This window comes from Vanessa cardui, chromosome 11, assembly GCF_905220365.1.
Source record: "Vanessa cardui chromosome 11, ilVanCard2.1, whole genome shotgun sequence".
Classification (NCBI taxonomy): domain Eukaryota; kingdom Metazoa; phylum Arthropoda; class Insecta; order Lepidoptera; family Nymphalidae; genus Vanessa; species Vanessa cardui.
This window is the reverse complement of record NC_061133.1, coordinates 8,578,029-9,027,736: the sequence shown is the minus strand read 5'-3', so window position 1 is coordinate 9,027,736 and position 449,708 is coordinate 8,578,029. Positions and strand designations below refer to the sequence as shown.

The following is a 449,708-nucleotide window of genomic DNA, read 5'->3' as shown; positions in this document are numbered from 1 at the left end:
TAATATTTTAAATTATTATTGAACCAAAAATACACACTAAAATTGTGATATTTTTTTTAAAAACATTTTTTGGGTCCACAGTCATATAGATATGGAATCTGCATGGTGAGCTTATATTTTGGGAGAAAAATTCTTATATCAATTGCAAAAATACATAGGTTACTGTTTCTATATGCAACACCGAAGAAGGCGGAAACAAAGGCACGATTATAAAATTGTGAACATACAAGCAATATTGATAAAATATTGAAGAAACGGATGCTTGAAATATTGGATATAAATATGTATATTGTACAAATGCCCTGGCCGCGTGTTTATATTGAGTCAGCGTCTATTTGAATTCACGTCTCGAACGCCGCAACCACCACCCCCTTAAATCATACTAGCCTCCATTTCTTATACAGTCATAATTTCTTTACTGTTGACATTTAACCATATATTTTAAGTACTAGACGAACTTTCAAATAATATCATTTTTGATATATATGCATATTTATAGACATAAATACATATGACTAATAATTAATAAGCGAAAAAATTAAACAAAGTAAACGACTTTTATATTCGTATATCCTTTTACAAATTAAAAATGATACACATGTGTATTTAAGTGTACTTGAGTCTATTTAATCAGAACTGTTTCGTTCTTAATGAGGCCATACAAAGGTGGGCAAAGTCGTATATTTTAAAGCAAGTAATATACCAGTCAATTTAGTGCCGAAGCAGCTTGATGACAGCTCCGGGCTCCTGAAGGGTGACAGATTGGGGCGTGTAATTTAATACGAAGACCACTTTGTTACAAGATGGGGTAATTTCAATGACAAAGCAGCTTCAAACCGTCATTACTCGGGAAAGTGGGCGTCTTGAACAGATTCGGTACCACCTACGCGAGAATAAAACTTCGAATTGATTTTATATTTTTTCATGCATTTTAAATAGAATGATTTGTCGCGAACAAATAAAAACAAAGCCTGGATAAATCCAACACCATTTTATATTTTTCTTTAAATGTAAATTAATGTCTATTAAACTTTTTATTTATTTAATTAAAACCAATTACCAATACATTGAGTGTAATTAAATCCTCTAAATTTTGATGTTGTAATCGTAACTGGTTTCAATTAAAATATTTACAAGGAAGATCATAAGTTTTCTTTAATATCTCGTTAACCGTAATTGAAAAACGAGCAGGATTTAAACTTCCTTTACATAAGACCTTATAAATATATATTGTTATGTTCCTCTAGCTCTTATATTTAAATATATTATAGACAATTTGTAGGTTGTTCCGGGTGGAATTATTTAAAAAAATAACGAATGTTATCATAATCTACTTATAGGCTAAAGATTAACACAATTCATCCTAATATTATGTGATTGGATTACACACATTTAAAATTATCAAAAAAATATATTATAAAAGATTTTATTTTGATCCATGTTTTTTTAATGGGATGTATACATTTATGTAGTTATTTTTTTATAAATAGAATGTCTTATATTTAAATAATCCTCTTTTTATTATTGTTGACGTATAAACTATATCGCTTTATTTTATTCTCTTTATTTCTATGTTTAAAGTATTCTCATGTGAAAATATTTAATTTAACGTTACGTTTTTAAATTAATTATTTTCGGTAAATATAAAGTCTATAATTAAAACAATGTGTATTCGTTGAATAATTAATTAAACGATGTTTAATTATAAACAAAGTCACTATTTGTCTCACGGTATTTTTCCCGATGAATAAAATGTTAATATCGAGTCATGTAGACAAAGTATAATTTAGTATAGCGCGTGTGTTAAATTGGGTGATGGTAAATTTTCATTCGTCACATTATGCGACTCCCGGGGGCCTCGTACGTTTGTTTAGCCCTAACAAGATTGAACCTTCATTTACCGACGCTAGCCCACTACGTGTTGGATATATTACTTCTCTCATGCTTACATTCATCGTAACTGATGTCTTATTGTTTAACATGTTTGTATCGAAATACTTGGTATCGAAACATCTATATAAAGTTTATTGTTTTTTTTTTGCATATGTAGTATTATTTTCCATGCAGTGTTCGTAAAATATGAAACGATATTGATGTGAATATTCTAAATTTAATATCGGTGAAATAGCGAAGTGCTTCACTAAAATGTCAGCAACTTTAGTTTGTTTGCTTGGTTTGTTGTTTATTCCGAGATATTTGTCAAGCAATATTGTTTTGTTTGACTATAGATCCTATATTAAGTTTACAAACTATATAACTCATACATATGAGTGTGTATTAAAAAAATACGATTTTTAAAACTTTCTTAATGTACCAGTGAAAGTCAATTCAAAAAAATAGCCGGCACAATCAGATAGACAAAGTTATAAAAAAATGTTATTTTGATATATGTATGTACCGTATATTTAGTAAAAAGCAGCTATTTTGATATTACAAACAGACATTCCTATTTTATTATATGGATTGTTAAAGAACATAAAAATATAAAATCTCAAAACGTCTACATCAAAATCTATTCTTCCATATTTACTCAATCCCTTATCTTTATATAGAATCCAGAACATTATGAATATAGTTTGTTATTATTTTCGTTGTGTTAAAAATTACGCCGTCGGTAAATTTTAATTGGTACGATGCAGACGATATGCGCCAACATTTCCCTTTTGATTAAAAGCGGAAAAAGTTAATAATACTTTATTATTTCACAAAAGTTGACACACATATCATTGGAATTTTTTTTAAATATAAATTATCATACGTTATCATACAAGATTTGCAAATAATGTGGTACAAATAACAAGATAATAAGAAACTACGTATGACAATAAACATAGCATGTTATAACTATGCTATGAAAAAAAACTTTAATTTGTTTTAACTATTAATACTAATAATCATCAACAAATCCAACGATCGTTTCATTTTTATATTATTTTAATAAATACTTACACGCTGTACATATTTTTAACCTTTAGAACACTAGTTGAATCAACCAAGTAAATAGCGCAAAGGTTTAGAGGCTAGCGATGTAAAAGTTGCAGGTTCGATCTTGAACTCTTGGGCTATTATTGTACCACTCCTACCACTCATTGCTTGCATCCTGGTTTTAAAAGAAACCTTTATAGTACGTAATTTCACCTCCTTGAGGAGTGAATTAAAAAAGAAGCCAAATTTTATCAAATATGCTCATTAGGTTGGTCTTAAAAACGCAATAGTGAGATAGAGTTAATTTCACATTAATAATATTGGTACAAGTTTATTCTAGTTCTAATTATATACGTATATTCATATCACTGTATAATTTTTCTAAGCATTTTTAATAAAGTAAATAGATAATAGTGAAGAACTTCGATGGCCCAGTGGTTAGAACGCGTGCATCTTAACCGATGATTTCGGGTTCAAACCCAGGCAAGCACCACTATATATATGTGCTTAATTTGTGCTCATCTCGTGCTCGGCGGTGAAGGAAAACATCGCGAGGAAACCTGTATGTGTCTAATTGCAACAAAATTCTGCCACATGTGCATTTCACTAACCCGCATTGGAACAGCGTGGGGGAATATGTTCCAAACCCTCTCCATAAAGGCCTTAGCCCAGCAGTGGGAAATTTACCGGCTGTTACTAAAGTACTGCTTTTAAATAGATTATGAAACCTATTTAACGATATTTTATACACCAGAAGACTAATCTGATCAAATGTAATAAACGTAACAATAATGTTTTACGTATATAAGAATAAATATTCGCGTTAAAATATTTTGAATCAAATATAACACTCTATTATCATAATATTTTTTTGTTTCCAATTACTTTGTCTATGGCGATGAGTTTTTTCAAGAGCGAAATTCAAATAGAGAACATTTTATTTTATTATTAATCCTCGAAACAACTACGCTTTCTTTTAAATTTTATTACATTTAAAGTTAATTAAAATAATACATAATAAGTTATGCCTTCTTTTGACGGTGTGTAATTATTTTTTGTTTTCATATTAAACATTACATATATTTTCATTTATTTAATTTGGGTTGATAATTCATCTCCCGTTTTGTGGTTAAGTGATATGTCGTGATAATGCCGACAAATATATGTTGTGCAGCGTGATATGTGCTATCTTCTCAAGAGAAGAGAATGCGTTAACCCAGCAACTGGATATATACAACCTATTTGTTTTACTAAACAAACGTTAGCTTGTATATCAATTGAGCTTAATTAAATTAACATAAATATTTACATTAGGTATCACTGCATCTCGCAGAATCATGAATAAACTTGGAACACTTTTTGCTATATATAAAGAGCTCAACAGCAGTCTGTAAATTTCCCACTGCTGGGCTAAGGCCTCCTATCCCTTTTGAGGAGAAGGTTTGGAACATATTCCACCACGCTGTACCAATTCAGGGTGGTGGAATACACATGTGGCAGAATTTCTATGAAATTAGACACATGCAGGTTTCCTCACTATGTTTTCTTCCACCACCGAGTGCGACATGAATTATAGACACAAATTAAGCACATGAATATTCGCAACCCGCGATATTTGAGCCCGCAATCATCGGTTAAGATGCACGCGTTCTAACCACTGGGCCATCTCGCCTCTAGAAAGAGCATCGTTAATTTAAGAACAAAAATATATTATGTACATTCGAAAAGCATGAAAAAAAAGCTATTCCCACGTCCAAGGCTCACGCGACTAATTAAAACAAGCGGCTAAAACACGATAGATGAAAATTGTGTTCTGAACCGTTTTTGTGAAATTTTTTAAAACTTTTCTAACCAATTTTAATACGATGTGCGATTGTAACGTATTTTTGTTTTGAAGTTCGAAAATGTAGACGATATTTATTTTGATGAAATTCTCGTAATTTATTCAACGATTTTAACAAGTTTTCAGATATTTATTACAAGTTTTAAATATTTTAAAATTTCGAATTTGTTATTTGTCTGCTCCTGTCTGTATTATTTGTATATTAATTGGGTTGTCGATTTTAGTTGTTATTGTTAAATTTAATTTACGATTTATATAAATGCCAAATTTGGTTTATTGCTCGGTGATATGGCCCAGTGGTTAGAACGCGTGCATCTTAACCGATGATTTCGGGTTCAAACCCAGGCAAGCACCACTTGTATATATGTGCTTAATTTGTGTTTATAATTCATCTCGTGCACAGTGGTGAAGGAAAACATCGTGAAGAAACCTGCATGTGTCTAATTTCATCGAAATTCTGCCACATGTGCATTCCACCAACCCGCATTGGAACAGAGTGGCGGAATATGTTCCAAACCCTCGCCTTGATGGAAGAGGAGGCCTTAGCATAGCAGTGGGAAATTTACAGGTTGTTACTTTACTTTACTAAGTGAGAAGGTACCACTCATATGAGTGACATGAGAAATGATTAACATTTTCTTTAAATACCAATATTGGCATTGGTGGCCTACCATCAGGCGATCCAAAAGCCGCTCTGCCATCTTAACTTAACTAAATAAGAAAGTATCAAGTTCTCCGAACACATATTACTTAAAAACTACTTGTAGTTAAATTCAGCAAGACTTTTCCAGTGTCGAATATGTAAACAAGGAATCCGCTTAGTTTCTATTTCAAACATAGTACTTTTTTTCGAACTGATAGTAGTTTTGGATTTAAAAATCAGATATTAAATAAATTTATCTGAAGTTGTAGTTTTTACGTCGATAAAAATACATCTCAAGCTAATTTTAATTGTATTCTGAAAATAATAAACAAAAACAAATAATTTGTTATTGATTTTCGAGTACAACGCAAAATAGTAACAGCGAATAACATCACCTCACAGAAAAATAATTAAAAATAACAAACCCATCCAAGATACAAGAGAATATTTTACAATAGCATTCGATTCGAAGTAAAGGTCAAATCTTAAAAGTTGTCAAGACGTCGTTCTCAAGAACGCAGCAGTTAGTGCAACTCTAGCCATTATCGTAGACAAGTTCTATAGCACTCTCCGCCCCCCCCTCCAAGGCTCTACGTGACTCGGACGCCCGCCAAATGCCTCCGTCACCCTCACTGACTTGTAAAATCTTCAATTGAAACTTTGAACTTTAATTTCACTGATAGTATCTATTATGTAATCTATAAAACGTGCTGAGTGAAAGTTCATACATAATATCTTCAGGTTTTGATAAGATATGGGTTCCGTAATCAGTAATTCTTGTAGATTTATACTTTTATATTCTATCTTCTTAGCTCTAAAAACCTGACTGTTAATAATTGCAATTCAAATTCAAAATTCGAATGTATCTAAATGAACAAAACACCTAGACTACAATGACATAAATGAGGTTTCTGAAAGATATTATAGGTATTCATTTCATTTAAGTTACTAGTTTCTCAAATTCCCCGTTTAACAAAATTTTCTTGCTAATTAATAATTACGAAATGATTGATAAAAACTATCGATCGAATTCTTTAATGTGGCAAGATTGGTCTTATCAAAAACAGAGTCAGAAATTAATATTATTATCTTATTTCGTTATTAACAGTAACTATTTAAATAATTAAAACAACATATTTTTTATCAGTTGTCAGATGTGTACATTATAAACAACAGATCGTAATTTTAATATTATTAGTGGCTGTATGAATTTTACCCTTTCCTATTTATCATTGTCAAATATTAAAAAATAAAATATCAATTAATCGTTTTTATTTGTTATGATGGTAAATAAGGCATTGATATTTATATTAAAATAAGGACACCTAATCGTTATCTTATAATCCCAAATTTCAGTATTAAATTCTTCATCCGGAAACGTTCCTAATGGATTTTTCTTACAGATCAAGTATCTGACTAATACATAACAATTCAACTCTGGTTCGTTTTTATAGGTCTTTATTGAAATATGTCTGTGTTCGCTATGCTACGTCATTTTAATTATATTAATATAGATGTTTTCTCTGAAGAAAATCTATAAAATATCGCTTATTACCGCAAGAGTTGATGTAGTTTACCACGAAATCAAATGTTATGAAATCGACAAAGGCACGCAATGGATAAGTTAAACCGAGCTTAAACGAGCACTTTTTACGTTGCTCGAAAAACAATTTATAACGTAATCGAACCGATAGTGCTAATATAGCTATGATATATCATAATGCGCTTTCATAACTCGGATAATATATTGTATTGTAATATTTCGTTGCATTAAATATCAAACAAAAAAATTCTGGCCTGGTAAATCACTTGTGGTCAACAGGGTGGTAAGTGATGTTAAAATTAGTTATTCCTTATGACACCTTTAAAATAACTTTTAAATACATAGATTTATCTCAATGAGTTGTGTCACTGACACGGGATACAATTTTGTTCTTATAGAACACACCCGACTTCCGATGTGAGAACTCGAAAAACTAATAAATAGTGGCGGATTTACCAATAGGCTGAGCAGGCTGGAGCTTAGGGCGGCAGATTCAGAGGGGCGGCTAATTTAGCCCATTTTTTTATGTTACAGAAATAATTATAATTATATGTAACACACATTAACGTCCGTAATCCGTATACTCGTCACTACATAGCGGGTTGCAAGAACTATCTAGTAACTATAATAACGGGAAAAAGCGGATGTAATGAGGACTATAGAACACAGATCATAAAGTTGCAATTTCAGAATAAATGTAATTAATATGATTGGAACAAAACTTTAATTGAATTTCAAAAAATCAGTAGGGGCGGCAAAAACTGAATAGTTCACTAGCGGCAAATTTATAAATCTGCCACTGCTAATAAAGCAGTCATGTATCTAGACTGAATAATTTCAATGCCCAATAAGAATTCAAACGTAACTGATTAAATTTAGGACACAATTCTCTTTCACCTATATTCATCAGAAGTTTGAAAGTTGGGAATTCCTACTAAAGCAACAACATCCTACCAATAACCCAAAAGGTGATTCTCGAGGAATGCGTTTTAAAAAATTAAATATAAAAATAGTTTATCAACAAATGTTTCCTTCTACATTATGGACTCCTGCTAAATACTTTATCGATATTAAATCAATTATGACGACCTCCGTGGTCGAGTGGTGTTTACACCGGTTTTCATGGGTACGCCACTCCGAGGTCCTGGGTTCGATTCTCGGCTGAGTCGATGTAGATTATCATTAGTTTTCTATGTTGTCTTGGGTCTGGGTGTTTGTGATACCGTCGTTACTTCAGATTTTCCATAACACAAGTGCTTTAGCTGCTTACATTGGGATCAGAGTAATGTATATGATGGTGTCTCAAATAAAAAAAAAATCAAACCATACCATTATCATTTTTTAATATTAGACTGGAGTGTAAAATTTACTTCGTAGAGACAGGTAAATAGTTATCGGCGGTAATTTAATGCCGTCTGGACGTAATAAGTACCGCCCGAACCGTCTTTACACTTGGAAGTTTACAAGATAAAGTATATTTTCTCTCTTTCGATATTAATGTTGTTTTTTTTTATTTTTTTTACAACATATTTTTTATCAGTTGTCAGATGTGTACATTATAAACAACAGATCGTAATTTTAATATTATTAGTGGCTGTATGAATTTTACCCTTTCCTATTTATCATTGTCAAATATTAAAAAATAAAATATCAATTAATCGTTTTTATTTGTTATGATGGTAAATAAGGCATTGATATTTATATTAAAATAAGGACACCTAATCGTTATCTTATAATCCCAAATTTCAGTATTAAATTCTTCATCCGGAAACGTTCCTAATGGATTTTTCTTACAGATCAAGTATCTGACTAATACATAACAATTCAACTCTGGTTCGTTTTTATAGGTCTTTATTGAAATATGTCTGTGTTCGCTATGCTACGTCATTTTAATTATATTAATATAGATGTTTTCTCTGAAGAAAATCTATAAAATATCGCTTATTACCGCAAGAGTTGATGTAGTTTACCACGAAATCAAATGTTATGAAATCGACAAAGGCACGCAATGGATAAGTTAAACCGAGCTTAAACGAGCACTTTTTACGTTGCTCGAAAAACAATTTATAACGTAATCGAACCGATAGTGCTAATATAGCTATGATATATCATAATGCGCTTTCATAACTCGGATAATATATTGTATTGTAATATTTCGTTGCATTAAATATCAAACAAAAAAATTCTGGCCTGGTAAATCACTTGTGGTCAACAGGGTGGTAAGTGATGTTAAAATTAGTTATTCCTTATGACACCTTTAAAATAACTTTTAAATACATAGATTTATCTCAATGAGTTGTGTCACTGACACGGGATACAATTTTGTTCTTATAGAACACACCCGACTTCCGATGTGAGAACTCGAAAAACTAATAAATAGTGGCGGATTTACCAATAGGCTGAGCAGGCTGGAGCTTAGGGCGGCAGATTCAGAGGGGCGGCTAATTTAGCCCATTTTTTTATGTTACAGAAATAATTATAATTATATGTAACACACATTAACGTCCGTAATCCGTATACTCGTCACTACATAGCGGGTTGCAAGAACTATCTAGTAACTATAATAACGGGAAAAAGCGGATGTAATGAGGACTATAGAACACAGATCATAAAGTTGCAATTTCAGAATAAATGTAATTAATATGATTGGAACAAAACTTTAATTGAATTTCAAAAAATCAGTAGGGGCGGCAAAAACTGAATAGTTCACTAGCGGCAAATTTATAAATCTGCCACTGCTAATAAAGCAGTCATGTATCTAGACTGAATAATTTCAATGCCCAATAAGAATTCAAACGTAACTGATTAAATTTAGGACACAATTCTCTTTCACCTATATTCATCAGAAGTTTGAAAGTTGGGAATTCCTACTAAAGCAACAACATCCTACCAATAACCCAAAAGGTGATTCTCGAGGAATGCGTTTTAAAAAATTAAATATAAAAATAGTTTATCAACAAATGTTTCCTTCTACATTATGGACTCCTGCTAAATACTTTATCGATATTAAATCAATTATGACGACCTCCGTGGTCGAGTGGTGTTTACACCGGTTTTCATGGGTACGCCACTCCGAGGTCCTGGGTTCGATTCTCGGCTGAGTCGATGTAGATTATCATTAGTTTTCTATGTTGTCTTGGGTCTGGGTGTTTGTGATACCGTCGTTACTTCAGATTTTCCATAACACAAGTGCTTTAGCTGCTTACATTGGGATCAGAGTAATGTATATGATGGTGTCTCAAATAAAAAAAAAATCAAACCATACCATTATCATTTTTTAATATTAGACTGGAGTGTAAAATTTACTTCGTAGAGACAGGTAAATAGTTATCGGCGGTAATTTAATGCCGTCTGGACGTAATAAGTACCGCCCGAACCGTCTTTACACTTGGAAGTTTACAAGATAAAGTATATTTTCTCTCTTTCGATATTAATGTTGTTTTTTTTTATTTTTTTTAAATAAGATTAAAGTAGGGACAAACGAATATCTCTATCTTATTATATGTCTGGCCAAAGGAGTAAAATTACTTTTTAATTATCAGGGTTCGTGTATATTTACCGCTGATCTGGAGCGTACTCTGCCGAAGAATACTGGGGAAAGGCGTCGGTGCTTAGGGATTCTTTATACACCAGAACCTAAACCGTTCTCCGGCGTTTTCGGCCAATTCACGGCAAACGAGATCGCTTGTCCATCTACCATGATGGCCCTCAAAATTCGTATTGATGGTGGGTTTTTCGACTGACGTAGCATCGGTCGGTATGATATACCCTTACTTAACATTGGAGATACTCGTAAATGGATTTTTCAGCGATATCAGAAAAAAATTAAAATTATAACAAAAAGAAAAACCGACTTCAAACAAAACACTATTTTAAAATAAATAAATATGCACTAAAAAGTAATAAAAATAATTGCGTATTGAACATATTTTTTAGAGTCCTCCTAAGTAAAATGAAATGAAAAATATTAGACTACTTAAAAGCCGATTTACAATTATATAACGTAGTTATTGTTATATTTGGAGCCGCAAATCTATGTATATCAAAATCGGTCTACCCAGTAATAAGTTATAAGGTAACAAACATAAAAAAAGTACAGACGAATTGATAACCGCCTCCTTTTTGAAGTCGGTTGATAATTCCACCATATAAATGCATGAACAAATTTGGATATATAGGATATCATTACATCATCTTCAGTATCACTTGTTTTCTAGGCATGGCAGTCATATTTCTTTTTAATTTAGATGTACAGTAATTATCATTTTTAATTACATTTCTTAGTAATGTGCAGTCAAAGTTAAACATTTAGTTATAGATTGATAATTTTAATAAGATATATGTTTACTGAATATGGAAGATATGATTGCTAATAATTAAGAACGGTAAAAGGAGACACCTTAAAATAAATAAAATATACTTCAGCGTCAGTAATAAAAATGTCTTATCAGCCATTGAATATTGCACAGCAACAGCTAAACGACAACAAATATAACACGATTATTTTATGTTGTACACGTAATTAATGTATTCATTGTTACTCGTGAATACTATTTCTTTTTGTCAGGTCACTAACGTTTCTAAATCGCGATGGCAAGATTCGCTATTTGTTTTATATAGTAAAATGGAAAGTTACGTGATCGTCAAATTATATACGTGTAAATTAGTGATGTGCTGTATCCTTATGATTGAGTGAGCTAATTGAATATTGAACCATATGTACAAGTACACATATAATAAATCAAACAAATTTAGTATATACTGTCTCGAATACCGAGATCTCGATTGTAATTAATTTAATTGATGTTATGAAGATCTCATAACTCGAGACTATTTAGCAAATCTACTACAATAGTACATATGCAATAAGTGACTTATACAGTCAATCGCTTGTTCACACACGCAAACACACTAACATAGAGCTATATAGTATTAAAAATGTTAATTAATGTTAATTTTCTGTAGAAAGATTTTGTTAGCGTTTATTAAAAACCTACATTTGGTTTTCTAACCCGAGCAAAAATATAATTATTTTATAGTTAATATAATTTATTCTGTTATTAAATAAAATAAAATAAATCAGAAAACATCGTGAGGAAACCTGCATGTGTCAAATTTCATAGACATTCTGCCACATGTGTATTCAACCATTGTGCATTGGGCATTGAAATAACGTGGTGGAATATGTTCCAAACCTTCTCCTTAGTGGGAGAGGAGGCCTTAGCCCAGCAGTGGGAAATTTACAGGCTGTTGTAAACATGCTATTTATTTTGTAATTCCGTTTTGTCTTGTCACATTTTTCAAAACTATGTTAAGAGCAAGTCAACAATCACAATTTTTTAAATAAATGTTCAACATCGTATTTTAAAATTTTAATTAATAAAGTATGTACGAACAAAACTAAAACAACAAGTTTATATTTCAGATGTACATCTCTGTCTAATTAGTAGAGGAAAGTAACGATTAGGCGAATCGAAGCCCTCTAATTAAATATAGAGCGGGCGCCTGTTTCAGTTTATAAGTAGAAAGATATTTCAATTTTCTTATTAAAATAACCATTCTCTGATGTTCTTATAATTACGTAAATTACTTTGTAAGCATGTGGAGATGAAGAGAAAAGATTAGCTCGACGCCTACAGCTAAATGCCGATATAAAATGATTACACAACGAGAATTGTATTGTAGAGCACCATTGTCGAAATTAAGTATAATATATATTTTTTAAATAATATAAGAAATTTCTGAGAAATTGGTACACATTTCTGGTACTGGAGCTGATGCTTATTGCTCAAAGACTCATTTATATCATGTCTGTATTATTTCATTTTATTTCGTTTTTTTTCTGTAAATTCAATGCTCAACCAACCTTGGGAACTAAGATGTTATGTTCCCTGTGCCTGTAGTTACACTGACTCACTTCTTTCAAACAGTAACACAACAACACTAAGTGCTGTTGTTTGGCTTTAGATTAACTGATGAGTGGGTGGTACCCAGACGGGCTTGAATAAATCGCTACCACCAAGTAAACTTTAGTTTATTTCTATAATTATTTAAGTACTAGCTATACCCGCCCGCTTCGCTGGGCATTAGTCGTAGAAAAATATTTTTTTAATTTTTCATTTTGTAATTAATTACCGATATAATGTAGAAATAATCAAGAAATATGCGAGATCTAATTAAATACATAAAATTATTTCATTTAATATTCGTCAATGATGTTCTCGATAGGCTGCAGATTGGTCATAACACCCATAAACTTATTTATCAAGATCATATCTTCTTTTTTTTTAATCTGGAAACAGATATGATTTATGAGAATGTTTTTGTTGGTGTAATCTCGATGTAAAGTTGGTACGATGAAAATTTTAATTAAATTTCTATAGTCTAGAAAAGTTTGTATCACACCAAAAACGTCCTCTATTATCCGGTTATATCAAATATCGATGATATAACATGTACAACCTTGTCATCTGTAAGTATCTCGTAAATAAATGTACCCTTTGGCTCGAAGTTTTGATTGGTTGCATTGAATGTAGCTTAATCCTTCGTTCTCGACCATAGCGTATATGTCAACAATGAATTGTTAAAATAGTTGACGATACTTCAGAATATGGTTAGATTGATTATTATCTCTAATTATACGATACGCATAAAAATCAAACTCATCGATGTCACAGAGCCAGTCGTGAGATTATTTTCATACAGTCCGAGATGATATCCATCTTCTGCTTGCATTGGATAATCGTAATAATTGTCATACGATTGATATTTTTCAGCGACACCTTGATTGTTTTTGTGTCGCTTAGTGATAACAATTCCTCGTTTTGTAATTTCTGTACCGACAATTACAGCTGTGACTTCAGGAGCTATGGAAGCTTTAATACGCCTTTTATGCTCTACGTTCTATCTGCATTGATAATTACTTTGAATCATTTGTTGTTTCACTATCTAGAGCAGTTTTAGGCATAATCCTAAATATATCGATGATTTCTCGATTAGCTGTGGTACTGAACATGCATCAAAGATCAATCTTTTTCTACGTTGTTCGTGAAATAAATGTCCAGAAATTGGGGATTTTATATAGATACTGGAAGAAGTGAACCAATCGTATGATACTCTTTAAACGTAGACGCAAAATTATTGTATTGTTCAATATTTGTTACCCCAAATGATGTCATTTGAAAGCATGAATTGTAATTTCTAATATACTGAAGGAACTATTTAGACTCCTTAATATTTCCCGTAACGTAGGTAAGAAGAGGTTCTGGTGGTTCAACCAGTTGTGGTAAATACATTTTTCCAGTGGAGTAGCATATACCAGCAGTTTATTTAGTGTGACAATATGGGCATACTATATTCATTGAACCAATGATCACATCGGGATTCATCTTGTCATCATAACCTATATAGTAATTGAAGGCTGATTTATTGAGGTTGGTTCTAGTTCTTGACTTAGTCTTTTTTAATCATTCATCATCCAGTAATTGGGCTTGTCAGGTTTATCAGTATCTCTTGATAAAGATGCTTGTTCGAAGATCTGGAACTTGATCATTTCGTTGACTAACTGTTTTGGCAGCTCTTAAAGTAGAAATTCGGATTCTATTTTTTTCTAAACGTATTTCTTGTTGGTGTGTTGTTTCCGTAGCTCTTTTGGATGACGCTACGCATATATTGTTGATATTCCGATCTTTTGTTTCTTCAATGGCATGGTGGTTTCTATTTATATAAATAAGTTGTATAATAAGTGGTTATGTCTTACGTTTACATTTTATACTAAAGATTCATTGTTTTTGGAGTTATGAGTATACTTACCAATTATGATTATTGTTTACTTTCTTATAATCAAAACAGCTAATCACTTCTTCCCATATATGTAATTTATAATAATTATCTCATTTTAAAATGACAATTATTATTGTTGTGATTATTTTTTATTTATTGGCATATGACGGAAATTAAGTTAGTTGTAATGCTTTTTGATTTTCATTTTTTATTTCATATTTTATAATTATCGGTTGATCTGAATATAAATGTATCGTGATACACGTAAGGACCATCTGTTGGTTATTTTTAATGATACGGATGAAATAATTACTTTCTCCATAAAACAATAGATAAACATACCAATTTTCATAATGATCGATCAAATAGTTTCTGAGTTTATCGATGACACACATGCAAACACATCCTTTTGGCTATCTATATATACTTTTGTATGTATAGATAGCCTATGATTTGCGCAAGTACATGTTTTTCCTGTATGCCAATTTTTATAATGATACAGACACACAAAAATTTCAAAATTGGTAAAAATTAAGCCAGTCAAAGAACACATGACGAATTACGACAAAAATAAGTGTACAGACAGACTCTAGAGATTTATATAATAGTATAGATTTAGTACTCACGTGCGATAGCTTTATTATTAGCGTATTTTATGTATAACTTTGGTGTTTCTATACCATTTTCTATGCTTCTTTTTTATGGAATAGTTAATAATGTTAACTTTTGTAATTTGGGATGATTGAGAGTGTTATAAACGTAGAAATAGACAAATATAATCAGAAAGCTTCGAACTACTAAGCTATTGGGAGTGGCACGTGTTATTGTGAGTCAACCATAAAAGATAGACATAGGCTGTCATGGGATATTTTTTGTATAATTTTAAGGAGAACATTTCCGTAATACATGATTTCTGTGTAGCTTTAACCATTAAGGCTAAACACGCGACGAAAGCTCAAAATATGGGGTAACCTTCCCGTTTTTCAGACATTTCCCTTCAGTGCTCTGCTCCTATGGACTTTAGAGTGATGAAAAGTATACTATACCAGCTCAGGAGTATGAAAAATAATTGTACCAAGTTTCGTTAAAATCCGTCGAGTAGTTTTTGTTTCTATAACGGTTATATGGACAGACAGACAGACAGACAAAAATTTTACTGATTGCATTTTTGCCATCAGTATCGACCCCTGATCACCCCCTGATAGTTATTTTGTAAAAATATTTCATGTACAGAATTGACTTCCCTACAGATTTATTATAAGTATAGATAAGTAAGAGCATTAATTATAATAACTGGATATCAAAAATATGTTATAGTACAATGTGCAATTTAATTACAAGATCAATAAATGTACTGAGAATATTTTATGTTATTATTGATTATTTACTTATCGACTGCCTTGTTATCGATTTTGTATGTACTGATCTTTAGGTCCGGGATTCAAGCTCCAAGTGGAACTGATTATAAGTTATTGGGTTTTCCGTTGAATACATTCGCCGTGATTTTACAAACTGGAAGTGCCAACTCTCTCGTGCTTCGGAAAGAAGGTAAAATCTGAACGTTTTCCGGTCGTATAGGATATCCCTTCCTTCGGATTATAGGAGCAAAAAAATAGCAAGTTCACCTGTGTTTGCGCACACACTTGTGCACAATAGTATATGCTGCGTATTTAGCCGGCTTCCCTAGAAGTTTCATGCAATTGGATACCGTGACCAAAATCGCTAGTGACGCCTTCATCATCATAATTTTCTTCCGTTTATTTTTATGATTAACAACGTGTTATCTTTATAAAGCCTGATGTTAATTTATCAAAGAGATTAAATTATGCTCATTAATAATAATTTACATATTTTCACTGGCGGTATTGTATAGTGAAAAGGAAAAGTGTTTTGCTTAGCTAATTTACTCATGGGTGCAAAATCATTTTAATACAATATATTTTAAGTAACTATTGCTTTTGTTAAGTAATATTCAAAAGTATATATGTAGCCGAATATGATGAAACTTTGTTAAGATGTAATGCAAACGCCCGAGGTTTTTTAAATAATAATTGTTTTTCAATAAATTTTTTTACGAAGACTTATTTGACTCGGGAAAAGCAGGAATGGATATGCTACTTCATATAGTTTATATAAAGTAATACCTAGTAATATTACGGTACCGGTATTCTAATACGTAGTAAAATATGCTAGCATCTTATTGACTACAGTAAAATTGAATTATTTGTTTACTGTATTTGTATTTTAAAATAAAGATACTAATAATAATAATCTTGTAAATAATTATCTAACATATTATATCTCTTTATAAAATCTATAATTTTTTTTTTTTTCGGAACGCATATTACGTAAATACCGCTGTATATTTTAACACGAAATTTTTACCATTATATTCAGCATGTTTCAAAGAAAACCAAATATCCTCTGGAATACACTGAACAACGCTATCTTTATATGTTAAAATAAATATATATAATTCACGATTTGCATTTATATATTTCAATTGATAAGGTAACAATTCTTTACTATATTATGGAGGTAATAAATAGTGTAGTCATCAATACACGTTAATTTTCGTGCAACATATATATGTACTTACTATAGTAATTACTGAGAAAGAATGCTAACAATAGTAATTAAGAATAATCTTAATTTCGAATCTACCGTAGATTATATTTCACTTATTTTTCTATAATAAAGATTCGGAAATAATAACTAACTGTTATTATTATGTAATTAATATACCCTTCATTTCAACACAACTGTTGTTGTTTAATTATTACATCATTTTATTGACCTCAAAAATATATTCTGAATATTTAACGATAAGCTTGTCTTAGATCATAAAAAGTTTATTTAAGGCTTGGAAGCCGTAAACTATCTCTACAAAAGAAAAAAATACTTGCAAATTTCTACTGAATTTTCGTCGAAATCCGTTCTTACCGACGAACTTAATGTTCATGAAAAAACTTTTTCCTAACGAAATACTCGTATTACGAAACTAACAAATTAAACAGGTATCTGAGAATTTCAGATGAACACGTAATCTTACCTTTTTTAAAAGCCTCTTATAAATTATGCACGGGCGACGGCGGCTTCGTACCACGTCTCGTATTAATTTACAAACTTACAATTCAATGAAAACAAAGTTTACATCCCAAAGACTTCAGCTTTAACTTTGCCTTAAATCTCATAATTGAAAAATAATTACAAAATAATGTGCTTTACCAAAATTTGTTCTAATATAATATCCGAAGTCAGCGCCAGCAAAAAATATAACACGTTCAAGAGCGACGAAATTCTTTGTCATCTCAATAAAAACTTTTTGATACCTTACCCTAATTTGCATTGTGGAGGCGCAAGGAGTAATCCTACGGGCACGCTCTAAGATAAACTGGGGCCAGCCGTAAATCTGACAAGATTAATGATGCTCTGACCTTTGTACTGTCGCCTCTGACAAGCCACAGATTAGTCATGCATATATAATCACTGTTTTATCAATCTTTATTATAACACATATATGTATAATATTATATGTGACATATATAAATTCACTACAAATATATAAATGTAGTTTAAAATATAGTTTCACAAAGGTTTTCTTATTTAATATTTTATTTAAGCTATTTGATTGAATTTTTTTTATCACTAGTCTTCCTGTTTTTACACAGGACGATAATTAGTTTGTATATAAGTTTTAAATATAAAAACATACACTAAAGTATTTTTATCTGAATTAGTAGGTGCAATAGAAAGTTTTAGGCCTTACTTCTTTTTTATATATGTATATAAACCTTCCTCAGGTGTCATTCTGTTTATTGATGAAACACGCATTTAAATTTACCTGTGTCGCAATATGAGATATAGTCGTTTAATACTATGTAGAGACTTAAAACAGCTTTATTTAACCTATTTACATGGATAGCCTCTTAATATTTTCAAATAAAAGTTATATTTTAACTTTTATCTAACCCGATAAATCTTTAATAAATATTTTAACCAAATTTTAATTAATATTGTAATTTATACATTTAAAAAAAGTCAATCAATTGTTACAACAACAACAACGGTTCAACTGATCAATTATTCGAAAAATAACAAAAAATTTCGAAATAATAAATAATTTAATAATTAATTTTGAATTTAAATAAATAAGATTATATGCGTGTGCCGAACTTTAATAATAAATACACATATAGGTACATTTCAAATTACACATTTATAAAACAATAATCTTCTTAATTAAAACATATCATTTAAAGCAAATATCAAAACTATGAAATGTGTGTGAACCGAGGTTGTCTATACAGTTATTAAAACATGAATCTTAACTGAAAGCGTACGAACCCGAGCAGGATTGACTGTATTTTCACGTACCAATTTTGAGCTTGTTCATTAAGAGCTTGGTAGTATAGAAAAACATTGCGAGGAAACTTGCATATCTTGCAGAAAACTTTTCTACACTATTATATGCTAATTCGTATTGAGCAATCTCGTATTGAGAAAACGCTACAAAACATCTCCAAGAAAAAAAAAAAAACTTAATCACACCTGGAAAGAGCTTAATCAATCAAAGTTGACAGGTATATTTAAAAAATATAATTCAAATTAATTAAAAAAAAGAAGTAACGTTATTTCAACACATGTAGGTTATTCCACGTTAAAATATAACATGTGAATACATTTACTTTTTAATAATAAGATACAAATACATAAGCATATGCATTTGTTTGTAAGATATTAATTTAAATAGATTCGGAACTTAAATTAGCATTGTATACACTATTGCGTGCTTATTTAGTATGTCTCGAAATTATTTCCGATATATGCAGATTTCATAACGATGTTTCCTTCGTCGCCGTGAAGATATGAATAATAATCATACATTAACACTTAAAATAGTTATATTAATGACATTAATATACATCTATTGTCTTTTTTGGAATTTCAAACTCAAACTCAAATAACTTTCTTCAATATTTCTATATTTGCATTACACTTTCTTATTGATGGTCAATTGAAACACTACCACCGGTTCGGAAAAGAAAATACCCTGACCTGAGAAGAAACGGCGAAAGAAACTCAGCAAAGAACCGTCGAAAGAAACTCAGCTCAAAACAACTCATTCAAAAATAAATTCCGAAGAACATTTAATTCTAATAAAGAGTGCAAAATGTATAAAAGTTATAATAGAAATTAAAAAAAACCATGATAACACAAGGCGTATTGGGGAAATCACAAAGTTAATGCTGTTTCGTAAATATATAAAAAGGTGTTTCTTAAACATAGGAACACCTCTACCATTTACAATTAGGTCGAGTTACTTATTGTATATTTGAACTCTTTCAAACATTTTCTTTGCCGTTGTGGTTTACAATAACTAACTGAAGTTTACTTCTTCTTCACTTGCAGTGTGTATATGGTTTTATAATTAAAGCCAATCTACCTTTTTTACCTTAAGACTGGCTGGAAAAGTTATAGTTCGCTGTTTAAGCAATAAGGCCTATTCTTGTGCATCTTTATTAAACGAACTTATGTATTAGTTTATGGGTGCATAGTAACGAGTATTTTGATTTTGATTTTTGAATTTTGGGGAGCTTTACACATAGACCATGAATAAAATATTCACGTTACTTAATTTTATTTTTGGTTTGTTTTAATACTACGGATATTAACAAGCTTATTTGGAACTGTCTTAGTAGCAATTGGTCTCACTTACCGTTAAAAGGACAATTTATTTATTAATAGCGACCCACCCCGGCTTCGCACGGGTGCAATCGTATGACATCATAATGGAAGCTTCTAAAATTAATTAACAGTTTTTCTTTACTAAATTGTCATTTACATAGATAGGTCCTCTAATCACTCTTTTTGTTAAAAAAAACGCATTAAAAATCCGTTGCGTAATTTTAAAGACTTAAGCATACATAGGGACATAGAGACAGAGAAAGCGATTTTGTTTTATACTACGTAGTGATTTCTGTATGCTTTCCTAAAATAAATAAATAAAGAAAATATAAACTAAGAAGACCAATTGAACGTGCTTTATCAATAACTGCTATTGGTTTTTGATTACAAGGTGAAGCCGACAGTTTAATTAGTAAGGAGCGACAGGCACCCACGCCGTCTGACGACAAAATCGCTAAACGTTTTTCGAATCTGTTTCATTTTCCAATCGAGAGAGATTTATGGACTTATAATTTTAAATTAAGAATTAATATCAATTTATTTTATTTCTATATTGTAATGAACAGAACAAGTCAATATTACTGGACATCTTTAGGTGGCTTGCGATCGAACGCTGAGGTAATAAAAATATTTTGTTTGTAGTATTCACCAGTTTCCTATTGTGCTAACAGAAAAGTCTTGCGTTGTGGGACAGTTGAATAATCGGGATCGTATCGTATACGTTTTTTTTATGGTATAGGTTGGCGGACGATCATATGGGCCACCTTATGGTAAGTGGTCACCATCACCCATAGACAATGAAGCTGTAAGAAATATTAATTATTCCTTACATCGTCAATGTGTCACCAACCTAAGATGTTCCTAAAACTAAGATGTTATGTAGTTACACTGGTTCACTCACCCTTCAAACCGGAACACAACAATACGGAGTACTGTTATTTGGCGGTAGAATATTAACTCAATCGTATACGATTATACTGCGGTTAATTTTTGTAAGAAATTATCGAAGTTGCATACAAGCATAACCCCTATAAGTAGAATTGGCCCCCAGTTAAAAAAATAAGACAAGCTTTTATGTACTAAAAATAATCATTGAAAATTATAATTATACTTATCATGTTATTGTAACCGTATTTAAAGCACGTTCGAGAATGAGCATTTTAAAGTAAATGAATTTTTTAAACATTTCTTTCTCAAATAACTAAACAACAATGTAAAGTTATAACGAAATAAGAAACGAACGCAGCTCCTGACATTCGCTTCAAATAAGAGTTGACGATTACGTAATGAAACTACCGACTCTATAAAATAAAAACATCAACAACAAACTGAACATTCATAGGCCGAGGTTACTTAGTGGTTAAAACCTTAATTTTAATCGATGATCAGTGAGGCAAGGGAATTTAAACAGTATAGTGGAATGAGCCCCTTAAAGGGACAGGAGGTGCCTTTCTAGGTTCCAACAACAGCCGAGACATACAAATAACATAACAGCTGATTAATAATAGCTGACATAAATACGGTTAAGAGATTAAGAGGTATTTAATCAGGCCTGATGACATTTGACTTTTTTTATATATTTTTATGAGATACGTGGACGAGCTAATTGACCATTTACGAGTATGCTAATCACTCGAGCTACTTTCGTCCCTGAACACTGGCATTGAAAGAAGTATGAATATTTCATATACATCATAAAAACCCCATCAGCCTAACGTTAAAATTAACGCTGCTTTTGCGGTGCGCAATATCATTTTTTTATATAATATTTTTTTAACCTCAATTATAACTTTTTTATATTTTGCTGTCGTTTCAACTGCGATGCATCTGTTGTGGTCACGAACACAGAGATATAAATGTGAATTTAAATCAACATTTTCATAGTATTACTTTGGACACTGTTTAATAACTTGTAAGCCATGAGGCTATTTTTGTATATCATTGAATAGGCAGCTAAGATAGACTTATCAATACCGGCGTCGATGAAGGAGTAACTCCTATTCAAATCAAAATCTTGTCCAAGTTTGTTAGTAAAACACCAATGTTGACTGTGTTGTATAATTGTATATACTTTTAAATTTTAATTTCGTACATGTATATGAGGTGTTATTTCATACATTTCTCTGATCCCAATGTAAGTAACTAAAGCACTTGTGTTATGGAAAATCAGAAGTAACGAAGGAACCATAAACACCCAGACCCAAGACAACATAGAAAACTAATAATAGTCTATATCGACTCGGCCGGGAATCGAACCCGGGACCTCGGAGTGGCGTACCCTTGAAAACCGGTGTACACACCACTCGACCACGGAGGTCGTCAATAATCGTTTTGATATGGAAACTCGGGATCTGTAGCATCATATCTAGACCATAAGACCAACAAGGCAGAGAATATTTAATCAAATCGATTCGAGGATCCTGATAGTATTTCCAGTGCCTTGTCTCGAGGAAAACATAAAGTCCTGAAGGAAATATACATATCCTGCGATATTGGTTCTTGGAAAAACGGTCAAGAGGAAATAACCATAATGATATTTATTACATAAGGTAAAATAGAAATATTTCACTGTATTTTTTTTTCTAATGAAGTATTAGTTGTTAATAGTAGTAAGTAAGTATTAAGCATAAAGTTATCAAACGCTAAAACTACAACTGCGAGTCACGCATTTGCTCAATTAATGTAAAAAAATACGTATTAAAATTACGAAATATTAATATAGTTATTAATAATAAAAGTAACGATTACACGAACGCAAATGATTTCGATATATTTTTACTTTATTTCGATATAATATAATATTTATATACCTTTTGTGATAAGGGTTCCAAGCTGTAGAATAATGATTCAAAAACAAACACAAATATTAAGATGTAGAATAAAGTTGATACTAATATATATTTATTAAAATAAATGCTAGCATTTGAGAAACTTTAATCAAAACGATATTAGCTATTTGTAGTATTCGTTGTTAAGATAAGTTTGAAGTATTAAGCAATCTGCAACACCGGAGCACTTGCAGGTGCGTTGTCAGCCTTTAAGCTGTTCGCATAAAATAATAATAAGGTATTTATTAGTATTCTTAAAAAAATATTTTTTTAAATGGTAAATTGATATAAAGTATACGCTAAGGCATTTTGTATGAACTGTTATATCGTTATTGTGTTTATATATCTATTGGTATTTGTGTATGTCGCCGCAATCATTATTTTTCTACTGTTTGTATACTATTTCTGTATGTCATTCTAATTTTGTAATTTTTATAATTTTGTTTCATAAAATTGGTTATTCATTTGACGTAAATGATTACTACAGTTATTAATTACGGGATATTTACCGTGTTTTTTATTTTTATCCGTTGGAGCTCGATATTTCGACATTATCTACGAATGTCTTATATATACTATATAAAGTTATTAATAACTGTAATAATAAAAATAACCATGTTAATTTAAAGTTTTATATAAATGATTGCATCATATTATTGATCACGTAATTAACAAGGCTTAACTGTAATTAATTATCTCGAAATTCAAGCTGAATTAAATATAAGTAAATTTACATATATTTTAATCATAAGCCTAAAATTAAAATATATTATATAATTGTAACTAGCGATTACAATGACACTTTCAGAGAAATGTAATACTTTTGTTGTAAGTGTAACCTACATTATTATTTTATTTAAGTTTATTTCTGTACGCTGTTTATTTGTTCTGATTACTAAAACTTAAAAAATATATATTTTAAATACGAGAAGAACCCGAAATATACTATAAATAACGTAAAAGTCATTAATACTTGCAAGTTTTCGTTTTTTTATTTGATTGCTTTTAGAAAGCTTCCTTTGTGGAACCAGCTTTCGGCAGCGGTTTTTCCGAACCGATACGACATGGAAACCTTCAAGAAAAGAAGAAGTACGCACTTCTTTCTTAAAGGCCTGCAACGCACCTGCAAGCCCCATGGTGTTGCAGATGTCCATGGGCGGTGGTAGTCACATTCCATCAGGTGAGCCTCCTGCTCGTTTGCCACCTATGTCATAAAAAAGAATGATACCTTAAACAATGTTAAATGTCTAAAATTATAAAACTTCAACTAACATCGCATTGACGTCATAGCATCGAAGTATGTGAAAAAGTAAGTAAAGTAACAGCCGGTAATTTTCCCACTGCTGGGATAAGGCCTCCTCTTCCATTAATCCCTCTCCGGGTTTGGAACATATTCCACCACGCTGTTCCAATGCAGGTTGTTGGAATGCACATGTAGAATCGATGAAATTAGACACATGCAGGTTTACTCACGATGTTTTCCTTCACCGCCGAGTTCGAGATGAATTATAAACACAAATTAAGCACATATATATAGTGGTGCTTGCCTGGGTTTGAACCCGCTATCATCGGTTAAGATGCACGCGTTCTAACCACTGGGCTATCTTAGCTCGAAGTATGTGAGGCTTGTTACAAAACTGATTCGCTCATTATTCAAGCCGGGATACAACAATACAGCGTGTTGACTTTGGGCACAGCAACAGACGAGTGAGTAATAAACTCGACAAACAAGGCAACACTGCAGTTCGACAGGTTATTAAAATAAACAAATATGACGTCACGTTCATGCAGCCCCAGTGCAGTGTTTCGAAAGTTACATCAAAGTTTGTACCAAAGTCATACATGAAACTATTGTGTCGAATATAACTTCCATATTTGGAGTAGCGACGCTTGTTTGAACTACCCTAAGTTAGTGTAAGTATCATATTAGTAGTATAAATCTGAGAATTATACGTATAATAAAATAAAACCGTTGCGCCCGTCTGTATGCAAAATATAGAATTAATTCGAATACTGTTTTCACCACTAGACGTAGTCATTAATGAGGAATGAAGACGACACGTATGTCTGTTGAATTGAACTAACATGACCCTTTTTTTTAAATGTTGAATAAAAGTAACTACTGAGTTTCTTGCCGGTTCTTCTCGGTAAATTCTAAACTCAAATAACTCATTCAATATAGAAGCATTACACTTTTTTATTGATGGTCAATTGAAACACTACAAACAATTGAACAAAATAATATGAGATGAAATAGCCAGGAGGCGATCGATTCTACTTTCCGAACCGGTGGTACGCAATAATGATCAAAAAACGAACTTGTCATAGGCCTTCTTACGAGTTGCGCCAACGCTCCCAAAGCGCCTAAGGTTCTTGCCGCGTCCAGTCAGAAAAAAAAACTGAATACCTACTTATATTTAAATTAAAAAAAAATTCTTGGCAAATGACTTATATGTGATAATAATTGGATAAATACACTTCATTTGAAAATTCTTCTAAGTATTAATAACAATTTATCACTTATATATCGGCGACTATACGAGTGTACACTATTATGAACTGTGTAATTATTTAATGCCAGGTAAACTTGTAATTAGCACACTTTGAATCCATCGTGATGCAACTTTGACATGATAACTTTAAAACTTTAAATTATATAGAACTAGTTGACGCCCACGGCTTCACTGGCATTTAAGGGGTTGGTTGGTGTAGACATCCTTCATATAAAGTTTCATCAAGTTCGGTTTGCTCGTTCACTCAGAACAGATATAAAAAAAGAGCTACATTCGACTTATACAAAACATTTGTCTTATTATTCTCCTTAAATATTATATAATACATTTAATTTCATAATACTTTTAATATTTAGGAAATAACAGAAGATCGTTTTTGTTTTTTTTTATATTTCGAATCCATACCACAAACTCCTATCAGACACCAGAAGAGCATGAAATAGATATGAAAGACGGAATATCACGCCCTGGATATAGATAGTTAGCGTTATAGACCCAACATGATAAGGTAAAATGGGAAAATCCTATCAACTAAAATAGACAGCTTTTGTATATATATAATTTTTAGTTTATTACGGTATTAATTCTTGCAAGTAATACTGACTCAATTTTAATGATTTCAAAAGCATTATGATAACAGATGAACGACGATAGAATTTAAAAAAATCTTGTTTCTTTAAGAAATCTCGTATTTTCTAGTTTATTATGGTAACCCTATTTCCAGGCGATAATGCAGCTCTCTCAAATTCAGGTCACGCTCCACGGGGATTATGGGGCACTATGCGGTAATGTCCTTTTTTTCTCTGTATTTAGTGTCACAGACTAGGCATAAACTACATTATGTTCTTTATTATTTACGTCACTTGATTTGTATTTATCATATGTTGTATGTTACAGTTAAATTGTATCTTTTAATAAGTATCACCCGACGACAAGAATTTCTATTATCTGTGGTAAGGCTTTTTGCATGCCCAGGTGCAAAAAGCCTTCAATGCCAACAGCATGTCTATCGCTGTGTTCCAGTCTGAATGGCGACGGCTTAATAAATAATTTATGCTTTAAATGTAGTGTCTATGGGCGGAGACTACTCACCGTTCGCTGTCTTCAAGTTTGCCAGTCAGTTGAAAATACTATAAAATATAACTTTATTTTAAATAATTAATAATTTTAGTTCCTCGAAATATTCAAAATTAAACATTGCAGCTAAAATCCCGTATCAATGAAATATTAAAATATAAATAAAAAAGAATTCCAAGTAAAATGAAAGACAAACAAAATCCATGATAATTATAAAATATTTTCATAAATAAAAAGAACAATAAAGTGTTTAGTAACAATATTTTATTCGAAACACAATTCAATTTTATATTCATCTAGATTTATTGACTTCAATTGATATATTTATTTACCTTTAAAATAGCATTAGTTTCTTATTTAGAAAGTTATTTAAATAGACATCAGAAATTCAATTTAGCCTGTAGCCAATATTTGCAATATTGAACGAAACAGACCTAAAGCAATTGACCGATATTTGTTTTTCTAGTTCGAAAATCGAAAGACAAATATTTTTGTGTAATTTTTTTTTAAATCTACATAAATACTCTTTGCATAAACACTATTGTTTTTTTATGAATTATTTCTTAAATAAAATAAAACGCTTACATTATCTTTAAAGATAAATATTCAAAATTAATTCATAAATGTTCTTAGATTTTTTCGTTTAACTAAACAGTAAAATGACTTCAGTAACCTGAATATACAGCCCAAATTTCATACTCAAACTTTGTAGTCCTTAGCTTCAGCGCAAGGTAAACCTGGAATACATTGTCTCATTAGAGACGTGGAATAATGAATATTGTATGCGGACACCGCGGTCTAGGTGTTGCATAATGATAGGCTAAAACTCTGATTCTATAAAACTACTAACAAAAATTTACGGCTAGTCTTATAAAATTCAATTTATTATAACAACCTGTGATTACAAGAAACACGCACATACTCGTATAACTTTTATATGCTATAGATACAAAAGGTACTATTTTTTTTTAAAGAATAGAAAGTCGCATTTCATTCAGCATAGTAAAATAGAGTTGAAATGGGGTTAGGATCGAACATACGACTTTAAACAAATAGGTTAGCTAGTCAAAGAATTAATTTTCACAGGAACTTTTTAAGTGATCTAGGAAAATATTTCATTAAAGTAAAAGACATCGATAAAACATTGATAACATAAATAATGCAGCACTATTTCATTACTAATATTATTGCTATTAATTTACTAGAAGTGACAGTTTAATCTATAAGTATACATCGAATCGTTCTGTATCTGAATCAATTAACTAACCCAAACTTACTTTCTCGTTTGGAAATGGAGATAGTCTGTTGTCTTGATGGATGCGGCGATAGAAACGCTGGCATTTCGGGTCAAGGGATTTATCTTGCCACAATTTGGTCTTATCGTAAGCGATCGCAGTGAATGATTCTACGAAACATCAATATCATGGATTCAACAAAAATTTATATATAATCACGATCAAACATTTATATATTTCTTATATAATAATTATGACATTGAATATTCATTAAATCAAATCAAATCAAATCAAATCAAATCAATTTTATTCAAGTAAACTTCACAATGAAGCGTTTTTGAATCGTCAATAATCAAATACTACCACCGTTTCGGAAAGCAGCTTCTAGCGAGAAGAAACGGCAAGAAACTCGCATAGTTGCTCTTTTCAAATAAACACATTTACAATGCTGTTATTGACAGTAATTAGCGTCCTATGATGGAACCCGAGCCTAACTCCAGGCGTTTCTTTCTAAAAAATACTCTTTTAATGAATAGTATGATTTATTTATTAATTTAGTCTTAATAATATTTTTAAATTTTGAAAATGGTAATTTGATTATATTTTCCGGTATCTTATTATATATGCGTATACCATTGCCCAAAAACGTTCTATTTACCGTATGCAAACGGAAACTGGGGGTTACAAGTTTATTCTTATTTCTTGTATTAATAGTATGTACATCAGCATTGATAGAATAATTTTTAATATTCTTTTGTATAAAGATTATATTATCATAAATATATTGTGAAACAGCCGTTAATACAACTATTTTTTTAAATTTTTCGCGTAATGATGTCCTGGAGCTAATATTGTAAATAGATCGGATAGCTCTTTTCTGTAGAATAAAAACAACTTCAATCTCTGCTGCATTACCCCATAACAACATTCCATATGACATAATACTGTGAAAATTACTAAAATAAACTAGTCTAGCAGTACTTATGTCCGTAAGTTTTCTTATTATTTTTATTGCATAAATGGCACTACTTAGTTTTCTTGCCAGGGCATACAAATGGGTGCCCCACTGCAGTTTGGAGTCAAGGGTTATCCCTAAAAAGACCGTCGACTCAACAAACTCAAGCCTTTCATTTTTCAAAGTTATTGCAGAAGGATTTGATTTGACATTTGGCAAGGAAAACAAAACACATTTAGTCTTTTTAGCATTTAGTACTAAATTATTTATGTCAAACCAACCAAGAACCCGCGATTATCCAACTTACCTAATAACAAGTTATTCGGTATCGAAATGTCATATCCAAAGACACCTCATTGGGCCCAAGTAGTCCGAATAATTTGAGTTGCCAAAATATTAGAGTCATGTAGGTTTCCTCACGATTTTTTCAATTACGATACGATGCAAAATCACATCACTCGAGAATTAGATAATTAATTTATAAATACAAATGAAGCACATGAATTTTACACTAACGAAATCGTGATTTAAGTATGGAAAAGTTACGATAAACTATTTTAAGTATTAATCTATAATTAGTGTGTGAATCTGTCTTACACATGACATTGAAATATTTGATATGAAACATGTACGTATAAATTTTAAGTGCTAAAGAAAACATCGTTAATGTTTTATATATTTTATTGAAGACAAGTACAATTAACTTATAGAAAAGAATTTGGAAGATATTTACAAGGAAATGTAACATTAAGATACGAGTTTTTTAATAAATTGATCTTTGCCTTAATAACGAAATAAGAAAACAGTACAATTTACTTAATAACACAGAGAGATAGATTTAAACGTATTAAAATTTATTAATCGAAGTGTAACATAACAGATGTCTATATAATGTATCTAAATGATTCAACTATAAAAATTATTGCCCTTATCAGATAATTCTACTAATGAATGTGCACAACATTTAACAGTGATTTAAATTATCTATCAACTAATTAAATCTAAAACAATAAAGGCTAGGATTAAAATATACAACTAAATGAACTAGAGATCTAATTTTAACTTAACTGTTAATATTGAAAATTTGATATGCTTGATATTCTTGTTTTGATGCAAATCGCTGAAGTTGAATTAATTATTATTTTTTGGTTATTATATATTTCGTAATGGTTATGTTACAGGGTCGTTGTTTCAGCTAAATAATTCCATTAATTTTAAGAGCACTTCATCTGACAGCGAATTTAAAATTACTATTGAAATCCGTCGAATTATATTATTTTTGATAAGGCATTTAAATTTATTATTCTATATAGTTTTGTATACTTTATTGAAAGCTTCTAAATTATTTATTAACAATCGGACAAACTTCTTTATTTTAGGTGGCAGGATTTATCTGGTGGGTATATTTTATTTAATTTCGGTATAAAATAATTTTGAATTTTCTCTGATTTTAAATATGGATCGAGTATAAGCCATTAAAATGGCGTTACTTTATAACGTTAATACGATGCGTAAATATTTCGTTTGATAATTAATTCATAATTAATTATATGACAATTTATTCTCGACATTGTCCAGAGAATGTCACGATCGTGGTTTTGGTCAATTATAATTGCACAAAGAATACGTCACAAATATATTAAATACCAGTATACATTCAATTTATTATAAATCTGTAATAAGTTATATATTTTTATTCACTATCAACAACCGGATTCGCACGTGACTTTTTTAATAAGGATATATATGTAAGATAGAAATTATAAAAAATATATAAGAGTCGCACATTAGATCCGAAAATTACATCCTACTAAATACAGAAAAACAACTTTTACCTCTTTTTAATATTACAAGAGCTTTATTTTCCATTATTGATAATTGTTTTCGTAATTATTTGCTTTATATAAAACGAGCGGATCTCCAGCGAAACTTTTATTCAAAAGATGTTTTAGGAATTTCGAAACCTACAGTTTTTGTTTTGATTTCAATTCATTTCAAACACAAATCACTAATCACATTTGGCGCCGATATTATAAAATCTTATTTAAATGATTTTTTTAATGTCAAATAGTATACGTCGATTTCGTTAGAATTCGTGTTTGTCGAAAATAATTTACTTTAATTGTTTTTTCTTACGCCGTAGTGCTCTCTTACCGGCCAGTAACTTGTTTCCGCTGTCTAAATTTATCTTTGTTAAATTGTAAACATTTATAAAATTGATTGATCAAGATCAACATCTACGACTACAGCCTTTCATGAGACCATGACCATCACTCTACAATCACTGGGACAATCGGTTTACACAATTAATTATATTAGATGTTTGTTATGACACATTATTTGATAATCTGTCAATCGTAATTACGGCGGAGTATATTTTCATATAAGCCGATTGCGTCATAAGAACAGTATAAGGGATTTTTGTTAAGCGCAGTTAACTCCCATGGTAGGGAGAAACCAACCCAAACATAAAAACAAAGGAATAACCTTACCCAGAAGGTCCGCCGTAAAACCTCCCAAATCTTCGCAGTGTTACGTATAACACATTGAATTAGAAGTAAACAGAACAAAGGCAAGATGATGATATTAATTAATTTGCTAATTATGATAATTTATTCATACTGTACGTCGCATAGATTTACAAATTTATTGTTTTCGGAAAGCTCGTTCTACGTTCAGTTACATGTGTAGACTGTACTGTAGAGAAATATAATTAACTTCGTGTCTCGCTAAAATTGAATCAATAAAGATATGTTATAATATATATCTATTACGAGTATTTGAACACATTCAATGGTTTAATTTTAGTATGATTATAAAAATGATTAAATTCAACTTCAGCGATTTGCTTACAAAATATTACAGCTCTTTAGCTCGAGGTCACTACTATGACGATATCTTAGTTTTTTATTTATCTATCGTGTGATAACATCTGTATCATATATTTGCGTGCGCTTAAGGTACTTTCTCAAAAATTCGGAATTATAAAACATATAAATATTCGTTGATCGTGAAAATTGTATTAGGAAGCAAAATTCCTACCGAAAAAATTTACTCGTAAACGCGTTTTTAAGTGCCATCTGTACACGATTTGCTGTTACGTTGGTGATGCGGTTAGGTTGTGACATTCTCGTCTCACGTCTTACCCATGGACATTTTATGCTAAATAGGTATCACTTAGACTTATTCAACTAACTCTTCAGTCTTGGACGTTACACTTAAATAGAAATACTTCTAAAACCCGCGTCGAATTTTCAATTTCAAAATGTTTAATAAAATCAGCGTGTTATATTTAAATATGCTACAGCGTGAACCACACATATGAAAGAATCTGAATAAGATAAAAGGGAAATAGTATAGACACATAGACACACACAGATTTCATTTTATAGGAGTCTAAATGCTCGTTCTAAGGAGATAATTCAACTTTACAACTACGCCTTCAAACGACCACTCTCGAATTTGGACAATATGAAATATTTCATCTAATATTTAAAAAATTACATAAAAAGACCGACGACAACTATATTAATATTGACTATGTCACTTCACTGAAAAAAGTAGGTATATTTTACATAGCAAATAAAATATGGCATGGCAGTCGTGGTTGGTTACATATGGGATACAGTATAATTTCAATATTTTAAAATATATAATTTAAAGATTTTTCTGCTCTTTAAATATCTTTGGCATTTTTTAAAGTATAAAATTTCAACATAATTGACTACCCAAATTAAACTAATATGGTATATTTTGACAGCACGGTGTTGCCTGTAATAATAAAAATTGTTATAATTCCGCAGCATGACAAATATTTTTATATTATCTGTCGGCCTTACTAAGGAACTCAAAACATTAAGACACATTGCACGACCAAATTACAACATCTAAAAAGAGAAAGCGAATAATTTACAACACTCATTCATTTATCTATACTTAGAGATTAAACTTACATTACATCTTAATATTATTAAAATCAATCGATTCTAAAAAACGAAACGATCACAAATATTAAAATTCATATCTGTATATCTAATCAACTTTGTATAAGGATAGCACACAATACTTAGTTATATATAAAAAATATATTGCTCAGGGTTTCAGTGGGTCGGTTTATCAAATCAGTACACGTTGGATGCCTGTAGATTACTTCTATTATAAGTTTGTATAAAATACTAAGAAAACCAACACTATCAGCTCGAAATAAAATTAATCTTTCAATTTTATTTATTAACATTTTGTTCCCTTTCTTACACACTGCCCGTAAAATTTCAAAAACAGAATTTACTAATAAAAATTTTAATCAATTAACACAATTATGAAAATATACATAGCTAACATTATAATTATTTCTTTTCGAATTCAATTATTAAAATTATTTGCCTAATTTAATAATTATAATCACTCGTCTTTATGTAAATAAATAATTAATAAATCTCTTAAATAGCTTATTCTATGATACGCTAAAATGTATACATAAACATTTTTAAAAAATCTTATTTGCTAGTGATATGTTAATTTTGATTTGATATGTATGGGTTACATTGATATGTTCATCACAACGATATGTAATGTATCATCTTTGGTAGATTACTTGATAGTTGACCGACTAATCGGTTTGTATAGTTTAGTCCTCAGGCCAGCCGAGGTCTTCGCCGATTAAATCGTAAAATCGTTGATTGTGCTGGACAAAGAATTTCCGTAGCTTAGTGACGACTGCGGGGTCCACGCGAGGGTGCTTGCGGCCTTTTGTCTCCCGGAGGCACTTGTCCGTGGTGTCGTTACGCAAGCAGTAGAATCCTTTAGTTTCGTTGAAGTAGAAGTTTTTCCTTCCTGTTGTTAAACAATACTCCAGGATAAAAATTGCAAAAGTAAGACAGAAATCTCGAGTCTTGAGGTCGGTCGAAAAACTTTTGTTGTAAGGATGTCAAGAGTTCTCACCGAGGTAACTGACTTCTCTACCCGCTCGAAATGTTTTTTTCATTAAAAATTTGACAATATATTTAATTGTTAATAATTTATCAAGTTGTTTTACTATGTATGTCGTTTTTCTTAGGCATGTTTATTGACACAAAATACGTAGGTGTATATGTAATTCAATAAAAAATTGATGCCTATACTTTAAGACCATATTTATAAAGTAAATCTGAGAAATCCCTACGTAAAAGTAAGTTTATTTAAATATGACGAATAAAAAAGTTAGTGTGTGGTTGGTTATTATTAGTATTTATCTTAAGATAAAATGTTATAGTTACCTATTTTATGCTCCAATCCAAGAAATCTTTCGATGCGTCGCAGCTGTGGCACCGGATCTTCGATCAGCTGATCACCATTCACGACCAAAATCTGTTCCCGGGGGAATACTTCGAGCCATCGATGTAGATACGCGTGGTATAAGGATATGGCTATTGGCCTATGAAGAAAATAGTATCATAAGGAAAATGGCCCAGATATCTAAGTATGAGATAAACTATTCGTTACAAATATAGGTTTTAAAAGAGGTTTTATTTAAAAAAAAAGTTTTTTACCAAACAAAATACGCTCAAGTAGCTAGTTACTATTTAATGGTAAATTGTACATTTAAGTAAGGTAAGGCAAAGTCGTGGGATCTCAGTTCTAAGCCTCTTGAGCCTGTAATTGCTAGGGCGACTTCCGTATCGACGTAGCGACGAAAAGTTTCGTAAGAACGATGAATATAGTGTTTCAATTGAAATAAGAAATAATAAAATACTTATGTAGCCTAGTTGTACATATATACTTCGAAAGAACACTAAGTCGCATCCTTTGTGATTTATCCTCCAGATGACCTGCATTGACTAATTGGAAATCCTTATTATATATAGATATTGATTGTATTACGTTAGTAAATGCGTTAGAGATTCATATATTGCCTTGTTTTACAATGAACTGAACAATTGACATAAAATGAAAGCAAAAAAAATCAGGTCAAATGCTCGGCAATGTTGCCAGTTATCAAAAAAATTAAACAAGAATTAAGTAACGTTTAAGATCCTAAGAGTATATTCTATAGAGCATATTCTATTTAAAATTGTCTAGACATTAGACGAAAATAAGATTCTCACCTATAGGCGATGTTTATAGAACCATCAGGCGCCAACGCAAGATGCTCAAATGGTTTCGCAGCGTCAGGTAGCGGATGGCCCACCAGGGAAACCGTTGGTGCCGAGGGTGTAGCCCGACTGCGTAGCTGAGTATAGTCAGAAATGGCTCGCGTCACCGGTTCCCGCACTATGAGTAACAGACGCACTGACGAATTCATCGCACGCACCCTTTCTGGTACCTAAAAATATTTCCTATTAATACCTTTTTCATAAAATATTTACAAAATGTTAAGGAAAATTTTATCAACGTGAACCATATAGAATATTTACATATCACAAAAGACTTACGTAAATGTATTCAGATCAAAATTCAATTTTAATATTTTCACTATTATGCTAAACGAGCGAATAAATTTCGCAGAACTTTTAGAACGTTCTGGAAATATTTTCGACGGTATAATTACTTTAATTAATTATTACATTTACGTAATTTAGTCGGAAAAAAACTGTATGTTCTTCTTATGAAAACATTTTCAGTAAAGTTTTAAGGTTTTTTGAGGTAAATATGAATTATTCATAATGATAAGCTATGTTTGTAGCATGCGTAACATTTCTTTATCCCAATTAGCTACAGTGTACGAATTGGTACGATTGTTTTCGTCATAAGCCTTGCCAACAAATGCCGTGTAATATTTACTCAGTAAACAAACCACGACACGCTATTCGTTCCTTACCTCGGGGGTAACGAAGTAGCTTGGACTTTTTTCTATAGTTATTTGCCCTTTAAATGAAAGAGGCATTTTGCTTCGATACCATTCTAAGCCGAGGGCGTAATTTTCATCACGGTCGAAGAAATGCACTTCTCCTGACGCCTTTTGTACCATGGGATGTAGATACAGCATTTCTAAGAGAGCACGGGTCCCGCATTTACGAACTCCGATGATAAGTGCCTGCATGAAAAATAGTAATATTGAGTATAAATTATTATATTAAAATATTCGATGTTGCGAGCAGTCTTGTCTATGGGACGATATTTGCATCTGAGAAGGTCAATAGGAGATATATTTATTTCTTAACAGTCTATGATTTGTTGTTATCGTATCTAATTGTGGTGTTGCAGTACTAGTAGCACTTACATAGCTTATATTGGCGGCAATTGCCAGATGTCAGTGCAGAAATATATGTGTCAAGATGTTTATACCTGCGGGAGTCGGCGGGCAGGCCGCGGCGCGCGTGGCGGTTTTAACCTTTTTCTTAGAGCCATAGGGTGGCTTATTGTACGACTGCTCTCTTGACTTTGTAATATCTTACGGCCTTCGCTGGCAGCTGACGCCATGCTCGCCGCCTGTGGAAATACACCACTTGATCTCGCTACCTTCAAAATGTAGGAAACATTTAACTTTGGAATAGAGAAGTATTTGATATACTATTTTATATTTAACAATGTATTAAGATTATTTTCTTTTTATTATTCCTTATTCTTAATATACTAATATATTATGGTTTTTAAAACCAGTTAGAACTAAAATCAACATATTTATAGTATGAAAAGGAAAGATTGTCTATTTAAATTGTTTCAAGTGGATAATTTATTATGAAGAACATCGAATTATATTTTAAGGTTGTTGGATAAGCTTAAATAGAGAATATAATTCAAGGATTTCGATAATTCTTTGATTCGTAAAAACAAGAGCGCAAAATCGCGATGTAGAAAAAAAAATTAAATAGTTTTCTATATACCTAATTTAATGAAACGGACTATAAATTCACTTATATAAAAATATAAGAAAGCGGATTGTCGAGTTACAATGTAACACATTGAGAGTTCAAATGTGATGAAATTTAGTCGTTGTTTATACTACACGAAATATTCTTCATAATAATTTCTGCCAATTTAAAGTATCATGAATTAATTAACTTTAAAAGTCTAGTTATATAAACTGACGATTGCGGGTTCGAAGTTCGCAAGTGAATTTTAATGATCCTAATTTTTGTTAATTATAATAACGTGTTCATAAGTGAAAGAAACGTATATGTCGGATGAAAAACCGCTACAAATATCGAATATCATAATAGAGTAGTGTGGAATAAGCTCGAAGTTTTCTCCTCGAGAAATAGAGGGAGGCCTTTGCCCAATAACTGTCCTACTGTTGACATTTATACAACAACAACAACAGCCTGTAAATTCCCACTACTGGGCTAAAGGCCTCCTCTCCCTTTGAGGAGAAGGTTTGGAACATATTCACCACGCTGTTCCAATGCGCGTTGGTGGAATACATATGTGGCAGAATTTCTATGAAATTTGTCACATGCAGGTTTCCTCACGATGTTTTCCTTCACCGATGAGCATGAGATGAATTATAAAGACAAATTAAGCACATGAATCAGCGGTGCTTGCCTGGGTTTGAACCCGCAATCATCGGTTAAGATGCACGCGTTCTAACCACTGGGCCATCTCGACATGTTGACATTTATAGAGGGTTAATTTCGAAAACATAATTTCGATAATAGATATCTTCGCGTATTAAATATAGATATCTCCACTTTCCAGATATCAAGCTTAGTTTATGCCCAATTGGTATTAATATTCAACCAAGAACTTCCATTCCGCACAAAACACAATTGATATGTATTTTCATTGCAATTCTTGATGGACCTTGTTACTTATGTAATAAGAGCTAAAATTGTGTATCTCATCTAACTGGTTTGCTCTTCATTGTAGACGATACTCAGTGAATCAGTTTCCATTAGTGCATACCCTTTGTAGTTGTTCCAATTCGATTCATCATTTAACATACAATCAAACTGAGGGTATCTCAATCTGTAGTTTACCATCTCTCTCATTTAAATGTTAGGTTATTTTATTAAGCTATTATTTAAAAAATATAAGTATCCTTTATGATTACATTTTTGTATTAGCTGTCTGTCCCGACATTAAACGGTTAAATTTCATAGAAGATCACCCCTCGCTTTCCTTCTATTAAGTTGAAATTTCCGAAATACCTCTCTTGCCGGGCGCACGCTTTTTCTAAAATAAATTTATATTCCACAGATTTTTAGACTCAGCCGAGGCAAGCGATTTCATAAGTATATATATTTATAGCTGAACTGCAATCACGCGGATGGAACAACTGATAAAATATGTACGTCCAGTAAAGGCAGCCCAGTGTTTAGAACACGCGAATATTAGCCAAAGATTACGGGTTCAAAACTGAATTTGTATCTACTCAATTTATATTTATAACTAGCCACCGGCCCAACTTCGCACGGGTAAAATACCGATACTATATATGCTACAGAATTTGTTTATTTACGACATTACATTAGACACTCCACCTCTCAAAATTATAAGTGTTTGTTAACTATGTTGTTCATGTATTATACACAAAAACCTTCCTCTAGAATCACTCTATCTATTAAAACGAACCGCATCAAAATCTTTCGCGTTATTTTAAGGATCTAAGCATAGACAGCATAGACGTGAACAAACAGCGATAAGCGACTTTGTTTTATACTATGAAATCTCGTGCTCAATGGTGAAGGAAACCTATAGCTAAATAGAATGTCGAAAAAATTGCCAAATATATACGTAATAAGTCACGTAGAACCCACGTGGTGGAATAACCTCCAAACCTTCCGAAGGAGAGGTGACCTTAACGGCGGCCATTGCCCCTCAGTCATTTACACAGTCGCCAACAAAGTAAGAAAGTCTTGAGCTTGTAATTATTCTGATTTACTCAAATTTAAGAGCGAATTACAGCAGTATGAAGTACGGATGTGTATTATAATTGTGGTTGTTAATTCCACTTGGGCTATTTTCGATGGCTTTTTATTGTTTATATACATATTTTTTTCATACCTTGCCGAGATGGTCCAGTGGTTAAAACGCAATTAATAATTCGTGTGTCTAATTTGTGTTTATAATTCATCTCGTGCTCTGCTGTGAAGAAAAACATCGTAAGGAAAGCTGCATGTGTCTAATTTCATAGAAATTCTGCCACGTGTGTATTCCACCAAACCGCATTGGAACAGCGTGGTGGAATATGTTCCCAGCCTTTTCCACAAGGGGAGAGGAGGCCTTACCCAGCAGTGGGTTATTTACGTGCTGTTGTTGTTATACATATTTTTTCATTTCGAATCAGTCGATGTAAGAATTTGGCAGTCAATCAAGATACTGAGTTCGATTTAAGCAACGTTAAGTGTTTTAATTTTTCAAACAACTAATTAAAATGTACAAGCATTGAAGGTATCCATAAAAGACGTACCGTGCCAACAATATTAAAATGTACATCTTTATAATGTTAGCACTTTTACTGATAAATGGGCTGTCTGTTTTTTTGAAAAAAAAAATATTTGTATTAAATATACAAATAATTAAAAAAAATCATAAGAGATTATCTCCGGCCATATCAAAATTCAAAATCAAAATAAACTTTATTCAAGTAGGCTTTTACAAGCACTTTTGAATCGTCATTTTACAATTAACTGAAGCTACCACCGGTTCGGAAAGTAGATTCTACCGAGAAGAACCGGCAAGAAACTCGGTAGTTACTCTTTTTCAACATTTAAAAAATACAAAGTCATGTTTGTTAACACCATTTTTTAAATTAATATATCCTGCTTAGAAGTCAACAGGTATTAACTCCACGCACAAAATGATAAATTTAATCCAGTAAATATTCCAACAAGACAAAAACAGTTCAACGAAGAGTACTAATTAATAAAGACAGAGGAAATTAAAAAATTACGGTCGAAGCAGGTTATTTATATTATATTAAAATGTTTAACTAATATTTATGAAGAAATAACATAAATATAAAAAATCGTTGACATTTTTTTAAGGTTCGCGATTTTATATAAATTGTAAATATAAAATTTTTATAAATAAAAAAAAACCGCCTTCAAAAATGAACTAAAAAGAAAAAAATAATCAGTTACATCCATATCCAATTAACGATTTTTGAATCACCTCTCAAAGTCGGTGCCAACATTGCTAATATAGGTACATAATACATAATACATACATACAAAAACTAAATCTATTTATTGGCACCGACTTCAAAAGGTGATTAAAAAATCGTTAATTGGATATGGATGTAACTGATTATTTTTTTCTTTTTAGTTCATTTTTGAAGGCGGTTTTTTTTTATTTATAAAAATTTTATTTAATGCTTTTTAGTGTTGTTTTGTTATTTATAATTACAATTGGTAGTGTTTGTCATTCACTTTATTATACTCAGTACATTTCGGCTTTCGACTCTAAACATAACTCAACGCCGTTTCAATACGATGTGGACTGCAACTCAAATTAAGCGTTACCTAAGTTACAATAGCCTAATGTTAACTGCTCATCGCCAATAAGACAATATCATTTTTCCCGATACAATGCCGTTAAACATTGAGGAATTCTCCTGGTAGTCCACCATCAGCTAGACTTCATCATAGGCATGTTTACTAAAATCAATTGCTTGGCGACTATCTTAAAGAAATAGAACTAAACCCGTAAAATAGTTACTTAGGTACTAATAGGTTCTAATTACCAGTTGTGGTCTTCATCATCAGTTCCACTTCATCAAATGTCACTTTTCGTGAGCATATGACCAAGGCACTTTGAATAAAACCAAAATCACTATAGGCGTGCCTATAAATTTTGAGGAGTTCCCTCGATTTCTCCAGGATCCCATCATCAGATCCTGATCTCCTGACAATGGGACCACCTGTAAAACATGCCCTTTCAAACAAAAAAAGAATTGTCAAAATCGGCCCAGCCATCTTCGAGTAATTCGGTAACATACATAAAAAATAAAAAAAAAAAAAAAAAAAAAAGGCCCCGACGAATTGAGAACCTCCTCCTTTTTTTGAAGTCGGTTAAAAACAAAGAAAATGACGTAGCGGAACAACGCAAACTTACCTTTAGCTTGTAATACTAAATTAAAATATTGGTTTAATGATAACAATGCCTATATTAGTATTAACTTTATTGATTTATATAAGACTTTGTAGAACTAGGTTATTTGTAATATGGTTATATAGACGTTATCATAGCACTACCGCTATATATCGTAAAGTGCCTGTAACTTCAAGGTAATTCAACAACGGTGTCATAAATTTAGGGTTAGGTAGCCCATGTATGCAATATGCCAATTGAAATCGTAAACCGTTTCATTAAAGATTAAAATGGTTTAAACACACATATTGCTATCTATTTGATGGTATCTTAAAGCAGGTGGAAACATTACGCCTTCAGAAAATAGAGACCACGATAGTTCACGGTAGGGCTTGGTCTGACACGCCCATCGCGTACTCATCATGATCGTAACATCGAACCGATGCTAAAGATATAGCCTGTTTTACAAAATAATTTGCGTTTACATTTAAAAAAAGAATGTTTTCTTTTTTTTAATGGTAATTTATAGTAATTTATTTTAAGACACTGATTTTCTATTTATTTCCAGACAGTTGTGTAGTAGTGTATAAATATCACAACAGACACTTTAGTTAATATTAGTTTAAAGTCAGTTTTGATAATGAAACTAATGAAGCAAAAGCTTCGTGCTTGAAAGCTTGTTTATTTCCGTCTCTAAAATTGCATCGTCAATTTATTTAAAATTTATCTGAAGATCTTACAGGTTCATTAAGATCCTTTCAACGCCGAGGACCGCCACTCTGGACGTTATCAGAAATACAAGATATATAAGTATCCTTAACCACCGCTGAATCTCAATAAGATAAGATAAATCTTATCTAATAAATCTTTTATTTTTTAACACACCTGAAGTGAATTATATTAAAATTAAATTATTACTTACATAAGCGCAATCTATCCTTTATAATTTTAGTTCAATATTTTTTTCTTTAATACGTCTGTCGTTTCAAGACTTACGGTTTATATCAAAACATAAAATTATTCATTAAAAATATTACAACGCTTCTTTAAATCTAAGAAAAGATATTCTTTTCTAAGAAATTTCATTTAGATGTTTCTTGGAATTTACATTATTGTACAAAATTTTAATTAGGTATTCCAATTAGACCGCATTTCATACCAAAATTTATAAATATTAATCATTTATAAAATATGATTAATAACTTTTTTTTTGTAGGGCGGTTCGAATTCACTACCCCCTGACGGTCAGTGGCTACCAATCCTCATAGATACTGACACTTTAAGATATATATTTTATTTCTTACGACGCCATAGCACTACTTATTTTAAAATCTACGTCGTTATTTACCCAGTGCCTGTAGTAGCAGTGACTTACTCATTCTTTAAATACAACGATATCGATTTAAAACAAACATCAATACTTGGTAGTAGTACTGTTTGTCAGTGGATTAATTATCTCGATGGTCATTGAAGGAAATGACACACTGACTCCTCTCTCTGTCAGGAGGTTTGGAACTTATTTAACAACGCTACTTCAATGCGTGATTTACCAGAAATTAAAAAAAATAGATACATGCACATTCCACGCCTCCATCCAAGCGTGGCGTAAGAGTGTGATCGTCATGTTCTTCAAAAAGGGAGACAAAACCCTGCTGAAGAACTATGGTCCCATATCCCTACTGAGCCACGTTTATTAGATGTTTTCAAGAGTGATCACGAACGGTCTTGCGCGAAGATTTGACGAATTCCAACCCCCGGAACAGGCCGGGTTTCGGACCGGATACGGCACCATAGACCACATGTGGCACATACAGTGCAGCAGGTTATACAGAAGTCCCAAGAGTATAATCGGCCCCTGTGTCTTGCATTCGTGGACTATAGAGGGCCTTTGACTCAGTTGAAATCTGGGCTGTTCTGGAGTCCCTGCAGCGTTGCCAAGTTGATTGGCAATATTGGATATATATGAGTAGATGTCTCTACGAAGCTGCCACCATGTCCGTCCGAGTACAAAATCAGGACACAAATCCCATACCATTGCATCGAGGAGTGAGACAAGGGGACGCTATTTCCCCCAAATTGTTCACTAACGCAATGGAGGATATGTACAAGACGCTGAACTGGAAAGGACGTGTCATCAACAGCAATGGCGAATATATCTCTCGCTTGAGATTGGCAGTGACATCGTCATTGTGGCAGAAATGCTGCAGGATCTACAACAAATGCTGAACGATCTGGCTTGTTCTTCTATGCGTATCGGCCTACGGATGAAGTTGGATAAAACCAAGGTTATGTTCAATGAACATGTTCTACCGGAACCGACTACGATACACGGTACCGTCCTCGAAGTTGTTCAAAAACATGTCTACCTCGGACAGACCTTGCGATTAGGTAGTAACAATCTTGAGGACGAGGTGAATAGAAGAATTCAGCTGGGTTGGGCAGCGTTTGGGAAGTTACGTGGAATCATTACATCGTCGATCCCACAGTGCCTTAAGACGAAAGTCTTCAATCAGTGCGTCCTACCCGTCATGACATACGGAGCCGAAATGTGGACACTCAAGACAAGGCTGGTCCACCAGCTTAAATTCGCTCAGCGTGCTATTGAAAGGGCTATACTCGGCGTTTCTCTAAAGGATCGCATCAGAAATGAGGTGACCCGTCAAAGAACCAAAGTCATCGACATAGCCCACCGGATTAGTAAGCTGAAGTGGCAGTGGGCTGGTCATATTTGTTGCAGAACCCACAACCGTTGGGTAAAACGCGTTCTAGAGTGGAGACCGCGTCTCGGCAAACGTAGTGTAGGACGTCCTCAGGCACGGTGGAGTGACGATTTACGCAAGGCGGCAGGCAGGAGCTGGATGCGAGTAGCCGGAGAAAGACCACAGTGGCGTGCACTTGAGGCCTATGTCCAGCAGTGGACGGGTACGGACTGATGATGATGATGATGATGATGATGATGACATACACATTTCCTCACGATGTTTTCTTTCATTCTCTCATCGCTGAGCACTAGATGACTTATAAATATAAATTAAGTACATGAAAAGTAAGTTAGGTTGGGGAAAAAGTCTTTTCGTATATAGTATGCATGAACTTGTAATAAAATCTCTTTGGCTATACCATTTGTATCTGGCTGGTTTTGGTATCATTAAAAAGTTTTAATTTTAAAGAAGGCACTTCCAAATTCAAATTAGGAATTTGTGTGATTTTCATTTGTTTTTGTTGTTGTTAAAATGAGTGAATCTAAAGAAGAAATTCGATACATTTTAAAATTTTACTATAAAAAAGGTAAAAATGCAAATCAAGCCGCGAAAAAAATTTGTGATGTTTATGGACCTAATGCAGTCTCTGTGAGAGTAGCGCAAGTTTGGTTTAAGCGTTTTCAAGCCGGAAATTTTGATATCAAAGATGCATCTCGCTCTGGTCGCCCTGTTACGGACAAAATTAATGCCATTTTTGAAAAAGTGGAGCAAGATCGGCATATTAGTAGTTACGATGTAGCTGAAGAACTGGCAATTGACCACAAAACGGTTTTGACTCATTTGAATAAAGCTGGGTACACAAAAAAGCTCGATATATGGGTGCCTCATGAACTCACTGAAAGAAACCTAATGAACCGTGTACTCATTTGTGATTCTTTATTACGACGTAATGAAACCGAACCATTTTTGAAGAAGCTGATAACTGGTGATGAAAAGTGGATCACATACGACAAGAACGTGCGAAAAAGATCGTGGTCAAAGGCCGGTCAAGCTTCACAGACTGGGGCAAAACCCGGATTAACTCGCAACAAGGTAATGCTGTGTGTATGGTGGGATTGGAAGGACATCATTCATTATGAGCTGTTAATGCCCGGCGGGACCATCGATTCAGAACTGTATTGCGATGAGATTGAAGCAAGAAATTGAGAGAAAGCGGCCAGAATTGGTCAACAGAAGGGGTGTGGTTTTTCACCATGACAACGCTAGACCTCACACATCTTTAGCCACTCAACAAAAATTACAAGAGTTTGGCTGGGAGGTATTAATGCATCCGCCGTATAGTCCTGACCTTGCACCTTCAGATTTTCATCTGTTTCGGTCTCTGCAGAATTCCTTAGGCAGTGTCAGGTTAACATCACGAGAGGACTGCCAAAACCACTTGTCGCAGTTTTTCGATCAGAAGCCCCAAAATTTTTACAGCAATGGGATCATGTCACTACCAACAAGATGGCAAAAAGTTATGGAACAAAATGGCACCTACATACTTTAGTCAAATGTAAATAAACTATAAAAAAAACTTTTTTAAATTTTCATATAAAATACGAAGAAACTTTTTCCCCAACCTATTATGTACGCGTTATAAGCTTAAAATATTGACAACTGATTTCTATAAAATGCCATTTTGATACCTGTATCATATAATTTTTATAAAGACCTCAGTCAATGTTGGAAACGAGTGCTCACCGCACTTTCCGATTTCGAGTTTCTTCTTACAGAGTACCTGTACTGGTTTTAAAGTACAGGCTGTAAGTGTACTGTCGCTTCGGTAGATTAGTTTCAGACGGGAGTATAAAACTAAAAACAAACATTACAGTTTTACAGTCCCGACGTCTGGCAAATATAACTTCAAGTGACATTTATGTGAGCGACGATCGTTTCTTTTAATTAAACTGTTACTATGTCGCTTTCGACGCTTCATTATTTTCTTGTTTGTACTTTTTTAATTTTTTGTCATCTAAGGACGAATACGTTTTTTTATATGACACTGATTACTATTCTACTAAATATAATTTTCAAATATGCTAATGCATGTTTATATGTTGAAGATAGTTGTTATGGTTTTTTTGAAATTTTTTTATCTAAGTGAATAAAGCTCCGAAAATCTCCTAATACTCCTAGTATTAGGAGATTTTAGACTTCTATATCATCATTCTGTTTCACAACTATTGACACGGCTATAAATTAACTGAAAATATCATTTTTGTTATTTACATATTATTTTAACATAACATATTGTAAATAATATATTATCCTTGCCAAAATGTAACGATTCAATTTAACAATGGCTGGCTCCATTCGTTCATTTCTAACTGTTGTGTAACATTTTTAAAATACGATTGTTTCAAACCTTATTTTTATTTCTTAATTTAAAACTTTCGTAACACAATAAAACAACATACCATGTTTAAAAATTAAAACAAAGAAGTAAATCTTTATAACTTTTCCTACATTATCTTGAAAATAATCTTCTGCCTCAAGACATAAGCAGTAATTACTTAGCAAAGCCAAGTTACCCAAATAACCAAGATATCTTTTAGATCCTTTATTGTAATACATTGCCTTTAACAAATTATTTATTTAAGCCGGGTTTGATTGGTTTCTCCACTTTTCAAAAACATTTCACTAGCATTTTCCATACACAATATTTATTTTGGGAAATAATTTATCAAACGCTCTTGTTAGCTCTGTGTTGCCACATTTTTTTCAGTATTGATGAATATTGATTACCATTTAAAAAAAACTGTTTGTATTTTTTTTAATTGTTGTGTCACAAATTCTCAACTCGTTATTCAAACTTCTTTAAAATAGTGTTCCATATACGTCGTAGTTGAAATAGTAATTGTTATAAAACATGAAAAATGTACATGTAATTAATAGCAATCTATTTTACGGGTACCGATTTGCGTCGCATACTGATTAATCGCTTAAATTTGGTTAATCCAAATAACTTAGTTCGGTAGCTTTATATTCAATATACCAATGTAACATGGTGAATGCTTAAACGAGATTTAAATAAAGAATATTTTGTTTTTTTTTTTACAATAACTAGCGACCGACCCTGGCTTCGCCCGGGTGCAATACTGATACCAAATATACAGGAATTGTTCATTTATACATCACAATACAAACTTATAAAATTAACACTGTTTTTTTTATTATATTGTCTATGTATACACAAAAACCTTCCTCTCGAATCACTCTATTAAAAAAAAATGCATCAAATCCGATGCGTTGTTAAAGATTTAAGCATACAAGGCACATAGAAAGCGACTTTGTTTTATACTATGTAGTGATGATACTCGTACGTGCATACTATTTCAGTCTCCTTTTACATATAGTAAAAATAATAATACGAGATATTCACAACTGAGGTGACCGTTAAGGCTGAAAGACATAATATATCTCAAACTGTAGCGCGACGTTTCAAACGCTGTAAATATATCCATTTTACGCTCTAATTGCGAAATTGTTCATGTGGATTTAGAACATACATTTGTGTATTTACAGGCAACAATACAACTCGCAGTTGCATTTTGAGCAGTAATATCAACGTTAACCATTTTTGTATAACAAATAAACATATCATAGTTTGATATTGTTGAAATTTATTTATTTACTTGATGTAAAATTCGATATATTAATTTTATTCCGTATCATTTATAATGTATTACAACAAAAACATAATGAAATGCAAAATCATATTTACTAGTACAACCATTATTTAAAAAACTATAATACGATACGAGCTTTTACAAACGTAATTGAAAGGTGTTAGTAGCAAAATTTAAGGCAGATTTAATGGGTGGAGTTATAGACATAAAAGTAAAGTAATAGCTTGGTAAATTTCCAATTGCTTTGGTAAGTCCTCCTCTCCCATTAAGGAGATGGTTTGGAACATATTCCACCACGCTGTTCCAATGCGGGTTGGTGGAATGGAAATGTGGCTGAATTTCGATGAAATAAGACACATGCAGGTTTCCTCACGATGTTTTCCATATATATAGTGGTGCTTGCCTGGGTTTGAATCCGAAATCATCGGTTAAGATGCACGCGTTGTAACCACTGGGCCATCTCAGCTCGGCAATTATAGAGATATATAATCTCAATCAAATCTAATCTCACTTTAAGCGAATACGAAAACGCAGCTCATATTTGTATTTGTGTTAACGGTACACTAGGGCACCACGTACTTAACCTCGTAATTAATGATGCAACTACTTACTTGAATGCTGTAAAGAGCGCTGTCGTAGAGCACGTGAAAGGTTAGAAACAGTGACAGAAGCGTTACGGAGAGGAGGGCCGCGGCGAGCTTGGGCCGCGACACTCCGACCACGAGCACGCAGTCTGCCAGCTCGCCCTCCGCCGGCCGAAATGACGACCGCGGCAACCATCTACGGAAATAAATTATTTTGCCAATATACTATAGCGCTGCTAATGCATACAATATTGACTTTAAACGGTCAAAATATTGATCCTTTTTAAAAAATATTTTTAATAATTTTATGTATGTTACAGTATTATATATATACACGGACGCACACAAATACGCAAAAAAACACACACACAGAAATTATTTGTTTTTTCATTATTTGTTCTTTACTATTTACCTACAACCACTTTATATAAAATGTATTTTGTATCTACCTAGGTGATATTTGTAACGTATTTTAAATATCTCAACTTTCGGGGAGAGGACTGTTTCTCCTTAACACAGGTTATTTAATTAGCCTAGCTAGGATAGCCAGTACTTGATCTATGTTTCTTTTGATGACCGTGTTATAATACATTGTGACTTTTGTCGTAGTTCAACCATGTAACTGTTTAATTTTGTATGGAAATAAATTATTATTTTTTTTTTTTTATTATTTATTTACACTCATATATTATTACATTTTTAAATATAAAATACAAAAATATAAAATATATTTAAAAATATAAGATACAGAGGCCAACCAGTGGCGGGAACAGGGTCCAAGCCACCGGTGGTCAGGGCTCCAGAGAGAGGAACTTCCTCACAATACGAGCCGTGCCGAGGAGTACTGCCTTCTGCATCAGGCCCTTGACCCAGCTACCCAACGAGAGCCTCTTAAGGTGTTGGTCGAGGCTCTTGGCCATTAGGCCATTCGCTGAAACAACTATCGGCACAATAACTGCTGTATCCACATCCCACATGTCGACAACCTCGTGAGCTAAGTCAAGATATTTTATTTGTTTATCTTTCTCAGCCTTCACGAGATTCTCGTCATGAGGGATGGTGATGTCAACAATTATCGTGCGGCGCTCTGACCGATCTATCACCACTATATCAGGCTTGTTGGCGACAACAGTCCTGTCAGTGATTATAGATCGGTCCCAGTACAGTGTGATATGACCATTCTCGAGAACTGGGTCGGGCACATACCTGTAGTATGGTACCTCTGATACCACAAGACCGTATCGAAGTGCAAGTTGTTGATGGATAATCTTGGCCACTTGATTATGTCTGTACAAATACTCCCCGTTAGCAAGACGAGAACAACCGGAAATAATATGTCTAAGGGATTCGCCCGGAGTGTGACACGCCCGACATATGTCCACCGTGCCATCCCTCACAATATACTTCCGGTAATTGTTCGTCATGATAACTTCGTCCATAATCGCACAGACAAAACCTTCGGTTTCACCAAATAGGTTACCGAACCGTAGCCAAGATACGGACGCCATAAAGTCCACATCGGGTCCATGAAGGGCCCGATAGAAGCGTCCGTGTAACTCCTTGCTCTTCCATACCTCCTTGCGGTTCTCAGTACTTAGTACTACAGGTTTGCGCCAGTTCTCTTTGCCTAAGGAGAGCGGAGTTAGTCCCTTGTCCATTGTAACTACATCTCGGTGCATATCCAAGTCAGTGTGGAGAAAATACTCCCTGAGTTTGTATACCTCACGGTTATGTAGGGTCTTGGCGTTTAAAAAGCCACGGCCACCACATCTCCGTGGGATGTACAATCTCATCACCGAAGACCGAGGATGATGCATTCGATATGCAGTCAGCAGGACACGGACTCTCCTATCCAAGGCGTCTAGTTCTTTTTGAGTCCACTTGAGTATGCCGAAAGAGTACATCAAGACCGGCATGACCCAACCATTGAAGGCGCGAACCTTATTGCCACCTGATAAAAGACTTTTGAGTACCTTTTTCAGGCGACCAAAGAAACGCTCCTGCAATGATTGTTTCATGTCGGTCACATTGATGCCTAACGCTTCCGACATACCCAAGTATTTGTATGATTCGTTTGCGGACAGTGACTTCAAGTTTATGGAATCTGAAAGTTGTAATCCGTCAGATTCCACAATCTCTCCTCGCTTTACATGCATAACCGCGCATTTGTCAACTCCAAATTCCATTCTAATAGAATTACTAAAAGTTTCTGTTACCTTAGGAACTCCACTAGTTGTGAATCTGAAGGTGCAAAGAGCTTTAGGTCATCCATGTAAAGTAGGTGGGATATTACTTTACCTCCTCTCCGCAAACGATAGCCCAGCCTTGAGCTCTCCAACAGAGTACTTAGAGGGTTCAAGGCTAAACAAAACCACAATGGACTCAAACTATCGCCCTGGAATATTCCCCGCTCAATCCTTATCGGTTCATCATTACTATGAATCGTTCGGCATCCTGGATAGCGAAGGACTGTCCGCCATTGTCCCATACATGATCTCAAGAAACTGCATAGAGTTGTATCTAATTTATACAACTCCAGCACCCTCAAGAGCCATGTATGCGGCACGGAATCATAGGCCTTCTTGTAATCTATCCAGCATGTCGACAGACTCTTTCGAGAACGACGAACCTGTTGGCTAATGGTCATATCAATGAGGAGTAGCTCCTTAGTGCCACGTGATCCACCCCTACATCCATTCTGAGAGACGGACAATTTATTATTATTATTATATATTGATAGAATCAGTGATAATCACTGTATGAACACGAGATGTAAGGAATAAGCATATAACGCCAAATTTCCAACGCCTTAGGGTCAATAAATCCTTCGTCGGAAAAGGTATTTGATTGTATAATAAAATTCATAAATCCAAACCATTTGTTAAAAACCATCAATAAAGAAATCATATTATGCAACACAAGATTATATAGATATATTATATATGTAACATATAGGCAGGAAATACATGATTGAATTTATCTAACATTATGTATCTCAAATGTTAGAACAGTACACTCAACGATCTACATACTGAACCGTTGATAGATTGATTTTTATACCTTATAACCCTGGAGAGGCTACCTCCCAGATATTTTAGTCAATAATTTTACATTATTTTTTTATCATAAATAACTTAATTAACCAGCTAATTGAAGTTTTATAAAATACTATTATACCGATTTTCTTATTCTTATTCAATTATTAATTATAACCTTATATATTCGTGTTTAGTTAATATACGTACTGTAGAGATGTACCGATTAATTTAAAGGACTATCTGACTAATTGATAAGTCGGTTTTACAGACACTGATTAGTCGATCGTTTAGTCGGCCTCTTGATTATAATAAAAGAAGCCAGTTAGTCGGCACCCTTTACGGACTAGTCGCCGAACAGTGGAAACTTTTTTGATGTACTGTAATTATTTGAAAATAGTAAAACGTTGCTAAAAGCTGTAAGCTATTATTAATTGTCTTTTAAAGTTGACTATCAAAGTACTTGGAATGAACTAATTAAGTATAGTTGATTTTGAATTTAATCATTTAATTACATGTTAATAAAATGTAAAACATTTAAATTGAAACCCGTATAAATGACATTTTGTCCTGAAAATGACATTTCGCCCATGAAAGAGAACGTTTCATGTGTACGTAGTACTAAGCGGGTTGACAGATATACAAAAGCCTCCAACGCAACGGTTCCCGATAACTGCTGGTTGGAAACACACGAAGCATAAACCAACCGCAAAACGTACATTTTAACCTTTTACTGTAATTAATTCCTGCTGGTAACAAACTAAACTTTTAAATTTGTTTTTAGCTTTTATGGCCTTTTATAATAATAAACAGTAACAAGCTTTTTAATATAAAATATACCTTTACATATATTAATTATGTAATACAACACTAATTAAAATTATCTATTTGACATCACATTTTTTAAATTTATAACTTTTCGATACTTTCGACAAGGATAAAATATGCTATGTTTACTTAAAAAGCTTCATTAAAAGTATATCGCCTCGCCTTATTGCCTCCACTGGTGACAAGAGGTTCGATTTTTGCCTTGAGGATCGGAAATGCGATTCAACGGAGAAATGCTGCTAGCATTCTTCACCATTCCACGCGGTCAAGATTTATACAGTATTTTTAATTCATATTTATATATATTAAAGCACCTAATGTTATTAATTGTTGTGTTTACTTACAGAATGTCAAGTGGCAAGGACTGCGAACAGCTCCTGTAGGTTGCCTCGGGTCGGTGATGTTTGGTTGGCAGAGACTGACTCATCTGCGCCCGCGACTCCATGTGTCTTCCATTTAACGTGCCCTTGTCCTTCAGTTTTCTACATTGTACTCGTGTAAAGTAATATCTTTCATGCGATAATTCCGTTTACGAACGTTAAGTTTGTTACTTGTTCTTCTTCATTTTTTGTTTGTTATATTTTGATTCTGAAACAAATCTCTGCTGTTTTTCAATATATACAATATACATAGGTACATTAATAATAATATAATTTATAGTAAATTTGACCTTAGCTTTTTATATCAATTAATAATAATTTATAATTATATGAACATTCTAAATGACCTACATATACAGTTCCAAATATTAAAAAAAAATTTACAATGTCCTAAAATGGAGAGCCTAAAAGGGCTAATATAAATACTTTAAAAATTGGCGCCATCCCAACTTCTTGAAAACATTTTACAACGTCAACTCATAAAATCTTTGGACAAAATAAACGTAGGAATAAATACGAAACTGGTTAATTGGATTTACATTCTCTAAACATTTCTTCAGCTTGAGAACGAAATTAACAGATATATATACATATAGATCATTTTTATATATCATTTATCTTTGTCACACACAACTCGAGGTCTATGGTTGGAGGTGACCACTTATAATCAATTGGACCAATGCCTTGGCCAACTTCCGACAATTAATAAATATTCGAACTAAGTCCGCTTGAATTTAACCAATTTGAATTAAAATAAAAATAATTTGTACAACGTAATGCGAAATATTATTCCAACTGAATATTTATAAGGGATACCAGTATATTTTCCAATAAATAAGAATATTGTTTTTAGAATTGCAATGTCAAAATATTTATTTTAATTCTCTATGCTTTTAAACTTTTAGTTTTATTGCAAAGCTAGCTAAATATGTACATAAACAAAGAGCTTAGTATTTTATTGGAACCGTTCTTTGTAGAACGTTTTCCAATAAATATTTTCTTAATGAGTTTGGTTTAATTAAACGTAGCATAAAGCTCGTGGCTTCGTTTATGTGGACTGTAAATATGAAATTACTTGTTATATTTTCTTTTTCTGGGAAAAAGGTTTTATATTAATCCATGATTTATGTTGTGACTGTGTGTTATTCCATCAATGTCCACTTGCTAGTGAAATTCATCGCAATGGCTCGACATATAAAAGGATTGCCTAGCCATGAATGTCGCTAGTTCGATCCTGATCTATTGCGCAAATTCTACATTTACATAAAAATATATGCCATGCCTTTAAAACGGAATTTATTATACTGGTAGGGGTTTTTTTAAGATATATTTTCTGCTTCGTTATTCATCTAGTGAAATAGGTACATATATTTTTTAAAAACACGAAACTGCAAATAGAAGCCTTATATATGTATATATAAATTTATTAAAATATATTTGTTTTTTTACATACCATGTTACATAGAACCGCACCATAACCCCTGTAACAATAGAAAATATTATTAATTACATTGATGAACTAATTAACGAGACATAAATCTACTTCAAAATGGGTAGATGCAGTAAGAACAGATCTATCTCAAACAGTACGTCGAATAGTGCGAAATGAATGAATTATAGGAAAGCAGACCCTTCTCTCAGATAGATCGATAGAGTATTAAATGGGCAGTGGCGGATTTACAAATCTGCCGCTAGATGGCTAGTGGGCTATTAAATTTTTGCCGCCCCTCCTTTTTGCAAGATTTATGATTTGTCGTCTCATTCCATCGGTTTTTTCACGTTATTAGTGTGATTATAAACTAGGTGATATTTCTGTCAGTTACTACATTATTTTCCAACCCGCTATGTAGTGACGAGTATACGGATTACGGACGTAATGTGTATACCTATAATTATAAGTATATTTTTTTAATTTCTGTTAGATAATAATAAATTTCGGCTAAATTTGCCGCCGCTCTAATTCTGCCGCCCTAGGCTCCAGCCTACTTAGCCTATTGGTAAATCCGCCACTATGCACAGGAGAGAGAAAGCTTTTCACATAATAAAATAAAAAAAATAACTGCAATTTGCCTACACATATAGTTTAGTTAAAATAATAATATTTTTCGTAAAAGCAAAGCGAAGTTGGACGCATACAGCATAACAGCATGCATACAGCAATCGGTTTTGAGGTGCTCTCCATCGTTCAACGCAGTACGTTGCCTTCTATTCCGTTTGTAGTCGCAAACAATTGTACCTCGTAAAATCTAGGTGGATTATCATTCGAGTTCTAGTTTGCTTTTAAAATTTTGTATGCGTAGGTACTTAGATATCAAAACCGTTATGTTGTTTGTATTTGAAATCGAGTTACAGGTTTTTGGCTCTATATTTAAAATAAAATAAGTAATAATATATTTTTGCTTTTTCTTATTATTACCCTTTTATTTTACGATTTGTTATTGTTAGAAATATTTCTTTATGCTAATACATTAATATTATAATTAATAATCTCATATTTTGCTTAGTTTATCCGTTTTCGTAATATACACATCAACACCGTCTAGGGATATTTTATATAAAATTCTTAAACTCAAAAAATCATATCCGGTTTTAAAATCTTTTGATGATAGACTATTTTGTAAACCTTCTTGGTAGATTCTAAATTTGAATTTGAAAAAAATAAATAAAAATAAAATTTTTACGGGACATAATGGTAGCGATGGCCGAAGGTTTTGTTTACCTACCGTCATATTAAGATATTTTTTTGTGTCCAATTTAAGTTTTATAACAAGTTATCGATTAATTTCGAGTTAAACCTATTGTGTGCATCATGCAGCGGTGCCATTTAACGAGAGAAGAAATACTAAGGGCAGGAGGCATGCTCCAAGCTGGGGCTACTCAACAGAGTATTGCAGAGGAGATTGAAACAAGACAAAACGTCATATCTAGGTTATGGTCATGCTACCGTGCCACTGGTGAAGTGACTGAAAGATATCCAGGTGGGAAGCGCATAACCAATCAACGACAAGAGATGCTTGTGCCAATAATTTAGCCCCATAGACTAAAAATGGGCCAAGAATTTACGCTCATGCACGATAGCACCCGTCCGCACACAGCGGGAGTGGTGACGAGATGGTTGTAGGAACAAAACGTATCGGTCTTAGGCTGTCCCGCTCAATCTCAGCTCAATCACCTGACCTAAACCCCATAGAGGACGCGTGGGCCATACTCCAAAGAAGGGCTTCGAGGAATTTTCCTGCAAATATTGCGACGGATGAGCCACTTTTTTGCATCTTAGTCAGACCTGGGACAATATACCACAGCAAGACTTGGATAACTTAATCCAAAGTATGAAAAATTGTTGCAGGACGTTATAAATGTCCTGGATAGTTTTACAGACTACTGTTTTTTCATATGACTGTTAAAAACAATAACTTTTCTACATTTTTGACATTTTCTTGAGACAAACATTAATTGTTAGTTTTACCATTATTTTACGTTTTTTCTTTATTTAAGGATAAAATTGTTTACGCACAATAATATGGTTTATTTTTTATTCTGGAGTATAGTCAGATAAATGGGCTTTATAAAAATATAAACATGTTGCATGTTATCTTTAATAAATGTTAAAATAATTGAGTAAATTCAAAATATCCCTAGACAATGTTGATGTGTGTAGTTTAATCGATTTTAGAACGTCATTGATATGGCTGTATAAAATAATACATGATGTTTTCCCGCGCAAACGGATTATTAAAAAAACAAGAGAGAGTCGCGCATGGAACGACATTTAATAATTATTGTAAAATTCGATTTGTTAACTTCAGGGCAATAATATAAAAAATAAATATATATACCATACATTCTTCTGGCGTGTTTATTATTATTTAAGCTTTCATTTATTTTTGTTATAAGTATCTATACTAATATTAAAATTGCTCAAAACTCTATTATAGCCAAATCACTGAACGGAATTTAATGAAATTTGGTATGTAGGAAATCTAAATTCCAATTTTAATTGGACATAGGCTACCTTTTATGACTTGCTCATTGATCTCCAACATGTACATGTTTAATAAAATAAAAACACATTAATGCTGGAAATTTCATTAGTCTGTTTATGTAACTAGACATAAAATATTAACTATCATGTATTATATCATTAAGAGCGAGTGAATTACTTAGATAACAATTATGTCTTCATTTATCCATTTTTATGTTACATCGCTACTGTTATTGCAGACGGTCGCATGTAAAGGTTTAATTTATATGTTTCATTCAACAATTTTATGACTTCGCTGTTACCATGGCAACGAATGTGTGACGTCACTTTTACAACATTAAATTCTTAAATAGTAAAGACTATTTGCCGTTTAAATATGGAACTAAAATTTACATAAATATAAAACGCTCTGATGATATCGATATCTTGTTTATGAATTGGTTATAGTTTATGATAATCAATCTCAGTTACTATGTTCAGTCATACCTCGGGTTTAGTATAATTTTATGTGATGTTAATTTTTACCGGGAAATATTCTAATATTTTATTTATCAAATTTGAAGAAAATACTTTCGCTGTTTATCTATTACTAAATATAGACACAATGCAATATTTTTTTTATTAAAAACCCCTGACAATTAAAACAAAAATAAGTTGAAATAAAACCGTATATAAACGAAAGAGACAAGAGATAGTGAGAAAAAGAAAGAGAGATAACAGGCGCCTGGAAATAATACTTTTTCCATACAATTTTTTACAGTTGACTCTATAACTAAAAAGCCACATAAAATAACTTAATTCCAAAAATTGCAATAAAATCTGTAAATTACGTACTGGAAAGTCCCAGATCCCACAGACAGATAAAGACAAAAGCTTATGACGTATAAGTACTACTCTGTGCATGGAGAATTAATAAAAGAGGTTTCAATAGATTTGCAATACAAATACCTAAATGGCAATCGTATAATCGATCGTAAAACCGAAGCAAATAAACGTTTAAACAATCGAATCTATTCCGATTTTCTACACGAAAGGTTTATTTTACAACCATTTATAGTTCATTTCATTAGCATTGAACGAAGCAGACAAGGCCAATATAACGTAGTAGATGAAATGTAGACTAAACATATCAGAAGTAAGTCAAGTTAAGTAATATCAGTAGTCAGTAAAGTAACTTGGTATTTTTGTATCAGTAAGAAAAACGGGAGGCATTTTAGATTTATTTATTGTATAAGTCTGTTAATTCGCTAAGAGAGCAGCTGTTAAATATTATTATACCTTGTTTATTCCTTAATAAAAATTACATAAATTGATGTCCAGTAGAATTCTTAAAGCTAAAATCGATAAGTTTAAAAATCAATAATAAGAAATCAACACGAAATAATATTAATAAAATCCAAATAAAAAACAAATATTACAAGTAAAATAAATCACTATTATTAAATACCTCTTCATAGATTAAAGTCGTCCATTCATCTCCATCTATAGCTATTTTCATCCAGTCCCACTGTTTTCAGTATTACATCCAACCACCTCTACCTCTTTTTTCTCATGTTGTTTATATATAATATATCTTATCTTGGTTCTGACATCAGTCATCTCGCACACACTATGACAATTTGAAAGCACGAGTGTCGCTCTTACTAATGCACATCGATAATTTAGCGTGGCGGGGCGCGATTTTGCTAGTTTAATTAAGATTATAGAAATCTACCGAATCCATCAATTGTAATTCAACATTTATCTAAGATAGAATAGAATAAAAGATTTTTTTAACATCAAAATAACATCAGCAAAATAAACTTTTATATTAAATTGAAAGCCGTCTATGACTAATAATAACAGCTATAAATTTTTGCTAAATAAAGTAATTATAATATTCATAATAAATACTCGAGAAAGGATTACATGCTAATGTTGACTGAGGGCTAACAGCATTTAAGAAAATCTTTCCTAGTGTGCATCTACGTCGCGAAAGTCACTCTGACAGTAACTGTGTTTAACTGTGGTGATAAGCTTATATTACATTTTATAAATGGTCTAAATTATTTTTTGCATTTTTCTCCCTGTTTTGGATTTTAATGCTATCGCTGTCGCTGACGCCAAAACCATACCATAAACACATTAAAATATAACGTATAGTTTAAAATACTTTTCGTCAAAAAATAGCATTTTACATATAAAATGCTATTTTTTGACGAATTAAGTTATTTCAAATAAACATTTAATAATTTTCTATTATTGGTCCTAATCAGGTACATATTCAAAAACACGTTACATATTTAAACTATTATAAATAGATAAGTAGGATAGTATCTAATTGTTACATATAATTATTCAAATAAACCTATTTGCAAAGTTTCAAATCGATACGGAAGTTAGAACTGGGTCAAAATATAATAACTAGATTAGTTTACATAATTACTTTGTTACGAGTTCATTCAAAAGCAACATATTATAAGTACTAAAAATACTTGATTTGCAAATTTGAAAAGCAATAACTAAACTTCCTTTTTATGAAGATTTGTGTGCTATTTTTATAATTATTATTTATGACTTACGTCATTTTAATAACAAATACTTTCTTTCATTCTTATGATAAAGTTTTAACACAGCTCTCCATTTAAGATAGTTTGTCGAGAGCTCTTACTTTAAAAGTTTATCCGCTAGACAATTCTATCCAGTTAATCTAGATTTTTTTTCATGAGTAATGATTCCGTAAAGCAGAATTTTTAAAGTAGACCAAGTAACCAAAAAGCTGAGAGAAAACCTATAAATAATATAAGCATGGTGTAACGTAACCGAAGGCCTCTAATTTTAAGGTGTACCGAAGAGTTATTTTCAGATTCGGTTATGTATATCTTTTTAATTTTAGATCTATAGGTGCTTAGCTAGCTTAGTTTTAACTTATAATTTTCTGTCACCACAGAAATATTTAGTATTACTGTATTCCAGTTAGGATGAGTGAGCCAGTGTAACAACAGGCACAAGGAAAATAACATCATAGTTCTCAGGGTTGTTAGCGCATTTCTGATGCAAGTTATTAATATTGCATACAGCAGCAGTCTATAGACCGCTTACCACCAGGTGGCCTATTTGCACGTACACGACACCACATATCGTTAAAATAATACTAAATTAATATATTAAGAAAGTAAATAAGAGCGCGCGCATCATGTTGTAACGAACGGTTCGTTACAAAAAGAAAACCAAAAGATATAAATGAATTGTGTGAATAAAATTATCAAAAAAGAAATGATGAATACAGGTGGATAAAGGGAAGTTACGATGTTTAGATGCATAGATAATTAATTTTGAGAAACCTACGATGTCTAATCTAGTAACGATAAATTCATTGTTTTATATAAAAACAAATTTATTGATAAAAATATATAATAGTCAAATTAAGATATTTTTTCTAATATCACATTTAACATAATTATGTAGATTTTCAAGTACTTAACAGATTCAACAACTGCCTACACGATCTATCCAACTAGGATTACTTGTGGTAGAGTACTTAGAGGATTGATATTTCGTATAACCATGTTCTTATTTGAAAGGTGTGTTACACCAGTCAGTTACAGGAAAAATATCGCCTTAGATTACACGGTCGATGGGGCATTAAAGCCAGAAAGGATGGCTTAATCTTTTCAGATTACAGTGGTATCTATGGGCGATGGTTACTTACTTTGACCCATATGTCGGTTTACCTTGCTTTTTATTCTACTTATAAATCAAACGAAATGATAAATCCACATTTAATAATTAATTTGTTAAGTAAACATACAAACATTTTTACTTGGTGGTAGTGCTTTGTACAAGCCCGCCTGGGTAGGTACAACCCACTCATCAGATATTCTACCGCTTAACAATAGTACGCAGTATTGTTGTGTTCCGGTTTGCAGGGTGAGTGAGCCAGTGTAACTGCAGGCACAAGGGACATAGCATCTTAGTTCCCAAGGTTGGTTGGTAGCGCATTGACGATGTAAGGAATAGTTAATATTTCTCACAGCGTCATTGTCTATGGGTGATGTTTACCATCAGGTGGCCCAAATGCTCGTCCGCCAACATATTCCATAAAAAAATATTTAGAGAAAATAATTTAATAATAATAATCATCTTCTCTTTTCGTCCGGTGCTCCCGATATATGTGTCGGAGTCGGTATTTGATCTGGTTGGACCCTCTAAGAGTCTCATTTAATATTTTACCCACAAGTGGCCGGTCTCTACTTCCTTTTTTGTTTTGATGGCAACAATGTGACGATATATTCTTTACTTGTTTCAAGTCTTTTGACGTATCCTTAACATGTCATATAGTTTGCAATAATTTTGATTTACGATTAGTTTTGCTTTAAAGCTCATATCACACGTCACCAACAAAACATCTTCATTTGAAAGCGTGTTGATAAAAATAATAATGATGAATAATGATACGCTTATCTTTTTGTACATTATCTTTAACGTTCGCTGAACGAATGCTCGAAACTCTGCTATTGATAATAAATTATCAGCTACAACATTGCAAAGATATTAATCACAGATTAATTCAGCCATTGTTACCAGTTAACAATAGATCCGAATCAGACAATGGGCAGAGATGTTTCCCTTATCTGTGTACAATATTTACGATCTTGCGAACTTTCCATAAATAATACCTATTACGGTTCTTTTTTTAAGAGATACCGTTAAATGTACAACTTCATCTCGAAAGAAATTAATTATTCCACTCTATGTTATATTATATTTACCATTCGCGCCACAACAATTCAGATAAGATTATATCAAAAGAGAATTAAATATGAACGGTAGCTTATCCCTTAAAGAGATTACTTCCGGAAATTCTTTATTAAATTTTTGTTGTATTTATATTTAACAGTGTTTCAATTTGCAGTGTAATTTAATTGTTGCATAACATTAATTGATGTTGAAGTTTTTTTTTTCGAAATCTACAATCTATTCATCTTTACAATTAGTTCTTTTGAACGATAGCTGTATATGTGTTAGTGGTTTTGTATAAAATTAAAACACTCCACCGCTAATCGGTAATTTTGGGCAGGACTCAAAAAATATTTATACTCAACTCATTAAATGTAACAAATAATATTTAAATAACCTATATATAATCTTATGAATAATACTTCAATTATAAAATATGAGATATTCAACCATTACACTTTACAATAGTATCTTCGTTTGCGTAAAAAAATCTTTCTTTATCAGCCTTAAATGGGTTTTTCTTCAAAATGAACACAGCATTCATGTTTTCCTGGTAATTAAGGAGCTCTAATCAATCCAATTACTTCGCTAAAAGAAGAAAATTTATCTTTATAGCATTGTAATTTAAATGATTGTTATGTTATCAAATTATAATTTATTTTCAATTACTTTCTTGGTGGTTGGACTTTGTGGTAGAGTTTCGTCCAATGTAGGAATGTACCTAAATGTAAGTGAGTCAATTGAAATGTAGGAAATGGCTAATTTGTATTCTGGACATAATTATAAATACTATATAATAATGTAAGAATAAATAAATGCTGCTGAGGTAGTAGCGGAGTGGGAGACGCTTTTCCCGAATGCACCCCTTCCTGGATTTGCAGAAAGGCAGCGTGCTTGGGACGATGTGGGGTACAAGTCTTAGCTCGACCGGCTGGTCAGTGCAGCTGGTGGAGTGGATCTGGCCAGACTAAAAGCGGTGTCGAGGGCGGAGTTTGGAGCTTGGTTGCAGGCTTTGCCTTCCCCCTACCTTGGAACTCTTCTCGACAGTGACTCTTTGAGAGAGGGGATTTGACAGTCACTCCGGGTCCTACCTGGCGCAGAGGTTGTCCATTGACGTACAGCGTGGAAATGCAGCCTGCATTATGGGCAGCTTTGCGTCGAGTACGAACCAGGAGAGACTATTTTAAATTTGACTATGTAATATAACGACTGTATATTATATTCAATTATTATTGTATTTGTAATTTAATATTAGTTATTTTTTATATACAGATTAATAATATAAATAATTCTATGCTTAAAAAAAATATGTATATATATTGCTATACGTTTTTAAGCAGAGGCGCGTTCTCATTATAATTACAATTTTAAATACTCTATTTCTATATACATATACGACACGACATATTACTAGAATACAAAAATTTACTTTAAATTTATTTATTAAACAATTCACTCTCATGTCAAAAACAAACGTTTTACGGGAATATTACTCAATCCAAAATTATACATAAAAAGCAAGAATCATCTGAAATTAAAATGGTGGAAAAGTAACTGTTGAATTTCTTACCAGTTCTTCTCGGTAGAATCTACCTTCCGAACCGGTAACAGCGTTGCATAAATTTCAACACAGTAACATAATTATTGAAAAGACCTTTAATGACTTAAATAAAGAATACTTTAATTTTAATTTTGTCCTTTTTTCAATGTGATAATGTGTATTTCACATTAATTATGTCTGTTTTAATAACTGAGTTACACATTAAGCCTTTCACTGAGCTTAACCCTTTATATTCTTGTAGTTTTTAATATCGAGGCCGTCTGTCCATAGGCGAAGGTTAGGTCAAGGGGAATGCACTAGTGTATTTATATGATGTGAGACCTACAACCAGCGACGTGTACTAGATTACTACACCCCAGCTCCGTCTGAAGGTCGATCTTAGATTATAATTATTTAATGCATGAATATACTCGTATAGGGAGTTCAGCTATGAATAACGTTATTGATTTAGACCTAATTTAATAATTATTTGCTTACTTGCTTGCTTTGGTGTAAGACCTATTCGTGTGTTAGACCGAAATGACAACCTCTTATGCTGTGATGCCCCATGTGTGACTCTTTTTATAATAATATTAATATTTATAACAATAATAAAGTAAATATTATAAAATATATTTTATATAATGAAAAATTGTTTTTATTTTTTTCTGTACTCAATATTTAATATAAAATCGGAAAGAGTTCTAGGGGCTCAAATAAATATCAGTAACCTTAAATACAAAAACCTTGCATTATTCTATTCTACGTCCTAAGAGACGATTTCTAAATTCTGATAACATTATTTTAAAATACAAATTGCAGAATAAAATTTTATGAAAAAAATATTCAGGTGTCCAATTCGCACTTGGGCACGTTTCAAATAAAATAAGTTTCGAGTTTTTATTGCATAGCTTGCCCTCAAGATACTGGCACTCAAACGTTTTTAGTTGATTCAAAACTTGGATTCAAAATGATCAGGCTTTTTTTATAAGTGGGGACGACATAGCACAAGGAGTCAGGATCGAACCTGCGACTTTTTTATCAGTAAACTGTCCCCAAGCCATTGCACTATTGACATTTTATATAGTTTATATATTTATGATGCATAGAACATATTACGTTCCCATATAAAATTAAAAAGTACCCTAACTAACAAACACATTTATTCAAACCTTTTTTATCATGAAATTTAACTCGTGGTTATTTTGAGTTATGCAAGCAACAGATAAAAAAGGAATTTAAACCTTTGGGGTTAAACGGATGTTAGACAATAAAAGTTTAGTATTCGTTTTCCGGTTAAAAGGGTGCGTGATCCAGTGTAGCAGGAACGACGCACATTACATCCTAGTTTACAAGATTATTTGGTAGTACGTTGATTATTACTTCTTATAGTTTACGAGCAAAAATGACCAGTTATCTCCAGATAGTCTTTACCCTTCTGCCTACCCATATGTAGTCATATGGGTAAAAACTAAAACAGAATTTAAAATATTTTTGAATAGTCGAAGTTATCGCTAGCTTCTAATGGAGCTGTCAAATATAAAATATGAATAGTAATGTGTATTTGATGTTGATTTAACCTCAAAATTATTGTACCTTCATATCATGAAATTCAAATGACTTTAACAATTCACATTACTGTTTTAAAGGTGTCTGTAAAACAAGAATGTAAGCTAATTAAAGAACGAAATTGCCCCACGGAGGCTCTTTTTTACGACCAATCATAAAACGGCCTTTCGGATCTCCGCATAAAGTTACCCCGTCCTATAAACCGAAGTTTCGTTCCATATTTAAAGTTTGTTTACTGAAATCAGATTTGCACTTCGTTTTATTTTTTTATTAAAAATATAATACACTCGAAACGAACGCAAAGTTAAATAAAAAATTTTTTTTTAATATAACGTTAATTACGTTCTACTATTAAAATCTCTATTAATTCAATAATTTGTTGTTTTTTATTTGAAAATAATTCTCTACTATATAATCGTCATGATGTGTCCAAACTTCCATCTTCATTGTGAAACATATTTTGGTTATTTTTAATTAGCAAATTCAGAATATTATTTAGAGATCCTCGTTAAGAACACTTTATCAATTCCCAAAAGTCAAGGCAACTAAACTTCAATTGAGATTGAACTAACTAGTCGTTTCTATCTAAAACCCATTTGTCAAAACTTTAGACCTTCGAATCGACAATTTTGGCAAAAATCCCAAGGTGAATATATCGTAGGAACTGAGGAGTAACAAAAGTGTTTATATAGAGACTTAATATTACATAGATATGCCTGTAAATTTTCCAGTGCTGAGCAAATTCTCTCTCTTATATAATATATAAATAAGGTTTTGTAGCTTATCCCATCACATTGCTCTACAGGTGAATGAATAATCATAATATATATAAATTTAATAATAGCATTGATATATGTTTTTATAATGTTTATAAATTAACAACAAAATATTTTGGCCCCACTACAGATTCAGTTATTTGATGTTGTTAAAATTTTAGATTATACTATAGATCAAAGGTATAATAAGCCTAACATTTCCAGGTGGATAGTAATTCAATATAAATGTATATTATATTTTTTATCGAATGTAATTTAACTTTTGATTGAACCGATTTCCATTAATTTTTTTGTGCGTGAGTGTATCCCTAGATGGCTAGATTCGAACCGGTAGGTGTTGCTGTGATCGGTAAGTAAATATTGTGTTTTCATTTGATGTGTTAGATCTTTGTGTTTTCTACCTTTTTTCAGTAAACTCATATTCCTTTAAAATCAATAGACATAGGAAAACTTACATTTTAGATTGTATAGATTTTGGTCAGTCACATTGATATTTATTAATATTACAGGCACTACAAAAACTCAACGTAATAAGAAAAAATAGTAATCAATTTATAACGAACTCAAACATTTTTATTCGAATTGCTATAAGTAATTAATAAATGGAATTTACTTAATCATAAAAATAACAGTATCGAAGAGATACATTTTGTTTGTTTGTCTTTTATTCATATTCGTAACAATCCAATCGAATACGAAATAACTGGAAGTTTTCTTTAAAATAATGTTCATTACACAACGGGCAAAGTCTACAATGTGTGCCTATAAGCTACATTTTTTTAATACGTAGCTTTAGCCTTGATAAATATCAGTACGGAAAAAACAATCAATTATTACATTATATGAAACGAAACTAAAAATTTCATTCTTTTAAATTAACCTTTTACTTTTTATTATTTAATAGTAAAAATAATGTAGTCATTACACATAATAACTAATCAAGAGGATATATAGTTAAAGGTTATTAATAAATAGAAATAAACTAAAAACTATACCAACACCAACAAAAGTGAATGTATTATCTCAACTTCATAACATTACATAACGACGAACGGACATACACGCCACACAATGCATGGCTGTATAAGATGCAGTTTCCGTACCAGAATAACTGTTCGATTAAAGTAATTCACATAAAATATAACTAATCTCATATTATTATTTATTGTATTTATAAGCAATATTTAATATTACTTATAGCTTGTGTAATGTCAAACAGATTTAAGTACCATTATAAAAAGAGCCAGTTTTTCGTCGAATAAAGGATCCCAAAGGTTGCCTTTCTGCTGTATCTCTATTGAACACTTGAAACGAACTCGGTACAATGAAATAGTGCCGCCACTACCTTTTTTATGTGCCACAGAGATCGGTAAAGTGGATTGAAACGTTTCTCGCAACACATTCGAATAAATTCAAATATATTGTAACTTATTGATGTGTTTTCAAATTGAAGTTGGTTTATCTAAATAAATAATTCGCTTAAGTTCTGTAATGCTAAGATTAATCGCAAAGTGTAATTAGATTTTGAAAAATCTAATTAATTTAATTGATGAAATAAATCTTCTATTTTTTCAATAGGTTCAGTTATCACACGTTAGTATAAATGTAGATTAATTAATGAACAGTTTAAGACATCCGTACTGATCTGAACGTAAACCAACCATGTAAAATAGGTTATAATTATATTATATTAATTACTAAAATCTATGAACATTTTAAGACGAAATATATATCATAAGCATAACCAGTATCGACCTCCTTCATCGTAGGTTTGTACCCATTAGCATAAAGTACGGAAGCAATAAACAAAAGCTTCAAGAAATTCTGCTACGCCGCTACATCGATACGCGCAAATTATGAAACGTAAATTCGGTATATTCACGTTCACCATATAATGTATAGCAACTTTATTTATAATTCGGATATAAAGTTGCTGAATATCTTTCGAGACCACCAAGTTTTCCACTTACGAGGAATGCGTGTTTTGTAACAGAAGTGTAGGTAATGTGATTAGAAGTTCATACTCGGCTGTGTAATGTCTGCTAAGTTGTATTTATGCGTCCCTTGTTATTTGTACTAATTAAGAAATAAACCTTCGGGTAGATATTTTAATTAACTTTATTATTTACAAGCTAAGATGCATCCAAGCAGAATAAAAGGTTATCTATTCGATAACTAATTACTCACTTAAAATGAATTTAAATAAATACTTGCCTCGATATTCAAATTATAGGTACGAATATACATATAAATATAGTTTTGAATTATGAATCTGGTATCAATAAAACGTTAATAACATTTTAAATTCTACCAAGTACTTACAGCAGAATCAACAAAGGATTCTTTTAATAAATTAAACCATTTATCCTGAAAAGACTTCAACTCAATTCAGCAATGAATTTGAGGAAACTTCTCTAAACGTTTAGTCCAATTTTCTGCGCAATAAAGCAGTTTAAAGGAAAGGATCATTGAAACTATAAAGAGCTTAGTTCTCGGTCGGAAAATAAATTTATTTCACATCTAACAACACTACAGAAGAGTTTTCGAAACAAGAATCAATTAGAAATAAAATTTCTTCGAATTATGATTTTAAAAATTGACGGCTTTTTTTTCTTTTTTGACAGTTTTAATTAACGCCATTTCTGTTCAAGTGAATTGGAATGCTTCAAATTCTATAATAAATATTCATAAAATGTCGATTGTTACGCTACCTTGGATTAAAATATTCAGGCCACATTGTAAATAAAGAAAAGTAAATTAGAAAGGCATGGCTAGACGTTTGTGGATTTTTATATCAGATAAAACATCGATCATATTAATGTAAGTCAACGTTCTTTCACAAAAGAAAACATTGCGACATGTTGTAACATTATAACAACATTATAAGCGTATAATTTAAATTAAATATCTAAAACATTTTAACGTAATTATTAAAGAATTAATTTACATTCTAAAAACATTTCGAATACATTACGGGCGATAGACACAGGTAGCATCAAAGAGCTCGCTCGTCATACAAAGTTCACCAGAGCATTCTATTACATCTCTATATGCAAAGTAACCCCTCTATGGAATAAGTAAGATTCTAAATATAATTTTTTTTTAACTTTTTTTAAATTTGGAATATGTCATTTTAATAACAGAAATTTCTGTCGCTATTCCTTTTTTAAACATCTATTCTACTCATGAAATTGTCTAAATTTAATTTAAGACAAAAATTAAAAAGAGTAAAGTAAACATAATTACAATATACAAACTCACTTAAAAAAATCGAATATGATATATGCAAAGTAACCCCTTTATGGAATGAGTAAGATTCCAAATATTATTTTTTTTTTAAACAATTTTTTAAATTTAGTCTTTATCATTTTAATAACAGAAATTTCTGTCGCTTTTCCCTTTTTAATCATACTATTTTACTTATGAAATTGTCGAAATTTAATTTAAGACAAAAATTAGAAAAAGTAAAGTAAACATAATTACAACATACAAACTCGCTCAAAAAAATCGAATATGAATTGTGAAAGTATATTTACTGCAAACATTAGTCGTAATAAACTTCTCAAAGTCAAGTCCAAAATGTTATTTTTTTTTTTTGTATAAATTAATGCAACATCGTTTAAGGTGTACATCCTTGAGCCCGGTTCCATCAATCATGGTTAACAACACAGATCTAAGGAAAACAAGAAAAATAAAAATGTTACATAAATTACCTTTTAAAAAGTCTGTTTATGCATAAAAGGCCTGCTTAATGCAAAAATGTAGATAATAAATGAAGTATAAAAAATTAGATATTCTTTATATTTAACACTCATACAATAGACTTTACATGAAAAACTGAGGTTAATTCTTTAAAAGCGTCGATTTTTATGTTTTGTTCGGATTCAAGTGCTTTAAATTAAGTAGTTCGTATTCTATTCTCTAAGTTATTTTTATGTAGGAATTTTTATAATGTTAATAAAATATAATAAAAAAAATTATGATTAATTCGTTACATCTGTACTTGCATTAAATAATCTTCATTCCTTTATTTCAGTTATAATTCAATAAAACTGATTAAATCATTCTTTTATATAAATTTTATAAAAAATCAGTAGAAAGAAACGTAAAAAAGAATTTGTACACTAATATTATTATTTTTTACGTTTCTACAAATGTTTAAAAATTTTTAAGAAATATAAATCTGTGAAATTTAAAAGCAATTGTATTAAAAACTTAGCGGAATTAAAATTTTCGCATTACAAAAGACCGTAAAAAATATCCATTTTTAGGAAGAGAATTTAATTTCATTTGAACCATGCATATTTAAACGGAAAGGTCGTACTTTCTGGAACAACTTTAGTTTTCTTTTGGCTTCGAAAACTTGAGATCGGGATTATTAAGTTGAGAATTTTTATAAAAGAGAATTCAAAAAACACTTCTATGAACTACTGAGATAAGTTATTCTCTTTTAAAAGGAGTTAAAATCCTCTACTGTATACAGGAATTTAGTAATAATAAATGGGGTGTATTACACGAGAGGGCTCAGTAGCTAATATTAATTTCGACTGAAGATTGCGGGTTGAAGTGTGGGCACTCACTTCTGAGTTAACATGTGCTTAAATTGCGTTTATAATTAATACACTGCTCGGCGATCGAGGTTAACAAGAAGAGGATCTGCATGAATAGAATGACATTCCACCGAATATTTATTTACCAAACTGCAATGGTACTACTGCAACATATATGAATATGAGACAACATCACATTCATTACTCGTATCCCAATGTAAGTAGCTAAAGCACTTGTGTTATGGAAAATCAGAAGTAACGACGGTACCACATACACCCAGACCCAAGACAACATAGAAAACTAATGGTAATCTACATTGACTCGGCCGGGAATCGAACCCGGGACCTCAGAGTGGCGTACCCATGAAAACCGGTGTACACACCACTCGACCATGGAGGTCGTCATCAACAACATATGTAACTCTAGAGAATTTTTCTTGTCTCTTAAGTTATGTAACTCTAGAGAATATTTCGTCTTACCTTAAAATAGGCTATAGGTATAGATAAATAGACAGGCTGATTGGCAAATCGGCCCCCTGGTGGTCAGTAGTCACCATGAAGTGCCATTGAAACTTTAAGAAATTTCCAACATCCTTTACATCGCTCGACACCAGCGTTGGGAATTGGGTCCTTCGTCCTTATAGTAATTCTGGCTAAACTCAAATTTTAAACAGAAAATCAACAATACTAAGTTTTTTTGTTTTGTGGTGAAGTATGTGATTATCATAGGACCTTCAGATTGAGATATTTTTCTTTCAAGATCTGTTCGTATCGTTTTCTTGTAAAGGCAGCTACGAAATTGGCAACGTTTCCGTAACCGAATCTCGAAACATACGTTAAGCATCTTGCTTCTGAACTATTGGCATTTTTATTGCTTAAAGAAAATCATGTGAAGGCAGCCTTGTCTCTTGTAAAAACACTAAACGAAAAATAAATATTTTATGTATTTTGTTACTTAATTACTTGAAATACATTTTTTTTAAATAGTTTTAGTAACGGTGTGAATAGAACCATTAATGAAAATATCGAATTTTGCAATCGTGCTAACTGTTATTGTTAACATTTTAATTCGTGTAACTTAATAATTGGACGCACTGGCTGTTAAAATTTTATATTTATTGTATTTCATTTATGCGGATAGCTGTGTGTTGTCTGTGCTAATTAATTATTATTTCCGTCTGTTTGTATAAGGTTCAGAGTTTTGAACAGTCGTGACTAAATTGTTTACATTTTCTGTAAATTGCAACGAAAATATATTCTCATTGAACAATTATGATTTTAACTTTATTGTATGTGTTGTGAAGAACTAAGTGAGTCCCAATTAACGTTTCGCGGATTATTTTATCATTATATGACTGACTCTAGTACTTACTGGTATTATAAAGGCAAAAGTTTGTATGTAAGTTTATACATACAAAGCGTTTGCTTTTACCCAAAAATTATGGAATGGATTTCAATGAAACTATACAATTATACAGCTTATAAACATTTATAAAGATATTGCGTTAATAATAACTGACAACCAATCCCTAAAACGCAAACGAAGCCGTTGGAAACTAGTCAGTTTTCAATCCGATTAACAAGTACGGTAACGTTAATCAGTGTTATTATACAATCAGTAATTAATAAATAAGTAATAATGAACTATTTACTATTTTAATAATAACAACATATTTAAAACAATACAAAATAAACGTAATTATAACTTAATGCTTTAATAAAACAAGACGAATCGAGATGAGTTGAAAATTTTATTAATGTAATCATAAACATAATAAAAATATTTTTGAAAGGACAAGCAATCACTATAGTAACGGTTCAGTGGTGATATTCTTAACGAATTCACCTTCTAACCTTTGACTGTTCTGTTGGTCTGGTCGATCGTAGTCTGCAGGACTATTCTTTACCAAGAAACTCGAATATTACCTCAGAAAACTTGACTGAAACTTTAAAATGTTATATGCGACATTGGCTGTCACAATCATAAAATTTATAGGATACACGTATCAATATGGCGCAACATTGTAAGTCGATTGTCGATGTCACGAGTGATTCAAGAAGTGTATTCTTAAAGAATCTCAGTGCTGAAATGAGTTTCAAGTTCGTTTTCACAGAATAGGTCGACTTATACGAAAATATTGTTTGAACAGACTCGACCTCATTGTAAGTAGTTATATTTTTTGAATAGACGTAGTTCATCATTAAAAGTTGTGACGGAACAACCTCAAGACCGGAAAAGTTAATCTAGGTCTTTACAATACGCTGTGTTATACATTATGTCATATATACACAAGGTTTTTTTTTAATATACGAGTATATTTTGAGTAGTTCCAAGTTTTAATACATTGGGTAAACTTGAAAAAATATTGCAATTATAGCGTGAAACCTTTCTATTTTCCCAGAAATGTACATGATTTGTATATGTCAAAATAATGACACTTTAATAATAAAAAGTTGCAATGACACCTCTAAAATAATTATCATATCTGCATTAAAAAAACCCCTCTAACCTCACTTATTTCATAGTACGAATGCGTTGATACGTATGTAGGGACAATGCCTCTTATACATAACCCAACGGTCCCAAGGTCACACGGATAATATTATTTTTCCGGGTTTTATCCCGTGATACTTGTATCCAAGTATCTGTACGACGCGACGCTACTATATTAATGCTAACTTTATTTTTTATTCCAAATTCAAATATCAAAATATAAAAATAAAATACGGGGTTGCAATATTTAAATTATAAACAAAGATTACGAACTTAAATACAGGTAAGCGCAACAAATTTGTTTTAATATTATTGAATTCGTGCTCAGCCGCATAAAATGTAAATAAAAAAAAAAACAATCAAAATATAATGATGTTCTGCATTACACTCCTCAAGAGGAGAGGTCAAGGAAATTCTGAAGCTGTTGTTGTAATATATTTAAAACTACTTTACTGAAAAGCTGTGTTGAGGGCATTTTTTAGAATTATTTTAATATGCTTTTTTAAAGTTACGATCAATACTGAATGAGAAATGAATAAAACTTAATTTTCTTTCTTGAAATAGTCAACAGTTTCATATAGAGATTTACAGATTAAGAACCTACCATTAAATGTTTTTTATTTATTCATTTATTTATATTACAGATTATTTCCAGCGTCACAAACCTATAAAGTTTCTGCTTCTGTTATAATTGCTAATATCGCGAGCGATTGACATTGACAGGTCATAGACAACTTATATCTAAACATAAAATCGGTGCAGCTATTCCAGAGATAAGCCGAAACAAACAAACATACAAAAATTGTAATAAGAAATATACTTTGGTGTCCATACCATGTAAACATTCATATGTGTTTATTTAAAAGTGATTATGTTAATATTACAAAAAGATACTCATATTTCATTATTTGAGAAGAAAGAATATAGATAATAATCAATTGAAAAATAATAAATAAGAAATTAAATAATTTAAACACTTTTGTTATTTCGTAATTGGTGTCGTATATCAATGAGTCATTAAAATGAAATACGAAGAATTTACAAAGAGAATTGTGAACGAGATCGGGAACGCCAGTTGATATTCATATTCAGTCAAATATAATTAACAAGGGTAATTATTAAATTCATATTTGGAAGTTGGGTAATGAATCCGAATTTTTCGATTTCTTGTCGGTTCTTCTGTATAATCTACAATCCGAACGAGAGGTAGCTTAATTTAATAAAGTAGTTTAATTAATATTGTGAAAGATAAGAGACGCTCTTGTAAGAGCGTTCTTGAATGAAGTTTACTTTGATTGATTAATTTGCCAATATACAGGATTTGTGATCCACTGAATTGGAATCAATTTTTTTAGACAGACGTACATACTACATACGCGTGATCACGTACATACGTACTAATGTATACTTTCCCCTCTAATAATGAATCTCATTTAACTTTCTTATAAAACATACAGAATTATCAAACAAATTTTTATACTAAATATTAGGGACTAGGTAAATAGATAGTACCCACCATTATAAAAAGTTAAGCTATTTTTTTTATTATTGCATTATTTATTTATTTGCAATCGTTATAGTAGACGTCGGGTTTACGTAAGTCGTAGTCAGCGTATATGCTACTTGACAGTACCTACTAATGAAGTATGAAAAACATGCATTGAATTATTGAATAAAGTTTTAAAATTGCCTGTAAATTTCCAACTGCTGGGTTTATGGCATCCTCTCTCATTAAGGAGAGGGTTTGAAACATATTCCACCACGCTGTTCCAATGCGGGTTGGTGGAATGCACATGTGGCACAATTTCTATGAAATTAGACACATGCAGGTTTCCTCACGATGTTTTCCTTCACCACCGAGCACGAGATGAATTATAAACACAAATTAAGCACATATATATAGGGGTGCTAGCCTGGGTTTGAACCCGAAATCATCGCTTAAGATGCACGTGTTCTAACCACTAGGCCATCTCTCTCTCTACTGGGCCATCTCTCTCTTTCTGAATGAATGAATTATTGAATGTCGACACAAATACAATATTAATCCTTTAAATGAATAGCTTTATATTATATTAGATTATACCTTTTCCTCTCTATTAGGCTGTTTATAAGCACTTAAATCATTATGTTCCGTTGACAAACTATTTAAGGTTATTAAAAGAATCATCAACAAGGTAAAAGTACGAAATTTTGATTCTGCAGAGAAAAACTTTACTTTTAACTTCAAACAATTTATATTGAATGCGTTTTGTAATTATATATTTATTTTTCGCTATGCCCATCTATTGATATTTCATGAGTATGAGCTAAAGTTTATTAGTAAAAACCATGAAATTAAGATTAAATAAAGGGAAAATAAAATATCTCCTTATAAAATTTAGAACGGTTTAGGTACAGGTTTTGATTTATTTTGCTATTTTAACAAATAAAATACTTACGAAAAATATAAATTAAAATCTAACAAATTTAAGACTAAAATCTGTATTCTGTGAGACGTAATTAGTGAAACACGCTTCGAAACAGAAATAATAGAAAACCTTTACAAAATGCTAGACCATTCAATTTGAAATGTCGGAAATTGCTTTTCCGTAAATAAAGTTATAAATACAGTTATTGATCTCTTAATTTACTTAACCTGATTGTAATTAGTTTTTCTGTGTGTCCCATTCTTTATTCTCGTAAAACATAATGTTCAAGAACTGCCCAATAAACACTTTATAATGAATATAGAAATGGTAAACTTCTCTCATAATATAAAATACTAGCGGCCTGTCCCAGATTCGCATGGATAAAATAATGATATTAAATATACTATAAAAGATGTTACAGCATTATATTATAAACTTCTAAATTATTATTATATCTTTACTATATTGTCCATGTATTGTATACAAAAACGTGCCTCTCGAATCTATCTATAAAAAAACTATAAAATAAAAACCGCATCGAAATCCGTTGTATAATTTTAAAGGTCTAAGCGAACATAGGGACATACAGCGGAAAGCGACTTTGTTTTATACTATCTAATGTTGGCGAAAATCTCACTCTAATAAAATCTGTGGTAAATTAGACACGGTTGGAAGGGCGTCAGGCTTAGAAATCGTGAAAGTCTTATTAATTATCTTATATTGTTCCGAGTCGTTATCCAAACCTTATGGTCCACAATGTATCACTTAGCAGAAGGTTATATCAATAATAATATACTCATTTAAATCGATAGGAAACGTATAGCACGAATTGCAAACAAGGTTACAGTATATCATTGGTAATTAACAAAATATAAATACATAGACAAATACTTTTCACACGGATACAGCAGAATGTATCTTTGTGAAATAACTCAAAAATAGTCTATCATTCTGTTAGATATTACTTCTCTTGTCTAATTTTCTAAAAAGCAATATATTTTCCAAACAATATTTTGTCATTTTCAGCAAATTAAGTAGACAATATTTCATATTTTCCGACTTCCCCAAGCATAGGGCACTTTTTAGGCAGACTCTTAATATTTTTACTTTCTACAGAACTTAAAGCCCCTAGTATTTTATAAGGCCAAGTACTCTATAATCATTCGTTGATTAGACTACTCACGCTGTTGTATCGAATAACAGCTCCCACTATTAAGTGCTGATTTAACAAGAGATAGAAACACAGCTTGTTTTCATGCAAATAGGATTTTAATGGTATCTATGAACAAGATAGTTGCGAACTTGCGACACGATTGCATGCTCTACGAGGTCATTTCCGCTAACCTACCACCGGCCCTGTTTAAATATGTAAATGTAATACTTAATTGATTCCTAAACGACTAGGAAATTGTTTAAAGCAATTCGCATTCGCAGTGCCAGCCCGTGCCAGGTAATGACTGGCACGATTTATTATATTAATAATTATTATTATTTGAATATGTGTGTAGTTTTGTGAACAAATCTTAACTGTTAATCTGCATACAGTTTCAACTGCATGATTTATTGATTTAACATACGAGAAAAATAGACAGTCAATTTACGATTTTTTTATAAGCTAACCAAGTTTTATGTACTCTCGTGTAGTACGTTTTGTTTTAGCTTTTACGTATTTAGCTTCATCTATTAATAAAAGGTTTAATTTGGCAACAGAATTTTAATGTAATTCTTAAAACTAATCTTTCTAACGAATTGAACTATAAAATAGTAAATTATTCTTTGCTTTTCTTTTCGTTGTAAAAATAATACATTGTTTCCTATAAATTGACATAATTAGTTATTTAGTTGTGCTTTTTGTTATTATTTCTCTGTTTTTAGTATAAAGGAATCTACCTATATATATCATAATATGGTTCCCAATTATACGAGTAAAGTAAAAGGCGCTGTATTTAATATATAACTAATATTTAGAGTACATATAATATATTCATTAACTCCAATAATGCATAATAAACTTATGTTTCTAAAACAATATCGTAAATATTGATTATGCATTGAATAACTAGAAAATTAATTAAGGAGAATAATTCGAATATGATATAGATGATAAATTTATAGCGAAATATATCCCTGTAATAATAAAACGTAATAAAATATGGCGCCAGTAGCACAAAGGTTTTCGAGGGCACCCAGCAATGTGAAGGTTAGTTTCGATCCTTGCGGTAATACCGTTCCCACGCTAAGCAAGCTCTACGTTTAATTTACCTTTTAAATTAAGCAATTATAAATATAAATAATTTATTTTGTTGATTAAAGAAATAGTATTGTTGAGCAAAATTACTGGTTATAAAACTAATAATTTTGAATGTCATACACATATAATTATAGATTTGTAGATAGCTTATTCAACGGACATGATACCATAGATGATACCATCATTTATATTGATAATACCTCAGATTATATTAAATTATACAATGTTATTAATTGTCTCTATAAATAACATACTTTTTGGTTTTCATCGCACTTATTACTAGCGCCATGATTTTGAGTCCACTTCTTCAATTAAATTCAATATTCTGTGATCGTTGTAATTATTATTAATAATAGTCTTCGATGTTTATCGAAGCTTATCAACTTTAGTGATGTTTATCACTAAAATTGTAACAATATTAAAAAAAAAAGTTAAAGTTACTGTATATAAGAGGTGCGATATGTTCAGCTCATTTTCCTCTGAAATAAAAAAAATCAAGTACGGCCAAACCTGCCTATAGCGATATATATAAAGCTTAAGAGTTTGTTTAAAGACGCTTCTCAAAGAATCTACCGGTAGGATTTGAAAAAACTTTTTCCGTAAGATAAGTAGAAAGGCTTAGACTATATAACATGCCGCTACGACCCAAAGGGAAGGATCAGTAACTTTTAAAGCAGGTGTAACCGCCTCAAGTAACATACATATAATATACATTAGAAAGTTTAAAGGGTTCTCATTTCTCCATTCTTAAAGAGAGCAGGGCGAGAGAAAGTTTACGCTTAAGATATTTTACTTTGCAGTTTTAAACAGTGATATCGAAAACTTATTTAATGTCTGTCACTGAGAAGGTATATAGAAAGCATAACTATTTAATTGAAAACATTATTCACGGTCACATAAATGAGTATTACTAAAACGCAACACACATCAATCTGCGTGTTGACAGGTTATAATTTAGCGCTCGACCTACGGACTGGAAGTATAATTAGGGCCACGAATATAATAATTTGTTCTTATAACTTCGCATTCCAACTTAGCTATTGACTTAGGGAAATGATTGTGTGCTATTACACTATACGCCCCTATTTTCAGAAATCAGATATGTGAAATATTTTTATGTGTGTAGGTTGGTATAAGTTAGTTTTGTTATGTAATTCAATCTGATATGCGACAAAGAGAACACATCGTATACAAAGTTAAGGTATACTTGGTACTTATCAAAAATAGGATTGTAGTTTACGTCTTCTGACGGCATAGTGTGGGCGTGCGTGGGTATCGTGTGAAATGTTACAATGTTTCGAAAAAATAATAGTATTTCCAAACAGTAAAAAAGGCATATTATTCGATACAAGATTTTGTAGACAATAAAATAGCTTGGAATTAATACCCGTTGACTTCCAGGCAGGATACATTACATACATGTATAATTGTATTTAACTAATATGATTGTATTTTTGAAATGTTGAGTAATTACTGAGTTTCTTGCCGGTTCTTCTCGATAGAATCTACTTCCCGAACCGGCGGTAGCTTCACTTAATTGTTAAATGATGATTCAAAACGCCCACTCGAATAAAGTTTATTTTGATTTTTAGTAAGAATAAAAAGTCACAGTTACTAAGCACTGACACTTGTGACATTAGGCAGTTCCTGGGCTTGACTGGTTAATAGTTACCTGACCAATATTCAATAAGGAACTGAACGAAGCACGATGACCACTCGTAACCCAAGCTGTACCAAGCACTGCGTGGTACTTGTGTTTCGCTTTTGAACAATAAAATATTAGGACGCCTTAAAATATCCGTATTAACGATTATAAATTGACTTTATATAAATAAAGAAGTTGATGGAAAAATAAGTTCATCAATATAAAAAAGTTTATTGACACGAAAAATATATAACAAATAGCGGAAGAAGTAATTATAAGAATCTGCCTCGATGTGGCCTAAACCTATTTTTTTTGCCTAAACCAAATTTTAAATTTGATAACGTCGGTCGTAGCTTGATTCTTCTTCTTAAAAAATTATTTAGTTTTAAATTACCGATTTACTGATCTACTATCAGTACTCGACCTCTACAATATTCGCGAGAAGTGAGCTCCTTCCTGTTTTGGTAACATCTTGTCCCTAGGGGTGAAAATATTGATGTAACCTTTAATATCTTTATTTTTTTATCGTTATAAAAACGCATTACGCGTTTCCTCCCACGAGGAAGTATATGCGAGACTCACCGGTGCTCAAAATGCTGAGTGCGCCTCAGTACACCGAAATACACATTAAAAAAAGAGCGTTACAATCTCCATGTCTTCGGCGGGCGTCACGGGACCGCTTTCGCATGCTACCGTGACGGTCTTTAATATCCTAGACTAAGCAGTAAATAATAGAAACATAATATATCTGTTTTAAAATTTTAATAAAGATAATCATTTCCTCACTCTTATATAAAAGTTTATGATCAAACATAACCCCGTTGAAGTTTTATTATAAGCTAAAAATTTAAGTCTTAAAACAGACTGCACATAAAAGAAAATTCTTTTCTTCGCTTATTTTTTATCATAACATTTTTTACTATAATGACTTTTGTGTGTAAACTTTACGGTGAGTACGTGCTTTTATTTCAACTGTAAAATTTCGATTAAGCATACAAATATAGTGAAGTATCTAAATATAGATAAATTTATGATGATTTATTCCTGTCCGAAGTCGGTCATTGCGACTATTCCCAAAAGGAGTCCAGCAAACTGCGCTGGAGATATCACGGTGTACAAATGTATACAGAATCACAGATACACTGAGCTTCCTCACTATCATAATCTGACGTTAGGCAATCCGATACAACCGGAACTCAAGCGCAGGAATAACGACTTTACATTTACGAGGAATGTAAGTACTGCCAACTTTCCAACGCTAGAAACTTCTTGACAGAAAAACCGGATGACTTCGCTTGCCACGAACCTGTGTTTAAGCCCAAGTTATGTTATGTTAGGTAAACTAACATCTTAATCCAATTTATAACAATCTGTATAATTGAAAATATTTCAATAAATTATTAGGATTTGGCTTTGTACAGCGCAAACACCAATTCGCAAGTTTATTTTTACTTACTGTATTTCTATTGGTAATTACTTAAAATATTGTCAAAACTATATTCTAATTGATAAAATATCTTAAGCGTCTTGATATTTTTTAGGATTCTTAAGATATGAATGTAACAAATAAAGTCTCTACGAAACAAAGTATGACATGTTACGTGAAAATAACGAAAGTCTATTTAGCGTTTTTCAATTAACACTCCGTATATGATAATTGAATTGTATTCACGATAGATCATTAAGTAGTGAATGAAAAACAAAAACGCGCTAAAGAGGCGTAAACGTTCAGTCGGTGTAATTAATTGAATAAAGGGGTGGATGGTAGCGTGTTCGCATGATTAATTCAGGTGACCTCTAATTCAAGGCTGCTCGAGTGGAACTGCCGGTGGACATGTTGACATTTATTTATAATGCAGTTAGATATATTTCAATTCCAAAATGCTTTCATATTTGAGACAGAGTTTAAGGGATTTTACTTCGTGAGCTAACAAATGGTAAAGGAGGATAGAAAAATACTTGATTTAACAACATTTGTGTTCCCTTTGCTAACTATATAACTTTTTGTATTCCTTTTTACTATTTAATTATTTTCACCTGAGTAAGTTTCATATATTGTTTTACGGTCAAATTCTATATTTAAATTTGATTGAGCCAGGTTTAATAATTTCAAGTGCGTAAGTTAGTTTCACCAATATATCAGGTATGTTTATACCTCAGCATATGTACTTTGTATTGTGTTCCGGTTTGGTAGGCACTGAGACAGTGTATCCCAAGCACAAAGGATCTTCATCTTAAATTCATTGGTTGATAGTGCATTGTCAGGGTAAGGAGCTTGCTTGTATTTCTTGTAACGCCAGTGTCTATGAGCGCAGGTAATTGCAATCAAATGACCTAGTTGCACTTCTGTCTTTCTAATATGGTTTAAATGTCTATATATATTGTACTAAAAACCCGTCCCGACTTCATACGATTACAATATTGATATTAAATATGCTACAGAATTTGTTTATTTACGACATCACATTAGAACCTTGTGCAATTACAACAGTTTCTTTACTATATTGACCATGTATTATATACAAAAACCTTCCTCTCAAATCACTCTATATATTTAATAAACCCGCATCAAAATCCATTGCGTAATTTTAAAGATATAAGCATACATAGGTGCATACAGTGGTAAGCGACTTTGTTTAATACTATGTAATGATAATGGTATCGTAAGTATGATTTGTTAATGTCTGCGTTGATATCGACAAGGATATATTTAATTCTCAAAAATAAATATCTGAGGAAGACGTCACATTCACGTTAAAGCTGAGATGTGTTTTTGAATGACAAAGTTGTTAACGCTCGTTGAATTTCAAATTCTGCGATTCGAAAGAGAAACTTTCGTATTGCGGTTTCTGGATGATGATAGTTTTTATTTTTAGAACTTTATTGGTAACATGCATCATTCTCAGAATACACCGTTCCATTCTAGGAATACAGTTTTAATTTTTACTGAAACAAGACATTCTATTATTAAATGCCGCACATTTTTATATATGCTAAGTAATAATGTTATCATAGACAACACATCATTTTGCACACTATTATGATATTTAGGATTTATAATTTTCATTATATATATTATTATTTCTGTCTTAATTGAAATTGTATTCGTTTGAATTTTCACCCGAAAACTATATTGACTTTTTATTAAATATAATCTTATTTTGTATTCGCTTATTTTTTTTATGTTTAGGTTTTGAATTTGATATTACATAAAAACAAATAATTTGTTTATATAATATGTTTAACAAAAAAAAATATATCAATGATTGATCTTTTCTAAAAATAATAACCAAGATAAGATTTATTTTCTACATTCCAATTTTAAATATCTAGTTATTTTAATGTTGCATTATATACAAATGTAATTAGATTAATATTTTTGTATTAACGATGTTCAAGTAAAAATCTTTTTAAGTTTTTTTAAATCGGATAACATTCAATAAAATAATTAATAAAAATAATAATCATATTATAATCAGTAAATGTGAAATAAGATTTCTATAATATTTGACTTCTAATATCTATTACGGTATATAATTTCAGTCAGATCTATGCGAGAATCCTGTAAATTCCCACTGCTGGGCTAAAGGCCTCCTCTCCTTTTGAGAAGAAAGTTTTGGAACATATTTCACCACGCTGTTCTAATGCGGGTTGGTAGAATACACATGTGGCAGAATTTCTATGGAATTTGTCACATGCATGCAGGTTTCCTCACGATGTTTTCCTTCACCGCCGAACACGAGATGATTTATAAAGACAAATTAAGCACATGAATGAGCGGTGCTTGCCTGGGTTTGAACCCGCAATCATCAGTTAAGATGCATGCGTTCTAACCACTGGGCCATCTCGACTCAGACAAACCGGAACACATCACGAGTACTTGTGTGCAGAACATGAGTTAGGGGGTTACTTACCCAGGTGGGCTATCACAAAACCAAATAAATGTTAATTTGTTCCCGCATAACTTCTAAACTAATTAGCATAATTCGACAAGTAAGATATAAATAAACATATTGAATATTAAATATTCTTATACTATGTAAAATCATGAGGATCGGAATTGCGATTCAACGGGGAAATGCTGCTAGCATTCTTGCCACCATTCCATGCGGTCAAGATTTATATAGTAACTAATTTTATTTCATATTTGTATATATTTAAACATTTAATGTTATTACTACTTAGGTTAATGATAAATGTATTTTTATGTGTAAAATCATATACATTTCAGCATGGTGTCTATCAGAGACAAAATATCCCATAATTAAAAGCTTATATCAACGTGTCAAATGATCGAACTCAATTAAACATATTAATAGAAATCCATTACACGCTCTTGTTTGCAGCTTTGCTTCAAATACTCGATAATTAGGTATATAAAACTTATAAAACACATTACATTTTGTAATACCTATGAATATCCCACAGCTGGGCAAAGTCATATAAAGTCATTTTATCTCATGTAGAAGGATTGGAGCTTATTCCACCACTTCGGATTCTTCCACTTCCACCAATGCGGATTGGTTTCCCACAATCAACCCGTTATTCATATTATTTAAACCGAATATCAATATCAAATATCTAACCAAAAATTACCTACTGAACAATATATATCAATGATTTGTAATAATAGGCTTAGGTGTATTATTATTGATAATAACACGCTAGAACTGAACTAAAATGAAAACATTAGTAAATATATTTTTAATATATATATTATTCTCGCCTAAATATGTTACAATTAATAATTTAGAACACAGCGATGTAAAGAATAAAATCACAAATAGTATTTACAAATACTTAATTTAATGTACATATTATAAAGAAAAGTAATCGCACGTTAAAAAATTTTGTTTAAAAAGTGAATATTATCTCAAGCAATAAATAAACTTTATGTGTTTGATAAGATACCAACTACTTGACAGTTAACTTCCTCCTGTAACGTAGACGTGAATAACGTGCAGAATTATGACACTAATTGCTACGAGCGTCTACTGCGGCTACGGCGTAGACCTCCGTAGAGGGCACTGGACTATGTACACTTTATTTGCATGTTTTCAATAAACAATGGAGCTTTAAAGTTATAATCAAATAAGTTTTTTATAAATATATAACTCAACTTTCTCCTATAACAATTAAAAACGGCGACCTTGACGTTGTTTCGAGTTCACTTGAACTTATGTGAACCCATTTAGTACAAACAAGAAAAAAAACTACACGATACAATCTCTTATCATGCTTTCTCACAAAGTGTTTACTACATGCTACGTCTTGACATCCTGTGCGCTACTTTCAAGGTCCCCGAGTGGCCTTCAATAATTTCATAACTTGTATTTATATTTACTTAAAACATAGTTTAAACGAAAAATAGCTTACCGTGAACACAGCCGCCAGATGTATAGAATTCAGTGAGCACAAATTCACATGACACAACAATCTCTTTTATTTCTCATTCACGCGCGTCGCATATTTTGAAGTATTTAATTAATATTATAAATCATAATACGTTTTATTCAATGAATATTTTTTTTCACATATGCGACGTATGTTTTTTTTATCACGTATCGTTTTGTGATAATATTGAGGTTGTGTTCGGCGGCAGCTGTCACGGGTGCGTAGGGTCGCGCGACGCGGTCCGAGTAACGAGGGTGACTGAGGCGGCGCGCGCCGGGCGGTCGATATACGCGGCAGAAGCAGAATAAACACGCCGTACTAGGATAGGAGTACCCCCAATGTTGCCAGCCTCACGACGCTCCCGGTATTACCATTTCCGAAAACAAGGTTTGCCTTCCTATGCTGTCATTGGAAGGAATGTACTACATCGTATAACTAGTAGCAGGAAGCTGTTACACGTATTTAACTCATTGTGTAATCGCTTATGATTTAATGTATGTACTTAGATACATAAAGATCAATTTCGAGTTCCTTAAAGCGTTTACTGTATTATTATAATAAGCCACCATATACTGTACAAGTACATATCAAAAACTTTCAGTGTTTTTAAACTTTACCCTTGATGACAATATTATATATTGAGGCATATTATTTTAATGATATTTCATTTTAATATGTTTTAATAAATTTATTTATTTTTTAACATAGTCACTAATCTAATCATTCACGATCGTTTCTTGAGGTGAGTCTCGAGTTGGTTATTACAGAATAACTCTACAGATCTAGATAAAATGCCGAAGCTTTTATGTGGTATGGGGACGTGAATGTATAATTCACATGTAACCGTCAGTTATCTTTACGTCTGATACGCTCGATTTCCATAATAATCCCATCTGTAGTCGGATAGGATTGCTTGCAGTTTTGTCTATAGACCATAATAATATATCATTATATTAAACGTCATCATTGTGACCCGTGAAAGGACATGTCTTGATACGAAAAAAACAAAATCGAACTAAATAAAGCATATTACTCGTTTCCACGGTTATAACACTCGAACCAAAATTTACTAACAACTTCAATAATCGAGTGCGACATTGAACTCTAGGGGTTTTTTTAAAAAAAATAATATAAAAGAGCATAATTAAATGTTCTCGAGAGACTGGGTACGGGGGAAAGTTTTCTCATTAGCTCGAATAATCGAAATTATTCTGGATAAAGTTTTGACTGTTATCTTAAAGTGCTCCCGGGACAACATCACAACGTGTCGCTGCCGAACTAGACACTAAAATGGCCTAGATTACAACTATTGTTATATGTGATCCGTAATTAACTTAATTGACTGGTACTTTTTATGGTAAAGATTGGCAGACGAGCATAGGGGCAACCTGATCGTAAGTGGTCACCATCACCCATAGACTATGACGCTGTAAGAAATATTAACTATTCCTTACATTGTCAATGTGCCACCTTGGGAACTAAGATGTTATGTCCCCTGTGGCTGTAGTTACACTGGCTCACTCACCCTTCAAACCGGAATACAATAATACTGAGTACTGTTATTTGGCGGTAGGATAACTGGTGAGTGGGTACCCACCCAGAAGAGCTTGCACCTACTGCTGCTAACTATGTAGGTACTACTGATTTTGGGCTATAACAGACAATCTCAATAAATTGCTTAACAGATATGAACATGTGCTCTCTCTATTTCATCCCTCTCAAACTCTGATCGGACGATAATCTGACGTAGCCAGAGAGATATCAGGTTATTAATCAGATTGAGAGTAGGAGTTTTTGTTTTATATCGATTCCGACGCCAACTCTAAGATTCTACTGAGAATTTCTAGACTAATAACTATTTTGAACTCTACTCGACGATTCGGCCGCCGGTCTTTTTATCAATACTTGAATAAAATACTCCCTCCAAAAGTAAATTAAAATGTCATAAAAAATCTAAATATATTTAATTCAAACTTTTCGCTCGATACATGATGGCAATTTTCTAATTCAAACACCTTTATACATATTAATTCTGAAAATAAATTAAAAAAATAATACATTACACCATGGTCTATCATAGATAAACAATAATAATGTCATAAATAAAGCTAAGGTTACCGTTACATTTTACCTGCCCCAAATTGAAAGGCTATTATTGTTATATTAAGTGGCCGTTAAAGCTTGTCTAGGAAACGCGGCAATTTTTTTTATATAAGGTTTTAAATTAACATGTTTATTTTTATTATTAAAGTTATTAATTTCGGGATATTTACCATGTTTTCACGAGACAACAACTCGTGAACAAGACATTCGTAGATAATGTCGAAATATCGAGCTCCACCGAACAAAAATAAAAAACTTTTTTTTAAACAAATTATTATTTATCTGTAACATGATGATATATAAAAGTATCTTCTTGTACATACATATTCACCTGCTGTGCTAAGGAGTTAGCTCTTAGTTAGAGGGGAGAATTATTTCACAACGCTCCTTCAATGCAGTCAAATCAAATGTCATAGATTTTTATAACCTACACGTGATACCTACACGGGATTGATAAAAATATGCTCATAATATATTACTTCTCGGCCGACTACGAAATCAATTATTAACTAATTTCAGAAGTTTTGGGTTAGGTTTTGCCAATCACTAGACTAATATATACAGGGTTATTGGTAACTCGACGTATATCCGTTAGGAGGTGATGACTATTTGCAATAATTTTAACCCCCATATGCATAATCCAAAATTGAACCATTTTTGAGTTATTAAGTTTTTTAGTTTTTTTTTTCAAAATTTGTCAAAAATGCAACTTCAAAAATTTATTTAAAAAGAAGTTTCAATTAATATCTATTTTTTTCTTTTGTTTTATAAAAAGGATTAAACGCTGGATATTTGTCAATATTTAAACAATAATTATCGGTCCAAATTAAAAAATGCGAGATGGAAAACGAATTTATTTCAATAATTTTTTGATTTTTTTCCTCAAAAATACCTTTCCTCAAAAACCCTGTATATATATATAAACGGTAACATAAAAACAATACCTACATATATAGAACAGAGGGCGCTCTCGGTGAGGGTGAATATGCCGGCTCGTAAGTTTGCACGTTGTTCGACGAGTGTTAAAATTACATTATTTAGAGCCTACTTACTGAACTAGTTTCTACTTGTCTAGTCTTTGGGCCAAGTATTCACAAGTCTTATAGCGCTCTTCGGGTTCAATACAATGACGCACTTAGGTTGTTGCTGGGGCTGCCTCGTTTCTGTAGTGCGTCGGATACGTTCGCAACGGCACAAGTCAACTGTTTCTTTGCTACTATGCGTAACCGCCTGCCCACGGGAAATTCGCAGACGCGAAAATTCTCGCGGTGGAAACGGCGAAGCATGTACATTGCTATGCGTTTGTCTCATTCGCATGACGGGTTCGTCGTTCGCACCGCGCGAATATTCGCGTCAGCGAATTTCCCGTGGCCAGGCGGTAAAAGATGTTGCTCTTTAGTACACAGACTACGGGGTAGCACTAACAGCATCTTAGGTATGATTTTAATAGACTGGATTGTGTACATGATTAGAAAAATAATTAAATTACTTACCTCGGAAATATTTTTTTATTGTTACTAACAAAATGAGTCGTTGGTACTTGATAAAATATAAATAAATATAATAAAAATATATTCCGAAACATATTTCAATTCCTTAATGAGACGAAGCTCCTCTTTGTTGACGACAAGTTACTGGTATGTTGCATTTAGTAACAAACACTTGAACACGTGTCCAGGCACAAATGTATTCCTGCAACCAACTATGATGGGTAAGAATTGCAGAAGAAGAAACATATAAGAAGGTGTGGACTCGAATCGGGTGTGCCGACGAACGGTTTTGTCTTACAAAAGAATGGGACGAATATACGAAACTGACTACCCACTTTTGTTAATAGGAGACACCCAATGAATAAAAACAAATACCATAGTTACAAGAAGTGTAAAATATTTTGAGATTAGTAACCCTTCTTCCTCGCCTCCAGGCTGTTTCAAATAACAAAAATATATTTATTATTATATTGTTGAACGAAAATGAAGTGACGTCACCGGACATACGACGAAACGTTACGGAAGATATCTGACAGCCGGGCAGGCGACGGCCATATTAGTCGAGACAGAGAGGATAAAAGGATTGATTTCAGTTGCATGTTTAAAGTATTGTTTTATGTTGTTGTTATTTTTATTAAATATAATTGTGTTTGTTTGTTAATAGTATTTTTGTGAATAGTAGATTATAATATATTGTAAATTGATATTATAATAAGTAAAAAAAAATAGATCCCGCTTAGTTTCTTTCGCCGGTTCTTCTCAGGTCTGAGGTTTTATATTCCTAACCGGTGGTAGATTTTCGACTATCAATAAGAAAGTGTAAACACTTCCATTTTGAATAAAGGTTTTTGAGTTTGACTTTGCTGTTTACCATACACGATATGTATGAATTTTGCGCCAATAGTATTGGCCGTCCAATCCAAAATATTGGATGTAAAATTGACAAATGTACATAATTAAATAAGCTTTGTCTATTGAACATCCCGACCGTACAGTTAACCACAATGCGGTATTACATTAAAGGTTAGGTGTCAATTTCATTTAAAGGCCAGTTGGTAAGTGCGGGTTTTACAGGCGTTTCGCCATCTGGCAGTGGACTGACCTCGGTGGCTAATGTACTCTCGTAATATGTACGTTTATTACGTGTAAGGGCTGTAAATGTCTGGAAATATTATCACACTTGAGCTGAAAGCCAATTTCTCTCAATTATATATTGACTTTGATATGTATTTATGTAGATATGAATATGATATGGTTTTAATAGTATATAGTAATTAAGTGTTGACATAGTTTTCGTTCAAATTTATAATGTAATTGTTCCTCTATATAACCAATATAAAGTAAAGTAAGTAACAGCCTATAAATTTCCCACTGCTGGGTTAAGGCCTCCTCTTCCATTAAGCTCTACTTAATAAACCAAACCCTCTGGTTTGGTTACAGTAAGAGGAGGCATGAGATGAATTATAAACACAAATTAAGCAAATATATATAGTGGTGCTTGCCTGGATTTGAACCCGCAATCATTGGTTAAGATGCACGCGTTCTAACCACTAGGCCATCTCAGGTCATAACATATATATTTATTATTTTTATCACACTTATAAAATATAAAGATCATCTTAAATACCATTCGACCTTTTTTTGTAACAATGAAAAAGGTTAGTTACCCTATATTCGAGTTCCATAAATCCTTATAGTTATAAAACAATTTTCTTAAATCGAAAACCTATATTCCGCCGAAGTTGTGAGATCGTGGCTAAATTACTGCCGTGCACATAGATTGTAATTTGAAGAGAATTTCGTGCTCATAATTAGTTGGCAATTTATGGTTTGTTGGACATTTAATGCGATCATAATAACGCGGCCAAATAACTTCGTTCCGGCTATAACGATTTAGTTGGAGATGAACGTTTATTAATATAAATACAACGATATGAAACCGTAGTGTCTAATAGCTTATATATGATATACAATGTTAATTGAAAATATTACAATAATTAAAAATTTAATTTGCTAGATTTTTATTTAGTATACATACAATATTAAATGTACTGGTTAATATTAAATTTCTTTTTTTATGTTAGGTTTTTATTTTGACATTTAAATTGATCTTTCTTTCCTTTGACAAAAGGTTCGATGGTTTAACAATAGATTTAAAAAATTGTTTTTACGTATACATATATTATGCACAGAAACATATAATCACTGACCAACTGATGAGCTACTACTTTCGTCTGGTATAAGCCAATAACTTATAATTTAGCTAATAATATTATTGCTGTATAAACATAAAAAAAATTTGCGCTTTCATATATTTCTGATTCGTTCTAGAACTCTTCACATCCTTAATGTCATAACAAAATTAATCAAACTATTGACATGTGCCGAAATTAGCTTGAGTTTGGTTGTGCTTTTATTACAGATATACATATATTTTTTTATGTGATAGGTGGCAAACTAGCAGGAGGCTCACCTGATGGAAAGTGACTACCACCGCCCATGGACATCTGCAGTACCAGGGGGCTAGCAGGTGCATTGCCGGCCTTTTATAAGTGACTGGATTTCGCGTCATGAAAAGAAAATTTGACTGTGTTTTACATTATTTGTTTTGGTGTTCCTAAGAACTAGTTGCCACTTTCTGTCTAGTGTTTTATTCCACTGAAAATACAGAATATTACCCATGTGTAGTTTAAATTGATAGAATGAATCAGCTAATGTATGATCGAACGAATGTTTTTTTTTATTTCTTCATTAAGCCAGTCTTATCAGATAGATTGTCATATATTAGCGGCTAATGAATCCTAAGAAAGATTTATCCTCATCAAGTCATGAGGCTTTCGACCCTCAATCGATACTGTATTATTTTTACGATAAATAAATTACTCAAATATAAATAATTTGTAATAAGTGTAAAACTAGCTTTACACCCATACGTTTATATTTGTGCGCATTGAGTAAATATCGCAAAGTAAATACTACGATGTGCAAAAAAAATGATTTATAATTAAAAAATACATAAAGATTTAATCGCATAACGCGTCTGTTTACAAAACCGGTCCGGCTTTTAACTAAGCAAACAAAGCGATTTAGCTACAAACATTGGAAACGCATTGAATGAGGATATTATCCGAAATTGATATCACACATCACAAACAATATTAATTATATAATTACGAACGGTCGCCGTTTTAAGCGCAAACTAATTCAGAATATACATATCATTATTTAAATTTAGAATTCATTGTTATATATTACACGGTAACATTGATGACTGATAGAATCAGCGATGATCTTTGAAGGCTGAGTGAGCCAGTGTAATAGGAACAATGGACATCTTATTTCCCGAAGGTTGGTTCCAAAGGAATGGTTAATGATTTTTGCAGCGCCATTGTCTATGGGCGGTGGTGGCCACTTACCAAATGCCCATATGCTCGTCCGCCAACCAATAGCATAAAAATTAAAGCTTGTTACGTCATGTTGTTGACTTTGCAAAGTCAATAAATCCTTCTTGGGGCATGGTATCCGTTTATATAATAAAATTCCGCAGATATTTTTAACTATGCCAATTTATAAATTCAAAACAGTTTTAAAAATACATTAACAAAAAAGCTTATTATTCAATATATATTTATAGGGGATAAAAATGCGTGGATCTAATATCCAGAAAAGGCTGATATTAATTTGTTTTTTAAATATTGAAAAACAGTGAATACTGATTTTCTTGTCGGATCTCGGTAGAATCTTTATTTCGAACCTGTGATAGCTTCACTTAATATAGACTTGAAAAATTCGATTCAATAGGTAGGTAGGTAGGTTCGATTCCCGAGGTAAGCTTATGTATGACTAGCGAAACGTCTGTCTTTGCACGGGTACTTGATATGACAAAATTACATAAAATCACTATAAATTGTAGCCTCTATGTTATTCTGATATATAACCTATATTACTGTAAAATTTCATCCAAATCCATTCATTATTTTTTTCATTTTTTTTTATATGGTATAGGTTGGCGGACAAGCATATGGGCCACCTGATGGTAAGTGGTCACCATCACCCATAGACAATGACGCTGTGAGAAATATTAACTATATTCCTTACATCGTCACTGCGCCACTAACCTTGGGAACTAAGATGTTATGTCCCTTGTGTCTGTAGTTACACTGGCTCACTCACCCTTCAAACCGGAACACAACAATACTGACTACTGTTATTTGGCGGTAGAATAACTGATGAGTGGGTGGTACCTACCCAGACGGGCTCGCACAAAGCCCTACCACCAAGTAAACATCATGAAAGAGTAACAAACATAAACACATCCCGGACATCCACACATTCACAACTTCGTATTTATAACATTAGTATGACTATGTGAGTTGTACAAAATGATAAAATTTAACTTCAAATGTTTTCATTACACACCAAATAAAAATAAAATATTTGTGTAATTTATTAATGATTAAAATAATTTCACAATTTCATCAACTTAAGAAACACGGCACTGTGCATAATTGAGCGTCATGACAGCAGAAAAATTAAGGTCAGATAATAAGTTTGTTGTACAATATGCGCATTATCTTTGGTATTAACTGTACTAAATTTTGTCCCTATTTAATACTAGATGTGATTTAAATTTAAAGAAAAATCAACAAGTTTATATGTAGCTTGAGCGTATTGTCTTAGACGCCATTTGCGACTTACTTTTATGGAATAGTCAATAAATGTATTATATTAAATGATAAGCTTGCAGACGCAGAGGATATGTCTTATTATTTTTTACCTTATCAGCGCGTTTCGCACAAATCACTCCATATCTTTCCCATTTGTCTACAACAAAAATATACCACACGTAAGATTAAATCTTTTCCTCTTCCCTGACAAATACTTGTTACAGCTACTTACAATTTCCTCGTAAAAAAGAACAAAAAGGTCGTGATAATATAATTACATGTCATTTCTTGTCCCTACTTTCTTAGCCGATAACTTCTTCAAATCATAGACGGTTAAAACATGCATCTAGGTTTAGTACAATTAATAATAATTCGAATTGCGGCCGAAAATATTTACATATTTTTTACACTAGCGTTCCACCCCGCTTTGAACGAGTGCAATGCTGATACTATCTATACTACAGAATTTGTTAGTTCACGACATCACATTAGAAACTTCTAAAATTATAAGTTTCTTCACTATATTATCCATGTATTATATACAAAGACCTTTCTCTCGGATCACTCTATCTATTAAAAAAAAGATAATGATATTCCTAACAAAAGTTTATTTTTGCATTTTTGTAATATGTTCCCTTACTTTAATACCGAGTAATATAAGTTATATGACAGAAAAATTGGGGCAATTTCAGTGCCTAATATAGATATTCTCCGTGCGTGCCAGCGTGACATCTCGTTTGAGCGTAGATATCGCGAAAACCGCCATGCCTGTGTACAAGGTCGACCGAACCGCGTCAACGGTACTACAATCGATCTATAAGACACGCATCTAATTAGCCAGACCTTTATAAGATTTATTAAATTGTTAATTGCGACTTGTATTGAATTTTGGTTCTGTTTGTAAAAGGTGGTCCAGAATACTTTCATGTTTAATTTGAATTTGTATATTTTAGCGGAAGGAAAACCTTTAATACGTGTTAGATGCAAATCTACCGCATTCCCTAAAACTTTTTGCTCAAAAATAGGAGTTGTTTGCCCGGCATTATGGATTGTTATATCGATAAAAACCCTCTATGTCTCAAACTGCATCTATGAAGTATTCTAGTAACTAAAAACTGACAAATAAACAAGTTCACTTACTTATTCTGTGTCATTAGTGATACCGTTATTTTAAGATCTATTTTGTTAATATTTAATTAGTATTCATAAGATTTTTAATGATATACAATAATTATTATTGATCATATTATAACCAATAATAAATAGTGGTTTATTTACAAAATCAGTAGTTATACAGTTATCATACGTTTTTAAAACAATTATAAATTAACAAAAACTTTATTCAATAACTGGGTACGTCACACTTTGAATACTGCCTATTTTCATACACAGATACGTATAATTCGTCAAAGTGCGTGTGTTGTAAAGCGTTTAAACTACTTATTTCCCTGCTTGGTCTCGTATAACATACTTATACTTTCTTCAATAAAAGGGTAAACCAAAACCATTATTTTATATAAGTCTGGTTATTCCTAAGATTCAATCAACTATTCATATTCCCCAGCATATATAGACAATGTATTGATTGTTAGTGCCACCTTGCAACTGCTAAGGCAGCCCAGTTTTAAATGTGTAAACTTATATATAGAATCGTAATGTTAATGTAGGAAAAATAATGAACAATATTATAAAGTTCGGTTTTATTTCAATGCGTACTCCAATCGATGTGATTTTTTGTAATAATAGACAGTCAATCAGGACAATTTATTACAGTAATAATAATTATAATTAAATACATAAAAATGTATGTTTGACAAAGTCTTTTGCACAATGAGTACTCAAATACGAGGATGAATTAAACATTTTTAACGAAAACGTAACAAATACCATATATTTTGATTCGTTTTACAAAAACATTTAGCCTATAACGGTTGGAATAATAATGCTGCCTAAAAAAGGAAATGTAAACATAAAATCACATAAATAAATAAAGTCAACCAAACAATCGAAATCAAACCAACACCGGACAACAGACGAAAAAAAATAAAGATTTTTTTAAAAAAATTGCATTCTTCCGACAATAATAAATTTTCTGATAGAAATTTAATTGCATTGAACCTTCAAGAAAATAGCGTTCCTTCTTCCTCAAAGGCCGGCAAAGCACCTGCTAGCCCCCTGGTGCTGCAGATGTCCATGGGCGGTGGTAGTTACTTTCCTGCTCGTTTGCCACCTATCACATAAAAAAATACACGAAACTCTTCACTAATCCAATTTAACATTGAACTGTTAAGTACTACAAGTACCGCGTTTTGTCATAATATAAAATACTCTAAAATAATATCTCCAACACATGCCGAAAATAGCTAAACAGGTGCACTCAATTAAAAAATAACCAGTTTTACGGAAAATAGAGATAAAAGTGCATGCAAAAATTGCCTTATGTATCATAAAGGTAATCTCGGATATAGGGAATGAGAATTTCAGAGAAGAGTTCAATTTAGTCTGATTTATATACAAAAGATCTGAATATAGATGTTTGATTTTTAACGATGCTCGATCTCGGCTTCTATTGAAATTTCTATTCTTTTTTATGGTACGGACAGCTTGCCCACCTGAAGGTAAGTGATCACCGCCGTCCATAAACAATAGCGCTGTAAGACATATTAACTATTTATTAATTCCTACAACCAATTCCTTACGTCATACGAAAAACCACAAACTGAGAACTAAATGTTTGCCTGAGTTCCACTGGCTCACTTACCCTCCAATCTGGAACACACCGTTATTAAGTATTGCCGTTTAGCTATAGAATATCTGATGAGTACGTGGTACCTACTCAGCCGGACTTGCACAAAACCCTTCTACTGAATTATTTTTTATATAAATTGAATTCGATGTGGAAAAATACGCAAAATATGTTTTAAAAAATATACTCAAAAAAGGTTTTATATTAAATTTTAAGCTGATAGAATGAAACTGCATTATTAACTATATAAATATTCAAATGAATGAATTGTGAAAAATGTAAGACGTTTGTATAATACGTTATTGAAGAAATACGTGATTCATTTTATTTTATTTTTAGAACGTAGAAACGTATAAAATATTACGTTGTTTATTTTTAGAACTTTACTGTTTTCCGTGAAACGTTCAACAATTTGTTTCGATATAGTTCCTATTAAATTCCGTACAACACAATAATACAATAAAACTCACTAAGAATCATTCAATTTATAATTCTGACTTTATTATCTATATGTCGGGGTTACCTAAGCCTTTGATATTCATTATTCATTAGTTATTTCATACAATTACTCTGCACTTACACAATCAATCGATAAAGTTCAAGGTTTAAATAAGTAATAAATAATGGGATAGATAAAATCGTACATACAATGTAATGTTATTTAGTATTGACGTAAGCTTATGTATTTTTATCAATGTGTTACATATTTAAACATTGTCATTAATAAAATTAATCGTACTTATAATAATCAATAAGATTTCCTTATAAACTTTTTGAATTGTTATTCAAGTTTCAGCATCATTCCATAATTTTGTAAAACGCTACACTATGTATTTAAGAATTTTTTGCATCCGGCTACTTCCATGGCGCGTTCACTGGGATTGCTCTCAATGATGAGTTAGTTTTTCACTAAAGTAATAAGGTGGCTAAGTCTAAATACTTGAGATGAAAATAATTATAATATATGTACATGTTTTGGGTAAAACCTATGACTCAGAACATTATAATAAAGTATATATTTAACGAAAATAATCATATCGATATCAGCGAAAACATTTCGAACATTAAATATCAATCTGTCGTAGTCTGCTGAAACTTAAATACGAACAACATAGATATATGCGTAAGTTTAACACAATAAATTTAAAGCAGATTTTTAACAATTGGAATTTACTTAGTATACTATCTAAAATATATTAATTAAGAGCCAGTGTAACTACAGGCACAAGGGACATGACATCTTCGTTCCCAAGGTTGGTGGCACATTGACGATGTAAGGAATAGTTATTATTTCTTACAGCGTCATTGTCTATGGGTGATGACGACCACTTAACATCACGTGGCATACATGTCGTCAACCTATACCATTAAAAAAAATTAATAATTGATACAATGTCAAATCAATATAAGCAGAAATCCTTAACTTTCCTCAACTTTCCGGAAAAGGTAATCGACAAGACCATTAAAATTTCACGGAATCGGGCACGTCATAACCGTTGCAAGAGTTCTGGGAACACATTCACATGACGCATCGATTCGTTCCACGTCCACCCTTGAGACCCATCGACATTCGAAGACATGCAGGAAACATTATAATTATTTCATATCATATATTATTTTTATAACCTACTCTTTTAAGCAAAATTGACGCTTGAAATAATGCGCCTGTTGCGGTATTTGAAGAAGAAGTTAGCTACTTTTTATCTACTTCAAAAAATTAGGCGAATTACAATTAATCAATTAAAAACATAATTTTCGAAAAGTAATTGATTGAATTGAACATTGATTATTCAAATCTAAAGCAATTTATTTACTGATTACAGCACAATTAATGTTTGATTATAAAACATAATCAGATTTCGAAATAAAAACTTTTTAAATTTTTGTGTGATATCGACAAGACTAGAATACTGATTGTATTTTAATAATTATTTTCATTCGTTTATAGAAGAGCAGCATAGGAGATATAATGCCTTCGTGCTCCTCCTGTAACTCGGAAAAACAACGGCAAACCGTATCCAATCCAATTCAATAATCTACAGCCAAACATCTATTCTTAGAACTGTTGTGTTCCGATTTGAAGGGTGAGTGAGCCAATACTATGTGTAACTACAGGTACGAAGGACATAGCATCTTAACTAACAAGGTTAATGGCGCATTGATGATGTGCGGAATGATTAATATTTCTTAAATTACGAATTTCCATTAGCTACAACTATTGGTTTCTTTTGTTTTCGAAAATATACTCTGAAATGTATACGTGTATCTTTATAACTACAATACATTTCTACTTAAATATATATAATCTATCTCTATTTTAAAAAATAAATATACAGGCAATTTAGATACACGTGTAGCCGATTTTCAACTGACACATGCAGGTTACCTAACGATGTTCTGCTTCAACGAATATATGCTGAATCATTCTTGCATTTCGGTGGCAGTGATGGTGTCTTTTATTTTTTAATCAATATAACTCACAGATAAAAAATAACGTCACGTTCCTGACGTATATTATTTTAGAGGAACATTAAATGTTATCATCAGATTGTAATTACGTCATGCAGCCATGCTCCTCCATTATGTCGCTCGTGTCATGTTTTATGAATGGGGTGAAGGCTTATACGTAGCTCAGTTCTGTTTGTAATTCATATATACTTTATCGTATATATGTAAAGCGAGTTGTGTAAACTCAGGTATTATCAATGTTACTGCCCACTCCGTGACGTGAGAGCAAATGAAATATGTAGAATTGTCGGCGGTTGTTTCCTAAAACGTGTAATATTTTCACATCATTTGGGGTTTTATTATTTATTGTTTAATTTTAGGAAGTGTCTACACACTTATAAGTTAGAAAATAATCTCTGATACAGATTCTAGCACCAAGTGATCTAAGGGGTGTGGTAGGTACCCCTTAGTTCAACCCCCCAGAACCCCTTAGATCAACTGGTGCTAAAATTGCCTGGTGGTGAATTAATTATAAAGCTATAAGGCTATAGCTTAATAACTAATTCACACGAGTTTGAATTGAATTTTATTTTTAACACTAATTTTGGAGTCGATTAAAGCCAAGCAAGGCTACTATAGCCTAAGCCATAAGGCAAAAATATGACAGAACATCTGACCAATCTTCAAATTTGGCACACTTATTTTTTTCTTGGATTTTTATGGAACAATATATCTAGATATACATATAAACGGCAAAATTACAATCAGTGGAGATATAAAAAAATCTACATATTAAAAAATGATGTATTAATTTAGCCCAAAAGCTATAAAATCCCGATTAGAACGCTGTTTTTAAATAACCGTTTTAAAAGTAAACACCGAATAGTAATTGAATCATAAAAAACGTCTATTACTAACTGACATGAAACGACAATTTTCCAATGAAGTGGTAACCGGCCTCATGATTACAAATACTAAACGTTTTCGCCACACCGATAGGCTGTCTACTCTGAAATGGAAAGTGATATCATTTGCATGTTGAATAGGTGAAAGCCGCTGACTATCAATTAATCCGTGTCCCTTAGTAATTGCTGCTTATTTAGAACATTTGAGAGTTTTGTGGTAAATTTCACGGCAATTAGCACTTTCTGGGACAGTACACGTGTATACATTATTACAATTATCAATCTGTGGTATTGTATTAATACAAACGAGATGGTATGGACGATTGATTAAGCAATTGAATCTTAGCCAACGATACACGTGCTTAAATGATCCATCTCTTATTTAGAAGTAAAAATATGTCTGAAAATTAGAAGGTCTAAACCCAGCAGTTGAACATTTACAGGCTGTTATTATTAATTATGTATTTTGCTATTGGTGACTTTGTTTGTATCCAAAATGAAAATTATACACATGAAACATATTTTTCTATTTGTTTTCCTATAACCCATCAATCAAGAGTAATTTTTGGTCGTTGCTTAGGAAAACAATATTGGAACATAATATAATATGTTTTAACAGTCCACAACATTCCATTTTCCCGAGGGAAACTCGATCAAATACCAATAAGTCATATCGTTAGAAAGGTATATGAAATGAGCAAATAAACGAATTACGTGTGCGGTGGAAATAAGACTCGTTGCAATGCTTTTATGTGTGAATTATTCATTATTGAGCACCACGCTTTAAATAAATGATATTTTGTCATAATGGATCATCATTATCATGAATTCCGTGTACATGGTGCAAATTATCGACTGTTTATACTTGGTGGTAGGGCTTTGTACGAGCCCGTCTGGGTAGGTACCACCCCACTCATCAGTTATTCTACCGCCAAATAACAGTACTCAGAATTGTTGTGTTCTGGTTTGAAGGGTGAGCCAGTGTAACTACAGGCACAAGGGACATAACATCTTAGTTCCCAAGGTTGGTGGCACATTGACGATGTAAGGAATAATTTTTCTTACAGCGTCATTGTCTATGGGTGATGGTAACCACTTACTTTCAGGTGGCCCATATGCTCGTCCGCCAACCTATACCATGAAAAAAAGAAAAAAAGTGTTATGAAATTGTTTGCCGATGTTTCTTTTTAAATGTCGTTTACAATTATTATCATCTAGTTAGGTGAATGGGATAATGGCCGATCTGATGGTAAGTACCGTCGCCAATAGTAAGTTCTAAGAAATACTAAACTTTCCCTGATTTCCTTGTACCTACATATAATTGGATACTCTTCAAGCTTGCTTCAAACTTAAATTCATCAAATTCAGTTTTTGAGGTTATCTGTAAAACATAGCAGGCAAACAGATTTATAATATTAGTCTACAATCCTCGACATAATCTACTTTTGTGCCGATTTTTATTCCAATGAAAAACTACGTAACAAACATTCAAACGCTCAAAAAGATAATATTTATTATTTTTATATTATAAAATACGTTCGCTGTCATTTTTATAGTAAAAACTAAAATCTTTATTACTCTAGGGTGGCATCGCATTGATCTTGTGGAAAGCTGAAGAGCACTTAACTTTGACCCCATACTTCTTACAAGTATTGCTTTCATACCTGTTCTGATGTCAAGGGTAGGATATCCCGTACTTCGTGCTTATTTCAAAAGAAATTGAGATAAAATCTTTATTCAAAAAATATATTGTATAAGCATTAATAAAATAAGGTGAACTTAACGCTATAAAACGATGTACATTGACAAGTATAAGTTAAATGAATGAGTTTTAATCATTTTTATTTTAATAAAATCAATGAGTTGAATAAGAGAGGTAGCATAAAACAAATTGGCGTAGAATGGAACGGGTCCATTTGTGGGAATGGTTTTATTATGAAAATTAGCCAGCGGGGACACGTCGCGACGCCCTTGGCTCTCGCTTCCGATGCCACAGATTAAATAGTGCACTTTACTTGCGACCTTAAAATAACTTATCTATATTTTTGACAGAACCACAAAAATTTAATTTTCGTAGTAATTTGCTATATGCATTATATGTCAGGAACTAAAAATATTTATAGTGCAGATCAATAAGTATTACCATCGAAATATGAGCAAATTGGCAAACATTTTTTATATTACTTGCTTCTCCTCTAGCCTCCACTTTACCTTCTTTACGCTTCTTTACACTTTTACCTACCGATATTTGTCATTACTATTTACAGTGATAGTCATTCTTGCAGTTTACGGTATCCAAGACTTGATTTACATCTACATGGTACATGCCTTCAATGCAAGTGCGGTGATGTCCTGATAAGCACTCTTAACACATACAACAATACTTCCTACTAATCTTGATTATTATGACACAATATACCAACGATAGCATGGGATAGATGGGCATCTAAAACATTTAATTTAATTTTGAATTCCTATAAAAACAGTGTGAGTTAGATATTATCAGCTTACAATTCAAACGGTGTCCTGAGCGTTTTTGGGTCATACGCGTTACTATAATGGCATATTACATTACATTCGGTGTTATTTCAAAAGCTGCGCTCCTGAAACTAAAAAGTGATATGATTTATACTAAAAATCTATATAAATACATACATGGACCAATTTATTCTTTACAGCATCAATTTAAACTAGGTTCGTTTAATCAAGATTTTACAGGCAATTCGAACGCGTCAAACTATTGATTTAAATATTAGGAAGTTAGAACCGGTTTCGAAAGTTGTGACCGTCGAGAACCAATATGCAGCATTTCACAATTAATCTTTAGCTATCCTACTAATATTATAAATGCGAAAACTTGTGAGGGTTTATGTATGTATGCTTGTTACTCTTTCACGAAAAAAGTAAAGAACGAATTTGGATGAACTTTTACAGTAATATCGGTTGTACATCAGAATAACACATAGGCTACAATTTATAATTATTTTATGAAATTTGGTCATAATATAATGATACATTTAAAGTACCCGTGCGAAGCCGGGTCGGGTCGCTAGTAATTTATATATTTTTGTAGCTGGTTTTACATTTCGAACGTCATACGATCGTTTCATTCTCACAAAAAGGATGACGTCATATTTATTGTGACAGTGAAACGAAAGCTACCTGGCTATTTCCTTATCAAATGAAAAATTAACAAACGAACGATACAAAAATATCCCGTTAATTTATTCGTTTCTTTTTTTCAGGTCAGAGTTTTTTTCTTTTCCGAATCGATGGCTTGTTAATTTGACTATAAATGAAAACGTAATGCTTCCACATTGAATAAGGTTGTATATTTTTGACTAAAAAAATGTAATATTTAGATAAAATTATATAACTTTAAACTGGTATCAAGAGAAAAAGGAAGTAGAGTTATATTTATAATAAGAATTGTCTCAATACAATCAAAGGCAGATCTTCAGTGCATACAAAGATGCACCCAGTGCGCCTGCCCAGTACAACAAGGTCACAACATACGCGATGAGATATATTCTCGTAATAGCAGTAACTCGTTGACGTCACTGTAGATGACGCATTACTGAAATAAATGGTCTACAAAAGGCTTTTTGTTTGAGGAATACAAACGTATTTTAGGCGCTAATATGTCTTTGATACATATTAGCGATTATAGATGTATCAAAAAACTGAACAACGTTTTAATAAAAATGGCTTAATTATATTGAAATTTTTATAGAAATAAAAATATATATTAACTAACATAATTCAATCTTCCATAAATAGAACCCGGTGTAATGATGTTTGTATAAACATCTAATAACAGTAATTAATGCTGATCTATTAATTTGTTTTCAATAATGAGGATTCATAATAACATTTTACAAATAAAAACTAGAACATCCAAATGACAATAATTTATGCTATTTACAAATAGCTTAGTAAATATAATACAATATTTGAAAAAAAATGATCTTTTTGATATTCTTTATAAAAGATTATAAATTACTGTTAGGTAGTTACATAATAACCCAACACAACTGACTCTTGACTTTCTGCATATCAATTACTCTACCGTCAAACACACAATCCTACAACCAGAGTCAATATAAACTAATTTTGGCAGCACGCCGGGCTCACTATTTCATCCGTGTACAAACTCCGGCCTTCGAGATCAAACGTGCATACATCGTATATAATGTGTTGCAAGCCTACCGCAGTTTACGTATTACGCTCTGCTCTTAGTATACAAGAAATTTAATTTGACGTGCCATCTCGACGTCGCCCCACCTGCTTCCACTTTTACCACTCAGTGTAGTGAAAATTTTATGAACGCGTCATTCTAGCTTATCTACTTTAGACGCCGACGGTTCTTGCTATTGCATGTTGTCAAAATATATGACTAGATGAGGTATTTTTAAAAATCGAATCGTTTCTTTTTTTTTCATTTCATTTCATTTAGGAAAGAATAAGTCTAATTGTAATTACTTCAATATCCTTTTAAACGTACAACGTCTATTTTCAACAAATGTCTTGTGCAGACAGTGATCAAGATTTTCTTTTATTTCAATAGGTGACCCACTTTCAATGCGCAACTGCATCGTCCTTGTCGATTTCTATGTCATTGTATTTGAAAGAAACTACCTTTTTCTAAAAATAGAAGAACATAGTTTAATTAATAAAACAACTTTATATTTTTAAATGTTTTAAGCCAGTCGTGTTAACACTATTTGATTTGTATAAATTTTTATAAGTATAGTGTAATTTTAATTAATAATTATGAATTAACCTACGAATTTACAGGCAGGTAAGAACAATTTCCAAATTCACCCAAAAACTAATTTAATTGATCTATAAATTGAAGTCTTAACATGAGATAATATTAGATGTGTTACATTTTATTTAAAAAAAGCAAGAGAGATAATTCCAGAATACAATTTAAAGATAATATTGTAACCAAAATTAAAACGATAATTGTAGTTCAATTCTAGACTTTTCGAAGAAAAATAAAATAAAATATTATTTGTACTACAAATAAAAGACTTTTTCTTTGAAAAAAGTTTTACATGTAGGTATTTGTATTTCTCTGCACAAATTTGTACTTTAAATCCACTCATAATACCACCAATGCCTTCAATTTATAAATGAATCTTGATCATAATATACAGTATTTACAGTAGGTACCCAAACATTTTAAAGTTGTTAAATATCCCACACAGCACATGAAAACAAGTCCTGTGTTCGCAAGCTTCTGTTTAGATAAAAAACTATATATGCACATACTATTTTTTTTTACAACAAACGAAAATGTTTACCTAAAGATTATGTAATTTGCATACTACTGTAACCTAACATTAGCGGTACGTGTGAGTGGCGTAGCCTCCCAGGGGAGTATGTCGGCCTCGACAACACAATATTGTATTTCCAGACATCCACGACCATTTACGAACAGGTGTTGGATATAAACAAAAATTTATACATTTATTTTGTTAAATTCTAACAATTGTTGCTGTGGAACACAATGAAGTATTTGTCACATTATGTAGTCGAGATTATCTGGGGATTAAAAACGTGAATTTTAAAAGACTTCGAGATACAACATAAGAAGAATCATCATACAGTATTTTATGTGTCTTATTTGTGTTTGTAATTTCTGTCATACTTGATATGGTACAAGAAATAGTGTCATAAGCGAAATATAAACTAAAATATATTTTCTTAACCCAAATACCGAGCGTGGCGCATATTTCAGCTCTATATTAAATATTAAGCTGCCACCGATTCGAAATACCAATTCTACGTAGAATAACCGATAACAAACAATTTTTCCAATAGAATTAAATGTATAACATACATTAAGCTTGGATATAAACTAATATGAACATATGATTATTGATTCAAGTCATTGCGATAACAGTTTCCCAAAATATCATCATTATCAATAATCAACATAAATAAAATTTTAACAAAAAGAAAAACCGACTTCAAACAAAACACTATTTTAAAACAAATGAATATGCACGAAAAAGTAAGAAAAATAATTGCGTATTCAACATATTTTTTAGAGTCTTCCTAAGTTAAATGAAATGAAAAATATTAGACTACTTAAAAGTCGATTAACGATTATATCATGTAGTTATAGTTATTGGTATATTTGGAGCCGGTGTCAGCCACGTTGCCCTTGCTCCAACAATCAAAAGAAAGAAGCGATACGAGCCCCTTGATTGATCCAGTATATTATTGTGTAAAAGGTAATTTGTAAAAAACATATTTGTTAAAGTATTCTCGTAATGTTTTTTGATAGATATACTGTAGGGTTTTATTGGCTGACACCGACTCCAAATATAACAATAATTATAACTACATGATATAATCGTTAATCGACTTTTAAGTAGTCTAATATTTTTCATTTCATTTAACTTAGGAAGACTCTAAAAAATATGTTGAATACGCAATTATTTTTCTTACTTTTTCGTGCATATTCATTTGTTTTAAAATAGTGTTTTGTTTGAAGTCGGTTTTTCTTTTTGTTAAAATTTTATTTATTTTTTGATTTTAAGTGAAGCTGATGTTGACTAACTATTTTTTTTAATATGGATAGATTAAGCGTTCCGTTTATATGAGTCAGAAACTACTTCGAGGACAATTTTTAAAGGAAACTTGCGAATAAAGCAAAAATAGACTTTCGAAAATGCGGATTTAATACGTCACGCGGCGTAAACTACAAGGATCCCTCGAAAGAGCTGTAATCGAACTCAGCAAAAAAACTTTGAAAAAGACCAACTATATTTCGTACATCATATGACATCACATCACATACACAAAATTTGATTAGATAGTAAGAAATTCTGCCCCATATCGCACCCTAACTGCGAGCCGTATAGGAGTTCCATCACTACATAGTATAAAACAAAGTCGCTTTCTCTGTCCCTATATCTTTAAATCTACGCAACGGATTTTGATGCGGTTTTTTTTAAAAGATAGTGTGATTCAAGGGGAAGGTTTGTGTATATAATACATGAACAATATAGTAAAGAAACACTGATAATTTTAGAAGTTTGCGATGTGATGTCGTATATAAACAAATTCTGTAGTATATTTAGTATCAGTATTGCACCCGTGCGAAGCCGGGGTGGGTAGCTAGTTGATTATAATATTCGACTATGATAATTACAAAAACATAACCACATTACGGAAGGTGACTCAAATATCCAAATAACCTATAAATAAAAGATTCGACCGAGTATCGCTAACGTGCTCCTCAGAATTGTTCCGTTCCCTTCCGTTCCGTTACTTTGTCATGGATCCTGTGCTCAGAACCTTACCAAACTTTCACCAAATTACCCTTGTAGTATATATTTTATAATAAAAAAAGAATTATCAAAATTGGTTAACTTGATTTTCAATTATTCACCTATTTGTCGCGCATATACATAATGCAAATTTAAGACTTATGTCGTTTTCACATGGATACCATCATCGGAAAAAAAATAAAAAAAATGGGACCCCACGGAAAGCACTACCTTTCAAACAAAAAAAAAATTATCAAAATCGGTCCACCCAGTGAAAAGTTATGAGGTAACAAACATAAAAAAAAAAAAAAAAAAAAAAAATACAGACGAATTGATAACCTCCTCCTTTTGGAAGTCGGTTGAAAATAAATAGAAAATATTGTCTACTTACAAATGCCACTTTCACGGTAATAATTAACAAAACCTTATAAGAATTATAATATCTAAATAATGGATTCGTCCTTAACACCTTGTTTACTTGTTTACGTAAACGCGCCATTACAAGAGTCACTTACGTACCTTTTTGATTTATTCCCCAATAATTCATTCGTAAAAAGAAAAGAAACCTCTTACAATGCTATGTCCGGAGGAAATATTTCATTTGTCTCCGGTTGACGGAATAGCCCGGAAAAAATATATAAAAACGTGGTTTTCTTTGTGCTAATGGAAATTTTTATTAGCGTGTAGTACGTATAAATACATTTTCTACGTGATTACACAAAGGAAACAAACAATTGAAGTTCTCAAATGTAACAAAGATACTAAGTAGGTAAATGTAATTTTATTTTCTTCGGACTTATTTATTCTGTGATCAATTTAACGTCGGCAGATTATTTGTTATTTTGTTTGAATTTATACAATCTTGGTCAATGATATACCTCCTATGTAGAAAACATAATGTATAGTTATAAAAAACCTAAACCATAACTCGTTAAGCACAATATAACCATTTTTTTGGAATGTGACAAGGTAAAAAGGTAACTTTTTCACAAATTACACATCACAGCGTTGCATGTCAAGCTTCAAGAACTAACATTAGTGGGCGTGGATGTTTTACAAGTCTTACATTTTTCAAAGCAACAAAAAAATGTGCCACAGATTAAAAATTTCAAATACTCAACTACTAAATAAAAAAATATTTTAGCTCTTCTTTCGTAGGGGTTACAAAGTTACATCTGTAATTAAATAAACCTCTATCATTTATTTTCCAAAAAATTTTATTACTGTGCCAACGAAAGACCGATAGTTCGGAGTATAACTATACTTCGGATCGGATATAGTACATTATTATTATTAAAATATTTATATTAAATTAAAACAAAAGATCGCCCTATTGATAGTACACTCCATGTAGCGTATGTGAAATATTAACAACGAGTTATCATATCCTTCATTTGTATTCATTCGCCACATGCATGACGGGAAAACTTCGTCAGGAAAACAATATGTGCCTGATGATTTTCCCATCGACGTTGCATATTTTGAAACTGTAAGATTAATTGTGGCTTTCCTTTTTGTTGTTGCATATGCTATCCCATTTAATCTGTGTATGTTTTTACAATCTGTGGCATCTTGCATAATGTTTCACAACTTAACACATAATGCCATCGCATCGTCTCTGGCAAATGACAGCAAAAGCATTAAATTGCAAAATGGCGTGTAGAGACGGAAATATCTATTGTCTGTTGTATAATTTTGTATGTTTGCAGAAATGCTGTATGAAGGAGCGTTTTGACAACTGAGATCCTTTATGTAATTGCTTATTATGCTTTAAATAGAGCAGCTTTTTCGTTCAGATTCTAGATTAAGCCGTTCTTTATGCTCTATGTAAGTTTTTATTTCATGTGTATATGCTTTAGTTATATTAAAAAAAATGATAATTTTATAAATAGTTAAGATTGTTGATTACATATATCTTTAAAAAGGATAATGACATAAGCCAGGACACGAACGAGCACAACCGAGTACGAAAATCAGATATGATGGATAGCATATCCGACACGTCCGAAATAGTTCATGGGTTGATCCTGACCACGGATAACACACTAGCAATCTCTATATTCCGAGTTGCTGGTACGATTATTAAGATGAAAAAATCAGATAACTATTTATGGGCTCAACCTATTATTTAAATACAGGACAAAGGAACCTGCGATCTTATATCAAGTTTATTTGTGACTTTTTAACGACTTAGCTACTCAGCTGATCATGAAATTCGCATACACCTTAACAAAGGTACGAAAAATGACATGGAGTATTAAATACTTTATTAAAAATCCTCTCAGAAAGTTTTAAAAATATGTCGGTGTCCTGGTTTACAATATTTCAACCGACTTCAAAAAGAAGGAGCTTATCAATTCGTCTGTATTTTTTTTTTATGTTTGTTACCTCATAACTTTTCACTGGGTGGACCGATTTTATTTAACTTTTAACAGCATCTTTACAAATTAAAATCTATTTTAGAATTGTAAACTTAAAGAAAAATATAATTATAATAAATAATAACATTTACATAAAAAACATAACACCTACGTAATTTATAACATTACTTTAAGAGAGGCTTACAATAATAATTATATTTATTAAACTAACGGTTCCTCAAGGTTTCTCTTGTGTTTATTATATGCCTTCCTAACCAAAACTAACAAAGCAAAAAAAAAACAAATTTTATTCATGAGATCAGAACATCTCTTTCTGGTTTTTAACAATTTGACATTCAAAAAAAGGAGGCAAAACATTGTTTAACTACTGCTGCTTTAAAACATTGATTGACAAGAGGGTAATCGTTGTTGACAACGTAAACGACATGGTGACATGACGAGAGAGTGCCTGGTGGTAAAAGATAACCTTTTACCATCAGGAACTCTCTTGTCTGGGCTATGAACACCGTTTCCTTTCGTAATAAGTGTTACCAAGGCTAGAGGATCTCTACGCCCTGAGAACCCCCTAGGATTTGAAGGACCGCAGAGTTGGACCTACCGTCGGGGTGTCACGGCAGTATGCACAAGCAAACCCGTGACAATCTCCGAAAACACAAAGTGAGTACCACTGGTTTTTTTTCACGCCCTCTTTACGCCATTGTAGATGTGTAGCTCCTAGAATACCTAATAATCGTCACATATAGTATGGAAAAAATATATTAACAAAACTCTATATTTAACTTATCCACAGTTAAAAAACATCAAATAGAAAACTACAGTGTTTCGCTTTCGAAATTCACTATGAAATAATACGAAATGAAGAACAGATTTTTTTTTTCAAAAAAACTTTTCGTAAAACATGATACTTTTTAGTAGATAAATTCCCGGTATTGGAAATGGAGATAGGCAAGTGAAATGTTCTCGTTGTGAATAGCGTTGTTCATTCGGGAATTCGTAATGGAAAAATAACGTAACAAACCGAGCGGTATTAATTTTTGCGCTTTTATTAACTAACAGGGATGTTACGTGTGCATTCTGTTTGATATTGGAATATTCCTTGGAAATTAACGTCGAATAAAGATTGTTGTTTTTGTATTATCAAATTTTTGTTCTTACTATTATCAATTACTTATATAATCATATTAATTTTATGTCATACTGTACCAAAATTTCTTAATGCTAAGTTCTTTTAGTAAATGTGAGATATATATATTAATAAATTAAATAATGATATCTGGTTCAAACCCAGGCAAGACCACTGCATTTGTATGTACTTAATTTGTGTTTATAATTCAACTCGTGTTCGGCGGTGAAAGATAAATTCGTGATGATACTTGCATGTATCCAATTTCAATGAGATTCTGCCACTTTTTCAAGTTTATTCCAAATGCTAGTTAGTTTCTATATCTCTTGATATAAAACTTCGAAAAAGAATACATCTTTTACATGTGTGTTATTATAATATACCAGATATGTATAATTGTTTGGGTGTGTTAAACACATGTTCAATTCATTCAATCAGTATATTCCCTATGATAAAAAATCCACTTAATTGTATAGAGGAATTAGTATGCAACTGAGAGTTATGGAACTACTGGACACAAATAATTAAGTTATTATTCTGATCACGTTCCTAGGTTTGCAGTCTGTAGTCAGGCTGCTGAAACTGCTGAAAATGGTCAAGAGTGAGTTTATTTGTTTGATGATAAATATAAAACTAGATATAAAATAATAAAACATTAAATTGAATTTTATTTTAGTAATATTTATTAATGCTTAACATCATCACAAGTTACAATTTCTGTGTTTCCATAACAACAATAACACTATACATTCTCTTAGCTTAAGATGACTCTTGTTCAGTACAGTGAAATTATTAAAATTACATTTACTTATTCCTTGTAATAATCGTGTTACAAAATCTACTTCATGTCTAAAAATGAAGGCATTTTTCCAGATAAAAAAAATACCGTCACGCCCTCTCTACGCTATTGTATATGTGCGAGGCTCGTAAACTAATAAGTATACGCCATATACATTACATAAAAAATACTTTCAAAATTCTATATTTAATTATTCTACATTTAAAACACATCAAATACATAATATCACTTGAAAAAAAAAATTTTCAATCCCTATATAATGTTTTATCAACAGATTATTTTCAAAAAACTTTTCGTAAACATCAAAGTTTTTCTTATGTTATATATTAAATCAACCGCTTTCTCCTACCTAGGAACAAGTTCTCAAGAATTCTTATGATTCAACGGAGAAATAATGACAATACTTTTACCATCAAGGGTGTATAATATTATAAAAGTGGACTAAAGTCTAGTCCATACAAGTCATCCAACACATATTCAAAACTTAGAAAGAGGACTATGAAATAAAGTAGAATATTCTTTATACTAACAAGATTAGCGATGATATTGCCACTTCAACACAGCTGATAAATAATCGCTTACAGCGCTGTACCGCAATTTGGTATTGCTGCATGAACATTCGGCTGGGAAACATATTTGTTTCTTTAATAATTATTTAAGCACAAAATGAAAATATTACAATTAAATTATAAGTGTATATATAGGCATAGAGTAACGGTTTGTTAGAGTTGCGTTCATTCGGTTTGTATTACCAATTTAACAGGTTTATTGAGTCTAATTTTTTGAACGGTATTTTGAAATTTGATGTTGTTCGAAGTTGGAACACACAATAAAAATAATTATAATGTACTTGGTCTCGGAATTATTTTTTGAACTTGTTAGTAAAAAACTATATATGAAGTTCATTATAACAACATGCAACAACGATGCATCTAAGCACTTTGAAATTTTTATCGTTTACAGTATTAAACTAAGAATTTAAAAGTAAGCAAGTTTACAGCACACACCATTAATCCATTAGCCGGCGTCTATCATTCATAGTATATAAGTTAGCGGGAATCGGACGACGATCTTAAACTCGTGCAGTTCCGCTGTTGTGCAACTTTGCAGTCGCAGTAAATTTATTTTAAAACTTTTATTTCAATTTATAGCCGCCTCGTTTATATTTCACAGTTAAACTCTAAAAGATAACAATTTCTTTGTGCGGGTGGTAAAAAAGAACAGAAAATTGAACGATTTATACATTTCTAATAAATATTAGAAAATCAAAAAGCTAGCATTCTGGCCACCATTACACGCGGTCATGATACCTGATATTATACAGTTACTATTTTTAATTCATATTTGTATATATTTAAGCATTTAATCTTATTAATCCTTATGTTAATAAATATTTTATACAAATATTTGTGCAGTTAATTTTACGTTATGTTAAGAAAATATTTTTATTATATTTTTGGTTTCTAATACACATAATATATAATAATATCAAAAACCTCGTTAACAAATTAACGGTTCTTATTATGTACAAAATATATTCCAATAAGTGTCATATCTTAGTCCGTTGGTTTTGTTGACAAATAGGCTATCTGATGATAATAAGTGGTCACCACCGCCTATTCCTGAAAGAAATATTACCAACCCTTATATCGCCAATGCGAACTAACTATAGGAACTAAGTTGTTATCTCCCTTGGGCACCCGGGACGGTCAAGATATAAGATATGTCATGTTCTTTGAGTTACGAATTCTGATGTATTATGTTACGTGATAATAAAATGTTATTTTATTGCTTTGGTAAATATCGTATAGAATGGCAACAAAAATATATAAGTTTTCTTTATTCAGAAATTATCAGGTCTCCCGATACGTCAAAGCCTTTTCTAACAGTAAAGGCCGCTGACAAATTAACTAAAGCTCTTCGGTATAAACTTTCTTACTCAGTTCATAGTTATTTCTCTAGTAGATATCCCAATCAATGCTATAAATGAGCGAATAAAAACTTATTAAGTTTCTTTTAGGGCTTTTTAAATTGTTTTTTTCTAATGGTATACGTTGAAAAAACATTTTTCTCAACTAAATTTAACATCTATTTCATTTAATCAAATTTTTATCTCAAATACAGCACAGCCGTAACAGCTAATACAATTCTAGATTGATTGTCACTGCACGTGAGACTCAGCGCGATTAGTTTGGCAGATTTGAATTAACATTTTATTACGAAGTTGACCCATATACTCACAGATGAATGTAAACAGCATCAAATTATTGAACCAATAATTATTTTAGTAGTAGTATTAGCTACAAAACATCCACCAACCTAAATTGGAGCAGCGTCGTGGAATATGATATCCAAACTTTCTCAAAGGCTTTATCCTAACAGTGGGAAATTTACAGGCTGTTACTGTTTTCATAGTAAAAAACATATAAGTATAATGGAGTAATAGAGATGCTATTTGTTTCAATAAAATAAAATACAACACATACCAACAAAATGAAAACGACGCATCACTAAGTTGTTTAAAACAAAGTCGCTTTCCGCTGTTTATCTGTCCCTTAGTTTATGTCTTTAAAACTACGAAACGGATTTTAATAATATTATTAATAAAGAGATTAATTTCAGCGAAGGTCTATATATATTACATGGATAATGTAGTATAGAAACATTGATCATTTAAATGATAAAAAAGACAAAAAAAAATCAATGCAAACGACAAAAAAAAATTTGAATGTTGTAGACATTATGTAGTAGGTTTAGTATCAGCCTTGCACCCATGCGACACCACGTTGTTAGTTTGTTATGTTACTTATTAATAAACAACAATCACTAATGCCTTTAAAACAACATTAGTAATTTAAACCCCATTAAAACCAAAAATGGACTCTCACCTTTCTGTTTCCAATGTTATTAAATGATAACAAATTCAAATGACGATGATACCTCCATGAAATCAAAATTAATGTTCGCAGTAAATTCATTTGGTTTGATTAAAAGGCAATGTACATAAAGAGTTAATCGTATAATACACGCTGTTTAAACTGACGAAGCCATCAACAGTACAAACAAAACCGGAATATGCGACAGACTCCCCACAAACACAATGAATGCGCTGTAGGATTAAACCGTATGAAATTAATAGAGGAAATTGAGATAACAATGCCACTACGTCGCTCCAAATAGTAAATTAATAATTATATTATTGATGTTTGTTACGCAAATTTGTCCTTAATATACACCCATTTTGTACAAAGTTAATTTATTTAGGTACTATTCGATACTTATGAGTCACTTGTTATAGCTTATATGATTTGCGGTAAATGTTTAAATTATATTTAAAAGAATTCATATATCTTAACTCGAAGTCCTACCGCCGATTTAAATCAAGGCAAGGTTCTTAAGAAGGACTGATAGTGTGGACTGGGATGCTATTTGCGTGCAAAAGTGTGCGCGCTAACACAAATGCACTTTCTTTTCCTACTATATAAGTGCTTGCTAAGGATCTGCTTTACTTGATTTCCAAGGAGTGTAAACACTATCGATTTCAAGCTGCCAATGAATGAATTTCTCAGAAGAAAACTAGGCAGCCAAGGGTCATTCCCCTGGCTTTCGAGATTCAAGACCCAATTACTATTGATCTTTTATATGGTGAATTACATAAAATCATTATGTGAGTACTATTATACCAAAATTTAATTCTAAAAATTTAGACTTATTAATAAATTTGTATTTAAACTTTAGAACGTTGCGTTTATAAAGAGATCTCTTATCCTTATAAGTGACAATTAAATATAATGTTTTTTTTTTAATTCGATACATAAATATGATTCTTTACGTTGAATATGTGTGTCACCGTGTAATAAAGATATCGTGACAGTGAGCTATCGGTTACGTGCAAGGTTACGTTACGGAACTTACAACAAATATAAAGAAAAGCGTTTTATTTTATAATTAGCCCAAACCATAACTATGTATTACGAAGATATATGACACGGCATTCGCATTATTTAGAAATAAATATTAACCCATGTAACGAGCATTAATTAAATATAATATCTACCAATTAAAGTTAATTTATTATCAAAAAGGCCATACTTTCTTTGACATTACGCTTTTAATATAATAATTTGTAATTAAAAACATGTTTAACCGCAAGATATTTCTTGTGAGAACCTTTCAATTAAAATTGGAATATCTTATTATGCCATGCTTTTGTATACCTAATGATTAGTAATTACCAGAAAGACTCCGCAGAGTATGCAATAAGAACACTTTAAAGATAAATTAATATTGACTGAGCTTGAAAAGTATGTTCTAGTTATTTTAATTGTACTATGTATATTTTATACCACGGATATTTGGGGTAGCGCAAAGCCCTTGCAGCATATTTAACATTTCATCGAAATTTATAAGTGTATTATATTTTATTCCAAAAAATAGTGATTATTTCACTAACAAAATTTTATAAGCCATTGATACTGTTTCTAGCAAAGAAGTATATATAAATCTTATATGTATATATATAGTAATATTACCAACTAAATGCGTTAACGGAGGATTGGTTAATGGGCCATCTAGTGATGTAAAAATCACAGGTTTGCCTTTTGGAATAGGGTAAAAATATATATTAGTAATCGAAGGCGCTTTGCTTTTATTCTTTTAAAAAAATACTTCGATAAAATGTGAAAAACGTTAGATTTAGGTTCGGGTTCCATCACAAGACTGATTTGACAGTAATTGTGAATAACAGCATTGTAAATCTTTTTTTACAAAAATAATAATAAAATACGTTTCATTTAATTTTCTATTGTAATCTGGAGGTCTCACGATGACGTTAGAAAGCCCGTAAAGAAACATATCATCTTCTTGACATAGTTTCGTCGTTTTGGACTCATTGGATTTTACCTAGCAATCTCTAAATACTATCTATATATTATTGTTGTTTTATAAAATACAATATCATATGTAACTTCAAACGATTTTATATATCAGTTAAAAATATAAGAAACCGATTGAATTACCCGAATGCCCAATGCATAGTCGCCTGAACATTATACGCCTACTCCATCGTCGTATGTAAATATAGATCTTGTTCATTCACGAAGGCGGATCCTTATACGTTAAATAGTAGGCGTGCATTAACAAATATAATGTAATTTGCATCTTTTTGCTGTCATTATTTGTATATTAATCATCTCACGCACACTAAGTAATTTTCTATGCTAGAGCGTCACTAATACAAATACACAAAATAATGTAGCCTGGAGGGGCGCGCCTTCGTGAGTGCATAAGTCTATATTATTTAAATCTCAATAACGTAATCTATTTATAAAGCAACAAACCATTTTTCTTAGCTTGAGCAAAGATCGAATATGGATTTAGCTCAAGGCGTTAACACTTTGGCGGTAGAATTATTTTTTTATTTTTCCATTTTCCATTTCCTACGATACGGGGCGCTTAAGACCTCGTATATAAAACCATCATAATACCGGTACGGGATTTATTGGAACCCATAACGTTTTCAAAACTAAAACTCGACGTGATGTGATGTGATCGATTTTATTTCTTCATTGCGGTATATGTTCAAAAATGCCCTGTCAAGTAGGTATACCATAGCATTCCATTTTCAACTGGCATCATATAAATACATTTATCACTTTCCTACAATATACCAAATATATGTTGCAACTTCTGCACGACAGAGAAATCTATGTTTTTCTTAGCCGCATCGCAAACAATAGCATAGAAGCATAGAAACGTGTTAAAACAAACCTGCGTTTATCGACAATAGGCAGGCAGGCAAAACAGTTGCCCGTTGAGCAGTCGAGGGTAGTTCTACTGATGGACGATTCATGATAGTGATTGGTTCCGTATCTGGTCGAATAGCGGACACGTTATTTATGTGCGGGTGTAATGATTAAGACTTCACAATCAGCGTGGACCGAGCATCGTTTAAACTGCACTATTGTCAATGATCGAAGCGTAACAAAATTTGTCAGTGTCGTTATTTCTTTTTTTAAATCATATTTTTATTGACTTTTTTTGAGTCATAACACGATCTATAAAACAGAAAAAAAACATAAAGAAACCTTTATAAATATTCATATAATCGCGGTATAGAGATTTTAATAAACACGACCGACATAATTAAAACACAGAGCGCGACTTGACAAGGTCATAATTAAAATTTCAAGGCCATAATCATCATCAACATATGATGTTCGAAATTTGAAATGAGAAATTATTTATTAAAAAAAAAGTATAAAATTAACGAAACACCTTCTTCGAAATTTGAAAGAAAAATGATGTTCGCTGGTTTTTTAACAATTTTTTTTCCATTTGTAGCCAACAAATCGGAACGAACTAATAATCGATAGTACTTTACGAGTCGGAGCTCTCGTTGACCTGCATAAACAGAGCGAGTCTCGCGATACCTTTCAAACTTCCCCGGAGATTGAGTTGTTTGAAAATGGAACAAGTTTTAAAGCTATCCAATTCGGAAGAGTGGAAATTACATTCAAATACATAAATATTACGTTCACAATGTCGAAATGGTTATGAAAATATAAAAAGAGGGTCAGGCTTTATTAACTTTTATTCAAATATTTATACACTACTAACGGCCCGTCCCGGCTTCGCACCGGTGGGACATAATCCCTGGCGGCTTGATTGTTTCCGACATGTTTAACAATTGTCGTTCTATTTCAACTTATTTACACAAACACCTGAATAAATTATATACCTAACCCTTTCTCATAGAAGACTCTGTCTCTTAGTAAAAAGCACATTAAAATCCGTTCAGTAGTTTAGGAGTTTATCGCGAATAAACGGACAGATGCGGTCGGGCGATTTTGTTTTGTAACATGCAGTAATAATTATTTAAATTAGAGTTAAATTCGGTACCATAATAATTATTATTTACATCAATTAATTTTAATATTTTGTAAGCTAATTATTAATGGTTATGCAATTCATACAATTATTATATTCGAAATATGAAATTGATTTGATTAATAAATTGTATTGCAGGTATTCATTGAGCCACTAAAGTTACATAATAAAAACTTTTGTAAAATACACATCGTTATATATATATTATTGTGACCTCATAAATACATAATTTAATTTACCGATATTGATGTCTATACACGGACACATAACATTTTAATATTTATTTATTGAATTTCAACTATAAACATTGCTAGTAGTAGATGTTGATATGGGACTTCAATGTAATCAATAGAAAAATACATAAAACATAATTAACCATTACCGACCAAGGAAATTCATAATGTTATGTTTTTCTTTACTCTGTATTGTTTACTATGGTAGAATTTCCAGACAAATACATTTTTCATAAAACTAAAATTGGAAAAAAAATAATAAAATACAAACAGGCTCTTTATGTTGGTGACCTCTTAAAATATAGTTATTAAGTTACTACTGACGGAAAACATCGTGAGGAAACCTGCATGTGTCAAATTTCATAGGAATTCTAACACATGTGTATTCCACCAACCACATTGGAACAGCGTAGTGGAAAATTTTCCAAAACCTTCTCCTCGAGGAGAGAGGAGGCATTTAGCCCAGCAGTGGGAATTTACAGGCTGTTGATGATGATGATACATTCTCTTCTCTGTAATGTATAAAGTACAATTATTTATTTTAGTACTTGAAATATAAAAAATATTTCGATTATAATACGATCGAAAATAATTATTTTCAGGAAAAGAAGCAATCGTCCACAATTATGGTGCAATCGTAAATGCGTCCATGGAAGAACAATTAAGGAGCATTCTCAAATTATATGCATAATATGGTTTATGAGCCATGCTCGAACATTTATGAGATATTTCGCTTGCAGCTCTTTCATTCAAACAATATTATTATTGCCTTATACAATTATTACAACTGTAATTGTTTAACTGACGTGTTGAAACGTGTTGTTAACCTTATCTATACTTGTAATAAATCTGTAGGGATGTCAATTCTGTACATGAAATATTTTTACAAAATAACTATCAGGGGGTGATCAGGGGTCGATACTGATGGCAAAAATGCAATCAGTAAAATTTTTGTCTGTTTGTCTGTCTGTCTGTCCATATAACCGTTATAGAAACAAAAACTACTCGACGGATTTTAACGAAACTTGGTACAATTAGTTTTCATACTCCTGAGCTGGTTATAGTATACTTTTCATCACGCTAAAGTCCATAGGAGCAGAGCACTGAAGGGAAATGTCTGAAAAACGGGAAAGTTACCCCATATTTTGAGCTTCCGTCGCGTGTTTAGCCTTAATGGTTAAAGCTACACAGAAATCATGTATTACGGAAATGTTCTCCTTAAAATTATACAACAAATATCCCATGACAGCCTATGTCTATCTTTTGTGGTTGACTCGCAATAACACGTGTCACTCCCAATAGCTTAGTAGTTCGAAGCTTTCTGATTATATTTGTCTATTCCTACGTTTATAAATATTATATTATATTTAATATTATATATTAATGTCAATACCTACTTCTCCATATTGTTTTCGTTTTAATCAGAAACAGAACTGTTAAGGGCGTAAAACATTTCATTTAATCGAAAAACATAAATTTGGGACTCAAATGAATTCGCGTTACTTTCATAATAAAAATTAGTTAGACAAAAGAATACAAAAAATGTATGAATCGTTTAAAAAAAAACCTTAGGATTATAACTTTAAGAACCATTTTAATAACTTCAAAACAATAAGTGTTCTAAATAATTATAGAGATACATAAAAATATCATAAATTACGCTGTACTTTGCTATTCGAATACTTTAAAACTAAAATCCGAATGGTTCTACGTACCGGACAGGTCGTCCCGGGGGGCTTTCCCGTCCAAACAATTAGTAGAAAAGAGCTAACCGATATTTAAGCTGAATCAGATGCAAATTGCTAGTTTTAAACTACTTTTATAAGTAAAAAGAATTATTAAGCAGACGGCCATTTTGCACATCGCTCAATGTCACCTTTTGTCTCTTTTGTACCAGTGACAAATAGTTTGAACATCTAACCATAGCTACATGTAACACGTACCTATTTATTTCATGAGAGAAAATTAAATTATTCTTGTTTTAATAAAACAACTTGTCAAATAATTATTAATAGTAAAAATATTTTTTTGGTTTCCGTACCCAAAGTGTAAAACGTGACCCTAATTCTAAGGCCACGCTGTCCTCTGTCCGTCTGTCTATCCATCTATCATGAAGCTGTATATGTATCTCATGAAGTGTATTTAGTCAGATGAAAGGAGAATGCAACCGTTTCATACATTCGTGGGCCCAATTATTATACAAATGAAACTTGTCTTATTTCGAAGGACTCATAATAACATTTCTCCACAAAAAAAAAATTGGAAAAATTAGGCAATCGAGGAATCGAGATATTTGAATCATAGTATAAGTGAGGTTATATGAAAATGTATGCGTCCTACTTCCATTCCATATGTATTCATCCATAATTATGTAAATTTCGTGTACGGCTAGTTATGTTTTCTTATGTCATAATTAAGTACCTACTCGATGAACTATCATGTATCCTACATATCTTGCACCCCTCACTCCTTTCCAACCAATGAGAGGTAAAGACGTGATACTGAACTCATAATAATATGAAATTATTGTAACCTACGTATCTTATATACGTATTATCAATTGCAAGATCAATTTATTAGTCCGTATTAAAGCCAAAATCGTGAGGAAATCGAGAAAACATGAAAAATATGCGCACTTCGAACGAGTGTTGGTTGCCGGTTTGTTTCTTTTTGCCTTTGAAAAAGTGTCAGCCGTCATCAAGATGTCATTTGTAACTGTTTTGTTACTAGTGTTGCCAATTGAAAAATATTTAAATCGATATACACACTAATCGATTTTAATATGTTTTTTGATTTCCATATATTTTAACGATTTCTTGTTTATATCGAACTCACTGTATATCGACAATTATGTTTCATACGATGCTTTTCATTTTGATAACTTTTGGACCCAAAAGTTCCCGTCTCCTTTTTCGCAGTTTTTGTATTTCTGTATACTAAAAACAGCTTTAAATGAATATTCAAGGGAGCTTCCTTACAACAAACATGATTTTTTGCCGTTTTATATTATATCTGTCAAGAATACATCGTACATAACAATTACTACTAACAGCGAATACGACTGGCACTTGACTTAGTATTTTAATTGATTAGACTTCACTCTATTTGTAAAATATAATTCAATCTATAATATAAGTAGACTTGAAAATCGGCCTCCTGATAGTGGTCACTAAATAATAACCCTTACATCATCAATGTGCGACCAGCCTTGGAAACTAAGAAGTTACGTCCCTCGGGCACCAGGGATATTTTGAAGGCTAAGCGAGCCAGTGTAACTAAGGAGTTACTCGAACTAACTGGAACATAACAATACTAATTACTGTTAGGGTTCATCTATACCAAGAGATAATACCAATACGAACCAATTAATATATATAATCTAAAATGTATATTATGTTTGATATATTCTTGAAATGAATGAAAATATTATTCTTTTTTTTAAATAATAAATATATATATTGAACTAAAGATTTGTTAATTAAAATTCAATCGAGCTATGATTACCACACTATATACTCACCCTTCAAACCGTAACACAACAATACTAATTACTGTTGTTTTGTTATGAGGTGATGAGTGGGTGGACCACCGAGGTTCTTGCAAAAAGCCCTTCTATCAAATAGAATTACTTTTTTCTCATAGTGACAATATTACATAGTGTGCAAAGGAAATAAAAATAATAATATTTGGAACATATACAGCCTCATTTCAGAGACAAATGCCTATCTCATCAATCCTCCTGAGACGTCAACGCTACAAGCATTACCGTTATCCGATCGATTTCACATACAACGAATAAAGAATGTTTATATACATAGTTTTATTGTAACCTTGAACATACCCAATATGATTAATTAAATAGGTATTTATTATTAAAATTTCATACGTTCTCCTTGTCACTAATATATTTTGACCATGTTGTGCAGAAATGTTCCAACCCTCAAGAAAAACAAAATGTTTCTGGATACATTTCAACTCTGTTTCATAATATTGTGCATTTTATTTTAAACATAAATCAATCTAATTTTTCCTACTTATAACATATTGTTTCTTAAATATACTTTTAGAATAAGGAAATAAATTCAACGATATTTCTGCATAATTGAGTAATGGACTAAAAAGTACCAACACATCATTGATTTTTAACCATTGTAAAGGATTAAATAATATAAAATAGATCTATTCTAATAATAAATACGATTTATTAGTATTAGGCATGGGTACCTTAGTTTTGTGTGATTGAAATTCTAAAGAAATCAATTTACTGAAATATATTGGGTAAAATACGATTTCTATCTTCAAAGAGTGAGCGATCAATAATCTAGGTAACCAAAAACTATAAGATTTAACAAAAATGGAAATAGCCTAGTAACCATAATATATCATGGTATAGCAGTAAGATCTCAAGAAGTAAATTTGTTCATGTTAATGGGATCATTTAGTGCAGTGCTCTTTTTTCAAATTAAATACCGTTATTTTTTCCATTTTTTTTTTCAAATCTTCATATCGCCTCAGACTTGCTGTGCGTGCCGGAGGTTTAGATTACTGTTATGCATGTTATGTTACTTCTAGTTGTTGCCCGCGACTTCGCTCGCGTTTTATGAACTTAGTTTTCATTTGTTAGGCAAAAAATGACCTGCCTTCGAGTGCCAATTTTCTTCATACCAAATTTCAAAAATTCATCAAATTAGGTTTAGCCGTTTGGTAGTGAAAGAGCGACAGAAAGAATGATAAAGTTACTTTTACATTTATATACTATACTTGCATGTATCTATTTAGAAGTATTCACAGACAGAGTTAAAAAGACTTTTAAACAAGAATTTAAAACGTTTTATTAAAATTTTACAATGCACAAGTATAAGAATTTAAATCATGGTTTAAAGAGTTTCACGCAAAACAAATTCCAAAGTAAAATTTTCCTTATATCGCTTGTAATAAATAAAAGGCAAGGCCAAACCTTTGCGTGATTATTTCGAAATATTCCGCTGTCTGTTAAAGTCGTGAAAATGCAGTAAGCGTGTTTGAAAACCTTTATATAAGTCTTCCAGCTGTAAAGTAGAATTATTACAATATGACTTGAATATTTAAGAAATAAAGCAGTGCCGGGAAAATAACTCTTATATTAAATTTACGATTTATTCCCAACTGCAGCTTCCAGCCTACTCATCAACTACGAATTTAGAGAGAAGTGTCTTCAGAGTGTTTGTCGTCCCTGCTTCACTAAATCCATGACAAATTCAATGATAATTCTTAGATCTGAAGCCATGCCTTTGGGCTTGAGTTGGGTTGAAACCATAGGACCATGAAAGTTAATTTTCTTTTTGTTGTGTTTTTTTGTAAACCCGTCTAGATAGATACCACCACATATTCTACTAAAAAAAAAAAAAAAGTAACAGCCTGTAAATTCCCACTGCTGGGCTAAAGGCCTCCTCTCCCTTTAAGGAGAAGGTTTGGAACATATTACACCACGCTGTTCCAATGCGGGTTGGTGGAATACACATGTGGCAGAATTTGTATGAAATTTATCACATGCAGGTTTCCTCACGATGTTTTCCTTCACCGCTGAGCACGAGATGAATTATAAAGACAAATTAAGCACATGAATCAGCGGTGCTTGCCTGGCTTTGAACCCGCAATCATCGGTTAAGATGCACGCGTTCTAACCACTGGGCCATCTCTGCTCATATTCTACTGTCAAACAGAATATACTTTTTTTAGTCGTACCGTGGCTTGAAGGGAGAGTGAGCCAGTGTTGCTACAGTCACAAATATTAACTCCCACGTGGTGCAAAAAATACGGCACAAACAAGTGGCCTATTTACATATCCGCCTCCCAATTGTATAAAAAATAAGCACCTAAATATGTATACAAATTCAAAACATTGAATGAATGATTGTGTAGGCGTTTTTACGATAAAGCATTTAATGTAGTGATCTTCTACAATTTCTAAAAGGTGTGGGAGGAACTGAGGATCCCATTCAACAATAAAACTTGACATATTGCAAAGTTGCTTGTGTTCGCCTACGCTTACCGGTATTCTTACTTTACTCGTTTACGTTACGTTTTAATATCTATTCATTTCGAATTTGAATTCAAAATATTGTCATTAATTTATTAATCATTGTCATAATAAAGACATATTTTTTTTTGCATTAAAGTAAATTTAATATTTTTTTAAATAAGTTATTTTTTAGCTCTAACCCGAGAAGCTTCTTAGAATGTTTATTTGTCAATCAAAGTCGGAGTTTGTCGATTATTTAATCCGTCAGAGTTTAATATCTTGTTACGTTCGCTTCTATAATAAAATTATAGCAACTCTTTTACTTTACTGCTTGATAAATTTAAATCTCGTTTAAAAGGAACGTTGATAAATCGTATAACAAGATAAAATATTCCTTAGATGATATGTTAACATTCAGTGATTTTACATAATATTATATACCAAAGTACATAAAATGCAATCGATTATCGGAAAAGTGTAAATACAGGGACACGCCAGTTCATCTCTATAGAATCTATATTCCCAGCCAGTAGTAACTTAAAATTTTATTTTAGTTTTTCAGATGACGATTCGAATGCTTTTAAGAACCTACTTAAATATTTTGCTTTGAATTTAATTGTGAGACGTGAATACTAATTTAACTTTATTACGACTGAGGAAGACATTCTTAATTTCGTAATAAAATATTTAACGATTCTTGCAAAGGCATGCAAGAATTACTACTGTGAGGCGAAAGGAACAATAGATATAATACTTGGCATAAGATACTAGCGACCCGCCCTATACAATATATGTAGATAATACCTACGTTATATATAAAAACTTTCCGAACAAACCGCATCAAAATCCGTTGCGTAATTTTAAAGATCTAAGCATATATACATACATAGGGACAGACAGCGGAAAGTAGTCACTTTCCGCTGTCTGTTTACTATGTAATGATAATTGTGATAATGACTATGAATGTGCTTAACATTTTAATATTGTATTGTATAAGTAGGTACAATAATTTTTCGCAATAACTATCCTAAATATAAGTAAATTGATTGGTCTCAGCACAACTACGTTTCCCCACGCACATTAAAATCCCATTTGTCGTCGTTTCTGTGTAATTAGTTATTTTAATAAAAAACAGCGCAGTAAAATTTCATGAAAACTTTATCAGATATTAATTATGCAATAACACGTCGAATGAAATTGGTTCGGAGTAGATGGCATCATTTGTCATCGAGAAATGCAAGTCGAAAGATATTCACATTTTTGTATTTTTATTTTTATTAGCTGGTAGTCTGGTCTGCTCAACTTGAAAGTATAACAAATGTTATCCATCCCGTAAATTATAATACTAAAAACTGCAGCTAGAAACTGTGTGTCTGAGGAACTAAGATTATGTATATTACGTGTTCCCGTAATTACACTGGCTCACTGCACTTCAATAGAAAACAACAATTCTCGGTATTGCTGTATTCCACACTAAATTCTTTATTAAACATTGTATATTAAGTATTGTAATCATTGAGCTTCTTGCGACATGCAACGCGGAGGTATTCAACTGGCATACAGGCCAATTATGCAGCCGAGACTGTCAAGCTCTTCGTAAAGATTTACTCTACCCGCCTTGTTAGAATCCTCGATGTGTTTGTTATATCATGCACTGGAAGTCAAGGTGTAGGGTCGATTATCTATGGTTACTTTGGATGCCCTGGAAACCTAGACCATGACCCTTCTCCCCTACTTCCTAAATGGGACAAACCTTCATCTTAACAGACTAAAAACGTAAACGCCATGTGGTCAACAAGATCACAATTTATCATACTCAATATTATTCGATTTTTATATTAATTAACTAAAATTGATGTTATTTATGATTTATCATAACACAGTTATTATGTTATTTGTTAATACAGCTATGAATATGGGTAATCCGGAAATGTATCCAATTAGCGGTAAACTATTATATATCGCTCCAAAGTTTCCACTTGCGAGACCGAGCGACAATTTCGACTCGAAAGTTACCCTACAGTAAAATTGCACTTGCTGTAGATTTACTGTGATATTTTTTATTCAAATTTATGAATTTACATAGTTTTAGAATTCATTTGCAAAATAACAGTGATTTACGGTTTCTATATTAACTATATAAAGTTAATTAAACACTTAAACATCTAGTTCTATATGTATTTATATGTATAATGCATTTTTATTGTCAACAGTTTGGTCGACGCGTTTGGAAAAAAATAATATTGACAAAACCCCAAAAAATATATATAATATTTATATTACCATGTATGTTAATTATGTAAAATAAAATAACTTCCTATTTTACATACTCAGAACTCATTCTTCGGAACTCTGGTTTTCTGAAAAAAATATATTGTTTTAATAACAGGTGAGTTCTGTTTTTTAAAAAACTTAAAACCAAAACGTTAAATCCTATGAAGTAGACTATTACTTATTGTAGTTATTCTTGAGAATACTTACACAGCAGTTTATAATGCTGTATATTCAAATGTTATTTAGTTAAGTCATCTGTATATACACCAATCAATTATTATCTGCTTCTAATTGCCATCTCCTAGCAACCCTTCGTGATCAGTATTCTAAGTATTGGTTTACATCCGTCTTATCCAAATTCACATTATACAATCAAATCAATCCATTTACATTTTAGTATAATATTAATAATGTATTAATAATCTTTCCTAACAATAAAATAAAGTATGAAAATCTTTGGCTCAGTGGGATTTTAAATTCAATATTTTGTATTAAATTAATTCCCTTTCGTCTTCATAATACCTCTTTTAGTGTATTATGAAAAAATGATGTATGTGATTTTTTATGATGCGCGCGCACCGGTCACTTGTAAGTTGTAAGCTACATGTTCGCAACTCGCAAAGCCACCAATTAAGTGTCAATTCGCTCGAAATAGACAACTTCCCACGTTATATTTCCGTCCCAGTTACTCGTGCGAAAAAAAGCGAGAGAAATATATTTGGCTATTTTAATTCTAATGGAAATTTGTCACCATGTAGACCCTTATTCTACCCCTGTCAATCCGGCTGCTGGTTTATTAATAATATTGCATTGGTAGTGAAAACATGGGTGTTGCAACAAAACCTTATTGTCTGTTTGATAGATTATCTTAATTTATTTTATAAAACTATTTAACATTTTTTTATGAGTAACACAATTTTAGTGTAATTTTTTTTAAATTTAATATTTATAAATATATTTTAGTAGAGTATGATTAAAATAGACACATTCAGCATCTTTCCATTAAAATAGGAGTACTTTTTGATTTGGAATTTTCGTCCAAATTATTGCCATTAATTCTATTTGAAGGTAATGTTTGGAGCTTTCCACTTCGCAGTTCCATATTTATTCGTTATTTTTTATGCTATAGGTTGGCGGACGACCATATGGGCCTCCTGATGGTAAGTGGTCACCGAACAAAACAATACTAAGTCCTGTTGTTTGGCTATAGAATATCTGATGAGTGGGTGCTACCTACCCAGACAGGCTTGCACAAAGATCTACCACCAAGTAAAAGTGTTGATGTGTGGTGTTCGTCAGCACATGAAGTTCGTCACTATGTTTTTTAGACATGATGGATAAGAAAATAAGTCTCGGCTTGTGTTTATTTGAGACATTGCCTCGTAGTAGTGTCTTGTATCTTCTCACGACTGCAGTCAAAGGCACAAAGGGAATATACGTTAGCTGAAATTATTCAACTTCATACATAATAGTGTCGTAATGCTCATATATATTAAAAGTAAAATCTTTGACGTGACTTACTTCTGTAAGTACTTGCGAATAATTTTAAAACTTGGCGCAGTGAACACCTTAGACGCTATAACAATTACATAGCATGTCTAGTAGCTCTAAGTTTTAAAAATATATTTTAAATGTTTCTCAATTTTTAACACTTGTATCTTTCTTATAAATATAGAATAAAATTTCAACATAACACTACAATTTTTTTTTTAATTTAAATAGGACCAATGGAGAAATCAATTTATAAATGACGCAGATCTGAGGAACAAATACAATCGAATCAATAACTTCATGCATTTTTTGAAGTCAGTGAATAACTTTAAAATTACTAGCTGACCGACGCACTGCCAAAATCTGAGTGTATGAAATGTTACACAGAAACTATATGGAATGTTATTAAGAACTAAGATAGATTTTTGACTCAAATTTATCTCCTAAATGGACGTCAAGGGGGGTTAAAAGTGTTTATGGAAGTTACTCGTTTCGTTGTTAGAAATATGGATATTCAGGACTTTGGGTGCTGTTATAGCGTTTTCGAAAAATCATTACGTTAAATTGTATTAAGTTTTGTGTTAAAATTATTTATTTTCCATATTAAAAATATTAAAATTAATATTAAAACCAGCGCTGACGGTACAGTTAAAAATTCATCACTTAAGGAGGTAAAATTGAGGTCGAAATTTCGCATGGAAGTCCGTTATTTTTAATGTTAGAAATATGGAAATTAGTGTTTATGTTTCGGTTTAAAGTAAAATACAAAATAGTGGTAAGGTTACACGGCGCATACGGGCTGCCGTGACCGAGATAAAACGAGGGTATGGGCAAATCAGGTTACCAAAACTACCTCTAAAACATAAGAAATAGCGGTGGATTTCTGTATAATGTTTCCGACAGGATATCTCATCCCACACGCCTAGTATGTTATAATATACGAAAATGTTTTCTATTACTAAGAACAAAAATAAATTGTTTTTCATCCAATCTTGTATGCCATATAAAAATAATTACAACACAGCAATTAACGCACGTATGTTAGGTGTCAGTACACTTTCTCTTCTAATCTTTTTAGATAGTTAATCAATGTATCTGCTAACCGTACATGTTATTTTTAATACACATGGTCTACCTAATGATAAGTATACTTATAATCATAAAAAGTTTAAACCAACGACTATGAAAGTGCTTTTGAAACAAAAGATTATGTGTTACGCACGAAGAGTTTGTTGCGTTATTTTTTTTTTCATATTATTCAAAGATTCTAAAAAATACAAACTCCTTGAAAATGATTCGCCGAATATTGTAAAACGGCTTCATCCTATACACTTTTATGTTTCGAGGATATCCGGAATATACTTACAATATGTTATAAATATTCAGTCAAGACCGTAAGGTGGACTTATTTTGTGGTTCCGTGGAAAATAATAAGGAATTAAGTTTTTTCGTTCTTTGATATGTCTTCAATTTTTTATGAAAAATATAGTTACAAGCTTGAATTAAAAAATTGTCAAAGCATGTTCCCTTATTCAACTAATAACTCCAATCTTATAATCTGTTCCAATTAGTCATTCAGTTCATTAACTGAAATTTTCTGTAGTTAGATGGAACTTATGATACTCATGTCATACATTTTGATGACCTGTCAAATATGACCAACGACCATCTGCGTGTTCGATGACCCATCGAATAATTACTCCAAATCCAATTATATTAATTCGAGCGTCTTTGATTTAGTAAATCAACTCCAATGTTCGTGTTGACATAGGATATTATAATCAAACTAAACCTCGGTGCACTTTAGAGATGATCCATTAATCGTAGGTATTCTATTTCCTATCGTCTACAATATCTCCAAATCAATACGGCTTTTAGACAAGGCTCTATATAGTATAGATAAAGAATGTTTTATCTTCATCCTCATGACTCATAACCCCATATAGTACTAAAATAATATAAATCGTAGTCATTCAACCACTTGAATAATGTTGCCATAAAAAGACGTGTTTTGCGTAGGGCACCCATACCTATAGTCAAATCAACCCTGCATGTATACATACATACATACGTTATCGATATTTAAATTTCTAATTTCAATCTTGTTTTTGCGGTGCTAAGCAACATAAATAATTATCGCGTACAACTAAATAAGGAGGTTCCTATTAATGAGATTGTATACGGTACCCTAACAATTTGATTCGGGGCATTTTGCGCGTAATAACAGCCGATACAAGTACTGCGAGTCCTGGATTTAAATTTAATAAAGCGCATTGCGCACCGTACCCGTACAGGCTCAATCGGCTCCGGTAGTGCGTTAACTTAATTGCCTTTAAATAATTATGCATTTATCCCAATTTTCCTCTGCGATTCCCAATTACGTTTAACAAATATTAAAACTTTCTTTACACTGTTCCGATTCTACCTATCAATTTGTCCGGCATATTGATATATGAAAAATATACGAAAAATATGTATATCAATGTAATGTAATACTTTGGAATTTTCATTCGTTATCATTTTCTTCTTTATACATCTCTGTATGCGAATTAAATATTGAATTCCTTCTGTACAGCTGGACCGATTTTTATTAAATATTTTATATTTATATATAAGTTATAGCAAAATCTGCGAAGTAATCTACACAAATAACTAATAGGTACCAAACTTTTAATTTCGTATAAGTATACTGCCCTACTAAGCGCAAAAGCGGTATCTCAAAAAAATCCGAAAATTTGATTTTTATGCCATCGGATAGCTTAGAAAAATACGCGTCTATTGAACTAAGTCTTATAGCGGTATGTCACTAAAAAAGCGTAAAAAAACGTTAAGAAAGTTTTCTCTATCTCAGTTTTACCTTATATTTCTAAGGATATTAGAGGTATATCAATAAAACGTAGGCAACCAACCGTAAATTTAAATACCGCCAACTCTCTTAAAAAACAGGTGCGTTTTACGCACGTCGTGTTCTAAGCCAATAAGCGGCATAATATACTTATACTGAGTTACAGCCAAAAAGCTTAGTATCAGTGCATAAACTTTATCCGCAAAACATGAGATACGGCTGCAGCTGCAAGTCAAATTTATAAGTAGTGTATCATACGATCGCCTTTCTAATACAACTTGCAATGATTTATCCATAACTTGGCTAATTTTCTTGTCATTACTTGTTTTTTGTTGATGTAAACAAGTGTCAATGTTATGATTGCTGTTTAAATTAGTGAAAATACTGTAAATTAATGTATTTTGTGGTTTGACTGTGTTATGCAACAATCAGGTAAGTGTAAATAAACTAAAGAAAATTTGCAAGAAGACTGTTTAGGATGCATGAAGTGGGCAATACATAACGAACGGGCCAACATGTCAAGAGATCAATACAAATTGGATAGTAAGTTAGATTTAACTGATACTGTTGTGTACTCTGCAGACTTAGAAAAAGTGATAATGCTGCCGAGGATTGATAATAAATAAAAAAAATAAATAAATAAATAAACTTTATTGACTTAAGGATTACATTAAAAACAAGTTGCAAGGGCCCCTGTACTAGGTGCAAACCCGTATTACTGGGTGCCCCGCTCATCCACCAAGACGACTAGAAAGTCAACAATGACTTTGTTACACAGATTTATAGTAATATCTTATCTTTTAAGAAATGTGAACAATTTATAATAACTAGTGTGTGTGTGTGTGTGTGTGTATGTGTGTGCGTGCGTGCGCTTAAGCATGTATAAATTTTATTATAATTGTGAAAGGTTTAGATTAATTATCAATTTTTCAGTTTCATCATAATTATACGTGAGTAATGTTTCAGTTAGAACACTCTTTACTTTGGTCTTAGTCAGTCTGTACAAGTCAAGTCTACTGTTTAGTTTATTATAAAGATATGACGATTGATAATTGCATTTTCTAAAATTGCATTTTCTTAAATTGGTTTTACTATTTGGGATAGGACAAACAGATTTACGCCTACGGTTTTAGGTTTGAGAGGAAACAAAAGGTAAATTATGATGAATTTTAAGTATACAATTTAATATATATATTTGACGAGTAGTCAGTAATTTGTACTGATTGTGTAAATCAAAAGTTGGAAAAAGGTACGGTTTGAAAAACATTACTTTTATGAGAGACATCTGCGCTCTTTCTAAAATTATTAAATGCGTTTTAGCCGCACCCCCCCCATACAGGGATACAGTAGCTCAATATAGATTGGGCTAGTGCTTTGTAGGTGGTAATAAGAGTGGCCTCGCTCGCAACGTGTCTAAGTTTTTTGAAAACCCAAGTGCAAATTGATATGTTCAAAAGTGCTATTTTTACCCACAGAATAGTGTTGTATAACGAAAGTTTTGTGCCAACTGGTCAAGACCGAAAAGGTTTGACTTTTTTTCCAGTGCTATGGCACGAAGGATTGTTTGGACGGTCAAAAGCTGAAATTATAAGTGCATACTACCATTTCTTTATCTTTCATCGAGACAAAAAATCGCAGAATAAAAATTGGACATTTTTTTCCGTCTTAATTTACGTTGTAAATTCAAATGATATCGGCGCCGACAAGATTGTGATAAAATATTTCGAGCCAGGGCACACCTTCATGTCAGCAGACTCCTTCCACCACAGGGTGGAGTTATCAATGAAGCGCATGAAAAATAAAATATACGATTTTGTAGACTTTTCTCAGGCAGTTTGTTCTGCAGGAAAAAACGTACAACCGAAAGAGATGACTTTACAAGATTTTTATGAGTGGGAAGATTATACTACTCAGTATAAACTGTCTCGAATTAGACCGCGTCCATATATTAATGAAATAGTCGAAGTAGAAGTGAATAGAGGTAGTTTTGATTTCACATACAAAACTGGATTCGATAAAGATCCTATCACTGCCAGTATAATAGGAAACAAAATTTTAAAAACTGGAATTTTGCCACCACCGACAAATAAAACTGCACCAGACGGTATTTCCAAAACCAAAAAAGATAATATATTGAAGTCTTTTGAAAATATTATACCCCCAAATATAATGTCTTTTTGGAGAGAACTCCCCGCTTTTGAATGATCAAAAAACATAGAACACGTTTCTTTTTTTAATATGTTTTATTATAATTAAAAATTTAAATAATAAAAGATTTCATATGTGAACATAGATTTGCTTTATTTTTTATATGAATATGTATTTTATTAAACTGAAAATTGATATAATTTTGTATACAAGCCTGTTAGGCAAAAAGCTATCCAAAAGGCGGCAACTCAAAATTTGAGTAAGTAATTACTAAACGGTTTAGCAGTATCTCATCGTTAAGGCATTTCCATGTACATTTTACATATTTTAACTATTAGGATAGACAAAATACCTAATAATAAATATAGATTATATTTAATAACTAAAAATAACAATCTATAAATGAACGAAAAAACAAATTTGAGAAAAGTCAATGATAAGCTTTTAGAAAAGAAGTTGCTACCATATTGTAATAGCTGTAAAGTTTTTATATGAAAGGTCTTTTAAAAGTAAAATCGAGCTGGACCATTTTGTTATTAAATTTATCACGCGTCATTTGATGGATTTACAGGAAAACTGCTTTCAATACTTTGAAATGAAATTCTCCATGATGATTTGTACAATTTTTTTTTGTTTTTTTTTTATAGCATAGGTTGCAAACGAGCAGGAAGCTCACGTGATGGAAAGTGACTACCACCGCGCATGGCCACCAAAAAAGGAGGACGCTCTTTCCTTGAAGGTTCGTTTTTAAAATCGTTCTAATAAACAAATTTTAAAATCGTTCTAATAAAATGTTTAACGACTGTGTAATGAAAAATGTTTGAGTGTCATGTTAAAATAAGAAAACAGGACTGCCCTGAATTTATAATTTTACGGATAAAAACACTCGGGATGAAGTAATAAGAACGTAAGAATTATAAAGTTTTTTATTTTTAGTTGGTGGAGCTGATATTATCTACGAATGTCTTGTTCACGAGACTGAAGTTATAATAATAAAAATAACCATGCTAATTTAATATCTTATGTATTACCACGTTCTCCTCGTCTCTCATTTTTAAATTTGGACCGATAATTGTTGTCTAAATATTGACAAATATCCATTGTTTAATCATTTTTATAAAACAAAGGAAAAAATATGATTTTATTTGATACTTTTTTAAATAAATTTTTGAAGTCGCATTTTTGACAAATTTTGAAAAAAAGCTAAAAAACGTGATAACTTAAAAATGTTTCACTTTTGGATTATGCATATAGGGGTGTAAATTATTGCAAATAGTCACCCCTATCACCTCCTACCGGATATACGTCGAATTACCAATAATACAATTAATAAATAGTTTGCAGCTCCGATTTTCCATCGCCAAAATCCATCGTGCTGCCAAATCATTAGTTTTACAAATGAAAGCTATATTAGCAAATCCCCCGCTGCATTCATGCCTGCCTGTAATCACGAATCGCTGCTAATCTAATACTGTCGGTGAATTTGCTATTCGTACATCACGTAACATCGGTATGGTAATGAAAAACGGGAAAATTACAAATTAAATTAAAAAAAAAAAAACAATTTTATATAATAAGTATGTATAAATTGCTTTATTAATGTTTTTTTTTTTACATCAGATGAATCTCCTGCTCGTTTGCCGCTTATTCTATAAAAAAAAAAACTAACATTTTGTGAAGGTTTGGAGCTTATAACACCAAAGTGCTTCAATGCAGGTGTGTTTATGTAGCAAATTATCATCCGACACGTAGTGAAAACATCCTTAATTTCCTCACGATGTTTCCTCTCTCCAAAGTCAAGTACTAGTTTAATTATAAACGAAAATTACACGAAAACTCACTAGTTCCTGCCGCTCGAACCACTGGACCATCTCAGCTCTTAAATACGAAAAACTTGTACTACTAAATTGCTTCATCAGTTAACGTTTGAAAAACTATTTTCGGAAACTATCTGGGCCTTTACATGCGCCCCAATTCACAATTTCAGTGAACATAAGGCTTAGAATTTCGGATAATTTGAAACCGGAATTTCCGGGAAATGTTTTACTGCAAAACAATATGGAAGCTTCAATTTAATTAAGAGTATCAATTCAATAACTGAAAAAAATAACAAAACAGAACTAGTGTCTTATAAGATCTATAACAGATTCAAAATCACCAGAATTAAATAAAAACATGGACTTTCTAAGATCTTAGACTCATTCTTGATTTGAAATATATCATATTTAATGTTGCCATTCTCACGACACATTTAAAATGTTTGATTAATCGATTACGAAAATATTACATAAATCTTTTTAAACAAATAGTTGATGTTTTAGGATAAATCGTTTAAACGCATAAAAAATGAAAATATTTTGTTGTCTATAAAAATAACCAAACATTTTAAAAAAAACAATGAAGAAGTTTCAGTAATAAAATTTCTTTCTCAAGAAGTTACAAATGCATTCGCTGCAAATACGTGCCAACTATACTTAATAGTAAAGCTAACTAATAATATTTCGTACAAATTTGCTCTTTAAACAAACCGCATAAGGTTCAAAATGACGTCGCCATATCGTATAGTCATCAAGCAGGTCAATTAGATACGCATAGATGAGAGCACTCTTATTGGAACAAGAGACATCCATAGTAGTAGCATTTGAGTGTTTCAGCATACAAATGCGAAATATGGGTTAGAATTCTTACAAAATACGATTTGCATGTGAATGAACGATATATGTTTAACTGGCTTTATGTGTTTCCTCCAAGCAATACTGTAGCAATCGTGGAATAAGCTCCAAACAAACTCAAGAGGACTGACGCCTTTGTTCGCCAGCGACATATTACAAATGCACACCAAACAATAAAAATGAGATACAGAAATAATTATGTCAGAAAAGTATGTACAAAAGTTCCCATTGTTTAAAGACTTATCGTGGAACGCTGTGCTTGGTATAAAAAAATAACATAATTTCCTTTGAAGAAACAAGAAAAGGCGGGCTGCACGTGATCATTTAAAAAAAAAATTAGGTTGCACGCACAGAAACTCGAAAAACATTCCAGTGGAGATAAATAAAAAAAACATATTAAAATAAACATAATAGTTATTTAATAAGAATAAATGATATGCATTTTTGTATCCATTTTAAACATTTGAAAATATATTATATAATATATCAAGCTCAAGTGTGGATGGTAGGCTTCCGACTATCGAATATCAATTTTGAATTTAATTTTTTATAACGGCAGAGACTGAGATTTTATAACAACATTAACAAGAATCTTTGAAATATTTATTGTAAAGTATTTTTGTAGATACCATACTAAAATACCAAGTACTGCATAAGATCGAAATTCTACCTTTATCTCGTGTTTTAAGGTTACAATTCATATTATGATCGTTGTCAAACACAATATATTAAGACGTAACGTTTATTCACTAAGCTCTGAAGTGAAGTAACAGCGTGTAAAAATTCCATGGCTGGGCAAAGACCTCTCCTTTTTGAGGAGGTTTTAGAGCTAACTCTGCCACACTGCTTCGATGCGGATTGGTAGATTCACTCACGATGTTTTTCTTCACCGCTTACTACGAGATTTAAACACATGTTACGAGAGTAACCTTAGCCTTCAATACGGTGTTATGACATTTGATTCTGAATCATAATTTATATCACATTATTATTGCATATTATTAATATAGCAGTAGCTATTGAATTTACTGTATTACATACAATTATTATTGTAATTAATTGATCAATAATTTGTAAAACTGTAATTAATATTATTTTACATGGCATAGCATTTAATACTGGCATGTAACAGTATTTCTTATTTTAAATATGATTGAGCCATCATTAGAAAACAATTGGACGATAGCGTGGATTATAACAAAAGATAGAGACATGGAAGCATCTTTGTAAAACGATAATATTATTTTGGCCATACCGAACTACTGGAATTACACACATTAAGCACATTAATTCGGTGGCCTTACCGCAAGTTTAAACTTAGAATTATCGGTTAAAAGTCACGCCTTACTTTAGCAACTGGGCCATCGGTTTTATTCCTTTAAAGGCGTGATTTATTTTACTTACTAACATTCTTTGTTTTATTTTATGTAAAACAAACCATACCCAACAGTGGGACAGTTGCTGTAATATCCTTAACATACTGAGTAGCTGCTTAGGCGGAGTAGGACGACCACAAAGGAAACGCTTTTTTCATAATATTTCTTTGTAACAAAAGACTACATAATGGTGACGAGGCTTTACTTAAATATTACTTTACTTTCATACTCAATGAATACTATTCCCATTGTGGCTGTTTATAGAATACCTTTGTCGTATAATATTTCTTGTATATGAATAAAAAATGACAAGGTTCTTTATTCAAAATATTTGGTTACAATGTAACGTTTATATACACACACATATGCAAAACACTTTTAATTTTCTTATGAATAATAATAATAGCTTTAATTAGAACAGCGTTGACACACTTTACAGAGATTCCAAACTTATTACTTCAGTAATGTAACATGGTAATAAGTTACGAGTTAGTAATTTGGGTTTCTGGATCTCGAGAAATTTAGTTTATCCTTTCTTGAAGTAACTCTACTGAATGTTACATGATCGTCTAAATAGGTAACGTAGGTATTTGTATATAGTCATTTAGTCCCATTAATAGAGACTAGAATGAAAATCTTTTTCAATGTGATATTCTCAACAAAACTATACTTAGAGTAGTATAAAATCAAAATGTACATTTCTGATTTCACTTTTCACAACCTATAACTATTTTCTTAAAATTCATATCAAAACACACATAACATGATCACATTTAAAAGATTAATATTAATTAATATAGAAATGCTTTATTTTTGTTACGATACCTGTTATTAACAAAAAAACATATTTACGTTCAGCTCCTTTTAATAATTATTAAATTTTAAATATAAATTAAACAAAGGAAAAGCCAAAGATTGTACTTTAGTTCACATGTCCTTATAAAACGAGCTTTAACATGTCATCTAAACAAGACTAGGAAAAAAAAACAACATTGGTATACTCAGCACAAGTTAAACAATACTTATTAAAACTTTATTAAAATAATAATTGAGTCGTAACTCTAGAAACACATATTTTCATAATAAAATTGCAGGTGAAGTTGTTGCCGCGGCTGCGGAGTTTCAGCGGACTGAAGATTGTCGTGGGCTTTCGTTAGCTTAGCGGAAACTTGCGAACAATGAGTTTTAATGCCGCATTCAAGTTTTCAATGTATTTGCTAGTGAAAATTTAATATAACAGCACGGAAATGTTTAATGGGTTAAATTATACGATTATTTATTTTGCATTATGCTAAACACGCATGGAATAAAGGGCGTTGCTTAATTAGTTTAATAATAAGTACTTATATGTAATAGTTACTTATATGTATAGGTATGTATGGAGATACTTTTTACTTTAGATACTTAAAAATCAACTTATATACCAATAAAACAATAAACAGTTGCAATGTAATTTTATTTCCTAACATTTAAAATACTTAAATACAATTGTACAGTATACATAATATATCCTGCCTTAAAGTCAATAAGTACTGTTATGTTTTAGATATAAATATTTTGCACATATTTATATTCTTTAATTACTTTGAAATCAAAGTCAGATAACGTTCTCTGACAAGTAAATAAAAAACAATAAATCCTCTAGTGAGGAGGTAGAACTTACAAAAAATAAATAAAAAGTTACCCTAGCTATCTTAGTATACAACATATATATTATTCAATGTGAACTAGCATTTCACAATGAATGAAACATAATAGATTATAACCTACAAAATCGTTCAATAGAGTTAAATTAAAAGTCGTTACTTCCCCTTTTCCTTGCGTACGTAGTGAAAATATTTCGTACGTAGTTTCTCGGTGCACTAGCGATGTTCGTTGACTAGTTTTTGCAATGAAACTAGCAATTTCAACATACCAACTGCTGCAAGTGTACGCGGATGGAATAATGATTTAATTATTTACTTCCTCCAGCTACGGCGTTGTCGCGTCAGCTATTGCTAATGCAATTAAACGAGTAACAATTTTACTTAATGAATCTGTTGATCCTCGGCAGGAAAATTGCCAATGCAATGAAATGTAAGGGAATCGTAAAGCAAATCTTTAATGAAAATATAAAATAAATATAAATATAAAATATGTAGCTATATTATATATATTTTTGCTTGTTAATAAATTTAAAAGTTAAGGTTTGTTATATTATGAAACATAATAATAGAGATAATAAAAATGCTTCAGCATCTGTTATTATAATTTCCACACATGTGCATATAACATACATATAATATTTATTTATTTTTACAAAATATATTTATACGTGGACAAATGGATGGAATATATACAGGACAAAAATTTCCATTGCAACTTGTGAGTAAAATGCATCGTTACGGGGAACCGTGTCAAATATTATAATTGACACGACGCATGCTTAGAGGCAATGCTCCCGTGCAGATCTCCTATAAGAATGGTGCGCGACAATATAATTTGACATGTTGGTCGTGACAAGGATTATGGTGCCGTGCCTTAGCCGAGTGACGCATAATTAGGTACATAATTATTTTTGTAGCTGATGCGATTACTTTAAACCATTTTACTTTTTTTACTTTTAATGATAGACGTCTACAAATATTCTGTATGAACAAACTTAAATGAAAAGTTCTAAGGTTCAGACTTAACAAAAATTTTTAACTATTAAAAATTATTAAAAAACTATGGATTATTTGCTAAGCTATTTCCTCTAATGAATTCTCAAAAAAACGTTATACAATCAATATACGTGTTAAATATTTTCTGAACGCACTTTTCATTTTCTTTATTAAGAGTTTGCACGCGGTAGCCGATATGCGCCGCTGACGCAAATAAAAAAAATATATAAAAATAAAATGTGTTCATTACAAATGGGCTCCACAAAAAAGAATTCTAAATATTTTAAGCCCAAGCTTTCATTCAATCCATGTCCTAACGAAAACTAATTTATACGTGCTCACGCTCCTCATGATAGCTAAAAGCTATCATGATGCCCTGAACTTCTTTTTCGCATTATTTGTTGATATCTAATTTCAACTCAATCGGATCGCTGGACCGTGGTTAAAACCTGTTGCAAGATTCGATGATAATATCATATGTAGGGACAACTGAACATATTCTAGGGCTCCTAGCTAAACGGACATAACGTCTATTTAGGTAACACAATATCTATTTTTCGAAAATTAAAAACGACCCACACTTGCCAAATGAATGATGTTCTTACCGCCTGGCGACGGGAAATTCGCGGTCGCGAATATTCGAAGCAAGTACATTGCTATACATTTGTTTCATTCGCAAGAAGCTTCCCCGTTCCCACGGCGCGAAATTTCGTGTCGGCGAATTTCCCGTGGCCAGGCGGTTAAACCGATAACCCCAATTTTTAATCACGTTTTTTGTAACACATAAATTTTATATTACCATTTTTAAAGTTTCGCCCATAAATCTGCTACATACGAAGCAATATTTCAAAATTGAACAACATGGAAAAATGCTGTCGGATCGAATATAAAGAAGAAATTAATAACGCTTGGTTTGTTAACGTTATTTTTCCATCGCGGAAGCACTAAATAAGCTAAAAACGTTCACGGGTAGAGCTCTTTCCCTTCGGACTCGCAGTTTTTATTCCGATTTTCAACAAAATGTAGTTTTTTTTAAATAAAGAATATATCTTAATATTTTTAAGATGTAATTAACTAAGCACTACTTCAATTTTCTTAGGACCTTCGAAATATCTTTTCATGTTAGTAGTTAGTAAATATGCCTGCATTTTTATTCATTATACTTTAAATTCCTAATTTAAATATTACAATATATGTAATTTATTGCGCGAAACTCATTCGAGTGTATATAAATACACTCGAATGAGTTTCGTCGTAGTCCTGACGCAGCAGACGCTACACAAAACGTACATATTTGTTGTACCAGTAACTGAACGTCAAATTATACAAATCAACAAGCTCGGAAAGTAAGTATCCTATGAATTCATTGAACAACTTTTTTGTTCCATTTGCTGTCGAAACGCTTGGCCCTTGGAGTAGTGGTGCAAAAAGCTTCATCAAAATTAAAACACCTCGCCTCATTGCCTCCACTGGTGACAGGAGGGCTGGTTCATTTTTTGCCCAGAGGATCGGAATTGCGATTCAACGGTGAAATGCTGCTAGCATTCTTGCCACCATTCCACGCGGTTTATACAGTAACTAGTTTTATTTCATATTTGTATATATTTAAACATTTAATGCTATTAATTCTCCTTTAGAAATACTTACTTATTTGTTATTGAAAAACAATAATAAAATGGCGTCGAAACTTGCCCATTGAATAGGAGGGAAATTGCAAATCGGATTGTTACTTGTGAAGATAATTGTATCTTATATGACAATAATTGAAAACGTACATCACAGAACTTTGATACAGGGAATGAAAACTAAACAATGTCTCAAATAGAATTAATTGACTAATTGATTCAAAATATGCCGCTTATGATTGAAAATGTATGATGAACCTGTACCGGTATTGTTCATTATATCTTCTTAAGACTTTTTTCATTGCAGTGAACATTTCTTATGGTTTTCGAGTAACCAAGTAGCTTGGGGTATTAGAAATAAGAATAGGAATACCACATATCCGGGTTATCTGAGAGTCGCTGTCAAATACTCAAAAGTTGGTAGAATTCACTTCTTCTTCACGACTACGCTCATTTAAAAAACGCACAGCTGACTGTCTGAAAAATACTTTCTCTGGAAACTCTTAGTCACCTACAATACCAAATATTTTTTCCCATGATTTCCTGTTTCTTTTTCGAATATAAGATAACTTTTACAATAGCACCATTTCAAATCTCAAAAAGGTAATGAATTTTTTCCTCGTTTTAAACCCTTTTCCGTGATTCATATAGCAGACGCGTTTTTGAAATTTGACTAGACTTTTGAATTCAAAAATAAATAAAAAATGGAAAATGGTATACGTAAAAATATAGACAATGAATTTATGTATTTATAGTTCCCAGGACTATTTTTAATTTGTTTTGCAAATCCAAAGAGTCGAGATGGCCCAGTGGTTAGAACGCGTGCATCTTAACCGATGATTGCGGGTTCGAACCCAGGCAAGTACCGCTGATTCATGTGCTTAATTTGTCTTTATAATTCATCTCGTGCTCAGCGGTGAAGGAAAACACCGTGAGGAAACCTGCATGTGACAAATTTCATAGAAATTCTGCCGCATGTGTATTCCACCAACCCGCATTGGAACAGCGTGGTGGAATACGATCCAAACCTTCTCCTCAAAGGGAGAGGAAGCCTTTAGCCCAGCAGTGGGAATTTACAGGCTGTTGTTGTTGTTGCAAATCCAGATCTACTATCAAATATTATTATCAAATAGCTATGCCCGCGACCTTGTACGCGTTTGAATTTAACAAAAAAATATAAAATAATATAAGTAAAATAGTATAAATAAATATAAGTTACTCCTTATTATATCAGTTATCTGCCAGTGAAAGTCCCGACAAAATCGTTCCAGCCGTTCCAGAGTTTAGCCGGAACAAACAGACGGATAGACCGACAGACAGGCCGACAAATATTGTAACAAATGTAATTTTGGTATATATACTGTGTATACATACACAGGCATTGGGTAAAAAAGGGCTATTTTAATATTACAAACAGTCTCCAATTTTATTATATGTATGTATAGATATTTGATAATTGATCAGGTCATTATTACAATTTAACCCACTAAACAGTTAAACAACTGTTCATCACGAGACTGTGATAATGTCTAATCCCTACAATTAATAATTTAACTAGGTTGTTAAGTAGGGTCAATGGCAACAAAAAATATTTGGGTTAGGAGGTATTACGAGTATATTTTCTAAGGCGATAGTTGTTCATGGTTTTTGAAAACATAAAAAAATATTTTTACAGGGATTTAGTGTTAAAAGATTAAGTTATTATTTGCTTCATTCTTACTCTGCATTTAAGTAAGATTCATCTGAGGACGCTCCTTCAAATAAAATAGCTGCCGTCGTTTTAGCAATACATAATTACTTCTGCGTCTGTACAACAGTGTATGTCATTCATATATACTATGAATAAAGTAAAACCAAGAATACCACCCCCAAAAGTCTTGCAATATGCGATAATAAGCAGATTAACAAAATTATCTGTCAACCCTCTCCGACAAGTAAAGCTAAATGTCATTACTATAAATAGATTTATTTTAATTATGTTGTCGTGCTGATCGGTTTCATTATTAGCAGTCTCGAATCTCGAGGGAGACCGTTCTTTATTCCTTTTGAGAGTAATTCATAATCGAACGGGACGACAAATCAGACACATTTGAAAATAGATCAAAGGCAAAACCAATGGATTTACATCCTACATAATTATATCTTCCATACATATGTACACCATACTGTTTCTTTTAGCAAGTTGATTAACCGAAGATAAAAATCATTCCAAGATTTTAAGCTTAAAATTTCTATCATGTGCCTAATACACCTAATTTTTACTGTGTTTTTTTAACTAAATACTTAACAACTACCTAACTGCTACTGAACTATGTACTTGCCGATTTATATTAGCACTAGATGTTTTAAAATATTTACCATATTTTAAAACATCTAGTGCTTTTATAAACACATTCTCCGGTGGAATAGGAAGTCACCGAAGCCACTTCAAACAAATAAAAAAATGTAATAATTAAAGGCAGTAAAATAATTAGCCTACAATATACTTTAAAATTATTGGCTGTCTGGGTAAATACCACCCACTCATTATATACTTAATTCTTAAGATCGGTGTCAGAATTCCCACAAGGCGCCAATTGTCTATACGCCATTTATACGCCTGCCTATTTCATAAAAAAAAAAAACATTATTGCTCTATGAATTGTCTATGAGTGGTGTTCACTTTATACATTGAATTTAATTTGAGTTTAAAAGTTTAATTTCTTAATGTAAAAAGTGACAAATTATATACAATTATAAAACTACAAAATATTTAGACAAAAAACGCAATATTGTTTTGTAGTACCGTCAGTGTAGTACCGTCATAATATGGATTATGTGACTCGCGTCCAAAGCTGACATCCACAGATCATAAACAAATAAAATGACAGATTTGAATTGCTGCCAATATCACGATTTTATATTATTTACATTAGAAATTCACGAAACTGTTAGTATCGATTTTTATTAAAATTCAGCTATAAATAAAGTTAAAAATCTAAAACTACGATTTTAAAAGAAAATGGTACGAAGACAACGCGATCAAAGTACCACGGAGGATGAAATAGTCATCGGTAAAGAAATTACTTTAGTATTTTATTGAAAAAAAAATAACATACAATTTAAACTCAACAATGTAACAATTTTTTAGATGCTTCTCCACAAAAGAAACATAAACGTCATAAACATAAAAAACACAAAAAACGAAAGTTCGACAACGATTATGATAGTGATAGTTCAATTGATGTCGCCTACGAGGAGGGTATAGATAAATCTTTTAAAATGAAGTCCAAAAAAGAACTCCCAAGTACATCAGCAGCCGACCTTCTAAAAGCCCAAGCTGTTAAGTCATCTTCGGACTCACGAAAGTCGATGCCAGGATCATCATCAAGCACCCCACCAAAGGTGTCCTCCAAAAAGAAGAAAACAAAAGGTCGTGATAGTGGCACTTCAAGTGAAGAGGAACGATGGCTTGATGCAATAAAATCTGGAAAACTTGAAGAGGTATTTTTTAAAATTATACTGTTATTTCAATTAAATTTTCACTACTTATATAATTTGTATAATTACAGGTTGATGAGGAATTAAAGAAAATTAAACCTAAAGATCCTAAAATGATGACTGCAAGACAAAGAGCCATGTATGAAAGAGGCACTGATAAAGAGACAAGTCCTGGTAGGGAGGTATTGCTTGCACTACCCTCAGGTTATAAAGAAAAAGTCATGACAGCTGAAGCCATACAAAAAGCTGCATTAAAATCACAGAAGCGAAAACAACTGGCTGATGAAAAGAGGGAAAAAGATAAAAAGAAAACTATGGACCGGCTCCTAAAGAAACAAGAATCTAAAAACCTTAAAAATTCACAAAGGGGGAAACCGATTAGGAAATGGGAACCTATGATAGTGTACAAAAATAGGGATAATGATATATCACTATCTCTTCCACCGGGTATACCATTCCCTTTAGAAAACAAACCACCAATAGATGCTCCAAAACCAACAATGTGCGGTGTTGATGGATGTAATCAAATAAAAAAATACAACTGTTCCAAAACAAATGTACCATTATGTAGCCTAGAATGTTATAAGAAAAATTTACTTGCAAATGAATGTCATTAGTATAAAAATAATATGAGTTTAATTGTTAAAAATTGTGTTTTATTACTTTGATATTAAAAATAAAAAATATGAACTGGAAGGGTTTAATTCCTTTAGTTATTATAATGTGTACAAGGTGTATAAGGTTAAATAATTATTTACTGTAATGTGAAATAATTCTGAGGTAAATTTGGATAAACAAATAGTAGAGCTTCGCTAAATATTTATCAAACTATCTAATATCCAATCCCAAAAAAGTGCTGTCAGTCCCTCAAACCATGAAATTGAGTCACATATTATATAAATATATTGTAACCAATTACTGAAATTAATGATTTTTGAAATAATACCTACCTGATTCTTCATGTATAACAATCAAAAGAAACTACATAAGGATGATACTCCATATATGTATTTGAAGAAATTGCAAAATTATTTAATAATATTTTATTTAACATACATACATGTTGGGCAAATATATATAAAAATTACCCATACCTTTCGGAGAAACTAAGAATAATTAGGTATTTGGATGTACGATATTACTAAAATAAAACAACAGTAATGTGACATCTAAACAGTGAGCATATATTTAAAAAGAGATAAACATTTATTAAGATGTTATACATAAATGATGTATTATTATTACTTTGTAGACACTTAGTTTTAATCAATTTGAACCTCAATCTAATGAAGTAAACTTTTCTATGGTCAAATATTCATATGACTTAGACATTTTTAAAGGTAAATATTTTAAATACACAATATAAGAGAGATATAAAGTCAATCTATCAACACTTCATAACTTTAAATTGGAAAGGCTTAAAAATATGTCTTACAGGATAACAAATAAGTAATAGCCTCAAATCATTCCCACTGATATAAATATTCTCATTACAATAGAATTGGAACAATAAATATCAGACTAGACTCAGCTTTTTAACTAGTGGCATCAATAACATCTCATTTTAAACATGCATAATCATCAACTCAAAGCTTACTTGAGACCTCAGATAGCAGTACATAATTTCAAAAATATTCATTAAATGTTTTCATTCAGAGATAAAATATGTATTACCATTAATTTTAACATGACATCTGTCAAGGTGTCTTTATCCAAAAAGGTCTCAAGTTAACTTCCCCGCTATATCACAACTTAATGCTAAAGATACACATAAATACATTGAACATGCACCTTATATTTAATGTGAGAGGCCACTACTTGCCACTGCACCTACCATCTACATCTTGGGAACATTTATCATGACTAATGCAAATTCAACTATACTATATATCACTAAAAAAGTAGTATTTGAAATAACTCAAGTTCAGTTCATAGTAACAATAAATACATCTTTGAAAATTTTTAATATTCTTTTACCTGTTTTCAATTTTATGTTTTGGAATTTCTATCTCCATACTTAAGTGCACATACAATTACATTAAGACCATTCTAATAGAGTACTGCTAGAATAATTTAAATACATAGCCTAAATATAGACTTGGATCTAATTTTTAAAGACAACATCAATTTGGCATATTATTGAGCTGTCAATTATGTGATAAATTTTTAATCTTATTCTATGAATAATGTACTATAAAAGTTGTACACAGTTCTCATAATGTTAAAATACTACTCAGCAAATTCTGTCTTTAATACTCATTTATTAAATAAATATGCTTTTCAAGTATGAAGGAAATAGGAAAAAAATGTTTGAATTGGTAAAACATCAACTATCTTTAAACATTCATAAACAAATACAATACTGCAATTTGAACAGAAATAAAATTTATGTACTCTTCTCATTAGGTAAATATTGTAAGAAGCATACATACATTTACACATTGTAGATCTAATAATGCTACCAGTAATATCTATATATTACCGATACTAGTAAATGATAATATTTTAGTTCATGACTTGTTATAAAATGTTTTTAAACCCTTTCCTTAAAAGGAAACACCCTTACATTGTCTTGTGGGCTGATTAATTCAATTTACATATCATGAACTAAAACCTTAAAACATGTTGTGTGTATATTATCACTCATTCTGTGTACACTAATGTGTATTGTCCATGTTTCCAACTTTTCAGAGTAAATGCTTCATTCACTTAATGTTCAAAATCACCATTAGACAAGGAAGTCACAGAAAGTTGACTCACAGTGTAGACAATAGTTCAGTCAAATTTAAAATCCTAAGCATGGTAGCCAGCACAGAGGAAAGTAAAAACCGGCTTGGTATCAAACGTTTGTACGTTTGGAGCTCCGGAGGCGAGCCAAACCGGACTGTAACCGCTAAGATTGATTGTTCTGCTTATTTGACCTCAAACGAGCTAAGCCAGAGCGCTCTTCTTCTTCATCACTTGTGCAAGACAGGCCACCAACAGCACCACGTGATGACGTGGCTTGAATCAAGTCTTGGTCAGGTCCATTCCTACTTTCATACAGTAAAATGCCTAATGTTTCTTCATATATTCTGGCTTCAGGAAATTCTACTTTAGTATGTTTCTTATCAGTTGCATAAACAATTGATGTGCAACAAACTTCAGCACACTTTTTTCCATGACCAAAGAAGGACCAGCAGCAAATTTCATTGGAACCAATAACATCCTTTATAAAAAGGACACGCCCACTGAAGCGTAGAGATAGCTTGTCAAATAACTCAATATTTTTTAGCAAATTATCATCTGACGTGCTAGTATAAGAGTACTTGTTATTGTGTCTGTTGATCAGCAGTTTTACAACAGGCTGTGGGAAGAACAAAATAATTATTTCAAAACTAATACTATATATAGTTTATGTTGCCATAAATATCATAATTCAATTGTATATTTACCTTAGAAGTTGACATAATGAGAAGTTGTTCTTCTTTATGCGATGTTATTAAAGGAACTCTGCATATTGGCTCTGCTTCTCTTTCTTTCTTACTAAGAGCTTGTTGGCATGAATCGGTGAGCTCTTCGATTAAAAAGTATTTAGCTTCAGCTAATAATTCCATTATTTCCCGAAATGTATCAGGCAGTGCCACCGTTCCATCACGAAGATAATTCAGAATTGTACCAAAATGCTTGCCACAACGATCGATTAATATCCATCCTACAAAAATTAAGTACACATAAATTATTATATCGAGATAGTTTGATAAATAACTAATGTTAGTAAAAAAATACAATTAGGTACCTTCCGAATCTGTAAGAACCTCCATTCTACCGCTAAACATTGTTCGCAGCATATTATCACTTTTGGTTAAAGTACCAATTGTAGTATAAAATAAAGTTCCACCTACGTTTAATTTTACATATTGCGATGGGCTACCCTTTATCAATGTTTTGTGATCGCCCGACATTTTATAAAACTAACTTGTGGATACCTTATAACACAAATACTGATAACACGTCAAATATTTACGTGTTTTGAAAACCACAAAATCTAAGCTTAAAATATTATTTCAATCATTCTGTGAACAATTTTTTATTTAACAGAGTTGATATTATAGCCCTAATAAGCACCGCCAGGCGCCATTTATAAAATTTACATTTACCATCACACAGATATTTGATAATCGATAAATATTAAATACAGATAAAAACGCACAATAAAATTGTAACAGAATATACACAGGTATATTTTATTAATTTAGACCCGGAATTATGCAAGAAATTCAAATAAGAAACTTTAGAATGTATTAACAAATTAAATGTTATTATTTTTATTTACTCTTAAATTTAATTAATATTAAATAATATGATTTTAATAAAATTAATCAACTACAAATGGTTTGACGACAAAAGTTTTAAGATGTGCAGTTTGTAGATAATCTTATGAGTTTTAGAAGAATCAATTACAAAATTTCTTTGCAACTATGCAAGTGAAAACCTAACGTTAAAACTAAGATTTATACAAAATAAAAAAAATGTGACCTTTTTACAAAAAATGGCATCTACCATTTTTTTTGCATAACCAATACGACGTATATATTACACGACATATTATACAAGTTATACAAGCATTTCTTATTATATTCTCTAAATGTCATAAACACCTAACTTTTCTGCAATTCACATGGGACACATCCAGCAACCATATTATGCAGAGTGGTTATTCTGTCCGCGCTACACCAATGACACAACTTGTTTGCAGGGATAAACGAAAATTAGACTCGAGAATCGTGATCAAAAGGTAAAACGACGTAGGATTTTAACGGGTAATGAAAATAAAAAATGTACAACGGTTGAAAAGTCAGACTTTCTCCTGCTTTTCGACACAACGTAGAAGTACAATACCGACTGTATTACTAAATAATATAGTTTACTTCATATAAATACGTCTTCATCGACTATGTGAAGGCTTTCACGCTCTAGATTAAAGGTGACAATGGCTACCTATGCTCTTCATCCGTGTAGCAGGCGAGACAAAAGAGATGCTAAGATATCAAAAATATAAGTTAGTATATGCAGTGTCGTTTCTGTTTAAATCATTTAAGGAAGTTAATAGCCTTTTAATTATAACAGAAAAGTTTTAATAAACCAGAATATCAAAGTAAACTCATGTACTTGAAGAACATCGTTATATGAATAAAGTATTCTATTTCATCAGTTAGATAATATATAGAGAAATATAGAGAAAGTCAAAATTCGATGTCAAGTTGAGGAATAAAACATACTCTTTAATCAATCCGTTTATTTTTGTTTTGACTATTTATAACGTAAAAAATATAATTTAGTGTATAATTTAGTGTGCATATGTAGCATTTCTTTAAAATAATTCAAATGATAGGTTTGATTTCATTATTACCCATTTTATGGTGTTTTTAAGGGTTGTAATTGTCTCGAATCAATACTTTTATTTTTACGTCCAAATGTTTGGGCTTCTTCTAAAGTTTCCGGTAGTTTTGCTTTTAAGGTTTCGGGTAATAAATACGTTGCTAAAATACCCACTAAACATGTGAGTGACACAATAATACCAGGTAGCCTTGAATCAATTCGTCGGCCCTGTAACAATACAAAGTACTTATTAGTACAATTATAATACACAAGAAATAATTAATACCATTAATTAGGAAAAAAATTGTGTATAGTATAGGATAATATGTGGGTTTTAAAAATATAAAGAAGGAAGGAAGTATTTTTGCTCCCAATTAGATCACATTTTTTTGCCTCACCAGTGACATATTTCTCTATTTTTAAAACAATACAAATATAAGGTATATTTATTTTAAAGTTAACATTATAAATATTGAAATGTTATATTAATTAATATAATATGATCACAAATAAAAATGTTATCTTTACCAAATATAACACATAAGGTGCCACCACTGAAGTTGTTCCAGCAACGATATTTCCTAGAGCCGTACCCGTTTGACGAATACAAGTTGGGTAAAGTTCCATGTTTAACAAATTAATTATAAAAAACATAACAGCTGTTGCTAATCTGGCAACAATGTTCAATAAAGTTCCCATCCACCATTCGCGTATCCATCCCCCTGCGCCTAGATTGAAACAGAAAATTTAAATAAAACAGTACACACAAAACTTTTTTTTTTTGCAAAAACAGTTTAGGTTTTATGGAATTATGAATGAACGATCAAGTACTAATAAAAAAAGGTAATAATCTTATTATTTAAGTATAGTCTTATATTAATTTATTAAATAATATTATATCAATTTGAAAGCATTTCTATCTAGTATGATATACTTTATGTACGTACTATTCTCTCTAATAGCTAAACTCGTCCACATGGCTGCTGTAACTCCGATTGATACTATTCCTGTGTAACGGCGACCAATTTTATCCGCAAGCCAAGCCGCTAGATAGACTGCAGGTACCTCTATTAATGATTGCCATGCGAAATCAAGAAATGGGTTACCGTCTGTTTTTTCTCCTGATCTCATCAATAGCAGCACATAACTCAAGGAAGCAACAATCCTATAAAATGAAACTTATTAAAAAACATTTAAAAAAATAAAAAATACGGTTGTATTTTAACATAAGAAAAAAATCGTCTTTTTTGAAGGATAAGTATTCTTATAAAAGAAGAAAATATTTATTTTTCTTACCAAATGATTGCCTGTAATAATGTATTTATTGTAAGTTGTCTTGAGGAAAACAACATCATCACACCAAAGACTTGAGGTGATTCGCTCAAATTTGCGCTCAGCAGCTCCTTTTCTGTGCTGTTCTCTATTTTTCTTTTATTAACTTTTGCTATTTTCTTTAATTGAGTTAATGATTCCTGTAATCTACCTTGAGTGTATAACCATCGAGGAGATTCAATCATTGTCCTGCAAAGTAATTTAATATATTAGGAACAAAACTGACATTTGTTATTGATGAGTAAGTCCATGAAAGTACTTACCAAGACATTATTAAAAAAGGAATCAATGGAGCTGTTGTAACTATGGTAAATATTCTCCAGTCTCTAATCCACCAGAATAATAAGCCCATCACAAATAATCCGGTACTATAAGCTGTGAATCGTATACTGGCAATAAGAGATCGGCGTCTCGTTGAAGACATTTCTATGGATATAGATGTAACATTTTGTGGTGCTGACCAAGATGGTAAATTTGCAATGAAACAGCCAAGAGAAAAAATTATATATGAATTTCCAGCTACTAAAGAAATTAATCGTCCTAATATCAACATCGTTACTGAAATTATGTATGTATAGCGTCGGCCGTATCTGTAAGTAAACATTTTTAAATATTATAAATATCATCGAAAGCTTTCTGACTGTTTTGAAAGAATTGAGTTACATATACACATACGAAAGAAATAAGAATGATATAAATAAAATGCATATGTAAAGAACAAAAATTTACGATAAAAATGAAATGATTCCCAAGTTACGTTACTTCACAAATTCATTAAAATTAAGATAATTATGTAGCATAGAGGAACAGAACCATGGAAAACTTTTGAATGCGGGAGTAATCCTAAATATATTCCATTTTTATCACTGGTTGCACGGAACTCTTTACAGAAAAGTACCTAGACGATATTACCATTTTTTTAAATTAAACGGTCAATACGCACACGTCACTGAACCAGCCAAAGAAGATTGATCCAATAATATCTCCAACTTTGCTGTAGGCCAATATATTAGCAACATTCAATTCTTTGTCGCACACCCAGTTATATTCTGATGGCACCGTCGTATCATACCATGTATTATCAAAAGTATATTCTTGACATGCTATATTAAGAATTGACAAATAATTACTTTTTACTCGTTATTTTAGAATCATTATATTTATTTGGTATATTTATTTGATTTTACCCTTAGTATTGTTATTTTTGTAGGGTTCAGCATATATAAGACAATTTTCGAATTTCTTTTGCTTCGTAATAGTATCTTCGTACCTAAAAATAAGTTAAAAACTTATTTTCAATTATAAAAAATTAAAATAAATCAAAAATCATTTCATAATACCTACCTTGGTATGTTTAGTATTTTCCAATCCATTTCACTAATATTTCCGGGTTTTTCTGGAATTTTACACATGTGCGGTGTTATTGCCAGGGAGAGAATCATATTCATATATGTCATGCCCCAAAATCCTATAAACATTACAAGATATGTGATCTCAAAACGTTTTTGGTATTTGTTCTCATTTCCAATCTCATCTAGTGTCCGGTCATAAATACTATCCATTTTGATGCAAAATTATAATGAAGAAACAGTATCTTACAACTCTTATATATTATCTAACGACGGTATCCCCACAAACTGTAACTGTATCATATTATTTATTTGGGATTTCTTTATCTCTTTGTAAGTAAATATTCACAGGCATTGTTTTAGAATAAACTAGCCTATCGCCCAAACTTCGCAAGGATAATGTCTGATTTTTCCTTATATAATATTAGTTACGTATTAAAATATAATCTATTTTTCGTATATGATTTAATTTTGACATTATTTTAATAGAATTTAATCTAAGCTTAACTGCTTTCCTCATTCCACAAAACAATGCTAACACCATTTCTATTATCCTTCATTTGATTTAGCCTGAATACAATGTTACTTATTTCGAATAAAGTGTATTTTTGCTTTTTTCTCAAACGAACAAACTTAACGCACCTTTTTTTAACATAATAAGGTAAATACTTACGTGAGTCGCCTGATACCCCGATGTGTTTGAATTATATTTTAGGAATATAAATATTAAGCAATATAACATTACGATAAACGCACAGAATTGCGTGAAATTAAAATAAAATAAATTTTCGTTGATTGATAACATGCAATTATATAATATTAATTAGTTTGTTTGTTGCGTGCTCTGAAATAATACGTAGGGGCATTTAATATTACGTTAATATGCTTTCGTGTTGACAAACTTTCATAAATATTTATGCACATCTTACGAGATCACCATTTTCAATCCATTTTTTGTCAGCGATTTTGAATGATAAGCAATCGTAATCTTATTGCAGTGTGAGGTGAACACATTTCGCGTTTAGAACTCTTGTGAAAATGCAATGCAAGATGTGAAGACTGAAAAAAAATCCGAGCGTTACAGAGTCATAGTACATGCGCTGGAACAAATATTTTTAATAAAGTCTCAAAGAATGTATTTGTATTATATCACCAGCTTTCGCCGACGGTTTTTCCGAACCGTATGTGCTGCATGAAGGAATTGCACATAATCGCCACGCTGGGCAGGCGGGTTGGCGATCACAGGACTGTGATCATCAACAAAATAGGCGTAGCTAAATACCACAGTGACCGGCCTGTGGTATTTAGCTACGCCTATTTTGTTGATGGTTATACTGCCATCGCCGGTGGCCAGAGCATCGTTTGCTGGTCGGCAGGATGCACCACGGGCAGGTGAGGTTGGCTTAGGGCACAAAGGTGTAGTTTGCGCCCCCTTACATCCCCGGCAGATCGTACTGTAGGACGTCCTCAGGCACGGTGGAGTGACGATTTACGCAAGACGGCACGCAGGAGCTGGATGCGAGAAGCCGGAGAAAGACCACAGTGGCGTGCACTTGGAGAGGCCTATGTCCAGCAGTGGACGGGTAGGGGCTGATGATGATTTTCCGAACCGATACGACATGGGAACCTTCAAGTAAAGAGCGTAGTTCTTTCTTAAAGGCTGGCAACGCACCTGCAAGCCCCAGGGTGTTGCAGATGTCCATGGGCGGTGGAAGTCTCTTTCCATCAGGTGATCAGGTAAAACGATGATATAATGCATTAAACATATTACCGTCACTATGATGTCATATAACTTGTGATGAATTCGCCTCCACTATATAATAATTACCTTAAAGATTACAGGAATCATTTAAATATACATAGGAAAATAAGTAATACGATACCATTGTTTCCATTTCTTTAGTTTATGAGAATTATTGTAGCAATAATAAAGTTAGATAAAATAATGTTTTGTTTTATGCAAGGCTTTTGCCGTATATCAAGTATGTATTTAATTTCACAAAATATTATAAGTACGTCATAAAATATATTTCTACGAAAATAATAAGTTATCTTAAGAGCACTATATATATAGGATAGAGTCATTGTGCAAGTGGACGCGCCTTAACATTCTGGCGTGCTTTCGAGTCGAGTCGCCTGCTCCCGGAAATGCGAGGAGTTTTTAGTGGGTAGGTCGGGGCCTTCTGCCCCGGGAGTCCCACATTTATCCATCCCGGTCACCCGACCGAGTGGGCGAAACGCATTTCCTCCTCGTAAAATAAAAAAAAGGAGTACTTTATATAACATGACTCATATATGGAAAGTATCTTGACATCTATTTTCTCACCTATTAATTTTATCATAGGGGACGGACGGGCAAGAAGGATATGTTAATTTTAAAAATAAATAAAAAATATATATCATAATCATGCTTATAATTGACTTTGTTGATTACAATCTTTGGTAACAAAAGAATCATAATAAACCTAAAAAATAACAAAAATTAAAATCTTCTTCAATTTAAAAACATTTTTTTAAAACTTGGGTGATTATCCGTTTTGCCCACCCATGGCGGGTAAAATGAATACACCGGTCGGGCAAAATGAATACATGGATCGGGCAGAACAAATAATGAAAACTAATCAAAACAATCATCACAGAAATATGATCCTCGGCCGGAATATGAAGAACAAGCTTCATGGGTCCACTCTCGGCAAACATCACACTGTATCCAATCTTCGATTGGGGGATGTTGGTACTGTTCTTTGCAGACAGTGCAAAAGAAGGCTTGTTCTTTATTTTCTTTATTTTTGGATGGGCCTTTCTTGGCACGTACCTTCCTCATTTTAACATTTGATGGACCAGGGGTGTCGAACGAAACTTTTTTTTTCGCTATTATTGCATCACGCTTTTCTTTTTGTGCCATCTTTATTGGTGTACTGGTTAGAATTTCAGATTTTTGTTGCTTTCTCCCCGACATATTTCTTTTTTTTATTTCGACAGGAATTGGTCTGATTTCTTGTAGAATATTCGAATCTGGTGTGCTTGGTGTTTGGAAGTTCCGTGAATTTTCATTATTCGCTGTATTTGTGATATCTGGGTGAGAAGTGTTGGGGTCAAGGCTTTGGGAGGAGACTGTGTCCGGTGATGCACAGCGATTGGCTGAAAATGATGTAATTGACTCACTTGTTTTAGTATTTTGCTGATCTTCTCTTCTAGGGCTAGTGATGTTTGTTTCTGATATGATGTTCGCAGCATTTCCTTGATAAACCTCAGACGGCGCAAAATGTTCATCCCCAATAATCTGACTATTGAATGGATATATCCCGCTTGCACGGAATCCACTGATTGCATTTGCTGGTACAGCTCCTTTCAAATACGCTCCCGTAAAAAGTTTCGCAATGTCATACTGATCGATAGTTCTGCCTGGATGTTGTTTCTGGAAAGTATTAACTTCGATCTCAAAGTATTTTTTTATTGGACCGTAGACTGCAATGTCCAATGGTTGTAGTTTGTGTGACGTGTGGGGTGGAATTGACAAAAATATGATATTGTTTTTCGTTGCAAAATCAAGTGCTTCATAACTCTTGTGTGATTGGTGATTATCTAATATTAACAGCGCTTTATGTTCTGTAGTGGGACGCACTTTTTGTACAAATATTTGTAACCAGTCTAAAAATTTCTGAGAATTAATCCATCCACTGTCTGTGGTCGTAGCTTCCGCACCAGGAGGAGCACCGTCTAAGAGCCTTGGATTGAGTCTCTTTCTCTTAAAAATGAAAAACGGCGGGATAAATCTTCCAGATGCACTACAGCAGCACACTACGGTTGTCAAAACTCCTTTTTCATTGCTTGAAATAATTCCAACCTGTTTTTTTCCATAGGTTGATAATACTTTAGGTGGTTTGGTTGATGACGTCCTTACTCCTGTCTCGTCCATATTAAAGATCATATCCGGTTCAATATTATGTTTTACTACAACTTCTTCCAACAATAGATAAAATCTATTAACAGCTTCTCGGTTGAATCCTTTGACTCGAGCTATAGATGTTGGCTCCGGCGATCTTAGTGTCAATGTTGGATGGCGTAGTTTGAAGTTTTTAAACCATCCTTTCCCAGCTATGTTTCCGGAAAAAACACGAGCTTTGCCTTTCTTTCTAGCAAATTCTCCAACTATTTGCAGGAATTCGGTTCGCGTGAGGCCATAAAACAGAGAGTCCATTTTTTGGACATACAACAACAACTCCTTTTCTTCCTCTGGCGTAAAAACAGACTCAAAGCGGCCTAATTTCTTTTTTGAAGAACCACTCTCAATGTGGCGGTGTAAGGTTGCATAGGGAATACCATACATCTTACTTGCTCGTAATTTTGACGTTTTCTTAGCTTCTTCCATTGCTTTAGCTAAGTTTTCTTGAGACCAATTGGCCCGATCAGTCTTACGCTTATACGTATACACCATCTGCAACAGATGATTATTTATTAATGCAATGTTTTAACACATACCGTAATAATCAGCAAACAATGAATAAGGAGGGCAAAACGGATACTATTCTTTTTGCCCGGTTTCGTTTTGCCCGCTCGGGAGTTTTCAATATAACCTCAACATTTAAAAAATACGGTTCCTGAAAAAGCAAGACAAATATGCTTCTTTGCACGTCTAATTACATCAAACTTTATTAAAAATATTGAAATACGGATAGTACTGAATACATTAAAACAAACTTATGATACTTACTGCGATTTTATGGTAATTTTTAAACGAAAATCCTTTCCGTGCACGTTAAAACTTGTTTACCTATTTGCGCTATCGGCGGCACTCTTCGCGGTAGCCGCTTGTGTGCGACGAATCAAATAGACATATGTTTGTCTCTTTCTAGCTGTCATGTCGTGTACTAGACTAGGTATTCTTTATGCCCGCCGTCTCCATTATGCCCGTCCGTCCCATATCAAAAAATATCAAAAACTCTTATAATCAAATAATTCAAATATTGTACTGCCTCGGTATATTTATTATTTTCTAAACCAATTTACAGATATTACCTGAAAATTTACACAAGTGTAGCGTGATTGTAAAGGAGAGAATCATATTGATATTTGTCATATTCCAAAATTATTATGTTATTTCATATATTATGATTGGATAACATCGATCTCGTGAAATCCCCGAAAAGACCGAAAAAGAAAGTGGTTACCACTAGGTTTTTAGTGGATATTCCTGTTCTTCTGACGCCGGAGAATCCCGTATACTTCGTGAGGAAACAGGTTAAAAGGTTGTACTGGTGAGCATATTAAAAAATGTGGGCGGCCATAAATTAATTCCAAATTTTTGTATAATTAAAACTAAACAAAAGTAGGTACCTCACAACCTTACAGACAAGGTTTCCCCAAAAAACAGTGCAGTATAATTTTATTTATTCGAGAATTCTTTATCTTTAAAAGTAAATACTAACAGTAACAGGTAAGTATTACCCATTTAAGAATAAACGGGCTTATCGCCCCAAGGGTATTTTAAAATTTTTAAAAATATACGCTGCGTACTCGTTTTAAAGTATTAGTTATTACTCATAATGTATTTTTTTATGTCGATTCTAATATAACATTAATTTAAAATTTGCTACAACTTCTAATTGATTCGTCGGAATTAAAATCTTCTTGCAATTATTATTATTTAATAATTTAGTAGTACAGATTAGTAGTTAGTGTGTTAGTATTCCTAAAAAAACTTCTCTTCTTCTTATTATTATTACAGCTAAATACATCTCTGGATAGACTGATATACTCACGTAATTAAATAATATTTTAAGAAATAATATTGTTGATGACGCTAGTTAAGTTACGCCATACAAGGAAATTAAGCTAAATCTTCTGATTTTTTACCTGAGTGATCGATTTTAAAAAATTAAAGTAAATAGAAAAATATTCACTAGGAAGTAAATATAGAGGTTACATAGGGATCTACTATTGGTCCATATTCATTTAAATAAACAACAAATTGTGTTACCTAATACGACTACGTAACAAACACGAGATAGTGTTAATTACTGATGTTACTTCCGTTCGAAATAAAACGATTCCTATTAATATTTGCACATTGTTCCTTTTGAAATAGTGTATTGATTGAAATTTAATTATTTAATAACAAAACAGAAAATCTTGCTGATCAATGACTGTAAGTATAGTAGTGCTTCTACTAACGGTGGAAAAAATTTACTATTATTTCACACATCAGTGTCCAATGTCTTCAAAATAATCAAATCTAATCAAAAATAAACTTTATTCAAGTAGGCTTTTCCAAACACTTTTGAATCGTCATTTTAAAATTAAGTGAAGTTACCACCGGTTCGGAAAATAGATTCTACCGAGAAGAACCGGCAAGAAAATCAGTAGTTACTCTTTTTCAACATTTAAAAAATACAAAATCAAGTTAGTTAAATACAATTGTTATAATTAATATATCCTGCTTGGAAGTCAACAGGTATGAACTCCACGCTTTTTATTATCTATAAAATCTTGTATCGAATAATATGCCTTTTTCCAATTTATTTTTATAAACGATTTGAATGATCAATGTTACTGAGAATATACATAATATTTTTTTAAATATACTGTGACACAACAGTGAGTAGGTATTCCTACTTTTTTAACAACAAAAAACAACAGAAGATTATAAATGATTTATTAAGATATAACCAAACTACACTGAATGTCTTTTTCTGTTTTTAGGGTTCCGTGCCTCAAAAGGAAAAAACGGAACCCTTATAGGATCACTTTGTTGTCCGTCTGTCCGTCCGTCCGTTCGTCTGTCAAGACCCTTTTTCTCAGGAACGCGTGGAGGTATGAAGCTGAAATTTATATCAATTACTCAGGTCTACTGTCCCTTGAAGCTGTGAAAAAATCAAACGTCTAAGCCAACGCAATCAAAAGATACAGCCGTTTATACCGCAAATTTTCGACACTTGCAAGGGAATCAAAACCTACAGGGTGCTTCCCGTGAACTCAGAATCTTGAAATTTGGTACGAAGCAACGTCTTATAGCATAGATAAAGGAAAACCTTAAATTTTTAGTTACATTACAAAATATATATTTTTTAATAAATATCAACTTATTACTTTTTTCCTCATGAACGCGTAGAGCTATCAAGTTGAAATTCATATCAAATACTTAGATCTAATTGCCTTCAACCCGTGAAAAAATAAATAAATGATATGTGTTAATATAAAATAAAGGATTACTTAAACGATAAAGAGATCTTTGTCTTAAATTTATGCTCCTCCATCTTTCCCCATTGTAATGTTATGAATTTCATTTTGCAATAAAAATACCATAGTTATGACTCGATTGTCGTAATGAACGAACTTTGTAAACCTTGCAGGTTTGTACGGAACCCTCGGTGCGCGAGTCCGACTCGCACTTGGCCGGTTTTTTTGTGGATATTTAACTCACCATATACTGACAGTTTGGAAAACATTTTTAACTATGAAGATTTTACGTCTGCTTTTAAAATAGCACGCCTCTGACTCCATCCGGTAAACAGAATGCACTGTTTTACTTTTAAATTTAATCTAAGAAGCTATGTATGAGTATAAATTAATTAATTCAAAACCAGAACAACCGGTACCTAGTATTGCTGTTTAGGGGTTGAATATGTGTAGTACCTATCCAACGGGCTTACATACTACGGCAGTAGCCTACCAAAAAAAACTTAAAATAATTAAACGTATCGCAAAACGCCACACAAGATGAAAATTGAGATTTTTTTATCTTTAAGAACTGTAGTGTTCGTGGGGCTGTATATATTTATTCATAGACTTCGACTGTTCGACATTCTTTAACCTGCTTTCTTTCATTATACATTGTCTTTTTGATCTACTGAATTTTTTTACTGGCATCACAATCACGTGAACTCATTTCGTAAATAATTATTGCATATTATTTTTTTTTAACAGCAGGCCGTTTTACTTTTTTTACTAAACCATAATAATAATATCTTATTTATAAAGGTAATATGTTAATATGAAAAATAATATTTTCACTTACTGATAGAAATATTTCAAGCAAAGGATTAGTCATGCCATGCACTTGGCTATTTTTGAGTAATATGAGATACGGTGAATTCTCGAGCATAAATCGTAACCGTGAAGTAAATACCCACTTATTTTATAATGCCTCTTATATGACAACACAAGAACTAAAATTTGAAAGTGTGAAAGAGGTAAGAAAATCACTCTGTACAGTAAACGAGACAGGTTCATTAACGCGATAAGTACCACTAACACGCATCTTTTATGCCTTTTTTTTCTTGATGGAAAAACGCATTATGCCCGTCCCCCACGTGATGGAAAGTGGGGGGAGGTGTGGGACTCCCCGGAGCCCAGGACGCCGAGTGCGCCCAGGAACGCCGGGTTTACCCACTAAAAAACCAGCGGTACCCTCTCCGTCTTTAGGCGGACGCCACGGGATCTCTTACGCATGCTACCGTGACTCATCTTTTATGCCTACTTTGCCTTATATATTGCTATACTTTGCCTTTCGCCGGTTCTTCTCAGGCCAGGGTGTTCCTTTTTCTGAACTGGTGGAAGTGTTTAATTTGACTATCAATAAGTAAGTGTAATGCTTCTACATTGAATAAAGGAATTTGAGTTGAGTTTTGAAGTTGTTAACTCATAATGGTGATGACATTTATTGAGGTATTTTATAAAAATGGGGCAACTACACAATATGGCAGTATGTCTAATGCCTTAATAAGCAAAAGCAAAAGGCATTGTGAAAAAAACATTTATTAATTGAAAAATATGAATAAGTCCGGGGAAGAATTCATAGAGATAAAGATAAAAGTAAAGTACAATACAATGGGGTAACCGTAGAAACTGTGTATTATGAACTGAGTATTATGAATTTTTCGAATAATATTTTATTTTATTTTAGATGACTGGTAACACAATAATTTGGAGGATAGCAAATAATAAAATATTAATTATCTGTATGTCAGGTTAGGCTTGCCGAGTTGCCGCCTGCACAATTTTTATAGAAGTTCGCGCGTCAGTTGCAGTACAATAGGAACAAATAATAAATTTCATGCAATAACTTGGCAAAATGGGTGCCTATTTATCAGAACCAGTTACTGAAAAGATGTCTAGTGATGAGGCAAATGATAAATTGGAATGCGGTGCAAGCTCCATGCAGGGTTGGCGTGTCAACCAAGAGGTAAGATAGTGTTTCGATAGTCATTAGTAATTATACTGAATCTAGTTACTCTTGTCGTCACTAAAACCTCACTGCTTAGAAACTGTTGTTGAAAATGCTTTTTGATTATGCTTGTGCATTCGTAGATAGAACGTCAAATCGTAGTTCCATAAGCGTATGATATTTATTTAGGTAGTACCGTTGTTAATGATATGAAATCACTAACATTTTAAGGTATTAGGTCTCCGCTTTTTTGCAGAATGTTTCGGTATTTCATTTGTAAAGATTTGACTACGATAATACTATGTTTTTAGGATGCACACAACACAATTTTGGATTACGACGAGAACACATCAATGTTTGCTGTATATGATGGCCACGGGGGCGCCGAAGTAGCTACATATTGTTCACAAAATTTACCAAATTTTATTAAGAACACGGAAGCATATAAAAATGGGGACATGGTTAAAGCTTTGACAGATGCCTTCCTTGGATTTGATGCAAGTATTGCCACAAAAGAGGTTATGGATATATTAAAAGAACTGGCAGGTATGTTCGTTTCAATATCAATTTACTGCAACAATCTTGAATAAGTAATGCATTCTTTAGCTTATTTGTTAATATTTTACTGTATAGGTGAAATTAACCCACCAGGGCCCAGTGACAATGATGAATCTGAAGATGAAAACATTAGTAACCTGTACAAGGAAGCAAAACTGCCATTACAGGTTTGAATAAAAATACTTCAAATACATCACAACCAAATCAAAGAACTACTAATTTTTTATTTTAAATGCTATGTCCTCTTATTTAAAATATTTACAAATGATAGGTAATAAGTATTGTTCTAAAAAGTAAACTATATAATAAAGATTAACATTATGAACACAACAAATTAGAAAAATAATTTTCCTTATTTTTTTTCAATAATAATGTGAAAATGTATTTATTCATTTATTTAGGAAGTTCTGGCCAAGTATGAAAACAAACTGACATCTCTGCACCGAGCAAGACTAGGTGATACAGCAACACCACTATCACCATGCTTACGTGCCAAGAAAAATAATGAGGAACCAGGAGGTTCAGGTAAGCTCACAAATCTTAATTTTCTTTATATGATAGTAGCTAAATGTGTAAAAACTATATTATTAAAAATTAAAACTTTTAGTATTAAAGTGAAACTAAACCATTATATATTCTAAGCTCTTACAGTTTCCTCTTAAATTATAATTTGAAATTTAAGTAAAATTTAAAATCTTGTTGCACATATTATAGTATCATCCATTGCAGCAAATACATACATGAACAAAATTATAATACAATTGAAAACTGTGACATTGAATTCACACTATCATTGGGAGATCTTGAATAGTCAATTATATATCTGGGTTTTGCAAAAACATTTTCAGATGTGGCTGACGAATAAGCTATTAAATAAATATAAGGAAAATATTTTTATGTAACTACAACAACAGCTACTTTATTTAATAATTTGTCTAAGGTGCTGGAGCTTCTAGTTCAAGTTTGGAATTAGTAGAAGTAGCGGAATCAAGCTCTGAACAGAATATTGATGAGGCAACATCAAGTAGAAATGGCTTATCTTCAGCAGAGGAAACAAAAAAAACTGATGATGACACTGGTGGAGTTTCTTCAACAAATTCTAATGATGACAAAGAAGTTAATGGTGAAGTGAGTATCAAAGATTTTGTCTCTATTCAAATTAAAATATTATTTTTTTAAATATATTGTAAAATGATAATACTTTTGTGTAGGTATCCACTAGTGATCAAAATGATAATGTTGATAAAGCTGTGGCTATGGAATTGGATAAGACATCAAATACACCAGATAGTTCTGGAGAAAACTGCACTCAGCCAGAACAAAGCGCAGATTCCAAGAAATCTGATAAAGATGCTGTATCAGAAGTGTGTAATGGAGAAGTTACTAATTCCAAGGTTGATGTAGAAAATAACATCAGTTCATCAAATGGATCAACAACTCCTGCAAAATCGGATTCAGCTAAAGGTAATTTAATTTAATAAATTTGTAAGCTTAATCTTGATACATTTATTTCAGGTTAATGATCTAATTTGTTTTGTATTGTTATACATTACCACATCTTAACATATTTGAATCTCTTTCTCTAATTGAAACTCTTATCTAGTTAATTTTTAAATCTAAAATTGATATGCATTCTGTTTAATTTTGCATCATATATATATATATATATATATATATATTGTCTTTGTTTTAGATAAGGCTTCATCTGTATCAAGTTCAAACAAAGCAACTCCTGAAAGGCCAAAGAAAGCTAAACTGAGGAGAGCTGCTGCTGCTGTATATGAAACACTATTGAGACAAGCCCCTGCAGATGATGATGATGATGATGAAAGTGATTCAAATGATGAAAACTTTGAAGGTGGGGAAGTTAATTCCTCTGATGAAGAAAATGTTAATGGTGTTGAAGAGTCTTCTAATGACAGTAAGTGAAAGAACTATTTCATTTAAATTAATTAATAATTTCTTTAAAAGAATACTGCTACTTATAAGGTTGATATTAAGTGTGCTATAACTAAAATGTTTACCTGTCATAATTTGATATTTAAAACAGACATCTTGTATTTAAAATTAAATATTATAATTTTCATTTAATTCTCTGTATGGATTAAATTTAAAATTTTGATTATGGTACATTTATTGCATAGTAAAGCTGCTCTATAAATAAAAATGTTATTCAATTGCTCTTTTGAAATAATATTACTTTTGGAGGTGAACCAGAAGAAGAAGACGAAGAAGAAGAATATGAAGCTGAATCAAGCGATGAAGAAGGGGACTTCAGTATGGCAGAGGAACCTGGAAATGACAGTGGCTGTACAGCAGTTGTAGCTCTTCTAAGAGGTATCTTTTATAGGAAACTTGATACAACACTATTTTTATATATATCATTTTGAACAATTATCTGCAGTTACTTAGTCACCAAAGTGGGTTAAATAACATTGTTTTTTTTTATAGGTAATGAATTATATGTGGCAAATGCTGGTGACTCCCGTTGCATAATATGTCGAGAAGGCAAAGCAATTGACATGTCAATAGACCACAAACCAGAGGATACACCAGAGTTAGACAGGATCACAAAAGCAGGTGGCAAAGTATCAAATGATGGACGTATCAATGGTGGACTAAATTTGTCACGAGCTATTGGTGATCATTCTTATAAACAGAACAAAGACTTGGATGCTAAAGAGCAAATGATAACAGCACTACCAGATGTGAAAACATTAACAATTGAATCTACAAAAGATCAGTTTATGGTATTAGCTTGTGATGGGATCTGGAACTATATGTCTAGTCAAGATGTTTGCAACTTTATCCTTCCCAGATTGGCAGAAGGTAGAGAGAGGCTATCGCAAATTTGTGAAGAGGTTTGTATATGTTACATATTTATAGTATCAAATACTTTTACAAATAATAAATGTTTTAAACTTTTGTCATTGAAATAGGACCTAGTATTTTAAATTGTATGCTACCGCTAATCTTTACTTAGATTTTTTAAATTATTTTATTTACATATTTGTTGAATTTAAAAATTCTAAAGCTGGTGTCAAATAATATGTAATATTAGTAATAATAAAGACACAATAATTTTTTAGATGTTTGATCACTGTTTGGCACCAAGTACAATAGGAGATGGAACAGGATGTGACAACATGACTGCTATTATAGTGCGATTCAAGGATGGCGTTGTTGCGGACGTGGGACAATATACAAATAATGTTGAGGGCTCGAAAAAACGCGCTGCTGACGAAAGTGATGACCAACAGGAAACAAAGAGGCAAAAAATTGATGATCCTTTATCAAGTTCAGTAGTGACTTCGAGTGTTTAGAACTAACAATTTGACTTAAGTATACAGTGTTCAAGCTACACAGAGTATAGTATAATGTTAGAGACAATGCAATGATTTGCTACTGTAGTTTTAACAAACAGGTACTCTTAACTTTCTACTAAATTGGAAGATATAGTTTTTCTTGTTATTAAGCAGTTAAGAACAATATTTTTTTCTGAGTTATATCACTGAAGCTACATAACACAATATGTTTCTTGAATATTCTGTGTGCTTTATATTCAATCATGATTTTTTTAAACATTCTAAAATGTATAATTTTGAATTGGTTTTCTTTAAGAAATTGTTATTGCTCATTTAGTAAAAAAATCAATTCATAATTTTTTCATTCATTCGTTAATCGATCTTGCATGAATATCATGAGTTTAATTATATGTATCTATTTATGACATTTTTTATTTTACTTTTTTGAATTGGCCATTGGAAAATAAACTTTAATTAAAAGTGCATACTGTGCTTAATATTTTGTAAAAGACAATTGACTGTTATTATTGTACTTTTTTAAAATACTTGATACCAGTGGAAGACTAAAACAGCTTGAGTAATAAAATATTATAGAACTGACTTAATGATGATAGAATATAAGGAAGTAAGTAATGGTGTTAGTTTTAAGATTTATTTTTGAGTTAAAGAAGGACTATGAATATCAAGTTTTGTTTTCTTGTTTGTTGGGTGAGGCACAAACTGGGCTAATTTAAATGAATACTATAATTACAAATACAATTGCTACTTACGATTAAAAAATATTAAAAGTTCAGTAAAATTATGGAAGTTAATAATAAATTATCAATTGAGCTGCTGTTGTTCTAACTGGCACCTATTAGTACATACATTTGATGAAAGAAAAAAATTAGTTGTAAGTATGACTACCACACAAATGTCATTAAATTGTAATAACTTTGTTTGAAGACTACTTTTTAGGTGTTTGTTACAACAATTGTGACATTGTTATTGGCATGTTCCTACATTATAATTATTCTAAAATAAAATGTTGTGAATCAAGGGAGTGAATGTATATTTTTAATTCAGTAATTATTTATATATGTTACTCTGTAATTGGATAAGTAGTCATATTTTTTTAATTATGATTATACTAAGGAAAACAAATACATTTTTGGACTTATCACTTAAATTTCAAAAATAAAATAAACAGACAATTGAATGGACATTTATAAATCAACAAGCAACAGTTTGGTCTACAAGCTGTTCTTACATGTGTGAATCAATTTAAAAAATAAAAAATACATTTTTACAGACCAAAGATTTGTATTACTTATTCAACAACAAAATTTAAGCAATTTAAGTGTCCTAAACTAAATATACAAAAGTTGTGTTAGATGTAGATTTATCTAAGTTGTGTCAGATATTCAATTGTTTCCGTCTGAGTAGCTTCTAAGATTTGAAGGGCATCATATTCGGAGTCCAGTTGTTCCAAAATCATAGATTTATCATTTATTTCTGACTGCAAGCATACAAGTATTAAAATTCTATGTTTGATTAAAAGCACATTGAGAAGGAAATGTTTGATACCTACTTGTAGTTTTGCTTGCTCACTTTCTCTATCTTTTGCAATAGATTTAAGAAGATTTGTAGCTCCTATTGCAGCCATTTTTTGCTTCTCAACGTTATCACCAAGCTCCTTCAACATATTTAGTAAAGAAGTGATTATGTTCCCGAAGTCTTGTACTTCTGTAAAATATTACTTGATAACTGAACACATTTTTTTTTTCATATTAAATGTGCTATTATGAAGGCAAAATATTAGAACAAATTATTTTTCGGGTAAACACTTTTTGTGATGCTGTAAAATTATATCGTTTTTGCCATTTCTTTCGTGTAACCACTTTTATTATTTACAATGAGATAATTTTAACGGCAAAGACTTAACAGATGAATCGTATGGACTCCCAACTAGAGTGATCGGGATTTTTCTCTAACCGATTTCTAGATGACCGGATAAGATTAAAATTCGTCCTATAGGATTTTGAGTTTCATGATCAAAATAAATTTTAAAATACCGAAAATATAGTCATTCTTGTAACTAAATATAGAAGGTCAAGAAATATATACAGTATATAAATTCCTTTGGGTACAGACTCGAAGGAAACTAAAAATATGTACTTGTATCATAATCCTTGCATGAATTCTTCAAATCCTCGGTTTCTTTAAGAACCGAACTATCAATAACTCTGATTTTATTAATATCGTCATAATGTAGGTGAACTTTTTGTAATTCGTCGGCCATTATCCTAAGATACTAAGTCTTGTTAAATAACGGTAGAGATAAATTGTGTATTCTAATGAAAGTCTGAAAAGGCTTAATGCAATTTTCAGTTTCGATACTGTTTGTTTCTAAATCTGTTGCCTAGAAACCATGGTTTATACAATTTAACAGGATTGACTTTATTAGGCCCTATCTACACGCTGGAAATATCACTGCATGTGTAATATTATTGGAAACCAAATAATTTAAATAAAGTTGTTGCGTATTTGTGACTTTAAATCTCCTAACTACTTGGCATTTAAATATTCGTAATTAAAATATTTAATTTTTATTTATTAACAAAGTCTTGAAATCGTCGTGTGACTTTATCCATTTTTTTGCTGTGGCAGCCCTGGTTTTACAATAATATGTCAAAGGTGTCAGTGGGGCAGATGACTTAAAAGTTATTTATTATTATTTTAACATCAAAATATGCAAAAGTTTACAAAAGAGAATCATAGATCAAAAACAGTGTAATTTCAATTTAATTTTCATGTTTGAATTTTTAAATAAAATTAGTATATTTAACATCGATATGGGAAATTAAACCTAAATCAACAATCCACTGATACAGTTTATATACCTCTATAATAGATTGACTGTATAGAATTGTTATCATCTACCATTAAACGATTGTTTTGTTGTTATTGATTTGTAACAAAATATGTTTATTATAAGAAAATTATCAAATTGATTTAAAGAAGGTATCTTAAAAACATTTTATTATTAATGAATATGGAAGGCTTGAGTCAAAATGAAAAGATTGTTTGGAATTGCTGGGAGGACAAGTCTCCGAGAGACGTGGTTCGTGAAGCAGCAGCTAAGGGAACTCATATCAATCTTGCTATTAAATATCTTAAGGTCAAAAACTCTTGGAGTGAATCAACAGCGAGGGATTGGTTTATGGCAGAGGTATGCCTCTATTTATGTAAAACATTTTAACTGAACAATACATTGTTACATAGTGTTTGTTGTTTTGATTTATAATACATTATCATTATATTCATTTAAACATACATACATTTCATATTTAATGTGCGATCAAAACTAATGTTTTAATATATTTGTTTTACATTAATTGAAATTGTAGGTCAAAGCATGGACAGTTCAGCTATTAATGAGGAAGCAAATATTCAAAGTACTACACATTTTAAATAAATGTAACATCAATCCTGAAGAACATTTAATGACTCTTGCAAAATCCTCGGCTCAAATTGAATATAGAGACTTCATAGTGGAACATTTACAAAAACTTACCAAAGACATGAACAGTAGTAATATTAGTAAATGGGATGACTTTAAAAGACACTGGAATTTGCTCCGTTACTTAGAGAAATCATTTGAAGTGGATGGTACATTTAAGCAGAATAAAGTTTTCGGTATTGGAAATGATAGGGTTTTCGTAAATGAGACTGAAATCAAATCTCTGACAATTGAAAAGATTGAGAAATATTCACCAGAATGGAAATGCAAAATTGGAACTGCTTTGTTCTTTGATACTTTTGGTAAGTTGTATATAAATAAAATGAAAAATCAATAAAATATAAGCAAGCAAGTACTTCAATAGTAATTATGTAAACCATAGTTGTTATGGTAATCATGTTTAAATGTTAGGGTTGTATCAAATAAGCAAAAATGAAATTTTAACATGAATATTTAAAAATTTTTGTTGTTCTATGTATCTTTACTATTTGATATTGATGATCTGGTAGTAGTTCTTTGTCTGTCTCCTGTCTTTTTTGTACCAAATATGCATCATATTATACTGTTTGATTGTTTACTTAGTATCAAAATCTAAATTGACCATTTTCTATCGGGTTATTCCTTTGCTAGTATCTATTTCAATTTAAAAATAATAGTGACATATCTATTTTTACTATTGAAAGGTTTACTCAATATGGTATCTCATACATTTGAGACACATATTTTTAAGCCTAACTACAATTATTATGTAACCATTCTTATTACATTATCATAATTGTACATAAATGAGAAATTGGGTCAGGTTTTTATATATGAACTTTTATTCTAGAATTTTCTTTACTGGATTTATCTTCTCCTGTTCAAATGTGGAATTACTTGGTTGAGCATAATAAATCAATGATTCTGGTACGTTGGATAAACGTTCAGATGTCGGAAGTCGTGCGCGACATGAATGCTCGATACAATTTCTTTAACAACGATAATTTCGTGCAAAAGCTTTTAAATGTTGATACAAGAGGCTTCCAAAATGAAGTGCTTGATACTTTGGACGAAGTATTTCGTAAGTGGCCTATTTCTGAAGAAATGATTCAAAAGATAGCCACATGTGACTGCTTTGAATACACTAAAATGTGTATTTATGATACTTTGTCATCATATGGAATTATTGTCGAAAAGGAGCGCAAAGATTTGTACCAAATTATTGCTCGATTATCAAGAACTCAAAATCTAAAATTAATTGATGACATATTTTCTGAGTCTTGTGCGACAATGGGCATACAAGAATTTTATTTAGAATTGGCGAAGTATTATGTGAAAAATAAATTGTACAAAGTTCTAACGATTTGTATTGAAGGTCATATATTAGATATTGATTTGTCGGAGATAGAACAGGATGCCAGAGATTGCATTGAGCTGTGGCTGTTATTTAAAAGCATTGAACAAACTTCCGACAGGCAGAGTCATGTTGTGCCAGTTTACAAAACTTGCCAACAAATAGCTAAAGATGATATTGATAATTATATTTCGTCTAATCCACATTTGGTGTTGGGTATGATTTTATTGGAAGATAATGCAAATCTATTTGACATATTTACTAAGGAAGAATTTTTGCAGTTCAAAGACTTTAAGCTACCAAATAAGGGCTACAAACGCAAATTACCACATTTATACAATATCTATAAGAAACATTCGAGTGAAAATAGCTTATACGAATGTAAAGACGTAAACGTCTATCAGTTGCTTTCTGGGTACCGAGGCTTAGACGTGTCGAAAATATTCGAATTTCAAATAATAAATATGAACCCAAGTTATCTTATGCCTGATAAAACGGACCGTAGAAGTTTAGGAAGTCTTTTGTCAAACGAAGTGGATGTCCGTGGTCTCAAAACACTTACTCAGAAAACTATAGATATGCCCGACTTTGCTAACGAGAAACTCATGAAAAGATATGGATATGATGCAAAGTTGAACCACGTGTATTATTTGAAACAGTATCGTCCTTGCAATGCAAGCCAAGCGTTTGTCTCACAACAATACCAGACCTACAATCGTCTACAAGAGAAGAGTATTAAAAGTGCTTGCTGTGAAGCTCATGCATTGGCATTACAGAATTGGAACGATCCAGCCATGACAGCTTGCGCGATATCATTCGTTGCAATGATTGGTTGTAATCCTACAAGATGCAGAGTTCATATATCTGCTACTAAAATGATAAAAGATCACCTAATCAGTCAGAAAGGATTACCCGAAAATGAAGCTAACAAAATAATTAATGAATTTATGACAAAACTCATCCAAAACAACGATGACACGGCAACAATTATTCTCCGTTATTTAGAAGAGATTACGCTGTATAGATTGCAAGAAATACAAGAGGCAAAAGGAAAATTTGATATGTCTGTAGTTTTATACGAATCTCAAACGATGGTCAAATTTGCAATATTACATAATTTACCATTACCTGAAATGCAGCTGAAGCAATTTGTCAGAAACAATTCTTGGTTTAATTTCTTGCTTTTTGGAGACGTCTTTAGATATCCACTATCACAGATGCTGCAACTTTCTCAAGAGTTTGAAAAGAAATCTTATTCAGAGCATTTAAAACACATAATGATGCATCGGACCGCAGAAGATGATAAAGAACAGAAGTCAAACTCAAGTAATGGCCAAAGAAGAATTATGAGGCTTAATTCTATAGATACGGTAAGTTAAAATGCAATTTTGTGTCGTCATTCCGTTCCATTATATTTCGTTTCCTGTAATTATTTCAAAGACCCTCTTTATGACATGACTTCTTAATCCTAACAATATTACATCAATGGTTTCATATTCCAGAGTCCAACTCAAAGCGTGTCGTTCGATTTCCCGTCAAGCACATATATGGGTCGTGAGTTGTGGGAGGTTGTGGCGGCCTGTCACGGACCCGAGGATCCGCCCGCCGCCCTGCTGCGAGCCGCTGACGTGTATCGAGAGCCATTGCTGGTTCTCGTTGCCAGTTGCTATGAGGTGCCTTTAATTATATAATCGTTTTGCTAAAATTTGTTTACCGTATTTGCAATGGTTTATTTTTTGTTTTTTATTTTTATTTTTTATTTATGGTATATGTTGGTGGACGAGCAGATGGGCCCCATGATGGTAAGTGGTCACCATCACCCATAGACAATGACGTTGTAAGAAATATTAACTATTCCGTACATATCAAAGTGCCACCAACCTTGGGAGTTAAGTTGTTAAATCGCATGTGCCTGTAGTTACACTGGCTCACTCACCCTTCAAACCGGAACACAACAATACTGAGTACTGTTATTTGGCGGTAGAATGACTGATGAGTGGGTGGTACCTACCCAGACGGGCTTGCACAAGCCCTACCACCAAGTTTAAGTAACTTAATAAAAATAATAATATGTTTGTTTTCTTTTAGCCAAACGCTGTTGATGTATTATGGGCACATTGGATCCTCTCCTCTTTAGAACCAAACGCACGTAGTCGGGAAGCTTTACAAGCTGAAATTGCGCAAAATGTTCCGGCACAACTATTTCAAAGAGTTGCTGAAATCTGCCTCGCAGAAGGCTATGTTGCGACTCTTTATGAATCCATTCTCATATTTATGCCGGTAAATATTATTATTAAAAACATTGTTGGCATTTTACTTCTTCATAATTACCTTAATACTAGTATTTATAAATTGCCCAAAATGTTCCGGCACAACTATTTCAAAGAGTTGCTGAAATCTGCCTCGCAGAAGGGTATGTTGCGACTCTTTATGAGTCCATTCTCATATTTATGCCGGTAAATATTATTATTAAAAAACATTGTTGGCATTTAACTTCTTCATAATTACCTTAATACTAGTATTTGTAAATTTTTTGATAAATAAAAATTTGTTCTTTATATTTTAAACTACTATTTTGTTTTCTATTAGCATTATACAAAGACAAATAAAGTTCTATGCTAATTATATTATTTCAGGAAAGTCCTCTTCAATTTATCACATCATTTCTATATCGGAGTGTTCGTCTACTTGTTTTTGATTCGGAGACCAAAAAATATTTATCAAATTTTCTTCTGTATTGTCATCGAAGATATAGTGTTGATGCGAACGGGTTATCTTACGAAATGTCAAAAGAATCAATGCAAAGATTAGCAGTGTCCTTAATTAAAATAGCATTAATTCACAACTTTGACATGGCATTCCATCAAAAAGAATTCCTTAAATGTTTAGCTGAAACGCGATTCGCTCAAGAATTTATCGGTAAGTTTGTATTTAAACTTGAATTTTGAACTTGTATGTCTTTTGCAATAGTACAGCAAACACTCCTTTCGCAGTTCCAACACCAAATTTTGCAACACTATACGAAATATTCGAAATATCGATGTCGACGTCAGCAGTTATGAACATATCAAAAATGTTGCAAGAAGACGCGAAAGACTATTTCATTGAGTGCGTTCAGATGTACACGCGTAACAAAAATTATGACGTAGCATTAAAAATTGCGAAATTAGCCGAGTTGCCTGTGGATGAAATTTTGATAGCAGAATGGGAAAAGAAATGCAGTAACATGCTATTAAGGGAAGAAGCGCCAATAGAGGATGAAGATGTAACATTCTTCGTGGCCCAATGTAGCGAGGCTTTTAAGGATGCGGGTGTTACCTTAAACAAGGCAGTTGATTTCCTATCCGGTATTCCTGCTCATATAACAAAGCGAGATCAAAAGTTCTACGCCTACAGAATTATCATGGGTTGGTTTGAAGAAAACCATGTGTATGGGGAAAAGAGGGAGCAAATCGAACACGAAATGTGGTACTGGTACGCACTAATCGACCCTAAAACGACAATATTTCTGAACGATTATCAGGGCACCTTGAAATATATCCTCAACAATCAGAAGGAACCGACGGCGTCGCAAAAAATGGACATGTTATTCGAAGAAAAATCTTTCTCGCAGACTTTGCACGAGATCGAAGTAGAATCGGACGTGATGAATATTGAAAGAGTTGAAATACTAGAAGAGCAGGATGACATCGACCGTTGGCAAAGAACAATCAATAAACTGTTAGAGTTAAAACTTCTGGTAGAAGCATTTCGTCTATCGGTGCTCTTTAAAGTTTCGAACGAGTATATGTATAGGATCCCGGCGTGTCCTGTTCAGATAATGCGGACGTGTCTGAGACTAGCCGAGGGGACGTGTTCGCCTTACGAACTGCCGCAGGAGTTACGATTGGTGATCTCTTCACCCACGCTACAAAATAAATTGACTGGTATGTAACTAGTTATTTAAAAAAAAGTAAAGTAAAGTAACAGCCTGTAAATTCCCACTGCTGGGCTAAAGGCCTCCTCTCCCTTTGAGGAGAAGGTTTGGAACATATTCCACCACGCTGTTCCAATGCGGGTTGGTGGAATACACATGTGGCAGTATTTCAATGAAATTTGTCACATGCAGGTTTCCTCAGGATGTTTTCCTTCACCGCTGAGCACGAGATGAATTATAAAGACAAATTAAGCACATGAATCAGCGGTGCTTGCCTGGGTTTGAACCCGCAATCATCGGTTAAGATGCACGTGTTCTAACCACTGGGCCATCTCGACTCACTAGTTATTTAAATTTTCTTTTTCGCCTCACCAACATAATTTACTTAATATTACTTAAAACAGTTTTATGAAAATAATTATACTTATTGTGATGCAGACAGTACACGTCCGTAACTTTCTTCTGTAAACTTTTTATTCATATTCTTTCTTGTTGTCATAAGCACACGTTGTGATGTTTGAAGTCTTATTCAAAATATATTTAGTAATGAGATTGTTTGATATAAGTTTCAGAAGCTTCAGAAACAAGTTTCGAGGAATTAGTCGTGATACAAGAACGTCAAGACGGAGAGAGTGTCCCGCACTTGGCTGTGAGGGAAGAAGCAGATCGGCTCTCTGCTTTAGATGCACTTGCTGTTAAAAGTGGCCTCTCTGTAGCTAAACAGGTACATTTCTTATCGTTTCCTTATATAGACACCCTTAAAGTTTTTCTACGTAAATTTGTTTTAAGTCGACAAATTTCATTACCTTCGTTTCGATTTAATTTAATGTTAAATTTGAAGTAATACCAAAAGAAAAATGGACTTTGTTCAAAAATCGGGCGTATTGGTCAAATTCTTCATCAGTCATCGTGCTATTTATCTCGTTTTGGCGTTCAAGTAAAATTTAATTTACAAACAATATACTTTATTACTTATTGGATGAAATCTCTCTAAGACTGGTTATGACGGTTAATTTTCTCATAATATTCTACTGCATACGATATTAAAGAAGTAACATTATAACCAAAAAGTAAGCTTTTTTAAAACATTTTTTTTTGTTAAAATTCTTGTTAATAAGTGTTTTGGGACTATATTATTTACGTAAGACTATTTACGCGAATTACACGATTTTGGTCTATGGACCACCTTTATTTGGTTCTTACCAGAACTTTCATTAATCCGATTAAACGCCAAAAGACATATGTATCTTATATCTTTTTGAAGGTTCTAAAATGTATGTTCCAATCATAATACCAAACATTTGTCGCAGGTAGCGAATTACTTCCGCATTGCATTACAAATCGGTTGGGACTACATCTCGGTATTAAAGTATCAAAGCCGACCCTTGGATTTCATCAACTTGGTGAGCGGCCGGGCCCGCATGTCTTTGGCTAATCTCGTCTTCCGAACTTTCAATATACCATCCAAACAGGTATGACTAGTATTTCTTATATAATATTATTTTTCAGTAGAACTATTAAGATATAAACACTAAACAATATTTTATTGTATTTTAAGCGTAACTGAATTTCCTCTCTAGATTGCCGAATATTTATGCCGAGAGATGGTTGCAGCAATTATATCGCCACATTTAGTAAAAACTTCGACATTCAGACAGAAGGAACACTTCCAGTACACTCTCTGGGGCTACGTTCTCGATTCCGATATCGAAATGTTCCTAAACATGCGGCCGGACGCGTGCAGCCATATCGGCAGACTCATACTGGATCACCTGATAGCCTTCCAAAAGATATACAACGCAACGAACGCGTCAATAATACCTGAAAATACCTTGGACGACAGTTGCCTCGACGTGGAAACCCTGATCGATGAGGAATACCAAAACGTGGAGGGCGACGAGGTCGAATCGATTTTAACCGAAGAGGGGACGCTCATGTCGGCCGAAACCGAATCCGTGTACTCCGTCTCCACCGTATACACCGCAGGGAACAAAATGTCCCGCGACAGCAGAAGAAATTTATTCGACGTGATATCGAGGAGCAACGTCCACATCCGATACGAAGTGAAGTCAAACATACGAAAGATCACAAAGGGCGCCAAGTTGTCAACCAAACAGGTAACCTTAGATTTCAAGCCTTCCTTTCTCGATGATCGGTATCCAAACATCCCATCGTAGCGATAATTTAAAGAAAAATATGTTTTCCGTTTTCCAAGGTGAACATAATATCGATCGAGCTGCTGGTAGTCGCGCACGAGTGCTTCTCCTGCGCGTGCGACACGGAGGGCGTGGGCGTGGCGCTGCGCTCGGCGCAGGCGCTGGCCGCCAGGCTGCTGGCCGCGCGCTCGTGGCGCCTCATGGTGCGCCTGCTCACCGGCCTGGCGCGCTACACCGAGTGCGCCTACATACTGCAGGTAGGGTGTCCGCCGGCCGCCAGGCTGCTGGCCGCGCGCTCGTGGCGCCTCATGGTGCGCCTGCTCACCGGCCTGGCGCGCTACACCGAGTGCGCCTACATACTGCAGGTAGGGTGTCCGCCGGCCGCCAGGCTGCTGGCCGCGCGCTCGTGGCGCCTCATGGTGCGCCTGCTCACCGGCCTGGCGCGCTACACCGAGTGCGCCTACATACTGCAGGTAGGGTGTCCGCCGGCCGCCAGGCTGCTGGCCGCGCGCTCGTGGCGCCTCATGGTGCGCCTGCTCACCGGCCTGGCGCGCTACACCGAGTGCGCCTACATACTGCAGGTAGGGTGTCCGCCGGCCGCCAGGCTGCTGGCCGCGCGCTCGTGGCGCCTCATGGTGCGCCTGCTCACCGGCCTGGCGCGCTACACCGAGTGCGCCTACATACTGCAGGTAGGGTGTCCGCCGGCCGCCAGGCTGCTGGCCGCGCGCTCGTGGCGCCTCATGGTGCGCCTGCTCACCGGCCTGGCGCGCTACACCGAGTGCGCCTACATACTGCAGGTAGGGTGTCCGCCGGCCGCCAGGCTGCTGGCCGCGCGCTCGTGGCGCCTCATGGTGCGCCTGCTCACCGGCCTGGCGCGCTACACCGAGTGCGCCTACATACTGCAGGTAGGGTGTCCGCCGGCCGCCAGGCTGCTGGCCGCGCGCTCGTGGCGCCTCATGGTGCGCCTGCTCACCGGCCTGGCGCGCTACACCGAGTGCGCCTACATACTGCAGGTAGGGTGTCCGCCGGCCGCCAGGCTGCTGGCCGCGCGCTCGTGGCGCCTCATGGTGCGCCTGCTCACCGGCCTGGCGCGCTACACCGAGTGCGCCTACATACTGCAGGTAGCGTGGCACCTCATGCTGTGCCATACGCCAACTAGTAACTTATAGTTCTGAACATAAGCTTGCTTACCCAACAACTACCATTCCAATCTTTTATCGTTGGATTGAGGTGAAATACAATCATAACTAAGAATTCCCTTTTCTTTCAGGCTCTACGTGATAATCATCAGTTCGAGTTCCTCCTCGGACAGTTCGACTACATGTTGGGTCAACAACAGGACAAAATCGCTGAATTCAAACACGGCTTACTTGACTTTTTAAAAACTCACTGTCCGGGCGACACGGACACGTACATTATGGTCGCGCTACATTTTAACATGTACGCTGAAGCCGCAAACGTTAAGAAAAAGCAGGCTTTGAATTTAATACACGACCTGGAGAAAATGGCATCAGATTCGACGAAAACTTCGAAGAAAACTCCCCAACCGGTTTGGTATCTCATACACGATAATGTTTCAACGAGATCTTTGCTCGAGACTGCGCTGAATCACTGTACGGATGCTTGTGAGCTGTATCTTCAGGGTGGATGTACTGGATTCGCGGGTGAAATGGCGACCCTCGCTCAACAAATCGCGCTTCAAATATCCCTGCTAAATGCCTCGCCCACGAGACTCATTCTAAACAGGAGCACAGAGCAGACGTACAATCTCGTCAGTGAATATTTGAGGTAATTAAATTTTATTTTTCAAACTGTTAACTATAAGTATAAATAATTAATCTTTATAAAGTTAAATTTTGTATAATCTGACATATTATGATAGATATTTGTAGTAATACATACACAATGCTGTCGTTCGAAAAGAATGTACCATACTTTCGTCATATACCAAATCGCCAAAATAATCATCTATTTTACTATTAGTAAGTAAAGTAAAGTAACAGTCTATAAATTTCCCACTGCTGGGCTAATGGCCTCCTCTCCCATTAAGGAGAGGGTTTGAAACATATTCCACCACGCTGTTCCAATGCGGGTTGGTGGAATGCACATGTGGTAGAATTTCGATGAAATCAGACTCATGCAGGTTTCCTCACGATGTTTATCTTCACCGCTGAGCACAAGATGAATTATAAACACAAATTAAGCACATATATATAGTGGTGCTTGCCTGGGTTTCAACCCGAAAACATCGGTTAAGATGCACGTGTTCTAACCACTGGGCCATCTCGGCTCTCTATTTTACTATGTTATTTACAAAATAGGTTTAGCTATTAATGAGTGCAAATTATTAATGAAAATTTATTTAGTTTCATGGAAGGCTTGGTGCTTTTATCAAGCGGAGGGGGTTCCATTTGGCGGGAGTTGGCTTACAGACGCGTCCTCACTAATGACCAGGTCTATATACGAGACATGGCTATCTACAGGCCGGACATCGCGCATGACTTCCTGAATAGGTATGAAGTAACATAAGAATAATGGAAATATGATCCGTTCACTATCGAAGGCCTTTACTTTAAATTATCGGCATACATGTATGAGTAAAGCACACGCTTACAGAATATCTTAGTATGCGTGACAAATCTCTACTGATATCATAAATGCAGTGACTCTGTTTTCTCTTTACGCTTAAACCACTGAACCAAATTAGATAAAGTTTGGTGTGTAAATTGTTTGAGCCCAAAAAAAGGACATAGGTTATTTTTTATTACTAAAAGGGTCATTTGTTTTTGTGGGTAATCTATATTTATTAGGTTAGTTAATATAAAACTCATTATAATTTTGTTACGTAATTTTTTTAAGCACTCTTTTAAACCTTGGTGGTAGGGCTTTATGCAAGCCCGTCTGGGTAGGAACCACCCTCATCAGTTATTCTACCGCCAAACAACAGTACTCAGTATTGTTGTGTTCCGGTTTGAAGGGTGAGTGAGCCAGTGTAACTACAGGCACAAGGGACATAATATCTTAGTTCCCAAGGTTAGTGGGGCATTGACGATTTAAGGAATAGTTAATATTTCTTACAGTGTCATTGTCTATGGGTAATGATGACCACTTACCATCAGGTGGCCCATATGCTCGTCCGCCAACCTATACCATAAAAAAAACCGTACCTACAGTATATCTATACTTATCACTATCCTTTAGAAACTGTCTTTAAAAGCCAGTCTCTAAAAGACCAGCTAGTAGCATTGGCGTGTGTGTCTAATCTTTTTACAACTATTTAATAATTCCCAATATTACAGATATAAATCGGAAAAAAAGAAAACTCCGACATCGCAGTCCGCTATTGCAGAACTACGAACCCTCATTAGATGATATAGGATTAAAATCCTTTAACGTTTTAAGATCTCAGTGTAATCATCTCATCTAGTTTATTACCCAAAGTGAAATGTCTGACATGACATTATAATAATTTTATATGAAATGTTATTTAGTAGCGATTGTGTTGATTTTAAAACTATGTAATTGTTTATAATTGTTAAGTGCATGTATCGCTGTGATATTCCAAATTGACTGAAAAAACTTTATTTTTGTAGCTTTTTAGTATGAAATTAAATATTTGTTAATGATAAATGTTCTTTTATTTCCGCTTAACATCAATATGAAAATAAAACAAATTATTATATGTTAACACTTGTTGTGGGTTTTCAGAAATAAAACACTTAACACACTCTCAATTTTATATACTCGTGCAGCGTAACGTTATACAGGTATATTTTGAAAAAACAGAATGGCGTCCCTTTTGGCGCGTCCTATCTCATTTAATAAAATACTCGGAAGTCAGTTGACGAACTAGTGAGATTAAATTACTGTTAATTTAATAAACATGACGAATAACGTAATTATAAATAATACATTATACAAATAATAAAGTATAGGTAAATAAATCAGGATATAATATATTATTGAGAGTTGTTATTATATGCCACCTCAGCTGGGTGCCTATGTTCCACTTGTTAACATATAATTATTATTTGTACAACGCAATAAGACTTACAAGTTAACTAAATGCCTAACGCAGAGAGACTATAAAATGCTTTTTTAGTGTATAAAAAAAAAACAAAAAAATAATGAGTAAATAAATTAAGCGTTGAACATTTTAATGAACTATTTTTTTTTTGCAAACGAAAGTATTTTTTCTGTTTCTTATTTTATATAATAGAATTCGTCGGAAAACTACAAGTATCAGAGAGGTTAACTAATTCCGATGGCATGATTTGCGAACTGTTATATATGATGCTATGAAGTTTTTTGAATATACTTGGTTATCAGTGGCACCCATTAGTACATTAATTAATATTAAACAATAGTGTGTTGAAACATCCATAGGATCGTGTGATCTAAGTGTTCATACGTCATATGAGTCTATCTACTTACAGTAAATAAATATGAAATAGCTTAGTGGCGATTATTGTTTTTTTTTTAACATGATAATGTCAAAATTTTATATAATTACTTTTAATAAAGATATTTTAATATATTTTTGGCCTTATTTTTTTGTTTCTAAAATAAAAGAGCAAATACTTAAAATATATTTTATTATAAATAACATAAACCCAACACAAAATATTGGCTACATCTAATACATAAAGAGACAGAATATAAAGCCCTAATTTAGGGTACAAGTGAAAAGAACCTCAGTCCTTCTAATACTCGAACATACACAGTTAAGTAACACAATGTTATAACAATATTATAAACAGTTTCCTAAAGAAATGCTTCAAGATATAAAATTTCGAATGTTTTATTTAACAATATAAAGAAAAGTGTATGAGATTCGCAACAGTTCAGTAATAGAAATATTCTCCTTTTTAAATTAAATAGTAACTATTTAATCTTATTTCAGTATCAATTATACTGCGTTATAAAAAATATGTATAAAATGATTTAAAAAAATACTATAACTTAAATGATGCAGCATTTTAGTAAAAAAAATATTCACAATTTCAATTCATTTGAGTATTTATCTTTTATTTATAAAAATAATAATAATAAGTAACAAAATTTTAAGTGAACAAATTGTCATATGATTACAATAAATTTAATATAAATTAAAAAACACTAAGTAACGTTCATTAAAAATCTGGAACCACTAAGGCACTACATAAAGTTGTCCAAGCATCACGAAGCAACTTATAGTCCGGCTACACACAATTAGCAATTTTATAGTAATTAAAAATAGTTACCTCTACCTAAATAAGTTGTTTTTTTTTTTAACGAATAGAACTGCTTTACAGAATTTCAAATATTTTAGTTGTCAATTCTATGAACCACAGATTAAAATAGTTTAAAAGTACTTTTACCGCGTGACATTTCGCTCATCGTGTAGCTACTGTGTGTGTGTGTGTGTTGGAATTCATTACGTGCAGCCGGACAGCATAAGAAAATAGGACTGAGTTATCTTTACGGAAATTGGAATGTATAGTTTACTCTATATTATATTTATATACGAGGTAAATGCTGTAACGTACATAGAAGACGTTTATGCTAGAATCGAGATATATATATTGTTAAATTATCAAGTTCGCTCAATTTGTTCCCGAAGTTTATAATATTAAGATCATAATTGGTGTAGTATATATTGGATCCAATGTTGGCAAGCTTTCTAAACGTGAGGTACTTAATATATTTACATTAGCTGTGTTCAAAATTACAATAAAAATACTTTATACCCTAGATAAAATGCCTAATAGGTGCAATTATTAAACTAATATTGACCGATCAGTTAGATACTTTTATAAGAACAGTATGCAAGAAATATCTCCAAATACTTTGTAGTTATAAACTTACAGAGAGTAAAATAAAACTATTTTGTATTTTCTACATAATTGACACCGGTAACGCAGTATCCTACTTTATCTAGTTATTGTACTAAGTGGTATGGTAGCTTCGCGAGTCTTAATATTACACACACAAAAATAATACGCGAATCAAAAACATTTTTGAAAATAAATTGCTTTTCAATTGAGCAAATAAACTTTGAGTTTTAAACTCCACTTAAAGCAACCGACTTAAAATTTTGTTTTTATGAAATGAATATCGAAAAAGCAACGCTTAAATGTGTCAGAACGTTTTTAACGTCTGACCGTACCCTATATATAAAAAGCCTATATACAATTACATGCAAAATCATAAGCCTGTTGAATCAATACTAACTTTATACTCCAAAATATATATTCTTCTATATTTTATATTTTCAAACTAACGTCATCACAGTCTTCTCACATTACACCTACGAATGCCATTCTCAGTTTTTATAACTTAAAAACTATTTATATGTTCATTATTTACTTAATATTATATTTACAGAAATACGAGAAAAATAAACATTTTGTTTGATTTAAATTTAGTAATTAGCTAACACTTGTCATACTTAGTTCTATATAGTAATATGTGTGAAAAATAATAGTTATGAATGACTTTGTTAATGTTGTGCCTTTTTTATCCAATTGCTTGATTTTTTTGCTAAGAGAATTCGACATTCAATTTTGAATCAATGATATCATATGTTAAATCAGAAATATCAAATTGATGATAGCACACTACCTTAATACTAAAACAAACGATTCTTTACAATTATTCTTTTGATCATAGACAATAAGCTATAAGATATTCATACAAAGTGGAATTTCTCAGCATTAATACATGTAGTAAAGATGGTAATGTATTAGACAATATTATGTCTTTTTGTCAAATCAATGTGTAATGGATACACCGAGATTATTCCGTGTATGACTGAACGTTTACAAGTAAGGCCGTATTGAGATGGCAAGCGTGTGCGGCAGTTGGATTTACAACAAGGAACGTAGAAATTAAATAACTATACATTATATCTTCGCTTCGCTGTGTAAAAAAATGTACTATGTTAAATACACAACAGAATATCTTAGGAATAGCGTTACGTGATACCATTTGAACTGTATTCAGTTTAATACATTTTTTAAGGTTTTATCAAATTGTCTATTTTATTTCAATCAGACTGTCAAAAGAGCAAGTATTTGCACAATCGATACTATATAGTCTGTATCACTGTTATGTCAAGTACAAACTCGTACTCCATAGAACTTTTGGGCACTAAAAGTATACGACTTAGCGCGGAGATAACTTAAGTGTCACCAGTTATACTGTAAGTACTAGAAACTCTGAAACTGGACGTTGAATTCGATAATTAATTTAAAAAATCTGCCTTATGTACACTGATATGCTTATGGTTTTAATTTTCATATATATTTTTATACATTTTTTCTCGAAATAAGTTTGATTATAACACATTTTACTATCGAATTCGACGACGATTTCCATATTGCTTCTTACAGAATTTACAGTTTCGCTTCTTAAGGCAACATTTCAAAATACCAGAATAGTGTTCTAAACGACTTGAGTGACGCGGTATGAATGTTTTTCTTCGATGATTGTTTGTATGGTACGATGTACGTTCTCCGGCAGGTGATCTAAGAGCATCCTAGGCATTACTTGTAATTCCATAAAGTCCTCAGGACACGCCCACCTCATCTCATAAGTGGGTTCTTGCGTGCGCACTTTCCTATAAATAAAAAATAAATGTAAGACCAAAGTCACTAAACGATGTCCTTATTATTATTGTTAAGTAATATCCATGTAGTGAATTTTATCCCTAAAAGTAAAGTTAAAATGTGTTGGCAGCAAATAAATTTTAGACAAATAAAATTTCTTGATAACAGAAATATGATTTGTTGTTTTTAATTACCCTTCTTCATCAGCCTCATTGCTATTTTCAGACATGTGATAAAAGATAATATTATAAATTACATTATTATTAAAAATATTTAATTATTAATTCAACCAGTATATAATAAAAAATAAATTTATTTATTTAACTGTCTTTAGAACAAACCACACGTAAATCGGCTGTGAACATAGTTGGTTTTTTTGGAATCGTTTTGAATTCGTAAGTTTAGTTTAGATTTTGATATGACTGACAGTCAGTCATATCAAAATCTAATAAAGTTTGTATGTGCACAGTCAATGACTGTGCACATACAAACAAACAAAAAAAGAAAATATTCGAAAATTCGAACATCATGACTTTTTTTTAATTTAATACTAATTGTTTTGTAAGATTAGTAATATTTGAAAGCAACAAACTTTTCGATTCCCATGCGCTTTCGACGCGCGATGTGTAGGATCCGGCCGGGAGTGAAGAGGCGCGCCGAGGAAAAGCGGCGCGCGAACACATTCCGCGAAACCAACGCCGCCTCCTGGAAACATTTTGGGGGGGCATGATGGGGTAAAACATAATCATTTAAAGTTTCATGTTGTTTCTATGAAAATAAAAATATATTAATGTAAATGAATTTAATAGTAAACTTTATCTATGAGTAATAAAATATATTCCATTAAAAACCCTTTTATGATTAGTTTATATAAAAGCAAAGGCAAAAGAAGCATTATTTTAGTAGGCACAATTATGAAAAGCGATAAAATAACAAACACAACACAGCTAACGAATATCCATTATTTTAGTGTATACATTTATTAAACGTCACCTAATTTAAAATAAATACTATTTATGCTTCAGTAATAAGTTCCTGTGGTATTTAGTGTTGCCAACATATAAATTTAAATATTAATTTGGAACAATTGCATATAGTTGCAATAAAACTTTAGTTGAATATATTTCAATCTTTAGTTAAATATTATGTCAATATTGACAGACCCAGCCCGATAGGATATACTACACAGATAGGCCCGTGTTTATAAATTAATAAAATAACTATTAATATTTTAAATATAGATTATATCGTTCTGAACAAGTTATCTTACCTCTTCTAAATTTTTGAATCGTTATGTATTGTGTTATATAGCAGTTTTTGTTGAACACCGTGTTGTTAAAAAGCAATTAAAATAAGTAAATAAAAAACAATTAAAATAATGTTACGTCTATGAAATAGGTATAGTATGTCACAACTTAGATGTCGCATCGGCAAAATTCGTAAAACCGATCACATCCGAATTAAGTACGCCATCCCAAATTATCAATATTTATTTCTTATGCGAATATGATCTTTGCACAAACGTAATAACTTGTAATATCATATGACCTAATATATTCGTCAATTTGACGGGTCGATTTACTTACACTCGCTTTCTCTATCTATAGCGACGCTTTTTCTATTGGTTGTGTAAATCGGCAGTAATCGGTTTTATTTTCATTCAATTGCATTTTCCGATGCTACATCTAATTTGTGTCGTACTATACATATTACATTTTACCAGAAACTGTGTATATATTAAGAATCATCGAAGACCAAAAAGTAATATTTTCAATATGTATGATATGTATTTGAATGTAAATGATATAGTAAATGATATAGCAACTGGTATGAACTGAAATGTAGGTAATTGTAATGTAATAATAATTAAATTTTTACTGTACAGCTTTCGATAAAATGTAAAATGATTATATATTATAAGCAAATGACAAAAATATTGCAAGCTTTTTAATGTGGGGTGACATGAAGGTCTCAAAATAGAGGTGTATAAAAGTTTGTATTAATTTGTAAAATTATATTAAAAATAATTAAACTAGCACCATAATTTTTGTTTTCACGTATAAACATTTTTTTCATTTTATTATGATACTTTGAATGTGTAGTCTAAACAGTATGTTAGTTTTATAAAGCTCCATTTCTGAGAATACAGACTCGGTCACAAAGAACAAGGTCTGAGCGCAGAGCGCCCGGTACGGATGTGGGGTGAGTCCAACAACGCGGTGAGTCCCAAGCAGACGATCACGGCACACTCGGTAATTGGTAAAATCTCAACTGACAGCACTCACGGTGGACACGCCCTGCACGAGCAGCGCGTCGGAGTCGTCGGAGTTGTTGGCCTCCAGGTCCTCGGGCCGGCGCCACGTGGACTCCAGGTCGCGCGCCGGCACGCCGAACAGCGCGTAGCCGAACCCGTTCAGCATTATTCGGTACTGAAATGGTCATACACACGTGAGACGATCCATACAGTAAAGTAAAGTAGTAAAGTAACAGCCTGTAAATTCCCACTGCTGGGCTAAAGGCCTCCTCTCCCTTCTTAAGGGGAAGGTTTGGAACATATTCCACCACGCTGTTCCAATGCGGGTTGGTGGAATACACATGTGGCAGAATTTGTATGAAATTCGTCACATGCAGGTTTCCTCACGACGTTTTCCTTCACCGCTGAGCACGAGATGAATTATAAAGACAAATTAAGCACATGAATCAGCGGTGCTTGCCTGGGTTTGAACCCGCAATCATCGGTTAAGATGCACGCGTTCTAACCACTGGGCCATCTCTGCTCCCTTATCTCTGCTCCATACAACTGTAATAATTTATCTTTCAATTTAATAAATGTCTCACCTTTGGCAGTTTAGTGGCGTGTATCGTCTGTATTACTTTTGTTCTTAGATTCTCTATGCTGTGCACACTGAGCCTCATCACTAAGTCATCGCCCACACCTATTGTCATGACGAAGCTCTCTGTAAACCTGGCCGCTTCTCGGCTTATTAATCCCGCTGGAAACCAAACCAATTATATCAATTTCAAAGTTGTTATCTGCATTAATTTATGTCAGAGCTCGTTTACTTAAAGTATAATAACCAACTGTTCATAACAAGCTTTTGATGTATTTTTATTACCTGGTGTTGAAAATGCGAACACTTTGAGATGTGGGTATTTTGGCCTTAATTTTAATGCGACTAATACTGCTACTCCTGCTCCAAGGCTGTGACCTAAAAAAGGAATTATTTTAAATAAATATAATATTACCACAAAAAGTATTTTTTTATATATATTAATTATGTCAATATTACCTGTTAGAACTAAATCATAGTGCGGGAACTGCGCGAACGCTCTGTCGAGTACAGGGAGGAGACGTCTCAGCATTTTAGCTGCTCCCATAGACATGCCCTTATGTGCTGCCGTGTCTTCTGGTAATCCTATTTTTAGACAAGTTATTTGTTTTAATTAAAAATTTGTCATTATATATGAAAGGAAGAGCCTAGTTCGTGATACGAATAACCCTCAACGAAGATCGAAAATAGGGACAAAAAATTTACAGTCAAGTAAATAGATATCAAAAGTTAATCAGTATGGTTTATTTATAGTTTCTAATCTCAATCTGTCCCAATCTAATTTTAATAAAGCAGTAGGTTTAATATGAAAACGAAAACTTAAAATATAAAATAAGTACCATCAGCCTCAAATTTTTCAGACCCCGCCGAGAAGTCCGTAAAGATGTCTCTCAGAGATATGGATCCCCGCACTGCCACCACTATGCTCTCTCTATCGTGATCCGATATCACACAAAATGGCAACTGGAAAAGATAAAACGGTGATACTTGATCTTACAAACTTCGTTACATAGCAGGAACGGTCTTTGAATGGATTCTCAAATTGAGTTATGGTCAGAGAGCCGACGGAACGAAAGGTCATCCTTTAGAAGCAAGTGGATCACTCGTACTAGATGGAACAAGTTACTAAATCAATCCAATTAGCAAAACATTTATGAAGGATTAGTTGTTGCCCATGGCTTCGCTCGTTTTAGGGATTGGTCACGTGGTAGGCGAAAAAGTAGCCTATGTCCTTCCTTTGAAGTTCAAGTTTGCTTCATAACAAATTTAATCAAATTGTGTTCATTGGTTTGGTAGTGAAAGAACGACAGACAGAGTTACTTACTATAATATTAGTATAGATAAATTCGGCAGCAAAAATTTGGACGTTGAATATTAGTATTTCAATCACTGTGTTGATCATAATCAGTAATCAACATATGTCATATTTATATGTGTACGTGTATACATATATACGTTTAACAGCAGTATCGTATTGGTGAAGACGAGTTTGAAGGGACAAGGTCAAGTAGCCTTGACCTATAATGTCAGATTCAATGCTTGAGGTAACTTTAAAAAGTGCATGTCAATGAATAAACTTGACCAGGACAAATATCTGCCTTTCTTTTTTTCTAAAAAAAACCATAGAAAATCGTATAATTTTATATGTGATCTTATGAACTTGTTTTGATTTCGACATGTATGATTTGATAGGATATAAATAATATTCTACGATTATCTTTGTCAGAAGGAATGTCTCGATATGATATCGAATCCAATCGTAACATAATAAATAGACTTACTTCAAAGACGCGATTGTTGAACGAGGCAAAGATGATATCATCCGCGGAGAGCTTGGACATGTATTTGACTCCGGCAAAGTGGCAGAGGCAGCAATTGTCGTCCGTCACTATAGAGTTCTTTGGCCTAGAAATGGTTTATAGCATTATATCTGATCGAAGACAAGGATCAAATTACTTTTCTATTATATCTCTGAGCATAATTTCACGAATTCTAATTATTGTAAAGAATAATAATAATATCTCGTGAATGACAAAATGTAAATAAAAAAATGAAGTTAATAATTTATTAAAGAATTACACATTTTAATCTATATTGTGCTAAACTAAACTTAAACAGATACGGACCCATTATAACACAATAGTATTTACTGATTATAGAGTCAAACCCGATTAAGCATTCAATTAATCTCTTGCTCCGTATGAACCATTATGATGAAACTTTCATCTGACGGATTAAATTTTACTACATGTGAAGACATTATTTAGTATTGAAGCAGTATGGTGGGTCAAGCACCCTCAAGAATAGAGTGAGTTTTTGGTCACATTTTGCGTATAAGAACAACGGTTATACTATTCTCTTTATATAAAAAAAGGTATACTAAAACGTGGAATTTAATCAAATATGTAGAGGATGCTTACCGACAACAACAACAGGTCAAATGCCGTGCCAATTTACAGAAGCCAGTGAGACAATGTCGGTACAACACGTATGGCCATCCATAAGCTGCGATCGATAGCCTCAAATAGTGCAGCGCATCATCTAAGTTCATCCAGGGCGGTGTTTCGGAGAATACTTTGTTGACATCAGTAGTGTAAATTGGTTCTTCGTCGTTAAGCATCTGTATGCGACGCATCTCTCTTGTTTCACGTTTCTGACGCACTCGAAGGAGTACGCAGCCGGCGACTACGTCAGAAGGCACCAGGTCCGTAGATCTGAATAAAGCACTGAGGAGTGCTGGGACAAAAAAACATGAATGTACTCTAGTGCAACTACAAGTACAACAATAATTAAATAAGATATTATGGTGCGAAGTACTGGATGTAGGTGAATCTCAGCTAAAGGTGAAGAAACTTAACCTAAGATCGTTTTGAATTAGCTTTCACCAAGTGTTGTCCAGCGCACATTTTTCACACGTTAAAAAGTATCTATTCAAACTCAAACTGAATGTCTATGTTATTAGCACCATTTCAACGTTAATTTAAATTTATTTTGTGTATTTACACATACTGTCTCTCAAAAGCAAGATGACCCAGTCGTTAGAACTTGTAAATATTAACCGAAGAATATTGAAAGTTCTAAGACGCCGAGTTTAATTAAAATATCATATCGTTAATCTGTATTTAGAATAAATGGGTATATTAGTGGATAAGAGCCAATTTTTACTCCTTAAAAGAGGCGAGGCTTTAGCTTGTCCGGCTTTTTCTTACCTAAATACATTATTAATATATTGTTTATGTAACAATATATTAATAATTTATTTTTACACATTTCAAGTATATTTTTCATAGAGAAATAATAAGTAAGTACCTACTTGTAATAACAACGTAAATACAGATAAAACTAATATCGGTAACCGCAACACTTAAGACGTATTTAACTGCTCTCAAAGTGTCATTTTATGTCAAAAATAAGTTAAGGGTGCAATAAAGTTTTATATTCCTGGCAGAATATCGGGTATCAATTTTTCGTAAGAATAAAAAAATAGTAAATAAATTCTTCGTATTCCTACTCGCCTAAGTATTAAAGTTGTTCAATTGTGTGGTAATTGTCCTGGATTAAGTAAATGAAGAGGTACAAATACAACCTTTTTTATAATTATTTATGAGATAAAAGAACTCGCTTTTGAGCTCCCGAAACGAGTTACATATTGTTTATACCTTAGATTTGTACACCTTAAAATTGTAAAAGCCGTTAGATTATAATCTATACCGCGCTATTGTAAACTGTAGAAAGATTGTAAACGTTAACTCAACTTACAATAAAACATGTACAATATCGATAGGTCATAATATTTCGGTTAGGTTAGAGTTTTCATAATGTAACTGAAATTTACATATTACATTATAAATTTATGAACAATAATGCGTTAAATTGTAACTAGTATGTTACGGTTCAAGATATTTCGAAAGTTCAAAATCTCGCGAGATAGATTAAAATCTAACGGTATTTACAGTTTTACGGTGACATACATATATGTATGTAAAATAATCTAAATCATTACTATCAATTTTAATTGTTATTAATTACTCAATGAAAGATATAAATGTTGTTTACCTGCAACTTGCTGAAAGGCTTCCTTTCCGTGCTCATCTCTCTTCAGCCAACAAAACGCCCACCTAAACCGTCGGGACCAAAGTCCGGTCACTTTCCTATGGTGCCGCACCTGGTTGGGCGTATCCTGCATATCCCCATAGTTTACTGAACCCAGAGGATCGAACACCATGAACAATCCAAACACGGTTAGTGCCAATTGAACCCAATTAAAAAGAACTATACCTGAAAACAAAATTGTGTTAATGTAAAAGGTTAGTTTTTGTGAGTGTATGTGTTTTTAATTTCATTTATTCATCTTAAAATAAACGATATTATTATAGATTATAAAAAAAGATTGCAGGTGCAATTTCCTTGTTTTTTTTAAAAATCTGCTGGTGCCGTTTTCTGTAATTGTCACATGCCTATCAATAAAGCGTGGTGGAATAAGCTCCAATCCATCTTCTTAAGAGGAAAAGAGAGTTTTTCTCAGCAACTCGACATTTATGTGATGTTACTTTAACCCACATCAGCGTGAAGGCAAAAACAACTTATGAATAATGATATTTCTTATATAAAGGCATTTCATGGGTAATATGGACTTACTTTGTATAACGATACTTGAAAACGTATCGGTTACGGAACACTCTATGACTTCACAGAACATCCACATGGTACCCATTACATTCAACGCCACCTCCGGTAAGACCAGGAATACTCTGAAAAATAAAATAGTGATGCCGATTTTACGAAGCATTGGACTGTATCGGACGAGGTACAGCGTCACAAGTTGAATTTGTTTTTGGTAAAATCAGATAGGATGTTTTATGAAATTTGTAAAAACGAAAATTCAACTGGTCAGATAAATAAATATATACTATTTTTCTTTTCGTTCATATTTTTCACAAGTTGTCGACTGCGGCTTCACTCGCGTTTCACGGGTTGTTCGTCGGTTGTTAGGTATAAAAAATAGCCTATACTTTTCCTCCTATTTCAAGCTTTTTTCCATTAGTTTCAGATTTCGTTCAGACAGACAAACAGACTCACTTTCGCATTATAATAATAGTCTTGTAAAAGAAGTGTTTTGATTGTAATTTTTTGATAATTTTCGTATATAGAATGATTTTTTACATTAAAGAGTTTTTATATTCGGAAGGGTTGACGTTATCAGCGCCGTAAAATAAAACCGTGAACACGAGGGTAAACGTTACGATAAGATATATTCAACAAAGGACATTTGCGATGAAAGCTCATTCTCTAACAAGACCCATAAACAAATCCGTTTTGCGTGCGAGGCATTTAACTGAAAACTCGATCATTGCATTATATCATATATAGATTTCCATTAATAATTATCTCGTTATTGTACGTTCTCAAAAAGGGGATCAATCCTTATTTGATTTCATCCTTTTTTGCAGATCAGGTAGCATGTCCATTAATCTCAAAAAAAGAAATGATGAATTAATTCCCTTTCTGTGCCCTATTCTCCTGTTTTGTGTATTGTAATGTCATTTCAGAATATTTTAAATGATGAATTATTTAAACGCGTACATAATCAGGCGGGCATTATATTAATGGTAGATGTGAAAAATTAAAGTTATACTCAATAAAATAATTTATAAAATTAAGGTGTCACATAAAATGTTGAGTAAATAAAAAATTTAAAAGCATTAAGTTTCACGTAAATGATATATTTCTTATTTTAAATTGTATACCGCAAAGAGTTTCATAGTATCCACGTCAGTCACGGGAAGTAGGGGGCAGAGAGGGAGGGTCATGCCATTTTAATAGATATTTCAACGTTAAAAATACCTTTGTTATAATTATTTAAAAATACTCACTTAAGTAATAGTAAAGGTGACACAAGTTTTCTTGCGTCCGTTTCTGTAATAGTGCCTCTGGCGGACTGCTGTGCCAGTGCCGCAAGCAGCAGCATCAGGGACGCTTGTAATGCCAATGTGCCGCACAAATAGAGGCGGACAAAGGCGCCGCCGTGCCAGCCATCCGTTTGACACTGCCATGTTATGGGGTAGAGGACTTCGACGACCAAAGCGATGAGTACTAACCTATACAAAATGAAAAATAAATGAAAATTAAAACAATAAATTTTTCATACATCTAATAGAAAATTGAAAACACGAGTTTATATATATAGTAGTCGCCAGCGGCTGCGCTCGTGTTTTAGGGGGTAGTTGTCGGGCCAAAAAAGTAGCCTATGTATCTAGGAGTTTTTCGTACCAAATTTTATCAATTCGCTTCAGCGGTTTGGTCGTGAAAGAGCGTCAGACGGATAAACAGAGTTACTTTCTCATTTATAACATTAATATATATTCAAATATCGTATAAAATTTAATGTTCGTACTGACGAAAGGGTTATTTTAATTTCGTTTGACGGACACATAGTAAATCCCTCAGGCCCTTTATGAATATTTTTAGAAAAGCAGACTAATACTCCGCATTAATATTATACTGCTTTGTTATACGATACACGTCGCTGGAATAAATTAAGTTATACGTTGAAGTAGACCTTTGTTATAAAATTATTTCTTACATTTTGTTAATGTAGTTTTAAGCAGGCAGGTATCATAAATATTTGCTCAGCAAAAAGACTTACTGGCTGAAAATACCTAGATAGCGGCAAGTGTGTATCTTGTAGCAAAAATTGTGTGTATATAAAACTGAATTTATTTAAAGTTAATGTAATTGTTTGCCAGTTACCACAGAAGCATTATTTTTATCTGTCTGTCTGTTTGTATTCTAGAGTAATCTTTAAATCGATTTGAAATTACAAATGTGAGGAATCGGACGCTTGTGGGAACGACTACCAAACCCACCTCGACTTCGCTTGGGTGTAGTTCTTATATATAATATACAACAGATTTTATATACAACGTTCACAGCTTTTTTTTATTACCTCTAAGAGATAGTCATATAAGTGCCATCGTAGACTTTTTTCTAGACTTTTTAAGGTGTACAATACTGTAATACATTATTTTGATCTATCTTCGAGTTCAACCAACGAGTATGGTTATTTATGATATTGGTGTTTCTCTATTATATTATGCATGTATTATACATATAAATTTTCCTCTTGTATCATTCTATCTATTAACAGTATAAAATTCGTTGTGTAGTTTTGAAGATCTAAGCATACACAGGGACAGCGCGGAAACCTTGTTTTATATTATGTAATGATATTGTTCTTCCATGGGGAATGTATCAATTTATAATAATGTTAAACTTTAAGTTAAAATTTTACGCAAATATTTATTTACTGCTATTTTTACGATAAAACAGCGCGGCCCTGCTAGTTAAAATATGTTAATCAGGACACAAAGAGAATATTCAATTACATATTTTATTTATTCATCGATAAAAGGTAAAATGTCGCATAAAATTGTCTCAAACGAAATTCCGACTATTATTTCGCAGAGGGTACGTCAAAGTCGATTCCGTTTTATTGAATTAACCTGAGTTGATACCAAATTTCGTAGTAACTTCTAGTATGTACTTTTATATGAATTTATAACGATTTAAACAGTGGGCCTAGACAAAGTCGATTAAGTTTGTAGCAAAGACAAAATGTATTGAAAAGTCGATTATTGAAAAAGTGAAATATTTAGACTAATTCAACATTTGAAATCACTTTACAATAATTCTCGAAAGCAGTCTATTAGTCCCTTAGAGCTTACAATGTGTCGATAGTAATTCACAACACTAACAAAGATTAAACACTGATATTGATAAATTGAAATACTTGTATTTAGACGAATTCGATATTTGAAATCACTTTAACAATAAATGTCGATAGCAGTATATTTAGAAATGTATAGTAGGACACAAATTAGATGTAGCATCGGAAAATGCAATGGAATGAAAATAAAACCGATTACTGCCGATTTACACAACCAATAGAAATAGCTCCCTATCGCGCCATTCGACGCTATTCGTCGCTATAGATTCATGCGTCAGAGAAAGCAAATGCATGTAAATCCAGACGTCAAATTGACGAATATATTAGATCATATGAAATTGCAAGTTATTACGTTTGTGCAAAGATCATATTCGGATGAGGAATAAATATTGATAATTTGGGATAGCGTACTCAATTCGGATGTGATCGGTTTTACGAATTTTGCCGATGCAACATCTAAGTTGTGTCGTACTATAAAAGCTTACAATGTGTCGATAGTAAGTGACGCCACTGTCAAAGTTTACAAATAGCTCAACGGTATGACCCTCGATAGATAGATATGGAAGTCGCCAATTCGATCCTGACCAATTGGCAAATTATCTCTTCCATTACTAACAAATTTAAATTAAGTGTACGATAATTTATCAGTGATTCTTGGAAAAGGACATTATCCATCGTAAGTAAATACATGAAACAACATTCTTTTACTGTTATATGAGATCCAGCATTCGTACCGTACTCAACAAGTTGTAGAGACAAATTAAGTTAGTCATTGTGAAATCTGTTTTCTTTAGGTTATCATAACCGTCTTTTGATCATATTTTAATCTCCTTGTCTAACTTTTGAAGTTCAAACATTTTGCTATTCAAACGCTTATAATTATCCTGTCGTTTAGGAATTCATAATTGAAAATAATATGTGAACTAAATTTACAAATCGCTTTCCATTCTTATATACATCGGAATAAAAACAAAATATATAATTCAAGTAGGTTTTAACAATAACTGTCGATTCTTCAGGAAGTTACTATTGTATCGGTATATATTCCAATGAGAAGAACCGGCAAGAAAATCAGTACTTACTCTAACTCAGCAGTATCATACTCTTACTTTAAAAAATCTTTAAAAAAATGGTCAACATGTAAAATATTCATAATTGTATGATAGATCTTTACATAGTATAACATAAAGTTACTTCCTGACATATGTATGCTTACACCTTTAACTACGGTATAAATTTTAATGTTGTTCTCATTAATAATTAGAGTCATTCAAGATAAAGGTATAAATGTACGTATAACCCATGCTTATTCTAGTAGGCTAAGAATTTTAACTAATCTAGACAAATTTTTTTTTGCTTAAACTAAAAATTGTACGCCCTACGCCAGAACGGATAGCTAGTGTTGCAATATTCATAAAAATACGTAACTGATACTTTACAACAAAAAACATAATAATCGTTTAATGCAAAAAACAAAAAAAAAACGTGTTGTATAATCTAGTTTTATTATGTCAAATGATTTCTGAATTGAATAATAAGTGTGACGTGTCCAAAACTAATGAAATGTCCGGTCCAGCAGCTCCAGCTGCTGTGCCTAGCGAATAATGGCAATCAAAACGATTCCTGACAATTTAAAAGCCATTATGAAGCAATCAGACTGAGATCACAAGGTCAGCAAGTACAAAGTTGAACATCTTTGTGAGAAATGTGCGGGGAAAACTAATTAGCGTGTCAAACTGTTTCTGTTCGAAATAACTTCTTTAACTTGTTAAATGCTCTCTCATTTTCATTTCACTTATCTGAGTCTTTTTTTTTAATCTTTAATGATCTTATGATATGAAAAGATAGATCGACATAATACCCATGTAGAACTATCGTGGTGGAATCAACGAGAAAAGAGACGGTTACTTTATTTACTATGACACCTTCTTAATTAAGATTAAGTTAATTAACTTCCCGAAACAATCGATATACCGATGCCACTTAATAATTCAAATATAACAAAAACATAAATTTAAATTATTAAGTATTAAGAATACTTAATTATTATAATAAGTAAATGAATTATATTTTGATGTTTATCGTAACGATTAATTAAATAATTGGTTATGTAATGAAGAATTATTAAAATCTTATTAATATTCTAAATGCGTAGGTTCATATGTTTGTTATACCATTACACGACAATGTTTAAATCGAATCATATAATTAAAAAAAACTTGAGCGTTTTAATGGAATATGAATGTAAGATATGATTTATAAATTATTCATAATATTCAAGTTTAGACTGAAATATATACACAAACATTGTACAAATATAAATGAAATACTAAAAGAGCAAGTTTTTATGTAATATCACACTAATATCACGAGCCAAAAACGACAGCAACGCCAATAATTACGATAACACCCAAACCGAATTTTGGAAAACGACCAAAAAGCTTCATACTACACACGAACATAATACATTTTACAAATTAATTCATATTTTATAATTAACGTTGACATAAAAATAAATATTCAATTCCTTGAAGTTTTTACACTCTTATTAATATGTCATTAATTTATTCAAAATAATATTCAAGTGCGTCATACGTTATATAGAATTATGTCAATTGGAACTCTATGGCAATAGACAAAATAGTTCAATAGTTTTTTTCTCGTCGATTCGACAACTTTTTTTTGTTAGTAGCCTGTTGAGGCACTAAGGCGTACCTAATCAGTTTAAAAAAAAAAAACATTTAAAAAAATTTGATTGAAAAATATTATTCACGTCATTAATATTGTGCATGTCAAAATATATAATCAATTGGTAATATGTAATATATATGTATAGGTCAATTTCAAAAAATGTGATGGCCCAGTGGTTAGAACATCTTAACAGATGATTGCGGGTTCAAACCCAGGCAAGCACCGCTGTTTCATGTGCTTAATTTGTCTTTATAGTTCATCTCGTGCTCAGCGGTGAAGGAAAACATCGTGAGGAAACCTGTATGTGACAAATTTCATAAAAATTCTGCCACATGTGTATTCCACCAACCCGCATTGGAACAGCGTGGTGGAATATGTTCCAAACCTTCTCAAAGGGAGAGGAGGCCTTTAGCCTAGCAGTGGGAATTTACAGGCTGTTGTTGTTGTATAGGTCAATACATATAGTGGCAATAAAACACGCAACTTAGAGCAGATAAATAAGTTTCTGACCATTATCCAATTGATATAAAAAAAGATTAAGAAAAACTTTTTAAATCATAAAACCGTTGATTAAAATTACCAAGTTACAACTGTTCTGGAAAGTCGTTAACGATGAAATCAAAAGAAAGGCCTAATTAAAGAAATTAATTCTTACAAAAACTTTCTAACAAGTCATCAAATCATTTTACAATTTAACAGAAGCAACCACAAGTATGAAATGTCATTTTTATACGAGATGCTTTACGAAATCTTCTGTAAACCAAACAGTTAGTCTGTAATTAATAAGTAATATAAATAATATATTAATCACATAAATGATTAAGCATGCAACATTGGTCAAGTATAATGAATATCTCAACGATTTTTTATTAGTCATACGAAATGGTTATTTCCAAATTTATTTTTTCCTCAAACCTTTCCATGACATTATCGATTTTTATTTTATTTTAATACATTTTCAGCCACAGTTAACATACGGCAAATGCTTCATATTTTGAATATAGTAAAAAAGTTAATTAAAATTACATACATATCTTAAACATATTTTTACATCAATCTATTTTGAAATTAGTGTAAAAAATCTTAGAATAATGTAATATCAAATAGATAAGTATTGAATGTAGCTACATATTTTATTAATATTCTATTGAATTACTATAATTTTTTTATGTTATTTAAACAAAAAGGAACATGCAGTGTCGACATAAGCATTTACAATTAAATTATAATTTATAAAATACTAGCGACCCGCCCTGGCTTCGCCCGGATACAATACTAATACTAGTAGTATATAGATACTGCAGTTTATTTACGATGTCACATTAGAATCTTGTAAAATTATCAATATTTTTTTACTATGTTTATTATTTACAAAAACCTTCCTCTCAAATTGTTCCAACTATTACAGACAGTAAGCGACTTTGTTTTTTACTGAGTAACGATAATCATGTATTTGTTAAAAGAAAAAAAAAATGTTTCAAAAATATACGCGAGAACTTTGTTATCAGAAGTAAAATGTAACTGTAAATTTAGTTATAAATAGCATCTAGGTACGACAATTAGTGTGACTGTGTGACATTTCGAAGCTTTGAATTGCTGTCTTGACGAGCACTTTCTGTCAGTCGACTGGAGGTGTGAAGCCTTGGATACTAACTAGGCTGCGTCGCACTTACTTCATATCGCTGACAAGGTTAATTAATCATTGCTTCGGTATTTCTTGCTAACTAAATTAAGAAATGTTAGTAAAAATCCATGCAAACACGCGCAACGATTTTCGACTACAAACCAGATGTGTCAATTTTGTTCTTTTTGGATAAAATCTAGTTATAGCTGGATATAGATAGACCCAATCAATTAATATCAATATCGCAAGCTTAATATTCGATAATAACACAACTTACCAGACGAAACGGAAAAGAAGTTCGAAAATACTCGGAAATACAAGATCATCTGAGGCAGCCAGCCATTTACGCCCCAGAAGCCGGAGCGCCGGCATTCTGTAACAAAAATTATACCTTAAGTAAATGGGTTAAAATACATATTACAGTATACAATGTCAAAAACACGTATTATAGATATGGTGGAATAGTACTTCTTGCTACGGAAAATCCAGTTCTGTTGTGTAAGAGAATTTGCTTATTTTGCGTAAGGCGATATCGTAATTCGCGTAAATAGTACCGATAGCATTAAATGGGCGTTTTTTCCACATCGTTTCCTAGACTATACATCCTCTACTATGTTTCCATACATAAAATACTTAACGAAGGAACTTAGATTTAACTTAAATGAGGAACGAATAATATTACAGATATCACACTTTATGTAATATTTTTGGATGAAGAAACTTCAGATTATACTCGCTAAAATATTTTTAAATTTATAATATATATTAATATGCAAAACGTACTTATTTACTAAATTAAACAAAACAATAATCAAAATTTAAAAGTATTTTAAATTAAGAAATATTTTTGTAACTTATGTTATTCATAGTAAAAATTACAAAATTTAAAAAACCGACTCATTATTTTCCAACCGCGATAAACATCAATATTATGATATTTCGTCTTTTACGAAACCCAGTTACTTTGAATTCACGCGCAATTAACAAAGTGGTATTTCCAAAAGTGACTAATGATACCTACATGTCTGTGAAGACTTTTGTGAAATTTTCGTAAAGTACCGACTGCCGATCTAATAATCTAGTCATGTATGCATTCTGTTGGTAAGTACATTGTAATAATGTCATAAGTACATATATGGTTTCCGTTCCTCCTTTATTACTGATACGTAAATATTAAAATGTAATTTTAACCAAAGTAATAAAGGTAAAGTAAGTCTATGGTCGTTTTAGTCCATACAGAGATATCATTAACAGCTTCTACGACGATGCAACTTATTGACCAGTTTTACACTGGTAACAAGATCTCCTTTTGTGGTGAAGGTTTGGAATTTTTCCACCGTGCTTTATTGAATATAGGATACATATGAGGCAGATTTTTATCCGACATATAAATGTCAGTTTCTTCACGATGTTTTCCTTGAACGCCACGCACGAAACTAGGTATTATCACATTAATTTTCAGCGGTGCTTGACAGTGTTTGAACTCGCAATCATCGTTTCAGATTCACGTGTTCTTCACTGCGCCAAATTTTTTTTGGAAACTTTTAAATTAGGTCAATTATAATTATTCAACACACAACAAAAACAAAGCTTATTTCTTTTCGATGCGAAGGATCCGTCAAATAATTATGAGAAATATTTATGAAACAAATAAATAATTTTAAGATGTGTCGCTTTCTTTACTCGAATTTGCCCTCGTATCCTATATTCATCATCGTACGCCGAACCCGGATGCTCTGGATTCTAAATATTTCGGGATGCGAGTGAATCTTATTCGATCGTGTTTACTATCTGACCCAATGAAGTCGGTCAGTGGGTAAGCTATGTGGAGTTACTAAATTATTAGGCGATTTTTACGTATACACCATTAAACATTTAACGTTTTGCTTTAATGCCAGTAATATAAAATAGGACCAATAAACAAAAGTTTACTGCAAAATTCGTAATTGTTTTAATTCCACTTCAATAAGCCGTATGAATAAATCTTCATTAAATTATTTTCCTTTTCTTAAGTACATTGTTACATTTAAGAAACCTGTGAGTTTTATTATATATTTTTATTATTCGTTGGAGAGAAAACTTTTTATTATTTAAGAAGGTATATTTTTTAAATAGAGAGCAAGGATATTGCTCGTGCTCAAATATTTTCTTGCTTAAATAAATAAATGAAGCAGTTGTTTTTTTATTAAACTCATTATTGTATAAATAAATAACGATTAAAAATCAGTATAACTCTAATAATTAAGTGTTACTAGTTGTAGTATAATAGAAATAGATAATCAAGTTCATATTCATTACATAGATGTGATAATATACATTTTTCTGTAGATATTTAAAATAAATTTACTAAGACATATAATTCAATTACATAGAGTCATTGCATCAATCATGATCGCATAGAACGACAATTATTATTATTGCCAGTGAACTAGCAATATTTCCCGGACGAATCAGAATTCGCAGGGCGAAAAATTAACCGGCCCCCTTGTCACCGGTCGAAGCAATAAGAGTGTTTTACGTTTGTTTTTTTTTCGTACTTCGTGCAAGGTCCAAGTTCTTTAAGTACAAGCGGCACAGACAAATAATTTGAATTTACTATTATGTATTTTGGAATACGTTTTACATTCTTAATTACATTTAAGTATAATAAGTAGGTTTTACTATATGGCAATGGTAATTAAATTATACGAAAATAAAATTCATACGCAATCGTTCATAATAATTTTAATAATAATTAAAAAAAAACACTTTTAAAGCGTATGTAGTTACGAAAATAGTTATAATGATATTTTTAATCTATGATAATATAATTATGATTAAGTAGATCCATTGATAATAGTGTATATTATTAATAGTCATTATGTTACATTGTAATTTTTTTTCTAAAAATAATATATATAGATAACAAAAATGTACATATGTAATACAATGGCTAAATTCCCATGCGCTATTCAAGTACCAAAAATAATACTTGGATACCATTTTGTATTCGACATGAAAAAAAATTAATACACATATTTTTTTGTCTCAAGTATAATCTTATATTGGGTTAGTTTACGTATTTTTTTAGTAAGGTGTCATTTAGTTAATTACCAAAATGCCTTAGCATTGAAATTCGAGTACAAAAGCGAGTAATTTTATCTATATAATTAATGGACCAGAATTGGATTTGGATTCTACAATGAGATTTTTGTTACTGTTTTTATTAAGATAATCAATGTTATTGTTAACTAACATATTGGTGTGAATAAGTATGTTTTGAGCACTGTTTCTTCACTTGTAGAAGACACACGGTAGGGAGTGTCGATCTCTCTGGTTATGATATTATCTAAATAAAACTTGAAATACAAAGGATAATTACTCACACAAAACATTGCCATTTTTTCTATCAATTATTTAAATATAAAAACGTTGCGTTGTTGTTTTTACACGTCAATTGAGACTCTTGTTTCCAATTAACAATTTGGTGGAAATAAGCCAACAAAATATTTCTCAAGGAATCTTATAATTTGACATTACGCTAGGGATCGACCGTAAAATTCCATCAAAACTTTGTTTCATGCACCTTAGAGACTGCATCGCATCGCCTCGACGTAAATCGGATGAGACGAACAAAATCTTGACGTTGTCTTTTTCTCACCGTGATAGAATTGTGTCAAAATCTTTTCTATAAAATGAGAGCATGCCATTCTCAGCTAAAGCTTTTTATGTATGATAGAGACAAATTAAAATTTTATCTTTGAGTTTTATTTACTCAATTTGTGTTACTTAAACATATAATTCTGATTTTTTATAATAAGTATATACAACTTACTTTCTTACTTTGTAAGAAACGCATTCGCTATACCTTTTTATACGTTACATTCCTTAGCTTCTATTTAATTATTTATGAAATATTTTCTTTAATCATCATATGTCTAATAGGCATCTTCTATAGTAAAGGAACACCTTACGAAGTTGCAAACTTTACCTCTTTATAACATGGATATACTGCAATCTACAGGAATTTAATTGAATCACTACTAAGTAATAAATTTAATAAACGGTAATTGAATAGAATCTCTTACGCGCGTACCAAACTATATTATGTACTTAACTATGTTCAAAGACGAATCCAAGGTTAGTGAGAAAGAAAATATATTGCGAGGAATCCGTATATTCTTAAAACTGTATATTAAATAAATAATACACACATATATCAATATATTTAATCATTCTGGATATGTGTGTGTGTGTGTGTGAATTAATCCTAAACGGCAGAACCGATTTCGATGATTTTTTATGTGCAATCGTGATCGACTTCAAGGATTTTTGAACAAAAATAAATTATATTTCTAACTTTAAATCTATATAAAAACAGTATCTACATATACTGTCTTCCACACGAATGAAGTCGTGAGCATAAGATGACGTAGGTACGTAACGGTGACGTATTTATAGATTTAAATATTTATTATAAGACAAAATGTTAAATGCGGTCTGCCCACACTATCAATTTCCATTTGACGTGCTCACAGACAGTAATCATCTACTGTTAATGAAGTTTTCTTTATTGTGCAAAAACTGCTAACTCATATAATGATCAGGGAGCTAAAGAGGAAAATTTCCAAATGATTTATTAGACAATTTGTCAGACCCTCTTTTAAGTGGTAATTTTAATATAACTGTCTTGTTTGACTGCCTCGTCTAGTGGCTAGAAGGCCGCATATTCCGAGGTTCTCATTTCAAGCGACATGTCGCTAAAAGTTACTAGGGTTTGACGACCGAAAAATTCTCAGTAACAGCCAAGAGTGGAAATGTTTCCCGTGACTCATAAAGCACGTTAAGGCATGAACATATTCTTTCTGATCGTGTCGGATCTGTCGTTCTGTCAGATTACATGTGTGAAGGATGTGTTTACGGACACATTCGTGCACTAATGTCGTGCGAATGTTCTCCGTGGTCAAAATCGCTCAGGTCGGCAACATCATGTAAAATGAGGAACAAAAAGACTTCCCTAATATTAGAGTGACATTATCATTTAGTAGCATTAGCTTTTATTTGTTTTTTATAAAGACTTATTATGTTTTAAAACAAGTGAGTTCATGATGCAAGCACGTAATAGGCCTGCCTTGTTAAATTCAATACAATCTGATAGACCATAAACTCTTTGTCTGTCTGTCAATTCGCTGCGTTATAAAATATTTAAAAATGTAATTCTCATCTTATTCAAATATCGCCTGTTGGACTGATGTTCATTTTTATCATAAATTTTTTAACACATCTTTGAGGTAGGTATCCTATTTATCGAATCGTTTGAATTCTACGTCGAAAATAGATTTAAAAAATCTATTTCTACAAAACATTTATACATATATTGTTTCGTATACATTATATGTTAATAATATGCTATAAATATATATTATCTATGCTTATTTCTATAAATTAAAATAATGTCGAAGAGCAGAGTCAATATGTAATTTGATCATGGGCACCCATTTTTTCCAGTTCCGAAGACGCAAAAACACAATGACCTACGTCCTTGATTCACTGAACAAAATCGTATCATATTAATCTAGTATAATCTCGATTGGTATCAAATTCGATCAAAATATAAACCGAAATGCTCGCCAGTTGTCTAAGCATTAATCATGATTCAGCTGTACAATTATGCGTCAGATAAAATTAGTTCGTAACTAGTACTAAACCAAATCTAATTTTACTTTATCAAAGTAGACTCCTGAGTATACTTTTAAATCTACCTAGATAACCGGCAAGAAACTCGTAACTAATTTAACTCTAAAATGATTACGGTTCAACCTGCATGAAAATTAATTTATACGAAGTCCAAGCTTTTTATCATATATGCCTTATATTTAATAAATATTTTTTGTCTATATTTTTCCCATTACATTTTAATGAAAGATGGAATTGACAAACCTAAAATAAGCAAAGTCGAATTAATATCATTTTTACGATGAGTAAAAAGTCTTTTAAAAGTGAAATTATTTACAAGTAGTTGCAAATGACAATTTAAATAAACATTTTTATCATATAGGAGATCACACATTATCTACACTAATCTAATAAATGTTAAAGTAAGAGTTACTTTAACCTTTATAAATGTTAAAGTAACTCTGTCTGTTCATCAATCAATTTTTCAATCATTATACGTTCACAGCTAAATGTATGAAACCAATTTAATGAAATGATGATATATGAAGCTAATTCGAACTCTACTAAAGTTTTTTGTAATTAAAACCTTCTTGTTCTTATTGTATCAACGAGAATATACTCAAGTAATTGATTGAATAATACATCTGTGTACAGAATTTTATATTGCCTTAAATTTTAACTTTAATACATTTTATTAGTTTAATTTAAAGTCACTTAGACAACAATAATAATAAAAACATTCCGCAAAGATTAACGTTCTTCGTAGGTAATGCTCTGTTAATTGTGTAAGTTTTTTGCGGCCACTAACGTACGGCAAAATTCATCTCAGTCGATCGAATGACGTCAATCAAACCACCACTTATTAACAAGTTGATGTTGTGCCATTTTATTTTCAACCAATAAAAACGACCATTAAATGACTTTGGACTGAATTCCGACTTAGGGCAACCACACATGTAAAATGTATAAAGACATATTATTACATATTGTATAGTATATACTTTTCAGCCAGTTCCCAAAGCCGGGCTTGGTGGAGCGAAGGTTTAGAACTTATGCAACTAGAACGCTGCTTCAATATTTGCCTAGCAAGATACATCGCGATTCCTTAACAGCCGAGCTAGAAATGAATCTTAAGCAGACGAAGTGTCATTTCGGATTTCTTTTAGTTTCCTTTTTTTCAGTTAATTCATAGTTACTAGTAGGAAGACAGGTACCTACATTTCTTTATGAAATATATAAATGGTTTGATAAAATTAAAAATAGCTAACTCGATGCCTTCTGATATGATATTTTTTAGCATGAAATGGATACATATTATATATACACATATACATTATAATATTCCATTAAAAGTAGTAATAGGATTGTTACTGGAACTGCTTTTAACTTTGTCTATGCGGACTGTCATCAACAGAAACTAACTGCATAGGTAATGATAGTCCGCAAGTGTGTGCGGTAAGAAAGACGCCCTATTCCCTTACTTTCATAATCGACAATTTAACACGAGGTCAGACGCAAGAACAACAGATTATCGTGTTTTTTGGAGCATGGTGTGGAAACACTGCCAAGTTACAAGCACCGCATGCTACTACTACATACATACTATATGTACCTAATAACTTTTGTAGGGCTTTACAAGACCTACAAAAGTTATTATTAGCCTAGCCCTATTCGCCCTAGCGAATATTCTACCGCCAAAGAGGGTGAACTAGTATGTGCGGCACAACAGACATCTCAGCTTTTTTCTTTTAGTGAAGTATATGAAGTATATGAAGGTGACATAAAGTATTCGACGTAGTTAAGTATTAGTAGAATTAAAACCTTCGAATGTTTTGAAATAACATTAAATAATATTTTAAATTAAGGGTAATGAGGTCGTAACCGGCTTGCACCTACTTTATATTACTTATAAACGAGAATAAATGGTAAGCTTCATAGTTCAATGTCTGATTAAATATATTATAGACTATATATATATTATATACTGCTGATGGTTATTCTTTCTTTATTTGCGTATATACCAGTATATAGACCAAATATCTGCCTTTTCAGCACAGTAATAGTCTGTTAATTTTCCACTGCTTAGCTATGGCTTCTTCCCCCTTCTGGGAGAAGATTAGGACATGTTCCACCACGTTGCTCCAATGCGAGCGGTATCTTTTTTAGTAATTAAAATTGGAAGCGAAAAATGTGATTATTAAGTCTTTCTGACAGACTTCAGCCAAAGCGATTATTCTCTAGAGAATCCAGAGAGTACTCTGTCTTCCTTCATTCTCATTATGGTGACAGTAGGAGTAACTTTCTAGAAATTAAATTAAATGGAACGATATTGCATACATAGGGTACAGAAATCTGAATATTCAGTATATCCATTGACCTCTGGCTACAAGGACGATGATGACGTAGAGCGGGAACGAAGGGCGCTGGCGGTATGGGCTAATAGGATATCCCGCACGTTTACACGACGCTTCAGAACTGTTAAAATCTATTAATATTATACTGTACTTCCTTTTACCCCTTCTACTCAACTTGTGGGTTTGTTTGGTGTGTTTATAACCATAATCCTACAGCGCCTTTCGGATATGATACAACAATGTGTTCAATAAGCTGATGGGGCTGAAATTATTCTGTAGTATTGCGGGAATTTTTCACTGCGTATCGGGTTAAATTTTTTATGCCAGTATGCATAAGATATGCGCAACCGAAGAGCGTAGTCGGTGGCTACACGCAACAGCGTCCTTAGCAAGATCGCCAACAGACTTGACTGCTTGTATATTAATCTCTTTTGTGCAATCTCTAGATGGCCCAGTGGTTAGAACACGTGCATCTTAACCGATGATTGCGGGTTCAAACCCAGGCAAGCACCGCTGTTTCATGTGCTTAATTTGTCTTTATAATTCATCTCGTGCTCAGCGGTGAAGGAAAACATCGTGAGGAAACCTGCATGTGACAAATTTCATAGTAATTCTGCCCCATGTGTATTCCACCAACCCGCATTGGAACAGCGTGGTGGAATATGTTCCAAACCTTCTCCTCAAAGGGAGAGGAGGCCTTTAGCCCAGCAGTGGAAATTTACAGGCTGTTGTTGTGGTTGTTGTTGTGCAATCTCTAACGGATTTTTTTTTACTAACTGCCTAGGATCACAAAGTTGTTAATAATGTAATGGACAAATATTGAGACCAACCAACTGAACGAGATCAACGATTCTAGCTGCTTCCCGAGGCCCGGTAAGCATTGCCAAGTTCTCGACAGAAAAACCTTGCGGCCGTATAAGCTAAAAGCTAATCAATAGATCGTCGAGGCAGTCGAAAACCGCAAATAACTCAAACATGTGAAAATATTGAAATTAACGTAATAACTCTGTAGAGTTATTGGCCGACCCACGTGTGGGCGGTCAATTAAGTATAACTTAAAAATAATAATATTGTTAAAAAATAACATTAATAATAACGAAATAATTAATATTTGTATTGTATTCCGTATTTAAAGCATCATAATCAAAACCTTCATGTTTGTTTCTGCAGTGTTTGGTCGAATCGTACATATATGCGAACAACGCAGTGCCATAATACTAAGTCATTTTAATCATTTGTTTGCAATTTATGACTATAGCATTTAATATTTATATACCTAGGGTCATATACAAAGGCAAATATTTTAATGACTTTGATGTTTTATTGTAACTCGTGACTCGAAGTGAACCTAGGTCTGAAATAAATTTAAATATTACGAGCTATTGATTTAAAAGTACACATAACAATTATGTCATTTAATTGAAACCATTAACGAGATTCTAAGTATTTATATAATTTTAATATTTATCAGATGTGTGTATTGTAATAAATACCTTATTTTATAAACGGTTAAGTTCAAAAAAGATTTAAACATTAGAAATAATAAAAATAATGTTACGTATACATCGCCTTCGTTATTTATATGTTATGTGGTTTAACTTTGTTTTTTAGTTTTATTTATTTTTTAATATTTGACAGCTGTCAAAAAGGTATGAATTTTATGAAAAGTATCGAGATTGATGATTGATACATTTAAGAGTACATTTTCATAAATATATATCATAGAGAAGTGAACAATTAATATGGCTACAACTTGCTCTTAACAAATGATAGTAATTTATACGATTTAAATTTTTTTTAAAGAAAAAATATAATTTTTTGCACATTATTGTATCAATGAATAAATAATAATTAAGTTGATGAAGCAACTTACACGATATTTTATGGATACAGTTTCGAATGGCAAATAATTTATGATGATAATATTAAATCCTTACGTGTAAGCTATTTGAATCGCTGATAAACAGCCAAATTTTTTAAGCTTAAAAACTCCTGTAGTCACTGACAAAAAAAAAAATTCGAAAGAATTTTCTCTAAATATTCTTTATAGAAGAAAATTTGACCCCTAAACACACTTGATAATTTTAGTATATCGAGTAGCTTTTCCATTCTTTTTACGCAGAAAGTCTGAACAAATAGTAATTTATTCGATGGGCCTTATATTTATTTTCTTTTTTACGTCTTCCGAAGTTTACGAGCTCCAGTTAACGAATCTATTTATCGGCTCACTTTATATAGATTTCATTAGTGATTTGGTTTATCGTATTTTAACGTCTAAATAAAACTATACAATGCCATAAGCAAGCACGATAAAATCACTGGCAAATGGCAATCACTATAACTGTTAGATCAAAATACTAAATACATAGATGTAAATATGTCATAGGACGTTTTCGATTTTTTTTTGTTGGTGTAATGAGTCCCCGGTTTTATTTAGGTTTTTACCTAAACTTCAAACTCTAATATGAGTAAATGGATTAAGCATATGCATAGCACTTGAATGTTTTGATAAATTATTGAATATTGAATATAAAATAATCTTGAAAGTTGTTTTCTCAAATTAAAAAGCGTTTTAATTTGGTAAATAATTAAATATACTTATCTCAGATATAGTTTACAAAAACTAATTAAAAACACTTTACTTAATTATACATATATTCAGTAATTCATAACACTTACAATAAATTTGATAGTATTTATTATCTACCCTTTAGATCCTTAGCGCGAAGTTGTGTACTCATTTTTTTCTTTATCACACAACCTCTCAAGTCTTAAAGGAATTAATTATTTTCTTTAAACATAGAAACGCCTTTTTTTGGTATCTTTCTAATAATTTGACTCACTTCTTTTTATTGACTCGACTGTTTTTGTTTAAATATGTTCACTTTGATCATGAAGTAATATTTGGAGACGATTCCCCCACACTGCTCCAATACCCACGTGACAAAATATAATCCGATACATGCCGGTTCTCTCACGATGTTTACCTTCACTAATGTTCAATGTTTTCCTTAACCTTATCAATAGTAAACACAAATTAGGCACGTGAAAATTCGGTTGCGATGGGAGATATATGTGCTCGAATTGGGCCATCTCTTCATATTAATATATAGCTAGGTTTTGTTTACAAACGGTACATTAACATTTCAATCATCTTTGTTTATATATTTAATGTTGATGAGACATAATGAAATGATCATCAATGCAATGTTTTTGTGTTTATCAAACAGTGAATAAACCGGTATTTCAATTTATATGGTAATGCATTTAGAGTACATAAAAGCCGCCTACAAAGACATGTATAAAAGCGGAACACAGCGCCATACAAGTTTAAATTAAGACTTAATTGTATATGGTGGTGAAGCTTTCAACGCACACTAACCGCACATTGCTGAGTTATTATAGTTTGGTCGTGTGTGTGAAATTGTAGGCACGTATACAAAATATGTGTTTCTGTCACAAGGTTTTTGGTTAAGCCTCAATATAATAAATTCACTATGCATACAAAATTACACTTAATATTAACTGACACATTTAAACTGAAATAAAAAAATCTTCCATTTTTACATTTTATAATATAATAATTTCTGCAAGAAATTATAAAAAAAATGTCCAAGTATTATGATTGAATCAGTATTACAAGCAAAATATTAATAAAAAAATATATAATTCAATCAATATGGGAAATCGAAAAAATCCGCGAAAATGTTCAATTTGACAGCTATTTATAAGTTATATTCTAAAGATTTCTAAATAAGACTATTTTATACCTAATCTAAGATCCAATATCCAAAAATTATGTATGTAATTAAGATTATAAAGTTGCCATGAAATTGCCGTATAATTAATGAAACAAAAAGGTTTTTCTCTTTGTACTTGAATGTTTATATTTTTTAATCAGTACCTTTAAAACTTATTTTTGAAATAGCTATAGTATACGAAGGTAACACGTTGTAGTTATTTATTTTACTGTTTGTCACATACGTCATTGGATTTCTTTTAGTTTTAAATGCATATCAGCGTGTTGGGTTTTTTTATATTGTTTTCAGATAATATAGTAAGAAGTTTATTTGAACCATTGAAGTTTTATTCAACAACTTATAGCAACCAGCAAATAATTACTTGGATAAAATTATCGAGTAAGATTAAAAATACTGCCAAAGGATTCAATACCCGCCTGTACTCGTAATTAAGTATGTATGTATGCCTCCTGGCTATTTCATCTCATATTAAATTGTTTATATGATATATGAGACAAACAAAAAAAACCCGCTGAGTGTCTTTCGCCGGTTGTTCTCAGGTCAGGGTATTTTCTTTTCCGAACCGATGGTAGTGTTTCAATTGACCATCAATAAGAAAGTGTAATGCTTCTATATTGAATAAAGTTGTTTGAGTTTGAGTTTAAGTAGTATATGATCATTATAGAATGCACGTGTAATACATTATGTTTGAAAAAATGTTCTGATTACTTTCGAAGCAGAATACTTTTTGTTTATATCCTTTGAAATGTATTTAACTTCAATGAACTAGAAGGTTTATATGTATTTATTTATTCATCTATGTTCGGATGAAGTTATTTGTTTATGACCTGATTTCGATTATTTTAATAGTTATTGAACCCTTTTCAATCCTATTGGTATGAGTTAAATTCAAAACGTCCATATATCTATACTTTTTTTTTATATTTTGAATTCGTTTTTAATTCAATAGTGATTGCATAATTAATAAAGAAGCTAAACGCCGTTCGACAAAAATGATTAATGGGGAAATGGTTTAATTTTTACATTTCCATCCACGTAAATAGTTTTTTTTTAAATAAATAAATATGAAACCAATATAAGTAGCTAAAGCACTTGTGTTTTTGAAAATCTGAAGTAACGAAGGTACCACAAACACCCAGACACAAGACAACATAGAAAACTATTAGTAATCTACATCGACTCGGCGAGGAATCGAACCCGGGACCTCGGAGTGGTGTACCCACGAAAACCGGTGTACACACCACTCGACCACGGAGGTCGGAGTTATTCTATTTCAGAAATATTTATTAATATGTAGTTATTTTGTTTTAATCTATAACTTAAGCACCTTTGGTAGCAAATCAGCAGGGCTCTCAATTTTATATTCGACCCGATCAAACCCAAGTACCATAAGTTAGCGCAGAACAGATTGAAATTCCACTGAACCAACAAGCCAACCGAAAATTTACGACATTCATTAGATGTAGAAACGTCCCTCGACGTGTTTAAATAAAACACGTAGTCTTAGTATTCGATATATTTCACTTTAAGCCTCAATTAAGTTTTAATTATTTTTTCATCATTTGATACGTTCGCATGTACGCGTAAACTTACACACACGTAAGGATTATATATGTACATACGTAGAGAGATACTCGCCACGTGATTGGTTCCACTAATTTCATTAGTGATCTTCACCATGAACTGCGTTCGTTCGCAATAATCAATTTTACTCGCCGTAGCGATTCATTTTGTTATAACTTTTTATACCTTAATACTAATTAACCAATTTAATAACACTATATATGAAATAGTTTTAAGCGCATCAATAAATATTTATTATTATGAAATATTTTCATATTTGTGTATAATCAGAATCCGATATAAAAGTCTGAAGGCCCTGGCCAGTCGCCCCGGTCTCGTAAATACGGCCCTGGATATCATATATTATGTATGTACAGTTATTATTATTGACAGATACATAATAATATCATTATAGCTTCACTGTCCGATTAATGATAGCTATTCCCTCACGAAACGATATAACTCGGTCCGTTGACGTCGGGAGGGGGTTTCTCCCTGAAACGGGACGTAGTTTCCGATTTACACGATTTCATTTTTAACCCTACTGACCTTCGGACCAAGGTTTCAGATACGAGTGACCTTTGAGCTAGATTTGCATAAAGGTATTTATGTTGAGGCTCCAAACGGGATCTTATCATCAACGTTTTATCTTGAGAGTAATGTAAACTCGAGAAGCATTCGTTAGTTGACGAAATACGATATTTTTCTAACTCATTAAAACATGACTGCATGTAAAACGATTCTATCGCTGTCAGCACAATCCAACGTCTGTAATATCATTCTTTAACAAAATAAATAATATTTACTATGTTAAATGCATAATTGCAAATTATGATACATCACATATTTCACGCTGTAATGTTTTTAATAATAACGTATTAAAATAAGGTCAAATATAAGTGTTAATTCTCCTTTGAAAAAAGAAGTGTTTTTCGTTCTCGTGAATGTATCTGGATGCATTTGAATAATAATCGGCCTTTAATTTGATTCAAACGATTTAAAATAATGTGTTTATTTACGTTTGTTGAGGAACTTTTTTGCATGACTTGCAATTTTAAATTGATACGTGATCGTATACAATTAGAAATATTGTTCAGTAATCCAGTTAATTTTCTTAAATATTAGACAGTTAACTTACGGCACAAATTATAGTCATAAACTAAACATCGATTTTCAACATAAAACATTTAAAATCTTAAAATGGTGGTTTTATATACAATTTCACACTCTTGGCTAATGAATTTACAAAACAATCTTTTACACATAGACTGATTCCACATATACTAATTTATTTGGGAAACAAACAATTATAATTAATAATAAAAAAAGTAACAAATATAAGTAAAACATAATTAAGTTTCCACTTCAAATTAATTCAGACAAATGAAAACTTACATTAAAAACAAAAACAAAGTATAAAAACCAAGTAAATAAAGATAAAATTTAATAGTATGACGTAAACTAATTTTAAATTCACGTTTGTTTGAGTTAAATATATTTAATTCTTATTCTTTACAAAGTTTGTTATAATTTTCTATTCCAAAATAGAAACCTTAATATCAATTTATATATAACTAACTTTCATAAATTACGAACCTACATACATACCGACTTTAATATCTCCGCTTAATAGGAGTACAATTATGATAAATTATTTCTAAGTGCGTAACGTATCATAAGGAAATATTGAGCAAAATTTCATCCAGTTGGCAGTGTTGTATGTCAGATAGTCAATTTAAAATTGTATTAAGTAGATTGTATAGATAATACTGTGAGTTTTACTTGCATTTCAAATGAAATGTTGCAATCCTTCTTTGGGCAACGTATCCGTTATAATAAAAGTTCACAGACATTTTTAACTTTGCCGTTTTAAAATTAAATAATTGTAAAAAAAAATTGAAAAAGAAGGCATATCATTTAATAAAAGATTATGCAGACGATAAAAATCGTGAAATTAATACTTGTTGACTTCCAGGCGGGATAAATTACATACATATATAATTGTAATTAACTAACATGACGGTATTTTTCAGTGTTGAAAAAGAGTAACTACTGAGTTTCTTGTCGGTTCTTCTCGGTAGAATCTACTTTCCGAAACGGTGGTAACTTCACACAAAATGACTCAAAAGTGCTTTTGAAAGCCTACTTGAATAAAGTATATTTTGATTTTGATTTTGAATAATCAGCGGTAATCATACAAATGCGGTTACAAGAACAGCAAACGTTGCACGATTTTAATAAAGAATCGCAACTCTGCATCCCGATTGACGTCACCTGAGAGGTCAGTGACCGACGACGCAGCATTCTACACTTTAAGTGTCTTGAGTTATTGGAACATTGCGATGGATCGTGACTTTTCTTATTTCAGACGTCATATAACGGTGCTGAAATCCAAAAGTTTGAATGTAAAACGTCACGTATAAATACTATAATATGTTTTAATAAGTACACTGTTACAAGTTCACACATACGAAAAATTTTGAAGGGTGAGTGAACCGGTGTGCATACGGGACACCTTTAAAAACATCTTTAAGGTCGGGACTATGGCAATCATTCATTCACTCAATTCATCGGCATCCGTTATAATATAAGGCAAATGGTCTATTTGTGTCTTACTTTATTTTTAAATAATAAAAAAGTATAGTCTACTTTCATGCGTACATTATGTGTATATTATGTACTTATGGGACATTTTTATGTTAAAGTTTTTGATGTCACTCAAGACTAATTTAAGTTGCGAGTTACGTACGTGTATAGCATTTTGTTTGTTTACTTTATAAAACAAACAATTTTTTTTTCTTATTTTTTATTACCAGCGTCACAGATTTTAGTTGATATTCTTTTATTACACATTTGTTTACAAATTTACTTTGTTAATTTCCGTTAACATTAAGTAAACAAAGTATGGAATACAAGTGTATAATCTCATATAAGAACTATCGGGTTTACATTATTAGCAATACTGTAAACAACATACTCGTAATTAATAAGATTCTTCAAAATGTTTACTTTTATATTTTATGAGAAGTGATCGAAAGCCGTTGAACCTGTGAGTTTATTATTTCCTGATATTTAGTTCACTCGCATGAAAGTTGATAAGATTTTATTTCATTACATTTAATTATACCGTCGCGAATTCTCTCGCGGAGAGTAAGTAGTAGCTGGTTTTAGTGCAACACTTGGTTCGAACCCAAAAATAACTATTTTTATTTGTCTGCCTATAAATAATGTCAATTTCAAAGGCGTTAAATGACAAAAATGATCTGGAACTAAATTCTTTCACAGTGAGTAATCTATTTTACGATTCAAAGCTCTCCTATAAATAAATATTATACGACACAATCCCCTGTCCCGTCTGAATGTCCATATGATTATATCCGAACGCGACAAACTCAAAATCTCCTAATTCGAGTTTCATAAGGTTTTATCTACTGGTATTTCATCAGGAAAAATTAAGTTTTGCACCTATTATATTGCATACATTCGTTATTGTATTCGTCAGTAGTTATTGTATACATTAATTATGGCTTTTGGTAAATTGACTGATATCATAATTATTGAAGATGCTGGAAATATGTCGCGGTAGAAGGCTAAAAGAAGGCTTTACTTAAATAAGATTATTGTTAATTTATTTAAATTGAATATTTTTCGATTCAATATATTGTATTAGCGAACGGTACTTGAGATATGTACATATCGCTATAGGATGGCGAACAGGAGGTTTTGGTGGTTGTTCTGACATTTGAAAAACTATCTGAGCAAAATGGGTTCGCAAGTCATCATCGCATTCCAAACGCTTGTCAAATAATAACGGCTCGCGTTGCCGTGACATTACTCCATTCAGGGTGGCTCTCTCTTAAAAATAAATAAGCCATTGAATAATATTTGCAATTACTCTATTCGTTAATTATGAAAACAAACAAAGGAAGCGCGCGCCGTATTCGATTTAATATACTATATTAAATTCTATGGGGAAATCGAATCTGAATTCATTCGATTGTGTTTCAAGAATAACTCAACGTAAATGCAAGCAACGTTTAGGGATCACATTTATATAGAAGTAGCTGTGCGACGCTGATATGAAGACTCAAGGGACATCTTGTAAATAGAGTCTTTGTGAGAACAAAACGTGATTTATTTATTTATTACTAGTAGTCGCCCGCGGTTTCACTCGCGTTTAAGGGTGTTGCTTGTCATGTGTTAGGCAAAAAAATCTTGAAGTTCAAGTTTGATTCATACTAAATTTTATCAAATTCGTTTCAGCGGTTTGGTCGTGAAAGAGCGACAGACAGATAAAAAGAGTTACTTTCACATTTTTTTTTAATAAATATATTTTTTTTAATAATATATGACACAACATCACATACATTACTCTGATCCCAATGTAAGTAGCTGAAGCACTTGTATTATGGAAATCAGAAGTAACGACGGTACCACAAACACCCAGACCCAAGACAACATAGAAAACTAATGGTAATCTACATCGACTCGGCCGGGAATCGAACCCGGGACACCACCACTCGGCCACGGAGGTCGTCGAACATTTATATAGATAAACAAATAGTAAATAAGCACAAAGAAACAGCCTGTTAGTATTCCACAGCTGGGTTTAGATCTCTCGTTTAAAGTATAGAGTTTACTGAACACCATCCAGTTGGGTATACAAATGTCGTATTTAAAATATCATGTTTTAACGTCCTTTTGCGCTCCATTTCTCGTCGAAAGCTTTGACCGCTTTTGTTACCAGTTTCGAATAGCTATTCGAGTTTCTCTGAACTAAACAAACTGCGAGGAACTTTGTGAATGCATTCTCACTCCACACCAATGAATTTCAAAGGTTTTTATTTTCAAGGTCACCTGTGTCATTCAAATTTGAATTGAACCTATGTATAAAATAAATATAAATAAATATGAGACAACATCACATACATTACTCTGATCCCAATGTAAGTTAGCTGAAGCACTTGTGTTATGGAAATCAGAAGTAACGACGGCACCATAAACACCCAGACCCAAGACAACATAGAAAACTAAAGGTAATCTACATCGACTCGGCCGGGAATCGAACCCGGGACCTCAGAGTGGCGTATCCATGAAAACCGGTATACACACCACTCGACCATGGAGGTCGTCAAATATATATATTTTATGTAAAACATTTTAAAAACTAGCCTTAACTATTTGAATATTTACAATAGAATTATTTACAGCAGCAGTTAGATAAGTATGTATAAAATAACATTAAAAATAAGTACTGTGTCTACAAATCATGACAGCGTCGAATGGTGGCAATAATGCTAGCAGCGCGCCCCCATTGATTCGCAATTCAGATTCTCTGAGCGAAAAATGAACCAGCCCTTGTCACCGGTGGAGGCAATAAGACGCGGTTTTATACGTTTGCATTTTGCTCCAGAGACACGTTAGTGCGATTTGATTTATTTATTTAAAAAAATCTAAAAATACTTTTCAATTTTTTGGTAATATATTTCTATCATAATCCATTGTGACTTCAAGAATTGATTTTTAAAAATTTATTTTTAATCAGATTTTTTTTTATTGTGTAATTAATAGTCTAGTTTGAACACAATTATATTTCACTTCGTTAGCTTTCACTGTCTCATGAAAATAATACTTTAAGTTCTTACACAATAAATTAGTCGAAATGAAAACAACGCAAAAATAATTTTCACTAGCCAAATTGCTAACAGTTATCCATGCGTTTAAAAACTGAGGCCGTATGTGTATGTATTCGTACATATTATATAACCCACACACACACATGTTTAAATTACAGACTGTAGCGATTAAAACATTTATTTTTTCTTAAATTATTTACATATATTACTTATTTTGAATTTATTTCCAATTCACAAAATATATTAAACTTAACTGTGTATATCATTAATAAAGGTCCCGTTCCTATTATTAACAATGATTTGGATTTTATAGTACTTTACTTGATGAAGTTGACAGACATACATAACTTTCCATTTCAGACGACATACATACATTTACTCACAATGCCCGCGATAAAGAAATTTACAATTTAGAAATTACAATGTGAGTGTAAATTATAAAAACATCTCGTCCGACTTTGAACCCGCAACCTACAATTAAGATACACATGATTTATTCAAAGTCCAATTAAAACGATACGACTTTTCATATGCAAAATGTTGTTCTTACATAATATATTGTATTAAGAAAGGGTTGAAAGGAAGCTTTAGAAGTAAAGGCGCGGTGAACGGATTATAGTTACACAACACCAACGGCACTTAGCTAATACCTTTATATTTATCACAATCGGATTGCCTTGTTGTTTGGTTTATGCTGAATTATGTTTGAATAGAGATTTGTTTTAATGTTAACGTTTCATTCGTTGTTTATAGTCAGAGAGAAAAGCATTCTAAATTTAAATAAATGTAATTGTTATCTTTATGTGAATAAAAAAAGGAATAACGATTCAGTACCTTTTTTTTGTTTTATAAAAAAGTTTATATATGTATAGAACAATCATTATCAAACGCCAACTCCATTAATTATTATGATTGTCAATAATGACTACGGTTCAATTTTAACGGACGAACATTGGTTAGAATAATTCATTTTCAAAAGTACATTCATAAAAGACTAAAATGCTTGTGCATACAGGCTTCTATTTAACTTTCCATATTTAGTATGTGTGCCAAACCTTACAACTCATTTTTAAACCCGCTCCATTAACCGATTGGACTATATTTATGAACACGTTTTAAAACAATAAATGAATAAAAGTAACCTTCATATTATAATTATTGTAAAATAAATATACTAAGGTTTTAGAAATATATGCATATTTAACATAAAATATTATTTTACTTTATCATCATCACTTTGCTAATGCATTATCTTTAATTAATTTAGTATCAAAATTATCCATAAAAAATCAATAACTTAATTATAAAAATGATTAATGTACGTGCCAGTGGACGTTGCAGGTCGATAATATAATAGTCCTTTCCACTCTACACTACCGGATTTAATCTATAATTGATTAACGACTAAGCCCATACAAATAAAACAATCGTTCTTTCGCCATCCGTACTTTTAAAACGACGGTATTCTTTCAGAGCAATTAATTAATTTGCCACTCCTTTCCACTTCATTTCCAATAGAAACCTCCGTGGAATTAATTAATTCAGTACTTTTATAAAACATCATCGCAGAAAAGTATTCATAATTATGTTTAAACGATACACGTGTATCGTTTTTGAGTCAGCATTTGTTTTTACCTAATTATTAAGTTATGTTTCCATTTGTAATTGTAATTGAAAGCATATTCTACGTTGCTTTGCAAAATCAATTGTGGTGTTTCACCTTGGAAAGAAATTTTTAATGATCTGTATTGATTTTGATAAAACATGAGCCTATTAAGGAACTGTTTCTTTAAATTTATCAGACTGCACTGCGAATTAACTAATTTATGTTTTAATTCTTTGAAGGTTTTGCTGCAAAAGCAAGCCTAAATTCGAGCTAGCTTCGCATAAAATTATCTCTGTACTATACCGACTTTCATTTTTATGCAAAATATTTTAACACGTATTAAACATAAAGTATTTGTTTTTATTTTATTTTAAAAAGTATTCACATAAATTATCTAATCCATTATTCATATGATATAATCTGTATCTGTGTACTGAAACGATGTAGTATAGTTTCTCTTATAAGATATTGATTATTAAAATATGAGGGTATATTGAGATAGAGGGTTCTATTAACCATCGCTGTATCAGCAAGCTATACATTAGGTATCGTATTAATAATGTAAACATATTCCTGTATATTAAATTCCAGTTTCTTCCGCCTTACTCAACAAAGCATCCTCGAAATATAATTATGCAGAAATTGTGCCTAGGTAGGGATAAAAGGAAAGGCAGTTTGCTTTAACATGCATGGAATATTTACATTATCTTCAATAACGCTAACACGATCTGTTTCATCAGAATATAAAATACATATAAAAACTCTTATTACAACATATAAATTATGTTTTTATTGAATATTTTTATCTGTGCATTAAATAATAAAACTACATTCATAATTCATACGTTATATTGACTTCAATAATATTAATTATTAATCCGACATGTTATTTTATATAACGTAATGTAATTAATATTATAAAAAATACAAAATTTGCATTTGCATTGAGAATTGCAATCGAAAAAAAGTATTCAAATGTTTTAAATATACTGTAATAACGATAACAAAATGTCAAAAAAACCGAAACCAACTGTCAAAAAGCCGACGTATGTTTTTTTTTTAATCTACAAACAAAAGACGAATATATTTTGAAATAAATTATTCAACCTAATAAAGTAAAAGTAATTAAGGAAATTGAAAATGTAGGCTAGCGTTTTAAAAACCGGGCCAGCTCATTTAGTGTCTCCTGAGAGATATCGTGCCTTACCGCTGTGCGACATTGTGGTACTTGAAGTAAAAACTAATTATTTTTTATGGATGTAACCTCAATTAAACGTACATGAAATTGAACATACCTGACGACGATATTGACATTCTTTTTTGTATAATCATCATTACTATTCTTGTTTCTATGACATTTGGTTTTAATCTGTGATTAAAAATTTCATATCAAATAAAATTAATTAATAACTTCAGCCTATATAGGAATAACATAACAGCAATCGCAATTAATTTGTTTACATTTTTGAAAAATTCCTTTGTCTATTTCCCAAAATCAACATGACTTTTTCCAGAAATTTGAATGATAATATTTCGCAATTACTATAAATTAATATTTTTTTTTATTATTTAATATTTCATAAAAATTTATATTTAAAAAATATTAACATCATTTTATATTAAACAAACAATAATTTCGAATCTATATCGGTAGATTAAATATTTCTTCAACAACTTAGTTCTAGGACAGCAATTTCTAATTATAAGTAGATATTAAAACGTTAAAGTATTTGTAATATTTAAAAAAAATGCATATATTCTTAAATACAATGTTGTAGGCACTACCTACTTAAACTGAAAACCTAAAGCGCCTACGAGGGGCGGTTACTATTAATATTTAAAAAGCGCCTGCGTCGAGCTAAAACAACGGGAATTCGCGATGAAAGAAAACGCATTTGGTATTCATGAGCTGGAAAGCAGAAGGAGAACATCTTATTGCTCAAGTAATAAGAACTAAAATAAAAAAAAGTGTACGGTATTGTTTTGCACTATTGGGTACTACGCAAAGGAATTGAAATATTCATGTGAAATAGAAATGAGAAGGCGCAATGTGGGCCTTGTCTGCTTGATTACAAAACTCATCCATTCCGAAAAACTTACTTGCAAAATTCATTTTGAATGAATTACCCTGAAGAACAATGTTTTATATTTTTTTATTGTACTAAATAACAACTGTAATTTTTATATTGTACTAAATCACATCTTACCGATTATTCTCGGTAGAATCTGCTTTCCGAAAAGGTGATAGCTTCAACTTTACTTTTATATTTAAATAAAAATTTTAACAAAAAGAAAAACCGACTTCAAACCAAAAAGTATTGTAAAAAAAAAATATGCACTAAAAGTAATAAAAATAATTGCGTATTCAACATATTTTTTTTCAAGTCCTCCAAAGTAAAATGAAATGAAAAATATTTGCATGACACCGACTCAAAACATAGCAATAACTATAACTACATTATATAATCGTAAATCGACTTTTAAGCAGTCTAATATTTTTCATTTCATTCTCTAGAAAGAGGGACTCTAAAAGAGGACTCTAAAAATATATTTTAAATTCGGTTAAAATGACTCAAATTGCTCGGAAGATTTTGTATAGATGATAAAAAAATTTAAGTAATTATGATGCTTATAATTCTAAAAACAACCTTCGTGTAGGTTGTAGACAATAACTACTGATAATAAACATTCGATAACATAGATATCTAATACCTACACCTAGTTTAAAACAACGTTGATGAGTAAATACAATATAAAAGCTTCGGAAACAATAGTTTGACGTCCACGTGTAAACTCTCGTGGTTAACTTTATGGAAGCATTCGCAAATAAGATTGATGGAGTGCACGCCAGAACTACAAATTGATTTCTGTTTAGATAAGTAAAGTTTAAAACATTTTTATTTAAATAAAGAATGTATTCTTATTTATTGATTATAAAAATATGATTGCAACTAAGAATAAATTCCATCATATCGAGATTATCAATGTTATACGTAATTATCAGTATCAAGTAAAAGATTTAGACAGTATGTCACTCAGTCAGTAAAAAAATAAAGTATTTTATTTGTTTTATGTAATAGTTAAAAAATGTATTATAGGTAGATACTTATTATTTTTAATTGTGTTGCTTATGTGTAATATATATTTTACAATATCAAGCGGTGAGACTATATGTAAGTAGTAGAATTTTGCCTACATAATTTTGAAATTATTTAATTAGTACTTTTTTAAATTTTGATGTGATAACTGTTGGCTGTCATTAAATAAAGTACAAATAAATAAAATATCAGTGGCGTAGCTATCGTAGGGCCAGGTGGTGCAGTGCACCAGGGCCTCGGAATTCAGGAGGCCCTCTGAACTAAACCTTAAGCTTCTGAAGCTAGAAAATCAGGACCCTGCGCACAAGATTTCTTATTTGGTATCTATAATTTTAAAGAGTAATTATTAGTTAAAGACGGATGTTAAAGAGGGGGTGAGGGCCCATTTCTTTTTCTATGCACCGAGGCCCTTCTCACCTAGCTACGCCACTGTAAAATATTAACGTTTTATAAAACAAAATACCGTTTTAACAACATAAATTTGGAATTAAACATAAGTATAAAATTATTACCAATTTTAAAATTAAATATAGTACAAAGTTTTATTTATGGAACTGAATAAATTAAGTTACTGTGACGTCATTATGCAAAATTGAGGCAACTGTCGTAAACAAATAGGTTCGGTTTGAAACGTTAGATAGAAAATAAAAATATCACAGGCCTTTTCTTGCTGGCCACGTGAATCTTATACGTTTTAAATATGTAACACGTGACATTGGAATGTACAGTCAGAGTAAGAAAACCTTTGTCAGTTTTCAAATTCATTCCTTTATCAAATCGTAAACTCTTAGTATCTTTTGAAACTAAAGCACTAAGCTGACAACTGCATATAAAATTAAACTTACATTGTATGATAACTTGGTTCAAAACAGTGTAACATCTTTTGACTACGTCTCGTTTTATATCAACGTGAAACTTTTTTAATGACGTAATAAGTCATTACAAATTCAAATAAGATATCTTCTCCTGAGTTGTCAAAATGTGTCTATCAGTGCCATATTTTCTCGATCGGTAAAGCAGTATATCGATCATACTGAACACGCGAAAATAGATCTTAAGATGACGAACCTTTTCTTACCCTGACTGTACAAGTCGACAGACCTTAAACTTTATTATGATTTCAAATTGAAATTAATTAACCAATCAAAAATAATCTACTTAAGTCAGAGTTAGTTTGACTACGAATATTATCCGTGTTAAAATAGAAACGCGATGGCCCCAATACTTGAATGTATAATGTGGTTTTAAATAACGTCGCATTCATTAATTAAAAATCAATATGTTGAGTCAGATACTGGCCGTCGTTGGCTGCATTACAAAACACTTGAGCGACTTTGCTTAAGCGAGAGTAAGGGTATCGAATTATGTCTGTAAAACTTTATAATCAAAGCAATATTAGTTACATTGACCTTAACGTTTCATATAATGGATATCGTAATTTCTTTTAAAATAAATAATAATCTCTTTTCGCGTCAAATAATTATGACAGTCGTATACATCACCAAAAGAGTACAATCTATAATATTCAAAGCACACAAAACATTTCTTGATCGAAATCGGTCTAACCGTATAGGATACATACGCGCGTACATAAGATTCATATTTTTTTAAAGATTATATTACTGGCATCAAAATAAAGTATCATTTTTCCAAGCTAGCCATTTTTGTAAGATTTGTTTACTAAAAATACTACTGATAAAACTATAAATAAATGATTAATTAAATTAAAAAAAACATCGCAATTTAAATAAAACATATCGAAAAACTCATATTATCTACATATTTTATCTAACGTCTGTTTTTAAGCGTTGACATGTTTGTATTTTATGTCGGAAAGTTCTTGGATATTCGTTAGATCAGGAATAATTAATCGATTAAACCAATGAGCATCATATATTATAGAAAACATAATGCTGGCTCAACTTAACATAACCTAACAGTCTTCGAATTAATCTAAATTTTATCTAACATGCATCATCATGCAATCTAAATGTTATTTAAACGTGTATGTATCTCTAATGTGTCGCTTCGCTCGTTTTAAGGGTTGGTTGTCATGTGTTAGGCAAAAAACCTAGCCTATGTTTGCTTCACACCAAGTTTCATCAAATTCGGTTCATTGGTTTGGTCGTGAAAGAGCAGCACAGATAGAATTACTTCCACAATTATAATATTAATTTAGATAATATAAATTAACATAAGGGCATAAGGGCAACGTATTTTTTGTGTAATGTAAGTGTGGCTTAGAGACGCTTCGTGGCTCTAGGCTTAAAATCCTCTTTACGCGTTTTATAGTATCATAATTTTTTTACGTATTTTTCATACACACAAGCATCAGAAGTGTGCTATTTTAGACATTTTATTTTTATTTTACGATTCATTGTACCCACGCTGTGCTTATAAATGTTAATAAATACTATTTAGAAAGTTAATAAGGATACAAGGGCCCTGAGACGTAGGAGTCTCTCCTCGACTTAAGTAGGTATTTCAGCCTTGAATGTAATGACTTGAACGGTAACATGTGCTTTATTATACTTGTTTAGATGTTAGAGAATTACGCAGTGTAATTATACACATAATGACTTGGATCCTGTCGTTAAACATATAAAATGATATCTATAAGGGGGCTCCCCTTACAGACTTGAGATGTCTTTGACCGGATGACGTTGACCTATATTCTGAAAATCTTTATACGATGTTAAAATAAAATATAAAAATAGATAATTAATTCAAAACATTCGGCAAGGTGCCGCTTCCTAATTTAGATTTCAGCTATAATTCTTTTTGAGCGTGACATTGCTCGAGCTCAATTTAACTACTTATATTTAATGTGATACAACGAAGAATATGACTAAATGTCGAGTTTAAAGAATGCAATCCATAACGTTACAATAAAACGTTTCTGACGAAAATACTATTCGTGTACAGAAATTACAGGCGATATGCTCAATGACATTAAATTTATTTTTGCTTCGTGAAATTGACTTGGAGTTACCTTTTTATTTTAATTTTTACATATATATATATACAAAGCTTACGCACGTAATAAGTTTGAAGTTTTTATGCTTCATTAATTCGAAAACCAGCGAATGAAGTAATAATACAATAAACAAAAAAAATGCTAGTAAACGAACTTGTAAACAAGTTTTTGTGTTATATAACTTGTGGCAGTCACAATAAAGTTCATAATCTAACAACAAAAAGGAAATAAAACGTGTAATAATGTTGATTTTGTTCTCGTAAACAATTTTTTCCTCTTAATTTGTAATAACTAACAAAGGTGGAATAGCATAATAACTACTAACAAATGTCATAATTTAATATTTAATCCTAAAGGAAGACGCAAATTAGAGTGAAAAGCCATTTGTATGGCGATAATTTTCACTATTAATTCATAAATTAACAGTTTTGAATATAAGACCCAATCATACCGTTTTACTAAATCGTTACAAAAGTATTTCTATGTAATATTTCAATATTTCATTTTGACTTTATTCTTTTATGTACCAAACACTGTTTATGATATATACAATTTCTTTTTGAAGGGACATAACAAAATGCAAGTCAAAATTATCATTATAACGAATGAACTTTTTTTAAATTAATATCATAAAGGTAGGTAAGTAAAAGAGCTACTTTGTAGTAAGTAATAGTTATATAAACTACAAAATATAACACTAACAACTAACTAACATACACAGCATGCACGTATTCTCTGGTTTATCACTGAATCTAAGATGTGGTCAATGTGCCTGTAATTACACTGGCTCAATCATTATTCTGTCCTACAGTTTGCTTGCAATTTCACGGTAAGATGGCGTCCGAGCATTAATTACAATTTGTATCTTAGTTTCCCAAATCTTATTTAATTTATTACCATAGAGATTATTCAATAAATAGCAAATTGTAAGCTATAGAGTATATAAAAGATGGATTTATATCTACAAACATTTTATAAGACTTGTTTAATACTTTCCACGAACCTCCCACGCTCAATCTACAAGATATATTCGTCTTGTTTATTTCTCTAAGAAATATTGAATTTATTTACTGTATCTATATAGATTTCCTTTATATACCGGTTGGCGCCTCGCACTTTGATATTTCTTATACAGGCATTATATTTAAGTACAATAAAGATGTTAATTAGACTTCTTAATTAATCGATATTTAAGCTGTCTCTTAAGCTGTATTATGTCTTTGGTTTATTGTTTAGCTTGTAAGGCTACAGATGCCTAAGGCTTGAAGGCCGGGTCAATAGCAACACGGAGATTGGATTTTGGCACTGTTTACTCCCAAACTTGGAAGGCACATAAAGCCGTCGGTGCCTGAGGTTGAGCCTGAAATCTTTCCGGTCGTGTCGGATTGACATCTCAGCGGATTACGAGAGAGGAACTTGAATGAAAAACCATACAAATATGGATTCTTACAGTTTATAGATTAACTATATTCTTAAGTAATCTCTACTTAATTTGTAGTAAATACACCAGCACAGAACATATTTTATATTATTTATTTAGTTTTATAAACCTTAAATTAAATTATCGTGGGGTGGAAATAATGTCAAGAGTGCCAAAAATCTCCTATTAAATTAAATTGGTGACCAACATTTTCTATTTTACGCGGGAAAACAACATGTATTATTTTTTCAATTGATTGAATGACGGTCTGGAGTTGATTATACTTATTTTTTTTTAAATCGAACACGATAACAAAATTTGAGTTTATCTATACAATATAATAAAATTCAAGAGTCTGTTTAAAATATTAAAATAGCCCATTTTTACTCAATGCATATGTAATTATGTATACACGGTACAGATACCAAAATATATACATATATATATATTTTAATTTTTGTATGCTTGTTTGTTCCGGCTAATCTCTGGAACGGCTGGACCGATTTTAACGGGATTTTCACTGGCACATAACTGACATAATAAGAAGTAACTTAGGCTACTATATAATTTTTTTTTTTTTGTTAAATTCTAACGCGTACAAGGCCGCGGGTACAGCTAGTTAAATATAAAATAATATATAATAATAATTACGAGAATTTTCTTAAAATTAACTATGTTGGGAAGTATCTGAATCTAGCGTAATTATTTTTAAAAATAATATATGTCTCAATTTGTTTAGTGAATTGGGACAGAGAGTATTGAATCAACCATAAACCCACTCACTTCTCGCATAATGCTTACCTTTACAAGATCCTTATATAATCTGTTAATACCTAAAATAAGAATGGACGTCAACAATAAATATCACATATTGCATCTATTATTTTATCGTATATGTAATATTTAAGAAGGAATTGCTAGGTTGCACTATGTCATTATAGCATTGCGTCAGTAATGTTTATTCGCCGCCATTTTAAAATTCATAGTCAGTTCCATGTTGCTTATTTTTTTTATGATACTTGTTTTTATTATGCTCATATAGTTATGAAAATTACAGTATTAAATTATGAATATTTAAATTAGTTATAAAATATTAAAATGTGTAATTTAAATTGCTCGTATTTTTTAAAAATTTTGAATCAGGTTATCTTGAGTAAATCAAATTAATTCGGTTTTTTTTCTGAAGCGTGTAATGCATTTGATTAAGGCTACTTTTTTATAAACCTATTTTTCATTTCTCTGTATTTTGTAAATATTGTCTGGTTGACTTTAACAATAAATTAAAAAAAAATAAACATTCAAAAAATATTTTAACAAACTAACATTGTTTATTTACCAAATTTTATATTTTATTACGGAATTGCACAATATTTTCTTGGTAACTGTCAATGTCAATACAGCAGATGGAAAAATAAATAAAATATGAATACTGTGTCGTACACACAATGGCTTAATCTATGCAAAGGCAAGCGTGCGCAAGCGCAGTGCTAAATGACCGGCTCTTTTAAATTGCATATTATCTGATTGGTGTGGTCGGAATCCGTGACCTGATTGTGGAACTACCAGTGCATATAATAAGGTTTTAAGAATTAGTGGTGATAGCCTCTATATCTTTAATGGTAAAGTTCAAATTAGAATATCAGTAATTACATTTGACACAGAAGTAAAGACCATATGATGGAAGTGACTTTGCAACGTAGCTGATTGGTGCTGACGTAGGTCTAATTGAAACAAACTAATCGATAATGCGAAGGTTATCATGTAAAGGAACGATTGTTCTAGCAAATTAAATCGAATTGCATTTTTATTGATAGTACCTATGTTTTTACGATCATTATTTATACCTAGCTACCCTATTCGGCTTAGCACGATAAGGCTAAGTTTCTAAATAAATAGTTTATATAGAAAAACATACAAAGAAATATTCTTAAGACTAGAATCGTTCCCGGGCGTATTAAGATCAGCAAATTTCCATCAAATTCAGATGAACGACTTAGGAACGCATGGAGTACAAGCATTTTTTATTTATAACGTTTGTTTTTTATTAACATATGATATTAGGTATATTAAAATTTTGTTATTATTATCGCATATGATGAATTGCTGATACACTTATACATATATCGATTTTATTAAACCATACATTAACTGATCACGTAATGCACACGCTGAATATATTTCATTCAATGCAAACTTCCACGTGATATAACCGCGAAACTATGATAAAATTTCGAAAGTTCAAATATATTTTTAGAGTTTATATTGTTAACATAAAGTTTTACGTAGGAAGCCACCAGTAAAAATCACTGCGCTTTAAAATTAATTTAACTTAATAACGAAGATTAACTTTTTAAATATTAATTTATTTCTTGATACCGATGGAACGATAAGAAAGAGTTATATCGTCAATAAAATTAATAATATTTTTTTTCATTATTAATACGCTTGTAAGGATTTTTTCCTTGATAAAAAAAACAATCTATACCTATATTAATATTATTAATGCGATATTAACTCTGAATGTCTATCGCTCTTTCCGGCCGGGGCACCGGAACGGGTATGTGGGACTCCACCGGGGCCTAATACTAGGTTACTTTTCCTAACACATGACAACCAACACCCTAAAATGCGAGGGAAGCCGCGGGCGAATATTAGTATTTTATAAATTACTATTTACATTTTATATTATTAAAATTTATTTAGTCTATTGAGTTTTTGAGAACGCAACGTTTTGTTACAACGTTAACCTAATAAAACGTTTAAAATCTAAATATTTTTTAGTCTCGTGTCAGTTGATTACTAACACAAGTCTAAACAACATTTAGTTTCAAGGATGTGAGCACATTTTAGCACTTCCTCACTGCAGTTACCTCCTACGCTTTCAAGGAGAACAAATACAATTAAATGAAGTTATTTATGATGACATAGTTTTATATACCGTATAAGTAATATTTGTTCTAAATTTATTAAACACTATATACTAGTTTGAGCTGAGATGGCCCATTGGTTAGAACGCGTACATGATAACCGATGATTGCGGGTTCAAACCCAGGGAAGCACCACTATATATATGTGCTTAATTTGTGTTTATAATTCATCTCGTGCTCGGGGGTAAAGGAAAACATCGTGACGAAACCTGCATGTGTCTAATTTCATCGAAATTCTGCCACATGTGCATTCCACCAACCCGCATTGGAACAGCGTGGTGGAATATGTTCCAAACCCTCTCCTTAATGGAAGAGGAGGCCTTATCTCAGCAGTGGGAAATGTACAGGCTGTTACTTTACTTTTATATACTCGTTTTAACCCGCGGCTTTAGGATTGTTTGTTTGATATTATTTCCAATTATAGTCTTTGTGTTATTTCAATATGAAGACTATGTTATTGTAAAGTTTCGTTAAAATCCATTCAGTAGGTTTTACGTGAAAGAGAAACAAACGACCATACATGCAAACTTTCGAATTTTCAAAATTAGTAGATACTATTAGCATTATGGTAGGTCGACAGAACACAGATTTGGCACGGACTTTTGTTGAATTTTGTCTCTGTAACTTAACAGCGTAAAGTCTGAGCTTTAAATGGAAGTTGAAATACTGTATTGCGTTTTATTTGGAGCAAAATAATTCATCAGTAAAAAAATTTAAAAATTATTAATTTATTACATTTCTATTGAAAAATGAATAAATGTCATCCACCCCTGGTTAGAACCATTGTCACCGAGGTTTGCAACGATACTGCTATGATAATTGTTTGAAAAACTCTGCACCCACAAAACTAAAAATCGGAAGTAATGAAAAGTAAAAAAAAGTAGAGAAATATTGTCGATAGACTCTTTTACTAGTTTTGTCATACGACAAAACTATGTGCCCAGCAGCGCCTTTATTGCATTTAAAAATCCTCACTAAGCGCTGGCCTACATTATTTAAGGGGACTACATGAGCTAAATGCAAGTTTTAAAATGCCAAAAAGTATATAATCCAATGCAATAAATCAAATGAAAAAAATATATGTTAATCTTCAGGATAGATGCTAGTTATTAATTGTGTTGAAAACATGATGTAATTAATTTGGTACGATAGAAAGAAATCGCAAAGTTACCTCTAAAAAAGTCTTTTTTTGTTTTTTAACTACACTTATATACCTTCAATAATTTTGGTCTTTTGTCAGATTATTCTACAAACAATATACTAAAAATTTATTATCTTAATTATTTAGTAAAATCAATAGATTTTTTTTAAATCAGATTTTCTTATTTTCGACCAAAATGCGTAAGCATGTGTGCGTGAGCGCCTCGTACAGACACTGCCGGCCGAGGCCTGTTGCTATACAGACGTGTCGCTCTTTTCACCGCATCGTTGCGAATAAAATCTCGTAGATTTTATTTTTGTGTAATTTTAATTGTAAATTAATTGTCGAATATTATTCTTTTATGTAAATAAATATATTAAGTTAAAATAGTCTAGTTGTAGTTAGCCATTTATTTTTTTGTTAAGTTATTTTTTATAAAGTTTAATTTTGTAAACATGGGAAATAAAGTACAATCTGTGAAAAAAAATAAAAAAACGTTCATATAAATTAAAAAGCCGAACATATGAAAGATAATATGAAAAGGTAAGAGTATTTAATTAGTAAACATATATATATTTTATAAATAATGATTATTGGAAACATTTATTAAAAACAATGCAATTAGTTCGTATAGAATCAGATTTTTCGACAGATTTCTTACAGTCACCATGGAGTATTTGGTCAATGCAAGCAAGTCCAAGAAGAATGTGCGGGTTCGATCCCCGCACTCTGAACTAAAATTTTATTATTTTTAAAGGACTATATATATATATATATATATATATATATATATATATATATATATTATAATTATTAAAATTTAATTCCTAACAACTATGCATTTATTTTTTCAGAATTAAGAAAATCGAAAAAAAATAACACGGAAGCTATTTCTATTACATTAGAGTTTAATTTTATCAATTTTGTTTATAATAGGAAATATAGTTATGTATGGATGAAATTTAATAATAAAAAAATAAATAAATACAAATTAGCACATCACATGAATATTTAGTGGTGCTTGGGTTTGAACCCGCAATAAGATGCGCGCGTTCTACCCACTGGGCCATCTTGAAATATGTAATTATTGTGAACCAAAGAACTAAAATATTTAGAAGTGTCATATACGTAATTCAATATTTTTTAAAGATTGGAAATAGTATCAATTGAAAAATTTTAGCTCGTAGCTTCAGTGAAAGTGGGTGAAATATTGATAGCAAGTATCCAAGATATTTTAATAACGAACGACGACGAACGAATAATTAAAAAAAATATTTTAATAAAAAAATTGAAACGAAATTTATTTGTTTTTTTGTTAAACCAAAAATAAATAAAAATATTTGAATTTAATTGAATCAGTTTTATTTCAAATATCAGTCAAAAACAATACAAATAATTCTAATATCCAAACTATTTTTATGAGATTTATGACCCACTGTGATTGACCGAGTTAACCAATAATTCTACTAAACCGACTTGACGATATTATTTTTATAGTAACTTTTGGATGCTGACTTTTTTAACTTAATTTTTTTTCTTTGTATACCGATATTAGTAAAACGAACAAACTCTACGCTTTTTGTCAATGTACAAATTACGAACAGTTCCAATTTTATTTAATAAATCGCTTAACAAACTTACAAAATTTAAAAATAGGTACGATTTAATATTTAGTATTACAACGAATTGAATTGATACAATAAAAATTAAAGAAAAAAATGTTTAAATTAACTATTTTTTGTACATAAAATAATAATAATTTAAGTTTAATTAATTCAGTTTAATTTTATCATAATTTTTTAAATGACACAAAGAAATTAAAACAATTCTGTTGTCCTGTCTATTTTTATGAAATCTATGATTGATAGAATTGATAGAATTGACTTCGCTTCGCTTTCGCTCGGCGCGGCGCGCGGCGGTTCGGCGCCATCTATTGGAATATTCAGGCGTAACCTCGCCGCCTCGCTAAGCGTAGTGCGCGCGGGGACATGCCGTTTTTGTCGTTAGTGTAAGTGTGTGCGCGTGATTCTCAAGGGCAATTAGCTCCTGTAGTCCCCTTAAGACGCTTTTCTGTACGCTTTAATCGCTTAAACCCAGCGGTCTGTGCTAGCTTTAGAGAGTATTGTTATTATACCTTTAAACATGAATAGACTTATTAAATGTATATATAAATATATTTTAATTGGTAGTAAGGCTTTGTGCTAGTCCGTCTGGGTAGGTACCACCCACTCATCAGTTATTATTCCGCCAAATAACAGTACTCAGTATTGTTGAGTTCCGGTTTGAAGGGTGAGTGAGGCAGTGTAACTACAGGCACGGGGGACATAACATCTTAAATCCTAAGGTTGGTAAATACGAAAGTGACCCTGTCTGTCTACTCATGTCTAAACCACATAAACAATGTTGATGAAATTGAAAATAAGCTTGTGTTTTTACCCTCCAAGGGGATTTAATTTGAAGATGATTTTACTCAAATTCTTGAAGGATTTTCGTGACAAAATGAATTCTACGCCGTCGTTGCCGCGGGTACAACTAGTTTTTTTTTTTTACAATCAGTAAGTTTTTAATTATTTATATTACAAGTAAAATGATACACACTAGATTTAGGTAGGTATAGTTTCGCTTTTATTTGTATTGTTTTTTCGTGTTATCTCAGTACTTGGTTCATCAGTATTTACATTCGACGGAATTGGACTACAATTTTGCGCTTGTCATTTATCTTTTATCAAAGGCTTATCTGTCAACTATTCAAACAATAAGCGAACGAAACAAAATAAAAATATAATTTATGAGCACAGGATACTGAAATTACTCTTGATATTGATCTGCACACGCAGCAACTAAGTCTTATATTAAAAAGGCCGTTGAACGTATTTATTTATGAAAGACATCGAGGATATTTATCGTAAATGAACCTGAACAAAGATACGAAAACATAATCGACGTTGATGGTTGAATACTGTGTATTTATTAATTTACTCGCCCTGGCTTCGGACGGGTGCAATGCTATGAGATCACAGTAGAAGCTTCTAAAATTATCAATATGAGACAACATCACATACATCACTTTGAACCCAATGTAAGTAGCTGAAGCACTTGTGTTATGGAAATCAGAAGTAACGACGGTACCACAAAGCACCCAAGACAACTAATGGTAATCTACATCGACTCGGACGGGAATCGAACCCGGGACCTCAGAGTGGCGTACCTACCCATGAAAACCGGTGTACACACCAATCGACCATGGTGGTCGTCGAACAATCGAATCGAATCAATGTTTCTTTACTAAATTTTTAAAGTATATACAAAAACCTTCTCCTCAAATCACTCTATCTATTAATTGTTGTTTTATATTTAATCATGATAATATTAAAATTATTTCTGATATTATATTGTTTGCTTATGCCACTTCATTCATTTATTATCAAAACTATCCCAATAGAATACAATAATAACTCAATACAATAAAGTATTATTAGATAAAATATTATTCTATACAGACGATTATAAACAGTGCAGTATTTGTTGGTTTTGATGTGTGGGATAAATAATAAATAAGTTTTTGAATGAATGTAAACTAACCGACAGAAAGTAGAGAATTTCTGATTTTATAGTTAGCTCTATTTGAAAATCTACATTCTAAACGGGTGGTACGTATATTAGTTTTAATAAATACTGAATAAAGTATATTTAATACGTTTTTGAATTCGTATAGAATAATGAAGTAATTATTTTATAATTAGTCAACATAATTGAAAAAGTAGAATAAAGATTCGATAATTAACACAAAACGATAAGATAAGAAGCACTACATAATCTACTTAAAGATTTATCAATATTATTATGATATATTTTTTTATAGTGTCAGCTTATTAAAATATCCAGATTGTTTAAAATAACGATAATGAAAACCGAAGAAGTAAATTAACCTAAACCTTCTATGCGATTGACTGTGGTTGATTGACGTCTTAAATTCAATAAATCCTTGAAAGGGAGCGAAATTCTCTACAAATACATCGTTTTTCCGATATTTAATAAGAAAATTTATTGCATATTGACTGTTTCAAATTAACTTTTTGGACCCTGAACATATATTCTCAAGACAAGTTTTTCGTTTTTAGATTATTTATATATATTTTTTTATTTCATTGAAATTATATTTTTTGTTAAAATATAATAAGTTTTAGTTTCGACATCATAAAAACAAATACTAGTGGACTCATACATATTTAAAAGAATAATAAAGTTACATTCAAATCTGGGAACATTATAATAAGCCATATCTACTAAATAAATATCGGAAATGTATATTTTTTTCACAAATACATTATCCAACTAAGAATATACATAAGTGTATTATCATTTGCTCTTTTTATTTTTAAACATGACGGTAACATAAAAAAATCGTACATAAATATAATTTACGATAACAAATATAAAGAAGGCAATTACTGTAGAGTGTAACATTGTTAATCTTAGTAGCACCAAAACCCTAAACAGTTTTGTGTAAAATTTGGTAACACAGATAAATGGCCTGTCTGCTTTAAATCACCTTTAAAGTCCCTTTTCAGACTACACTGCCAATCCCAGCGGCGCAATTATAGGTCGCATTAACAAATTACACATAAAATCGATGAATAGAAATGGTAATATCGTGCAGTTGATATGTGCCATCTGAAAGGCAACTTTATAACTATAAATAACGATAAAAATTAAATACTTAAAGTAAATACAATGATTTTAGTACCATAATAATTGCACAGTTTCTTCTACATTATACTTATAAGTACTTAAGTTACCGTGAACTTTGGGTCGTAAGCATGATCATGTTATATTGTGTTTCATGCTAAATGAGGATTATGATTCTTCAAGTCAAATTATAAAATTTGTACATTAGCTCTTTTTAATGAAACAACCTTTAAGCAATGTAATATTATCATCATTACATATAGATGTATGTACAATACTGAATGTGTCGGTCTGAGGCTATTCATACCTTGAATTCCGCTAATCCTAACCCATTCTGATAATTTAACGGCCGACGAAGGCAGGCAGGTTAAGGCTGTCAGGTAGTACTAATGTCTTTAATTAAATTAAGGCCATAAACAGCGTCAGTTATTCGACACGTGCCTCTGCGATAGTTGAGGCACGAACGAGCGGATTGTAATCACAAGATTCATATCCAAACTCATCATTCGCTGTTCAGTCGAGTCAGTTAAGACCCTTCTGATGGCAATCGTATACTCTATTAAAATTTGTTAAGTGCTAGTTGGTAGAGCACAATGATAGCGCGATTCTATCTACTACTAGCGCCATCGTGTGACAAAATTCAGTATTCTTTTATTGGCATTATGTTCTATTTTTGTTTTCAGAGAATCTCTATTTTTACTTCGTTTATAAATATTAATGAAATATATCAAACTTTAGTAAATTGCTAGAGTAACTCTGGTAAAGAATTCATTTCAGTTGTTTGTTAAACTTGGCAAGAAACTAAATAGTTGGATCTATCATACACATAATCATTGTATAATGAGCATGATTGGCATCTCATAGCGTCTCAAAAATATGCCACAGGTTGTTGCTTTCATCAACTATATAAGCCAACAACATAATACATTATTCAATTGGAGTCTGACAGTCAGTAATTTGATACGATCGCGTAATTGCAACTCAGTAAAGGCTTTTTTGGTGTTATGCTGAATGTGTGACATTTAATCGAATATAAATAACTTAGGAAATTGCAATGATTAAAAATAAATATTTAACAAGTATAAATATAATAAACGGCTCAGTACTAAAATTCTACTTATTTCGCTATTAAGATACTTTACCTACTCTCTGGACAATTCAAATATCTATAAAATTGGCTATGATGTATTTATCATGGAAACAGACAAAACGTATTGCGTCAAAAACATAGACAGTAATCAAAGCTACAGTTACTCCAGTTTTTGATACGTCTGCTATAATTTAAAGTGTACGACACATGTGTAATGTGTATTTAATTGATAAGGTGACACACGTAGAGAGGTGTGCGTGCGTTGCATCATATATGAATCCAGCGTCAAGCTCGCTATGATTCAACCACAAATAAATACAAACACATAAAAATCACACAGATAGGTACATCTTACCATAAAATATACGAGCTACTTAATTAACTATATTTAGATAAATACAGTTAATTAAGTTGCATAATTAAATCAATCAAATGTTATATTATTATAATATATATATTATAGTATATTATATATAGTACGTTTGCTTTTTGTTTTTTTTTTTTTTTTATTTGATTATTTTATCTTAAATTTCTTAACATCGTATTAGATTTTAATTTTCGTAAAACTATAAGCTAACGAGTAGCTTATTATGATATGTTAAAGTTTTGATTTAATATAATGTATTAGCAGTTTTTCTTGAACTTAAAAAAGCCAAACTTTCCTCTTGTAAGTATTTATTACAAAATCAAGTTATGCTAATTTCTAAACTGTTAAATATTTTTAAAGTTAAAACTGTATTATATAGTCGACTTTATTTTGAAATATTTACAAATTTTACTAAATAAATACCGGCGAATAAAAACAAAATGTTACATTACAAAATAATTTAAATTACGTTTTGCTGCATGCGCGTTTGTAATATATCAAAATGAATACTAATTCTTTTTCTTCATAACCAAGCCACTAAAATGGACCTTGAATAATTAATTTTGAATTGAATACACTTACGTCAATGGAAATTTTAAGGCTTTAATTTTGGAGCATTGCAACAATTTAAATAAAATTGCGTTTAAATTAGACATTCGCTAAGTTTGTTGCAATTTTTATATGCAATCATTTTAAAATAGACAAAACATAATCTATTTGAACGGCATTCAAAGTATGTCATGTTAATAATCATAGTGTAATGTTTTTATACGTGATTGCTAAAATATGTATCAAACGGATTGCAAGAAACGGTATATATTAAAATCCATGTTTATTTTTTATAAAACGCTGAAGTGACCGTTTGGCTCGAATAAAAAGTATTGAAACTATAACTGTTAAAACAGTAATAAAACATTCGAAAAATAAGGTAATTTTGAAAAGCAATCGAATAATATTTTATTCGATTAGAATAATAAGAATCGATTTTAACGATAATAGTTTTTAAAGTTAATTTATTTTATTAGCAAATTCGAAAAATAGTATAGTAGTATAGTACAGTATTTAAAATAATTAACGACAATTTTCGATACAATGCTGGTTTGACAACTCTATTTTATATAAAAGTATATTCATTTTACTTTTAGTTTGTTTTATTTTCCATGGTACTGTAGTATTCTCATTGGAGGAGACATGATGTTCATTTCAGCACTCTACGCCAGCGTGGGATATACATGTGGCAGATTTCAACTCGAGAAAGGAGGTGGACCTCACCTCCTTGGAGAAGATGACTCTAATTCTACCATGCTGCTTCAATGTGGCAAATCCCGTATGAAGATTTTTCCATAAATTGAAGTAGCAGTAATTTAATTCGTGTTCTAACGACTGGACTATCACGATGTTACATTATGTATAATGATTTATTTACATTGTGACGTGTTATGACTAAGAGTTAGTAAATTGCAAATAAATTCATAACATGTTGTACGAGTTAACAATAACATTCATTGAATCATAGCTATTTTAAATTTATAATCATCATTTTAATCATTGACGGCTTCACTTATAAACGTTGTTTAGCGGGTACATTCAGATCCTCTCTTTCTGGTCAATCATTAATTTGATATTCAAAAGAATACCATTTTGCTAATCTTGCCTTACTTGATGGCAGAACTTTTCTGCAAACTCATCGCATATTCAAACACGAATATTGTTGTTTTTCGGTTTGAAAGGGGACTGATCTTGTGAGATACAGGCGGTTAATATTTTATTGTCTATGGATGGGGATGAACATTTTGGAGTAAAAAACTAGGTAGATTCCAAATATATTTAAGCTGTTAAAATATTATATTTTTGTATTGTATCAAAATAGAAAGTATTTTGTTACTAATGTTAACGTTGGAGATTTTTAAATATACAAAGCTTCATTCCTTCGTTGAGTAGCTCTCAATAAAAGGTCAAGATTGTCCCATCAAAACTACTTATACATTAAAAAGGTTAATTCTGAAGCGGTAATTGAAATTAAACCCAATAAAATTTATTAGGAATGTTAAAAAAAATACATTTTAATTTTCTTTTATACAATAAAACCATTAATAATTAATTTGAATATGAATACGACGAAACTGTGATTTAAATAAGATTTTTCAAGATGCTACTATACTATAAGATGTCTCAAAAATAAATAATTATTATAACAAAGACCTCAAAAAATCTTCAAAGGTATTTCAATCAAGTAACTCTTTGTTTTTGGCTATTTTTCCACAAAGGTTTATCTGTTTGACTGAGTAACTTTGCTTAACTAAAAATGACCAGAAACTTTGGTTGACATTGATTGTCACGTGAAAAAATGGACTTACAAATTAGTTTTCTTTTCCTTGAGGAATACGAAGCCGTTTAGTAAGCCCTTAGTTATCTTTGGAATATATCAATGTCAGAGCCTGCTCGGGTAGCTGTCGGGCTAAATTTAGACGAATGTAGTTATAACAAGGTATCCGCCCACAGGATCGTGTCCAATAACCGTGTTGTATTATCCTGGTCCATGTTTTATCTAGTGTAAAATTAATCTGTGTTAGTTCGCCGTCGTTACAGCCGAAAATTATAAGTATTTAGGTTAAGGGGTAAAAACGAAAGGTACGTATGACTTTCCAAGTAGAAGATTGTAATGTGACTTTCACACGAGCTTTATTTTTTATTTCGTAAAATTCTTAAGAAGTTCCGAGTACGGTACAGTCCTATACATTTTTACTCGCCTTACGTTCGTTAAATTATTTTTTCTTAATTACAAATTACTTAAGTTATTATAATAAGAACTATTAATTATATTATTAACAATTATCTATATTTTTTTATTTGAATCAAAGTAAAAATAGAATAATTATTAATAACTTAGGCTCTATGTCTGACATCTACATTTTAAAACTTTTTGAAACCTGTTTTAACTAAAAAGTTCGTGCCTCCAAAAAGTTCTTATATATTATTCATATATCATAACAGGAATAGCATAATTTCATAATTTGAAATTATTTATATCTGTTTCGTAATGAATATTAATAAGCCACAGTAAAAATATTCTTTAGAAACAAGCTTTTATTTGACAGATTTAAAATAAAATACAATAGACGGTATTGTCAGCAGCACTAATTGTGCGCAAAATTTTAGCTCTAAAATCTAGTTAGAACTAGTTTAAGCAACATTTGTCTCACTCATGCGTACAGTGCGTTGAATAAACGTTCGTAAAATAATCGATGGCATGGTTATGGGCAAAAGCGATCCTGTAAAGAGGTAACTTTTTAAAGCATCTCATAAATTTTTCCGACACGCAAGCCGTGTCCCCGACCTAAATGTTCATATTATTGAAACAATGATGACATCGGTTTGATTGCCATCTCGGGACACCACAGTCCACAATAAATTCAACTGAAACGTATTGTTTAATATAAATAACTAAAAGAACGTTCAGAAACGCTGTATATATGTATTTTTATTTGTATTCTCATAAATTCAAAAAGAACAAATACTCGCACGTGACTTTGATATTATTTACATAATTGCAATTGTTTATGTTATACATAAATTCTTGACAGGTCAATTAAAATCGTCGAACAAAAGTTTATTATTACAGTAGGCAACACCAAATCCACTTTAAGTGACTTGATCGAAACACAACCATTTAGTTCATCAAATTGCCTCCGCTCCCTAAATCTTGGTAAATATTTCATAACTCGAAAGTTTCTAACTAAGCGTACACGATAAGATAATTGACTTTTGATCAAATAGACAGGAACAGTCTACAAGTTAAAATACACATTAAAATGCACACAATAGGAATAGCGATCAAAATTTTTACAGGCAACACACCAATATAATACTTTATAATTTGTCAAAGTAAAATGTAAAAATCGTGTTCGACTGTACATATACGAGTATATATACAAAGCCATAATAGAAACGTCTGTAATGTATGTATATTACGAATGGAAGCAATTATGTTTATGCAAATTGCTTAAATAAATCTGTCGCAATTTATTGATGTATTAATTAATTAAATATAAGATAACATGTTTGGCGGTAAAACTCTGTAATAGTCACTCAGTAAACCGAAAGTGACTCAGTGAAATGAGTTGGCCCAGTGGTTAGGACGCGTGCATCTTAACCGATGATTGCGGGTTCGAACCTAGGCAAGCACCACTGAATATTCATGTGCTTAATTTGTGTTTATAATTCATCTCGTGCTAGGCGGTGAAAGAAAACATCGTGAGGAAACATGCATTTTCTACCACATGTGTATTCCACCAACCCGCAGTGGAACAGGCTGGTGAAATGTGCTACTCCAAACCTTCTCCTCAAAGGGAGAGGAGGCCTTAGCCCAGCAGTGGGCAAGGCTACAGGCTGTTGTTGTTTATTGTAGACCGAAAACCTCATTCAGTGTTAAGGTTCGTAGCTTATTAAATTCGTTTTTAGAATTTCTAAGAATACATGCAGGTTCTTTTCACAACATTTTCTTTAACCGCCGTGCACGAGATGAATTATAAGCAAAAATTTACCATGAATAATTCAGTAGTGCTTGTGAAGATCTGAACTCGTGACCTTCGGATAACATCCAATTGTTCAATCTACTGGCCCATTTCGGGTCAGCGGGTTATTTTCAAGTGTATCTATGTGTAAATGAACAAAGAAAAAACAGTTCGGGAACTTTTACCTTATGTTCGACTATCGATTTTCTTTTGTTTTATTTGGTAACTAAAAAAGGTCGAAAATTACATTTGTTTTCCACATATTTACAATAACGATTTTGTTCGGATTTTGCACCAATGAACGATCACTGATTAACACAAAAACGAGGAAACGCAAGTGAAATTCATGTAATTTAACCGTCAAGTACTTTGTCATAGCACTTATAAGTACCGGTCTGCTACCAGTCTCGGGTTAAACATTGTTTATGGCGAAGAAATATTTATAAGGCAGGTCAACTTGGCCCACTTAACACTGAAGATACAAATTGACCGGTTCAGCTTCTTCATTTTTTTTTTAATTAAGTATAAATTGTTTTATTTAATACTAGCGACCCGGCCTGGCTTCGCTCGTGTGCAATTCTGATACTAAATGTACGACAGAATTTGTTTATTTACGACATCACATCAGAAACTTCTAAAATTATCAGTGTTTCTTAACAATACTAACCACGTTTTATAAATATAAACCTTACTCTCGAATCACTCTATCTATTAAAAAAAAATCCGCATCAAAATTTGAATATATGGGCAGAGAAAGCGACTTTTTTTTACTATGTAGTGAACCACATTCTATATAGTCTTTAATGCGTTCTTAGGCCAAATCTAAGTAAACAATACTAATCTTATTATAAGTACACAAAATGTTTGAAAGTAACGTGACTCTGAAATACTTTAAATATATCTTGTATTTTTCATATAGCATTCATAATTTTTTACTCTGCAATATATATATCACACAGAGATGTCTCACCGAAATAATTTCGATGGGTACCAACAGAAAAATGCAATAATTTATAAAATCATCAAAGACCGCAGAACGTCACGGTTGACTACTGACGGATAAAAATAGCTGACAACCGAAGATAAGTATAGCTGTTCGCATTGCTGCCGTTCACAGTTTATTGTTACTATTTTATAAATAATTCATCCGCATAATAATTTAATACAGGATAATAAATTAATTACTAACGAAGACAAGTACTTGAATCAGATCGAGCATAATATCGAGTTCTGTAGCCAGGTAAACTACATACGCAATTGAATAATTTTATTAGTATTGAATACACATCATTGTGCTATTAATAAGCAATATTTAATCATCAATTATACGTTAGTTATACATACAAATGTATTGATAGATGAATTTTTTTTTTTTCAGGGACACGTCGCAACTCTCAAGATTCATATTTTTAAAACGGGAACAGGCGTTCAAAGAAATTTTCCAAAGAAACTTAACGTTAAATGACTTATGAAACTTTCGTACGCAGGCCGAATAATAATGATACATTTTAAAAACTAGTTATTATAAAAAAATACGGTTCGGATAAAATGTTTAAAGCGTTGTATAATGGAGACGATGAAATTATATGATTTGATAATTAATCGGAAACTTTAAAAACCGCTGACATATTATCTTAACATATTTTTATAGATAATAACCTCTTTTTATAATAATATTAGTGTTGTGCTAAGAATATGTGTTTATTTTATACGTTTTACTAAACCGGTACTGTTAAATTATGAGTAATCAATTTTTATTATTCCTAGTCCTAATCGCAGCAAATAGAATAATTGAATTAATTCCATAACCTTTACATTTTTTATTTATATTGAAAATATTTTTTACTTAATTTAAAAATCTTCAATTATATATTGTTATTATTAAAGGGGTATTAAATTAACAAGGTCCCTAAAACTATAAATTTATCGTATTGCTTTTGTTGTATACGTTTTTATCGCTTCATACATCCATTATGTACTAAAAGAGTTACCAATGTCGTAAATATTTAATTAAATATGTCATTATTTAACCATGCACGAATACAACACGCTGTCGTTATTCGGACGGGTATACGTCATAATATAAATAAAATATATCGAAACGTTGATAGTAAATAATTCCTTACCTACTCTAGATGATCATGTACGAGGCGCTGATGATATTGAAGAGTATTCTACAAACAAAGTTGAGATAACATCTTCCACATGCACTAATGTTTCATCTTCATGCCCAAGTCCAACGTATCTGTTCACACACGACCCGAGTCCAACGTCACACCGGGTTGATGATCAACGATCTCCGTAACAGTTACTCACCGAATCATAAACAATACCGCAATATCCAAGCTCCTTTCACTTAAACACTGCACACCAAAATACGCCTTCTAACCTGGCATGATTACTGCAACTCCACTAAATTCCACGGGGCCGGCCGTCTAGATTTGCGAAAACGACTTCGCTTAAATTTTTTACAACGATTAAATAGTTTTCACTGTAGATGTTTGTCCAAACGTTCAGTTTAATTAATAAACAGAGAGGTTTCTGTCATACAGTTTGTTTACAATGGTTATTGAAATGGCACGATACGAATACGTCGAGTCCGCGTCGGCCGGCGACCGGCAGCCTAGTGTCGTCAGAAGTATAGAATGCCCTGAGCGCCGGTCGAGATCGCTATACGCGCCGTACACTTACGACGTTCCGTTTCTAGTGCCGTGAATTTCCACCGAAGAGTTCCGAATCGAGCCGAAACGGGCCCGGTTACCGCCAAATCGTGTTTTCCTTTACACTCACGCCACCACTCGGGCATCTGGGGGCCAAGAGATACGGACCGAGGAGAAACTAGAAAAGTGGAACTGCGAGTTTTCATAATCGCATGCAATATATCACGCATTACGGCTCGCCTTTATTGGTTTTAGTTATATAATAATAGAATAAATAATATCTTATAAATATTGACTAATTCCATGATAGAATATTTTTATATTAATTTTTCATTCAACGTTTCCTACAAAACACCAAATCAGTACACTAACGCGTAGTATATAAGGCACTTATTTGTTTACACGTACATTTTATAGAGATCTAAAAATAATAATATATCTCATTATAACGTAAGAATTTTCCAAGAATAAATTTTAATCAGATATTATAAATATATAACGAATGATTGTTTTGCTCGTCGCGGTCATAAAAGCAGAAATAGTAAATAACTATTGTCTCGTTTACACTAAAGAAGTATTATAATTTCTACTCCAAAGCTTCAACGATCATAATGGCATACATGACATTCACAACTTTCAGAGATACGGCCGTTTGAATGGAAAGTAGCGATGTGATGTTACGTGCTAATGGTGTGAAAAGACAGTCGACTGAGAGTATATGTATGTAGCATTTATATGTTTATTCTTTTCTTTACACCCAATTTTTTTTTCTTTTCTCAGACATATTATCCGGGTCTTTAATATACCTTTAATTTGTAGTTTTTTATTTTTTTTGTGTGCACTTTTTTATCACCAGTCAGCACCTCGATTTACGTTGAAGGATTAATACATTTATTTTTTTATCGGTATTTGTTATTTAACTAAAACCATACTAAATATAAAATATCACTTGTTTAATTTCCTCAGAATCATTTACATAAATCTATTTAAAACCGTTAATAGAAAAAAAAATTATATAAAAAATAAATATTAGATAATTATTTTATAGAAGTATATTTTTTATGATAGTCAAACACGACAGAAAGAATATATTTTATCTGTATAGATTCTTTTTCATTGCAAAGCAACGCTATACTCAGCCCAAGATGTTCTTTGTACCGATTCTATGCTATTAAACGCGACAAAAATAACGATTTTATCTAAAAAAAGGTTTCTTGATAATCTATGACACCTTAAAATTATACTCTTAAATTATATAATAGAAACATTTAAAAAACAATAATAATAATAATATAATAAGACACTACTTACGAGTAGATCAAATTAAACAATACAAATTGTGCAAAAAGTACACTTAATAGCATATTTTTTATTAAATATAATTGAAAGATTTAGGATAATGCGAAGGCCAATTTAAGTCATTTATCCACAATACAAATAAAGTCTATATCATCGTAGATAATAGCAGGTAAATTAGGTATATATTTATAAAAAATTAAATGAAAAAAGGAAAAGCATTCATACAAAATGTTTTGATGAGAAGCGTCTGTAATGATAATCAATTAAGTATTTACGTTAATTCTTTAAAAAAAAGAAGGGAGTTGCCAGTTAACAATTAATAATTCTTCCGTGTGGCATAAACAAGTTTTTTTATTACATACGTAGGCGGACTAAACGGCCACCTGATTGAAAGTGTGCACATAGACATTGGCGCCGTAATTAATATTATTTATAAATGTTATTTATTTCGTTCACACCGAAAAATACTGAAGATTTGGCTGCAGAATAAGTAGGTAAATTGTGATGTGTAGGAAAAACTACACAGAGGGGTTGCAAACCCTATCACCGAGACCCGAGTAGAACAAAACCTAAATAGAGAGGGTACTTACATTACAAATACTTTATTTCATACCTTGCAAGGTATGCTGTATTCACGGTTATATAGAAGCCTCGAAACATATTTTTTGTAGTCGCATTCTTCGGGGACGATTCACATGTTTTATTTTAGGCTAAGCTAAGTAATATAAATGGTAAAACTAACTAACAGTTTGTTTGTCCTATGGCTAGTTCTTCTTTTTTTTAAGAAAACGTTTCGAATTTCCCGCTAGTACCCGTTCAGTGCGGGATGATACACGCGGAAGAATTAAACATGTAGGTTCCAAGCAATGTTTGCCTTTAGCGTAAGATGAAAAATAAACATAATGGTGCTTGTCCCGGGTTTAAACACGGCGTTGGTCAAGGCTCTCCTGTTCCAGCCACAGCTACAGCTTTATCTCGGCTCTTGAATATTAATATTAAAATGTTAGCGTTTAAATCGATCGCCGTAGTCGAAATACTGTCGCAACATCATCCACGGAAAAATTCAAATAAAAAAAAACTATGCCAGTTCTTTTATAAGGGAAATAATTATAAAATACGAAAAGCATTAAGATTTATTTCGTTTAATGATAAGCACAGATTACAACTTTTATTTTTCATATTCACAAGCCAAATCATCAATCGACACAAATACTTTTTATACTTACTTATTTTAAAAATATAAATATATATAAGAAAAGAGTAAAATTTGCACAAAACTTGTAATTCTCTGTTATTTCTATTAATAACAAAACGAGCTCATAATCATTACCATAAAAATAGTTTAAACAAATAAAATATGCAGGAGTTTTTTATGTTTTCAACTGACTTCAATAAATAAAAATTTTAACAAAAAGAAAAACCGACTTCAAACAAAACACTATTTTAAAACAAATGAATATGCACGAAAAAGTAATAAAAATAATTGCGTATTCAACATATTTTTTAGAGTCTTCCTAAGTTAAATGAAATGAAAAATATTAGACTACTTAAAAGTCGATTTACGATTATATAATGTAGTTATAGTTATTGGTATATTTGGAGCCGGTGTCAGCCGCGGTGCCCTTGCCCCAACAATCAAAAGAAAGAAGCGATACGAGCCCCTTGATTGATCCAGTATATTATTGTGTAAAAGGTAATTTGTAAAAAACATATTTGTTAAAGTACTCTCGTATTGTTTTTTGATAGATATACGTAGGGTTATGTAGGGTTTTATTGGCTGACACCGACTCCAAATATAACAATAATTATAACTACAAGGGTAGTTACAAGGATAAGGGTAGTTTGACGAAAGTTTGGTAAGGTTCTGAGTATAGGATCCATGACAAATTAAGGGAACGGGAGGGAACGGAACAATTCTGAGGAGCACGTTAGAAATACTCGGTCGAATCTTTTATTTATGGGTTACTTGGATATTTAAATCACCTTCCGGAACGTGGTTATGTTCATGTAATTGTCATAATCGAATATTATAATTAACTAGCGACCCGCCCCGACTTCTCACGGGTGCAAAACTGATACTAAACATACTAAAGAATTTGTTTATTTACGACATCACATTGCAAACTTCTAAAATTGTCACTGTTTCTTTACTATATTGTTCATTTATTATATACACAAACCTTTCCCTTGAATCACACTATCTATTAAAAAAAACCGCATCAAAATCCGTTGCGTAGTTTTAAAGATATAGGGACAGAGAAAGCGACTTTGTTTTATACTATGTATTGACGGAACTCCTAAACGGCTTACAGTTAGGGTGCGATTTGGGGCAGAATTTCGTACTGTCTTTAATCAAATTTTGTGTATATGATGTGATGTCATATGATGTATGACATAGCATACGAATAGCACTTTTGCAAAGATTTTTTACTGAGGTCGATTACAGCTCATTCAAGGGTGGTACCTTGTAGTTTATGCCGCATGACGTATTAAAGCCGCTTTTTCGAAAATCTATTTTTGCTTTATTCGAAAGTTTCTTTTGAAATTGTCCCCGAAGTAGTTTCTGATTCACATAAACGGAACGCTTAATCTATCCATAGCTTCGTATCGTATAAAAGGTAATTTGTAAGAAACATATTTCTTAAAGTATTCTCGTATTGTTTTTTGATAGATATAGTATAGGTTGGCTGACACCGACTCTAAATATAGCAATAATTATAACTACATTAATCGTAAATCGACTTTTAAGTAGTCTAATATTTTTCATTTCATTTTACCTAGGAGGACTCTCAAAAATATGTTAAATATGCAATTATTTTTATTACTTTTTAGTGCATTTTTATTTGTTTTAAAATAGTGTTTTGTTTGAAGTCGGTTTTTCTTTTTGTTAAAATTTTATTTATTAAATAAATAGTACAAATTAAATATTAGGATTACAGCGAAAAGGATAGACAGATTAAAAAAAATCGTTTATTTTGTATAATTTTGAGATTAAAATGAAGTCATCAATTATTTACTTACTCTCACTTAAATAAAAACTTTCTCTTTTCTTGTCAAATAATATTCATACGCTTTTTCCGTTATATATTATGTATTATATAAAATTAAGTAAAGCTTACAAAAAAAATAGTGAAATTTAGTTTACGTAGTAACAATGCATATGAATTTAAACAAAACTAAAAAAAAAACATTTAAAAATACGCTTTACTTTAAAAATAATCTTCCTCTCACCAACAATTCTTTAAATTGTCAGTCATTGTAAAATGTTAAACGATTGATTAATTCGCCGAATGTATTGCAAAATTGACACAACTTTAAACTCTCAACAAATGTCACATAAAAAAAAAAACCCAAACAAACTTACAATTACTTTATAAACAACAACGTATTATTTATTGTGTCTATGTATTTATTTACTTTGACTATTTATAAAAAAAAAAAAAAACATTTCGTAAATTTTCGGAGCTAAGCTTTGATTCCGGTAAGATAACATCTGACCTGGTGCGTCATATCGAATGCTTGGTCGAAAGAAGCGGACGTCGTATCTACGCCGGCCGGATCCTGGTTCTATCTTATCTACCGCTAACAATATAGATTCACTCGAGTTTAACATTTTAAGTGGTACTTATGATATGTGCTTTTAATTCATTGTTATATATTTATAACGGAATGACGAACGATTTATCTATCGTTAGGTATACGCAAAGTAATCATATTTATAAGTTGTACCTTTGATTATTTATTCATATACTAGAGACCAAGCCGGGCTTTGCACGAGTGCAATACTGATATTCATATACTACAGATTTTATCTTGTTTCTTTCCTATATTGTCCATGTTTTATATACAAATATCTTCCTCGCGAATCAATCTATCCATTAAAAAGAACGCATCAAAATCATTTTCGTAATTTGAAAGATCTAAGCATACATATGGACAGACAGTGGTAAGCGACTTTGTTTTATACTATTTAATGATTATGATTGTTGAAGTCGATAACACAAAGTACATTGAGGAATAAAGTAATGTATTCTGTGTGTAATGATATAGTGATTAAATGTACTTATACATCACTTGAGTTACGTACATTACTTAGAATCTAATTAACACATCACAGCAATAATTACTTTAATACATGTTATAAAATGATATAATAAATTCTTTATTATGAGTTCGTTTCGCTACATCTAAGTAGGCAACGAAGTAGCTTAAGATTATAAATTTAAAATGACATAAAAGAAATATCTAGTAATGTTTCTAGAATATATTAAAGTATAAACATTTGAACCGTATTCCTCGAGAAGCTTTTAAATAATTTACCAGTGTGCCTTTAAGAAATCTTCAAATCTATCACTAAGCAGAACTTTTATTAGATGACATCCTGAAGCTGATGGGACTTCAAAGCAATATCATAAATTGGATTCCATTAAAGCAGATACTCGTACTTGCTTTATTGGTGGACAAAACTCTATCAACGGGAGTGGAGACAGACACTTACACTGGTTGAAATTAAAACTGTAACAATAGTATGGATTGAATTGTATGTTCGTTGTTCAGCTTCTCTTCATAAAATAAATCCTAATTTGTAATAAGCAATATTGATAATAATACATTTATTTACATAGTGGACCCAAATAATCATGACCGCAAGGAATGGTGGCATGAATACTAAGCAGCATTTCCCTTTTAAATCCCTTCTCTGTAACAGGCGACAATAAGAGGGGGTATATATCTTTAAGAAATATTTTCGCAATATAAGTCCAAGTATTATAACAGGCACAAAGGTATAATACACACAGCAACAACAGTCTATAAATTTCCCACTGCCGGGCTAAGGCCTACTCTTCCTATGAGGTTGTCCTCATAGGGAGAGTAGGTTTCGGACATATTCCACCACCCTTTTCTAATACACGATTTTTTTCTTCACCGGCGAGCGCGAGTTAAATTATAAACTCCAATTAAGCACATGAATATTCAGTAGTGCTTGCCAGGATTTGAACCCGCAATCATCGGTTAAGATGCAAGCGTTTTAACCACTGAGCCATCTCGGCTTTAACCACTGGGACATCCCGGCTCATACATATATTCGCCTATAATTCAAAATAACATGGATGTTGCGTTACAAAAGATCCTATCCCCGTTTCCAGGGAACCCGTGTTCGGCCGTCAAATCTTATAGTGATGGTTCAAATCAGCAATGTCGATAAGAATTAGAAACGTCGGAAGAGCTATTTTTATTGTACTATTAATAAATGAAACAGCCTCCTTGCACAATAAAGACCATGTAGGCCGTGAGAATCAACTTTTTTCCTTAATGCTTTTATGTCTCATGATTTCTAGGAGGTAGGTATCGTGTGTAGCCAGCGCATTGATTATTTAATTTATTCAGCTTAAAGCATTTTTTTTTACTTATTCCTCTATCACCTCTTTAATGCTTTCATCTTTCCATCATCTCTATAATCTGGGATGGACTATGTTTGATAAGAGCCGGAAATCTCTAAATTGGACTCGCTCGTAGAATAATATAAATTATTTATAAAACGATAAGACGGCTTTTATTTTGTTCGTATTGTAATATAGTGTAAAATAAATAGTCATATTTTAAGACAGTGAAATTTATAATATAATTAAAGAAACATATTGTGTTAATTATTGTTTTTTCTGTTATGTATTTATGCTTTCCCTCTAAATAACCTTCGTGTACCAAGGGTGTTAGTAGATAAGTTCGTATATTTCGTTAAAATTGTATATTGAATTTAATTGTATATTATAATTGTCTTTTTTCGGTCGTCGTTAAAATTATCGAATAATTGCTATTCCAAATAATATTTCCTATAACGGATAGTTCACATTCGATCTTGAAATATTAAAAATCTATGTTTGAAATGAACATCATCTCGAGTATATAAGTACAAAATAATGCAGACAAAGGAAATGTATTGAACGCTCGTGTTTGTTCTTTCCTCTTTAGGAAGTTAGTTTTGTGTTAGTAAATATAGTGAACATAGAATTACTTCTAATATCTTATATGCAGAACGTTAAAGTTCTACTATTGTAACTTCGACTCATAAAATTTAACTGTATTTTCTCAAAGAGAATTATTTAATATTAATCAATTATAACTCAGTACTAGATGGCGTAGAAACACGAAACTTTACCGTTCAATTGACGTACATTTGAGCACAGAGACAATTTTACCGCAAAAAGTATTAATTCGTATGAGATTTTTTTTTGCCAATAATTATAATGTACGAACTAACTTATACTAGGAGCAAATCAATTCTTCGACTTTAAATTTGCTTTTAAATCTAAGCCGTTGCGCTATTGGCAGTTTTAAAACAAATATATAAAGGCACCTTAACGCATTTGGGATATAAACCAGTCGGTTTCACAGACCGATGAGTTCGGATTTATAGATTTCTTCACATTAAATATATCTACATAATTTTTATTAAGATCACGATTTTAAAAAAGCCTATAATATTTTCATGATATCATAACTAGAAGAACGTTTAAATTTGGTATTAATATAAATAGCTTCGTTGACTAAATTACCTTTAACACTTAGCAGTGAAGCTAAATACATAGCTGTAAATGTATTGAAATTGACAGCAGGATTTATTTAAAGAAGACATTGAGTTTAAGTCCACAGACTATTTTGTTTATTGAGACTGTAAGCAACATATGATTATGTTACATTTTAGTATATTGTAGTAAGTTTATTGTTTTTAGTTATAATACTAAATTTAAGAATAAAATAAAAAACTGTTTTAAAATTGAACTCGCAAGATATGTCCCTATGATCTATCAATGTGAAAAGTGATAAACATGTATTATTTTAAACGTATGCATTATTATATACCTATTTCGTTTGTGTATAACAAATAAAGTTTGCGAAATATTTTTTTATATCATAGTATATAATAAATTATACGAACAAAGACTTGGATTTGAAGATTAATTAAAAACAAATATGCACTAAGCAAATATTGCAACTATTTATTTCAAGCTGAAGGGACTCAATACGTTGCTGATCAACTGATGCTTCGGTCTTCAATACGAACAACAATATTAGCAATAAAAAATATTACCTTAAAGTTTCACAAGCCAAATTGAATCGCAAAACACAAATTTTAATACACAAACTCTAATTGTGATATCAGAATAACTTTTCTAAGTAGGTACTTAGTGAATAAATGATATTAAAATAAATTTTCGTAAACACTATCGACATACTTTCGAGTTTCGACATACACCAATGATTCGTTTACGAAACTAATTTCTTTTGAAGACGATCAAAGATGTGTGCGAGACGTCAGTAATGATAACTAAACTGTTACTGTATTGCCGCTCTCAATAGTGGTGTGTAAACAAAACCAAACACGCTATAAACAGAAATGGCCGGCAAGGAGCCAAGAAGATCGAAATCAAAATACGAACAACCTTTATTACATACAGAGTAAATTTTTAGCAAATATCGAATAAGTCTTAAAATTATATTCACATGTACTCGGGTTGCCAATTATTAATTGTAATGCTTGAAAATGTTCAGTTAAGCAATTAAAATGCTTAATTCATTTGAAATCAACTTACAGTAAATGCTTATGAAACAAGCTTGAAAAATAAATATGTTTGGATGCAAGATTGCAAGAAATGTACTTATCATTTAATGTTTCGCCAATTGTATATTAAAATATTTAAAAGCCTTAATACTTTTTGCAAAGTAGGCCGTATGCAACTAATGAGTTTGGGGCGACATGAATATGATGTTCAGACAAAAATGACGTGAAATTACATATCTATTCCATAAATTACTTTAAATTAGTAATGTTTTTCGAAATTAATTTTCGAATATTGAAAGCGAGTGGAGTACAAGAAATCGTCGGTGAAGTTGCCTTCGCTTTGCTGAACAAATATTGCAATTTAATTAATTTTATGTACAAATGAGAAGATACGTACTTGTTCCTTCCACTGATTCAGGCTTACATAAGCACGTGTGCTCGTTTTTACAGTGGCATGAGCGCGTTCACTGAGCTCGTCGCGAACCAAATTTCAACATTTTAACACTTAATTTAATTGCAACACATCATAAGAAAAAAAACATACACAGACAAACACCGTAGAAAATAACACAGACAGCCTGACCGCTTTCGCTCAGCTTGTGTAAATACAAACGGACACTTTTGCTTGCACACAAATAAGCCACAACGAACTGATGCGATTTCACTTGCACTTATTTTTCAACAATATTTTAGTGTTAATACAATTAGGCGAAATGTCGATGACGAGCGTTGCGAGATGCAGCGTGTGCGCCGGCGCTCGGGCGATACGCGGTGGAAGGACGCGTGGCAAACAGTTACTGAGACAGATAGCAAGAACTAAGACTGGTTACTGGTTGGCAGTCGCCCGGCGGCGGCCAACCGCGACCGCATAGCTGCCTCCGAGTGGTGGGCTGCTTCGAGCAAGCGAACGTCGACCTAGTCTGCTGGATGCCCTAGAAATTATCAATCATCACAAGCGTCACTTTCGCCATCGGATACTATGTTTTCATATTAAGACATTTTGTACGCGCTCGTTACACTAACAAATATAATAAGTGTGAAAGAAACTTAAGAATATGAAAATAGTAGTAATATATAGTAGCTAAGTATGTCTGGGGAATTGAACAATAAAAGACATTTAATTTATAATTACTAATATTGCTCATTCGTGATTCAATAGTACGTAATTTTATCTAAAAATTGGTTAAATAATTACTAAAATGCCAATATCCCTTTATCAGACGTTCAACTGCATTATCAGTTATCCGTAATTAATGATATCTAATGAATAAATATAATAATATAAACAAAATAATCCATATGAAAGAAATACATTTATTACCATTGTTTCGTTCAAATTATTTGCATTTCTGTGTCATTATTGTGACACGATTAATTAAGGAGGTATTTTATAAAATATGCAAATTATTTAAATATATTTAATATAAAGATTTGTTAAAATTATTTTTTTACTATTACAACATTTGAAGATGTTTTTTATTAATTACAGTCCATTCTAAATTTAAAACAATTATTATAAAATAATATAGACAGAATAAAAATATGTAATATTGTAAACACGATTTATCTGCGATAATTCTCACAAGAACAATTGTTTTATACGCTTATTATTGTCTAGTCGTAATTATATCGTCAAACATCTCTCCCATAAAGATTAAATGACATTACCGTTAATAAATCATATAAATAAATGAAATTATTTCTTAAGACAACAATTACTGTAAGTACTCGAAACATTTGAAATACTTTCAATTCCAAGCTAAAATATCACTGTTTTCTTTGTTGTTGAGGCAAAAATGCTAAAAAATAATATTGTCAAAGTACGCAAACATTACATGATAAAATTGTATGTCAGAAAAGAGAAAGTTACTTTTGAAACTTGTATCAAACTAATATTTTAAAGAAGTAAGTTTTGTTTGTTTTCTGGATTCAAGCAATACTAGTATGTTTTGTATAAAACTTTCATATTATAATAATTTGCATTTGTAAGCAAATATGTTTGTATTTGTGCCGAGATGGCCCAATGGTTAAAACGCGTACATCTTAACCGATGAGTGCGGGTTCAAAGCCAGGCAAGCGCCACTGAATTTTCATGTGCTTAATTTGTATTTATAATGTATCTCGAGCTCGTGGGCGACGGAAAACATCTTGAGGAAATCTGCATGTGTCTAATTTCAACGAAATTCTGCCACATGTGAATCCACCAACCCACATCGGAGCAGCGTGGTGGAATATGCTCCTAACCTTCCCCACCTGCCCCACTGTCTATGGGCGCCAGTGACCACATCATCAGGTGGTCAAGTGACCTATTTATTATTAAAATAATAATACGACTCTTTCCAGACTCCATATAATAAGGAAATCATGAGCCGTATCAACACTGAAACCTCTACTTCAGTATTCGCCGTCTACTTTCGTAATTGTATTGTGCACAATATAGTTTTAGATATCTCTAATAAACGGTATTATATGTGATAGCACACTGAATAATAAACTTTCTGAAATTATTTTTGATATCTAAGCGACTTTTGCTTGTATTTAAAGTTTGTACTTGGCAAAATTAAGTCAGAGCGAGCCTGAGGCCTGCCTGCCTCTCAGCTCACGCGGCGGTATTACGTAGGTAGTCACAAATAATAAGATGATTTATGTTTGACAGTCTGTTCAATTAATATTCGCAGTAATGATTTAGCGGCGATGTTAAAAAATATATATTATTTATTATATTTGATGATTTATGACTAGTTTAATGTTCGACTTTAGTATTTCATATATTCTAATCAAAATATTTTTTTAAATTTCCGTTAAAAAAAATCATAGGTTAGGCTAATTTGCTTTAGGCTTTCCTGATAATAAATGGAGTCGAGATGTCCCAGTGGTTAGAACGCGTGCATCTTAACCGATGATTGCAGGTTCAAACCCAGGCAAGCACCGCTGATTCATGTGCTTAATTTGGGTTTATAATTCATCTCGTACTCGGCGGTGAAGGAAAACATCGTGAGGAAACCTGCATGTGACAAATTTCATAGAAATTCTGCCACATGTGTATTCCAAAAACTGTTGTTGTTTCCTGATAATATTTATATTTGTTAGGTTAGGTTTGAACAGAATTCTGATAAATTGTCATGTCGCAAAAGGAAGCCACTGAACGGAATCGTGAGATTAGTGACGCCGTGACCGTCGCAAGTGAAGAATTACTCCCTCAGTAGGCGTTGGCGCTAGTGTATCTAGACTATCGATAGCTTGGGTTTAGAAAAAGTATCGATAGTCTCTCAATAGTATTGTAACGTGTCAATACGATAGTATAGATAACTACGCGTGAGCAATACTTCATCGATAGTATTGCTCACGGAGAGCTATCGATAGTATCGAAAATATTGATCAAAGTGATACTATCGATTGTATTATCGATATCCAAAATAGTTTTTAAGGTCAACTATCGTTAGTCAAACTATTGATAGTTCTGTAACACAGGTTGGCGCTATGGGTTTCTTCTGCCCTCGCCGTAAACATCACCGGGCATATCAAGTATGTCATACAGGCTGCTGACTGGTTAGCGCAAATTTTAAAATGGCTGGGCTGTTAATTTTATTGCTTCATAAGCGAGATCCCTGCGATTTGAACCCTGAATATCGGTAAAAGTAGCCATAAATAATAAGCCATATTAAAATAATGTCAAGAATATATTATAATACTAATTATTGACTAAGCAGATACAGATCACGTGCTAATAATTATCTATTTCGAGGCCACGCGTAAGTGTCAAAACTGCCTTTCTTAGAAATCCTCTTATGCAATGAACTAGTTTAGCGCTTAAGTCAATAGTAAACAAGCAATTAAGTTACTTGATATTAATCTGCTACGTTCTTTGCGGTTTTCCTGGCCGGTAATTGGCCTTGCGCTCCTTGCAACACATAAAACGAACGATATAAACTAAGCGTGGTTAGCCTAATACATGTTTAAAATAATATAAGCTACTGTTAGTTTTGACACATTAATAATACCCACGATACAACATACACTTACATCTTTTATTATGCAATAAAAACCCTAAAATAAGATACAACGTGAGTTATATACATAGTGTTCTAACCTTTACGAAGTAGTTTCAGTACTTCGTCTATTTAGCTTGTATCATTAAATATTTTATCATATATATAGATGGAAATAATCATGAAATGTTCTGTAAGCCTTACTATATTGAAACACAAAAACTGTGTAAATAATTATATAATCTATACTTATAATAAATCTGTAGGGAGGTCAATTCTGTACATGAAATATTTTTCCAAAATAACTATCAGGGGGTGATCAGGGCTCGATACTGATGCCAAAAATGCAATCAGTAAAATTTTTGTCTGTCTGTCCATATAACCGTTATAGAAACAAAAACTGCTCGACGGATTTTAACGAAACTTGGTACGATTATTTTTCATACTCCTGAGCTGGTTATAGTGTACTTTTAATCACGCTACAATCAATATGAGCAGAGCAATGAAGAACCCCTGAAGTCACAGCTGTAATTGTCGGTACAGAAATTACAAAACGAGGTATTGTTATCACTAAGCGACACAAAAACAATAAAGGTGTCGCTGAAACATATCAATCGTATGACAATTATTACGCTATTATGTTCATGCGAGCAGAAGATGGATATCATCTCGGACTGTATCAAAATATTCTCACGACAGGCTCTGTGACATCGAAGAGTTAGTTGTAAGGATTTTTATGCGTATCGTATAATGATTAGAGATAATTAATCTAATCATATTCTGAAGTATCGTCAACTGTTTTAATAATTCATTGTTGACATGTACGCATGGTCGAGAACGAACGATTAAACTACATTCGATGCAACCAATCAAAACTTCGAACCAAAGCATTTATTTATGAAATACAATCATCATCCTCATCATCCTCCTGCTCTTATCCCAATATTATTTGGGGTCGGCGCAGCATGTCTTCCCCTTTTATACTTCTCTGTCAGACGTCATCTCACAAGTAACATTCTTTCTAACCATATCCTCTTTCACACAATCCATGCATCGTTTCCTTCGTCGTCCTCTACCTCTATATCCGTCCACATCCATACTCAAGGCTTTTCTCACAATATGTTCCTCATTCCTCCGCATTACATGCCCATAGCATGATAGCCGCCTTACACACAACTTCTCGGCTATCGGTATCACTTTCAAACTTCCTCTTATATACTAATTCCTTACTCCTTACGAGATACAATATCGAATGATAAAGTAGGTGGTGGAAGTAGTGAAAGTCCAAAAAATATGTACGAATATGCTCAGGATACTTTGACGTACGTTCGAAAGTATTGACAAGGTTGTAAATGTTATAACATCGATATTTGATAGAACCGGATAAAAGAGGACGTTTTGGTGTGATACAAACTTTTACAGACTATAGAAATTTAATTAAAATGTTCATCGTACCTACTTTACATCGAGATTACACCAACAAAAACATTCTCATAAATCATATCTGTTTTCGGATTCAAAAAAAAGAAGATCTTGACAAACAAATTGGGTATTATGACCAATCTGTAGCCTATCGAGAACATCATTGACGAATATTAAATGAAATAATTTTTAAGTATTTCATTTCTTGATTATTTATACATTGTATCAGTAATTCATTACAAAATGAAAAATTAAAAATATATTTCTCTACGACTAATGCCAAGCGAAGCGGGCGGGTATAGCTAGTTAAAAATAATCGAGATATTTTGAAATTTTTCATCTTAAATTTATAACACTTTTGAAGTATACTACTTTTTCTTTTCACGAGAAACCATGTCTACTTCTAACATAATAATATATGCATTTATTTCTGTAGTCGTTGCTGAGACGAGTGGACGATGGAAAGAAGTTTGGCTTTGTATAAATTATCATAATGATGGCGTCCTGAACGAATTCGGTTACGGCGGACTATCTCAAGGGAGACCGGCCAACTAGACGAGGACATTTTAGTGCTCATGTGTGCGCCAACGCAGGGGCATGAAATAGCGCAGTAGCAGTCTCTATTTCTCTCTTCCTAATTCGATGGGATGGCAAATCTGTCACGATCGGAAAGAGATAAGGTGCAAGACTAACCCAGCAGGCTTGCGTGTTTTTTGAGGCATGAGAGTGAACACTTCTATCTTTCAAACTCCGAGATGTTAATTGTGATTGAAAATTTTTCGACGGAAAAATCAATATTTTTCATCGGCCCGACCGATCGAAACCTGGACCACTGCATCTGCGGCATTTTATATATATGTATACATATATTAAAATACTTTGTTGACAGAATAAGCTTAGAAATTTGAATGAATATTGAGAGGGACGCGTAAGAGTCGGACTTAAGGCGAGCTCAAACACATACACCTATAAAAAACGCATAATGAAACATGAGAATCGTTACCAAACAACAATAACGGATTAAAACAATTAACTCGTCTGAGGTTCGGCTCAATGACCTTTGGAACGAATAGGTATTCTTTTTTATTTATAATGTCAAGTTCCTACTTACGTAATACATTTATTTCAAACGCACCACAGATAATTAAATAAATCACAAAAAATATGGACATTCTAAACGAGTCGATTTTAAGAATATGACATGTCCATGACACCTGATGTCACATGATTAACAGCTCAATTAGCGACATTTTTTTCCTCTAAAACCTGAATCTTTATGCTAAGCTTCTAAACTCGCTTCCGACAGACATTCTGCCTCCCTTTTACGATAAATTACCTCAGGGGCGACCTTTTCGATTGACGTCATGGGATTTTACGTATCCGCTGTTTTATATGCTGCTGTATAAAATGCAATTATTGGAAAAGATTCCAAGCATATATTAGATATTCATTAACGATATAAATAGTTCGTATTCGCTGAAGTATGTATAAGCTTTTATTTTTATTCCACAAAATCGGTAATGTCCACAAAAAAAGCTATTAAGGAAATATCCCATAAAAATATAATTAATATAGACAAAATAGAGCACTTGTTTTCTATTTAAAATTCTATATAGAATCTGATGTGTTTTTTTTTAGTTTTTTCCGCTCTCCTATTATTAAAACAGATTTCAATTACTTACTTAATTAGTTCTTCTGTCAAAGTCGCAAAACTAAACGTTACTTAAAAATACAAGGAAAGACTTTGTTTATACTCTATTGAGATTATCATTTTAATTGTGTTAAAAACATCAGGATAGACGAAAAAGTGGCTTATTATAACTCAAAACTATATTCTACATATTCATAATGATTACGAAGTATATTGCATACACAAACGTCGCAATTTTGATACTAGGAGTAAGCACACGTAATCAAATATGTCAAGTTATTGGTATTTCTATGTAGATAATATTTAATTAAAGCGAGTTTCATCGTGACGGTTGCTGTATTTGCGCGCCTGCGGTTGTTCTCAAACTTCAACGCGAACTATGTACGTCGAGCGAACAGTTCACATATAACAAATATTAGTTACAATCAGTAAGTTTAATTTTACATACACATACCTAAACTATATAAGATAATTCATTAAAATGTTTTGCTTCTTTAAATTAAGAATATATATAGATATATATAATAGTGTTCATAATTTGTATACTAATATGATCTCATCAATTTAAACTGACGCGTGGCTACTGCTTAAATATATATATTCAATGATACTTTAATTATATGTCTTATCTATACATTTTATGATATTTAATAATTGGATTTCCAGGCCTGTTTCCGCATTTTAGAATTAAATTTTAATAAAAAAATCTAAGTACACAGCACAATATAAACCTACTAGTACTAGTCTAGTAGGAAATGCAATTGAAATGAGGTTGCTGGTGTTGTAGGAAAGACTTAGAAAAGTGAGAAAAAGGATTTTTAGCTTAATATTGTCCTTCATTGCTCCGGTGACAACCATTTTTTTTGTTTAACGAGGAGGAAATGCGTTTACGCATGCCGCCCGGCCGGGGGACCGGGACGGGTATGTGGGACTCAACCGGGGCCATAAGGGCCCCGTACCAGGGCCTAATGCTCTGTTCTATCCACTAAAACCATCCTCGGGTTTCCACCATGCCACCTAGTGGTGTGGTAACGGGATCGCCCAGGGCATGCATCCGCGACCCCACCAGCGGCAGCCTCCGTGAGGCGGTTGAATGACAAACGGGATGGATGGGGGGGAAGGCGCGCCTAGTGCGCTTTCCCCCTCATCCATCTCCACGTGCTCTTGTGACGAACTCCCCCAAGTCCGCCACTGGAGGCGTCAACGAAGCTGACGCCCTGCGACGGAAAAGATGGTAAGCTCCGCCGTAGCGAGCCCTCCCACTCCCACCGAGCCATCGAGGCCCCTCACATGGTCCGCCCTGACGCCAACCAGAACGTACCAGGAGCAGCCCCGCGGCATCCCTCCCGCCAGTCTTAGCCGTGGCCGACGAGCAAGCTCAAGCCGGCCCCGTTGCCTAGGGTGCACCACGAGGAGGTGACTGACATGAACGGTGACAACCATGGGCAACCTCAAATCCAAAACTCATCTTTGAGGATCGTTATAAATTCCGAGCCGTCATTTAAAAGAATATTATAAAACCATGAGCCATGTCTTTTTTGGATCGTGAATCAAACAAATATTTAAAAAACAGGAAGACACATACTTTGGAAATAATAAAACCATAAGCAATTTTTTTTTTAATTCAAAATCCATTAATTAAGTTTTTGATATATTTTTTATTAAACACAATTCGTTATACATATAATTCATTATTGTTTATGTCTACAGAATCATTTATATTCTAGTTTGTATGTTTTATTATGGCTCTGATACTATAATAATTTTCCACCCATTTTTTTTCGTATATACTTATTTAAAATTTTAATAATGGTGTGCTTTATAGAGATTGTACTTTCTAAGGACAATCAAAATAAGGAACTAATACAATTTGCGATAAATTGTACAAGACATGCGACCACCGGCCTTGCCCTTTCTAACAACCGTATTGTTAAGATAAGTGCTCGGTTACACGAGAATCGCGAGTAATCGAGTTAAGTGTATTATACTGAACAATTTGAAAATAAATTATGAAAAAGAACTTCATAATACATAAACGACACTCGCTTTGTGTGACCAAAAAGTTTTAATGGAAAATTTTTAGACGTCACAGTTCTTGCTGAGTTTTCAATTCATTATCATCGTTTAATTTTCGCTTGAAATGGACAATGAGAGCTCATTTAATGTATTTTTGACATGCAGACGATTGAATCAAAGTGTAATTCCCTGATTACCGAGTTAACCATGACTTAACAAGTAGGATAACATCAACAAAAACAGTGATAATACTGTTTTTTTCATTAAAAACGAAGCACAGCAATACAAGTCATTGATATTGGGTGGTAGAATAAAGGAATAGGTGGTCACCTCAGCATTCCTGCGGAGGCCCTACCATTGAAATATATAACAAACTTTTAACAAATTCCGCTCGTCTTCTTGATATCAGATTTGTACTTTTAAAAAGAAACAAATCTCTCACGAACGGTGAATACTTTACAACTAAAACAACATAAAAGTAATTTTTAAACATCAACCAACCTCCAAAAAAGCATTACTTTGTTCGTGTGAAAAAATCAACCGAATGGCATTGTATTAAAAAAAAAAACATTAAAATATAATGAAACTGATAGTAGAGACCTTCTTTTTAGTTTTTGTATTTATAATACTAATAACTTTTGAAATGTAAGGGAAATAAATACAACAACACAGAGATAATACTTATTTATTTAAGGTACAGATGGCCGATCGTTATGATTATAATCTCATAAATTACACAAAACGATACCCCACTTGAACGGACATGTCTATGCACAGACTATAGGCACGCGTATGCAAACTATATATTTGCAAAATTTAATTTTAAACATTTGTTCATAATACAATAACAATACAAAATCGTAAAATCATATTGGATATAATTATAAAATTGAACTAGGCGATTCTTTTTCACTCTTCTATTTACATGAGAAATATTTAAAAACTACATTTTTATACTAAACAAATCCAATAATATCACTATAATGAACCGGTATTTAATATATCAATTAATTACAACGATAATATCACAATTATGAGAAAAACTGAAGCACGTGTACAATATATTGGAATATAATCAACGTGTTTTTTTTTTTAATTTTTATGTATAATGATATTTTTATTAATATATCAATGAATACAAACATTACCTAGCATTGAATCAACCAAACTCAGTCATTTTAAAGTAAACATCATAAATTTTATCATTTGTTACAGCTTATCTTATAAACTAGTCGATATTTTAAAGCTTCTTTGATTTCTGGACTTAAACGCGGAATTAAGTAGGAATGTATGTAATATACATAATTTATAGCCTAACATTCATTTGCTTAATAATAATATGAAAAATATTTACAAATTCCTTAATGCGAGTACATTTCAATATGCTTGCCTTTTGTTGCCACACAAAAAAAATATTATTGATTTCAAAATTTTCTAAGACACTTTTCAGCAGTTTAGTTAAATCACAAAAAAGAGCACAAGAAACTAAGAATGCATCGCACAGACCTCAAATAACAGGAAAGAAAATCATTATGCTCATATAGTACGAAAATAAAATTAGGAATATTTTTTATTTCGGTCTGTGGGGCGCCTTAGCGTTGAATGATAGTTACCTATGCTTAGTTAGCTTTAGATTCATCCAACCGTGTGAGGGACAACTTACACCTTCTAATTAAGTACCGAATGACCTGTAAGTTGTTATGGTTTGGTAAGGAGGTGGATGAACCTTACCTTAAATTATAAGGTAAGCTTATATACTCAACGGAAATTATGTTAAGTAAAACGTAGGTAAGAAAGGGGTAAAATTGCCAAGATTAGACAGTTCTTATGAACCTGTTGTACTTAATTTATGGTTTTTAGTTTAATTGCGTAACAAACAATTGAATGTAAACTGAAAATATTAAAGATAATACAAAATGGTGCCTTTGTCATGCGTACTGTTATTAAAAAAATGTTTAAATTATACATTATAAGACAACCATATTGAAATGTCAGTTTAAAAGATGATTTAAATGTTTTTTTCATTGAGGAAAATGTTTTTTTTACCTTCAAGGAACCTCTTTAAGGTTATAAAGAGTACTCGTTAAATTTCTCATCAGTGATGTCTAGACAGTTAGCGATCCTAATCACCACTGCATGTACAAATTGACTTTATGATACTGTGATAAAAACTTTATTGTTATTTTAAATTCAATAATGTATCAAAAATTCAGTTTTTTTAATAAGGCTTGTATTTTTACCAAAATAACTATTGTTCTTATTTTATTATATTATATTCATAATTGGATTATGTTTTTACTATCTTCCAAATTAAACAAATAGTTATCTTGTTATTACTATTCTTTAAATTTAAGAATAGATACATATTTCTAGTATTTACGTGTATTAATTTTGAAGACATAAAAACTTAACTCGTATGAATATAAAATAAGGAACGAGTTTTTATAAGAACAGAACCAGAATAAATTAAAATGTTTTCAAGTCAGTCAAAGATAAATTTGCTAAATAACTGCGAAGTTTTTAAATATAAGCAATATTCTCACAATGGTTAATTGGAAATCGTAAATCATAAAGCTTGAAACGACGTGTTCATTTCAAATTGGTGTTAGCTTTATATTTAATTCGTAAAAAATATTTTTAATGTGGCAACATTATTGTACGCTAAATTCAAAATTTGAGTTTTAATTTAATGCAATAACCAATTAAATTTTAAGCTTTATTTTTTTCCTCTACACGCCTTTTTATGTATAAAAATGATCTATGAATATTTATAAAAAAAAGATTGTATGTTCATATGTTTTTTTGAAATTCCAAAAACAGTTCTATTCGTTAATACTAAGAAAGATTAGCATTGAGTTATTTATTTACTCATTTTCCTCTTAACATTTAATGACGTCAAACGATTTGCAAGTAAAAACATTAAAAAAAACTTAAGATAGAAAAATAAACTAGCTACCATCAATAAAATGGCACCAAGTAAACGTTTATTATCAAACCAAATCTGACTTAAGCACATGAACAACAGCAGTATAACAGTTCAACCAATACTTTAGCTTTCCAAGTCACTAGTCAATACTAGTTTAGCAATCTAGAGAATAAATTAATTGTCCATCGACAATGTATATAAAATGTGTAATAAAAAAAGATCTTATATTTATTTATATGCACTAAATATGATTTTAAATTACAATAGTACAAGTTTCAAAACCGGCCGTGAAATTGTCTATGGTTATACAGTGAAAACTCTATGCAGATAATTACTTTAACAATAAATCAATTCCGTACTGTGGCCTAAATTTGTTACCTTAATATTTCAAATGTTTATAATTCCAATTCAATTCCTAAGTCGTTTCTGATAAATGATATCATTCATTTGTACCTATCAAGCAAAGGGATATATTGGTGGTCCATAGCGCTTCTAAATTTACAAAACTTAAAATGTACTTCATAGCCTAGTCGGTATTTACAAGACGATTCCGACTCTGGAGTTCAATCGGAAATATTTCAATAGCTGTATACCACGATGGAGCTTATGACACGAAATCATCTGACAGACATATTCCAATGTCTGGAGTTTTCCAATGTAAGTGTTCGCCGTGCGTGTGGGTACAGACTATCGATTCTGGGAAGATAATGTCCACCTCGATTTGCCCACGAGGCCCGTGCTCAGTGGTAGTGCGACAGCTTCCCAGGTCTCCTCGGAGGAGCGCTTTCGTACTCGTAGTAGTTGGACTGCGGTCGGATGCCGCTCTCTTTGCAAGAGCGCTGGGAATGGTAACCGCCCGCTCCGGTTCGCCGACTGCACAGAAAAAGTATATTTTTATATTGAAAATTCTTTTTACTCAAAATTAATTGCAAAAACAGGAAATGTAATATACGTTAATGTTAATAATATGCAATATATATTTTAATATTATTTTATATAATAGAACATATGAAAGATAAAAAATACAGTCTAAAAACTTTTATAAATCTTAATTGAAATCTAGCATTCTTTTTCAAAACGTATTTAATACAAAACTACTTGGTTATACCTATGACTAACTAATTAGTAATTTAAAATCTAAGAAGTATTATGTTGCCGCTGAACAAATAAAAAAATCTTTTCTTTTACTATTTTTTGTACGCATACAACACATAAGACTCGCAAATGTCTATATACGGATGGACTCCGGAATATCCATCTAATCTAGCAGTAAGTGAGACAAGGGCATTACGACAATTTATGAGCGCAGAATTAGCTCAAGACTAGCAATTAGCGTGGCGTTGCGAAACACTTGCATCTTACCGTCCCAGCGACGCGGAGCAGGAAACAAAGTGTGTGGTTAACTCATTTAGTATTTTATAGTCGAGGCCAGTACATTTCGCAGCCGAGATGGCCTAGTGGACATGGAATAAGGATCCTAACTGAACAGAGCGAGTTCATTCCTGACATGCACGCTTTTTTGTGTAAATTACTTTGTTTTTCTCAGTAGTAAAGAACATCGTAAGGAAACTAAAATGTTTTATATTAAACTCTCTACATATATTCCAGCTCTATTGTAGTTAGTATATTTTCTCGACAATGGAACACTATTAAGTATTTATTAAGTTATTTTGCACTGTATATCTTTGATATATTAGTGTTAAAACATTGAATGACTTAATCGCTTCTATATTAAAAATACAAATATTTTTCTTAAATTGATTTATATACATAACTGTTTATCAGTGACACTTTAATAAATTCTACTCCTCCGAAATGCCCTTTGACATTTACAACCCATTAGCTGAACTGTACCCACATATAACAGCAGGTACATAAGACCTGTTTTATCGAGAATCGAAGGCAAGGCAGTTGCGTAATCAAAAATTTTATTTACGTTTTTGTTTATAACAAAAAATACATAAATAATTAATGCTTCTGTTAGTAATTAGCGCTTAGTTAGAATTAAAGTCAAAAATATGTTTGTTTTGTAATGCACAGTAGAATAACGCTAGTAAAAATCATTAGAGCGTGTTTAAAGAGATAACATTTGTCGTTCACCTTTTTTGTGCAAAAAAATAGCGTAATATCAAATTTTTAAAACTTTTCTATGTACGTAAACCGTAGAGCAGAGATGGGCCTGTGATAGGAACGCGCGCATCTTAACCGATGATTGCGGGTTCAAACCCAGGCAAGCACCGCTAATTCATGTGCTTAATTTGTCTTTATAATTAATCTCGTGCTCAGCGGTGAAGGAAAACATCGTGAGGAAACCTGCATGAAACAAATTTCATAGAAATTCTGCCATTAACCCGCATTGGAACAGCGTGGTGGAATATGTTCCAAATCTTCTCCTCAAAAAGGGAGAGGAGGTGGGAATTTACAGGCTGTTGTTGTACGTAAACCAAGTTAGTGGATATTTTTAGTTAACCTATCCTATAACCTATACATTTATGTTATTAAAATTAAGTAACTGTACCAAAAGTAATTTAAGAAGAAATAAAGCTCGACCAAATCCATCAATAAATATTTTATTAATATATAATTTGATTACTATAATTGAATTATTAAAAAGATCGAATCAATATATGTTTATTTATTTCAACATCAATTCAAACGCCTTGAATGTGTAACAAGTTAAAATTATGAGAGAAAAATTAAGTAACAATAAATGACCCACAATGAGGATAAGACCTGTTCTCAACATGAGGAGTTTTAATTAATTGATCAAATAATAATTTACATTCAAATTAAACAAACTTATAATTTATTGTGTTGTGTGACGTAAACGTAGTTCGGAACAAGACAGACAAATTTCTTTTTTCAGTTTCTTATTAAATTATTATTTTAATTATATTCTGTCTTGTTTCTGATCTTTGTTAATTATAAATTGTAGAAGTAGCATACATTTTATATATTCTTTAGTTAGTTAGTGTGTAGTGTTCTGTTTTGACTACTTTTGCAATTCTGTCAACACGAGAAAATAAACACAGTATTAGGTTAGGAAACCTCATACTTTGTGTATTTTTTAATTTTGTACAGAGACATAAAGTATATAAGCCACTATGTCGTTAAACAAAGCTTTGCTTCGAACCAAATAAGATATACAATACCTATATATAAAAAAATACGTACACTGCACAATTAATTAAATAAATCACGTAACTACTGAACCTCAACATCTCTCTATAATCTGTGAGGAAAATGTAAATTATGAATAAATAAAACATAATTATCCTTTTTTGGGATTGTACCTTATATAATTTTATATATTTATTTACTTTATCTCTTATATTTATAATATAGAATTATAAATTAATTGCTTAGATCATGACTAAATAAATTCAAGCTACGAGTTAATTGCATTTTGTTAGATAACTTAATATAAAATTGTACAAGTAAAAAATAAAGGATTTTTTTTAAATTATTTTATGTAATTAATAATAATATTTGACGTCAGTTTAATATTAAACATTTTTACTTCTTATAGTAGTTAAAAATGCAAATGCAGACGCTGCTTTTTCTTATCATTAATAATAATCGGTTCTTCGAAACGACTATTTTTGTTTCAATATCTTATTAAATTCTAAATATAAAAAGTAAATGTTTACGTAAAACATTTAGGAATAATACTATTCGGTCAGCAGACATCTGCCACGTTTAACATATTAAAACTTTATTCGAAACGCGGTTCATATTATGGCGATATGAAACAAAACGTCCTATCAATTATATAAAAAAGTGTGTAAAACGAAACAATAAAATATATCTTCTTCTGATGATAAGAATTGTCTAAGTTTTTGCGACACTAATAAAAAATAATCATGGTATTTTAAGAAATAAAGTTTAATAATATTATTAATAACATTTTTTGAACGGCAATGCATATTTATTTAATTACATGCTAATTTTTGCGTTTGAATTTCCTGTGTTTTAAATATTAACACGGCGCGCTGTCCTCGCGGAGGCGGCCTCGCGCAGTCCGTGCAGTTATCCTGTCTCTTATCTTTATCTCAATTCTAATTACTTTTAATGCAATTACAGCTCACTATTTAAGATAAATCAAACAATATATATATATATTTCAATATCGAATCTCATCTTGTAAGGAAATATGTTTTACAGTATATAATGTAAATACGAAACTCTTTAGCGTGGATGTAATCCACCTAATTAGGAGTACCTCGCATAGGTTGTATTTTAAGTATATAATAATCCTGTATCTACCATTTATAAATGTATTCAGTAGGAATTACGAATTTGATTAATAATTTAAAAAGTAGCGCCCGTTCAAGGCTGATGTCAAAGTTTCTCTAAATTCGTTTACTGTGCCGAGTTTTAGCGCAATCTTTCTTATTTTTACGCATTTTGTGGAACACTTTTAGTACACGAAATGCTTCTATATTCTGTACACTATGGTATTGACGTATAGGAAAATATAGAATAGATTATTAGGCTGGCTCGCATCGCCCACACCGCACCACTTAACGGACGGTAATTTAATTTAAAATAGTTGAAGTGAATATTTTCGAGCTTGTAAATAGGATTATATTTTATTCCATTTATAATTTTTTCGACGCATAGTTCTAAGTATTTAGTATAACTTTTAGTCAAAAATAAGCATGAACTTTAAATTAAAGAGAATTTAAACTAGACATACATTATTATATTTAAGTGTTACAGATTTATTTTCTCGAGAAATATTTTTCAGTTTTTAAGTCGTATCTTAGAAGATCAAACCAGCGGCTCTATGAACAAATATTACTATAAATCAAAACTAACAGATTAACGTCTTGGTAAAAGTACCCAAAAACATTGAAATTTGTTATATCTTTAAATTGGTTCTTAAAGATAATATGTCTACTGAACCAATGATTAAACTGTACCGTCCTTCGACAGTAACACAGAAATGCATGGAATTTTTTCTTTAGGGGTTTTATATTAGTATTGGATGGGAGTCCGAGACGAGAGAAGGGACGAAATAGTATCTTATATACCTATTACTGTATGTATATCAGAGAGAATTTAACAACTTTTTAACCTAACTGATGATGAAAAAATTAGCTTTTTTTAATTAGTGTAATATAAGAATATGTCGAGATGGCCCACTGGTTAGAACGCGTGCATCTTAACCGATGATTGCGAGTTCAAACCTAAGCAAGCACCGCTGATTCATGTGCTTAATTTGTCTTTATAATTCATCTCGTGCTCAGCGGTGAAGGAAAACATCGTTAGGAAACCTGCATGTGACAAATTTCATAGAAATTCTGCCACATGTGTATTCCACCAACCCGCATTGGAACAGCGTGATGGAATATGTTCCAAACCTTCTCCTCAAAGGGAGAGGAGGCCTTTAGCCCAGCAGTGGGAATTTACAGGCTGTTGTTGTTATAATATGTAGTGTAAGGTATGCAGGGAGCAGTCACCTGTCGGGCGGCGCGTGCGCGCTGCGGCGCACCTGCCCGATCTGCACCTCGCGCAGCTTCTCGCGCCGCAAGCTGCGGGCACACACGCGCTCAGTCTACTGCGCTTTGCATCCACACGACCCTACGCTCTAGCTAAGCGCTTATGTAGCTGTAGCTTTACGCAGCAGCTAATACGAGACTCAATATTCCAAGTGAATGTAACATGTTACATTACAGTTTTAACAGCACTAGTTATGATTTGGGTACGAATATTATATTTTTTATGGTTTGTTTATTGTTTTGTATTTATTAATTGTGTAATTTACTAAGATTTTATCGTTCGTTTTAGCTGGATTTGATTTATCGATAAGTTAAAATACACGGTATTTCGATTTTTGCGGTTTATCTTTGGTGGCCTTTATCTTGTACCCAAATACTTTTTAATTCTATTTTATCATTAATGTGAATATTAAGTAGATTTAAAGAGAGGTTTAGAAGCATTCTTAAAATATTACTCAAATTATCTTAATAGTTTAATTCTAGCCGCCTAGCGCTAAGAAAATCGCAGGTTCGATCCTGATCTTTTGAACTATTGTTATTGTCCCACCTAACTGAATCTTGTCTAATTTACGAATGGAAATGATTTAAAAGTATTGCTAGAATTCTATAAATTAACACACAATACCGGTTCATATTTTTAAGTAATAATAAAAATATATAACTTTGTTTAAATTTACTACGAGAGCGCTATTTCGTTTTTTGTAAGAGAACATGTTATTTTAGCTGGCAAAATCCTTTTAAGACAGAAGTATGAAAATGTTTTTTCTACATCATTCAGAAATAATGAAATAACGCTCTTATACTAGATCTTTTCAAAGAAACCAACGATGCGACCAAGCGCTTATTTATCTGGTAGGTTTCAGAGGTAAGATTAAAAATATTTTATGTTAATAAATATAATACGTGATATTAGTTTATAAATAATAAAACTGATTCTTTATTCGACAACTCGACAAATATAAATAGGAATTTAACTCACTTCAAGTTTTGTTGTATCTCTTCGTAATTCACGTAGTGTCCAGTGGGGCCCCATGCATTTTCCATCGTCTGCTGCATAAATAATAATGAATTAATGAAAAATAGCTCCTGACTGAAGTGAAGATATTAATATGTTTGTATTAAAAAATTTCCTATTAAAACTTTAAAAACTTGATAGTTTATTATTTGTAATGAACTTCTATTTAAAACATGAAACAGTAAATGTAATATATTTATAACCATTTTATGAACATAATATTAATGTTAAATCAATTCAAATTTTTATCTAGTCGCCTTTGAATTGAATGGACTACGGACACATCGGGCGCGCCCGCTGTGCGTGTGTGCGTGCGTGCGTGCGTGTACGTACGTGTGCGTGCGTGTGTGTACTTACGTGTGCGTGCGCGGGCGCCGTGCGTCGCTCGGAGCCGCCGCGCGAGTTGCGCTCCTCTCTGAAGACAATAATCACATACGTTACATTTTTTGTAATACAGACGGTGAAACCACCACCGAGCCAATTGGTGGTAAGTGGTCAATAAGCCATAAACCTTGGGAACTAAGATTTGTCGTCCTTGCCAGTATTTACACTGACTCACATGCAAACCCTATGTTTGATTAGTAAATAGAATGAGGTAAAGTCGATTAAGACTCCACCATTTTAATAGTGCATGTCGTAGGTGTCACTCAAAGAAATTCAATCGACGGTGACGAGAAAGCCATATCTAGCAAAAGTATTTCCAGAAAAAGCGGCGTTTTTTAAAGATGAGATTGCGCATTGAGTAGAACGAGTGAATTTTAACCGATGAATACGGGTTCAAACCCAGACAAGCACCACTATGCTCATGCTCGGCAGTGAAGTAAAACATCGTGAGGAAACCTGCATACAACAACAACAGCCTGTAAATTCCCACTGCTGGGCTAAAGGCCTCCTCTCCCTTTGAGGAGAAGGTTTTGGAACATATTCCACCACGCTGTTCCAATGCGGGGGAAACCTGCATGTTATTCAAAATTCTGCCATATGTGCATTCCACCAACCCGCATTGAAACAGTGTGGTGGAATATGTTCTATACCCTCTCCTTGATGGGAGAGGAGGCCTTAACACAGCAGTGGGGAGTGGAGAATTTACAGGCTGTTACTCTTACTGTTTTTCAAATTAGTATTACATAGATATACCACATGTAATCGATACGTTAATTGAACAATAATAATTAATTTACGTTAGACAATAACAAAGTACGAGTTTTTGTCTATTAAAAAATTTTGGAATACAAACCTAACTGTCGGAGCTGGTTCTGCGTCGGTGGACCGCTCCTCTTTCCGGTGCCTCTCCATCGCTTCCCGCGACAGCGATTTCTCCGACGACCGTCCCGGCTGCGCTCTACCGTATAAATCAGCGTCAGTCTTTTTCTGTGGCTTGCCGATTCTGTAACAAATATATAATAGAATAAATCTGATACATCATGTTATCATTCATACATCTTTAACTCAATCTTTACTAATATTATAAATGTGAAAGTTACTCTGTATGTCTGTTCGTCGCTCTTTCACTTCCAAAGCACTGAACGAATTTGGTGAAATTTGGTATAAATATAAATATGAGACAACATCACATACATTACTCTGATCCCAATGTAAGTAGCTAAAGCACTTGTGTTATGGAAAATCAGAAGTAACGGTACCACAAACACCCAGACCCAAGACAACATAGAAAACTAATGATAATCTATATCGACTCGGCCGGGAATCGAACCCGGGACCTCGGAGTGGCGTATCCTTGAAAACCGGTGTACACACCACTCGACCACGGGGGTCGTCAAAATGTATGAAGCAAACTGGAACTTCAAGGAAGGGACATAGGTTATTTTTTTTCCTGACACATTACAATTATTTTCTTAAACGCTAGCAAAGCCGCAGGCGCCAACATGTCTCATATAATTCTTACTCTTAATTGGTTTAAAGTTATATTGGTTTTTATTTAAAAAAAAAAAAGTTGACATTTAATATTTTAACCTTCATATTTATCATTAGTCCCTTATAAGATATAGATTATTATGAATAGATTATAATCCCATTAGATTATGTACGCATTTAAAAAAATGAGTCACCATTATTTTCTTATCTTAATAACAAATTTGAGTAATTAATTTTTAATAAGGTATACATGTTAGGATAAGAGCGTTGTACATACCGGAACATTGTGGATAAGGACTTAAGAAGAGAAGGTTTTTTGTGTGATAGCGAAGACTGTTGTGGCGATCCTCGTACTATAGTTTCGGGGGCTGCATTGTCGTCTGTCAGCCAATGTTTCAGCGCTACAACAAATAATCCATACATAAATTAAAACGAATACAAAATAAGCATAATAACATGGTGCATGTAAAAAAAAATAACCGATAAATTATGTAAGCATTTGCACTATCATTATTAATAATAATAATAAATAAATAAATAAATATGAGACAACATCACATACATTACTCTGATCCCAATGTAAGTAGCTGAAGCACTTGTGTTATGGAAATCAGAAGTAACGACGTATTATAAGTATTATCATTGGAAGTTTACATTAATTTAACTATATTAGTATCACTAACTTAAGATAAACACTGATGCGCAAATCTACATATTTTAATATGTTATAAATAAAGATATTTGCATTATTCTCGTAATCTATAAAATATTTTTTTTTTTTTAATAATTATATTTGACTACAGTACAAACTACTTCGTAATAATATTTAATGTAAAAAAAGAAATACTAAAAAATAACCTAAAACTTACGTGGGTGTGCTCGAGCGTAGATTGGTTCGTTGCGGATCGGATTTCTTTGAGTTTCCTGTATGGCGGTCTGGAGGGATTCTAGACTTGACGATTTTCGCATTCCAAGCGACGGACCTACTTGCATGGCTGTAAGTGAAAGGGTAACATAACATTTTGGAAATAATCAAATTACAGTTAAGTTGCGATTCACACTTAACTCCAAGGTTTAATGTTGGGGGGGGGTTTTCTTCTTAAATAATTAGGTCTCACTCAAGACTCTCTCTGAGGCGAGGTGGCCCAGCGGTTAGAAGGCGTGCATCTAAATCGATGATTACCGGGTTCAAACCCAGGCAAGCTCCACTGAATATTCATGCTCTTAATTTGTGTTTATAATTCATCTCGTTCTCGGCGGTGAAGGAAAACATCGTGAGGAAACCTGCATGTGTCAAATTTCATAGAAATTCTGCCACATGTATAATCCACCCGCTTTGGAACAGCGTGGTGGAACATGTTCCAAACCCTCTCTTTAATGGAAGAGGAGGCCTTAGCCCAGCAGTGGGAAATTTACAGACTGTTACTTTACTTTTACTTTTACCACTCACTTTTCACATATTCTACTGCCATACAGATTCCTGTTTCAAACCGAAATATTATGATACTAAAGTATTCACTAAGAATTGTTGTTCCGATTTGAAGTGTAAATGAACCACTATAACTACAGGCACAAGTTATATATCATATTATTTCCTAACATTACTGTCGTAATGACTGCAAGGGATGCTATATTAGTAACATTGCCAGTGGGCGTTGGTCAGTACCGTGCATGGCCTTGGTCTCCTTGATCTTGCGGTAGGTGCCGGTGGCGCGCGCGTCGAGCGCGGCGTGGCGCTTCTCCGACATGGAGCGCCGCCCCACCGCGTCGCGGCTGAAGGCGCCGCCGCTCTCGCTGCCCGACTCGCCCGCCGTGCTGCCCCTGCGCACACGAGTCGCACCCGCCATTAGACTTTACGCCACTATCCTTTGCACTGGGATACTATACCCATCTCGCCTTATCGTATTTCAGTTAATTTCCAAGTGAGTTCTTGGTTATATTATGAATTCAAAAAAGTTCTTTGGCTAGTTGCATAAGAGCAGAGATGGCCCAGTGGTTAGAACGCGTGCATATTAACCGATGATTGCGGGTTCAAACCCAGGCAAGCACCGCTGATTCATGTGCTTAATTTGTCTTTATAATTATTCTCGTGCTCAGCGGTGAAGGAAAACATCGTGAGGAAACCTGCATGTGACAAATTTCATACAAATTCTGCCACATGTGTATTCCACCAACCCGCATTGGAACAGCGTGGTGGAATATGTTCCAAACCTTCTCCTTAAAGGGAGAGGAGGCCTTTAGCCCAGCAGTGGGAATTTACAGGCTGTTACTTTAGTTGCATATATGTAGACCGCTCACCTCGTCGTACCGTAATCCTCTTCGATGATAACGTTGTGGTGGGCGGGGGGCGACCTCGACATGTGCACGTGTCCCAGATTCTGGCGGTAGTGGTGGCCGTTCGCGACGGGCGCGTCCACTTGCGTCGCCATGTAGTAGCTCTCGTTGCGAAGGCCCGTGAGCCGGTCTATGACGGGATTCCACCCGTCCAGGCGACTCCACTCGAAGCTGTCCCTTTTGTTATCATGGGGAATCGTATCCTTGTCCCTTTCTAAGTAGCCCTTGCTGTCGTCCGACTGATTCGACACCCAGCTGTTATTATTATTGATGGTGATGATTGAGGCGTGCTTCTTGCCGCTTCTGCCGTCGTGGTGGTCGGTCCCCTCTTTGCTCGTTTCGACTTTCTGACTGAAATCTAGCGGTTTATTCTCCTTATCGTGCGACGTGTTATATATAACGGTGTTGAAGTTTTGAGAGTTGCTGTTTTCGTTTGAATTCGTGGTGTCGTTGCCGTTCGGTGGCGTATCATCCTTCCACCTCGCTAAGCTATCCATACTGTCTGTAATTAAAAAAAAACTGTTTACAAACAAATTCAAAATCCTTTAAAAGTAACAAAATTTTTGTATGAGTTAGAAAATAATATAATGTATTGGAAGTTGAAACTAACCCGTCCTCCTGGCGATAGTGAGAGATATGCTGCCGTGCACGTTAGGCCTTGAATGTAACAGCGCCCGGCGAAGGGTCTCCATTGCCTCTGCGTTCGACTGGCCGACCAACGATACGCCATTCACACTAAGGAGCTGGTCGTTTGTGTGTAATCTGGAAAATTTAAATAGACTTTATTGTAGTTTTGATTTATGGTGATGAATTTAAAAATTAAGCACATGATTGCGATAAGTGTATAATATATGCAAATATATTGCTTTGTTTTATTATAACAGGAGTATACAATGGGTAAAGCAGTAGGTACAACATTTTTAAATGGTAATTTATATGAATTAATCCAAATAGTCCTAAAACTTCATTTTAATTGTAGCAACTCGAACTCACCTTCCATCTCTGGACGCGGCACCCCCGTGAAGAACAGATTTAATGAAGATACCCAAATCGTGTGGGTCTGGTCCGACTGTCACTTTTCCCTTTACGCTGATACCGAGTCCAGCTTTTTCGGAATCGTGGACCGGCACATCTAGCCTTAGTATTAAGCGGTTACGCAGACCTAGTAACTGAAGACAAAAATAAATTACTCACCAATGTCACTTGACAACAACAACAACAACAGCCTGTAAATTCCCACTGCTGGGCTAAAGGCCTCCTCTCCCTTTGAGGAGAAGGTTTGGAACACATTCCACCACGATGTTCCAATGCGGGTTGGTGGAATACACGTGGCAGAATTTCTATGAAATTTGTCACATGCAGGTTTCACGATGTTTTCCTTCACCGCTGAGCACGAGATGAATTATAAAGACAAATTAAGCACATGAATTAACGGTGCTTGCCTGGGCTTGAACCCGCAATCATCGGTTAATATGCACGCCTTCTAACCACTGGGCAATCTCGACTCGACTTGTCACTTGAATATGTAAAATATTATTTTTTATATATTTTTTATAAAGGAAAGTAAAGTAAAGTAAAAGTAAAGTAACAGCCTGTAAATTTCCCACTGCTGAGATAAGGCCTCCTCTTCCATTAAGGAGAGGGTTTGGAACGTATTCCACCACGCTGTTCCAATGCGGGTTGGTGGAAGTTCCAATGCGGGTTGGTGGAAATAAAGGAAAGGGCGAAATGAAATATAATATATATGAAAGTATGCTATTTTCTTACAGAATTTGAAGAAGAATTCAAAGCCTCTTGTAAAGCACTGTCCACCGAATGGTCCTTCAACAGATCGTCCTTCGACGAGCTCTTTGGTATCCTCCCCCTCAACGAGTTATTGTTGCCGTGGTTTATTGCGTTCACCATGCTCGAAACGCGACCGTTTTCAGGTTTGGCTTCAATCGCCTTCGATTGCGTACTCGGCGCAGGCCCTATAGGTTTTTCTGTATACTTGGTTGGACTTTGTTGAGGTTCCACCCTCTGCAAAAAATAATTGAATACATTTTAAATGAATACTTAGACAATATATCTTTCAATAACTTTTGTTGTTGTTCGAATAAGGTTATATGTATGTTTATGAACAACTGGCAAAATTGTATCACTAGCAAAAGTAAAATTGTTGTAAAAGCAGTGATGACTATTATTCTGATTTTCTTAATATTTTTTTGATAACTATTCGATTTAATTCATCGTCGAAATGAATGCACTATTTGTCGAATCTGTATTACGGGTACCATCGACTAATTTAGGTAATGTGACAAGGTTAAAAAAATAACTGCATATTTGATATTCGTCCCAAGTTTGGCCCAAATTTTTAAATTGTAGAACGAGTTACATATATTCAATAGGGTATTTAACAGAAGAGTATTTGGGTAGTTTCAAAAATATTTGTCCAATCTGTATTACCGGTACCATCGACTAATCTGAGTAATGTGGCCACAAGGTTAAAAAAATAACTGCATATTTGCTATTTGTCCCAAGGTTGGCCCAAATTTTTAAATTGTAGAACGAGTTACATATATTCAATAGGGTATTTGGCAGAGGAATATTTGTGTAGTTTCAAGGTCGGAGTGGGTGGTACCTGCGTGCGCGCGCGTTCCACCACCAGCTCGACGGCGGCGTCGGGCGGCGTGGCGCGCAGCAGCGCCACCACCTGCTGCTGCGTGCGCCCCGCCACCACCACCTGATTCACCGACACCAGCCGGTCGCCCGCGCGCAGCCGCCCATCCGACACCGCCGCACCCTGACACACGCCAGAGTCAGTCAAATCAAATCAAACTTTATTCATGTAGGCTCAGGGCCGGATTTAGGGAAAGCAACCGGGGCAACTGCCCTGGGGCCTCCACATAAGTGGGGGCCACAAAAGTTTTTAGTCAGTAAACAAATACCGAGATATAGTCATTGACCGACACCAACCGGTCGCCCGCGCGCAGCCGCCCGTCCGACACCGCTGCGCCCTGACACACGCCAGAGTTACTTAAATCAAATCAAACTTTATTCTTTATTTTGACGACCTCCATGGTCGAGTGGTATGTACACCGGTTTTCATGGGTACGCCACTCTGAGGTCCCGGGTTCGATTCCCGGCCGAGTCGATGTAGATTACCATTAGTTTTCTGTGTTGCCTTGGGTCTGGGTGTGTGTGGTACCGTCGTTACTTCTGATATCCATAACACAAGTGCTTCAGCTACTTACATTGGGATCAGAGTAATGTATGTGATGTTGTCTCATATTTATTTATTTATTTATTCAAGTAGGCTCAGGGCCGGATTTAGGGAAGGGCAACCGGGGCAACTGCCCTGGGGCCTCCACATAAGTGGGGGCCACAAAAGTTTTTAGTCAGTTAACAAATACCGAGATATAGTCAAATAATAATAATCTTACTACTTAATATTTTAAAAGTTACCGATACCAGTCAAGAAATACTTACTTAATTCAAATTAATAAAAGGTTAAAGCTAATCCATTAATCCATGATATAATTATTAGGATCTCCACGCTCCTGTTGGTCTAGGGCCTCCACTACTTTGTGGCCCCAGGGCCTCCAGACCTTTAAATCCGACTCTGAGTAGGCTTTTACGAGCATTCGCATCGTCATTATACAACCAAGTGAACCAACGGTTCGGAAAGTAAATTCTACCGAGAAGAACCGGCAAGAAACTTAGTACTTACTCTTATTTAACATTTAAAAATACAAAGTCATATTAGTTAAATACAATTATTTAAATTAATATATCCTGCTTGGAAGTCAACAGATATTAGCTATTAGCACAGTTACATCATGTCATTTCAAATCTAAACCGAATTATCATTATAATTAATTTATAAGTTATTATAATGAATGCATCCTTAAATTCTTACAATTTTTTTATTGTAATGTAAATAATACATTTCAATTACCTTTGGTAAAATATTCTTAATATAAATGGGGCAGTGCCCCCCTGTGGGATTATCTCTGGTGGTAATGGTGAATCCGAGGCCCTTTTCCCCCTTGATCAGGGTGACGGTGACAGTCTGCATAGCTTTCGATACTGGCTTGCTGCTCGGACTGACTGGCACTTCCATGCCCGATATGGCCCTTTCGCTGTTACCTGGTAAAATAAAGAATAAATTAGTAAGAATATTCAACATCATGTTCAACTTTACACAATACTACATTATTAAAAAAAAACTATAAAATAGATAAAAATGAATTTGTTTTGAGATTAGTTACACATATCGTATATTAAAAAAACACGAGGCAAACAGCAGTCATGAGCTAAGTTTGTGACGTCATATATATATATATATATATATTCTTTTACTAACCTTCTGGTAGAAGATCGAGTGGTCGTTCTTGAACAGGGTGAACATTCGCCACATTATTGACTCCAGACACCCATCTCAACATATCTTCGACTCTGTAAACAAATTTACCATCGATTTTAATATAAATTTATTTTTAAATACATCTGAAAACTTGGAATGTTATAAATAATTATATACAAATAAAAGCTCTAAATAAAATTTTCTTTTAGAATGGTGTTAAAATGTAAAGTTCATGTGTTCTTGCAAACAATTAAAGTTGTATTTTTTAATTACTCATTACTGTGTCATCCTAATTATGAATTAAGTGCTATACCAGTTATATTGTCATTTGCTACTTAAATGTTGCTCAAAAACAATCTCACTTAGACAATTGTAAATATAATGACAACTTTTTATGTTTTCTCTGTTAAGAGAAAATTATAATAAAAACTTGTAATGTAATGTAAAATTCATAATAAAAACTTTTTCACAGAATTTGGATATTCCCCATACATAAATTTATATTTGAAATTCGAAACTAACTCTGTTGCTCTCTCAGGGTAAAATAATTTAATCTGATAGTCTTTTATGCCTAACACTTTACGACCAACCAATAAACGCAAGCAAAGTCGTATGCAACAACTAGTATTTTGATAAAAAGGAGTATTAAATACCTATGGTTCTGATTGTTACTGGGAGGTGTATCTTGTCCTAGTGGTTCTTTACGAGCATCTCGGGGAAGGCTTTTACTTTCATAGACCTGTACTCGTTCAGCCGCATCCAGCCAAATACCACTCCTGAAATATAGTAAAAAAGTTTTTGTTTAAAATTATTTATTTAAAAAACCTTGAAACATGCTTATCGTTGTGTTTTGCATGAAAATTAATTAGGCTATAATGTAATGTATCAATGTAGAATTCTTGCTTGTTATCATGAATGAAGTAATCCTCATTTGATAAGAGTAACGGAAGTCAAAGTTACATTAATCGAAACATGTGTCACTCACAAAAGGTACACCTATTTGTCTGTTCGAAAAAAATGAAGACTTAATTACTATAAGACATTGGAATTTTTACAACTAATTACCACCGAGAAAAATTATATCGAGCATTTAATTTTGTTATATTAGTTGCATTCATCAATTAAATACAAGATTTTTTTTTTTAAATATAACTTATACATGAAATATGATACAATTTAAATATATTGTTAAATTTAATTATGTTATTAATTTTTTACTTAAACACAAGAACAAGAAAGAGCTGAGATGGCCCAGGGGTTAGAAAGCGTGCATCTTAACCGATAATTGCGGGTTCAAACCCAGGCAAGCACCACTATATATGTGCTTAATTTGAGTGTATAATTCATCTCGTGCTCGGCGGTGAAGGAAAACATCATGAGGAAACCCGCATGTATCTAATTTCATCGAAATTCTGCCACATGTGCATTCCACCAACCCGCATTGGAACAGCGTGGTGGAATATGTTCCTAACCCTCTCCTTAATGGAAGAGGAGGCCTTATCTCAGCAGTGGGAAATTTACAGGCTGTTACTTTACTTTACTTTACTTTACAAGAAGAATTATTAATTAGAAATTCTATCTTATAATATATTGTTGGTTTTGGATTTTGTTTAATTAAAGACTCACCCAGGGCCAGAGAACTGCATGGAGAGCCGGTTGGACTGTCGCTGGAAGTGCTGTCCGTTTGGGGGATGCGGGTCGGGCGGCCGGCCGTCCAGAGGATGCACTTTGTGCATCACGCGGCTCGTGTCGTCCCGGCACACTACCGCCGCTGACCATCGTTTACTTTGATCTGAAACCTTAATTCAAAAATAGCATTAAGTATGATCATTATGTATGTTGCACATATAAAATAAACTACCATTAGTTAATTGTTGTGAATCCAAACTATCTCTAATATTAATTATAAGAACCTGTATTATAAGAAAATATGTATACTCAGTATTGATTTTTTTTTATGGTATAAGTTGGTGGACGAGCAGATGGGCCACCTGATGGTAAGTGGTCACCATCACCCATAGACAATGACGCTGTAAGAAATATTAACTATTCCTTACATCGTCAATGTGCCATCAACCTTGGGAACTAAGTTGTTATGTCCCTTGTGCCTGCAGTTACACTGGCTCACCCACCCTTGAAACCGGAACACAACAATAGTGAGACGGGCCTGCACAAAGCCCTACCACCAAGTAGATTAAGACCTTTTTAAGCGAATTTAAATAATTGAGTAATACTTTTTCTATGGGCTTATTAAACGTTTGTCTTACCATCGTGAAAAGATATATAATTACGTACATTTTGATAGTAATATGTACCAACTCACTGAAATATAAAACGTATATCTATTCTCTATATTCCTTGACAATCTCTTATTGATTAACACAATTAAAAGTCGGTCAAGTTTATAGTTCTAGAGATATCACACATCCTCATGAACTAGTTTATACCTGTCTTTGAGGAGGCAATGTGTCTTGATGCAGTGAGGGCTCACTTCCGCGACGTACTTGTAAACCGTTAGCGCCGTCTTCCAAGTCGGCTACGCCAACTTCTACACACGAATCTGTATTTGGAACTCGCATACTGCCCCCCACGCCGCCACCGCCCTGTAATGAGATTAACAGAAAGCATTACGAACTATACTTTAAATCGAATTGTCTTTTTTTTATTGTTAATATCAGAAATTGGAATCGGTAGTACCGTTACAGTAAATCGATTTTCCTGTTTCGATTCACTATTTTCTGTGGTTGCTGAGAACCACAGGCATTTTTTTTTTTATCTTTTTAAGATTTAATCTACTCGACATAGATTATTTATATATGTCTGCATGTATTGACAAACTACAAAATAAGTAAAGCAAAAGAATTTTCTCTATTAAAACTTTTTAAATTATCGAAAGGTGAAAGCTTGACCTTGACCGCTTGACCCTTGCAAAATATAATTCGATGTTTTACGACGCATTCTAATATTTAAAGGTATTTATTATTATTAAAAATATTCATTATAAAACATTTTAATCGCTTTAAAGTTATAAAGTATTTTTTAGGTTGTGCCTAGCTGACATAATTTTAGTTGCACATTGTAAAAAAATAAAGTAATAAAAGTATATGTACTAATTTATAAATAAAAAGACATATTATAATAAAACAGTTTTCCAGTAAATTATATACTAACGTTGCTTGACTGCACTAACGTGAATAATCCTGTTAGCCTACTTTACGTCCGTTATCTTCGTAACAAAAACACCTACGATGAGTTTTTGTCCTAATCTGTGTATGCCGCTAGTGTATTACTTTGTTATTGAGTTATAATTTAATAATTTTGTTATTTTCATGTGACGCATTTCTTTCATGCTTTAAACTTCCAAAATATTAAACATTTATTTTTAATATGTTTTACAGTTTTATCTTGTTTATCTTTACATTTATAATGTTTAAGTCTCTTACCTTTTCAGTTTTCTTTAAGCACAAACAATGGGAAAAACTTACACCCATTTTGTAGTCGTTTACAAAACTACCTAATTGTTTTCGATTAGTTTTCATCTCAAGAAACAAATTTGAATATAACTCGTGTTATCAAAATTGTACAGAAATTAACAAGTCTCAACAAGTCCAACATTTAATTCCCGCCTTTCTTTTTACGCGTTTTTTTTTTACGTCAAATCATGAAAGGACAAGATTTCGGTTATTCAGCCAAAAATTTGCAATCTCAAATTATTATTTTTTCGGCTTCATCCCCTACGTCTACGCCTGGATTTATAAAGCTTTTAGTTAAAAGTAAACAAATATCATAAATTATAATTTAATCAGCATCAAGTTACGTGATCTATTCGTTAATTTTCGCTCAATGCTAATGCATACATGATACCGTAAGAATCAAATTGTTTTTATTATGCTTTTTAACATATCGCTCTCCTGTAACAACTACAAGTGCAAATTACAAAGTGTAATCTTTAATGTTTATTCGAAGAAAATATGTAGTTTATTTTTTATTTGAGTAGGTTCAAATAAATTTAACTAAAGCTACCGTTTTCCTCCTTCGTTTTGGCAAAAACGAATAATACAAAATAAAATGTCATCGTGGATCTTCACAAAGTTATTTTAGAGATATCTAAAGCTCACATCCATTATTTAAGCACTACTGCTTTCACATAGTACGATTTTAATTCTCTACAAATATACCACGTCCTTTATGTAAATGTTTCGCATGTTGGATTTTGTTAACATTAATCAATTAATATTTACCTGATAGCAAAACAGATATTAAAAAAAAAATGTCGTTAAATATTTCTGTAATGTTTACCCCTGTTCTTTTCTACTTTTTTCAAATCATTAAACAATTGAGTAGTGGTTGGTATACACTCACCCAAAAAGCCAACTAGCACAACACCCTACGAGGAAAATATGTGTAAGACTATATAATTTTTTCTTTACTAACCCGAAACATATCCGGCGAGGCGGTGCCAGCCGAAGAGCCGCTCGCGCCATCTGCTTGGGCAGCTCTAGGCTGCGCCTGGTTGGCGCATTCTGCGGTGAGCGTCTCTCGATCGTCGGCAACGTCTCTCACGCGATCGTCGAGATCCAGAATACCACCTGAACTTGCACGTAGTGCGCGCACGCCTACCCATGTCTCCGGCCCCTGGAAATAACAACATCTAATTAAATAACAGCATATTTTAAACAAAGACTTCTTTGAACATTAGGAATGTCATTTATGTAAAAAGTAGGAATATTGATATAACTGTTCCAACGACGTGCGAACATTGGCATTGTGCGTTGGTTTAACGAATTTCTGTTTTTCTTATACTAAGGAATTAATCACGAGACACCGACGGTTTCATGAATGTTCCCACGCGGTATTTGCGCCTTTCAATCTATTCATCAGAGCGAACGCTGCGTGAACACTTGGTTTGCTTGTGTACGTTGTATTTAGATATAGACTTTTGTCTGCCTGTTCACATGCCTTTGTGCGACTGTCAACCGAGTGATCTGCCAACTTATACGAATAATGAAACTCAATACTCAAATACAAAGAACAACTTACAATGAACACAATCAACTTTTACAAATAAAGTTTTTAGAAAAATTTCATCAACATTTTAACAATAATTAGTAGTAACAAAAATATTAACGTCGTACCCACGTAACCGTACGCTGTGCACGATCTTTGGTGGCTAAACGAGCCCGTTTCTTTAACCGGGGCGGTGGTACGGGTTGATAATCCAGTTCGTCCATTTGGCATTTAATTACACATTGTTACCACTGTCACTTACTCACTGACGATTTCACTTACTTTTAGCCAAAAAGATGTGAAACATACTCGAGTATTTTATACACATTTTCAATAAATCCAAAATCGAATCTACGCTCATGTCGTAATATACGTGATTGTACTCTGTTAAAACATATTATTATGTGCATACCGTTTTTAGGAAAAAACACTAGCATATTTGACAAGATCGTATAGTAAAATAGCGGTGCTATTCTATAAGAATTCACTTCTAATCTCACTAGGAAAATGTTGGCAGGCGAAATATGGTGGAACAAAACAGTTTTTTGATGAGTGTATCCTTTAAATGTATTAATATATAATGTACATACGATATCACTTTCTGGTTTCATGATCTATTCAATAAACTTGGTAGTTTGCGCAATCCAACGCAAGCTATTTAATGTTTAATACATTGTCAATCATCGATCCGAAAAGGATCAATTTAAACACAGTAAATTACTATCTGACTTAGATGTCACGTTAGAGACTTAAAAATTAACCTTAACTCAGCTACTTAATTGTAATTAATTTTAAATGAAACAATAATATAAATTTTAGGGCACCGATATAGGTTTAGTAACCATATAGTACTTGCATACTAACTTTGGTTATTCTAGTATCGTATAACGGTTATGCTACATTCCCGATTCAATTCCGATCAAAGTGCGACTATTCTCAATGATAATAAACTTCAGTTTAATCGTAACTGAGGGCAATTCTACTTTTTAAGTTCAGTTAATATACAATCCCGATCATGTGACCATTGTTGACAGTGACAATTTTTTAGTAGAATGGCGCCCTGTAAACGTTTCGCTTTCACATTATTCTCGCCCTTGCTGCATCTGACATTGTTCATACAATAGTCATTTAATACTTGTTTACGCTTCGCTTCGGTTTTTCACTTATGTTCATTATGGCTTGTGGTCGGTGACGGAAACTAGTCTCCATAATTTTTATTTCTATGTATATAGATAGAATTCGTATGTAGCTATATTTCAAATACCTAACCTATATTAAAAAAGACAAAAGCCAAAATTCGCTAGGGGTTAAGTGTATTTTATTGCTAGCCCAAATTGTCTATGCCTGTCAAACAATGTATATTTAAATTAATATTCGCTTGTCTGATGCCCGTATATAAACCTGAATGAAGAATTTATATGAAGTCGTATACATGATAAAATAAGTATGTATAAGTCTTAATTCAAACTGAACATCGAATTGTATAGAATAATATTCAGGTCAAAAATAATCATCTTTATTCGAAAACTTTTTTATGCTTAATTAAACGATCGTTTTTACTTCATTATTGTAGAGAAAAAAAAGTAAGAAAACGCATAAAAGAGGTAACGCTCACGAAACAGTAGCTATCTAGCAGGTCATTGGGGCGGATGAAGCCTTGACCTTCGCGCGCCGTCGACCAAACACAGCCTCGCAGTACTCCGCGTGCACCAGATGCTACATCCCATTAAGGATCGCGTGATTCATTGGAAATCGGCTTATCTGGTATCTGAACGCCTCCTATCTAATTACACCGTCAAATGCAAATAACAAACGACTATCACAACGAAACTCGTAATAGTAAATAAACATTCGTATTTAATCAAAACAAGTTTTCTTCTAAATATATATAATATATTCTTAAATTTTAGATGTATTTTGGAATCGTTAAAAGCAAACAAAATATCTTAAATATTTGATAACAAAACGTTGCAAAGGTATAAATAATAATATGACGATGATTCGAGACGTCAGCTGCAAGATCACGCGATATTCAGCGCATCTCAATAGTCGTGCGTAAAATAAATCCGTAGGACGGAACGTGCCAAATATCCGTCGACTATCAGCACGCGATACCTCGCAAACTAATGACATTTACTATCGAGCACAAATACAAAACTTTACTAGACCTTCAATTGTAATTACAGCAAGAACCTCTTTTTTACGCTTGAGTATTTATGATTTACAAGTTTTCCAAGCTACTATTCAATGCTAATTGATGGTATACACGCAAGTTGACAGGTATTTTTTTATGAAACTGATTACCTTAGATACAAATTTGTCGAGACCCTTATGCAGAACGAACGGATATACATTCGCTTATGGTTTTGGGCGCGCGTACCGAATGATAAGTAAATGAATGCGTCAAACGAATCTTTTGAGTTTTGGATACATAATAATAATTGTATAGATAATTCTTATATTATGAAATGAAAAATACAAAGATAACAACATAAAATGAGTTTTCGATTCAGCGTAAGAATAAATATAGATATTATTTATATGTATGTCTACCGAGACGAGTAATTTCGTTGTTCATTGTCATTATTTTTGCATTATTACTTTGCGTATTTACTTTAATAGCTGCCAGTTTCCGTTGAAAATCTTCAATCAATCATCGCATTTAAATAGCGATTTTGTTAGTTATCTATTAACATTTTCTATTCACGATTTCAATTTGTTTTGAAAAAGAATCTATCATACCTACTTCAAGGTAACTTGCGAAATTCTTATGTAAATACTAAGTGTAAAGACGTGCATAGCACTTATTGCAATTTATTTCTTCTTTCAGACTTCATGCGTTTCAAGGTAGCGTACAATTTTTAAAAGCAAGATACTGTATATCATTAGAAATGTAATCTATAAGAAATAAACATAGAGAATAAAACCGGAATTGTTTAAAGAACTTTGGTTTACAATAACCAACACCACTTTCACGTTTTTGTGTTTCACGTTTTTATACGATTATCAATAAGAGAATTAGATGTTTTATTAAATTAGATTACTCAAACTGTAACAATTAAATTTTCTATGAGCACAAGCACTTGAAGAAATAATAGAGCGTGTCGCACAGTCGCGCCGTGCCGCGGCGTAAACACAACTGAAGGCAACTTAATAAAAATCGCATAACCACGAATAATCTTGAGAAAGAAACTGTTACGTTTCCTATGAAAATGAAATAAAAACAGAGTAATAAGAATACAGCAACACGAAGTGAAAATTATCATTTGAACCTACTTATACTATGACTATAAATCTTAAACGAAATAGTTATTATATTATTTGTCATTTTGTCATAGACTGTAAACGCAAAACGTTGCTAAATGAAATCTTGAAACACTTTTGGTGGGTCATTTGACCGGCTTTTAATTTATAAAAGATTAGCCGTGTATACGAGCTACCTGATAGTACCTAAGTGTTCGTTTATACGAGTAGTTACAATGACGGTGTGAATTTGCTTATCTTATTTATACGCAATTTATGTAATGAGCAAATTTAAAGTATATTCATTAAATTTTATTACGAAGATATCTTTTCTTTATTTTTTTTTACAGTTTGTGATTAAATAAAACTGTCATATTATTTGTTACAGTTACTCTCTACTAGTTGAATATTGAGTTGTATTCATGTGCGGTTGAAAAAGCAAGAAATAATGTTAATATATTCATATAGCACTCAAGTAAATATTTCATTTACTTAGTTATTACAAATAGCGGTGCTATAGGTGATAATGATTGCCATTTGTAAAATACAAAATTATTGCGTAAAATACACAAATAAAATGTGCTAAATACGCAAACGATTTCCTAAATAAAAAATAATTATTGCCCATTATATGTCTGTAATATAAAATATTATCAACAACATATGTTTGCTTCAAACTACCAAATAAGGTTAAACAGAAACGTATACACTTGCTGTTGTCAATGTTATGTGTATAGCCAAATATTTGATATATTTATGAGCCCATCATCAGCCAACGTAACAAATCTTAAGGTTCTTTATATATTCACCAGGCATGATTCCACTTCACCTAATGGTAAGTAGTAGTAGAGTCCAAACGCGAAGACAGCTAGTAGAGTCAGGAAAAATTAATTGCACTAGCTGCCCTAGCCATGACGGTTCGCAGGGTGCTTTTTACACCTCGTTTAAAGAAACCTAGGTTATTTACGAGAAACAAATGTGCTAGTAGAGAATTCCGTTTTTTAGCCGAGGGTTCAAACACATTCAAGCACCTGAAAGTTGAGGTTCAAACACAAGCGAGCAAAGCAAAGGTAAACATCGAACGTCAAGTAAAATATCTTAAGGGAATCTGGCGAATGTGTATCCATAAATCACGCACGCACATTTGCACGTAACATTGTTACCATAACATGCCGTGTAAGTATATAATAAACAACAAAATATTAAATTTATATATTAATATTAAATAATTGTAAATTATACTTGACCTACAAATTATAGCATAAATAATTAATATTTTATATAAGGATTTCAAACCATACATATTTATTAATTGAACTCCCAATCACGATATTGTAGGTATTATGTACTTTGTAGCACAGTTGTCTTCAGATAATTTACAAATACGTGTAATCAATTCTGTAATGGTAATCTTTATACTTTGTTGCTAAAAAAATATGGTAATTACAAAAATTTACAACACAAAATGTTAACAATATTCATTACATAGAGACGAGGTTTAATATCGAAATTTTAAAAGTTGCTCCCTTAAAAAAAAGCATTACATACATAATGAAATTATTATTAGGTCTTCATACATCGTACACATAATTTTAGATATAATATTGTAAAAGCGTAGGCTTTTAATACAGGAAATCGTTTTGTGTTTGAACAATGAGAGAGTCGAGCAACTAACGATTCACAAGTACTTACGATTTGAATTGCCTATAGTTCAGCGAACACAATTCATATAATAGGATGTAGGTCCATACAAGTTAATGGAATTGTATACTTAATTAAAATACTGTATTGAAGCCAATATCCATTAATCTAGTTATTGTATGCCAAGGCTAAGAGCCTAGAAAGGTTTACAATCATAACAGTTTTAAAGCTCTAGCTCATTTTATATCATACTACACCCCCGTCCGGAATAATCAAGGGTTTTCTCAACGAACTGTTTTAAATAATTATGTTATAATTATGTTATATCGCAAATTATTTCTTTGTTTCGTTTCGTATCGAAACACTTTGACCTTGGAGGAGTTAGTGCAAAAGACCTTAAAAGAATAATTGTCTCATGCCTCTACAGTAGTAACAAAAGGGATGGTTAATTTTTCTTGCTTATTAGGCTGAGAGCTATAGGACCCCTATAGGGGGATGACAGTGGTTAGAACACCACTGAATTTTTATGTGCTTAAATGTGGTAAAGCAATCTTGGAAACCTGCAAGGGTCTAATTTCAGTGAAATTCTTCGACATGTGTATTGTGTATCCACCAACCCGCATCGCAGTAGCGTAGTGAAATACGCTCCAAAACTTTCTTCACAAAGGAAGAGAACGCCTAAGCCCCGCAGGGACATTAAAATGTACCTACTGATTATAATACAATCAATAGTCAAGCAATAATCAGTTTTTACTATGTTAATGCACCTGAACGCACTTCACGTGCATTTGTTTTTCATAGGTATGTTCAAATAGACGGTGATAATTATTTTGATCAACATAAATGTATTTACGTTGAATTTGTTGTCTGAACAGAAATATGGTGACCATAGAAATTTTTCTATAGTAATTTACAGATACGAAGTATTCATGTTTATTGTTTATGTAAACAGTATTAGCAAAATTCACTCTCGAAAAACGCTCAGTTTAAACTGACTTAATAAGCTCATTTCTTATCCGATAATACCACATGGATGGAAATTTAATTAAATTTAAGTATATGTTAAGATAATTAAACAAAGGTCGCTTTTATTTAACGTATTCTATAACAAACACGACGATTTGTATCTGAAATTATACCTGTCTAGTCAATTGTAAAAAAAAAACAAAAGAATAACGCAGGAACTTTCAAACGAAATGGTTTAGGTATTACAAAATAAAGGGCAACAGAAAGATTAAAAGAAAATAGAAAGACACAATTTCAAAATATGATATTTAAGCATTTATAAATTTTGTGTAATACTTAACGCTACAAATACATCTTAGCATATGATCCCTACTTGGTGGTAGGGCTTTGTGCAAGCCCTTCTGGGTAGGTACCACCCACTCATCAGTTATTCTACCGCCAAATAACAGTATTCAGTATTGGTGTGTTCCAGTTTAAAGTGTAAGTGAGCCAGTGTAAATACAGGCACAAGGGACATAACATCTTAGTTCCCAAGGTTGGTGGCACATTGACAATGTAAGGGATAGTTAATATTTCTTACAGCGTCATTAAGAAAAAACGCGAATATCGTACAATGTACTAATATAACCCGTGTAGTGTTTAAAATAGAAAAATAATGTTATCAGTACTATCTATAACAATCATTAGTCAACACAAGCGTTGACTATCACAGTGGAATGTCAGATTATTTTCCATCGCTTAAGCTCATTATTAATAGGTTGTTTCGTTTAGTAATTACTTATAGATTATATAAGAAAATTGTCAGTAAGTAATATCAGAGAATTAATTAAAGTTGAATTATGCTACGTTCAAGGTTTAAAAACTCAACCTCATTTCAAATGTAGTTTCATATTTTAAATTATTGCGACAAACCACTCACGAACTTAGATATATATAAGTGTTTTATGCTTATTTATTTAATATATCATGTAATTATATGTATGTTTAATGAACGTCTCTACAGTGATCGCTTTCAAGTATACAGCCAGCTGACCATATTCTATACATCTCAATTTGACGTGTCTCACACCATTTCCAAATATCTATTTAGCGTATTTTAAATATTTGGTGCTCAAAAATTTAAGAAAATAATAATGATGTCCCTGACATATCTTTAAAATTATACTTGTCGCTGGTTTTGAAAATAACAAACTTCAAAAATACCTCTCGAATTGCTTATCCAGCAATTTAGGTGAATGTAATAACATTGCTTGAATCGTTGCTGAAGTACCTACTGTGGCAACGGAAATTGATTTATTGTAAAAACCTTAAAAAACACGACATATTGTGTGTAACATATGATCTCAACTTGCTAGTTAGCATCATTAACACTACATCACTCCAAAAAATTTGCTCGTATCATCTATTAAGTAAGAGACAAATCAAGTACAGCGAAAACGCGCGCCAAATTACTGTTACACATATTCGTCATTACTTACGAAATGACTCTCACAGTATAGGGAAACGAAAGAAAATATGTTACGTTAAACACTTTTTATTCCGTTACATTACGTTTAGTGCAAAAACTGAAAGTTCTACAGTAACCACAAAGGCATAGCATTGATTGTTAAAAAACGCTATAAGCTTCAGGAGCGTGATCAAACATGGAGAGCGGAGCGTTATACGATTAAGAAGAAAATACATAGAAACCCTTATAGTTCGACAGCAGAAAAGCGTACAGACAAAAAACCTTATTTAAATAGTTCACATAAATAGCTACGTATATGTTGGTAATATGCGCTTTATGTATAAAAATGTAAAAATAATATAACATTCGTATCACAAAAATTGCAACATTGCATTTTTCATTATATAACTTTATTTTATAAATTTTCACGTTACTCAGTAAGTTTTAAAATGAAGTGACCTAAAATTGTTTTGAATTTGTTGGCGAATCTTGTCCTTATTTTCTGCAGTTCATTGACCCCGTAGCGAGTTGTATTATGTTACTGAATCGTTTAGCATCGACAATATAATTACAGCTCTGTGACTGCGTTGACTTTACAAGTACTTTCCTATCACAATAAAAACCGTGAAAGTAACAATGAGGCTACGCAGTATGGCGTGTAAAATTTCTCTATTAAAGCCATTTGTTTCCTAGTTCATAACTATTAAAAACCCATTTAATTCAATAATAAGCTTTTAATTTGCTCTATAAAAGTCTATTTTTGTCTCATAATTTTAAGGTTTCTTAAGTGAGATAAGAATATTTGCAGAAATATTAGTAGACTGTTTAACATATGTCACAAACACCGTCTAAAAATCTTGAAGGCTATTCGCAACTCAAGTCTGGTCAGTGCCAGCTGAACCTATCGTACTGCTTTGTGTATCCCGCATCATAATAAAAGTTTGTGAAATATTTTGTATCCATACAACGCAAAAACTTTGTACTGGACAAAATGAATCGATTTATAAATTAGTTAAAGTTATAATAATTATTTATGGTAACTTACCGCTTCATTGGGTTTAGGAATTAAATTCTTCTGAAGTTTTTGAACCGGATAAGTCTGCCTCCATCCGAACAGTCTCACAATCTTGTCGGCCACATCTTCACAACGAGGTGGATCTTTCATTTTTATTTGTTTTATTTACGTACATTTGATTTTAAATTCACATAGTCATGACATGACTCCCGCAACTTTTGTAACCAGTTTTTCGGAGAGAATATTCAATTAAAATTAATTTGAATTCAACGCGAGTATATGTGTGTAATTGTTTGCACATAAACGCCGTCAATGTACACAGTCATTCCATATTAAAGTCCGTTCGATAATGCAGACGCGCAAAAAGTGCAAAAAAATGTCGAGTGACGCGTCTAAGCAGCCCATTCTATTTGGCCTTAGCTCCGTTATCTGTTCATCGTTATCTGCAATCCACGCCTCTTTTAAATAAAGCAATAATTTAAAGGTACAAATATATAATCTATATAATATTATAAATATGAAAGTAATTTTGTCTGTTTATCTGTAGCTCTTTCACGACCAAACCGCTGAACCGAATTCGATAAAATTTGGTATCAAGCACACTTGAACTTTAAGGCTTTACATGCCTAACACAAAACAATCAATACCCTAAAAGGCGAGCGAAGCCGACTGCGACTACTAGTAAGTTATAAAGAAAACATTTCCAATTGGAGTGACTTAGTGCAACATGCTAACCCTTTAAGAAATCTTTGTTCCATTTTAATTTTACACCAGATACAACTCACTGAGCAATTAGAACGAATATAATGTTTCCATCAAAACTGTCACGCTCTCGTTCTATGTATGGCCTCTTCTAGTTAGTTACTAACATGACCGAATATCCTTTAATCTAATTATATCGTTTTCAAGGAAAAGAATGTAAGAACTTATATTGAATCTTAAAACTTTGTAAATACATATATGAAAACGTTAATCTTATTCAGCGATATGGAAGACGAAGATTTTAAGGTAAAATTATGGGTCGACCCTTGCATTGTCTGATAATAATTTGCACGTGTATTATGCACGCAGCACGAGCAATAAACACACTGGCATGAGATACAATAAAACGAGTGTTACTTGAAATTCAGGGTACGTTGACGCGCAAAGACCACGTCCCAATCGACGAAACATCTCAGTTATTTAAATCGAATTCAATAAGAAAAAACAACTATTTATACTTCGTTATAATATACGTCTTAAACGTTTCAATTATTAAAAATGGTACGTAATCTGAACTTACTTATTACACTTTGTAAATGAAACCTAAATAACTGGAAACTATGATGATTTAAAAGATTGTATAACACGAAATCAAGGTGTAGTAAGTAAGTACTTATTATAAAGCATTTTGGCATTATCATAATGGAATGTCAACTTTGTGGAAGATAATGTTCAAATGACAGCAAAAAATATAATAATCTATCTAGCAATAGCGCACACGACGATGTTATACGAGTCTAAATTGAAATAATTGAAAAAAAAAAGGTATGACACAAATATTGTTTGAAATTGCCTTTAAAGTTCAATTATCATTACTGCGAAACGATGATACCGGTTTTTATGAATGAGGAATCAGAAAGAACTTACAGGATATTGAAATGGAAAAAATAGGTAGAGATTTCCGTTTGTTTTAACGGAAACCACGTAAATGTGTATCGTTATAGTATCCATTCCAACATAATACATATGTAGATTGATTCTTCGTTATTTTATCATTTTTAAAACAATGACTAAGGCGTATTGTGGCAAAGGTGTTATTTTGCACATTTTATTTAAATCTAGTAAGATAGTGAAAAATGAAAATAATAGCATATGTTTCATTCCCTTTCACTGAACTTCTTGACCTCTTCGCACTAAACAAGTTACCAAATAGTATTTCAAATGGACCCATTGTAATCAGCGCCGAGGTTATGCCAACGTGGGATTCAGATTTGTTTGTAATTATACACAAAATTGAAGATAGTAAAACACTTTTTGAACTTGATGGCAAATTGTTACAATAAAGTATACATTAGCAATAAGATGGTTGACTAGATCTCTATGCTGTGATCTAGGTATCTAGATCAGTGTCGACAACTCTTATATTTCCAGTTCTTTACAATACAGCTACCCGTAACAATGATATTCATTACGAGATATTGACGAGCGCCAACGTAGCTGTATTTTCAAATTTATGACTCACTCACTATGAAGGCTTAAAACTGTTGTAGGTATTATCTTTCCGAATAATAACACATATTATGAACACAAAAAATTGCGAGAAGCAATGAAAACATTACACACCAACTGTTCAAAGAAGCAACAATACTCGATAAATTGTCCGCTTAATATATAAGTACATACGAGCCCTAACAACTTTACACACTATGCTTATTGCTCGTTTAAAAAGGTGCATAGGCGATATCACATTTTTATGGCTCGATTCAAAAACTACTTTCCTTGAATAATTTTACCGACAAGTCGAATATAATATAATAAATTGTATAAAAATTGCCTGTTGTTTAGAAAGCAGTACCATAATAATAATCTAGCTAAATAAGGCGAGAAAGCACTACAGTTAAAATGCAAGTATAATGTATTATTTAGATATTGTCAAGATATGAATCGCTTGAAACGGACTCACTGGTTTAAAATTACATATTATTGCATTATCCATAATAATCTAATACGAAGCATCGCACTTGCGTGTAGTCACGCCACACTGAAATCTCAACAAAAACTGATTCAAAAAGCGAGTTCACTTGTCTTAACGTACTGATAGGATTTTCCAGGTAGAGTCTCTGTACGTTGACACATTCAAAGTTCTTAAATAATCTGTATTTTGACACTTACGATTATAAGAATGATATCTATTTCTTGTTTATATAAAAGCACGTCGTATATTTTTATCTCTGAACACTTTCAACCTTCATTATTGCTTGCGCTATAATGCAGTGGACTGTGCAACTTTTGTGCAAATACCTAACTGACAAACCGTACCAAATCTCAAGAGACAATGACTACGACCCAATGCCACGCTAAGGCCCGTCACTGCCACGCTGTGCAATAAACTTGATCACTTTGAATTGTGCTATTTTCACTGTAATGAGATGTGATTGATATTTTTGTATTTCACGTCACTTTATAGCGGATGTAAACAAACAAGAGGCTGCGCGGCGGCGGCAGGCAACTGGCTCGGTTTTCTGCGCGTACGCTGGTCGTGTCGGCACCGAGGAGGGAGGGAGGGCCGGCACTCGATAGGTCGTCTCCGCTCCCCTCTGAGGTAACAAAGTCATTGAGCCCCGTGTAAACAATTATACATAACACCTGAGTTACCACAAAACATAAATATTTCGTGTTACTATGAAATTATTAAAATTTCAAGGAATTCATTAATTTAAGTTTACTCTTAGTTTCGTAATTGCACTACAAATATTTATTTATATTCCTAATTAAAATATCTAATTGGGCTATCTAAAATGGAATTTTATGTTTATAGCAGAAAAATATGTTATAAGGTATATAAGTAAAAAATTATGTATTTCCCATTTGCATGTGAAATGACACGACTCGAGTCGTACATTTTACAATTGGAATTAGATTAAGTAATCATAAACAAAATAGCTAGAAATTTAATTTAACGTTTCGATGAAATTCATTTGATAGGGCTGTGGTATATGTATGTTTAAAACGAATTACTCGGTAAAATTATAATATCGAGAAAATAAATTGTCGGTATTCAATTAATAATAATAACGATAAAATTTCTTGGAACAGGTTGTCCGATAACCTTTTTAGTAGTTTCATTAAAGGGTAGGAAGGATGTCGTTGGCAGTGTAGCGGAGCGCGACGGCGCGACCAACGGAACGTTCGGGGTGCCCACCGACCTGATCCAGTTATCAAGGACAGACAACACTTTCGAGTTTTGACCGGGAAAAGGGAACACATGAACCATACAAAAAGTAATTTATTCAACTTCCCGTTCGCATTGCACTATATATTTTACAATGTTATAGATATACTATTTTAATGCTATGTTTCTATAATTCTCTATAAATTTAAATTTAGTATCACAAATTTATAGTGATAAGTAAAAACATTTATTAAAAAAAAAACTATGAAAACTAAATTTCATAAAATAAAAACAAACCTTTATTTATTGTGTTAGAAATTTGAATTATCAGTGTGACATAGATACGAGTATAAAAAGCGCCATCTACGTTTATATATTTGAACTACGATGACAACTTTGAGGATATGTACTTAAACATTACAAATAATAATAAGGTCTTTTAATTACTACATACTATATTGTGATTATTTATATAAATAAATATGGTTTTTTGAATTATAATAATAGACTATTAATTAATGTGACACATTTAGAAATTTACATTTGCAACACTAGCGTTTTTCGAGTTGCACTCGGTAGATGTCGCTGCACGTCAAATAAGTGCGTTTGATTCAAAGATAACATGCTACTATACATGATACTTTGTCTGATGAATTAAACAAAAAGCAGTGTACATTTTTCATTTTTTAAACTTTACTTCGATTATCGAATTAATGTTATAACTAAACGAATAAATTTCATAAGTAATTTAATTTTGTTTTAGTCATATAGTCAATTTCAAATCAAATTAAATGTGTAGTTATGAACTTGAGCAGTATTACATCATATTGTTAAACTAATGACTAACGACAAGTTTTGCAAAACGCCCAAACTAGGGACCTCCAAAACTGCTGCAGGACTAAAATTTGTTAGAATCCTATTATTATAGAAAAACCTTGTAATTAACCGTGAAAAACTTAAAGTGAATACACGGTCTTTTCACTACTACTATTAAGTTTATTAAACGACTAACCAATAAATCTGTACGAAGTAATTTTATTCTAATCATGATACACGAAGTATCATCGTGCCACGATCGAAATATTTTCGTCTGTTATATTTTATTATACTCTTATTAATTTAGGGAATCAAGATAGGTGTAAAGAAAATTTAAAACAGAAATTTATGAAAATAACTCCAAAAATTTTCCTGACAATCAAATGAAGTCATTCTTTTCAATAATAAGTTTTAGCGAATGTATATAGTACTGGGAATGTTGACGCAACAGTAAGTCCTTACATTTTCGATTTTTCCAAACTTTCTACTATTTCTGGATTTTGATAATTATATCTAAAATATCTATGAAACTCTCCTCATATCGTTACTGTTAACCTTATGGTAGGTTAAATAGAAACGCTCGGTACACGTAAGATCACCATGGGGTGTTCACCGACAATTACCGTATCAATTCCATTATTATCGCTCAAACATTTGTACGTTTTGCTCAACTTAAATGCTTTCTCGCAAAATATCCACGACGGCCCCAACAGTAATATTCGTTTAATTTTTTGTTAAAGTTTTAGTTGTTGTTGTTCTTTGGGTTCTTCTAGAAAAGAACATTTTAAGTTGTAGTTTTTATTAGTATTGTAGGCAAGACATTTCATATTTAAAATACCTTATTATAAACCTACGTATAACTAGACATTTACGTATACAACAAGTCAAATTTAACAAATGACAAAACTTTATCCAATTATAACATATGCACTGTACCGAAGTATGACTTGAACAGGCATTTTACAATAATACGAAAAATATATAAAAAAAATTCTGTCTCTAATCTAACTTACGACGTAAAATCTATTAGCCAGTAGAAGCCATACAAGCGCTTGCCTAGTACAATGCCCTATTATACTACGCCTATTTTATGCTATTCAACATAGGTAATATTATATAAAGCACTTAGATATTATATAATACAATGTTTAGAGACGAAATTCTTGTAACAAGACGTGTCCATGGTAACCAAGCCAATGGCGTTTATCGATTTCTAAGGAATTTTACGCTCACTTGGTATTTACATAAATTGCTATGCAAACCTTCTAAACTGGATCTAAATGTGTAACATAGTATATTGACCTACAATTAGACAACTTTTGGCTTTATGAACTTAATTGACCTTTTATTTGTTTTTCAAACGTCTTTATACAACGAGAGTTATTTAATTAAAGTCCAATTTTCTTTATTTGATCTGTCAAATTCGTACGAAGTAGTGAATGCTTACGTTACACAATAAATCTAGGTTCCAAATTTTAGGTTCTGTGCTGAGTCAGTCAAGCAAACGATTTTATTAGATGAATAATGAAATTATTCGAACACGTGGTTAATCGAACTTCGCTAGTCATTATCAGGTTTTTGTTACAGTAGTTTTTCTATTATATTAATCAAGGTTGAACGGAAAGTCGTCGTCGACAGGAGCGTTACTCAGAAAATAGTCAGATTTATATCCAGCCGCAGCGATGATGGAATAATATGTACAAATAATGAAGATACTATTTACTGCAAAGGAAATATCCTTTATATAATAGAGAGATAAAACATTCAAACTCATTATCATTAAACTGAAACCACGAAGATACCCCTTTTTACTTAATTAACCTAATAGCATGCAACATTAATTCATTGTCTATCGATCATATATTATGAACAAAGTGAAGTTTCTGTAACATTGTTGGTATTAGAAATTCAATTTCCCAATGAACAATAGATACTAAAAACTAGGTAGGTATCGTATCTATATTGTCGCCGTGACCTTGATGTTTGTTCACAAAGCTTTCTTGACATGATTGTAAGCAAACTATATAATATACTTTATAGAATCTGTATTTTGTAATGAAACAGCCACATTTTTCTATAATCGTACATATTGTTAGCGTTGGTCTAACAGCACGCTTATATGGTTGCAGATCCGGAGGTTCTAGGTACGATGGCTATAGTCGGGTCAGATTACCGCCCCATCGGTTAATAAGAGAAAAAAAAATTGCACATATATACACTTGTGTAGTCCATCATCAGTGGAAAGAAGAACAGCAAAAGCGCCATATTCGTACTTTTGGATAGTGAGATTTAATATGTTAACTTCAAATCTCATATTCCAAAAGTACCGAGTAACTCCTGCGTTTGCTATTGATTAGTATCTGTGGTCGAAATTCGATCAGGAAGGCATAACACTAGTTATATATATAATTTACCAGGTGTACGAAATCCCATGAAAAGGTAACGTATTTCCTTTAAATTAGTAATATTAAATAATATTTCGTATACAAACAAAACCCTGTTAAAATTAATTTATAAAGATTTTGAATAATATTATACTTCTATGATAAGTACCATCATAAAAAATTACCAAACAAGGTTGACGATCTCATTAAAATATCATTCATGGCGAACAACCGCAATATAACAAACTACGATGTAAAAATACTATCAAGAACAAGATTTGAGACCAAAATAGTGGTATATCTTACGAAATGGACATTCAACTTTCCATTTTACGTTTATGAGTAATAAAATTTGAGGTCGCACTATCCAAAATGCATGACTTAACTATTTTAATAAAAAAAGCATTTTTACTAATACATCGAAAACGTGGGAATATATATGACAACAACTAACTGCTATTGACATACCCGTAATGAGGGTTTAATACACGTGAATCACGCATCAAATGAAGTAGCAGTAACTGGTAAATATGTTCCTCTTAAATAGAAATGGCCAAGAGATGGCCCAGTGGTTAGAACGCGTACATCTTAACCGATGATTGCGGGTTTAAACCCAGACAAGCACCGCTGATTCATGTGCTTAATTTGTCTTTATAATTCATCTCGTGCTCAGCGGTGAAGGAAAACATCGCGAGGAAACCTGCATGTGACAAATTTCATACAAATTCTGCCACGTGTATTCCATCAACCCGCATTGGAACAGCGTGGTGGAATATGTTCCAAACCTTCTCCTCAAAGGTAGAGGAAGCCTTTAGCCCAGCAGTGGGAATCTACCGGCTGTTGTTGTTGTTGCTGCTCCAAGGCGGATTGGATAAATTTTCATTTGATGCATGCAGATTTCCTCACGATGTATTCAAAAAAATAAATTACAAACATTAATAAAATTAATAATTAAATCATGAGCATAAACGATCCCAGCTGATCAATTGAAATCCGTAATCTTTTTTTACTTTAATCTTCTGTTAAGAATCACGTGCTATCAGCAACGTCCAAAATATCAAAGTACATTAAACTCTGAATAAAAAATATATTTCGTAACAAAGAGAAGAGTTACTCTTAATTGACTTAAGACTAATAAAAAAGAAATTCAATTTAAACACAGTTAATTACAATTGTATGAAATAGTCAAGCCACTAAATTTCGTCGATGCGTGCAATGTATCATGAAATACAAGTAAAACCACTTTCATTGCTCCGGCAAATTTTTATTAAAAGCGGAAAGTATAACTGGTGTCGGTTCGCTTGTTTCATTTAGTTAACCAGCGGGGTGATCGGTGGAGGATGACGGTCGTGGGAGAAAACGAGAGTGTGGCGTCAACCTGAGGAGACATGTTAATACATTCGTATACTTACCTACATATAAATAGGCAACGGTGGTATTGTTTGTATTCTCGGTACTATTAGTGGCTTGGTTTTGTGCTAATCTATCTAATATTATTTCTCTGCCAAAAAACAATGCAGCGACAGTTTTTACAATTGAATGGGTTCTAAAAACCTGTACATATTTGACTGTTGAGCTAAAGCCTCCTCTTCCTTTTGAGAAGAAGGTTTGGAGTATATACCATCACGCTGTTATACTGTGGGTTGAAGGATAAATATGTGACAGAATTTCATTGAAATTAGAGACATGCCGGTTTCCTCATTACGCTTTTCTTAAAAGCCGAGCACCAAAATAAAGTTTAAACACAAACTAAGTACATGAAATATTTAGTGGTGTTTGTCTGGGTTCGAACTTGCAATCAGATTAAGATGCACGCGTTCCACTGGGCCATCTCGGCGGAGTAATTACAAGCACAATGGTTATACAATCATATATCGCCTGTTTCACGGAGCAAAAATGATGTAGGTAGGTAATATCCATACTTCTCAGTATGTAACCAATGCCGGTGAAGGTGAAGCCATCAGATGGCTCATTTGAACGACTGATTCTAATTAATAATAAAAAACGGCTCTCGGTGATTCATTACGACGTTACAATAATTTACAATGATGAGTTGTCTAATTGCAAAAGAAATCTCATTTCTGTTAATTTAAAATAAATTAATTTAAAAATAGTTATATGGCCGTTACTAAATGCATGTGGACATATGATTGTATACTGATTGTTATACTTTTGGTCAATCAATTTAAAAAAATCATGTTATTTACCGTAATGAGAATGTATTATTTACCCTAATACGTTAGCATGTTTTTCATGCTGCTTCAGGGCGGTGTCTTAATAAAATACATAATTCACTGACGGAATAAGAGAAAGTCAGAGAGAACGATATCGGGAGATTAGTTATGCGACTTAAAAAAAACTAACGTTATCATATCTATGACGTGTATGTTTTTTTTTTCAATCTATAACAACTTTCACAGCCTATACTTGGCAGTAACGTTTCAAAAAGAAATATAGCACAAATATTTCGATTATTTAATGTATAGTTAATATGCCAAAGCTAAGAAAAGGCTTAAAAAAATATTGTAGTATCGTGCGTATGAGTTCGATCTCACATTTCGAGATCATTCATCGTATAAGTTTATAAGATTGCTATAGTTTGTTTCATTTAACTTAATTCCGATGTAATCACACATTCCTTTCCGTCTCATTGGATTTGTTCGTTCGATAAAATTGTATTTATTGTTATCGGACAAAAAACTGGGTTACATTTTGCACAATAGATAAGAGGAATAATAATAATCAATATCATTTGAAATGAGTCTTTGATATGTGAAGTTTTGTAAGGCAATTTATTTACATTAGAGAATGAAAATGAATGAATGACGTGAATCTTACCGGAGAATACAGATCTGATCAAGCGTAAGTATTTGACAGATTGTATTTCCAACAATTCATGTCGTGTTCGGCAAAGCATGAAGACATTGCACGGAACCTAAATATGATGTTGCATCTTCTCCTAACTAAGGCCATCCTATATTTGAAGATCCCTTGGTCCAATTGTCGGAGATATGACATTTTTCTACCGTAGTTGATGAATCTTGTGAATTAGGTATTAATGGTAAAGTAATTGAATGTAAGTACTATTTTTCAAAATTTACTATAATGGCCAAGCTTTTGGAGCAAACTGGTTATAGGCGAGTTAGGCGACCCGTTGATCGTGTTTGATTTGAATTTCGAACAATGGATGCGTACGCGCAGCTCAGGTACCAAACGTTTCACAATGTTTTAAATTCATACCTGGGTAAGTCGCTTTGTTCCCTTCCATAGTTTTGTTTGACTTTTGAAACAATAATGTATTATATTGAGCGCACGTGCAAATTGTTCTAACCAGACTAAACAAGGAAATATATACGTAATTTTAATTGTAATGTACCTCCTTCAAATGTTCTTAAAAATATAGGTATTAATCCTAGACGGTCAAAGTCTATATGTCTACCAGATATTTTTATTTTTATCTTCTCGAATGGTTGAAGTGATCCAATAGATAACACGTGTTATTAACAGAAGGTCACGAGTTCAATTCGGACAAGCACCTCTATGTTCATTTGCCTAATTTGTTTATTTGTGTTATGGTTCAAGTGCGCCTTACTTGTTTATGTTACTCACACTGTTTTGAGCTAAGGATAATATCGTGAGAAAACCTTCTCGCCTGTGAAGAAATTTTGAGTTATTTATATCCGGCATACCAGCAATTGAGTATCGAGTGAATTTATATATAAGATAAACTATCCTTAACTTGTGTTTAATTGAGACCGATTATACAAATTATAATATTTAAAAATAGGATCTTTTTTATTATAATTATTATATTGATGGTCACTTATATATAAAATAACCTCATATCGATTTTGGTATAATAGTCCATTGAGGTGTAACTATGCTTTGTACAACGGTCATATACATATATTTAACTGAAAAAATTCAGCTATTCTAAAAGGGAACACCGTTAATGCGCCTTGGAAACTAAGATGTTATGTAATGTACATAGTTTAATTACTTAACTACACCAGGTCACTACTTCGCTAAGCACCGCATTTTGACGTAGTGTTTGGAGAATGAACTGGATAACCAAAAATATTTGTCTTACAAGTATTTAAAACGGGATATTTACCATGTTTTTTTATATTTTTTGTTGGTCGACCTCGATATTTCGACATTATCTACGAAAGTCTTGTTCAGATTCTAAAAAAAATAGTGTTGTGTAATTATCTATGAAATAAATAAACATATAATTTGAAGCATTCTTAAGCGTAGTCATTTATGTAGAGTAGCTTGAATAACAAGTGAATCAAGCATTACTCACTGAGGAAATTGTTGTCTCAGTACCTACAGATTATAGTTATGTTAATATTCAGAATAATTTTCCGTTAACTATGTATAATAATTAATTACTGATAATGTAGTACAGAATTCCGGCGTTTGTAGGATAATATGACGTATTAAAATCATGTGTTTTTCAAACGTCACTATTATAATGTTTGTGTATATTAAGGTTATATATGTAATATTAAGGTAGTTTTATATGATAAAATAAATAAAATGAAAATAACATATTAAATACCAAGTTCACGGCCTACGCTCCGTTACTGTCGAGGTAAAAACTAATAAAATTGTGCGTAGTGGCATTAACGAAGATTGAGTAAAAAATTCAAGCATTGATCAGGACTAGACGAGAATGTACAATAGCGTTTCAAAGACCCGCCCGCCCCGCAGGTAGGACAGCATTCCATAATCGTAGGGTTGCCAAACATCTCGAGAAGTTATAGGACAGTGTGAGTTTACATAATAAGTCATTTACCTTGCAACTATACATATATTTTTGTTATACGTATTCGTATTTGTACATCGTTTTATGTATCTGTTATAATGCGTGTAAATTTTGGAGGTACCCAATTTGAAGTATCTCATATTAACGATTTAGAACCATCAAAAAGTTCGTATACAACTAAACAAGTAATATTTGTAACTTGAACATTAACGAAAAATAAACACCAAGAGTTAAGTTCGATACAGTTCCAAGTCACTGCGCATCTCAAGTAAGTAAGAGCATCTCGAATGTCCTAAATTAAAAATTTGAATGTTGTCATTCTAAAAGCAGACGGCGTCCCCGCCTCGACTCGTCCCGCCGTGATCGGTCCGGCGCAATTACTCGCAAACGGATATAAGCCACTCCATCTGAAGACACTAGACACTCTTAACTTTCCCACATGACGACATGTTCATTGCACAGGAAATGAAAAATGTGTTTAATCTATAATAGTTCCACACTATGAATTTATCTATCAAACTTTTACTTATGTGTCAAACCGATAGTTACATTAAAATAGATAATGTTAAAAAAATATTTATATTTGAAGAAGTATTTTTAAACAATAAAGAATTAAAATTTGCAAATGTTATAAGTTTAATAGGAAGAAAGTTGTTAATAAATGAGAGAAAACATTTTTTTTTATATTTATTGACTCGAGAAATCAATTTCATTTGTTCAATGATATCAAAATATTTCTGAATATAAATAATAACACATTTACGACTATTATTAACAATGTAAATACTATTGTATATTTATTGATCTCGTGGCTATTGGTTTTATCTACAGTCGACCTAAAAAAATTAAACTGTCAATAAAATCTCATCAATATGTGCTGGTCCTGGGTCTGGTGTCTTTGCCGTTTTAACCTGGATGGTTCCTGGAGTATGTGACCGAAATAACACAGAATGTGTGTGTTTGAGTATAATCTTATACTATCATACCGCTTCCAGTTTTAAATATTCTGAATAAACTGTAGTAGCTATATATTTTACGATTACAACATTATATGAAATAAATCAATGGTATTGAATACTTATTACAATCGACGTTCAATACAAGAGTTTATTGAGAAAGTTATAAAAACGGTAATCGCTTAGAGGCGGGGCTGGGATAACTATTAAACTACCTGAGAACAACAGGTGCATGCTGTTCCTAATACGTAATAAAAGGCAGGTAGTAGACGCGAACCTTTTTTTTTTACAAATTTCTTCGTATTTTTCAACTTCCTTTGTTTTTTGTATTTATTATAATTTTGGTTTATCCGCACCGAACAGGTTTATACAGTTATTCGCGATAACACTAACTCACGGCGATTAAAACAAAAGAGATTTAATTCATTGAAATCACTAGACAATTCAATTTGATACAGGTATCGCAGCTATTTCGATCCCCTTGTTTTATTGCTTCTATTCATTGTAGTATTGAATACGTGTATTTGTGCTGTTGCGGATTGAATGAATGAATATTTTTCTAGTATTTTTAAGCATAAATTATACCAAAGGAAATATTATGACTATACGTCTTTGGTATTCGTATTTTATAAATAATTTATAAACGTTGAAGATATAATTAAATTTTATCTATTTTGAAAAGGAGATTAAATACAGTAAAAATTTTAAAAATAAAATAATACAATAAAAAACATTATTAGAGTGAGTGTAATATACATTATATAAACTAATGTTGTTACGAAACAGAAGATGATTCATATTTAATTTTATTGTGGCTTAAATCTCACCAAATTATTTTATTGACGTTTTGTAATCTTCAAGAACAATTATTTATGAAGGATATTAAAGTTATTATAAATACTAGTAATATAATATAAAACTGAACTGCCTTCGTTATGTCACACTATAGTGAAACGTTTGCTGTCCGTACAATTTGACGCACTTGGGGTATCTTTCTCTAAATGTACTAGAGTTTCACCGAGTAGCGTACCATATAACCGATTACTCGTCCGAATTACGCGATTCAGGTTCCAGATTTAAAGTTTACCAACAGTTGAAAATAAAGGGAGAGTTAAAGTACAGGACAGTTTTATATCCATCTTCATCAAAGTCATATCTATAACAAATAAAAATCCTTACGATTACTTACTATTGAGACCACTATAGTCAATGGGGTTTTTAAAATCTAATAAATACTTCTTTAAATATTGTATTACTCTGGAGAGGCGGAAAAAGGAACTCTTCTGCCAGGCGAGGTGTTATACTTGAGACAACCGAGGCAGGTCCGCTAATCTATTTCGATATATGCATACGACCGAAAAATTTCGATAGCACATGTAGAACGCGTGACGTCAGCCTTACTTATATTAGGACGATATGATCCGCTACATTACTACTAGAACTCTTATCTAATTTATTTTTACCGCGTAGTAAACGAGTTCTTTGCGCATCTCTAATATTTACAACAACAACAGCCTGTAAATTCCCACTGCTGGGCTATAGGCCTCCCCTCGCTTTGAGGAGAAGGTTTGGAACATATTCCACCACGCTGTTCCAATGCGGGTTGGTGGAATACACATGTGGCAGAATTTCTATGAAATTTGTCACATGCAGGTTTCCTCACAATGTTTTCCTTCACCGCTGAGCACGAGATGAATTATAAAAACAAATTTAGCACATGAATCAGCGGTGCTTGCCTGGGTTTGAACCCGCGATCATCGGTTAAGGTGCACGCGTTCTAACCACTGGGCCATCTCGATTCATAACTGACTAATATTTGAAATTTTGAATATGAGCTTATTTTTCAAACATAATATAATAAAAGGTTTGACATCAATTTATGTATACTGCGAATACAGCGGTAATCCAAATATTTAGGAGCTGCGCTCATAATTAAATCGTTATCATAGTTTTTGTATGAAACATAACAACTTAGAATACAATACAAATTTCCACGGTAGTCAAGCTTGTTTCCTCATTTGTTTTTTTAAATCACTTGTATTTTTACATTTAGGTATGAGGTCAGTAAAATGTTACCTACATCAGATAAGTTAATGTTGTCCAACTATAATAACTTAGTTACCTAACTACTTACTGCAGATTTATAGAAACCCTGAATAATAATTGTTTAAACATAACTATATCTTAATTAAAAATGATGTAATATATTTATTTACTCATAATTGTAGCACATGGACTTTTTTCTTATATGTGTACCTTTATTTTAATGCTCCATGATGTTATTTGTACCTATTCATAATAAACATACAAGCCCTTCATATCATTTGAAAAAAATTGTTATCATATAATTTGTTTGTAATTGATTTAAACCAACACTAAATTCGTATCATATCAGTAAACGTGAAAATAAATGTACTTTTGAAATCGTCTATAATGTATAAAATTATACAAGTCGTATAGGTATTTCATGTTCAAATATGATTTTTCCTGGTGTATTTATTTTATGAGCATTTTATTTACAAGTTCTAGTATAACAAACGTACAATGTACATCGATGTGAAACTAATTGTAATGTTTACGGCTTCGAACATGATAGATGAGTCACTGGTAATCAAAACACTCCAGAAGTACCAGTTCTACTGCGAATTAACCGTACGATATGGCGTTTCAAATTCAAATACCTAGAACAGTATAACATTTGTGAGGAGAACTAGATTTGCATTTTGATAACATTTGCTATTTTATATAAGTACTTACATCATCATGTACATGATATACGATTGACTTTAATTTTTATATCAAGTAGTATGTTATTGTTCTACTACTGGACTAAAGAATCATCTCCATTAGTGATGGCATGGGGCTTATTCCACCACGTTTCGATACTTATCTGAATTTCAAACGACACGCAGGTTTTCGAAATGTTGTTATTTACCGCCAGGCGTCAAGCATAGGTAAAACAAATTAAATCCGTAAAAAAGCAATTATGCTTGCCCAGGCTTGAATCCACAATAAACCAATTACGATGTTCTAACCATTACACGTACTATAAAAACAAATATAGAAATATATTTTTAGCCTGACAAAGTTAAGTGTTAAATACGATTGGTATAATTTATGTAAAACAAATTCATTGAATGAGCATTGCAAGTCGTACGTAGGAAAATACATTGCAGATTTCATCGATATTATTCCGACCCTGAGCTGCGACAACTTCGAAAACAATTGTAGTACATATAAGTATACCAACATAGTGTAGTTAGCTTAGTATCATTATAAATGGAAAATCAATTGTATGGCTACATTGTAACTCGATCTCGCTAAAACCAGTAGGACTAATTCTTAGTTATCATGAATCCTCCTAATAATTATAAATGTGAAAGTTTGTAAGCATATATGTATGTTTGTTACTCCTTCATGAAAAACTAGTGACCGGATTTGGATGAAAATTTACAGTAATTATACATACGGTTATACATCAGAATAACATACAGGCTTTTTTATGGTATAGGTTGGCGGACGAGCATATGGGCCACCTGATGGTAAGTGGTCACCATCGCCCATAGACAATGACGCTGTAAGAATTATTAACTATTCCTTACATCGTCAATGTGCCACCAACCTTGGGAACTAAGATGTTATGTCCCTATTGCCTGTAGTTACACTGGCTCACTCACCCTTCAGATCGGAACACAGCAATACTGAGTACTGTTGTTTGGCGGTAGAATAACTGATGAGTGGGGGGTACCTACCCAGACGGGCGTGCACAAAGCCCTACCACCAAAAAATACAATGAAATGCTACAATTTATAACGATAATGTACGCGTGCGAAGCCAGAGAGGGTCGCTAGTATAACATACATGAAAATACATATGTCCCCAAAGTAAAATGGAGTAACTTCCACGTATTAATATTAAGACATTAACTACCCCTCCTGGTTTCACACATGTATATCTTTTAGATTAAGCAATAAACATAAAAAGTAAACAAAATCTGGCTAGTTGAAACCCTTTTCTCTACTATAAAATGAATGTATTAACATTTTTATAAGGAGAATATATTTATATGTTATTACTTTCTGTATCGATAACATTGTGAGTCAAGCGATAATTACTGGTTCATTATAATAATAATGTAGCTTTAGGTTTAGAAGTACTCTCGTCATCAAAAAAATACTTTCAAGAGCACACTAGCCAGTCAAATTGAATGCTAAGATCAAAATATAACGTGTATTAAATTTCAAATGATAAGGGAATGCGTCGATTGGCTAGAGCTGGTGTACTGTGCTCTGTGACTACTAAACTAATTGCAAATTATCGCATAATTGGACATGAGACGTGACTGACGCTGCACGTGCGCATGAGTAAGCTCAGCCCACGCAACTATTCCTACATGACGAAGCTAAATCGCAGCCTTTAGGAGGAAAAATATTTATATCATGAAATACGTTCAACGAAACCAAATTCAGAACACATTACTTATATTTTAAGTGTTACGTTATTACACGCTTAGGCCACGGACACACGCACGTTCAATCGTACGCAGATCTCGGAATCAACGGCCTTAATAAATAAATAAATAGTGGACAGCATCACATACATTACTCTGATCCTAATGTAAGTAACTAAAGCACTTGTGTTATGGAAAATCAGAAGTAACGACAGTACCATAAACACCAACCCCAGCCGAACCGACCCAAAACAATATAGAAAACTAATGGTAATCTACATCGACTCGGCCGGGAATCGAACACGGGTCCTTGGAGTGGCGTTACCATGAAAACCGGTGTACACACTACGACTACGAATACGGAGGTCGTCACGTTAATGTATTAATTATATCAATCAGCTTATGAAATCAGATGTAATTTAAAGGATTAAGTTTATTTACAGAAGTTTTGTACATAAAACATATCACGTAGAAACATATGGCATTTAATTAAATCTTAATAAGGAAATAACTGCATTCCATCTAGTCATCATACACCAAGTGTTGTATGTGCAAAGAATTGAAAGGAAGTTTAAGTGTTACTTAATGTGTGATAAATAAACGTTTAGGAATCGTAAGTTTATGTAAAGCCGGTAAATGGTTCGGAAACATATAAATTACACATACATAATATATTATTTTGCGGTTACTTATTCGTAGTACTATTGCTAACGAAATTATTTAGACGCACTTTTAATAGAACTAACGATTAATTACGCAACGACTGAAAATCTTATTTTTATATATTGTGTTATACATATAAAGGACATAAAAATTAATAAATTAAATTTGATTTTCTATAAACGATATACGCAGACTAATTATTTAAATTAAAGTACATACAATTGCAGAATGTCAATAGTGTACAGAAAAAGAAATATCCGTAGTACTAGTAGTAGTGTATTGTTACATCGTTCATTTGATTTACGTAATTAGATTGGCTGTGGATTTCTATGGATTCCAGAACTATACTCAGTTTTATATCATTTCCAGAGAACCGACACTTTTATATTCAGGTAAGGTAAGACGTTATATAGGTAATTATTGTTATTTCAGAAATCTTGAATATTTATTAAAACATTTTTTTTAACCTTTCGGTTCATAGCTAAAAGTAGAATTCTGATGGTACCCATCCTTTCATGTTATTTAAAAAAACTTAAAACGCAAAGTATGATGTAAGCAAGCTGTTATACAGTGCATTTTTTATTTAAATTGCATTAAGACCGCAATTCGACAAGACCATACGAAATAGTGTCAGGACAGGTTCAAAGACATTACAGGCTTTTCGAGGCAAGGATATGTATTAATGATAGCCTCTTCGATGCTATTGAAATGCATAAAGTAAAACATAGCAATTATTAAAAGGCTAACCAGAGCTAAACCTGATTTATAAGAACGCGAATACGTATGCGTGTATGTCAGTAATCTTTTTGATACTCGTTCCACTTACCTAATTAAGCAACTCGATAAGATTAATTAGGTTTACGGCCGTTAAGTATCTTTTAAATTAATTGTTCGATTCATTGACACTATTCTTGTCTTTTTTAATTTATGTCAAGAAGAAAAAAAGTATTAGTATAATATGCATACAAGTGGAATAGTACAGCTTTGGACCATATGCAGACGATTTTACACAGAAGAAAAAATTGGAAGATTCGGACAAAGACCAGCCATTAATCCACTTGACAGAAACCGAACATATGACAGATGTTTCATGAGTTTGGCCATTTATATTCTATTTTTTTTTTATTATATATTTTGTAGCACTATTAATATTGTTTATAATTAATTATTATATAAAACAAATGACAGCTTGTTTACAGCTTAGTTGCTTAGAATCTTTAAAAAGGAACGTCTTATTCGATTCTAGGTATTTGGTTCTAGGTAGGTGGGATTTACAGAGCAATAAAATTAAGTTTTACTACACCTTCGGGAAACGAATAATAGTTTTTTTGTTATATATAATGCCTGTCAAATCGCAGAGTATATACAATCGCTACCTATGCCTGTTCTTATATGTATACATTGATAATAAAAAAAAATCTTAAGAAGGTGTTTTAAAAAGTATAATTCTGACAGTCATAAATTATTAATGTAGTAAAAGTTTTTATTCGGGTCATAAAGATTAAGAAAAGTTTATATTTAAATATATTTTTGAGGTTGACAAACGGCGCAATGGGTCAACCAACGTTTAGTTCACCATCTTCAACGGTATAGTATTGACATTTCCAGAAATATTAACCATTCCTCACACCATCACGCAAAGCAAACAATTGAAACGAAATTTAATGTCCTACGTGCCTGTAATAATTATACACATACCCTCCGAACCGAAATACGGCGACACACACTAAACTATTCGACTGCCTCGTTGGTGTGGTAGTTACTTTATAATTCCGCAGATTCGTCATCATGGGTTCGAATCCAGACATACGCAGTAATAGTCTGAAAGTTGTGTTGTGTGATAGACAACATTTAAAAACCTAAAAGAGCCTGAAATTATGAAATAAGATGATAATTTGTGCACTTGTGCTTGCACTTTATAATTTATACATGTGCCTTATAATATGTCCGAAGAAAATATTAAGCATGGAATGGCCGAAGAATTTGCAAAGTTTTGAAAATATATTGTCATTATCACAGTTTAGGTGTCAAATAACTGATTGCTGAGTTCCGAAGGAACTTCCAAGTCCTCCCATCAGCGAACCAAATCCACAAACATGCCATATCATTTCTACAAAAAAAAACCGAGGTGTTTTCTTAATTTGGGGTGTTCGACATTAAAATTCTTCAAAAAAATATAAACCATAAATAAGTTAGGACATCAAACTAACGGCATGTTTCTTAGAACCGGTCTAAGTCTGAAACTATAACTAAAATACAATAGACGCTTTGGTCCGAATATTTGACGACAAGTCGTTAAAACATAATCGTAAACCTAAATCACAGAATAACTAATTGACTAATTTGATAAGGGTATATTTATAAACTGTTTTATATTAAAAAAATAAGTAGACTTCTTTAGGTTTAAACTGTATTAACTTTAAGTACAGTTTAAAGGACTAAAGCAGGGAGTACTATTTATGTATTTATAAGAAAGGTATTTTTTGTAAAATTAAAGTTAATTTCATATGAACATTATATAAAGGTAATAATACGACGCGCTTATGTAAATCACCTGTACTAGGTTAATGACTTTTCTTTAGTGCTCATAAATATTATATGAAAAAATCTAAAATATGTATAAAAAAAGATTGTTACAACATTAATGAATCATTTTCATTCAATATTTTAATCGTAATCTCCATAACACATAACATTGCATAGCCAGTGGAGCGGCAAGCAACTCTTTGCCGCTCGTTAACTAGTGCTTGCGACCTTACTGTTGCGTAATTGCGAGGCAATCATGCAGAAAGTTTACCAAAACTACATACATACTAGATTTGTGTAACAATTAATAAATATTAACACGGATGCATGCAGCCTTTATTGAGATTACGCGATTTAGATTTTACTAAGGGAATACATGCTGAAACTTCCTTTAATAACCTCGTTCTTGATGTCTGGAAATTTGTTTCAATTTAAGTTCAACACACACACACTGACTGGTATATAAATATTACTTTTGTTTAAGGAAAAGTTTTTTTGGTAGAAATTCTGAATCCCATGTATATCTCGATAGGTGCGCATAGTAGGAACAGGCAAGGTCGGTTACCTCCTACGATCGACGATAGTGGGCTTAGCCTGCAGGTGTGTCTGCAGGTGAGTGTATATTAATGATATCTAGCCAATGCTCAGTTTAGATATGAAAAAAATAATCTTTTCAAAGCAATAAATAAATAAAAGCCAAAGTTATTTATGTAGGTCGGTGTTTTAATAAAAGGATAAGTTTTAAAACATTGTAACTCAATCAGTATCAATTGACGCGATTTAGAGAGAACTTGGTGATTTGATTATTCATCATCCTGGGAAATACGTTGCAACTGGTGTAAGCTCATGTATGACCGACTTCTTCACCCTCACTGCGATCGTTTTGTGCCGCACACAGTCGCAAACCATAATTTTGACAATATACAACAAAAATGTTATTTATGTAACTTATTGTGGTGCATAGTCATTATACGTATCTTAATATGATAAATGGACTTCTGCTGAGAGAGTAAAATTGGATATACCTATATAACTTCCGGTTGAAATATCTACTAGCTTTGCACCTTTATGTAACTATTTAGTAACTATTTTTTTATAATATAAGTGTTAATTGTATGCAAAAACAAAATTACAAGTAAAATTGTTGTTCATTCATGTCTCTTCTCTCATTCAGTCTTATTAATTCCTGTCAGTGTCAAATTGAACCTGCGACTATTACATGTAGCCCGCATACTAAATATTGAAGGCTGAGCCTACGGTAAAGTAATGTTTTACATCTACAATATATCTGTGTTGCTATTTTGGGCGAGCCAGGTTTGGATCTAGTCCGACAGCATCTATAAAGTAGCAATAGCGTTCTACAACGATCTGATAAATTGTCGCGAAAGTGGTTTTCGCGCCATCGAGATCATACATTCCATAGCGAAATGATCATTAGATACGCAAAAACAAGATGTAGCCGAGATTGCAAATCGTGACATTTATAAAGGATTGCTTATAATTACGTACCTACTTGGCATATCGCTTTTTTTTTTCTTTTTTTAGTTTGATGAAAAATGAAAATGTACTGTAAATAAGTAGGTACTGAAAGTACCATAAGTACCATTTCATTAAAGTAAAGTTTACGTACTAGAGAACAGTTTGAATATTTCAACCGATAACAGTATTTAAACGGCGTAAAACATTGATGCAATTGATTATGTTACCGTATAAAACGATAGGAGGAACTGACCTGTCCGGTAGCTTTTTTATATCGAAGTGTTGCTTCTCGTACGAGGTCCCTGACCAACAGGTCGCCAGCGCCACAAGGAACCAACACCCGCACAGAACCAAAACACACCGTCACCTTCATATTGACACTTCACTTATGATTCACTTGGCAGCGTTGACCGCTCACCACACATTATATTCACAAGCTAGCATATTAGTTTGACAAAAAACTAATAAGAGCACAACACTATCTAGCGCACATGGTAATGGTAGCCCTATGTCGAAGCCGCTCACAAAGCACCGTTGAAATAAAAATTACAAAACTGGCAGTTCGGACGTGAGTTTTCATAGCGCTGTATACAGATCATACGTTAGCACTTAATCGGTTGCAATATTTTGTCACCATCAATTCAGCACAAGTATAGAAATAGCATTCAACATTGAACGCATTACGATAAGATTACACAAAATACGGGCATGAGCGCAAAACGGCAACGGTCATAGTGACTCGCGAGTAGTATGAATAAGAATTCGTTGTGAAGTAGTTTGTAACAGAGGGACGAGGTGGAGCGGGGTGCGACCGGTTCCGCGCGCAACCAATCGGCGGCGGCGTCACGGCGGGCAGCTGTGCTGTGCTCCGCGACTCGCGCGTAGAGGTGGCCGACGTGCCGCGTCATACCCACTTGCCACCGCACGATGTGTTTCACTCACATGCCAACTGCTTCAAATTTTGAATGAAACCGTCCGTTTTTGTAGGCTGAGTCATATATTTTCAAAAATGGAAACCGACTTAGATAGACTGTAGATTATTTCTTTAAATAGACCCTAGTTACGCAGTTAGCCATTACTTGATTCGATTTTATTGTAAGTTTGTTTGATCAATATCTATAAAAAAAACGTTTGAACGATTGCTGCTCTTATCACAGTTATTTAAAAAATAAGCCTTGTTAAATTATTGCAGTTTTTAAATAAACAAGTTTGCTGTTATTTCAGATTGTTATATTATTTAAGTCTAATTAAGCAAAGAGAAGGCTTAGCGATATTTCAATATCGTAATTAAACCCTTAAAATATATTTATTATTTTCATTTTACACGTGATTGATTTGGACGTAGTAGTTAAGAACCATGAACTTATTTAATGCCTGTGACGTTTTAATTTTAATGTTCAGATAGTATTATTTATGAAATATCAGCAGAACCTTATAACTAAGACGTTCTAAAGGTTAGAGAAATATCACCTTATCCAAAGCGTTTTAAAGTAAGTATTCCACACTTTTTAAACCGATTATGGTACACTCAAAAATACCTATTAATTTCAGATGCCTGATTCTTTCAGTCATACACTAAAATAACATAAAAACGTGCCAATAATAATGTACCTTTTTTTTGTTAAGGGTCCTTTGACAGCTAGAAGGGTCACATGGTATGAGGTTATTAATGCGGACTCGCACAAAAATAATATTATTATCCTTAGAAATGTATGTAAATACGACTGATGAAATTTATAATTACACTAAAGTAACTGAAATAGGAAATGAAACAACAAATTCATGCCTGAATGGATTGGAATGCCGAATGCACCGTGAAGGAAACTTCTATGAAGGAATTTTACAGGTAATCTTAAGTTGCACAATGAAATAACAATAATTAGCGTAATTAAAATCAATAATTCTTATTCAATCATATTTCCATAATTACATAAATCGACAATCAGAAGTTTCTGATGAGGAAGTTATAGATAATTTATGAACCTTCCTACTTAGAAGATGGATGTAATACTTGTTAATATCTGTGGCAGAATCGACTATACCTACTACTAAGATTTTGTAGGGGTAAATTTTAGATTTTCATATATGTTTTGTATTTTTATTTTTAAGTAATGACTCAAACATCAAACGTAGCCATTTATCGAGTGTATAAATATATACACCTGATATAGCTTTTATACGTCAATATTTATACCAAAATATAATATTTTTGAAGTCAAGTATGTAAAAAGATTACGTTTAACTTATACCTCAATATACTATAATAAACGTAGTAAAGAAATATATGATGCCTGAAAAAAATTAAAGTTCTCTTCATTCATTGTGTTGGACTAATTTAATATATAGTAAAAACATTTTAACTTTTTGAAGTTTTCACGTCTAATATTTACCTAATATATGGCGTAAGCATAATACCTAATGTTTATTCTATCAAATATGAGAATCTACTTTTTTTTAAAATTTGGAAATGAAATAGTACGTGGCAAAGGTTTAAGTGTTAAAGTGTTCTGTGAGTTCTGAGCTGTGACAATAAATTGTCGGTGGCAGTTATAACCGTCGTTTGTTTAAACACACCGTCATGTACTCCATGGTGTTATTTTCAAGGCTAAAGGCATTAATATGCAGCAAACAACACCGTAACCGACGCTTCACACGTGACATATAAGCTTATGACCAACCATACGTCTGTTGTGGGATACCATAGATTACAAATAGGGACGATATGGCGTCATTCGAGGAGATAAAATGAAACAGTATTCCAGGTAATGTAAACCGCTTTAATTAAATGTAATCAATATTGCTTAATTGAATTAAATAAATAAAATACATAATATGCTAGAATATGCAGCAATTTAAGATTATAATATCTACAAAAAATATTGATACACAAGATATTTTTGGCTATTATTTAGTATGAAAGCTAATTCGGGGATATTTAGTATGAAACGCATCATTTCAAAGTAACATATACGTAATCACATTTATATGTTTGTACTTAACACCAAAATGTAGAAACAAAATTTTCCTAATTCCCGTTTTTTTTCAAAAACAGTTTATTCGGATTAAAATAGGTTAATATAATTATTTTATTCGTCTTCATTCTTTTTTTTTCTTTCAACAACCACATTTATGGGATATCGGATTTGAAAATTTCTACAAATATTGATATTTTTATTTACTACTGATTTACGTTAAAAATTCGAATTACTTAGTGAGTTTCCCTATTAGTACGAACTTGGTTAAAATAAGTACAATATACTCGAATTAGGACAAAAATGAGTAGCACTGAAATAAATATAAAATATTATAAGCATATACGCAAAATATTTGGCACTATACCTAAACACGTTAACGAGAGACTCTTTAAATTGACGTACTGAGAAGACCCATTGCAAATAAGAGATCTCTTCCAAAAATAAAATATATCTCCACAGAACAATACACTACTTAAGATTACAGCACTAGACAGATGATTAACAATATTTACAAAGATTACCAACAATTCACTAGATCCCATTGGAGTTATTTTCCCGCTCATGTAGAAACTGTACACGTTAATTTTTATATGAAACGTATGAGTCCAATAAATAACTCATTTATAAGATACAAAAAAACCTGTTTTTTAATGATAATAATTGTTGCATTTCACCCAATGATGCGATAGCACATTTATAAATATCAAGATCATTCAGAAAACAGAACGCTTAATACAATCGACAGCAGAAAATAATAATTGCGTTCCAATGCCAGCAAACTAAAAATCATTCGACATTATCGCATTTATTTAAGTACTTGCATTGTTAATTACAATAAGCTTCCGAAATGGTCAAATAGAATACAAAATCACGACTAAATTAGTCTTGAATGAGTTGTTCTCTGCATCGAATCTTATACTAACACATGAATTACACGAAATTGACACAAAACTATTTTACATTAAATAACAAAATATTTTAAATATAATAATGAAGAATATTCTACAACAAATATTCGGTACTGGTTTATGAATCAGTTGTACTTTGGGTTTTATTTTTATAACTACGTGACTGAAGGCCGTAATGCAAAAAAATGTGTTGGAAAAAATATGTTTTTAAAGTTTTTTTTAGTATATTTGAACACTTACAATTGATCACATCTTTATAAACTCTACGATGGAGTATTCAAAGGCAAACATTAATAAGGTAAGGCATATCATAAAGATCTAGTCGCGCTTGTACATTATTAACATCTAAAAATTTTGTTTTGAAATAATCACTAATATTAGGTATATCGATATATCAAATTTATATATTTGTCATAAAAAACATGCATATAACAGAAATATGTGAGAAGTGACTAGAATCAAGTGAGAAAATTATAACGGAGTTTTAAGATTTGATATTTTTGATACAATATGAAATATAAGAAATAAAAGTATGTAAGAATCTAGAATAATTAAATGTGGTAACATTATTACTAGACGTGTAATGTTCAAATGCAAAATAATACATTATTATCAAACCACACTAAAATTTCGTCGAATACGCGAACTTTTGTTTATGTTGATTTCTATAGATTTTACAGTACAGGGACCAGCCCTTCACACTAAACACCGATGTTTACAGATATTGGTCGCTCATATTGAAATACCTACTCCTTAATCACAAGACAAATAACAAATAATTCTAAGTCAGAGCACCTTATAATTGTAGAGATCACCGCATATTTCTAGATGAGTCGAGCCGCCATCACATGACACTCGCAAATTTACAATGAATATTTTACAGTGATATTAATAGGTACATATTGACAATTTACATAATATAAAGTACAAATAAGTTTCGTTTAAACAACAACGAGGCACGTCAGCAGTTCGAATAGCAACGATCGATTAAAGGAAAGACGTACAAACGATAAGGTAATTCGATTCGACTATTTTAAAATCGTAAATATTTAATACAAAATAAAATATTCTGAGTATTCATTTAGAGAGCAAATACAGAGTCGTCGCCGTACCACAGCGGGCGGCGCTACACGTCGCTCTCGCCGTCCGTGACGTGCGCGGGCTGGCCGAAGTTGCGCGTGATGGATTCGCTGACGGTGCGGATGTTGGCCAGGTAGCGGTGCGCCGGCTCGTCCGAGTCGTAGATGGCGCTGAGCGACTCCAGCGACACGAGCGCCTCGGAGTCCAGGAGGCGCGACGAGGCGCGCGAGGACACGTCGTCGTCGCGGTCGAAGTAGCACGAGTTGACGTCGCTGAGCGCCGCCTCGGCGTCCGTCAGCCCGCCCTCGTTCAGCATGGACACGTTCTCCAGCGCCGGGTCGTCCGTGGTGTAGCCCGTGCTCTCGGGCTGGCAGCCGTCCGCGTCACCCTCGCCCTCCGAGCACGACGAGCTCCATTCCGACTGACTCTCGCCGTAGATGCCCATTTCTCGGTGGCTAGAAGTGGTCACCTGCGAGGAGATTTGACGAAGCTTGTAAATGGTCACCTAACACATAAAATTTACTATGATAAAAATATATGTCAGTTTTACCCGGTTGCGTAGTCTGTCCTGTACGTCATTCCCTGGTTTTTCTTTTGATGGAGCCTCCATTTTTCTAGAGTTCGGCGCTCTGTTGAAAACGTATTTGTTACATTTTTTTTATTGTAATTATTGAACATGTAATGCGGAGGAATGCGGAGGAATGAGGAACACACTGTGAGGAAGGCCTTGAGCATGGATGTGGATGGATATAGAGGTAAAGGATGACTAAGGAAACGATGGATGGATTGTGTGAAAGACGATATGGCTAGAAAGAATGTTACTTGTGAGTTGACGTCTGACAGAGAAGTATGGAAGGAGAAGACATGCTGTGCCGACCCCAAATAAAATTGGGATAAGGGCAGGAGAATGATGATGAATGATGATATTGAACATGCGAACAATGGCCGAATGATCTGCACTCACGAGACACGCTCGGCGGAGTGCGCGGGCGACGGCAGCTCCACGACGACGTCGGTGGGCAGCACGCCGGGGAAGTCGGCGGGCGGCTTGAGGGGCGAGGGCGCGGGGCGCGCGCGGCCGGGGCTGGCGGGCTCGTGGCGCGCCAGCTGCGTGATGGCGGCCAGCCCCACGGCGTGCAGCGGGCTGCTGTTGTTGTTGTTGCAGTTGCGGACCGCCTCCACTGACGAGTTCGTCGCCCTGCGATTCATAAAACGGTCAGTGCTCGCTGTAAGCTGTAATTGGTTTTTCTATAGGCCATCTATGGGCACACATAAGTTTTACTAGTCATTCTGCTGAAGATCATATACTTTTATTGAATACTATTTGAAATGGACCTCATACCTTAATTCTAATTTTAAGTCCTTTCTCTCGACCTTTGGCGAATTGATTTTAATTAAATTTTTATCATCAAGCAGCCTTTGTATTTCTCTCTCGAAAGGCGGCACGCACGCGACGTCCGAAGGGCTCCGCTTCGTGAACACTTCCCTCGTGTCATGGTTTAAATGTTTCAAATTGTTCGGGCGGCTCCCGGAGCTGGAAAACGAACTTGTTCTCTGTGTCAGGCGATGCGGGACGTCCTTTTTGTCCGTCTGACTGCAGCCGTCTCTTTTGACGGACGTCTGGAGCATGTTAATTATGCTCCTCTGTAACTTCTCCCCCTCTTTTTGAAAATTTAAACTACCTTCAATGATTTTTCCGTCGAGGGAGGGCTTCTTATTCATTTTGTGTTTTGCGTAAATTTCATTAATTATGTTAGGTGACGGTTTATTTAGACGAATAGGTGGGTAGTCGTATGCGGTGTTGGGATCGGTACGCTGAGGTCGAGGGGGAGGCAGCCATGGCGTCGGTCTAGGGGGCGAGGGGGAGGCGTCGGTGGTCCGAGAGTAGCTCTCGTCCGAGGAGCTGAGACTCGGAGAACGCGTAATTGAACTCAGTTCGTCTGCCGAAGAATGGACTCGCGGACTTCTCGCCAGAGGTAAGCTCTCACTAGATCGAGGTCTAGGCAGCCTGGTCGGAGGTCTTCTTTTATGAACAGTGGGAGGGCGGGGCTCCTGCGGTCGTGGCCAGGGCGGCACTAGCGCTCGAGGAGGAGGCCAACGAGGGTTGCCATTGATCCCGTGCGGCGGTGGAGGTGGCGGTGTATCTTCGGAATCCTTATTGCGTCGCCCTTTGCTGCCTTTGTGATTGTTTCCATTATTTTGGTGTCCATTGGAGGGAAGGAGAGGCTCATTTTCCCCAGCCACTGAGGATTCTCTAACAGGTGGTAGTCTCGAAGGTTGCGCTGCTGCTCTTCTTGCTGAATTTTGCAGCATCGCAAGCGGAGTTGCGACACCGCCGTAAGCCGTTGGCGGATTTTGAGGTTGACCGTTTGAAGAGTTCTGCGTGTTGCCATTAGACGGCGCCCTGTCCGTTAAAAAGTAGGTGGTCATTTCGCCTTTCCCTTTTACTTTGACTTTACCTCTGCACACAAACTGATAGGCCATATCTTTTAACACCTGGAACACTTCTTCGGTGACTTGGGTGTGGTTCGGTAAGCCCGTGGAATCCATTCGAGACGCCACATTAACGGTATTACCCCATATATCGTATTGAGGTTTTCTGGCACCTATCACACCGGCGACAACAGGCCCGACATTGATACCTGTCAAACAATAAAATCGTTATTCTTAAAGAACCTTACTAATAAAATAATTTTAACTTTCTAACTGATACTTACCAACACGCAGCATAAAATTGTTATACGAGTTATCATTGATGTCTTTGAGTTTATCTCTCATCGCAAATACGAATTCTACAAGAGTTGCCATATGTTTACGAGTGCTGGCGTCGTCAGACATCTTCTTATCGGGAATGAGACCAACGGCCGCCATATACGTAGAGCCCACAGTCTTAATTTTATCTATGGCATCGAAACGATCTTCGCCTAACAACTGCAATGACAAAATAAAAATATTTTACAAGAATTTTGTAAGTAGTTTTTGCAAGCATAAAACAAAACCCAAAATAAAAAGAACATTGAATTTATGCGATATAATTGGTCGAGAGCTTGAATAATTAATCTATGATAATAATCATTACGGATTCGAAAAAAATTGCATTTTAAATGCCAACGAAACTTCACACACAGAAACTTCCCAACAGAACTTTGAAGGTAAAATTAAACAAGATATAAGTAGTTAAGTGAAATAAAATTTGAATTATACATAATAATACAGTAATCAATAATTGTTAGTAGTGCAAAATATCGTTGAGCTATTTGTAAATCTAAGTTTTATTTATCTTTATTCCTTCCTCCATTGGATTCGACTTTAAGACGTATTGCTTGCCATATCTTACCTCATCGAAATCAGCAATAATCTCGTTGAGCAGCCGCAAGCACTCCATGCCCTGGTTGTTCCCGTCCAGTTCCATGTAGAACTCGTGGTAGTTGGTGATGGACGCGAATACGACGCCTACGCGCTGGTATGATTGGTGGTACAGGTCCTATGAAACAAATCAAAATATACTTTATTCAAGTAGGCTTTTTGTCAACAACCAGTTTTTAGGTGGTACAGGTCCTTTGGAACAATACATCAAATCAATATATACTTTATTCAAGTGGGCTTTTTGTCAAAAACCAGTTTTGAATCGTCATTTAACAACTATATTAAGTTAAGCTATCACCGGTTGGGAAAGTAGACCGAGAAGAACTGGCAAGAAACAGTAGTTACTCTTTTTCAACATTTAAAAATACAGTCATGTTAAATACAATACACTTATATGTATGTTATATATCCTGCTTGGAAGTCAACAAGTATTAATACCATGCTTTATCGACTGTATGATCTCGTATTTTTTTACAAATAATTATTAATAAAAATGCATTCCTAAATTAAAAGTAATAGGTGTTATATGTTCCATAATGTAATAAAACCTTGCCAAGTGTTAACTTATACGGTATATTAATTTAACCTTATTACGCAAGTTACCTTACGATGTTTACCTTTATCGCTGAGCAAGAAAGAAACGTATGACAGTAGTAGTTAAGTCAGGCTTTGAAGCCCTTATTATAACTAGGTATTTATTTATTGGAGTTATTAAATATAGTTACCATATTAGTCCTGAACTGATTGTCTAGGAAATGTGTGGCAACGTGCGCTGGCAATAAATTGAATAGTATTCTCCTATTTGATGCCTGAAAAAGAACAGATACACGTTAAGGCTTATCCTTGATATATTCGATGTGATAAATATTATTAAAGGTAAATTACTTTTTAACATGTCTATTTATTTTCAGTCCTGATCGGACCAGGAATTGTTTAAAAAAAACTACTTTTATGACTGCAAATTACAAAATACAATAACGTAAGTATTAGAGGCCTAGTTTAGGGTTTTTAATATGTTAAAGTTATTCTTATACGTACTGGAGTTTAAGAGATACGTCATCTTTTAACTCACGAACCATATAATGACATCTGTGACACAAGTAAATATAAAAAGTTATATATTTCTAACCTGTAAGGCGTCCATGTCCCTTTTCTCATCGCGCGCCTGCACCTGCCACAGGAAGTCGAGCCTGGCCGTCCATTCGGTCTGCCGAGCGTGCAGGAGCACCGCCAACGCCAACGCCAGCGTCCACGCACACGCCACGTACGCGGAACCAACTGATCCAGATCTGAAATTCAAGACACACTTTCCATGAATGCAAACGTTAAATTTCAAGTTCATCAAATTTAACAGGATTCAGGATACTAGTAGTCGCCTGCGGCTTCGCTCGCGTTTTATGGTGTCGATTGTCATGTGCTAGCCAAAAATGTAGCCTATGTCCTTTCTTGGAAATCATGTGTAATATTTAGACGACCTCCATGGTCGAGTGGTGTGTACACCGGTTTTCATGGGTACGCCACTTTGAGGTCCTGGGTTCGATTCCCGGCCGAGTCGATGTAGATTATCATTAGTTTTCTATGTTGTCTTGGGTCTGGGTGTTTGTGGTACCATCGTTACTTCTGACTTCCATAACACAAGTGCTTCAGCTACTTACATTGGAATCAGAGTAATGTATGTGATGTTGTCTCATAGTATCATATCTAATTTCATCAAATTCGGTTCAGCAGTGTGGTCGTGAAAGATCGACAGACAGACAGAGTTACCTTCACATTTCTAATATTAAATATAGATTTTAAAAGGAAGATGTGAAAAATACTCACTCCGTCATGAGATCGTAGCAGTCGAATAAATGTTTATGGTAAGCCAATATCACAGTTACGTATCCAGCAGTCATCACAGCCAACAGGATTCCCTTCACCAATATAGGTAGTCGCAGGAAGACGGCCACGGCGAGCATGCTGACGCAGCACCCGAGCGTTATGTACAAGGGGATCGGACACGCTCGGTGGTCGGAGCTACTCCACAGCGCGGCCGAGACTTGGTCGGAGGTTGAGCGAATGTCTTCCATCGTTATGTTCTCGGTTAAATTTCTGCATACGTTGACTTCACGGCATGTTATCTTGAATTGAATTTTAAGTAATTATTATACCAACAAATATAAACTGGTATCTGTATTCAATACGTTTATAAGGGTACTATTCCTTGAAATGGTAACTGCTTATTACTTACAACATTAACTTGGCCCACTGCATAACCAAGAACAATGGTAAATGTGGTAATTGCATTTCTGAGCGCGAATGGTCGTGACACGTCGCACGGAATGAGCCTCAGACGCGCTGCGAGTGTCAAAGCAAGCACGGCGGCGGACCACGCAAAGGCAGTCACGAAAAGTAGTAAAAGTATCGTTGTGCGCGGTAAAATAGCAGCTTGAAGAGCGCCTGCTGCCGCCAAAGCACCTAATGCGGCACTGAGAGATCCCGCCCAACCGCCGTCTGTTGACGCTCGGTACTGGAATAAATAAATATGCACACAATTATTTGATACGATTAGTAATACAGCTGCAAAGTTGCGCTACTTCAGTTCGTTCTTGGGTAGAGGGCGTTATTAGGATAATTTTCTCACCTGCGCTTCCTTATCGACGTCTTTGAAGCAGAGCGTGAGGAGATGTACGTGCGTGGCCTTCTCTCGGTGCACGGAGCGCGCGTCTATCGCCTGCGCTAGGTACTTGTTCACGCGGTTGGTGGGCTGATGGTACACAGACGAATGACGCTTTTTCAGCGGCCGCTTAAACTTCTCCGTCACTTTATTCTGTATAAGAATGTTTACAGTTCAAAAATACTACAAGACTTGTGTATTGCTATTCGTCTCGATACATCGGTAGGGGATCAGATTCGGCAGGGAGTGCGTTATTGCGTTAAACATCGAGGGTCAGACGTGAAGGGACCGATTACACTCAGGGCCCACAGCATGCCGACTCCATGCTCCACTTAAACTTTGAACTGACCTTGGAAATAAAAGTTCCGGAATCCGAAGCAGCATCACATTATTAGAATAGCAAAATATAATGTAACAAAATATAGAGACATCAACGAAGACATTTAGACACTTGAGAAAAGAGATATATGGATAAACCTTTGATCGTTTGAAGGTTCTCATCGGAATAAAATTGATTTAGGCCATAGTTATAACTTATCTTTCATGGTATTTTGGTTGTATGGTCTCTTACATTGATAATTTATTAATCACACCAGAAATTAAAATTATTTGTTAGATTAACATGCAGGTTAGGTCGTAGGTCATGCCATGCCATGCTAATTGAGGTAGCTAATTGGGATAGCAAGTGAAACACATTTCAGTGCGTTCGGCTTTATTCTCAAACAAAATTTAATAAAAACAATATAAAGTAGAGTTTCACAATTTTGAAAGAAAATAAGTCCCAATAAGAAAATAGTGATAGTGTAGGTTTTGAGTGCTGGCGTTGCTCTTTGCTTGGTCTTCAATTCACCTGATCGAGTTGACATTAGAAAACAAAAGTGCGAACGAATATTCGCGGGGTGCGACCCAAGAACATAAATAAGTTCCTACATCGTTTTTGGGATATTTCGTGTCACCTGGTGAATGGTGGAAAACAATAATACACATGAACAACACTTTCTGCGCTTACTGTTTCAGCGGGTTTTTGCTGTGGAACTAATGTCCAAGAGCGGAACATCTGAAAAACAATGAGCAGACGTCCCATGTTAGTTGGTTCAACTCGAGTGCTTTACAATTATAAAATGTTCAACTTGACATTACGAAAAGAATTGATAAATGTGCTGAATTAGGGATCGAGTAAAATAATAGGAGCAAAATTAAAACATGTATTGAGTAAAGAGGAAAAGTGAAACCTGAACAAAACAGCAACTTATTGTGTGGAAGGAGAATTTGTTTGCAACATCGAAGAAAGAATCAGATTTTGTGCAACTCTGAATATTTTCCCAATATTTTTGGGCATCGACAAGAAGGCTGTGTGAACTTATGAGGTAATTGTTTTTTAAAATTTTTAGTGCGAAGCAAAATATCTTAAAAAACCCTCGCAAAATATTTGAGTGCTGTAAGAAAGCATCGGATCATAATTCAAAAATTCAAAATAAGCAGTAGATTAAATTCGAAAATCACACTCAAAAACCATACTAACTACTAGAAATACAATAAGCGATGTTATCATTTATTGCGCAAATGAAACACATTGATGCAATGCATTTCATGTACAAACTCCTTAAGCAAAAATCTAAACGCTGTAGTCATATGTTTTTCTTTAACATCCCAAAATATAGTCTAAAACTCTTTATTTTCGAGTAATTCTATTGACCGTAAAACATTTGGTCTAGCTCTATCAACAAGCTCATATAACTAATGCGCGTACCATTCGCGCGGTTTTTTATGTATCAAAATTAATCTTGCAATTTCATACGCCTTTTCTATAAATGACTCCATATGCAAGATTTTACTAAATATAAAATATTTCACAGTTATCCTGCTGGAAACTATGAAGTGATATTTTCTTGCATATCAAGTGATAAATATGTATTTCCACTATACGGTAGTACGTTATTTTTTAGGAGTATTTTAAGTCATCGTCCCCAGAGCGAACGGAAATCACGAAAAAAGTATCGATAACACGTGTCTCCCGTATAGGTGAATTATCAAGAGTGCTGTTAAGGAATGCGAGGCGGCATTGCACAGTGAGATAGTATCGATGGCAGGCTATCGGTGGACCGTTGCGTGTGTGCGGAGGGCGTGGTGCTGCATGACGGCGTCGAAGGTGTGGTGGTGCGGGGCGGAGGCGGGTGCGGGGGCGGCGGCCGCGGGGCCGGAGGCGGGCGCGCTCACGTGCTCGCCGCGCAGCGCCGCCAGCCGCAGCGCCTCGGCCGAGCCCGGCTCCGCGTGCAGCGCGCGCCGCAGGTCCAGCACCTGCCAACCCGACCCACACGCTGCGAACTGCTCGTACGCGCTACAGCCGTCCCACATTAAATAAACATTTTGTGTGGGCCACAGAGCGTGGTGTACGTGCTGCATCTACGCACGGAATTCACTGACTCGAGTGCGTAACGACATGTTGTTTCACTTATGGTGTAGCTGTTGTTTTGCCAACGAATATTTTTCACACAATGCTACAAGTTTTCACTTTTATAAATTAATTAATTGTTTAAGTGGGTTGTTTTGTGGAATAATCAAGTAAATTTTACTTTTATTATTATACAAATAAGGATAGAAGAAAAACTGTATAGGATTTTATAGATAAATCTTTATTGTATTATTTTTTTCGTTTCAATGTGGTAAATAACTAATATTTAGATAAAAATTAAACCGGTCCCGATTTTTATAAGGTGGCTTTTTTTTTCTATCTTAGATCCGCTAGAAATCTTCTTTAAAACGCCACGCTATAAAGCGCAGACAATTTTGTCTAAGGCTTTTTAATATTTAACTTTAATTGTGTTTATACAATATTAAAAGCTCAATGCTAACAAAATAATGTAAAGAAAAGCGACAAATAAAACACAAAATGCGTTTGTGCTTTTCTAAATATATATCTAATCTTTTATATTTACTAAAATAAGTTTCCTCTTAAGACGTTAACAATAAAATATAAACACTCTAGATAAAGAACAGACACCATAAAATCGAATAAAAAGAAACGGACTTACCTTTGAAGTATTGGTGCAGTTCACCGAAAAATAATTATTGTCACTCAATTGAAAACATCTGGAGAGAAAGAAAGGGCGTGGACATCGACCTCGTATTGTTTAGCCATGTCCAGTAAAGTGCGAGTCGGTTTATATAAAGTCGGAAACGAAGGTGAAGTGTTTATTTTTATAATATAGCAAAAACGTGACCTTCTAGATAATTGTAAATTTGGGACTTGTTAACGCTGTTCCATAAGTTGTAAGTACCTTTCTGGCAGCGTTAGCCTTTAGTTCTTGAGGTGAAGCCGCCATGTTGGAAAATGGTACGTCCACGTTGAATTTAATGGAGTGCAGCAGTTGAACCACAACATTTGATACATTTTTGAAAGAAAGCTTTCGCCGTGACCCAGAGCCCAGTCCTACCCCAGCTGTCAGACACATCTGAAAATATATTACGTATTAATTATAGGGCGTTCCCTTTTTAAAATAAATATTTGATTGAAACATACTTTTCTTCTTCTAGGTGGTGGTATAATAAAGTACGTTTGGATTGAATGATCGCGCAAGTAGGCGTTGCGACTAGCACCATGTCCTGGCTCTACCTCGTACGCTCCCCCAAGGCATTCCAATGTAGCCTGCGTGATATGCACTCGTCTGAAAATATACAGAAGATAAGATATAAATCGTGTTTTATTGTGGGTCAAGAATTGATATAGGTAACTATTTACCCCGGTTCGCCCCCAGCTTCCATGTTGTTCGCAAGTGTTACGTCATTGGACCAGACATCGTACTGCCACTTACGAAGACCCAGTACTCCGCAAAGCACGCGTCCAGTGTGAATACCCACTCGCATGTTCAATTGTACATCGGTCGCTTCAACCACGGACCTGTAACAAGAAAATAAACTTAAGTATATTGTTAAATTAAAAATTACCATTATTCCATTAGTGGCATGTACGTGCTTTCAAGCTAGATAATGCTTCATCGCCGATACAAGATGAAATATTATTTTGAAAAGAAAAGAAAGTTTTGCCAACCTTGCTTAATTTTGCAATATATTGTAGTAGTAGAAGAAATTAATGAGATCCCGGAATGTACTCGTGTGATTTATAGATCGGTGAAGAGAACAAGGTGTAAACTACGCCACATGTTACAAATGAATTTGTAAGAAATAAAGTTAACGTTAGAAAAATAACGATCGCCATTATCGCATGTCTGGCGTATTTAACAGACATTTATCAGAGATTCGCGCTATTGAGTTGATAAAGCCGACAAGACAAATAGTCAATCTCTTGGCAACACCAGTATCTCTTCAATTTAAATGTCGAATTAATGTACGATATAAGCTGATGTTATTTCCAGTCAGAGTTTACTCAAAGTAACGAAGGAAAATATAAATCTTCACATGTATCCAACGAGTTTTGATGATTAAATGTATACTAGTAGGTCGCGCGCGAAACCTCGCGTTTATTCAGGAGATTTTTTAGGAATTTCGAAATATTCAGATAGGTTTTGTTTTGATTTCATTTCATTTTAAAATGCAAGTCGCTAATCTCCGTTTGACACCAAATTTTTATAACTTTATTGATGTTTTTTTTACAGCCGTAAGCCGTAGGTTAGGCCGTAGGTCAGGAACTTTTTTCCGTACCCTAAAATTAATTGTTTTTTAAATTGAAACAATATGGATGGAGCTCTTCGAAATGACATCATAATCGATTTTTTATGTACAGCTATCGTCCCATAATCGCAAGGACAAATATCGGCTTACGCTATTAATATATAAGATGATTGATGAAAAAGAGCAAGAGACTTAGTAAAAGCTTCTCGTCTTTTCTTTTCGATACAATCAATGTTCTAAGCCGGTTTTACATAAAATTCAATCTTGTAAAATAACGATTTAAACGTTATTGTATTAAACAATGTACTTAAATAAAATACATTTTATTGTGACACATGGGACTCCATATTTTACCTTTATCGTGAAATACTATAAGTAAATAATATGAGACACATTAAGATTGAAAAGGGAAGAAAAAAAATATTTTAGATAACTTGACATTGTGGTTTTTTTTTTAACAGTTTTGTTTTGTATTTAAATAATATTTTAATTGATGAATTTAAAATAGATGTGCTACTATAGATATGTCATAGAAACGATGTTGCTAAGGAAAATCATAGCATTTACCTTATACGAGTATTAGATTAGCGTAGTAGCGGATTTGCAGTCATGTAAAATTAGGTTTTACTTCATGAATTATATTAAATTATAAATAAAAAGTCGTTCAATAATGAATCGTCAACTGACATGAACTGTTCTAATAAATAAATTTTACAGTGCAATAAATGCTTTTTTATCACAATAGTCCAATTATTCTTCTTGAGAGGAGGGTAGCGATACAGCAAAAAACATTTACCAATTTATTACTAGCGACGAAAGCTCAGAGAAAATCTGGGGCGATAGTTTCCAGTAAGAGTTTTTGAAGCTCCTGCATTAAAAAAACCCAGTCCAGTTTAGAAACATTTATATTCAACAAGTTGTTGCATGTAGTTTCGGTCTCATTCTAGTGATAGGTCATCATAAAAAAATAGCTTTTGTCCTTTCCCTTGGGCTTTAAGCTTGCTTCGTACAATATTATTTGTAATATTAATATATTTTATTGACAAATCTGTTTATTAATTCTTATATGATATATGTACCTACACCTTATCTGCCTGCCAGGACTTCAGGCACACAGTATAATTTATTTTTAATTATCAAACATAAATTTATAAAATTAGTATATTATATTTATAGTATAGTATACTAATAATTCATTAATCGAATAAAATTTGTTATTATGTACAGTTGTGAAGATCGTCAATTTTATTTATAAAACAAATTGACACAGTAGATGAGAATTATAATTTCACTATACATATGTCATAAGAAAAATAAAATATTTATTTTTCTGTGAAACTTTTATAACCTATTCAATAAAATAAAAATCATTAACATCGGTTAACAAAGAACAAGTGAAAAATTAAATTAAATAAATTTTAGTGTTTTTCATGTATTCCACTGTTTGCACTTAAATGTATTAATCCATGATACCATTGAATCTAAAAATCTTCAATACTTTCGTAAAACGTGTATATAGAAAATAAATAAATAAATAAGGCCGAAATCATAACCTCTTCCAAAAGGCCAAAAGTAAAACCTTTTGCAATTCAGATAAAAAGTGGAGCAAAAGATATTATAATTTATACACGCGTATTTCATCGTAATTCACTTTGTTCTTTTAAGAATGTAATAAATTTTCGGTAGAATATTGTCTTTTATTTAATAAACGAGTCTACACCTAATCCACGCCGTGACACGCAATTCTGTATGATTACAAAATAAGTATACGTATAATATTTAATTTTCTCACTAATATTTTTGGATTAGTTATTTTTTTGTCAATTTTGTAAGAAATAAAATTATGCCTGGTGTAGCCTTTTTTACATTTTTATTTATTTTTTAAATTATGTTAATTAATATCAAGGCATTAACTATTTTAAGGCTAAGTAGACTATTTTAGGACTTAAAAATATTTTATGTAAAGTAAGTTAGTAGTAATAAAACTAGGTATTGAGGAGTGCAGTGCTTCTAAAAAATTGGCTCTCTTTCAAGATCGATTTGATTTTGACATTTCTATACGTTACGTTTGAGCGAAAGGTTTACTTGCGGGACAAAAAGAGATATTTAATATATGGATTGATAGATATTTTAAACGAGCCTTCAATACATTCTTAATATTATCTACAGTTCAATTGAGGCAATTATTTTGACTCAATCACGGGGAAACTAGAGTATCTAGATGAAGTAATAGATAAACAATCGAACCGCAATTTCGATGAAATTCAACAAGCCTGGCTTTCATTAAACAGCGGCTTGTCAGTTAGAGAAACAAGCCACGCTGAAACAGACGTAATTGTAGTTATTTTAATATAACATTCAATTTAAGACCTTATTACCAGCCAATGGTTTACCGTGGAATATTTATTCAGTTCGAGTAATTATGGAGGATACTTAAACTTGAGGTTTTGTTATCCATTGTTTCAATTACTGAAAATGTTTCATTATAAGTTATGATTATGATGAAGTTATGATGCCGGATTATTTTTTTAATTGCATACATTTAATGTTACTTTTTCATTTGAACCGAAAGGCGTGTATAAGAAAGAACCTTATCGTAAGTGGTTTCCACACTGACAATATCTCACACCTTCAATGCACGTACTATGAAAATGTATCCCTTGTAATAATAATTACATTGGCTCACTCAACCCTCCAAACCGTAATATGTATATGTATATTGCTGTTGGATTCAGACATTCTTGAAAAAACCACATGCCAGTACAAACATAGATTTATGATAACAATATTTTTTTGGTATATTAAAAATCGGTGTTCTTAATATGAATATTTCTACAATATTACATTTTCGTTATCAAAAGAATGATCTCTTGTCCTTAACCTTTAAGTTAAGACTAGACTTACATGTCTAAAAAACCTTCTATAATTGGATATATTTCGTTCGTTAGCATAAGATCCAACAATCCTATTAGACATTCGACGAATCTTAAAACAAATAAATATAAAAGATGCCTTCGTGTGTGATCTGCACGTGTTACAAACAACCCTGCCGCTACGAATAAAAACACATATCATTTCATTCGTATGATATCCAATTATAATCGCAATTATACATTGTAATATTCGATTTAATTTTCTTTGTACATCCAACAGTATTGAAAATGTTTTTGCAATTCAGTTGTATACTATTACAAAATATCTTAATAATAAAAAAATATTTTTTGTATTTAGTAAAAACACGCTGGTATGGAATATAAGATTCCATAGATGGTATGAAAGTAATAAAATTAGAATTAGAATCAATGAAAATTGAATTTTTTGATGATTTTATATTTTGATGATATATAGAATAATTGAGTTTACACTACTTCATTACATAGTTTAAAACAAAGTCGCTTACCTCTGTCTATCCCTATGTATGCTTAGATCTTTAAAGTTATGTTATGGATTTTGATGCGGTTTTTAGACATTTACTACTATATTCAGTATCAGTATTGTACCCGGCTTCGCACGGGTAGTCGCTAGTACGCTATAAATCAAATCTGCCAATATCACTTCAACGAATGGACTTATAGAGAACATTATATAAGATAATTAATATTTCGTATTAGTGATAGTGAAGATATATAAAAATAATAGAACACATTTATAAACAACAGCACGAAACTCAAAAGAAACTGGGTTAATTGAACACATTGTAAAACAGCGACTAAAACGTCGTAAATATAAATAAGTACCTAATTAAGATAATTTATTTAATTCCTTAATTTTATATCCCTTATCACGTCCCTTAAATTTAGATCGCATAAAATCATTTAATTAGAGAAAGAACATGAGTTTAAGATAATTTGGTGTTCGTGTTTAAAACGTAATTGTCCTTTGCTTTATTCTTATATTTTTTGGTTTCGTCATTCATAAATAGACTTCCATTCGCCTCTTTACATGTTATGAGATTATCTTCTAAATAATCTCAGACCAGAGGTTCAGTTAAATATTTTTTAATGTATATTAATGCAAAATAATATAACAATTTCACTAATATCGTCGACGTCATTCGTCATTTATTTGACTATATAATAAATTTTACTTTATAGCGTTTTTTTATTTTTTTGAAAATAGGGCTTTAAAATTTGACGATTTAATAGCTTTTAAAAAAGAACCGTATATTTTAAATGAGTAAAATTCAGTGTCGGATTATGTGGCAGGGTCCTGAATTAAGTTTTAAAATAGCTTATCACAAGGAACCGAGTCTTCTCATTCATTGTCCAATTACTGTAACAATTACATTCAAAGAACGAGAACGGGTAGGGAAACTTTAGAAATACATATTCCATTAATTTTTTTTAAAAGCTATATTCTTCTCACTACTATTATGCACAACAAGTACGCAATAATACAGTACAATTGTAATTTATTTATAATGTTCACTTTAATTTCACAGCTTCGTTAATAATTTCATCGATTTCGGTCACAGCGGTCAAAGAAGATGTACCTATCAATTGGGCAGAGCATATTATAGTTTACAAGCATATGTGCAGAGATACTCTCATACCATAATCCAATGGGAAAGCAAATCTGTCACGACCGGAAATTCTTCAGGCGCGGGGCCAATGGCTCTACTTGCTTTCCGAGGCTCTCTACACACTTCCAATTTCCAGTCTTGCGACCGGGGTTTGTACCTCTAGAGCTACCAGAGCAACATGGTAGACAAAAGGAAGGCAGTCCGGTCTATATATTTAGCAAAATCTAATTGTAGCTTAGTAAAAATTGTCCGTACAAGTTATATGGTCACACTTGAAAATTATCTAACATTTGATATATGCACGCTTTGAATTAAACCTCGTAGAAAATCAAGTCGTATCTTAAATAACGTAACTGGACATTGGTATTTTCTAATCACGAACTATCAATATATAATAATGTCAAAACTAAATTAGAAACGGTTGGTACGTAATACATATGAAAATCAATTGGGAATTCAGCCAGGAATTAGTAGTTAGGCAAATGAGAAGTTAATCCAGCGATCGATGTCGGTTTTGCTTCCTAATAATTGGCTCATTTACATCTTGTATGATTCATCCAATATACGCATGTAATTGTCAATAAATTTAATATTTAAATAATAAGATTTACTTTAATAAATTCTATTATTGTTCTTAAACATTAAAAACATCGCTATTTAAGATAATAATGAGTTTGATATTTATTATTATATTATGTTTCATGAAGAAAAATCAAGAACATTATAAATTTATACTTTTATTGGATCAATTGTTTCTTGCAATATTGTTTCACGTATTTATTTTGTAATTTATTTCACTATTCTTGTATTTGTTTAATTTGCACAAATAACACGAATAGGAAATACGTGCTAACATTCATTTATCGCTTATTAATTATACATAAAATAGTGTAACTAGTTTCGTTGACCCCCTACACATTACCCATTGCACTAATCTACCGTCCATTGTTTTGTTGATACGCAAATATTTTTTACTTTGTTCTGAGTTAATTATAGTTAAAAGTGCATATGTTGACTCATAATATTCAATCAGACAACAAATATAAAAACGAAAATAAATCAACATATTAATGTAATATATTGTAATAGTTTATATATTATGTGTGTAATTTGTTGTCAGGGCTATCATATGCAGGTATACGTGACATGTGCCAATATAGTGATATTTAACAGCCCTTCGACACGACATTGGGTCATAAGCGGTCACGAAAAAGAGCCCATTACATACTTTTTGTACAAGATAAAGCACGCATGACGATGATAGATTAAACGTCAGACAAGTGCAAGGCAGACTCGCCCACTAGCTTCGGACTCCCAGGTTCATCTATTACCTTATTATTATTATTTCGTAATTATCACAATTACAGGGCTGGTTTAAAAAAGTATTGGTAGCTATAATGTTTCTAAAAATACCCAACTTCTCCGTGTTACTGATCATTGTCGGATAAGTATTTGGGTAGCTCGGTAAAAGCTCACGGAAGCTTACGGAACCCTAAAAAATCTGTACTGTTGCGTTTCATTGAATATTTATTACATCAATATTGTAAGTAACAAAGTTATAAAACAAAAATTGTAAGTTGAAAGTTTTAGTGATACTCTAACTAGTGATAAAAAAATCTGAAAAGACGTCTTCTAGTAAATTTGGCATTAGAGCCAAATACTTAAGAAATACGATTCTGTACTTCTTAATATTTTTTACTTACTTTACGCTGAGAAAAGGATTATATGCGATAGTTCTATAACAATAATCGTCAAATATAAAGCACGCACAACAAACGTGGAGATTTCTAAATAGAAAAGAAAATAAACGAGTGCTAGTAATAGTTAGCTTGACATGCGGAGGCCGTTCGGATTGACATCGACAAATATACGCCCATTCTTTTGGCGACATACATCTATTACGTGTTGGAAAGTGGAAATGTTTTCGCACTTAATAATATATCAAGAAACGAAACGCCTATTAGCTTTTAATGTTCTATTAACTTACAAGCATGACATGGCATTTGTAAGTAGTACAAATAATGTTTGCTATGATACTATTAATTCCTTAAAAAATATCTTTAATTATTATTTTTTGTTTCTCGTTCTAAGATTCTGTTGCAAATGTATCCAGCAAACGTCATTAGACCAGTGTTTTGGAAGAAGTTCCAAACAGAAAAAAAAGGCATTGGGAACAGTTTTTATGTTATGATATAGTTCTGAAATGCTCAATTCTTGTGTGCTTCTAAATGTGTATATTAAAGTAATCATATATTACAGAATGGAATTTCTGTCTTAAATCGAATTCCGATTAATGATTATATATCTACGTTTATCAGCTGTTCCGTAACGAATGAAATTGTGAATGTGATAAGCGAAAATCTCAGTTTTTGGAATTTTGAATTTAATTTAAAACCAAAATCTGTTCGGTTGATTAGTCACCAAACTTGGTAGCTAATGTCATGTCCCTCGTGTCTTAAGACTTACACTGGCTCACACATATTTCAAATTCAAAGACAAGAATACAAGTATTGCTGTTTGATGAATTGAATATCTGATGATTGGATATTTTGATCCAAGCGGGATAGCACATGGTAAAATATTATCGTTTAGTTAAGATCATACCTTCCCCACAGTACACTTTTAAAATAATTAATTTAGCCGTAATGATTAACGTATAAGTAGAGACCCGCCCCGGCTTCTAACGTCTAAAACTGTCAGCGTTTCTCTATTATGTTGTGCATGTGTTATACATAAATATCCCTCCTTTTGAATCAATCTATCGATTAAAAAAAAACCGCATCAAAACCTAAGCATACAGGGACAGACAGCGGTGTTTTATAGTATGTAACAATGATAATAATGTTCATAAACTACGCCTTAGTTTATAATATCCTGTTCAAACAGAGATAGTAATTTTAAATGTAGGGCAAATCCCTAGTCGTTGCTATGTCCAAACGCAGCGAGGTGTTATGAATGAGCCCATTGGAGCGCACGCAGTATCCACAGCAAACGTTAAGAGAAACAGGCACATGTGTGGTATCTGTAAGCTGGATGTGCAAGTAGTTTATATGTTATCACAACGAGCACTGCAACAGTTTACTTACGGTCGAGTTAAATATTTAATATTTATATAGGAAGTGCCTACGGCGCTCGATATCTAGTTACAAACACAAGCGGTCATTATAATATAAACATACTATGTTTAATAAGTAATAACCTATTATCGTATAAATTTAATATTAAACGAAATATTTATTAAAGCATAGCAAAGTAAATGTAGTAAAGTAACAGTCTGTAAATTTCCCACAACTGGGGTAAGGCCTCCTCTTCCATTAAGGAGAGGGTTTGGTACATATTCCACCACGCTGTTCCAATTCAGGTTGGTGGAATGTAGATATGGCAGAATTTCGATGAAATTAGACAAATGCAGGTTTCCTCACGATATTTTCCTTCACCGCCGAGCACGAGATAACACAAATTAAGCTCATACATATAGTGGTATCTGCCTGGGTTTGAACCCGCAATCATCGGTTATGATGCACGCGTTCTAACCACTAGGCCATCTCAGCTCTTTTTAAAGCATACATAAACAGTAATTACAATTTGTGTACATAAACAATACAAGTAATAACGACGAAAACCTTGTCGTCTTACGAGATGTTTGTGTTTAATTATTACTTAGACAATGTATGCTAAATATTGCTTAACAGCCGTGAATAAATCGACAGGTGCAAACAAACACATCCATAATGGATCACGTCATACTATAATTAACTACTAATCGCCCACGGTTTCGCTTGCGTTTTAGGGTGTTGGTTGTCATGTGTTAGGCAAAAATGTAGCATAGGTCCTTTCTTGGAGTTCCAGCTTGTTTCAAACGAAATTTTATCAATTACGGTTCAGCGGTTTGGTAGTGAAAGTGGAGTTAATTTTACATTTATAATATGAATTAATAAATGAATGAGTCATTAAATTAAAATACAGTTTATTTACTTTCAACGGTCGTCGTATTTCAGAAAGACAATGGTAGTCTATCGAGCATTTCTCGACAAATAACTAAAATTGAAAACAGATATACATCAATTATTTTTCGGTTATTTTTGTTTCAATGTTGTACCGACCGTAGCTTTTCTCATGGAAGATCTCAAATTAATTACTAAGGTTGAACTATGTTTGGCTAGTTTTTACGATGAATTTAATTTAGTTCAACACGTGTAACAACATTTTCAGTTAGCGAAGTATGTGAAAGAACGCAAACAACCAGAGCTCCGCGTGTGGGATCAATTGCACTAAACATAAGACTAACAATATGTAATATGGTGTTGCCCTATATCCGAATCAGACAGAATGCTCTCATTGATTTTATCTTTACAGGAGCAATTGTCTCGCTTTCATGTAGATATGTTTTACTGCGAATATTGAACAGAATATTTTTACTCAAATTGGCGAGTATGGTGCTTGTGTTTTGCAAATACCACTTGTGGTAATACCACACTTTACTATATTATATTCGACTATATCGAACGTAAAAGAACTTTAATGAAAGGTACAATATTTACAAAGTTTGTTTTATTTGTATGAAATGTTACAAAGATAAATGTTTAAATCTGCAATGAGCATCTTTTATCCCAAATAAATTGAAAAGATGTCTTTATTTTACTTTCTTAAAACAGCGAATTCGAAATAAACAAATGAAACGTTGAAAGCGAACGTAAATACGCAAATGATCTTAAAGAAAAAATACATCTTAGAATTCGATTATTTCTTTTTACAAACAGTATTCTAAAACGCGCTAAACATTATGTGTAATGAAGTTATATATATAATGAACTTGAAATTGGACACACGGCCCGCACACATATGCCAAAAAATATGTTTGCTCTGCTCTATACTGTCACAGCAGTGAGCAGCTGTTCTCTCCCGTACGCCGATAGAGGCAGGCATTTGTTTTTCCGCAAATATTGGATTCCCTAATACGAAACAGAGTGCATCAATGTTAGTATGCGTCAACGCATGTTTGTCTGCATACGTAAGCGAGGCTATTTTTATATTTGAATTTCATGAGCTCTAGTATACACGGGCCGGCTTATTAATTGGCATCTGTCATATTGATAAATGACTGGCTTGATATGCATCAATAGGTTACGTGTTTTTAAATTTGATTTAACTAAGGGGCAACTTTTTTTGTAATTGAATAATAATGTATACAAGCTACTCAATAAAAATATAAATCTATGAATAATGTAGTTTTAAAGGCAAATCAATAACTTATTAAATAATTTAATTTAAATTTCGAATACGTCCATTCCATCGTATACCAAATTCTTGAGCCCATTCTTAAAATTTGTAAATGATTTCTATATGCAATGGTTTGTGGCCTAAACCGTGCTAAACATGATTTCGAATTATGTTTAAACTTTTTACACAATCATTAAACTCACAATGAAAAGTGATGTAATAAATCAAAGACAATAATGAGTTATTAACATAACATACACGTACACAAGTTTATAGACGTAATACTTGTGGATATTAGAGTAATTGCGACGCTCGCATCTCGACATGGCTACGAATGTTTGTACTATGATTAACATAAATCTTTATCTGACTATAAGCCGCTTTACACACATCATAAAATGTGACTGTTTGATTTTCTTCCGACGGCTTTTGATTATATCTATAATTCATATTAATGAATAATTTAACATAAATAACAAGTGTACGGATAAACGTAACATTACGGATTCTGATAATATGTGCATATGTAATTTAGATCCGAGATAGCCCAGTGGTTGAACGCGTGCATCTTAACCGATGATTGCGTTTTCAAACTCAGGCAAGCACCACTGAATTTCCATGTGCTTAATTTGTGTTTATAATTCATCTCGTGCTCAGCGGTGAAGGAAAACATCCTGAGGAAACCTGCATGTCACTAATTTCAACGAAATTATGTATGTATGCTACATGTGTATCCACCATCCATCCATTTATCAAGAGGGAGAACAGACCTTAGCCCAGTAGTAAGAAATTTACAGGCTGATGATGATGGCGATGTAATTTAGATTATTTGTGTTTGTTTTGCAGCGACAAAAGCCGTGGTAAATGAAGGAACACACGTTATATAAAAAAACATGTTTTATAACATATAGTTTAGCCGTTTGTAATATTCTTATAAGTATATATCTAAATATGTTTTCAAGTGATAGTAAAGTTCAATATAAGAAGAAAAAAGCTTAAGTATGTTCTGTAAGGTACGTTCCTCGTTCCGGTTACTTTTGTGCGATATATTTTATTATACTCTTTTAAAAGCACTTTTATCTCACAATCATTTTGCGAATAAAGTAACAAAATGCCTTCTCTACCTTCGAGAAGATTATTTTCCTTATTTTACAAGATTAATCTAAATTCTAAATTGAAGTTATCATTGAATCGGAACTATCCAGAGAATAACCGACAAAACTCAACAAAACTCAGTAGTTAATCTTATCCACCAATTAAATTAGAATGGTATGTTAATTAAACACAATTCAATCACATTCATCCTACGAGAAAAGTTTAAAGTGTAACTTTAAATTGTATTAAAACAGTTAAAATTAAATTTGTTTTGGTCTTAGATGAAGACTAATGTTATTTATAACCTCTTTGTATATTTTGAGCGCTACTTTAAAGGAAAGCGAAAACATTATATCACTTTTATGTGACAACAGGAAGAAACCGCGGAAGATGTGATATTCAAGGAAATCGATGCGCTTGGAGAGCATCAAAGAATAATATATCGTATGTTACCTAATAGCCCGGTCAAGTGTGAGACGAACGCACGGAGTGTTCCAGATAATACTATACATATATTAATAGTTAAAAGAAAATTAATAGACGTTGGATGTACTGTAAAACGCAGTTATACGTTCTGTAAACAATTTAGTAACTAATGATGTTTATAATACGCAACGAAACTGTTTTGTAATAACAATAAATAATATATTCTGTATAATCTGTATTATAATACCATAGAAATATTTTGCTAAAAAAAGCAGAGAAAGGATTCATGTATATAGAATAATGTTTTTATAACGCTATTTATATATTTCCTATTTTCCAGAAGCAAAATAGAATTGGAGTTAAATAAAAAGCGCAATAGTTAATTCCTTCGAACAACACTAACTATACTCTACCCAATTACGCAAGTTTTAAAATTCTTCCTACAATAAAAGGTACAGGAAACTACTTCCGCGCGTTAATTCGAGTCGATACCGTACTAGTTGAGTACTTTTGAAACATCGCCCGCGTTCACATAATAGGGTTATCACAATGCTTGCAAACTTGAAGGATTGAAAAGGAATACGAAAGTCCCTTCGAAAATTCTTATCATAAGTGTTTCCCTATTAGATGGCAGATTCCATGTTTAAATAATAGGAAAAAAAAAGAATTCTTGCATAATATTTTTTTTGATTTCGAGTCAACTAATACTAACTACTATTTTACTTTGTAGTAGGGTTTTGTATAAGCCCTTCGATATAGCTAGCACCCATTTATATCAATATTTAGTGTTTATGTGCTCCGGTTTGTATGGTGAGTGAGCCAGTATAACTACAGACACGGGGACGTAATATCTCTTTTGGTGATGTTAGAAATGGTTTAAATTTCTTATACCGCTAATGTCTATGGGCGGTTGTATCCACTACCAGTCGGACCATTTGCTCATCGCTTACCCATATCATAAAAAAACGAATATCGAATGTCTATAAGACATTGTATGTGGATTTTTGGAACAAGTCCGCAAAAACCAGTATTTTTTTATCGATCTCATTGGTCAATGGCGATATAATCACACCTGCAAGTGATGTAAAGATATTCTGATCTTGAGGTCTGCGGTCTGCGGTGAGTGCTTACCTCGGAGCGTCGCACACTCACCGCACAGTTCGCCACAATCCGCTGAGATGACAATGGGATACCGTTATATACTTGAATAAAAAGTTTTGCAGAAATAAACTATCTGTTATTATTTATTCTGACATTATTTAGTACGGCTGCTGAATATAACATTTCGTTTTTGTTCAATTAACTACATTGAAAACATTTTTTTTATAGCTGATTGCGTTGGAATACCGTTATGTATCATAATAGATTTACTCTTAGCGGGAGCTATTGATTTTCGTAGATATTAAGGAAGTAAAACTACGTTCGGTTCAGGCACTTCAACTTTGAGCATCCACTTTATTTTTATACAAGCTGCCAGTCTTGACTTCGTACGCCTAAAATAAATATTTTATCCAGATATATTTTTTTAACCATGAAATATAGAGATTTGCCAAACGATCTATTCACCCGTATCATTGGCATCGTAAGATATACTCCGGATTATTGTTTTTTGAAATTGCAAGTTCGAATTTTAAAATGAATATTTCTATGCATCTACATTTAGCACTTAAAATCAATACCATACTAGATTAGTTATTTGTGACAATAAAAAAAACTATAATTGTATGTATTTTTCCTCTTATTTAGAGACAAAAATGTTTACTATGATTTCATAAAAGATAATATAAAAATGTATATTTTGAGTTCCGTCGTTGATTTTTCTGTAGACGTTAAATACAAATCTCTCGTAAAAAAGTTCTTACGTATCTGTTATAAGTACATATTTGGCAGCATTCGCTTCACAAGCGCCTGGATCGATAATTATTTTCTCTTTGACTATTTGTCCGACTTTAAATTTGAAACTAAAAGAATATTTCATAGTGTAGAAATTATACGTTTTTGCGAAAAATCTTTTCTTCTCTCTTTTGATATTCAACAAATCATTACCAACCATGCAAAGCGTTATTTTTAGTGATGCAAAACCTACACTGGTGAATTCCAGAAGTATAAAAATCAAGTATCAGTTAATTTCAGAAGTTATATAACAAAACATCCTTTTACTTGGTGGTAGGGCGTTGTGCAAGCCCGCCTGGGTACCAGGTACCACCCACTCATCAGATATTCTTCCGCTAAACAACAGTACGCAGTATTTTTGTGTTCCGGTTTGAAGGGTGAGTGAGCCAATGTTACTACAGGCACAAGGGAAATAGCATCTTAGTTCCTAAGATTGGTGGTGCATTAACGATGTAAGGAATAGTTAATATTTTTTACACCGTCATTGTCTATGGGTGATGGTGACCACTTACTATCGGGTGGCCCATATGCTCGTCCGTCAACCTATTCCATAAAAAAAGCATAAATAGATTTTACCGTAATTTTAGTCTTGGATATCATATTATTCCTATAGTTTTAATCAATTTATAGTTTTACAAAACAATTTAAATTAACAAGGTTATTTTAATTACTAACGAGACATTTGAAGATAATGACGAATTATCGAGCTCAACCAAATTGAAATGATAAACATGGTAAATATCTAGTTTTGTAATTCTTCTAGTTTACAAAACATTGTTCAACCCTGAAAACGAAATTATTTAGGTAATCAGAAATCGTTATGAACTTACGAGTGTTCTATTTATGTTCCAATTGATTCTAACATACAGTAATTATATTACAGCCGGTAATAAATGGTATCATTTATTATCATAATTGAAAATTAACTGGCTTTTAGCAAGTCATTTTCTGTTTTCAATTAGATCAAAATCATCGACAGTATCATACGTCGGAAGAGATACTCAAAAACAAAATCAGATTTTTTTTTCGTTATGCAAATACTGATAATGTTTGATAAGAACTTGTCACTACCGTCCTTTGACGTTGACACAGAAACAAATATATTCTATAAACAAATACAATTAAGGAACCGATAACCACTATAAGAAAGATCTATATTTTATTTGTAATTTGAATAGTAAATGTAGTACTTTATAAATAGTTCGTATAATACTTTAGGTACTTATATTCGTAGTATTTTTTGTCATTTCAGTATTCGGACGAACGGCCGCTGGCATCGTTGCCAGTTTATAACGTAACTGTGTCACTTTCATTAAAATCGGATCTGTCCGCTTAGTGCCAACGCGCTGCATAAAAAAAAAAGAAATAGAGAACGGAACGCGATTTATTTACGTGCAATTTTATTACTGAAGATGACTGAAACGAAGCGTTTTATATAACTTCAGATGCAGATGCTGTCTCTAGCCGTTAATAAATCTATGTGCAGACCCAATTGGGTAGGCAACCAGTTATTCTGCTATAAGACAATATTACTCGTAGTCAATGTAAAATGATAAGCAAAAAACGTTATAAAAATACATTAATATTTCAATGAAGTTAATTTTTATCTGAAATTTAATATCTGTCAGCTTAGCTTGTTACCGGCTTTGAAATGAAAACGCGGAGAAGGAATTCGTTCGTCTGTTACATTCGCTGGCTGGCGTAGCACAAGTTCATAGACGTGCAGTCAGCAATAAATATAACTCCACACTCGTTGTAAAATTCTATCCCTATATTTTCAATTCACGTCAAATGCTTTTTTTTAATACTTCTATATCAGCAAATTATGATTTGTATATTTTATTTTATAGTACATATGGTATATATATAGTAAAAGCTTGTAAAGTTCCCAATGCTAGGTTTAGGCCTTTTCTCCCTTTAAGCAGAAGGTTAAGAGCATACTCCACCGAGTTGTTCCAATGCGGGTTGGTGAATTCACATGTGACAGAATTTCATTGAAACTGGACACATGCATCCTCACAATGTTTCCTTCACCGTCGAGCTTGAGATGCATTATAAATGAATTAAGCATATCAAAACTCAGTGGTGGTTTGGGTTTGAGACCACAATCATCAGTTAAGATGCGCGCGTTTCGACTACTAAGCCATTTCGGCTCATTTCATATACCTACTAAGATATTTAAAAATATCTACGGAATTGGTCTTGTAAATAACTAAATCATATATATATTAATATAGGACATTAGTACATTTCGACACCGTTCACTTCAAACATAGGGTAGAATTTCTTCTTTCTTATCTTTAAAATCCGTACGTTACGTTATTATAATTCGTGGTGCTACATATCAACTTCTATACCATCTAACTTTAAAGGATCTAATTATAAATGTATATTGTATAAAATAGGACACCTGCCGAGTTTTTCTAGTGTAATATAAAATTAAAATTACATGCATATTAATAAAACTAACATCTGATGTTAATCTAACCGAAGTAACGCGAACCGTCGTATTGTAGTAATAATTATTATTAAATGCACATTTTAATTTATTTTAACTAGAATGAACCTAGTACAAAATATGATGTTATTGTTATGTTCTAATTGTAAGTTTTAATACGTGTATTTTGACATCGATAAACTATTAAATAATTATTAATAATGTTGTCTTAAATTTTCGCGATTATTACACATTTAAATAAAACTAATTATAACGGATGAATCGCGTATATTAATTATTTTTTTAAACATCCCGACGTTTCGAGAGAAGCATCGGTACCAGGGTCAAGGAACATATAGGAGATGTCAAAAATAGGCGTTCTTCTAAGTCTGCAGTCTGTGAACATGCTCTGGATAAACCTAACCATTTTATCCGATTTGATAAACCACAGATCCTCGCTAGAGAACACAGATTCATTCCTAGAATGATACGCGAGGCTATTGAAATTCAAAAACATCCGAACTTCAATAGAGAAGATGGTTGGAGACTATCTAACACCTGGGATCCACTTATTAAAAATTTAAAATCCCAAATTCAACAGACTGCAAGACCTAAAGATACAGTTAGTGCCTTCTGCGTGCAACCGGAACGTTACTCAAGATATCAATTGAGAAATCGTTGGCGGTAGTTGTTAATAATATTTCCTTTGTTCTTCAAATAGACAAATGTCATCTTAGTCTACCCGTGACCACGAACACTGCAAAGTGCTCGAAACGTCGGGATGTTTAAAAATAATTAATATACGCGATTCATCCGTTATAATTAGTTTTATTTAAATAATTATTAATTTTAATTACAAAATAGCAGTGCCCGCGACTTCGTCAGCGATTTCATTAAATTTAAATTTACATATACATATTATAGAAATAAAAAGTAGCCTAAGTTGCTTCTTATTATATGAGTTTCCTAGCAGAGAGTCTCTTCAAAATCGGCCCAGTCATTTTAGAGATTAGGCAGAAATAACAGACAGACTGTCTACAATTAAAATAGTAAACAATGTTAGGTTGGTATATGTACCATGTATTCATAGATAGGCATTTAGTAAAAAAACGGTTGTTTTAATATTACAAACAGACACTCAATTTTATTACATGTGTAGATAATGGATAGGTTCATGTGTTTCAAATGCAATACGCGTGCAATTTCTACTTTCGTACGAGATAGCAGGGATCCCTGACCCTCGTCCCGCGATGGGACCACCCGTCGTAGCCCTGACAAAGAGTCCTCTCATGAGGCAATATTTGATAAGACGTATCGGTATTATCAAGGAATGCTTTGACAAGTTTGCGCTAATAATAATGATGACATTAATGATATTTCTTGTTTCTAGTCTGTTAATTAAATCGTTTGCAATTTATATGACTTGTGAATACATAGTTAATTTAATAATATTCGTGTATTATGTTATTGAATAGATTAAGAAACTGTCTCGCTATTCTAGTTACTAGCTTATAAGTTAAAAGGTCCTGGGTTTAAAACTCAGATAAAGCCAATTAAAATATTTTAATTTATGTGCAGAAATTGTCTGTAGCAGCTCGGGTTTAATAAGGCGGTATTTATGTTCAAGAGTTTCAAAGAATACGTAAAGACGTAAGTTAGGGGATTAGAGATCAGATCACTGACTTTTTGGAATTTTTTCGCAAGTCTGACACAGACAGAAATCTATATACTCAATCGACTTTACTTCATTTGATATCTCTTATTCTATACCCTTTAACACAAGAACAGATATTATACAACGTTACCGAAGAAACATCGATACGGATACAGATACGGCTAGAAGGTAAGCTTTATGAGAGTATTCTAATTTTCACAAGAATGGCGAATTACTCATAGGATCACCTGCGAGGTTACGTAGTCTTTGACATTGGCTACCGAGGCCAAAATTACGTCAAAAGATATTAATAGACATCATGTCTCTGAAATTTATTACCGTTTCATGACATTTTCATCCTAATACAAAAATTTACACAAATATATACTACATAATAGATTTTTGTCACCTTATTATTTAATCATCAATATCTATTTAAAAAAATAATCATTTTTAATTTTTGCAACCAGAGTTTTCACGCATGTAATTTTTGACAGGAACTTTTATTTTATTTGAATACAGATTAAAATATTACAAAGAAATCTGAATTAACGATTTTTTATATACTCTAGATGAAAGTAAAATTAAAATATTTCGCTAAAGTGGCAATCGTCACAAACTTCTTGACACATTTTGAAAAGGACGGCAAGTTCAAGTAAGAACCATTGCTTTGATATACATTCCCGACTCTCGATACCACTACATCAGTTTGAGTACACACGACCCGGGTCCCGAGCAATCCACTCGTTTGACCTACAAAGCTAAAACTATATAATATTTACATGACGTGGAACAGCCATTGTTTCCCTCCCCCGAGAAGAGACCATTATCTTCGTGTTATAACCTCGGACATTTATTGTTCTGTTAAAATAACGCTCGTAAACGTTTATTTTAGATAATTGCTCGTTCTTCTAAATATAAATATCACCATCCACAATCGGGAGACTTTACGATAAGCGATAACTGTTACACGTGCATTGCTACTATACATTCATTTTTTCATCATAATTGCTACTCATGACTACTAAGACGTTCTTTTCAAATAGTAATAAAAACAATTCCTGCTTGGTCTGTGTTGCAATATCAGTGGGCCGTACCTACATGACAAGCTTTTAGATAAATGTACCACCAGTATAAAACATATCTAATGTAAGAAGAATAAAAAATATTCCAGCTGTCAATATAAAGTATATCGAACGATCAGTTAATAAAATTGATCTCACGAAGTACCTACTCGAAATTAAATAAATCAATATGAAGATTTTATCTCGATTCACATACGAGCCCGTTAATTTAAGCTGACAAATGTGAGCAGGTAGTGAATGGATAGGAAGCTAGCGGCACGTCAGCTGTCAGCGGCGACAAGCGAGACGGACTCCAGTAATAAAAACATCATATATTTGGACCACTCGCCACACAACGTTTCAGCTGCATTTAATGAGTAAGATGTTTATTTTATAAATTATATCTTTAACTTTTAATACAACGTAATTTTTCGTAGCAATATGTTATAAGCTGAGTTGTGGTTTTTTGTTCGTATCGTTTAACTGTAGCGAGAATTGATATTTGCAACACAGAGAATTATTAATGTCTCAGATTTCATACATTTCATTTAAATATATTTAAATGAAAACTTATGATACGCGTGTCCTATGACCCCATGATATGGAAAGAGGTATCAAAAAGTTATTACGCCTTTGTTCTACACAGGTATTATTTTATTTAGGCTACAAGATCTTGTCTTTTAATGCAAAAAAATAATAGTCTGTATAATATGGTAATATATTTTTTGACTTCTCTTGCGCCTGGTCTACACAAAATGACTGAAATTCTTTGCGCATATTTGCCGTTGGTTTCTTTTTAACTAATTTTATGAATATGATAATATTATGTGTCTCAACTCGTAAGACATTTAAAACAAAATATACATTATTCAAGCGTGGCTTGTGTAACGATGGACAAGGAATATTTCAAGTAAGGAACATAAACATAACTATTAGTTAAACGATTGCTACGTTTTAATAATTTAATACTTGATTCATCTACCAACTAATTAGTAAACGCCTGCTTAAGTAGTAATTGTGTGATTTTCGGTCGGAACGGGTCGTCCTTGTGATGGCTATCTGTTATATCGTAGTTAATTACAATTGAGCTATTTATAGTTCTATAAGAATCATTGCCTTCTGTTCGCAATTTACGCTCACAGATATATTTCAATTAAAAACAGAACTCTAGACCACTCAATGGACATCACACTTATATTAATAAAAAGAGATAGTAGAAGATAGTCAGTTCTTTATTTTGATTCAATTCCGATTATCCATTTGAGTTGAAACAATACTTACGTTTTAAGCTTCCTGAAAAAGTAATGTACAAATGTTACGTTCCCAGACATGGCGCGAGTCATATCGGATAATGGGTTACAAAAAAAACATTGGAAGCATTGCAAGGCATTCGCCGCTAAATGCGACACTATATTACTTCCTAGTACTGGTACCTGTTTAGTGTATCATCTGATTATATTTAATCGAATGTAGTAACAACCGACTAATGTCTCGCTGATAAAACATCCTCTCAATTTCGAGAACGGGCAGGGGCTTATTACAACACGCTACTCAAATCCGGATTGATGGACACACTTGTACTGATTTTGACCCAAAACACGCAGGCTTCACGATGTATGATAGTTATAAATACAAATTAAGTTTGTCCGGATTTGTATTCACTCTCCTCAGTTATGATCAGATGTTTTAACCGGTTATTGATCTTACTTAAACATAATTTATACGATAAATAACGAAAGTTGGTTTTAATTAATATTAAACAAAGGAACAAGTGTATTGTAATTAAATAATTTCTGTACTCAAATATGTGAACAAGTTTCATAAAGCGACGTTTAATGGAATGGGATAACTTCACAAAAGTGGTCTCAGATAGGGTAATATGGGATAATCCGCTGCGGTCTGTTTAAGTAACGACCTTAAACGATAATCTTTGAAATTAAACATTCACAAAAGTTCAACATTACACACATATCGTTTAACTCATAAAAATATAGTTCAACACGTTTATTATATTGTATTTGCTTCAGTGTGCATGTAAGTGTACATCATTTAAGAGTCTTCTCTTATTAAATAACTAGCAATGATACTGAATATATTGCAACGAAGCGCAAAAAATTGTTTACTTACCAGTGTTACTTACTTATCAGTGTTTGTCTACTATATTTCCCTTTAACCTCTACTATATTTAACCTTCCCCATGAATCAATCTATCTATAAAAAAAAACCGCAACAAAATCCTTTGTGTAATTTTAAAGATCTAAGCGGACATACGGACAGACTGCGGTAAGCGACTTTTATTTAAAACCATGTATTGATACATAGATTATTGTAATTTATTATCTAGTAGTGCATGATTACTTACAACGTTTGTGTATTGAGGATGTCTATAAATGCAGCATCGTCAGGACGACCCTTTGTTCGGTAAAGTACGTAAATAAATAAGCACTAAAGTTGAATGTTTAAGAGTTTTGAATATATAACGACGTAAGTTTGAAAACTGAACGCGCTTTGAGTTTCAGATACTTGCAGGGGATCATTAAGATTTTATTTATTATGGCACACGATGCCAAATAAACAGTTGACATTCGTCTTAATTTAAATTAATGTACAACATGAAGGTAAGTCGTGATTTTAACATTGCGTGATTATATCATACGTAAATATCTTTGAATGGTATTTCGTATAATTTATCATTTGCTCATTACATTGTTTAATATTTACCGGAATTTAATAACCTACAATATTCTATTCGTCTTTTCCGTTTAAAATAATATTAGATTTTATTATTTTCAAAGCTATTATTTTCCGCTCGTCTATTGACCATATATAATAATAACTATTTTTAAGAGTAAGATGTAAGCAGCTTTGTTGTGGTTTGAAAACACACTATTTAACACTAGAGTCAATATACGTATTATTTTTACAAGCAAAACTTTCAACATAAATTCTGTACAGATTAATAATTTATTTATCGCGCTCAATCTTGTGTCGTGTTCAGCAAATTAAACAAAAAGGAGGCGTCACTCACGCAATCGCATCGATCATGTCGAGTCCCATCTCGACGGTGCAGCGCGCGTGGTCGGAGCGCGGCTCCGGCAGCCCCGACACGCAGTAGTAGCAGTCGCCGAGGATTTTGATGCGAAGACAGTGGTTATCCTATGGAAACATTTTAAATATCAACATCAAAATCAAAATAAACTTTATTCAAGTAGGCTTTTACAAGCACTTTTGAATCGTCATTTCACAATTAAGTGAAGCTACCACCGGTTCGTAAAGTAGATTCTACCGAGAAGAACCTTCAAGAAACACAGTAGTTACTCTTTTTCAACATTTAAAAAATACAAAGTCATGTTAGTTCAAAAAAAAATATTTAAATTAATATATCCTGCTTGGAAGTCAACAGGTATTAACTCCACGCTTTTTTATCATATATATTGACATTACTTATCATTGACCAAGACCGACCATTTTACGGACGCTCAAGTAAATCATATATTATAACATATAACTTACTCCTATTATAAAAAAGTCGCAAACAGACATTTAAATTGAAATCGATATTAATATTATAAATGTGAAAGTAACTCTGTCTATCTATTTGTCTGTAGCTCTTTCACGACTCAACCGCTGAACCGAATTTGATGAAATTTTGTATTAAACAAACTTGAAGGATAGCTACTTATTTTGCTTGACAAATGACAACCATCACTCCATAACGCGAGTGAAGCCGCAGAAAACTACTAGTATGGGATAATAAAAAAATACTGTTCGGAAAAAAACTATAAAATTACCTGTAAAGACGTGTTCATGAATTTGTATGATATAATTAATGACATAACGCCCAAAATAGTTCTGCGAGTATAACGTTTTTGTTTAGCCTTCATTTAATGCGTGTGACACGGCAGCTGTTTTAAAATTTTATTTTTTCAAATTTCATATACACCTGCTAAATAGGTTTTTTTCTATGTAAGTAATATACTTTAATGGCTAAATATGGTAAGCAATTTATTTTCTCACATTGGCGAGTTGATCGAATCGGCCGAAGAGTTCGTTGAGAAGACGCACCAACTCCTGCGCACTGCACTGCGATGCTAGCACCGTGAACCCCACGATATCCGCAAACAGGATGCTGTGAATGAGTTAAAATGTAAGTGTATATTAGACACCAGGTTTTGATAAATATTTAAGGAGGTTGTCTGTCAAGTACCAGATTTTATGGAAGGGGCGGGCGTTGAATATAATCAATGCCACATAATTATATAAAATTTATAACAGACACGTATCAAAATGGCGCATAAATGTAAGTTAATTGTCAACACTTCACGAGTGACTTACGAAGTGAATTCTTATAGAACCACACGACTGATGTTACATGTTAAAAATTGACCATTATCATAGCAAGATGTAAAATCACTTCTTCCAACGTTGTTTAAAATGCCTTTCAGTAACGGATTATTGGAAGCTCGTTTGTTAAATAAATATAAATAAGAGCTGATTAATTTGAATGACTTTGCACATACTTTATGAAATTAAACAATTGACAGCACAATTTTTCGTCTAAAAGAAAACATCATAGTAATTTAATTTTGTGTTGTATTACAGTAGCTTTCATAGCAATATACAAATACGCGAGTATACTTAGTATCTTATACAATACAGTCTTGTTAATTGACGGATGGAAACTCACAATCGTAACTTAAGTTTTGAAAACAATTACAAACTCTCTGAAAAACTAACGAAAAATTCTAGATATTCATTTGGGTTTTGTTTTACTATATGTTGCTCAAAATTTTCGTCACTATTAAATAAAAACAAAATAAAAATAGTTGAACTCTTTTATGTTTATAGACACATTTAATCATTTTAACTTACACATATATTGTACAATAAAAATGTAATGATTAAAGTACGAACAGAAGTCAATCCGTATCAATTGCGATTGAATTTAATTACCAATTATTTTTATGAAGCCATATCACTCGAGATATAATGTCATTAAAGGAGAGCATACGCACAACCAGCGAATTGATTAATTAAAACTTCAGGCTTTGAGGCATGGGTTATATAATTTGGAATGAATATATTTTATATATTTATCTACTAATAACACATATTTATAAATAAGACATAATTGTATTAGTTTTAAACTTTTGTAATATTTAAAAACGTTTTTTTACTGTTATTTAGTTTTTTTTTCATTTTTTTCATTAATTCCTAATTTCGGTGTATTGTACCAAAAATTGCTCCCTGAGATAGAACTATAGTTGAAGATCATCAACCTAGGGAAATCAATACATACAATAGTTGTTAACGAAAACAGGGAAGACCGATGATTGACAGTAAAAGGGTGCGCAAAGGTTTAGCTCAATCACATGGCTTGAACTTGTAAATTATTAGCAATTTTGAACCTTTTCCTACTTGGTAACATGAATAATATAAAGAGAAAGTAGTAAAATTCCTTGATACAAAAATCTTTTTACCAATATTACAAACGAATTTTCATGTATCTATATTTTTGTAGTACACCCTTCGTGCAGGATTTAATATTTTATCTCTTTTTATGCAAATGCCTATGGTATAACTCGTTATTCAGTGGAAAATATAAAGTCAGACTATAATGAGAGCAGCCTCCTGCATCTATGATCAAAGAGCTCTTAGGTGTTCGGTTGAATCTTAATTTAACTTTTTTGCGTAAAAATCTCATACTAGAATAGTGGAGGTCGTTGCGCGCAATATTTAAAATAGGATGGCAGAGACTCATTTTGTATAATCCATTATTTTACGAGGTGAGAATATCTACCTGATAGTAATCCTATACATTTATATGAATGTATATAATTTTAAAATGTTATTTTTAATTATAAAAGACGCAATGACAGATTGAGAGCTCCTGTATACTTTCATCGACATACATTGGTAGTGCGAGGATTACAAGCTATTCCCTACTGTCAATGGCAATCCTATGGTCTTAGCTCTAAGATATTTCTCTTATGCGTGTAGTAACGCACACTAGCTCGGTCATCGCTTTGAGTGTGTTCCGGCTTACAAAAATATTTCCCTCATTATAAGTTACAATCGACGTTTTTCCGATAGCTCATATATATATGATAGATATATTTCACTGCCTCGTTTGTTTAGTAACTAGTTTTTATGGTGAGTTCGTATCATCATTCGAGACAATAAAAATGTTGGTTTCTTGTGGCGAGAAATTCTCGGTACCGAGAATAAGAAAGTCGAAAGTATAATGGTTCCCGTACTTTGGAAAGTTTGTGATCCCTTTGGACTTGCGGCTGATCTCTTTCCATTAGATACAGATTCCCGTCCATCATGTTATAATACTGAGTCAATAAGATGCAACTATGCATTTCAGCTTAGATTTTTGTACCGTCTCTACAATCTCGACTGAAAAATACCACTATTGCTATCATCAGTCAGTCAATTAATTAGTATTTTGATCTTACTGAACACCATTATTATTATAAATGGGTAGTGTACAAATTGCTTTCTCGTTTATTATGAATAAAACAAATGAGATAATCATTAAAACAAATGAAAATATATTACCAATTGTTAAAAATATGTATTACTTCTCCATAAATAAAAATCATGTATAATATCGGTGTTAAAGCCGAGGTATTTTTATAAAGAACGCGTGAAAGAGCATTGAATTTTGTTGAAAGGCCATTTTCACATCCTTTAAGAAGGCTTTCCATTGTAGAACGCAATAATTCTTCCAAATAACCCAGCGACACGCAAGGCGCCCGAGAACTTCCCTCATTATGAAGCACTACTGTGCTGTGGATTTGTTTTTCTTTACAAGTTGAAATATCCTAGCCTTTCTAATTAATGCGGGTATACTTTTTCTTAGTGTTTTAAGGTAAAGGATCCACAAGTAGTTATTTTAATAGACTGCGCCCTGCGATTCGGAGGCAATGTCGGCACTATCTCTGCTAGAATGCCGCAGGACATTTTGTCGTCGGCGTTTTTTTTACCTGTATTTTCGAGTACAGTTTCATTCTTTGTTCATCTTATTTTATTTTAAATTGTAATTTTAAATTAACGTTTTTCCAATTCTTTTGTTATGAAAGTAATCATTATCTTGATTGTATTACTAGCTATTACAACTTTAATGCTATTAAATAATTACGTTATTTGCAACTAATTTGGAATATTATTTCATTATTGTTTTAAACTATCAAGAATGTTTAATTCGAGACAACAATATTAAAAATCAATACTGTTATCAATATAATATTATGACCGATACAAATTAACATTAGCATTATATAAATGTTTACATAATGTAACGATTAAGCCTAGATCGTGAACATGATTAATGACGAATATGCAAATAAATAAACCCGTACTGAAACAGGGCGCGGTAGGGGGAGTAGACAGACAATTCCATCAGCTGAATATCCGTTTAGCTTAAAAGGATCAAGTGCGGTAATAGACTTCCTGTCACCGTGACGTCACTTTGCATATTGCGATACAGCCATAGTCTCGTACCTATCGAGACGTGACTCGATAACTAAATACAGATTTGACTGCGACCTTTGTATTAAAAATCCCGACCTTAGTGTCTAGAGGTTAATTAATATTAATGTAAGTGATGACGAGATGTGTAGGTATGATTTTTAGCAAATGCATTGTGTGGGGGTCACATGAGCCAATTATTAAGGAAATGATTACATATACCTGACCAATGTTTTGGTGATGGCGTGGACTGAAACTAGTGAACATATGTTTGTTGTATAAACTAAGCCGTATCATATCCATTTATTGGTGGCCTATAATTATAAATTCATTAATTAACCGACCATATCGCATCTGCCGGTCGACCAGTGATGGTCATAATACCATTCGTATACACCAATTCTTTTCGGTGTAATTGTTGTAATTTGTTAATGTAATGTTTTTTAGAATGGAGTTATACTTGTATACTGGAAAATAATTGCCATGTTAGATACTCATATGTATTGCGCGTAACGCGTTTTTCCAGTGAGAAAAAATATATTCATATGGATAAATTGGAGTCGAGATGGCCCAGTGGTTAGAACGCGTGCATCTTAACCGATGATTGCGGGTTCAAACCCAGGCAAGCACCGCTGATTCATGTGCTTAATTAGTCTTTGAAAACATCGTAGGAAACCTGCATGTGACAAATTTCATAGAAATTCTGCCACATGTGTATTCCACCAACCCGCATGGGAACAGCATGGTGGAATATGTTCAAAACCTTCTCCTCAAAGGGAGAGGTGGCCTTTAGCCCAGCAGTGGGAATTTACAGACTGTTGTTGTTGTTGGATAATTTGTAATGGGTTAGATTTTACTCGCTAAATTTGTTGAGTCAATAACTTACAAACTACTACTTGTCGAATATCGATTCTAATCATGTCAAAGAGTATGTTATACAACATATAATTTGCACATTTAGTTATATTTCTCTTTGAACTTCGATAAAACAGACAAGTTGTAATATTTTTTTAGGACTGTTTACTTTTAATGATTATACTTTTTGTTGGCTAATAAAGATCAAAATATCTTTATTGACCATAGTATAGTTGGCACAATACGCGGCGGTAGTGCCTGAAGCCATTCTTTACCAGTAAACCTTTAGGCAACCAGTAATTGATAAAGGTGCAATACAAGCGATATATACGTGCAATAAACTGAATATTATTGAATAAATATGTAGAAAACAATAAAGTTTAAGAAAATTATAAATTATACACTTCACTCAGTAATTTCGCGAAGCCGGTAGTAAGCGGTAATTGCTTCTATTTTTGAATCAGTGACACAGATATAACAACTACAAATGTTCGAAACTACCTTTTCAAGTTAACTTCTGAAATTCGTACAACTTGTAAGAAAAAGCTGCATCTGTCTTTTGTGACTCAAGTACAGGGCGATAATTAAGCCATTTGTGTAGTAGTTATGATATGTGATGATAATAAAATAGCTGATAGATTAAGAACAATCTTTACTAATATTATAAATGTGAAAGTATCTGTCACTCTTTGAAGATCAAACCACTGATCCGAATTTGATAAAATTCTGTATGAAGCTACCTTGAAGTCCAAAACAAGGCTCAGGCTAGGCTTAGGCTATAGGCTTTTTTACCTAACACATGACAACCAACCCCCTAAAACGCGAGCAAAGCCGCAAGCGACAACTTGTATTAAATATATCAGCATGAAATGCATTCATTATATAATATTTGACGACCTCCGTGGTCGAGTGGTGTGTACACCGGTTTTCATGGGTACGCCACTCTGAGGTCCCGGGTTCGATTAACGGCCGAGACGATTTAGATTACCATTAGTTTTCTATATTGCCTTGGGTCTGGGTGTTTGTGGTACCGTCGTTACTTCTGATTTCCATAACACAAGTGCTTCAGCTACTTACATTGGGATCAGAGTAATGTATGTGATGTTGTCTCATATTTATTTATTTATTTATTATTATTTATTCTATATTCATATTCATTTAGAATCATACATTTCTAAAGAATCAAAATTGATGCATTTTACGCAAAACAATACTTTCTAAACTAGAAAATTTGATTTTATAGGATATGAAAGACTAAAATAATGAAATCGTGATTCTTTTCTTTGAGTGTTGTATGGTTTTTCTATGCCGCCATATATTATTATTTAATGTAACGAAATTACTTTTGGCGATAAATACATCGCAGAAAAAAGTATTTCCATTAACCTACATATATGTGTTTTAGAATGTAATCTACTAATAGGTTCATACTATATGGTTATTGTGTATCTCCTACTAAATTTATTTATAATGATTTGAACCCTAAGAAAAGACAAAGACCTACAAGATTCGCAGTTAAACTAAATTTAATAAAGATAATTCATACCTACACGTTAACAAAAAGCAATAACAGCGCACTAAAACCTTTTTGAAATCTTATAAAATTCGTTACATACAGTAATTTTTTTGTGTGTAGTCAAGTTTTTTACAACTTTTTAATTATTATACAGATTGTTAACAAGATATTACAAATGAATCAAAGCGAGGCGAAGAGCGAGTTTTATTTGAGGTTTTTATTGCACAACTGTATATATATTTATCTCAAAAACAATAGAACGTGACCTCGGTTGAAAGATGTTAGAGCTATTCGCGCTGGTACGAACTATTTACAAAAACATAAAAGCATTTTTAATGTTGTGTACATTAAAGTTAAAGTATGGTTCATAAAAATATAGTTTTATCTGTGGCTCTTTTATAGATCAGTGTATTAATAAGATTATTAGAGCAACTATTTACACCCATCAATTTTAATCAAAACATACAGTTTCCACTTTCAGAAACATTCAAGGAATTTGATTTAACATAGACTGTTATTTTTGTAACAAACGGGCGCTTATTGTTTGTCTGCAGAGTTTGGTTCCCCATATTTATATTTTTTTCTAAATATAAAATAAAGTAGAGACAAAATACGACATATACAAGATATGTGTCACTGCTGGGCTAAGGTTTCTACTTTTGACGAGAAGGTTTTAAGTTGCTCACCCCCAAGCTGCTTGGATGCTGCATCTGGGTTTCCTGACCATATTTTCCTTCACTACCAAGCACGAGATTAATTTTGAACACAAATTAAGTACATGCAAGTTCAGCGGTGATTATCTGGGTTTGAATGCGCACTCATCGATTAAGATGCAAGCATTTTAAGCATTGGGGCATCTCGACATCCTACATATATACGGATTGTATTGTATTGTTAATTATATTTAAAATAATCGACGTGAAACTAGACTATTAAATTCGAAAAACCCCAAGCGAATAATCATTATTTAAAGAAAATTAACACAAATATAAATAAGGTAATTGATAGTATAGTACTGCTAATATCTTAAGAATTCTGAATAATAACAAATTAATACAACAAATACCTATTTCATAATATACATAGTCGTATACACAAGATACCGCTTTAACCTTAGAAATAAAGGATGACCTTTTAAAAGGTAGCCGGTGTTTATATTAACTTGTGATACCTTAGCTTACAACAGTGGGAATGTAACTTTGATATTTAAGTTATTACGAATTATCTTATTCAATATATTTTTTTTTAAATATAATTCAATGATGTATACTTAATATTTTTACAATAAAAAATGCAATTTAGAAAATAACACAAAGTTGATTTCTAAAGGTATTCTTTTTTCATTTATTTTAATTAAAAAATAATGTTTTGAATTTATCAGGTCTTTTGCGAATTATGAAAGTCACCAAATATATAACAGCCTGTTTGCTGCAGATATTATTAATTTAACAACGATATGGACCGGAAAATTTGTATTTATTGTACACATATTTTAAAGCTGAAGTTGTGATCGTATGCCGAAAATAATGTGATTAAACCGATTGTTCATTGAGACGGAATAGGACTTTCCACGCGTTGAAAAATTATGAAATTATACTTTTTATCGATTTATTGTATACGTAAATGTCATATACTTATGTTAAAATTATTAGGTCGAATCGAATCGAATTGTACTACATTTCATAGATTCTTGACATCTAAAGATAATGAACAAGGAGATTTTAATGCATCAAGATTTATGAAAATACCAAGAATTCACGTTATGGTTTTTTAAAGTATTGTATCCGTAAAGATATATTGACAGATACAATACTTTAAAAAAAACCGTTTCCGTGTCAATAACATGTTTTTTTCCCGGCATATTGTATTCAACATTTGACATTATTTGTTTCAGCGTAGATACTATATATAGTTTAAATTTCAAATAAATTATTTAATTATTTAAGAATATTATTAAAAAAAAAGCGAAGACGTCATTCGTTCAATTCATTGTTAAGTATATCATTCGAAACAATGAACTGTATAATATATGCAAAAATAATTCTTAACGAAATATTCATCTTTATATTTAAAAAAAAGTTTCATTAAGTGTGGCTTAAAATTAGAATTGTATAATTTAGCAACGAAAAATATTACAACAGACATAACAAACACACACATCGAATAAGGTTATAAACATATAGATATAGTGTGTCATAAAACTGGATTCGTTAACTACTTTGGACGTCTCTTACAAGTTGATAGATAAAACAATTTGGGCTTACGTCAACATGTCGAAGGCAAAACTATCAAGTTCGAAGTGCTTACAAAGTCTTCGAGTCTTGTTCTAATTTCGTCGTTCAAATACTCCAATCCCTCGACTTACAGGGAAGGTAAATATCGCAAAAAACACCCGTGTAAAACACAAACGCGCCCACATGAAAATGCGAAAAACATAACAGTAAAAACTATATACGTGTAATATTTATGGACTAAGAACAAGAACGACTCAAAGATAATAATATTCTAATACAATATTCGATTAGGCTTTTACAAGCACTTTTTGAATCGACATTTTACAGAATCGATTAAACGTAAATCTGCCATCGGTTCCGAATATTAATTGTACTGAGAAGAATTGGCAAGAATCACAGTAGTTACGAAAATAAATACGCGATAATCGGATGTTACTGCCCTAATTCACATGAATATGTTAACTTTACTCTTATGGAATGGTGGAGAAAATAAGTAGATATTTGGCAACATCTTCCCGTCCTTTGTCCCGTATTTTTTCATCCGTATAAAACTGACGATGTGTAAAACTAACCGTGTAAATCGAAAGTAACTTGTGTATTAAAAGAAACAAGTTTAAGAGATTATTTATTTCAATGGCAGGTATTAATTTTATTAGAATAACTATCCGATGTTACTATAGTACTGTAATTTAATTATTATTATGCTTCCACACAAAATAGTATTATGTGATATTTGTTTTGAATATTTGTTAGTTTAAAAGAAGTATTGAACCAATTCAGATATACCTATAAGATTCCAATCGAAGAAGGAAAGGAGCCTACCTACAAAATTGTTTGTACCATATTTATTCTGTGCTTAAATTAGTGAATGGTGCTTAATGTATATTTATAGAGTAGATGATAAAAGGCTATCTATTCCGACGGTACGAAACGAAACTAAACAGAAATCATAAATGTCAACCGATATGGCAAAATGTATGGAAACAGGTATGCATAATCCAAATCCACGCGCCAAACCCAGCGACTACTTAATACGCTTACATTATTTACAAATAAATTGTTGGCTGTGTTCTGATTTAAATTGGGTTAGAGTGCGCTTTGCATCTAAACCACAGTATCATAACAATGTAAGGTAACATCCATGTGTTTAGGTAAACTGTTATAAACAGAAGCATTGACGCAGATACCGTTAATCTACCAGATTTTGCATTATAAAATTACGAAATTTCATCTAAAACTGCGAGAAAAGCATTACAAGATAATTAAAAACATTTGTTTATCCTATAGCTACATTCATTGTACTTTTGTAGGTAATATATGTTTTACGTACTTCACGTTTATTATTATGTTCAGTAGACTGTAAATAATAATTCATAGTCTGTAACTAACTCTTCCTATAAAAATTAAATGTATAAATTTGCTAGTACTAAATTCGTGTGAAATGTAGGTTGGTAGGAAGCCAACAATATGACATACAGATACAGTTGTTTAGAAATTCTATTCTAAGCTTTTCAAAGAAGTATCCTAATTAAGTCGATACAACGTTTAAATTCGATATGTACAAAAGAAAATATTACTAAAAATAATTTACAGGAAAATCGTTGGAAAGGAATGTTACTTATGCCTTCCATCTATGAATAACTATTTTTATTCCATTTATATAAATATTTAGTGAACGAATGAATGCACAATTATTTTCGACTTAAATTGTTACGAGGGCGAGATTTTTGTAGGATAGTTGCCCCTTTTCGAAAGGAGAATGTTTTCTTTTTTGGGTTAACAATATGTAATAGCCTATAGTGTCTCTAATTATAAAATTTGTTACGTAGCGACAAGGTAATTGTTGGTGATTTTCTGAAGAATTCAATTGAAGGAAATGTGAAATTGATTTTATCGCCATGTCAGCCGGAAGACGACTACAGCTGTACAAGGAATTTCCACGATGACCAGTTTTAGGAAATTCGTAAACAATGACTTCCCGCGACCCTTACAAATCATCGGTCTATTTTGTAGGCTAGCATTACGTAATTTACAAAAAAATTAATAAAAAGTGTCTATTAAAATTTAAAAAATACTATGTCTAACTCGTTTTGTATAAACAAACATATTTTATGTTGTGGGTGTGACAAGGCTGTCTAAAGACATTGTCTGTATAATGGAAAATGACCAAGGCTAAACGCTACAAATAAATAATAAACAATTATAATAAAGAAAAACATCCACGAGACAAAGTGACGATTAAGCATCTAATCAATGATTTATCCTTTTAATTTTATTCAAACACTTTCTTTTAGTGTTTGAATAAAATCTGCGATTTTCAAAGTAATTTTGCACTAATAAATATTACTATGGTGGTTCTCATTAATTGACTATGTTGATGGTGACTTACTGATTCTGGCCAAGGCATTATCAAAAGATACTAGTCAACTGCTCAGGACATGTTGTTGTGCTCCATTGAGCGCCAAGACAAGTGCCCTCTTCATTCCTTCACTTTCATAATTCGATGGGCCATCGTATTTAGTACACGGCCGTCTGATTGAAATGATCATTTCCTTATTAGTAACAACTTGTATCCCATTGTTCACAGACTTATACCGACAATACAGGCTGTAAATTTATTCAGTAATTTGTGACTCTTTGCCAATAAATTACAAATGATGTAGTAACGCTTGCGTTAGTATGTCATCGTAAAATGATTTCTTTTAATAGATTTTGTTGTCTCAAATACCTATTCGTATAAAGTTAAACCTGAATCATATTATGAATGAGATGAATCCATATTTGTAAGTAGGTAAAGCGATGAAGCCTTTTAAAAGTGAGTCATTGACGCAGTTTTCAGTATGTACCTATCCGACTGGATAGTGGCGGATTAGACTCGCAAATTGTTAACGGTAATATATTATAATAATAATCGTTAAACGTAGACTTTTTTTATTTTAGGATAGAAGACGAGTATATGATTCATCTGATGAATATTGGTCACCTCCGACGATGGCATTTTCTAAAATTTATGGATGAATATTTTGTATTTGGATTTCTTAATCATATTGGAATACATATTTATCATTCATTTACCTGTAATTACACTGACTTACCACATAAGATATTATTAATAAAACATCTTAACTGATTAATTGTTATTAATTATTGAAACCATGCCACGGTACATGCAATGAAATAAATAAAAAACTTTATCGTATTATGAAATGCAATTATCGACATTGATTTTTATTTTTTAATACGTTTGAGTCACGATATTCTCTGAATCAGAACAACAAAGTCGCTCGAGTAGATCTAACTTTAATGAAGTTGAACAAAGGACGGGCGTAACTATATCCTGGCAACACACTCGAATAAATATATGCTTTCCACGATAGAAAAAAGTTAATTCCCGTTTAATGAGGTAAAGGTTATAAAGGAAATTGATATGTTGCCTTGAGAAGTCTTAGAGATTACTGATGATGGTATCTTATAGAATTCTAGGAGGACTGAGGATGGATAAAGAGATAAAGGACGACCAAAGAAACGATGGATGGAATGTTATTTGTAAGATGACTTCCTACAGAGAAGTATGGAAGGAGAAGCCATGCTGCGCCACCAAATACAGTTGGGATAAGGGCTGGAGGATGATGGTATGTTATAGAAACCGTGGAAAAAAATGTTTTTTGGTTCTATTATGTTCGAAGAAATCTACGTGGTTTAGAGACTGAAAGTGATTTCACCCATTACAATAATGTCGTAAGAGCCCACAAAGGAAGTTTTAGTTAAGCTCATCTATCAATGCACGATACAATCGAATTAAATAAAGCGACTCAATTACATATGATGGTGACTCAGCCTAGGATAACATCAGGCAGACGGCTGGAAATCAATAGAATCCTATCAACACCCAAACTGGAATTGATGATAATGTAATTATTGGTAGAATAATGGAATGAAAATCAGCCAAAGCTAAAATAATTAAAAGGCTGCAGATTTTACTGTTCATTGTCTGTTAAATTTAGCAATTAATATTACGTGTCTATTACAGATACCACATAACTTATTTCATCAAGTTTAGAAATCATATAAAGAAATTCGTTTTCTTTTTAAGAGTATCAATTTAAAATATAAGCGGGCATTCCACCTGATGACTCGCTTAGAGTTAATATTAGCCCAAGACAAAATAACAAGTAAATATCCTGAGTCTAAATGTACTCGACGATTCATCCGATTAACTCTAAGTGCTGGTGATTCGAATCGCTAATTTAATTGAAACATCATTCAAATGTCGAGTACATAATAATTCATACAACATATCTACCTCATGATTGGTTCCTTGAATGATAATATGTGTATTGTTTTTTGTCTTAGTTAGTTTTTCATATACTTATCATACAACTTTTTATTCGTATTTTATACGTTCACGCATCGTTTAATCGATTTATTTGAAACTTCGTAGAGCTATAGGAGCTTGTATGAAGTTACTTTGCGTAGTAGTATCATAGTACGAGTCGTAAGTCATATACGATACTCACGATACTCGCTTACAATAAAAACAGTTAAGAGATATCAAAAACATTGTGAGTAGTAGCTGCTTGTTAGATAAGGATATATGTCAATATATTACTTGGTGGTGCTTTATTGGTGGTGGTGCTACTGTACTTTACTGTTATAAATAAAGAAGATATACATATTTATTGTGATTGTATGAAAACAATAGTTGTAAAAAATGTATAAAATGATATCCTACTATATTTCTGTCTGTGGCAGATTTTTGACTATAAATAAGCAATTATAACGCTTCTACATTGAATAAAGACATTTGACTTCATCTTGACTTTTGGTAGCGCTTTGTGGCAAGACCAATTGGGTAGTAGCGTACTTGGTATTATTGTGTTTCGATTTGAAATGTCGACGAAACAGTGCAACTAAAGGCTTGAACAACATTGAAAAACATTGGCTTGAAAAACATTTTAGTTCCCAAGATTTTTTTCCCCAGGGTGATATGAGAAATGATTTATATTATAACCAATACATATCGACAGTGTACAAAAAATGTATAATAGAAATGAAAATAGGTAGCAAAACAAATATATTCTAGTCACAAGACCAGCATTGGGTCAAGATTAGTATTTTAGGATTTACGGTTTTTTTTATTTCACAGCTAACATAAAATTTTTTTATTGTCCTAAACCGAGGATTGAATCAAAGATCTCAGTGTCTGCAGCCTTATAAAATAAATATTGCAACGATATTAATAAATATAAATTAATACAAATGTAAAAGTATAAGGCGATAATTTACGAATGATTACTTCGAATGTGAAAATTGGGTGATAATATATACGAAACGAGTTTTTAATTACATGGTATTAAAAACTTCAATCATAGTGTAAATCACGTTCGGTTAACGACGTATTGATGCCAATAAACTGACGTGTAATTAACTTCACACCACTACGGTCAATATTATTAAAAGCATATTCATAAAAAAAACCCTAATTAGTTCTTAAAATAACAAAAAAGTCTAATTTGATGTTACATTTAAAGTTTTAATGAATACCTTATTATTGGCCTACAATTTTCTCTATTGTCTTAATAAATATTGCCATCTACTTATAATAAATTTTATTGTTACGTTGGGTGTAAATGTTTGTTCCTGCTTAGCTACATGTGCAGAAACTAAATTTTTAAATTGTAGAGGAGGATAGAATACATAGAACGTTGTAGTGTATTTAACATTGGGACATATGAGACGAATTTAACGCAAGACAAACGCTTCGGCAAGTATTTTTTTATGTCATGGAAGACGCAGACTAACATATAGGCTGCTTGATGGTAAATGCTCACGACCCTCTATATTCATTAGTGGTATAAGAAATATTAATCATTCCTCAACATCACACTAACGCTCCACCAACGTTGGTAGCTACAATGTTATGTCCCTTTTGCCTGCAGTTTTATTGGCTCACTCATACGTCGAACACAACAAAGTTTAATAGTCCGTTGATTGATGATACTTTACGCTACTAATCTTATTCGCGGCATAATAAGCATATAATTATGTAAAATGAAAATCTCAATATTCTTCTCGGTACAAAAAGTAGGTAGTGTTCGACTACTTATTGCTAGTACTAATAGACTAGTAATAAAATAAATTGCAACTCCTCTATTTATTAAGCTGTCCATGTTAGGAATAGCAACATCGAAATTTTTAACACAAAGTAATTATACGATTAGGTTGATGTAAAAACTCATTTAGATAAAAAATTACAAACAATAAATTCTGGAAACATCTCTGCATACAAAGAGACCAAATAATCGTATCTCAGAAACGAAGGCTTAATGACCGCTAAGTAATTAGTTAATGTTAGGAAGATAACGCGATGGTGACCCTTGTCAGCTCTTAAACATATACAACGTCTAGAATACTATCAAACGACTATTGGAACGTAACAATTCCTTACATAGTATAAAACAAAGTCGCTTGCTGCTGTCTATCCCTGTGTACGCTTACATATTTAAAATTCCGCAACGGATTTTGATGCGGTTTTTTTAATAGATAGAGTGATTCGAGAGGAAGGTTTTTGTATATGTTGTATTAATACGTATTGTATCAATACGTGGACAATATAGGAAAAACACCCTGATAATTTTAGAAGTATCTACAGTGATGTCGTAAATAAATTCTGTAGTATATTTAGTACTACCGTTACATCCGTGCGAAGCCGGGGCGGGTCGCTAGTACAAAATATGTATATTGTAAATTTCTCGTAACGACGTGTCAATGACTCGGGTCGTTTAGCAAGCATTGACGTCCAAATTACATCATTAGTCACAGACAATAATAGAACTATACGACACTTAAGCAACTTTTAAATCACAATCTATATAAACAATGTATGCTAACTGCTAATGTTCGTACAAAGTTCGCAAAACGTACAATAAATATTTGATTCAAATTCTTAACATTTTTTTGAATATATGAAAAAGCGTTGTAATGGCTTTTCAAGAGATACTTTGTGTCATTAAAAATGTCTCGTTCGAACACTAAACAGGTCATGACCGCGCGAAAAAAGCAATATATCACGATGGCATCTAACAACACAAATTAATCTGTCAGACCTGCTCGGCCGCCACACATCACGCTGTCCTTCGAGTTCAGTTGATATAGTAAACTACGATCGGACATTGTTTTATTAACTTTGTTTTTTACAACTAATTCTATAATATGTTTAGTCTACTGTTTAGTTATTTTAAGAAATTTCGATTTTGTTTCGATAAAAGAGAACCTACCGCATTATTACTAGGTGCTCTTGAAATTATAAGTAAACAATACTATCATATCTAATGTGTAAACAGACATTATTAAATTTAGTTATAACTAAATGAAGGGTTTAAATTTAAAAATGTCGATTTGAGAAAAGGTCTCAAGGTCTTACTGAAGTCAGAATTATTTCCATGACAAACACACTTACACATACTTAAAAAAGTTGGGTATTGGTTTTCTATAAACAACATTTTCGACTATTATATTTTGTCATTAGTAGAATATCATTAAAATATATCAAGAGTGTAAAAGAAAAAGAATGTTCCAAATTTAAATTTATTAAAAGATATTATTATCACAATTCACAGCATATTATTTAAAGTTTTGGTATCTTTGGTTTATTATGCAGATGTGTATCACCCCACAAAAGCACTAATAAAAGTTGTTACGGTTTAAAAGAGAAACACATCAGTGAAGTCCCAATCTCAATTCAACCAAAGCACGTCTGGGATATTCTTTACGAGTAGCGAAGATCAGTACGGTCCACTCCATAAAACATCAAGTGCTACAATATTGTTGCTAAGGGGGAAGTCATTCACAATACAAATTCATAGCAATATAACATAGCTGTCATTTCTGAAACTGTAATTTTACTTTATATATAGCTGTGCCCGCGACCTTTTTGAAATTAACAAAAAATATTTTTTTTTGTAGCCTAAGTTCCTCCCTATTATATCAGTTATCTGCCAGTGAAAGTCCCGTCAAAATCAATCGGTCCAACCGTTCCAGAGATTAGCCTACATATACATTGAGTAAAAAAGGGCTATTTTAATATTACAAACAGACAATCCAATTTCCTTATATGTATTACATGATATGCTAGTTATTGTCATAACGACAGCCTGGTTGCTCATTACCAATGCTTACTGGTTATTTAACGCAAGTTCACTACTGGTTGACGACTTCGAACATCATTTGTCATTAATAAGAAAATCGCCGGAACATAAAACGGACTCGGACTCATTAATTTGAAGATTCTAAAGATGATACAGTTAACATAAAAGAAGAAATGTACTGAAGGTGACGATGTAATAGATTTTTCGTACAAGTGCATATTTTGAATACAAAATCATGTATTCACTTATCATTTCTACACGTAAACATTAACATAATTCTTGACGAATTCGAACAGTGAAACATACCGGTGATGTTTTGAATACAAAATGATGCAATTTAAATCTCATTCATATTAATGAAGATTTTGGTTTACTGTCCATGATTGCAACAGAACATCAACATCGGGCTAATGATTACGATTAGCGCATCTATAAAGATTAATCAATAATGAAGGCAGGTTATTGAGTCGAGAGGAATCATTTCTAGCTCAATTTGGAGTCAGTCCAACGCGCTGTGTCTAGATAAGATACATTGCCAACCACAAGTAATTTAACATAGTTGGCATACAAAATCAATATAGTATAAAAATGTAAATGTTCATTGTTTTTAATTTCAGACTATTTACTGGCGATATGCTCGCGTTCAACTTCATATGTTACGTGATCACTTACTCACCTAACTTGCTCATGCTTTTGAATGTATATCTTATGGAATTGTCCTTCGACAGGCGATATTATGTCATTCTTCATTTCCATAGCGACATGTTGTGGCAGCACGGATAGCAGTAATCGTTCCTGTTGACAAACGTTCAGAATTTCAAACGTCATTTTTTTAGATTCTATTTACTTATTTATATTACTTGTATAACTTTTGGTCCACGACGTTTGCAGAATACTTAGGGTATAACTAATGTAAATAAAAGCCTAAAACGAATGAAACAAATATTCATAATTCTAACTTTGATCACGTATAAGTATGTTGTTACAATTGTTTTATTCTGATAGATTGTGTGAGAATTATTCTTTTTAGTTTGAACAGTACAATCTTCTAAAGGTCTTTCTAACATTTTCCACTTTAAGGTAAAATAGCTCCTCACTTGTTTGACGACAGTCTGTGGTAATAATAGCGTACTTACCTTTTACTCTTTGGTTTGTGGCCGGAGTAAATATTTACACAGAGTACGAGTTGAAATAATCTCGGTCTGAGCGAACTTTTATGTACATCTCACGACCAAGAACGGTAGCTTAAGTTTAGGTTTAGATAAGGACTTCTTAGTCTACTTTGAAAATCAGAATTTGATTAATAAGATAACATAAATGCTGTACATATTTCTGGTACGAATTCATGACAGCATTTTCCCATAATGTTCAATGCTATGCTTATTATACCAATCGAGTTTTGAGAGATTACGATTAGATTTTATACGGACTGATAGCCATCTGACCTCCGCTTCGCTTACTGAACCAGTAATCCATTAGATTAGAATAATTTTCCTACCGAGAGCCAGCGATTAAAGTGTTTCAAACGCGATATTCGGACCATAATTACATTTTCTTTTTTAATAAAAATATATATTTCGTAGAGCAGAAATAGTTTAGTAATTAGAACATATTCGAAAGATTTCAGGTTCAAGCATGGACGAGGGTCAAGATTGAGACTTGTATTCGAGTGGCCAGTTGATAATAAGCTTTTTTGGAAATCGTTTGAATAGTGATGCTTACCAATTTTTCGTTTTCATCCTCCATATCGAGTCTGGCTGCGATGCAGTTGCGCGTGTCGAGGAAGGCGCGCCGCTGAGCCGTCTCCATGAGCGAATGCATCAGCGCACCCACCACGTTTACGCACAGGAACACAACCACGTTGCCCAACATCTAGAAATATCGATTTTAATGAAATAATCTACATAATAAAATCTTAAAATACTGACTAGCGTGTAACGCACACCCTTTTCAAAATTCGGTCTATTGCAATTATGCAACGTAGGTGATAACTAAAAAATATTTATGAAAAATCATATATTAATAGAAAAGGGATGTGTAATGTATTATATAGATTTTCATTATTACTAATATTAGAGATATGAAAATCAATACTCAGGTTCTTGTTAATGAGTATGACAGACGTCGTTTTTAAGTTACCCAGGGATTTGCACAAAGCCCTATCATGAAGTAAAAAAAGGTTTATGTTCGTCATTTTTGACATTACAAACCGCCTAGCGGCATAAAGATGTCCAACTCTACTAAAATATCAATGTTAAAATATTCGCTGGATTTCTAAATAATGTTTCCAATACGATATTCCATCGGCTTTGTATTATAGTACTATTTTTTTAATTTATACTTCTACACATTCACAACAGCGCGGCTGCAGAACTACACCTACCATAAATATTATTTAGTAGTATATTTTATGTTACTACCATGTCCATAGTGTTATATTTTGTCATTCATTTATTGTAATCATTCATCTTGAATTATTCCTTCTACGCCCTAGTTTACAAATATTAATTAATTTAAGTTCTCAATCAAAGTTGTCTCAGCGGTCTTCTGTCAATAAATTCCAGCTATGTATTATACCAAGTTACCGAACATTTGTGCCAATACTATGTACAAAGTTACTACATAGGGAACTTCGTTTCTCGCAACTCATGTCTACAGAAACCGACCATGTGCGTGACTTGACAGGCACTTGAATAATATAGGTATTTAGGAATGTAAGTGATTCTTGCAATTTGTAATGAAGAAATGACACCATTCTATTTACCTTAAATATTTGTTCATTTTCTCACCTATATAAATTAAAACTTACATTTTTTAGACGGACGTTTATACCTGAGAGTATGTATGTAGGTGAACCAATGATATTCTAATAAACAGATATGTTATACCCATACTAAACAACAGAAAAAAGTGTGCAGCGCCGGGGACCGTTTATTTTACATTTCGTTACAAGTAAAAAGGATAGCTTGATAAAAACAATAAGTAAAAGGGATAACTAGATGTTTTAATTACGCAAAACGTATTACTATATAATTATGATGTATTATAACGTATTACTGGCACAATTATGATGAAAATGACTAAAGGCAAACGTCCCAATTAGGACGTTTTCTAGTCTTAAATTTTTGCGCGTTAATGACATATCTGTTTACTAGAACATCATTGAGGTAAACATTGTACATCTCGTATATTTTAAAATGAGTTGATATTGACTCCAAGCAAATTTCATCTTAGGTTTAATTGAATAATAAGTACTTGACTCAGTTTTTATCCGGAAGAAATCGCTGGCTTAGTGATGAGAGCGGCTCTTGTACATCTTTCTTTCTTGCTTGTATTTTATTCCAAGTTTATTGGAATAATAAAGAGTAGTTGTATTGTTGAAGGTTTTTGTAATTAAAAATATATATGAGAACCTCGTCAAAAAAGTGATATTTGTTAAACAAATATTTTGTTTTAGATAAAACGGTTTACTAAAATAATGCGAATAAATTGTGTATTTCTAAATAAACCCTTTGATCTCCGGACGCGACAAGGGTCGGAGAAATCTTAAGCTTCACCGGCATGTAATCTGTGTTATAACCGAACGAAAAAAGGCAAATCTCTATCGCCTTTATAAGCCTCTTACCGCCTCGGTCCAGGGTCAGGCTAGAACCGAGTCGTCACGCCTGATTTATTAGATATCAGATTAGAACTACAGGCATTGATGGTTCGGTCAGACCGCAGGAGTCATTGTACATTAATAATTCATGATATTTTATCACAGCAAATGTACGCCGCGTTACAGAATGGTAGTCAATAAAAAATACTAGTAAATGGAACGCTATTAATCAGTGCTGTGAGTAAATGACTTGTCAAATTGATTGCACCAGCTATTTAATGCATTTTAATAACAGAAGCATGACAAAAGTTTTTAATGGTAATGGTAACGGTAATTAGTGAAATTTAGGTGCATAAAAAAGTGAGTGATTTATCTTTTTTGTTCTATTGAGACGATGTGATAGTATAGTTTAGTATGAGTTTTTGTTTTAGTTTGGAATAAAGAATTTAATAATATTTCATACTATTTACACATATTTTATATTAAATGCAGATATCTAGACATAGGTTATATAATTCAATGTACCCTAATAACGGGTACATATAATCAGGTAGATACTTGATATTGAGAATGTGTGGATTTCAAATATATTGAAAAATAGGAAATATAATAATGATTATTCTTCTACTATGTACGTAAGGTCTAGTAAATATCTTGGTTATTGTCTTTCAGTTACTACTAGCGTGGTGTGCTCTAACATTTGATGGAGGACAGGCTGCTGAATAAGTGCAGGAATATTTTTTTCTTTGAATAATGCCCCATTTAAGCCATTACAACTTGGGACTGTGAACGATGAGAACGCAAATCATTGCGCTATTAACGCTGAAAATAAATTAATAAATTATGTTGACATTGAAATATTGCCCAACTTCTACCAATAATAGTATCGTAGCTTATAAAAATAGCCAAAAAAAAATTATTAGAAAAAAATGTATTATACATAATATTTTAAATACCTTATTTGACAATTATGACTGTAGCTCTATTTGATTACACGTGTTGCCCATTTACGAATTCCAAATGCAGTTTGTAAAATAACTCAAGTGTTATTAAGAAAGTTAAATCTTTGACTAAAAAGCAATTGACATACGTTACAAATTAACAAAGTTTATAATATATAAAAGTATTTACACGAACAGAAACTCAGTTACTCTTCAAACGAGCGGCTTTTGAAAGAACGTAGGGGAAGCAAGGCACAGTTCTCGAGTGTTTGAATTGCGTTAAAAACAAAAACCCGACGAAATGAGCTCAAACCACTTCTGGATTCTCGTTAGTAAAATTGGGCAGGAAAATTCATTTGAACACGAGTTCAATGAATTAATATAATGATAAAGGGATATTTATTTGACAATCACCGCGAAACCCTCGAAGTAATTATTTAATAGATCCTGGACATTATAACGGAACAAACGAAATGCTTTGAAATTATTAAACTGAAATAAAGCAGTACTTAAGTTGAAACATATGAAACAAAAACATTTTACAACTGGAATTCTAGTTTCTAGACTTTGGCTACGTGGCAGGAAATCATCATCATCATCATCAATAGCGTATAAATCCATTGCTGGGCTAAAGCCTCCTCTACCTTTGAGGAGAATATTTGAAACATATTCCACAACGATGTTCCAATGCGGGTTGGTGGAATACACATGTGGCAGAATTTCTTTGAAATTAGTCATATGCAGGTTTTCTCATGATGTTTTCCTTCACCACCAAGCACAAGATGAATTAAAAATAATTATAAATTAAGCACTTGAATATTCAGTGGTGCTAGCCTGGGTTTGAACCCACAATCATCGGTTTAGATGCACGCGTTCTAACGACTTTGCCAACTCGACTCTTGCAAAATTTGATGATGATCTGCTGAGACGTGTAAACTTTATTATTGTTGTAATTATAAATTAACATTATTAAAAACATAAAATATTATAAGCTTTTTGCGATTCCACTGAGAAATATTGCTAACATTCGTGCCACCGTTCTACACGATAGTAAACTGTACATTAACTATAGCTTTAACTATACACTTATATCGGCGTTCAATGTTAGAATAGTTACTGTATAAATAATGACTGCGTGGAATGGTGGTAAAAATGCCCCGCATTGTCCTGTTGAATCGCAATTGATTGGAACGCGATCCTCTGGGCATAAAACTAGCTCTGTAGACACCAGTGAAGGCAATAAAGCAAGATTTTCTACTTTAAATAAAGCAATAATACTCCAAGGAATTAGTCAATAATTAAGTAATTAGTTATTTAAATTAAAAAAATATATATTAGATATATCTTACTTTTCATCACTTACCGTTAAATAATCATATAAAAACGCTTTTTATGAAAGAGATAACGAGACGAAATGGGTCACAAATTAATATAAAAATTATGACATAGTAAATAATGATTTACTCTCGACTAAAGTCCAGTGTAGATAGCGACAATGTTGGACATCAATCGAACGTTTTATTTGAATTTAGAATTGAATAGTAAAATTATTACAACGTTATAAATATAAAAAGGCATCTAACCGCACGTTATAGCGATATGTGTTAATAGAACCCGTCCCCGTAAAGGTTGTATCGGCTCAGTGAGCTTTAGCGTCCCCCGCGATTTTTACTCGGCCATTATATTATCATAATGACCTACTGAACTAAGCATAAATAGATTTTAACTTTGTTTCATTGATTTTTTGAATGTATACGTATAACACGTGTAAATTAAAAAGACACAATTGTCAATTAAGCTTAAACGTATTAATGTACTTACGCATAGTAAAGAAATAATTAATACAAACAAATTTGATTTACGACCTTAAATTAAATGAGCTGTTTATTTATCTTCTAAAACCCAATTAAGAATAATAGAGATTTTATGTATAGATAATTTTACAAATCAATTAATGTACAATGATAAAACTGGTACGTACATTAAAGACTCATAGAGTAACTGTTATCAGATCCAAAGGTAAAAGCGTCCGGGCAGAGCACCGCATCATCTCGATAATGGAGTGCTCACTCGCTATGATTGATGGCCAACATTCAAATCCTATTTAAAAGCGAGCAATCAAAACTAATTATTTCTCCGAATGCATGCACCGTCTTATCTGTTGCGTCCAAACAACTTTATCTGAGACAAGAAAGCTACGGTTGTCAGACCACTTTTGTAAGTTAAATGGTCTCTGAGACGTGTTTATTAACATGTATCTGAATGGCCGACACTTTCTGATGAACTTGGCGATATGGTACAGGTGAAGGGTTATGAGCAATCGTTAAGTTAAGCAGGGCATTGTGCAATTTGTTCCGATTTTGTTTGTTTTAAACAATGAAGTCGGTTCAAAGCGTACTTGAATTTATACTCTATAACGAATTCATTTTATGAATACTATTTGCTTATATCCGCTACAGAATACTTCATATAACAATAGTTTGTGATGTGAACTTTTTTGTGATCTACACAATATTTATAAAGTTAAACATAACTGTATTCTAACTTTTTTTCATAATATCAAAAAAGTAATAAGTTCCTAGCGTATCGACATAGCCAATTTCGTTCGATATTTGACAGTAATCACTTTAATAAAAATTAATGTCACCTGTAAGATAACTTCCGGCTGTGTCCATAGATCCATCAATATATAACTAACGTTACCCAATATATTTTAAAGTCTCATTTATAAGCTAAGATTATTATCAATCAAGTGATAATAATCTTAGCTTAGTCAGATTACCATTTATTAGAATCAAATCATTTGCACACAAGAAGGTACATTAAGTTAAATAATTCGATAAATTATTAATAAAATCAATAGAGTCCCTCCATCCAACTTCCAATATCCGATGCGAACACTTTTTTTCTTTATTCAAATCTGAATATAAGTTCTTATTGATAACTTCTTAAGAATAGAACCGACTGAATACTTCTAAAGATATGTGATTTGCGAAAGATGTACAAGTTGAAAATAATACAACAAAAAAAATACATTGGAACGATATTACTGTTGAATAAGCCAATATTACAACTGTACATACAAAATGAAAATGAATTATAAATAATATAGATTATACGTAGGAAGATAGAACCGTTACGTTTTATAAGAAGGTAATAGCCAGACACGGAGTTTTACCAGGTTTATTATATGAATCAATTGTCATACACACATTATACACACATACGCATTAAGTATGAGTGCTTCTTATAGATTTTACCGCAGCGTTCTATTGTCAATTTCCTTACGACACCTTACGGCATTTTCTTCGTTAGTTTTACATATAATTTTAACTTTCTCTTCTCCACATTTCAACGAAAAAAGATCCAATGCATTCTTTATTTGAAAATATATAAATACACTAGCAACCTACCCCGCCTTCGCACGGATGCGATTATGATACTAAATATACTACAGATTTTTTCTTATTTCTTTACTATATTGTCCATGTATTGCAAAATCCTATGCAAAAACTTTCCTCTCGAATCATTCTATCTATTAAAAAAGACCGCATCACAATCCGTTGCGTAATTTTAAAGATCGTAGGGACATACAGAAGTAAGCGACTTTGTTTTATACTAAGTATTGATAATGATTTCGTACTCATAATAGAATTGAATTATTATATTTCCAGCGATACTATCGAGTTCTCTGTACGGTTAAATGTGTGTCAATTTATATGTTTTAGAGTCTTCAGAGAGCTATAATCTAAGACGAGCTTGTTTAGTTAGATCTGCCTGTGTGTCTGTATTGCATCTGTTCTAAACGGTTATAAATCGCCTGAGACATTTCAAATTACTTACTTAAGACAATGCACGTTTATTGTCATGACATATTCACTTCGTATATCTAATCTATAGTGTTCAGTGTTCAGTAGAACTTTCAGTCATAGAAATTTGAAATATAAAGGTGACTTATTGCTATCGTTTTCAGACATTTTTAACTTTAGCGTTTCGTAAATTCAAATCGTTTATAAAAAATACATTAGTAAAAAAGCCATATTATTCAATATCATGTATTGAATAAAAAAGCGTGGAGATAAAAAGGATATATTAATTTAAATAATTGTATTTAACTAACTTGACTTTGTATTTTTTAAATGTTGAAAAAGAGTAACTACTGAGTTTTCTTGCTGGTTCTTTTCGGTAGAATCTACTTTCCGAACCGGTGATAGCTTCACTTAATTGCAATATGATGATTCAAAAGTGCTTGTAAAAGCCTACTTGAAGAAAGTTTATTTTGATTTAATTTTTGAAAAAAATGAGTTTAGGTACAAAAATATAAGAGAGTTTTTCAATATTATCTTTAAGTTTGTTTTCAATTTGATAATCGAACCATTCAGTACCATCATTTTTATACACATTGTTTGGTTTTGACAAAGGGGTCTCGCTAAAAATGCACGAATATTATTTTTTTAAATTGCGGAAACTTCGAGACCGGTGACCGGCGTTCAGTCAGACAGAAAGCCGTGATGGACTTTGCTTTTATGTTTTGATTATTAAAATACGTTGTGTATTTATAATTATTTTTTATTGTAATAATTATAGTTTTAAATATTAGTCTATAAAATTGAAATAGGTAGTAGGTATATATGTATATTCGCTATATTGATTACATAAGATTGCTATATTTACGTGTTTGTTTGGTATTGGTAATCAATAAAAACTGACATACATATATAACATAACAAAATGGCTAATATCCATCGACATTGTCTTTACAGCGTGCCAGCTTTGACCTTCGTAGAGCCGCTTGAGTGTAAATAATGCGAAACAGTGAATAAATTTCAGACATGATGTTGTGGCGCGGTATTATTATGGAAATTCGAAGTGATTTATTCGGCGGACGTAATGTTTCGGAATCAAATGATTTTTACAGATGACATTGTGGTGAAAATAATGTTACGCAATATTATTTCCACACCAGACTACGCTTCTGTTACAATTACATTTATTAATTTTTTTTTTTTAAATTGAGTCCTTATACAAATATAAATTTAAAATAGTTACTGTATAAATTATTTAATTTATTAATTGGACCTTGTTGTGCAGAAAAGCACCAACACAGAGAAGCACTAAAACAAGTTGTTACATTGTACAGTACCTTGGGTTGGTACATTTCTGAAAACACGCTCTATCTCGTGTATTGAGAATATATTTACTATTTATTCTCCCTAGTAAATTATGACTATACTAAGATTGTTTTCTTAACTAAACACAGCTATCCTAACACATATAAGTAATTTTAATTCCGCTTCAGACTAGGTTTGGTTATTTATAATTAATATCATTTAATTAAACACAAAATTGTTTAAATAATTAATTGTCATTTGATTTTACCAGATAAAGGGATGCGCTTAAAAGTTCTTATAAAATATGTTGACTAAAATATTTTAAATTAAGTTGATTTTATTCAAAACTAACGACCCACCCCGTCCTCCACGGGTAAAATACTGATATTAAATATACTACAAAATATGTGTTTATTCACGACATCACATTAGAAACTACTAATATTATCAGTGTTTCTTCACTATATTGTCCATGTATTATATACAAAAGCCCTTCTCTCAAATCAATCGTAATTTTAAAGATCCAAGCATACATAGAGACAGACAGCGGTAAGCAACTTCGTTTTATACTATGCAATTATAATGATTCCAAACAATCAAATAAAATAAAGGAAGATACAAACGAGTTTGCTAGACCGAATAAATCTCTATTCATCGCGCGGGTGACTATAGTATAGATTTTTATACGACAATTAACTGTGAAATTCCACTGACCAATTAAACGCGTTGTCGTCTAATTGTTGGTAAGCGATTAGCCTAATTTGTTGTATACACGCTTCACCCGATGCATATGATGTCTCCAGTTTCATTTTTACTAAAATTAGTTTTAGGTCACATCGTAAATCAACACTAAATATTGGTGAGGTAAACGAGTGCAACGCTTTTGTTTTCGACTGTCTCGTTCGTCTAGTTGGTTTATCAAGCTCTGTACAAGATTATGAAGAGTATAATCACAAACGTAAGTTGTTTATTATATATTAATAGGCAGCATATATTATAGGGCAAAAGTCTATGCAGATACACAGATGCATTTTCCATTTTCAGTCAAATAATCCTATGGAAGTTAGCTCGATAGTACGAGAGCTCGAAATTTCCTGACTGCGGGTTGAGACCAAAGCCGGATTTAGACCCAGGACCTTAATGTATGCAACTTTATAAGCTACTAGACCGACTAGGCTGTTAACGTATTATTAAACATACGATTCACATAATCAAAAATTATGCAAACAAAAGTTCGTTTCAATGACGAAAGTGTTGTCAAAGCTATAAATTTATTGACGTCAGCTGCCAGTTGTATCGATCGTAAAGCAAACCTTTGCTTCCATTACTGTAAGTGAAATAGGAGAAATACAAATTTCTGGGAGGGAATTTTGGCATAAAGTAACAATATTCACAACAGTATATGTTATGCTAGCGACCAGCCCCGGCTAATCACGGGTGCACTTCTGAAACTAATAAATATACTACAGATTTTTTTTATTTAAAGCATCACATTAGAAACTTTTTAAATTGTCAGTATTTTTTTAATATTGTCCATGTATTATACACCGCATCTAAATCTGTTGTATAATTTTAAAGATCTAAGCAACATATGGTAGGCGACTTAGTTTTATACTATGTAAAATAATGATAATGATTTTTACGCTTACAGAGACGTCTTACGAAATAAAAATAAATAAGTAATATTTCTCAGCGTCAGCGTCATACATACCTAGTCAAATACATTTAAAAATATTTACGAAAAGCTTTCGACTAACTCGTCCGTAAAGCTAATCTGTAAGATCAAAGTCGATATCGCAATAGTCGATTATGAAATGTCAGAAAGTATTATGCGACGTCGACTTTAATTAATGATAACATTCAAAGGATATGGGCATCAAAAAAGCGTATCACAGTGAGTCGGTTTTGAACATTTCACGATTGAAATAAGATGTGAGTTGTTACATAATAGCACTGCGGATCGCGAGTTATATAATAAAAAAATATACATTTTTCAGTTTCGCACGGTTGCAGTTTTTTAATAAATATGAGAAGGGCGCTTACCAAGAAAATATTACATTACGTTTTAAATGTATAAATGATAAACTTTTAATAATATTTTTGTACCAAACAGAGATTAAATTTAATATTTGTATATTTTTTAACTGCCAAGGTTTACATATAATTTATTGTAACAGCCAGTTACCGACCAATGTTTTGTAGCGAACGATTCGTTGCAAATAATTTGGAAACGATTATATCTTCTTACGTATTCATTGAAATGTTATTAAGTAAAATACTTTTTTAATATAAATTAAAACTTAAAAGCCCACAGTAAGTAACGCAACTAATAAATTAATAATAAAAAATAAAAAATCATTGGAGAAAATAAAGTAACAGCGCCAAATGTCCCATTGATTTTAGTCTATCAATGGGACATTAGCCTCTCATCTCTCCTGTCATTTAGACTATTCCTGTAGAAGAAGAAAACAGAGCTACGGATATTGATAAAAAGTACAAGTACAAGACATGTAAAATATATCTACATAGTACTTATATGCTAATTAAAATTTTGGGAGGAAGTGTATCAGATTAACACTTCACTTTACGAAACTATATCAATTTGAAACGTTCTTGTCAACGCGAACAGTAAGTTACATTGGATATTATCCAGCTGTTTCTCATTGTTTATTAAATCAGCTATTTCCAGATCAGCATAAAACAATAAGGTTGATCAATTATTACCGACAGCAAACCGTTAAGACGAACGAGTTTTCCGTTCAAGTGGATGCGAATCACAGAGGTCGGCCGAGCAAAACATTTGTTAGAGGGAGCGACGGGATCAGGCGGATTCCATAAATCACTGGATCGAAAACCACTTATCCGGCGGTATGGACCGTTATTAATTGGATTGATACACGTAATCGTGAATGATTCGAGTACTTTAAGAAAATCACAAAACCAAACTCGAGACCCACTACATAAACCCAATGTACTGGAATATTTTTATCTTTACACGTGGAATTTTCGTATGGAGCGAAAAATGTTCAAATATTCATAGTTGACTTTAAAATTTTTTCGGCAAGAATATTTTGTAACGTGCAAAGAGCTACTTAAAACACTTTTATTCAGTAACTCGTAAAAAATACAGGTAGTTAAAATCGTGTTATTTGTTTTAAAATAGAAACTGTAGGTTTAAATCTTTGAAATAGTGTTTAACCTTACTTCTCGATAGACAATTTCAAGGAGAAGACAAGAAATTTAAATCCCTGCACAATCCGTCTTGGCGGATATATTAATCGGATTCGGTACGCGGCTCTGATTTACACGAACCAGATGTTACCAAACCAAGCAATACCATGCCATTTTACATGGAACCACTTCTAATGTAATAAATACATGTTAATGAATAATTTATAAGCAACTTAAATTAATTAGTCATAACATTTATTAGCGCACAAGCCTTTTAGTTTTTACGACCCGTAATGCCCCTGTAGATTTTAACTTAAAGATTGCGCGTTCAAAGAACCAGTGAGTTTTACGGACTTAATTTGAAAAGACTTAATTTTAATTTGGACAAGCGTGAAACAAAATCAAAGTAATCATCTCGATAGCACAGCTTATTTACATCCAATTTTTTTTAACTTACTTCTATACTCAATAATAAAAAAAAATAATTATGTATCCATACTTGATAGTATACTCAAAATATAGTAGGACATTATCGAAACTAGAGATTTCAAATTTGTTTGTTTCAAAAAGTAAAAATACACAGGAGAATGCGACCACAAAAAATTATAAATTTTTGTAAATAGTTTTAATTTTATTACTTATATATTTCATTGTTTAAAAAAAAATAACCGTAAGTATTGAATTCAAGCTTAGAAGATAAATAAAACTTCATTAGATTTGTAGGAGTCATATTTTTTACACAAGTTTCCAAAAAAATTTAATATAATCCTACGTTATACATATAACGTATTATTTATAAACAAAACGAGATGGCCCAGTGGTTAGAACACGTGCATCTTAACTGATGATTTCGGGTTCAAACCCAGGCAAGCACCACTATATATATCTGCTTAATTTGTGTTTATAATTCATCTCGTGCTCTTCGGTGAAGGAAAACATCGTGAGGAAACGTCCATGTGTGTAATTTCATTGAAATTCTGGCACATGTGCATTCCACCAACTCGCATTGGAACAGCGTGGTGGAATATGTTCCAAGCCCTCTCCTTAATAGGAGAGGAGGACATTAGCCCAGCAGTGGGAAAATTTACAGGCTGTTACTATGAACAAACACATTATTTTCGAGGTGTCGCGACATACCGACTATGATTATATTATTAGTAGTATTTTATTTTATGTATATTTATCAAGAGTGATTGCAATGTAATAGGATAAACTATGATTTCTATTTATCCCTTAAATTAAGATTAGAGCTTCTGCTAGGAATGGGAACGACTGACCAAGCCCAAGGCTCTAAATCGAACCTGCGACTTTTTTATTGCGATATTGACTAATTAAGATAAAAAAATAACCGAAATGAGTATATTGTTGCAGCAGAAGCGAGGTAGATGAAGCTTTTAGCATTTGAGCAGAGGATGTTTGCGAGTTTTAACTATTATTTATTGTTCTGCTTAATAATAACAACAAACATTTTTAAAAAACATATTTTTTATTATAAATTTTACCTACTGTACTAATTTAGTTAGATACACACTCTACAAAAAAACTGAAATATACCCCGAGAGCTGCAACTACACGATTTTACTTTTATATAAATTAAAATAGGATTCTATTTGAAGCATTTTGCAAAATTTAATGCACTTACGTTTGCTCTTTGAATAAAACCGTGAGGCTGTCAGACGGAGGGATGAAGAAATTATAAGTACTCCTCGTTTCAACCAATATTAAATTGTCGTACCTTCACTCTTTTTACTTTCTTATTATTTAAATAAATCCTTTAATTACAAATATTTGCCAAGCATTTTTAAGCTTCATTTCATACTGTTTAATGCAAAAAACCGTATGAAATAAAACACGCCTTCTATACTGAATTTATTAGTTACCTACATATTTATCATAATACCTAAGGTAAAAATCCAATCAGTTCTTGCGACGATTTGTTTACATATACAAATATATAAAATGTGTCTTTCTGTGTAAAAATAACTTTTCTAAGTTATTATCGCTCTTTACAAAATCGAACCAAGCATTATCTTAATTTCCGTTAGTCTACCTATGTATTTACATATCTAGGATAATATACAATCTTCAAACCGTTTTCTATATATTTCATACAAATATGTTGATGCTATAACGGTTTAATTTACGTACATATGTGTACGTCAATTACATATTATATACATTTACGTATGTATATTCGCATCTTTCGGCATACAAATTTTATTTTTCGGAATATACTCAGGAATTAAAAATAACCAGAATTGGAGATAAAATTATTAGAGTTTACTACTTTAGAATTAACGTTATAATATATATTTATTGCGAGTTAAACTGCGGAATGAACATGAACAAGTGTTTAATAAATAAAGGATACAAATAAACTTTATATATACATATACAAGTACTGTCGTTGGAACGTTCACGAGGTCATTTCTAAATTGTTTACTTGAAATCTCCTTACAACTGTTATTTTAGTTAAGTAATATATTTCACATATTATTAATGTATCGATTTGATGCCTTCCAAACACGTTTTAAATTTTATCACTTAAAGATTCACATATGTATTATTGATGTATCGATTCGATGCCTTCCAACCATATTTTAAATTTTATCACTTAAAGTGGGGGTATTGTCCGATGTTCACGTAAGTGAATATGGAGAAAAAGTAGCGTTGAAAGTGTCAACTATAACGAGGTAGCCAGTCTGGCATGTCAGATACGTAACACGATAAATTTACATATTGACGACGCTAACAATTCCACGCCTGCTATGACACATTCATACTCGGTTCCGGGAATAAATGTATTCATTGTTAACAATATAATTTCCTTGCTCGTAACTATTTTAAATGCCGGGAGCAATTAGTACAAGGTTACCGCAAATAGCGCTGTTTTCATAGATTATTATCTGAGGGAGGCAACAATCGGGTGCAAGGTATGACGTAATCACCAATACTGGCGCGAATTAACCCCTAATGGTTTCAACTGCGAACAACGTTTCGAAAACATAATCTTTATGTTTACGTATTCACGAATCTAAAATTACTTAAAATCTATTTAAATTTACATGTATTTATATACAATTAAATTTAATTACCTATATGAGTTGCATGGAGTGTTATACGACTATCTATAAAAGTTATTTCATTTTGCATAACATTTAAAACATGAAAAAAAATTATGAATTATTAGAATTAATCTTGACGGTAGGGCTTTGTACAAGTACGCCTTGGTAGGTACCACCAACTCATCAGATTATATATAGCCAATCAGCAGTACTCGGTATTGCTGTGATCTACTGTATCTCGAGTGACATTTTAGTCCCAAAGGTCGGCGATACAGCTTGGCTTATATTTCTTACTCATCAGGTGACCAATTTGCCTGTCAGCCTAAACCATAAAAAAAAATCGAAACTTGTACGAAATGAAAAGTCATGCTTAAATTATAAATGCATATTACGATAACACAAATTAGACACGCTCATTTGTTTTTTTGTATTTTAGAGCTCTCATGATTAATGAGAACATTATTCATAACAATTCGATTCGCATGTACATGAACAATAGTAGTACCACACATTTCACATTTTAATAGCGACGAGACTAACCTGTTGCCATACGTGGTATGGAAAGCGATGGGCCACCAGTGCGGCAGCGATAGTATGTGCGGTGGGTAGAAGCAGACCGAAAGCGGCTGCGACTGGCGCGCCTACAGGTAATAAGGCGTAGGCAGCGAAAACAGCCCAGACTACATGGGCCGCGCCTTCCGCCGCCGCTCCAGGGTTCCAAGCAGGCAACGTTGCGGCCAAAGCCGTGCCGCCACCCGCGAGAGCTAGCCAGCAAGCTCGTGGTAAGCGCCTCTCTGGTGCCACACTGCTGGCTCGCCCGCACCACCATGCGAGCCCGCCACATAGCACGGCGTGCGCGCTTAACACGCCCACCTAACAGAATAGTTATTTCAATCGATTTACAAATCGAAATTCTGATTAGTACATTGTTTAATGCCTCTTCATTGTGCCCAACTTAAATCAATTGTTTTGTCATGACATATTTATAGTAAAAAAGCATAAATATAAAATGTACCTGTGGCGCTCTTCGCCAACCTCTCGTGGCATCGACGCCTGCGAGCGCAGCAGCGAGCACGGCCCAGAGCGCAAGTGCGTAACCCACTGAGGAGCGCTGCAGCTTGCACGCGTAGCGAGCGTACAGCTCCTCGAGCTCAGCGGATTCGAAGCGGCGGCGCGCGAGCAACCGCGCCAGCGGCCCGCGCGCCGACATCGCCTTCACTGCGTGATCCATGCTCCGGTTCGTCGTCTCACCTCGCCTGCGCACCCTCACGTACCTCCCTCCGCCTCATCTGGACAAAGCGAATTCATAAATAATCGATCACTTTACTTTTAAATATTATGACTAATTGACAAGACAAGTCCCTTTGGAAATAAGGCTGCAATCGCAAGCAATAAATATCTAGTTTTTGCCAATCAGTCGTCGCTGGATTTCATAATTTTATTTTTAAATCAATGAAGGTAATATAATGCATTTAGTATGATAAATTACGTTTTTTATCAAAAAAATGAAGAAAATCTTGATCAAAAAATCAAATATAGCCTATGTCACATATTTTATTTTGACAATTCACACTCATGTTCCTTGGTGAATTTCGAATTTCTTCTAACAGAATACGTCTACTGAAGTCTTTTTAGTCGCGTTGGTTTGCCGTCCCATTGGCCTAGTAGAGTGAATAGAGAGCACCTGTACCCACACGGGTGTACTTTAATATCGCAAATGGCAAATCTTTTAAAGGAAATTTTAAAAGGCGTTATAATGTCAAGTAGCATTTATCTAATCTTCGGTTAAGTATCATTTTGTCAGAGATCTCACGATCATAGCAGGTTAATGAAGAAACTGACAATAGTAAGTGTTATATTAATATTGAAGCGTTAAATAAGAGTAAATATATAACAATAAAACACATCCCGATAGACCTGTCATAATATAAAGGTATGAAACAAAAAGCCGATTACTCTATAAGTTTTACTTAAAATTAATACTGTTCTATAATACTCAGCGAAATAAAATAACTACAAAGTCTATGCCCAAAACTAAGTAACTAATAATAACGATATTGTAAGATTTTGTATGTTTATATTCATTACAATTTTTATAATTATTAAAATCGATTTTGTAACAAGAATTAGTTATAAGCTCTAAGCTTTAGCAGTGACGTAATCTACAAACGTCATAAAAAATACGTTAAATAAATCATTTAAGGCATTTAGATACGAATGTTATTATTCTACTAAACAATAAAAACATTCCTTTTTTAAACACTCCTAATTAAAATATAAGCATATATTTTTATAAGGCTGTAAATCTTAAATATTTATAATATTTCAAACGTAACGGTCAATATAACCGGGTGTCATAAACAGACGTTATGACACACTTAGCGTGTAATAGTCTACCACTGAGGGCAGTAACAAGTATATAAAACTTTTGCTCATTGCTGTGTAGAAAATAGAAAAAAATAAAGTAGTAGTAGAAAAACAAGGAGAATAATATTATTATTATTTTTTGTCAAAATTTGAAAAACTTCTAGTTTGTAATTGAACCATCGCACGATATAAACGATTACACACAAATAATTACGCACTTGATACGTACATACATTTAATATTTACATGCAATAGTTAGGTACTAAGAAAGGATTTTCATATATGTAGTATTCATTTTTGTATGTAAGCTTCAACTTTATCCAATCGACTTTCGATATCCATAACAAAAAAAATAATAATGTTCGTCTGGTAAAAAACCGGCTATAAGTCTCAAATCAAAACAACGAATAAAAAACCTATTAATAGAAGTCGTTCATTAACGAAACGCTTTTCAAAACCATATTAATAAATTTGAACGCGAGTAAACTTCTGATTCAAATAAACGTGTTTTCATAGCTACTGTACAAAAAAAAAGGTTGCTTTTCTCTTTGTGAATTTAAAACTACGCCGAGCGTTTGAGCAGTTATTTGTATGTTAAACGCACCACGGAACTGCGCTGCGACCAGCCCGCCAGCTTGCTCTTCAGTAAGAACAATAATTTTTTATGCCCCATGCGAATACTAAAAATATAGTACGAATACGAAAGAGCACGAATATTTAAACTACAAAAACATTTATGTTAAATCGGTTTTCAAAGAGATTAACAATTTATCGTTAACGTAATTAAATAATAATAAATATTCAAAAAAATCACCCTGAACCCAATGTAAGTAGCTGAAGTAAGTACCTAGTGTTATGGAAAATCAAAAGTAGCGACGGTACCACAAACACCGAGACATAAGACAACAAAACTAATGAACTTTTTCTGCATCGACTCTGTCACAAATCGAACCCGGGAAATCGAAGAGGCATACTCATGAAAACCGATGTACACACAACCGGTGGTCATCAAATTTTTTTTATTATATTCATGATGTACACACAACCGGTGGTCATTAAAATTTTTTTATTATATTCATTGTAATTAATAACATAGCCTCGTCAACTATAGAATTACATAACCATTGGTTCAATGGTCTATGACAATTATTAATATTTAATATAACCTTACAGTATCTCATTTCGTCCTAATAACTAATATATTGAGCCGAGATAGCCTTGTAGTTAAAACACAAAGTTTCAAAACCGTGGGAGTTCTACTGAATTTTTATGTGTTAAATTGACCTCGAGCTCCGCGGTAAAGGAAAACGTCGCGAGGAATGCATTATACATGTGGGATGAAAGTCTGCCACATGTGTATCGACTTCTAGATCAATAAGTTCCAAAACCTTCTCCACAAAGGAGATGTTAGTTACATTCATCCATATTCATCTGTACTAATATTAATAAATGCGAAATTAAACCTGTATCTCTATCTGTTGCTCTTTCAGAGCCGAGTCAAAACTGAATTTGATTAAATTTGATATGAAGGAAGCTTGAACTTCAAGGAAAGACATGATTAATACTTATTAATACCTAATACTTTAACAATACACGTGTGGGCTAATATATTAATATTCAGAAAATTCATTTGTTAATATTCATATTTTACGAAGCAAAGAGGAGGCGACTCGTCGGGATTTTTTGAATGGCTTGAGATGGTTTATTGACAGAAAAGAAACAAAAGCTACCCTTTAAACTGAATAAATGCATGGTAACGATGTCCCAGAGAAAAAAGAGGAGTATCAAAATATCTAACTTATATTATTATAGTTACTATGTCCATCTCTCCATTACGTCATCAGGTCATCCATTAAATCACGTGCATCAAATATATGAGCAAAATTTTACTAGAGATATAAGCAAAGATCTAATTTGAAATATAATATGCAACAACCACCATTTCTTTAAATAGTTTTTACAAGATACATAATAGCAAAAAGCAATAATCATTTAACAAAGAAAATTTCGATTCTGTCTATGTACACCTATGGCTACCGAAAATAAGTACAATTTGTATGTATGTTAAACTATGGACGAACATTTAGTCTTTTTTAGCGTTGTAACTATTGATGCGGCGACATTGCAGACAGACAATTATTGTTTGATTATTACGTTACCTGCAATTAAAAATGAAAAGCCCGAACTATAACATCACAATGTAAAACCGTGTAACGCAAAAAGCGATTTTAATTATCAAATAAATATTAATTTAAAACGGAACCATCGTTAACGAAATTAATTAGTTCGAAACACTTAAATATTACATAAAGAATGATTTATACATATTTTCTGTCTCGCTTGCTTCATAAATTATTACTATTGTAACAAATGTGTAATTAAATTACTATCTTGTATTATAGCTTTATGAAAGGAAACCTTTGAGACAAAATAGTAATACAATATTTGCTATAATTCACAACTACACAAGTCAAAACAGCTTACCTCTCTTTGAAATGCCAACTTCATTGTATTCGCATTTAAAGAGGATGAAGATCAAAAGCGAATCATCTAAGCAATTCGTTCGTTGTGACATTTCGTTGCAAATCGCTGGCGCTGGTGGTGGGATAACCAGAAGAGGGGAGAGGGGGTCACGGTCGCCGGGTCAATAAACCCAGTAGGCATCGCGGTAGACGAATGAAACTCGGAACGCGGAGCGCCGCGGCGCCATTCGACGCACCCACTGCACTACTATGAAAAAATTCAGCCTTTCAAAACAACCACACAAACGCAGCCTTTCACCATACCTTCCGCCAGGTACTCGCAGATTCACGCTCGTATCATCCTTTGTAACGGACTACCTGTATTGGGTGCATTTATATCTGTATGCAGTAGTATCTGCCGATTGATTTTTCGCGAGTAAAGATATAAGCAATTTTTATGATTATGTTTTTGTTGATTACCTTAATATTTAACGAACTTGTATTTAATAAAATTATAAATTAATATCTCATTAAAATTTATATTATAATGGTGCAAAATATGACACGTCCATTGAAATAAAATTTATGAGATTATTAGAGACAAAATAAAAAAATCCAGTAAAATAAAATAAAAATAAGTGCGCACTGAACAATTGACTAGATATCCCTGTTATTGAAATGTAATTCTTGTTTAAAATTATGATATATGTTGCCTAAGACAAAAAAAAACATTGAATGTCAATAAAACATTGTATACATCTATAAGCCTGTTACTATGATCGTATTAATGAAGCACTAGAAACAATTGCATTCGTAGCTCTCTGTAATGCAATCAATTCAAATGTCATCGTTATAATAATAATTAAATTAATGCATCAATTTCAGATGACTATATAGTAAAACAAGACTCATCAATCGAATGATAATTACGAAGAGATAAAACTTATTAACACCTTCGCCATCGACATCGATGTACGCGTGTGTGTACACATGATGCATGTGTGTGTTATATGTGATTATATCGCTTCGTAAAGAAATATATATCACTATAAAATCGTACATCTAAATAATCTGAATCATTATTTATTTTTTTATAACTTAATTATACGTTTACGATAAAATTTATTCGATAATGAAATATTCGTATTTGTAATGGAACTAACTATACAAGTACTTACTACTTAAACAGTAAACACTGCGTAGTAATTCTTCAGTTTGAAAAAATGAGGGAAGTCTATATTTTTATTTATTATTCTGGCATTAAATCACCAAATAGGTTTAATATAAGGTAGATTCAGAAATTTCGCCAAAGTAAAAGGGCAATACATCTTAATAGTGGAGTTGCCTAAACATCTGTCAACAGCGCACAGCCGGCCGGAGACGGCAAAAATAGACTGTCACCTCGAAATATGAATAAATAGCCGGCTATTTACAACAACACCGCATGTACAACACAGACGCCGTACTCTGTTATAATTTATCACGCAAAATCTCTCCGCCTACTTATTTTAGCTATTTGACACTGAATTAAATTTACCCGCTCGTAATTTTTATGACATCCAGAGCGTTCGGCCAGCGGAGACGCCGTACTTTCGTATTAAAATACTCCGATACGAGTCCGCCTACCAGTTTTGACACACAACGAAGACTATGACATTGATTTTTATTGTGTAAAGTTTACTCGTTTAAAGAATGGAGCCATAAAAACAGTATAAAGAACAGGTTGATAAATTAAGCAACTATACGTCGCAAGCTGTTCTCCGTGAAGATCACAATCATCGCGGTTTCGTAGATTATAATCAACTGTTATGGCAAAAAAGTAAGTCATAAATTGAAACAAATAACCTACTCAGTATAATTAAAATTATTTTAGTATGTAGATTGTAGGTTAATTATACACAAAATTACATTTTATGAGTTAATACTTAGTAGTAATTAGACATATTATATAGACATATATTGTGCATTACTGAAGAAACTTATTTGACAATTTTTATATTAAAATATATCAAGTCTCTTTGAAAAAGAAGAAATTTTTAGTTAGTGCCTAATAAAGACTAAGGCGTCCTCGACAGCCTCTTTGTTTGTAGAATACTAATTTTCACGGTGACTGTAATTTTCTTGCAAAAACATTACAAACATAAAATCTACGAAAATATAACAAGTATTACATTCTGGTCAAAAAATAGTTACATTTCGTAAAAGTATTTTTTACTTGATCCTTTCGCAATTTGATTTTAAGGTCATATAAAAAACGAATTAAAAAGTCGGAAAGTATAAAACGTGTCATAGATTTTGCGTCGGCGGTGAAAATGAAAAGAAAAACCGTTTAAAAGTGCTATTATGAATATCAGCCTAACACATGACTGCCTACTGACCTATTTTCATTTAACACTGAAACCTCACTCTAATTACAAGAATTCTATACAAAATCCAGTTATAATTTTATCTGAAAAGCACAAGCTATGCAAATTAAAATGAGAAACCTCTTAAGCATAATTGTGTTTACGCGCGAAACGACAAACACCTATTTTGACTAATAAATTTGTTTATTTACAAAAAACGGAATAAAAATAAATGCTTTATTATATAAAAGTCTTTTATGGTCGACGTGTTTTATTCTGTATGAGATTATTTAAATAATAAAATTGCAACATAATATTATTTTTCGGCGTTTATATCTGTAAGACTTTGTCTAAGTGAACATTTTAATTTTTTGTATTATCGAACCCGATATTAAGAGCGTTGCTTTCGTCCTAAAGTTGTGTCTGATTCGCTCGCATATAGAAATAATATGTATATATGTACATAGTACGTTATATCACTGAACTAACATTTGTCGGGTGTCGGGCCCGACAATCTCCACCCCACTTCGCCACACCGGCAACTAGACCTAGACCTTATTATGCCTAGTCGACAGGATGGGGTGTAGCAAGTTTTTCTATATCGTTGTTTGAGTGTCTTCTAAATTGTCTATACAACAAACATATCCTACTAATATTATAAATATCAAAGTTTTTGAGGATGAATCTAAACATACATATGTTGGTTAATCTTTCACGAAAAAAAATAGAACGGTTTTGGGTGAAATTACATTAACATAGTTTACATATCAGAATAACACATAGAATAAATTTTATAATGATTTTATGTAATTTGGTCATAATCAATCAGTCAAAATAATATAACGATACATATCAAGCACCTGTGAGAAGCCGGGGCGGGTCGCTAGTAAAATATATATTTAACAAAGCTCTGGTTTCAGTCGTAACCAGCACCTGACTAGTGTGAAAAGAAACGACGATTTAAATATGGATCCGTTACCCGACGAGTGGGATCGGGCTTTTTCTTGTCGGTTAGTCTCAATAAAATGCAGAACCAATGTGAAGGATGTGGTGTATTTCGATTATAAATCGTAGTGATTTCAATATATTTGTGTATTATAAAGGAATTCGTCAAAATCGCATTAGATTAATATCCGATTTTTTCAATTTCAATACGGATTTTATTTTTAACAATAATATTAACGTTAAAATCCGTCCCGGTCTCACAAGGGTATAAGGATCTATGATACAACCTTAAAATTGACAAAAAACTTAAAAAAAATCTTGGTTTTTCCGACTTGAACTTTGAAATTCTGGGCTTTTCTCTACTATAATACATCGTCCTCTAGAATCACTGTGTATATTATGAAAACCGCACGAAAATCCATTGTGTATTTTAAAATATCTGTGCATACGGACGCTTTGTATTTATACTTTGTAGAGATATATGTACGTGTAGGCTAACTTTATAATTACCTGTATTAAGTTAATTAGTTATTGCAAATTCCCAAACGGGCTATTACGTGGCGCCTCTGCGAGCATGTCACGCTAATGTTTTGTTTGGACTCAAGTCAAAACGTTACGGAAGTACGGGTCGTGGCCAAGGGCGGCTATTCCCGAACGATCAAACATTACTGAAACCCTGATTTCCCCAACTAATGCCACGATGCAACGAACAATAAATTCAAGTTCACACGCGATAACCCTAACAAAATAAAACGAAGCATGTTAATAACGTAGTTATATCGAATCACCATGACTAATATACTATACCTGCCTTACTGAGTATACATAATGGTACTTTACTTTTGTCTTTAGAATAATATCACTGTTAAAGTATTATTTTAAATTTCAAAAAATAGATTATTAATATCCACGATTACTTGTTAGAAAATGAATATTACCGTCTTTTCAGACAATGAGAAACTTAAAATATTGATATTAACCTCGAGGCAATAATAACAAAGATTAATAATATTTAACAGAAAGATGTTTTCAGAATTCCCGGAGGTGCTGCAAATAATTTACGAATAATGAATTTAAACAAGGTAACTAGGGTTAGTCCTCCTGGACTAGGGGCTTCAAAGAGGTAATTAAACATGACGGGCGGATGTACCGGTTATTCGTACTAAAATATACAGGGACTCCGTCACGACTTCGTAATCTGGTTAAATAATATAACAATTAATTTCATAAAGCATCCGCAAAAATAGGGCTTTTATGACATCAAGCAGCATCAACACTATGTTAATTAAAATGATTATCCAGATACAATTACATAATTTAATATTATAATCATCATTATTTAAACGAGACCATTTTATTTAATCTCCTCAGTAATAACACAATAAAGTGTAAATCCTTTATAAGCAGTAATAACACGGCCCGAGAGCAAACCTTGTTAATAAATAACACAAAACAAACACGGGAAATATCGAAGTCTGAAGTTTTATTAGGCCGACTAATTTGATTTCCAAGCCGGCTATTTTACGAGAGTTTAAAAAAAAAATCTATGCAATTAAAAAAGATGAAGCTTCGGTAGACGAATGAAAAAACTAAGCATTCATATTTGAACCTAAGACGGTGGGATGTGGACGATATTTTGCGAGGGATATTGCAGTTCCTATATTATGAGGTTTTATATTACCGGAGTCACTAAATGTGAGTCACGAATATGATTGCGAACCGATTGGACGTTTTCTAGAGCGTTTACGTAATGTTTCTCTTCACGCTTACATTTTTTCATTAAATAATATTAAGTAGATGACACGAATGAATGGCAATTCCTTAAAATATTATACGCACGTTTATATAACTATCGACTTCATAAAATTTGATTCAAAAATATTCAACTTGAATAGGTAGAACGGAAATTATTCAATTGAATTGCGAATACAATTATTTAGACAACATATATGTACCAGACAACACTGTTTTCATGTGAAGAGATAAATCTATTTTCTAAATTAGTTTGATTTATAAAGTTATAAATAAATTATCTATATCATATTCTCAGTCACAAATATAAAAGAATAAATACAAAAGAATATTACGTAACAGCAAGTTATAAGTGCCAAAATGAATCTGCTTGTGGCAGCAGGAAATAATCCTTCTATCTAAAATGCAATCTATACTTCAATAGATCAACAGAATTTATTTAAAATATTTAAACGCCTACACGTAAATTGATTACAGGAAACAACATTTTGTACATTCAAATAGAACCAGTGCATGCTTTACAAATTAAACTCTAGTTTAATAAAATTACTTTATCGCAAATTAATTAGACTTCTTTTTTCTCGATTAATTTTAAATTTGTGTATTTAAGCTTTTGTTGCGTTTTGTAGTATAAAATGTGTTTAAAAAGAAAAATAAGAAAAATAAAATCAAAACATACATTACATTATATACATGCTTGTACAACATTTCTACACTTATTTGTTTTAAAAAATACACATATAAAAAGACCGAATCTGAAGTCTATGCTACCTTGACAAAAAGTATGAATAATTTTCTGAATTTCTTATTATATTCGCTTTGTATTTATAATATGTTAATGTTATAAATATCAAATAAAGGTTTTTTTACGCACGACTTTTAAGCACGGAATAATAAAATAATAAAATTTAAAGGAAAATGTGCACTAGAATTTGACGATTTACAAAAAAATGCCCATAAACCACATAAAGGAAACTTAACATTTTGAATTTAAAAACCTAACCTTAGTCATAAAAAACCGGCTAAACTTGAAGTTTATTGCTTCAAACGTCAACGTACGAATTCGTAACAAACAAACATTACGAAAAAAAAACAATCATCACAATAATAAACCTTCATGGTAAAAAATAATATAAAATTTTAGTTGTAAATATAAGACCTCAATTCGTATTAAAAAAGACAAGTTAAAAAATACTTTTCGCGTAATTAATGCATGGGACTAATGCACATTAGTCCTTGCCCAGGTACTGGAGCTATCTCTTTCAACATCTTTAGAAACCAATCACAATCCACTGCTGAACTCCTATCCCGAGACGCACCAAGGTTCCATTTCGCCTTTCACATCAAATCAGATCCTGCCATCTCCTTCAGGCACTCGTATTTTACATTACTATCGGTTCAAGGGTTTAGCCCTGATGAAACAGAGTTACAAATTAAATATATTCAGATTTAACTTTTAGCTATTTACAGCATATTATTAATTTAATAAAAGAATCGTTTGTAATAAATTTAATTAGCATCGCAGTAGGCGTTCAAGTCTGATTGGGTAATAATCATCGAAAAGCACAAACTTTCGCATTTATTATATTTAAAAGTTGAATACATTTCCAAATAAAGATTTACCGTTACGAAGCCTTGATTGTTATTAACGTATTAATGTTCACATCGCAAGTATGAATGGCCATTGATAGTCGTTACGTTTTATCTAAATTATTTAAGAAATGGGGCAAGGACGCTGTGATACCCAAATATGTAAAAAAGCGAGGTAAACATATATATTAAAGATATTATTTTCATATTTAAATTAATATTCACGAATCATATTGTTCTTAATAATGTTTCAAAATATATTTATTGATTATTAATTGAACATTATTATTATAAGAATAAATATAATAAAAGCTGTAACAACGACTTATCGATCATAAATTACATAACAATACAATTTAACTGTTTTTACCATTAAATCTCGCTATATTTATTAATTATATACTCATAAAAAAATAACATGTTCCAAAAAAAACCGATAGTAGTTTTATTTTTAGCTTTGATACGCAGATTTATGATAATATAATGTATTAAATGACAATGGTTACCCAATACTGTAGTACGCATTACTGGTTACCCAATACCTTTACCAAAACGTGCCATTTCGTTAAAACTGAAAATTGTTCGAACATCTATTTTCCACATATCTTGCACAATTTATATTCAATATATTGAAAATACACGTCACAGTTTTGTTATCCGTGTATAGTTTCTCAGTATTAATCTAAATTTAGTGTAGTCAGTGTATTGCTACGTTTATAGTTATATACGCTCCTGTGCTTCGAAAAGCATAAAGCGTAAGATTGGACTTGTCCTTAAGATTGAATGTCATATCCGAATTTCGGTCAGGAGAACGCCTCGGGTGAAAGACCGTTTCAAACGACAGACGATCGCTTAAGTTATCATTTGCCGTCTACTATTACAATAAATAAAATTTTAACAAAAAGAAAAACGGATTTCAAACAAAACACTATTTTAAAACAAATGAATATGCACTCAAAGATCCTCAAAAATAATTGCGTATTCAACATATTTTTTTAGACTCCTCCTAAGTAAAATGAAATGAAAAATATTAGACTACTTAAAAGTCGATTTACGATTATATAATGTAGTTATAATTATTGCTATATTTGGAGCCAATGTCCTATAAATAAAAGATTCGACCGAGTATCGCTAACGTGCTCCTCAGAATTGTTCCGTTCCGTTACTTTGTCATGGATCCTATGCTCAGAACCTTACCAAACTTTCACCAAACTACCCTTAAAGTATATATTTTATAATAAAAAAGAATTATCAAAATTGGTTAACGTGATTTTCAGTTATTCACCTATTTGTCGCGCATATATATAATGCAAATTTAAGACTTATGTCGTTTTCATACGGATACCATCATCGGAAAAAAATAAAATTAAAATGGGACCCCTCGGGAAGCACTACCTTTCAAACAAAAAAAAATATCAAAACGGTTCACCCAGTGAAAAGTTATGAGGTAACAAGCATAAAAAAAAAGAAAAAAAAAATACAGACGAATTGATAACCTCCTCCTTTTTGAAGTCGGCTGAAAATAAGAAAAATATATTCATTTTACTAACGATACTACATTTGTATCAACTTATGTACAGAAGATAATAAATAAACTGGTACACCCTATCCACATTTTATCAGTGTTGTTATAACATTGGAATATGATAAAACAATTCGTAACAATTAGAGAGGCATCCGAAAGCTGTTACGAGTGATAATCGACTTATCGTGTTTCCGTTATTTGGTATCGCAAATGACAGAATTACTTTTCTTGGCAACTAATTCTACAAATAAAATATCGATTAATCAATATGCGACGCCAAGATTGACGATTGATGTGGTGATTACGGAGAAAAGAAACTTACACCCGTGCTATTTTTAGAAACGCCTTACCTTACTTGTTAAAACAAACGAGAGATGTCGTAGGAAACCCGGTTCGAACGACAGTTTCGTTCGAACCTTTTCATATATATCATAATTAATTATAATTATGTCTTGAATAACAAATAAATTGATACACAACGTTTAAGAATCGCTATAAAACGATGACAAAATTGTTATTTAAAGTAATATAACATAAAAACCGTCCAATATAAATATATATAAATAGATACACAGAGAGAAAGAGAAAGGTAAGACAGGGAACGATTAGAAGGGACTTAACCCTCTTCCTTTACATGACAATTTCTGACAGTTCAGTATTGTGTAAGAACTTCGTAGTCGTAGAATAATTGTAGAAATGATATAAATCATTTTATTATTATTAACAAAGTTTGATGCTCAAAATTACTTCTATACCCTTATAATAATATATAATAATAATATATATAACATATAAGATAAGTTACTACTACTAGCTTACAAACAATTGGATAAATAATAACCTGAGGAGGCGAATCCAAACCCATGATTTTCGCAACTCCAGGCGGCTTTGACATTGAACTATGAAGATTGAACCTTATATAAAATATCATGAAGATACCCATCTTAAGCAATTTATTACAAAAATGTCAAAAAAGATTTGCAACCGGTAAATACAAATACGCATTTGGACTTACAAAACACGATTTGTGTATTATTAAGCTTTTACTGTTATTTCGTCCTGTATTTTTTTGACGCTGAAAGTACGAGATTCGGAGGTGTCGTTACGTCATATAGCATAGATGGAATTTTTTATGTCATGTGTATGAAAATAGCATGAAAACTGCTAAAATTCTATTTGAACTTTTGATTTCGAATATTATAATTTTATTTTAACATACACTGGACTGGCAACATTCACTTCTATACGGATTCGAAAATTGAGCATTAATCAAATATTTTATTGAAAATATGTATGCAATTTTTTTACCCTTTGTCCATTACAGGCAGTTATTTACTTCTTCTTTGTTTACGACGCTTAATGTAATCACGGATCCATAAACTATCAATAAATCGTATTTCCAAGTAAAAAGCCTAAAATATAATAAATTCGATGTGTAAGAAAAGTAAGCCAAGAATATTTAAGTACTTTTGTCACCCGTGTTACAAGTCAAAGTCTGTGTAATATACTAAATATGTTTGCTCTCTTAAGACTTCGCCTTGAGTATAAAAGAACACATTCTGCTTTGTGTTTATATTTTCTGATTGTACTATAAAGTGAGAACAACATGAGTACCTTTTATGTTCCTGTGATTGTGCTGAATGCTGCAATGTCAATAACATAGGAAAATACTACGTCTTATACGACGTTTACCGTTTTGAAAGCATTTTAGCAAAACGTTTGTAACAACTATAAAAAATTTAGTAATTTATACAAATTAAAGACTATATAAGGTTTCCAAGATTGACTTGCATACCTCTTAACAATAATAAAATACAGATTAAAAGTTTATTTTGATAATTTTCTGATAGTTTCTAGGACAATATTTTACCCCTGTGATAAGACAAAATTTAAAACACTATCTAATCGACACTTCAATTGAAAAAGGAATTAAGATAAACAAAACGTTGGATTTAATTATTTTACGCGATTAGCTAATAGCTCAACTATATTATACACTACTAACAGCTCTTGATTAATGATTTAGACTTTACATATAAACATACAATATTCCACTAAAATTCACTTTAATTTTACTTAGTTTCGATAAAAGCTCCGTCGACATTCAAACCTCCATAATGAATATCATAGATTTTTATCGACCAATGATATCACGTCAACTCTTTGACAAATGTTGTTTATTTTGCTTTTATTCATCTATTGTATGAAATAGTACTATACTATAATAATATAATCTTACTAAAATATAAGAATAGTAAGTCAAGCGCTTACAGAATGTGTTTTTGGATTTTACAATCTTTATAGATTAATGGACATCAAGGAATATAAAACAATATAAAATATTCTCCTAATTAGGTAGTTAAGTCGTCTATTAATTAAAAAGAAACAAAATTAATAATTATATTCTCTTAAGCTACACGAGCTTAATTGCGATGGATAACGAGTATAAAAAAAATGAAAGCTTGTTATCTTGTACTCGACTTTGGTCTCCTTTCGCATGTATTTCGTAATTTATCCTTTTTAGGGTACCGTGTATTATAAAAAGTATCCTTTTGTGATTTGAGTGTTATCGATATATCAATTTAAAGAATAAGAAATTATATTCATTTAAATATTTTGACATTTAAACTCAATTTTAATTTCATTTAACAAGCCGCTAATACTAGGGAGGATGAAATATGAGCAATTTATCTGAAAATTTTAAGTTTCACACTTTTTTTGCACTATGTACACATTTAAATGATTTTACGGAACCATTCATGACCTAGTCGGATATCCAGTGAATACAGTTTTGTAAAAATATATGTATACATTTAATTAAAGATAATTAAAGTACTGCGCAAACACCTCACTCACGTTTTACAATTAAGATACTAATAAAAAAAAAATTACAATAGAAAATAGTAATTGAAAAATTTCAACGATTTGCAACAAAATAAACCCTGAGCTTAACGTAACCGGACAGACAGATGTAGGTACATAATTAGGGAAACCATAAGAATATACAGAATGAAACAAAAAATGTATTGTTCATAATGTTTTTCAAGGTAACCAAGTTATAGAGGTCAGCGTGAGATTGTGAACGATATTCAAGATGGTTCAATTTGCTTTACGATAAACCTTTACCAATAAGTGCTATTCAAACAGTGACGCCTTTACCTTAATGATGTTTATAAACCTGACAGCACTGTATTTCTTTTCATGTATTGATTTTTCTTATTTTCTGATACTGTGTTATATGTATATAAGGAACTTGTCGGGTTCTCGTGGGGATGACCTCACAAATTGAAACTTCGAAATATTAAAAAATATCCTTTAAGAAAAAAATGTTTTAATCGATCTTTGTAATCAGACACAAAGCTTTCCTTATACAGGTCCGAGACAGCACACTTTGAAAGTTACTATTTCCATACATTTAAGTATTGCTTAAACATACGAAAAATATATATGTATATTATATTTCTACATGTATCGAGCTGATCGAAATGTACGAAGCCTGTGTTCAAGTTATTCAAAGTCTTCCCGTGTGCGAGTTATTGGCGGAACAGGAAACTAGTTATAAGCGTTAAGGACATTGATGCTTAAAATAGCTAAAACATATGTATATGAATGTTTATAATTAATAACAACTTACACTGTTACCTTAATACATAGTAATACAATGTGATTAATTTGATAGCAGAGAGCAATTATAGATGGCGACTCTTCTCAGCAAAATCAGCATTCCGAGCCGGTGCTAAAACTATATTTTATAGAGATTCAAGATAAGATGATTCAAAAGTAATATTACGAGTCAACTAAATTGAAGGTCATTGTAACACAATTTTTATTACATGAATGGAAACTGAAACTTTTGGTCGTTTTTTGTAAACAACATAAAAAAGTTTCTATTTCGCGTTAAAATCTGTACCATAATTTCCAGCATCGTGTATCCATATCCAAACACAAAAACTTTCGCATTCATAGTAATTCACTTAACACTGTAAACACGAAAAAATATTCCAGATAAAAGCTATAAAATTAAATGTATTTTTCAGCGGCTGTAGTCGCATTGGTTGCATGTCGCGACGACTCGCGTCTGACGTAATCCTCTTTGGAATTTTCAACAAAACAAGACCGTTTTAAAGAGTTATTATTTTATCGTCCTAAATTGAAGCAAATTAATGCTGTACATAAAAAAAGTCCTGAACTTTGTAAATAATTAATTCATCATAATATCTTTTTAAATTATGTAAAGAATAAAGATTCGATGTGATATTGGATACATCAGCTACTCTTGGAGCAGCAGATTCATCACGTGCTAGCGCTATTAAGTTAAACATCGCGGTGAAACCTGCGTATATCGGATTATTTTCTATCACGTGTATCGATCAACTTGCAACTAACGTGGAAAATTAAGTTTCAAACTGCTTCCATGGAGAAAAGGTTTTCGGTCGATCGTGGGCAGCTGTGATGATTAATCATTAAATATAAATACATTATGTATGTGTCTAAGGAATTATATCACACCTAATTACCTATACTTAGTATATGTTTATGTTTATATATAGCAAAAAATGTTTTGGTTTGGTTACTAGAGCGGTTTGTTTTAATTGATTTTGTGAGGCTGACTTGGAGTTTGGTCGTTTTACGTAATGTGCAACATAAAACTCCAGTTCAAATGTTCCACAATATAAACGCTAACCTTGAGTATTAAGGAAATAATTTTAATTAACTATTTTAAAATTGTAATTATTACCTATCTAACGAGCTTTGTACACGATTTCATTCGATTAATTAAAACTAGAATCGTTTTAATTTAATTAATTGATTCAGACAATGTTACAAAGGGAAGTTTTATTGTTTGTTTGTTCTGAGTTCCCATTAAACTATTATTTATATATTGTCTACATGAAGACTAGACCTGATCCTAAAAACGACGATATCTATGATTTCCTTTGTTTACGTCATTATATCAATCATCTATCATATCTCCTGAAAACAAATGCATGTAAATATACCAATCGTGTGTCTAATGGGGTAATCTTAGAACTTACCCAACTTTCCTCTAATGTTAGTTTTTTATTGACCTGCCTTTAGGTTTTTGAATGACATAAGAGTCTGGCGATAAGTTTTTTTTTTTAATAGAGCGGAACTGCTACAGCTAGTACGTTTATAAATAGAATAAAAATACTTTCCATCCTCGGTTTTTATCTTACGAAATAACGAATTTCCAAACAAACATTCAACTGTTTCTATTTTTTTAACCCTTATGAGAAATATGTTGAAAAATATTTCGTAAGTGCTCACCTACGTACATATATAAAGAACTCGTGTGCAATATTGTATGATTCTTGACCCGTTCGTTTGGGGGTGTACGATTTATGTCAGACAGGAAAGTGTGTCAATGTTAGAGTTTTATTATTCGTTTATGAGTACATAGAATTATCTTAGAAATGAAATATTATAAATGGTATAACATTAAATAGTTGTTTTTCGTTAATCTATTATCACGAATTCCTTCTAATCGTGCTAAAATGTATTTAAATTACGGTCTTTGTAATGATAGAAATAAACGTTTTCCGCAAATAAGCAAATTTATTATGATTTCTTATCTGTCAAGCAAGTTTATTCAGCGATCATTCTAAGGACAACAATCGCTAGTACGATACGATTACACATTAATGGCTTTACACATAGAAAATGTTTAAAGGGTGACTAATTGAGCAATGTTTCTTTTGAACCTGAACTTAATGATGCTACAACGAAATAAAAACACGTTTAGGCAAAAACATTTATAACTAATTGTATTTCAATAAATGTGATGAACATTTTGTCCTAACCTCAATATCACGTGATTTTTTATAAAGAATTAATTGAATAACCGATTAGACGTAGAGTTGGGTCGGTTCTCACTATAAAATTATTCCTTTTTTAAATATCGAATAATTTAAATACGTACTAAATAATGTTTATGAGGTTTTATTATTTCTTAATAACCCGTTTCAAATATATAGTGATTATATTTTGTTCCGCAGCCCGTTAGATAAGACTCGCGAAGTTGCGATCAAAATCACTGACATCATCCCATTGGCCAATGACTTCACCGATCGTGCGTTACGGTTCTTACTTATAATTCTACTGATAGCTTAGTATAGTCAACGATTATAATGCTGAACTATATACATTCTTATGTTTATATTTGTTTTTCACTTCTCGCTTGTTTTTAAATATTTACGCGGACGAGTATCGCCTATAGACATGATGGTTATAAATGTTTACAACACTAATGTTCCTCCAGCTTTAGGAAGTAAGGTGTGTTATTTCCCTTGTGCCAGTAGTTCCGCTGGCCTACTCAGTCTTCAAACCAGAACTCAATAACGTTGAGTAGAATTTGTGATGAATGTTACCTTTCCAGGCGGCCATACATTAAGTTGTTACGCGTAATTTCTTCTTGCTCCATGATTATAAGTTAACGGGAAGTATCCTATAGGTTTAGATTTCCCTAAGAATGTCGAAACATGAAGCAAATAGGACATAAACAGCTATATCTTTTTATTACAAGACCTAAATATGACATTTTCAAAATTAAATACCATTAGTTACTAGATGGCACATTTTGCGAAATTCGTTAACAAAAATCTATTATATCGCCATCAATAAATTGAGAAAATGTTGCTTTATTGTACTAAGCTAGAACTACATGTCCTAAGTTGGAATTATGGAAACGCGTTATGTAATTTTAAGCAATAAGTCTATATTTTAGTTGAAGATTCTTTTTTGTGTCGATTTTAAGCCGGTGACGGTTGTACACTCACTTACAAAATGGGACATAATTTAAAGTGCTTATTACTTCTCGAATACAGTATATTCGATTGTGTATTGATTTATAGAAACAGCTAACAAATAAGCGGATATTTAATGTCAATTTTATGTGAACAATCGATACTGCAAATGATAAATTACACTGGAAACTTTTCAAGGCCTACACTACTATTCAATGACACGTTATGTGTATTATTTAATTATTTTTATTCAAATATTCATTTTTAAGAATGAATGAAGTATTTTCACAAATCTCGATAACAGTAATAGGCTTCTTTTATCTTAAATATTATATGGGCATCTGATTTTAAGTAACTTATTCATCGGCATTTTCAGTATTTTAGAAATTATGCGCATTTATTTTCCGTGAACTGCCAGCTATGGTATATAAGCTGTGCCTTTATCTCTAAAACATATTGCCTCTCTTAATAATATCGGAAACACATACCAATATACTAAGAAAATCGTATCAATCATGAACGGTAATCGGTAACCTATCCGGAGTTTCTACGGCGAGTCATATCAGTAAGATTAATAGGCTAACATTGCGATAACAGAACATATCATAACTGCTGCATTTTCCTCAGCTTTATACCATAAGAACAATTCATCCATTCATCATACACATGATATTGGCTCAGTACCATTTTTAATAAAGTTAGTAGATTCGTAGACCCGTTGTCTGCCGTCTGGCCTAATATCAAATTACCTACACATCTTGCCAAAGAAGCATGACCTATCAACTAATCGAATATAACCCATATTGATACTTTAACCCAAGACTAAATGCCTTGCGTTATATACAATTTATTCGAATTCACATTTATGCCTATGGCTTATGCTAATAAGTTTATTTATGTATTGTTATTAGTTCGAACTAGTAGTCAATTTAGCAAAAAAATTCATTTGAAACCGAGTAGGTAAACAAAATAATGTATTTTAATATATTATGCATTCATTTCATATATGTAGGTCCCGTATTTGAAGTTATACAAAGTATTTTATTGCCTCCCTGCATATTGCTTTCTTGACTGTTGCATAAAGTCGTTCTTAGGTTATGTTTTCTGGAATACTTATATCGTATAGTTTACAAAATATTTATTAAAACAGAAAATGACTGTTAATAAAAAAAATTATAAAATTTAATTTAACAACAACATTAGATTATTTTACAGGCATGAACGATAAAACAAAGATTCCTTAATCCTAACTTTATATATTTTAAGTAGTTACGACTAGATTGTAGGTATAAACATAATTTTAAAAGTTGAGCTGTTTCGTAACCGGATTTATTTGAAAATCTTTGTTTAGGAAAGAAACCGGCTTTACTAAGTATTTCCTAGCATATACTATCGTCCATCTAATAAAATTATTTACTTGTAAAGACAAAAACTTAATATGATCATATCCTACCGTCTTACCTCTATAAGAAATCCTCGAGGGCGACGTCCCTCCAACACGCCGGACGGAACGGGCGCCGCGCTCCCAACATAAACACAGCACAAGCGTAAATCGAAATCGGAATAAATAACTCGCAAGAATAAGATGAATAACAAACGCACAACACTTTCACTTAATTTATTCACTGAAATCCAAAAAGATCGCTTGTTTTTATTCAAAATTTATGATAAATATAAGAGCGCATGTCACATGAATTCAAAAATCTCTCTCAGAGCTTCATAGTAGCATCTTAGAAGACCGCCGCTCGATGACTGGCGGGCGCGCGCCGTTTGCGTCGGTCGGGTTACCTCGGGTACCAGTAGTGGCAGAATATACGCGGTCCGGGGAGAGTTGCGACGCGAAGAGGGCGGGCACATACACTGCAGGCGCCTATTCGTTGTAGTAGCATTATACTGGACATTGAAAATGAATGAACGAGTGTGAGTACATACACTCATCGTAGATCCGAAACCTACCTCTATATCCTGTCTAGATAAAAATTAATTGTTGAAATATTACCTTGTTAATTTAACGTTTATATTGTAATAAGCTCTGAGTGATAAGGTACTCGATCATATTTTAATGAAATGCTAGATAAAAATTACTGATTAGATAATCAGTAAGCTCCATATAGAAGTCTTAATTTATTATTAATTGGATGTAATTAAAATTTTATACATTATTGAGAAACTCAATACGTGTTAACTTCAATTTTGATTTATATAGAATATATTTATATTAAAAAAATATTGCTATTGTTATTAAATTGTGTCAGTATAAAAATAATAAGGAAAGCAAATAAGTAAATCACTTAAAAAAAAATTATAACTAAAAGCAGAATGATTCGTATTTACTATAAATGAAATTATTATTATCTATTGTTGTTTATAATTTCTTTCGATCGAATGTTGATATAACCCGCATTACCCTCACTTTTTCTAGCCCATACCTAATATTAAGACAATTGTTTTAGAAACTTTTTTAAACGTTGTTATGTATGACTATCAGGGATAAAGAATATATAGACACAATATCAGTTTATATCTTTATAAATCCCACTTACAAAATTGAATACGTGAACGATACGTATTGCTTAAAATTTGATTGATTCAGGGTCAATGAATGCATACAATTGATGAGAAAATTCAAGTGTTTAACAATTTGCATCCAGTAATAATGTAAATCAAGCGGGAACCCATGTTCTGCTCGCTAATCTTTAGTTTGACAGTTACCAGTTCAATACGACGCAAATAGCCGCCACCGACGTCAGTAGTGCACGGACGATGCCCTCTATATTGAACAAAGAATATAATTTATAGCCATATTATAACTAATTATAATAAAAAAACCACTTATCCGAATTTCCTCGTTGTTGAATTATATAACGTTTTCCCGAACTTTCCTGGCTTTTTTTGACTCGGTCAATGAAATGAACAAAACGTTTTGTCGTACAAAATGAACATTAAAATACAAGATATTAAAAATAATATGATAATAAAATTATTTGTATTAAATATTCAATGTGATGGATATTCTTCGACGCAAAAAAATAAAGAAAAGTGTAATATGCAGTCCTAACGCGGAAAGATCTGTTTCTATGCTCAAGTAATATTTTATGCAAAAGCTTACAACATAATCTATTGTGGACTGACGCAATTGTAATTAATTTTAGAAAAATCATACCTTGCTAAGTAACAACGAAAATAATAGAGAGTTTTATCAGGAAAATCGCCATCTCAGCGTTCAGGCTACTACGAGTTCCTTTTACTACAAGCATCCGCATCCGCACTGTACTCCGCCAATGGGTCCCGATTCTCGAAACTGCCATCAGAGCGAAAATATGATCTCGCTAAAATAAGTACTGTAATGCCTGGTTTACACATTGCGAGCTGCTGACTAGACTGTTGACATCAGCTTATATTTTATACTTATCATTAGTAGCTCGGTTTGCCTCAACTGTTCTATCGAAATATACAGAAGTCGACCCACAGGATCAATTTACGAGTAACTGACGCATTAGTTCTGAATACGTCCGAACCACGCGAGTGATTTGCGAGGTACTGCCATGCAATTGGTGCGTAAAGCGAGCGATTAAAAACAAAAAATATTGAAGTTACAATTGTAGGAAACTTCCATACAGGGAGAATTGTGGTACTGTAGCTATTCCGTAGGTCGACTCGTTAACTCGCACTGTGTAAACGAGGCATTAGTTTCCCCGAGCGACTATCCAAATTAGACTCCCAAGAGACAGACAACAATTCGTTAGTCAAGCGTAGAAACAAACAATTGAGTATTGACTAAGACTAGTTGTATACCTGCAGCACTATCATGCACGAACTAACATCCAATATTACTTGTGAAGTGTTAAACTAATTTAATCTTATGCACCTTTAAAGACGTTGAAACGGTGCAAATAAACAAATTATTTTTTTGCGTTCTTTATTAAAACCTATTTAAATTTCAAAGTAACAAAAACTACGAACTATACGAAACGATACAAAATTACGTTGTATTAATATGCAATGAGTATTTTTCTTTGCTGACACAACAGAACGTTATAATTAATTTTATACAAGAATATTTTCGTTTCGTATAAGTAGTTATATTAATATTATAAATGCGAAAGTAACTCTGTGTCTCCGTCGCTCTTTCAGGAACAAACAAACTTGAACTCGAAGAAAGGACAAACGCTACTTTTTTGCGTAACACATGACAACTAACACCCTAAAATGCGAGCGAAACCGCCGGCGACAACTAGTATTTTCTTAATTGGACTAAATATACAATACACCAAATATTATGCGAAATATTAAATAACCAGTTCTTGTGTGAGCTTAGCCGTAGTAGGTACAGTATCATAACATAAATACAAAAAAGCTAAGCATATTCGACGAATCAACCCTGTTTGTCGAAATAAGATTTATTTTACTGTAAAGTACACGAACACAAAGAAATAAAAAACGGCACATATAATTTAGAAATTGTAATCATAGTATTTTAATTTTTTTAATATGCATTTACCCTGCATGCCGCGACGGAAAACGGCAACGGCAACCGCTTTTTAATAACAGTGTGTTTTTGGCGCGTATAGTTCGTTGCTTATAATATCAGGAACGAAACTATATCTTATAATTTATTTTAAAGATTTTTTTACATAAATCCATACTAATTTTATAAATACGAAAATAACTCTGCCTGTCTGTTTGTCTGTCTCGTTTTCACGCCAAAACTGCTGGACCGATTTAAACGAAATACGATACACAAATAGTCTAGTCTAATATAAGTCTAGTGCCTGAGAAAGGAAATCGGCTCTTTAATCGGAAAAAAGTGTTGTAAACAAAGTGTAAGATATGTAATATTTTAAGTTAATTTGTAAATATATTCATTTCTCAGCAAAGCGGCGGGTAACAGTTAGTTAACTATAAATAGATTAATTTATAATTTATGTAGAATAATTCACATTAATTTTAATTTCAGGTAATAAGTTGACTGACTGGAAGGATTAATGTAAAAAATAAACATCATAGTTAAATAAAAAAATACAGGATTTCATTACATAGGACAAATACAGTTTTTCGCCGTTGTTTTTCTTTACTGACAAATACAAATAGGGGTTAAATTATAATGAAAGACTTTTAACATGAAATCGACTTACACAACATATAGCAGCAATCGCGGTTGATTTATTGGCATTTATTGAAGAGTTCCGCCTTGATCTTTACGAAATTTAAATAGGAAAATTTGGACAAAAATATTTTGCTAATTAATAATTGCTACGTCTATAAATGACGAAGTTAATGCTCGAGCATAAGTACCGATTAAAAATATATACACATCCAGATTTTCAGTACTCTCCTTTTTTGACGTGAGATTTTCTGCCTCGCACAACTACTTTGTGGAACCAGCTTTCGCCGGCGGTTTTTCCGAACCTATACGACATGGGAACCTTCAAGAAAAGAGTGTACACCTTTCTTAAAGGCCGGCAACGCACCTGCAAGCCCCCTAGTGTTGCAGATGTCCATGGGCGGTGGTAGTCACTTTCCATCACGTGAGCCTCCAGCTATGCCATAAAAAAAAGAGTTACTAGACATAAATTAAGCACATGATGAGGAGGGTAGCTTATCTCTATTTGGCTTATAGCACATTTTAATTGTCTTATTAAAGGTCATTAAGATTGATCACCCTGACTTTCCAATAACGCTAAATTAGTAATCGTGGTCTTTATAATAATTATTTTTACGTAACCTTTTCATAAATACATAGTTCTTCATTTCATAAATAAACGGTCACTTTATTTTTATAACATACGGGATGTTATAAAAATAAACTGACCGTTTTTAACATAGATGTGTGAATATATCACTATGCTGCTATTTTATGGTTTATATCTTTACGGTTTTGCTTTTTTATAGCATTAAATTTACTCAGTAATTTAAATAATTAATATCCTAATATTATTGCTCGCATATTGCCAATTTTTTATACGATTTTTAAACAAAACACATTTCGAATTGCAATTTATTGGTTTGGCGTAGAGCTCGCTAAATCAATTTACGCTACAGCAAAATCCTTTTAATTATTCATATAGTCTATCTAGGCTTTTATATTGAAAAAAGTAACGTCAGTCTCGTCACATATGATAAGTATTGTTGTTTAAAAAATGTTTTCTCGAACATAACATAAACCGATTCAATGGCGATTAAACACGTAGAGTCAGTTAGTTTTACTGTTATCCGTGTAGTACGTGATGTTAGACATATCTGGATATTGTTTGTAGATAACATGTATTTATTAAATATACAAGAAGAATCATAAACATAGAAAATCAGTAGCCTCGGTTGACGCGATGCTATCGAATCATGCGCCCGCTATATCCGTCCGCAGCAGTACCGGTCCTGCATGCTGATTACCATCATTACTGGTAAAACAATTGTCGACGAACTAAGCTAACGACCCATTTATTATATAATACAATACGTATAACGTAAACATGTATAACTGGTGATTATTAAACGATTAAAACATAAAAAAATATTCGATTTTTAAAATTCAACTCGGAAAGATTAATAAGAAGGTTTTATCTCACGGAGAATGTGTTTTGATGATTCTTATTATTTATTCAATGAAGTATACTGACTACAAAATAAATGTATGTAATAAAATTATTTATTTTATTTACTTAATAGTATTAAATACCTTAAATAGAGTATAATATTACTTTCAAAATGAACAGGAACGAATGATCGATAAGGTAAAATGAAGGCCTCTTGTCTTGGCAATCGCCTTGAATAATTTATTCCAATCACATATTCCGATGACAGGGTCCCTGGTCACCGACAGATGCCTACAGCATCACAGATAATATTTTGACATTGACTCGGTTCAAACACGAATGCTAATACATAATTATATATTTAAGGTTATAATTTCTAGAAAGTGTAAAGATAAATGAAATTACAAAGTAAGTTATAATTAACATTTATGTATAAAGCTGTTAGTGTGTCTAAGTCTTAACTTCGAAATAACTTTTAATGTTCTTATAATATGGTACGAAAAAAGGTACCTCGGCTTAAATTATTCGAATCTATTTACAAAATATCGCGTTCGAACGTTGTAATATTGAAGAATATTATTAATTCCAGGTCGCTAGTTTTCCAGGAAGCTGTGATATCGGAATTGCAAATATAGGCTATACGCTTCCACTTATCCGTTGCGAGGTCGTAAGCGGTGAGCCCGTAACATTACACATCCTCGCTCTGCATTGCATATTCCCAATATTACTTAGAGCTTACGTATTCTATTTAAATAGAGTTATTTGCTCGTTGGCCGTTACTTTCTAAATATGATCGAGGTATAACATTTTTCATCCAAATTTTTCGCAATTCCTGAATAATTGTTTTTACAATCTTTCTATTATATTTATGGTTATAAAATTTGTTTACAATCGTGAGAATGTGTCTAAAGAACATCACTAACACAGTCATGTAAAAATACATTAGTATTCCGCTGACCTTTTGATGCTGTCCCACTCTTTGTTATCCTTAATAGAAATGCATATGGAGTGTTTTAAATTCACTACCGTAATAGGAAAATTATTCCTTTGTTCTGTTTTATTATTCAATGCTCTTGAAATTGATATAAAGTGGTTTCACGTGACAATTTGCGATACAACTAATTTGTACAAAAGTAACGTAGTTAAAGAACATTTCCACTAACAATTAGACTCAAGATCTATTCCATTGAAATTCTTACAAGGAACCTAGTACATCAGTCGACTGTTTGAGGATAGCATAATTGCATTGAATGAATGTCTCACCTTTCCCCTAAGGGGTGAACAATGCAGCAGACCAAGCAACACGTAAACAATGGTTAAATGTTACAAACAGCTGAAGCGTATCGCGAATCCATTAAGTGTAATCCAAACCTTAGAAAAGACAATGAAACGTGTATTAGGTGGAGTACATTCGACCACGCAGCATTCTGGTAACAACTGAAGCTCTTGGAAGTACAGCCACCATCATACAGCAATACTAGGTAATTTAGTTCTCTTCTATTACCGAATATACCTACTCATATTACAAAAACCAATTAAATTATTCCCAATTTAGTATATTTGAGTTTAAAATGATGAATACGGAATCACTGTCATATATTCGAGTCGTTGAGCTTAAATAATATAAATGTTTTTTAGAGCAAGACAAATGTCCTCTTTACATATCTATAGGTTAAATGAAATTGATAATATTAAAAACTTTTTTGTATGTGTTACGTACGTACCTACTTACTCATGTCTCATCTGGCAAAAAAACGTCCTTTTCATTTTTTTTTTAAAAAAAAAGAATAATTATATGAAATTAAAATTCGATTCTGATAATTCGAAATTTAATTTTGTGAGATCGTAACGAGATTAAAGACTAATTTCACTGCACTATTTGTGTTACTGCCCAACGAGATGTACTTGCAACTACGCCAGAGTGGGACATGGATACCTACAATCTTTTCTTTTCCCCTGAGCATCATAACCCAAACCCAGATACAGAAATTATATAATGCCAAAATTTATGTATCGATGATTGCATTTTTGTAGACATGTTGATGAAATTTTTTTTTTAAATAACAAACGTGCAAGATGTTTTGGTTACCGTCGTTCATAATCATTTTCATTTTGATCATGCGAATCATCCTCAAAGCGACACAAACTATAGGATCTAAGAGGTTACGTGCCTTGAACAAATTTATATACTAGTTCGCTCAGCCTTAGAACTAATGCAACAATAAAAAGTGTTTGAATAGGGGTCTACATAAAACTTTTATATTGAAGGACAAACATACAAAGGAAATATTCTTTTCGTGGGGCGCCTTCGTGGGCGTACCCAGAACAACTTACCAAAGTTACATCATATGAATGGTTTAAGAACGTATAGAGGACAAATATACGAACATATTTATTTACGTACAATAGATAACTACCGAACCAATTTTGTTTTTATAAATATTATACTCAAAGTAAGTGTTTTCGTTATATATTTTTAGTTACATATTAAGTACATAAAAAACATGATAAAAACAGGTACATTGTGAGTGGGGATGAAGAAGGATATATGTACTGTTTTACTATTGGCATATCAAATTAAATTAAATCAAGTAGAATTAGTCAGCGTAGAAGAATTCTTCTTATTTATCCAACAAAAGTTACCATTTTTTTTCAGAATGTCTTAGAAGACGAAGACAATAAAGTGGACTCAATTGGTCTCGATAATTTCTGTATACTTAATAATATATTATATATATTTTATTTATGTAAAATTTTAATTAATTATTAAACTAAATTTGCCTCATGAATTATTTCGCCCATAGTTGATAAGGCTTCATGCCAGCCCATCGTCATAATACGAGTTCCTATCATCATCACCAATTCATCACATCCAAGAAGCAGTACTCAGAATTGCAATGTTCCGGTTTATTGAGTGAGTGAGCCAGTGTAACTACAGCCACAAGGACATCATATTTTACTTAAAAAAATCTAAGGTAGATCCAGATAATCCTTCTAAGGCAGCAGAAGTTAATGTTCATGGTTGCATATAATATGCGATTTAGAAAATTGTACAGTAACAGCTGATAACATTGATTTTGCATAAGGTCGCGAGGCAACGGATAGCTCCAGGTAGAAAACACGCGATCTATCAATTTTCAAGGACAAATCATCGCATGCCTAAAGCGAGAAACAGACGAGGCTAGATTAGTTATTACGATAAAGGTGCTTATTCAAACTAAAATCTTAAATAAACATATAGGCATAGATTATATATATGTATATTTGATCGAATAAATCGTGAATCCCATGGCTAATTTCAGCTAAGTGTTAAATAAATTAAAAATTTTGTTTGCTATTGATTTGAAAGTGAATAAGTGCTAGTGTTAAACAGTTTTAAAAGATGAATTTTATGTTGCCTTTATTGAATCTGTAGTTGTATTTTTCATAATTAGGTTACATCGATTTATAGGACACCACGTCACTACATACATATTTGAAATTAGTTTACCCTGGCTGACAGCACTGCGCAAATGGAACAAACACGATCGGAATAAACGATGACATTCCCAGGATCAATACAGTACAGGAAAACATACTTGAAGCTTCAATACGAACAGATTGTCGAGTTCAAATTACAATTAAGGTTCGAATTTCGAATTTACAATATATTTATTTATATTTTATTTTTACTATATCGATATATCATAATATATTTATAACTTTTAAGAGCGAGTTAGTTTTCTTGGGTAGAACTTCGGGCGCATTACGTGGGTTTCTTAGTTGAGTATTCGTAGCAAGAGGTAAATTATTTATAATGAAAATTTATTTGCAAGGAAAGTGCTTAAGCGTTTGCTCTTGCTGATTAAATGAATAAAGACTTTTCGCAAACTGAAAACTTGACTTATTTTCAGTACATTTACAACGCCTACGATCGTAGGTGACTTTTCTAGTTTTTTAATGCCGAGCGAAATCAAAAGGCAACTAGTGGTATAATAATAAATTTTAGTTTTTTTTCTTGCTCTCATTTTTAAGTTACTTAATTATTCTGACCTTTTAAAAATACAACCATAAAAAAAGGTTTTTTCGTATAATAGATAACGTTACATGTACCCTACATATTTATTGATTGTTAAAAAGATACAACCACTTCGAAAAGAATCGACAAAAATAGGTCAGGCGAATTGTTTGAGCCAGAGATGGCCCAGTGGTTAGAACGCGTGCATCTTAACCGATGATTGCGGGTTCAAACCCAGGCAAGCACCGCTGATTCATGTGCTTAATTTGTCTTTATAATTCATCTCGTGCTCAGCGGTGAAGGAAAACATCGTGAGGAAACCTGCATGTGACAAATTTCATAGAAATTCTGCCACATGTGTATTCCACCAACCCGCATTGGAACAGCGTGGTGGAATATGTTCCAAACCTTCTCCTCAAAGGGAGAGGAGGCCTTTAGCCCAGCAGTGGGAATTTACAGGCTGTTGTTGTTGTTGTTGTTGTTGAATTGTTTTTGTTTCGTATATTGAGTTTCAAATATAATAAATTTATATTTTACTTTACCCTTCCTATTGACCATAGCACAGAAAGTTATGATGGTGTCGATTTAAGGACTGTAATATTCAACTTACAGTGCCAATTTCGTATTGAAAATTAACCCTGGTTTTTGTTTTATTAACCCATTTGCACATTCCCAAAAAATGCTATCACAATTATTTTTTTTGTTATAGGAATTAACAAGATACTACTTTCTCATATTTTTTTATACGAATGACATATAGTTTTATTATTTAATGTACATACCTCACGTTTTCCAAGGAAGCGTATTTACAGAACAAAAAAATATTTCAATTAAAATTTTATCATCATAAAAGTCTGTTCTAATATTCTACCTTTATTATTTTTTTAGTGCCACTTCATAATTAACTTTGACAATATTGAGATCGATAAGACATTTCTTCACCAAAGGTCGTATAAATCCAAACTTAAATGTGCGCAAAATTAGTTGAAGCTATAAAATAATGGCAAATAAAGGTCAAGTTCGTGGGGTGCAGGCGGTGGCGGTAGCGACAGCTCACGGTCCGCCGGGTGCCACAAGGCCGTTGAACATCAAAGCCTTCTATCCTTGTAAATTATCCCCTCCATCGAACAACCGAGCTGAGCCCGCGCTTATAACAAATACGTGCAAACAATGTTATGAACTTAAATCAATTGAAAAGGTACAATTTGTTAATAAAAAAACATACATAACATTAACTATTAAACTTGTTCGTATAATATGACATACATTATACATTACGTGAATAGAACACATAGCCACTAACACTAATTCCCTTTCTTATTGGTTACATTTTGTATTTATTATAAAACTTCCTTAAATGTAACTTTTAGCTCTAGAGTTTTATATGTGTAATATATTCAAAGGAAACAATTAATACGACGAGTTATGAAGTCAAAACAATTAGTCATGTATTGATTTGCACGGTACTTCTAGTTGTTCTTGTGCATAGTCTTGTGAATACCGAACATCTTTATCCTATAGATTGATTAATTAACCACTTATTGCGATAAGAATAATTGAAATCGATTTAGAATTTAGTATGAGTATTTTAATTTTTTTCAATTGTTTAAATTTTTCTTATTTTTATTTATAATAGTAACATGTAAACGCTCAAAACTTGCAGTTTTTGATATAAATATTCTTATGATTGTAAAATACTAATCATTGTAAATAGTATTTCAATGTATCTTAAATCTAGATTGATCTACAGAATACAAATTGAATGAACTGAAATTAAATAATTTATTTTAAAACCGTATCCGAGTTTTAGATGTAAATAACAAATTTCCTTATCCTTTAACAGAATCATCCCCGCTTCATTTCCTAATATACATCGTCCGATCACAAGAGGACTTGTTACTGAGGAAAAAAAATGTCTTCATCAAGTCGAGTTTATTTAATTTGCCGAACAAATTCAATATTGTAAGCAATCAATTGATATTTTAGAATTACTTTTTCGCGTCAATTTCATTGAAATATCATGTTCGGGAATATATTTAATGTTGCTATAAATGCGTACGTTTATATATCTAGATGAATATTGCTAAATTTTACTTAAACTTCTTGACTAGTATTAATAAAACTTGATATAAGAAGACGATAAAGTCGATCACACAGAAATAATTGCTAAAATTAATTTAGGTCGAGAGACCTTACCGCTGATTTAGTGTTTTATACTTCTTTGATAGGTATGTATAATATAAACGCCTTATAAAATGTTTATCTTCCTACCAATATGTGTATATTTGATTTTAAAAAATGCTCCACTGCTAAATAGAAATTTCTTCTCCACTCCACAAGGCTTTCCTTTACCACTGAGCATGATTTCATATTAATATTATCGTTTGAATAAAATACATATATAGACTTACTTATTAATTACAGTAGAAATGATATCATTGGTGTTAACTGGTACCTACTTTATTTAATTATTATAAATGTCACGTGGCCAGAAGAAAATGAGTATGTGTGACTAATTATAATTAATTGTTTTTATTTCCGAATTCACGCCAAAACTAATTATCAAATTAACTTACGTAAAACCTACACCATAGCTTCCAGTGTCATAAGCAGTTTGATTTATGTGTAGTATATTTCATTAAATGAGCTAATTATTATGTTAACGCTCCTTTCAATGCTGGAAAAATATGAAAACATATATTAAAAAAAAAGGTTATAAAAGTGTCTCGAGAAAATAATTACTGTCAACGTGTTTATATTTAAAACGCGTTACATTAAGAAGTTATTTTAAACATGTTTAATTTGATTTCTTAATGATATTTTTGTAAAGTTATTATCTAAAAACTGTAAAGCATAAAAATATATTGGGGATTGTGAAGTCAGATATATTTGCTCCGGATTGTTAGGCATTGTGCAAGCCAGGGTATGTACCATTCACTCAGCTATTGTAACAGGCACATAACAGCTTCATCATCTAAAAACATCAATGATTACTTCTTGATGTAAACTTGATGTACTGTAATAAATTATAATATGAGTTTATGTCCCTATACTGTAAATATTGGTATATTGTACATATGAAAAAAAAAAATTATTGGACCCGTGCAATAAATAGATGTTTAAGGTTTAAGAAAAATGTTTATTATTTATGTTAATTAAAAAAAATAGTTTTATAATGATTATATTTCATGTTTTTCTCCCATTAAATTATCTTTCTATCATGTGCGTGTTTCGAAAATTTAGAACTATGTAATGTAATGAAATGTCTACGAAAATATAAGTTTGATAATAATTATAAAGTATTTTCTCATTGCATATTACATCATTATTAATTAAAAAATCACGATATCACGAACAATTTTTTTATTCATGATTCAGATAAGAGTAACACAAGTATATGTAAAGGTACAAATATTTCATACGAATTTATGTACCTTCGATAGCTCAGTTGGTAGAGCGGTGGACTGTAGATGATATAACTAAATGGCTGATATCCATAGGTCGCTGGTTCAAATCCGGCTCGAAGGATTTTTTTACGAATCACAGAAATATTATGTCCTTACATAATGAAACATGTTGCAATATTTTTTTGTTACTTAAAACTTGCGCACATAACTGTGAAATGAAGTTTTCTCACACAATAACCGAGCACTTCACGACCAAGCCACAAATGCAACAAACATTTTATTCAACTGCGGGAATATATTCTGCGCACAATGATTCGAAACCAACTCTAGGCCAGCTTCCCGCGAGGACCATTCATACTAAGAAAAAACAATGCTACTCTTTTTACACGGTGTAAAACGTTAAAGAAAAAAGCTTCTTTATATTAAATAGTATATTCATATTATTGAAAGGCTTTATATATTTCTTACTAAATGTTTATGATATTTGTAATTTATTACTTGTATTAAGTAGATACATATGTATATGCATATACATACACGTAGATAGTTATATATATATATATATATTGGAAGTAAAAAATGTATTCAAAGACAATTAAAATAAACCTATTTGGTATAATTAAATGAATTAGATAGTTTTTGAATATATTTCAGTCAGAAATCAGTAATTGCTACTAATTGACTTAAGTTTTACAAGGCCGTAATGAATGACTGGGTAAAAAGATAGGAAACGGGAAAATATAACAAAAGGTGGATAATTACTTATCCTTAACAATTATAAGTTCAGGTTTGAGGGCATTGTATCATTTGTATCAAAATTCACTGAATCCGCGGGTAGAACAACCGCTACATCACAATCGCACATAACATTTGTTTTCCTTGCAAAATTTTAGGATTTTAATAATTGAAGTCTGTAAACACGTTCAGCCCGAATTCAAATAAATACGTATCATCGTGACATTTGTGTTAAGATATATTTATACCTCTTATAACTTTTACCTGCCAAATAATATTATTAGAAGATATTATTTTCCTTGTGTTTTTGCCCATCGGCAATGCTAGCCCAGCCACAGTATGGGTATATGATGACGATTGTTTAAGAATTGAACGAACGAAGTTGCAGTTTAAATACATTTCAAATAATTGAAGCCTACCACTGTTTTAATTTTAATTCGATAAAATCCACGAGAAAATAAGTGCGACAGTAAGAAGTTAAAAATATGATGTAATGTTACGAATATACGATATTTTTAAATAAAAAGGAACCCCGCCCTTATATATATCATTAGGCATAATCACATGCGACAACTCATAAGACAACACTTATTTCGCGTTACAATGATTACGTAAATAAACGATTAATCGTTATTTATTTAATAGCCGGTAGATGCGAGGGGGCATTTAACTTTAACTGAGCCCATTATCGCTGTATTATATATGTATATATAATGAAATATGTCTACATATAAAGTTGTATATAAAGTTAAACATTTTATGAATTATTTAACATTGTTCAAAAACAGAACTAAACGCCACCAAAATGTTTTGACATTCGAATTTACAAGCTTATTGTTATTACACGTACGTACAAACTTTTCCTCTGCCTGTCAAAAGAGAGAAGTGTATGTAACTACGGCGCACAGCTTGCTGTACAGGCTCTAGCGTTCAACGTATTTAAAAAAATACCGTATACACAAGTGCTTCAGTTCATAAAAGCATTCATCGTAACGCAACTCATCTGTTGAATATTTTCTCTAATTAATTCGTCCTGAAAAACATTTGAACAAATAAATCTACTTAATTGAGATGAAGAACTATACGTATATACTTTTATGTAAATAATAAAGCCATTTAATAAGATCAATGTAATAAAATAATATACACATATAGTAGTATATATTTCTTTATTTTTGGCTTCACGCGACATCGTATTGTATTTATTTTATTTGTGTTTTTAATGCAGTACAGTCACTAATAGCAGACCTCAAAACATGGTGACCTGATGGTCAGAATCCATTAAAATTCCTAAAATATGATTATAAGTTAAACAGTAGGTACACAAATATTTTAAGTAAAACTATATATAGTATAACACAAAGAAATTGAACTTAAGTTTGTTCTGGACGATCGGTTATTGGTCATCATGCCTATTTAAAAGAAATAGCTGACCTCCTGTTTGATTAAAAAAAGGGAAATCGAAACCTAGATACGCATTAAATGATTTTGGAAAAAAAAACTTTTGAGATAAATGGTGTATGTAGCGCTGACCGGCGTTTTCGCTCTGGTTACTTGCCAATAAGTAGGTACAAGCGCAGAGATCGCTTGGCACACGTGTATTAAAATTTTATTGAATTTGACAATTGTATTATACGACGTATAACGATGTTGTCAAGACATACGTCAACATAAGCAATTTATATGATATTCTGATCATAATCATTTCGTAGTACACGAAGCCGCATTGGTTCTTCTTGCCAAACACGAAAGTAAATCGTAATTAAGTACAAATAAGTTAACATAAAATTTCATCTTATCTCGAAGTCTACCTTTTTGTCATTCAATTGTATAAATCGACCACGATTCTTTGACCAGATTTATTAATCTAGTTTTTCTTTACCACTTCAATCTAATTGAATGGTAACCCTTCAATATGCATATATGCAAAAAGTGGATGGAAAATATTTAGGTTGTTTCCATTTCTGTTTAATTTCTAAGAGTCTATTTATTTTTATGCAATTAAGAACATTTCAATTAATTTAAACCGTACTGGAGTAAATTCCGATCATTAATCATTTAGGGTTTAATTGCATTTATTTGTAGACAGATTTTGGTCTAATAGCATGTTAAAAAATCTTGTACGTAATTCTGTTTACATGAAGTATTACAAGAATATTTGCGTAATAATTTCAATGCCGCTAATGAATCAATCAAAGGTTTTATGCTATGCCCATACTATTTACATAGCATGAGTGGCAGAGGTGCTTAATATTTAAACAGTCAGTTTGTGACTGTATGGATTCTTTCTGTAACTTTATTCATTCATTTCTTTTATTTTGCAATATTATTTTCTTTCTGACAGAAGTTCGACGCCTTCGCCTTCGACGCTTCATTATAAACATCAGGCAGAGGTGGTCTTATAATCTACATTAAATCTGAGTCAGTCATATTTCAAGAGTGATTAATCTTCGAAACTCCTATTATACTACTACTACTGTGCTCAACTGCTATTGGTTATAATTGAAAAATTGTTGTAATTTGCTGATGCTGATACGTGTTCCTAAAAAGTATAGATTATAGCTACGTCACATAGGTACGAACGCTGTTACTAAAACCGCAAGACAAATTCAAACAACTGTTCGCCGCTAATTAATACAACAATTATCATTAACAACTGAAATGCTCTTAATATATCGATTTGTCGAGATCCTAAAAGCATTTTTAACTATTCAATAAAAATATAGATCGGTTTTGTTTACATTTGTATTCATACTCGTTTTGTTTTCAAAGATAGTATTTTTGTTGTTAAAACCTTCATTTACATCTGAAACGCTGAATTCATTGATGTTCATTCAGCCATACAGGATACTCATTAATTATTCAAGTTAAATTTTACAAAACGTACATTTTTCTTTCAATACCTTTGCGTGTGCACCTAAAGTAGATATTTGACTTACTACTTGGAGGACTGAATAAAAACTTATTGCGTTTGTAATGACAAAAAAGTAGTCATTGGTTCTAGCACTGCCCGCCATGACTGAAATAAATTGATATAGTTAAAAAATTAATAAATTTATAACATATTGTATAGTGAATTTTCAAAATTCGCCATTTTTCGATAACTATTCCATTCTCATAATTATTGAGTTTATACTTAATAAACTCAATAATTACGATGATAAAAATGACACTTGAATTTAATTTAAACAATCGTAACATGTAAACGATACACCACTTCATATCTCACTCGTGAAACCGTCGGTTTACGCCATTTTAGTATCTGTATCATTTGAATGTTATAATTTGATTTGATTTGTTATAAGATATTATTTCTTACTTGTACACTCACCAATCACAATTACGATATTTTATTTAACTTTTACGTTCCAAAATATTACAAAAAGCGGATTTTAACGCCATATAGGCTCTTTCTAAAAATCAACATTGAGCTAAGTAAACTTATTCATTCTTTAAGGTAACCTAGCAATATTAAGAATCGATGATAAAATTTATGAGTTAATGATCCTGAACTTGATAAACCCCCGCACTAGAGTTTTAGGTAAAGTAACGTTATACACTTAGGGTTCAATAATTCACAATTTTGCATTTTAACAATATAGCCCTACTTTTTTCAAATTTTTTTTTAAATTATTTTTTGAGTACTATAACACAAAATTAATACATTAAGATAAAATTATTGTGATACTCATGGCAAAAAAGTACAATCGATTGAAAATAAACATATACTCTATTTGGTATAACGGCACATTGCCGTTATCATTATTTTTGGTTCCCATATGTGGCCGCCGAGCGATCGTGGGTTGTCGGGCGAAGAGAATTAAAATCACGTGTATGAGGTTGTTTTACAATATCCAATAACTATTACAACGAAATATTATCAGTAATACAATCAACTCAGGTAATGACGCTCCACCAGGCACGTTTTGTTTCTGCGAGATGCAAAAGGATTGTTTTCCGATTGACTTCGCTTACAAAAGAGACTGAAGTTGCGTCAGAGCGAAGAGACGTCAAAACCACCATTATTTAAAAAAAGGTTGCTATCTGATATCATAACCGCATTTGACGTTTCTTGATGCTCTCAAAATACAGTGGCGCCGTCAGGTATATTTAAGAAAAGAAAACCAAATAAACTACATTTGACAGCAAGTTTACGCGATATCGGTCGAAAGGTTGGGTTGATTGGTCTATGATATTCACTACGAATTTGTATATAAGAAATAATCAGTTAAAGTAGTTGAGTATAATAGTAATATATTAGAAATAGATTTATATTAATCATAAACTCTTAGTAGTGCACAATATAACTATGTTATTAGCAAATCGCATGGAATATATAAATCTAAGGTTCCTTCATCTTTGTTCCTACTTCAATTGGAATAGGCTATACGTAAATAAACATTTAGAAATAAATTTATTACTTACCCCTTACTGTTATGATAAAGCAATATTATGTCTATGATTTTCTTTATTATGACAGGTATTGCCCGCAAAACCCCTCTATGACTTCCTAAGTTAGATGATGTAATTTTATTTTACTGACGAACGTTTTAAGAGCACACAAATGCAAACGTTTCGTTTCAATTGACACTTTACGGTAAACAAAATGTTATTCTCTAAGTCAATTTATTGTTATTATATTTATTCCTCTTTATAATTCTGTAATTTTCTTTACATAAATACATAGTATTGTATTTTTGTTTTCTATAAAAACAGTATTTAAAATTACTATATTTGAAGTACGTACGTATAATATCTATGAATGATGAAACATATATGATCGAACAATTTTATTATCATTTTTATGATCAAATCACATAAAACTTCAATTTAATTCGGTATATCACAATATAGTTGTTATATATCATAATAAGCAGTAGCTTATATATTTTAACTCCATACAATAATAATTTATTTATTATATACATTATTATGTTTAAAAAGATAATGAAAGGAACTACGCCAGACAGGCCACATTATTTAATCAAAGTAATCATTATTAAGGTATACCCAAATTTGAATATTATAGGAAATTTATTTCAGATTACATCATTGAGTTCAAGTGTTTCAACTGTTTACTGCTTCACTGATTAAATTACTGTATATTTATACATCAAGACATTGTCAAGTACATTATAACCGTAAGATTCTGCAAATAAATCGAACAGGCGTGAACGAGACACCGTAGTATAAATAAAACCGCGACTAATTCCTTTAAAAACTGTTTTATTTCAAAGAATTATAGTCGCAATGTTCCGACGCCACGTGTACGAACTAAACGTTAACGATTCAGTCGTTTGCAACAAGTAGAGAGCCATGTAAATAACCGAAACGTCTGCACTATGTGACATATCGCTTGAAGTTTTTACGAGAAGGGTCAATAGCAATACAAACAAACACCGCACTCATATTTTTAACTTTTTTAATAGGGATAACTTATATAATATGCTAGGGATAGTCCCAAGGATTCTTCTCTAGTGACAAAAGGATAAAACCATTCATAAATGGAGAATCACATTTTATCACCTGCTCAATAAATACAGTCAACAGTAAGCATAATCTTAAACAATTTAATCCGTAAATGATATAGTCATTTCAGTCGCGCGTACGGCGCGCGACGGGGGAACACGCGGCGAATACGCGGGCCGGTCGGGGCGAGCGCGCCTCGGCGTCAGGGGCGCGGCGGGCGCGGGCGGCGCGGGCGCGCGCGGCGCGGCTAGGACGACGAGCCCGCCGCGAACAGCCCCGCGCTGAAGGCGGCCGGCGCCGCGCCCGCGCCCGCCGCGCCGCCCGCGCCCCCCGCGCCGCCCGCGCCCGCGCCCGCGCCCGCCGCGCCGCGCGGCTTGGGCATGGGCGGCTGCAGGTACTCGTGCCGCGCCAGCCCGAACACGTCGATTCGCTCCTCCTTGCGATACGCCAAGCACGCGCGGATGAAGCTCTGTTATCGGAACATGCATGTATTAATACTCCTTGTGTTTACTCGTGGAATAAGGAAGACCAGCTAACTGCGCAAGACATATTATCGTAAACAAGTATGTGCGTGCCATAAACAAGTAAAAGTACGTATTCCCTCACTCTCATAATCCGAGATGGTAAATCCGATTAATTTAAGTGTACAAACTCCCAACTATTACTGCGAAAATTGGATGAGGCAGACCTGGGGTTTGAACCCAGGACATCGTATCAGCGGCCTCATGTCTAGTACAGACACTAGTAAAACGAGGCAGTCGTGATGTAAATTGTTAGCAATTGAAATAAGCAACTGATAGGACAACTGCATAGGATCCCAATGAAGCAACCTAGCTTTATTGACACTGAAAATTCTTCCTTCGAAGGTGGTTAAATGTATGTAATATATACATATTTTTATTGTATTTAATATGTACTCACCTTAGCCTCATTACTGACTGTAGGTTTGTTGGCAAACTGAACTTCAGTTGCCTTTAAAATAGTGTTTTCTTCTAAAATTGTTGCCTGGCTCTGGTTGTGTCCAAAAGGCTTTTTGCCGTACAGACACTGATAGAAGATAACACCTACACTCCAAACATCCACCTTACTACTGATCTTTGGTGGGTTCTTGCCGACTACAAAACACTCCGGTGGCAAATACCTTGAAACCAAAACAAAATATCGATTATAATTTTGCCATTTAGCTTAAAAAAAGTTCGGTTTTTTTAATGAAATATAATAAAAAAAAGAGATTATCATATTTTAAAAAATAATTATATCAATTACTTACCAATAAGTGCCTGCACCTTGGCTGGTGAGGTCCATTCCATGGTCAGGATTGTAGTTCTCCTCATCCATCACCTTGGAGAGACCAAAATCTGTGATCTTGATCTCGCCGCAAACATTACCTTCCGTCAGCAGAATATTACCAGGCTTTAGGTCATAATGTATCACGGGCGGCTTAATCTCGTTCAGGTACTTAAGAGCTGACACTACTTGCATCACAATAGACCTTGCCTCACGCTCTGGTATTGTCTTATGCTAAAATACATAAAAGAAAATGTCAATATTTAATGTAACAATATTATATATAATATTGTAATAAAATAAACTGATAAATTTACTTGAAAAATAAATAGAAAATAAACTTTTTTTACCTGCTTGAGATAGAAATCGAGATCATGTCCATTGCAGTATTCGAGAACTGTACAAAACGAATTTCCATCTATTTCAAACACATCATAAAGTTTAACAATCCGAGGGTGGTCTAGTGCCTTATGTATATTGTACTCCCGAAGTGCATGTCTGTAATTAATACACAGATAATTAAATAAATATTCAAATAAACTGAAGTTAATCTTATAATAAAATTACTATATCAAATAATCCACAAAAAAAGCTTATAATTAATAATTGCAAGACTAAATTGAAACATTATACATATATAATATTATATATTCAAAAGATGATAAAAAGCAATGCAACAAAATGCCCATCAAAACTAAAGACATTTATATTGCTTAAACAGGGCTGGTATACAGACTCACTTGATGTAGTTGGCCTTTTTGTCCTCTTTCCAGTCTTTGTTAAGCTGATGAACCTTGCAGGCAGTGTAACGCTGCTCCCGGAGATCAAATGCTTTATGAACTTCACTAAATCCACCTTTGCCCAATAGCATTAGCAGCAAATATCTGGAAATATAGCAGGTGCCACAGTTTATATAAAATATATATGTAACTTTACTATAAATATAAACTCAATTTGTCTCAGATTCTGTTGTCTCATAAGGATTGAGGTAAAGTTGACTTTGAAAATGACACTAAGCCTATAGGATATTGGCCAAAATTTTATATGTATTATTTACAAGAAAAAATCAAAGTTTACATAAACTGTATGCAAAAACAAATATATGAAAGTATAGAAATAAATTATTATCTTACCTATCAGAGAGCACAGGATGCTGTGAAAAACGGCTTTGGTCTTCATTATGTATCCGCTTTAATTCTCGAATATGTAGATTTCTTTCTCTTTCTAATTTTTCCATTTCTAGCTGCAAATCAGTATCTTCTTTTTTTAAGGCACTTTGCCTCAACTACAAGGGATAAAATTAAATTAGCATATTATATAGTCTTGTTATTTTTAAAAACTATCATCGTAACAATAAATAACAAAGAATTAAAATTTGTATAGTACAACCGACCATCTACCGAGGTCAGTATTCATATGCGACGCAATTATACTCATAAGTAATAATTTCCTTCAGTTCGTGATAAGCCATCAAGGGCCGCGCGTGCTCGCTAACAATTGTACCATAATATCGTCTCATCTCGTTTGACAAAGATATTATAGATGTTTAATAGGACAAACAAGTTCATTATTTGCTAAAAGTGTATCGCAGATAGCAATAATTCGCAAACAATCAAGAATAGTAGTTAGTGTAATATAAGGAAACATTAAAGTATGACATATTTAAAATTACATTACATTGAATATGTTTGGATTGGAAAATATTTATTGGAAAGATTTTGAATTCATTAGAAAATTTAAGAATGTTCTGATTAAGCTTAAACTAACCTTTAATATCTCATCAGCCTCATAGTACTCCTGCCACGTCATACTGGGCAGCGGGTCGGGTTTGAGGAAGGTGGGCGCATCCGTGCCGTTGTGCAGCGGCTGCGGCTGCGGCGTGGCGGGTGCAGACACGCTGGACGTTCGCTTGCCTCGTCCGCCCCCACCTTCGTTATTTGACGGCCGCTTCTTTGACAATAACTTTTTCTGCCTATCAATCTCCTCTTTTTCTGCTGTTATTTCTTCCTGCCGCCTATAAAAAATTTAGAAATTATTTGATTTGACATTTAAAAATAAAAATCAAAAGCAAATAATATTTTGCATGAATTATTCTCAGACTGCAGTAAATATTTTATTTTATAATTAAAATTAACTAACCTCGTAAGTTCTTGAAATGCATATCCATCAGTCCAGTTCTCTTGAAAAGTAGCACCGACACGCTGTGTAACAAACTGTCCAAGCCTTAATCTATTTTGCATACATCTCTGCCGAGCTTCCTTTTTTTCAATAGTACTTTTCTCATTTAACAATTTCTTTACCACTTCTATACATTTGTTTATATGTGACTTATGCTGATCTATAACCTGGAATTATAGAATTGGAATTAAATAATTTATATTTCATATTATTAACTAAAATTACAATGGAGTATATTCAATGACATACCTTGCTCTGTGCTTGAACTTGATGTTTTAACTCTTCATTACTTCTTGTTAATTCTTCTATTCTATTGTTTCTTACTTCTAAGTCAGATGAAGCTTGAGTTTCTAACTCTTGTATCCTCTGACATGTCAGTTCTGTTTGAATCTGTACCAATAATTGATTATTTAAATACCAGATATTCTTCGCAGTTTCACCTACATGAAATATTACATACTACAGCTTCTGAGGGTTATAGACTGACATTATAACTAATTAACCTTCTTGTAGCAAATATGCAATCCAAACCACATTTTTTTTTAATCCTATTTGTTAGATTATCATTTCATAGAATTGTATGAAAAAAAAATGTTGAAACACAGTTCTAAGTCCTTTACTGTATAGTTATATGGAAAAAATAAATTGATTAAAAAACTGCATACCTGTTTTACAGAAGAGTGAGGTCGCTGTTGTGAGGCGGAACGTAAAAAGTCAGCTCCCGAAGGTAGTAATGATGAAGGTGACGGTGGGTACTATGAAATAAATTTATATTGAGTACATTTTAGAAATAATATTTAAAGGATTACATATATCTAACACAATCTATTAGTATCTTACATTCTTAAATTTTATCATTAATTTAATCCTAAATCAATTTGTTAAGAGATACTAGTAGAGATCATTTTATAGTATATTTAAATATAATAATAGTACTATCGTAATCCAATGAGACGAGGAGTCTGATAAGGCAAGAAATAGTTTAAGCTATGAATAAATAATTTTATGTCCAATCCGATGCACAGGATTGTAAATACTGTTAACTTCCAAATTCCAAAACTGTCTTAAAACTTACATGAGAGAACTAGCCACTAAACCAATAATGCAATTAAATTACATGCAATATGTTGTTCATTAATTGTAAAAAAACTAAAGACAGTTTTTAGTTACTTAATTATATAGTTAAATGAACTAAATCTGATTCACTTTTTCACATACAATATTAATTTTATTACCATAGGATAGTTAGCGCCCTGCGGTGAAGGTGACTTAGCTCCAGCATGCCGAACAGGACTGGATGAGGGGTGCTTAGAAAAATATTCTCGAATATTTTTATCTGATGAATTGTGCCTCTGTTTACCACCACCTCCTCCACCACCGCCTACACCTTCTTCCCCTGAGAAAACATATAATTAAGGTTATTACAAATTCTATCATTAATATTAATAGAAATAAAATATAAATTAATTGTAATTACGATATTAACTTGTTCATTACTCTTGAGAATATATGCAGTTTGTTCTTAATATTCAATTAATTTATCATCATAATATATAGACAGATAGATTACATCTTTTTTATCTATATTATCAAAAATCATTGCATTACCTTTTCGTTTCCTCTTTCTCTCTGGCATTGCTATAGTAGGTGTGGCACCACTCGGTGGCACAAGAGCACTGCCGGGGACTGCATTTGAACCTCGCATAGCGGCAGATTTTTCAGGAGTCAAGGCATCCACTTCTTTGTCACTATGCGAAGACCCTGAAAGGATGAGCCACAAATTGATTCATTTATAAGGAATATGATTTGAGAAAACATTAAAATGTGCTTTATTTATGTATCACATTTCTTTATTTTGTATGAAACTAACATATAAATTTACCTACACATTAAAAATAAGGGCATAAAAGAAAATCTACTGGTCACAAGCTCAGTGTTCAGGGAAATAAACATCAACTCACTTTTCGACAAAGAGCTGAGCAGACCGATGTGGTTCACGTTAGTTCCACTTTTATAGTCATGCATTGTGTCACGCAATAGTTTTGGATCACAGAAGAAATAATTACACTTTCACAGTTCCTATCCGGCATTATACACAAAAAGTTGACGTCACAATCCTTTTTTCGATGGCAGTTATCCATAGAAGTTTTAGTCCTCAAAGTTCGTAAATAAGATTAGCCTCCAGAGAATTTGTGAGCGTTTAGTGGCAAACACTAACTTCACTGATCACATCACAAGGTTAAACTGCACTCCTACCACTTGTACACACTTTACCTGTGCTCATATTGGAGTCCTGATTATGTAGTGGCTGCCCCGTGTTGACAGTAGTTTGTGGTGCCATCTGAATTTGTGACCCAGCTGACATCTGTAAAGAAAGATGGCGTCTTTACATATGACTCGCCCAGTTTATTTCTGTTTTCACGCACAGTACGGGCATTTAGAAACACAATAAACACTACTCACAAGTTATTTACACATTAATAAGTTCATTTTTGATAATTTTCTTAAGTTTTCGCTTCAATAGTCCGTATAACCTAACTTGTTTGACAAGTCGTAAACGCCAGTCGTCGGCTCGCGACAATCGGATACGCATCCGCGGGGAGCGTTGAAGCGGGGGGCTGGAGAATGGAGATCGTCACGAAGTTCGCTTCGAATGTAATAATAATAACGACGGGCGAGGCGCCATTTTACAAGGATACAAGGCCAGAAGCATTGTTAATCCAATAAAACATAACACTGATATGGACATAAATTGAAAGTTTTATATAAATGTATCTGCAAGTTTGGCGTGATCGGTGTAGATCGCAATAGAATTTAGAACGGCAGGTCAACAGCCTATAATTGCATTCTAGGAAATCGCAATATTTTTTTTTAAATACCTAGCTAATGAAAGTAAACAATAAACTAGTTTTGGTTTGAAATACAGACGATAAATAGGTAGATATGGAATTCTCACAATAATGAAAGGAAAGGTTTAGCAAATATTTGGAAATCAAAAATTTGTAATGAAAATATACAAAATCAGTCGGAATGAAATCGACTTGACCGATTATTCCCGCAACGAGGTGCGGTGGCAATGGCGGGTGGCGGGCGGAGTGCCACCGACCTGCGGCGAACGAGTACGTGATATCGGCGCTCGTGCCCCACAACAAACTGCTTACTGGACGTGTTACGTAGGCGTCTGTGCCGCGATGTACCAACATAAACACAGATATGAAGGTAGGTACGTACATAGTACATAGGTATGCTGTATGCGGCCAAGCTCTACGCGCGATAAACTTTTAACGTAATAAACATTGTAAATAATTATTGAGATAAAAAATCTTTGGTCATAATTGGTACTTTCAATAAGTATTATATTTTTGCTATCCTGGTAGCATAGGAAATTTAAGATATTTCAAACTATATAATCAAAGAATAATTAAAAATATTTCATGAAACGTAAAAAATAACAACAGTTATTACGATAATTTGCACATCAAACTACGTAGTCACTTGTTATGTTATGTTCCATTCTATTTTTTCTTATCAACAAAAGATATAGCTCTTTAATTATGTCTCAAATTACAATAGGTACATACTCATTCTTCACCTGCCTAGGCAAAAAATGTGATTCACCAAAATCAGGTAGAGTAAAATTTCTTTTGAATAGTAAACAATTTTTCAAAAGTTTTTTTTAACGATAACGGTTTGTTCAAATATTTCATCTGATTTTAGTTATGACAATATACATATTCCACAAAACATAACAACATCAAGTTTTCCTGCGATAATACCTAGTACGATCGAATATATTGTGTTGCTAAATCAAAAGAATGTTAGGAAATGCTTGAGCTAAATTCAATCAGTGTCTTTGTTCTATTGTTCTTTATGTTACTGGAAAGACTCAAGATAACGCATATTACGGCTATTATATTATGTCTCATTAAATTTAATTTAATTTACAAAGTACCTACTAGTAGTCTAGTCATAAAACCTATTAATATAATTAATTGCTATAATATGAACTATTACAAACTTACAACGTCAACCAATAATAGACATTCTGCAAACAATCATTAATTATTGCAACCTTATAGCTATGTAAATATACATACCTATTCGATAATACGATTCATTTGCAGTTAATAATTAATTTACAATTGAAAATCGAACCCGAGATAGTCCAGCGAATAGAATACTTGAATTAAACTGAGGATTGTAAAAGATAACATCGTGAGGAAATCTGCACGTGTCGGATGAGATTTTGACATATTATGTATCGATCAGTCAATATTGAAAGTAGCACCAAACTCTCAAGAGAAGAGTAGACCTTGCACTAGCAGCAATACGGGCTAATTCTTATCAAAGTAGGGTTTTAATAAACTATTAAAAATTAGAGATTGAACTATTTTATCTACAATAAAGAAAGGCAAATTGTTAGGTTGCTAACTCATATACCTTTTACTTTTACAATTAGGCATTGAAATACAAATATTAAAAACCATATACAAAAAAATCTAGAGTTGTAGGTAACCAGCTTTTGATGGTAAACCGTTTCGATGAATCGTATTTTGTAACATATAAATATATTATTACATATAGAGTTAACTTGCTAGACAATATAAAAGGTTCGAGTTATTATAATTATTGAATTTTAAATAAAAAACGCTAGTTTTTATTTTACCTGATCGTCATAGTTTTAAAACATTTAAGATATATATTTTGGCTGACTGTTACGCTTCAAATTATCTTTACAAAATATGCAAACACAAACAGCTAATTTTATTAGTTGCTATATAAAGTAACATTACGTAACATTTTATTGTAAACAATTGTAACAAACCGCTTCAGTTTGCTACGTTAAATTTTCAAACGGAAAATAGATTATATTTGAATCGTTATCGCCAACTTGTAACATATTATCTAATAATTCGAAGTAGCTATTCAAAACAATATATAAACTAAATGGCAATCACAAAAAAACAACCAGTGAGTTTTGGACTCGGCGTATCAAAACGGTGAAAACATATCATACGGGCATATTAGTATTATCATCGTAACGTTGCCGCTCTGCACTCCCTCCGGTGCCTCCTGCCCCCGCCTCTTCAATTCAAAGCAACCCACCTCCTTACTGAACTAACAACTGAGCAATATTTAAGCGAATGCAACGCATTTCGACTGAATCAAATTAACGATAAGAATAATAATGTATCACGTGATGTCGATATGAGTTAGAATATCGACGTCTCATTTTCTGGCAAGGCTAACTGACGTATATATCAGATAACAAGCGTTAGAATCAATCAATTCCCAAACAAATTAATAACTATGATGTGAAAAGGCACGTTTTTATTTTCAACGAATACAGTTGTTATGTAAAAAAGAGGATTAATTTTTAATTTTTTGGCATTTACGTAAACTGAAATGTTCCGTATAAACAGAATTTTCACATCAAAATAACTCAAGTTTCAAGGCTTTATACTGTATGTTTACGTTGTATTATATTTTATGAGACATACTTTATTACGTCAATGCAGTCAAATAGAAAATCGCCGCTGTGAGAGTTCGTTGCAAACTGGCTGAACTACTTATAATGTACCAATATTTCTCATGTAGGAGCTAGACGTAAATAATAAATTCGCATACACAAAACGGTGAAAATATTAACAATCAATTAATCTCAATTCGTCTAAAGAGTGACATCATAATTAAAAAAAAATAATGCAGACGGGAAATTATTCTAGGAGCTTTAAACAAAGCACTTATGACGTTTTCGATGTGTTAAAAGTTACGTGCAAGGCGTGTGAGAACTACAGAGTATATTTCCGTTGGTTGATATTTGTTTGGGCAAACGAGCGCTAGACGCCAAATTACTTTACTCGATAAAGTAATTTGCCTGTTACGATGGGCATATGTAAAAGAAAGGTGTTATAACTTAGAACAGTCGCGAACTTCATGCGGGTAATAATCAGCTAGTACTATTGTATACTACCTACTTTGCGTAATCATTTTGTTAATGTCTAAGCCGTCGAATGATTTACCTCGTAGAACTTATTGTCGTGTCTATATTTAGCACACCTAGCACCAGGCGAATGGAAAGTTAGCGAGCTGGCAACAATATTTACGTACGTCGAAGTATAATATAATATATGTCCACGTAGCATATACCTCGAGCAATCGCATAATTAATTGAATGATAGATTATATTGTCATCGAATTCTTTGAAGAAAGATCGTAATAATTTATAATAAAAATGCATACCGGTTATGTAACTAATACTTATTTTTTGTTATAACGTTGATAAAAATATTACAAATAGTGAGAAATATTCATTTCAATCCTCGTACATGACAAGAATTTTTATTAAATTGTAATAAACTCTATACTGCGTGATACCTCGTATGGATGTATAATGATCTAAGAAGATTGTTATCTTGTATTACGCAATTTATTCAATATTGATGCCGCAAAGGCCTAGTACTATGTTCTAACTATTCCTATTAATATTAAATTAAAAAATATCTTTGGTCAAGGTCAGTAAAACGAGAGCCGTTTGATCGTTTTATAAAATAGCAAGATTGTTAGGGGCGCGGCGTGTGCATAAACTGCGCCGCAGGAAACTGCGTCTCGATGTTGAAGACAATCAATACTCAGTCACATCTCTGTCCCGCATTCATTGTGGAAGCGCAGTTCCACGGACCCCGAAATCCCCTCTTCCGGTGCGGTATTCAGCCGCGTGCTGTTTAACCCAATTTTCTAGTGCGAGGGGTGTGCAGGGCCCGAGGTGAGAGCGGGCGAGGGAGGGCAGAGCGCAATACCAGCCACAAGTGTGCAACGCCAACGAGGCGCCACGAGATTCGAATCCGACCCTGCACTATTGATTATTTATTGTGCTGCCATTCTATGCACTAACTTCTCATGTTAACGTTTTTTAGCTTACGACTTTACTGACGGACTCTAGTTTATTTTTCGCTAAAATCATTAGTTTTAACATGCTCGAGTTAATATAAATCAATAATTAATAACCAATTCTAACGAACTATAGTATAACTATAATTACAAAACTTTATTATTTTAATGATAAAATATTTATACATATTATATATACATATTAATATATTTCATAGATGTTAAGAAATAGATGTTTCCATTTTTCAAAATAAACATAAAAAACTATGGCCAAACATCCAGAAAACGCAAATTATAAAAAAAAGACATTGTAATATATTATGTGTTTATCTAAACAAGTCGCTTATCAAATTGGATAAGGGGAATAATTTTTGTTTTTTAGTATTTTTAAAATTAAGTTACATAGCAAACTAAATTTTAATATGAAATTAAATCATCAGAAGAAACTAAGGAAGTTCGACAGTAGGATAATCTTTTATACACGTGCGATAGTAACAAACTCGTGCTAGTTTTAAATTATGAAAACATTACATAATCTACTATTAATTAAATAAAATTGTTTCTACTATAACGTACGTCAAATTTTTATTGCTCGATTAAAAAACAGCAAAACTATAGATTTCTACTATAATTTGATTATGTATTATAAGCAGTATAGTTACAATGAAGTAATTAAAAAAGCCTATATTGTTATTACTCGAAGAGGATTAAATATACCTCTATATATATATTTTCTCTAGTGTTGAATACAAGTCGACTCGACAAAGCAAGTCAAGCGAGCGTAGCGAGCATGCGCGGCGCTCCATTCACAACAAATGACGTGTCGCCTTGGGGCGAACCGGCTGGTTAATGCGCTCTACTTATCGTATGTTTTTACTACAATTGCAATAAGTAAAACTAAGGAATTTGAATTATAAATTTAGTTTAACTATGATAATAAATAATATAATATTTGTCTCATTCTGAGTATTTGTATATTGTTATAAGAACCGGCGTTTAAAGCCGGCCGGTGCGGCGCAGTGGGTCAGGCGAGGCGGTACGGGCGGACCTTGCAATGTCGCGGCGTGACGCTCAGCTGACGCATGACAGACCGCCCGCCCACCTCCGCTAGCCCCGCGGCGCGCGTTCATTGCCTCCGCGGCAGTCTGTACGAGCGGACGTTTCGTATGCAATGTACGTGACGAAAACATTTAATGTAAATAATTACGATTTTACTTTCGAAAACACGTCTAATGATGTCAGCTATATATACTGCTGATAAATTGAATATCCAATTTTCATAATTTGTGCCTCGTGCCTGAATAGTGAAATGTATACCAATTGTTAGTGAGTGCGATTTAGATCAATTATGCTGGAGTGCGGTGACGATCGGTGCGAAAGGTCGGGTTGTGTAAAAATAACTGCGGAACCGGGCGGCTAAGCGGTGGAATGAGGTTTGGCGGCACATTGTAGCCGAGGCGGGGCGAGGCCGAATGCGCCATATTATAATTTCCCTTCGTGTTGAATGTGCAAACCGACCGACTGAACGCTGTTTAACGCCTACCTATTTTTCTCTGTTTGCTTTTAAACGCCAACAGAAATCGAATATAAACTTCGGTTTCAGATTATCGTAATGTGTAACAATACCCAACATGCTTTGTAATTTGATATATGTATTGAATAACTGCAATTACGTGTATAGAAAATATACATAGATAATTGACAATAAGAGTGGCAAAAATAGTGTTTACTATTTATAAAAAAAACAATAAACACTAGGTGTTGTTTACCAAAGCAACGTGTGTAATAAAAATATATTCGAATGTACATGGACAGGGGTAGTTGGTTGGTGATAGACAGACGCGGGGCGCGGTGCAGTGTCGGTGACCCCGCGGCCCCGAGCCTAAGCCGCTTGCTATGCTCATCGAGGCCGTCCGCAAAACCGCCGACATATTCTAGCTCTCTTGCACACGTAAATATCTACATTCTACACTTTAGTTGTCACTCTCGCCAACATTGTCCCCATGTTAGGTCGACATGTTTTCGATTTCTTATCGTGACGTTCAGAAATATGTTCATTTTGTATAAAAATGATAAGATAAGTACAATAGCAATTAAATAACGTTGCGACGACTAGTTTAATATAAGTATCTACCTAATTACTAAAGTCGTTCCTTATTTGCACTTAAATACGTTTGAATGAATAACCTAAATAGTAAAAATAAAATTTTACCGTTTTATAGATCCAGTTAAATCGATAAATCAATATTATTATCGGTCGTCGCACGAACCCAATAAAACCATCAAGGTGACTGGCGCCACGCAGTAAGTGTAGCACAGATACAATAATCTAAATTTAGCGTATGCCATCATGCAATAGATAGTCATACAATGCGAGCGGCGGCTAAAGCGATATGTGATAATAATATAACAAGTCGTACGTTTCAATGTAAAACCAAAAAATGGCCAAACTCACCGTCCTGAACTCGGTGACTCGCTGGGTTTCTACTAGTATCGCCCCTGCGCTCACCTGCAAGCACGCGATCAATGCGCTCATGTAAACCATGCGTTTAGAAACCCCTCTATACTTTTAGAGCGATTTATAATTAGAACTGTTTTGTATTACAATATTGTGAACAGCGTTCCGCATACGTATCAGTTTTATTACATACGTACTCGAATCGTTAATGCTATTGAGGTTTCTGTCATTTTTTAAATTATTTTCATTACTAGTTCGATGGTAAATTTATTGCATTTGAATAATGCAAAGATTCGTACAGAGCAATGTTCTAAATGTATTACGTAGCCACTTTGCGCTCTGATTCCGCGCAGTCAGGCAGTGAGAGCACCAATCTGTTTGTAGGTTGATAAGTCACAAACGTACATTTACCGGCAAACTATTTATGTCCGTCCGCCATCTTGTTGTCGAATGACGAAATGGTAGTCTCATACCTACGACGCTCATTATAATAGACCGAGAACGGTACGCCATAACAACCGATATAGGTGTAGTACATACATTGCGATAAAAAAAAAGAAAATGTGGGTCGACTTCAAATAATTGCAAATGTTGGTTACTCACATATAATAATTCCGATGAACGATTAAGGGGCTTATTTGTTAAAAAGCGATCATCTGAATAACCCATAAAGCAAAACAACGTATAAAACCAATGCCCTGGCGCGGCAAAATGACGCGTCAATAGGTCCACGGAGGGGAACAGAAGAGAAGTGCGGGAAGGGGGGACGGACGGAGGCGAGACACATAATGGAATTACATATCTACATCACTTACTTGCCCGAGACCACAATATATGTGTATAAGCTATCTATATATATGTATATATCTAATATAAGCGGTGCGACACAGCACAATGATCTGCCGGGGCGAGTAAGCGCAACAGCGGGTCAGGTAGCAAGTTAACCGAAGCCGCCGTATTATCAGAAATCACGTGATATCAAAACTGAGATATCTCCAATCATTTGCAGTAATGTTAAAACCAATTTTATATTTTCTGTTAGTTTATAGCATAAAAGATTAACACAAATCATCATAACAAATCATTAATAAATATGACGGCCGTTAAATCGTAAATAAATACAGGAATTATTAAACAAAGAAGTAATCATATATTGAACGACAATTTAATGACATCATATCGAATATAAGTTGTTCGGGCCTGTTTCTTTCCATAATTGTAGCGATGCGGCCATTTTCTTTTGTACACGTAAGCGTGAGCTTGTGTGCTGACGTAGGCCAGTGATACATAGCAACGTCTCCGCGTTACCGATAAACTGAACTAACAACCTAACCGAGCCGCACAGAAATCCGAGAGCCGAGAGAACAAAAGAATCGATACAATAATATTATTGCAACTGTCGTCTCCGGAGACTAATAAGAAAATGCAATGATATAAATATCTGTTTAATTATCTACCTTTACATCTAATCTTTATTTTATCCCTAAGTTGATAGCGTGCGATAATTACTGGAGGAAAGGATATTAAAAAGACATTTTGTTATTAAATACAAAACAATAATTAACAACAAAAAAAGAAGAAATAGGCTAAAAGCTGGCTTGGTTTAGGTGTTAATGAACTGAAAAAAAAGTCGAGGTCTTGTTATCGATAATTGTAAAATAAAAAAATTGCATATAAAATTGATGCTGACCTTGGCGCCCAGAAAGCGAGCTTCCAGCAACTCCTGCTTGCGAGGGTCCAGCGCCGCCTGGAAATGCTCCATCTTGACGCCAGCGCCTAACAACAACACATCATGAATACACAATAATAGGCACTGTCGTAATAAAGGTCGTTTTTCAGACATTTTCTATAAGTATATGTTTATTCATCCTAAAGGTCAACATGTATCAAGTTTTGCTAATAATAATAGCTATTAAAAAAACCTCTAAAATATTGTATTCTCTTTTATTCATTACTATTCTTTTCTCGTAGTGACGATTAAAAAAAAACGATAAAGGAACCACATAAAATACCAAGCAAATTAATGCGAAGCCTCAAAGGACCGCCAGTGGTTCTGCTGTGGAATAATATGTGTTTAACACTACTATAGTACTATAAATAGCGTCAAAATATTCCTGACAATTCATATTTATCGATTATTATAGACTATAAGATATAGTAACGGTCACCGCATAGAACATGTTTCGACAAGTATCATCGAAAGAGCTATTCAATCGACCGAAACATATAATCACCAAGCAAATGCATGTAATATATATTTATTTACAGAGGCAGAAATAAATTATATTATAATCTGTGTAGAATGAAAGATTTATAGTATATAATAGACATCTATATTTAGTAATTGAATTGCTTTGTCAATAATATAAAAAAAGTTTCTGTCTCTTTGCAAGAAATCTTAAATAACGGCTATCTGTGACACACGTTTTTAAATTAAAAAAAATAGCCATTTTATAAGTAGGTATGAATCCGATAGCCAATTCAAGAAGCAGAATCTAGAATTGTTTTTATCATTTGACATCGTCTATTAACAGCTTGTGTTCACACAAGCTGTTTATACTTTATTTTTTAAGTAACAATCATACCTAAGCTAATTAAGAACCTGTGAATATTTTCATTCATATTTTTGGTAAATGTTTTAAGTTCATAAAACATACTTTATTTTAGAAAAATCTTATAATTCTGCAAGCAGATAATAAACAGATAAACCATTGTAAGTACCTCAGTATAAGCATACAATCACATTTAATTATATTTATTTAGAAGTTTATCAATTAATTATCAATCACTGCCGATCTACTGGGTTATTAAGTTAAATTATTAAACAAAGTTATAAAATAGCAGACAGGCGAATAAAAATAACATAAACCCTGTAAAAAAATTAGGATAACTATTTCGATACTATTATTTAAATAAACCTATTATATGTCAATCAATTTCAATTGACGCTATTTGTAACATATTCAAACAATTTTTATTAAAATTCCATAAATTATTATAACACATTATATATCTAATTAAATGATAAAGAATCTTACAATTCATAACTATTTTATTGATATGCGATGCTAAGCAATCACTGTAAGATGATATTACTCTTATGTTTTATTGAAATCAATATAAAAAAAACATCAAATATATGTTGTATATGTTTCAAGGTCGTAGATATGAGTTATCGCATCGTTAGTCGACAATAATGAGTTAATTTACAAATTAACTGCTTTGATTTCGTATTCACTTAAAACTAACAAACTTTACGTACCTAGTAAAATTTGATTCGATTTAAATGTACACAAGGTACGAACATTTTCAACTCGAATCAAATTAAGTAAAATTCCAATATAAATGCAATCTGTATAAATTACACTTTATTGATATACAAAATTTACCATAGGTTACTTTGAGGAACTGGTGAGCGCAAGTGTCATTATGTAATTAATAATTATTTATTTCCAACAATTAATTATATTTAATTCCCAGGCGTGATTAACCCATCGATATTATTTCAATAATTTTTAGTAATCAAATGTCCGTGTAGTGTTTATACTACTTTAAAGTTTTTAGAATATAGAGAAATATCTTAAATATTTTAGCAATATGCTTATTCTGTCCTCTAGGTTCTAAAATCAAGTTAATAAAATGAGTTAACAAGAAACAATATTTATTGGATATTTATGATCATCTTGTTAATTTTGAAAAGTATAAGACTTTTTGGCAATACTTATGAATTGTACCAAATATTATTTATTGTTATTCACAAAAATAACCATTCATTTAAACAGGTGAAATTATAAGGTGTTTATTTATTATTACGCATGACTTTTGGCTATTTATTGACTTTCCTGAAGGCCCTGACGCATCCATACATGGAGTACAAACACAGGTTGTGTGTTCAGCAATAAAGAACTTCGGAATGCTTTATATTTGCATTTTATGGTTCTAAAGAGCCCTATTAAACAATGAAAAATCCAAATTGATATTTTATTCGAATTTTGAATTGTTTTAGTAAATATTTATCAATTGTAATAGTAAAATATTATAAAAACTTACTTTTTTGATACTTTTTTAATGATTTATAAACTTTAATTAAGTTTAATTAAAAAGGGAAAGTAGCAATCATATTTGTTTAGAAAATAACTTTTATATAAAAATAAGCTTTTTTTAGATAAAAATAACAAAATATGTAGCACAAGTTTTGCTCTTTTTGGCTATGTAAAAAATAAACGAAAATTACTGGTAACATGACAGACAACGTTACTTCTATATGAATATATTCTTATTAAACTATGATTATAAAAAAGAATCGGTAAAATAGCATGAGGGGAGGGGGGGACGGGGTTTTGGCGCAGTATCTGGAGCAGACAGTGAGTTGGGAGAAGTTAGGCACCGTTATTTATATAGGTATGTATGTATGTTCAATGTACATATTGATCGCCTCCCCGGGCCACTCGCCACTATGATCTCACCTCCATCCTCTGTGACTCCCTCCCCCCTCATACCGCCTACCGCATAGCCTCTAAAGCCTACAACGAACCGACTGTCGGTGTCGAATATGCCCAACGTGACGAATGATTAAATATTCTTAGGTTACCTCAGACTTGAAAACTTAATTGGACGCTAAATAAGCAAGATGTTTTGATTAGTTTGAAACAATTTCTAACTGCATGACTATAAAATAAATGAAGAGGGATTTAAAAAATCTTTCTCTAATTTAACACACTCAAGTAGGTAGCAGAAGCAGTAAAAAGTCCTTACGCAAAAAATTACTTCGCCCATTTCTTTTCGGGCTCTTAGAAGTACATGTATTAAGGTTTCAGTTTATATAATGCACGTTCAAACTTTGTAGGCTTACTTAAGCACGTTTATTTTTTTGCTCTATATTACATTTTCTGTAGAAACACGAAAAAAAACAATCTCAAATATTTCCAAAATGAAACAATTAATTATTACAAACAGACTGTAACATTAATTCAGTTAATAAAGTGACTGGCTTCTTTAACGGGATGGTGGAAATGATCATTTATTTAGGTTAGTAAAACGTGTTCCTTGCAGCTTGCTTACTAGGAATTTAAAAAAACAATATTTGAAGACTATAAGGTCGAATTCGTGTAGTTTAGATACATATAAAGCAGGTTTTTGAATTATATAGTATTTTTATGCTTATTATATACAGTACTGACCATAGTCAGTTATAATATCGATGATATAGAAATCGAAAGTATCGATATTATTAAAGTATCCGAGGTCACCGCTCAAATATCGACAGACTTATCAATGCAATATTGACTTGCAACGTACGTTATACGCATTTGATATTAAGTGCATAACGGTTCGCAGTTAGTATGTGTTGTAAAATACTAGTGTTGTTACCCAGGCATTTACGGATTCAAATACAGTCAAACACAAACAATTTTTCACCCGGTTTTGTACTTATCTCGTGCTCGGGAGATGAAAGAAAACTTCATGAAGAAATCTTTGCATTTCAAATTTATCTGTATGTTGTCAATATACGAGCAGATGGATAGCGTAAACTCTGAAATTTGACAAATCCCTATGGGGGTATCGTTTGCCTAGCGATGGGGATTTAAGTGTTACTATTACTTTAAACGTTCTGCTTTCGTATGATACCATTCGATTTCATTCAATAGTTTTGGTGTAATAGAGGAAAAAGGATTTAATTAGCAACATTTACATTTATGATAAAAAAGATAAATATATTATTTTAATACGTGTTCGTGGTAATAATTACCACCTAACTATGTCAAAAACCGTAAAACGAATATTTATTCATGATACACTAACAATTTATCTTTCTGTTTAAAATATTGTCATTCTAATAGATTTTCAGGCTTCTGGATTCTGAATGTTCGAATAGCACTACCGCATCCATACACATACGAGCCAATTACGGTACAGTCGAATCATTTTTTCGATGCAGTTACCGCATCGAATTAATGAGAGGAGAAATAAGAGAGATATGATGATGCACTAAATTCTAGATAAACGATACTAGCGCTATTTTATGTTAGTCAATGACACAAAATTTTATGTTTATCACTCACATATTATAAAACAAAGTCCTTTTATCTGTCCCTATATCCCTGTACGTTTATATCTTTAAAACTACGCAACGGATTTTAATTCAGTTTTTTTAATAGATAGAGTGATTGGAGAGCAAGGTTTTTGTATTTAATACATGCACAATATAGTAATGAAACACTGATAATTTTATATTTATTTTATTTCTAATGCGATATCGTAATAAAATAAAGTATATAGTATATTTAGTACCAGCATTACACCCGTGCGAAGTCGGGGCGGGTCGCTTGTTTAAATATAAACGTTCGTTAATATAAAAATAAAGGTGTATAAAGGTGTTTTTGTTTTAGTTCAGTGCTATGTTATTATATACGTTACTTAAAATATTTATAACAATATTGATTTAACATGAACTAAGATTTCAGGAGTCATTTTTACGTAAAAGGGGAATGGATATCATATGTCAATTTTTTGTTGTAGTAGTTTTTTTTTACATTTCATCTTTTTTTTAACCGTTAACCAAATACGGCTATGAAAGTGTATAAGGAATTATAATTGTTGAATTATAAGCAATTTTATTAAATAAACTATATATAATATATATAATTATTATACGTGTGATGTATGCTGAAAATATATTCCCTTGTTTAATTATAAATGTATTTCAAATTTAGGTTATTGATGAAGACAATAAGAAGCTCGACTAAAGCCTTCGTGGACTTGATACGTGCGATTTTCACATATGAGAAAATATTTAACCGGTTTCGATGATACTCACTTGGGCACAGGGAGTAAATAAATACGTGATTAAAACCTGTTCACCAAACATGTTAAAATTTCGTTTTAACAATCTACATGAAAAGCTTCTTGTTTCTCTCTGATTAAAAAAACTATTTAATTTTTTCTTATTTTAGCGACATAAACCATTGAGAGTAAATGTCAACTACTTATTTTAAAATAAAAATGAATAGCATTAAAATAAAAGTAGGTGTATTTATAAATAAAAAAGCTATAAATAACTTTAGTTTGGTTTCCTTTTAGTAAATAATTAAGTTGAAAATAAATCTATAGGTCTTGTGACCTTGAAAATATTTTCATCTTTTGCTACCCACATCCACTGTTTTTGACAAACTATAATTTGTTAAATATCTATTATATACAAAATAAAATAATAATTATAAATGATCAAAAGTCTATGTAAGGAGCATGTTAATGACAGACGAACAAACCATAGATACTATTGCATAACTCTCGCCTTTTTATGTCAGCCGCGAATACACTAACCGTGCTATATAACATAACGTAGGTAACTAACTGCTAAAAACCCAGCCTAGAGAATACATTTTATCAATTCTTTAATTTATTATTTAATTGTTGTAAATAAAATTAATGAACGTTAAAAAAAAGTTTATTAACTGTCAAATTTTCAAGAACTCTTTGACATGTGATACGATGATATTCTCAAATGTATATCTAAAATATTTTATGATGTATAGCATAATAGAACAAACAAGTTAATTTACTTAAGTATCAGTAAATTGTTAATTTACTTAAGTATCAGTAAATTCATAAGTATGATGTCCTCTAATATGCGAAACTACAATACTTTTTACATCATCGAACGCTAAACGAACGAATGATTGGCAGAAAATTGTAGGTGACAATTATGCTGTGTGTACAAAGTGACAAATAAATTCACCGCGTGAGCGATATGAGTGAGAAGCGAGCAGCTGTTATTGTATACGGACAGGCGTGAGTCGTCGAGAGTTAGGCGAGTGAGTGCAGGGCACTGGCGGCCGTCACCGCAGATAGTAGACACCCACCCTTGCAGCGGGAGTTGCGCCGGCCGCGCTCGTTCGGACGATCGCTCATCGCAAACGACTCCTTGAAATGCATCTTCCAACTCCGCTCCGTGCCCCATTCACATTCACGTTTATCATCAGCACACAATCCAAACACTGACACCGACTATCGTCGCACACTATTAGTTTCGTCTACTGTTACAAGAAGCGCTTTGCGCTATATTACCGATTCCGATATATAATATGGACCGATGAAGACGAGGTAACGAAACGTAAGTTTCATTAGGCGCGAACCTATACGACAATCGGCCCCGGGCGTGGACTGGCTCGTGATGCGAACGGTCGTCGCCGTCGCCTCTACCGCGAGACCGGACCTCGCGTCTCGGGGTGAGGATGCGGGAATCGGCTTCGGCGCAATACCCGTCACGAAAATAATAGGAACAGTGAGTGCACCTCAGAGGCGCGACGCGACGCGGTCGGTGCGAGCGAGACGCGGATAAACACCAGACTGTTTACTTACGGTGTTCGAGAGCGGGGCGCCGGGGCGCGGTGCGGGGGCGATTGCCTGCAATCCGCGCGGTGCAATTACTTGCTCGTACTCCACAATTTTATCCTAACATGGGCTCATATAAATATTTCAAATAAAAGTATAAAAGCTTATGTATCAATGGTTTCATATATACGGATATTGCGAATTGAGTCTTAGTTTAGAATTTGTAAGGTATTCGTAAAAAGTAGGAATAATTAAAAGGAACATATTTTATAAATAGTAAGAGAGTTCAGTAACAGACGAAATTAACCCTTTTGTGTTCGTTTGTTATGTTTCAAATACAAATGGCTGGTGGAGTTTTAACAGTAGGTGTATAATGGTTTAGTGGTAAGCAGTTGTACGATCAATCGGCGAGCCGTGCATCGAGCGGTGGTGACTGCATTCCGACGCCCCAGCCTCGTCCCGCGAGGCCTCACCCCCCATCCTTCCGGCGCTGGCCACGTGACGCGCCGATTAGCCGTCGAGTGTGCCACCGCGACCAAAATAGAGCGCACGCATACAAATCTCGCATCTCGTTCTACTTCACTAAGCTCTCACGCCTCTTTTCAGTCTCTTGTCTAACTTTTCCCGAACGCTTGCCATAAACTAGCGTTATAGTTCAACTCGGTGACAAATGTTTGTCTTCAATTTTCAATCGAATGAAATCATCCATACAAAACAGTGTTTTCAATGTCAAGTTTATATTAAAAAGCAAAGCAAAGCAATCATAACTGCGTTTGATTATTTGATTTTTATATATATGATATTTTTTTGGTACATAAAAAAACATAAACTAGGTATAGAATTCATACAGCCGACCCAATACCAATATAGGTTTGTTTGACATAAATAAAATAAAGCAAGGAAATAATGGCACGCACCCAAACGGCAACACAGTTCAGCGGAGTGCCACAACACGGCTAATCGCTTGGGACCACTCCTGCAAGCGACCTGCTGCTATACATTTCCCATACAATCCACTCTAGATATTTAATTAGAAATGAATAAAAAATCTGATATTAAAAAAATATTAAAAGACATTTCTAAATCGATACATTTAACAACTATTTCGTTCGTACTTCGTACAAATGATTGTACTTTTGTCACAAAAAAAGAAAAAATAGTTGTGTTCATTTTGATTAAAATAAAAAGTAATAATTACTGAAAAACCTTTAATTAGGTAAAGTAGGTAAATCGTCGGCAATCACGCAGTGTTACCGCATTTAACAAGAAAAAGACGACAGGATCAATACAGGCTGCAAAATGTACACGTGATCGCGTCACTATATAACAACTCCTACCACCGACCGCACCCCTAAACACCCACTGTTTCCCCTTCTACAAAAGTCGACACTAAAAGATTTTCTTTCCCTTCTCACTTATCTGAAGCTTCAGTGCAATCTATAATTGTTACCTTACAGAAATAGAAACCATTCAAAATTTAATTTTTTCATCGTATTTAAAATAATGCAATGAAGGAAAGCTAAAGCTTCTTTAAAGCCGACCGCGGTGAAGACGCAAAAGAGGACAGCGAGAGTATTTTTTTTTTACAACAAAAAGATATACATCATGGTAAAACTTTGAAACATTTTGTGTTGTTGTGTTGAGTAGTAACTAATACTCATTAATTGAACACATTAATAAGATTAAATACAATACAAACAGGTTTTGTGGTTCGTGCGCCGTCTAATGGACTCAGATGCATATTATTGGTAGACCACATTCATTAAAATTTAGATTATCGAAAATTCTTAATATATTTCTAGTCTCTACATTATTATTTTCTGAGACTACATATATGATCGAAACAATAACCACAATAGCAGTTTCGTCCGATTCTACCGTTACATGTGAATAAGATTAAATTCAAAAAATATTGAATATATCTAGATAAAGTCTAAAACCTACCCAACATATCGAAACTGCACGCCAATAATACATAATGAAATTAAAATGCCTTAAATAAAACTGAAGAAAAAAGAGAACAAATGTTATACATAATAATTATTGTGTTATATTTATATTCATTTAAAATATATTGAAGGAACACGATGGAAATATGCAGATAATAATTTATGTGACCCGTAAATAAGTAGAGGGAGACCTCGACTCAGTACAAAGAGTTTACTTGTAAATTGCGATCCGGTGGTTTGGGTCGATAAGCTTCGCGTCGGCGAAAACCGCAGAATGTAACACCAAAATATAAAAGTCCCGAAGACATTCTTAGATAAAAGAAACCATGATAGTAATCAAGTCCTCTAGTCATACTTAGTACGTTTTAAATCAATCACATGTGTATGTACGTCTAATTAGGAGAAATATTCTGTAACTACAATATTATTAACAAAATAATCTTATTTTGAATTGTAATGCAAAATATAAAACCATTCTAAATAAAAAAATACGATTCGATTTTGAAGAGTTGTTATAAACAGATGGTATCAATTGCTTATATACAGTAATGTATTTTTATCCACGATAGAGATGGACTACATACTAGCAGCGAGAGCAAGCAATACGATACTATGAAATATATAAAGAACACCTACATATATACATACATACGTACGTATTATTCACAATGGCCACGTCTTGTTTCTCTACTTTCTAGTTCCAACATAGAGTTACGAGTATTATATTATGTACTTTTAAATATTGAATGCATTTCATATTATATAATTTCGTGTAATTATGCTCCAATAAAAACACTGAATGAACTCTAATTAAACATTTCTTGTTATGCATTATTAATTTAAAAAGTAATTATTGAAACACAAAAGACATTAAGCTAATGCATTTAATATAAAAAAAGGAATAACTGATTTATTGGTTTATTAAAGTATTGTTATGTAGCGAAATGGAGTCCATCGAATCGTCCTTAATATTTAGTATACGAGTCATGTCGAAATAAATGGATCTAAATGCATCGTCTAATTCAACAGTTCAAATTGTAAATTGCCACCTATTTATCAGACACAATTACTAAGAGTGAGCGCGGCATCAACTTTCTATTGCTAAGTCAACTCGCTCGTCGTTTCTTTTTAGCGTCGACCACTTTTTCACTTGGCTAAGCAGTGAAAAACTGGTATATTCATTCGACGGAATTGGTGGCAGGCAACAGCGATGCGCACAAGAGTATTTGCAACGGATGCAGCAAAATGAACGGTTCAATGACCTCGAGCGGGTTTCACTCGTGCTTGTAGAGCGGCGCCCAGCCCAGTTCAGTGGCCCTATTATGTGTTAGACTTAGAACTACAATTTTGCTATGTGTAAATAATATGATGGTTTTTGCTGCTGCATAGTAGCTACGACGGCACGACGCAAATCACAATTCATTAGAATAGCTGGAATATTAACTGTAATGCATATTTGTCACGACAAGTTCTTATTTATACTTTAAAAAAGTATCAATATTTAGCTTAACCCGTATAGTACAACCATGTTTATATGACATTACGGAAATAATGTATTTGTATTTTATCAACATTTAGGTCCCTAAAAATATACAAAAGAAATGCTACGCTCTTCCCCTAAGCTGTCACTGAACGTCAAGGTCACAGGGGTGCGCATGTGCCGTGCTTGATTTCAAAGAGTAAAGATTTTCTTTGGAGTAATAGATATATCTAATCTTTTATATCACTCTTGTTTGTAAATAACCTTCAAATCTAAAAATATTATTATTCCGTTATTTTTGATGAAATGTGTAAAGTGTTAGTATACTGTACAAATCAATACTAATTAAATAAATAAACACCATAAAATTTGTATTTTATTTTCTTTTGTTTGTAGTTGAGCAAGCAAATACTTTATGAAAGAACATTGGACATTGCAAAAAACTTTTATATGTATAAATATATTTAATCAAGTGTAAAAATAATGGTTAGCACTTTGTTGAGAAAACGATGAGAGCTCAAAAGACAGATAGAATTGGGAACGAGTCTGCGGGTGTCGGTCCCCGGCATCGATCCATGTCTTATATACCCGTTTTACATACTTCCTCGGCCCTCGCGACTCGCGCTCTATGTAAAAGATCCAACCGCGATGCGTCAACTGATGCACATGCACCGCGTCATAGAGTAAACAAGACCGGTATACATAAGCAGTTGTTTCATGGCTTAAATTCCATATATTTTTCACGCGACCATGCGTATGTGTGTGTTATTGTGTATGCAGTCGAATGAACTGTAGCTCCTTTCATTACGGGTAATATGACAATCGAGCTTGTTTTCCGTGGCATTTATACGGACATTAAAAAACGTATTGATAGCTATTTCTCAGGCAATTATTTCAAAATGTACTGGACAATCGTTTCGTAGATTGACGTTCAAAAGGAAAATTTTAAAACATCCAAACAATAAGCAGGTCATGTATTCCAAAGATATTTGCAATG

The 449,708-nt window shown here is 32.5% G+C and overlaps 11 protein-coding genes and 1 non-coding gene across 29 annotated transcripts; 4 read left to right on the top strand and 8 right to left on the bottom strand.

Moving 5' to 3' along the window:
* Nucleotides 1-29,774: 29,774 nt before the first annotated feature.
* Nucleotides 29,775-83,774, bottom strand: LOC124533905 (heparan sulfate glucosamine 3-O-sulfotransferase 1). Its single transcript, XM_047109481.1, has 9 exons — nucleotides 83,492-83,774; nucleotides 53,635-53,662; nucleotides 52,146-52,389; nucleotides 47,966-48,134; nucleotides 36,296-36,439; nucleotides 35,829-36,044; nucleotides 35,116-35,333; nucleotides 34,288-34,445; nucleotides 29,775-33,865 (listed from the first exon to the last, which is right to left on the bottom strand). The coding sequence occupies exons 3-9, from the start codon at nucleotides 52,244-52,246 to the stop codon at nucleotides 33,660-33,662; spliced, it is 1,212 nt and encodes a 403-aa protein (XP_046965437.1). The 5' UTR covers nucleotides 52,247-52,389; nucleotides 53,635-53,662; nucleotides 83,492-83,774; the 3' UTR covers nucleotides 29,775-33,659.
* A 58,714-nt stretch (nucleotides 83,775-142,488) lies between these two features.
* On the top strand, nucleotides 142,489-143,818 carry LOC124533522 (INO80 complex subunit B). Its single transcript, XM_047108867.1, has 3 exons — nucleotides 142,489-142,705; nucleotides 142,783-143,135; nucleotides 143,204-143,818. Exons 1-3 carry the CDS (start codon nucleotides 142,654-142,656, stop codon nucleotides 143,747-143,749), a joined length of 951 nt encoding a protein of 316 aa, XP_046964823.1. The 5' UTR covers nucleotides 142,489-142,653; the 3' UTR covers nucleotides 143,750-143,818.
* A 475-nt stretch (nucleotides 143,819-144,293) lies between these two features.
* On the bottom strand, nucleotides 144,294-147,419 carry LOC124533502 (BTB/POZ domain-containing adapter for CUL3-mediated RhoA degradation protein 3). Its single transcript, XM_047108836.1, has 3 exons — nucleotides 146,911-147,419; nucleotides 146,567-146,826; nucleotides 144,294-146,478 (listed from the first exon to the last, which is right to left on the bottom strand). Exons 1-3 carry the CDS (start codon nucleotides 147,074-147,076, stop codon nucleotides 146,026-146,028), a joined length of 879 nt encoding a protein of 292 aa, XP_046964792.1. The 5' UTR covers nucleotides 147,077-147,419; the 3' UTR covers nucleotides 144,294-146,025.
* A 1,028-nt stretch (nucleotides 147,420-148,447) lies between these two features.
* LOC124533501 (organic cation transporter 1) lies at nucleotides 148,448-151,443 on the bottom strand. Its single transcript, XM_047108835.1, has 8 exons — nucleotides 151,170-151,443; nucleotides 151,013-151,095; nucleotides 150,769-150,928; nucleotides 150,089-150,415; nucleotides 149,790-150,014; nucleotides 149,441-149,658; nucleotides 149,022-149,221; nucleotides 148,448-148,721 (listed from the first exon to the last, which is right to left on the bottom strand). The coding sequence occupies exons 1-8, from the start codon at nucleotides 151,385-151,387 to the stop codon at nucleotides 148,530-148,532; spliced, it is 1,623 nt and encodes a 540-aa protein (XP_046964791.1). The 5' UTR covers nucleotides 151,388-151,443; the 3' UTR covers nucleotides 148,448-148,529.
* Nucleotides 151,444-160,127: 8,684 nt separating this feature from the next.
* On the top strand, nucleotides 160,128-164,539 carry LOC124533506 (probable protein phosphatase 2C 11). Of its 3 annotated transcripts, none has more exons than XM_047108843.1 (10): nucleotides 160,128-160,358; nucleotides 160,652-160,886; nucleotides 160,992-161,065; nucleotides 161,300-161,423; nucleotides 161,839-162,026; nucleotides 162,110-162,362; nucleotides 162,592-162,819; nucleotides 163,104-163,235; nucleotides 163,350-163,759; nucleotides 163,988-164,539. In XM_047108843.1, the coding sequence occupies exons 1-10, from the start codon at nucleotides 160,248-160,250 to the stop codon at nucleotides 164,219-164,221; spliced, it is 1,989 nt and encodes a 662-aa protein (XP_046964799.1). In that variant the 5' UTR covers nucleotides 160,128-160,247; the 3' UTR covers nucleotides 164,222-164,539. The 3 variants fall into 3 exon arrangements, with proteins under 3 accessions (XP_046964799.1, XP_046964797.1, XP_046964798.1); XM_047108841.1 differs by having other exon boundaries at nucleotides 160,974-161,065; XM_047108842.1 differs by having other exon boundaries at nucleotides 160,129-160,358; nucleotides 160,974-161,065; nucleotides 163,107-163,235.
* Nucleotides 164,540-164,748: 209 nt separating this feature from the next.
* LOC124533507 (intraflagellar transport protein 20 homolog) lies at nucleotides 164,749-166,741 on the bottom strand. Its single transcript, XM_047108844.1, has 3 exons — nucleotides 166,361-166,741; nucleotides 165,774-165,928; nucleotides 164,749-165,701 (listed from the first exon to the last, which is right to left on the bottom strand). Exons 1-3 carry the CDS (start codon nucleotides 166,482-166,484, stop codon nucleotides 165,585-165,587), a joined length of 396 nt encoding a protein of 131 aa, XP_046964800.1. The 5' UTR covers nucleotides 166,485-166,741; the 3' UTR covers nucleotides 164,749-165,584.
* Nucleotides 166,742-166,872: 131 nt separating this feature from the next.
* Nucleotides 166,873-178,568, top strand: LOC124533442 (spatacsin). 3 transcript variants are annotated; one of them, XM_047108699.1, is made up of 15 exons: nucleotides 166,873-167,414; nucleotides 167,593-168,007; nucleotides 168,535-170,408; nucleotides 170,541-170,711; nucleotides 171,127-171,318; nucleotides 171,675-171,957; nucleotides 172,032-172,964; nucleotides 173,521-173,678; nucleotides 174,265-174,426; nucleotides 174,535-175,071; nucleotides 175,170-175,282; nucleotides 175,391-176,231; nucleotides 176,381-176,898; nucleotides 177,477-177,623; nucleotides 178,410-178,562. In XM_047108699.1, exons 1-15 carry the CDS (start codon nucleotides 167,232-167,234, stop codon nucleotides 178,480-178,482), a joined length of 6,600 nt encoding a protein of 2,199 aa, XP_046964655.1. In that variant the 5' UTR covers nucleotides 166,873-167,231; the 3' UTR covers nucleotides 178,483-178,562. The 3 variants fall into 3 exon arrangements, with proteins under 3 accessions (XP_046964655.1, XP_046964654.1, XP_046964656.1); XM_047108698.1 differs by having other exon boundaries at nucleotides 175,170-176,231; nucleotides 178,410-178,568; XM_047108700.1 differs by lacking the exon at nucleotides 175,391-176,231 and having other exon boundaries at nucleotides 175,170-175,367.
* A 3,653-nt stretch (nucleotides 178,569-182,221) lies between these two features.
* Nucleotides 182,222-252,753, bottom strand: LOC124533451 (diacylglycerol lipase-beta). 6 transcript variants are annotated; one of them, XM_047108726.1, is made up of 15 exons: nucleotides 252,287-252,753; nucleotides 197,849-197,944; nucleotides 191,404-191,628; nucleotides 190,169-190,281; nucleotides 189,587-189,808; nucleotides 187,951-188,266; nucleotides 187,312-187,435; nucleotides 186,370-186,493; nucleotides 185,990-186,115; nucleotides 185,816-185,908; nucleotides 185,538-185,692; nucleotides 184,976-185,128; nucleotides 183,292-183,404; nucleotides 182,894-182,914; nucleotides 182,222-182,710 (listed from the first exon to the last, which is right to left on the bottom strand). In XM_047108726.1, the coding sequence occupies exons 2-15, from the start codon at nucleotides 197,941-197,943 to the stop codon at nucleotides 182,536-182,538; spliced, it is 2,055 nt and encodes a 684-aa protein (XP_046964682.1). In that variant the 5' UTR covers nucleotide 197,944; nucleotides 252,287-252,753; the 3' UTR covers nucleotides 182,222-182,535. The 6 variants fall into 6 exon arrangements, with proteins under 6 accessions (XP_046964682.1, XP_046964683.1, XP_046964681.1 ...); XM_047108727.1 differs by lacking the exon at nucleotides 252,287-252,753 and adding an exon at nucleotides 242,500-243,018; XM_047108725.1 differs by lacking the exon at nucleotides 252,287-252,753 and adding an exon at nucleotides 242,496-243,017.
* Nucleotides 252,754-261,636: 8,883 nt separating this feature from the next.
* On the bottom strand, nucleotides 261,637-314,963 carry LOC124533783 (partitioning defective 3 homolog). The gene is made up of 21 exons (XM_047109294.1): nucleotides 314,458-314,963; nucleotides 283,401-283,601; nucleotides 281,414-281,569; nucleotides 280,593-280,765; nucleotides 279,620-279,742; nucleotides 278,967-279,058; nucleotides 278,559-278,749; nucleotides 277,242-277,403; nucleotides 276,389-276,640; nucleotides 275,615-275,790; nucleotides 275,232-275,383; nucleotides 274,586-275,123; nucleotides 273,954-274,108; nucleotides 273,157-273,282; nucleotides 272,565-272,688; nucleotides 271,650-271,799; nucleotides 270,790-270,827; nucleotides 270,696-270,757; nucleotides 270,377-270,444; nucleotides 269,359-269,430; nucleotides 261,637-264,766 (listed from the first exon to the last, which is right to left on the bottom strand). Exons 1-21 carry the CDS (start codon nucleotides 314,575-314,577, stop codon nucleotides 264,634-264,636), a joined length of 3,264 nt encoding a protein of 1,087 aa, XP_046965250.1. The 5' UTR covers nucleotides 314,578-314,963; the 3' UTR covers nucleotides 261,637-264,633.
* A 2,003-nt stretch (nucleotides 314,964-316,966) lies between these two features.
* On the bottom strand, nucleotides 316,967-405,773 carry LOC124533457 (Ca(2+)/calmodulin-responsive adenylate cyclase). 3 transcript variants are annotated; one of them, XM_047108739.1, is made up of 22 exons: nucleotides 405,455-405,773; nucleotides 385,259-385,532; nucleotides 384,784-385,116; nucleotides 370,080-370,229; nucleotides 369,034-369,152; nucleotides 352,147-352,258; nucleotides 351,158-351,285; nucleotides 328,929-329,087; nucleotides 328,710-328,854; nucleotides 328,468-328,641; nucleotides 327,293-327,487; nucleotides 325,157-325,342; nucleotides 324,764-325,042; nucleotides 324,355-324,653; nucleotides 323,663-323,822; nucleotides 323,259-323,342; nucleotides 322,505-322,651; nucleotides 321,885-322,098; nucleotides 320,510-321,809; nucleotides 320,132-320,365; nucleotides 319,718-319,796; nucleotides 316,967-319,636 (listed from the first exon to the last, which is right to left on the bottom strand). In XM_047108739.1, the coding sequence occupies exons 2-22, from the start codon at nucleotides 385,472-385,474 to the stop codon at nucleotides 319,214-319,216; spliced, it is 5,136 nt and encodes a 1,711-aa protein (XP_046964695.1). In that variant the 5' UTR covers nucleotides 385,475-385,532; nucleotides 405,455-405,773; the 3' UTR covers nucleotides 316,967-319,213. The 3 variants fall into 3 exon arrangements, with proteins under 3 accessions (XP_046964695.1, XP_046964696.1, XP_046964697.1); XM_047108740.1 differs by having other exon boundaries at nucleotides 327,407-327,487; XM_047108741.1 differs by lacking the exon at nucleotides 327,293-327,487.
* A 12,183-nt stretch (nucleotides 405,774-417,956) lies between these two features.
* Trnay-gua lies at nucleotides 417,957-418,051 on the top strand. The gene is made up of 2 exons: nucleotides 417,957-417,993; nucleotides 418,016-418,051. It is a non-coding gene; the product is annotated as a tRNA-Tyr (tRNA).
* Nucleotides 418,052-424,070: 6,019 nt separating this feature from the next.
* LOC124533923 (serine/threonine-protein kinase tousled-like 2) lies at nucleotides 424,071-445,297 on the bottom strand. Of its 7 annotated transcripts, XM_047109512.1 has the most exons (16): nucleotides 444,811-445,297; nucleotides 438,639-438,724; nucleotides 436,946-436,999; nucleotides 429,874-429,964; nucleotides 429,208-429,360; nucleotides 428,835-428,995; nucleotides 428,265-428,354; nucleotides 427,849-427,989; nucleotides 427,561-427,766; nucleotides 427,189-427,435; nucleotides 426,555-426,706; nucleotides 426,162-426,305; nucleotides 425,772-425,919; nucleotides 425,405-425,655; nucleotides 425,056-425,275; nucleotides 424,071-424,603 (listed from the first exon to the last, which is right to left on the bottom strand). In XM_047109512.1, exons 1-16 carry the CDS (start codon nucleotides 444,881-444,883, stop codon nucleotides 424,382-424,384), a joined length of 2,439 nt encoding a protein of 812 aa, XP_046965468.1. In that variant the 5' UTR covers nucleotides 444,884-445,297; the 3' UTR covers nucleotides 424,071-424,381. The 7 variants fall into 7 exon arrangements, with proteins under 7 accessions (XP_046965468.1, XP_046965469.1, XP_046965470.1 ...); XM_047109513.1 differs by lacking the exon at nucleotides 436,946-436,999 and having other exon boundaries at nucleotides 444,811-445,296; XM_047109514.1 differs by lacking the exons at nucleotides 438,639-438,724; nucleotides 444,811-445,297 and adding an exon at nucleotides 437,552-437,632.
* Between the last annotated feature and the right edge of the window lie 4,411 nt (nucleotides 445,298-449,708).

Coding starts and splice junctions, on each gene's coding strand:
- LOC124533783 (XM_047109294.1), bottom strand. CDS start 314,577: ATGAAGGTGACGGTGTGTTTTGGTTCTGTGCGGGTGTTGGTTCCTTGT. Junction 275,384..275,614: donor GCCGCGTCCAGAGATGGAAG/GTGAGTTCGAGT, acceptor TAAATTTTCCAG/ATTACACACAAACGACCAGC. Junction 270,758..270,789: donor CGGCGGCTCCGAGCGACGCA/CGGCGCCCGCGC, acceptor GTAAGTACACAC/ACGCACGCACACGTACGTAC.
- LOC124533442 (XM_047108698.1), top strand. CDS start 167,232: ATGAATATGGAAGGCTTGAGTCAAAATGAAAAGATTGTTTGGAATTGC. Junction 171,319..171,674: donor CCATTCTCATATTTATGCCG/GTAAATATTATT, acceptor ATATTATTTCAG/GAAAGTCCTCTTCAATTTAT. Junction 174,427..174,534: donor TCAATATACCATCCAAACAG/GTATGACTAGTA, acceptor TTTCCTCTCTAG/ATTGCCGAATATTTATGCCG.
- LOC124533507 (XM_047108844.1), bottom strand. CDS start 166,484: ATGGCCGACGAATTACAAAAAGTTCACCTACATTATGACGATATTAAT. Junction 165,929..166,360: donor ATGCAAGGATTATGATACAA/GTACATATTTTT, acceptor AATATTTTACAG/AAGTACAAGACTTCGGGAAC. Junction 165,702..165,773: donor GTGAGCAAGCAAAACTACAA/GTAGGTATCAAA, acceptor GTATGCTTGCAG/TCAGAAATAAATGATAAATC.
- LOC124533923 (XM_047109512.1), bottom strand. CDS start 444,883: ATGCATTTCAAGGAGTCGTTTGCGATGAGCGATCGTCCGAACGAGCGC. Junction 437,000..438,638: donor CTCGCTTTCTGGGCGCCAAG/GTCAGCATCAAT, acceptor GCGTGCTTGCAG/GTGAGCGCAGGGGCGATACT. Junction 425,276..425,404: donor CAAGGTGCAGGCACTTATTG/GTAAGTAATTGA, acceptor TTTGGTTTCAAG/GTATTTGCCACCGGAGTGTT.
- LOC124533502 (XM_047108836.1), bottom strand. CDS start 147,076: ATGTCGGGCGATCACAAAACATTGATAAAGGGTAGCCCATCGCAATAT. Junction 146,827..146,910: donor GGTTCTTACAGATTCGGAAG/GTACCTAATTGT, acceptor TAATTTTTGTAG/GATGGATATTAATCGATCGT. Junction 146,479..146,566: donor TCATTATGTCAACTTCTAAG/GTAAATATACAA, acceptor TTCTTCCCACAG/CCTGTTGTAAAACTGCTGAT.
- LOC124533451 (XM_047108726.1), bottom strand. CDS start 197,943: ATGCCGGCGCTCCGGCTTCTGGGGCGTAAATGGCTGGCTGCCTCAGAT. Junction 189,809..190,168: donor TTCAAGTATCGTTATACAAA/GTAAGTCCATAT, acceptor TTTTGTTTTCAG/GTATAGTTCTTTTTAATTGG. Junction 186,494..187,311: donor TCAACAATCGCGTCTTTGAA/GTAAGTCTATTT, acceptor TATCTTTTCCAG/TTGCCATTTTGTGTGATATC.
- LOC124533905 (XM_047109481.1), bottom strand. CDS start 52,246: ATGGAGTCGCGGGCGCAGATGAGTCAGTCTCTGCCAACCAAACATCAC. Junction 48,135..52,145: donor TCCTTGCCACTTGACATTCT/GTAAGTAAACAC, acceptor TTATTTCCGTAG/ATGGTTGCCGCGGTCGTCAT. Junction 36,045..36,295: donor CTGCCCGCCGACTCCCGCAG/GTATAAACATCT, acceptor TTTTTCATGCAG/GCACTTATCATCGGAGTTCG.
- LOC124533506 (XM_047108841.1), top strand. CDS start 160,248: ATGGGTGCCTATTTATCAGAACCAGTTACTGAAAAGATGTCTAGTGAT. Junction 163,236..163,349: donor AGTTGTAGCTCTTCTAAGAG/GTATCTTTTATA, acceptor TTTTTTTTATAG/GTAATGAATTATATGTGGCA. Junction 163,760..163,987: donor TATCGCAAATTTGTGAAGAG/GTTTGTATATGT, acceptor ATAATTTTTTAG/ATGTTTGATCACTGTTTGGC.
- LOC124533501 (XM_047108835.1), bottom strand. CDS start 151,387: ATGGATAGTATTTATGACCGGACACTAGATGAGATTGGAAATGAGAAC. Junction 150,929..151,012: donor CAAAAATAACAATACTAAGG/GTAAAATCAAAT, acceptor TTCTTAATATAG/CATGTCAAGAATATACTTTT. Junction 150,015..150,088: donor CCTTTTTTAATAATGTCTTG/GTAAGTACTTTC, acceptor ATTACTTTGCAG/GACAATGATTGAATCTCCTC.
- LOC124533457 (XM_047108739.1), bottom strand. CDS start 385,474: ATGGATCACGCAGTGAAGGCGATGTCGGCGCGCGGGCCGCTGGCGCGG. Junction 328,642..328,709: donor CACCACCTAGAAGAAGAAAA/GTATGTTTCAAT, acceptor ATATATTTTCAG/ATGTGTCTGACAGCTGGGGT. Junction 325,343..327,292: donor CCCTCCGCACACACGCAACG/GTCCACCGATAG, acceptor ATTCTTATACAG/AATAAAGTGACGGAGAAGTT.
- LOC124533522 (XM_047108867.1), top strand. CDS start 142,654: ATGGTACGAAGACAACGCGATCAAAGTACCACGGAGGATGAAATAGTC. Junction 142,706..142,782: donor GGAGGATGAAATAGTCATCG/GTAAAGAAATTA, acceptor ACAATTTTTTAG/ATGCTTCTCCACAAAAGAAA. Junction 143,136..143,203: donor AATCTGGAAAACTTGAAGAG/GTATTTTTTAAA, acceptor GTATAATTACAG/GTTGATGAGGAATTAAAGAA.